This window comes from Camelus dromedarius, chromosome 20 (genome assembly GCF_036321535.1).
Source record: "Camelus dromedarius isolate mCamDro1 chromosome 20, mCamDro1.pat, whole genome shotgun sequence".
NCBI classification, from domain to species: Eukaryota; Metazoa; Chordata; class Mammalia; order Artiodactyla; family Camelidae; genus Camelus; species Camelus dromedarius.
In genome coordinates, this window is record NC_087455.1 from 29026128 (window position 1) to 29454313 (window position 428186).

Below are 428186 nucleotides of genomic sequence, written 5' to 3' on the forward strand. Positions count from 1 at the left end.
TCTTAACTTGTGCATTTGACTCTGTTTTACAATGGTGTTTTGATTTTTCCAAATGTCTAGTCATTTAGCACAGTTACTATCTACTGTGTATTCTGAAAGCTTTATTAAGTGTGGTGTACTTAAGTACTTTTTTGATAAAATATATTACAGTCAATCAAGCCAAGCTGCATATATAAAATTTGGGCTTTTTTTTTTTTTTTAAAGAAATGAGTTGTTTCGTTATTTTTTGGTTTAGTATGTTGAAATAAACTGTATCATAGCTACATCATTTTGTGTATGTCCTTTCTGAGTAAGAATGTTTCTTTATAAGTGCAGAGGCTACCCCAATCAAGGAATATATATATTTTCTATTCATGTATACAGATAAATACATACTGTTCACTTTGTTCAACCATTCCTCCTCCCACTCTGACCTAAGTGGGACCCCCTAGTTCTCTCTTATCTTTCTCCCAATCCCTGAACCTTTTTTCGTATCTCTTTGTATTCAGCTAAGATTCCACAATCTATCATATTACTAAGAGTAACATTCTTTATCAATACCCTGAACTCTGTTCTTCATCTGCATTTCTACCTTACATAGAAAATTCAGAGAAATTTCTTCACCCTGTTACATCCATGTTTGCACCCCTGCAGCCAAATACTGCTAGAGAAAAAGTCATGTAAGACAAACTGGATCTACTGTATGTTCGTGACTGTCTACTGTCTTAGTCCATTTGGGCTGCTATTAAAAAACTACTATAGACTGGCTGGCTCAAACAAGACATTTCTCACAGTTTTAGAGGCTGGGAAGTCCAAGATGAAGGTGCTGACAGATTCAGTGTCTGGTGAGCCTTGTTTCCTGGTTTATAGACAGCTGTCGACAGCTGTCCCTCCGTGTGTCCTCACGTGGAGGGAGCTCTCTGAGGGCTCTTCCACAAAGGCACTAATCCCACTCATGGGGGCCCTGCCAATCACCTCCCAAAGGCCCCACCCCCAAATGCCATCATACTGGGGTTTAGGTTTCCCCATGAATTTTGGTGGGACGCAGACACTCGATTTATAGCACCTACCCCAGCCCTGTCTGACAGTCATACTAGTTTCCTGATAAACTTGTTCTCCGTCCTCCACAATTGCTTTTTTCATGCTGTTTCCACTCTCTGCTCCTACCCTCACTCCCCAAAGAGATACCTTTATTGTCTTTTTTTTCTTTTTGGACTATGGGCACAAGAGATGCTCTCAGTCAGCAGACATTTTTGACAATATAGGAGCTCTAAATCTAGAACCGAAGAAGTGGGCAGTAGAATTGATGGTACAAGTTTCTATGCACGATTTCTGTTCTGTGCAGTCATTACAACCAGAAGGTGATGAAGGAGGATATCTGGGAATATCTGGGAATAAACACTCAGTCCTGGGAGCTGCTGCTCCCACTCCCACCAGGTGCTTCTCGCAGGGCTGCCAGTACTGTTCCATCTGTACAACACGTGCTTCATCTGGGCCCAGTGTTAGGCATGTGATCCAGGCATGGCCAGGTCCTTACCTAAGCTCTTTTTTATTGAAACTAAAGGAAAAGGATCATTTTTGTTCTAATGACAAAACTAGAGAAAGAGGCCTAGTTCTACCTCCCCCGAGGCCAAACCTTATCCCAATTCTTTGCAACCTTTCATTGTCAAGGTAATAAATGCCTACATTTTGCCTAAGATAGTTCAAGTTAAGTTTCTTGTTTTGCAACCAAAAGGACCCTATTTAAAACAGAAATTGGTTCCTGGAAACAACACAAACAAAAAAAGTGATTGGAAAGAACCAGAGTGTTCACGTGTGTATCAGTCCAGGAGCTGAGAGCCCAGAGTTGGCACCCTGAGTGGGCCCTGAGAGCTGGTGTTTGAGTCTGCAGTGAAACTGAAGTACCTCGGAGGACAAGGTGAAGAGGAGGAGAGGGAGGGATAGCTAAGTTGTGAGTCTCAGAAGAGCAGCGTTGTTACAAAAGAATGTGGTGTCCGTGGTCTGCCTGTTAATCCTGCGATGAAAAAGCAGCTGACCTTGTTTTACATGACCTTTTTGGGTGACTCGTGCATCTGGGCTTTCTGCGCCCGGGGCCCTCTCACAGCCACATCTGCTCTCTGTTCTGTTTCTTCGGGTTGGCATGCTTTCACGTCATAAGAAACAAAGAATTTCCGGTTTGTCTGAGTAACAGTCAAGGAGGATGCTCTTGATACTGCCTCACCAGTAATGATTGTGTCCGAGTTCTGAGAGGAGAAACATGTGCTTCACTGTACCTTTAACATTAATTTCCGATAAAATATTATCTGTACGTACTTTAGAGTTTCTAAGGTAATTTTGCAATCATGTTATTTTAGTCATTTCATTGGTTTGCTCATCTTATGAGGCACTGCTGTGCCCTAATAATATTGTTGATAAGAAGGCCGGAGGCTCAGACAAGTAAGTTACTTGCCCAAGGCCACACAGCTGGTAGAAGTTAGAGGCAGGACCCCAACCCAGGTGTCATGGCTTGAGATGCCATCATTTTTTTCATCATTTTTTTTGCACCCAAATGTCTATTCCCACTCCTGGTGGTATTCAAGAGGCTATTTTTTATGGGATATGATCCCTTTGACCTACTCTCCCTAATGCACTCCATTGGCAGGTGTCCATTTATTGAGAACTGCATTCGTCCATCTTCAGGTCCTGCCCCACAGCTTGCTGGGAATTGTGCTAGAGTGTAACTTCACGGGGGTGGCGGTGGAGAGGGCTCTTCTACGGGGGCCTGACAGGGGTGGTTTCTTTAAGTAATTTAAAGTAATAAATTGGTAAAGTAATAGTACAGGTGGAATTCAGAATGGCATATCCTGACAGTGGTTACATACGACAAATTTTGGAAACTCTAAACCACACCATCACTGTCTAAAATGTTACAAGCTGTCTGGGTTGGAGTTTCCCAAGAACTCCTGCCCAGAACAGAGGGTTATAAAGTGATATAAATAAAGGTAGGATGGCTTCAATTTGTTTAAATTTCAGGCCACAAGGCAGCACCTGCCTCTAATTCCTGCCATCTGTTGGTTTAGGTCTCTAGGATTAGAGCCTAAAATCTCAGGGGGCTTGCACCCTCCTTTGCACAGTTCTCCAAAAGAGAGTGTAACCCACCGAAGGTGAAATCCAGATACAGTCAGCCTTTACATCTCGGAGAAAACACATAAGTAAAAATCTCTTCCAAGATATTTCCTGGGTGTGATACATCAATTGATCATCTACTTATCTGCAGGGACTCAGCTTTGTCAATAGGCTACAGAGTTTGACACAAAATTTTTTCCTTTCCAGGTTTTCCACCTGCTCATGCCTTCTTTACCGGCTAGTCCCTACTTGTCCTCCAGGAAGCTCCCTGTCTTTGTGCGCTCATAGCTCTCTGTCCTCTGTCTCCGGTACTCGGTGTATTACAGTGGTAGCTGAGCCACTTTCAGAAAAGGACAGCGCTCATTACTCTTGTCCGAGTGACATATAGTAGGTGCTCAGTATTTCCTCAACAAATGAGTGAATGACAGTCATAATTAGTCAAATCATAAAGCCTGGTTTCATGTAATCAGAATAAGCTGGTAGCTAGAAACTGTCATTTACAGAGAACATGTGACCCACAGGCTTTATATATGTCATCTCAATTAATGCTCTTAAAAAATCCTATTAGGAAGTTATTTTTTCCCTCCTTCTTCCAAAAATATTTATTGAGTGTATCATAAGTGCCAGGTACTATGCTAGTTGCTGAAGACCAAACCCGAGGACAGACATGCCTGCCTCGTGGACAGCAGTGGGGTAGATGCATAATAGACAAAAGCAAAGAATATGTTATTTCCTCCATTTCTGAGATGACTTTCAGAGAGGCTCTACCCCTTGTCTGCTCCTTGCTTTATTAAAGGGGTACAGATAGAGGCCAAACTCTGTCCCAGTTCTGCTTGATACCAAAGCACCTGCTCTCCTGGGAAATTCCCAGTCAAGATGTGACTGCAGCTCTGAGAGGCACAGAGTCCCGGGCCCCAGAGGCAGTGGTCTCAACCTGCCCCCAAGGGCTGTGCCGGGGGCGAGGAAGGCGAGAGCCAGCCACCGCAGGTGTGCTCAGGCCCCATGGGGGGAGCTGGGGAGGTGAGGGCCAGACGTGGCTGCAATTGCCAGCAACTGGCAGGCAGCCCTGCTGTAACTGGGGGGATTTGGTGGGCAGGGCTGATGGGAGAATTTAGCAAAACTAATTCCATCTAGTTCTCCAAAAGGGAAGAATAGCTTCAGCATCTTGCCAGCCGCTGCCAACGGAGAGCTCAGCATCGCCAGCTGCCACATGCCTCGCGTGGAGCTGAGAAAGTCAAAGGAAGCTGCTGTGCCCCCTGCCCTGCCTGGACCCGGGTAAAGTAGGAGAGGCTGGGATGAGGGGATGTAGGGGTACACGGTGCCACGTTCTCTTCTGAGTCAGAAAGCTATGGCCTGGCTGCTCCACTGGCCCCTGGTTCCCCATCTCCTGCCGTAGGCTTCCTGCTGGTGGCACCTGCCCTGGAAGCCCCGAAACTTTGTCTGAGGTCTCATTTCCTGACTGCCTCACGGTGGAGCCCTCGAGCCACTGGCTTCTCAGCTTGGAGGCTGCTCTTTCACTTGGGGGCCGAGGAGGTAGATTTTAGAGAAAGGACGATTCTGTTTCCAGTTGAGCTTGAGCTTGGGCTTCTTGGCCAGAGTGAGGTCACCAGAAACGTAGAAGAAATCCATGCTCAGCACTAGCCCTTTAGAAGGGCAAACTCCCAGCAGGAGCCCTTGGGGAATGTCACCCCCGGCTGGCTTTCACAGAGATGAAAGTCTAGGGGACAGTGCCACAGGGGAAGCCCTGCATTTTGATACCAAATGAAACAGGAAAAACCTTATTCCATGAACGGATGCCAAGCAGTCATGAAACAACTGCCAAAGCCATGCCTCCTTGTGAGGCAGTGGCAGCCCCGGACTAGCTGCAGTCATCTGTGGCTTTGGTGTCTGCTTATCCGTCAGTTGGAAGGATGGTCAGAAATGGCACTTACTCTCTGACCCATTCTCGGAAGCTCTGGGGATGGAGGGGACATACTGGCCCTTGTTTGCTCCACCTGAAGGGGTCACATGAGTTCCTCTGGTCCTGGAAACCTGAAGCTCCCCTCCACCTCAGTCTGGGAAGGGTACTACCCATGGTCGGGGCAGGAAGTGGGTATTTTCACAATTCAGGTATTGGAAGCAAGTTTCCTGGGTCCATTAAATGATGCTTCATCCTATGAAGACTAAGTCTTTTCTTTTTCCTTAACAATTCCTTAATTTTTGAGGCTTTAGGTCTATTACTTGGGAATGAGTCAGCGTCCAGTACTATCTTATTCCCTGTGAGGAGCAGGGCCCCCCGGGCAACCCTCTACACCTGCTGCACGGTTACAGGCTTGTTAACACACAGAGTGCTGAGCCTCAGAGTGTCTGATTCACTTGCATGCATAAGCTCAATAATTTCAGTTTGGAAATTCCACTTCTGGGTTGTATCTGCTGGTCTTGGAGTGTCTCCTGGAGAGGCAGGAGGCAACTGCAGCTCACCCTGGGGGCACAGAAACCAGCAGCAGCCACCCTGGGAGCCCACCACCACCACCAAGTGGACACTGGCACGGGCGAGCACCATTGCAGGATCCTTCCTTGAGCCTAAATCTACCCCGACCCAGTTAACTCACTAGCAACCCACAGAAAGCACCTCCAGTTGTGGGGCACTGCTATTGTGAGGTGTGGAGGGGCACGGGCTTCAGAGCCAGACCGCCTGATTCAAAGTCCTGGCTCTACCATTTACTGGCTGGACTTTAGCAAGTCATTATCCGTAAGACTCTGAAGAAAAACAGTGTGGACTTTTTTGTGTTGTTGTAGAAATATGCAGAAACTTAAAATAGCACCCAGCACATAGTAGGTACTCAGTAATTGACAGTATTATCTCAAAGCTTCTGTCTAGCCCTGAAATTCTAACTCTACGCCTGGAACATTCCCGTTCGCTTAAAGAGACCTTAAAATCAACAGTTCCTCCAAGGCTGAGCTATGGGCCTCTTGCTATGTCACCTTTAATAGTTTCATCATTATGTAAGTTTCATTTCCATTTTGCAGACTGACTGTTCCATTTTTTAGGATATGTTTCTAAATGGTTTCAGCATCTGCATTTTAGTTGGCTGGGAAGTAGGTTCTTGCATTTCCCTGACACATCAGATAGCTTTGTTCTGACTACAACACGAGGAACAAGTGAAATTCAGTTCACTTTAGTTATCCATACACGTTTAACATCCCTTGTTGCTGTTTCTAATGAACATCCCCTTTTAAGGCTAATGAACAAATCACAAGCCCTCATAAGGAATAATCCCCATTTCGTTCTACAAGTAGCAAAGTCAAGTAGCTTTAGAGCCATGATGTATCACTGCTCTCAGGGGAAACTTCAGTCCCAGCAGATCTCATCCTGTTGTTCCCTCAATTGGACTGAGAGCTTGAGGGCCCAGATTTGCTTCCTCTGCCTTTAAAGCCCCTCCTTGCACCAGGTGGGATTCAGACTGATTTCTATTTGCAGTAGGGAGCTCCCTTTGAGCCTAGGCCCCACCACCGGGATTCGGATACAGCTGGGTGGGTAGAGGAACTGGTTTGGGGGCTCAACTGAAATTTCTTTGCATGGGGTCTCCTGGGAGAGAATCAGCCCTGGGGCAAGGAGGAGGCAGATCTGATAGGTTTGCCCAAGTGATGGGATGCGGCAGAGATTCTGAATGTTGGACAGAGGCCATTATGCAAACCTCCCAGGTAGGACAAGGGTGAAGGTAGAGCTTGAACAAGTGGTTTTATAGAACCTTGCCCATGTTGGGATACAAACCACACTGAGGATAAGGTCTATTTGCCTTTCTAGGACAACTTGTAATCAACTTTGTGCCTGGCAGAGCAGCATAAAGTAGGGGTGCTCGGTTGGTCCAACTTCGTGCTATTGTAAACAAACACATCAACAAATTTATACATATACATGTCCATATACAACCCTAGGATAAATTGGGTCAGAGGAATGCAGAATTCTGAAGATATCCCACTTAAAAAAAAATCCTGTCTGGAAGTAAAATATGCATACATGGACAGGTCTTTTTTTCTTTTCTTTAAAATAATAGAGATGTTTATATACAAAACTTTCTTTTTACTAAAACTATAGACATATTCTAAAATCTTTAATTTTTATTTTGGCCATACTTCTATTTACCCCTATGGCAAATACTCTTAGCTGTCTACTCCAAAGCCACTCCCAACCCATACCCATTTCTAATGATAGAAGTTGGGAAAGCCACATATTTGCTTTCCCAGACTCCCTTGTAGCTAGAAGACGCTAAGTGGCCCAGTTTGGCTAATAAAACATGAAGGAAAGCCTGTTGGGGTCTTACCAAGAAATAATTTTTCTTCTCTGCTGAAAGTGAGGCTTGTGAAAAGAAAACCTCTGCCAAAAATATCCTATGTGCCCTGCCTTTAAAGAATTGTGTGAGGATGAATCCTTGCAACAGTGGCAGCCACCTTGTGACCATGAGGCAACAAGTATGAGGAAAAACAAAAAAAGCAAGATATTGATGATGGAAGAGGTAAAAGATAAAAGATGCCTGGGTTTTGAAGATACTGTTACATGGCTGGACCAGCCTTGGAAACGCCTACCTCCCATTTTCTGTTCTGTAAGACAATAAGTAACAAGGTTACCTGGGCTATTCTTACTCATGGCTTCTATTACTTATAACAAACACATCTTAATTGAAACAAGCTCCCCCTTTTTAAATAATTCAAAATGAGATTATTATCCCTCTCCTCTCATTCTGCATCCCTCACCCACAGGGTGGTTTCAATACTCCCACTATGATTACATTCTTTACAAAACATTTAAAAATGTTAAGACACGCAGGTCCATTTCTCAGCAATTCTGGTATCCATCACTAATGTTCATTTCCACCCAGCCCTGGTTCAGCCTGGCTTTCCCACGTTTTGGCAGAGGACACAAGCTGAGCAGTCAGCTGCCTTTCTTGTGCCTTCACCCTGCCGTCCCCTCAACTCCCCACCTTCAGCAGCAGCAAGGTCAGAGAAGGTGTCCAACGCACTCCTGGGTTCCGCTATGGTGCTGCCCTGCCTGCTTCTCATTTCAGGACTGAGCCCCAGCACCCGTCCTTCCTGAGGAGGAGGTCACAGTGATAGGATCTCTGTGCTACTGCCTTTTAACTAAGACCATGTTAGAAAGGCTCAATGTTCAAACCAGAACCTTCATCCTGAAAATAGTACATGAGGTGTTTGTGCCTGGAATACAAAGAACTCAGAATTTCTTCCAGATTCAAAGACAGCTGGAATCGTTTTCCCTTCTGCAGGTATCTTTGGATGGAGAGAAATGTTTGATTGTATTACCTCTGAAATAGCTGGGTTTCTGTTGTGATTTAGCTAATATTCAAGCTTCCTGTGACAGGAATGAATTACAGGGTTTCTTCTATCCGGTCGCCTACACCTCTCACCAACAGCCTAGTGGGAGGTGTGTGCTCATGCTGAGTGGCTGGGGTGGGAAGGGGCAGGCAGGTTAGAAATGCCCCCTTCCTGGCTTAGGTTTCGATACCTGAGGAAAGAGTGGAAGGAGGGGCAGAGGCTCAGGTGGAGATGTTGCAAGTACCCTCGGCAGAGACCAACGTTCCCAGTATGTGGTGCAGTGAAACCAGTGCTGGGCTGGGAGTCACAGAGAGCAGTAAAGGGCAAAGATGAACTACTGTGGTCAGACAGTTGAGAAAAACACCTGTTCTACCCTTTACTAGCCATGTGCCCTTCGGTGAGTGGCTTAAACCCCTGTGAACCTGTCTTCCTATGTGTAAAATGGGGGTGCCTTTTGATTTGAGGTTTAAAGGAGTTGTGGTATGGGGTAAGCAGGGCACTGCAGTAAAATAAGGAGCCCAGATCTGAGCTGAGTGTAGAAAGGGAAAAGCGCTGGATGAGAAGGGAGGGAGGGAGTCAAGTCTCAGTTTGTGCCTGAGCTGGTCCTGGTGGGTTTTAATGGTTAAATAGTTTAAAGTTGTAGCTGACTCTCCTGTGGTCAGGCCAGGCCCTCCTTAAAGCTACGTTCCTCTCAGGATAACCTAGTGCTGCTTGCAGGTTTATTTTATAGAGATGGAGACTAAGGTTCAGAAAGGTCAAGACCCTCGCCCAAGGTCCCACAGCTATTGCAGGTTAGAACAGTATGACTGGAAGTAGCCCCACGCAGTCAGTTTTAACTTTAAATCTTGCTTGATAACTTGGCTTTGAAAACTTTCAGCCTCAGGTCAGCCAAGGGCCAAATATGGTTAAAATGAATAAATTACAGACCATCTCCACCCTCGGTGACCTTTCACCTCCCCTCACCCTCTGAACTTTCTCAGTTGTGAATTTACCCACAGCTAACCTCACACTTGATAGAAATCTTCCCCGCAAACTCAGGAACAAGGTCAGGCCCACTCTCACCACTGCCATTCACCGTAGTACTGGAAGTTCTCACCAGAGTAATCAGGCAAGAAAAAGAAAATGCATCCAAATTGGAAAGGAGGAAGTAAAATGATCTCTTTCACAGTTGACAACTTTACATGTAGATATGAAGTTTTGCTTGTTCAGGATAAAGTGAAAAAGATTGATAACCTGAGTATTTTCTCTCAGAAGTATTCACTATCAAATCAGTGCAGTAAATTCTGTACATGAAAATTATTGTGTCAATCAGCTGGTACAAATTTTTTTAGTTCTTAACTTTTCCATGGCCACTGAAATCACAGCAACCACGGAGCACAACGTGCCCTACTCACATTGTCACGTAGTGCCTCTTCTCAGGCCCCTTTCTCGTCTTTCTTTCTCCAGTTCCCTTCCATCCTCCTCTTGTCACCTGTTTGATGGAAGAATGGACTCTACAGTGGTTCTGTAGTGTGGTAGCTGGACGAGCAGCATCGGCCTCACCTGGGAACTTCTGAGAACATAAATTCTCTGGCTGTGCCCAGGCTGACTGAGTCTGAAAGCCTGAGTTGGGGCCCACAAGTCTGTGTTTTAACAAGCCCTCCGGGTGTTCTGATGCACACCCAAGTCTAAGAGCCACTGGAGTATGGAATGGAGTTAAACCAGACATTTATGCCTGTCAGAGAATGTTGGAATACTAGCTAAATAATGGCAGGAAATAAGTCAGCAGCAATATAGTCAGTCATGTTGCATGTAGAATGCCAACCCCGGCTTAGCCTGGCATCTTGGCAACAGCTGCTGCCGGGATGCCTGGCTCCAGTCAGGGCCCTGCCCCCCGGTGCTCCTGGGCCTCCGCCTGGCTCACTCTTCAGCCCCTTCCTCTTCCTGACCTTTCATTCCCTCTGCTTATTTCCTACCCTGAGACGGGAACCAGCCCCCTCAGTTTGGTAGCCCTGTTTTCTAGAGAGCCTCCTCCCGCCCACCGCCCTCTAACACCATCCCATATTCGGGTTCTGGGTCTCTGAAACCTTGGCGGCTCAGCATTTTGAACATTTAGTTCTCTCGTACAAGGTCATCGTGCAAGGAACTTGCACAGAAGTTCCCATCACTGGAGATGGTTCCTTTGTGTCTTCCCTGTCATGGGCGACTTAGATTTTCTTCATCCAACCCTCAGCGCAAAGTAGTGTCTCCTTGCTTGTCTGCCTACGTCATTCGTTCAAGGACCCTTTCACTACATATCTCATTCTAGTCAAAATGCAACTACATGGGTTGTTGCGCAGGCCCTTGGATGAGAAGATGCTGTCGAGAAAGGCCGGCCCTCCACCTGGAAGCCAGGTGGAACTGTGTCATCTTCGTGACTCACAGCAGCAGGCTTTCCTTCAGAGGTTATTCCTGCCACCAGAGGCCCCTTGTGTGAGGAGAGGGACCTGGATAGTGAGCCTTGGCAGTCATGGGGTGCAGATTTATTTTTAGTGGAGAAGTTAAAATGTCCCAACTTTTGGCTCTATGTGCAAGCCTGGAGGTGGATCACTGTGAGCCAGCATTTGTTAAAGCTTGGGCTTTAGTTCACTGGCTTGGGAAGTGCCTGAGGGACTTGATAGAAGTTTCTTGAGCCCCACATCAGACTGGCTCAATTAGACTTTCTGCGGGAGGACCCAGACTTCACATGCTTAGCGAGAATCTGGAAGTGATTCTTACACACCCCGAGGTTTGAATAGGTTGCAGATTTATTTCCAGCCAGAATTTGCCCCAGAATAAGCCGCACAATATGAGTCATGTTGTGACCAGGCTCAGCTGTTGCTGTGAATCCCCCCAGTCTGTAAATGGCTGCTTCTTGGCCGTCAGGAAGTCAAGGCTGAGTCAGTTTGTGGGCACAAATGAAGCCCCACTAAAGTCGGGTTTCCAGATTTCTTGTTCTTGCCCTCACCTGTTCCTGTGAAACCCCCCAGGCCAATGTATTTTGAGAGGCTAGCAAAGGTTGCCTCTCGTGGTGATCCAGGCACAGCCGCCACAGGGGTCTTCCTGACACTGCCCTCCGTTCACCGAGAGACTCCAGTGGGGCCCCGTGTGAGAACAGCAGTGTCTGTGTGCAGGTGTCACCTCCTGACTGTGGACTTAGTGCAGAGGTGGGGAGAATGGTTCCATCTCCAACTGTGCACCTTATTCATCACCAGGGTCCCAAAGCAGTTCTCCGTATGTGCAGTGTCTTACAAATGCCCTCATGTAAAGAGTTCCTCCAGCATCTACCTCAAATTTTTTAAAAAGGGGTTTAAAAATAGTCCAGGGGGTTGGGTAACCATACACATTCACACACACACACAAGTGCCCCTTAGGTCCACCAGCCCGTGCAAATAAACACCTCAGAGTCCTTAGCCTATGAGTTCTTCAAGGATCCAGACTCTAGATTCCAGCCTGGACTGAACTAGGACATCTTGGTATTTAACTACATGCTGGACACTAAGTTAATTGGGGGGGTGGGGGGAAGAGCCCCTCAGGGCAAGAATGCAAAGACATTGACTTTAGATTTTCCAGTCTTTTGTCCAGTGGTGTAGCCAGGACTCCAGTAGCCACAGAGATCCCCCTCCTTCCCATGCAGCCCCCTTGTAATTCAGAGTAGCTGGTAATAAACAGCATGGTCCTACTGCACAGCACAGGGGACTGTATTCAATACCTTGTAATGGCCTATAATGTAATGAAAAAGAATATGAAAAGGAATATATATGTATAACTGAATCACTATGCTATACATCAGAAATTAACACAACATTGTAAGCCAACTATACGTCAATTAAAAAAAATTTTTTTAAAAAAAGAACAGCTGGTAATTTTGCTCTGCAAACCCAGTTCCACCCAAGAAGGCTGATCTTGGGGCTCTGAGCACAGGTGGCATCTTTGGAGCCCTTTGATGCTGAAGTTTAGAGATACTTTTTGGAGATAGTTCCGTGGCTAGCAGGGAGAGTCTGAGAGGGACTTTTAAAAACGTTAAATAAAATATTTTAAAATGTAATTATAAGAATTCACTTTCATCTCATAGCCAAATGCCTTGGAGTATGTATCTCTCACTCATAGGGTCTGTTCCCCCCCACCCCAAACCTAATGTAGTAACACTTGGTTCCTTATCCCTGGAACAATTACCACCTTGATAGGAAGAATTGCACCATCATAGACTGAACCAAAAGGCAGCCTGCCTCTCGAGGAGCTGGTGTCTGAGAGAATCCCATGCTGACCTTCAGACTGGCTGCCCAGCAGGTCGGGTAGAGATCTGGACAAAGTTTATTACACAATGAATTCTGATGTTGGCTCTCCCATTGCATCTAGATGGAGAATCGTGGTTTTCTCTGAAAGTTTAGTCTCAATGCTTTTAACACTAGGAAGAGAAGAGTGGAGTGACTCTGAAATGAATGTAACTGGGGATTAATTTCAAAAGGTCACACAATACAATGGCCATCAGATGCCAAAATGAATGTTAAGACAAACTCCCCATGTGCAAAATTGACATGAGAAATTGTGCAGAACTGTTACATGATGCTTGAGCCGTTTAGTCTAAGGATATAAATAGGGGCTGGAGTGGAATGAGAAGGCAATGGGGATGGATGGATTTCTTTGGCGAAAAATGCTATTCTGCTGTAAGCCCCAATCCTTTGTAGGGAGAGGCGAAGGTACCCCCATTTCAAGTACAGTGAGGGAGCTTCCATGGGACCCCCTGGTGCACTTGACACGTTCTTCCTGCACTTGAGAAACACCGGGAGGGATCTGTGATCACAAGGGAGAAAACTCAAACGGTGCAGCCCGGAACTGAGGTGGTTGTGCTGCGGTGAACTTGCAGGAATTCCCATGGACCAAGGAGAAAGGGCCGGACCTGCTTGAGTCCTAACCAAGAGGCTTTTGCCAGAAGGAAGGGCACTCCAACAGTGAGGGTATGTGTGAGGAGGACTCTAGGAAAGCAGAAGTCGAGGCGGACTGAAAGCTGCCTGATGGAGAAAAGCAGCATCGCCTACCTTATGGATTTGCAACTGGAGTGGCCAGTGGAGGACCCTTCGCAAGTCTTCAGAAGACTCCCAGAGGAAAGAGCCTGCGTTAACCAGCTGCCGACCTAGCTGAGGGAGGAACCAGTTTCAGGAAGTGATTTCCTGTTTGTTATCACCTCTCCTTCTTCCTGTTCTGGGGCGGGGGGCCAGCGGAGAGGTAGAGGAGAAGCCAGAAGTGCCCTCACCCAATAACTTCTTTGTGAATATTACGGGAAAGTCTATGAATTTGTGTGGTGGCCTCTGGCCCCTATCCCGCGTTGTTCAGCGCCCAGTTTGCCAGCTGTAAGTGATGAGCCTGAGACAAAACCAATCACATCGCTTTTGCTACAGTAAGAAAACAGATTTGAACTGGGGCAGGGCTTGGAGGTTGGGGTGGTACTTGGTGTGTTTAATACTAAATCATACTAGAAGTTTTAATCAATATCTTGGACTGAACATTCAAATCATTCAATTGATTTGTATTTGTTAATTTTGGGGCCTTAGGAGAGTCTATAATCCAAGAAGGAATAGAAAAGGTGATAAGTTTTATCCATGGGCAATAAAATAGTATACTCGTGGAATTAATTTTAAAAGGTCATTGGGTGACAAAAATAAGTTGCATTTTGATTGCAACTCAATTTGTGACTATTTAACATATGAAGGAGAAAAGGAGAGACTGTAATGTTAAGTGGGTTGAATTGAATGAATTTAGCTTACAGGTTTGAACAATTGTCTGTATTGGAAAAAAACAGCAACAGGTTTAATTCATGTAGAGTTACAAGCAATCAAGGGGGATTCCAGGTAAGGCAATAAAGGAAGACAAATTTGAACCCCTGGAAAAAGCCCAGTTGATGTTGCTGGGAGAGTGAAGATGAGGTTCCCTAGGGAATGGAATGGTCACACTAAACATCACAAAGGTAGATGATGGCTCAGGGCTGCCATCTTCAGTGTGGGAACTGATGGGTTGATAGGATCCTGTTTGGTGAAGGTCTGAAAGGAGATTGTAACTGCCAGCACTTACTTCCTTTGGTGCTGGCAACTAGAAACTGAGGTCCCTTGTAAATACTGGGTATGTGGCTAACCTAGTTAAGGGGAGTCCTAACATAAGACATCAAGATTAAGACCAGGTGCTGGGCTGGATTTGCTCCCTGACTGCAGTGGGAGCTGTCTGCTGTCCCACGCAGTTCAGCCTAGCCTCTCAGCCCGCTCTGGCCTCACACCGCCTCTACCCCCGCTACTCTGAGTGTGGTCGTTGGACCACCACTGTAACGCCACCTGGGAGCTTGCTTGCCATGCAGAATCTCAGGTCATATACAGACCTGCTGACTGGGAATCTGTATTCTTGTTCCTACCCCTGTGGTCATAAACCTACAGTTTATTCTAACTGCCTCTCCCCATCTGTCTGTTGGCATGTTTATCTTCTCTGGAAATAGAGTAATACAAGTCTTGTCTTTGAGAAAGAAAAATAGAGAACAGGAATATGAGTCTTCCTTTAAGAAGGAAATCAGTTTTAACAGGAAAATTCTGAAGGAAACACTGGAACCATTTATTCCAGCGCCACTAGTGAATTGCTCTCTTTTGTGTTTGCTGATAAGAAGAGCCAGAGGATACAGTATATTTTTGACCTTCAGGATCTAAATATTTACTCATTAATCAGATGGAGACAAGGTCTTGAATAAACTTGGTTTTGCTATTCTAGGTGGTAAAGTTCTTCGCCATTCAGTGTAAAGCAGTGTGGTAAGGACTCTCTTGATGTTACATTTTTACTCACCTGATATGTAAACTTACCAAGCCCCGCAAGGACCATGAAGAATGTTTTAGAAAATTATGAGAAGCCACAAAACATGACTGGCAGAGGAGGTAATAATGGGTAACTGTATTTGTTAGTCAATTCAGATATAACTGAATTTAAAGTAAACCTTCCCGAGAGTTTTCAATTCCATTCCTGCCAAAAGCTAAGTTCCCTGTCCTAACACTCTAAAAACCAGGTTCTAATTTCTGGCATGTGAAACACTAGTTCCCTGTGTCCCCTCGTGTAGTGGTTAAAATAAAATCAAAACACAAAGCTCTGTTTATTCTTTAGTTCTACACTCTCAGCACACTGATCCTATCATTTTTGGCAGGAAAAAATATCTCTGAGACAGAGCATTGTTAAGAAGACTGTCCCTCCTGTCACCAAACAGACCCTTAATTTATTATATTTTACTGTTTCCCTTTATAAACTTTCTCCCCTGTCTGTTCAGACCCAGTGTTTTAGAGCCAAATTCTGCTCCCTGTGACTGATAGAAATTATATTTATGGCTAAAGAAGTACCTTAGATTTTTTTGTAAAACTGTAAATAATCCCATCCTCCTTGGTTACTGGTACTACTCTGTAAGGGGAATTCTATAGCTATGTACCAGGATGCTGCTGAATGAGGAAACATGACCTCAAGACCAGCATGGTCGTTTAGAAGGAAACCAGATGTGGAGCCGGGTCTGGGTTGGACACCCTCAGTGCACATGAGTGCCTGTATCTCATGGAAAAGTCAATGCTGCAAACCCTCCATCTGGAACCTTTGTCAGTCTCTAAAAGAAGTTGGCGCATGATTGCTCCTTTAGGTTTTAGACTTCCATTAAGATTGAGGGATGAGTGACTGTGGATACAGTGATTCTTTTTTCCTACCTTCTTTGGAAGTAATAAGGTATAGTAGGGGGAAGAAGGAGTTTGGGCTAAACATCTGGCTTGGGATCTTAGTTCTACCACTGACTATGTAACACGGAGATTATTATGTGAACTTCCTGCCTCGTTTGTTAAACGGGATGAAAGCAAGGCTGCTGTGAAGATTAAAGAAGATAAGGGGCGTAAAGTACTGAGTGGGAGCTGTAGTGCCAGAGAGTTTTCCTCAAAGTTCCCGCTCTAACTTTTATCTTTCTGCTTTCCTTGTGCACCTGTGCCACAAAGGGTCTCTCTCCACGCTCCTGTCCCTCTCCTAGTGGTAGATAACCATTGCTTCTTACTTGGTGCTTGCTAGTGGATGGTGGGGGTCAGGAGTTTTCCTCTGTTACCCTGGACTTGTCCTACTTTTAGATCTTCTGTGCCAGTAATTCAGGTTGGAGACTCAGTCATCCTGCTCTTCTCCCCACAGAAGCCAAACTCTGATATGTCTGGCAGATCTTGTGTGGGAGAGAGTCTCCCACCCTCCAGCAGTGAGAGGAGACTTTCAGTTGTACTGATTGAGTGTCCTGGGCCCAAGACTCTTTCCTGCCCTTCTCTTGGGGAATGAGTTCTTTTGTGTGTGTGCTTTCCCCAACTACTGTGGTTCTCCGTATGTTCCCCGGGGACAACAGAGTTTGTTGTCCCACACTTAGTCACTTAAAGCTTTTGTTTGGAGGGAAGAAAGTCTTTGTAGGGTTTTGTTTTTCTTGCTAGAGTCACAGTGTCAGAGCCAAGGTGGGTGTTGGGAGACTGTCACTCTGACCTCTCTTTCCTTCCCTGACCAATCTTTTGCTGGCGCTTCCTATTGGCCGAACCCAGCCAGAAGCCAGGTGACAAGGGAACCTGGCAGACACAATCCACAGAGGTCAGCCTCCCAGGACAAGAGCAGAGCAGAGAAGGTTGGGGTGTGGAAGGTTGGAAGTGCAGGTGGAGTAATGGAGAATAACCAGCACACATATGCATATTTTTATAATAACAATATGAAGGTAAAAATAGAATAAGACAAGAAAGTCAAAAGTTGAGAGAGTGACTGATGGGATGGGCCACTGAATTTGGTGGGATTGGGAAAGATACAGAGATAGAAAGAATCTAATGCAATAGGAGATAAAGTAGAGGTCCAGGCTCTGGAAGCCTTAGTGAGAAGGTTGATGAAATGACAGTGAAAAACTGAGGGAGCTGGAAGGATCAGACAGTATGCTTAGGGAGGAAGATGGAATCTAGGATTTATAAGATGCTGTCAGAATTGAGAGCATGGCCATAAGTAAGCATAGCTGAAGTGGGTTGTGAGAATCAAAGGGGTTGTGAAGCCAGGATGTCGCATGGGTGGTTTTCCTAGATCTTTATGGAATTGAGGATAAGAATAGCACAGAACTGGAGAGTGGAACTTTGGCATCTGACATTGTCTTCAAGAAATGAAGGGATGGAATGACGAGATCTGATGTCAGTGATGAGGAGAGAGGAGACAGGTATAGCTAGATGACTGGAGTATGCGAAGGGCTATTTTTATATTACTATAATTGCTTCTACTCTCACTACTACTGTTACTACTATGAAGAGTATGCTGCTGTTATACTCAGGCCAACTTTCAGATAATGGTATGTGTCTTGTGGTCTGAAAGCATTAGTGGGGAGCTCAGAGAATTCTGACCTGCTCCTTCTGGCTTAGTGGTTCCATCACCCTCATGCCTTTCATACAGTGTGCTCCAGCCACATTGAGCTTGCATTTCTTTTCTTTCTTTTTTTTTAAATTGAAGTATAATTGATATACATTGTTCGTTTCAGGTGTACAGCAAAGTGATTTGAGCTTGCGTTTCTTAAATGGTGGCCATTTAAGTTGTTTCATATTTTTCAGTGTCATAAACAATTCTGTACTGAACTTCTTCATATATATGGGACATGACTAACATTTATTATCAGGCTCTGTGTGGTGGATGAACTCTAAGACAGCACCCATAACCCCCCATCCTAGTATTTATGGTTTTGTATAATTTCCTCACCTTGAGTGTGAGCAGGACCTATGACTTACTTCTAACCAATAGAATATGACAAAGGTGATGGTATGTGATTATGTTACATAATATAAAACTGTCTTTTTTTTTTTTTAATGGCAGTACTGGGGATAGAACCCATGACCTTGCACTTGCTAAGCATGCACTCTACCATTGAGCTATACCCACCCCACCCTATATAAAACTCAGTCTTGCTAACAGACTCATTCTAGAGACTTTTCCCCTTGCTGGATTTGAAAGAGTAGGTGGCTACATTAGGAGGTCCATGCAGCACGGAGCTAAGGGAAGCCTTTAGGAGATGAGAGCGACTCCATTCAGGAGCCAACAAGAGACCCTTCTCCAGCCGAGCCTCTGGATGAGAATCCAGCTCTGACTGACACCTGGGTGAGTCTTGCAGAGGACCCAGCTAAACCATGCCTAGACTCTCAATGCACAGAAACTGAGATAAGAAATATATATTGTTTAAGGTTGTACAATCTGTGATGATTCGTTATGCAGCAAGAGAAAGTGAATATTCTCTGTAATAAATAACTTTGCAGATACTATCTCAATTGATTTTCTCAACAGCCTTAAGAAGTTAATTATACTGTTCCTATCTTTATAAATGAGGATTCTGATGTTCAGAGAAGCTGAGAAACTTGCCCAGAGTCACACAGCAGGTAATGAGTAGGAATTTGAAGGCAGGCTTCCAACTCTAGAGCCCATGGTCATAACCTGCCTTTGAGAAGAATTCCAGATTCTTTGTTCTGGAGATACAGTACTGATCTTTCATAAAGTTTATATTGGTTTACAGTTTTACCAACAGTGGGTAAGATACCTATTTCTCAATATTCTTGCCAGTACTGGTTATTTGTTTTAAAAACAATAAATTTACAAGTAAGTAAAATCACAATTTCTAAAATTTGCTTTTCTTTGAATATATCCTCAGATTTTTTTGTTTCCTAGCTATATTTTCTCTTTCAAGAGCAGTCTATTTGTAGATAATACTCTCTTGGGATATTATGATAAAGAGAGGAGAGCTAATGAAGAAAGCCTCTCCAATTTTTGTTTTTTCAAGTGAGAAACTAAGTTTTAAATTAAACTCTTAGTGAAATGGCCACAGGGAGAACTGGCATAGAATGGCATTTTGAAGTCTAAACAACCTGTTCGTTTATGGATTATATCCCGATTACACAGCCCCTGACTATCAAAGCACCTAAGAAAAACTCATTCCTCTCTCAAGAAGGGAAATACTCATACTCCGATGGATTCTAGTTAGTCACTTATTAATGTATATTTTCTCTGCACTTGGGTGAATGAACTCTGGAGCTCTGTAATTAATTTTTCTCCACTGTGGTTTTCTGAAAAACACCATTCCACAAATTGTGCTTTACCCAGTAACAATTTGAATATGCAAATAAAATAGCTTAGTAACAATTAAATTTAGAAGGCGATATTTTTGATGATTTTAAATTTGTCTTTTCCCTTGAGGGAACTCTACAAAGTTATGAAGTTTTGCAAGGAGGAAGTACAATGACTGATTTCTGTGGTAATTTCTCCCATGGCAGTATTATTAGAGAGCAGGGGCTTTCTCTTTCTGAATGAGGGCAAAGAAATCATTTCAGTTCATGAAATCACAAATTTCAGACGCTTCTTAATGAGAATGGACATAGTTTGGTTATGAAGATACTTATTTTTGTGGCGCAGTAGATGATGCTAAATTTAATGGGAAAAACAATTAGGATTATAACACTCAGATTTTTCTTCTTTCTTTTTAATGGAAGTACTGGGGATTGAACCCAGGACCTTGTGCATGCTAAGCACATGTTCTACCACTGAGCTATTACCCAGTCCCCCCATTTTTCTAAACTCTTTTAAATAGAGCTTTTAATCATTAATCAGTTAATTAATGAGATTTAGCACAATGTTCTTTTTTCATATATATATATATTTTTATTGAAGTACAGTCAGTTTATAATGTTGTATCAATTTCTGGTGTACAGCACAATGCTTCAGTCATACATGAACATACATATATTCGTTTTCACATTCTTTTTCACCATAAGTTGTTGTAAGATATTGAATAGAGTTCCCTGTGCTATACAGTATGAACTTGTTCATTTATTTTGTATATATTAGTATCTGCAAATCTTGAACTCCCAATTTATCCCATCTCACCCCCTCCCGGTAACCATAAGTTTGTTTTCTATATCTGTGAGTCTGTTTCTGTTTTGTAAATAAGTTTGTTTGTCTTTTTTTTTTTTTTTTTTTAGATTCCACGTATAAGTGATATATGATATTTTTCTTTCTCTTTCTGGCTTACTTCACTTAGAAAGATAATCTCCAGGTCCATCCATGTTGCTGCAAATGGCAGTATTCTATTCTTTTTATGGCTGAGTAGTAGTCCATTGTATAAATATACCACAACTTCTTCGTGCAGTCATCTGTTGATGGACATTTAGGTTGCTTCCGTGTCTTGGCTATTGTAAATAGTGCTGCTATGAATATTGGGGTACACGTATCTTTTTAAATTAAGTTTCCTTCTGGATATGTGCCCAGGAGTGGGATTGCTAGATCATATGGTAAGTCTATTTTTAGTCTTTTGAGGAATCTCCATACTGTTTTCCATAATGACTGCACCAAATTACATTCCCACCGGGTTTCCTTTTCTCCACATCCTCTCCATCATTTATCATTTGTGGACTTTTTAATGATGGCCATTCTGACTGGTGTGAGGTGGTATCTCATTGACCTCATTGTAGTTTTGATTTGCATTTCTCTGATAATTAGCAATATTGAGCATTTTTTAATGTGCCTCTTGGCCTTTTGTATGTCTTTGTATGTCTTGACTGTATTGAACAGAAGTGATGAGAGTGGGCATCATTGTGTTTTTTGGGATTTTAACAGGAAAGCTTTCAACTTTTCACCATTGAGTGTTATGCTGGCTGTAGGTTTGTCATAAATAGCTTTTATTATGTTGAGATATGTTCCCTCTATACCCACTTTGATTAGAATTTTTATCATAAATGGGTGTTGAATTTTATCAAATGCTTTTTCTGCATCTATTGAGATGATCATGTGATTTTTGTCCTTTCTCTTGTTGATGTGTTTATCACATTGATTGATTTACATATGTTGAACCATCCTTGTGTCCCTGGGATGAACCCAACTTGATAATGGTGTACAGTCTTTTCTGTGTGCTGTTGGATTCATTTGCTAATATTTTGTTGAGGATTTTTGCATCTATGTTCATCAACAATATTGGTCTATAGTTTTCTTTTTTGGTAATGTCTTTGTCTGGCTTTGGTATCAGGGTGATGGTGGCATCATAGAATGAGTTTGGGAGTATTCCCTCCTTGTCAGCCTTTTGAAAGCGTTTGAGAAGGATTAGTATGAGCTCTTCTTTGTATGTTTGATAGAATTGCCCAGTGAAGCTATCTGGTCCTGGACTTTTGTTTGCAGGCAGGTTTTTTTTTTTTTTTATTGCTGATTCTATATCACTTCTAGTGTTAGGTCTGTTCAAATGATCTATTTCTTCTTGATTCAGTTTTGGTGGACTGTATGTTTCTAGAAACTTGTCCATTTCTTCTAAGTTGTCCAATGTATTGTCATATAGTTGTTCATAGTATTCTCTTATGATGTTTTGAATTTCTGTGGTATTGGTTGTAATTTCTCCATTTTCATTTCTTATTTTGTTTATTTGTGTCCTCTCTCTTTTCTTGGGAAGCCTGGTCAGAGGTTTGTCAATTTTGTTTACTTTTCCTAAAAATCTTGCTAAAAGCTCTTGGTTTGATTGATTTTTCTACTATTTTTAATCTCTATTTTATTTATTTCCTCCCTGATGGCACAATGTTTTTGAAATCAGAAATCCAATGTGTGTAATTACAGTGTGGACATATTTGTGAAAACAAACATTACCTCCCCCACCTGTGAATGTTTCAGGATTGAGCTACCTTTGCACCTCTCTAATTCTTCTGTAGATTGGCTCATCATGATGATGATGAAGATGAAGAAACTGATGGTGATGATTGACAGTGATAGCTATACTTTATTAAGGGTTTACCATGTACCAGGAGTACTATCTCATTTAATCTTCACCATAACCCTATGAATAAGAGCTATTAATATCTCCATTTTACAGATGAGGAATCCAAGATTCAGAGAGGTTAGTTTGTTCAAAGTCACATGGCTTATGAGCGGCAAAGACAGGATTCAGACTCAGGTATGCTTGACTTCAAAGTCTTTGCTAGACCAAGCCATGCAACTACACAAAGCTTGTACTAGTTTTTGAGCTACTCACAAGGATTAAATCTCACATCTTGATTCCAAGGACACAGCCAAGACAGTATCACTGCCAAAGACCTTTTAATTTTCCTCTGCCTTCAGGATCACCTTTCAGGGATTTCTCTGACACTTGAAGATACAGAGGTATTTGTAACCTTGCCAACATCCTTATGACTTGGAGAGATACCCTGTTTCTATCCCAAGTACATTTGGATTGTTAGATACTGCAGGTGATTTTCCATGACTCAAATGGTCTTCTTACTTGGAAAGATGATAAGCCAAGCTGTAAACCTAGTAAACCGACTGGGAAAGATGATATGCTTAGTTTACCCCAGAACTCCACACCCCTCAATTACAAATATGGTCACTTTCTCAGCAGCTGAAGCCATCGTGGGAACTGTCCATGGTGGTTCCTTGTAGAACTCCTAAGCCATATTAGGAATTTCCAGTGTTAGACATAGTGCTGACTTTCTAGCTGGGCCTCTCTCTCTCTTTCTCTTTCTTTTTCCTCCTTTCCGCCCTCTGTCTCTTCTCCTTCCTCCCATTTTGTGTTTATGAATTAGAGAGATGTTACTGGAAAAATATATATCTCTATCTAACTTGTCCCCTTACATTTAAAATTTTGAGATTCTAATTTTCTGATGATTAGAAATAAAAATTTGTTTATCACATGCTAAGACAATAAAAGAATGCTATTTTAGGAGAAAGATTATAGGATATCTACCACACATCCAAAAAATTTGGTATACTTAGATTAAATGTCTGTACTGTTAATCTTTAAATCCCAGGAATATAGAACATTATAGTTACAGCCCTACTTAGGTTGGATATCTGTGTATATGGACCACTCTTTAAGGAACAAAAGACCTACCTCACTGTGGTAGACCATATTACTTTTTACTCATAATTTTGGTGCTCCTCCGTATGGTAGTTTTTTCTATGGGAAGATTATACATCCCTGCCCTGTTGAACTCTGAAGCGGCCATGTGACTTGCTTTGGCCAATCTAATATGGGACACTTCTGAGCAGAGGCTGTGAAAGCCAGCATGTGTGGTTCCCAGTGACACAGTGAAACTTCTCCATTGGACTGAGTCCCAAAGTAAAGTTAATTGGGTCAAAACAGTAGGTGACCCTCAATGGACAAGTAGAATAAGGGAGAAACCTACCTTTGTTGTTGTTTAAAGCCATTTACTGCCACAGTATAATCTAGCCTATTATGACTAATATTCATCCACTCCCATTTGCCACTGTGAAACTCTCTAAGGAAGAGGCAGCCACAAAATAAATTTCTAGTGGTGATAAACAGTAGGCTTTGAATTTGATGTAATAAACCCATATGGATTACAAACTCTCAACCTTCTTTTCTCTCCTGCTTGCTGGAATGAAGCCCTCTTTTCCTTGCTGGGATATTTCTGATAGCCCTTCAGGCCAGTTTGTGGGCTGCTTGTATTTCTTTGTGTGGGCCGCCGTAACAAAATGCCATCAATTTGGTGGCTTATAATATTAATGGATGCTTAACATGCCAAGGAAGAGCTAGTGGAGGTGGCTTTGAAAATTTTAGTCACCAGGCACAAAATTTCTCTTTAAAAAATAACAAAAGTTGCCTGAATTCAAAATGAAAGTCTAATTGCACCTCGTATTAACCTAAAATTAAAGTAATTCCTTGTTTTCTTTTCCATTGTGTTTACTTTGTTAGATTGAATGGAAGTTTCAGATCTTATATTGGGTTCCTTTGGAAACAAATTCTGAGAGAGAGTTGTATGCAGAATTGTGTGTGGAGGGGCGTGCTCCTGGGACATATGCTTGTAAGCACATGAAGAAGGCAGGATTGGTTAGAGTGAGAAGCTAACCAGCAACATGGTTGCGGCTGAAGCTTCAGCTCATCCTTTGAGGAAGCCTGGCGGTGGGAAAGCCCTTCACAATTGTCTCACATGGAGACAAAGGGTCTGGCCTTCATAACAACAACCAGTCATGGCTGTGGGCTGCCCTCTGGGAGGGGCATAGCCTTGAGCAAGGCATGGCCCTGTGGCTGAGGACAGTGTTCAGTGAGGGACACAACTGTGCATTGCCAGTGGCAGATATTAGCATATGGGGGAGTAAATACACAAAGTGCTTGGGGGAATGGCCCGTAAGAGGAGGTCTGGGTGGAGTCCATTGCTGCCAACCCTTGCACCATTCATACTGACTGACTTCTTATAGTAAGTTTTCCCCACATCAGAACAGGTTTCATGGGATTCTGGTTGGTCTTATATTCTGAGAGAGGATAAGTAGGTCTACTTCTGCTTCTATCCCTTGTTCTCCTGAACCCATGTCTTCTACCATTTGGGACATAGCTTCATGCATTGACTTGGAGTGACATCCCAGCTATGTCTTTAAGAGACAATTTTGTTACTCAGGCTGATGGTGTCTAGTGGTGTACAATGTGATAAGACCAGTGGATGCTGTGGTCATGCTCCCATTGCTTTACCTTCATTCCTGGAGGGTGAGTCCCGCATTCTGAGGCAGTGCTATGTGGTATTCCACATAGGTGGATCAAATGCTGTGCAAGTCCTTGGCTGGAGATTCTGGACCAGGGCTCTGCAGGAAGGAAAGACAAACTTTGAAATATGTGTTGGTCTTAGGCAACAGAAATTGCTACCTCTTTCAGGGTGAAAATAGGCCTGTGGCTATTCTCTGAGAGATGATGTCAGTTCAGGGGGCTTAGCTGTGCTGCTGGGGAGTTGGGCACTCATCAGAGGCAGTAGCTAGATCAGCTCTGGTGAGTGGAAGTCCATATCTTTGGGAATACTCTCACCCCTGGCACCATGGATGTCATTCATGAGCCCATTGTGTCAGCACTGGGATGGGTGATGCTGGAGGCTGGCTGATGGCTAGTAATTCTGTCGACTTTGTTGTTCAGCTCCTCTTCCATTGTAGATGATCTCTGTCAGGTGTTAGCATATGATACATTGCTGCTCTTATCCATTTTCATAAGCCCATGTGTCTCTTCTGAGATCTTTTGACCCTGCTATTCCAATCTTTCTCTTCCCAGTTCCCTGACCAAACAGCCAAGCTGTTGCTGCTTCCTATGAATTTGCATATATTCATGTCTCAGGTCCCTTCTTTCTCCATACACAGAGGGTGACTAAGTACCTAGTCTGGAATGCTGCACAATGGGAGGACTTTCCTCTCTTCCAGAGCCCATTACTAAGTGGTGTCCTAAATCAGCAGCAGACTCACATCAACACACCAAGCCGTGTTAGTCTGCTCAGGCTGCCATAGCAAAATGCCACAAACTGGGTAGCTTGAGCAACTGAAAACTGTTTTCCTAGTTTCAGGGGCTGGAAGTCTAAGACCAGGGTACCAGCATGGTCAAGTTCTGGTGAAGGCTCTTTTCCTCGCTTGCAGACAGTTGCCTTCTCGCCTCCTCACACGGTGGAGAGAGGGAGAGGAAGCAAGTTCTCTGGTGTCTCTTCTTATAAGGGCACGAATCCCATCATGGGGCCCCACACTCACAATCTCATCTAAATCTAATTACTTCTCAAAGGCTTCATCTCTAAATACCATCACATTGAGGGGTAGGGCTTCAACATATGAATTTAGGGTAGGGGCACGATTCAGTCCATAGCACAAACCAGCCCATCTGTGAACCCAAATCAGCCTTTTCCTCCTCTTTCAGCTGGTGATAAGCCTCCCCTCTTCCTCCATGTAGCCATAAACACGAGCTGAAGTGGAGGGATTCTGGGCCTTCTACTTCTGCTGCTTACTTCTACCCTCTGGCCCTGCTTTGCCTGATCCTTCCACCTTATGATGGATTGTTCAGCTGATTTCTTGACAGGCAGCTCTGGCTATGTGGTCACTTGATGGTCTGTGCTCCAAAAGTGAGATACTCTGTACTTACTAAGTCCTAGGAGCATGCAGGTAGCTACTTTGAATTGGGCATAGTGTGTGTATTACCCAGAATGATGAAAAATGACTTTTTAAAAATGAAATTTAATGATTCAGAACAACTTTACTTAGTCCCTACAGAGAACCCAAGGCCCTTAAAGACCCAGCTCCTGCCAACTTTCTGCCCTCATCACTCTCACCACGTGCAGACAGAGATGCTGTGTCCTAGCCTTGCAATTTCCACATAATCCATACTCTAATCAGTCGGGGTACTGGCCGGAAATAGATGATACACACAAAAGGGGTAACTGAAGAGTTTACTAGACTGTTTACAAAGGTGTGGACAGAGTTAAGGGAAACAAGAATGGAAGGTCATTACACTTCTGGGCCTGAACGGGCAATGTGAAGGAGCTGTTCCCAGGACCTAGAATGAGATGGGTCAGCCTAGTGGGCTGGAGCTGTGGCCCCCCTGCTGCTCTGCAGGGAGGCAGCTGAGGGGCTGTATATCAGAACTTTGGCTCCCTCTTCCCTCCATTCTGCACCTGGTGTACCCCATTTGGCTGAACTCAATTATAAGCCAGAAGGCAGGGGAACCTCTAAGATGCATTCATCAGAGGCCAGTCCCGGGGCACAGAGCAGAGTAGATAGAGATGAGAATGGCCCTGGAGAGGCCAACAATATGAGCATATACACTCCATTTCACCAGGCCTCTGCATCTGCTTTTCCTTCTGCTTGAAAGGCTCATCTCACCCCATCCCCTTTCCTGTCCCTTGTTCACATAATAAACTCATCATCAACTATCAAGCCTCATGTCCGGCCTTTCAGTTGAAATTGAAAACAGCCTGTGCAAATTTCAATTGTCTCGTGGAACACATTGCATTATAAATGTTTATTTACCCACCTGTCTCCATGAGCAACGTGGGCGTTGACCCAGCACAGCAGCCAGGCCTTTTGTATCTTTCTATTCTCAGAGCCCAGCACTGCGCCTGCACCTAGTGGGTGCGCAATAGTTATATGAGGACAAGTATCTTTCTACTCCTGAAAGTGGGAGTTCTCCTCTCGTGGTAGCTCTTTTAAATGTGAACTGGAAAAGGTTAGTTACTTCAGAAGAACAATATGCTCTTGATTTCCATGTTGTTGTAAAGGTTTAAAAGCCCTTTCCTAGTCAGGGGACAAAGCCACTTACCCAGTAGCTGATCACTAGTGATGGCTGAGAAGTGGGTAGAACCCAGGTCTTCCGCCTCCTAACTCATTGCTCTTTGCTCCCCTCACCAGATGTCCTCAGTGAAAGTGAGTGCGTAGGTGGCGCTGTGGAGACGGCCCACACAGCCTTAACAGGTGGTCATCCCAGAGGAAGATTTGAAATGAATGAGGTTAAATGCCTGGTTGAAGACAATGAATCCCTTAGACATTTTTTTACTTTCAGAACTTTACTGGGTCATTAAGAATTGAATTTCAAGAAAGGGGATATCCAGTTAGATGGGCCAGCTTTTCTTCTTTTTTTCTTTCTATAGTGAAAACATATGTGTTGACTAGATTGTAAGCCACTTGAGACCAGGGACCAAGTCTCTTTTATGTTTGTCTTCTGTCAGCCTTAGATGGATGTGTCAGAGGAATGGTGCATCATACAAAACAACCAGATGAGGTCATCCTAGCAACGCTTTGTGGGATTCCTGGGAGCCGGCTTTGGTTAACTGCACACTCAGAGTGGAGTAGAGTGGAGTGGAAGGGAGTGGCTGCCAGTGGTTTGATGCCCAACACCCATCTCTCCTGACAAAAGCATCCTGAATTTCCTTAGGGAAATTACCTCTCCAGGTTTGAGGTCTGGATGGAATTGATTTCAAAGCCCATGTCTAGGGGTGGGCCCTGATTGGCTAATCAGCATGTACATTCTCTTGGTCACAGACATTAGCTCAGAAGTGAGCTAATTACATACAGTGATACAGTCACTAAGAATCCTGGGAAAGAGACTCTTACTCTCTTCTTTCTGGCCACGAAAGAAAAAAGATGCAGCTGCTGGAACTGCTGCAGCCATCTGGGACCACCTGGGGTTAGAAGTTGGAATCAGGACGAAGGAAGTGGAGAAGAAATGGAGGGAATGGGAACCATGTCCTGACATCTTTCGAGTCCTAGATCAGGTTGCACCTGAGCCACAAACTAAAGTGAGCCTTCCTTAAGCCACTGAGAGCTGTGCTCACTGTGGTAAATGGCACATCAAGGGAAGCAGCATTTGTGGGTGAGGAGGAAAAGAGTTTCCTGTGACTTTATGTGTTAAGCCAGAGAAATGGCTGGGTCATGGGTAAGGTCATATAGCAGAATAACTCAGGGGGCTTTGCAAACCACATTTCCTTCTGTACCAGGACCCATTCTAGAATCACTTGGAGTATGTGTATGTGTGTGAAAACTTCAATAGCCCTGCCCCAGGGATTCTGATGCAAACTAGTCCAATCACTGGACTCCTTGGACTGATTCTGCTGCCTGTAGCCCTACCCTGAACATAATACCTTGTTAATTCTATGGGATCAGCGTGTAATTGAGGCCCCAACAGATGCTACTGGCCTATAGGCTAATTTATTCAGAGTATTAAACACTCAACCCTCTCCTAGGCCTTTGGTGGTACTAAGTTGTTTCAGCTTTCCTTTCCTTGGGGAGAAGCACCCCGCGGTCTCTCACCTCCCTTTTATCCCCATCTCTCCTCTTAGGACAGTATTCAGGTAGATCTTTTAGGGTCTACGAATTTGTCTAGCCATAGAACTAAGGAACTAAAGGTGTGAATTCACTATACAATTCCTACTGACAAAAAATCATTACAAGGTTGTGAAAACAAAGGAATAGATATTTAAAGCAAAGAGTGGGAAGTGAACAGTAGCAAATGGGGCTTTGAAGCCTAGAGGTGTGGCCCCTTCCCTCCCTCTCCCATGTGTTGCCACACCTATTCTCTTTTCTTTCTTTCTTTCCACCAAATAATACTTTGTTAATATTTTGTAATGTAGTTTCTTATGATGGAAAGCCAGTTGCCTTTTCCTGCACTTAGCTGACCCATCAGAACCAAAACACTGTTTAAAGGGACAGGGGAAGGGATTCAGTCTTGTACCACATTTTTATACCACAAAAGTGATAGTGAGATGAATCAGAAAACAAAATTGTGAGCATAGCCTCCTCTATTGAAAGTGCACAATTAAGCAATTAGTCAGGTTCTCTGCAGAGAATGGCTTCCAGACAGCCTCCCATGTGGGAGACTTGATGTAGCTGCTGGCAGACATAGTGCTGGCGGGCTGGGGAAAGTGAGCAGAGGGCCCTGGGAGAGAAGAGAATAAAGAGAGTCCAGATAATCACTTCTCAGCTTCTCTGGAGAGAAAGTCTCTGAAGCTCCAGAACATCCCATTTTGATATTAGAGAAAGACTTCACAACAGCCTCAAGTGACCTAGCAGGACATTTGACTTGACTCCAACCATGAAAGATGTCATTAGATTTCTTGGAGATACTCTTGGAGAAGCCTTTGCTGAAGTGCCTTCAAGTAGAAGAGCTGCTAGGTGGGCCATGATGGACTGTGAACACCTGGGAAGGTGGAGGAGGTCTTGTTGAGCTTCACACTTTGTTCTTTGAGCTTCCCCCAGAGCATGGGTATCAGCAGCAAACACAGGCAATGGGCATTGCTGAACACCATACATTAAGTAACAAAAATGGCAAAAGGCAAAAATGCCTTAGCAAAGTCCTTTGATTAGAGTTAGATTCATCGATGTTTCTTGGCTCAGTCTTCTCTGCCAGATCACCTACAATTTAACAACTGCTCCAGGAGCTGACTTAAGGCATGGGCCATTGCCAGAGGGTGGGTCTGCTTTTCTTCCCAAGGCAGAACCAACTGTTGGCATCTTCTCCATTAATTATAATGGATGGTTGTAAGCTGGGTGGGAGGGGAGCTAGCAGACAATTTATCCTATCTGTGCATATCTGAGGGAAGAACACCAGAAATACTTAATCCCTGTGGTATACAGGTCATAGCTGTAATAGCAATTTTTATATCACACTGTATGTAGCTTGGATTTTAAGATATTGAGTACCAAAATACAAGTTCCTTGAAAGTTGAAATTATATCTCATTCTTTGATTCCTTTGTTCTGACTTTCAAGTGATTTCATTTTCTTCTTTGTGTTATTTCTACTTTCTAATTTTCTAAAATGACCCAATATTAAATCCAGCTTTTTTGAAAAAAGTAAAGACATTGTAAATTATTTTTATCACATTTTTTATCACATGTTTTATTTTATCACATATCATAAATTCCATCCCATAAAATTCTCCCTTTTAAAGTGCAGTTTAGGGATTTTTGTATGTAGTTTTGCAACCATCTCCACTATATAATCCCAGAAACATTTTTGCCATTCCTTAAAAGAAACCCTATACCCATTAACAGTCACTCCCCACTCCCCCAGCCTCTGGCAACTACTAGTCTGGTATATAGGACCCCATGATGAAGTAATCAAAGCTGTAGGTCTCTGTGAGTCAGATTATACCCACTACTGCTTTGACTCCTTTGTCCATCATGGTAACCATGTCCACCTTGCCTTTGGAGAATAAGTGCCACCATTTTGCTGTCAATATCCATCATCCTGAAGCAGCTGGCTTGATAGAATAGTGAAATGGCCCTTTGAAGACTCAGTTGCAGCACCAGGTAGGTGGCAATACCTTGCAGTGCTAGGAAATGACCTCTAGGTTTCCGTGTATGCTTTAAATCAGTGTCCAATATATGAGGCTATGTCTCCCATAGCCAGGATTCTAGAGTCTATCAAAGGGTACAAATGTGAGTGACTAATAGTCTACTAGCAAAATTTTTTCTTCTCATCCCTGTGTCCTTAGGCTTTGCTGGCCTAGAGATGCAAATTCCAAAGGGAGGAATCGTTCTATCAAGAGACACAACAATGATTGCATTGAACTGGAAGTTAAGACTGTCACGTGGTCACTTTGGGGTCATGATGTATCCAAATCAGTAAGCAAAGGAGGATGATTGACCCTGATTACCCTGGAGAAACTGGGCATCCATTACACAATGGCAGTAAGGAAGAGTATGCCTGGAATACAGCAGATCCCTTAAGGCTGTCTCTTTGTAGTACCATGCTCTGTGATTAAAGTCAATGGAAAACTACAATAACCCAATTCAGGCTGGACTGCTAATGCCCCAGGCCCTTTAGGAAAGAAGGCCTGGGTCATCCTACGAGGTACAGAAGCTGGTTAGGTACTAGCTAAGGGCAAAGAGAATATAGAATGGGAAGTAGAAGAATGTAGTTATACATACTATGACCAGGTGACCAGTTGCAGAAATGAGGACTAATTGTTATAAGTATTTCTTCTTTAATTTTTATGAATATGTTTGTATATATGTTAAGCAAATATTTTGTTTTCTTCCCTCTCTTATGCCCATATCACCAAACATTAAGGTGTATCAAAAAAAAGTTAACTTTATATTACAGTATTTAAGTTATAGAATATCAAAGGAGAGTGGACAACACCCAAGGACTAGTGTGATTTTGGTTGCACACAAGGTGGTTGTATTATGTTAAGCAGAAGTATGACTTTTATTGTCTTTATTTGGAGATTAAGTATGGTTTAAGGAGATGTGCATGGGTGCCAACTTGACAAGGGGTGGACTGTGGTGGTCCTTTTGACATGTCAAACTGACTAGGCCAAATTTTTCAGTTATTCAATAAAACGCTAATCTAGGTGTTACTGTGAAGGTATTTTTAAGATTTGATTAAAATCCATGATCAGTTGGCTTTACGTTGGGGATTTTTTCCTAGATAATCTGGGCAGGCCTGATTCAGCTGAAAGGCCTTTAAGAGCAGAGCTGAGGTGTGCCTGAGGAGGAGGAAATTCTGCGTGTGTACAACTGCTTCAGCCTGTGCCCCAGTGTTTCATCCTGTCCTTCCTGATGGTCTGTTCTATTGATTTCAGACTTGTCTAGCCAACCCCCACAATTGTGTAAACCAGTTCCTGCAATAAATCTATGAAAATATATCTCCTACTTGTTCTGCTTTACTATTTGAACACTGACTAAATGAATCTGGCTAAAACAGTGCTTACAAAATGTTAACAATGATTATTTCTCAGGGATGGGATTGATTTTAGGTGCTATGTTTGTTTACTTTCTCTATTTTTTTTTTCTCATAGTGTTCAAATGTTTTAAAAGAACATTTTTAAACAAAAACAATAGTTAAAATCAGCTTTTAAAAAAATAAAAATAATAGCTAAAAATCTACAATTACACAAAATTACCCAAAAGCCTAATTCCATTTACAAAATGTTCACAGAACTCTGGCAAGTTTTTAAAATAAAACTTAGAGTCTCTAAAAACACAATTTTAAAAACCTTTTGGCCTTTTCCACAGAATTGAACCAAAAAAATTCATCTACATTATAATCTATTGGGTCTTTTGTTTGTTTATTGAATGTTTATTGAGCCCAGGTATCATATCTAATTCTTTTTTTTTGTTCTATTGCTGTGTCTAACTAAGGGCTGAGTATAATGTAGGTCCGTGTCAATGTTTCTTAATTAAACATATCCCCTAAACATAAATATATATATGTCCTAACTTCCCTTAACTGTTTTTCCAGTAGTTACCAACAGTATCCTCTTCACTCGTTCAAACTAAGATATCAAGCACTTCAAGTTTAAAACATACTAAACATTAAATTGTTACATGCATATTCCTTTATTTTATTAAAAATATATAGACAGTGCTTATTTCTATGGAGTTAAAATAGCTTTGCACTTCCCATTTTGTACTTTGCTCTTTATTAATAATATTTCAAGCCCACATAACATTGAGTCAACACAATCCATAAACTTGTCTTTTTAATGGTTATAGAACCATTCATCATGTAAATATGCCAAGTTTGCTCATCCATATCTCTATTTTTGGACATTTGGGCTGTTTCCAGTTTCTTTCTATTATAAATAATGTGACTGTGAAGGCTTGTTTAGACCAATGGCTTTTAAAATTATCTCTTTGGGGTCATTTCCTTAGGTCAATATTCCTAAAGATGAATTACTTGGAAAAAAAAGACATGAACATTTTGTTAACTGTCGCCAGACTGCTTTTTAGAAAGATTGAAGCAATTTTACAGCATTATCAACAGTATGTTTCCCTGAAGCCACATCCACATTGGATTGTTAACATTATTATTTATTTTTGCTAGTTTACTAGATATACAGTGGCATCAAAGTTGCTTTGAGGTGCTGTGGAATAACAGTCCTAACATTCTTAGAAGCTCTACCATTGAGGCTCTACCAGTCATGTCCTGAAGATTTTTAGAAGTATTTTTGTCTGGCTTTAAGGCCTCTCAGGCACAACTTAAATCTTTCTAAGGTCTTTGCAAAAGATCTTGGAGGTGCACCTTTGATCTGAATTTCACACTGGAGCTATGTTTTACTGACAGCACCCTAGATTTGGTCTTTGCCTTAAGGCCATTTCTCACTTTGAGAAACTTTTGCCACCTTGAAGATTTCCCTGGACCCTCTATATTTTCTCTAAATTCTTCTCAAATAGTTCTTTATTTAGCTCATTCCTTTCTTCTTGTATTTTATCATAGCATAGGAAGCTAAAAGAAGCCAGTTAGCACTTTCAACAATTTGCCTGGAAATCTTATTAGCCAGATCCACAAGTTCATGAGGCACCATTTCTATTTGTGATGTTACCACAGGCAACAGTTCCAATAAAATTTCTTCTGGTATGTAAATTGCATCCCCCTCACTCTAGCAATCAGTAACAGTCTCCTCACTGCTCCGCCAGCCTTCACTAGAGTCTTGTTGAAAGTCTTCAGGCCTCTATCCACCTTCTGCTCCCAAAGCCAATCCTGCATGTTTTAGGCTTTTCTTACACCAGCAATGCATTACTAGGTGCCAATTCCTGTCTCAGTTATCTATCGCTGTGTAAAAAATCACCCCCAAACTTAGTGGTTTAAGACAACCAACTTTGTATGATTTTTTGTGAATTTGGTGGTTGGCTGGTCTTAGCTGGAAGGTTGCTTTCTTCCATGGGCTGTTATTGGGGCTGCAGAGGCTAGACTGGCCTGGAATGTCCAAGATGGTTCATTCATATGACTGGTAGTTGGTGCTGGCTGTCCATCAGCAGACAGCTCAGCTGTAGCTGCCAAACAGAGGACCTGGTTCTCCTCCAGACAGCCTTTCCATGTGGCTTGTTTGTATAATATGGGAACTGAATTCTGAAAGGAAGGAAATAGAAGATTCTAGTCTTAAGGCCTGGGCTGAACAGTCCCAGAATGTATTTCTGCTGCATTCTGTTGATCAGAGAAGTCCTAGGTTGTGCTTAGATTTGAAAAAAGGAAAAAATAAACTCCATTTCTTAATGGAAGAAAGGCCAGGGAGGGAAGAAAGTAATGGTATCATCTTTGGAGTCAGTCTATCATGCCACGGTGACCAGGCCATTTATCAGCTTTTCTCAGGAGTGCTGTGGAAGTAGAGGACACCCACTACTTACTCATTTATTCATCTACTCACTCACTATCAGCTTTTTACTGAGCATCTACTCTGTGCTGGGCTGTGTTCCAGCCATTGTGGATATAATGGTGAATAAGACAAAGTCCCTGCTCTGGTGCAGCTTATACTCTAGTTGGGGGAAAATAAATAAATAGATATTATATACATATATATATTTAAGTGAATAAGAAAAACAGTAGACAGTTGGTTGTTGAGGGTTGACTTGTGCCCCTCCAAAAACCTGTTCACATGCTTCTTTCTCAGTAAACATGGAGTTCCTCTTGAGACCATTCATCTTCAATCTTATAGAGATCTTCAATTCATTGACCCCCCCCCCCCCACCACTGTCATGGCCTCTCTTCTTTTCTTATCCAGGTCAGACTCCAAAGTCCATCAATTCAAACACTCCTACCTTGTCTCTCTTCTTCCATCACACTCTCCTGGCATATCACAAACCTAATGAAATCCAACTATCTGCTGACTCTATTCCATGCCTGAATCCAGGCATGTGACTAACTTGTTTTGGTCAATGAAAGTGATTGGAATTGATGTGTATTATTTCTGAATGACAGCTTTAAAAACCAATGCACAGTTCATCACTTTTTCTTTTTTCTTTTTCTGCCCCAGTGCCTGACAACCCTCCAAATGGAGGCTGCTCTGTTAGTCTGGGTACTAGAGTAGGAGAGATCAAAGTAGAGCCCGCAGTTCTATTAATCACGGGCATGTAGTGTGATATCACTGAGAAGTCACTTTAGTCTATATCACCTAGAGTTCATTGCTTGTTCCTACAACACAACCTAACCTGTACCTACTGGTACATGTGAGTACAAGTCTGCCAGATGGAGAAGACAGGTAAGAGTATCTCATGCAGAGAGAGCATTATGTAAAAAGGCACAGAGAAGTCTGGTGACATCACGGTAGGGGTGCAACATAGCCTGAGTGGAGCAAAGCTGCAAGAATGAGCCTCGAAGAGCAGGTTAGGACTCATTCATGTACAGGGTTCACATAATGAGATGATACAGAGGTTAGCCTTTGTCACGGAAGTGATTTGGAATCAGTGGCGATTTTCAAATAGGGGATTTTCCCTGTCCAGTTGTCTTTTGGGAATATTACTTGAATTTTAGTATGGAGAAAAAATTGGGGAAGGGGAGGTAGTCAAGATTTCATACATAAAAAGTTTGGAAGAGATTTTTCTTACAGTAAAGAGAAGATGAGGACATGAAACTTGGTGATATCTTTATGACACTAACTTTTTTTTGGGGGGTAGGTAATTAGGTTTATTTATTTATCTTTTTAGTGCAGGTACTAGGGATTGAACCTAGGACCTTATATATGCTAGGCATGCACTCTACCACTGAGCTATATCCTCCCCCCGACACTAACTTTTTAGTAGAGGAAATATGAGATTGTGGTTAAAAGCTTGGCTCTCCAATTATATAGAATTAAGTTTAAAATCTAGTTTTTCCTCCACCTTATTTTGTTACCAGTGCAAGAGTTCCTCAACTTCTTGGCCTAAAATTCCTCTTTGAAAATTAAATTAATAATGATGTCCCATTTTTAGGTTTTTGTGGGGCTTACATTGGATAATGCATATAAAGCACTTAGCACGAGCTTAGCACAAAGAGCCCCACAGATACTAGATATGGTGATGATGATGGTAATAATATTATAGTAAATGGTGTGAGACTTAGAGTCAAGTTCATTCTTCTCAATATTATTAAATGGTGTAGTGGAAACAGCTTGGGATTTGGAAACAGAATGGTCTGAGTTTCAATAGTATCATCACTGGCAGTGTCATTTCAGAAAAGACAGCTAACTTTTTTTTCTTTTCACTCAGTTTTTTAAAAAAAACCTAATGTTTTTAAAGTAGGTTTAGGTTCACAGCAAATCTATGAGGAAGGTACAGAGACTCGCCATATGCCCCCGCCCCTACACATGCATAGCCTCCCACCCCCGCCCCCTTATCAACATCCCCCAGCAGAGTGGTACATTTATGACAAATGACGTACCTACATTGACACATCATAATCACCCAGTTTATAATTTACATTAGGATTCTTTTGGTGTTGTACATTCTATAGGTTTGGAGAAATGTATAATAACGTGTATATATCATTATAGTATCATAGAGAATTTTCACTGCCCTAAAAATCCTCTGTGATCTGCCTGTTCCTCTATTTCCCTGACCTCTAACTCTTGGCAACACTGATCTTTTTTTATTATTATTACTGTTTCCATAGTTTTGCGTTTTCCAGCATGTCATATAATTGGAATCATATAGTATGTAGCCTTTTCAGATTGGCTTCTTTCACATAGTAGTATATATTTAAGGTTTCTCTATGTCTTTTCATGGCTTGACAGCTGATTTCTTTTTAGTACTGAATAATATTCCATTGGATCATAGAGGGGATGGGGATGCTATTTCAGACAGGTGGTAGGAGAACGCCTCTCTGATAAGGTGACATACGAGCGAGGCCTGAAGGGAGTGAGAGAAAAGGCATGTGTATATTGAGGGGGATGTTTGGACTTAGAGTCATTCTGCAGAAGGAATAGCATGCGCAAAGGTCCTAAGGGAAGTGAATACTTGTTTGTTTGTTTTTTCTGTTTAAGCAATAGCAATGAGGCCAGCAACTGAAGATGAGCAAGTTGGGGTAGAGGCAGACTTAGGAATGAGAGCAGGGAGCTGGAGGCTGGGTGCTGATTTGGAGGCCATTGAAAGGATGTAAGATTTTACACACTGAATGAGATAGGAAGGCACTGAAAGTTTTGAACAGATGAGCTATAAGATCTGTCTTTGGTTTTTAAAGGATCACTCTGGTTGTCCTGCAGAAGAGCACAGACTATGAGAGGGGGGCCAGGATAGAGGCAGGAGAACAGTCCAGGCCTTCCATATTTCTGGTGGGAGATGATGGCTAGTGGTGGAGATGGTGTGAATATCTACATTTTTACTGCCTCTCCCACCCCTCCACTTCCAATTCAGAAGATTTAGGATGGGAACTAGGGAGGGTCGATATTTTTAAAAAAAAGTTCTCTAAGTGAACTGGAGGCATGGTCAGGTTTCCAAACCGGTGAATCTGGATGAGAAAGCAAACCCTCCTTTCCTCAGAGGTCCTCCCTTGGACCTCTCTGCCTGCTCTTCTCTGACTTCCACCTCTAGCTCAGGGCCTCTGCCTCAGGCCTCTTCTGCCTAGCTCAGCTGCCCCCATTGTTTTTCTTTTCTGTCCTCTCTGGTTATTTTCTGTTCTTCTCAACCTGCCAAACCCCAGGCAGCTGCCCACGCACACCCTGGAGGCTGAACCCACACTGCTGCTGGATTTATCTTCCCCCATGCCCTTTTCTTTCTTTTTGTCATTTCCATGCCAGAATCTTTCTCATGATTCTGCTCTGCCTCCTGGATAAAGTCCAACCTGCCAGCCCCTTACAGTCTGGTCCCAATCAATCATCCCACCTGTGGGATCATCCCATTGTGTCTGCCCAAAGTCATCCTCAGGGGGACTAAATGATTTATTTGCCTTGCTTCAGAAACAGCATGGAATTTCCCATTTCTGCTTCCTTTTTCATACAATTTATTCCATCCCCTGGGCTGATCTTTTTCCTTTCTGCCTTACCAAATCCTATGCACCCTGCAAAGGCACTGCACAAGTTCTTAATGAAAACATATTTTTAAAATGCTTCCATGGTTAAAGAGTGCACATGTTCAAAATCCAAAGGATTAGAAATTGATATATATTTTAAAATGACTTTCCTGATACCCCCAACCACCAACCAACTGATTTTCCACCCCAGAAGCTTGATTCCACCAGCTCCCTGTGCACCTTCCTATCATATACAGTCAACATATGTGTTTATATCTTGCATTTATAAGTATCTCATTCTTACAGACACACACAAGAATATTCTTTTCTTTTTCTTTTAAAACTAATAGTAGCATATTATCCACATTGTTCTTCCGCCATTTTTTTCATTTAAAATACTCATCATTGTTCCATATCATCCCTGGATGATCATTGAAGACCTTGCACCACAGCTGGTCACAGTACTCACAGAACTGACTTTTTTTTTTCTGTTTCTGAACTTAAGCTTTTATTTATTTTTGTTGTATCAAATGATTTCAGTTTGGGGTAGAATTTTTTTTTTAAACTGTGGCAAATATACATAATCTAAAATTTACATTTTAACTATTTTTAAGTGTCCAGTTCAGTGGTATTAAGCAGTCACATTGTTGTGCAACCATCACCACCATCCATCTCCAGATTTTTCATCTTCCCAAATTGAAACTCCACACTCATTAAACACTAACCCCCAATGTTCCCCTCCCCATGGCCCCTGGCAGTCACCATTCCGCTTTCTGTCTCTAAGAATTAGCTACTCTTCATACCGCATATAACTGGAATCACATAGTATTTGTCCTTTTGTGGCTGCCATTTCACTTAGCATAATGTCTTCAAGGTTCATTTATGTTATAGCATATATAAGAATCTCCACCCTTTTTAAGGCTGAATTATATTTCATTGTATGTATACACTGTCCACATTTTGTTTATCCATTCATCTGACTGTGGACACTTGGATTGCTTCTACTTTTTGGCTATCATGAATAATGCTGCTATAAACATAAGTGTGCAAGTATTGGTTTAAGTCCCTGCTTCAATTCTTCTGGGTACATCATGTGGCTAGATAGATTTATGTTTCACTTTTGAGGAACTGCCATAACATTCCACAATGCCTTGTTCTCTTAATGACTGCTTTATATTCTATGTGTGGATGTACTATAATTTATTTAACCAATCTTATACTGATGGATATTAAGAATGTTTCCAGGCTCTTGCCATAAAAATATTGCAATAAAATTCCTTGGAAATTTTTGTTTGTGCACATAGAGAGGTATATCTATGAGATAAATTCTGGATATAATTGTTGGTCAGAGAATAAATGAACTTTTAAAAAATAGATTTTATATTTTAAACTAGTTTTAGGTTCATAGCAAAACGGAACAGAGGATACAGACATTTCTCATGTATCCTCTGCCCCTATACACACACAGCCTCCTCCATTATCAATGTCCCCCACCAGAGTAGGACATTTGTTACAATTGATGAACCTACATTGACATATCATAATCACCCCAAATCCAGAGTTTACATTAGGGTTCACACTTGGCACTGCACATTCTACGGATTTGGACAAAAGTATAATGACCTGTATCAACCAGATAGTACTATACAGAGTATTTTCATTGCCCTAGAACTCCTCTGAGCTCTGCCTATTCATCCCTCCCATCCTTGCAACCCCTGGCAGCCACTGATCTTGTTACTGTTTCCATAGTTTTGCCTTTTCTAGAATGTCATATAGTTAGAATAATACATTATATAGCCTTTTCATATTGGCTTCTTTTGTTTAATAATATTAACATTATTAAGTTTCCTCCATGTCTTTTCATGGCTTTATAGCTCATTTTTTTTTTTACTGCTGATTAATATTCTATTGTTTGGATGTACCACAGTTTATTTATTCATTCACTTACTGAAGGACATCTTCGTTGCTTCCAAGTTTTGGCAGTTATGAATAAAGCCACTCTAAACATCTGTGTGTAGGCTTCTGTGGAGACCTAAGTTTTCAATCCTTTTGGTAAATACCAAAAAGTATGACTGCCAGACTGTATGATAAGAATATATTTGGTTTTGTAAGAAACCACCAAACTGTCTTCTAAAGTGGCCATACCATTTTACATTCCCACCAGCAATGTATGAGAGTTTCTATATATTAGAAAAGAAGAGAGATCTAGTTTCCTAAGGTGGAAATTGCACTGATATTAATTCTTTTGCTGTATGTCTAGGGTTACCCATTAAGCAAGGGAGTGTAGTTGAGATCATATTTTGTCATGTTTGGGAATTCCCTGGTTGATCACTGAAGACCTTCTACCATGGCTGGTCAGAGCTCTTGTCTTTCCACCAGATGTGAGCTTTGGGGAATTTAATTAACTCTTTATTTAATTACACAGTTTTTAAAGATTACACTCTACTTACAGTTATTACAAAATATTGGCTATATTTGGGGAATTTTATATTTACCACTCTCTGGTTATTTTTTGCCTCTCTGTGAAATTCCACTCCATGCACACCTAATCCAGCACTCATCAAAGACGCAAGCAGACCCATAAGCAAATTACCAAAATTTCTTGCCTTGCTCCCTTCAGTCCACTTCCCAGGCCCACAACTTCCAGCTGCCTCAGTCTCTCCAAACTCTCATCTCCATATCTTTTTCAGCGAGACCACAAGATTCTGTCTGATTCCCCTTGGCTATACCGGTGACTATGAAATCGCCTCTAGGCGAAAAGCTGGGATACCCAAAGGGCCCAGTGGTTAGTTTGTCTTCTCTCGTGGGCCACTGCCCTGCGCTACTTGTAGCCCAATGTCTGAAAACAGTTGTTTCCTGTATATTCTTGTTTCCTGACCAAGGAAGATTAAGGCTTTTCCTTGTTACACCATCATGACTGGAAGTAGAAGCTTCTTCCTTTGGCTTTTTAAATATAGCTTTTATTTATTTATTTATCAGTTTTTTGGGGGTATTTAGGTTTATTTATTTAATTATAATGGAGGTGTAGTGGACATTGAACCCAGGATGTCCACTGAGTGGACATGCTAAGCACGCGGCCTATCACTGAGCTATACAACCCCCCTAGTTTTTATGTATTTTTCATTGGTTGCTCTAGGAATTACACTGTGCATCTTTAATTTATCACGATCTTCTTAGATGTTAGACTGAATTACTTTAAGAAAGTTATAGAAATCTTGCAATAGTATGGTTGCATTACCCCCTTTTTTGATATTTTTATCATATATATTATATCTACATACCTTTTTTGAGATGTAATTCACATACCATGAAATTTACCTTTTTAATTTATACAATTCAGTGTTTTTAAAAAGTATATTCAAAAATCTGTTTAATTCCAGAACATTTCATCCAGAAAGAAACTCTATACCCATTAGGAGCTTCTCTTCTTTCCCTTCTCCCCACAGCCTCTGGCAATCCCTTACATACTTTTTGTCTCTATGGATTTCCTATTCTAGAGATTTTTTATACATGGAATAATATAATATCTGTATACATTTTAAACTTAACAATACTGTGTTATAATTTTTATTTTAAACAGTCAAATATGACTCATAAAAATTAAGAGAAGAGAAATAAAATTCTATAGTTTTAATATTCATCCATGTACTACCATTTTTGGTGCTTTTCACTCTTTCCTGTAGATCTGAGTTACCATATGGTGTCATTTCCTTTTATTCTGAAGAGCTTCCTTTAGCATTTCTTGTAATTTTCCCTTTGCTGTTTAAGATCTTGCAGCAAACAGGGGCCAAGAACGCTTCTGTCATGTACCCACTCCGTTACTTGATAAGGATGGATTTTTCAAGGGATTTTTCCATTTCATCTGTTATTGAATTGATTGATGTAGAGCTGACATTACTCCCTTACTGTGCTTTCAGTGTGGTGGTTTCTGTAGTGCTAGTCACTCTTCCAATCCTGATATTGGTAATTTGTGTTTTCTCTGTTTTTCTCTTGATTAGGTTTGCTAGGAGTTTATCAGTTGTGATCTCTTCAAAGAATCAATTTTTGGTTTTAGTAATTTTCTGTATTGTCTGTTTTCCTGTTTCACTGATTTCTGTTGTATCTTTATCAGTTTATCTTCCTACTTATTTTAGGTTTAATTTGCTTATCTTTTTCTATTTAGGTGTCAGGTTGTATCATTGATTTTAAATCTTTCTTGTTCTCTCATATATTTAGGTTAAGTGTTCCCTTTAATTATGGCTTCAGTTTCAGCCCACAGATTTTTATATGTTGTATTTTCATTGCCACTCTGCTTAAAATATTTTCTAATTTTCCTTGTGATTTTTTCCCATGGGCTATTTACAAGTGTGTTGTTTAATTTCCTAATATCTGGGGCTTTTTTAGCTCTCAGTGAAGTCTCTCCATTCTAGCTTTCCCAGTTGTCAGATCATTAATATTCAACCTCTGCAGGACCCTGTAGATCTCGTCTTGCACAGGTGCAGTTCAACTATGGTAGGCTGACTTCTAAAATGGTCTTCAGTGGTCCCCCACCTTCTACTATTCATGCCCTTCCATAATCCTCTCCCCCTGAGTGTGGGCTGGACCTAATGACTTGCTTCTAACCTACAGAATACAGCAAAAATGATGGCATATCACTTCTGTGACTAGGCTGTAACATGTCATGACTTCTGTCTTGTGAGCAGACTTGCTGGCTTTGATGAGCAAGCTGCCATATTGGAGAGGCCCATGTGGCAAGAAACTGAGGGTAACCTCTGGCCAACAGCCAACAAAGGAATGAAGCAGAAACTGCAAGATGATAAACGTATGCTGTCTTAAGCTGCTAAGTTTTAGGGTTAAGCAGCAGTAGATAACTAATATACCAACCCTTGGCCAAGGAGGTACAGTGAATGTTTGTATATACCTCCAAGGACCTCCTCTGTGCTTCTCTCTCTTCTTAGGTACCCTGCCCTGGAAATCCCAGTGGATTTAGTACCCCAGAACTCAGATCTATGTGTATGTTTGGATATTTTAAGAGCAAGAACAGAGATATAAACTTCTTTGTATCCTCCAGAGAGCCTAACTGAATACCAGATTTCCAATAAATGTTCCTTTGGTATTTACTGATTCCATGCTCTCCAAACTGAACTTCCCTTGATGTAGCCTTGATCAGGGGTGCATCTCAATGGTAAATAGGAATCTTTTTGCGGGACTCCCCAAATTGAAGCCCCAGAAGTTCATGGACCACACACCACAAACACTTAGAGCTCATCTACACCAAGCCACTCCTACTTCAAGACCTGAATGGAGTGCTTTCCTGCAGGTGTGGAATCTGGTTTTCCCATTGGCCACTAGGGGGCTGGATGACACAATCTGGCAATGCAGGGGGATTAGTACTTCATGGGGTAAACCTTAACTTACAGGAAATGGGAGATGGGAGTGAGCTGGGCAGATAAATCCCACTTCCTTTCTTCCCTCTATACAGTTCTCTGAGGTACAGTTCCTCTTTACAGCCCTTCTAGAAAAGTCCTACAGCGCCAACAAATGAACCTGCTGAGTGACTTGCTACATCTCTTTGTGACTCATTATGAAGGACTAACCAGCACAGCAATGATCACACAGCATTGCTCTACATCTTCCTTTGTCTCAGTTCCCCTCTCCTCCACTCTCACTTCCTCCTGGGCTTGCACCTCTCAAAGAAAGTATCTCTACCTCTGTCCTTGCCTCAGCAGGCTCATCTTCCTAGTGAGCCTGGGCTAAGAGAGATGGCACTCACAGTTTAACTTTGCTTTTAGTGTCCATCTCAATGAACAATTTCTGAGGACTATACTTTAGCATAACAAAGAGAACCATGACTCGCCTTTGATAATTCACATAGCCAGTTTCACATACTGTCTTGTGTCATATTCTGTCATGTATTGAACACCCTCCCCCAGCTCCTCAAACTCTATGCTAAAGGCAAACGATGTTAAAATTGACTGACTAAGGAAAGAACCAGTCTGAAGGAAACCTGACTGAACACAGAGCTGGCGGTGTGCTGTTTTTTGTCCATATTAACTGGCTGGAGGGAGCTAAGGTACTTTTAAAAAATGGACAATTTTCACACTTACTGAGTGAAATTCTGTTGTGGTCCAGGAAAAGCTTTGCCTGCATCCCATCTCACCATCCTGCCATGGTGATTTGCAATTTGAGCCATCTCTAGTCAGGCCAGTGAAAATGTCATGGGATTTGTTGAAAGGGCGACCCACAGACAAAGAAAGGCACAGATTCGTTCCTTCTCTCATCAGTTCTGATTTTCAGCAGCACACCAGGTAGAAGTAAGAACTCGGAAATGTGCCAGGGTTTTTTTTACCCTTAAATTAATGGGAGCCTAGAAGAAAAATAATTGCACGTACGTGCCTGTTTCTTCCCTTCCACAATACTGCATGCAGTCAGATGAAAGCGGTTCTCCTGAAGCCTCTAACTTCATGTAAATTAAAGCAATTTATTTTCCCTTTAGCCTCAAAGCTTGGTAAGTGTAGCCAGACCAAAAACACTGTTAATAAAAGCAGGCCCTAGACATCAAGAAAAAGGGAATCTCTTCTAATGCTTTTCATTATTTCAGAGCAGCAAATTACAGACTCTTTCATCAGCATATGTAGAGTTGAAGAGAGGGGGTCTGAGAGAGTAGCAGTTACCTAGCTTCCCCCCAACTCTCATTTCCCTGCATTTGTTGTGCTTCCCTATGGTTTAATGGAGCTCACCACAGTCAGGAGGTGCCCTCATGGTTCTGGCAATCAAGTGGCCACGTGGTGGTTAAAAGGGCTCCGATCCCCATTTGCAGGAAACATTATGGGACATCAAAGAGAGGGCCCTAATTTAGTTTAGGAGTGGGACAAGGTTGAGGAAAAATTAAGGGGACACCCTTCCAGAGTTTGACACCATTGAACTAATTCTTGAAGGCTAAGTAGGACCTAGCCATGTAAGTAAATGAGGGACGAGGGAGTTCTAGGAATTAAAAGGTGTTCTAAAGGGAGTTTTGCCTGTAGTGAGTAGAACGTGGCATATAATCATTCTTTGGATGTTGAGCTTTTTTCCTCGGAGGCCCTTTCTCTGGATGGTAATAGGAATACACAAATGACAAAAATAAAATGTCCGATAATATTGTATTACCCTGGCTACACAAATAAATAAAGGTGTATTTTTCTCTTTTCTTATGTTATTATCTCCTAAATAATTTTCTACTCAACTAGCCTCCTCTTAACCTACAAATGTGTTCAAGTCATTCCTATCCAGAGAGAGAAAACTTCTTATTTCAGTTAGGACTTTTTCAGGTAGAAGTTGAGGTTGACTAGGTCACTCATCCCTAACTGACGTAACTAAAGAGGGAATTTATGGAAATTGCTGAAGATCTAGGGTTGGTCCAGCCACAGGGACAGCCACATTCAGTGGCTCAGGTAATGTCACCAGGACTTGGTTTCTCTCTATCTCATAACTCTGACTTCTGCTATGTAGGCTTCATTCTCTACTTGGCTCTCTCTGAATAGGGGTAAGAGGACTGCATAACTCCTGCTTCTAAGTTCTAAACTCAAACATACCTGTAATCACATTAAAAGTAAATGGCCTAAACACTCTAATCAAAAGGCAGCAATTGTCAGATTGGATAAAAGGCAGAACCCAATTCTATCTTGCTTACAAGAAACTAACTTTAAGTGTAAAGATACAAGTAGGTTAAAAATTTAAAAAAAGAAAGAAATATACCATGCTATTATTAATAAAAGAAAACTGGAGCAGCTACATTAATATCAGACAAAGTAGGTTTCAGAGCAAAGACTATTACCAGAGATACCAAGAATCATTTCATCACTATAAAATGGTCAATTACCTGGACATAAACATCCTAAACGTTCGTGCACCTACTAACAGAGCTTCAAAATACATGCAGCAAAAAACCAAGATAACTCTTAGGACAAACAGACAAATCCACAATTATAGTAAGAGATGCCAACGCTCCTCTCAAAATATTTCTAACGTTCCTTGAAACTTCCTTTTTAACCAATATGCAATTTAGAAATGTGTTATTTCATTTTCACATGTTTGGTGGCTTAATTTCTAAATACCTGGGGATCTTCCAGATATCTTTCTACTGTTGATTTCTAGTTTAATTCTTCTATGATCAGAGAACACACTTTGTAAGATTTCAATTCTTTTAAAGTTGCTAAAGTTTGTCTTATGGTAAAAAAAATATGGCCTATCATGATTAATGGTTCATATATGCTTGAATAAAATGTGTTCTGCTGTTGTTGGGTAGAGTGTTTTACGTCAGTTAGGTCAAGTTGATAGTATTATTTTTAGGACATCTATATTCTTGATGAATTTCTGCCTACTATTTTGTTTTATTAACTACTGAGAAAGGAGTATTGTAGTCCCCAGCAGTAGAGTATAGAGAGTGGGTTGAACTGAGAGCCAATAGTTTAATAACTGACATAGCTCATCCCTTTGGCTATTCAACATTTATAACTACCTTTCTATACATGTTCAAACTTCAATGCAACAAGGAAAAACTTCTTTATACTTTCACCTAACTAAATACAAATAATTTTGTACAACCAGAAACATTCCTTACTCTTTTCCCAAAATGAAGAAATAAAAATTTCCAAAAGTCATTGAATCAATTTTTTTAAAATAATTTTTTGTAGAAGTATAGTTGATTTACAATATTATATAAGTTTCAAGTGTTCAACATAGTGATTCACAACTTTAAAGATTATATTCCATTTATAGTTATTATAAAATATTGCCTATATTCCTTGTTTTGTACAATATGTCCTTGTAGCTTATTTTATACCTAATAGTTTGTACCTCTCACTCCTCCACCCTTATATTGCCCCTCCCTTCTTCCCTTTTCCCTCTGGTAACCACTAGTTTGTTCTCTATATCTGTGAGCCTGATTCTTTTTTTTTTTTTTTGGTTATATTCACTAGTTTGTTGTATTTTTAATTCCACATATAAGTGATATCTACAGTATTTGTCTTCCTCTGTCTGACTTATTTCACTTAGCATAATACTCTCCAAGTCCAGCCACATGGTTGCAAATGGCAAAATGTTATTCTCTGCTGCCTGGATCTGTACATTTTGCTTATTGAGGAAATGTTGCTTCATCTTGGTTTTTAACTTAAAGCATAACTCCATCATGTCTTATCTATTCAGAGTTTTATCTTCCAACTGGTGCTATAATTGAGTCTTCAGCAGGCCATCCCACCATTCTACTAAGCCAGCTGCTTCTGGGGGGTGGTGTGTGGATTTCCTGGGCATGAATCCACTGCTGCACTTCTTAGTGTACTAGAACCAAAAACTAAGGATTCTGACATTGCATGACAGCACCAGCAGTGGAGGTTGTATAACCTGATGGGACAAGGGAATCCTGGAAATATCATGATCTTTAATCCTAAATTTTGTATCTCTATGTCACACCATCAGTTTTGCTCCCATTACTTTCCACCAAGGTATTAAAAATGTTGACCAAATCTCATTGTAATTGAACCCCAAATTATTTTGTTTATTAGAATTTCTTGAAATAAATGGGATCCTAGATGTATAAGACTTATCGCTATGCAATTTTAATTACCCTGGAATTTGCTGTAACAGGGATTCAACCTCTAACACCATGTGAAGATTAATTAATCAAAGTACTTCTGAATCTTTTTGGATGTAAAAATTCTCAATATCAGTCAAGATAAAATGACACGTTCCTTGATCAGGCCATGACAGATAAAGTTTTACGTAGGGGTGCTTTTTAAGTGGAAATAGAAGATGTGATTTGTGAAGAAAGTGGTATTCGTATCACAGGGTAAGAAGGAGGGGGGCACTGATTCTCTTTTGGATTTGAAATAAATCACTGACAGACCCAACCCTGTCAGAAGCAGAATGCAACATAAAAATGTCAGAGCTGATAAGCGTACTTTGAATTTTAATAATTATCTTTTTAATGCAGTTCAGAATATTTTACAGCTACTCCATTTATTTCAATTAACTCTTAAAATTCGGCGTACTGTCCCAGTACCCAGAAGGCAGTTTTTTCCTACCTAGATATTTAAATATATTTTATCTATTTCCTTATCTTTAAACATGTCCATGATACAGTCCTGTCTTTCAACACAGTCATAAACACACTTTGCAAATATATCTATGTATAGCTCATAGGATCTATAGAAAAGGAGAAAGAATCTATATTTCAAAAGTGTTAACTTACAAGAGTGAATCTTTACTCTGAAAAATCTATATATGGTAAGGGATCTAAATCTCTGAAAAAAAAATCTTATTTAAGAAGGAAAAAAAAGAAGTGTCTATTTTTCCATGAGAGTTGAAATCAAAATCAGAAGATACATGCTGAAATATTTTCATTGTATAGAAAAGATAAAGAAAGAAAGAAAGATGGTATGTTTTCCCAAGTCAAACCTTACTTAATACTTAAAAGCACAAACAGATACAATGTATTGAAGCAGGGTTGTTCTGGTTGTCTGAGGGTGAGGACGGGGACAATGGTGGTGGGGGAAGGTGGGGAAGATAAGACCAAATAATCACCCCTGCACTCCACTCCCAGTCAAGCTGTGTGAGAAGAGGATTCTGCAGAGCTCAATGTTGAAATGTCTTAAGAAAAGAAAAATTATAAAATGTTTCTCTTTCCAGAATCATAGGTTTTGAATATATGGCTGAACTGATGGCAATGGCGATGTGTCCAGTTTTTTTGGAGCAATCTTCTCTCTCTCTGTGCTGGTTTCTGCTCTGTGTTTACTCCTGCATGTTGTTTCTCACTTTGTACCGTCTGCCTCCCAAATCCTACCCATCCTTCCAGGTTCAGCTCAAAAAGAAGACTACCTCTTCTATAAAATCTTTCCAGTTGGATGTAACCACACCCTCCTCTGAGGTCCAACCATTGCCCTTCATTTATACTTGTATTAATTAAGTATTTATTGTTGAATGTCCAGGCATGGCAGTAGGTATCACAAATACCATGGTGAATGATACAGGTAAGGTTCCTGCCCTTTAGAGAACTTACCTAGTGGCAGGTGGTGGTGGTAGAACAGGCAAGGAAAAAGTAAACAAGTAAATGACCTAAGTACAGATTATGATATAACTGCCACAAAAGAAAGAAATTGAATGATACGATACAGAGCACCTGGTCCTCTGTGTGCACACGTGAATGGTGTGAACGGGGTCTGCGTTCGGGTGTTGTGAGGAAGGCCTGTCTGAGGGGCCGGCACATGAGCTGAGAGGCATGGAGGGCCTTGCACATGTGATATGAAGTACCAAAGTCTGAGAAACAGAAAACAGAAGCCAAGGAACAGGTCAGATTAGGGGGGCAAGGAGCAGTAAAACTGAAGACGGAGGAGAAGCAGGGATGGAGGAAAACAATCTTGGCCTAACTCCCAAATGAGAGTCTCGATGCTCAGGGGTCCTTCCTGGAGGTTCCTTAAAGCTGCAAGCTTTTGTAGGAGAGGACCTATATCCAGATTCATCTTTGTGACCCCAAAGGACCTAGAGCAGCGTTTTGCATGTGAGCCACGCTCTGTAATTATTGGTAAAGCAAGGAATAAATCCCTAACTAATTCCTTCGTCAAAACTTAGCTCTGATTTCAACCAAATATCCTCTCTTTCCCCTGAACCCCAGTGAGAGCTTCTGCCCTACCAGTGGAAAACACTGGGTTTTTATCTTAATTCCGTCACAGATACTTGGTACATGAACTCTCGCTGTCGTGCAGGTTTAACGAATTGTTGAAGAGCGGTGCTTGGGCTTAGAAGCTGTATTTTTCTTGGTGACTGACTGTCCTGTGTTTTCTGTCTTCATGGCCTACAAGCTGAACAACAGTCTCACCTCTGGTGCTGGTTTTCAAAAACAAGTAAATAGACCCCTTGTCACAAACTGCATACATACTCAGTGGTGTCCTGAAGCCTGCCAGTGCCAGGGCAGGAGTGAGGAGGGGAGACATCCTGACTGGTGGCCTTTGTCTATTTCTGTTGTGTAACTACTTCCACTGGCTTGAAAAATTCCTATTCAACCATCAGTTTTCTGGACCCCAGCCCATAGCCACGGCCTCAAGGTTGATGCCTGTCACCTTTGGCTGCCTGTCAGAAGGCTCTTCCTAGAGAAGGGCGCTTCATTCCGGTTGCCCCTTGACAAGAGACCCAGAGAACGTGTTGAAGGCTGTGAGATGAACTGTGAAGATGAGGAAATAACAAGCAGCTGGTGCCTGAGGCAGTGAGAGAGGAGTGAGGCAGGAGAGAGCCTCCGCCTTCACTTGCTTTCACGGTGTCCGCAGCTCTGCAGCCAACAGAGGGCCAGCAAACGTAGTCTCCTCCACCTTGAGGTGGATTCTCCTCTTCACTCATTCCTGAAGAGTTGCAGGCAAGGCAGCCACCTGGACATCAGGGAAGGAAGCTGTTTTCTTCTTTCTTTAGAATGCCTTGCCTTGAACCAAACCAAGAATGTTTCGAGGCATAAATGGATCCTCCTGTCGAGGTTACTAGGCACTTCTTAGGCTTTCCTCCACCCTATATAAAAGTTGCAGGATCAGGCATGATGGGTGCAGCAGTGACAGCCTGGCCGATAGGATTCATCATGGTGCTTGGTGGAAACATTGCTCCCCTCTGATCATGGCTCTGTGTGGATGGTTCTTCTTTGGCATTTTGGGCAATGTTCCAGGATGAGTCCTCATAGTTTGCAGATGAATTAAAGATGCTCTGAGAAATGCCAAGGGAATATGGAGAAAGTACAGGGAGGGTCTCTGGGAGATGAATAGAGGTTGAAAGTCTGGTGCTACCTTTCACAGTGGATAAGAATGAGGTAAGCAGTTTTAGGGCCAAATATTCCAAGGTACACATGCAAAAATAGTGGCTTACATTCTCCTAAGGTAAAACTCGAGAAAAGAATTCTGGAGTCAAAGCCTTGCACTCTTAAATGAGAAAGACCTGGATCTGTGTATTAGTTCCCTGTTGCTGCTGTAACAAATTACCATGAACTTGGTGGCTTAAAACATCACAAATTTATTATCTTATAGTTCTGGAGTTTAGGAGTCTGGAATGGGACTCAGTGGGCTGAAATCAAGGTGTTGGCATGGCTGTTTTCCTTTCTGAAGGCTCTAGGGAAAAAACTTTCCTTGCCCTTTCCTGCTTTTAGAGGCCACCCACATTCCTAGGCTCTCGGATCTCCTCCTCCATCTTCAAAGCCGGCAGAGCTGCATCTCTTCTGCTCTTCTTCTGCCTCTTCTTCTGCTTCCTTCTATTTTTAAGGACTCTTGTGGTTGTATTCACCCACCTGGATAATCTAGGATAATCTCCCTATTTAAAGCCAATGGATTAGTAATCTTCACTCCATCATATCTTTAATTCCCCTTTGCCCTGTAGGGTAACATATTTATAGGTCCTGAAGAGTAGGACATGGACATCTTTGAAGGGCTGTTATTATGCTTAATGACCTTATTCTGGATTCCAACCCACTATCTTCAGAGCTAGGTAGCCTGGGGCAAGTCACCAATCTTTTAAAAAACCCCATTTGATAGTGGTAATAGTAGTAATAGTAATAGCTTCCTCATGGCTTTTGATGAAGATTAGATGTGCTTACATGTCCCACGGACTTAAAAGGGTGCCTGGCACATGCCAAGCACTCAGTGAATGCTAGCAAGTTTTACTTTAAACCTTAAGTATGCTTGCTCACCTTGGCTCAGGATTAGAGACCTTTCTTTGAACTCCCACAGAACCCTGTCCTTCCCTAACCGCAGCACACCCTACATTGTAATGTCACTATCTGTTTATGTGTCTCTTTCCTCTCTTCAGCAGAGTTCCCTGACTACATGGGGACTCGCTGATGGATCTTTGTAACTCCCTCATGCCTGGCACAGAAGAGGCTTCCCAATAAAAGACTGGGTTGAAGTGTGTTACCATTAAGAGTGAAAAATGAGTCTAATCATTTAAAAAAAAATCATACAGAAAATAAAAGTTTGTAGATAAAGTTTTCTCAACTGCGTAATTTTTTCCCGTAACACTTTCTTTAAACTTTTGGGATGTCCTACCATGTGTCTCCTATGGAACACTTTCAGATTAAGCAAAAGTACTATTACTAAATGTATTAATTGATGAAAATTATGTATTTTAGAAAGTCATCAATGAGAACATTTAGAAAATATCTGATCCGAATAACTGAATAACTGAAAATGGTCTACATTTTCACATAGGTACTTTGGAGATGAAGAGTAGTATTGAAGTAATACTGTGTTGGCAGCAGGGAATAATCCATTTTAATAAAAACTTTTATACCCTCCCTCCTCTCCGTGACATTGTGATTTTGGTGGGGTATGTCAGCATATCCTTAGCTAGTGGGCATGAGCTATAATTAAATGAAGATGTATCATTAAATACACATGTAGGAGTTTAAAAACATGATCTAGATATAGGGTGTGAAGATCTTATCAGCTGTGATTGGAGATGAAGGAAGAGACACTTAAAAGAAAAAGGATCCTTTTATAGAGTTTGTTGAAGATGAAAACAGAGATCTGAGGGGAAATTAAGAAGTCTTAATTAAGATGACAGGCTCAAATTATCTCAAAGGGAGTCCACAAATTCTGAAGCTTCATAACCAAGAGGAAGACTCTGTGGGCAGAATCCAGAAAAGACTGGCCTTTAGGTGGCTACGAGGTGGCTTTGCTCTAATGTGTAGTGGCTTCAGTTAGATTTCAGCAGGCAGAAAGATCCTCATTCTTCAAGGATCTAAGAAATTAAGAGCAAGGCGAGCAGGCAACGCATCTCCATTAGAGCATTTACACTGCATTGTAACACAGGCTGATGGGTGAGTCGTCCCCACTAGACTTAAGGGCACATACTGAGTTTTAATTTCCGTATCTGGCATAGAGAAAACACTGAATGAATGTTTGTTGTTGAACAAAAGAGCTGGTTTCACAGAATTTAAAAGCCAGAAGGGAGGAAAGAGTCTAGTGGTCTCTAGACTGGTGGTCTCCAAATCTATCTGGACATCAGAATCACCTGTGGAGTGTATATGGGTTCTTTTTAAGAATACTGATTCTGGAATGCACAGAAGATACACCACTACTCTCTCCTTGGACACAACCCAAAGTGCCCTCCTAATCAGACTGAATACTTTCCCCCTACGATCAGTAGCCAGGCAAGGATGTCTGCTCTTGCCACTTCCATCTGACAAAGAACTGAAAGTTCTAGCAAGTACAGTAGGATAAGAAAAAAAAATAAAAGCCACAGAGATTGGAAAATCACCAGTGCCATGATTGTCTTCATAGGAAAGCGAAAGAAGTCTACAAAGAAGTTCATAGCACTAGTGAGTTTATCAAGGCCATAGGATACAAGGTCAATATACAAAAACTAATCATATTTCTATATATAAGCCATAAACAATTGAGATTGAAGCTTACATGTTCAACAGCACACAGGAAAAGAAATACAGTTATAAGACTAACAAAAATGTGCAGAATATTTATGTTCAAAACTAAAAAACAATAATGAAAGAAATCAAAGAAGAGTTAGAGATATTTATCATGTTCATGGATTATAAGTCTGAACATTTTTAAGATGTTGATTCTACCCAAATTGAGCTATAGATTTAATGCAATCACAGTAAAAATATGAGTAGGGACTTAGTAGACATTGACAAGATGATTCCGAAGATTATGTGAAAAGGCAAAAGAAATAAGACAGCCAAGACAGTTTTGCAAAAGAACAAAATTGCACCACATGATTTCAAGACTGACTAAAAACCCACAGTAATCAAGACATTGTGATTCTGGCAAAGGATAGACATATAGATCATTGGAACAGAATTGTGAGTCAGAAATAAACAAAGAGTTACTAGATATGATACCATTAAGTATGATACATAAAGGAAAAATTGATAAGTTAGACTCTACCAAACTGAATTTTTTTGTTCTGTGAAGGACCACGGTAAAAGAATGAAAAGACACTCTGCCCACTGGGAAAAAAATATTTGCAAATCACCTAAATGACAGAGGATTTGTATTCAGTGTATATAAAGGCTACTTAAAACTCATCAATAAGCAAGAAACAGAAAACTTTTTGAAAAGATACTTCAATGGAATGAAATAAGCACATGAAAAAATGCTCGACATCATGAGTTATTAGAGAGATACACATTAAAACTACAACACACCATTTAAAATGGGTTAAAACTCTTGGGAGTTCAAGATTTGCAAATATTAACTACTATATACACAAAGTAGATTAAAAAATTTCTTCTGTATAGCACAGGAAACTATATTCAATATCCTGTAATAACTTTTAATGAAAAATAATATGAAAGTGAATATATATATATGTATGACTGGGACATTATACTGTATACCAGAAATTGACACATTATAACTAACTATACTTCAATAAACAAACAAACAAATAAATAAAATGGGTTAAAACAAAACAAAGCAATAAAAACTTAGCCATATCAAGTCCTGGAGTGAATGCAGAACAGCCAGAACACTCCTATATTGCTGCTGGGAATGTGATTTCAAAAGCAGTTTGGCAGTTTCTTATATAGGTAAACATATGCTCACTGTGGGAGCCAGCAAACCCAATCCTGTGTATTTACTCAAGTGAAATGATAACTTCTATTCACACAGAAACTTAATTTACATTCACAGGCCAATATTTACGGTTGCTTTATTCATAATTGACCTAAATTAGAAATAACCTCAACTTCTTTCAACTGATGAGTGGATAAGTATCTTGTAGTACATTCATACAGTTAAAAGGAATAAACCACTGACGGACTCAACCACACAGATGAATCTCACATGCATTATAATCAGTGAAAGAAGCCATTCTTGAAAGGCTACACACTGCATGATTCCACTGATAAGACATTCTTGAACAGACAACACTGTAGAGGCAAAAAACCCATCAGTGGTTTCCAGGGTTAGGGAGAGGGCTTGACTACAAGGGGCAGCAACATTTCTGGAGTGATGGTACCATTCTGAATCTTGATGGTGATGATGGATTTATTGAAATTTGCAGCACTGTTCCTTTAAAAGGTGAATTTTCCTGTACACAAATTTAAAAGAGAAATTTAAAAGGAGCTTTCAGTGGCTTTGTGTTGTTCTTAGAATAAATTCCACACCAGAATAAATTTTATGTTCTTTATCCTGACTTGTGTGTGAAGCAATGCCTGGCCTGGCCCTGCTGCTCTGCCCCTTACCCACTGTACTGAACTCACTTTACGCACTAACTCAATTGATGATAAGGCACCAATTTGCTAGAGTAAATCTAGCAAAGGTTTGTGCTATTACTGTGGTCATAGAGCCAGGTTGCTGTCACTTCTGTCACAGGGAGGAGCACACTGTGGCTGCTGCTCTCAGTCTTTCAAGTTGCTCTTGAATACAGACCAGTGGCGCCTCACCTCCCACCATAGGCCTTTTGTCTTCCACCTAGGGACTTCCCTAGTCATGCTCAAACACCTGTTTGGTGACCACTCACATGCAACCAGGAGTCTCAACCAGTTAACACCGACCAATTAGAGAAAGGAGCCTGCAAATGAATTTTCTCTCTTTCTACCACACCAGTACTCCTTCCCCTGACCTCCATCAGATGTTTGAATCTTCAGAAGCATTCCATTGCTTCTCCACAGACCAGAAAACAGCACCCTCCTCTGGAATCCTTCAGCCCATCCACTGATGCCTCCATGTTGCCTCAGACAAAGCCATGGTGCTTCCTGCAGACTCAGCAGCAGCCACCAGCGGGGAACCACACTTCCCTGCAGTCGCTCTCCTCTCCCTGACTCATTCCTCTTTTCTCACAGTCCTTCCCTGAGGCTTCACTTCCCTATAGTCTTTTCACCTAACCTTGTGCTTGGGCTTGACTTTCTAGGGAGTTCGGCCAAAGGCACCCAATAAGTTCAGCCACACTAGATTTCTTTGGGTTCCCAGAATAAACTGGGTATTTTCCCCTTCAAATGAGAGCTTTTGCACGGTGTTTCCTCTGCCTGGCTCTTTCCTTAGTTGTTCCAGCATATCACTCTATGTGAATTCTTTTTTTAAATTGAAGTATAGTTGATTTACAATGTTGTATTAGTTTCTGGTGTACTCTGTGTGAATTCTTGACATAGCACTCATTTGATATGGATCTTAATGTGTTCCATCTATCTATCTATCATCTATCTATCTATCCATCCATCCATCCATCCATCCATCTATCCATCCATCACCTATCATCTGTCTTCTCTCTCATTAAACTAGAAGCCCCACCAGAACATGAATCTTGTCTGCCTTGTTTAGTGATATATCCTGAGAACTTAGAATAGTTCAAAGCACATAGGAAGCCCTTAGGAAGTATTTGTGGAGCAGATGAATGAATGCATGCCATTGTTGATCTAGCTGGCCCCAAAATTATACACTCGATTGCTTCCTTGACAAAAACTTGCAACTCAGTGACCAAAGTTGACCAAATACTATGGTAAGAGCTGTCCCAGCACATTAGACCTCTGGAAGTGGGAGACTCTGACTACGGGCTCAAGGCCAGTGGTTTCAGTGTTCCTGGTTTCCAATATCACACCATTAAAGAGCGTTTCAAAAAGTAGGGCCCAACATTAAGGTATAAGCCTTTGTGCCCTTGAATTAGGCAAAACCCTTTAGATACAACACCAAAAGTACAAGCAACAAAAGAAAACAGATAATTTATGCTTCATCAAAATGAAAAACTTTTATCTGAAGAAGAATGTATATGTATATATAACTGAATCACTTTGCTGTACATCTGAAAGTAACACAACATTGTAAATCAATTGTACTTCAATTAAAAAAATAAAAAATTTTTAAAAAAGAAAAAAAAAAGAAAAACTTTGTTGTTTCAAAGGACACCACCAAGACAGCAAAAAGAGAACCCACAGAATGGGAGGAAAGATTTTCAAATTGTATGTCCAATAAGGTACTTATGCCCAGAATATATAAAGAACACTTACACCTGAATAATAAATAATAAATTAAAAAGACAAATAACCGAGTTTAAAAAATGGGTAAAGGATCTGAATAGATAATTCTCCAAAGAAGATAAGCACACGAGAGGATGATTAACATCATTAGCTGTTAGGAAACTGCAAAACAGAACCATGAAATACCACTTCATGCCCAGTAGGATGGTATAAATTTAACACATGGCAAATAACAAGTGTTGGCAAGGATGTGGAGAAATTGGAACGTTCACACACTGCTGGCAAGAATGTAAAATGGTGCAGCTGCTTTGGAAACCAGTGTGGCATTTCCTCAAATGTTAAACATAGAGTTACCATGTGACCCAGCAATCCCACTCCTAGACATACACCCAAGAGAGATGAAAACATACATCCACACAAAAACCTATCCACAAATGTTTGTAGCAGCATTATTTACAATAGCCCCAAAGTGGAAACAACCCAAATGTCCATCAACTGAAAAACAAATAAATAAAATATGATATATCCCTACCGTGGGATATTGTTTGTTTATAAAAAGGAATGAAGTATTGACCACATGGATGAACCTTGAGAACACTATGCTAAGTGAAAGAAAGCAGCCACAAAAGACTTCATGTTGTATGAAGACTTTATTTAAAAGAAATGTCCACAAAAGTCAAATATAGAGAAAAAAGTAGATTAGAGATTGCCATGGGCTGCAGGTTGGGAGAAAAGAGGGAATGAGTGCTAATGAGCACAGCATTTCTTTTTGGGGTGATCGAAGTCAGTTCTAAAATTGACTGTGGTGATGGTTGTACAACTCTGTGAATATACTAAAAACATCAAATTGTATACTATAAATGGGTGAGTTGCATGCTATATGAGTTATATTTTAACAAAGCTTTTTTAAAAAGCAGAGATCATTAAACAAAATTTAAAAATAAACTGAGTTTTTAAATCATTCTGGCTCAGAGACACCCCTACCCCTAGCACTGCCGCCTTCCTACTACTGCCTTCTGCCCACCTGCAGGGCTCTTCCTGCAGAATCTGTAAGCAATGATCAGGCCTAAATTGTCCAGACCACAGGTTACAAAATGACTTTGGGACACCATGTGGCCTCTTCTTTTTTTAGCCTATAGAGCACTTAAAATACTAAAAAAAATTAGTTACCAACATTTTAAAATTAGAAGAGTTCACATTAAATGTGGATTTTTGGCTTCTGGGGTTGGAGGAGGTGGGAAAAACAAAACAAAAACAAAGTGAAGAAAACCCTCAACTTGATGGCCACACTGGACCTGCGTTTCCAACGTGGAAAAGTGAGACTGTCCTTTTTAGGGCATGATGCCCTTCTCAGTTTGCCCCTGTACACCAGCCTAAGTCACTTTGTTACTTCTTTTAAAGCCCTTAGGGACATTTGAATTTGCAATACCTGCTTAGACCTTTCCCTGCATCAAAATTTCCTTGTTCATCATCTCATTGTCTCAGGTTCTGTTTGATGATTGGCTAATCCTGGGGTTTCCAACCCTGGCTGCACATCAGAACCTCCTGGGGCTCTTGCAAAAAGTCCCTAAACAAGGCTGCATCCCAAGCAGGTAAATCAGAATTTATCAGGGTGAGGCCCAGGCCTACTATTGAAAAACAGAACAGAAACACAGCTCCTTAGGTGATTCCAAAGTGTATCGGGGAAGCCACTGGGCTAACTGCTAATCCAATTCAAGAACAAATTTAGCATTCAATAATGGTTTAATGGCTTCTTGGACAACTTCTGCTTTTTAAGCTTCACCTTGAGGAGTAAATTATGTGGAAATGGAAGGCAGAACAAAGAGGATGGTTTTGTGAACCTTTGACTTGATTTTCAAATCAGAGTTGGCAGATGTTTGGACCCAAATGTAACTGCCATTTCTGTAACACTTGTCATGTTGAAAGATTCTGTAATCATTACAACATGCATGGACAAGTCATGGTGCCTTCACAGCTTTACATGGTGCCTTTTTGTTATTTTTAACCAGCAACTTTTTAAATCAACAAATGTGACTTGCTATGGAGACCTTCTGTGGGTTCTGGAAATGTTGTTGAGTTTGACAAGTATGGGAAGTTTTGGTGGCTTTTTGAGAGGTCCCTAGTGGCTAACACAGCAGGGCAGGGACATACACTGGCAACCAACTGATAAATACTGGTTGAATGAATTGACAAGACATTTGCTTCTCATCATCTCCAGTGGAGATGGAAGATTTGGAGACATTACGTGGTGGACGACCGGAGGTGGGGGGAGGGTTGGCGGAGGGAGGAGGGGAAGAGATTCCTTAGATGACCCCCTTTTCCAGTTTTTCGTTAAGCTCTGGGTAGAGAAAACACTGATCAGGCAAAGCAGCCCATCTCACCCTTGTGGGCCTGTCCTTCCAAGGCCCTTGAACTTCACTGCTGCGTAGCAGGGACCCCGGGGGTCTCCCAGTGGAAACCTAGAAGGTGCTCTATGTTGGCTCTGACCTTCCCACGACCTTAACAGGCAAACGGATGGCACCCTTGCAAAGCACCAGTGTAGCCTCGCTAGAAGCCTGGCAGTGGGCTAGGACTCGGAGGCTCAACAGGGGTAATAAGCGTGGTGGCTGCACCCGGGCAAGATGGGGGTGTTCACTGCACCTGCAAACCCCGCGCCTCAGCTTGGCGCTCTGCACCCCGGGCGTCGGCCCAACCTGGAGAGGCTGCCTGCGGGGCCGCGGTGGGGAGGAGGGGTCGGCGGCCGCGGGGAGGGAGGCGGCGAGCGAGGCTGGGGAGGGGGGCGCGGCAGGCGGCAGTGCTGGCCAGGGGGAGGCGGGCGGAGGGAAGGCGCTGCCGCCGCCTCACCCGCGGCAGCACAGACGCCGGGAGCAGCCGAGGCGGTGAGTCGCAGCGCCTTCCCTCCGCTTCTGCCGAGCCAGCGCCGAGTGGGAATTGTAGCTCCGGAGGATGCAGCGGGGGCGGCGGCGCCGGGAGCGGCTGCTGGGGGGACCGGCACGCTAGGGGCGCGGCGGGCGTGGGGGTGGGCGCCAGGAGCGCGCGGTCCTGAGGACCTGGTTCCCGCAGCCCTTCCCAGGTGCAGCTCCTCCTGTCAATTCCCCTGCCCTTCCCTGAGTGCCTCTGAGGTAAAATAAAACAAAGCCAAAGACGCTGAGGATGGGTGGCAGGAAAGGAGAGAGCAACTTTGCAGAGTGACGCGCAGAGGCGCGCGGGGCAGGCAGGATGGGGGCGCGCCGGGTCGGAAGGGGGCGTTCGTGCGCCTGGTGGCCAGGGACACCAGAAGCACCCCTCCTGGGGTCGGGGGAGGAGGTTGGGGTCCAGGGCACTCGCCGGTTCCTGGGTCTTCTAAGTCGGCTCCGAGAGGCCGCAGCAGGCGAGTGCGTTGGGTGGGTGTCTGGGGAGGGGGCTTAGGGAACCACCGAAAGGCGCCAGTTGAACCCATAGGAGGAAGTGGTCTGCATTTTAGACTCAGGATCTTAAAGATTGGTGTCTCTTGCCCCCAGAGACTCGGAAGGGGTGTGCTGGGGAGATGTGTTTGAGTGTTTTTCAGTGCATACCGATTTATTTTTAGCTCCCAGAGAAGCAGGATGTGCAAAGTGGGTTGTATCAGCCCGGGAGGGGCAGGAGGTCTCCCTGTCCGCAGGAAATGCACAAGTTTCTTGCAGCAGATGCTTACTTTAACTTTCATGCCTGGAGAAAGAAAGCCATTTGGCTCTCTGAAGGTCTCCCCACCAGGGCTACTTTCTTCCTGCGGGGTCTGTCGGAGACCGCTGGCCAGGCGAGTGCTTCAGTTGTTCAGCGCTTAGCCCCAAATAATGGTACACGTTCTGCTCCGTAGGGCAACGAGTGTGAACGCAGAAGTAGGGCTGCCAAGGTCTCGCTGAGAAGGAAACCACACAAGCTTGCTCAAAGTTTTCCCAGTTCTGACTGATTTGAAAATAATAGAGCCAAGCCTCTGTATTACCAAGAGCAGGCTTCACTGTCTGGATTTCTCAGACTTAATTGGTAATGATTGTGAGGTTTTTCATTCCAGCTGGGAGATGCCTGTATTTTAGGGTCAAATGCAGCATCAGGGACCGCAGACGAGAAAGGGGTGCTGGTGTGCTGGGGAGACTGTGGGTGTATGGGGAGTGCTGGTTGAAGGCTAAATACAGACTTGGGGGTGGGGCTTCCTTCAGAAGAGACGGCTTCAGAAGCTGAAACCCAAATGTTCAGTTATCCAAGCCAGACCCCTGGAAATTGCCCTAGAGTCTCCCCCATTAAAACCACTCAGTGGCCATCCTGAATATCCACTCCCTGCAAGTTTGCTGGGCTATGGGCTTTGAGGAGCATGGGCTCTGCAGCCAGACTGCTGGGTTTGGGTTCTAGTTGGGACACAAATTGCTCCCAGACCAGGGGCTCCTTGCTTAACCTTTCTCTGTTTCCTGATCTGTGGCATGAGGTTGATAATCGGTACCAAACCTATCTCAGGCTTGTTGTGAAGATAAAGTGAATTAATAACCAGAAAGCACTTCGTGCAGTGTCTTGTCATTTGCAAGTGTTGCACACGGGTGAGCTCTTATTATTATTCTTGTTGTTGATGTCTGCCTCCTCTGGCCCTACTGTCACCAGTTTAGTTCATAACCTCATCACTTCTTGCTCCAGTTGCCTTCACACCAGGCTCCTTGCTCCAAATCAGGACACTCTTGCTCCAGTCTGTTCTCCAAACTGCAGCTAGAAGGCTTGTTTTGAAAACAAAAATCTAAGCCAGTCATTCAGCTTCATTTCCTTCAGGGGTTTACTATGGCTTTCAGGATAGTTTGGACCCCAGGACCTTCATGACCCTACCCTTGTCTCCTTGCCAGCCTCAGCTCCCAAGCCTCCCTATGTGCAGCCTTGGCCCAAGCCACTGAGTCTTAGCACCTGTCATCTTCCCACCCTTCCTTGTCTGATCAACTCCTGGGCATTCTTCCCTACTCAGTGGCAGCGACTCTGCCTTCCAGCAAATTTCTTGGTATCTCCCCCTCCCCCCACCACCTTGCTTCGTGCTGGAATGTTACCCTGCACATACTCCTCTCATCACGCTGCATCATCATCTCCATGTATCTTCCCTGCCTGCAAGTGCCTGGAGAGGTGGATTGTGATTATCAGTAATTAGAGTTGGATGAATAAATGAACATTAGTCAAGCAAAGTTCATTCCTTTTCACTAAAACTGGAAACAAACATGGACAATAATAGAGAAGAGGACCAAACCAATCTTTATATATACACTGCAATAAAAAAAGCTATGGGAAATATTAAGGAATCAAGGGTTGGTCGATAGAAATGTGACACACTATCTTGGAACAGTTTCTGAGGGTTTTTTTTAAAGTGGTGAGGTGTCAGACTAACAGTGGAGAAATGTAGTGCTCTGAACTCTTACCTTACTTTCCTCATAAAAATGTTGAACATCACAGACTGGCCGTGGGGAATGGAGGTTCGGCTCTTTGAGGGGTTGTGTAGTAAATCTGTTTCTGGAGGCAGAGGTGAAGGTCATCGCATGCGTGGGCTTTGTAGCTCTTCCTTGGATTGTAGCTTCCCCCAGAGTGTGGGTTTCAGCTTGCCCTCGGATTGGTATGATGAGAACAGGAACTCTCCCATCATCAAAGCTCCTCTGTACTTCTCAGGCAATTCAGTATGTTCTGTGGGTACACTCTTAACTGAGGTGGCATTTCCAAGCGCTCCACAGCTGAGCCTCCAGGAGCCCTGCAGAGGGAGATAAGACGGTGCCTGGATTTCTGGGACAGCCCCAGAGTCTGATTTCAAGGCTCCAGAGCAGGGGGTTTTATAAGCTAAAAGATCAAAAAATGCTTCTTACATTTTTAAAGGGTTGTAAACAAAACAAATCAACACAAAGAAGAATATGTAATGGAGAGCATGTCTAAAAATACTTAATACCTAGTTCTTTACAGAAAAACTGCCTACCACTGTTCTGGAGCTGAGGCAATTGGCTTCATTTTGTGTGTCATCTTTGATTGATTGGTAGTGGCTGCCTGGAGAGCTGGGTTGAAGAGGAATTCAAGGCTGGGACCAGGCTCAGTAGGAAAGAGTGCTGTGGTCAATTAGTGATGACTGTCAGTGTGTGGGATTAGGAAGTAATGACAGCCAGGCTTGGTTGTCACCATCCCTCTATCTCTGTCACTATGATAGAATATCACTGAAGAAGAGTGAAGGCAAAAATCAGGGACAGAGCCCATAGATTAGAAATGATTCCTAGAAGAAGCCAGGAATTTTCCACCACAACCATAAACTATGGCCACAGTTAACATGAGTAGTTTCCATTTATCAAGTGTGCACTATGTATGTACATGAGGATCATGTTTCATCTGTGTAATAACTTTTTGAGGAAATACTTATCTTAATTAGGACTCAATTCTGCTGCAAGGATCAGAAACCCCAAAGCTCAAACTATTTTGAGGGAAAAAAAAGGAATATTATTTTGGCTTCCTCCTCAGTCCAGAGGAAGAAACTTCAGGTATGGCTTGATTTGGGGCTCAAGCATCATTACTTGTACCTGATTTCTATCTTCCCAGTTCTTGGTTGCTTTCTTGGAGTTGGCACCATTTTTAGATGCTGGTTCATGGCAGGATGGCTGTAAGAGCTCTAGGCCTTATGTAAGCTGGGATTTAAGTCCAGCTAGAAAGTGGGAGCCTCTATCCCAGCACTACTCACAGTGGCTGGCTGTAGTCATTGGCTTTCATTGGGTCCCATGCCTGTTCCTCTGACCAGAATTCCACACTAGTCTAGGGCTTGGGCTTGGTTACAGGTTTCATCCCTGAGTCATAGGCTAAGAAGTAGGAGCAAGGGTATTTCTCCAGCAGAACACTGTTATACTCTTACTAGGAGATTGGCCAATGGATTTTGGATTACAAAGCAATGGACATCCAATATAGTAGAGTCAGCATTCCCACCTAACAGATGAGGGAAACAGGCTAAGGGGCACTCAGTAACTCCCAAGGACACATGGCTTGCAAATGAAAGAGTTCTGACTTGCAGAACTCTGCAATTTATGCACTTGGTAAAATTATTTGTGAACAGAACAATTTAAAGTGAATTTTGTATGCAGCTCTATTCTTTTCATTTCTGAAAATATACATAACTAACTTCAAGAAATGCTAAATACTGACCAGAAGATGTGAGAAAAAAGAGAACGTAGATTTCTTCGACTAGACCTTTACTTACGTATTCAACCAATATTTTTGAGAAGTTTCTACGTGCTCAACATTTTGTTAAATTCTAGGGATTTGGATGAATATGATCTAGTCCCTTGTCTTGAAGGAATTTGTATCCCAACATGAAAGTGCAAGACATAATTAGGGAACAGACTGCTGGAATGAGGGGTATGTTGGGGGGAAGTGCAGGAACTGAGCCCCCTTGACAGAGACAGTGACCTTCCAGTTTGTTTATCCCCAGTGTGGTGCTTTGTGCAATAGATGAGTAATAAATATTTCTTAAATACATTTTAAAATTGTGGTTAAATACACATAACATAAATTTTTACTATTTTAACCATTTTTTGAGTGCATAGCTTTATGGCATTAAGTACATTCACACTGTTGTGCATCTATCACCACCATCCATCCCCAGAACGTTTTCATCTTCCCAAACTAAAACTCCATACCCGTTATACAAAAACTTTTCATTTCCCCCTGCCCCCTAGCCCATGGCCACCACCGTTCATTCTACTTTATGTCTTTATGGATCTGACTATTCTAAGTACCTCTATAAGTGGAATCATAGAATATTTGTCTTTTTGTGACTAGCTTATTTCACTTAGCATAGTGCTTGTTTTCAAGGTTCATTCAGATTGTAGCATGTGTTGGAATTTCCTTTCTTTTTAAAGCTGAATAATATTCCAGTGTATGGATAGACTATACCACATGTGTTTACCCATTTACCTGTAGATGGATGCTTGGGTTGCTTCCATCTTCTGGCTGTTTTGAGCAATGCCGCTGTGAACAGGGTCTCACAGGGAGGCAGATGACACGCTCAAAAGATCACTGAAGGAAGCTTAATGAAGGGACTATTAGTAGTCCCTGCTTATCCTTGATTTTGCTTTCCGAGGTTTCAGTTACCCGAGGTGAACCGTGGTCTGAAAATGTAAAGTGGAAAATTCTAGAAATAAACAATCGTAAGTTCGAAACTGCCGCCATTCTGCAGCAGCGTGGTGAAGTCTCGCGTAATCTGCTCCGTCCGCCCCACGCGAGCCTGGGCGCTTGGTCCCGTGAATCCCGCCTCGTAGTCTCGCGGCAGAGCCGCTGTCCGGGTGTCTCAGCGCTTGTGTTCATCCTACTTTTACTTAATAATGGCCCCAAAGCGCAAGAGGAGTGCTGCTGACAATACGGATACACCAAAGAGAAGCTATAAAGTGCTTCCTTTAAGTGAAATGGTGAAAATTCTCGACTTAAGGAAAGAAGATAAAACCTTAACGCTGAGTTTGCTAAGATTTACGGTAAGAACGAATCGAATCTTCTATCCGTGAAATTGTGAAAAAGGAAAAAGAAATTCATGCTAGTTTTGCTGTCATACCTCAGACTGCTGATGTAACAGCCCCAGTGCACGAAAAATGCTTAATTGTGATGGAAAAGGCATTAAATTTGTACCATAAGATATTCTGAGGAAGACTGACCACATTCACGTAAGTTCGATTTCAGTATATTGTTATAATTCTATATTATTATAATTACTGTTGTCAATCTCTTATGTACCTAATTTATAAATTAAACTTTACTATAGGTACGTAAGTATAGGAAAAATTTTACTATATACAGGGTTCGGTACTATCCGTGGTTTCTGGCAACCACTGGGGCTCTTGGAACGTATACCCCATGGATGAACGGGGACCACTGTATTCAGAAAGATGTGGGCAAAGTTAAGGGAAGACACCACCGGCTAGCTAGCCAAGTGTGCAAGCCTTTACATCCCTTCCCTGAAAGGGTGATTGCTCTTCAGTAGAAAAACACAGCTGCCAAGCTGTGGCCTGGCCGGGAGGCACCCGGTGAATAAGTTCCTGACCAGTCTTTGTTCCCCCTCTCTAGTCTTCTATTGGTGCCTTCCAATTAGCCAAACCAACCAGAAGCTGGAGGGCAAGAAATGCAGAGACTACCTTGTGCTGAGAAATCAGCCTTCTAGTGCTGAGACCAGAGTAAGGGAGGGAGGAGGGTGGATCTGGAGGGGCAACAAGCAGAGAGAACCCAGCCCTAGAGAGCATTACAGTTATCTTTACAGGTAAGGGAACTAAAGCATCAAGAGGTTGAGCGACCTATCCTACATCAGTAACTTGGAAGTTGTGGAGCTGGGATTTAACCCACGGACATTTCCTCTGTACATCCAGTTGGATCTGGAACGTTAGTTTTTCCTGAAAACTGTGTGTTTTGATTCTTTCGTAATAATCTGATTTGTACAAACTCAGCTTGGCTGTCAAAATGTAGAGTAAGGTACTGCTCAGAATTCACCCCCTCTCCCCCTTTCTTTTCTAAATAACAGCATGTATTTTGTAGATATGTTTCATAGCTGATCGTTGTATTTCCATTAAAAAGTCTTTTCCGTATACTTGATGGGGGTGACAATATGTCCTTGAAACATAAGTGAAAAAGATATAAGTTTGTTTTGTTTTGCTTTCAGCTGAAAACCCCAAAGGAGTTGACAGTGTAACCTGGCTGCTTAAACATTAATGAGACCTTGGGCTGCGTTAGAAGAGTGTTGAGGACAAGGGAGATGGTGCTGTTCTGGCAGAGGGAATGCAGAGGGCAGTGTCTAGTGTGGTGGGGGGTGGAGCCCCCCTCCCCTGAGGCATGACTGAGGGGCTCTCTAGCCAGAAAAAGTTCTGTGGGAGCCCGATTATTATGGTCTCCAAATACGTGAAGTACTGTGTTGGGGAAAAGACCTATTCTGGGGCCAGAACTGGGTCACTGTGAAAACAGAACAGGCTGCTTTTGGAAGGCCTCATATTTTCCATTACCGGAGGTTGCGAAGAGGAGGCCACAGGTGAGAGATGTGGCTGAGGGCTTGTATTCGTTTCCTGTGGCCTCCAACAAATCACCACAAGCTGGGTGACTTAAAATAACAGAAAGTTATTTTCTCACCATTTTGAAGGCAGAAGTCGGAAATCAAGTTATCAGCAAGGCCAAGCTTTTTCCAGAGGCTCTGGAGGAGAAGACCCTCCTTGCTTCTAGGCTGGTGGCCATCAGCATTTCTGGGCTTGAGGCTGCATTACTCCTGTCTCTGCCTCTGGTCACATGGAGTCCTCTTCACCTCTGTGTGTCTCTTATAAGGACACTTGTCATTGGATTTAGGGCTCACCTGGATAATAATTCCAGGTGATTTCCACCCCCTCCCCCCCAGTTTTATTGTGAAAGGCTGACATACATCACTGTAAATGTAAGATGTACAGCATGATGGTTTAATTTACATATAGTGTGAAATGATTACCACAAAGGTTCAGCTACCAACCATCGTCTTATATAGATACAATAAAAAGAAAAGAAAAAAGAAAAGATAAAAAATTGTTTTCCCCTTGTCACGAGAATTCTTAGGGTTTATTCTCTTAACATCTTTCCCATACATCACACAGCAGCGCTATCTAGAATGTAGATAGTCATCACATTCTACATTCCATCTCTGCTACTTATCTTATAACTCAAAGTTTATACCTTTTGACCATCTTCCTCCAATTCTTTCTTCTCCCACCTGCCGCCTCTGGTAACCACAGGTCTGATCTTTTTTTCTGTGAGTTTGGTAGGTTTTTAAAATTTGTTTGTTTTTAGATTTCACATGTAAGTGATATCATATAATAATTTCTTTCTTGGTCTGACTTACTTCATTTAGCATAATGCCTTCGAGGTCCATCCATGTTGCTGCAAATGATAGTATTTTCTCATTTTAACGGCTGAATAATATTCCATTGTGTATATAAGCCACAACTTCTTTATCTATTCATTGTCAGTGAACACTTACATGTCTTGGCTATTGTAAATAATGCTGCTATGAACAGGGGGTTGCAGATAATATTTTTGAGTTAGTGTTTTCATTTCCTTTAGACATATTCCCAGAAATAGAATGGCTGGGTCATATGGTATAGTTCTATTTTTAATTTTTTGAGGATCTTCCATACTGTTTGTCATAGTGGCTGCACCAATTTACAATCCCACCAATAGTGCACAAGAGTTCCCTTTTCTTCACATCCACACCAATATTTGTGATCTCTTGTCTTTTTAGTAATGACCATTCTAATGAGGATGAGTTGCTTTCTCATTGTGGTTTTAATTTGCATTTTACAGGATGATCTTATTTCAAGATCCTTAACTTAATTACATCTGCAAAGACCCTTTTAAAAATAAGAGCACATTCACCTGTTCCTGGGGTTTGGATGTGGACATATCTTTTGGGGGGCAGCATTCACCCCACAACAGGGCTCATGAGTGTACCTTGCAACCCTTGATCCTCCAATTCTGTCACAATGCCTATAGATTTGATTTACTACCTGGACTATAGGTTCCTTAACATAGTACAGATCTTGAAGATGCTTTTAATTTGATCTATTGAAATTTTATTTTTCCTTTAAATGACAAAACAAAATTCTTAGAATCTGCCATCCTTATTTCTGAAATGAAGGGGTGACTGAAAGAAGCTCACAAAAACCAGTTTGATCCCTAACTTGGATGGAAGTTTTCTGTGCTTTGCTTTGCCCAGTGGCCTTGGAGGAAATGAATGGGAGAAGGGTAGCCACTGGTCCTGTTCTGGCTTCTCACCTGGGATTCCCAGATTTTAAAACTGCAGTTACTTAGAGGAAGCCTCAGAATGTTGAGTCTTCCAGGAAAATGAGGCAGAAGCAGTAAAAGCTCAAGTTTCTAGTCTTTCAGAAAGCAGTGGCTTAGAAATATGAGCTGTAAATCTTGCCAGCCCATTAACAAGCCTTTTATGCGTGTATTTTCAATACTGAGTCTCAAACTAGGGCCTGTGGACACCAGGCACAAAAGACAAGGTCAAGAGTAGCTTTGGCAATTACCTGGCTAATTTGATGACTAACTCATCAAGTGGAATACATCGAGAGAGTCCACCCCAGGGCGTAAATTATTCTGTTTGTCTGTATTGATCACATTAACTGAGCCAAAATCTACTCCCTCTGTGCTATGGAGAGGCAGTTGTAATTAAGGTTGGTTTCTCTCCAGGGGGCAGCTAATTTTGGTTTCTCAGCCACTTGGCAGTTTGACTTCAAAAGAGAAAGAGGAAAGGAAAAAAAGGTAAAATATCCCTTCACTTTATTGTGTTATATATTCTGCTATAACAGTTGTTCCTCTGGTTAGTATTAACTTTGGATCTATTTGCTTTGAATAGTATGCCTGGAATACTCTGATACTTAGAGAATTTAGTCTCACCTGCTGAAGAAAATGGCTTGCCTTGCACAAGACCAGCTATATGATTTATGAGGCCCAGTGCAAAGTGAAAATGTGGGGCCCTTGTTAGGAAGTTATTAAGAATTTCAAGATGGTGTGGCAGAGCATTAGACCAAGCATGGGGCCCTCCTGAGCATGGTGCCTTGTGTAACTGCACAGGTCACTTGCCCATGAAGTTGGCTCTGGCATCACGAAGATGGTAAGGATGGCATCTTCTGGCTTATTAGCACCATCTTGACCCCTAAAGAGTGACCAGGCCAGTTTACTCTCCTTCAGTTGAAGCACACTTTTCTGCAGGGACAAGGACAGCAGACAGGCTGGCCATCTCTTATTGCCCCCTCCATATCCTCTGTCCTCCCTTGTCTACCTGGCTCTGTGCCCTGAGAGCTGGATCTCTACCATCACCATCAATTTCCATCTTTGTCTTCTGATTTCTAGTATAGTTCAGCCAATGGTGGGTCCAGCCTACTGTTGGGTGGGTGGGAGGAGAGTGAGGTAGGGCATTTATTTCCTCCATTCCCTCCTACTGGGTTGCATGCTGCAGGTTGACTTGTCTGTCCCTAAAGGCCACAGCTCCTGCCAGGCATCCTCTCCCTACAGCCATCCTTTTTGGGTTCCTTCAGCCACTCTGCATGCAGGCCTAGGATGGTGACACTGCTTGCTGTCACAAACCTTCACTGCTTAACTGAGCCTCTCCTTGCTGTTTTCTCAACAGCCTCCTCAGCAGGACTCCTCAGTAGGATCACAGAGCCCTCAGGGGCCCACCTGGGCCCTGGTGGATGTGACAACCTTCTGTTGGGGCTTGACCGCAGCTTGCGCTGCTACAGAGCCAAAAGGGCAGCTGAGGACTCTGATAACACGTGACTGCTGCCTCGGCTCCTGGAAAAGCGGGGTAGGCAGGAAGCAGGGGGTCCACACCGCAGGGGAGAACACGTGCTTGGATTGGGGCATTTGAATTCTCTGGCATGAGTCTGGGTGAGTCATCTCATCTGCAAAACAAGCATAGTGATCGTTCTTTGCTTCTAGGGTTGTTTTGAGCATGAAGTGACGTCATGCGGGCACCGTGCTTACAGCAGGGCTGGGTATGCAGTAAGTGCTCATGGAGAACTTTTACCATTAGTTCTCTGGAGTGTCCCACTCAAAGGAGACTGTCCCCCTTGTCTCTGAACCAAGGCACTTCCAGCCTAGACTACACAATGATTATCAAGTTGTCACTGTTTCACTGTTGTCTCAGATGGTATTTCTGTCTATTCAGTGAGACTATAGTGTTCTGGAGGTCAGGGATTCTATTTCAGAATTGTTTTGGTACGGATCTAAGTTCCCAACCTAGTAGCCAGCACATCAGTAAGTGGTCAAGAAATACGTTGTGGCTAAATATAAAGTGACCATATAATTCATTGTTCACACCAGGACACTTTTGAGTGTGAAGGAGGAGAGCTTTTCAACGATTATAACAAAAAACAGGCCCAAGTAGGGATGTCCTAGGCAATCCAGGCGAACAGGGACATAAGGTCACCCCAGTTAAGTGGGACTTAAGAGTTTTCCAAATGTGTTTTAAAGTTTGTCAGGCTACCCTCCTTTGTATTAGTCTGCCTTTGGTTTATGAGATAAAAAATGAGATTTCAACAACATAGAAAAAATATGTTTAACACTCTTACTAGATTCTTGGCCCAAATCTGAGACAATAGGTCAAGGCTTCTTACACAAATAGAGACCTGCTTTTATACTTTATTACCCTACTTATATGGGGCACCTACTTACAAAACTTTCTACTGCACCTACCTCTTTCCCCTACTTAGTCTCCTAATTATTGTCCTTCTTGCAATAGTGATCATTTATGTTCAAAAGATGGCAAAAATAGATCCATATACATATATTTTTCCGAACATCTTTGTCTTTGTATTTCTGGTTGCCTAGGTGACATTTCCAAGAGAATGTGTGCTAATCTGCTATTATTAAAGCAGAGATAACATAGCAACTATTTTTAGGCCCTTCTATACCTTTCTTTTTCTCCACTAGACCATGTAATTGATTTAATTTTTTCTGTTTCCATTACTGGAAAGCCATGTATAGCTTCCTCCCTCTAGTTCTAATTTGAGGATTGGTTAACTTTTTGAAAACTGGCATAGTAATTTGGGACCTTCTCCGTTCAGCGTTGCTAAATCTATACTGATTGTTTGTTTGTTTGGTTAGTTGATGCCAGTTGTTTTTCCTGCAGGTTGTCCAAGCCAAGCTTGGGCAAGGATATTTTTGGTAGAAGCGAAAAGGGATGCAGACACAATCTGTAGATCTGTCGGGGAGAGAGTGCACCTCCTCTGCAGCTGGATTAACCCGGCTTCAGTCTTAGTGCTGCTACTTACCAGCCGAGCGACCTCCGGAAGCTTGTATCTTCAGGTGGCAACTGGGCAATGAGTCAGTCATACCTGCTTCATGGGGCTGCTGTGAAGGTTGAGAGGGTGAGTGGGCAGCACCTGTGAGCACGGGGAGCAGCATCTCACACAGGGGACTCCTGCCGCTGCTGTGGCTGCTCTTTACTGTCCATGGTGCAAGGGTACCACCTTTCAGAAGATAATTTCATACAAGATATTGCACATACTTGAATTTACTAAAGAGATAAATTAGGGGGATTATTATTTTCTTTACTAAAATGTCTTTTGTTTTAATAAGCATTTCAGAAAATTTCTTTTAATGGTGAACAAACCATTGGGTATACTTTTAGTAGTATTGAAATTAAAAATCTCTAATTTACCCCCATACTTTCAGGAACGTAACTGTAGTATTATTACCCTTAATTTAAAGGCAGCGGGTGTTAATATTTGGGGTGCTTTCCTTCATTATTTTTATGTAAAGGTGTATATGATATATATCTCTGTAGTGCTGTGCAAGGGATTTTGAACGTTTATCTGATTGTTGTATGTACTTGAAGGTGAAATATTTAGCCTAATTCAGTATTAGGGCTTGAAATACTGATGATAGGGATCTGAGACTATTAATTTGGATTTTATGGCAAGTTTGAGAGGAGGGATGGACTTCAAACTTTGTTATTTAAAATTGTTTAATATTGGAGTGTTATCCTGGCTGAGGTTCCTTTGGTTCTCACTTTTTGTGCATTGCTATTCTATTTTGATAAACAGATTTATCATTTATCATTCAGATTGATCAGATTTGACAGCTGAGGCAGATTGCTGCATCATGGCCCTGGAGTTTGTCTTGCTGCCCTTGGGGACAGAGGAGGGGGGAGGAAGCAGATGTACAGACAGACTAAAAGACACATACACACTTCTCTTTAGACATGTGACCTGGAATTTCTAATAAGATATTTAAAGTAAGAGCCCTTTGATGGGATTTTGCTCTGTGACTTGTCAGAAGGGGAGGAATGGGATGTGGGAAATCTGGGTTATTGAATTCCCACCACCTCACCCTTTGGAAGACATGACGGCTATTTCCACGTGAGACCGAAAGGCAGGCAGTGAGAATCATAAGTCAGTTCTGGCCTCTGATGTTTCTTGGGAAAGCAACAGGAAAACTGTGCCTTGTATTTTTTTAATCTAGACTCTTACAGATTATGTTCGCCAGAGCCTGGGTGCTGTTTCCTTCATACCCTCATCCCTACCATTGTAAAAGTAAGGCATTGTCGTGAAATAAAGTCTGCACAGTAGAGAACATTGGAAAGAAGAAAAAAGTAATAATCTAAATATTCAAAGGCAAACAGGGTTAATATTTGGAACATTTCATTATTTTCATAGATTTTTTTCTTTAGTTATACAGTCATATTTAGATATAACTTAAAAAATATTTTAAAATTTAACCATCTACCCTAAGCTCTGATACTGTGATATAATAAGAAATATATATTTGGTCTTTGTCTTCATTTGCCGGCACAGAGCTCCTAAAACCCTTGGAGTTTCTGAGGGATGGGGATAAGAGGAATGTCTTTTGTTACTCACAGTATGCCTCTTTCAACCATATCTGAATTTATGCTAATGAGGTGACTCTTGAAGATAGAGGGTTGGAATTTTAGCTCCTCCCCTCTGCCACTCCCCTACCCCCAACCTCCAGGGAGGGAAAAGGGGCTGGAGATTGAATTCAGTCACTAATGGCCAGTAATTTAATCAACCATGCCATTATGATGGAACCTCCATAAAAATCCTTTGTAATGGGGTTTGGAGACCTTCCAGGTTGCAAAACATAGCAAGTGCTGGGAGGGTGGCATGCTTGGAGAGAGCATGGAAGCTCTAAGCCCCTTCCCCCATACCTCACTGTATGCATCTCTTCCATCTGCCTGTTCCTGAGTTGTATCCCTTTATAGCAAATTGGTACTCTAGTAAGGAAACTGTTTTCTTGAGTTCTGTGAGCTGTTCTAGAAAATCACTGAACCTGAGGAGGGGGGTCTTAGGAACTCCTGATTTATAGCTGGTTGGTCAGAAGCACAGGTGACAACGTAGGACTTGCAACTGGTCTTTGAAGTGGGGAGCAGTCTTGTGGGACTGAGCCCTTAACCTGAGGGGTCTGCATTAACTTCAAGTAGTTAGTAGGAAGAATTGAATTATAGGACACCCAGTTGGTGCTCAGAGAGTTAGAGAATTGGTTGGTGTGGAAAAAACCTTCACACACTGGTGTCAGAAGTGAAGGACTGAGAATAAAAGAAATAGAAGTTTTCACTTTTTACAGGAACTCTACATTTTATTATATACTCTTCGTAGATAATACTTAATTGAGCATATAATATTCTGTTGAATGGATATACCCCAGGTTGCTTAGCCATTCTGTTCTTGGTCATTTGATAAAAAATCTAAATAATTTTTTTGCTATTATCATTTTAATATAGTAACTTTTACCTTATGTAAGATTATATAAAGACATATTTAATAAGGATATATTTCCAGTGGATTTAATCAATTGAAGTTTTGAACATTTAAAAATAAAAGATGTCCCAGCACTTTTTATTAAGTGCTTTTTTTTTTTATTGTTTTAACTTTCCGTAAACAAGTGTCTTCTCTTATTTGTGCATTTTTTTTCAACTTAAAATAGTGGTATTATAATCAGAAGGGTCTTTTCTAAGGGAAAACAGATTTTTGCATTTACCGGGAATTAGGTAGATACACTGAGAATAATAACTTGGTTCCCTCGGGTCCCAGATCTTTGCCTTGTAACTTGACTGTCATGATGCAGCTTGTGGGTGTAGTCTGAGCAGTGCTCCCGCTAACAATTTCTCATCTGTCTCTACTGCATTGCCATGAGGTGGTAGGGCCACGAATATCATCTCATCTCACAGGTGAAGAAGCCAAGCAAATCTCAAAGGCTCACTCAGGGTTATTCCTGCTTTCCAATCCAATAGTTCAGTCTTTTATAATCTGTCTGTTATGCTCTTTCTTCTGGTTCCCTTTTATAGTGCTAAGTTTATTTTTGAAATTTCAAGTCTGTTTGGCTGGTTTGATTTCACCATGTAGGGAATTTCAAGAAGGTCATAATGATAGTTTTGCTTAGAAATGAGGGCTCTTCCAGGATTATTATTATTATTATTACTATTATTAAACAAACATTTATTGCATGTCTGCTCTGTACAAGGCACTATGCCAAATGTTGTGAGAATACAAAGTGAATAAAACACTTTTCCTTTCCTCAGTGGATTTGCATACATTTCTTTAGCATAGTTTTAGTTCCTTTTGTTAAATTGTGTTCTCTACTGAGGGATACCAGTATTTTGGGTTGCGCTTACTCCACGGTCTTGAAACCCCAGGGGATGATGTTTTCTGTTGAGCAAGTCTTGTGCGTAGAGTGCATTGGCTGCTGTATCCTTTTCAAAGTGCTACTATGAGGCACTTTAAACACCTGAGGACTTGACCGATGCATATTTTATAAGCTAAGATGGACCTGGAGATCTGCGGTAGCTGTGTTACACTTTTGGTCCCAGCTTCTCTTCCTTTGGACATTTAGGTTACTCATTTGGTCAACCAGGATCTAAAAATAAACCTAGAAACTTTGAGAGTGTCTTTTTCCTTGGCTGATTGATGTGTGTTTTCGTGTCTCCCAAACTGCGCTGTGTTACTGTTTACTTTTGCATTATGTATAGCACTTAGCAACCAACAGTGGAAATGAAAGTTAAGAGCACAGGCAGTCCAGGCCGAGCTGGAGGAACCAGCTGGCCAAAGCCTCAGAGAATTCTCCTACCCTCCCCCATTCCTGCACTCTGTGGCCCTGGGGTCTGCGTTGCTGGCATCAAGTTCCTGCTTTTTCATTCTCTGCTGGTGGCCAAATGGGGGCCAGAAGGAGGAACAGGAAGGACCCCGCCGGCCCTACCCTTACCCCTCTCGGTTCCCTTGGTTGGTCAGTGTGGGTGGGGTGAGCTGCCTCACCCCTGGAGTGCAGGCCCTGGTCACCACTGACATCTTGGCTCTGGTGACAGTGCGGTAGGGTCAGAAGCACTATGTCTTATTTGGAGCTCTGAATGCATTTCCATAAAGAACGGTACAAGTTGTGACTGGACTGTGCAGGGCCCACAGGACAAAACTACGTGATTCTTCAGAAAATCTGAGGTTAGGATGACTCTTAGGGTAACATCAGTCTGTGCTGAGAATGTTGTTCTCAGGGGAGAATGCTTTCGAGATTCTAAGCATTCCAGGTTAGGAAGAACCTTAGAACATGATCAGCTTGTAAGTTGAGGGACTGCATGTAAACTCAAAAAGTGGTTTTTTCCTGCATGGAAGTGCCCTGTTGTTTGAGACACTGTAGTGTGTCAGTTCTTTTCTCACCCAGCCCTCTTCTGAAGCTGTCAGAAAATATGAATTCTCTGATTTTTAGAGTAGCGAATGTACTAAAAAGGCTCGCATCTTGACTCTACCAAAAGAAAGCAGGAAGAAAGACCCTGGGAATATAGGTTTAGTTCCTCGATTATTGCCTTTTAGCAAAGAATACAAAACCAAATACACCATGGCCTTTGCGGAAGGTCTTAGTTTTTCCCTTGAGAAATAAAAACTTCTGTTCCTTTCTCAGGACTCCTATATACGTCTCATTCTTAATGCATTTTGGGGAACAGATTTGAAGAATATATCTGTGAATGTTTTCTTTTTCCTGGGAAATAGAGGATTTCTTTTTTCTAAATAAAGAGGTTTTTCTAAAGGTGATTTATGTCACCTTTCTTTAGCAAAATCCGTTTTGTTTTTTTGAAGGCTGGAAAGTATAGATCAGCAGTTCAGAGCGATTAAACGATACTTACCTGGACAGGAACCAAGTCTATACAGTTGCTTGTGTAATTTTCACAGAAGGGACAAAAACAGTTAAAGAGTAAAATCCCCCAGCTTCTAAATGAATTTTTCTCCCAATCTCGGAAGGGGTGGGCCCACTCGGAACAGGAAGTAATCGCGGGTCAGCGGTTTGAGTAACGAGAGATGGCTTCTGGATTGGGCTTAGCTGTTTTCTTCATGCCGAAAGCCAGGGCAGGCTACAGACGCAACCCTTCTTCTGCAACATCTGCATCTTCCTGGGCACACGTACTGCACGCGGACACCTGCCCCATAAGAATGAGGAGCCGAGGAGACGGCTAGAGCTGGAGGATGCAATGGAAGAGGAGGCTGAGCTTCAAACAGTTGCAGGCAGAGGAGAAGTCTTGAAAGTTGGCTTATCAGCCCTGGTATATGGAATAATTAGTCCCGAGGAGTCAGAGCAGGACCCAAGAGGAACAGGGCACAATACAGAATGGGGACAGGGATGGGGAGTGTCCACTTTCACATGCCACCCATGGCTCAGGTCTTCCCCCGTTGAAGTGGATTTTACTTGTAGTTATACCCATATTGACGGTTCCATATGTATTGTGTAAAAATATATTTATGTTTAAGTTAATCAATAAATTAGTGTTTTGGGCCCTCTCAGTTGTCAAGGACTAGGATGTCACTCAAATGAGCTTAAGGCCAATGGGCTTATTGTAACAGTGACAACGACCATCATGACATTGTTCTGAGTACATGATCACACGAACTCTTCCCCCCTGCCCTGGGGAGTAGAGTCTTACCATCCTCATTCTACTGAGGAGGTGCAGGCTTCAGGAATGTGCCCTAAGGCATGTGGCTGGTGGGTGGGAATCTGGACTCACACCCAGGTGGTCACTTGAAAAAACCATAGTCTCTCACCACGGTACTGCTCTGCCCTTTGAAAGGATTCTGAGCCTGTGAAACAAAGAATAGCTGGGTGTCCTGGGGACCGAGACAAAGGGCTGGAAAACTGAGAATGGAGTCATAATCTTTCTCAGAGTTTGTGTGGTTTCTCCTCATTTGGCCCCTCCCGTTTTCTCTCCTATCTTCCTCTGTTGCTTCATTTTACATATGGCCCCTGAATGGTCAGCCATAAGGCTACAGCCTGGGACCTCAGTATCTTCTGGCTCAGTTCATAAGGGAGAGTTTCCTGTTGGCCCAGCTCACTGGTTCAGACCACACAGCTATTGCAGCCTGGCCAGTAAAGTAATTATCTGCCTTTGAGTTGGCTGTTCATCCCAGGTCCACTGGTGGCTGCCTCGTGCACTGACTTCTCCAGCACCATTTCTGCAAGCAGGGGATTGTGGGTAAGGCATGAGAAGTTGTTTGGAGTAGGAAATTAACATCTGGTATAAGCTCATTTTATAGTTTAATACTTTTAAAGTTAAATAACGCATTTGCTATCCTTATATAAAGTTTCAGGTTAAAAGAATCTGTATCTGTTAAGACTCTTCAGGTTGATAGAAACCTGATTCAAAGGGGCTTGGAAAAATATCACATTTAATTCATTCTTGTAACTGTGAAGGCTTAAAGCCTTGGCTGGATTCAGGTCTCAGACAATGACATCAGAAATCTGTCTCTTGCCATCACTTGACTTGACATTCACCTGAATTGGTTTCATCCTCAGGCAGGCCCTCCCTTCATGACATCAAGACATAATTGGAAGCTCCAGGCTTGTCTGTTAGCTAAGCCACTCCAGTGGGGAGTTTCTCTTTCTTTGGAGTTCTAGCAAGATTCCCAGGTTTGATTCTCATTGTCTGGATTGGTTCCATGCCAGTTTCTCAACCAAACATGGCAGCCAGGCGAATTGGTCAGGCCTGGGTCACTGCCCACCCTTGGAAAGGGGTTAAATCACCCCTTTATTAAAACACAGGGACTAGGAATGGGGGGGCATAGTCTCCAGTGACAACTGGGATATTAGTACCCAGAGGAATGAGGAAGGATGCTGTCCCCACAAAAATGACCCATGTCCGCTTTGGAACATTTTCAGGTATATCACAAGTAATTGGACATCCATTATCAAGGTTTGGGGGCTCAGGGTAAGCAGTTTGGGTCACTTTATCTTATTTGTATGTGACAAATCCAAAGACCAAAGAAATTATAAGCGTTTGGAAAGGCCTAGATCTGTGGTTTTTAGTCATTAATCCTGAAAGATGATGCTATTGTATCAAACAAACTTGTTTTTAAGACTTGCATCTTTTTGAGAGAGCCAGTCACCGGATGGTCTTGTCTCCATTTTTTGATTAAGTAGGAGGATAACTCTTGTTAGGTGCCCTCTATTTAAAGTCTAAGCTGTTCTGGCATTGAAATGACTTTGGTGAATTACATAAAGGCTTTGCGTAAACCTTTAGCAGTGCCTAGGATTTAAGATCTAGTTTATCTAGGTAATGATTAAATTGTCCTGTTTATATGTCCATAATCTTAATACCTACTGGGAAGTAATTGCTTGGTTTTTAACTGTCTCATAAATAAGGAACTTCAAGGCCAGGGGAGGTTAAATTAGCAAGTCCTCATGCTTGCAGATACAGGTTGAATCTGTGTAACCTCGAATCTTGAGGAGTAGTGTGTGTGTGTGTGTGTGTGTGTGTGTGTGTGTGTAGATACAGCTTTGTGCTGACAGAACTTCCATATCTCTTTGCTTACTGTACCTACTGCGGTCCCAGATGCCCTTTGGAACAAGTGATCAGCAGCCTGAGTAGACGGATATGGATTGATTTGCCTTAAATCCCAAAGAGGGAGGTAGGGATCGTAGTTGGATACACAGCAAAAGCTAGAGGAGCAGTGGGGCTTGGAGGAAGGGCGAGAGCATGGTTGGGGATCATTGAAGGCTTCACCAGAGGCAGCGCGTGGAGGGAGCGGGGGCACCTCGCAGGCAGGGCAGTTTAATGGTTAGGTATGTGGGCTTTGGGGTCTGACTTCCTGGTCTGAATCCTCGTGGTGTCTTGCTAGGTTTGTGACTGTGGGCAAGTTACTCAACCCTCTGAGCCTTTGTTGTTTTTAAAAGGAGGATAATGGCAGTACCTGTCTCACAATGTTGGGGAGATTAAATGAGAAAATGCATGTGAAGCTCTCAGAGCTGTGCTTAGTGTGTTGTAAGCATTCAGTAAATTATTAACATTAGTTATCAATATTTTAACGAGCAGAGGATGGGGTAGAGTGTGCCTGGGGAGAAGAGACGTGGTGGTTGCAGGCTGACGACGTGTGTGGACGACGGATGGAGGACATGGCTTGCATCTGTGAACGGCTGTCTGGTTTGTCCGGAGTTCGGGTCACCAAGGCTCCCTTTCTCTCTTCTGTGTTTTCCAAGTCACCTCCTGGAAGAAGTTTCCTGAAAGGGGCTTCAAAGCAGCATAGAAGCATATCCTGGCCTGCCTAACCATGTGTTTCTCATTGTACACGAGCAAACTGGCCTTCTGGTTTATCAATCAGTGTCTTGAGCATTTGGTTGGCGTGAGTCAGTCCCCCAGAGTCTCATCACCCCTGAGGGAACTGATAAAATCAAATTCCTGAATGCAGAGCTGAAGACCAGGCCTTGGACCTGCAGTGACCCCTTGGAGGCGCAGGCACTGAGAGGCCCCGCTCCAAACAGAGAACCCGCCCACCTCTTTTTCTCCTCCTTCTTGCTCCAGCCTTTACACTTTTAAACAGTGTGACAAGATGAACCTCAAATATCTGATGGGATTGGGCAGAGCAGCCGCATGCGGAAGGAAGTGCCCATTAAATGCTTGTTGAACTAATGAAGGGTCTTCGCTGCTGGTGATAGAATGGGCAGTGGCCTGGGGCAGGAGGAGTCATGCTCTGGCAGCAGGAGTCTGAATTCTGGTCCCTTCTCCCACTTAATGTGTGCCTTTAGAGAGATCCTTTAACTGATCTTCACATGCCTTATTTGTGCAACAAGATAAAATCTTTCCCTACTGAAGGCTGAATGCCCTCTTGGTTTCTCTCCCAGCTCTAACAGTTACACCCTAACAAGATGACTGCCAAGAAGGGTTGGGGATGTTATGGCACAAAATTTTCTACCATCTGGAATCCAAGGTGAGCTACAGGTGGCTTCTGCCCTCTCCTGCCCTCTGATTGTTTCACGTTGGCTTTTCTGGTTGCCCCACTTGAAATGAAGCAAGGTTATGTGGGTGGGGTGTTAGTGGTTGGGAACAAGGGTGAACACAATTCTTGTGTATTATCCACTATGCCCATCACAGCACTGAATGTATAAAAGGAGATCAATAAACACTTGTTAAGTTGAATTGAGTATGAATTCAAATTGCATTCTTACACTAAAGACGTTATTCACCTCATCTACAGCATAGTGATAACACGATAAACACAAGTAAAAAATAAAGCTGGTTATTTTGAAGAACTGAGGATGCTTTATGAGGGCTTTAGTTCTGCTCCAGAATGCACTCATTTAATAATGACTCATGTTAGTTTATTCTAAGATGTTTTATTATTTTGAAATTACTCCCTCCTACCCCCAACTTCATGAAATATAAAATTAAAACATTAGTTTTGTTTTAAAATTCAGGCTCCCACAGCCTTATGTGCAAGAGTTAGGGCTGTTAATACTGCCAAGTTGTCCTTCACGTGATTTGGATGAATGCTCCTCACATCTTTATTCTTCAGTAGAGGGTTCCTTTCTTGTCTGAGACTAATGTGGGACTCTATTAAAACTGGCCAATAAGTGGAAGCCTATTCTCATATATGCAAGAATTCTAAAGGCTCTCGTTGTAGATTCATAACAGCAAAACTAATCACACGTCAGATACCCATTTTCCACTTGTTTGTAGCTTCCTAGAATGAGGTTACAGTTGTGATAAACTTGTATGTCTCCCTCCCTGAAAGCACTGGCTGGCAGCACAGGCTGGAAGTGATTCCTCTGCTCAAGCTGATGCTGTTCAGGACTTGGCTTGCTCCCCTGAATCAAATGTGGCCTTCGTTCATGGAAAGAATGCTGTTAATTCACTCTCTAAATCGAAAGATACATGCTAGAGGCCTGGAGACATGCTTTATTTTTTCCCCCGTAGTGTTTTTAAAACTTAAACTTTGTTGCCAATTTAAAAAAGAAAATAGATGATGTCTCATACAAATGTGGATTTCAGGCGTCTCTTGAGAAACCATAATATCTGCCAGGAAGATGGCACATTGGCACGATCTGCGGGCAGAGCAGGGCCTGGGCCTGCTCGCTTTAGAGAGGACACATGCGCACTCATTGATCGAAATCTCCGCGCTCGCTACCATCACAAACCCTGACCTGCGCCACTCAGCCACAGGCCCGCCTGCCCTTATACACATTTGCATTTTTTTAATGGTAAAATATACACAATGTAAAATTTACTATTTTAACTATTGTTAAGTGTGTAGTTTAGTGATACCAAGTACATTCACGTTATTGTGCAACTGTCACCACCATCCATATCCAGAACTTTTTCAACTTTCCCAACTGGAACTCTGTTACTCATTAAACAACAACTTCTCATTTCCCTCTCCCTGCAGCTCCTGACAGCCACCATTCTATTTTCTGTCTCTGTGAATTTGACTACTGTAGGTACTTAATATAAATGGAATTATACAATCTTTGCCCTTTTGTGGTTGACTTCTTTCATTTAACATAATGTCTTCAAGGTTCATCCATGTTGTAGCAGGTGTCAGAATTTCCTTCCTTTTTTAAGGCTGAATAATATACTGGAGTGTATGTGCACTATAGTATGTTTATCCATTCATCTGTTAGTAGACATGTGGGTTGCTTCCACCTTTTGGCTATTGTGAGTAGTGCTACTGTGAACATGGTTGTTCACATATCTGTTTGAGCCCCTTGAACATTTGTGTTTATTGACAATTTTCTTGATCATTTCCTTGCTATGCTTTTGTAGCTCCAGCCTTCCTTTCTTCCACCGGTCTTCCAAAAGGATAGGGACTGGCTTCAGCTTAATGGATTAACTTCTTTGAGAAGCACTGAAAAATCTTCAAGACATCTCATGAAAACTGACTTAGATCCTTTAAAATTGTAAATGGTAGCTTCTGAGGAATTTTCAAAATTTAATGCCACATTAATAAAAATATCTGGAACTAACATTTTGTGATCTATACAATCTTGAGTTTAGTTATAAAAACTCTTGTTTGAAGAAGAAATTTGCAGTGTATTTGATTTTCTTGATCTGAATGAAGCGTATTCAGTGTGCTATGTATGGTAATGAGACCTTTCTCGGGGAGGTGCTGATAAATGAGAAGTATAAAAATGATTTAGATTTTATTTCTGAATTTTCAGGTTGCATTAAGCTAGGAAAAGTATAATTTTTTTTCTCACTGAGTGCCAAATGGAAAGGTCAAGATGAGTTTTTGCTTTTCTCTTTCAGAGAGTACTGTTTCTGATCTGTTCTTTGTTAATGACAACATCAGCCTAAATGTCATTATCTGACATAGGTACATGGCAATTCCACCTTATTATTATGTGAACAAAATCTTGATATTAACTTGGAAGTTTGGTTATTTAGGTAGGCACTGGGCCAGAATTTGCATTGCTGATATTTACTTAGCATTTTAGACTAATCCAGTTGTGGACATAACTTTTTGAAATTGAGAGTACAACTAATATTGCATAGAGAACATTAAACTCTTTAGGAAAATAAATTATTTTCAAGTACTTTCAGAAAATGAAAAGTATGAGTTTACAAACAATTTGACATCAGATCACAAATCCTTCTCTTCATTAAAGCTGGAAGCCTCATATTTCCTTTCCTACTACATAAGATTTGTTTTAAGAGCCTGGCTCATTTTAATGTTTTCTTAAAAGTTTCATGATTGCATTTCTTTAAAAGTGTTTTATAACCTAGACTTTTAAACTAATACAACAAACCTTCATCCGAATTACTGAATTTTTGCTATAATTATTTTTTATTATTTTTCAGTATGCTTGCAGTTTTAAGAAAACATGCCAGTCTTAATGTGTGTGGGCACATTTTTAATTTCAAATTGGCTTAACCATTAAGTCACATTTCAAGGACCAATTTGGTATCTAATATAGACCCATTATCTCTTGATAAGGACCTATCTCTTCTTATTTACTTATTTTAAAACAAATGCATTTAAATTTTAAGACATGTAGGAGAAATCCCTTAAAAGATAAGATGCAAGATTCTTGTCTCATCTAAGTGTTTATAGTTTGAAGTGCTCTTTCCACCTGGCCCAACCCCATTCACCAAAGATATTGTTTGTAATAGTTCTAAGGAATTGACTTTCCTATGATAAATTTTGGGTGCCCTGGATTATGGAGAGCATGAGTTAGCAATGGAGGCCATTTTTACTACTCAGGGCTGTTTTATTTGCAAGTAACAGATACCTAACTCAAATTGTTTGGGCAAAATAGCTCAAATAATTGAAAATTCCAGGGTTGGCATTGAGACCCACTTAAGATGTTCAAAGAATATGAGGAATTTGTCTTTCTCACACTTTCTCCCTCTAATGTCTGCTTTCATTTATGTTGATCTAATTCTCAACAAGCTCTCTCCATGTGGAAGCCAAGATGGTGTCCAGGCATACATCACCTTTACAGTTAGCAATCCTAGACAAAAGAGAAAACTTCTACAGAAGCTCTGACAAAATTACAAGAGAGGGATGAACTCAGTTTAGGGTCATGTGCTCATCTCTGCGCCAATTGATGTGGTGGAGGAGTAATGAATGATTGGCCAGACCTGGGTCATATGGCTGTCCCTGAACTAATCACTGTGGTGGGGAGGTGAATACCATGATTGGCCAAGTCTGAGTCATGTGGCCATCACTGTGTCAGGGGTTGGGGAAGGGTTCATTGAATTCCAAGTATTTGAGATGGGTTTCTCATTGGAAGGACAGGGTGTGATGTCAGAAGAAGAAGATACCCAGGACATCATTTAGTTGTCCTGAAATCTCTTTATAAGAAAGGACCAGTTTTATTCATCTTTGTTTCTTTTAGATGACACATGCTTTAACAGAGTTGCTCAATTGATGAGTGGTGAAAGTTTAATTAAGGAATTATTTTTAGGATGTCAACAAGGTTAAGGGAAACCATTGAGGAATGGCAAGGCACCTCAGGACCAGAAACTGCTGGAAGCTGTTAGAAAGCTGACCTAGAGAAGTAATGGGAGGCATAGCTCCCGGAATCAGAGAGAGCAGTATGTGTAGGAGAGGGAGGCCTGATAGGAGCCAAGGCCTTGGTTAGAGGAACTCACCACTGTCAAACTATGGCCTGGTAGGGAAGAAATGGGGAGGATAAATACCCCAACTCTCTCTCTCATCCTGACTTCTAGTCTGCTGTGCTTCCCCTGGCCTGAAACCATCTAGAAGCCCAGTTGATGTATTACCCGACGATCAGTCTCCAGGCACCTGGAAGGACAAATAGAGGTCATCTCAGTCTTCTTTCTCACTCTCATTCTGCTTCTAGCCTCATCTTAATGCAAATCTTCTTAGATGTATTTACCCTGCTGCTATAACTCATACTTCAAGCAGAGACTATACTTACTTTGTTGTCTTGCACCACGTGCCTTTGCCAGGGGTACAGCAGATGTCTGTGCGGGAAGCACCATTCACATCATGTGAATGGCATCCTCTGAAATCATGCAGTGCATGGCCTGTTCTCTGGCCCTGCCTTGGCAGTGCATTCTGGATTGTGTTGTCTTGGGGCGAGACTGGGTGTAAGGCCCAGGGAAAGAAGAGAGTTGATACAGAAATTGACAGAACATTGCAAACTGACTATTCTTCGGTAAAAATATATACAAGAAAAAGAAAAGAAAAAAAGAAAAAAAAAAAGAGTCACGGCAGCATGAATCTTTATTATGCCATAATTTCAAATTTGGAAACAATGACCTATGTATCTGTCAGACCGACAGATTCTGTTTTCTCAGGTTATCAGACAGATGCTGTATTGGGCAGAGAGCAAGAGGACTGAGGTTTCAGTAGTAAAAATAATGGGATAAATTGATGAGAATCTGAAATAAGGAGGTACTTTGAAAGAAGATTATTGGCTGTTGCCAGACAGAGGGTGCTAACAGATAAGCGGTATCCAGCCTCATGCAGGCATCCTGAGCTCCTGGCCTTTAAGTGGCATCTCTGTGTGTCAGTCTTATCAGGAGTAAGGGATCTGAGATAAACATCTTGTGATACTGTGCAAGAGAGGGCACAGATACAATGGCGATAGATAAAAAAGCCATCTTGCACTTAGTCACTCGTGAGGATGGAACTGGTTTGGGGCCCCCTCGTTGTGACTAAGAACTTTGGCTTACAGGCTTGTTGTGTGGGTGAGTGAACTAATAGGTGGAAAATGCAGACTGGCAAGTGTGGAATGAATGTTAGATGCAGTGAACGGATCCGTTTTCTTGCCTTTCCCCATTTTTTCCTCCTGCGCTAGTTCCTTTTTGGCCGCTAATACTTAGTCTTACCTTTTTGTAATGCCTTAGTCCGTGGGACTTAGGTAAGCTGTGACTCAGGTAACCTAAGACTGTGGAGCTTAGGTAGGTGGGAATCGCCAGTTTTCTCAAATCCCTGCACATCCATGACTTCTGGCTGTGCCAGTGTTTGCAGGTCTGTGATTGTGTTTCTCAGAAGTCACCAGAGAACCAGTCCATTGTGTCTGGTATGTCTTTTCCCTAAATCACACTGGAGAAAAGATGGTGGTGCCCCTGCCCTGGAGATGTAGCTAATTTGTTTCAATTGAAACAGCAAACACTTAGCAAGCATCTACTCTGTGCCATTCACTCTCCCAGGCACTAGGAGTAGAGGGGTGCCAAGGACAGACAAGAGTTTTACCCTCAAGAAAATAGATAGAATTAAAGTAGAATTAAAGAGAATTGGAGGTAGAATTCTAATTAAAGCAGAATTATACGACCACTCACATAGAGTAGAATGAAGGTGGTGTTGAATGATCAGGGAGAACCTCTTTGGGAAAATAGGATGTAAACGTACTTTTGTAAGGGATTAAAGAAAGGTGGCAAACTGTGCTGGTTTGCCCAGGGCTGAGGGGCTTCTGGGATGTGAGATCTTCAGTGCTAAAACTGGAACATTCCCAGGCAAACTGGGGTAGGTTAGGCACTCTTATAAGAGGGAAGCTTTGTCAAGATTTATTTATTTCATTGGTTTCATTGAAAGGTGGCTGGTCAAAGAGAATGTCATAACAATTGTTGGTATTATCATCTTAGAAATGCTCTTTTTTTCTCCCTAGAAACTACCTAGAAATGGGTGCTTCCACTGTGAAACTGGCCTAATTATGAAAAGCAAGTCAGTTTAAGACACACCTTTCAATTCCATCATCTCCTATTAGTTTCATTTTAACAAGGATATTTTCTTGGCTTGGGTTTGTATTATTAAAAATTTCATACATTTCAGGGTGTACATTTTAAGTAATTATCTCCCAAATGATTCTAAGCATTTGCTTCAGCTAATTGAACCCTTTAGTGAGCCCGCTAACAGTATCTTGGCATTGTGTAAAATGCAAAATCGGAGCCAGCTGTTGTTCAGTGGGTTTTAGCTGGTTCAAACCCGACAGATGATTAAAATCTAAACATGGGGCTAAAGTGGGCCACCTTTCATGGCCCTTATTCTGGGTGAGTGGAGAACACGAGATCCTTCAGGTCTTTAGATGCAGGGATGATGAAGCCCTTGCATTGCCATCCTGAACACTTGTTATTCGCTCACATCTCACTGGCCCAGCTCAGTTCTTAAGCCCAAGCCGCCTACCACACCCAGTTCTGCCTCCCTCGCTCCATCTGCCACCCGCCATCTCTCTCATCCTTCTCCATGCCTTCGTGGACTGGGCAGGAGTGAGTATTGGACACATTCTCAGCTCCATCTGACCAGTGTACCACCCCCACATCAAACATCATGGGCATAACTTCACACTCAACCCAACAGGTTACTGCTAAGGCAAAAACTGCCCTAAGTCAGGGTTAACTTTTGTGTTAGTTTTCTAAGGCTATCCTAATGAGTCACCATGAACAGGGTGGCTTAAAATAATAGAATTTTATTTCCTTACAGTTCTGGAGGTTGGAAGTCTGAGATCAAGGTGTCAGCAGTGTCCTACTCCCTCTGAAGGTCGCAGGGGAGAATTCTTCCTTGTCTCTTCCCAGCTTCTGGTGATTGCTGGCAGTTCTTTGCATTCTTGGCTTTTGGACACATCTCTCCAATCTGGGTCTCCATCTTCATATGATGGTCTCCTCTCTGTGTACCTTGTGTCCAGATTTCCATCTTCTGAGGATACCAGTCATTAAATTAGGACCTTCCCTTGTTCAGTATGACTTGACCTTAAATTGATTACATCTGCAAAGTCCCTCTTTCCAAATAGGATCACATTCACAGGTACTGGAGGTTTGGACTTTGTATTTTTTTTTTGGTGGGGGGGGACTCACTTCAGCCCACAAGAACTTCTTGCTGATAAATCCTATGAAAAACAACATTTGCTTGTTAACAGGACTTGGCGAAGTCAGCCACACTTAAGATAGTAAACCTGCTGGCTTTGAGGCTCCATTTCTGACACCAGCTCCAATGTGTGTGTGTTTTTTCCACACCACCAAGCAATTAACTCAGTTCTGATACTCCTTACCTGGAGATAGTGGCTGATGCCGCAGGTTAACAGCTTAGTCCTAAAAGAGTCCCCTCCCTCCAGAGCACAAGTTCACCTGTGCTTCTGACCGACCAGCTATAGAGCAGAGGTTTCCATGACCCCCTTCTTGGGTTCAGGTAATTTGCTAGAGAGGCTCACAGAACTCAGAGAAACTTTTTATGTACTAGCTTACCAGTTTATTTTAAAAGGGTATGACTCAGGAACAACTAGATGGAAGATTTGCCTAGAGGCTCAGAGATTCCATGCTTTCTGGGCACCACTCTCCCTGCATCTCCATGTGTTCATTAACCAAAAGCTCCCTGAATCCTATCCTTCTGAGCTTTATGGAGGCTTCAACACAGAGCAATGATTGAGTATATCATTGGTCTTTGGCGGCTGAAGTCGATCTCCAGTCCCTTTCCAGTCCCCAGAGGTTCACAGTGGGACTGAATGTTCTAACCCTCTAATCACATGGTTGGCTCCTCTGTGTGACCAGCCCCCATCCTTAGGTGACCTAGGCACTTTCCAAAAGTTACCTCATTAATGTAACAGAAGACACCTCTTTGTTCTCATCACTTAGGAAATTCCAAGAGTTTTAGGACCTCTGTGCCAGGAACTGGGATGAAGGCCAAATATTTATTTCTTATTACAAATCACAGTATCACAAGGTAGAATGGGGTAGTGAAAGCAGTACAGGATACAGAGACATGTTTTAAAATCCTAGCCCCAGTACTTGTTTCTGAGAAGCCTGGATAAGTCCCTTTTCTGATCCGCAGTTTCTTATTTATGTAATGAGTACAATAGCTGTCATGCCTCGCAGTTGTGAGGGTCATAAAAGACGGTTCCCACAAAGCACAGTGCCTGGCACAGACTGAGTGTTCAACTAATATCATCTGTCACTTCCTTTTGAAATCAAGCTGACTTCATGTAAATGAGTTTGCAGATTTCTTTGAGTTGTTCATAGAATTCAGAAGTACAGTTGACCCTTGAACAATGCTAGAGATTAAGGATGCCAGTCCTCCCAAAGCCACATGTAACCTACCATCAGCCCTCCATGTAGGCGGTTCTTCCATCTTAGAGCCTCTGCGTCTGCAGATTTGACCAACCACAGATCGTGTAGTACTGCAATATTTACTACTGAAAAAATCCATGTGTAAGTGGACCTGAGCATTCAAAACCCATATATTGTTCAAGGGTCAACGGTAAGAATTATATGGCTAGTGTTAAGATTATTAGCCAATCTGAGCATTGCTCAAATTATGTATTTTAAGTGACTCTTTTTGGGTGTAATTGATAATGTTGGAAATGCAGCAGGAAGTGCCTTTTCATCATGAAGAGGGTAGTAGAATGCCCATCACTGGTAACTTTATGGATCATCAAGTACCTGGCCCCCTTGGCAACAACTACCTGAGGGACTTGGTTGGAGCTGGTTAATCCTGATGATGTTTTGTGGCTCTGGGCCCATTTACCTGATCCTCAGGAATTCGTCAGCTACTTAGGGGCGGAATTTGTTTCTTTTCATTAACCATCACATCAGTTAGGAATTGTGCTAGGCTGCTGGGAATAGAACTGACTTATTATTTTATTATATAAAAAATACCTAGAGGTAGTCAGTTCAGGAAGAGTGTGGCTGCAACTCAGTCCTTGGACCCAGCATTCTTCCAGTTTTCTGTTCCATCTTTAGTGCAGCTAGCAATCTCTGACTCAACTCCCTCAGCTCAGTTGATCACCCGCTTCATGATTAAAACTCACTTCCTACTATCCAACCAAAATTGTCAGTCATAATGCAAAGAGTCACTCCTAAAGAACTAAAGAGAGGTTCTTTCTAGAGTACCTCGGACAGTTTGTTAACTCATGGGAATTAGTGAAGTCATTCATTTATACAACAAATAGTATGTTTGTTTGTTTCCTAAATGTCTGGCAAGGTATGAAGCCTGAGGATAGAGCAATGAGTAAGACAGGCACCATCCCTTCTCTCCTAGTTACAGTTCAGTGGAGGAGGAGACATGAATCAAAGAATCACATAAAGACACGAAGAATTCCTATCGAGATGACAAAGAATGATATGCCTTAGGTACAATAAGAAAAGCTCTCTTGGTCATAGAGTTAGGGAAGGCTCCTGACTGCATAGATGAGTTGAAATTTGATGGATGAGTAGGAAATACCTAGTTGAAGGGGATGTGTGGGTAAATAGCATTCCAGGAATTCCAGGCATTCTGGAAAGAAGGAATAGTACAGATGAAGGCCAGTGGTGAGAGGACCATGGGAAAAAGGCTAGTCAGTGTTGCTGGAGCACAAGAAATAAGAAGAAGCACATTAAGAAATGAGACTAGAGAGGTGGACAAGGACCAGCCATGTGGGGATGTGTTAGGCATGTTATAATGATTTCAGTCTTTCTCCCAAGAGCAATGGGAAGCTGCTGAGTTTTAAGGTAGCGGTGGGTGTTAGGAGCTTGTTAAATGATCATATTTGCTCTTTGAAAAGATTATTCTGATAGAGAATGGACTGGACTGGATTAAATAGTGGCAGACAGACCAGAAAGGAGTCTCGGTAAGGCATAATGGTAATGTGGTCCAGAATGATGGTAACTGTAGGCAAGGAAGGAAGTAGATGGATTCAGGAGGACAAATGTAGTTCTTAGAGCCCCTTGACTTGAGGGCTGATGGTGGTCCACGTGTGCCTTTCTGAGATACGTGCTCCAGGTAGAAAGCATTAATACGGAAGAGGAAATGGTTACATTAAATTTATTGGTTAAAACAGGATTCTGTTCTAGAAGTTTGTTCAAACTCAGAATAACGCAGGCTTCACCAAAGCTGGGTTGGGGTGAGGCTTGGTCCTGGTTTGGTCTTAGTGAACTATTCATGATTTCATCTAGTTTTCCAATCCTAAACTCTGATATTTTGATGAAATGTACACCACAGACCTGCAGGTTCTCGTACACTGAGATGAAAGATGCCTAGGTGATGTTTTCCTTACCTCTGTGAAATTTGTTAGCTTTTTCATTGAGCAGAATTTGAGAATTAAGGAATTGAGAGGTTTCAGGTTAAACATGCTGCCCAAATGCAGTGTTTATTGTTGACTCTCCCTCATCCTTAGCATCACTAAATGTTAGCAAAAGGGTTAAGTAGCAGTAACCCATGGGGACAAAGAGGATAGGGAAGGCGATGGCTGCACACAAAAGAGGCCAGCAAAATTTTGAGGTATGGAAAGTGGATGGATGAGTGATAACTGATTTGGGTTTTAGTTTTTTTCTGCTTGGTTAAATCCTATAGCCAACAATAAGCAAGCTGATTTGTGCCAGAAAACCCCAGGCAGACTCAGATATTGGTGGCACTGGATGCCCCTGAAGGTGGAGCTGATAGGAGGAGGAGTTTAAAAGAACACCCTCCCTCCAGGCGTGATGCTAGGCAGGTACCCTCCCTTTGCACTGCATAGTAGGGGTTTCCTGCCTAAAGAGGAGGAACAGGAGAGCTCCCAGCCTGTGGGACAAGTCCACAGATACCTGGCAATACTTGGAGACATTTTTTTGTTGTCACAACTTGTCAGGAGTTTGCTACTGGCATCTAGTGGGTAGATTCTGCTAAATGTTTCACAACACGCAGGACACAGGCAACCGCCACAACAAAGAACTTTCTGGCCCAAAATGTCAACAGTGCTGAGCTTGACAAATTCTGAGTTAAGTGCAGATCTAGGGTGAGACTCCCTGCCTCCCCACCCAGCGCAGACCCATGCAGGCACAGGCACTGCAGGAGACGTGAGACTACTTCTGTTAGAAAGTTGGCCAGTAAAGAGAAAGATACTGATATCTGTAAATCTCCCAACAGCAGGTCCCTGCTGGTCACCCACTGTGAGCGCTACACACTCTCCAAGAACTTTCATTGATTTTTTGAGACTTTCTTAAATATAAACAGAGAGCCATGACTCACCAAATAGCTGAGGAGAGCCTCATAATGAAAAATAGAGAGAAAAATGAAGAGAAAAATAAAAGGAATTTAGGAGGAAAATAAAGAATGCAAGAAACAGAGGAAAACAAAAATAACTTGATTATAATATCTTTAGAAAGAGAAGAGATGCTATTGCACTTCTTAAACTAGAACAGTATGCTAGTAAGAAGAAAGAGACATTGAGAAAACAGGAGAAACGATTGGAAATTTAAAATATGAGAATGGAAATAAAAATGAAGTGTTGAAAAGTACAGTTGAGGAAAGCTTAGAAAGTAGAACAGAAAGACCAAGAAATGGGAAAAAAGATAGCAATGGAGGAAAATCCAAGAGGTCAACATTCAGCTAATAGGGATTCTAAAAAGAACATGAAAGGAAGGAAATCAGAGGAGAAAAAAATACAAGAAAATTCCCCCAGGGGTATGAGTTTCCAGAATAAGGACCTGCTGGGTGCCCAGTACCAGAGATGCATATCATAATGAAATTTTATACCAGCAATAAAGAAAAATCTTATGAGCTACCAGAAAGAAAAAGACATCAGTTATCAGAGGGGCACTAGACTTTTTAACAGAAACACTGAAAGTGAGATGATGGAGCCTTGATTTCAACATTTTGAGGGAAAATTATTTCCACCTTGAATTCCATACTCTGCAAAATTCAAGCAAATTTAAAGGTAGAATAAAGACATTTTCTAAGTTACCTGACGATAGGAATTTACATCCTATATACCTTGTCTTAAGAATATGCTGCAGGATGTGCTCCATCAAAAAGTAATGTAAATCGAGAGGGAGAATGACCTGGGACATGGGATCATGTCAAGGACATACATAGTAAAAGGAGAAGGGAATGCCCCATCTAAGTGTGCATCAGGCACACGGAGTTTGGACAGATGGTAACAGGAGGATGGCGCACTCCAAGAAGGATGTCTTTAAGGAAAGCAGTCAGATACTACATAATGTAATATCTGCAAAGAGAGGAATTTTAGTTTTGTTAAGAGTTTTCAAGATAACGTTAGTGAAAGTTAGGTAGAAAATTAAGTAAAAAGAAGCAGTGAAATGGAAAATGAAAACGGAGGCTAAAACAAAGGAAAGAGGATGGACAAGAAAGGAAATCTATCCTGATTGTGCATTTAGAAAGCACTCGTTTTATATTAGACACTGTTTTAAGTGTTTGCGCACAGTTCCTCATTTAACCCTCACAGCAACCCCATGATGTGGGTGTGGATGTAATAGTGTTTTCATTTTACAAATATGGAAAGTAATACACAAGGTCGTTTAGCTGGTGCCTGCTGGATTTGAACCAAGGATTTGAACCAAGGCAGTCTGGGTTCATAGTCATAACAATGTAAATACCATATTGCTTTAATCAAAATAGTGATATTACTATATAAAGATGATGGTGGGGTAGAGTAATGGGAGGAAGTAATTTAACTGCTAAATTCTAATCTCTGATAGTAGTAAGTAGTAGGTAATGTTCAAATAGAAAAAGGAAACAAGAAATAGCAAGGAAGAATTTAAGATAAAATTATGGAGGTTATGATCGTAGAAAATAGTTAAAAATTGTTGAGAGTGGTTACCTGTGGGGAATGGGACTGGGGAGTGGATAGAGGTGGGGTAACAAGCTGTTCTCTTTTCCTCTTAGCCTTGTAGTGCGATCTGACTTTTTAAGATGATACACAAATGCTACTTTGATTTAAAATACAAATTAAAGAGAAAGAATAAAGGAATCATTTAGCCTTATGTTGGGTCACCCAGCTGGACTCTGAACTGCTGCACAGGAAAGGGTCACTGTCCCCATCCACAGAGGCACCACACCTTTCTTTTATACTCATGACTGCAGCCATCACACTGTGACTGGCTATGAGAAGGCTTACAAAGGATTCCGGAATGGTTTGTTTATTGCCAAAGATAAGCCCAAATCATGCTGAGCCAATTTGAACTACTGGTCTGCTATTCATGGATTATTTCAATTAAGTAAAGTGTCTTCTTGGCTTGGGTGTAGACTTAATTAGGCAATTTGAGTGTTACACTTGTGGGGCTGGTTGCCACTTGAGGGTTGAATCAGACTTGGTGAACTCATCGGTGGGGGAGACACTCAGGTGGTATTTCTCTTTTGTGAGCGTTGCCTCCTGAAGTTATTTTTTGTTCCTTATGCACCAAGAGAAAAAAAAAACATTGTTAATAAACACAAACGGTGAAATACATTGAATTTTCTTTTGGAAGTACAGCCAGGAGATGTTCACATCTCGGTAGTAATTCTTGGTTTTTTAGCAAGCTCTCTATTGCATTCTTCTCCCATGGGCTGCAGAATGACTTGAATCAGAGCCATAGTAGGAACGGCTTTGGCTAGGGATTGAGAAGCAGGCCAAATGTTCACTGAATTTGCAGCTCTGCTACAGATGCACCCTGCCGGGAGGGAGCGCTCACTTTCTTCTTGCCAGGAAGTCTTCTGAGCTGAATAGGCTTCTATTCAACCATATGTTATCTTGAAGACTCCTTTTTCTCATTTTTTTTTTTAAAGCTGGTGATGTCTTTACTGATGCCTCCAACATAAAGAAAAACAATGGTTCCAGCAGTGACTGAGGAAATAGTAATTTAAAAAATTAAACAAGACAGAGGGATAAGTATTCTTTGTGGTGCGTTTATGGAGGTTGCCTGTTTAGACCATTTGGAATGGGAGCTGGAGGGGTGGATGCTCCATACCTATTTTAGTTGGAGAGGGATTTGGAGAGAAGCTGCAATTTGAAGAGAACTTTTAATTTGCATCAATTTCTGGTAGGGACAGAGAGCTCATGTGTCAATCATATCTCCAAAGAGAGCTTTATTTCTCAAATAACTGCCCATCTAAAAGGCTATTATTTGGAAATAATAAGCACCAAGAGAAGGTGTCTTAGGGCAATATTGATGTCTTTTTTTTTCTTTTTGTACCCTTAGAGGTAGACAACCAACAGCTAGCTTGTCTGTGGCAGTATTAGTGGGTATCTTCAAAGAGGGGGTGGGAGTGTTGGGTTACGAAGGCACATTTAGGAAGGCAATTTAAATACGACACTTACTCAGTGACCAGCAGCCACTACTAGCTCACATTCCCACCCATAGACCAGACTGTTTCCTCCCGGACTGGTCCAGCAGCTGGACCCGGTGGGTTCCGCTAGGCTTGGTGTTGGAGAAGGCGCCAGCCATGCCTAGCGAAGGGTTTCCCTAGTGCCTTGTAAAGGGCTTGCAGCTGAGCTTTTATGTTTGTGTGATTGTTACGTTTACCAAACAATTTCTGTGTTAGTTAGCTGGGGCTACTATAATAAAACGCCATAGACTGGGTGACTTAAACAATGGACATTTATTTCTCACAGTGTTGGAGGCTAATTCCAAGATCAAAGTGCTGGCAGACTCACTGTCTGGTGAGGGCCACTTCTGGGCCTGCAGGTGGCTGCCGCCTTGCCGTGTGCTCACATGGCCTTTTCTCTGTGTGTGCGTGGTGTGTGCACATGGAGAGAGAATTCTCGCCCTCTTCTTAATAAGGGCATTAATCTCATCATAGGGGCTCCACCCTTATGACCTCATTGAAACCTAATTACCTCCCGAAGGCCCTACCTCCTAATACCATCATACTGGAGGTTAGGGTTTCAGCACATGAACTTTAGGGAGACATAACATTCAGTCCATAACAATGTTTATCTTCTAACGATGAAGAGGGAGTTATCTTCACACGTCAGCATGACATCTGGCCTAGAATATGGGCGCAGTGCTTCAGCTGACTAAACCGATGGGAGGATGAATAGAAGAGAAATGGGAATTCGGAAGAGGAGAGTGTGCTTGTGTGGAAAACAGGTGGACTTTTACCTTCTTGTTATCCGAAAGCTCCTCAACATTAAATCAATAATAGGCCCAAATGGGCTAAACTACTTTGAAGCCCAGGGACTGTTTGTGTCACAGTATAGGCCTCTTTTCATCAGTGTGATATCAACAATATTAAAGAGCAATTTTCTGTATGAAAGGGGCTTTGTTGAGACAGTGAAAGCCAGATGACTCATCAGAGATTCAGCCTCAGAAATAATGTGCTAATGCGTTTAGATTCTAAGCAGACCTGGTCTAGGCTCGTCATATTGTATTTGAGTGATTTCTTGAAATTGTGGTAAACAGTACATTTTCTAACATTATTAAAACACTATTTTGTTCTACCTTTTTTTGTTTGACAATAAGGGATGAACTACCAAGAGAAGGGATCATCAGAGAGCCCCTTGATTGTTTCTGCTCTGAAGGGAATGGTTCTCACCCTTGCAGGGTGTGCATGAAGTGCAGATACCTGGCCCCCACCCTGAGATTTAGGTTCAGAACATAAAGAGAGGGGCCCATGAGCCTAAATATTTAACAGATACCACAGGTGACTATGATGCAGATAGTCTGAACGTCAAACTTGGGGGAAAAAGAACCAAACCAAAAGTAAATAAATAAATAAATAAATAATAAAAAGAAAGGGGGAAAAAAAAAACCAAACCCTCTCTAACATCAAAACTTGTACGTATCTCAAACCCTTAAACATTTGCAGGCTCTTAGAAGCTCTGCCTTCACGCCTAGTGCTCGGGCTGGAGGCTGAGTCTGCGCTAGAGCCCCCCCAGCCCACCAGTGGGGTGTAATTTGAGAACCATTGGTTGGGTGACACACACCAGTCCTCAAGCCCTCTGTGCCCACAGCGCTGGGTGGGCACAGACTTTCAGTGCCCCCCGGAGGCTCCCTGAAGCCCATGCTTTTATCTGAGAGCCTTCCTTCCCAGTGGAATAAAACTCCCAAGGCGTTCCCTTTGATTAGTGGAAGTACCTGCTAAATCCCCCACCCTGTAGAGCCTCTGACAAGAAAGCTTTAATCCATTTGGGTTGAGGTCCCTTGAAGTTCCATGACCAGCTCTGACAGGAACAGATCAATGATATACTCCGGAGACAGCCCTTAAAATCCTCAGTGAAGCGTTGGGCCCGCCTCCCTCGCCCTGGTGCTCTCTGAAAAGCCATGGTAGGTTGTTCTTGGATAATTCTGCAGGCTAGTCCTGAAGTGAATGCTTATAGGAAGCTGTCAAGATGAACCTAGTATTAGGCTATAAATGTCGGTTGGGGGTAGTTTAAATAATGGTATTTGCTTGGGATTGTTCGGGATAATGGAACTTAAGTGAGAGGTCAAAATAGCCAACACTGCTGGCTGCTGAGGCACGCCGTGCCTTGAACCTTTCATGTGAAGCCGCTGGAAGAGAGATGAATTATGTTTCCTGGGTGGAGTTTTTTTTTTAAAAGGAGGTGGGTGGCAGCAGGGATCTATTTTTATTAAAAAAGTTTGAGAAGCACAATGAAGTGGCTATGTGTTTGCAGTCAGGTCTTTCCCATTATTTGACAAGTGCCTCACTGCTGTGGCACTTCGCTGGGTGTGCTTTCTAATATTTAGGCAAGTTTGCCATTATCCTTGTGTCTTAATTTCTCACGTCTTTATTATTTAACGCCTCGTAGCATGATGGGATTTCCATAATTGTTGGCAGATTGCTTTGTATGTTCGGATGTGTGAAGGGAAAGCAATCCAATTTATTAATTATGCATTGCTGTTAATATTCATTTAAAGCTATCAAGTGATTAGCTGTAGGAGTGCGTGAGAAAAGGACTGTTCAAACGGCAGCGGTGGTTGCTATGCATAGGGCTCGCTCCTGTTCCGCCCGGAACCTTTTAAAGAAATGCACAGTTTTCACTTTAAAGCCTTATTTAATGAAAATTGTGTTCTGGGTGGTAGAGTTCTTTATATTTCCCTCTTTTTTTGGAAAGTGAAGGCTATTGTGCCTTCAAAATAGTGGGTTACACGTCCTTGGTATAGAGATCATGTTTCATGAGAAGAATTAGTCCTTCCTATCTTCAAATTCCAGCTTTGCTGGCCGTCATGGGAAAGACATGTACACTTATGGTCTCAGTTTCTCTCTCTGTAGAATGGAGGGATGCTGTGGTTGTGCAGAGTATCTTCTTTGCCTTGCTCTCTGCCTCAGGAGGATTTAGCTTTGTGGGGGTTAGAAAAGGAACAAAAGGCAGGCAGCTGGTAGCTTTGCAGTCTCTGCTCTGAGCTAGTATTCAGTGCTGTTAGTGTGGATGAAACAGATGCCCACTGAAGCTGGCGCAGGTAAAGGAAAGGAGGATGCAACAGACAAATTCCCAAACCTAGGTGCTGGAGCAGCCAGGCCATGTAGGGGCTGCAGCTGGAAAAAGGCTAGAGTTTGAAGCTGTGGTCTCTCGCCCTAAGGGATGGTCTGGCTTCTTTGCACCTTTGCTTCTGTCTTCTCTCTCTCTCTCATCATAGCTTTATTTTAATTTACCTCACTTTTACAGACTTTTTACCAATTCTGTCTTACCCTTTACTTTCCAAAGGATCTTAGAGGCCTTTTGTACCACCAGTATCTGAATTTCTTCTCACCTTTTTGTCTTCTTTCCTTTCTAGGTCCAGCCTTAAAATTCCTTCCCACATCCACATCTGTAGACACAATCCAGTATCCATAACCCCAAGTATCTTGTACCCTTTTGGGGAACCATACAATGGGGCCACCTGCCACCGTAGCCAGCACTTCTCCAGGCAGCAGTGAGCTGATCCTCTCAATGTCATACAGGATCTGTCAGAATAAATCTTTCACCCAAGTGGTGCTGAGGCAGTTCCAAGTCCTCCTCAGAAGAGGGACAGGAAAGGAACAGAGAGCACGGCTTAAGTCTGGGAATGCTACGAGCTGATGTCGATTAGGAGACTTGACCTGATTTCAGATGCGTCCTCCAAGGGAAGTGGGTGTTTGGGGAAGCTGGCTTAGCATAGCTTTACTCCATTCCCTGAATTCTCCATCCTGGCCAGGAGATTGCTGTGCAGATGTGGGTCATAAATGGGCCACAGGTACAGCAGGCTAAAGAGTGGAGGTAATTGTACAAATCCACCATCACCATTAGAAAAGCAGCTCAAAGTGTGACTGGCATGTCATTTTGACCTTCTGTTTCTATGTATCAAGTGTGATAACAGAGTTGACCTTTCGCAGATGTTAAGTTTAATGCCCTTGGCACGTGGCAAACGCTACATGCCTGCTAAAATCTTATTCTGTTTCTCTGCTCCCTACCCTCGGTCTCATTTTCAGGGGGGCTTCTGTTAGAACCGGCAAAGCCATGATCATGAAGGCAGGTGGCTCAGCACCTTTGGTGGGTGACCCTGACTTCCCTCATCTGCAAGCCCCTGTGGTCACTCAGCTCAACTTGGTTACTCACCATAACTCACAGTGTTCTCTTAGCAGAGCACTTTACAAAGGTTATAAAGATATCTCAAAAGTTGAGCAGAGGAGAAAACTTCAAATCTTTCCTAATAAACAACTTTTTTCTTATTCCTTATTGGTCTTTCTATTATTTATATGTATTTTTAGTGTTTTAGTTATATCATACACAAAACTTGCATTTGCTCCTGTACTTTTAAAAAACAATCTATTGGCTTTATTTTTCTGAGTACTGTTCCATAGATTAGAATGACCACAGTTTATTTACTGTTCTATTCTTTGAGGGCATTGACTTTGCTTTCAGTTTTTCACTATTTTCTGTCACTGTAGGGCTCCCTTCCTTCCTTCTGTTATTCTTTCCCTCAGATAAAGTCTCACGGGCAGTAATATGGGTAGGGTTGCCGCATAAGACATGGGACACCCAGTTAAATTTGAATTTCAAATAGACTGTAAGTGGTTTTTTCAGTATAGGTATATCCCATGTAATATTCAGTACATACTTTAACTGAAAAGCGTTTGTATTTAAAATTCAAATTTAACTGGGGATCCAGTATTTTTATTTGCTCAATCTGGCAACCTAAATTATGAGGCACAATGTCGGAACATTTTTGTGAGTTCTGATACACGTTGTCAGACTTCTCAAGTTTATCGTCAAGATCTTATTGTTGATTTAAATAAGGAGGGGACATTTTCAAAAGGGAGAAACATAAAGGAGAAAGGGGGAAAGCTAAGATGTTTTATAAGTACTTATCTAGGTTATTAACTTTTAATTTTTAGCAGATTTACATAATCACATAAACATATAACATCATATGAATATTCATAGACACATAGGGAAGATTTTTTTTTGGACCATACAGACTGATAACATCTATGTGGTTTACACTTTCCTTGAGGTGGCACTTGCTGTTGGTTGGCCACTTGCTGTGTGGTCCCCTTTTTTCTCACTAACAGAACCCTGATTTTGTTCAGGGCAGCAGTGGACCTTGTTAAAAACTCAATTCTTTACCCATAAATGTGGCCATGGGACTCAGTTCTGAGCAAAAAGAGGTTAAGCAGAAGCCTGTGGTACCCCTTCCCTCTTTCCTGTTGCCTGGGATACACCTGTGATGCTTAGAGGTACAGCAGCCATCTTTTGACCTGTGGAAGGAAGCCCTACATAAGGAATGTGGAGCAGCAGTAATAGGAAATTCACAGCTGAATGTAACCATAGGGGAAATGCCCACAACTGATTAAAAAAATTCTGGTTTATGCATATATATTATAGCTATTTCAAGTCCTTTGTAGAAAGAGGTAGGTATAAATCTAAGTACACACAAACAATATTTTGTGTTAAGTCAATATGCCCGTAGCCAGAGCCTTAGGATTTCCTGTGGAACAGACATGACAGTTGCTGATCTGAGTTCAGTCACGGTTGAAGACCACGAAGTCTAATTCCTGAGACCCAGAGACCAATGAGGAAGGATACAGGTCACCAGTCTGGCTTAGGGGCACAAAGATTAAAATCTCAGAGGAAGTAAATGCGACAAACAGGAAATTAGGTCAGACTTGTCAAGGTTCAGAATCAGCTGGTACACCAAGGTCAGGAACTTCTGAGGTAGAAGTTAAAGATGGAGAACATCACAGATTAGAACAGGAATTTGTCCAGATAAGTGGATCAACACTAGAGAGGCAACCCATGGACACTAGGCTGGGCTTCTGGTGCCATTTGCTCCACCTGAATCTGTCTGCTAGCTTGTCCTCTGCCTTAGCACATCTGGAGTCCCACGGAGTCCTGGAAAATGACAGGAGATGTCAAGGAGAGCCGGAACTTCTGTGACTCCTCTAGTGATTGGAAGTTTTTTTTTTTCCCCCATAGGCTACCTTCTGACTATATATTTCAAAAGTTGTTTCTCCTCCAGCCCACATACTTCCAGTCCTGGGCATCCTGGGTACATAAGGCCCTAAGACATATTCATATCTTCTGATCTTGCACCTTTGTTAAATGACACTGGGTGAGTCAGCACAGGGGGTGGCGGGAATATTCCTGAAAGCCATATGTACCCTGGGACAGCCAGCGGTAACTTAGCTATACTTAGAAATGATCATAAACCTTATTAATATGTCCTCTGAAGTCCCAAACCAAATGGATCCCAACTCAGCTTCCTTTTATTCAGACTCAAAGATGCCCAGGGCAATTCCTATGGCACCTAAAGGGAGACAAAGTATGATGGAGGAGAAATTGTGGTGGAGACGATGGTTTTAACCAATTGCTGTCGAGATAGCTTACTCATGCAAAACTAAACAAATATATGACCATGTAGGCACAATGCTAGGACCCTCTTAGAGCAGAAAGACCTGTGCCCTCAGAAAAGGTCCTGAAGCTGAAGCTTCTTTAGCTTTATTGTAAATCCATCTCTGTACATCTCCTTAAAGAGAAATGTGCACACCCTTTGGACTGTTTTGTATGCTGCCTGTTGCTTTGAGAGTTATAGTTTTTTTTAAAATAAATAATACTTAGTTTGTTTTAAAATTGAGTGATCCATGATGTTGTTAAAAACAAAAAAAGAAAATGAAAAAAAATTACTGTAATCCTACTGTGTGGTGATTTTGGTGTATTTTCTTTTAGATGTTCTTTTTATTGAATATATATATGTTTCTATTTCCTCATCTGCAAAAAAGGGACAACTTCAAAATGTTATTTTGAAGATTAGATATATGGTGAGCTTCCTCTTTTGTTATTAAACATTCTTATAGAAGGGTGACTTTTAAAAATAACTGTATAATATTCTGAAAGTCCCTATTATCGGACACTTAGGTTATTATTTGAATATGTTTTAAATTATAAATAAGGTGTGATAAACATCTTTCTACATATATCTGTATGTACATTTTTATTGTGCGCATAATAAATTCCTAGTAGTGAAATTAGAGTCACAAGATGTCAAAAATTTAAAGAATTTTATGCATACACATAAGTTGCTCTCCAGAAAGTCTGTATGAATTTATGCTTTTTAAAGAAATGTGTGAGAATGTTTTCCTAAACTCTTGACAGAAACATGTACTGTGATTTAAAAAAATTGGAATAGTATCCCATGGTTTTAATGCTTATTCTTTTAATATTGTGATGCTAAATACTTCTTATATGCATTTTCGCTTTGTGTATCTTCTGTGAATTGTCAGTTCATGTCCTTAGGCAAGAGTTTTTAATTAAGTAATTTTTAATTAAGGCAATGCATTTCCCCAAATTCATAGAGATTATTATTATCATTATTATTTTGCATTTTCTCCTTCTGGTCTTTCTCTGTCTTTTCTTTCTCTTCCTAAAGAAAGGAGTGTTCCCAAGAGCTACCCTAGACCCATATTTTTCTTTATCCTTTAGACTGAGCCATATGAACATACAGTTTTTAGAAGGTTGAAAAATGGTCAAATACCAGTAGTTTTATATGGTTAAACCTGCTGTATTTCTCTTGACACTAATTCAATTTCCTTCTCTCTAACTGTCCATCGTCTTTCCATCCACCCAGCCAACAAATATTTATTATCAATTGTACGTCGTCCTCTAAGAATGACGCCCTCACCATCTTCAGCTCTGACCTTTCTCTTGAGCTCCAGTTTCTATGTTTTATGAGCTGGCAAGTCACGCACGCTGTGGCTCTGTGATATTCTTCCCATCTTCTCTTTTCCTGTTGTACCTACCTCAGTTCAGGTTCTCGTCATTTAACGTGTGTCTTAGTGTGTTTGGGCTGCTGTAACAAAAACACATAAACTGGATGGCTCATAAGCAACAGATATTTCACTTCTCACAGGTTTGGAGGCTGGTAGTCCAAGGTCATGGCACCAGCAGGTCAGTGTCTGCTGAGGGCCGACTCCTCACAGATGGTGCCTTCTCACTGTGTCCTCACATGATGAAAGGGGCAAGCTAGCCCTCTGGGGTCTCTCTTATGAGGGCTCCAATCCCATTCATTAGACTTCACCTTCATGACCTAAGATCTTCCAAAGGCCCGAGCTCCCAATACTCACCCAGGGGTTAGGATTTCAGTGTATGAATTTGAGGGGAACATAAACACTCAGACCACAGCAATGAGTAATGTTTTCTCTCCTACAATATTCTCTTCCTTCTTTCACCTACATTTCCTTAGATTTAAAATCTTCTCCCTCTTTCAAGGATCATTTTAAATGCAGTACTTGTACTGATCATAGCCCCCTGCTCCCCATCCTTCACTACCACCTCAGATAGAAATTTCACCATCCAGTCCCTCTTTATATGCACATCTTTTCTGGAACTTTTTCTCCTCCTAGCATCTGGTTATTTCTATATTTTGTTTTATGTTCAGATATTATTTATGTATAGTAAATGAAAAAATCTTAATTGTACAACATAATGAATTTTTAGAAATGCAAATTCCTATGTAATAGCCACTCAGAACATTTCCATCACCTCAGAAATTTCCCTTACGTTCCTTCCCAGTTAATAACTGCTGCCAGGGACCAAAGGTAATGACCGTTCTTATTTCTGTCATCATAGGTTGGTTTTCATGTACCTGAACTTCAAATAAATGGCATCATGCAACATGTACTCTTTTGTGTCTGGCTACTTTTGCTCAACATAATGCTTTTGAATTTTATCCATGCTATTTTGTCCATCAGTTGTTTTGTTCCTTTTTTATTGCTGTGTAGAATTCCACTGTGTAACAATTTGTTTATACATTCCCCTGTTGGTGAACTTGGGTTGTTTCCAGTTTTTCACAATTATAAATAAAGGTACTCTAAATATTCTTGAACTAAGTCTTCTTTCTCATGCACATATAGCTAGGAGTGGATTGCTAGATCATAGGGTAAGTATATGTTTAACACTACGAGAAACCAGTGAACAGTTTTCCAAAGAGGTTATTTTATTTTACATTTTTAACAGAAATATATGAGATCTACATCCTTCCCATCATTTGATGGTGTACATCTTTTTCATTCTGTTGTATGTGTAGTGGTGTCTTGTTGTGATTTTAATGATGCATGTGGTTTTAATTCCACAGTGTATAATGATGTTGAGCACATTTTTGTATGCTTATTGTCTGTGTGGATATCATCTCTTGCAAAGTGTCTGTTTAAGTTTTTGCCCAGTGTCTGAATTCCTGTAGTTTTATGGTAAATCTTAAAATCTGAAGGTTTAAGCCCTCCAACTTTTGGTTTTTCAAAATTGTCTTGGCTATTTTAGATCCTTTGAATTCTCATATAAATTTCAGAATAGGCTTGTCAATTTCTAAAATAAAAATGCCTGCTGGGATTTTGATTGGGACTTTATTGAACCTATAGGTCAATTTGGCAGGATTGATCATTTAACAGTCTGTTTACTCAAGTCTTCTTTCATTATCTCAGCATGTGTTTTCAGTGTAGGATTCTTGCACATCTTTTGTTAAATTTCTTCTTACGTATCTGATTTTTTATGCCATTGTAAGTGGTATTACTTTTTAAATTTTATTTTTTGATTGTTGATTTCTAGTATATAGAAATGCAGCTGGTTTTTATATACGAACTTTGTATCTTGTTTCCCTCCTTAACCCACATATTAGTTGTTATAGTTGTTATACTTTACCTTGGATTTTTAAGATACATACTTATGTCATCTGCTAAAAAAGAAGATTCACTTCTTCCTTTCTAATATTTATGCCTCTTATTTTTTAAAACTTTCTTGTTGTATTGCACAATTTCTGTATAATTTTTTCTTTCCCCACCAGACTGTAAGCTACTTGAGGCAAGATCCTTTGAGGCAAAGTCCTATCATGGTGCTTGAAACATGGAAGATATAAGAGAATTTTGGTTGACTATTTAAATGATGATGGGGAAAATAAGGAAATTAATGCTCTCATTTACTATTCTGTATGATAAGTGAACCACCACCAAGAAAAAGGATGCTGGTTAAAGCCCACTTTTGTGGGTTGGTACATCATGATTTGCAAGAGTTGCTGCAGGTGGAAGATTCTCCAGGTCATTCTGCCTGGTTTGTGGTTCCAGTTGCAGGTTGCTTCTCTGGTGTTATGTTCGTGTTATTTATGTTCTATACAACTCTTGCTGAGCATTCTGAGACTTCCAAAATAGCAGTGACTACTTTTCCCCAGGATATCACAAAGCAGATGGATCCCTGGACTTCATTGCCTTCAGTCCCAATTCCCTAGGCTTCTGTTGGTGTAGGAAAAAAAACTGCATTTTTAATACTACTGGAGTGAAGCCTGGGAAATTTTCAGTTTTGAGCCTCTGAATTCCAAGAGCAATGTTATTTTTAGATTTCTAGTATGCACTGGGAGTTTGTGAGTGAGATTGTGTTAAGGAGTGAGGACGAGGGTTCATGTGAATGGGCGGTGGTCTTTTCCCTGTACGTGGCTGCTCCTGCCCATTCTGAAGCTCCACGGGGCTGCACCGTGGCAGCCTGCGAGCTGCAGACGACTCCTAGGGCCGGAGGGAGAGCACTGATTGGGCTTTGATGTCCGTTTTTGCATTTTTGGTTGCGGTAGTCATTTCTCTTTCATAGACTCTGTTGTCCACGCGGATGGAAAAGGATGTTTTCTTCCATGCATGATGAGTTTGTTTCTAAGGAGGCAATTCCATTGTTTCTTTGTTAGCAGTTTAAGCAGGAGATTGGTAAAATATTTAAGGTAGTTTTGAGTTGAGGCTGCAGGGACTGCTCCCTGGTCGTCTTCTCCACATTGGTTGACATTTTACTATCAGATTAGGCTCATGCATCAGTAAAAAGCTAGCATATGAATGAGCTAATTAAGTTTTTGCTGTTGAATAAATATGTATCTCCTTGGAAAAAATGAGTGACAGAAGTAATAGAAAAGAGCAAAATAAAAGAATGCGTATGCTTGTTAAGTTTGGATTTAATGATATAAATACAGGGTGATTATTTTTTCAAATACTTGAATTTTTCAATGATTTTATATATTTGGTTCTCTTAAGCATTTACATACTGACATTAAAACAGTGTTCTGGAAGTATTTTGGTGATATTTATTTATTCATTTGAAATGTTGACAGACAATATTATGTTAGTTTTGCTGTACTACATAGTGATTTGATATTTGCATACATTAGGAAATGATCACCACGATAAGTCTAGTAACCATCTGTCACCATGCAAAGTTATTATGATAGTATTAACCATATTCCTTATGCTGTATATTATATCCCCATGGCTTACTTGTTTCATAACTGGGGGTTTGTACCTCTTAATCCCCTTCACCTATTTTGCCCCCTTTCACACCCTCCCCTCTGGCAAACATCTGTTTGTTCCCTGTTTTCATTTTACTTTGTTTGCTTGCTTGTTTTATTTTTTAGATTCACATATAATTGATAATACAGAGCTACATTATTTTAATAGCTTAGAATTTGTGTGTGTGTGTGTAAAATAATTTAACTAATCAGTTATTTATTGATGGATATTTTTGTTAAAAAATTTTTTTACTATTATAAACAACATTGCATTGGGGAATACTTGTAAATAAATCTAATTAGTTCCTTAGGAGACAATTTTGGCAGTAGAATTCTAGGGCTCAGTCTGTGTATATTCTATCTATAGATTCATTTTGCCAAACTTCCCTGCAGAGAATTTGAGTTAAATTTTGTCCATATCAACATCAAATTGGGAGTCTTTACCTGCACCATTGCAAATATTATTTATTATGAATCTTGACTCTTCATGGGAGTTGTAAGCTAAATCAGTCAGGATCCAGTCAGAAAACCCAAAAGTGCACTCAGTGTTTTAAATAGCAAAGATTTCATACTGGGGACTAGTTCCACACGTACTGGAAATGTGAAAATGCAAGAAGGAAACGTTGAAGTCAGAGGTAGTAGCTGCAAGAAGCTGGAGCAGGGAGAGGTATGACGAGGAGACCCAGGAGCTCTGGGGAGGGGCCTTCAGGGGCCGGGCTGGACCTGGGCTGGGGTGCGGCCTGGCCCATGAGGTTGTGCAGCCGCTGGCATTCTGACTGCTAGGAGGGTGTGGCCCAGCTGCCAGCACATCCAGGGAGGCACGGGCTGGCTGGTGTTGGAGCTGTAAGAGGAACTGGGGACTGAGCCCGCCATGTGCTTTTGTTGCTGGAAACCAGAAGGAAGTCTCTTTTTTCTCCTCTCACTTTTCAGTCTCTCTCTAGTGCCTCTCGTATTGGCAAAAGCTTCCAGGAAGCCAGCTGACAAGGGAGTCAGTGAAGTCAGTTTTGCAGAGCTCCATCCTCAGCATCACAGAGCAGAAAAGAGAACACTGGGCCGGGAGTTAAGAGGCAGTAAGTACACAGCCAGTTGCATTAGCTTGTTGGGGCTGCTGTATCAAATGACCATGAACTGAGTGGCTTTGAACAGCAGAAGTGTATTGTCTCACAGTTCTGGAGCCTAGACATCGGAGGTTAAGGTATTTCTTACCAGCTATATTGGATTAGGGGCCCACCATGTTTTCAGTATGACCTTATCTTAATTTAACTAATTATATCTGCAATGACTTACTTCCAGATAAGTTTGCATTCTGAGGCACTGGGCATTAGGACTTCAACATATGAAGTTTGGGGGCACACAATTCAACCCCAAATGCCAGTATATAAACTTTTTTAGACCAGGGCCCTTTCAACTCTAAAATGCTATATTAATTCCTTTGCATTCTTCTAGTTTTGGGTACAAAGAATGTGCTTAACAATTGTTAGTAAGTGAATAAATGCTAAATTAAATAATGCACATTCATCTTCAGGCTCTTAAATTTAAAGTCACTATACGTTTTAAATTGAAATTTAAAAAAAAATCTGTCAGACATTCTTAAATTTTGCAAATAGTTAAATACCAAATACATGCAAAGTGTACTGATGATTACAAAACTTATTCCTAAATTTAACATATAAATGTAAGATGGAGTTATTTCATCTCTATCTTTAATTCTAAACTTTCCTATGGTTGGGAAATCACTTATCCTATAAGCAAGAAAGAGATTTTTCAACTGAGGTGAACGAACTGAGGTTATCATCTTAAGTGGATGGAAACTATTTGGTCAACAACTTCAGACTTATTTCTTATTGGTTGTTTATCGGTTAGGATTTGACTCTGGGATGTAAGGGCCTGTCTTCTTTTTAGAGTTCCCTCAGTGGATCCAGGCAGATGTAATACAGCATGCTCTGACTGCCCACTGGCTTCCACAGTATTCAGAAGGCTTTGTTCGACACTCACAGAATGGCTGTGATGAATGAATTGCCAGATTTTTCACAGCAGTGAATCCCAAACAAAGCTTCCTTAGAATGTTGATTTCATGAACTGGACTGTTTCCCAGCCCGAATCAAAGACTGATATTTTCCAAATGTTAAAGAAAGAAGTTAGCTTAATTAATGGAATTAAGTTTGGTGGCTGCTGTTGCTTATTCTACCAGCAGGTACTAGCAGATGACAAAATGAGTGGACGAGAAGTTGCAACATCTTTGAACATTAATGTGCAGGAACAGCTGATCTTGCTTAGTCCAGCAGCTCATTTTTGTGGCCTCGTGGGCTTCCTGCTGTAATTTCATATCCCATGGACACATAATATGCTAGTGACTTGTTCCTAATGTATTTGTTCGAATTTTATTAAGTTCTGCAAAATACATGGAACATTTGTACTGTCTTAGCAGACAAACTGTGGTTCCAGCAATCAGATCAGAAGTGACTCCTGCCCCAAGGGATCTTACCAAGGAGTGGAGAGTGAGGACAAAGTGCTAGTTTAAAATGCCTATGGACAACGTCACACCTACCAAGGAGAAACTCGTGGTCTGTGTCCCGGACTCTGTGGTTTGATGTGAAACCATGTGACTTACCTTTGACTGTTACCCTTCCCCCTTCACCTCTCTCCTTTTGTGATGCTCCCTCTGAACTTGGAATGAGGGGACAGAGATGAGTAAGTCTCTACCCTTGAAATCCTTTCAGTTTAGTGAGGGAGATGAACGAATATTTACACTCAGTATGTGCTGGAGCAGAATTAGACAAGCACCAGGGGAAACCATAGGTTCTGGAAGGGCCAGGAATCTTACTGTCTTTGCTTCCTTGGGTTCTAGCACAGGGCCTGCTGCCCAGTCAGTGTTTATTTGTGAAGCGGGCAACATAGTCAGTCCCGGGAGTGTTCAGAAGAGAAGTTACATTTGAACTTGGTGTTGAAGGACAAGGAGAAGATGGTGTTGTAGGGAAGGAATTCTCTTTACCCACGTCTTCTATCCCTAACCCCCCTTCTTTAGATATTCTAAAATTTGAGTAATGGTGATAGATATGACCATGGCCTCCCTCTGTAGGGTGTTTCTAGGGTAAATTTCTTTCCCTTATGCCTCAGCATAGGGCTGACCAACCAGTTGTGGCAGCCCTGGGCAGGGAGTCTAGGAAACTGGACTCCAGTCCCAGCTTCACTGTCATCTGAGATCTAGAACAAGCCATTTAACCACTTTGCTAAGCGTCTTTATGGATAATAAGCTAAATGATGTGGGTAATGCATTAAAATGGATATAATACCGCATAGTTATCAGGCATTATTGTGAGTTAGGAGGTTCATCTTACCATAACACTGACCTCGTGTGCATGGCTTATGTGCAAATCACCTTCCAGGAGGTGGGCACCCAGATGAGGGAGCAGGCTCATGATCTGGGATTCTGTGGGGTTGGTGAATGATTCCGAGTTAATTTGGTAAGAATTGATGAGGGATCTGTTTCTGTTTGTTACTAATGGACTGCTGAGATTGGACTGCTGCCGTCACAGGGGTCAGGCTGAGCCAAGACCTGAAGGTAAGAGGGAGAAAATTCTACCAAGTGTGCATGACAGTGAGGTTGCATGTCCATTCATTCTCCAAGTAACTATCAGTTTCCTACTGTGTGTCAGACAGAGATCGAGACAGACACAGTCTCTTCCATTTTGAAAGGTATTATCTAGAGGGAAGTCTAACACTAAACAAATAATCACACAACTAATTAATTATATTTATTATAATAAATGCTAGGAAGGAAAAGTGCAGTGTGCAGTAGAGAATGGCACCAGGGCCTCACCTGATGTGTGTTGACAAGGCAGGGAGCTGAGAACTAAGAATGAGGAGGAGCTGGCCAGTTGGGAGGAAGGTCAAAGGAGAAGTCAGTGCAGCAGGAGCCTCATATGTGAAAGCTGAGATGAGAAGAAGATGGGTGCCTTCCAGGAACCAGAAGACGGCTAGGGGTGGAACATGATGAAGCCAGAGAAAGGTAGGGCAGTACAGGCTTAAGGAAATGATTTTGGACTTTAGTCCCCAGAGCACTGGGAACCTGAAGTGTAGTTGGGGTGGAGCAGTTTTGGCCTCTTGAGTAAGTGTTGGCTGTGGAGATGAAGAGAAGTGGGCAGATGTTAAAGGAATTTCAGAGGAAAAATTGTTTGAATTGGCGATTGATTTTATGCAAGTGGGAATGAAAGGAGGAAAGTGTCAAGGTTGACTCCAAGTTTCTGGGTGGACAGTGAGGCCACTGATAAGAAACAGCTGAGGGAGATCCAGGCTTGGTGGGTCTTTAATGTTTGATAGACTCTAATTGTAACCACCTGAGTGAATGAGACGAGGACTTAAAGAGAGAAAAGAGGAAAGGGGCCTGTCCGATGGGAGTAGAAATGAAGTGAGTGTGGGCAGGATGGCAAGAAATGTTTACTTCAAACCTCAGACCTGGAGCGAATCACTCCCTCCTTAACCAGACACATTCTTAATTTGGGGGTTGCTCTGTTCTTCCGATCTGACTTAAATTTTCCTTCTTCCCTTGGGAGTGGTCTCTTGTGGAGAAGACCCTGACCCATGACACTGGGCCTACTGGAAAGGATGGTTTATTTTCCTTTGAACCTTTTGAGTGGTTGTAGACACTTTGCTCTTAACATTCTTAACTGAAACTGAAGTCTCAGCCTCCCTCAAAACTGCATTTCTAAGCTGACTTTTTATAATATAGATCTTTCATTTGTTTGCTTTTTGCCCTCAGAATGTGATGCCCTTTATATATGTTATTTTTATTTTACCTGTACAGCAACAGCAACAATTTATATTCTCTATGTCAAGTTTTCTTAGTTTTTACTTCTTCTAAGGGTCCTGTTTGGCTTGTATTTGTACATTTAATCAAAAATGGTACATTTCACTTGGCAATTTGAGCTTTTACTTAACAATTAGAAGATAATATGGATGAATTTTATGTAGTATTAGAAAGTCACTGCTGATCTAACCAAGTCATCATCTTATCAGTTCTGTAGATCAACTCAGTTAATTCTAAAAATAACAAGCTCTCTCTCTATATATATTTACTACCTTATGAGTTTAAGCTCCATGAGGGAGGTATTCTTGTTAGCTTTGCACACTGATGTACCTCAAGCTTGTAGAAAAATGTCTGGCACATAGTAGGTGCTCAGTAAACATTTGTTCAATATAGTTGACCCTTGAATGATGTGGGGACTGGGGCACTGATCTTCTGGATGACTTTACAGTTGGCCTTTCCAATCCATGGTTGCACATCCATGGATTTAACCAACTGTGGGTCTTGTAGGACATATTTAGTGAAAAAAGATCTGCATGTAAGTGGACCCACGCAGTTGAAACTTATGCTGTTCAAGGGTCCACTAATTGAATAGTGTGTGTCAGGAATACAGATAAAGGTGTCTGAAAGACATCAACATACTGCTCCATCCATTCTTCTTCCAATTTGATGAGCATCTTTATGATTACTGCCTTTGAGCTTGCAGTTAGCACCTGATTGGAAACCAGACGCGCAGGCAGTGGCTTTAAAGTATGCAAACATATCTGGTGCTGTGGGACCACAAGCGTAAGCCCTGTTGGCCACCAGACCAGGGGATTTGGAAGTGTTCCATGGGTGACAGTCACGGAAATCAGTGCTCCAGACGAGCATATAATGTCCTTTCTGGAAGATACTGGTGAGCTGTAGTGAGGCAGAGGGAGAGTGAAAGGATGGTGTCCCCCGGACTGCGCTCCCTGAGAGCCCCTCTGTAGCCTCCAGGTGTGTGCCAGCCTGAAACCTGCCTGCCAGGCTGAAGCTTCAGGACAAGCAAATAGGTCTTTTTCACAAAGGCTGGGGGTGTGTTTCAGCCAGCTGTCTGTGCAGTGCCCTGGGGCAGTAGCCTTCAGGGAATGGTCTTCAAGTGTTCCAGTCCCTGGGGACCCAGAAAGGGAAGCCTTCCTGGCCCCTGGAGCCAGTTATTAAGGGATGTCCCTTGGGTGGCAGCTGCAAAAAACCAGGATACCAGATGCAAAAAGTGGGGCACTGGACATAAAAACCAGGGCACCAGACATGTGTAAGAGCTCCCTTTTGGGAGACATTGATGCTGTGGAGTGTGGCTGAGGGAGTGTGCAAAGTTGACACCCTCCAAGGAAAAAGGAAAAAAAAAATGGTGCTGGCTGCCTTTAGCAAGGGAGTAGGGGAGAGCTAAAATGATGTCCCAGCACCTCCATCCCTGGAGAGGATCCCAACAAGCTGTGGCCCCTCAGGCTGATGCTTCAAGGTTAGCAAACGAATCTCTGACATAAAGCCTGGGTGCTTCTCAAACAGCTGCTTCTGCGCTGGACCCTGGAGAGGGAGCCTGCCCCTACAGAGCTGTTTCTCAGCTCGTTGCAGCACTTTTGGCCTCGTGGACGTGAGCCCCATTGGTCTTCAAAGCCAGATGTTTGGGAAGCTCATCTCTCAGGGGCAGGTCTTACATGCTGGGGTGCTTGATGTGGGGTGTGAACCCCTCTCTCCTCACGGAGATGCTCTGGGTTTGTAAGTTCCCTCCTGACTATGGGTCGCTGCCCTTGGGGTGGGGTTCATGGCAATATCACGGCTCAGCCTGTCCTGCCCGCCTCGATGGGGCTCTTTTCCAGTTTGTAGATAAGGAGCAGCTGCACAGCTAGTTGTCGGGTCATTTTCAGAGGAAATTTTTCCATGTGTAGCTGTAGATTCAGTGTGACTGTGGGAGGAGGTGAGTTCAGGATCTTCCCTACTTCGCCACCTCAGACAGCCTCCCCCAACATACGGGTTTTGTTTGTTTTTGTTTTCTGATCTTTGTGACTGTGGGGTTGCTATTCTCTATTAATTTATCTGTTCAACTAATATAGCAGGTAGAAATTTCAATCTAAAAATTTAGACATGTAAGAAATATTATGTTTATTTTAAAAATTAGTTTAAATTTGACTTGGAGCTCTCATCTTCCAGACTGCTGAGAGTGAAATCTGGAGGCTCCTTTCCTTATCAGGGTTGCACCAGAATCAAAGAGGCTTATGGTTAAGGTCCTTGGAATACAGATAAAAGGCCTGATCATAAGCAGTGGGACCTGGGCCTGGGCACAAGGTCCAGACTTCTTAGGTCTACCACACATCCACCTGCCACATCCTCAGGGCATTGTCACAAGAGGGTGGTCTCTGTGTCTCCCAGCCCTGCCCACCTTGTGCTAGCCATGGTGGACAACTGTTGAAACAAGTAACCAGTGAACCTCAGTACTTAACATAATAGATGTACCTTATTTTTCTTTTGGTGCTGACTCAGGGACTCAAGTTGTTTTCATCTTATGAGTTAACCATCTTCCTGGCCCTCAGAATCCTTTGCCGTCCAGAATGTGGAGGGACACACATCACTTCCTCTCACTTTATATTGGTGAGAACTAGTCACATGGCCTCACCTAGGTGCCAGGGGGTAGCTGGCTTCCCAGCAGCAAGTCTACACTGCAGAAGGGGCCATAAATCCTTGGTGGTAGGTCAGCTCTCTCTGCCACATCCCATCTCGTTTTGCCAATGTCAGTAATTTTTTCCCCATGTCTCTTTGTTGTCTTTAAGGGCCCTTAGCTAATACCTTCAGTGAACTCAAGCTTTAGGGAAAAGTTTCAGGAAGGAAATACCTTGCTAACAATTTCACTTTGAACTCTGAAAAGCAAGAGAACTTGACTTGGCTACTTTCATGAAACGGGAGAGAGAAATACAAAGATAAGAAACACAACTTAAATTCTTAATTATCTTGTCATACAAATATTTATTGAGCTGCTACTATTAACTAGACGTGGACATATAACAGTGATCAAGACAGCTATGTGAAAAAAACTAGATTATTTCAGAAATAAACATGGAATGAAGGAAGTCAGCAAGGTGATGGAATTGAGAGTGAATGGGCCGGGGTGAGGGGGGAACTTTAGAGTGGGTAGCCAGGGGAGGCCTCTCTGGGGACTGGAAGATGACTTACAGGCTGAGATCTAAGACAAGAGCAGCCCTAGCCTTGTGAAGAGCAGTGGGAAGAACATTCTAGGCAGGGAAAACAGCGAGTGCAAAGGCCCTGGGTGGAATGCAGCTTCGTTTATGAGGGGAATAGAAGGGAGGCCAGAGTGGCTTGAACATGAGGGGAGGAATGGTGCCTGATGTGAAGTAAGCCTGGAGATGAAGATAAAGGCAGGTGGGCAGGGCCCTGTAGGCCGTGGGAGGAGTGGAACTTTTCTGGGTGCAGTGGGCAGCCTCAAGAGGGTTCAAGCTGGGGCATGAGATCCCTGATCACTCCCGGTCTGGCATCTGTCAGTGGGGGTCCAGCCTCCTGATGAACTTGACCCACCCCTACAGAGCGTGCCCGGCACCAGAATGCAGGGTGTCATCCCTCTGTCCGATAGACATTTGGGGCTTTGGATCACAGTAGACCACAAAATTAGTTCTCGTGTGGGTCTGTGGGTGAAACACTGGAAGATAAAGCCAATTGTGTAGAACTAGAGTGATAAAACTGAAGGACAGGAAATGTAAGTGTTAATTCAACAGAAAGGAGCAAATTTGGGCATGCGATGAAGAGGATTCTGGCACTGGGGAACCAGATGCAAAATAATGTTATTAGACTAGGAAAGATAGGAGGGCAGGAAAAACAGTCTCCAGTATCATATGAAATGCTTGCCAGCCGTGATTCAGTTTAGGTCTCTATTCTGTATTCCTGCTCAGGCTTTCATTGGGCCCCTGCGTCCTGCTGCAGGGCTGGGAGGTGTGTTAATGTAACAGTATCTGGAACGCGGTCTTGAGCTCCAGATTTCTCTGTGGGGAGGGTACAAATGATACTGTTTATGCTGCCTGAAAGGTGTATGTCTAACTTTTTGAACCTGGTTTGTATTGTTTCAGAATTCAAAAATACTAATGTTCTATGGCATCAGGAGGCAGTTATGGTGATTCAGAAAGATAACTCCTACTGGTACATCACTCGATTCTCTTCCTGGAAAGTCCTTGTTAAAAGGAAATGATGTCAAGGTCATATGAGAACAATTGGGGTGTGTGTGTGTGTGTGTGTGTGTGTGTGTTTGTTTGGGAACAAGATTGATTCTGTATCACTTAAAAGTACACAGTTGAAGGACGAGAAGAGAGCCACAGCAGAGTTAAATGTTTGAATTATGTTTTATTCCCAGTGATATCTGAAAAAATAGTGATATCTGATCTGAGTTTGCTGACCTGACACAGGCTGCAGATTTAGGTCCAGTTTTTGTTTTAAAATGGCTTCACATGTTTCCCTGTTATTTTAGGTGCTCCAGAAGCCAGTGTGCTGGAAATAAGCAGAAATGGAAATAAGGGAACCATCTAGGGTTTGCACAATGGGAGGGAGAACTTATGGGGTGGACCCATTTCTCAGCATGGGTTAGGGAAAGACTCTGCATCTAAAGTGGAGTTTGAGGGCTCAGGCAGAGAACATCATTTTATTTTAATTTCTAGAATCAGCAAGATTTCTTATAGTCTTCAGGAATCTCCCTTTAAAAATGCAAATAATTCAGAGCCAGGCCATAATCAACCAACACTCACATTGTCAGTTAATGTTTCTGCTGAAATAAGTAGAAACAAGCTTGAAGGTAGGTGTCCAGTGGCAGATGGAGAGGGGTAAAGGCTGGAGGAGGTCAGAGCAGGACAGAACAAGGTGCTGACAGGAGCTATGGAAGGACATTAGACCTAATGCCTCCTTCGTATTTTGACTCTGAAATGTTGTGCTTAGGTTAAAGGCTTTCCTCCAATATTTTAATTTTACAAAAGCTTCTGCATCTTGCACAGATGACTTGGGGTTCAAAGCTCGTGTTGCTTTCCCCAAATACAAGAAAGAATTAGGTGGAAGGTTCCTTTTCAGACACGCCCCACAGTCAGACATTGACCTGTGGGTGTACGCCTGCCTCACTGCTGAACCTTGCTCTTCCCTCTAACCTCACGTCTTGAAAGGAAATGGCTTTCACTAGTTGTGTTCTTATAAAACCATTTCACAATTATAATTAAATTGCAATTTATGTAATTGATGGCTGCCTCCCAGGCTATGCCCCAAGCCCCACAGGGCAGAACTCTGTCTTGTTTGTGGTGTGTCCTCCAGGCCCGGCACCACACGACTCAGAGTAGGGGTTCAGTAAAGATTCTGGAACTACTGAACAAAGCTCTCATTAACTGCAAGGTGACATTAGAGATAGGAACTTTCTCTTATGTTGGGCAAAAAAGCTTAAATTGACCTTCATAGCAAATGAATAAGGACCTAGGACACCACAATCCAATATAAAAACACATTTTAGGAAGAGTAAATGAGGAGGGAGCTGTCCTTCCTGGGGCAAGCATTATTTCTGGTTCAACGCCCTCATGGTAATTCCAGAACACATGACCTGCCATGTGTCTTTTCAGACTTCTCTGGGCTGCCTGTATTTTAATCTCAGTATTTATTAGCCACACTGTTAGGAAAAGGGAGTGTAAAGAAAAATGACTCATTTTACTATTTGTTAGCAACCGTATGTTGGCTCCACGAAGGTAAAACTAATGGCTCAAAGAATCCTGGTGGGTTTTCTAAAAATTGTCTTCCCTTGAACAATTGAGAGTCATGTATAGTTATAAAATTGTATATAGTTGTAAAATTATTTAAAAATTGCCAAGAAGAACCCCACAACCCTATCTACTTGGAAGTGTAGTGGAGTAGAAATATGCTAGATTTTTTTAAGGGGGAAAGGGTAGTGGTCATATTTATAACAGTGCTCCAGTAGTGAACTCCTATAGCTCAGGAGTTTAAAATTGGAGATGAGATCAGGAAGGGAGGAAGCTGGTGGCGGGATAAAGAACTGAATTCTCTAACACTCACTGCCCCGCCCTTGGTGTTTCGCATTTGATGATAGTAGACGCCTCATTTTATATTTATGCCTTTGAAAATGGAGGAATAATCTCCCAAAGGTTTGAAGTGAACATTCCTTGGAGATCTGCCAGTAGCTGGGACAGGAGCTTGAGTGGTTCCTGGAACTGTTCACATCCCCACCCACCCCACCCACTGTCACTCTGTCCCTACTCCTTCACGTCCCAGAGGAAACAGGCTGCCTGCAGATGGGCTCCTCCGGGAGGTGGTGTCTGTGTATGGGGCAGTGGAAGTACAGGGGCGGATATGAAAAAAAAAAGTCTCACTGATTCACATCGGGACAAAGTAATGTGACTTTTCAGATTAGCAGATTGAAATCTGTTCCTGCCTCTCAGCATGTCTATTTTGGGTGTGGAGACCATCACTCCAACTGTTTCGTTCTTTTTTCCACTCCCCCTTCAGGTCTCAAAGCCCCTACTACTTTTAGCTATTTTACTTTTCCAGTGCTGTGGAGTCCCTTGCCTGGAGTTTCTCAGTTGTTTGCTGGGGTGAGAATATTGTTGAATCTGACAGTTTACCATGGGCTGGACTCCACTGAAGAAGTCTCAGATTGAAGAAGGCCTGGGTCCTCTGTAAACACTAGTTGAATGAGTGAGTGCATGAACAGATGAGGACACACACACAGAAGACCAAAGCCCCAAAGAATATAGCATGAAATTCTATGAAGAGACTCATTCTATCAAGAGACTCATTCAGTCCTGGGCACTTTGCAAGAACACTTCCCACTAATACCCCTTAATTTTGCACACTGACTCAAACTTCCACGGCAGAAAGTTTCTGCTCCTGTGCAGTATGTCATTTTTGTGCATTTTGTATCATCAGTACAGCAGAAAATCAGTTTAGTTGCTATAGACAATGGTTGCCTGGCTAAGGCATATATATTTTTGTTTTTTTCCCATCTCTGGGCCTCTGTTGACTTGAGCAGTTGTACAAGTGTTTAGCCAGGGTGGGACAACTAACAGAAATAAAACTCAAAAATGGTTGAATTGTATTTCATGAGCAATGAAGTACTGGCTCTTTCTAATATTTCAAGCAAGGTAAAGAAATAAGATACTTAGAATTGTTTTTAATTTTGATATTTTATTTTTAAGGAACACTAAAATTTCAAAACTCCTTATCTTTTCATTTTTTTCTTTCCTTTTGCTTTTATGGGACAACTTTACTAACTTTGCTAAGATAAATAACCAAGGGTTATCCTCTTAAATGTATCTGTCTACTAACTTGTACTGAGTTCTTTTTAATTTTTTCCTTTAATTGGGTAGTTACAGTGTTAATGGCATTAAGTGACATTGAAGTTTCTGTTTCAGTTCCCATCTTCAAGCCACAATTAATGAAAAGCTCTTTTTTTCCTTCAAAATCATCATCTCATAGGAGGGTGTTTATAGATTCTTCCTTTCATCTATTTTTAGATGTAAAATTGAAAATAAGAAATATTCTCATGTCACCCAAAAATAAGAGAGGAAATTCAGCTTTGGTTAAATATGTTTTGCATTTCAGTAAGTGTCTCTCAGTGACAGATGCTTAGAACCGTGCCTGGCATGGAGGAGTTGCTATATGAGTGTTTGCCATGATGGTGGTGGTGATGATGGCGATGATGCTCCAGAAGCGCCTATGTGCATCCTGGGATTGGTGGAGTAACTGATTCAGTCATCTAGCACAAGGAAAAGGTTTTAGTCCCTGTCCCTGAGGGGCTCTCTGTCTGGGGAATGCTGTTTGTTTTTGATTTGCATCAGCTGAAGATGTGTCAGGAGGGGAGGGAACAATGTTCATACAAAGAATTAAAGAATATAAAATGATTCAGCGGATAGTATTTGGAAGACTTGAACCTAGTTGTGCCGTGGTGATACGGGGCGCCATCCATCGGTTCTTGCACCAGAAGCACATGTATGAGGCATCTCGGGGTGGGTTAGAGGAGCAAAAACCTATCTCACAGGAGCAGCCAATGATTCTTGTCCCAAACCCTGGCACTGTGGGGGAGTGACCCTTGTCAGTTTTCTCTCCTCTTGGTGGGAGATTCTTAGAGCTCTGGGGCCAGAGGATGGAAGAGGGAGGGTTAATCCCGGGGTTGCAGCAGCTGAATATACAGCATAAACAACATTTGGGGATGAGATCACTTCTGTTTTGGGAATCTAAAGGCAAACACAGTTGCATTTGTTCGTGTAATCATGGTCTTGTTTGAGGTTGTTTATGTTTAGAAATTCATGTTGGAATATTTATCAGTCGAGGTACAGAAACCAACTCTGGCTACTTAAGCCAAAAAGGATTCCACTGGAAGGATATTGGGCAGTTCCCAGAATTGAAAGAAAAGAATGAATGGTTCATGACCTGGCCTCAGAAAGGAGGTTGGACAGTTCTAGGGTTCTAAATACCGGGGAACTGAAGGATGGTCTTTTCCAGACTCACATCAGGATGAATCAGCAGCAGTCGTTTTCCAACCTGGCATTCTTTCCCTGGAGACTCAAATTCCTGAAAGAGCACGTTGGCGGGGTCACTCTGCACATCCCCTTACCAGAGGGCCAAGGTTGCAAGCTGCCAAGGAGGGTTGTCCAGGTGGATGCTGGAATGACAGACACTGACAGATGGCCACCCTGACCGTGAAATGAGGGTGTATATCTCAGACTTCTTTCTTCCTAAACTTTCTGGCCTGTTTAGTTGTAGGTAGTCTATCAAGAGTACTTTTGAGCTTTTGGAGCATGGCTTGAGGTTGCAGTGGCCATGTTAGTAACTCAGAGTGAGCAGCAAGGAGGTAACAGGTGGAGCTGTGGATCCCAGAACATGAGACTACGTATGCTCAGAGTGGCTTCATAATAAACTATGGTTAGGAAGCCCTGGATTGGAGATGGCGGGCTACCTCAGTGTTTCTCTAGCGGAGGTCTGCATTTCTCTGGGGGTTTCTCAATGAGAACTTCAAAATTTTAAAGTTTTATTTAAATAATAATCTTAAAATTAGGTCCCTTTATCTGCTTATTCTGCATCATCTGATGATACTTAACATCATAAGCACTGAGCCCTCTCTTCATTCATTGGTTTTTCTGCAGCATTGGTTCTGAATAGAAATTCATTAACTGTCACGGTCTAACGAGAGAAAAATAGAAGCAGGCTTAATGTAAAAATAATGTTTGCGTCAAGTGCAGACCAAATGATACCAGAGAGGGCTGTTTTTAGAACAGAGAGAAATGTTTGGAAAATGGGGTTTTCATATGGTAGCACTGGCATGATGAATGCAAGGGAAATCGAGCCGTAGCAGTCAGCACCATGGGCAGATTGAAAGCAGGCATTTAGTTTCAACAAAACAACATAATCCTTTACATGCACTAATGGTATTTTGAGCTTTATTGGCTTTATAGTTTTGTCTGAATTTAATTTGTAGATTTATAGTGGTATGAAACTACCAGCACAAGAGATATGTATGTATATATGATAAGTACATATGTGTGTGTATACATATGTATGTCTCATATATATATATGAATTATAATAAAAATAACTTTGGTCAACCCTGGAAGTCCTTGAGGAATTTTTTCTTTAAAAGGAAAGTTTCCAGGTTTTGGAAATGCTGGTCTGTAGGAGACACTTGCTTCCCCACACATCCCACCGCCACAGGAGTAGACTTCCCCACCCCAAGCATGCTAGGCATGGTCATGTGACTTGCTTCGGCCAGTGGGGTATTAGCAGACCCAAAAGCAGAGGCTTGAAAGGAGCTTGTGGTTTGGCTTGGCCTCTTATATTCCTCCCATTCTCTGGGAGAAGGTGATGGCTCAGGTGCTGTTGGTACAAAGAAGATGACAGATATGTAGAGCTGACCTAAATCCAGCTGAGCCTAACCTAAATTAGCTGACCTCTAGCCAACCAACAGGTGAGTGAGCAAGAAAGGAAGACTTATTGTTGTATGATATTGAGATTCCATTGGTGATTTGCCACCCAGCATTACTGTAGCAATAACTGACTGACATCGTCGAGCACATTGATTAGTTAGCCACACACTGGAGTGTGTAAGGTTGGATTTAATGAGCACTTACTATGCGCCAGTGATTGCTGTAAGTTCTGGGGCCACAGCAGCCAGCAAGGCAGACCAAGTCTCAGCCCTTGGAGCGTGCACATTCTAGTGGATGTTCAATAATTTTTGCTCGGCTATTTAAGAATCTGATGAATGCTTGTTTTTTCCCTTTCCCAAAAAGGCAAACTAACTTTGCACTGACGTGTTTGGAAAGTGCCAGTTATCTGGGTAGATGTGATCTTGTCTAGTATGTTACCTTATCTATAGATATATGTCATATATTGAACAAAGAAGTCAGGGAATAACTTAACTATTGATGTTATCACCATTATCAGCAAAACTGGTTAATGAAGGTTAAGGCATTCCTCTCATGTCCAGAAATGTCTAGAAAAAATATATAAAAATAGAAGGAAAAGAAAAAAACACCATAACTTTGTCTACCAATTTTGCTCTTGCTTGATTTTGCTTTGTACAAAGTTTTGACTAGGTTCCATAACTAAAAATAATCTCCCTGTGCACGTGAAACTTCACCAGGGTAAATGGCTGTGCGTGTGTGCTTATAATTATGCATGTCTGAGAATCCTGCTGGCTGTGGAGGTCTGTGGCGGCTGGTCTGGAATGAAAACATCATCCTGGGAAGGGAATTTGAATGTAATGTTGAATACATTTAAAAATATTATTCAAATGATGGAAAAGTTCAGTTTCATGACTTTGAGGACGATTGGGAATCAGCAGCAAAAATTCACATTTCTTGTTTCCTGGACAGCAGGGCTGCGATCCAGCTGTGTCTACCCAGTTCTCAGAGGCCTTCAGCTGCAAGGCCCATTTCAGGTTTAAATTGAAGGAAGTAAGGCTTGCTTGTCCAGGTTAGTCCTAGATGACAACAAATAACAAGTAGTTTGAAAAATAATTTATTACACTTTGGAATACAGTGAAATTTTTTTGTTTTTGTTTTTGTTTTTTTGTTTTTGCTTTGATGTCCAACTCTCTTTCGTCTAGGTCTCAAATGTCAGTGGTCCAGGGCGGGGAGGATAACCCTACTGATAGTCGTGAAGCACTGGGATGTCCATTAGGGCCATGAAAGGTCTTTCTCTGTCCACCCTGGAGATCCATTGGTCAGTGGAATCTCGTTCTCAGAGAGAATCTGGCTTCCCACTTTGCCCACTCTCAAGATACTGTCACTCTTGGCTAGACTTGACCCCCTTTAACCTTTGGGATGACGTTTCCAGTTTTTTCTTAGACCTTTGCTTTGTCTCGCTGTGTTTTCTTTTTGGGGAAGTGAAGAGGGAATGGTTTGCAAGCCCGTGGGGTGTGTTGTTGGCATATGCTGTTTCAGCCATTTAGAAACAAAGTTTTATTTCTAGTTTAAGAAGTTAATGGCTCCTTTCTGATTGAGTGAAGCCCAAAGTACTCAGGGCAAAGATGCCCAATTGTAAAAATATGATTTGGTAGGGTCTGCCCTCAAGACTGTTGAATTTCCCGGGCTCTGGCAGCTTCCCAGGGCCAGAACATTTTGGCTGGTCTGTTTTAATGATCAGGCTCTGAGTCTCAGTCAAGGTGTCACAATGTTAGAAGGAAGGAATTAAGCCTGAAGAAACTGAAGCTGAACTGGGGGTCTTGTTCTGTAAGAAAGACCTCCAAATGCCTGGGGAAGCGGTGCAGGGAGGAAGTCATTATTTACCTAGTCTCCTCTCTCCAACGGACCTGGGCCAAGTGATTTTGGACAATACCTGGACTTGGAAGTGAGGTCTCCTTAGACTGACTGTCCAGGGAAGAGATCAGAATCGGAAGCCTGGTGAGCCCTGTCATAGAGCAGTGGTTCTCAAAGTGTGTTCTCTGACCAGCGTCTTCTGTATTGCTTAGAACTTGTTAGAAATGCAGCTTCCCAGGTCCACTCCAGACCTGCTGCATCAGACACACTGAGTGTGGAGCTCTAGACAGGTTAAGCTCTAAACAGGTTGTTCTGAAAGCTCTCTGGGGATCTGAAGTTGGAGAAACATAGCCTTAGAAAGAGCTAAAGGGCACCAGGGGACCTGTCACCTAGGACTGAAGGAGTGGTGTCCAGGGCTCATCATGAAAAAGATTTTTCCCTCCTACTCAATAGTTAACACATTTAATAAGATGATACTTTTAAGAGATCACTACTCATTCATTTATTCCCCCTAAGTGTTATACCAGCAGGGTAGTGATTCACCACATATTGCAAACTTAGAAAAATGGTGCTTAGATCATATTTTGATATTTTACTAATAGTTATATATTTCTATAGCCTGATTTCTTTCATGTTTGCCCCGACTTCGTTTTTTAAATATCAGTAAATTTTTTTATTGAAGTATAGTTGATTTACAATGTGTTAGTTTCAGGTGTACAGATAAGTGATTCAGTTATACATACACATATACATACATATAAATTCTTTTTCATATTCTTTTCCATTATAGTTTATTACAAGATATTGAATATAGTTCCCTGTGCTCTACAGTAGGACCTTGTTGTTTATCTATTTTATATATAGTACTTTATATCTATTAATTCCGAACTTTGGTAACCGTAAGATTGTTTGCAATGTCTGTGAGTCTGTTTCTGTTTTGTAAATAAGTTCATTTGTATCATTTTTTTGGATTCCACATATAAGTGATATCATATGGTATTTCTCTTTCTTTGTATGACTTACTTCGCTTAGTATGATAATCTCTAGGTCCATCTCTAGGTTGCTGCAAGTGGTATTATTTTATGCCTTTTATGGCTGAGTAATATTCCATTGTGTATATATACCACATCTTCTTTATCCATCCATCATCTGTCCATGAACACTTAGGTTAATTCCATGTCTTGGCTATTGTAAATAGTGCTTCTATGAACACTGGGGTGCATGTATCTTTTTGAATTAGAGTTTTCTTCTTTTCCAGGTATATGCCTAGGGGTGGGATTGCTGGATCACATGGTAACTCTATTTTTAATTTTTTAAGGAACCTTCATACAGTTCTCCACAGTGGCTACACTGATTATATTCCCACCTGCAGTATAGGAGGGCTCCCTTTTCCCCACAGCCTCTCCAGCATTTATTATTTGTAGACTTTTTGATAATGGCCATTCTGTCCGGTATGAGGTGATACTTCATTGTAGTTCTGATTTGCATTTCTCGAATAATTAGCAATGCTGAGCATCTTTTCATGTGCGTGTTGGTCATTTGTATGTCTTTTTTTGAGAAATGTGTATTTAGGTCTTCCGCCCATTTTTTGATTAGGTTATTTGGTTCTTTTTTTTTGATATTGAGTTGTATGAGCTGTTTGCTTATTTTGGAAATTAAGCCCTTGTTGGTTGCATCATTTGCAAATATTTTCTCCCATTCTGTGGGTTGTCTTTTCGTTTTCTTTATGGATTCCTTTGCTGTGCAAAAGCTTATAAGTTTGATTAGGACCCATTTGTATATTTTTGCTTTTAGATCTTTTGCCTTGGGAGTCTGACCTAAGAAAACAGTGCTGCGATTTATGTCAGAGAATGTTTTGCCTATGTTCTCTTCTAGGATTTTTATGGTGCCCTGTCTTATATTTAAATCTTCAAGCCATTTTATTTATTTTTGGGTATGGTGTGAGAGGATGTTCTAACTTCATTGATTTATTTGCATGCCCTAACTTCTTTTAGAACTCAAGCCTGTGACTTGAGTTTTTTGAACATCTGTTCATTCATTCATTCATTCATTCAAATGCCATGGAGCACCTGTTATGTACTAGACCCTGTGCTTAGTTGAAAAGATATGAGCTCTGCTGTCAAGGGTAGGTGATGTAGGGGAGATGATGGAGTTCTGTTTATAATGATAATCACAACATGCCCAACTGAGGTGCATACAAAGATTTGGGAGCAAAGAGGATGGAGTGACCCAGAGGACCTGAAAGGAGAATGGCCTTTGGGAAGCTTTAATGGAAAAGGTGATATTTGAACAGAGACCTAGGAACAAAGCATTTACCAGGTAGTACAGGTAGGAAGAATGTCCTAGGTGGAGAGGATACATATGGGACTGTATTTGCTATAGGAAATTACCACAAACTTGGTAGCTTAATCACGAAATTATTTATTATTCTGTAGATCAGAACTCTGACAAGGGGTAAAATCAAGGTGTTGGCAGAGTCCATTTCTCACTGGAGGCTCTAGAGGACAACATATTTCTGTGCCTTTTCCAGCTAAAAGAGGCTGCCTGCATTCCTTGGTGTGCAGCGTCCTTCCTCCATCTTCCAAGCTGGAAGTGATGAACCGTATCCTTCTCATGCAGCCACCTATCTGGTTGTCTGGACTCTTATGGTTAGATTGGACATACCTGAAAAATATAGAATATAATCTACCCATCACAAGGTTGTTAACCTTATTAAATCTGTAAGATCCCTTTGTCATGTCAAGTATCACAGTTACGTGTTCTGAGGCTTAGAGCATCTTCAGGGGCTGTTATTCTGCCTACCATGGCGACAGCATGGATGCCTGAGTGTGGTGACTGCTTTAGAAAGAATAGGAAAGCCCAGTGTAGCTGTGCTATGGCCAGGAGAGAGGATAAAGTGCTGCTGAGAAATGGAAATGTGTATATGGCAAAGTGGAACAGAAATGCTTTCAGCAGAGGCCCAAGTTTAAAACTTTTTGTGGCTGAATTAATTCAGTTGACCACTATTTTAGAGAAGTAATTCCAGGGGAAAAAAATGGATATTGGCAACAGAGACAGATACAAGTAGGTAGAAAAATGCAATTTCTTTTTCTAGTTTTTCTTACTTATCTTTTTCACCCACCAGAAATTTATTTGGTAAGCCATTGTGAATCACAGGAGTTTTGGTACAATCGACTTGCGCTTCAGTAAAGACTAGCATTGTATTGCTGTCTATAGTGGGGAAAAAAAAAACTTTATATACACAGTACCTGAGGGGTACATCCAGGATGGAGAGTGTCTCTCTGCAGTGAAATTACAGTAAATCTTGCTCAACTTTCTTTCTAACCGCATTTGACCTGTGTCCTCATTCTTTCAGTTGTTTTCCCGGGTAAAGATTGGCATTATCATAAAAGGAGACCATGCTGACTGTATTGAAGTCCCTAACATTTATGTCCCTGAGCTGGGAAATCATCTTTAGTGTACTCTGGATTGTACTCTGGATTGTACTCTGTAATGCATTTTCAAATAGTCGTTGGCCATTGTTTATTAAATTCTTATGAGCAATAAGGACTTTAGGTTAGCCATAAACTACACACCCTTTTCCGATCCAATCTCCACCAAAAGTTTATTGTATTAAAGCTCAGATTTTAAAAGCTTGATCTTCAAACACTTCCTGCTGCAGAACTATCCTGAATGTAAGTAATTCATTATTATTAAAAAATGTCTTCCCTTAATACTTCACTACTGGGAAGAAATGAGAGAGAAGAAAATCAGACAGTGAAAGGTAAATGAATCTGGGGAATAAATGTAGAGGATGTGATGTCAAAAGAAGTAATTTTCACCCAAACTGGGAAGAACAGTAGGTCAGAAACTCATTAATACACGAGTGTGGGCTTGGGAGGCACTCTGACTTGAATTTAAATCCTAGCTCCTCAAGACAGGTGGAAATGTAAAATGAAACATTTTTAACAACTTTTTTAATAAATGGAGTTTGAAAATTTTAGCAATACTTGTCTCTAACAGGAAAACCATAGCATATAGTCAAACTTATGCAGAGATAATTCCTATTAAATATCTAGTTGTACTTTCTTGCAAACCTTCTTCAGAATGCTCACAGATGTTGAGGTCAGAAATCAAGGAATTCTAGAAATAACATTCTTTTTCCCTGCTTGAGTTTGGAGCTAATTAAGAAAGAGACACAGGAGGCAGACAGATGGAAAAAAAAAAAAAAAGCCTCACATTGAAACCCACTTGCCTCAGTCTAAAGCCAGATTCTTCAATCTAGTTTTGATCAGGCTTTAAACATGAGGCTAGGTGGGTTTGTGGATTCCTTCCCCTGAATCCACTGCAGGCAGTGCTAGAATGAGAATGTGTCCACCTCAAAGGCAGAGAGAAGAGGACTGGGGGACGTGCCCTTGGTGGATTGGCACATCTGCAGAGCGGAGAGAGTGGAGCCTGCTGGCCTCTGCCGCCAGCTGTCAGTCAGATAGTTCACTGCTTCTTCAGCAAAGAGTAAGCCCTCCTGCTGCTGTCCCAGGGCAGCCCTGTCTTGCCTCATGCTGCCCATGAAGCTGCACTTGGCATTTCTTTGCATTCCTTCCACAGAACCCACTTAGATTTCATAGATGGTTTCACAATGCAGTTGGTGGATGGGGTGGGAAATTACATCACATACCCTATAGGTTTTTTCCACTCAGAAAATCCCCATTAGACATTTCCCCCCAGTCTCTGATTTTAGCTCATCAGTGACTGAAACTTCCCATTCCTTCCATCGTTCTTCCCTCCACTTCCAGATCTCTCCATCTCTCAATCTTTCCCTTTTCTATGCAAAGTAGGTTTGCTTAATCCAACCTTCTTTAAACCTGTAAATTCATACCCTTCACCCTACTCAGCAGACAAGAAAGCCTTTAAGGGTCAAGACTCATTGATTATTTAAATCTGGTAGAGATTTATAGACAACAAATAATTTTTTCAGATGTGTTAAATTTTAAAGGGAAAAACATAAAATTAAAGCTTCTAAAGCTTACCTTCATTTTGCTGTGGTTTGGATAAAACTTGCGAAGCAGTCATAAAGCTCTATAAGGTGCAGAGTTGCCCAGCATCACCTGGTTTCATGTAAAAAAGTGTTGTCCCGGGTGCTCCTGACTTAATGGCAGGCATTCATGGGATCCTGGAGTGACTCATATACTGCCCAGGCTATGCCTCATGTCTCAGACAATCCTTATGTGTTTCTTATTTTAAGTGTAATCAGGAGGGATGACTTGCATACAATGAGTTTTGGAAGAAGACATTGACACACCAGGGCTGACATGGTCCAGGTGAGCTGGATAGGCTTTTCCTCCTGAGCATTTTGAACCACGTTGTTCCTTCCCTTCTGAGGCTGAGGAGAGCCCTGTGAGCCCCCAAGGTGTTGGAGTTCTCAGAGCTCTTATGTGCTGTTCTCTCTCTTGTCCTTGCAGTAGGTTACCGTGCATGCATTGAACAAGCACTTCATTTCAGTTACTGCAGTGGAGGGCTGACTCTGTGCAGGACCCTACACAAGGCATCAGGGCTCCAGCAGAAGAGCTCCCGTCACTTCTCAGCTGCCTGCTGCAGCTGCCTCTGATGATCTGCCCCTTTCCCTCCAGCCTTCTTCCAGGCTGTCCCCTGCAGTGCTGCGGGAGTGACTGTTTTAAGCCGCAATGATGATCTTGTCACCCCTGCAGTCGCACCTCTTTCCCCTGCTCCCTCTGCTTCTAGGGGCAAGTTAGGTTCCTGACTAAGGTCTGCAGGTGACAACCCACGTTTACCTGGTGTACTTCCTGCCTCTCTCCTGCCAGGCTTCTCACTCCAGGCTCCTGACGCTGGGCTTCTGTGCTCCTCCCACTGGCCTCCTCTCAGTTTTTCGATCACAGCTGTCTCCCTCCATCTTGAGAACTTGAGGTGTGTGGTTTCTCTGCTGGGGTGCTCCTGCTTCTCCTTTTCCCTGAAATTACAGCTGCAGTTGCCACTTTATCCTCATTCTGAGTGACCGCCTCTCAGGAAGTCTTTATGGCTCTTCCTGACTAGGTCGCAGGTCCCAGACTGCGGCACTATGTGGTTGTAGTTTTATATTGATTTGAGGGATGCCTGTATCCTCCACTAGAATGTAAGCTATCTGAGGGTGCACGTCATATTCCCAGTGCCCAGTACAGCGTAGGCTCTCAAGAAACATTTCTCAAGTGGTTGAATGAACAAAGACAAATGAGTGAACAAACAGGAATTTACAGTTTGGTGGGAGGAAGACTGTCTCTTAAACAAAAAAATTAAAATATGATGTGGTAAATGCTATCTATGACAGGAAATACGAAGTGCTATGGGAGCACATAGGCATGGCTACTATCCCAGACTTAGGGATGGTAAGGAGGGGATGGAAGCAGTGTATAAGGTTGTGGTTAAAAAGCACTGGCTCTGGACTCAGATGAAGCTATGTTTAAATCTTGGTTTTACCCCTTCTTAGTTGGTACCCTTTAGGAAGGTCAATTAACCTCATTGTACCTCAGTGTCATTATCTGTAAAGTGGGTCCAATAATAATATATACTGAAATCAGAAGACTTGTTCTTCTTGGGATGGTGTATTAGTTATTTGCTGCTGTGTAACAAAGTACCCCCAAAGTTAGATGCTTAATACAACAAAATTTATGAGTTCTCTCACACAGGAGTGGCTCAGCTAGGTGACTCTGGCTCAGGGTCTCCCATGAAGTTGCAGTTAATTTGTTGACTGAGGCTGAAGTCTTAACTAGGTCTGGAGGATCCAATTCCAAGCTCACTTACATTGCCACTGTCTGGAGGCTTCTGTTCCTCCTCTGATGAGCCTCTCCATGGGGCTGCTTATAATATGGCTTCCTCCAGAATGAGTGAGCCAAGAGGAGACAGCCCCAGTTGGGAGCTGCAATCCTTCATGATCTAATCTCAGGAGGGACACACCTTCACTTCTGTCATATCCTGTTGGTCCCAGAGACAAAATGAGACCAACCCTGGTCTAATGCGGGCGAGAATTACACGGAGGTGTGAATACAGGGAGATAGGGTTGCTGGGGGCCATCTTGGAGGCTGGTTAACTGTATGGCCAGATCTCAAGGATACTTGGGGTCAGTCTTTGATTTGATCTGCTGAGGTGGCCCTGAAATATGAGTGGTCAGGCTCAAGCTCACTGATGAATATTTTCAAGACAAGGTGCACTTATACCCTGATAGTGTTGATTTAGAGTTTGTGATAATTCTCACTATTCCCTGCTGATCTGTTCTCACCAGCACTGAGCAGTGCCACATAGAGCCTCTGGGATTGTTTGTTCAATTGTTTACTCTCTTGTCCTCCTCCTTTTTTTTTAAAATACATTCACTGCATTTATTGATGCTGAAATATAAGTGTGCAGGGCTCTGTAATAAGCTTTGTCTCTCTGGATTGATACAAAGTCCTCTTTGAGGGAGGTGTATATTATCCCCATTTCACAGACCTCAAAACTGATGCCCAAAGAAGCCAGGTGACTTCCTCAAGGTCATGTAGCTAATAGAAGGGGGCAGCTTCCAAGTTCTGACTCAGAATCGTTTCATCCCAAAGCTCATGCTCTTAAACAAAACAAGCATAAGCCCCATTGTTCTTACTAAGGAAGTGACACAAATTCTTCATAAAAAGTTTAGAAAATAATGCAGTTACATCTTTCCACATCTTTTATGATGTTACTTTTCCTTTTAGATAATTTTTGAGAAGTGTAATTGCTTAGTTAAATGGTACACAAAATGTTAAGGCTTTAAAAAAATGTATCTGGCTTGCTGATCTCCCAGAAGGGTACTGAGTTACTTTCCAAAAATGTATGTTCTTCATACAAACCTGTATCCAAAAGATAGCTAAGGATGTAATGAAACTCACCTCTGAGTGTATGCTCTGTGCCTCCCATGTGCTCACTGTGATGAGGGGCCCTGTTTTGATCTACAGCAATAGGAGGTGGGAAAAATGAGGTTCTAATAATAGATTAGGTTACCAAGATCCACTAGGAAATAAAAAGAGAGCAACAGGAAAGCTGAAAGAGAAATTTGATTTTAGTTTACTTTTGTTCTAGCAACTGTTTATTGTGAATTTTCAGACAATGGTGTGTTGTGTGTTTAAGACTAAGATGATGTAGTCCATACCAGCTGACTAACTGATGATTACTTTCCCTCTCTTCATTAATTTGGTGAAAAAAAGAATCAATCCAACCATATCTGGGTAAACTGACTATTCAACAGAAAAGGGTGATTCTATGAAAAGTGCTCATCTGGTATCACCATATTCGGAGCAGAAGTGCCAGGGAGAAGGCAGGCATTTTATTTAGCAAGTCACTTAAAAGGAAAACAATGAAATGCATATTTTTATATCCTTAATAACAGCTAATGTTTAGCAAGCACTTGTTATATGCAGACACTGCTCTAGGGCCTTTTCTTCCCTTTGTGTCATTAATGTCAGCTTTCACTGTGGGATGTGGGAACAACAGGCCATTTGTAGGTGGCTGGCAAGTTGAGCGGCTGCTGCCACTGTCTGGGGAGGCAGTGGGACCCAAAAGTGTTAGACACGGTTCCATTGGCTTCTTTCAGCTTATTGTGAATGAATGTGACTTAGGTCTCTCTTGAATGATTTGAGATAGTTTTGAAAATAATCACACTATGTACAGTTTTTCTTTATGAACTTGGAAATTTGTCAACTCAGCAGCGATTCCCAGGAGGGTTGGCTATGTAGTGCTGTGTGGTTGTTCTTCTGGGGCTGGGTCACAGGATGAGGGCACATTTATCTTTGCTAGATGTGAGCTGATTGCACCCTACAATGGATGTACACTTGATATTTCCACTAGCAGTATGGGAGGGTTCCTTTTGTCCACATCTCATCGACCCTTGGTGAATTTTAGGTTTTTTTCCCTTAATCTGATGGATCTGAGGGGATACGTATTAGTCAGAGTTCTCCAGAGAAACAGAACCAATAGTATGTATATATACATATTCATATGTATATGTGTTTACTATATCTACCTATCTATCTATCTATCTATCTATCTATCTATCTATCTATCTATCTATTGAGAGGATTGCTTTATTTTAAGGAACTGGCTCATGTATTTGTAGAGGTTGGCAAGTTGGAAATTTGCATGGCAGGCTGGCGGGCTGGAGACCCATAGAAGAGTTGATGTTGCATCTAAAGTCCAAAGGCAGTCTGGAGGCAGAATTCCCCCTTTCTAGGAGGATCTCAGTCTTTTTCTCTTAAGACCTTCAACTGATTGGATGAGGCCCACCCACATTTTGGAGGGTGATCTGCTTTACTTAGATTGAAATGTTGCTCTACCTGATTGGAATGTTAATCTCATCTAAAAAGTACTTTCACAGTGACATTTAGACTGGCGTTTTTCCACATATCTGGGCACCATGTCCTAACCAAGTTGACACATAAAATTGGCCATTGAAGGATGTTACTCACTTTTTAAACATTCCTGCCCCTGGGACACTGACTTCCACATAGTAAGCATGTTTAGTGCAAGTGTTTATGAATGAACGTGTGAATGAATGACTGGAAGAAAAACGTGACTCTGCTAATGTCTTAGTTTATTACCTATAAGAGATAAAATGAGAACTGGTGAGAAAATGGCAGTTAGCATGTTCCAATATCTTGGAAAGAAAGATGTTACTCTCAGTTTGTATAAGAATTGCATACTGATGGAATTGGAAAGGATACAATTTGTATGTGAATAAAAAGTTAAACTTCCATGGATGATTGGTTGGGTCCTTTCATCTATTTTATCTTAAGTGATGAATCCGTAACTTTAAGACTGAGGGTCCTTTAAAAAACAGTCATTCATGTGTCAAAAAAATTAAAACATGAATACCTAAAGGAATGAGAAGCCATTTAAACCCTATGAGATTACTGAGTCAAAGAGAAATGACATCTAACCAGTCTGACATGTGTTGGTATTGCCAGGTGGTTCTTGATGCCAGCTTTGTAGTAAGACTCCCCGGTTTGGATCTTGGCTCCACTGTTCATTAATTTTGAACTTCAGTTTCCCCCACTGTAAAACAGGGGTAACAGTGATCAGCCTCTAGAGTTGCTGTGAGGATTAAATGAATTACATGCAGAAAATGCTTAATCCAGTGCCTGGTGTATAGTAAGTGATCAAGCAGTGTTACTCAGCGCTGTCTTCATATTTAACTTTTAATATGCTGCTTTTGATAGCCAGTTAAGAGTAGGGATAATAACAAGCACATGCAGAATAGATAAACAAGATTATACTGTATAGCACAGGGAGATATATACAAGATCTTGTGGTAGCTCACAGCGAAAAAAAAGTGACAGTAAATATATGTATGTTCATGTATAATTGAAAAATTGTGCTCTACACTGGAATTTGACACAACATTGTAAGATGACTATAACTCAATAAAAATGATAAAAGAGTAGGGATAATATGCTTAAATATCACAATTTTAAGTATTCAGTATTTACAATGATATAAAAAATGTTATATTCATACTTAGTATTTGAATATTTTAAACTTTACCAATTTTTGAGAGGATGTGTTAAATTAGATTTTAAAGAAATTAAGATTTTGTCATTGTGGTTGAATTTCATAGCACATACGAAATGAGATTATAACACATATGGTGACTTTTTAAACATACATACCAAAGATTTCTGGGGAATATTGTTCTTTATATTTGTAGGTTGGAAGCTTGTCTCCTTATAGGATTCCATAGATCATTTTAATCAAAGCGTCTGGCTCCTGTTTCTATTGTGACTATCAAATGTTTTGAGATTTCTTCTAAGATAAACTATGACTTGCAGGCTAAATCTGGCCTGATGCTTGTTTTTCTATGGCCCTTGAGCTAAGAATGGTTTTTACATTTTTTAAATAGCTGAAAAAAATTCAAAAGAAGGATAATATTTCATGACATGAGAGTTTATGTAAAATTCGAATTTCAGTGTCCACGAATAGAACTTTACTGGAACACAGCCAGACCGGCTCCTTTGCGCCGTGTCTACGTCGTGTTACAGCTGCGGGCTGAGGAGTGGTGACAGAGGATGTGCGGCCTGCAAAGCCCCAGGTACTAACTACCCGGCCCATTATGCGAGGCGTGTGCCGGAGCTTGTCCAGTTCCAGAGTGGTAACAACTGAAAAAAAGAGGTCAGATTCATATTTGTCCTTTTTGGAACCTGTTCGCAAGTGAGGTCAGAGACGGAAGTTTTTAAGTAAAATAAACTTCCTGGATTACGTGTGGGTTTAACTACTTTAAGTTGCCCTTACCTTCCGAGGTAACGCAAGTGAGAACATTTAGAGACAGTGCGGCGCTGGGTGCGAGAAAGGTAAATGCCTTCAGAGTTCATATCAAAAGACTGTCGTGGCAGGGGGGCCTGCTACTGAGGCAGCCAAGGGGAGCCTGTGAATAGAGGTCTGTCATTTGTAATTTTTTTTAGGCTCAAATGCATTAGATAAAAAGGGCGCAACCCAGTGGGAGTGTTCTTCCTTTTCTTTTCCGATATTCTTAGGCTGTAATCTTCTCAACTGCTTCATCATGGTTTATTTGCTGTAATTACTGAGATCTGTGGTACATGTTATCACCACGTCAAAAGAACTAAGAAACCCTTTCCTTACAAATAAAAAAATTATCTTCAGCTGCCAACCATGAAATGCTTGAAAAATACTTCTTTGTATAACTTCATAAAAGTGATTCTGAGAGATTCTTCCTGTTTACCTTGTGCTGATAGAAATCCAAAGAACATTAATTCAGTTTCTTTCTAGATGGAAAAATTCTGGTGGATATAATTCTCTGCAGCAAGTTACAGTTTAGAAAGTTTATTCTTCTGCTCATTTGAAGACCTACTTTATTTGAATTTTTGTTGAAACCTCTTTTTTGACAGAGCTCCTCATTGTTGTTTGGAATGAACACTCTAGAGGAATGGTACCTTCAGGAAGGTCTCGTGTTTTAAAAATATTGAAATAATGGGGCATTGTGTTAACCTGATACACTGTAGTTTGGATTCTGCTTGACATACTAGTTTATGGTTTCTGTGTTCTGAGGCCTTGGTGGTGGGCTGAGACTGTTCAAGGCTTTGTTCAATGATTACCCTGTTTCTCCCAGTTGTCCTATTCCTTTAGCCCTTTGGAGTACAGTGTGACTGAATAAACATGTTAATCCAATGTCAGCATGGAGCTCAGCAGCACTGGAAAAGCAGCAGTTGAGTTATAGCACCTAGTTGACAAAAGGAGGAAGAAAATTATAGAGCAGAAGGAAGGCTCTGTGTTTTTATAACAATGAAAAAAGTGAGCATTAAGTTCTTAAAACTCAACAATAAAACAAACAAGAAAAAATGGATGAAAGAGCTAACAAACTTTACTGAAAAAGATATATAGATGGCAAATAAGCGTATGTTCTACATCATATGCCATTAGGGATTGCAAGTTAAAACAACGAGATTCACCACTACATACCTAAAATCCAAAACCCTAACAGTATCAAATGTTGGCAAGGATGTGGAGCAACAGGAACTCTCATTCTTTGCTCTTGGGAATGCAAAATGGTACAGCCACTTTGGAAGACAGTTTGGCAGGTTTTTATAAATCCAAGCATACTCTTGTCATAGGATCCAGCAATCACATTCCTTGGTATTCACCCAAATTAATTGAAAACATATGTCCACCCAAAAACCTTAAGATGAATATTTATAGCAGCTTTATTTATAACTGCCCAAACTTGAAAGCAACCAAGATGTTCTTCAAACGGTAAATGGATAAACTGTGGTACATTCATACAATGAAACACTATTCAATAATAAAAAGAAATGAGCTATCAAGCCACCAAAAGACATAGAGGAGCCTGAAATGCATATTGCTAAATGAAAGAAGCCAATCTGAAAAGGCTATATACTGTATGATTCCAACTATATGACACTCTGGAAAAGGCCAAACTATGGAGGCAGTAAAAAAATCAGTGGTTTCCAGAGATGAGGAGAGAGAGGTGAAAAAGTGAAGCACAAAGGATCTTCAGGGCAGTAAAACTGTTCTGTATGATACTATAACTATACTGGTGGATATATGTCATTACACATTTGTCAAAATCCATAGAATGTATAACACAAAAAGTCAACCCTATGTAAACTATGAGCTTTAGTTAAAAATAATTTATTGATAGTTACACATCAATTTTAACAAATGTACCATACTATGTTGGAAGTTAATAGGGGGAAATTGTGTATGAGGGTGGGTGCAGGAGAGGGGATGTATATGAGAACTCTATACTTTCTGCTCAGTTTTTCAGTAAATCTAACACTGCTCTAAAAATGAAATCTATTAACTAAAAACAAATAAACATTGTATAATAGCAGCATCTAGGTCTTAGTCTATTTCCCTTCTTGTTAACATTGATTAATTTTCAAAACTCTCAACCCCATTCATAGAAGAACAGCATTTCAGCCACTCTTCTATAACCAAGAGACATAATTTTTAGAATATGTATTTCCACTGTTGCTCACATTGTACAGAAATAATTGTTGAGTTGAATGGATAAGAATGGGATAGAAGAATGAAGGGAGTAGACTGATGGGTCCCTTTTTCCTTAGAACAAAGAAGATTGTTGAAGTTTTGTAAAGTGTTCTGAGGGAGGAAGTGATAAGTTAGCAATAATTGGAAAAATTTTTTTTGAATTTCTATTGCTTTCAACTTTCCAATTTAAAGCACAGTTGTGGCATTACCAAAAGGAAGCAGGGGTAAAGAACACTCAGCTAGTCAGTCAGCCAGTATTTGCTGATTCATAGTCTGTGTTTGTGCCAATACCACGCTGTTTTGATTACTGTAGCTTTGTAATATTGTATGCAGTTGGGAGGGTTATGCCTCCAGCTTTGTTCTTTTTCCTCAGGATTGCTTTGGCAATCCTGGGTCTTTTATGATCCCTTCTAAATTTCAGGATTATCTGTTGTAGTTCTGTGAAAAATGTCATGGGTAATTTGATAGGGATCTCATTAAATCTGTAGATTGCTTTGGGTAGTATGGCCATTTAAACAATATTAGTTCTTCCAATCCAAGAGTATGGGATATCTTTCCATTTCCTTAGATCATCTTCAGTTTCTTTTTATCAGTGTTTTATGGTTCTCAACATATAAGTCTTGCATCTCCTGGGTCAGTTTTATTTCTAAGTATTTGATTTTTTGATGCAATTTTAAAAGGGATTGTTATTTTGCTTTTCCTTTCTGATGTTTTATTGTTAGTGAAAAGAAATGCCACAGATTTCTGTATGTTAATTTTGTATCCTGCTACCTTGCTGAATTTGTTTATCGGTTCTAATAGATTTTATATGGAATCTTTAGGGTTTTCTATATATAGTATCATGTCATCTGCATATAATGACAGTTTTACCTCTTCCCTTCCAATGTGGATCCCTTTTATTCCTTTCTCTTGTCTGATTTCTCTGGCGAGGACTTCCAATTCTATGTTGAATAGAAGTGGTGAGAGTGGGCATCCTTGTCTTGTTCCACATTTTATCAGGAAGGCTTTCAGCTTTCCACTGTTGAGTAGTACGTTGGCTGTAGGTTTGTCATAAGTAGCTTTTATTACTTTGAGGTAAGTTCTTGGTATATGCACTTTGGTAAGAATTTTTATCATAAATGGTTGTTGAATTTTATCAAATGGTTTTTCTACATCTTTTGAGATGATCATGTGGTTTTTGTGCTTTCTTTTGTTGATGTGTTATATCACATTGGATGGTTTGCATATGTTAAACCATCTTTGTGACCCTGGGAACTTAATCATAGTGTATGATCTTTTTTATGTATTTTTGGATTCTATTTTCTAATTTTTTGTTAAGAATTTTTACGTCTATATTTAACAAAGACATTAGCCTATAATTTTCTCTTTGGTAGTATCTTTGTCTGGTCTTGGTATCAGGGTGATGATGGCTTCACAGAATGACTTTGTGAGTGTTCTCTCCTCTTCAGTCTTTTGGAAGAGCTTGAGAAGGATCGGTGTAAGTTCTTTGTCAGTTTGGTAGAATTCCCTAGGGAAGTCATCTGGTCCTGGACTTTTATTTGCAGGGAGTTTTAAAAATTATTATTATAGATTCTATTTCACTTCTAGTGATAGGTATGTTCAAATTACCTTTTTCCTTCTTGATTCAGTGTTGGTGGGCTGTATGTTTATAGAAACATGTCTGTTTCTCCTAGGTTGTCCAATATGTTGGCATATGATTGTTCATAGTACTCTCTTTGGGTGTTTTGTATTTCTGCAGTATTGGTTGTTATTTCTCCTCTTTCATTTCTTATTTCATTTGTTTGTGTCCTCTCTCTTTTCTTCTTGGTGAACTGGGCCAGAGGTTTGTCAATTTTGTTCATCTTTTCCAAAAATCAGCTCTTGGCTTTGAGCCAGTATTTATTGAATGCTGCTGTGTGCTAGGCCCAGGTACACAGGTATTCCATGTAGACATGGTCCCTCCTGTCAAGGACTGACAGTTCAGTGACTTTGATTATGATATTGGGGATGGACAATCTTGGTTCTGATTCCAGCTTTGACACCTGTAGGCTGTGAAATCTTAGGCGATTTATCTCAGTGATTTTCATCTCTAAAATGGTGGTAAGGATCATACCTACCATTGACAGATTTGTGAGGACTAAATTTAGGCATACAAAGCATACAGATTATAGACAAAATTTTCCTTCTATCTCCTTGTGGAATTGGAGGCACAGTAAGGCTGTCAAAGGCTCTGCATTCCTTTATCCTCTTAACCTAACTCCCTCTGCCACCAGCTCAAGGAACATAGTAAGGGAAAAGAGGGTTAGAGGCAGCCGTGAACTGAAGGGTAAAAGGCAACCAAGTCCTTTAACTGTCTGATCTTATAAAGACAAAACATCACTCCTTAGAAAATCCCCAGAGAAGTTACTGTTTCAGAGTAGAAAAAGTGTATGTGTGTGTGATTATTTCTTTTCTTCAACTGGGGAGAAGAAAGTACATAAGAAGACAAAACCCACAAACAAATTCAAAACACTTACTGAAACCTCTGACGCGTGCACACACACACACACACAGTACAAATTCAGATCAACTGCAAGTAAGTGACAACAGGCATTTCTTCGCTTATAAAGATTTCCTACATTGATATGAAGGAGCATACTTGTAGAGCCAAGTGACCACTTTTCTTAACTGGTCTTCTCCTTTCTGGTGGTGGAGGAGCCACTAACCCCGCAGTGCAGCCTCTGAGTGATCAGCAGTAATAATGGACAGAAGAATCCATTCAGAGAGGACCAGGCAGGGAACACATATCTGAATTAGTGCTGGATGGGCAGAAGAACACTTAGATGATCTCAAAAAATGAGGACCTGGGCTACGTGGCTTTTCTCCTCAGAGAATTGCCTTTTCTGAGTTATATTTTCCTGCAATATGGTCTGCTTTTGTGGAGGAGAAAAAATGAAAATTACAACGTGAGCAATCCATGTCTTTAGAGAAAACTGCACACCAATTTGATTAATTTCATTGTCTAAAAAAAAACAGAGAACAACAGATTCTGTGTATAATCTAATGCCTCCACGTTTTTGTTACTTAGTTAATAATAATAATTATTATTATTCTGACCTAGCTGGAAAGCTTTAGTTAATCCTCTGTCTCAGAAATTGGGTGCTTAAAAATTTTTACCTATTAATTTTTTTCCAGGTGATCTCTGCTCTTTATGATCCTTAAGCCCCCCACATCTTCAGAAGCAGGCAAGAAAAAAAATCTTAAGTAAATGTAAAAATAGTATCATATCCTTGAGTGGGTAGAGATTCTCCAAGCCATAAATACAAGTTGAATTCTAATTCACCTGTTGTTCTCAACCCTTTTATTTAAATTGTAGACATTTTGTTTTTCAAACTAGAAGAGTCCTCACTCATAGAATTTTCCTTCCTTTAGAGGCCAGTCTGGGGCACTAAGTGGAGGAGATTATTAAAAGGATTGAGAAAAAGTTCATTTATTCCCAAGCCTTTCGTACAGGTCTTTTTTTCTCTCCATTGAAATTAAAAACAGACACTCACTTTGTGTTTTTGTTTTTGTTTTTGTTTTTGTTTTTGTTTTTGTTTTTGTTTTTAGATTCTACATATGAGTGATCTCATATGGTATTTTTCTTTCTCTTTCTGGCTTACTTCACTTAGAATGACATTCTCCAGGAGCATCCATGTTGCTGCAAATGGCATTATGTTGTTGGTTTTTGTGACTGAGTAGTATTCCATTGTATAAATATACCACCTCTTCTTTATCCAGTCATCTGTTGATGGACATTTAGGCTGTTTCCATGTCTTGGCTATTGTAAATAGTGCTGCTATGAACATTGGGGTGCAGGTGTCATCCTGAAGTAGGGTTCCTTCTGGATATAAGCCCAGGAGTGGGATTCCTGGGTCATATGGTAACAAAAAAAAGCAAAGCATAAATACAAAACAGAAATAGACTCATAGACATAGAATACAAACTTGTGGTTGCCAAGGGGGTGGAGGGTGGGAAGGGACAGACGGGATTTTAAAATTGTAGAATAGATAAACAAGATTATACTGTATAGCACAGGGAAATATATGGTAGCTCACAGAGAAAAAAATGTGACAATGAATATATATATTTTCATGTATAACTGAAAAATTGTGCTCTACACTGGAATTTGACACAACATTGTAAAATGATTATAAATCAATAAAAAATGTTAAAAGAAAAAAACAAACAAACAAAAAACCAGACACACACATGGCCAGGGCACATTGTGGGAAGAACAGTTCAGCTCTGTGCTCTGGGGTGGGAACCTCAGCTCCTCAGCTCCATGCTGTACTTACTGGCTGTGTGATCTGTTTCTTTAACTGAAAACTGGGAAGAGTAATGATAGTACTCACCAGGTAAAACTGTTGTGAGGCGTAAGTTACATAATGTGTATGAAAAGGGCTTAGGCTAACACCTGGCCCCAGATAAATGCTCAATAAATGGCACCTTTTATTTATCATTTCCTTTATCACCAGGATCATTAGTGTGTACCATGATAAATATTCTAGGGCTGCACTAATATAGTAGCTACTAACCACATGTGACTATTTAGATTTAAATTAATTAAAATAAAATAAAAGTAAAAACTCAGTTCCTCAATTACATTAGCCCCATGTCAAGGACTCAATGCCACATGTGTCTAGTGGCTGCCACACTGGATAGTGCAGACTTAGAACCTTTTCATCATCAAAGTCAGTTCTATTGGACTTTGCTGCTGTGGCGTGTACCCAATGGCACTATAAACTCATAAGCCAAGACATGTTTTTCAAATACCAGCTAGTTGGTGATTTAACACTATGTCAGACATGACCTCTATAACATTATGAGATGAATTAGAATAAAGCTATAATAATAATAATAATAATAATAATAATAATAATAATAATAATAATAATAATAATAATAAAAAGTGGCCAGAGGATTCAACGTTTATTTATCTGGTAAAACTTTTTAGGCAGTGGAATGCATTATAGCCACTCTCCTAGTTTGTAAATATTGTCCAAGAACATGTAAGGGAAGTGCTTATGAGTATATGATTCTGACGGAGAAGCTTAAACAGATACGGGGCGGTCAGATACAGTAAAGGAAAGACTGATGTCTCGGTAAAGGGTTGAGTCTGTGTCTTTTAGAAGGATCCTCTAAGTTTCTGGGAGGATTTATCATACATTGTTCTCAAGTAGTGAAGTGGGGCTCCTAGATTCTTGGTGCAGCATCAGGGAACATCAACCCAACAGTGAGTTAAAGTATTTGGTGGACAGGATCCAAAGTAAACTATGATCTATAAAAGCAAAATTAACAGCAGCACTGCTTATTTATGAACTATCAGGAATAATTTTTATCACTTAGGCTAAATTATTTTGGGGAGTGGATTATATAATTTGAAAGTTTTCAAATTGAAGTATTGATTTACAATGTCATGTTACTTTCAGGTGTAGAGCAAAGTGATTCAGTTATTATTATACACACTTTTTCATAGTCTTTACATTATAGTTTATTACAAGATATTGAATATAGTCCCCTGTGCTATAGGGTAGGACCTTGTTGTTTATCTATTTTATATATAGTACTGTGTAACTGCTAATCCCCAACTCCTAATTTATCCTCCCCCACCTTTTCCCTTTGGTAACTGTATGTTTGTTTTTTTATGTCTGCTTCTGCTTTGTAAATAAGTTCACTTGTGTCATTTTTTTTAAGATTCCACATATAAGTGGTATCATAGAATATTAGTCTTTCTCCGACTTACTTCATTCTGACTTACCTCATTTAGTATGATAATCTCTAGGTCCATCCATGTTGCTGCAAATGGCATTATTTCATTCTGTTTTATGGATGAGTAGTATTCCACTGTGTGTGTGTGTGTGTGTGTGTGCGTGCGCGTGCGTGTATATCATGTATATATATATGCACCACATTTTCTTTATCCATTCATCTGTTGATGTACATGGACATATAGGTTGCTTCCATGTCTTGGCTATTGTAAACAGTGCTGCTATGAACATTGGGGTGCATGTATCTTTTCGAATTAGGGTTTTTTTCTGGTTATATGCCCAGGAATAGGATTGCTGGATCATATGGTAATTCTATTTTTTGATTTTTAAGGAACCTTCATACTGGTTTCCATAATTGCTGCACAAAATTACATTCCCACCAAGAGTGAGAGGGTTCCCTTTTCTCCACACCCTCTCCAGCATTTATTATTTATAGACTTTTTGATAATGGTCATTCTGACCAGTGTGAGATGATACCTCATGGTAATTTTGACTCACATTTCTCTAATAATTAGCAATGTTGAACATTGTTTCATGTGCCTGTTAGCCATCTGTATGTCTTCTTTGGAGAAATATATATTTAGGTCTTCTGTTCATTTTTTGATTGGGTTGTTTATTTTGTTTTTGTTGTTGTTGTTGTTATTGAGTTTTAACAGCTGTTTCTATATTTTTGGAAATTAAGCCCTTGTTAGTTGCATCATTTGCAAGTATTTTCTCCCAGTTTGTAGGTTCTTTTCATTTTGTTTATGTTGTCTTTTGCTATGCAAAATCTCTAAGTTATCTAAACTTAGCCTCAGTGAACAGTGGTAAACTAAATCTAGTATCTTTGTGGGTTCCTAGAAATGGCTGGCAGAAACGGTGCAATGAGCATTGTTTAAACTGTGCATAGTGACCAATTCGTGATCATAGACTCAGTTTAGTGAGTCACAGCCAGCATTTAAAAAATGAAATAGAATGAAACAGAACTAAAATACCAGAGATGTTGCATGTATTAAGGGTAAATGTGCTGTAAAATGTTTCTTTCAAATATGTGTGTATGGGCATACTGAATATCAATGAATTTTTTTTATCCTCCAAGGGTCGTGGTGAGAAACGTTTAAAAGCCAGTGGTATAGAGGAAATTCAGGTATCAGTTGGGTAACTGAACACTGGTGGTGTCGATGATGATGACAAGAACAGCTAAAATTTGAATGTTTACCATGTACTAGTGCTTTTACTCTTTTATACGAATCACATTTTATTTGGAAAACACTATATGTAGTTCAGCTGTGTAACAAAGAATAAAATGTAAGGATTTTGTCATCTCATCCTCACAAACACCCACCAAGATGGGCATGTTAGTACTCCTGGTCTATGTGTCAGTGACACTGAAGTGCCTTCCCTGGGTCACAAGCTGCTGCATAAGTTGAGCTGAAATTTGAACCAAGACTCTTGTCTCCAGGGTCAACGGACTAGAAGCACCATGTTTTCTTTCAAGACACCTTTGAACAAGGTAGTTCTCAACCTTTTGAAAGTTACTCAGTGACCTTGCCATCAAAGTACAGCCCATAGAAGCAAAAGGAGGTGAAACTAGACTTTAATCCTTTTTAATTATTGTTCCTTGGTTTCATGGCAACAGTGTATTGTGATAGGAAGCCTTGAGTTTAGAAATAGAGATTTGAGTTGAGTGTGATGTCAAAGAGTTGCTAACCTTTGTGGGCCTTGGATTTCTCCTCTGTTTTCTTCATCCTTTCTTGTAGTGTTGTCTACTGAACCCATGCACTTAAGTGCACCTACTCTGTGCCAGGCGCTAAGTACTTCTCATGTATTAATACACTGAATTCCCACAGAACCCCACCTAGTAGACCTGGTTAACATCTCTGTTTTACAGGTGTCGAAACTGAAGGCTTGAGAGGACCAGTAACTTGCTCAGACTCACACAGCTACTAAGTGACATTGCTGGAATTCTTCCCCCGCAGACCTGCTCCATAGCTATGCTCTTATCATGACACTAAAGTTTCTCCACATTAGAGTCCCTCTCAAATATTCCCCATTCAACTCTTTGGACACCTTTCTGAGTCCCTTCTGAGTGGCCGTGAATGTTCTTTCCAACTTACAGAAACATCCATTTGGTACTGTCAGCTCTTCTCCCAGCTCACCCCATTCGTGGGATGAAGCCCTTTCCTTCCCGTGCCTGGGGAAGTTACGCCTTTTCCTCCACTCAGAGGAGGAGTTTCCCAAATGTTCTTCTCTTTCTGAACCCACTTCTGTGAGTCCTCAAATTCCCTAGCAAGGAGTAACTATTTTTTTGTTAGTTTATTCATTATTTAAAGTTGTAAATAATAACTTTGCAGCCTCTCCAACTATCTTCTCAAATTCCTCTTCTCTGTCTCTTCTAGTATTTTATCAGACTTAAATTCTTAAAAAAGAACTATTTAAAAATAACTCTTGCAGCAATTTTCCATATGTTGTTATAACATGTCCTGCTTAAAATAAAGGCCATAACTGGCTGCAAGTAACTGAAAATATGTTGAAATTCTAACATATTTCCTTGTGTTGATGCTCAGATTCTGGTAATATTTTAACACCAGTCATTTGAGGCACACTGGACTTTTTGAACCAATGATGGAAATTTTTCCTCCCAGTGGAGGTGCAACCAGAGTCCTAGAGCTCAGGAGGGGCGGCCAGGTGTCTTCTTTCTGGCTTGGCCTTTCAGGTGGGGACAAGGAAGCAAAGAACACGAGCAGTTACAGAATATTCCCCTTCCAACCCCTCCTTCTAACTCCAGCCTGATTTAGTGCAACATCGGTAGCCTTATTTTTCATTTACAACTTTTTTCTGTCTATAATAGAAATAGAGAACAGCTGTTTTTTAACCTCCTAACATTTTGCCTTTTACACTAATTCTGATTTCAGGTCACTTCTTAAGAGTCTCAACTCCTTTGACTTGTCCTTGTCCAGTTCTCCGGTTCTCAACCTTTAACTATTTTTATAGCATTTTGTCAGCATCCAGATTTTCAACCTGTGACAGCCTATTAATGTTTAATCAAAAATTCAGATACTTGCTGCTGGATTAAGGACAAGAGAGCTGTCAGCTCTATGGGAATAATTACAGAAAGCAGCAGGAAGAACATCAAAAAAACAAAACAAAACCAGAAAAAAGGGAAAAAAGAAAATCCTCTAAACTCTTTCTCATTAAAGAAGTTTCCAAAGCTTTAACTTCAGCAAAATATTATCCTCAAACGGAAATGAGTACAGGACTCACATGGGCCATATACTATTTGAGAAATCCAGTTAAATGCCCATAATTATGTAATGGAAAATTAAAATAAGAATAAGCAGGTAGGACGAAAGTGACTTCCTTGTGTGAGAGGTGAGTGTATTACCTTTAATACCTTGATGACAACAAATCTAAGTCTCAGGAGATGTCTCTGTTGTGGCAGCATCTTGTTTGTGGTTGGCATGCTGCTAGTGCACACAGAGAAGGGGTGTGGTGGCTCTCACTTGTGTTCCCTTATTCCTCCCATTGCTGTGGCTGTCCAAGTCCTCCGTGTTGGGGTGGAAAGATAAGGGGAACCGGGAGGTTTTGACTTGATACCATTGCTATTAGATGGCAGGTGTTTAAGGCTAGCTTTTTTCTCCTGGGTGTTTTTATGGATTTTTCAGAGACTACCCACTCCCTCGCCTCCCTCCCCCCGCCCTCCGCCATTTGCTACCCTAATCATTGGGACCCTTTCACCTGCAGCTCTCTTGTTGCAGATGAGTTACTCTCTCTCTCCTCTGGTTCTTCATTTATTTCTTCTTCATCCTGAGGAATCTGGAGTCACTCCCAGCTTTCATCCAGCATGTGGGAGACCCTACAAGACAGGACCTCACATGACCTCCCACCAGCTCTCTTGTGAGTGAGCGGCCCCCTCTCTATCTCGTCATGGGAAAAATGCAGGCATCCTTTTCGCCGATGAGCTCTGGGGGTACAGGCCGGTCCGATTCCAACACAGTCCATGAGCTCATGTTGGTCGCTCAAGTCTCCCTTTTGCCCTGTAGGGTTTTCAGGCCACAGTCCATACTGCAGGCATCACATGTGAAGCTCTTTGAGGGGTCCCATTGAACTGCCCTCCAGCAGGCTCAGAGAGGGAACAAGACACCCCCCACCCCTTTCTCAGGGATTAAAGTACAGCTCTCTCCAAGTAAATCCTCCTCACAGAATCTTTTCTCAGTTGCTCTGCTGTCTGCCCTTGATATGCTTATTGTAGGTGAGGAGTCTGCTTCTTCTAACTAGTTCTTGGACACCTACTTTAAAATTCTGCCTTGGGTTTATTATTTCTAAACTGACAGAAAATGTTCCATTTTGGCACATCCTGTTACACGTGAAATAAACAGACCAAACTCACTGAGGACTGTATGTACTATTAGGCTTAGACCGAGCTCTGCTCTTAAGGGATTTTAGCAGGGAATTCCTCCCAGGAAAAAGACCTCTACTCAATGGGTCCCTGATTACTGGAGCTTGCTGCTAAATGGCTTGAAACCCACCTTACCATAGTAGGTGACTGGATTTTGTGATTAGAAAGAGGAAATATTTTCCTTTGATCAAGATCTCAGAGGTAATTGGGTGCCAGCAGCTGAGGCATTTCCTCTTGATGGTGGCCTTTTGTGTTTAGACTGTGTGTCATTGCAGCCTTCCTTTGGACTTCCAGGCCATGCCAAGTGGAGAGTTCTGAGCTCACAAATTAGCTAGTTTGGCAGTTTTCAGAGAGCAGTTCAGGTTGCTTCAACCTTCTCAGAGAGCCTCATGCCTTTGCCTGGGGGTCACATTCCTTGTATCAGATTGGTTTTTGAAAAAACCTTCTATGCTCTAAATCAAGGGTCTTTACAGATTGTGGCCCCGAGCCATACATGGCCCACTGGTGAGATTTTTGTTTGGCTGTTTTATTAGATTTGCAGTTTTAAAAGGCAAGTCTTCTGGGCTGGTTCCTTTCAACCTAGATCACACAGTTCCTGTTGCTAACTGCGCACGCCTGTAGCCATTCAAGCTTGACTACCTCTTTTTGGATCTTTTAGGGTATCTTCCAGTGTGAATTAAGGGAAACTCTCTGAAACAAGCCAATATACCTTTGAGTAGTTGGGAGATAAGGTAAAGCACTTTCCACTGTAATTTTCCACTTCCTTTATCAGCTATTGATTTGTTTTGAGGGAAGAGAAGTAATGGGAAAGACCCCAAAAGATAGAAAGGGGACATTGGGCCTGTCTCTCTATGTGGCATGAAGGCTGCACAGTAAGGGCTGGAGACAAAAGAGGGACATTTATTACACACAGACACATACAAATGCTTACATTTTACCTGCCACCACCAAGAGTTCTTTAAAACTTAAACTGAGAAATGAGTAAAACAGATGAGGGAGGACTAAGTAGGTCTTTGGTCAATGACACTTCACTGGGACCAAAATCAAACTGGGAAAATATACCTTGAGCTACTTAAACTTTAACAGAGCATAACCACAGCGGTGCCCACTAGCTGAAATTCCACCGTTGTCCATAGCAGCCCTGACAGGTGGGCCAGCTTGGTGGGGCACTCTCTGAACTGGAAAGTGTCCTTTTATGCACCTGTCTCTGTGTTATGAGGTGAGTGTACCAGCAGCTCACCTTGAAGAATCCCAATGACAAGACCACTATTGTCTTTGTCACATAGGGATCTGGCAGCCCAAAAGGAGGCAGTGCCAACCCTCCCCTGCCCACCCCGAATGGCTTTTAATGGATTCACTATTACTACGTCCACCTGGAAGGAACACCTGTTGGAGCTAGACAGCGTGGCAGCCCATCTGTGCTCCAGAATGCATGTGATGTGGGCTGCATGAGTCTAATTATAGCAGCAGAAGCCCACCTGTGTCTGTGTTCTCGTCTCAAAACCAGAATTCTGTTGAAACCTAGGTTTTATTTATAAGGCCACTTAAGGAAGCCATCACACTCCTGCTCTCCCCTGGATCTGTGGTCCTTTCTAGGGGGTGCAGAGAGCTCATTCTTTTTTGCCTGTGTTCTCCCCACTTTGTTTAGGATAACAGCTAGAGGGTGGGGGCTGTGGATTACCTTTCTCCAGGATAACGTACAAGTTCAGTGTTGTAGAACCTGTTAAAACCTTGGGCCTTAATTCTTGGAGCATTTTATAGTGGGAAGTAAACAAAGCTAGCTGGTGTGTTTAAGTACTACTATTGATCCAGCTGATCACAAAAACAATAAACACGTATCCAGTGCTTACTAGGTGCTAGGCTTTATTTAAAGTCATTTAATCCTCACAGCCCTCTAGGAGGTAGAGATGATCACATCCCTATTTTACAGGTGAGGAAAGTGAGGCACAGAAAGGTCGAGGAACTGACTTGAGCTCATTTAGTAAGTGGCAGAAGGAAGAAGCTGAATCCAGGCAGCTTGGCTCCTGAATCCTCCTTTCTAATCATCACTGCCCAGATTTGCTCAGATTAATGATGCAGAATTCAAATGAGATTGTATTTGAAAGTTGAATAAACTCCAGACTATTACACAGATATCAATTAGCACTCTCATTTGGGTTCCTTAGGGGTGAATGCTGTAGACCGGAGTTCCTTCTGAAGACAGTAAGCGTGAGAAACAGCGTCACGGCACATGTTCTGACGGTGTCACCAGCACGGTCAGTGTGTTAGTTTTCTATTACTGGGTAACAAATTACCACAACTGGGGAGCTTGGGCTTCAAACAACACAGATTTATTATCTCGCAGTTCCTGTGGGTCAGGAGTCCAGCGCAGGCTAACTGGGTCCTGCTCAGGGTCTCCCCAGGCTGAAATCAAGGTGGTAGCAGGGGCTGTGATCTCATCCGAGGCTCAGGGTTGTTTTCCCAGATCACTGGTTGTTGACAGGATTCATTTCCTTGAAGCTGTAAGACTGACGTTGCCAGCAGTTGGCTGGGACCCCTCTCAGCTCCTGGAGGTCACTGCAGGTCCTTACCAATTGGCTCTCATCGGCAGTTTGCACCGTAGTTATCTGCTTTCTTCCAGGCCGGTAGGAGTGTACCTCTCTGACTTCTGATCTCTCTTTAGTTGGCTAAGAAGCAGTGCCTATCCATCACCATTAGCCACATAATGTAACCTGACTGAGGTGTCATCATCCCACCATATTCACAGGTTCCACCCTCACGCGAGGGGAGGGGGTTATACAGGTGTGGACACCTGGGTGAGGGAGTCTGGTGGGACACCTTAGACTTCTGCCCACTACAGTCATTGCAGCTTTGGGGCCCAGAGGAGTCCCAGCAGCATTGCTAAAGTGAATGTGAAAAAACTGTGCAATGGTTTACTGATGAATGTGGATACGCCACCCAAATGTGCTATTTATTTATGTGCTTATTCTGGTAAATGCTGCAGAATCTGGAGCCTTCCACTTAGGGCCTCTAAGGGCTTTGCTGCCATGGGGATAATCAAGGCCACCAGATGCCAGGTGGTGAGAATTGCCAAGGAAGTGTGACCCTGACGAAAGCTGACGCGGCATCCTCTTCAGGCTCGCAGCTTACCGTACTTCTTATGTACTCTGTGAGCCCATGCAGAGAACTGTGTGATAAACATTTCTCATCCGAGCAAAGATTGTTCTTTGAGAGAATATAATTTTGCCTCTGTCCCATTGACCCATAAGCAATCGTTTTCTTTCTGCATGGTGTAGACAGAGCCTTGTGGGAAGGTGCTGGCTTAATTTCACTTGCCCTTTTCCTGAGGGCAGTTTAAATCCTCTAGTTGGTTCAGTTGAGAATTACCATGGAGGAGCTCCAGGGTCAGTTTAGTACAATAAAGTGATGGCCATCGGGACATCCCAGTGAGTCAGGGGCCCTGAAAGTGCCTATTAGAAGCAGCACAATCCTCACCAGACTGGGAATTTTGTTTCTGAAGTTAAATATTTGCACACTCAGAAACTCAGATGACTTAGGAGTGAAGGCTGAGAATAAAGAGACTTTATTCAAATACAGGTTTGAGTGCTTTGAAACTTCAGGTATTGAAAAACTAAAAAGATTTTATTTATATAAGAGGTTTTATATACAAAGTGCTATCAGTTCAGGTCCAGATCCTTTATTTTTTAGTTTTCAAGAAGATTTAAAAACTACAGCAACTAGTGCATCTTATGGTCAAGAAGGAGGTAAACTGATGTGAAGCACTTCAGTTTGCCCAAATAGTCATGCTAAGAATTGGGTCCCTTCCAGCTCTAGGCTGAAGGGGGCCTGTCAGGAATATTTAAGTGATGGTACTGACAGCATTCTTGTATTTTTAAAATTATCAATGTAATGCAGTCGTTCCTTGGCATCTGTGGGAGATTAATTCCAGAACCCCTGCAGATACCAAAATCCATGGATGCTCAAGTCCCTAATATAGTGGACTCTCTGTATTCTCTGTTCCACATCTGTGGATCTCCAGCTGGTTGAATCTGCAATTACACAACCCATGGATCCAGAAGGCCAACTGTATATGCTAATTGCAAAAAAAAAAAAAATTAGACAAATGGAACAAAGTTAAAAAATGCTTATAATTCCAATAATGGTTGTTGGTATTTTGGCATATGTATGGATAATATTTTATATTACACACACACTACACCAATTTGGTAGTTTCATTTAAAACATTTTTACATGTATATTTGAGATTTCCAACATGACATTAAATATTCTGCTGTATAATGGTGTGAGTGCACAGAGTCAGGGATCAGATCAAACCGCCTGAGTTTGAACACTGTCTCAGCGGTATCTAGTTTGGTGGCCTCGGGCAAGTTTCTTAACTTCTTTGCCTTAGTTTTCTCTGTAAAGGGGGGGCAGTATAGTACCTACATCACAGAATTATAGTAAAGATTAAATGAGTTAATGTGTTTACAAATTGCTTAGAATAGAGTCTGCTGTATGGTAAGTGCTATATATATTATAATATTTGCTTTTATTGATGGTTGCATAGGATTCCATCTTCTGGGTGAGCCATGATTTATTTATCATCCATTGCTTCCTATTTGGATGTTTCTGATTTTTGATTATTACAAATTATGAAACCCTTGTACATACTTCTTGTGTGCCCATTTTTTCCATCGTTTCTTTAGCCTATATTTCAGGAAATAAAATTTCTGGACCAAAATATGTTAATATTTTAAAGGTTTCTGTTATATATTGGCAAATTAATCCTCTGAAAAGTTTTACCAATTTACACTTCCATCTGCAGTACTGAGAATGTCTGTTTCCTCTTGTTCTGAGTTTGAGACAAAAGTAGTATCGCACGTTGTTTTGATTGGCATTTCTTTGATTACAAGTTACAGAGATATTTTTCCATACGTTTATTTTTTTACATTTATTCTGTATAATGATTGCTTCCTGGCCTTTGCTATTTTTATGTTTCTCTTTGAAATTGACATTGCCTCTTCTGTATCAGAGGCATTTGAGTGCGTTTAACCACGATGACGATGAAGATGACGAAGGTAGTTGCCGAAGGTATGTATCACACCCGACAGAGGCAGCGGCCTCCTATAGCTGTCGTGCAAGGCTGGCCCAGCCTCTGATCTTCCATGAGAGACATTCTGTCAGACTCTTTTGTCTTCAACTTCATTATTATTATTATTTTTTTGGTTTTATTTCTATAGCAACAGTACAAATTTATGGTATAAAGAACATATCATGCAGTTATTTGGGGGGAGGGGTTGCTACGAGTGCTGCTAGAAACACTGCAAGAACAAGGTCACATCCTGCCTCTGTGACTTCAGAAGTCATTTTGAAGCGATGGGCTTTTGTGAATGAGATTTCATTAGCGACAGTTTTCGTCTTTGCATAGTGGTAAATATTGTGACTACCTGGGAGAGAATCTCTTGGTTTATTAAAGAGCTAAGTAGTCACCTAATGAGAAACTGTTAGTAATCTTGTGAACATGTGGATGAATATTTATTTTTAAAGGCCTGGATGTGCAACAGGCCTCAGGAACAAGCACTGATTCACTGTTTTAATTAGTTTCTGAATTCTGCTGCCTTCCCTTTGGCTATGGAGACCTCTGGCCACATGGTACACTCTTGCTGGGTGTTGAATATGAACAGTAGTTGATAGCCTTAATTTGTGCTCCGGGTTTTCTCCATGCAAACCTTGCTGTCTCATGGCAGACTAAAACACACGTGATAAAAATGTGTTTTTAAAATAGCACAAAGCATGTAAACTTGGAAGATGAAAGGAAATGTGTTCTATTCTAGAAAATAGACTGAAATCAATGGGCAGAAGTTCGACAGTTTAGGTTAATGAAAGGAAGGACTTTTTTTTTCAATCATGAGAAGTGTCTGCTCATACATGGCTCACCTTTTTGAGGCAGTTGCTGGGATTTGTCCAGCAGAGGTCAGGTGATCAAAACGTAGAGGTCACTGGATTTAAGATGAAAAAGCCGGGATCCATGCACTGGGTAAGACCCTGGGCTAGATTACTTTTAAGGATTTTTCCAGCTCTGAGATTCTACAACTGTAATTACGTCCATTGGTTCAGTGACGTGAGGAGTCTAAAGTGACCAGGGGGCAGTCTCAAATTTACGTTCAGTGGAAACGTTTTTGTGCCTGTAGTGGAAATGTTTTTCCTTGGGAACTAATAACTCGAAGCCAGCAGAGCCCCAAATCTCAGGGACAGGAAGCAAGATTTTGCAATTAAGTTATTAGGTGTAATAATAAAAGCAGACCCTCTAGCTTTAACCCTTGGTTCCTAGGCCCATGTATTCTGGTTATGAAAGAAACAGCGCCCTTTATGGGTTGTCGATTCAAAGCACATACTGCATCCTGTAAGACCGGGCCATCAACTTTCAAAATTTATCTCCCAGCTCTTGACATAACTGAGCCTTCAGTAGGTGATTCCACCATTCTTTAGGGCCAGCTGCTTCTGGATGATGGAGTAGGTAGCAAGACCAGAGAATCTCATGGTCATAAGCTAGTTGTTGCACTAATTTTGCTGAGAAATTAGTGCCTTGGTCAGAAGAAATGTTGTGAGGGGTAGGGTCCTATGATGGTAAATGGCACATTGTCAAAGTATGTGGATGGTTGTACTTGAAAAAGGCAAATCTATATCCAGAATGTGTTTATTCCAGTGAGGACAAATCTGCCTGCTCCGTGCTGGAAGGGGACCAGTTGTAATCAACCCCCATTAGATGGCTAGCTGGTCCACCCGGGCTCATTGTTGGCTCCTGCTGCTGGGAGGCTGAGCACTCAGTAATGGCGGTGGCAAGATTTGCTTATGCATAGGCTGCTTGATTGCTGCCACAGACACTCTGAGTATAAGTCCTTGGAGAAAGCACTAGGGTAGCCAGGAGGGAAAAAGGCAGACTGACATCCTCAGAATGTGCTATCTTGTCCACCTGACCACTCAGAGCCTCCTCTGCAGTGGGTGTTCTTTAGTGAGTATTTACATGAGGTACAAATAGTTCATATTCTTTACCTTTCCCAAAAGGTCATCCATATATTCTCCAGTCCTCTTTTTTTTTTTTTTTTTAAACTAGTTTTTCAATTCTATTCTTTCCAAGTCTCTGACCATCTGGCTAAGTCATTAACTACTACTTATGAGTTAGTATGGATTTGTATTTCTGGTCATCTTTCAGTCTAGACAAAGTGGATACCCAGATGTACTGTGAAGTTCTACCAAAGGGGAGAATTTTATTTCTCCACTGTTGTGCACAGGCAAGACTATTTCCAGCTAGTGCTGGTTTGTAATGGAGAATTATCTATAAAACATACCTGAGTCTTTTTTCCACCATCACCTGGGCACAAGGAACTCCTCATGAGGTCATTGGTGCGGGTTATGAGAGAGGAAGCAATGTAGCAGAAGTAGGTGGCCACGGAGTCTGAGTCACTTAATTGTGCAACTTACTGCACCTTTAGGACCTGCTGCAGAGCTGTCTTAGATATCACTTCCACTCGACAACAGAGTGTGACTGCACTTAACTGATTTTATGGCTTGGTAGGTCAAATGACACATTTAGTTTATGGTGGTCAGCACAGGTCACGTGGTCATCAGGTGCCCAAGGCCAGGAGTCCTGTTTCCATAGGAGCCCAGAAACAGGCTTTCAAGGGGAGAAAGTGGCTGCTGTTTCTCAGAGGACGAAAATTAGCAGAAGAGGCTGGTTTTGTTCCGAAACACTAGTGTTCTAAGTTGTGATTTTAATGTAGGTCTTGCCCGAAGATTGCTAAACCACCCCCTTTTGTACGTGGGAGATGAGCTGCAGCGCTTTTGGGGATCACGGGGGGATTTGCTGGGAATGGTGGCCACAGAGCCCTGCATATTGATCAACATCTTTCCTTTTAACTTTCCTTAGTTGAATTATATTCCTTCCTAGCTGACTTTTTCCTGGTATTGATTATAGAAGTGTATTGAGAATATTTCTAACTCACTTTCCCCAAATATGAATCATTATTGCCTTACTTACATATCACACTTGCCTTCAGTTTGTAAAATAATAGATGCTTCTTTAGGTCCTTTTTCATGCTTCTGAGGAGTTCACTGGAAGTATCTTTTCTTTCTTTTCTTTAAATCAAGCTACTTTACTGTAAAACAAAACACAGGTAGAACCCCCTCTTCCAAATCAAATATATAACTTAGTAAATTATCATGAGGCAAAAGTATTTGTAACTACCACCCAGGTCAGGAAATAAAAATTTGCCACTGACTCCAGAAGCCCCTTCCATGTGGTGCATCTCAGTTGCAATCTCTGAGTTCCCTTTATAAATAACCATTGTCCAGCCTTTAATAGTAATCACCCACATGGGCATCCTTAGATAGTATAGGTTAACAGTTTTTAAAAAATGAGTTTCCTCATTTAAAAAAAAACTGATACACCATTCTCTTAACCTATAGATTCCTGCTCCATCCCTTTCTTTTCCTTATAGTTTATTTGTGGATGAATCTAGTCTTCTGACCTGTAGAGTTTCTCATAGTCATGGTACACTGCACTGTGTTCCTCTATCTTCTGTATTCCTGTAATGTAGTAGCTGGATTTAGAGGCTTGATCAGACTCAGATACCATTCCTTTGGCAACACTATGAGAGTGTTCTTCCATCAGGAAGCATGTAATATCGACAGATGTTGTCTCTTTTTTATAATGTTGACCATTGTTGATGCTCAGTGCTTAGATTCATCTATTTATTGGGGCTGGTAAAATGGTGATATTCTGATTTAGACTTGTTCATTTATCAGATGGAGTACTTTTATAAAGAATTACTTCCTCTCATCTACTTTTTGATCACCCAATGGTACAGTTCACATAAGAGAGACAAGGGCAATATTTGACTCTTTTCCTTCATTTACTAAGTTTCAAAGTCATAAATCTGGTCCCCTTTCATCCTGCAAAGGTGTGTATACACACACACACACACATTCATACATATGCATGAATTTGTGGACTTAGGCATATTTGATGAGTTCCATATAATTGCAGTTACCTTTTTGAAAGCTCAAAGCCTAGTGGAAGCCATTTAAAGTTGGCTCCTGTTTATTTTTCCTGGATGTCCTTTGTAGATACAAAACTCTATGGACTGAAAACTCAAGAACTACTTCTCTAGGTCAGCCTTTTTTTCCCATCCATGTATGGCCTTAACTGACCAGGGAATATGTTTGAAGAGCAGGACACACCCTCTATAGAAAGGGAATATGTGCTTTCTGTTTACAAATATTCCTGGCTTTGTGTTTAGAGACCAGAGCTCTGGCTTCCTGTTGGGCCATTCTCCTCTGGAAAGGAGATTGCTTTGCCAGTGTTGTCCACCTTTTCCGGAAAGAGTTGATATTAATAGTTTGCTCTAAAATGACTTATTCTTCTAGGAGGCATGTGCTCTTACTTGGTCAAATATCTGGAATAAAATTGAAAACAGCCAAAACACTGTATTTTACTCTGCCCCAGAAATTCTCTATGTAATCCACTAAATATCTATAAATTAACGTTTGGGAAAAATAAATTAATGTTATTAAATGTGAGATTGCCTCAAGCTTCTTTGTGTGGGGTAGAAGGACTTGCATTTAAAATGAGCTGTGCCTTGAAAATGTAATTTCCTATCGTCAAAGGAAATTTATCACATCCCTCCCCTCTGGGTAACTTGCTTTCCCTTCAGCTCAAATGCTGTTTTCTGTTTTCATCTTCTCATGCTTGGACAAGTCTGAACATTTTAACTCTCTCATTTCTGTTTCTGTGACAGCGACTTTCTGGCAATAGGGCTCCTGTGAAAATGTTTATGATGAAAACTTGACAGAAGAAGTAATACTTGACCCAGCACATGAAACAGAACCCCCCATAGGAGAGAACAAGGGTGGTTTTGAGGTGCTTCCGGCTTCGGTGTCTGTACCAGTTTTCTTTTGGTTTACATCACTCATGTTTTCAGGCGGGGTAATATGGATTTACCCTGGTGGGGGGTGCGGCTTATTGTAGAGGACTCTTCTGTAAAAGATCTGTCTGATTCTCTAGCTTTGAGTCTTTAGCCTGATATTCAAGGCCCTCCAGTCTTATAACTGTCCTCCTCAAAACCCCTCAGTGACTCCCTATTGCCTGCTGGACTGAGGGTGCACTTTTACTGAGGTTCCAACTCACCTCTCTAGACTCGTCTCCTTGCCTTTCCTGTGGACACCTCTTTAGGTCAGCTATGTTGGATTTTTTTTTTTAACAAAACTCACTGTTTTCTATTTCTCACTTCCATCCCCATTTTCAATCTCATTTTGGAATCTTTTTTTAAAATTTATTTTTTTAATTTTTAATTTTTTAAAATTTTGCTTTTTCACTGAAGGATAGTTGATTTACAATGTTAGTTTCAGGTGTACAGCAAAGCGACTCAGTTATGCATATACATATATATTCTTTTTCAGATTCTTTTCTATGAAATGTTATTTCAGGAAATTGAATATAATTCCCCATGCTATACAATAGGTCCTTGTTGTTTATCTGTTTTATATATAGTAATGTGTATCTATTAATCTTAAACTCCTAAATTTATCCCCCCCTTACCCTTTCCCCTTTGGTAACCATGGTTTGTTTTCTATGTCCATGAGTCTATCTTTGGTTTGTAAATAAGATTTGTATCTTTTTTTTTTAAAAGATTCCACATATAAGTGATATTACATGATATTTGTCTTTGTCTGACTTACTTCACTTAATATGATAAGTTCTAGGTCCATCCATGTTGCTGCAAATGGAATTATTTCATTCTCTTTATGGCTGAGTAATATTCCGTGTGTGTGTGTGTGTATCACATTAGATCAGCTATACTGGATTGCTTCCATTTCCTTAGTATACCTCTTGTTTTCCTACTTTGGCTTTTGCTCACATAATTCCTTCCATTTGGAATGACCTTGTCTCCCATTTCTACCTGTGGAAATCCTATTATTAAAACCAACTTGAAATTCCTCCTCCTCCAGGAGATTCTTCCTAACTCCTCCAAATAAATTACTTTATTCCTCCTTTGAACTCTCAAGCAATTTGTTTATGCAGTTGCTTTGTATTATTTTGTTATATGCTGTTGCCATCATTTATGTATTTGTCTAATACACCTGCTCATGGGGTATAAATAGGGTGAACATATGTCTGTACTTGAAACAGTTCCAATTTTCCTGGGACAGTCTCAGGGACAGTATATGCACTGTCCCGGCACTCTGTCTGGTTAGCGCCCCCTTGCATTCTCAAAAGTATCTTGATTAGAATGATAAATTAAGTGGTCATCCTTGCAATAAGAAACTGAGGGATTGAGGCTGCATCATACTCATGCTTGAATCCTGGTCATTTATCAGGAGGGGTGGCGTCACCCACATATGGTGGGCAAAGAAGGTCAGAAAAAGGAGACTGCCTTGTGCTGGGGCAGGGACTGCATTGCAGAGGCCATGAGGAAATGCTTAAGAGATTAGTTTTGATTCCTCGCAGAGCTAGTTCTCCTAATGGCACTGCCCAGAAGCGATTACTTTCCCATCAGAAAGTTAGATTCCCTGAGGGTCTAATAAACAATCTCTCCCAACATGAAGGGCTGGAGGCATTGTTTCCCCCTGGGGGCAGTGCAGTTAGAGCTTCAGAGAATAGCTGGGCGTTGTGTGGAATGTTTAGTACACATGTGAAAGGGACTTTGTTTACTTATTATTTATTTATTTTCCATTCCTTTTTATTTTTAAGAGGAGCCTACAGAAAAGTCAACAGAATAGTACATGGTCATAGACCCTTCATTTTGCTACACATACTTTTCCTCTCTTGCTCCAATGTATGCACATTGGATTAGGTTTGTGTTTAAGTAAGATGTATGTATTCACATTCTTTTTCTGAACCCCTTGAATATTGGTTTAAAGGCATCCTGACACTTTACCCCTAAATATTTCCACATACTTCTCCTAAGAATAGAGACAATCTTCTATATAAACACAGTATCATTGTTACATCCAAGACAATTGACAGTAATTCCACAAAATCATCTAGTATGCAGTCCATATTCACATGTCCTCAAACAGTTTTTGGATTCAGAATCCACTTGATTCATTATGTCTCTTTCATCTTTTTGTTTGTTTGTTTTATTGGGGAGGTAACTACGTTTATTACTTATTTTTAGAGGAGGTACTGGGGAGTGAACCCAGGACCTGGTGCATGCCAAGCATGTACTCTACCACTTAAGCTATACCCTCCCCCTTCCCCTGTCATCTCTTTTAAACTTGCAGTCTCTCTGCCTGTTTTTGGTGTGTGTGTGTGCGTGTGCACGCAGCACATATTGTTAATGTGCAGTGTTTGAGATTCTTTCCCTCTCACCCCTTAAAGAATTTTGCCTTTAACCGCTTAGATTCTTCCTCCTCCTCTCTCTTCTAAAGAAAGTTCCATCACTGCCAGGTCTGCTGTCTGCTTCTTGTAATTTGGTGATGAAAAATCTGGAGAGGAGTTCCTGGGCTGGAGTAAAAGAGAAGTGGGAGGAGAAGTGTGCTTTGGAAGTTGGTCCCGAGGCTTTGGAAAAGCCCAGGTTCCTCTCCTATGACCCACCCATCCCAGGAACTCTGTGATGTGGGGCTTGGAGAGGAGGGAAGGAACTTTGAAGAAGTATTGCTGTGAGTTACGTATTGGATTCTCTCTAGTCTTCTTCCAGAACCAGCAAAGATTATGCTGCTGATTAGTTACCGTTGGCCTGTGTTTCCCTGCACGTGCCATTCTGTCCAGATGAGCTTCATGGGAAACCCGCATTCATTCTGCTCACACACGTCTTTTCTCTTCAAAGGAGAAAGCATTCACGTTCATGGAGAGAGAAAGCTTTCTTATGGCTATGGCCTTTAGAGTGTCTTAAGAGGATTTTAGCAGATCGGAGAGTTTTAATCATCCAAACTGGGACATGTTTAACAGTGAAATATTTGTAGTGAATATGAAATAATTATTGACAGTGAAATAACTGTTTCCGGGCCATGGGCTTAATGGTGTCAGGCAAACCAAAATGTATGATTACTCTGGTTACACATGCCTGTTGTTTGCACCACAATTTACCTTGCACAAATGGATAAAAGTTATAAATAAACATGGTGAACAGTGTACGCAGGTACACTCCTGCACATGAGTATTAGATTAAACCACATGAAACTGCCTTACAAAAGCAGCAGTTTCATGAGCAATTTCATCTACAGTGGTTTCAAAATTTGGTGTGTCTGCTGTTTATTTCTTTAAGTAGTAAATTCTTTGAGGGTAAGAATTGTTCAGTTTTCACGCTATTACTTATTTCTTGTTCATTTATTCATTAAACATTTACTGAGCACCTGTAACATGCAGGCACTATGTTAGAAGCTGGGGATAGATCAGTGGCGCAGAGGGGGCACCCAGTCCCCAAAAGCAATATAATATATTACAGTGCATCTAGAATTGAACATAGATAAGTAAGCATAGTAGGTTTATGTTTGTTATGTGATGTTGAAAAAAACCTACTGTGCAAATTGAAGTCCAGAATTATCTTGCTGCCATTCTTGTGGCACCCTCGCAAATTGATATCTGAGGACATATGTCCCTCTCTGTACCCTTTTTATTGTGCCTTAAGGATTCACATGGCTCAGAGACATGACATGATTTTTGCAAGGAGCACTCCAAGGAGCATATAGTGTCGTGGAAGAATGACACGGAAGTGCATTAGGCGTCCGGTGTGCTCTGATTTAAGTCTGTTCAGGGCACAGCTGAGCCACAAGGGAGGAGGTAGTCCTTACCTGCTTGGTGGGACCGAGCAGAAGATTATTCATAGATGCAGTGAGGCTGGAGATACCATCCATGCATTGGCTTAAACATTTTTATTGAGTGCTAAGCAGTGTGCTAGCCTCTGGGGATTAACTATGGACCTGATCCATCCCTACTTCACAGAGGTTAGTATCCATTGAGGGCAGTGGGCTTTGAATTAACAACCACAATGATAACCCAAGAATTTGTTTATTATTTGAATTAATAACAGAATAACTATCAGTTGTGATAAGTGTAATAAAGGAAGAGGGCAGCAGGCTGCAGACTAGGTAGAGGAAGGACCACATTTCTTCTGTGGGGTCAGGGAAGGTCTCTTTGAGGGAATTACCCTGAACCTGTGATGTAATCAAGTTAGGCAGGTGAGGAGTAGTGGGGACAGGGCCTCCAGTATATGCAGGTGGCCACCCCCAGGAGGGCAGCAGACCCTGCAGAGGGCCGGTCCAGTTGGAGCAGAGCAGTGGAGGAGGAGGGTGGTGCCAGGTGAGGAGAGAGGCAGGTGACAGGCTATGCAAGCCCAGGATAAGGAGTTTTCATCTTGAAAGAAGTAGAATTGTTAGATGGATCGTTTTGGAGGTGGGGTGGGGAGAGATTGGTCATTAAGGACCCAGAGACCTGAATGTCACCAGGGAAATGGATCAGTGAAAAACAGTAGGCAACTTGACAAGGCTGGAGTGGGGCGTGTGAAAGAGAACTCCACGTTGAATTTTGAGTTATTCCTGTAAACAGGGAGCCATTGAAGAATGGGTAGGAGCAGGGGAATGACACGTCAAGTGTGTATTTGAGAAAGGGAAATCTCAAGGGTGGATGAATTAATTGAAGACATCGAAGCCTGGAAGACTTTGTAATTGTCCAGTAGAGAGGGGACGAAGGTTTGACCTAAGGCAGGGGCAGCAAAGAGAGAGAACAGGAGACAAAGATGCTCGGTAAGCACAATCTATAGAATTGGTTACTGGCGAGAGGAGGAAGTGGAGGGGTATGAATTGGTGTTCAGGCTCCAGGCTTGTGTGACAAGTGGAAAGGGATAGCAAGAGGCAGACCCGCTTGGGCAACAGACCATGTGTTAGATTTGTCCCTGGTAAGTGCTGAGTGCTTGTGGGAGATCCAGCCTGATGTTACCCAAATAACTGATTAGTTAATGTTTTCTGAAGTTGATAAAATTCTCTCTGAATATTTTTGATATGTTAACATGGTATTTATTGAGTTGGAAGCATTCAAACTACTTATAAAAGGGTGCTTGAATTTAACAACTGACAGATTGCTTTATTCTGAATTACTCGTGACAGACTAATTTTGGGGGGTTTGAGAGACTTGACTTTGACTTTGTCACAGTTCTGAAAATATGTTATTTCTGATATGTTTAGATGGTGGGTTTTCAGAAACAGCTAAATATTACAATTAGGCTAGCTGCATTTTGTTTTCCGCCCATTCAGTTTCCCATTAGACATACAAGCCTAACATCTGGCACTCTTCTTTTTAAGGGCTCTGGAAAAAGAACAGCAAGGATTAGACTTAGCACTTGACAAATCATCCAGCTGTAATATTTTTGTCTAGAGTTGAGGTCAAAGCTGCCTGAAATGTCCATGTCAGGAGCAAGGCTGTGTAATGTTACGGAGGACCCACTTAGGAGAATTCCTAATATGGTTGGGGCATTCTTGAGATGCATGGAATAGCCATTTGGACCGCATCATCTGAGATGGGAACGCAGCCCTAACGTATCAAGGCACCAGGACGACAGAGTCCTCCAAGCGCTTCTTCTCTGCTGTTTGTCAGGCTGCAGCCCTGCTGGCTGATGATGGCGGTTCCTCCTTCTCTGCTTCATTTTTCAATGGCAAATCCTTGGACTCTGAACTGGAAAGTCCCTTTCCTAGGTTGAAAGTCATATATTTTTAGAGTTGGGAAGGACCTGGATCCTGCTTTTAATCCAAACCCCGGGCATTTTTGCAGATGAGAGAAACGAGACACAGAGAGGTTAAGTGATTTAGCCACAGTCATCCAGCTAGTTATTGTAGCCTCGGGCCCAGCTAGACTCCTCTTTCAGAATGGGCAGGTTGGCAGCTCCCCTCCTCCTTTTAACGGGTCAATTGTCAGAACTTAGTCTCCCTTCACTTTTTAAAGCCTCTTGGAATTCATGTAACTCCTTTGAAAGAAGAAAAGACATGTTTACTCAGAAAACTCATTTTTACTTTTTTTCCGAATGGGGTTTTGTTCTAACGCAGTGTGACTCCCTTCTATTCTGAGAGAGCTGTGACGTCTCTCTAATGGCCGGTGCTGCCCGGGTGGACATCTGTGTCACAGTCACAGTCACAGCAAAACCCCAAGCGTTTTGGAGCCCAGGAGGACCTCTACACTCAGGAAAGGACAGATGTTGGACTCCGGTCAGCACCTGATCTTTAGGGCGAGTGATACTAGGAGCTTCCTTAGAAGCAACCACTTATCAAATTCTCAAAAAGATCCTTGATTCTTGAAATTAAAAAGCCCGCAGCTCCATCCTAGGACTGAGCACCCCTGTGAGCCCCGAGCCCCTGTGCTTGTGCGTAGGAGCACGGCACAGCCAAGGGGAAGAGGGCAGACTGAGGGTGACTCCTGAGTGAGAAGAGAAAAAAGAGGTCACGTGGTGCCGACCATTCGCTGTCTTCATGTGGTGGGGAAGGATCGGGGCCCTTTTCTCAGAAACTGCACTGTCTACTCAGTCCTCACTTTCTTTCTCTCCCTGCTTCCCAGCCTGGGTGTGGAGTGTGGGCAGGAGCAGATGGTAAGCATTGCTCTGTTGTCTGTGCTCTGCGACTTTAAGAGCCTGGGTTTAGAAAGCCAAAAGCCTTTATTCTGCTCCTGCTGGAACGTCTCGTCTGTGAGGCAGTGGACACTGCAGGATCCTCCTTCTGGAAAAAGGGAAGGGTGTCAGGGGATAAGACGAGGAGGGAGAAACATCAATTACTAGCTCAAAACAGAATCCCACCACACGTGTAAGAGCTCAGTTAAAGAAAAACAGGGACCGTTGAGTGTGGGGTTCTCAATCTGAGCTGTTTCCAAAAGCAGCAAACAAGTGCTGCTCTCTGAGTTAAGCACAGGATGATGAGAAAATGCATCCTAGTGGATTTTCCTCCGGTCTTTAGAGTAAATAGATTCTTTTTCTTGCTGTAGTGAACTTCATTCTGTTCCAGAATGGTCGTAGAAAGCTGCAGCTGTAGGGGGACTCAGAGATGATCTGAGAGGGACATACTCTGTCCTTCCAGATCCCTTCTCCCCACTTCTCCACACTGTTCTGGGTCCTGGGAGGCTAGTGTCCATGGACCACATCAATCACTTCTCTGCCCTTTGGCTCCTGTTTGGATTTGGTCAATGGGGGGCACTTGCTTATCATCCCTTGATGGTTTCTTAAATCCTGTTTACACCTTGTAAATAATCCCCTTCATAAAAACTCCCATTTGAGTGTGTAATCTCTTTCTTGCTGTGACCCTGAACTGATACATCATATAATCCTTTATGACCATTTCACAGATGAGGAATCTGAGGCACAGAGAGACCCACTGTCTTTTCCAGCAGCGTCCCTGTCCTCCGCCTTTCCCAGCCGCGGTTGAGTATTCACAAGCTGAGCCCTCAGGGCCCTGGCATGCTGACTGGGGATGAGAACCTCTGGCACTGGGTCTGGTCTAATGTGATGACACATTTCTAAGAAATGCCCATTTATTTAATAACTGGGTCCTTAAAAATGTTATTTTATGTGGTATGTACATACAATGGAATATTATTCAGCCTTTAAAAAGGTGATCCTGTCATATGCAACAACATGGATGACCCTTGAGGGTGTTATGCTAAGTGAAATCAGCCCTACTCCATGGTTCCACTTACATGAGGGATCTAAGTAGTCCAGCTCCTAGAGGCAGAAAGCAGAACAATGGTTGCCAGGGGCTGGTGGGAGGGGGAAAAGGAGAGTTGCTGTACACTGGTTGTGAAGTTTCAGTTATGCAAGATGAATACGTTCTAGAGACCTGCTACTAGAATCGTGCTGATAGCTAACAACACTCCATTATACAGTTAAAAATTTAGGAAGGTAGATCTCATTTATTTTTTTTTTGCCACAAAAAGAGAAGCAAAAAAAAAGTATTTTAATAGCTCAAAAAGTAGTTAAAGGAGTCTCTTCTGGGAGGACACTGTTCATGGGAGGTGGCTGGGCTGGTGGAAAGTCAGGAAATGCCTTCTTCCTCGAGGGTGGAAGCACCTGGTGTGGGGCGTGGCTAGAGCAATGCGGGCTGGATTTATCCCCCACCCTTCTCTCAGCTCCGTGCTGCGTGCACCCACCTCCCCACTCCTACATGTGAGGAACCACAAGGGAGTGACTGAGTGTGTGTAGGTGAGAGAGAGAGAGAGAGTTGGGGAGGGAGGGAGAGGGAGAGAATGAATTTGCATTCTTCCTTTTATTAACTTTCCCAAGTTCTCTTGAAGAGTCTTTTTTGACCTCTTGTATTTTATTTATTTTTAAAGTATTATTTATTTACTTACTTACTTACTTATTTAGTGGGGTAGGTAATTAGGTCTGTTTATTTTTAGAGGAGGTACCGGGGATTGAACCCAGGACCTCCTGTGTACTGACCATGCGCTCTACCACTTGAGCTATGCCCTGCCCCCAACCTCTCGTGTTTTATTGACTCTAGGACATGTTTTATTTTCTTCACATTTTAATACTCTGATACCAGGACGTATCATACAATGGAAAGCATCTTTTATTGCAGTTGGTCAGGTGCTGGTTGTGCTATAGCTGCCTTGCCTCTGTGTGTGTGTGTGTGTGTGTGTGTGTGTGTGTGTGTGTGTGTGTGTGTGAACTTGGTGGTTCTGACTGCAAGACAAGGGAAACCCCTTATTGTTTCAGCAATGATTCAGTCCATGACCAGCTGAGGAAGGAATGTGGTCCAAGGTGTTGACTGAAATCTTCTGCTGACAGCTGTTAGTAAGATTTTCTTACTAATAGCCAGTGTCAGATGTGGAAAGGCATCAGAAGCTTAGGAGGAAATCCCAGATATTTGGGATTGAGCACTCTTTTAAGAAATGCTGCATCACTGATGCTCTTGGTGGCATGGAGGACAATACTGTGTGGAAAAACACAGTCATTGGACCCTGTGGCAAAGTGGTTCAGAAGAGTGGGTTTTGAGTGTGAAACCTAAAGCAAATTAAATTGAAGTATCTAACCAATTTATTTCACTCATATTTTAAAATTTTCCTTTTTTAGGAATATAATAAAACCCATGCCTAAGGATGTCTAACAGAGCTCTTTCAATAAGTACAAGATAAAAATTGTAAATCTCAATATTATTTCACAATTTAACTTGCAACCATTTTCCTTTCCTATTGTTGTATAAAATAGCTTGTCTTTTACAATCAGTGAATCTTAATCAATGATGTATGGTAATAAAGTAGGAAGTCTGTTAAATTATCAGTGTGAATCAAAAGACGAGTTGGAAAGCTAAGAACTGAGGAATGAATTTAGTAATTCTTTTACTCAGTAAATATTAAGTATCTACCGTGAGACCAGTGCTGGGGTAGACGTGAGGATACAGCCATGAACAAAGCAGGTGTGTCCCTGGGCTCACAGGAAAGACAAGGCATATTGAATCAGCAGAGTAGTTGCGTGTATGATATTACAAAAGAAGACTTGCAGGCTTCTTCGGACGTGTAAATAGGGGAGCTTAAGATGGTCAGGGGGAGCAGATGGCCTGAGTGAGGAAGTGCCACTCAAGTGGAGAATGGAAAGACAAGTAGGAGTCAGTTAGGCAGAGGTGAGTGGGGAAGGGGAAGGGAGTCTGGGTGGTGTGTGTGAAAGCTGGGACGTGACAAGGGGTGAGGGGCTGAAGGAAGTCCAGTGTAGCTGGAGCCCAGACAGTGGTACAGGCTGAGAGACAAGGCTAGAGAAGTAGGCAGACTTCCGACAATGGGTCTCATAAGGAGCTTGGCCTTTAGCTCATGAATGAGAAGGGGTTGTGGAAGGCGTTTCAGGGAGGATGTGGTGTGTCCTGCTCCAATATGGGAATTATCACTCTGGGTGCTGTGTGAGAACAGAAGGCTGTAGATCAAGGGCAGGTGAAGGAGTCGTCCTCACTTGATTAGGGAAGTGGAAACCGGAGTGGGTGGAAGATAGCAATGATGCAAGGGAATCCTGCAGCAAGCAATAGTCCCCATCACTGACTGCATTTCTGGGATATTATGTCCTTTGTTCCTGACAACCTAAGACAATAACTTTCTTTATTTTTGACAGAGTGACTTCTTCTGACTTGAGCCTGCAGTGTGCTTTAAGAGGTCCTCCGTCAGGTAAATACAGAACAAATTTCCTCAGATTTATGAACCATGCTTTTCTCCCATGCCTCCCTAAGACTCAAATCCAATATCTTATTTAATCCTTGTAACAGCCCTGTAAGTTAGGTGTACTTTATTTCAATCTTATACATGAGGCATTTGAGACACAGAGAGGTTAGGCAACTTCATCAACATGCCCAAAGATGTTCATCACAGCATAAATTATAATTGCCGCATAAAACAAAGAGGAGAGAATCCAAATATCTGAGAGTAGGCAAAGTGTATTCAATCAGTTATGGAACATCATTTGATGGAGGTACTTTACTAATAGTCTACATCAGATTAAGAAGTTTCTCTTCTATTCCTAGTTTGCTGAAAGTAAGTTGGTTGCCCTGGGTGTTGAATTTTTTTGAATGCTTTTCTAAACTATTGAGATGATCAAATGATTTTTGTTCTTCATCTGTTCATGGTAATTTGTATTAATTGATTTTCTAATGTTAAATTACTTTGCATCGCTGAGATAAAACCAACCTGGTTATGATGCATTATCCTTTTGGTATTTAGCTAAGATTTAGTTTTAGTCCTCAGATTGAATACAATTTTCTTTTCTGGTACTTTCCTTCTCAGGAATGGTTTTCAAAATATTGGAATTACTTGCTACTTGAATGTAAGGTGGAATATGAGAGTAAAACAGTTGAGAACTGTTATTTTCTTTGAGGGAGGAATTTTTACCTGTGAATTTATTTCATTAATTAATTTAGGTTTTCTAATTTCTTCTTGAGTCAGTTTTGGTAAGTTTTGGTTTTGGTTATATATACACATTTCTGTTGGAGTATCTATTCAAATTAGTCACCCATTTGAAAAATTAAGTTATCTATATTTTCATCACTGTGCTGTAACAGAATATATTCCAGATACAAACCCTTTATCAAATGTGTGCTTTGCAAACACCTTTTCCCAGTCTATGGCTTGTTTTTTCATACTCTTAAAAGTGTCACTCAAAGAGTAGAATTTTTAATTTTCATGAAGTTCAGTTTATCAGTTTTTTTCTTCTATGGATAGCAGTTTTGTGTCCTAAGAAATCCTTGCTAAAACTAGGAATACAAAGATGTTAATTTTTTCTAGAAATTTTATAGCTTCAAGCTTTACATTTAGTTATATGATACATTTCAAGGTAATTTTTGAATCTGGTGTAAGATAAAGGTCAAGATTCAATTTTTTTTATATGGATGTCCACATTTTCCAGGGCCATATGTTAAAAAAAACTATTCCTTTCCCCTTTTAATTACCATGGCACCTCTCTCTCCCCCCTCCCTCTGGTACCCTAATTATGTGCATATTGGACTGCTTGATATTGTTCTACAGCTCTTGGATACTTTTAAAAAAATTATCATTTCTCTTTGGATAATTTCTATTGAAATTCTAAGTTTGCTGATTCTTTTCTTTAACTGTGTCCTGTCTCTCATCATCAGCCAATCAAAGAAATTCTTCACTTCTGATATTGTATTTTTATTTCTAGAATTTCTGTTTAATTCTTTCCTATAGTCTCCATGTCTCTGCTGAAATTCTCCATCTCTTCTTGGATTGTATCCTTTTTTCCCATGTGAGCCTTTTACATAATAATCATAACTATTTTAAAGTCTTCAGTTGTTCCAATACCTGGGGCATCTCTCTGTCTAGTTCTGTTGGTTGCTTTAACTTGACAATGGGTTTTTTCTCCTTGATTTTTTTGAATGTATTGTAATTTTGACTGAATGTTGGACATTGTTAGTAGAAAAGTAGGAGACAATAAAGTAAATAATATTCCTGCCCAGAAATGGGCAGACTTCTTTGCAAGGCTGCTGATGTGAGGATGGTTTAGTCCATCTGATTAGCAGTTAATAAGATTCGTAGTCAGTAGGGAGTTTGGGTGGGGTTGGACCCCTTTTTGATGTAGTTACTTTCAGCCCCCAAGACTCCAAAGTTTTCCAGTGGTGGGCTGCATTTACCTTATGCTTAGCATGGCCTGGTGTACCAGAAGGTTTTTCTCACATCCAGACTCCATCCTCAGCTTTCAGCAGACCCTCCGCACTCGTTCCACTGAGGGAATCTCTGTCCATGTTCTCCACCTGCTCCTCTCCTCTTGGTGGACTGCCCTCCTCATTGCTCAGTGCAGAGCTGCAGCTGTGGCGGTGGGGCCCTGTGTTCTTCTGGTCCAGACTCAGTCTTGGGCAGGCCTTGTGTGTCTAGGATTGGGGCATTGTCCGTGTTTCTGCTTCTCTTCATGGCATCTAATTTCTGCATTGAATTTTTTGGGTGGCTTGAGTGGGAGAGAGTTTCCTGCCCCTTCCTCCCTCAGACCTCTTCTTTGTGTCAGTGCAGGATCCTGGGCCTGAGAGTCCCTTGTTCTTCCGTAAGGGCAGGACCAGCAGCATTGGCTTCGCCTGAGAGCTTGTCAGAAACGCAGAATCACAGGTCCCGTGCTCAGACCTGATGAATCAGAATCTGCATTTTAACAAGGCCCCTGAGGAATTCTTGTGCACTTTGAAAAATCATGTTTTACACAATCACTGTTTCTTTTCGTTCTTTCTTCTTTTTTTTTGCCAACTGTGCTTTTAATAATGAAATTGAAATCCTTCAAAGTCCAAATATTGTGATGGTAATCCTACTTTAAGAATAAACTGGGTTATAGTGCACAAATTAAGACATTTAAATGCATTTGTTAGCTAAATTATTGAATTTAACTGAATAATTATCATTTATATGCATATTTAAAGCTTCTTAATTTCCAATTCTTCTCTGAATTGTTCCTAGCACTCAAAAACCCTGACTCTTTCTTGTAACAGGGATTTTTCTGTTGCTTCCTCTTATAAAGGGATTTCTTAGACCTTTGAAGCCTGCCTCCTAGGGGCAGTTGTCTTCCTCCTCACTTTGGTTCCAGCTCAAGCAACAAGTCCCTGCGTGAAGTTTCTACTGATGCTTCAAAACCTGGTCTAAAGGGTTCTAGTGAGGACCCATCCCTCTGTCAAGGTTTTTGCCAAGAGATCTTCAGCTTTTGAATCTTCCAAACTTTGTATCTTGTGATGCAGTGATAGAACTGTGCTGCTAGAATTCTAGTTTTCTCTTATTTTTTCAGCTTTCAATAAAGGTTAATTTTACATTTATCCCAATTCTTAAGTTGTCCTCTTTCCTTTAATTTCATAAAAAGTGCTGGCCATGATTGCTGGGTTATCGTGCCTGCTGTCCTTTTGTCTCTACCCTTGCTTTTGTCCCCAGGTATTTTGAACCCTGCCCCCAACATCCCCTGTGCCTTAGTAAGAGACATTCATTTAAAGAGTTCTGGCAATATCACTAAATTGTTTTAACATAGCTTATCAGCTTGGGGCCATCGTGGATATGTTCCAAGCAGGTAGGCAGAGAAGGGCGCAAAGTCATGCCTTGTAGCTGCATCAGTCCAGGTGAAGACTTATCCTGGTTTCTCAGGGCCAGTGAATTATATTTTAGTCTCAGTGATTACCCTTAGCTGCAAGGCAGTCTGGGAAATGTATCTCTGAGTCAGGCAAAAGAAATCAGGGTTGGGTTTGCTGTGGATGGACAACTAAATACAGGTGTCAGATAGACACAGAGGTAAGTATCAGCTTTATTCACAGTGATCTTGGATTGGAGAATGAGCTTAAATTATGGACAGGATCAGCTAGAATCAGGCATGCTATTACTTTTACTGCTGAAGTTTTCTTTCATGGAAAAGAAAAATACATGCTGCTGTGGACAGAAACAGAGAGAAGGGACAGTGTCCAGACCTCCATGCACTTTCCCTCACTCAGTCTGAGCAATTCAAGTTTGAATACTCCTCCCTTGAGGAGGAGTGAAGGGATTTAGTGAAGGGTAGAGATCACTTTCCATCAGTTTTAGGAAGAAAAACATTTTGTTGTATATGTTTAGGCAGACATGCTGGGAAGGAGAGAATGACGCTCCTTATAATTGTTATGTAGACATGTCTGTCTCTCTCTCACACACACACACACACACATACACACATTATGACTTATTGTGACAGTTGTGTTATGTCTATTTATGTATTTTTCCAACTCCTACTGTTAATGACCTTTGTAATTTAGATGGTAATTTCTTATGAGAGTTGAGAAAAGGGGGAATTCACATGTGTTGAAGTTGTGAAACCCTCACAAAAGAGATGGTGATGAACTGCTCGTAGATTTGAAAGATTTGTAGAATTGTTTCAGGTTGAGAAGAAGAAGGGTCATTCAGGGCAAGTGACAGCTTGGGCTGCAGCCAGTAGACTTCCAGCTGCTTCGGAAGCTGGCTGCAGGGTTCTTTCTAACATCCCCCTCCATGGCTGCACAGAAACAAACAAACAAACTGCTGCCTCTGCCCTCAACTCGGGGGTCGGAGGCCAGCACTCTGGGTGTGCAGCAGGCTCCAGCCCCTCTTCTTAGCCTTGTCTTCCTTGACGCCTGTTGTCACGCTGATTGGAAACCAGAACAGCCGGCCCTGCTTCCTGCATAGGGCTCAGCTTGGGTCTGAGTACAGCTGATTGTTGTGCTGACAGTGCTTTGTGGCCATTTTGGTTTTTCTTGAGCATTCTTTAATTAGAGGAAATGACGGTGTGCGCTTTCCAATCAGCCCCTTGTCAGATATGACTACATTTGTAGGATAATCAGGTGACATTTGGGCTTGTTCCTGCCAAGCTGGTATGAGGATGGCGGGGTGCGGTTGCCCTGGCAGAGCCGTAGCCCCCACCCAGCTCTGAGGCAGGTTAGCCCCTGGTGTGAGGGAAGAGCCATCCACATTCCCAGTGTGGCCTCAGTACCCAGAGCCCATCAGGGGCCCCTGCTCAGGCGGCAGCATCGCACTGAAAGTTTGCACCTCGCCGTGGCTGTTGCCCTGATAGGATGCTGGCTTTCTTCTCTTTGAAGTGTGGTATTTCAGGACTCCTCTGGTCTTTGTCTTTCTGGTTAACATGGAGAGACCCCTTCATTTTTCCCTGGGAGAAACACTGATACGACCTGAGGATGGCTTCTGTCTGGTGAAGCTTTGGAGGTGGTTGCCATGTAGTATGGTGAGATCTCACTGCATTGCTTTAATTACCAGGAAGAACCATCTTAAGTTATATTCTAAATTATAAAATAAGTTCAAAGAGATTTACAACTCTGAAATCCACAGACTAACTTATGCCAGCTGTTTTTTAAGTACTAGTCTGTTCTCAGGCTCTTTTATTGAATCCTTTATTTTGGAATAACTATTTGCATATAAACTATGTGTGAATGTTTAAAAAAATCAGTTTATTTGTCCCATGAGTATGGACCCTTCTTTTCTAATTTTTTATTTTTGGTGTTAACTCATTGCAACAAGGATTTATGGAGCCTGCTGGAGTGCCCTTGTGCTTAAGAAAGCAGCATGAGACACAGTCTCTGCCTTCCAGGAACTTACATCCTAATTAGGAAATCAACATTCTCCAGGGGTTCTTTCTTCATGGTTTGGTTGAAGGCATCTTCACAGTGACATGGTTTTACTTCAAGAGTATTCAGTGTTAGAGCAGAGAACACAGAATACAGGATTATCCAGGGTTGGGAAGAAAAGAAAATAAAGATATGGAGGCTTTGGTGGAGAGACCATAATCATCTCATATTGGGCACAGAAGGAAGGGAGGCCAGTGTGCGTGTGCATGTGCATGTGTGTGTGTGTAGGGGTACAGTTGTGTGGGGGTATTGCACAGGTGGAGGAAGTAGTTAATGGACATGGTGGATGGGTAGAGGCCAAGGACAGGAGGACTCTATTAGGTCAACAAAGAAATGGAGAGCAGGTAAGAGACAAGAAAAACAGAACAAAATGCTACCTGTTTCTGGTGGGTCTGTCTTGTCTCCTCCACCAAAGGGTTAAAAAAGGGCCAGATATGTTTCTTTTGTTTCTCCTTCAGCTCCTGGTTCAGCATGTTGCTCACAGCATGTGCTTCCTAAATATTTCCTGCAGAAAGTCAGCCCACTCATGGGCTTTGTCAAGACCGTTTGGGGTCATATCAAATTCCTTTCACAGATGTAGAAATGACTGAGGTGGTCTTTGGTTCCTGGAAATGGTGAGCTCCAAAGTGACTCCTGCTGGAACCCGACAGGGGTGCAAACATGCACGTGTGTGTGCTAACTAGAGCGAAGAGGAAGGCTGAGGAGACCTCCGAGAGTCCCACGTGCGGGATGTGATCCTGCCTTACCAGTGAAGCCCAACATGCCGCTCCGTGCCCTAGGCCAGTAGAGGTCTCCTTCCACTCTTCGTGATTTTGCAGGCTCAGTGCATTTGAAGACCCAGTGAACAACCTAAACTTCCTTCCGATCCTATTACCATTCCCGTGCTTGGCATTCAGCGTTTTCTCACGCCTTTATTTAGCTGAAGTAATCTTCATGAAAGACTTCCACAATTGAAGTAACAGCAGAAACTAGAGAATGAAATTTAGATTTTGGCATAAAAGCTAAAACGTTACAATAGCATTCCTATATATTCTTGTGGCTCCCTGGGAACCACACCCACTATGAGTTCTTTATGATGGTGTCTGACATTCACTTGGCTACCCTAGTGCTGGCCAGTGCAGGGACACAGCTGAGACTTACAAGTGTACGTGCACATGAAGAAACTGTCGTCCGTCCAGCTCAGTCATACCGGAAGTGCCTCTAATGCATGTTTTCTTAGGTAGCGTTTTAAGGTTCCTTAAGCTGTACCCCAGACACAACAGACTTGACCAGAATCATGCGGTTACCATGGCATCCGAAGAGAGCTCTTCAGAAGCTCATCCACTTCTCCAGACACAAAGATGGCAAACTGCTCTGATAGAACATTTTCTACCTTAGACGCTGAGAATAGATGCTATATTTATCTGCAACAGCAAAGCTGATTTTCAAAACTTCTCTCAAGCATAATCTTTTATAAGACATTTGCTGAAAACTGCTCACAGGTTTATCTGCTCCAGCACTGACTTGTAGAAACTTTTCTTTCATCTCTGATCTGGAAGCTTCTTTTTGAATAAAATAGAAATGTTGAATGGCTCTGGCTAAGAAATCGCTTTCAATTTCAGACAAGAGTTGAAATAGCTGAGTCTTCCTGGTTATTCAAGGAGAGTGAAGCAAAAATGGGTCTGCTGTGAATAAAATGGCAGGCCTGCTTTCTTCACGGGCAGCCTCTCCCCTCCAACACGGTTCTTTGATGTCAATCTAATTCTCGTTAATTGCTAACTCCAAAGCAACAGAGCTAAGATCTTTGAAAGGATTGCTATTTTTAAAATCTTATTGTCTGAAATTTCTGCTTCATGGGAAGACCACTGAAACACTGGTTTTTTACTTTAGAGTTAGTAGGCAAAGACTGTTTAAGTCATTAATTTCTATCGCTTGGCATTTGTGTAACACTTCGCAGTATTCAAAGCACTTTCATATCCATTGTTAGCTGAGCTATGTAACAACCCCTGTAAAGCAGAAAAAAAGATTTTTTTTTAAATTATGAGAGCATCGAGGGTCAGAAAGATTATGCCTCCTTTAAAATCAGTTCTTACCAGAGTTAGACCAGGGACTAGAATCTACCCTTCCTGTTCCTAATTCCTTTTTAAGTTGCCCTGTGATGGTGAACAAAGTGTGAGGATGGTAAGGGAGAGCCTATATCTTGTTTGTTAACTATCTGCTTAGTCCATCTATCTCCCTCACTCGACTTTAAGTTCCCTGGGGTGGGGATTGTTTTATTCACTGTTAGAGCCCCACTGCCTGGAATAGTTCCTGGCACGCAGCAGATGCTCAGTTAACACTTACGTTGCTAAAGCAGTGCTAATAATGCCAGCATTTTCACCTTTATCCAGCCCCTTCTTACACATCCCAGTGGCATAGAAAATGCTGAGTATAAGCATTATGTCTGAAATAAACAGGCAGAGATCTGGGCTTAATGAGGAAGTGCAGGTTGTCAGTCCATCAAAGTAATGGGTGAAGAACACTGAATGGAGCTGTAGAAAAACACTGAAACCGAAAATAGAGCTCCTGCCTTCGGGGAGCTTAAAGCAGACTCAGAGAAACAGGGTACCCAGCACGGAAAAGATGAGGGAAATCACTATCCATCCGTCTGTTTGGTTGGCCCTGCTCTCTTGGAAACTCAAAGGTGGGGGACGCAAAGAGGACATGCACTGCACAGAAACCTTGATCTCAGGGGGAGGAGGAAGTGGAAGAACTTTACTGTCACTTTCTTTGTTTGCTTCTATAATTACCTGTACCTTTTCAAGTGTTTCTGTGCAGGAAACTAAATACAGAGACTGGTCGAGGGATGAATCACTCTAATTAACTGGCATAGAAGGTGAACTTTGACAAAGCTTTGGTTGGTTCTTTTCTTTAAATAGTCAAGTAGTTATGCTGCAATTTGGCATCAGTAAACAGTTGTTTCCATCCTCACCTCAACTCTAGGTAATGGTTTCCAAGTCTGTTAGGGACAGTACTTTTTCAAGGTTTAGTCCTCAAACCACCTGCTAAAGTATCCACAGCTGAAATTCTGATTCAAGAGGTCTGGTGCACGGTCTTGGATTCTGCTTTTTTTTTTTTTAATAAACATTTTATTTTGGAATTATTTTATATTTAAAGGAAAGTTGCAGAGTGGTATAGAAAGTTCCTATATTTCCTTCACCTGGCTTTCCCTAATGTTAACTTCTTATATAACCAGAATATATTTGTCAAAATTAACAAATTAATATTGGTGCAGTAGTGCTAAGTTACAGACTTTATTCAAATTTCACTAGCTTTTGCACTCATGTCCTTCTTTTGTTCAATCCAGGACATCACATTACATGTAGTCGTCATGTTTCCTTAGTCTCCTCTGATCTGTGATAGTTTCTTAGGGTTTTCTTGAATCTTTGTTTTTAATAAGCTCTTCAGGTGGTTCTCAGACACTGGAACTCAAAACCCATGCAATTTCAAAGTCAGGGACACACCGTGGGCACACCTGACAAGTGCCTGGGGGACAGGTTTCTGAGCTGTCTCTTGTGCTTTTCATCCCAAGTCATTCTCCTGTCAGTCAGGGGCCAGCAGGAAACAGAAGGCACGCTCTGGAGGAGTCTGGAGAGAACTTAGCAAAAGTACTATTTTCAGAGATGTAGGCAGGGCAGAAGAAACCAATAAGGGATAGTAAGGTAACCAGGAACTTTGAGCAGTGAGAAGCTTTTACTCCCTTTGGGATGAGCCACCAGTGCAGCAGTTGTCAGGGATGTGTGGCTGGAGAACCAGCCACTGCCAGAACTCTCAGGCTCCAGTGTGTGGAGGACACGGGTCTTTGTCTCCTCTACCTTGGATCTCTTGTTGGTGCCTCCCACTGGTGAGACTTAACAAGAAGCCAGAGAGCAGGGAATGGATGATACAGTTGCTGGGCACAGAGGAAGAAAAGAAGGGTGGAGAGTGGATCTGGAGAATGGATTTAGAGAGGGCTTGAGGTGAGAATAACCAGCCCTGTGTGAAGGCAGGACGCAGGAGAGATAGCCTGATTAGTTAATCATGCCTGGGTTAAAACCTGTGCTCTGGTTATTAATTCATAGCTGCTATGTTATTAGGGGCTCATGGCTTGATTTTAAAAAAAGAGAATCCAATAAAAACATTACATTTAGACTTGGAAACTATACAGTTTATCAACTGGTTGCAAATTCAACAAATACCTTTTTGGTGAGTTAATGATATTAAAAGAACTGTAACCTCCAGCTACATAAATAAATATCCAGACTTCTTCTTTGAAGAAAAAGAAATGCCCTCGTCTGAGATACAGTTTTAGAATTGATAACAAGTTTTAAGAGTGTCACATACCACCTTATACAGTTTGGATACAACAGTGCTTTTATTTTTTTCCCCTATTTTGTTTCTTGGCTCTAGGTTTTGAAAGGCAATGTTGTCACCCATTCTGCATAGTGACTTAAATTCTGGGCACCAAGGAAAAAAAGATTCAGAAAATGTTCTTCTTTTTGTAATTGAAAAAGGATAAAACAGGGAAAAAAGCTCATCTTCCTCAAGCATCTGTGGGACTTATGGTGAATCACCAGTCTTTAGACTTTGTTTTTCCTGGGGTTTATTCAATGGAGGTTTTGTTTTTTGTTTTTGTTTTTTTGATGGTGGTAGAATAGGTGAGAATTTTTTCCCCTTCATTTCAAAGAAGGAGTAAAAGTTAGCAAGGAGGAATATTAGCTATATTTTGCTGTTTTTGATGTTATGTGACATTAAATACATCAAATTTGGCAAAACATGGTGGAGGTTTGTTTTGCCCATGAATGTTTTTCTTAGATATTGGTCTTTTGTGTTTGTTCACTGTCCTCAGCCAGGAAACAAACATTTCTATATTAATTTTGCAAAGCGGTTGCATTGGGATCTTGGCAGGAAACAATTTACCTCGGACGGTTTGAATGAAGAACGTTTAATGAAGGGACTGTTGCAGACCTGTGGGCAGGGTGACAGGAACAAACAAGGGGTGGTCCAGCACCCAGGAACTAGCAGCAATGGGAAGCCATTGCCACCCCCAGGCCGAGGGACAAGAGGAGCAAATAGTGGAGCCCGGTGAGGGTTGCAATCATGGAGGAAGGGCCACTGGACAGGAGCCATGGCCATGAAGGGACATAGCTGCTTTCAGATGCTGCAGGGAAGCGGGGAGAGAGCAGGGAGAACAGCTCCCCGGAGCCCTCCTCCCACCTCCCCATCTTTGTCTGGTGGCCCCTTTGGTCAAAACCAACAGGAAGCCAACAGTATAGATGACATGGGCACAGGCAGAACATGACCCAGGGTGTTGTGGGGGAGGTGGGAAATAACCAGCAAAATGTTTTGTTGCTATTCGAGCTCCCCAAATGATTACTTGTGTCATCATGTTTGGGGGAAATGCAAAGCAGAGCATTAAGTTAAGGCGCATGTCCATTTTCCATAGAGCAAGCTGTGTTGTTTTAAAGACCTCCTACTCACTAGCCCGTTCTGACAGTTTAGTGCAGAGAGACCTGTTTTCTCAAGTTTCCTTCTTTAAAATTTTCTTATTATTTTTACATTTTTTTAATTGCATTTTTTTTCATTGGAGGTACTGGGTATTGAACCCAGGAACTATGTACTCTACCACTGAGCTATACCCACCCCACCACCCCCTGCTTTCTTGAGTTTTCTTAGCCTCGCTGTGTGGTGAGAAAGGTATTATTGACCTTTAACATGATGTGAAGTCTGAATCTGACCTCCAAGGCCCCTGAAGGAGGAGGGGGAACCAGCATAGTTTGTGTTACTGGTTGCCCCAGATGACATTTACAGAGTTAAAAATGGCCATCATAACGTGTATGCTCTTATTGCCTTAATGGCTTGTTTCTGTTGGAGCTAAATGTAATTACCAAATAATCATTTCCAGTTGTTCATTGATTATTTGTGCATAAATTATTTAATGAGAATAGACCCAGATGACCAAGTGGTTGAAGGCCCGTTTCTGGGAGAAACATTCACTGGAGCCCATACCCCCCAGTAGCAGATGATTTGAAAATAAAAATAGAGCAACAAAACAATTTTAAATGCTTCTGGCAGCTCTAACCAAACCTGGCCCCAGGATCATTTAAGACCTTCTGCTGCGAGGCTCTGAGATGCAGAGTTGAAAATAGATCAGTTGCAGCAATTTCAGCAGAGGGGCCTGAGAATGTTTTCTTCAGCCTAAGGTTTTGAGTGAGCGACAAATTGGCGGCTCTCAGAAGATTGCATTCTTGGGAAAAGAAGTTCGTATTTGATCTTCCTTTTCCTGGTGGTCAATCCCTCCGAAATACCTTACACCAAAACTTTAACTGTGATTCAGTGGAAGCTTGTCAGTCTCCTATGTGCTGTGATGTTTTTGTCCTTTTGACCCCACTTTTCCTTCCCATATATGTGATGGATTATTAGGCAAAGCTACCTTCATCTAAAAGGCTCCAGAAAAATAAAACTTATGCTTTTAAAAAGTATTATTTCTTTGTTTATGTCAGTCAGTCAGTTATTTTTCACCGTCATTAGCCTTGACTGTATGTCCTTTTTCCCTAGCTTGGAAAAATGCCTGGCCTGGCTTTGTCTTCAGCTATCTTGGCTGTTCTCTTTATATGATGAAAACGTTAAGTCAAAAGATTAAAAAATATTAACCTAAGCTATTCATTCTAGTGGTCAATTGGCTTAAAATCCAAAGGTCTTTGACTCTCATAGCTTAAATGAGTTTAATCACAATTTTGAGCAAAGCTAAAGGAAAAAAAATCTGTCGATCGTGCATTATGAAGGATTGTCATGGCTTTGAGTAGCTAGAATCAATAAGCTGCTTATAGTTAGTGACTCTGAATGGATACAAAGACCTTTTCCCCCTTATTGATCTGACCTGTGCCCGGTGTTAGAGCAGGTGGGTGATTACTGCAAGGCCGGGCTAGCTTGCTTCAACCTGAGTTAAGAACCTGAACTCCAGGATAATCAGCATTGGAACTGATGAAAAGACCATCTCTGTCCTTTGCTTCTCTTCCTGTCTGTGTCAGGATCATTTTCCAAATCTCTGTGGTGGTAAACACTGATGCGTTTTTAACTCTGGTGCCCTCCTGGCTCCCTCCAGCTCAGTTAGTCACCGTGGCTGTCTTTTCTAGCTCTGCAAGAGAGATCTATTTCCTTCCCCACTGTTCCCGCCATAGGCAAGGACCTTCCTAATGGTCTGGTTATTGAGATAACCTCTCGCAAGCCTGCCTGCTCATAGAATTTCCTTGCTCTTGCTACATATGCTTCCTAGACCATCATACTTATCAGGATCTGCCTCTGCTCAAAACCTCTTAGCCAGTTATTACCGACAGAGTGAAATCCCTGTCAGTAATGAATGAATAAATTTCTGTGAGCAGCTGCTATGGGCAAGGCCCTCTGCTAGGTGCTGTGGGAACACAGACCATGTCCACTAGCTTGTTTATCTGTGTCCTCGATTTCTGGTAGATCAGGAATTATGCATGAAATGTACAAGTGCACAGCAACAAGGCTGGTTGTTGATCAACGTTCTCGATTACATATTTGCAGTTGAGAATAGCTCTTTAAGGAATACAGCTTGGAAAAATTACACATATAGTCCTTTGAAGGCTGCTTGATGGGCTCTTAATATTTTTGAAACTCTCTATGTGGAATTATCTTCAGAGCTCATAAGTTATGAAAACAAAAGAGTCAGCTTACTCCATTCTTTTGTTCAAGTTCAGTTTAAGCATGTAAAACAATGAAGCTAGAACACTCCCTTACACCATATACAAAAATCAACTCAAAATGGATTAAAGACTTAAACACAAGACAAGATACAATAAACCTCCTAGAGGAAAACATAGGCAAAACATTATCTGACATACATTTCAAAAATTTTCTCCTAGAAGAAATAAAAGCAAGAATAAACAAATGGGACCTAATGAAACTTACAAGCTTCTGCACAGCAAAGGAAACCAGAAGTAAAACAAGAAGAAAATCTACGGAATGGGAGAAAATTTTTGCAAGTGAAACCGACAAAGGCTTGATCTCCAGAATATATAAGCAGCTCATACGACTCAATAAGAAAAAAATAAACAACCCAATCCAAAAATGGGCAGAAGACCTAAACAAGCAATTCTCCAAGGAAGACATACAAATGATCAAAAAGCACATGAAGAAGTGCTCAATATCACTAATTATCAGAGAAATGCAAATCAAAACTACAATGAGGTATCACCTCACACCAGTCAGAATGGCCATCATTCAAAAATCCACAAATGACAAATGCTGGAGATGCTGTGGAGAAAGGGGAACCCTCCTACACTGCTGGTGGGAATGAGGTTTGGTGCAGCCACTATGGAAAACAGTGTGGAGATTCCTCAAAAGACTAGGAATAGACTTAACATATGACCCAGGAATCCCACTCCTGGGCTTGTATCCAGAAGGAAATCTACTTCAGGATGACACCTGCACCCCAATGTTCATAGCAGCACTATTTACAATAGCCAAAACATGGAGACAGCCTAAATGTCCATCAACAGGTGACTGGATAAAGAAGATGTGGTATATTTATACAATGGAATACTACTCAGCCATAAAAACTGACAACATAATGCCATTTGCAGCAACATGGATGCTCCTGGAGAATGTCATTCTAAGTGAAGTAAGCCAGAAAGAGAAAGAAAAATACCATATGAGATCGCTCATATGTGGAATCTAAAAAACAAAAACAAAAACAAACAAACAAAAACAAAGCGTAAATACAGGACAGAAATAGACTCACAGACAGAGAATACAGACTTGTGGTTACCAGGGGGGTGGAGGGTGGGAAGGGATAGACTGGGATTTCAAAATTGTAGAATAGATAAACAAGATTACACTGTATAGCACAGGGAAATATACACAAAATGTTATGATAACTCACAGAGAAAAAAATGTGACAATGAGTGTGTATATGTCCATGAATGACTGAAAAATTGTGCTGAACACTGGAATTTGACACAACATTGTAAAATGATTATAAATCAATAAAAAATGTTAAAAAAAAAAAAAAGATGCAGTTTATAGAAGGATTGCTTTGTACCAGGTGCTGTGCCGAATCCTTGGCATACCAATATGGGTTAATGTCCACCAAACAAAGACTACCAGGGCTACACCATCGTCAGACAAACGTGGGTTTATTAGCTTGCTGCAGCAAGACAGAGCACATGTCATGGGGGGCTGTGGGGCGTTCCAGCAGGTGGCAGTTAGGGAAGAATGTAGAGTTTGCAGGACTGGAGTTAGTCGTAGGGTGGCCTTAGCAGAGATGGTCAGAATTTGAAATATAGGAAGTTGCTGAAACAGACTGTGGTCTTATCTTTGGGACATGTAACTTTGTGTGGAGTCGTTGTTAGGTTAGTTTGTCTGCGGTCTTGTTTAGAATACCGTGGGTGTGAATGAGCTGCTCTTAAGAGTCTGGACTTTGTTTTGCATGTCATGGTTTGGTACAATTTTTAAAATTTTGTGAGTCATAACAGAGTTTTGCAAGTGGCGGTTTCTGTTTGAACGTTCAGTTTCCCCCAACATCCTAGTTGCCAGCTGAACAGGTTTTCCTTTATCAGAATAATAATAGCTGTTCCTGTCCTCAAGGAGTTTCCAGTCTAGGTTATTATCATTTGATATGTGCCATAAAAGAGATACAAATAAGATGTTATGGAATTCAGAAGAAACAACTAACTTTAAAAAAAAAAACTACTGTTTTGTTGAAATCTTACCATTTACATTCAATTACATTGAAATCTTACCATTTACAAAATCTTACTACTTACATTAAGTACTAGACAAATTACACACGTATATTAATTTAGTCCTCAACAATCATACAAAGTTAAATTGAGATGCAAAGAGGTTGAGTAACCCACCAAAAGTCACCTAGCTAGGAGATGACAAGTCTAAGACTTTATTAAACAAACATTTGCAGGGCACTTTTCTAGGTGCTGTATATAATCTCTAAAATAGACCTTTGAAGTAGCTACTACTTTGTCCTATTTCACTATTAGGGAAAACGAGACAAGGGGAAGTGAAATAATTCAACTAAGACCACAGAGCTTTCATGGCCATATTGTAGACACAGGATTCAGACCCAGGCAGCCTGGCTCTGTGGTCCATGTACATCACCATCTTGTCTGCTGCTCCTCTTGAGCCCTGTTGTTGGACTCTCGTGTCTGTGTTCGTAACTTCTATTCTATTGGACCCCACTGGCAGAAGAGAAACTTTACAGAAGGGCTAAATATGGGCCGGGGCATGGCAGATAAGTAGGATATTTTTGGATGGATCAGGGCAAAAGGTTGTGCCTTTCCATTCAGGAGGAATAGCTTGCACTGAGTCCTAAGGCAGGAACGGCTCTGTTCGGTCAGGGAATGGTGAGGTTGCAAACTCTAGTGTAGGATGGGGAGCAGTGGCAGCCGATAGAGCTAGACACCAGTAGTGGGACCAGAGTGGGACCACATTGCCCCTCACATTTGACTGGAAAGATGCTCCTCTTCTTGATACTGTGCTTAGTTCTGAACGGTCATTCTTGGTCATAATGCATCCCCAGAGGAAAGAGATTTGCCGTCACCTAAGATACACACGCTAGAGGCAACTCCAAAGGAGACGTTACAGAAATGTGTTAAGCAAAGGAAGCTTTAGGGGAAAAATGTTGCCTAGAGTTATTTTTAAGGTGATTGTTTTGAAGAACGTAACGCTCATTTGAATATCTATGTTCTTGTAAATGAAAGAAGAAATATGTCACCACTTTTAATCAATCCAGAGTCTTGAATAGCAGCTTTTATTTGTGGAGTTCTGGGAGCTGATATGGGTTTAATCTTTAATCAGTCCCACTAGGTAGGTACTATTCATGTTCCAAATGCATAGATGAGGAAACCGAGGCTCAGAGGACCCAGAATTCTGATGTCACACAGTGGGGTGGTGGAGCCAAGATTTCAGCCTGGTTTGTCTGATTCCAGAGCCTGTTCTGTCATACATCGCCAGGGGTCTGTCCAAATTTTAGTTGGAGAAAGTGCAGATTGTCCCAAACACAGCAGGCAGTCAAATGCCATGAGGAGCTGATAGTCAGGAGAGGGGAGGGCAGTGGCGGGGCCAAGAGGACTGGACTTGCCCAAGCTTCACATCTCCCTCCCCTGTTCTGTGTCAGACCCGTCCTTCTCACATATCATTGAAATTTACTAGTTTGAAATGGTATCCTTGCCCAGGATTACTTCTTGGATAGCAGGAGTCCGTTAAGCTAAGTCCTGAGACTCTGATCCCCCTTGGGCAGTGAACGTGCCTCAGCTTTGCTGGGACAGGGGTGCATCAGCTGATGAGCAGATGTATTTGTCTTGACCTTTCTGTTATCAACCTAGTGGTCTGCTTTTTTAACTAATGGCATGTGCCCTTGTTAGGAGCTGTGGGCCCAGAAAGATCTTTGTTGACACTGGACAAGTGGTTGTCTTTGTTAATTTGGGGCACAGTGCTCCATTTCTTCAGGCGTCAGGGCAAGGGTGGTGGCAGCAGCCAGTGAGCCCTAGACTGCACCTTCTGGAGAGGAAGGGAGTGATTTGTTATCATTTTTTTTCCCTATAGAGCATGCTTGTGGATTAACTGCATAAACTAGTTGGCTTGATCTAAGAATGACAGTGTCCCTTTCCCTGCACTGTGTTTGTTTGCAGTGGTAGGTAATGTGGCCACCAGTGTCTGAATCTTGATGCTTTGGCTTATACTGAGCAAGTTACTTAGACTTTCTGCACCTCAGTTTCTTCATTTCTAAAATGGGAATAATAAAAGTACCCACCTTGAAGGGTTATTCTGAAGATTCAGCAAGAAAATTCTTTAAAATTGCTTGGCACATTGCTCAGCACATAGTAAGGACACCTAAAGTGATAAGAATAGCAAATGCTGAGTGAGCACTTGTTCTGGACCAGGCCTGGGCCTGGGCTGTGCGCTACACGGCTCCCGGGGGCACCTTCCGCAAAGACAGCCCTGGGAATGTCACCCAGGAGTCGTGCAGTGCAGTGGCCCGGTGCCAGGAAGTGCTCTTAGTGCTTCATGTGTTTTCACTCCTTGATCCTCACAACAGTCCATTATTAGTTCTGCTTATAAAGAAGACACAGCTGTAAACTACCTTGCCCAAGTTCAGCCGGCTGGTCAGAGTCAGGGCTGGGATGTTGGCCCTTCCTGTCAATCACAAAACAGGAAAGATCTCCTTAATAGTTTGATGTTCTTTATCAGCCCCTAATACATTTGTTGTCTTTACATATTTTAATGTTTTTGAAGTGGTTTATAGTCTCAGCCTTTATAGATTATACGTACATTTTAGCTTAGTAGTGGAAATTCCTGAATTCTAACCTTCGGAAAAGGTGACACAGCTTTCCCTACCATAATTGAGCTCTATGTGGTTAGGGTCCAGGGAGGGAAGGAGGAAGTGGGGGAGAGAAAGAACAAGCCCACTGAACAAATGAATAATGCCAGTATTTCTAACTGCTCTTCCATCAGGACAGGTCACCCACCCACGCTCCTGGCTCGGATGGCTTCATTTCTCACGTGACTTCCATGGTGTGAGCATCTTGCCACATGGAGCTTTAATAAGGCACTTTTCATACAACATGGCCCATAAATGAAGCCAGCTAGTTCAGCTTGTGCTCAACCAGAGAAACAGGAATTCACACCAGTGCCAGAACCAAAAGGAACTGTGCCAGAATTTTCGGTAAATGGCATGGCCAGGCCCCGGTGAGACACCTTCCTGAGGGATTTTCAAGGGGGACTGCTTCTTCGATAGACAGGGATGGTGGGCAGTGGGCCATCAGGAGGAGCACAGTGGGGATTTCACTGTCCTGGCTGTGCCTTCTGAGTTGGTTCTGGGCCCTCCACAGTCCTGCCCTCTTTACCTAGCTCCTTAGCATTTGATGGTTGGCTGGACTCTTTTCTTTCCATCTTCTCAGCCCTGCCTTCTCTCTATCTCTGTTGGCATCAAAATCTCTTCCCCTCTTGGCTGTCCCTGAGCTCCTTTGGCTCCCAGCTGCCTTGGGGGGAGAACTCAGGCATACAACTTAGTACCGTTTACGTCAAGGAGATAACTTTTGAAAGCTTCTGCATATTTCAAAATTGTTTTTCTCCTGAGATTTTATTGGAGAGGCTAAAATAAGAGTTGAGGGTTAGGGTTTTTGTATTGGTGGGATTACATGGTGAAGGATCAGTGTTGACTCCTTTCTTCTCAAATTCCCATCCGATGTGAAGCTGCAAGGGTCGCAGCCCCATGGGAGCAAGCAGCACTGGGAGTTTTTCCAGGAGGGGTGAGGGGCGCCTGATGATTTATGGTGGCTGTGACAAGCCCTGTGTCAACGTGTGGTTTCTCCAACTCGTCGCACTGCGGCTTCTCAAGACACCATCACAAGTAGAGAAGATGAATCTTTTCTGTAAAAATAGCACATTGTCTATACAATGCCAGGCAAAAGATGATTCAGCGTGCCCTTTGCCACCCTTAAAAAATAACAAAGTATGTCTTCCTTTCTTCTTAAAACCAAAATAAACTTCTGACTACTGTCATTCACAGAGCTAAACTAAAACCCTAACCAAGAGGGAGAGAGAACGTTTCATCTAGGATGAAAAAGGCGAGACTGGCGGTTGGCACGAGGGCCTGGCTCGCAGCGGGCAGGCGAGGAAGGTTAGCTCGTCTGCTGGGTGCTGAGAGGACCTGGTCCTCAGATTACGTTTATGGGGTCTGTTAGTGAAATGGTGGTTGGAGGCGATATTTAGGAGAATTACTTGCCCTAAAGACAGGCCAGTCTGAGAGAATATGGCTTAGAAATGAGAATTCAGAGTCCAAATTGGGCCTATTTCTTCCATTTTTCCTATATGGTTAATTTGAATTCTTTAGGGTTGAATTAAGGGAGAATGTTATCTCCTCTTCTCTGACTTACCCAGAGCTGGGTTAGTTGTGTCTCCTCAGTCTCCCCAGACATTTTCTTGCAAGGCACTCATCACATTTTATGAGGATTACCTGTTCCATGCACCTTTTTAAATTTTTTTTAAAAATTGAAGTATAGTTGATTTACAATGTTGTGTTAGTTTCAGGTGTACAGCAAAGTGATTCAGTTATACATATATATATATATATATTTATATATTGACATCTTTTGCAAGTCAGGACTGTGACATAATACCTGTGCCCCAAATGGTGTCTGGCACATAGTTGGCGGTCATTTGTGGAATGAATCAGTGGATGGTGTTAAGATGTTATGTTTCTCTTCTTTTCTGCAAGTTCCTTAAGTGAAAAACCAGCTCCGATTCCATAGGTTATGTGGCAGAGATCACACAGGCTCTAGACAAGAGCACTGTTCCCAGGACTCTGCTTACTGTCCCAGGCATGCTGGGGCTGTTACTGAGAGAAATGTATTGTGAAAGGCTTTATTAACCCTCTGAATCCAATCGTCAGGGAACATGAAATTTAAAAAGCTTCAAAAGCAGAGGAATAAATGGGAAAGCTTTTACTAGAACTAGGGAGAATTAGAGGGGCCAGGCCCAGATCTCCTTAAACTGGGTGGGCAGCTGCAGATACTAGGTTCGTTGGGTGAGGGTTAATCTCATGAAGTCATTTAGTCTGAGGAAAGTAAAGGAGTTTTTGAAAGCCTGAAGGAGCCTGGATTAGCCACAAAGCATCAGCAAACAGGTCTATAGCCCATCATTCTAAGGGCAGTGATACTTTCTGTGTCCCTTAAGCTGGAAGTGGACCACTCCATGGTCAGCATCAGTATTCTGAGTTTAAAAAAATGTTCCCAGCTTTCAACATTATCATTTTAAACAATGTCATATCATTCTATTAAATCAACACTCCCTGTTTTGGTTGGTTGCTTCCCCCCATACTGCCCCTCCCCTTAACTATTATAGATAATGTTGCCATGAGCATCTTCTTGTGTACAACGTTTCTTTTTTCGCCTTTAGGATGAATTAGTACTGCACCAATGGGATCAATGTTTTTATGGCTCTGGATACCTGTTGCCAAAATATTTTTCAAAGGGCTGTAGTGAATACATCTAGGGAATATTTTAGCTTCTTTTGAAAGCTGTGTGCTCTGCTCAGTGACATTCACCACTTTATGATAATCTGTTCTTGTTATAAATCTGAAGCCACGTACTGCAAATTGCTGCCTCTCTAACTTATTACGCCCGCATGTAAATTTGAGGCTCCTGTGAGAGGTTTGGTCTCAGTACATCCAAGGGAACAATGTCCAGTAGTCCAAAGCAATGGCAAAAAATTAATTCCTATCCTTATTGTAACTCTCAAAGAACATGCAATGAAATTTCTTAAAACTACATTTTCTCTTTTTTTCAATTCTGTTTCACACTGCAGTTGCTTGAAGCGTCTCCTCTCTTTATGTGGCTATCTCAGTGCTAACTGGCTGCTCTTTTCCTCTTCTGCTCACACACCGTCCAGCTCCTAAATTTAGCCATCTTCCCCCAGGCCCACATACCCTGCTCCCTCTTTCCTATGTAGAATCTCCCCTGGGAAATGTAGTCTGAATGTTCCCTGGTGGATTTTCTCACACCCGGACTCTGACGTCGTGCAACAAGAGAAAACCCTGGAGCTGGCCTGACCAGCAGGAGGGCATAGGGGCAGGCCATGCCGAGTCACGTTTTCATCATTTTGTCTGTGTCTTGGATAATAATAATGGCTAACGTTTGTTAAGTGTTCTCTAGGCACTCTTCTGAGTACCTTACGTCTACTGTCACTGAGTCCTCGTAACCGCCTTCTGAGTTAACTAATAATACCAATTTCATGTTTTAGATGAAGACACTGAACAAGAAAACATTTTAAGTAACTTTCTCAATGTCACACAGTAAGTGATGGAGCTGGGATTTGAACTAGGTGGTCACTTTAGAGGATGGGTTCTTACCTACTATACTATGCTCCTTAAATTCCTGCTTTAACATGTAGATCAACAAATATGCGTGCCTTAGAGATATACATCTATAGATAAATAACTTTTCCTTATTTAATCAAAATACAGAGCAAGAACTTGAAAACAAAGTGGAGTACTCATTTCTTAAGAGTTACTTTTTTAAATTAAAAATCGCTCGAGGGCTCCGTGCTGCTGTCTTTGTCAGTCCACTGTCTGATCTCACTGATCTAGGGCATGGCGTTGCTTTTATTACTTCTTGTTATGAGAAAGGCCTATTTTGACAAGGGCAGTGGAAAGATTTAATCCATCTTAGAACTGAAGATAAATCTGGGGAAAAAAGATTTGCTGGTATATTACCAGGGAGTGATTGCCGAGTCTCTTGAAGAAGAGTTTGTAATTTAAGTTGCTTTTTATCAATTTCTCAAGTAAATACACACATCCGGCCTATGTTCTGGATTTGTTTTTAATGCATTGGCTTTCATCTTTTATATTTTTCTTTTGGATATGTCAATTACTTGGTCTGGTTTATTGTTTTCAGCCCAGAGACGGTGTATGATGCAGTACACAGATAAGAATCCCCTTCTCCTTTGGAAAAATTGCTTGCAAGTTAGATACATGAATGTATCTTTCTCAGCCATATGGGAGAAAATGGATTTTTTTGTTTGTTTGTTTGAGAAAACAGTGTCTAGCAATTTAGGTCACTCTTCACAGTCAGAATTGACTTTAAAAAGATCATTTAAATGTTCAGTTTGAAACACTGCCTACAGACTGCTCTTCAAAAAGGAGGGCTTATTGCGGAAAGGCAACAGTCCTCCAGTTTTTTGTAGTGGAAAGATGCTGAAATAGGAGTCAGGAGACCTGAGGTCAAGGCCATTTCTGCTGATAACCAGCTGCTTTGGGACTTAGTTATTTACCTCTCAGAGTCCTGTTGTCTTCGACTTAGTTATTTACCTCTCAGAGTCCTGCTGTCTTCATCTGTTAAATGATGGTTTACACTAAATAATTTCTACATGAAATAACCTTTCTTTATGTGTAATAAACACATGACAGATTTACCTGGGTATGTTTAATACAGGCAGCCACCTCCTCATTTGAGTGTCCCCCAACCTCCCAAATACTAACCCCAACTGGCTGGCTTGGCCTCAGAATTGCCCTGTTAAAGATTCATTCCTTAAGATTAGGCACTGGTTAAAATTAAAATATTACTAGATGGAACTTCATAAGCTATTTTCCATATTATTTAGTTCATATAACTAATCCAATAAGCGGTAATTAAGCACATAAGATATTCAAGATACTGAGTGGGGCTGAGGGCATATTTGGGGTTGTGGGAAGGAATGTAAAGATGAATAACATATGGTCCTGCACTTGAAGGACCTGTAATGAGTGGTGCAGAATGTGAAGGTCTGTATAAATATCAGATGAGCCTGGATTGTGAGTGCCGTAAGAATTCAAATGGAGAGATGGATTGCTGTCAGCTGCAATGGTCAGGGAGGTTTTTTTAAAAATTGAGATCAGGCTTGAATATGGAATATGGCTTTGAAAGACAGCTGGCAGATTAAAAAGAGACATAGATAAGGGGCTATGGCTTGACATGAGTCAAAGCTTAGAGGTAGAAATTACCCAAGCAAATTAGGAAGTACAGTTCAACCTGTAAGGTGAAGCCATGGTACCGTAAAGATGGACAAAGAAAGTCAGATTTTTTGCAGTAAGTAAAAGGAGTGACCATTTGTTCTCTTTTTTTAAATTAAAAAAAAAAAGTTGGTTTTTTAAGTTTATTTTTTTTGTGGGAGAGGTAGTTAGGTTTATTTATTTCTTTTTAATGGAGGTACTGGGGATTGAACCCAGGACCTCATGCATGCTAAGCATGCATTCTGCCACTGCTATACCCTCCCACCTTGATCATTTGTTCTTGAACGAGAGAGTGATATGCTGATGGGCAAATATCAGGAACTCCATGTGATGGAGTGTGCAGAATAGTTTTCAGGAAAAAATAGCCCCTAAGGCTTCAGAGCTTCAGCCCTCACCCCTTGAATGTTATTGAATGAGTGTTTTTGGAATTCGATCTGATGTCCTTCTAGGAAGAAGGGTTGACTATAAATAATCTTGCCAGCAAAAATAAGCAGCTTGGGAAGAAAAAGGAAGTATTTGAGGGATTTTAAAGTGAAGGGACAGAGACAGGCATGCCCACTCACGTCCAGCTCTAGCATCATCAGTATTCATCCTCTTTCCTCTTCCAATTTTTCTAGCCCTTCAAAGTGAGTAAAATGTCAAACTGTAAAAGGCCACAGGTGCTTTTTTGGGTTATATGTAGGTTCTCATAGTTTTAAAAAGTATAAAAGCTATAGAATCTGCCTCCTTCTTCGTTTCTCTGCCCTCTCCCTGGATGAGGATGTATTTAACAGTTTCCGTATTGGAATTAATGGTAAAGTTTCTGTGTCTAAGGATCTTTTCTGGTACTGCTGCATAACAAATGACCCCAAAACCTAGGGGCACAGCAATCGCTTGTGTGCCTTACGAAACTCTAATCAGAGCCCAGCTGGGTTGGAAGGCTCATCTCTGTTCCACGTGGCGTCAGTTGGGACAGGTCAACTAGAGGCTGGAGGATCTACTGTCAAGATGGCGCACTCTCATGGCCGGCAAGTTGGTTCTGGTTGTTGGCTGGGAGCTTGGTATCGGGGGGCTTGCTGGAAGGACAGGGTGGGGAACTGTAGTTCCTTTTTTTCACATAAGCCTCTCCAGGGCTGCCTGGCTTCCGTGTGGCTTGATGTGTCTGAGTTCCAAAAGTGAAAATCCTGAATGAGAGAGAGAAAGAGCACCAGCTAGAAGCTCTATTGCCCTTCTGACCTAATTTGTAGATTATCAGCCCAGTTTCCACCACTTTTTATTTGGTAGATGTGACTAAGCCATCCCAACTTCAAGAGGAGGGAAGTTTGAGTCTACCTCTTGATGGGAAAAATACCATAGCACTTGCCAACATGTTTTAAAACTGCCACAGCATCCGTAGCATTCTCCACCCCTGCCCCACTGCCTCCACCAGTTCATCTTCCCCTCTCTTGAATTGTGTCTTGAAATGTTCATAGGACTGAACCTGGGACACTGTCTAGGACAGGGCCAGACAGGTCACGGATGTGAGTGAAGCGGGTGTGGGGATGGTGATGTAAAGGAGAGAGCTCCCCTCACCTAAAGCAGATAGACCCAACCTCCCAAGCCACCAGCCTGGAGTTTCTGGCTAGGTGGAGAAGTAGAAGCAAACCTCACCGCTGTCTCTCTCAACTCTTGTTTGTTGTTGTTCAGTTAGTCTTCTTGATTATTTTTAAGGGCAGGATATAATCCATATGGGTCAGAAGTGGAAACGTGCTTTTAGAGGATGTCCTTCATCCTTGGAGCTGGTGTTTGAATGACAGTTCTCAGCAAGGGGCAGAATGCTGGGTTAAAGGGAGCCTGGGACTGACGTTGTTTAGGTATTTGATGCTCTAATAGTGTAGATAGTCTTTGGGATAGGCCCTGCAGCTACGTGGCTCCATATAAACCATGTCCCTGGCTCTGGTGTCTGCAGTCACAGGTCGCTGAGAAGGTCTATTTGAGGTGCTCCAGCCCCCAAAGTGTGTGGGATCCTGGAGCTCTCGGCAGAGATGAGAGGCTGAGCTGCAAAGATGTGATCTGAGACAATGGTGGAAACTCCCCGGGGAGAGTGTTCTCAGAGAGTCACAGAGGCAGTATTAAAATACCTTTCTCTGAGATCTGAAAGTCAAGTGGTGGTTTTTCAGCACTCCTTTACCCTTGCTTTTAAAGCAACTTCAGAGAGTGTGACTGTATTCTTTTTCCTTCAGGTGGGTTCTGCATGGCTGAAGTTACTTGATAGCTTCTGGCTTGCCTTTAATTTCAAATATGGGAGAGAGAGGATGTTATTTGGAGAGTCCTTTAAGCTCTTTCCACTGATGGAAAAAACATGCTTCAGTGCTTGTTGATCTCCTAGGTTTCCAAGAGTTGTTTTTGAGTCGTTTAGAAATAGCTGAACAATTTTGGTATTAAATTGCAAACTCCTTTCACTTAAGAGCTCCTGCAGTTAGTCAGCTGTCCTATAGAGCAGGTTTTTACTCTTACTCTGTAAGGCTTTGCCCATTTCTTCTATAAATACTGTCTGATGTCATACTGATATATTTTCTTATACTGATATTTATTAAAACTATTTTTGTCATGAAACCATATGTTGGAAGAAGGCCATGTCTATACCATTAATTTTGGAAGCAGAAGTTTGTTCTATTTGATGCAGTCTGGTTTTTTTTTTTTTTTTTTTTGCATTAAAACCTTTAGAAAGGGTAAAGACTTAGGAACAAAGAACTGTCCAAGGAATGAGTCATTTTTATAAATGACGTATAACCAGTTGGTTTCTATCCACTCACCTCTCACTCGGTTTCTTAGGTGGATGCTCATGGTTTATAGAAACCTCAGGTGGAGGCATTTCTGGATAATGCTGGATTAAAATAGTACTGTAGCATCCAGACAGGAAACAGAGGGCACACTCAAACAGGCAGTTTGGGAGAGTTTAAGGAAAAGACCTATTTACAAAAATGTAGGCATGGCTAAGGGAAACCAAAAAAGGCCAATGAAAACACCCTGGGGGCCCATCACCACCACTGGGCCTGAAAGGGCAGAGGGAGGGAACCAAACTTACAGGTCGGAGAGGCCACTGGATAGGGCTGTGCTTTGAGTGGAGGGACACATCCAGCCACCAGGAAGAAGCCGGGAAAAATAAACCCTCCAGCCTCTCTTCTTCCTTCTCATCACCTGCCGAGACCTTCCACTGACAGATCCCAACCAAACCCCGGTGGGATGGCAAGAAGCCCATTGGTACATTCCAGAGCATTTAGCCTTCTGGAGTTCCGAGCAGGGTGGAGAAGTGTAGAGAGTGGATTCGAAGGCCAATGGAATGGAAAGGAATCATCACAGCAAATAAACACAACCCTACAGTGTTGGTTTGTTGGGGTTTTTTTTTCCACCACAAAAACAAGCTCACTGGGTGGGCCTAGTTGCATAATGAATTTAATACAAGTTTCCCTCTAATAGGATAAAAATGAAAATCCCCCACCCCCATCCACCCACCCAGTGTTATTAGCTTGGGGACAGAGGGAATTTGAGGCTTCCTATTTTTGGTTTTCTTCTGGCCGCAGTGTAGCGTGGAGTCCTACGGGTGGATAGCAGAGGTGGGCTAAGGTATTTGGAACTAACTTTCCCTGAAAAGAAGGAGATCCTGGTTCTATACCAGGAAGTAAACCCTTGGCAGAGCTCCTGAGAGGGCCAGGGATGGAGGTGAGGAGAAAACATGCCCACCAGTTAGGTTTGCAAGCCCTTCACTGCCTGGTAGCGGAGGGACAGGACCTCAGAGGTGGGTGAACTGTGGTCAGTGTGTTCAGAAAGGAGAGCGAGTTCCAAGAAGTGCTCAGCCTCTGTCTCAGAAGTGTGTTTATCTGGTAGCATTTATGGCCATTTGGCGGCGGCGGGGGGGGGGGGTGTTAGAAGTGTTCACACCATGGTTTATTTCTCCTTTAAAAATAGAATTGTCTAACTCTGCAGACCCACTGGGGTCGTGTCTTTTAGTGTGGAAGCAGCCCAAAATAGAGGAAAAGAGCCCTGTAGTTTCCAACAGATGCTGATTTATGTGATGTCATGGAAAATCCATTACATGAAAACAGTACGTGCAGTTTTTTCTGTGTAAGAACTCATAGGGATTTCCAAGGCTGTAAGGGTTTTATAAGAAGCCTAACTGCATCACAGTGGCTTTCATCATATAAAGTGGGTCGGTAGAGATTCCCATTCAATCTGCCCCAATCTCAAAGTACCAAAAGGACTTAGTATATGGCAAGCTCACGGTGCTTGCTCAAAAGCAGCATTTTAGGGCAATTCTAGCTTCTTAGGTTTTGGAATCAAGGTGGCTCTTTCTCCAAAAAATACAGATTTGAATTGCCCTTTGATACTGGAATATGTATACATTGAAGGCTGCATTTAAAAAAAAAAAGAAATGGTCACATAAGTAGGTTATGGAAAGAGACATATTCAGCAAGTATAGCCATATAAAGACCCAAAGGGGCTGAAAAGTTCCTTACAGTCATTCAATTTGAAAGTCACCTGAATTTGTTATTGGTCTTGAATTCACATATTCACAAAGGCAACCTCTGTGTGGGAGAGTAAGTCAGTAGTGTTCATTGCACTTGTTTAGTTCAACCATGAGAAAAATTAATTGTTTCATAAGTGGCTGGTTTTCTGGATGACATTTTCTGCTGCAGAACCATCCATTTTATTTTGTGATGGAAAGAAAGGTTTAAAATGTTTTCAATTAAAAGTTTCAATCTTTTTTTCCCCTTCTCTAAAAATATGCTGTGGAAGAGTACTATTTTAATTGGGAGAAACATCCAGCTCAGTAAAACTGAAGTACAACTGAGTATAATCAGGAAATGGAATAATCAGGATCAGACATCGGAAGGCACCCACATGGCTTCTTGTACAGATGCACACGAAACATTTATCCTCAGACCTGCAGTTTTACAAGGGCAGGCACTGAGGAGTCTTGGTAATAAACGAACAAGTTGGGCATTTGCTGTGTGCAAGACACGGGGCTAGTTCTAGGAATATAAGATGAGGTTATTGCCTTCAAGATTCTATTGTGTAACTGTAGAGAGAAAACCCATGAAAAGTAATTGGGATACAAGAAATAAATAACTGTTCAATCAAAACAATGCCACAAAGCTGAATATGCTTATCCCCCAGGTAAATGGTACAGGTAATAAGTGTCTTATTCAAAAAAGGGAGAGATGATGATGGAAAGGCCTGGGGTGACTTGGAGGTGGAACTTGAGTTGGCTTTTTCAGGGCAGGTATGAACTGATAGACTTAGAAAAGCCTTGGGCATTAAAGGAGGAGATAATGAAATAATAGAGCTTAAATGGACAGGGATCTCCATGGTCACGTAATCTGGACCGTACTTGAACATCACCAGTGAGTCACATCCTTCACAGGTAACCTGCTCTATTTTTGCTTAGCGTTAGTCATCAGAAAGTTCTTCTGTTTGGTCTTCAGGTGAAATCTGTATCTCTTCCCCATTCCAACTTTACCTCTCCTTTGAGTTCTCTCGGAGAAATCCGAATCCCTCTTCCACATAAGAGCCCTTGAAGTAGTAAAGAGAACTATTTTATGTCCCCTAAGTCTTTTTCCCTCCAGTTCTCTCAGCTGTTTCTCATTTTTCATTGTTTCCAAATACTTTGCCATCCTGGTTACTTTTTTCTGTGTATCTCGAGACACTTCCTTCACCAATACATCTCTCTCCTGTAAAGCACAGATCTGATCTCTCCACTATTGAAAACTTTCAGTGGCTGTCCAGTCTCCACAGAATGAATGCAGTTTACCCGGCAGCTGTGACATAGTTCCCACTGGGAACCAAAAATGTTTGTACCATGTTCCCCTCTTCTGGAAAATACCACCTTAACTGGAAGACGCAGCATAACTATGATGCAACATCTAATGGGTCCCCCACCTCCGCTTCTGTGAATACATTTGGCTAAGCCTGGTCAAGGTTCTTGGTAGGGGAAGGAGAAGGAGGGGAGTGAGGTTTTGTCATTGTGGGATTTTTCCCTTTGGTGAAGGAGCAAGGCCGTGGCCTGAGAGCTGTAAGGACCGCACTTTTGTTGTCCTGGCCGTTGCATCATGGCTTCCAGGGATGCCCAGGCCGCTGTGGGACTGCGGGCCTTCCTTCTGCTCTGGCCTCAGCCCAGTGCCGGGTCTTGCTCCTCACAGCGGCCAAGCCTTTGACCAAGGCGGTGCCCACCACCACCCCTGTCCTGAGCGTGAGCTCATGAGGTCCCTTAAGCCCTGAGGTAACACAGGGACTCTGCTGGCTGAGTTTCTGATTTTCACCGCTCCTCGAAGCTTATGGGGTCTCTTGTGGCATTTAAACTGGCTGAGAAAATAGGTTAGTTCCCAGAAAGATGACTGAGGCCTGCAGAATGCATCCCTAACACTGTATATAGGTTGAGTTTCGTTTACTTCTTTCTATTTGCTGATTTCAGTCTGTCTTATAAGAATTTGAGCTGTTATAGTCCAGCTCAGTACCCTTATTGCAGCATTCTGAAAGGAGGAGCCTTCCTGTAATGTCAGAGAAGAGGAGAGTGTCCCTTTTGGCTTTATTGAGAAACCACAGAATGCCTTCTTGTTTTTATCCTGTGTCATTTGAAAGCTGATAGCATGGTTTCTCTGCAGCCCCCTTATCCCACTCATCCTGATAGTTCTCATATTCGGCTATTGATTTGCTCTGGGCTCCAGGACAGCCTCCAGCACTCCATTTTAATTCTCTGCAGAGCACTTATCACTTCCTGGTACTTCTCATGTTTATTTGCTGATTTGTTGTGAGCTGCACGAGAGTATGAACCCTGTCTTTGTTCATTTCTCTGTCCCGTGTCCTGCATACGCACATGCGGTGAATATTTGGGGAATGAATGTTACATCACTAGTGGCGTAAGATGCATTCATCTCCATACGGTGGAGTGGGGATGGACTTCTGAGCCTTACTAGGTTTTAGCAGAATGAGAAAAATTTCCAGAATGAGTGCTATCCGAAAGATGCCCTCTTTTGGTTACTTACTAGTCCCTTATGGCTGCTCCCAGTGTCCCAATACCAATGGTCATCTGCCCACCCCCACTGGATTCTTCAGGAATGAATAGCTACCCACATCATTATAACTTCCCTGCAGTTTTGCTCTCTGAATATTTTTTGCCCATTTATATGTAGCCTAAAGAGATTGATCTGAGTACCCTATTTACCATACGACAAATATTTTTCTGCCAGTCTTGTTCATTACTCCTTTATCTCCCTGAATAGCCAAAAACTGCCTCCTTATTTCTTAAGGGGCCACAACATTCAGATGCGGGAGCTGAGCTACAGACCATTGTACATTTTTAATCTACTTCTTTACCAAACATGCTGTTTTCTTCGAGAGTCAGTCTGCCTTCCTTCTTTCCTTCCTTCCTCCCTTCTGCCTTTCCTTCCTTCCTCCCTTCTGCCTTTCCTTCCTTCCTTCCTTTTTTCCTTTCTTGCTTTTTTTCTTTCCTCCCTCCCTCCCTTCTTTTCTTCAGCAAGCATTTGTTGAACACCTACCAAGAAGTCCTGTGTTAAGTTCCGGGGTGCCATGGGAAACAGACAAGCAGGATGCCTGCCCGCTCAGAGCTTACAGCCATGAAGGCTTATTAAAGATTGCTCTAAAAACAATGCTCCCCTCATCCCCTGCCCCCGCCCCACCACACACACACACACACACACACACACACACACACGCACGCACACAATACAGGCTTCGGTTGAAGGGTTAAGTTCTAGTTTAACAAACATCATTATGGTGTAGAGTTGTGGAATCATACAGGCCTGGGCTGACATCCCAGGTCTTCCGTTTATTCCCCAGATGATCCTGCCCAGGTAACCAACGTTTTCAGCTTTCTCATTGGTAAAATGGGGAGAATACTAGGTTTCACTTTATAGAATTCATTGGAAGGGGAAATGAAATACATTTGCTTTAAAGCACTTAGGATAGAACCTGACTCGTAATAAGTGATGGTAACGAGAACGAACATGGTGAGAATACCTGGGAGCTTAGGTGGAAATAGTTTGACCTTGGCTATGATACACATGCTTTAGTTTCTTGCCCAAGATAATAGAATCTGTTTAAATTGACAATAAGGAAAACAAGGTAAACATAGTTGGGTTATATATGAGTATAGTAATCTTATTTTCTGAACTCAGAAGCTCAGCACATGTAGTCTGACAAGCATGCATATGCACTTCTCTGGGGAAAGGGCAGAGGATGTGTATCTGGGTCACTGGTCACTGTGTACGTCGGCCACACATCTGTAACAAAAAAGCTGCTGAGAAGAGACAAGGGGTTTGCCGGGGAGGGACACAGAGTGGGGAGAGAAGGAAGAGAGGACAAAGCCTGTGGGCTTTCTCATTTCCTGCTCTATTTACCATGACTTGTCTGTAGCTTTTATAGCCTCGTCTTAAATAATTGAAGACAATCTTAAGTGCCAGAACCTTCCATAAATGACACGAAAGTGAGTAATGTACCCTGTGGCCCTGTGCTGAACTAGGATGGCAGTTCTGTGTATCACACTCTGAGAGGACGCCGCGGGTGATAAAGAGGGAGCTCACTGCTGAGAAGGGAGGGCAGGTACCTGTGCCCCTGCAGGGACCGGGGTTGCTGTGAGTGTTCACCTGTGAGGCCTTTAACCAGTTTTCTGCTTGAAATTGGTTACATGTCCAAGGGCCATGTTGAAATCCCCTCTTTAACACCAAGTTTGTTGCTTGAAAAATTCAGCTCCTATGGAAATTTGTTCATTTTTTTTTTAGTGCCTTTTAGCATTTTGAGTACTTAGAATGACTGTTTGGGAAACTTAACAACAATTCCAGCAAAAATGTCCTAACGGAAAGAAGAAAGCCTCTTGATTCTCTTAGAATGCTTGTTTTTCAGCAGAGGTGTCTAAACATAGTAGAGTGTGAATACTGAATAAAAATAGTTTAGGACAAAAATAGAGAATAGAGGCTTGTTCTCCTGGTGTGAAAACACGTGTAACAATCACAATATTTTTCTTTTTTTCCGTCTTAACCTTTTCTGAATAAGAAGCCATGCTGGGCAAGCAGTTGTTTCTCCTCTCCATCTTCTAACTCCCTCTCTCAGCTTTTCAGAGGGCTTCCATTTCTGTGTGCATTTGTTTCTCCTTTACATGTAAATTTCCATTAGGAGAAGATTCAGAAAAGACTGTAATGAGATGAAGTGTGTCTGTCCATGTGAACCTGCTGTTCCCCCCGCGTAGTCAGGCTACCCTGGCCCAGCTTCCCAACCCTCCTCTCCCCACGTTCCACTCCCCCATCCTGCCCCTTAGCCTTGGGGACTTACAGCATTGGTGTTTCTCCTGCATAGCACTCTTCATAGTGATAATCTAAAAATAAATTTTGTAATTCATTTTGAAATCTCTCGCCTTTTTGCCAGACTGGAATCTCCATGAGGGCAGGAGAGGGGACTGCGCTGTTCACCTTGGTGTACACTGGGCCTGGCCCAGTGCCTGGCACATTGTGGAAGCTGTTTATATTCTGAATAATAGCTAACACTTATTGAATAACAGGCATCCTGCTAATGAAGGAATCAGCCTTCAAAATCCTTGCAACTATTAAACTGCAAAGTCTGAAAAAATCCACTTAAGACTTATTTTGTATATTGCTTTGAATTTTTAAGCCATGATGTATCTCAAATGCTACAACTGAGTTGGATATGAACATTTGCATTTCTGACAGTGTGAATTGATTTCCAATAAATTATTTTATCTTCTCAGCCCTGTGTGAGATAGAGAAGGGGTAGGTAGTTTTACCAAATTAGAACCAGTGTAGGGAGAGTAAGACATGGGTAGGGGGTGCCTTTCGTGAGAGCAGTCAAAGACACATCCTTATATACCAGTCAGGGTCCCAGCAGGAAGTGAAGGCACCCTTGAACTGACATTTCGAGCAAAATTTTGAAAAATGAAAGTGAGGCTAGGGTTTATAGAAACCATTACAAGGTAGTGCCGTGCCCCAGAGCTGGCTCCAGCTGGGAGCCTTTACTCCCACTAGCCCTGGAAGGTCAGGGGATGGAGAGTTACCAGAAGTCATAGAGGGTGGCTGAAAGGAAAGGCCCCGACAGGAGCTGTGCCCTTTGGTGGGAGCACGGCCAGCCCATGGCATCTTGGCAGGGAGGAAGCTGGGACAATGCAAACAGCATCCTCAATCGTCTCCCACCTCCGCATCTCCTGCCAGTGCCTTCTATGGATACAACCCAACTGGAAGTCAGGGGATAAGGGGACCCACTGATTGAGTCCATAAGGGTCAGCCGTGTGGGGCCCAGAGCAGGGTGGGGCTGTTTGGAGAATGAATGTGAGGTGCGAAGAGAAGATGCGAGGCAGAGGAGATGAAAGACATGGCCACGTTCTCCTTGCTGAAACCCACTGGAGGACACAGAAAGCCTGGAAAGTGTGGAAGTCTTCTAATGGAATGAGGCTACTTATGTGAGTGTCAACCTGGGTACTGATCCCATGAGAAGGAGTGTCATATCCAATGTCACAGAGCTGCTCAGTGCAGCGGCTGACCTTACATCCTAAAGCTCCCATTAATCGGTCATTGTTCAGCGAGCATTTGCAAGCACCGTGCTGTGTTGGACAGAAGAGCGTTTAAGTGCCCTCATTTTCCAATAGTGCGAGACTTTATCTATAGGTCGTCCTTTAGGGCAGGTACTTAGAGTAGGGCTCCCAGACCAGCAGCAGCACCTTGGGGCTGGTTAGCAGTACAAATTCATGACTACACTCTGTCCTTCGGAGTCTGCATCTCTGGATTGCGGTTCAGAAAACTGTGTTTAGCAGCTCTCCGGGTGATTCCTATGCAGGCTTAAACTTGAGAAGCTTTAGCAGATATTACAAACTTTTGGAACATGAAGAAAAAGCTCAGGGCTGTAACACGCACACACACATACACAACTGTAGTTCATGCAATTGTATCTTAATCTTCATGTATTTTCAAATAGTCCTGTAAAATAAGGAAATTGGATTACAGAAGTGGTTTTCAAACTATTTATTTGATCCCCTTCAGAGCCAAGGGGGATCACTGGGCCAGTCCACTCAACTAAATAATGTTCCATTTAGACACAGGGTTCTAGGACTTAAGAAGCACTGAAAATCCCTGTTTGCGGTGATCTAAGATTCCCTCTTGATCAAATGTTCTAGGGTGCTGTCTACACGGGTCAATTGCATTGACTTAGTATGTATGGAATCTATATTTGTAGCTTACACAGATGTATACTTTGTTTTACTTCAAAATATTAGCACTGACTTATGACCAGGGGTGCTATTTTTCCATTTCCTGCCCTTTGTGGTGCAGCTAAAGGGGTGCGACCATAAACCTTTCTACCCTGAATGCATGTGTGATTTCCAGAATGGCAGTTACTTCTTGGCAGCATGTCCTTAGTTGTTTTATCTCTTATTGCTGTTTTGAACACAAAAAATTTGCAGAAAGTGTCACTGCCTTTCTGCTTGCATCAACTCGTGTGTCTGAGCTGTCCATGTAAGCGCTAGGCTATTAAACATTTAAAGATGGAAAGCAGTATGGTTCAGCAGGCAGACTCGGAGATGCTCTAATCCTGGTTCTTTATTTGGCTTACAAATCCAAAAGCTTGGGCGATCACCCATCATTTCTGTGCTTGCATTTTCTTATTTGTCACAAAGCCATCATAGTATACTGCCTGCCTGTATTACATGTGGTGGCTCCAGAATTTCTACATAGAAGAGTGTTGGGGGCAGTCACCTTGTTGTTGGGGGTGGGGAATGGAATAGGGACTCACTTGTCTTGAACGTAAATTTAAAAAGCAAGCACACATTATCTTTCTTAGTGTGTATATCAAAATTTATGTCCCATGCTCCTGGATTGGAAGAATCAGTATTGTTAAAATGGTCATATTGCCCAAGGCAATCTACAAATTTAATGCAATCCCTATCAAATTACCCAGGACATATTTCACAGAACTAGAACAAATCATAATAAAATTTATATGGAACCATCAAAGATCTAGAATTGCCAAAGCATTACTGAAGAGAAAGAAAGAAGCTGGAGGAATAATTCTCCCAGACTTCAGACAATACTGTAGAGCTACAGTCATCAAGACAGCATGGTATTGGTACAAAAACAGACATATAGACCAATGGAACAGAATAGAGAGCCCAGAAATGAACCCACAAACTTTTGGTCAACTAATCTTCGACAAAGGAGGCAAGAATATACAATGGAATAAAGACAGTCTCTTCAGCAAATGCTGTTGGGAAAACTGGACAGCAGCATGTAAATCAGTGAAGCTAGAACACTCCCTTACACCATATACAAAAATCAACTCAAAATGGATCAAAGACTTAAACATAAGACAAGATACAATAAACCTCCTAAAAGAAAATATAGGCAAAATATTATCTGACATACATCTCAAAAATGTTCTCCTAGGGCAGTCTACCCAAGCAATAGAGATAAAAGCAAGAATAAACAAATGGGACCTAATGAAACTTAACAGCTTCTGCACAGCAAAGGAAACCATAAGTAAAACAAAAAGACAACCTACAGAATGGGAGGAAATTTTTGCAAATGATGAAACCGACAAATATATGGTCTCCATAATATATAAACAGCTCATACGACATAATAAGAGAAAAACAAATAACCCAATCCAAAAATGGGCAAAAGACCTAAACAAGCAATTCTCCAAGGAAGAAATACAAATGATCAATAGGCACATGAAAAAATGCTCAGTATCACCAATTATCAGAGAAATGCAAATCGAAACTACAATGAGGTATCACCTCACACCAGCCAGAATGTCCATCATTCAAAAATCCACAAATGACAAATGCTGGAGAGGCTGTGGAGAAAAGGGAACCCTCCTACACTGCTGGTGGGAATGCAGTTTGGTGCAGCCACTGTGGAAAACAGTATGGAGATTCCTCCAAAGACTAGGAATAGACTTACCATATGACCCAGCAATCCCACTCCTGGGCTTATATCCAAAAGGAACCATACTTCAAAAAGACACCTACACCCCAATGTTCATAGCAGCACTATTTACAATAACCAAGACATGGAAACAGCCTAAATGTCCATCAACAGATGACCAGATAAAGAAGAGGTGGTGTATTTATACAATGGAATACTATTCAGCCATAAAACCGACAACATAATGCCATTTGCAGCAACATGGATGCTCCTGGAGAATGTCATTCTAAGTGAAGTAAGCCAGAAAGAGAAAGAAAAATACCATATGAGATCACTCATATGTGGAATCTAAAAAACAAACAAACAAAGCATAAATACAAAACAGAAATAGACTCATAGACGTAGAATATAAACTTGTGGTTGCCAAGGGGGTGGGGGGGTGGTAAGGGACAGACTGGGATTTCAAAATTTGTTGATACTGACAAGCATATGCTGAATAGATAAACAAGATTATACTGTATAGCACAGGCAAATATATACAAGATCTTGTGGTAGCTCACAGCAAAAACGAATGTAACAATGAATATATGTATGTTCATGTATAACTGAAAAATTGTGCTCTACACTGGAATTTGATACAACATTGTAAAATGACTATAACTCAATAAAAATGTTTAAAAAATTTATAAAATTAAAAATTTTCCAAAAATATACACTATATGGAAAATTAGTAAAATGGTGATTAATTATATCAAATAATATTCTTTAAAAAAATTAGATTGGCTTTTAGGGAGAAATTATTGGTGTAGGAAGGAGTAAAGTTCTTGCCCCCAGCCACTTCTTTTTATTGAATATAGTTGATGTACAATATTATGTTAGTTTCAGGTGTACAATATAATTATTTGACAATTAAATACACTACAAAATGATCACCGTAAGTCTAGTAACCATCTATCTCCATACAAAGTTATTACAATATTATTGACCATACTTCTTATGCTATATATCACATTCCGTGACTTACTTGTTTTATAACTGGAAGTTAGTACTTCTTAATCCCCTTCACCTATTTTACCCAACCTCCCTCCCTCCCCCCCCTCCCTCCCTCCCTTCCTTCCTTCCTTCCTTCCTTCCTTCCTTCCTTCCTTCCTTCCTTCCTTCCTTCTTTTCTTCCTTCCTTCCTTCCTTTCTTTCTTTTGGTATTTTTGTCTAATATTATTTCTTTAGAGAAGTTTCTTTAGAGAAGAAGCAATGTTCACTTCATCTTTGTGTCCTCCCCCAGCTTCTCTGCACCTAGTGCAGTGCCTGTCTTTTGGTAGCTATTAAATAAATACTTACAGTGCAGGTAAATGTGTAACTCAGATGTTACATAAGTCACCTTATTCTTTGAAATGTACATAAAATGGACTTGAACTCCATCCTAGGTGCTCTAAAATCTTGGTGGCTTATGGTCTCAGGACCTGATTTCTGATTGCTCCTGAGCTCTTGGTCACGTGTGTGACTCATCTGTGGCTGTTCTCCTCTCTCTGCCCTGTGTGAAGTTACCAGCTCCCTCTCTTTGGTTTCCCCTAAATAATTCTTAAGTGTGGCATTTGTGTGCAAGTAGACTTATTCTAACTATTTAGAGATACTAGTTAGGGGATAGCAGAGTGGATATAATTTAGGATTAAGTATTAGTTTTGTTCTAAAAAATTCTCCTGAGGACCATAACTTCAATTTTTTTCATTTCACACTGTGATTTCCTTCTAAAGAGGACAGCATGAAAAAGATGGGGAAAGAATAACTTCACAGTGGTGAAATCTAAGAGGTGTTCAAGGTCATCATCAGTTGCCTTAAAACGTTGATACTATGCACCCTTGATATGATGTGATACATTTTTATCTCTATGATCATCCTCCCAAACCTCAAAACCCCAGTCCAATTATGAGAAAAACATCATACAAGTCCCAGCAGAGGGCCATCCTATAATGTACCTGACCAGTACTCCTCAAAACTCTCAAGGTCACCAAACCATGGAAAGTCTGAAATATAGTCACAGACAAGAAGAGCCTAAGGAGGTGTAGCAGCTAAATGTAATGTGATACCTGAAACAGAAAAAGGATATTAGGTAAAAACTAAGGAAATCTGAATAAACTATGGACTTTAGTTAATAACAATGTATCGATACTGGCTTTTTAGTTATAACAAAGATACCATGTGAATGTAAAATATTAATAATGGGAAGCTATATAGGGAGGGGATGTGGTATATGGAACTCTTTTTACCATCTTCTTAATTTTCACATAAATCTACAATTTTTATGGAAAATAAAATTTATTAGTTTAAAAAGGTCCCCTGGTCATATACTTAAAACAGTAAATTTCTCTCTGCCAATTTTCCTCACATTCCCTGTCTAGGTGCCGTCCCAGCGTCCTGTCCAGCCACGTCCCTGCCCTTCTCCTCCTCATGCCTCTCCTGCTTTGGGGCATCTCTAAATACACCTCCCTCACTAATCCTCATTAATTTCTCTGCCAGAGCGCTTTAGGAGTTCTTTGTTTCACTGTAGCTCATCCAGATACTCTTGAAGTTATAATTACTGTTTCTTCCCACTACAGATGAACAAACATATTGACTCTGTTTGTTGAGAGCTGTTTGCTAGCCCAGATCCGGCTTATACTACCCAGTTCTTGGGGATTCTGGGGTCACGGTCTGTCAGTGTGACCTCACTCTGGACACCTGAATTGGACAAGGGGAGCAATGTTCATTGTGGAGAGAAGGGTTTGCTCTTTTTCAAGACTTTATCTCAATTAATTACATGATTCCCCCAACCCACAAAGTTCACACTGAAATATTTCTAAACTATGTAGGCAGATTGGGAAAAAGTAATTTTCAATGCAGTGTCAGACACTGGGGACGCTTGAAAAATGTGCTTGGTGATGAACTCTCCAGAGATAAGTTTTGTTCACTGAGTAGTAGATTTCATATTAGCTTCCAAACTTCATCATTCCTGTAGACATTCTCCTCAGGTTGCAAAGGGGGTTTTGTTAGTCTCTTCACAGCCATTCTAAGAAAAAGAAGGAGGCAAAGGGGGAAGGACATTCCCTCACACTTTACAGGAGCAGTGCACAGATGATCTCACTTAATCTCTACAGTATTTTAAAGTCAACATTTTTGTCCCACCTTTAGACCTGGACACTGAGGTGAATGAGCTTGTGTGCTGGGTCAACCTATGAGTGTCCCATCCAAGTCTAGAGCCCAGCTCCACCTGCCCCTCAAGCCGACATACTTCTCCCGGGGCTGCTTCCTCACCCAGCCCCTCCAGCAGGTGCTTTCTCTGCCATTGGAAGCACTGGATTTTGTCCAGGTCTTTGGCTTGTGCTTTGATTTGTTGCCAGTGCATTTCAGAGGTAGAAACTCTTATTTGCACAGCATTTTCCGTCCTCATCAGCATGATCGTTCACTTCCTCCTCATATGCCCCTGCTGGAAATTTGGTAAAAACACATGGAAAAGCTACTTGGACCTGATTCTCTAAGGGCCCTCTTCCCTGGTGCAGAAGATGACAGGGCTTTCTTCTGACCCATTACATATTTTCTCATACCTTTTCCAGCTTTCTCATAGATGGAAGCTACAAGATGAAGGGAAGAGGGAGCAGGATTGGGGTCAGGAGGGCAGCCAGGTGGAAAACAATAGAGTCAGGAGGTTGGGTCAGTCCTCCTGAGGTCTCTGTCTTTTATTAAGCCATTTCAGTAAACAACAGAGGCAAGACTGATTGGTGTCTACTGTGAGTCCAGTACCTCTTTGAGCCATCACTTAACCTTTGCACTCTGAGGGAAGGGATGATGTTGCCAAGACAGCAGAAGTTAATTTGAAGACCATGATAGACTCTGCAGTCTTATGCTTTGTATCCTTAGAACCCTTCGGGTGAATGATCTCTGCATGGGGAGAAATTTAAACAACATTGTAACAGGCACAGTTGGTCCAGTTCAGTGGGTTTGTGGGTTTCTTCTGAATTGTTTTTTAAAATGAAGTCTGAGACGATGCTGGTAGAAGTAGTGATCTGTAATGTGCTCCTGAAGAGCTGCCTAGTTTTTGTTAAACCACATGTCAGATTTGAGCCTCGAAACGTTAACAAGTACATAGAGAAACATGCTGCTAGAATGTGGTTATTTCACAGTTTATAAAATTATTTTTTGGGGGCAGATAGAGCTTTATTGGTTGGGGCCACAAAAATTCTCAAAATGTTCAGACTCTTTGAATGGTAGAAATCTGCCCTCCATGAGGGGGCAGGTGGGAGCAGCGATGGGAGGTTAGAATGGGATGATTTTGTTATTAACAACACTTGCATTGCAGTATATAATGCAATTAAAATGTCCACATGGCTACAAAGAGGTTGGAAGGAAAAGTAGAAATAGGAAAAAGCAGCTTAAGTAAATGAATAAACCTCCGTAATTTCCTTGTTAGTGAATAAGATATAAAAAGCATAAAGGAGGTTGCATCCTGAGTGTCTGGAGGTGGGCTTGGAAAAGGTTTGTGTTGGCTAAGTCCCTGCAGAGATAATCCATTGATTAGAAAAATGAAGTTAATAAGAGGCAAATTTGAGGCAAGATACTTAATGTTCATAGTTTATTATTTGTTTGTCTATTTATTTATATTCTGAGAGCATTTTGGGAGTGGTACCTAAATGGCTAAGCCAAATGATTAATGCTTTGTTACCTATATACACATACATGTAATTAGATTTATTCCTGCTGTTTACATTTCCCAGAATGAAACAAACCTAAAAGCTTGGACCTATTTATTCTACAGAAGGTTGAAAGTTGTAAAGTATCAGGTCAAATCATATAAAACTGGTTTTGTAAGTCAAAAACAGCCAAATATTGGCAATTTCATACTATTTAATCTAATATGTGAAAGGGCTTGGTAAATTCTAGATGTGTCACAAAATGTAATGAAATATCATCCATTATCTGGTGGTAGTTATCAAGGGTGAAGCTTCATATTGGAAGAAATTTAAAAGTCCTCCTGAGCTTTGTCCTGAAACATCTAGCTTCTTATGCCAGCAGAAGTTTACATATCAGTTTACTCTTTATGATCTCCTGTTTCGTATCGTTAAATAATGAATAGATTTGAATAATATTGTGAGAATAACGTAGCACAGCATTGCTGTTCCTTTTAAATAATTTAGGCAGCAGAAAATATTTTCTAAAAATAAGTGTTTTTACTTTTGACTTACTATTGCTTTTTTTATTATGCTTCGGAGGAAGTGAGTTTTCCTAATGCACTCTTTAGGAAACCTTTTGGAAGCATTCTTTTTTAGGTATTTCCCATTTTGTGCCAAAGTATTTTCTATTTTTATGAAATACACAGAGTGTGCTGTCACACCTATTTTCCTGTGGGACTCCACCTTTTGTCTTTCAAAGTTGGGCAAGTCCTTGTCTGTCCTCCTGGATAATTTGGATTTCTGTATACATTTAGATATTTAGATAGATGTTTTTAAATGGTGTTTGTGGCAGAAATTTACTGGCTGTTCATCAAGCTTGTGTCCTCTTCCTCCTGGTCACACAGCTAAATGTATTTCTCAGGCATATGTTTTCAGTCACATGTGGCATCTCACTGGGTTTTGGCCAATGGAATGTGAGTGGAAGTGATGTGCACCACATCCAGACTTGGCCCGTAACTACGCCTTTTACCAGATCCTTGTGCTCTTTCTGTTTCTCTGGTAGCTTTAGAAGCCAGGCATTGAAGTTGGTGGAGCCACAAGACAGAAAGCTCCTGAGACCCTAAGTCATAACCAGTCAGAACTTTGCTTTTGCATCTTTGTAAAGGAGAAATAAGAAAGAAAGAAATCTATTGGATTAAGCCACTGAAATCTGATTACAGCAACTGGTGTTACCTTGACTAATACTATCTTCTTGTGGTCAAATTAGAGAAAGTTCAGATTTTTAGCAGATTGAAACATTGTGTGCAAAGAAAGTAGACTGATGTGGGCTGATGTCAGTGTGTAGAGATCTGTCTAGAGGCATGCCATGTGGCCCTGTCCTTCTATCCAGAGATGAGAGCTGGTGAGAGGTCTGGGAAATGGGGAATAATGTACTTAGAAAGGACAATCCATGATCAATATTTTCCTATTTTCCTATCAAGGTCTTTTTATGTGTGATTCAAGGCAGGAGAATTATGACCAATGACTAGAAATTATGAAAAAACATATGTTAGCTTGTCACAAAGAATTTAAAACAATAAATAGAGTAAATAATAAAATAGAATGTACTGCCTTAGAAGAATATCAATTCCCATTCATTTTAAGAGGCTGGTAATTACCCATCATGGATGCTTTTGGTGGGAAGTAAAATTATAAGACCATTAAGATCTCTTCCCTATCTAAGAGTCTATGAGATTATGAACTACTGTAATGCACTGTTGTCAATATCAACTCCTCACTGGTATCTTCCCAGATAGTTCCTCTCTCCCTCGATTACAGGACTGGGGGAACCATTGCAGGCCATGTTGGTGACAGCCTCATTTGGGTTTGCAATGGCATGGCTTATTATTCTATCAGTGAACTTTTGCTATAGACCCACTGTTGGTTTTGCTTTCGGTTGCAGGTATAAAATCTAGATGTCTATTGCCTTCTATAATGGAAAGTCCATAAGAAGGGCGAGTTCAGGGAAGGTTGATTCAGCCACTCAGAAATGTTATCAGCACTCACATTCTTTCCATTTCTCCATCTGCCATTTGCTGTGTTTGTTCTGCCCTTTGCAGTCCTGTCCTTCAATGTTGGGAGTTAGATGCCAGCAGCAACTGGAGTAATGTGCTTCCTCAGTTATGACTCAAGAACTGATGAGCTGCAGGAAACAGAAGTGGGGCATATGGAGTATGTTAAGGAGAACTAGAAAATGAAGTGGGATAAGTGGAGCATGAGGAAGGAGAAGGAGTTTTGAAAAATAGGGAAAGGAGATTAGGTGTGTGCACTAAACGATTAATAGGGAAGCTTCTTAGGTTTGGGAGCAGAGGCATGAGTGACGTAACGAAAAGGATGTTTAGGAAGTCTGATGTCATCTCATTTTGAATAGATTTGAGCAAGGAGTGGCCATGACTTGAAAAGAGGTTTCCTTTTTGAGGGTCTTTCAGAATTGGAACAGTTAGTGAAAGTCAACTCTCAAATTTTCTGGAATTTTACATGGCAGCTTTAAATTGATCATGAATGAGCATTTACGCCATGGAAATTGGCAAATGGTACAAATCAGGACTTCTGCCTCCAGAAAACCAATTTACTAGTATACTAGTGGTAAATACATCTCATTTTCTTAACTTGCTCTAGGATTATGAGAATCTTATTGCATAAAAAGGGAGAATAAATTCCAAGACCAAAATAATACTACAAAAAGTCCCCATAGAGTTAATTATCAGTTATTGCTTTAAGACAAACAAGCCTAATAATCTATTTCCCTTCTTTCCAAATGAATAGGAGCTGAATGGGAATAAGTTTATTTCATTTGAAATGAATACCTCAAAGAGATTATTCTACCTTGATGCTTTTCAAACTTTAATGTACGTGTTAATTACCTGGGGATCCTGTAAATGCAAATTCAAATTCAGTAGGTCTGGAGAAGTGTCTGAGATTTCAAGTTTCTAGCAAGCTCGAAGGTGTTGCCATTGCTGCCAGTCTAAGGACTTTGGGTAACAAGGCTTCAACCCTTGATTTTTGTAATATGTTGCAGGAGGAAGGGGTGAGGGTGAGACTGCTGTTATACAACAGAAATGCTAAATCAGATGATTCCTTTCTCCTGGTGACATTATGCAGTGGTGACAGGGAACCACCCTTCCCTTGTCTGGCCTTGCTGGGGAAACTGATTAAGTCAGTTAAATGTAAGGAGATTTTCCAGGTACTAGTCAGGGAAAAGACTGTTGGAAGCACTAAAAGTGGTTGACTGAAGCTAGTTACCAAACCAGCAGCAGAATTGGCTTGATTGGCATAAGCTATCTAGGAATGAGGGCAAGCTGAATGAAAAGAGATGTTTATCCTTTTTCTTTTGTGTTCATTTTTTGTTCTGTTGGACAATCAAGATAAACGATGAATGCACGCTTCCAACTTAGTTTGGCAGCATCAGCCACGACACAGCTTTGTCTATGAGACACATTGCTTTGTTTTTAACCTAGAATCATTTTTCAAGGCTGGATGATTACTAAATCACTGACTTCAGTGTCACTGAGAGGATCATCCTGGACTTTTGAGTGGACAGTGTAGGCTACTGCATTGTTTCTTGGAAATAACAAAATGAACGAGCCACCATTTGGTTCTCTGTTTTAATAGTGTTTCTAGAAACTCTCTCTTTGGAGATAATCTGATGTCCCCAGGATTGTAGATTTCTATCCAGGGTCCAAAAATTTCACTAAGATATCTGAGTGAAACACCAACCTTTAACTGCTTTCTGAAATTTTCCTGAGTTTTGTTTTGATAAATATTTCAATATAGTCCAGGCCAGATGATGTTAAGATCAAGCCAGCCTCTGTTTTGTGCCTGGAAATTATGGTAGGGGAAAGAGTTGAGGTGCAGTGGAAAACAGAGGAACTCTTCAGAGTTGCTTGGAAACCCCTTGTAAACTTGAGCTGAAAGTGTAGTTAGCAAATGGAAACTGTAATAGTCAAGCAATACCACAATTAGCCTTTTTGAGTTGCTTCTGTTCTTTTCATTTTTTTATTGAAGTATAGTCAGTTTACAATGTTGTCTCAATTCCTGGTGTACAGTATAATGTTTCAGTCATACATATACATACATCTATTTCTTTTCATATTCTTTTTCACTATAGGTCACTACAAGATACTGAATACAGTTCCCTGTGCTGCACAGTAGAAACTTGTTGTTTATCTAGAGTTGCCCCTAAGGCAGCAGTAGTTCAGTTACCATTAGGCAACTTGGAAACTGACTGTGAGATATGAAAAACCATGGAACTTTAATCCTGGAAGAGACCTCAGAGATGATCTGGCAGGATTTAAGATGAGAAAGTTAAGGCTCAGAGAATTTATGGCTTGCCAGAAATCATCCTACCAGCTGAAGAAAGACCCAAGGCTAGAACTTGGGTACCTTGATATTTTTTATTATACCACAGATTGTTGATTTACTATGTACCAGGTTCTGTGATAAATATTTTACTTTTATTATCTCATTTAATACTCATAAAGACACATAAAAAGTACCATTCATTCATTTATTTATGCCATTCACACTTACTATGACATACCTGCTATGTGTCAGCCACTGTCCTAGATGCAACCAGAATAATTGCTTTCATGTTCTCATGTTCTAGTGGGAGCAGTAGATAGTGATGACATAAACCAACAAATATGATCATTTCAGACAGTGATGAGTGCCGTGGTGAAAATGAAACAGGCTAGTGTAATGGAGGGTGCTTGGGGTGGAAGAGAATGGCTTTAAATTGAAGAGGTGATGTTCGGGCTGAGGCCTAAGTGACAAAGGGAGTGTTTCAGTTAGAGGAAACAGCAAGTGCAAAGCCCCAAGGAGAGAAGGAGAATAGGAATCAAAAATGCAAGGATGGTCAGGCCATATTAATGAAGGTAAAAGTAAAATAAGAACCATGAAGGGTCCTCAAGGCCAAGATAGAGAGTTTGGAAAAGTGAAACGTTTTGGGGAGGGTGTCTAAAAAGCAGGGATGTGGAATGATCCAATTTATGATTATTACTGTTCCTTTTCTAACACTTCCTCATTTTACACATGAGAAGTCAAAGTACACAGAAGTCCTTTGACTTGCCCAAGGTCATTCAGCTAGTAAGTGGCAGAGGTTGGCATCAGTTCTGAATTGAATAGCTCCAGATCCCATGCTGTGCTGTTTCCTTTTTTTCCCCCTGTACTCATATTATCCTCACATTTAAAACAGTTATACTAGTACATTAAATGATTATTTTTACTTTATACTCTTGAATTAATGTTTTCCCCCTGAAAAATGGGTCAGGGCCAGTTTGCTTCACTGTATTCTGCTCTTAAAAGAGAGAAAGAACTCTGATTTTGAAGTTTAAAGGTCTTCTAGCAGTTACTTCAGTAAATCCTGTTCTATCTGGTGTCGCCATTGTTTTGGGGCACTGGCCATGCTAATGCAAACAGAACAGCATGGTAGGTACCAGTGCATCTTGATCTCAATGAAAATGTACAGAAAAATGGAAATGAATCATGTGGGGGCTCTTTAGTGTTCCTTCCTGTGAACCTGGAAGAATTAGCAAACATAGTGATCTGAAGTCTGGCTGATTCCTCTTTCTCTGTCCTCTTGAACAATCCAGTCCAAAAGCCAGTAGATAGGGCTGAGCAAGGGAGGTGTTCATTCAGTCTTCAGGGGTTGGGGCTTGGGAGTGGGCATCATGAGAATAAAGGAAGGATGTGGAGGTGGCTCAGGAAGGATGTTGGAGCCCAAGTTGGGTCACAAGGTTTTGAAGCTGCAGAGGAGTGTAGAGGATGTCTACACCAGGGGCAGAGAGGTCAGTGGCAGCCATGAACAATAGCTGTGAGCACATTAGTGTCCAGATATTGTTTTCTAAATACCATTTTCCTCTAAAAGAAACCAGGGCTTCTTGGAGAACTGGCTGATTCCAGAGCTATGGCAGGGAAAGTACAAGATGAACCTGGAACACCACATTGTGCCAAAAAGTAAGAAGGTACTCAAAGAATGATGGGCATGTCTGAAGAACATAGAAGCTGGTTTAAAAGGTCTCCCCCTGGCCAAATCTGAGATACTTTGAGCATAAAAAAAATGGCAACAGATTGTAATCTAATAAATAAAACAGGAATCAATGACTCCATATTAGCATAAACATACAAACAAATAACTTGAAAGTTTCTTAAGGAACAGGATATTTACATGGTCTCATGGTGCCTTCTTATGAAATACTTAGTGATTGAGACTGGTGGGTCTGCCAGGTTTCTCAGTGAACGTTATCAGTAATGGAACCAAAGCAAAATGATGTGCCACCTGGTGAGCCAGGCAGAGGAGCACAGCGTCACTTCTGGGATGTTCCTGCCAAAGCTGTGCAACCCAGCTCTCACTGTGAGGTTACAGGAGAAAACCTCCAATCAAAGGACCATTCTGTAAAATAACTCTACTGTAACTTAAAAAAAAAAATGCTCAGGTCATGAGAGTGAAGGAATAGATCAGAAGCTGTTGCACATTGAAGGAGACTGAAGAGCTGTGACAATTAAATGCAACCTGTGATTCTGAACTGTCTCCTTTGCTAGAAAACACGTGATTGGGTGAACCTAGATGGGGTCTGAGGCTGGTCTGACAGCAGTGTTTCAGTATTAATTTCCAGATTTTGATGGTTGCATTGCGGTTACAGAATAAATGCACTAGAGCATTTCTGGAGGTGATGGGGCAGAATGCCAGCAGCTTACTCTTAAACGGTTCAAATGTACTGTTTTTTTACAACTTTTCGATATGATCAGAATTGTTTCCAAATAAAAAATTAAAAAAAAATAAATAAAAGCCAACTAGAAGGTCAAAAGACTAATGTCTCTCCTATGCTGTACAGCTGTATTTAAAAGGAAACCTTTTTTTAAAGCATGATGACTCTGAAACCAGACTGCCTGGGTTCAAATTCTAGTTCTGAGTGTCCTTGGGTGAATTATTTATCTTTTCTGGGCCCATTTTCATCTTCTATTTGAGCACATGAGGGATAACAATTTTAAAAGGTTGAAAAGAGATTTTAGTGAGATAATCATGCAAAATCCTACAGTAGGTCCTGGCACATGGTAAACAGTCAACAAATACTAGCTACTATTCTTATCATTCCTTAAGCTGGTAAAACACCTGTGTAATTTATCTTTATCAGTCCTTTAATAGCACAATCCCTCGAAAGAGTTCCAAGAAGGTCCCTCCTTGTACTGAGCTGCTCCCTATGTTCAGGGGTGTCATAACTAAGCCCCAGTTTATAAGACCAACTCTGCTCTAAAAGGAAACACCCGCAAGCCTTCTGAGGTTATGGTGACAGGGTTATAGACTTCCTAAGAGCTGTTGGGGAGGCTCTTGGTCCATCTTTGGCCAACTAGACATACTTGTAAGATTTGGCCAGATAAAAATATGTTGATGGCTAGCACCCATGGCCAAGACTGTGGAGGGTCAAGAATTAATTTCTCTGGGTTTGGAATCCAGAATTGCTCATTGTAATTCCATTTTCAGAACCGCAAAGGCCTTTGGAGATCCTTTGGTCCAACCCTCTCATTTTGTAGGTAAGGGGATGGAGGCCCAGAGAGGTGAAATTTGCCACACATAGGATATACCAGTGGGGTTTGGAGGTATCCTGACACAGAGGTAGAATAGTCTGGGTGATGCTGAGGTCCCAGGACAGAAGGAGGAGAGGGTTTTTGGTAGAGAATTGCACGTCTTTCAGGTGATAGCAGAGGAATTGATTCCAAGTGGGGACCTCTGCTGGGGGCCGAGGGTACCCTGACCTGCTAGGTTCCAGCCTGGAGGAATCTATTCTGACAGCCTAGTGAGGTATCAGCTCTGGAATGTGTTTCTCAGTGAGTCTGTGTAATGTGCCTTGCAGACTGCAGACCAAGTGCTGCCTAATCTTTTGGTTGCCGTCACCGTGTTCCAGCAGGTTCCTGTACATGCAAAGTGTCAGGCCCTTAGCCCGAGCCCCTGAGTGATCTTCCTGATTCAACGGTTGAGTCAGATTCCTCAAGTGCTCTGATCACTTTATGTCCATTCCACAGTTTAGGAGACTCCAACTATTTTTGGTAGGAAAACAAATATCCTCCAGGCTGCCAGTGAGTTTGCCAAGACACATCCTGATTCATCATACAGCCACCAAGATACAAAGCCCTGGAAATAGGGAACTTGCTTTAATATTTCATTTGGCATCAGGATACTAAGCTCATATTAACTGTATTTAGTATTTTAGACTGATTTCACTTGATTTCCTGGGTATTATGCTCTTTGGCTGTGGAGGGCAACTTCTTGTTTATCTTCATCTCTGCTTGGCTTCAGATTAAGGCTTTATGCATTAAAAAAAACCCCAACTTTTCTTTTCACGACCCGTCTCTTTAATAATTTCTTTCCTTTTTCTTTTTTTAACTCACTTGTTATGCTAACATTACTGCTTCTGAATAGAATGTCTACATTTGACTGCATTGTTCATTGTAAAACTTTTTTCCTCGTTTGTTTAATTAGAATTTAGAGCATACGAGAACTAGATCTCTTTCAGTAATGCAAGAATCAAAATTACTTTCATAGATCCCAGTAGGTTAACAATAATGTTTGTGTTTATTTCTGAGGTTCATTAAGGAAGAAACCTTTTCTGTTTTCATTTCTTTTCTTTAGGGGAAAAAGCATTACATTTTTATTTAAATATGGTTTATTCAGAATTTAACTTTTCTCTGATTGCTATTTCTGTATTTTATTAAGCTGCACAATGAACTCTGGGTGAAATGTGTTTTGAAGATGAAATGAAAATGAAGTGTAATTGTTGATGTTACATGATTATATCCTTCCAGCTGGGCATGATGGTGTGGGTTAGGCAGACGTGTTTTCGCTTAAAGCGAATGTTCTTTCAATCATTTTTCTTGTTTAGTCCTGTGAAGTTAAGTAGGGGGCTAGAGAGTTGAACTGTTTGTCCGTATTATTTCTTGGCTGTCATCTAAGTAAACACTGTCTTACAGTCCATAGTAGCAGATATTCTTCCTTCTCTCTGTTTTCTTTCTCTTTTCCCTCCTCCTCACAACATACGTATACATGTATGCATACACATACTTGTATTTCTACAAAATTTCAGGGACACTGCCTTTGTGTACGTTTGCTGCAGCAGCTGTAGCTTAAGGACAGTTGAGGGTTAGTGATTTTTGTGACTTGAACAGTCTCACTCTGATTAAGGTGTCTCTTTCTAACAGCTATGTTTGGATAAATTCTTCAAGAAACTGGTTTGAGTTGGTTAATTTAAACATCGCCATTTGACTCACAGTCTAAAACATGTCACCTTTCCATGCTTGGCATGCAACCAGCCTGAGATTTTCCTATGTTTTGGTTGCAGAAGATGGGAAAAACCATGACCAGGCAGAGCCCTAGCCAGAAAGAGCCTCTCTGGGGTTAGACGATGTTCCATTAGCATCTGTGGTTTATCCATTGTATCAGTTGTGGGTGTCTGGGGGGCACTTTTAAATTGTAATGTAATTTTAAACTTATTGAAAAATTTCTAGTACAAATAGTTCTAATTCCATTACCTAGATTCTACATATGTTTTCATTTGGGCTTCTCTGTTCTCTCATTCTCTTTCTCCCCACCTTCCCGCACCCCGTGTGTGTGTGTGTGTGTGTGTGTATGTGTGTGTGTGTGTGTGTGTGTTTCTCTAAACTACTTGACAATAACTTGGAGACATCACACCCATTACCCTTAAATACCCGAGTGCATATTTTCTGAGATCAAGCACATTCTCTTTCATAACCACATTACAAAACTAGGAAATTTAACATTAATACTGGATTACTATCTAATCCACAGTCCAAATACACATTTTGTCAGTTGTCCCAGTATCTTCTCCAACTATTTTTAAAACCAATTGTGTTTTAAAACACAGGCTTTTGACTTTGCTTCCCCTGTGTTTGGCCATTTCCCCACTCATGATCACATTTCATTGAACTGAAACTATACTGAGAATTGTTTGGTTGCTAAAGCACTGCTTCATGTTTTACTGGAAGTTTTTTAAGTTTGTGAGCCCAGGTTTCATAAGGGCAGAGCCTGTTGTGTTGCTAAACTTTGTATCTTCCAGAGCCCTTACCTCACTGTGTGTATCAGCTAAATGAACAAATGGATCAAAGCCCGGTTTTAGACCTCAGCTTTCTAAGTATTAATCACTGTCACCACTTTTTCTCCCGTCAGGGTCCCTCCTTGTGCTTCAGCTTACCTCTTGTTCTGTGTGGCCTCTTACGTAGCCCCAGGATGTCTAAACTTTTTGTGTGGTTCTTTGTTCTTACGTTCACCTTCTCCACAAAAGGGAGTAGGTTGGGGTCCACGGAAATCACCTCCTTTCTGTTTCCCCGCAACCATATCTTCCTTCCCATTAAAAACATAAAACTAGGTCTAGGGACTTTATTGTCCCATCTCTAAATTCCCATTTAATCACCCATTGAGGCATTTGGTGATACCTTTTCTTTGAAGTTTTTCTTCTCTCTCATGGCATTTACTGCTTCTGCCAGTTAGTCACTTGGCAAAAGACAGCAGTAATTTGGAAGAGGACAGAGGGAGCTGCAGGGTGGATGAAAGGTCTCTGGGCTCAGAGTCACATGATTGGAGCCAAGTCCTGGCTCCTTTACTGGCTGTTGCATGACCTTGGAATATGGATCCAAGCTTCATTTTGCAGATTTAAAGACCTGAGGCTCAGAGAGGATCAAGGACTTGAGCGAAGTTGTAGATAGACTATTTCAGGGACAAGACTCCTTGTTCTAGATCTGCCACTCACTGGAGCTATGGTTAACTAACCTTCCTGGGATGATAATTTATGAAAACATGAATTGTTACTCTAGAACCATGCCTGGCACATCGTCAGGGATCAGTGTTTAGATGTGTAGTGATGATGACGGGTCTGATTTCTTTATCACCTTCAGCAAAGTTCTGGTCCTCTAGTCTACTCGCACTGCCGGGAGCGGCAGGCAGGTTTCGTTTCAGGTGCTGATGGGATCACATTGTGGACCCTGCCTGGAGCTCTACGGGAGGAGAAATCTGGCCCCAGTTCTCTCTTCTCTCCCTCTGTCCTCTCTTCTTCTCCTTTCATATCGAGATCACTGTTGATGGTTAGTGCAGAACAGCTTAGCCATCCTTTACACCGAAGGAGGAAGATGATTGTTCCTTCCCTAAGTGAGACTGTTTTCCTCTGATACGAGGGAGAGGGAGAGAGAATGACTGAGGGAAAGGGGGAGGTGAGAGGGATGGGTCGAGAAGGAAAAGAAAAGCAGATGGCAGACAAGCCAGGAGAGGTCAAAGGAAATGAGGAGGGCCTCAGGGATGGGGATATTTCTGGTTTCCACGTGGCATGACCCATCTGGGCAATTGAGAAGGGGTTCACTCATCTAGGAATTTTTAAGCTGGAAAATGTTCTGGTCTGAACAAAGTGTTGTGTTATTCCATCAACTTCAATTAGTAATAATTCACTGAGTACCTGTGATGGCCAAGCCATCATTCTAATTGTTGCAAATATAAATGAATACAAGCCAGGCCCCCTGCCCATGTCTCTGGGTGCCCGGAGCTGCTTCTGCCATAGGCCCCACTGTGCCCTATAATTCACTTCAAACAGAGTTGTCCCCACATGGATTGCTTAGTCCGTGTCTGCCATGGCTGTGAGCCCCATGAAGGCCAGAGTCTGTGTCAGTCTTTCTCACCATGTGTCTACAGAGTTGTGATGCGATTCTGACACAACCTGGAGTTAAGACTCCCCTCACTTCGTATACTAGCCACCAGCTCTGGGGTTCCCAGGCTACCTGCACTTTTGACCAACTGGCTGCAAATTCAGGGCTTTCCACTGTGCCCTGAGCTTCAGTAATTTGCTAGAATGAGTCATGGGACTCAGGAAGGCACCATATTTATGATCACAGTTTTATTGTTAAGGACACAAAGCAGGAAAAGCCCAGTGAAGCAATGCACAGGGAAAGGTCTGGGAGGTTTCCGAAAACAAGGCTTCCTTGTCCCCAGGATGCATCACCCTCTCAGCACATCAGTGTGTGTCACAACCAGGAGACTCCGCTGAGCTTTGGTGGCCAGAGTTTTTATTGGTGTTTTGTTATGCAAGCGTGATTGATTGAATTATTAGTCATGTGAACAAACTCTGTCTCCAACCTCCGTCCCCGCCCTGGAGGTCAGGTTAATTTTGCATGGCTCAACATCCCAACCCTCTGATCACATGGTTGGTCTTTCCAGCCCGGCCAACCCCATCCTGAAACCACCTAAGGGCTCACCATGAGCCACCTGGTCAGCATAAACTCATGCATGGTTTGAGAAGCCATCAAAGTGACAAAGATACTCCTATCACTTGGGAACTTCCAAGCTTTGAGAGGCTCCCTCCTAGCAATGAGGGACAAAGGCCAAATTCTTTATTATAGAGTGGGAGTGCTCAAGAAAGCTTTGTTTATTCTAAAGGAAAAAATAAAATGAGTTAATAAACAAAATGCTATGCCTGAAGGTGACCACTTTGTGTTCACACTGGCATCTGAGTGAGCTGAGATAAACAGAGGGTTTTGACAGGCAAAATGTGGACAGGGGACAGGGAAAGAGAGGGTGGGAGGGAGGACAGTAAGTTCCCAGGGTGGGAAAGCTCAGTGCATGTTTTCAGGGAACAGGGGTTGGAAGCACAATGAGTAGCTCCAAACATGTGGCTGCTCTGGCCCATTAAAAAAAAAATTGTATATATTTAAGGGGTACAACATGATTATTTGATATGCATATACATAGTGAAGCAATTACTGCAGTCAGCCTAATTAACATATCTCCTCACATAGTGACCATTTTTTGTGTATGATGCGTGGATCTGAAATCTACTTTATTAGCGAATTTCCAGTATTCAGCAGTGTTAACTATTATCATCACACTGTACATTAGGTCTCCAGATATATTTGTCTTATATTACCACAACCTTGCCCTCTTTGACCAGCATCTCCCCACTTTCCCCAGCTCCTGCCCCGGAAACTACCTTCTACTCTCTGCTTTAATGTATTTGACTTTAGAAGATTCCACGTATAAATGAAGTCATGCAGTGTTTTTCTTTCTGTAGACACAGAAAGTGCTTATTTCACTTAGTATAATGTCCTCCAGGTCCATTCATTTTGTTATTCCATTATCTATATACCACAATATCTTGATCTATTCATCCACTGATGGACACTGCGGTTATTTCCGCATCTTGGCTATGGTGAATCATGCTTGAACATTTTGTGAACATACTGTGAGTAATGCAGTGAACATGGGAGTACAGAACTCTCTTCAAGGTACTGATCTGAGTTCTTTTGAGTATACACCCAGGAGAGGGATTGCTAAATCATAGGGTAGTTCTACTTTTTGGTTTCCTTTCAAAAATATTATGTAGATATTTTTTCTTTTTCCTGTTTTAGCTCTATAGATGGATGGTCTCTTCACTCATGGTTATCAGACACAAGAATTTTAAATGGAACTGTAGCACTGTATCAGATGGGAGAGCACTCATGGAAGAAATACAAAAGGCTTCCACTAGGGCTTTTTTTTAAATTGTGTCTTCCTCTAAGCAAAGTTACTTCATATTGTTGATTATGTGATACTCAGTTTTGAAACTCAGAAGTTTCGGTTACACATAAACGTTGATGATGTGAAACTAAGTCTCAAACAAAAGCTAAGTGTGAAGCAATGCAATGAAATCCTGCTTTTATCTAGATCGATAAATGCAAGTATCTTACCCACAGGTGGGCACGGGGGCCTGGGGTTGTGCTGCACAGCACTGAACTAAAAGCCACGGTTCATTTTCTCAGTCTCGTCAGTTGAGGCAGCTCATTCTTCCTTCATTCTATTTAAAAAAAAAAAACAAACACTTTATGGAGGTATGATAGACATACAAAAGCTGTGCATATTTAACATATTCAACTTGATGAACTTAGTGTGGATATTTTTCCAACACAGCTTTAGTGAGGGCATGATTTGATTTCCTATTTTTTTAAATCTATCAATAATTACTTTATTTTTTTAATTGAAGTATAGTCAGTTTACAATGTTGTGTTGATTTCTGGTGTACAGCATAATAGTTCAGCCGTGTGTGTGTATATATATATATATATATATATTCTTTTTCATTATGGGTTACTACAAGATATTGAATATAGTTCCCCTTGCTATATGGTATAAACATGTTTTTTATCTACTTTATATATAGTAGTTAGTATCTGCAAATCTTGAACTCCTAATTTTTCCTTCCCACCCCCTTCCTCCACTGGTAACCATAAGTTTGTTTTCTGTTTGTGAGTCTGTTTCTGTTTTGTAAATAAGTTCATTTCACTTTTTTTTTAATTCCACATATAAGTGATATCATATGGTATATATATTTTTTCTTTTTCTGGCTTACTTCATTTAGAATGACAGTCTTCAGGTCCATCCATGTTGCTGCAAATGGCATTATTTTATCCTTTTTTATGACTGAGTAGTATTCCATTATATCAATATATCACAACTTCTTTGTCTAGTAATTTGTTGATCGACATTTAGGTTGCTTCCATGTCTTGGCTGTTGTGAATAGTGCTACTATGAACATTGGGGTGCATGTATCTTTTTGAATTAAAGTTCCCTCTGGATATATGCCCAGGAATGGGATTTCTGGATCATATGATAAGTCTATTTTTAGTTTTTTGAGGAATTTCCATACTGTTTTCCATAGTGGCTGCACCAAACTACATTTCCACCAGCAGTGTAGGAGGGTTCCGTTTTCTCTACACCCTCTCCAGAATTTATCATTGATTTCCTTTTAATAACAGCTCTTTACCCTTCCCTTATGTTTTAGTCCATATGTCAGCTGACCCTTCTCTCTTTCTCTGGTCTTCTCCAAAATCCCACCTCCACAATCTGTAGCAACATGAGAGCAATGCAGGGTGGACAGAAAAGGCAGAACAGGTTGGTGTTGGGCAGGGAGCCTTGGAGAGTCTAGAGCTGGAACATTATTTGCTAGTTGTGTGACCTTGTACAAGCTGCTCACCCGCCTTTCTTCATTGGTGAAGTGGGTATAATAATAGTACCTACCTGATAGCTTTGTTTTGTGAATTGAACAAGCTTATATAGGTAAAATCACAACAGTGCCTGGCTATGTGATGCATCGTTATCTGGTATCATCATTACTTACCATTTCAAAGAGGAGAAGGAGGGAAAAGTTTAAATGCTTTCATTTGAAATCATCTGGCTGTGCTCTCAAGCCTTGCTTCTCCACCTTGCAGCTGCCGGGTTACCGCTCCATTTTTTTCCCTTCCCGCACTCAGCCTTCCTATTCCCTGCCTTCCCTTCTCAGATTGTCCCTCCCTGAGCCTCTCAATCCTTTACTCCAAGCCTGTAGACCCCCATTCTCTGCTGAACCCTGTCCTGTTGAATGCCAAAGCTTTATGCTGAGAATGGAGATGTTGCTTGCATTTGTTTACGTTCTTTTTGCTATATACCTTTTATGGATTGGATGTCTGGCTAACCTGCCCCTTAATGTGACTCTAAGCGTGAGGGAGAGAAGGGAATGGAAGGAGACAGGCAGCCAAAAGCCAATGGAATCAGATGATGGACAGACTGGAGTAGACAGTACTTAAATCCAGTGGCAGGAGGGAGCCATTGAAGGTGTCTGACCAGAAGCACAGGCACAAGGCAAGTGTCTAACAGATGGTCTTCCAGGTGTGATTATTCCAAGACTCTCTACATCAAAACAGAAGGTAAACCAGCCACAATGCTAAAAGACAAAGCTGGCTGTGCCCTCTAAAACCCACATAGTCACTTCATAAAAAGCACCACAAACTGAGTTACCTTCTTCCTATCTCATCGAATACAGTGTGAGTTTTTCTAGTGCCTGTCATGAACAGAGGTCTGGACCAAGCTCTGTTTCTCTGCATGAGGGGTGTTTTTATATGGTTTTTATTGCAGGAACTCCTTGAGGTCTCTGTTCCTTCATTTCCAAACAGCAAGATTTCTTCAGCTCTTGAAGAGGGCGGAGTGATAGCTGCCCTGACATCTTTGTTTCATAAATCATTTTGTGCAATGCAGATCTTTGGCTTTCAGTCTCTCTCCAAATTGGAGAAAAGAGAGAGGCTGTCAGAGATGGCTGGATTAAGGCAGGGCTCCTGATAGCCATCAGCTGACCCTTAGTTTACATCATGAAAACTTCAGAGGGTCTGTGGCCACCGTGTGCTTTTTATGGTGTTCTTTAACTTGGGGAGAGAGCCAGCAGTCGGATACTCCCAGATTGAGGACCTTGTCACCATCGGTGGCTATTCTTCACCTGGTGGCAGATGAAGTGGGTGACAGATGGGTGGCTGCTGCCCTACATCTACCTCAGGTTAGAAGAGATGCTGTCATTCTTCCAAATGCGAATGTGTGATTGTCCTGACAGCTCCCGTCCACTTAGTGAGAAATCAGTGTCCTGGGCCAGCAGGGGAAGGGTTCCTGAAAGAAACCCAGGCTCATTAGAGAGATACCAGCATGTGCAGCCACCCAAACTCCTCAAAAATTGTGGGGATGGAGGAGAGAGAGAAGACAGAAGGGAAACTGGGAAAGAGAAGGTGTGATTTCTAAAAAGAAGAGCCTTGCTGTTGCCTCCTGACGGCAGACACGTCTGCCCGGCTAGCAGGTGGCAACCCCACATGGAGAGCTGGTCTCTTATCTTGACAAGGTGGAGAGCTCTTTGCTCCCTTAGTACCCTGGAAGAACCTAGCCCCAGGAGACCTCTTGGTGCCATCCACGTTTACATATCTGTCGGCAACACAACACGTGAGCCCAGCATCTCCCCGGCTTCCTTCTGGCCTTTCCTGAGCCTGGGTATGTGAGTGTTAAGCTCTGCCTTCAGCCTCTTTGTGCTTTTGGACCTGATGAAGAGCCTCCATTGCAAGCCCACTGATAGCAAGTGTGCTCTGCTGCTGTGATCAGAGACACTCCGGGGGTGCCCAGGGTGTCACTAGGAACATTTCTCCCGGAACGAGGGCTGAAGTGTGTCTAATTGGCATTGCTTGCGTGGCCTTGCCTGGTACCTGCAGCCAGGGAACCAGCAGGTGAGAGGAAGTGAGGCTCTGCCAGCCCAGACCCTGTGGAAGATGAGGTCACGGGGCGAGGGAGATGCTGGACTTAGAAGGAGATGCCAGAGCTCGGCAAAAGAGAGGCAGTGGGTGAGCCTGATCAATTTTGAGCTGGTCTGGTGTGAGGAGAGCACAGGGAGCATAAGAGATGAGCCCGTGAAGATGTGAGCTGCTTAGTGGTTTCATTGTACAGAGACCCAGAGTCCCGAGGATCTTACATTTGCATTCTTTGCATGGACAAGATTTGACACTCCCAGCTGCCTCGGAAGTAGAGGACGGTGCGGGCAGCTGTCTGGGGCTTTCTCCCAGGTCCCTGCAGCCGCCAGTTCCCACTTCCTCCTGCCTGGCATCTTCCAGAGACACTAAGAAGTGCTTGGATCTCACACTGCCCTCTGAGGAACTTGAGGAACTTGCTCCTTTTTGCTGAAATGACAAAAAAAAAATTCTGGGTAGCTGGAATAGAACCAAGGGCTTCAAACCATACACAAACCAAATTACCCTTCTCTTCTCTCCAGTTTTCTCACGCTTGGCTTCGGCACCCTGACTTGGGAGAACCAGGGGCTCAGCGTGGAGGGGACTGACCACTTGGTTCCTCCCAGCAGGTGAAGCTGACCGACAGCTCTGCGATGTCCCTGGGCCCCCCGATAGCGGGATGGTTGGAACAAATATCCCCCGGGGAACTTAACATTGGAAGAGACCAAGGAAACTAGTCAGGGGAGCTAAGCGAGAAGAAACCAAGGAGAATAAAGTCAGGGAAGTGACTTAAGATCATTCATTTATTTGTTCAAGAAGTATTTGCTGAGCACTAGGCACTGGCAGGCATGTTAAAATCTGAGACGAGTAAAGTGTTCTGGAGTCACCAGCTCCAGCATGCTCTGGCCATGCCTAGCTTCGGGCACAGGAGCCTTTTCAAACCCAGATGCCTCCATATCCAGCTGGAAACATCATCGGAGCCCCACGGAAGTGGGGGTTTGGGGTCTGTGCCCAGTCTTTTGCCCTGAGTCCAGCCTCCCTCCATCCACAGACGCCCTCCCACCTGTCCATGGAGCGTGGTCTCCCATCTGAGTCCTTGCACATTTACCCACTCCTTACGTGCTCTGGCCTAAGATTGCTGAGGATACTCCAGTCACCTGTGTCAACATTCTGCCTAGAAACCTCCTTGCTCCAGGCTTTGAGTTCATTAGATATTTTTTCTATCTTCCAAGTCACTTTAGGTAACAATTGTACCAAGTATTTTGTCATTACAAAACATGGGGCACCATTTTTCCAACTCCTATAATATTACCCTTATCATTTTTAGCTCTCAAAATATATACATTGCAATTTATAAAAACATGTGTTGCAATATGTAAAATATATATACATATATATTGCAGTATATAAAATATACATTGCAAGATATGAAATATATGTATATTACAGCATATAAAATGTGTATATCTCACCCCCTGTGACCTGTTCCCAAAGCCAGTACCACATACTTCAGTTTTATTACAGCAGCATCTATTTGTACGGACCTATTACCAGCTCAGCCAGCTACGCTGAGGAACAGATAACCACGGCAACAAGCTCTGTTTCTAGATCGTGTGGCTGCCAGTCAGCTGGGCTGGGCTGGGCTGGGCTGGGATCCAGCCTGTGCACCTAGATCAGCTCTGTTCCATTCCACGTTTCTCATTCTTCTTGGACCAGCAGGTTCCTGGGGGCACAGGCTTCTCACAGCCACGTCAGAACTGTGGCAGAGACAAGTGGAAACACACAGTGTCTTTTAAGGCCTCAGCTCAGAACTTGTTCACTGTCACTTCTGCCCACAGTCCATTGGCCAAACACAACATCAGTGAGGCAGAGATGCGTGCCCTCTTTCTAGTGGTAGCAACTGCAAAACCACGTGGCAGAGGGAGGGACGAAGAATCAAGGAAATAGTGAGATCTGCTCTAGCTCTCCTGCTGCACAGGAGGGACGTCTACACATCTGACAGTCTTTTAAGGGGACTTTCAGTGAATCCTCTTGCTATTAGCCCCAGCATGAACCCCTTCCTGCAGAAACCCCTGGTCCTGCCAATTCCTGAGCCATTGGGGGTCATGTGATGTGCTTCTGGTTGCTTCTTGTTTTTCCCCCTACTGCCTTAGGATTCACATTTTCAGGTTTGTTAAGTCAGCTACCGCTTGCCCATCTGCTTCCTGGCTTCCAGAATTTCTTTGTTTTTGTCTCTTTTCACATCTCTTTGTCCTTGTAGGTTTATGTCTGTAATAAAATCCTTTTACTGCCGTTTCGACAGGGTTCGGGGAGAGAGTAAGGCTAAATGCATGTTTTCAATCCATCATCATTGCCACCTGGCTTCTTCTTGACACCTTAATGATCAGCCTTCATTCCCTCTCCAGCTACTCTGGCTTTAATGACGTGCCGCTCAGAGCCCTTTGTTGCCCGGAGACAGCCAAGTAGCAGAACTTTGATGAAATGCCTGATGGGGTGGTGACTCACTTCTCAGTCTGGCTCGTTGTTGGAACACAGTGTCGGTTGCAGAATAACCCTTTCTGACTGAATGTTGTGTCCATAAACACAAATACTTTTTAAAAAATTGTCTACCTCTTTAGTGTCCTTAACTATATAACATCATTATTTTTTATCTGAATCTGAGGCATGAGAATCATTGAGTTGACCACACACACACATGCATAACACATAATAAGAAGCTGGACTTTCTTATACCAAGATGAAATGCAAAAGAATACAAATACCAGACCTGTCTGGAACTCAGTTTCCCCACCTGTAAAATGGGGCCAGCCACCCTGCTCTGCTGGCCGCACAGGACTCTTGAGAGGCTCTGAGGGGAACAGTGAATCCCTGTAGAGGGGACAGGTTCTGGCAGGTGGTGTCACAGCTTACCGCCTTCATTCTTCTTCTGACTGCCTTCATCCTTTTCATTGGAAATAATGGGGGTGGAAAAGATCCTCTATAACTCATAGTTTGATCAGCTCTTTCATATTTTCCAAATGCTGGTTGACCACTAGAGCTTCCCATCTGACGGATGGGAAGACTGACAGGAGTGCTGCAGTGACAGTAACACTTACATCCTAAATTGTTTGACCCACAGCCTCTCTAACAGCACTGGGTGTGTGCAGCAGAAAAAGTTATTACAGGTCAGAATCATCTGGAAACCAAATGGAGATATTTTGGAGTGCTGTTGGGACAGGGGCCTTCGAATGCATTTCCAAGCAAGGGGAGAAAGGAGACTGATCCGTGACAATTAGTGATCCCTGAGTCAGACAACTGGGTGCCAGCCCTGATTCTGCTTCTTTCATTATGACCTTGGGCAATTTTCTTGATTTTTTAGATGAGAAAAATAGTCTCCTTGCTTATAGAGTTGTTGGAACAATGAAAGGAGACAATGAAAGCTCGTTGTTGAATAGAAGTTCTATTCAAATGCAAGTTTTATTGGGGGATAGTTATGAACATAAGTAGTTTATACAAGGTGGGTAGGTAAAAGAAATCCATTTTTATGTACCTTCCATTACTTGGAACACGTTAGTCCTAGCCAGCTGAGTGAACTCTGCAGATTGTTCACTGTAAGGCACAGTTAATGAGAACACCTGGTGGGCACTGGTAAACGCCATGCCCTGCTCTAAGCACTTAATACATAGCAAATCATCTAACCCTCAGATCAACCCTATAAAGTGGATTCTGTAGGTAGTATTATCACCATTTTAAAATAGGAGAAATGGAAGCCCAGAGAAGTTAAGTTGCTGAAGATCATGTCATTTACTAGTGGAGCCAGGACCTGCCCCCAGGCAGCCTGGCTCCAGAGTCGGCAGGGTGGGCTGCATGGCGCTCGGTGGGGAGTGGCCTCCAGGCACACTTCCTACTCGCTCTAGCCATTCCTTTCTGGGCTCTTCTTCCTCTGGTGGCCACTAAACGTTCTCAGGGTTCTCTCTTAGGCTCTATTTTTATCTCACTTACTACCCTCTCCCTGAACAGTCACTATGTATCCATGGCTTTAATTTCCATCTGTCTGCTAAAGACTTCCATTCTGTGTCCAACCAGACCTCTCTAAACATCTTCCCTTAATAGTCTCCTTGTCTTCAGTTTTGCAGTCCTCCAGCACTTAACTCACATTACAGTTGATATGATCTTTCTAAAACATAATCATATATTTTCCAGCTTAGAACTCTTCAAAGGACTCCTGATGATCACAAGATAAAGGCCAGCATTCTTAACTTGGTTTCCAAGATTGATTGTTACCTGGTCAGGTCCTACAGTTTCAGCCTCAGTTCCATCTCTTTTTTTCTTATGTCATTTTCTATAGCCATAGTGAAGGTCTTTCAGCATCTCTGCCCACCTCGTGTGCACCTCAGTGCCTTTGCACCTCAGTGCTTTTGCACAGCCTCCGTTCTTCTACACTTTTCTGTCCAGCTCCTTTTCATTCTTCAGGTATTAAACTGAGAATGTTGTCTGGGAAGCCTTCTTTGACTTTACTAGTCTTTTTAAAATGCCTTATACATATATCCTACCTAATGCTTGCAGCAATGTATTGCTATTGTTTGTTTAATTGTCTGTCTCTCTGCCTATACTAGATATCTCTTAAGGGCAAGGACCATGTAGGTCTAGCTCATAAACTGCATCCCCTGAGACCAGCATGATCACTGGCACATAATGGGAACTCAGTAACTATTTATTAAATATTAAGTGAATATTGTATAAAGCATCATAGGTTACAAATTGCCCCATTCCCAAAATAAGACCCCTCCAGAATTCAATGCTCTTTTGTCCTTAATGGATCACCGTGTAAGAAGGTAAACTGGAGATATATCTTTGCTACTAGTATTCAAGACATTGGGGAATAAATGAAAATGAAAAGAAGACTTTGATCCTCTCTTTTCCAGAAATTCTGATGCCCTATTACCTCGGTCACTCGTACCTCTAGGCGGGTGTGGATCAGAGGTGCTGAGGAGACAACAGTGGATGAGGTAGGAGGGGTTATAGAGGGTGTTTCTAAGTGCTTTGTGCCCTTAGAAAAAGGAGAATGAACCTTTTTTCCAAACTGAACGAAGGAAGTGGCTGCCATACCCTTTGGCCTCTGTTCACACCTCTTCAAACAGTAAAATTGTTGCCTCCTCGGAGACAGGTTCTCTGGAGATGGGCAGCTTTGCAAGCAGGGATTGAAGGCAGTGGACTAACCTTGGCCATCATAGAACTTGTCCTCCACATCAAAACCCACCAGCATCTGTTTTCAGCGGCAGCAGTAGATGCACTGATGGAGGTGCCGGCTTCATGGTGTCAGCTCGGGCATTTTTACGTAAACGTGCTTAGCTCACGTTCTTCTCCACAGTCCCTGCGCTTTAGTTTCCTTTTTATCAACCTCTTCATCCACACGGGGATAGTTTGGTCGACCACCCACAGTGGCCAGGGGCCAGCAGTGGCTGCTGCCGTCATTACAGAGTTGACGTTCTCAGTGAGATCTCTGTTACTCTGTTAACTTCTTCTCATGTTCCTTTGAATCACTTGTCATGGCTTGTAATTATACACTTATTTATGTGACTCTTTGTTTGCAATCTGCTCTGTTCCCTGCTTTAACCCCTGCCTCGCCCACCCTCCACCATTGTAAGGTTCATGAGGACAAAGACTGTCTGTTCTGTTTGCCACTTGATTCCCAGAGCCTAGCGTGATGCCTGGCACATAGTAAAGGCTCAGATGCTCGTGTAGAACATCTCTGGCTGAGTGAACGTCACAATAGGAAGGCTCGTGGGCAACTCCCTGGATCACTGAGGCTCTCCAGAGAGTCCCGCTCAGCTGACCTCGGGTGGAAAGGTTTCCCGTCAGAGGAGTGAGGAAGGGTAGGAAGGCCTCTCAGCAGACCTCACGCTGAGCATGGACCTCGCCCTGATGGTCCCACAGGCATTTCACTTGTTGTGTCTCAGTTGTTCCCACACCTCAGCCCCCACTGAAAGAAAAGGCTCCAAGCCTGGGATTTGAAAGAAAATTTAACGAAGGGATTGTTTATAGAGGTGTGGGCAGGACGGGGGAACCAGCAGGCTGCTGGAGCACCCCAGGCCCAGCTCACTCTGGGGCCTGAAGGTGACTGCTGGAGCTGGCGAGCCCTGGCGGCGTGGAAATGGGCAGGGGAGTGCTTGCGGAGGGATGCAGGCACTGTCAGAAGCACAGTGTGAGGCAGGGAGGGCAAGAGGAAGAAATACCCACGTTCTCTCCTCCTTCCTTTTGACCTCCTGCTGAGCCTCCAGTCAGCACAGCCCAACGGGAAGCCAGGAAGCAAGGGATCTCAGTGATGTGATCTGCAGAGTCAGCCTCCCGGGGTGCAGAAGGCAGGGGTTGGACCTGGGGGTGGGGGACAGGAGAGAAGCTAGTGTGTGCCATTATTTTTGGTAAGTGATTCTCTCTTTAAATAGAGAGAGGTTGCTTGTGATCATCTTTATTCTGCCCACTCCCACTCCAATCTATTATGGCACCCAATGTTTCTTGACTTCACTTTACTGCATCTGTTTGTCTTTCTGCTTCTCTGATACTCTGCTGTCTACTATTCTTTATATGTCTTGCATTTAAACTCTTCCAGAGAAAACTGATGGTGTTGTCCTCTGGTATTGGGTGAGGTGCTCACAGGGCAGCCTGTGAAGACTGTCCCTGGGTCACACACCTGTCGCTGCTTCAATTAGCTGCAAAGCAGGATGGCCTGTGATAGAAAAATCTCTCAAAAATCGTTATGGGTTGCAGATTCCTCAGAGGAAGCAGTCTGACTGGAAGCCACCTTTCATGTCTAGTACATCGTCACTGCCAAGGTGACCATCCTCCCGAATGAAGGCTAATAATATCAACGTTGGGCTGCTGGGAGGGACCACTAATGCTCACTGTCAGAATCTGCAAGCACAGGATGAGCTGCGTCTGTCAGCTGGATTCACCAAGTGTGCCTAGTGTTAGTGTCTCCTCCCGTGTGAGGCCGCTTCAGCCCCCTCCCCTGCTCCGGGATCAGCCAGGGCAGCTGTTGTGCCCCAGATGCTGTGCTCAGAGTCTGGTTCATGAGCTGATGTTGTTCTGCTTCTTAATCAGAATAACTATTCATTTGTCTTCATACAGAGTGAGTGATTCTGTCAGTGAGGTTCCTGATAAGAGGGACAGGGCGTAATGCTTTTTAGCCATAATCAGCGCTGCAAAACCTCCCGCAAATAGGAAATGAGTGTTTTCTAGCATTTTGGATTATGTTGAAAGTTGAATTTATGAAAAATGGCAGCAGTTGTTTGTCAATGAAGTTCCAGGATGGCAGCCTTGATTGGTGGCCGGGGCGCTCCTCCCTTTGAGTGCTTATTCCTCCCTCGTGTGGAGTCTCTTCCGAGCCACCCTGTTCAAGAACAGAACCAGCGGGGCAACCCAGCTACCTGTCCATTCCAGACCGTTTCTCAGTGTCAGAACTCTCCACGGTGCTGGTTCTCTGCACGCACCCTTTCCTACCCCTGAGAAATTCTTTCAAGTTTCTGCTCAAATGCCCCTTCCCATGAGACAGTGCTCTGCAGTCAGGCTACTTGCACTTATATCTAGTCCAGCCTCTTATCAGGGATCCTGCTTTCTTCCTTTGTAAACTGGGCTGGTAAATGGGTGAGGTTGCATATTACAGGGGTTCAGTGTCTATTCACCAGTGCCAGATTGCCTGGTTGCAAATGCTGGCTCAGCCACCTACCAGCTGTCAGACCTTGAGAAAGTTAATGAGCCTCTCAGGGCCTCAGTTTCTTCATCTGTAAGATGGAAGTGATAAGATCTGTACAGATTTGTTGTGAGGATTAAATGAATGCATTAAAGAAAAAGCTCTTAGAACAATGCCCCATCCATGTTAACCTTGACTGACTGTTGGACTTTATTATTTTCTATCTCATTGAGTTGTAAGGATAAGTTAGGTAAGACTTGTAAAGCACTGAAATTATGGCTGACCCAAAGTCAGTCCTCAGTAAATGATGATGGTAGTCGTTACGGTACATTTTCTTGTTATTCTCCAACATGCCAGGGAGAGCTTGTCCATCCCCCGTGTTCCCATAGTATGATGATTGTACCTCTAGTAGTGTTTTTTACACTGTATTGTCATTGTTTGGATTCTGTCTTATGTGTTGGGCTTTGAGGTTTTTATAGATATGAGTAGGTGATGAATAAATGTTTGAGATTGGTTAAAATAAAAAACTATCTTAGCTCAGCAAGGTTTTTGGCCCCAAGATTGATGCTGATAGCTTGTTAGTGACGGTCTTTGTTCAATAAGAGGTCTAAAGCAGATCGGTTTAAACTTCTGGTTTTGGCAAAAACAGACTCACAGACGTAGAAAACAAACTTATGGTTACCAGAGGGGAAGGCTGAGGGGAGGGATAAGTGGCAGTTCAGGATTTGAGGATACTAACTACTATGCATAAAATAGATAAACAACAAGGTCCTGCTGTGTAGCACAGGGATACCTTGTAATGGTCTATAATGAAAAAGAATATGAAAAAGAATATATATATATGTATAACTGAATCACTATACTGTAAACCAGAAATTAACACAACATTGTAAACCGACTATACTTCAATAAAAAAAAATTTAAAAGTAAAATGGTACCTGGAACTGCTCAAAAAAAACCCCAAAAAACCAAGACTTCTGGTTTTGGGTGCACCTGCCTCCCCTCATCAGCTCACGTGATTTAGCAAGTGCAGAATCAGACCGTGAATTCTAGTGCCGAGATGGGTCTTCCCCTGTTCCATATGTAAGCTCTATACAATGTTTGAAATGAATGATATTAAGTGAGACTTGGGGCCTCCCCTTTTCTCTCCCCTTTATGCAAAACATTTGCCTGGTTTCAAATGGAGCTTTCATACCTTTGACTCAAAGTGGAATTCTACCACCATGAAGCATTGTTTGCTGTGAAAAGCAGCCTCGTCCAACAGATGACTCATTCAGGTGATGGCTGAGTACATTCCCTCCCCAAGCTTGTGACTTGAGATGTTTATGGGATAAAAGAAAAAGAAAATACATAACGATTTATCACTTCCTGTTTTTGGTTTCCCTTAAGTACAAAGAAATATATCCTTTTCTAACTTGAAGCCATTTGACTTGTATTTGTGATGTACTGATGACTGTAAAAGGGTGACATCAAACAGTGATTTACTGCAGAAACTGCTGTAGTTACGGCTGACAGTGTGCTTTCAGTCAACACCCTGCGTCAACCTGTCATCCTGCTCCCTTGTAAATATCTGTGCAGGTGCACGCACATGACAAGTGCACCATGAAATGCCCCGTGTGAGCATCTGCTTGTCATATTAGCTGGAAGGATGCACAGATGTCATTTTTGCAGTCTGAGTCAGAAGTTTTTGTTATGCATCAGAATAATCATAAACATTAGCTTGTATGGATAACGGAATGAATGAATGTTATGTTAGATTTCTAGTAAAAGAGAAGCATAAACTGCTTTTGAGGTTTAAAGTGTATTATAACCCAGACTGCAGAGGGAAATTTATCTAATCAAATTGCTCTATTATATTTGTTATTTGAGAGTAGGTTAAAATCTTAAAGGTGTTGTTTTTGTTGGTGAAAATTTGGTATTTCCCCTCTTCTTAAAAAAACACTTTTAAGCATCTGTAAATAAGATTTGTGATATTTTATCTTAAAATATATTACAGTGTTGGAAGTGGGCTCTGTTCAGAAGCCTCGGGATCCATCCAAATGTGTTCTCTGTAGCAGTAGGGATTGGGCTGTTCTGTGTGATGTGCCTTTAACTTAAAGACCTTTCTGCTTTCTTCCCTGTTTTCCATCCAGCAGCCGACCAACTGGGTTCGTGAATTTTATCCAGTGTATTGTAATGCTTTACAGTAGCTCTTGTCCAAACCTAGAGCTTGTCTCCTTCTGGGTGTGGATGGCCTGTTGGCTTCGCAGCTGTGTTCATCGTCCTGTTTGCCCCAGACCAGCTGTGCCTACTGCTGGTTGCTCAGGCTCGGTGGGAGACAAAGGCTGTCACGCTGAAGGTGGAACAGACGCTGGGGCTCACCATCGAGTGCTGTTTAGTATGTTTGTGTTTGGTTTATATTTTTGATTTCTGTACATTATGACGTTTTGACACCTTAAAACCCTTCTGGCAGGGGAGAGGTTGCCCCGCCCGGTTAGCCAGTTCTCAGATAGCAAAGCGCTCAGCGGGATCATACTTCTGATGTGAAAACTAATCAGCCCAGAGCCTTTCCTCCTCCTCCATCTGGCACATTCACACCACGCCAGTATTTTCTCTGCCCTCAATCACCCCAGGGCCTGCTGCCATGCAACGAGACCACCCCTATGGCCCAAAGCCCTGCCTGCGGGAATTATTCGAACTAGCCAGTCTTAAAACTGGTTACTCTGCATTGCCCTGCCCTTCCCATGGAAACCTCGGTAAAGGCTCTGGCCTGGACTTCCCCCTCACTCCTGCTTCCTGCCTCCGACCGCCCTGGCTTCCCCAGGTGGCGCTACAGGGCCTGTGCCCCTCCTGTTTCTAGGACCAGAGACTATAATAAATGTTTGTTTTCCGGAGCCTCTCTAATGTCTCCTTTTGTGGCCACACCTGACTGACCATCACACAGAAGGACACAGTTTGTGTTTAACGGTTAGTGTCGACATTTGATGAGGGCGTGTCAGGTCATTTAAAACGGATCATCCTTCTGCTTCCAAACGCATTTCCTCTGACAGATGACGGATCACTGATTGTGATACGTTTCCATCCAGACGTGTCACTAAATTTCCTGGGTTCATTTCAACGCTTATCCTGTCTTATCGGCAGGAAGTTCTTCTTGATATCTAACCCAGTCCCCTCCTATTGCTACCCACCCAAGGCAACTGACTTTCCCCGGATCTCCGCCTTAATAATTAATTTTCTAAAAGTATTTGAGATTCATCTCAACGTGCCGAGTCCAGAACATTCTTCCAGGTACTCCTCTCAAAATTACAAATGAAACAAAATCTGCTGTGCCCAAGATGTGTGTTAAGTGTTCAAAGAGCACAACTTCAGCCTTGAAAAGAATGTTAAGAGATGAAAAAATAGCAATAATTGCATGCTGACCACCACTCTCCTGAAAGCTTCTTCGATGCACTGGGTCGGCTCCCAGAGAATTGGATCTTATTTTTACAGTACGATGAGGAAAGTACCCACAGGTTTTAAAGTAAAACTGACCTGGGATTGTACCGGCCGCTGTCACTATCAGTCTGATCATGAGGTCGTTATTTCACTTTTCTGAATCTCAGTTTCAGCATCAGTAAAATCCAGTGGCATTATCAAATGGAAACTGCCTGGAGAATGGCAGGGACTCTGCAAGGTTGGTTTCTCTCTGCCAGGTTCGTCAGTGCAATGAGACGGTCATGTTATAGGTTGGTAAATATACTAAATGTAATTATTACAAAATGTCATTAATTAAATCAGACTTTGGAGTTGCTCAGACAGGGCTGAGCAGAAGTTGTTTTTTTTTTTTTTTAACTACGAAGAAGAAGGGATTCGCTTAAGCAAATTTTTCTGTCAACCAGAATGGTGATGAGGAGAAAAGTTAAGCTACTTAAAGCTTTTAGAAACTCCTATTTGCAAATAAAGAGAAAGAATTAGTTAAAAACAGTCATTATCTAAGTCACTGAAAGGGTTGGGGAGACAATCTGCTTAGTAACGCCTGCCACTGGTTCGTGTGCGATTATCTTCTGTGTGACTTACAAAGGCGGGTCTGGTTAAAACTGATCTGCAGTTCAGACATCTCCTCAGTTAAGATGTGCTTTCCTTTGAATCCACTGGATCTCTCTAATACTGAAATATGGAACACTGAGTCCAGGTAAATAGCTGTCCATCATCACCAAGCCTGTGGGAAAGACCTTCATTGGCTTATACTCATTTATAATTTACACCTCGGCTGCACTCCTCTCCCCTAGCCCTTCATTCATTCATTGAACAATTATTAACAGCCGGTCAGTGATCAGGCATGCAATTGCAGAAGAATTTTCTGTCTGGCCTCAGGGTACAGAGATAAAGCTTGCCTTCTCTAATGATGAAAACGTGCTTTCTCGTGCTACATGGGCATCCCAGTCAGACCCCCTGGTAGATACCAGGTTTAACTAGGTGTACAATAATGTCATTGCTTGCACGTTAATACTCCATCTTTTGAATGAATAAGGACAAGGCAAGAGTTTATCACTTGACTTCTAGTAGTGAAGACAGAGATGACCCAGCCCTTTGGCAAGGCCAGACAGACGCTGGTGATCACAGGTAATCACCGGGGGTCTGTGGGGGCGTGTGCATGTGCTCAGCACAAGTCGATCTGACTTCAGCTTCAGGCTTGAGGATGTACCGTAGGTCATTATTGTTATTTAGACATTTTCAGGATGCAATTACTTGTTGCATGTTTTTATTGCCACTTGCACATTTTACCATTATTTCTTTACTTGTTCAGCAAAGAAATTACTATGAAGAAATAGTTAGAAATGACAAGGCTGAGCTGGATTATTTGCCTGCCCATCCTGTTGCTACAATTTTGATCTTCACAATATTATCCAAATACGTGTAACATTAAAGCTACCAAGGCCTGTCGTCAAGGTCACCAGTGACCTTCGTGCTGCTAACTTGGACAATCAGTTCTCAGTGCTCATCCTGCTGGGCTTCTCAACAGCATTTGATGCCATCAATCATTCCTTTCCTCTTGTTCTTTATTTTTCTTTACCATTTTAATCACTTGTTTTCTGTTGTGGATTTTAAACTCTACTTTTATGCTGGATCCATCAAGATGTTATCGAACCACATGGTTTCATGAAAAGAACATTTTAACATCATAGTTAAACTTAATTTTCTGTCTTTTGTTTATTAAGTGATGCTATTATGTAAATATAACTCTGTCCCCCTATGTCGATCCTCAAGAAATGTTTGCTAAATTTGAAAGTGACTGTGGAAACTGGGTTTTTGGAATATTCTTCTATCCTCTACTTTATCATTATGTCTTAATTCTTCAGAACTAAGTGCCTATTTATTAACGCTCACCACTGGTTTGGTGATTTACAAAGGCCTGCCTTGTTAAAACTCATCTGTATTCCAGGCATCTCATCAATTAAGATGTGCTTTCCTTCTTTATCTATTTTAATATTTTTACCTTGTAGTTTTCATAACCTTTTGTTTCATTATTAGTTTTTTCTCTTTGATGTAGAATCCACTCCTTTGTCTTAACCGTCTTTAACTATTCCCGCTTATTTCTCTAGTTCATCTGCTTCCATATCTCCTTGTTTCTTCTTGGGATCTTTAAGTTGAGACTTCTTGGACATGTTTTTTTTTTTAAATACGTAGTCTCTTACTTTTAAAATGTTTTCCTTCTCCCCAGCCAGCTTGCCCCACTGTTCTTGCGGTGAGAGCCCCACTTATTTTAGCTTTGCCTAAGTCTCAGGAGGATGGGCCAAGTTGATTCTTATCTTCTCCTTGTGTATTTAAATCTTATCTCTTCTTTTTAGCGGCAGCTTATAAAGCCTATTTTGGTCTCTGAAGTTTAAAAACCTGACAAGCAGGCATGATTCTCATTCCTGTCTCAACCAAGACATTGGAGACCGCCTCTTCTTTACTCCCCTTTGCCTCTCAGCCCTGTGTCATGATGCTCTCTCTCATCACCTAGGGAACCCACTCTGAGAAAGCTCCCTCCAGGCATCCGCTTGTCCTTGTAGCACTTGGCTTCCTCACCCCTGCCTCCCCCAGCTCTCTGCCCTCACCAGTTCCACGGCTCCCTTTTCTCTCCTGCTCCTCTTTCCCCTTTTGGACTGATCTGTGGGCTTCTCCTCCTCTGCATCCGCTCTGGTCCTTCTGCCTCCCCAGGGTCCTGCCCTTGCCCCTCTGGCTCTTCATTATGCATAGTCTTCCTGGGGGACCTCGCCTACTCATATTCCTTTAACTACAGCCACGATTTTGTGCTGTTTCCTCTGCCTTAAATGTTCCCCTTTCTTGCCCTCTCCTTTTCATCCCTCAAAACCCATCTTAGTTATTCCGCCCTCCAGTAGGGCTTTTTTCAGTCCTAGTGCTGGACCACCCTCCCCTCCTCCCACTCCCCCCGCCGCCGTAGCCCTTGTTGGCACCACGATCATACCTCTAGCACAGTGTAATGAAGTTATCTGTGATCTCCTGAAGGGGAGGAATGGTGACTATTTTTGTATCCTTGTGCCTAATCCAGAACTCAGGAGCTTTCTTTGAGGCCTGTCTCTGAATGAGACATAATCCTCTTTATCAACTAACTGAGATTGCATTTCAGCTCAAGAAAAATTTGTAAAAATGATACTTCAGATCACATTTTCTCTCATGAACTTTCTGTGGATCTCTGACAGGCCTACCATTTGCAAACTAATCCCCGTGTCCCACTGCCTGGTTCTGTCAAGGCCACTGCATACATTTATGTGGCCAAACTGTGGTTTGACTTCAGCCATCACCTACATGCCCATGACGCCTGACTCGCTTCCTGTAGCCCCTGCTGCCGTCCTGCACTGATTGTCTCTGCGCATCCTACCCCTTGTGTGCAAGTGTTTCTTGTCCTCCTGGTACAGGATTTCTAGCGCCTTGAGGTCTCCAACCCCCAGGACATGTCGTTCAGGGCTGATGCGGCGAGAGCTACTTTCTAACTCCTCATTTGGATGTGGTGTGTAGGTTGGGGGAGGGGAGCAAAGGGGTACTGGTAAGGTGAGCGTAGAAAAGAAGTGGCAGAATGAAAAGGTGGTTGTATCAGTTTCCTATAGGTGCTGTAACGAAACACCACAAGCCTGGAGACTTCAAGCCACACAAATTTATTCTCTTGCAGTTTTGAAGGTCTGAAGTCTGAAATCAGGTTCAGTGGGCTAAAGTCAAAGTGTCAGCAAGGCCAGGTCCTTGCAGAGGCTCAGAGGGGAGGATCTGTTTCCTTGCCATTTTCAGCTTCTAGAGGCTGCCTGCGTTCCTTGGCTACAGGCTGCTCCCCTTCCATCTGCTTCCAGCTGCAGCTGGAAGCAGGATGTGGTGCAGGGTGCCAGAGGCAGGAACTCTGGAAACCTCCTGATCAAATGGTAGGTAGGGTGCAGCAAGGATCCTCTCATGGCAAATGTTTATCAAGAAAAAGATGCTATGTGCTCTCAGTAGAAGAGGCTTGGGCTGTGGCGAGTGACAGATAGGAGTTCACACCCATGGCTGCAGCTGTCTGCTCCCCAGCCTCGGTTCCCTCCTATGTAAAATAAGAACCACAGTGCCTCCTTTTTAGGGCTGGCATGTAAGTAAAGGGATAATGTATGTGAAGTGCTCTGCATGGGGACTGGGACCTGCTGGCCCCACAAATGACAGGAGCCTGCGACAAGGAAAATGAAAGAGATGGCAACAGACAAACAAAAAAGGAAAGAAAGAAAGAGGAGGAAAAAGAAATAGGGGGAAAAGGAAGGCTATTGATCGTCACTGGAGGCATCTGTTACCAGATGTGGTCACGCACGTTCCTGTTTCTTGCCATATAGTGTTTGTGACTATTCTACAGCTCAGGACATAGAGTCACACACGGTTCACTTGAGCCCCCGCCTCGAGCTCTTTCTGCTCCTCTGCTCCAGCCCCTTGGCATTTCTCTGGTAGAGTTTCTGACTTCAGATGCATACACCCATTCGGGGTGCTTTAGGGCCACCAGCATGACCCAGCCAGCCTGGTGGACAAGGGCCTGAGGGCCTGGCCCACATCTAAGGGAGGAGCTTGGCTTCTTACTCAGACCTCTAGTGACAGAGTTGCTCCAGGTCATCCACCGGATTCTCATGTAAAGTCCAAATAACCATTGGGCAGCAAACGGCCTTTGCACCTTGGGGTGGACCTTCGCTTGCTCACTGATCCCTGGCCTACAGATAGTACTGAATCTGCTGTGGGCCAGCTACCCCGAGGCCCGTAAAGGAAGTCAGTGGGGTGATCCAGGCTGACTTCAGGCTCAGCGGTGCTGGGGATACAGCCTTCTGATTATCTGACACTGATAAGGAGCTTCTAGTTCTGAAGGCAAGGTCACTGGCAAAACCCCCAAAAAAGGAGTTGTACAAGCTTTGCAATAGAAACAAAAGCTGCCAGACCAGCCATGTCACCACTTTCCTAAAGAGGAGAAGTTGAGGTCGTGACTGCAGAGGGACACCATCTCCCACACCCTGACGCACACTTGCTGGTGCTGATGAAGGATGATTTATTTGGACGCGGCTGTTTTGATGACTATTTCAGGGAGATGTTGTGGAGCCAAGACTCTATAAAACTCCAGTGGGTGCCCGTTGCTAACTCGTCCTAGCTCCCTGTGTTCCCTGTGGGAGGGAGCACGTTTTGATGAGTCGGGATCAAGAGACCCAAGCTCTCCTGACATATTAAATCAGGAGCATGGGCTCTTTTCTGCCTCCTGTTTGGGGTGACGTGGGAGGAAGAGGAGCCTCTGATCAGGAGAACAGGGCAGACTTGGAGGAGGGGAAAGCGCAGGATCCACCGAACTTGGATGCTTAAGGCCTTACTGTGGGGCTCACATGAGCGTGTTTTTGTAAGATTTTCAAAAGAAAGAGATTTTGACTACAGTTGGTTAAGAGCACCATCTCCCTCCACTGCGATTGCCTTTACCCTCACATGGAGGGGTGTTGGCACAGCCAGAGGCATTTGAGGGGATCAGTCTAAGGGAAAGATGAGTCGGGGTTGATATTGTTTGGGTTTAATAAGATATATTTATGTGATTTCCAGTCACTCCCATGTATACATGTCATCTGGAAGTTAATTACTAAAAATATTATTATGCTAAGCTATTTTTCAGTTATTAAAATTTGTAATTTCTATAGTTCTCTTTTCATTCTAAAAATATTCCCATTTATATTTACTTCTGTATTCATAATTTGTATTTTTTTTAAAAGAGGCCTCTAATTTCATAAGCCCAGACACCGCAAATCTGGATCTGCTCTCCGACCCCCAGGAAAATACTTCTTCCGCCCCCCTCCCTTCTTCCTTCCTTCCCTTCCTTCTTTTTTTCTTCTTCCTCTCCTCCTCCTCCTTCTTTTAGAGGCTATGGTTTTTACGATATTTACCTGACTTTCTGATTTCTTGTTCCTATTTCACAGTCTCATAGAATCAAAGGGGAAGCATTTCATGTAATGACAGATTAAAGAAGATTTTATAGAGTGGCTTGACAACCCAAACACCATGTGAAATGCTATTCCCATGAAAGAGTGTGTCCTGAGTCCTAAACTGCCAACTCAGACGCACCTTCTGGATAATCTGTCTCCTGAACGGTCTGACTTCTGCTCTCTGTTCTAGCTCATTCTCTACCCTCCTCTGAGGACACCCTGCATGCCTGCCTTTTGAACTCAGGCCTTCAGGACACATTTTTTCCCACAGCACTGGGTGTTTGAATTTAATACTCCTTGCTTGGTTCCTCTTTATTCTTCTTTTACTAAGAATGCTAACAAACTAAGTTGTCAGGTCTCTCAAGCCCAAGTAAATAAAAGTTGCATGTTAATATTTGGGGATAAGTTGCAAGAGACAGCCACAGTGAAAATTGCAAGAAATAAAGTCTGGAAAGTAAACAAAGAGACAGGTAGAAATAACAAAAAACTCCTCCTGAAAGTGAATAGACAGGAAAAGAATGAAGCACAGAAAACTAAAATAATAATAGAGAAATTGTTAATATGTAACAGTAATAATCCTGAGTCTGCAATACAGGCCCATTTCCTTTAGGGGCAAACAGGTGCTTACATCTCACAGTGCCTGAGGGCAGCATTGTGGAATCACCGATGTTCATGTACTTAGCGTGGGCACTTGATACAAAGTGCTGAAAATTTGAAAAATTCTCATCCCACGAGTTATATAAAGTTTTCCTTTTTACAGGGTCTCTGTGCTACAGGAGGCTCACCTCATTCTCCAGGAATGTTGATCAAACAAGATGGTATTTTATTAAATTGATGGAATTTGGGGGAAGTGTAGCAAGGTGGGTAAGTTTTGGAGTCTGACAAGCCTGGTGATAAATCCTGGTTCTTCCACTTGATTAACTAACTATGAGACCTTCGGAGCTTCATTTTCCTCATATAAAATGAGGGTCCTCATCTCCACCTCGTAAGATCTTGGAGCCGTTGTCCATTTCTTAGTTTATTTCTGTCAGGGATTCATAGAGCAGTTGTTGTGTGAGGCTTTTTGCAGAATCATTTTCCAGTTGGTTCGTGGCTTGTCCTTCTGTTTTCAGCCCAGGCAGGTCTCCAGTGTTGGAAGAGTACAGCTCTTTGTCAGCTGTTTTGGCATTAAATAGACATGAAAATAATTGTTAAAATGTTTTCCTTCTTGTTTTGTTTTTAGATTTGCTTTCTTTGAGAGTAATAAGAGAAAAAAATTGTACTTATGGAAGTAATGGGAAAATAAAATTACACCCAGAATAAAGCCCAAACTCCCATCCAGCCCTGCCCACCTCCGTCGGCTCACTGGTGCCCCGCTGTCCCCATACTCACTACCCAGACCCTTTTCCAGCTCTCGGCCTTTGCATGAGCTGTGCCCTCTGCTTAGACTGCCCTCCTCTGAAACCCTTCACTTTTCTTCGCTTAGAAGACAGCTCCCCTGAGTCTGTCACCTGACGTGGGCCCTTCTCTGTTAGGCTCTGACTTGGATGCAGCTTCTCTGACCATCACCCGTGCGCAGTGCACACTTGTACTGATGCTTATGTTAACCTGTGTTCCGTCCGTTTCCCCCTTTACACTGGCTGCTCCGTGAGGGCAGGAGCTTTGCCTTACTTGCTCCACACTCTTTGTGTCCTGCACGGAGCCTGGCACATTCAGGTCCTCGCATATTTTCTGAGTGACTGATAATGAATAAATTGTGGAAAGGTAAAATGAGGTGGTAGAAAGAAGTGGTGGGTGACAGGATGGCAGGGTGAGGACCAATAGTTGAGGATAAATAAACTGGCTGGGATCTGGCACTTGGTGGGCAGTTTCTGCAAACTAGCAATAGTCAGGAGGAAAGAGGAAGCCAGAGGGGAGGACAGGGAAATGTCTGTTCCGAGGGGAGAGACTTTGGAACCACATAGTTCTAGGAGCCCATCTCAGCAATTCTCAGTGGGAACCCAACTGTCCTAATTTCCTTGCATGACACAGGGGTTATTGTTTTTTATTTTGTCATAACATGCTTTCTGAATTTAAGACCAGCTCTGAGAAAGAAGTGAGAAAAATATCTATTCCTCACAACTAGAGTCTCAGAATCATGGCATCAGAGCGATTATAGCATGTGAAGGAAGCTCAGGAGGAGCACCGAGCCCAGGTGAGGCTGTGCTGTGCTATGCTGTGAGTAGCCGGGGCAATGCAATGGTCCTTTTAGGGAAACCAGAATCCTTTTAAATCTGCTTCCTCTGTTCTTAACATCCATGTTTCCCAAAGTGGAAAGAACTAGATTAATTCTTACTTAAGTACTCAGTCTAAAAGTAGGAAATAAGACAATGGAGTGCTTTAAAATATTTGTATTAAACAATTGTGTAAAATAGAGTCGTGTTGACTGCAATGATATTCAGACCTGGCCTTCACCCCGGCAGGATTCATGGCTTTTTTACTTTGGACCGATGAATGGACGGCCATGGACACAGCTCTCTGGTTGAGATGGTAGCTGTGTTTATAAATGGTCAGCTGTGCTGTGAATATATTTAGCTTATGCTAAATGCCCCTGAGAACATAAATGTCATCTGTTTCCAGTCTGATTGTGTTTTGGAGCGAGGCACAGTTTTTTCCAGATGAATAAATTTTAAGCCTTTTCCACTTCTAGAGTAAAGATAGGCTTGGATTCTGAAATTCAAATGACCAGACTAAATGAATCAGATTAAAATGAAATATAAAAAGCTCTTTGATTCTATTTACAAGTACTTTCAGAATATACTGCTCAGTGAAAATGCCATGTTTGGGATAAAAAATTAGACACCAACACTGAGATCAGAAACCAATTCATTCATTGTTAACATGAAGGGATAGTATTGCTGACCTGTAGGGCAGTTAGAAATGAAGGTTAAATGATGTTGGTAACTGTACAGTGTCTTCATACGTTTAAACTTTTCAAAGCAGTTTTTATCCAAATGTTCTCAGACTTTCATATCATAAACCTTGAAATTTGTGTATGCAAATCAAAATATACACAGTGACTATTTTAAACACTATCACCATTAAAAAAGCATTCACTTCAGCATTCTGAAAGAGCTAATTTGGCTAGCTGTATTTATTTGTTCATAAACCTAAACTTCCTGATGGAGATCTTAAAGCAAAAGTGAGAACCAACTTGAAATGGATGTCAAAGGGGCTTTAGAGGGCTCACACAGTGTCTCTGTGGGTAGAGACCTAGCGTTGGTAGCTGACTGCCCCAGAGTTAGCCCACTGCTAACTAACGGTCACACTGGGGTCAGACCCAGAATCCTGACTTCCACTCCTGTGTTCTTTCTGCCTTATCCCCTCTTCTCCTGGAATGATCGTTTGAATTAGCAAGATATACCTGTAATCTACAAACTTTCTCTTATGTGTTTGTTTCAATGAAAGCAGAGACAACAGCGTATACACTTTATGGATTATTTACGCCTGCCCTCCCAAATGTCCTTGCCCCTCCCACCCCACCTCCATCATTTTCTTATCAATCTCTGAGAAAAAATAGATAAGATAGGCTGTTTCAATGTTCTTCTGTGAGCAGATCAATGAAATGGCACAGAGAACAGACAGAACTCTGACGCCTCTCGTGTGATGTCCTCTTCTCCTGGTCTCACGCTGCTTAGATGCCAGCGGCAGGCTCGCTTTTTAATGACTTGTCTGCTCTGACACTAGAGAAAGCCTCTGGAGCCCTGCGTTGGGTCAGCTCTGGTAAACTGCTTATTTATTCACCTTGCCATTTTAACCAAGCATCTGTGTTTTGTTTTCAGTAAAATCTGAAAGTTTGAAACAGAGTTAACTATATGTATTTTAAAATGTAAAGCACTGAATCCACTTTGACTTAATTCTACATCTTAACAATGAAAAAGCCTAAAATATCACTTTTCAAATTTTCTTTTCTTTTTTTTTTATTGACGTATAGTTGGTTTACAGTGTTACTTCATCTCTGGTGTACAGCATAGTGATTCAGTTATACACACATATATATACATACTCTTTTTCACATTCTTTTTTATCATAGGTTACTCAAAGATATTGAATATAGTTCCCTGTGCTATACAGTAGGACCTGGTTGTTTATCTATTATATATATAGTAGTTAGTATCTGCAAATCCCAAACTCCTAATTTATCCTCCCCGCCCCCTTTCCCCACTGGTAACCATAAGTTTGTTTTCTGTGTCTGTGAGCCTGTTTCTGTTTTGCAAATAGTTCATTTGTGTCTTTTTTTTTTTTTTTTTTGGTTTCCACATATAAGTGATATCATATAATATTTGTCTTTCTCCTTCTGGCTTGCTTCACTTAGAATGACAATCTCCAGGTCCATCCATGTTGCTGCAAATGACATTATCAATTTTCAAATTGCAATGTGCTTGTATGTCAACAAAGTGTGATATAAAGGAAAATGTACAAAAACCATTTCACAGATTTTCTTCTAGTTAAAAAAATCATACTTGAAAGATTACATTTTATAAGCCAAAATATCTTTTAAATATCTGTATTATTAAAATGTGCAAGTTATTATGAGTAAGAAAAAAACTGAGACTCTGTCTTAGATCAGAATTCTCATATTGCCAGAATTAAAAATAGTATAACAGTTATTTGTGGAACATCCAAAATTTCAGTATTGCCGAGGTCCTTACCACTGAAATATACTGCTTCTATCTATGTTCAAAAGGACAAATTTATTAACTGGTAAAGTTCCGAGTTCATCTTTAACTGTATTCAGTTCTCTGTTAAATGCTTGGAGGAATATGAGTCTTTAGTGTATTAACTGAGATACATTTTACAATGATTGTACATCATCAAATACATAGAAATTGGCGGAATATTACATTTTTTTCCTAACATGTCAGTTGGAACACATTTTCTTCTTGAATTATAACAATTGAATTTTTTTAGAAAAAAAGGAAGATTTTTAGAAACTCAATTGAAAACTTCTTGGTTTTTATTCCTAATAACAGTAACACTCTGATATTTAAGAATTAAATGATGTGAGTTGGAATTTTGTTTTAAACAGATCTCCCAAGAGGGCTTTGACCCTGTTGATAGTTTTGAAACTGTATTAGATAGGCTAATTAGATCGTCTAGACTAGTGCTCCCAGAGGTTCTAAAATACACATGTTCTCAAAGAGAGGTTATAAAAGCCAGAAGCAAAATCTGAGAGACCACGCCCCTCTCTGTGTCCATTGGCCGTGGGATTCAGTAGATCACACCCCCGTCCTCCAAGCCTTCTCAATCAGACCCTCGGAGCCAGGCTCCTCTCAGGCTACCTCTGATACAGCCCGCTCCCAGGCTGACCCCTTTGATCATTCCTTTCTTCTGAACTGTGACTATAACCAATACATCATTCCCACTTATTCACCTATTTTTTTATGGTTTCTTATTGTTGCATTATGGCACTGTGTCTGCTCATTCTTTTTGGAAAATACCTAAAGTTTGGTGTATCTAAAAAGAGGTTAATTTGGTGCTTGCTCTGAACTAAAAAATGAAGACCCATGTTTTTGACTATCCCTTCCCTTGGATCTGTATCCTCTTCCAAGGAGTTTATAAATATCAGTCAGAGTCAACGTCAGACTGCCTGTCGTGTCAGCCCTGCCTTCTTCTCTAGGCCTGTCCTTTTTGGAGAGTCCCGCCTCTACCCCACCTGTACTCCCTTTCCCAAAATGTGTTATTGACAAGTAAAGCCAAGTCATGGGGAGCCTCACAGAGCTCTGCCACTGAAATACGTGGGGATACGTGACCTTGAAAGCATCCTGTAAGACATTTGCTTTCAGCATGGTTATTTTGCCTGTTTTCTTTTAGATCATCTCAGCTTTGGTCCTTTGGAACCACCCACTGGAGATACTCATAAAGTAAGCATACATTTTAAATTCTCTTTTCAGTCATCTGTAAATGGAAATCTCAGTTTTGCACAATGGTTTTCACCAGAGACAGTTTCATTCAAATATTTTATCAGTGAATAGTAGTGTAATAAATGGGAGTTTCATATATAGGAAAGATAATAGCTCCCTCTCTAAAATTTGTGAAAGATAATAGCTCCCTCTCTAAAATTTGTGAAAAGGAAAATAGAAATGAAATAAATAAGGCACTGCCTGGCACTCTTGACTATCACCTGTAGCACAGAGAAGTATATTTGCAGCCACCGAGTGGAGTGGTTTTTATGTACTGTCTTCATCCCAGGCAGCTGCCAGAGTCCCTCTCAAGGGGCACGTTACAACAGCTTCTTCTTCCCCTTTTAAATTGGGCCATAGCCCAAGATGTATCTCAAATGGCATTAAGCACCAATTAACATCTAGCAGAGTTTAGCACCTAATGGGCACTTAATAGAAATTTGTTGGAGAATGAATGGGTGGGTTAATTAATTCATCAATTTTATGCTCTGCGAGGCCCTCACCAGTGTGAGGCAATATGGTACACTGGTTAGTGCCCGAAATCTGGAGCCAGATGCTTGTGTTCAGTGCCTGGCTCTGCCACTTACTAGCTACATGACTTTGGGCACAGGTCCAAACCTTTCAGTGTCTCAGTTTTTCTGTCCATAAAATGGGTTTAGTAACACTACGTATGTTGTTGTTGTTATGAGGTGATTACAGGCATTAAGTGAGTGAATATTTACAAAATACTTGAAATAATGACTGGTACATAGTAATCTCTGTAAAATGTTTGTTGAATAAATTAAAATATATTAAGCATGTAGGGATATTCCAAGGTCCCATATTAGAGACTGAAAAACTGGTTTGGTCTAGAAGCAGTGACTCTCCAGTAGCAATACATGCACCTAGCATCCAAATCTTGTTTTCAATACTGTTTCTCAATAAAAACTACCAGAGAAATGGCTGATTGAGGATGGGGACAAGAAATATGCAAAATGAACCTGGAATATCTCACAGTGCCGGAAAATAAGGAACTACTAGAAGAAAAAAGATAAAACTTAAAACAAATAATCTCATAATGGTGAGTGTGACATCATGTGTGTAGAGAGGATGCAGGAGCCAACTGAAAATGCTTCCCACTGACAAAGCTGGAACCATTCGAGCAACAAAATACAGTATTGAGATTAACACAAATCTGAGAAAATAAGTATCTATTCTAATATAAGTATATGATTGGATAAATACATGAGGAAAATTGACAAATCTCTTATGCAGAAGAATTCCAAATAATGTATGTAGATACTCCACTTTTCAGGCAGTAAAGCATGATTCCAGATGGGGGCTGCACAGATTTTTTTCTTCCAAAGGGTACAGTATGGAATGGGTGTAAATTAAAAAAAAAAAAAAAAGGAATTTACAGCAGAGAAACCTGACAACATTACCTCAAGCTGAGTAATCGAGGTTAACCTCCACAGTGGTATGTCGTATTGATGGTAGGCATCCTTCACATAATGTGATGAGGATGGCACTTGACCTCTGTGGTCTTCCTCCCAAACATATTACCCTAGTCTAATCATGAGAAAAGCATAAGATAAATTTCAGTAGAGGTGCATCCTGACCAGTCCTCTTCACAACTGTCAAGATTATCAAAAACAAGGGAAGTCTGAGAAAGTGTCACAACCAAGAGAAGCCTACAGACACTTGATGACTAACTGTGAGGTGATAACTTGGATGGGATCCTGGAACAGAAAAAGGACATTATGTAAAGACTTAAGGAAATCTGAATAAAGTATGGAGTCTGGTTAATAACAATGTATCAGTATTTGTTAACTAATTGTGAAAAAGGTACCATCCTAATATAAGATATAATAATGGTGGAAAATCGGAGTGGGGTATACAAGAACTCTGTACTAGTTTCCCAATAGTTCTGCAAATCTGAAACTGTTCAAAAATAAAAAATTTATTTAAAAGAGTAATGAAGTATGTGCACAATAAAAGATGGTTTGAAGGTATGCTAATTTTCAAGTACCAAAATGATAGTATTTTGAAAATGTTGAACTGAATTAATTTATGTTTTGAGACTCTCATGTAGATAATTACGTTCTGCATTAAGGTTTTGAATTGGATAAAGGTGTACACGTCTGTAAAGCATTCTGCTATGTTTCTGCTGTCCTCAAATGGAGGAAGAAAATGGAACTGGCAGCACAAACGGTTTTTGCAAGAATAATTGTTATTGGAGTTCAAAGTGGATTATCACATGTGCATTAGTTACATATTGCAGCATAACAAATTACTACAAATCTAGTGGCTTAAAACAACATTTAATGATTATCCCACAGTTTCTGTGGCTCAGGAGTCTGGGTGTAACTTAGCTGGGTCTTCTGCTTCAGGTCTCATAATGGCATAATCAAGATGTTTGCTGGGCTGTGTTCCTTTCTGGAGGTCGGGTTTTTTCCTTCTAAGTTCATGAGGTTGTCAGAATTCACTTGAGGTTGTAGGACTGAGGTCCCCTTGTTTTCTTGCTGACTGTCACCTGGGCTGCTCTTATCTCCCAAGTACCACTCATGGTTCCTTGTCATGTGGCTGTTTGTCTCTCATAGTCTCTGTCACAACATGGTAGCTGACTTCAAAGCCAGTAGGAGAATCTCTGGGTCCAGTCTGCTAGGACAGAGTCTTACATACTGTAACCTAATCAAGGAAGTGACTCTCCCCTATGGCTTTGCTCTGCTCCATTGGCTAGGAGCAAGTCACAGTCTGTGCCTGCACTCAGGGGAGGGTACGACTCACTGGGCAGTCACCTCAGGGTATGTCCACTGCAACAGGAGAGTTTTGAAACAGACACAAGCAGCTGGGCGTATAGGAGCAAACTAAGGAAGAGAAGAACAAATCAGAAATGCTTGCTTCTTGCCTTCAAGCAAACTACAGCTCGAGGTAACTAAGAAAGTTTCATCCCCTCACCCACACACAAATACACAATATTATGTTTGACTTTGAGGAATATCTTTAAACTTTGAGGAATGAAATATTTGGAGATAGCTCCTAAATATATCACCATTTTTCTGATTAGGGTCTTTTTTATTTTTTTAAGCAGTGAAGAAATTTGCACGAAAATATATTCTCAACTCAGTGGCAGCAGCATTTATGTACTTTAAGAACTCTCATTTAATAATGTTCACATAATAAGATCTCACTTTCAACATTCATGATAATTTTTTTCATTTTTGAGACTTAAGTTCTTTAATATTTATGTTTTAAAATTTTGTCTGCTAATAATAATAGGATGATACAGTTCAAGTTATAATTTTTACATTTTACATGGTCCTTAGAAATTTGTATATTTTAAATGTATTAAATATCTATTTCCACTGATTTCTTTTTATGGATTTTGAATCATTTTCTTATAAAATATAAAATGTGGAAATTCTGCTATTGTTATTTTACTCCAGGATTGTAATCACCACCTGGATTTTCAGAAACTCAATTTTCTTTTTTCTGATTGCTCCTTGTAACACCAAAATGTCCCAGAAATTCTACCATTTAGTCATTGGAACAACATTTGCCAAGTTGCTGCTTGCACCTGGAAACAAGGCACAGCATCCTTTGTTAGACCCTGCATCTAAGTTGTGGGTTTGGATAATGTGATCACTGTCTCTGTGTCTCCATGGAGGTTAATGCGAACCTATTAGCAGATTGAACCAGAGACCTTTTGCTGTTTACGCCTCAGATATGCCGCCACCTTGAAGAAAACAGGTAACTTATGGCAACAAAGCTCATTAGCAGCCAAGTTGACATGAAAAGAAAAAATATATTGCGGTAATTCAATTCATTCTTTCTCAAAGGAGAAATGATTTCTTGTGGATCCTCCTCCCCCACCCTTCACTCTTTTTTCAAGTCTCTCTCTCTACCTGTATTTTTCTTTTTCTGCTCACTCACAACTAAGCCTTAAGCTGTAGCTGTTCCTCTTATGCCATGGGGTACAGCGGGTTGTGACTCAGAATGGTGAGAACATAATCACATATAGCCATTGGTGAAATAACTCATTTAGCAAACAAAGGTCAGAGCTTGCTTGCTTTCTTCCTTCCTTTCTTCCTTGGGGTTGTTTTCTTTGTAGGAATTAATAAAGGGATCTTTTTTAAAATTTAAAATGAGTTAGAGTAAACAGAAGTAACCTTTCCTGCTTGTGAAGGAAGTATTAAGTGAAAGCCATTTGTGGCTGGAAGGTCACAGGATAAAGCGATTCTTTATGAGAGCTGACTCCAGGGGAAGGTCTGAGAATCTGCCAGTGTTGTTGGCCTGTGGTGATCATCATCAGATCTCTTCTCTGGTGTTAGAGGGGGTTAGACTTGCCTAATGGTTCCATCAGATTTATTCTCCATGTGTCTTAATATATAAATCTGATCATTTCTCCTATTACTGAAATTCTAGATTTATTTATAATAAGTTTAGAGCAACCATTAGATCCTTTTATCAAAAGATCTGGGTTTAATTTGAAGAAGTATATTTTCTAAAGAGCATCTCTGTACATTTTATCTGTCTTCAGATTTCATTTCTAGGCCATCCTAACATCATTTTGCATCATGGTGATCAAATCCAAGCTGATTTTCCTTGTTTGGGAGTACTGAGGTGGCAGCTGGTTGAGGTCCTCTGGGTCTTCTTTTGGCATAAGACAGACATTCATCATCTTGCTTCCTTTGCTACTGTTCTTGGTACCTCAAGCCCCAGTGATGCCGGCATCACCTCCTCCCACACTGAGCTCTCCTCCTGAGTTTCCTATTACACATGTATTCCGAGCTTGGTCATTCCTGTCTTGCCTTATTCACCCATTGTTTGCTATTGATACTTTTTCTCTCCAAAGAGGCTGTTAGCTCTTTGAGAGCAAGAATTCTGCTCTCTTGTCTCTTGTGCCTTCACAACGCTCAGGGTCATTAGCACTCAGTGCCCACCTGCCTCCGTGCCCTGTGCCTCCCAAGTCTTATGCTTGATCAAAACAGTGTTTCCTCATATCAAGAGAATTATGTACCTTCCATTTGCCTCACCCTGTGCTGAGGGCCACAGAGGGAGTCAGCCAAACAAAACCATCACCCCTGTCTTCAGGACCTCCCATTCTCCTCTCAGGACCACTGTGCCATTCTCAGGTCCCAGGCTCCTTTCTAGGCATCTCTCCTGTGACTCATTCTCCAAGACCCTGATCTCAGTTGAGTATTATAACCAAGCAGGACCCTATGGGGCCTTCCAGGGACAGACCCCTCCCCCATATCCTCCACTTTAGTTCCTCCCCAACGTACCCAGGTAACAGTATCTGATGCACATTTCCTGAGTTGTTTTACGCATGCTAAAACCCCGACCCAATGGAAGACATTAACTACTTGACGATCATGAGCACATGGCCCCCAGGGCTACTGGAACCTAAGGACTGATAATGTTAATTTATGTGACACCGCCCTGTTAGCTCACCATCAACCAGTCAGAGAACTGTGCACGAGCTGATCACGTACCCCAGGAAGCCCCTCCCTCACCTGGCCTTTCCAAATGCTTTGCTGAAACCCATCAGGGAGTTTGGGCTTTTTTGAGCACTAGCTGTCCTGGACTCCTTGTATGGTACCTTACAGTACACGCTGCACTTTCCTTCACCGCAGCCTGGTGTCAGCAGATTGGCTTTACTGCGCACGGGCGAGCAGACCCAAGTTTGGTAGCAGTATGATCCCTTCTAGGGAAACCATGTTCTAATAGAGAAATCCTAAAAATCAGAATGACTTCGAGGTCTGAAGTAATGCACCTCCAGTGGTGAAATTCTCGGCGCTGTGAGAAACAACAGTGGACATATTTTTAACCCATTCTTGCCTGTCCTCTGCTAAGTGACACCGCACAGGAGAATGCCTACTCTGCTTGCTCATAGGTGTGCCCTCCCTAGGGACTATGAAAAGAGTGGAAACGTTGATGTCTGTCCTTGTAGTGTAAATAGCCTGGCCAGGGAGCTGGAGCACGTGTGCCATTTAAGAGCATCTCTAATCACATGGTCCTGGCTTCCAGTCTCAGTTTTTCTACTTATCAGCTGTGTGGCTTTGCATACATTTCTGAAATTTTCTGGGCCTCATTTCCTTCGTCTATGACCCCGGGATAACAAAGCCTAAGGATGTCATGAAAATTCAGTGAGCTAATGTGTGGGTCATTCTTGGCCCATAGTAGATACGCATGACATGTGTGACCTCAGTAACAATAACTGGAGCAAGGGAGGCTTGTAAGTCCAAGCACGGCAGTTTGAGGTCCGAGGCCGAGAGAAGGTACGCAGAGCAAGGCAATTGCGGTGGCGGTGGAGGAGGGTGGGAGACCTTCCTAGAAAGGACCTCCTCGCCTCATAGGAGAACATGCACGGCAACCATTATCTGTGCTTGCTTAGCCAAGGGTACCGAGTCCCCTGATCAGCTGGCCTGCAGGGGCATTTCTGGCGTGGAAGCAGTCTGCCAGGGAGTGGGAAAAGTGTGACATACATACACATTGTTACCTTAGAGCAGAGGAGTGAGTGTAGCTTGACCCTCTCTCAGAATTGTTTCCGAGCCTCTCTCCTCTACTGGACTGTGTGGTCCTCAAAGCTAGGGCTGACAGTTTATCCCTGTTTTCTCCAGACCACTGTCAGGAGTACACGCTCAGTGCTCAATTATTGGTAGAATGATTAAAAGGGTAGAAGATTCTGGAGTTTTGCTGGAACTACCACTTCTAACAACACAAGTGATCATATAAAGGATTCATGAAGACTCAGTACAAGTATGTGAACATTCTCCCTGCATGCAAGAGCATGATTCAGTCAAATGAGAGACAGAAATAATTGTGTTTTGCGGTCCTTTCTCTGAAGCAACATTGTTTGTAGGGTCAGAGAAGAAGAAAGATGTGACTTAGGAAAGTTGCAACAACCTTGAAAATGATGGCTGTGGTGCATGAAAGAAAAAGCAAAAAAAACAAACCAAGAAAAACCCAAGCATGTAAAACTGAAAGAGGAGTCTGTAAAGTCAAGCGTGATGCCAGCAGGGACGAGTGGCAGATTGGAATGGATCATTGCAAATTCCTGCAGCCACCGGCCTTGTGATTTAACACTTCTCTGAGCTTTTGCTCCGTGATGTTTGGGGCTGAATATATTTCCTTCTTATTGTCCTTGTAAAAAGCAATGACTTTTTTTAAAAGGCTGTATGATTTCTTTCCATTTTTGTTTATACCTTGCCATCCTGCAGTTTACAAGATTGGTCTCTCACACTCTGCCTGGGGTGTTTTCTATTCTTGTGTAGTTAAAATTGCCAGAGGATTCTTTGAGCAGCTCTGTTTTGAAGAATGAGGAAGCCACTCTGCCCTGTGGAATCCCAGCATGGCACGGAGGCTCCCCAATGGAAGAGGCACGTAGCTGTTATGAACTTGTGACCAGCTGTGAAATTTTGCACATCCAAGTATTTTAAACACTTGAAAGTGCCTATTGTGCATCTCATTGTGGAGATATAATGCCAGATGCTGCTTGGAAGTCGCCTGGAATTACATGAAATGTGATTCCTTCTAAAACGGAGCACCTTCCATTTTCTCCCCCGTGCTGGGTTGGAAATGATGTCCTAATGCCTTCTGTCCATCTCCTCCCCTCCTGCATCCTGTCCTCACTTTGGTCTGATCCTTCTCCCCCATCTGAATGGTCTCCCCTGTGCCCTGTGATGATGTTCCTTCTGATCACAAAATCATGGTGGCACCTGGAACAAATAGGAACTGGAAGCTGGAAATTGTTCCTTTGCTTCTTGGAGCATGGGGTGCAGAAAGGTGGGTGGTTTGAGCAGAAGTTGCTTTGATTACAGTTGCTTTAATTACAATCACAGTGGCTCCCAACACCAAGAGGGATAACCCTTAGCAAAGTGGTGAGGGAGGCCAAGGCTGGCCTTGTCATTCGGAGCCTCTTCTTGCCTCTATCCTTCCAGGGGCTCCCGACACCCCGCTCCAGCCCCCACCCCCTTGTTTACCTCAGGTCTTCCTCAGCAGGGTAGATAGCGCTCAATACTTCAGGCTCCTCCCCTTATGCATCAGTTTCCTTCTAGCAAAATTCCTAGTCCCAGATATTATTTCTTTGGGGTATTTGCTACCATGTAAACATAGGTGGTACTGGGTTGAAGATAACTGTGCAGGTGTGCGCCTCTAGGGTGGGAAGGACGTAGTGAAAAGCACAGCTCATTAAGCCCCAGGTGACCTGGGTTTATAATGCTAGTTTTTTTCCACTTATTAGCTGGTGACCTTGGGTTATGTTGCTTAACCTTTCTGAGTATGTCCTTACCCAAATAATGGAATTGATGAGTCTGTGCTAGCGCGTCTTAAATATGAGACTTTTACCTCCCAGGATAATCATGAAGCTCAAATGAGAAGAAGCATTTGAAAGCTCTTTGTACACAAGAGGATGCATCTGTGCAAATGTAAGGTAGGAAGGCAAGACAGTGCCTTAACCGTGTGCACAGTGTTAGCTTCTTGACAGATATGTGATGTAGCAGAAAGCTTCCACCTGGCTTTAATGTTTTCTATAATCTCGTTTTGTTGAGCTTTCATGTCCTCATTCATACAAAAGAATGTACTCAAAGCTCATTGGCTTGTCATGAGCATTAAATGAAATGATGGTTAGAAAGTCTCTTGCCCTAGTGTCGCTTGGGACTTAGTGCATGTTTTATAAATTGTTAAATCCCTTCTCATCTTAACATGTCTCTCAAAAGTGACTCTAGAAAGTCTGGTACAAGAGTTTCCTTAGGCTTCAAATCTGTAGGCAGATCCAGTAACCAAAATGGGATCAAAGCAGCCCAGGGGAACGATCTGGTCCAAAGGGAATGTTAAGGATGTGTGCATCATTCTCTGAAAGGAGGATAGACGCTGATAATGCAGGGGGCAGTGTGGAGCTGGTTCTAAGGAATGGGGAGGGAGGGGAGTGGGGCACTCACTTTGGCACAAAATTAAAGAAGGCACCATAAAACTCCATAATCAAGAGAAATTATGCTTAATGCAGAATTTTTTAAAAATCAAAATTAATGCAAAACAATCCATGATGAACAAAATATTAACATTTCAGATAAAGATCAGATCAGTAACAGTGCTGTGCAGAGCCCTGTGGGAGCCCAAAGCGAAAGAAAAAAAAAACCGGTACTAGTGACCCTGTCTCTACTTAGAATGCTGAGAAGTGACATAAATGCTTCATGGCTTTTGATTTGTGAAAGTATTGCAGTAAAATATTTATTCTGATTACTGAGTTTTTTGGTGTCCCCTTAAAATCTGTGCCCAAAGAGAGTGCATGCCTTACCCCGTTGGCCTTGCCCTGCCCATGTCCTGGGGTGATGTCCACTGGGCAGGAGGGAAGACCCAGAGAGGGCTTCCAGGCCCTGGCCCATGTTTCCCCTCACCCACTCTGGGGTCTTGAGTTTGGTTTAATTATAATCTTGTGAAAACAGAAATGCCCATCTCAAATCATGGTCTGGTGTTCTTTCTATTCAAGTGACCGCAGTGAAAGACGGAGTTTGGAAAGAAAACATGAATTCATTTGCTCATTAGGAGCTTGATGTAGGTTTGGGGCTTGGCAGACGATGACTGCACACCTGCTGCCTGCTTTTGTAGGTGAGGTTTAATTGGCACACAGGCCTGCTCACTTTCTTTGGTGTCATCTAGGCTCCTTTGTGACATAATGGTGGAATTGGGTAGTTGCAGCAGGGACCATGTGGTCTGTGAAGCTGAAAATATTGACTGTCTGGCCTGTAGCAGACCTCTAATTGAGATGATCAAAACACTCAGATATTTTTGGATCGGCATGTGGGTTGGCAGCATTTTTAGGATATATAGTTATTTGGAGATCTACATAACAGAGAATTCAGGGACATTTACAGAGAATATTGTAATTTTCCAAGTGCAAGAAGGGGGGGGGGGTAAGAAATCAGAGTTTAAAAGGTAAGTCAAGAATGAATGACCTGAAAAAAAAAAAAGAATGAATGATCTAGAGTTTATCATACTAAGTGAAGTTAGTCAAAGACAAATACCATTTGATATCACTTATATGTAGAATCTAAAAAAAATGCTACAAATGTGAACTTATTTACAAAACAGAAATAGACTCACAGACATAGAAAACAAACTTAGGGTTACTAAAAGGGGAAGGTGGAAGGGATAAACTTGAAATTTTCACACTACTATATATAAAATAGATAAACAACAGGGATATGCTGTATGTATAGCACAGGGAACTATATTCACTATCTTGTAATATGCTATAATGAAAAGACTCTGAAAAAGAATAGATACCTATATGTATAACTGAATCATTTTGCTGTACACCTGAAACATTATAAGTCAACTATACTTCAATAAAAAAATTTAAAAAAAAAGATAAATCAAGAGAGGCAGCTGAGAGTGAGAGTGGGTGGAGTCTGTGCCTGTCTCTGACCCTGGGATTCCTATCACAGTCCATCTGTGACTTGACATCACAGGATATGAGATGCTTATGAGAACTTGACATCGTCTATATTTAGCAGCAGGCAAACAATGGATTTGTTTTTGGAAAAAGTGCATCCACTTGCATTATCACATAAGTGATTTTAGATTTAATTACTTCATCCTGTTAATGTGGATAATTTAGAACTGACTTCACAAATTCAGCAAGCCTTTAGTGAGCATATATTTATTTATTCAGAAACTCCAAGAGTCACCCTCAAAGTAGTCTACTAAGTCTAAGTGTGAGCAAACAGAGTTAGGAAGGCCCCAACAATGTGTTCTTATGTGCCTTGTGTTTGGGGTGCATAGAGGAAGCCACAGGGAGATAAGAGGAGAAAGGTCAACTCATGGATGGCCATCAATGCTGGCTAGGGAGCTTGAACTTCAACCAGGAACTAGTAGGAAGCTTTCTTGATTAAGAAAGTGACATATTCATACTTGTGCTTTAATTAGGTTGTTAACTGAATGATAGCTTGTGAGGGGTGGAGGATGGTTGAGAAGAAAAGTAAGGGGACTAATCCGAAGGCGATTTCAATAGCCTGGATAGCCGGGTGTGGTTTGTAGTCATACAGAAATGACAAGGGCTTCAAGTTAGCAGTACGCATGGAAATGGGAAGAAAGATCTGAGAATGCCGGTGAGGGTAAAATCAACCAAGATTCAGCCACTCAAATAGGGAGGCTCCTGGATTTGGTGTTAAGGTGATTGGGAGGCTGGGAGGATAATACTAGAGATAGAGAAGCCAGGAAGAGAAGTAAGTTTGAGGGTCTAAAAGAGTAACTTCAGTTTTATATATAATGAATTGAAGATGCTATAAAATATCTGAGGTAGAACAGAGAGATGCATCAGAAGGAGAGAGCGAGGGGGAGGGGGAGAGGGAGAGGGGGTGGGAATTGTTGCTAGAGATGAAGATTTAGGAATTATCTGAGAAAAGATAAACACTGAAGCCAAGGGCATAGAAAACATCAATAAAGGAAGAAATCAGAGGAGATGAGCATTAAAGAAACAATTATGGTAGAGTTGTCAGTAAAATACAGGATGCTTGATTAAAATTGAATTTCAGATCAACAGAGAATAATATTTTAGTATAAGAATGTCCCATGCAATATTTAGGACATATTTATGTTAAAAAAGTTTATTCATTATTGATCTGAAATTCATATTTAACTGGGCATTCTGTATTTTTTGTTGCCAAATCTGGCAACTCTAGATTATAGTGATTTCCCATATTTATGGGATGGTCAGGAGAGGAAGAGGTAGTGGAAGGGCCTGGAAATGGACAGATAGGTCCCAGGAAAGCTAGGATGTTGTACCATCATGGCATCATAGGGCAGACTGGGATTCAGGAGAGCTAAGCAGAAGGGTCAAGGGCATTGCATTTGGCAACCTGGAAATTGTTAGGGACCTTGGAGAGAGCAGAGTAGGGTCTGGTTGTGTGGGATAAGGAGTAAATGCAGGACGGGAGATGGAAATAATCAGTGTAGACCCTTATTTTAGGAAATGTGATTTAAAAAAAGGAGAGAGATGGGATGGTAAAGGGTAACAAAATAGGCAAATTTGCAGGATTCGAGTGGCTGAAGCTTTTTCTAGCTTCAGAGCAGGAGATGAGGGAAGTTGTATCCTAAAGATGTAAGAGGAGTGATGGGGATAAGGGTTGGAGCAAACTGGGGATGACGCTGGAGGGGAGAATCTGGCACAAGTAGAGGGATTAACCTTTGCATGGAGGATGCTCCTTCTGCATCCAAGTCTTGAAAGAAGGAGGGGGAGATGGATAAAGATATGGAGATTCTGAGAGTAGGGAAGAGGAAGGAACACTTTTTATTTCTTTTTACTGTCCAACCGTGCTATTGAAAGTGCGTGTTATGGAAGAGGGATTAGGGGAGCAGGAGGGGAAGACTTGGGCTTGAGGTGCTCCCTTTTTCCTGGTTGCCCAGGACAGTTATGATGAAGAGCTCAAAAGTGCATATGATTCATCCAAGTGGGAGCCATTTATTTCCTTCATGGTGTATCTTCCCTCAGCTCTAGTGATTCATATCGATTCAGAACATAATTGAATTGCTCACTAGGGAAAGGAAAACGACAGAAACAGAACTGAACAGGCCTGTTCTCCTCCATTTTGTTAAATCAGGACATCCTGGCCATGAAACGGTCAGGGTTACCTATCCACGTCGCAATCCTGGAAGTGGGCAACAGGGCTGCCAGTCCTAGAAATCTTTTTGGGGAACATGTGAAATTCTAGTCTGTGATGTCCTGTTTCCCCATGCAGATTGTGTCACGCGGGGTTAATTTGCCATGTCACACCCAGCATACCAGGGATTCACGACATGCAGGCAACACACACCGATCCCAACCAACATCTGATCTCCAAGAACAGAGGTCAGAAAACAGCCAGGATATTCTGCAAATAGGAGAGGATGGGGTTGCAGAGCAAAGCAGCCTGCAGTCTCTTAGTTGCTTTTCCTCTCTGCTGGCAAAAGCAGGGATGCTGTTTGCAGCACAGGGAGGGAGTCATTTGCAGAGCTGCAGAAGCCTGAGAAAGCTGAGAAAGAGAAAGAGCTTTTTCAGGGAGGGGATTGGGTGGTGCTGTCTGCCTGGGGAAGCTCTTAGTGCCTCCACCTCCAGAGAACATTAACATTTTCAGCCCTTTCTCCGCAGCCCTCTCTCCCTCTCTCCTCCTCACCCCCAACACAAAGGCACAAATGAAATTCCTAAAAGTAGACTACTTCTGCCTAGTTATTTTTAGTATTTGTTGTTAGTATTTATCAAGCTTTTCAGTGTTAATTTGTCCTCCCACCCATTTATCTTCCTGCCTCTAGTTGTGGGGCTTAGGATGAAAGGAGCACATATCAGAAGCAGCTGGTGACCTCAGAGAAACATCTCGTAGAGAGAGGAGACTATGGACTTTAAAATCAGTCTCCCCCAACCCCACCTTGAAGAGAAGAAAGAAATATCTGTATTCCATTAGCTTTGGAGAGCAACACAAGTGTTGATAAAAGCAAACCCATTAAAATGTGTAGGTGGTGTTTAGCTAGGTCAAGGGCCCCAGTCAGGGAGCTGGGTCAGGGAGCCCGCACATGCGTGAAATGTCACAGTGCAGGCAAAAAGGGGCAAGAGACTAATAAACAAGCAGAATGCCAGAGGAAAATTGTACCAGAGGGGAAAAAACTATAAAAATTCATGCAAAGAGTCTGGGATCTGAGGGAGCTGAAGGGCTGAAGTAACATGAGGTGGGGTGGGGCTGAAAAGGCCAGAAGCACCATAGTAAGTAATGGCTTAATGCTGAAATACTGCCTGTTCCCATCTCATCTACCTGTCCTGTCTCCTGGAGGCAGTCAGTCATGCCCGAAGTAACCATTGCTCTGGAGAAAAACTCTCAGAACACGTTCTACAGAGGACTGTTGAATGGAAGCAAGAGCATTCTAAATGTGAGCCACATCAGTCCACAGAGCCCTGCTTGTCAAGGTATACATTTCTCAGGAAGCAGGAAAGAGCTATTTCCTTTTGCAATTAAAAAAAAATGTTTTAGCTTGCTTTTTATGTTCTTTTTAAAAAAAACTTCACAACATTGTAAATCAACTATACTTCAGTAAAAAATAAAATAAAATAAATAAAAATTTTATCATCTTTCAGTTTCCTAGAAACTGAAAAATAACAGAAACAAAGTGAAAAATTTAATGAATAGTCTCAACAGTAGAATGGAGGGGACAGAGAAAAGAATCAGTGAACTTACAGATAAAGATAACAGAAATTATTAATTAAAAAAACAGAAAATATACTGCAAAAAAAAATGTAGGGCCTCAGGGACCTATGGGGATATAGAAATTGTTTGGCAAATATACCTTCAGCATCCTGGAAGAAAAGAAGGAGGACAAGGCCAGAAAGTATTCAAAGAAACAATGGCTGAAAGTTTTCCAAATTTGGCCAAAGACATAGACCTACAGTGTCAAGAAGCTGAGTGAAATCCCAGCAAGATTAACCCAAAGAAGTCAACACTAAGACACATCACATTCAGACTTCTGAAAAATAAAGTCAAGGGAAAAAAATTTGAAAACAGCAAGAGAGAAATGAAACCTTATCTATAAGGAGAAAACAATTAGAATGACAGTGGATTGCTGGTGGGAATGCAGTTTGGTGCAGCCACTGTGGAAAACAGTATGGTGATTCCTCAAAAGACTAGGAATAGACTTACCATATGACCCAGGAATCCCACTCCTGGGCTTATATCCAGAAGGAACCCTGCTTCAGGATGACACCTGCACCCCAATGTTCATAGCAGCATTATTTTCAATAGCCAAGACATGGAAACAGCTTAAATGTCCATCAACAGATGACTGGATAAAGAAGAGGTGGTATATTTATACAATGGAATACTACTCAGTCACAAAAACCAGCAACATAATGCCATTTGCAGCAACATGGATGCTCCTGGAGAATGTCATTCTAAGTGAAGTAAGCCAGAAAGAGAAAGAAAAATACCATATGAGATCACTCATATGTGGAATCTTAAAAAAAAAAAAAAGCATAAATACAAAACAGAAATAGACTCTTAAACATAGAATACAGACTTGTGGTTGCCAAGGGGGTGGGGGGTGGGAAGAGATAGACTGGGATTTCAAAATTGTAGAATAGATAAACAAGATTATACTGTATAGCACAGGGAAATATACACAAGATCTTATGGTAGCTCACAGAGAAAGGAATGTGACAATGAATATATATATATGTTCATGTATAATTGAAAAATTGTGTTCTACACTGGAATTTGACATAACATTGTAAAATGATTATAAATCAATAAAAAATGTTAAAAAAAAAAAAAAGAATGACAGTGGATTTATCATCAGAAAGAATAGAGGCCAAACGGAAGTGGCAGAATATTTTTCAAATGCTGGAAGAAAAGACCCATCAACTCAGAATTCTATACCCAGTGAAAATATCCTTCAGGAATGAAGAGGAAATTGCTCTTATTTACAAATGACATGATGATCTACTAGAAAAATCCAGTGGAACCTACCAAAAGCAAACAAACAAAAGCCTCCTAGAACCAATAAGTGAGTTCAGCTAGGTTATAGTGATACAAGATAAGCAGTATAGCTTTTTGCTGTTTTGAATAAAGCTATTATAAACACTTTGTGCATGTCTCCCAGTGCAAATTTACACAGGAGTTACTCTAGCGAATATAGGTAGGAGTGAATTTGCTCAACTGAAGGGTATGTGAACATTTCGTTCCATAAGATAAGGTAAAATTGTACCCAAGTGCTTATCAACTTATACTCCCACCATCAGTTTAATTTGCATTTTCCTGATTACAAATCAGGTTGCTCATCTTTTCATATGTTCATTCACCATTCATATTTTTCTCCTCTGGGATAATGTGTCAGATCTATTGCTCATTTTTCTATTGTGTTGTCTTTTTCTTACTGATTTGTAACATTTCTTTGTATAATCTGAATACTGGTCTTTTGTTGTTTCACCTGTGGCAAACGTGTCTCAGATACTGGCATATCTTTCACTTTCTTTACTGTAACTTTTGATAAACAGAAGAACTTAATAGTAGAGTAGGCAAATGTATCGACCTTTCCTTTTGTGATTCGCAGTTTTGTGCCTTTAGAACTCTTTTCCCATTTGGAGGTCAGAAAGATGTTCTCCTGTATTTTCTTCTACAAGTTTTAACACTTCACTTTTCACAGCTAAGTCCTTAATCCCTCTGGAATTGACCTTTGGGTATGGCTCCTTCTTAACTTTGGCTCAGTAAATTATTCCAGCCTTTGTGAGCGCTCTGTTATCTTTTAATTCCAACTTCCCTGCCATGCTGGTTCTAATGCTCTGTCTCTAAAAATTGTGTGGGTTTTTTCTTTCTCTCGGTGTGCCTTGTAATTTTTTTCTTCATAGCCAGACATGATGTACCAGGTAAAAGGAACTGCTATAAATAGATCTTCAGAGTTGTGGTGGGAGTTTTCAGGGACAGGAAGCATTGTCTGCATCCCATGATTAGGCCTTAGTCTTTAGTGAGCCTGTGTCTCAGGACTGTGGACTTCACAAGTATTTGTTAGTTTTTTTCTCCCCACTTAAGTGGGACAGGATGGCTAGGTGGGCTGCGGTCGAGTATTCCCCTCCTCCCACAGTGGAAGGCAGAGGAGCCTGGAGTTGAATGTCTCCTTTCCTCAGGTCAGTTAGGCTCTGGTTAACTAGTATCACCTGAGGGCAGGCTTTGTTACAGAGTGCTCAGACTTACTTCAAAATGGCTTTTTCCTCTTCCCCTTCCTGAAGCCTGAGGGGATTTTTCTGTAATATTTACTGTGAGAATCTGGTAGGGCTTGTGGAAGTAAAGCTCACAGTGTTGTGAGGGCCCCCATGACTGCATCCCCCTGGAGTATTAACTCTCAGAGTTGTCCCCGCAGAGACTCCAGCAATCTTCAGTTACAGTTCAGGTTTCCCTATCCTAGCCCTGCTTCCTGTGACGGTTACACTGGCAAGGCTCTGCTCAGGGAAGCCGAGACATCCTGTATTCCCCTGTTGGTCTCTCCAATTTTGGGGGCAGTGGTTTCCGAATCCAAGAAGAGTTGTTGATGTGTACTTGTTCTTAGGACAGAGTGATGACTTCCAGGCTCCTTACATGCGGAGCCAGACACCAGAAGTCCTCTGTTGTCTTTTAAAAACTAAATGAATGAGAAAATCTAGGTAGTAAACTCATCCATGGCACGATTTGGGAAGATGGCCAATTCTCCCCTAGGCATCTTTGAAGGAAATTTTGGTCACTTGACCTAAGTGTCTTTCGCTGTAGCCAAGGCATCTTTGCTTTAGCAATTTTTCAAGTGCTTGAGTATTATGTGTTAAAAAGCTAAAGAAACCAAAAACAGAGGAATGGTGAGAGAATCCCCTCTCAGCATTTTAACTATGGCTCAGATCCTTTAAATGAGCTATTTGTTGAGAAAGAAAGCATACATTTTAATGCCTGTTTGTATAGTATTCTGAGTGTGGGTTCCGGTTTTGTGAGGCAACACAGTTTACTGGAAGCATTGCTGGACGGGGAGTCAGGAGACCTGGCTTTAAGCCTTGGTTTGCCATTACCTGCTTGTGAAACCTCTTTGTATCAGGAGTGTGCTCGGCCGCATGTAACAAGAACCTCCTAAAGTGGCTTAGCCAGATTTTTCTTCTCATCTAACAGCCCAGGAGGAGGCAAACTAGGCCCAGTGTAGGGGCTCCTCCTTCCTATTTAGTCTTCACAGTATGTGGCCTTTGTCCTCATGCTGTCACTCAGTGACTACAAAATATGGCTCTGCATCTGGCATTTTATTAGCTTCAGGCCTAGGAGGAAGAAGGGCAAAGAGCAAAAACCAAATCCCAGAGCCCTTTACAGGAGCTCTTCTACCAGCTCCGCCTGGGGCCTCCAGCTCACACCCCCAGGGCCCAAACTGCTCTACTGCCCATCCTTAGCTGCAGTTTAAACTGGGCAAATTGCTGCCCTGAACAGAATCAAAGTGCAGTTAGGACAAAGGGCAGAGTGGGTGTCGGACAGGTTCCCAGCAGTGTCTGCTCCACTCTCTAAGCTTCTGGTGGGAATGCCTACCCCCATGGCAGGGTTGTCTGGATGACAAAATGGAAGGTCACATGCAAGATCACTTCATACACGATAAAAGGCATTTCATAAACAAAGTGGAAATATTATGAACTGTTTTCTCAGAGAGCAAATCGAATGTTAATAGCAAGTCTTACTAAATGCGAAGACTTGGGTAATCAATATCACTTGAACCTTAGCTCATTCTCTTTCAGACATCTTCAGATAAGCCAAGATCCAGGGTTTTCATCAGTACACAGCCTTAAATACCAATCTTCAGATCCATGTTATTATCGAACATTGTTGTGGTGGACATCTGTTAATTTCCTCCAGTATTCCTTTTCCCTCCCTCTTAGTAGGTGGAATGTCTTTCCATATGATTTTTCTTTGGAATGATCCCCTCACTTCTAAGGATAAGCCTTGATTAGTTTAAAGCCATTCAGCAAAGTCTAGTGACTGATTCAGTGATGGGTAATCAGAGTGACTTCAGAACTTGGGACGGCCAGCATGCTAACACTATCCTCTTGTGGTCTTGACCTGCTGAAGATTTTTTTTGCACCATAAGGAGAGGCAGCCAGAAGGTGAAGTCAATCTACAGAGAATATGCATGCTCAGAGAACTGCAAAGAATCAAATGATATACATAGTGAACCTCTGTTTCCCCCAAACCAACCCTACGTCCAGCGTTTTTCCCCCAGCTCAATGAACCAAAATATTTCCTTGTTTTGTTATTTATTTGTATAAGTGAGTTTGAGTTGGGTTTTCCATTATTTGTAGCCAAAAGATTCCTGAATGATAGTTTCTATGTATATTCCAGGAAAAAATTGTATGTATTATTTTAATACATTATTTATTATTTAAATAATGTATATATTTTAAACAATATCTTAATATATTATATATTTATATATATTCTGAAGTTTATAGTCCTTTATAGAAAAATAAGCATTCTTAATAATAGAATATTATTATTATTAAGAATATTGATATTCTTAGTGAATATTCTTAAGAATGCTTGTTTTTCCCTGTAAAAATTGCCTGCATAACTTCTGTCTAAAGGATTTTAGAATGTGTAATGCTAGGACCTGAGTCTTGCTCTTTAGGGACTGAACTTATTACAACCCTGTGGTACAAGACTCAGCCCTGAGTACTTTGAGCTAAAGACCAATTAGGCTGAGATATGTCAGTGTTCTTGTAGGTGTGTTTCCTGTTTCCTGTTTGCAAAGGCAGCTACAGAAGAAATAAAAGTAACAGCCTTGCATAAACCACTTACTGAGCTGTCAAATGTTCAAGTAAATTATTCATTAATTATGAGTGCTCTCAGTCGCAGGGCCACACAGCTGCTGGTGAGATCTGCCGGGATAGCTGCGGAGGCTCTCGGGTCCCAGGCGCTGCACCACTGCATAGCGTGAGTTACTTTTTTAACCTCTCATGTGCCTTGGTTTTAAATTGTGTAAATTATGGTTCAGAATGCAGAGATGTTGCATCCTAGGTTGTTGTGTGTTTAGTGTTTCATATAGAAAATGCTGGTTTGTACCTGCATGAAAGCTTTGCTATGAGTATACATTTCCATTTTCAACTCTAGATGAATTTGTGTTTGACCGAAAACTATGCACCCAGTCTAATTTTTTAAAAAATTCTGTTCTCTTCTGATTAAATAGAAACCTAAAGAAATTTACTCAAAAAAAAAAAAAAACCATATAGAAGTGATAATGAAGTAAAAACCTGACTTGCTTCCTAGAAAAAAGGGCAGTAATTATGTGCCCCTCCTTACTTCCCAAATCTACTCATTTGGTATGGAAAATTGAAGAGGATATTGTGCAGCAAGCAGATGGAATGTTTTGTAATTCAGAAAAGGTTCTTTTGAAATTCTACTATAGTATAGTCAGGACAGCAGCACCTGCAATAGTGAATTTGCTCTTAAGGTAGGGACATTAGTACTTTCCTAATTTGTTGATGTGGGTTTCAAAAGCCGTCTTATTGAATGTTTAGGAAATTGGCTTTTCAGGAAGGGAAATCTACTGATTTATGAATGTCTTGGAAATTTTTCAAAATATGTTAATGGCCTCAGATGAGAGCCAGCCAAGATTTGTAGGCAAGGTAATACGGCTTTAGCCCTGGTAATACTTTTTGTGGCTGTTTGTAAACAAGGCATGAATATTAGTCTAATATTTACTTGGTCAGATAGTTTTGTATAAGGACAACTGGATAAAATATTAAAATAAATTTGGGCAAAAACAAAACCTTAGTTTGTATTTTGCTGATATTGGAGGGAAGAGAAATTATATAAAATAAAACTTAAATGTACTTAGCTTTTCTTCATCCCACTACCTTCATCCCCATTAAGTCTCTGTGGCTTGATTATTAGATGAGAAACATGGCTCAACAGGATGTAACAAGAAAGTGAAAGTGAAGAGCCTTTATTCCAAACTGGGTAGGCTAGTCCTTTTGATAAGATCTATATAGGACAGTAGAGAACGTATTTGAAGTCAAGCTAACCAAAATATATTGTTGTTGTTGGTTTTTTCCTCATGACATTGAGAACTAAGCCTCAGTCCCAATGCATTTCTCCTGGAGGCCAAGAAAGAATTGTGCATTTAAGTTGGTTAGTGATCAGGCAAACTTAAGAGGATCTTTCTTCTTCTGATACTCTGACTGAAGTACTTAATGGATATCACAACCCTAAACATGATAGTAGCCATTGGCTTCGTTCCTTGGATCTTTCTGATATCAAACTAAAGAATAATAGAAAAATGTGCATTTTTGCCCTAAAGACAGTAAAGCATGAGTATGATCCAGCATAAGAACCCTTTCCCTTGACAGGAAGATATAGGGAATCAATGTGTTTGCCATTGGTTTCCGGCCGTTTCTGCCCCTCCTCAGGCATCCAGGTCTCTCTTCTGTGTCTGTGATCTCAGGGACAGGTGATTCCTCACTGCAGGTTCCCTTCTTGAGTGAGCCCCAGACACACTCTACTTCATCTCTGGTTCATGCGGAGCAAGGAGGGGCTACAGGAATTCATGCTGCAGATTTGAGCATCTGCCACACCCAAAGGAGGATAATTTGGATAAAAAATTGACTGAAAAGCTCTTGAGGCGTGAAGAAGCCACTTCCTGCTCAACTACTGTTGGCTTGAGAGAGGAGTGGGCAAGGGCAGGGGTGAGATGACCCTGTCACAGAGACTAAGCTGTCTAACCAGGGCTTTCCAAAAGAATGGCCGAAGTTAGCAAACACTGCCCCAGTTTCCTGGGCTTTCTGGAATTTTGTTCAAGAATTCCAGACTCTCTTGTAAAAATTGCCTAGTGACAGAGTTCCTGACAACAATAGATAGGAAAGGTACATGTAAGGAAACCATTTTAAAGTGAAGTGTGTGAATGGACTCTAGGTTTACGATTATTTCTGACTTCCTGTTGTCTGGGTATCTCTCTTTAGCCCCTTAGGCTAGAATTATTTTGTCTGGATCCCCAAGAAATCCATACTCTTCCCCAAGGCTTCCTGTGTGACTAGCTTCTCAGTTACATGCTGTTACATGGAATTATATTTTTCTACAGTTTTCTGCACTAAAGATCTCTTTCCTCCTCCTCTTAAAAAAAATGCTATTTTAATCTTCTTAGCCTTGGAGCTCTCTATATTTTCAATGTCTCAGAAATCCTCTTCTGTTAAAAAACCTCCTTTGTCAACAGCATAGCTTTTGTTCAGGAGCAGTAATGGGGAGAGATTATTTCAGAGGCTGAGAGCACAAGACACCAAATATCTAGGGGATAATTAGGGTGCCCTTCCAGATTTGTTTTTCAGATGTTTTCAAATAGAGACAAATACTGATCATCCAAATAATTGATTCACTGACAACTATTTTCCATTCAGTCACGTTCTTAATGCCATAACAGCTAATAAGTTCAAAGAAAAAAAAAAAACCCAAACTGCTTTTTATTAGTATGTAGAAAAAAGAATAGAAAGAGAGTAATTGACTTCCCAGCAATTTTGCAACAAGTTCCTTTAGTGTCATGTAGACTTAAGAGAATGTAGTTTGTAGTAGATAAATGATAATTCCAGTTAACCAAAAAGTATTGATAAAGCAGCTACTAACCGGAGCCCTAGTAGAGAATGATGTAGTATAACATGGACTTACATATTTGATAACAGATCATGTTACTAGAAGCCTAATTCATTTATTCATTCAATAAATATTTACTGAGTGTGTTAAATGGTGGGGATATTTGTGGGGAACAAGGCAGGCATGATTTCTGCCTACAGTTGAGTGATGCGAGGTTGGGGGGAAATATTAATCAAGTAGTTACACAAATATATTTTACAAATGTGATCATTACTATGATGGGGGTAGGTGGGGAAAGAAACATAGGAAACCAAGACTATAAAATACAGGTACTACGTCTAGTGTAAGTGGTGATCAGGGAAGACTTCCCTGAAGAAATCTGAAGAGGTTGGGAATGGGGAGGAGAGTGTCCTGGGCAGAAACCCTGAGGTAGAAGAGAGCATGGAGCTTACTGGGAACTGAACCAAGGCCAGTGTTGCTGGAGAGCAAGTGGGGCACGATGTGGGGGAAAGCTAGAAAGGTGGCGGGGCAGATCATGAAAGACTTAGTAGACAATAAGTGAATGAATGAATGAACGAATGAATACGTGAACGAACATGGGTAGTTTATAACATGGAGTGAGTCCTATTGTCTCCTAAAAGGAGTTTGCAATTGTATAATTACTCTGCTGTTTTGGAGAAGGTATTTATTATTCATTCATTCACTCATTCAGCCAGTAAATAAAAGACAAAATCCCCGTTCACATGGATCTTAAATTCTAGTGGACCAAGCAGATAATATGCCAGTAAACAAATATGCAGATTTTATAGTAACTTTTTGTTTGTGAATAAATGATGTGAGTGGTCTTAAATGGAATTTTTTAAATCATTTCAAATATTTATTGTATTGCATTTAAGTGTGGTTATTCCTCTGTTTAGTTAAATAAAGTTACATCTTCTACCAGAGCTAGGACCATGCTCAGCACGTGTTCTTCACAGTACTCAGTTCACAAAGACTTTGGATAAATTCCAAGAGAAGAAATAAGGGAGGGAAGTTGTGAGATTTTTATTTGTTCTTGTTTCCGAGGAGAAAATTGATTCCACTGCCCCCGCACCTACCCTCCAGGTCCTTACCATCTCTTCTTGGAATGGTGGGGGCAGGAGGAGGGGAGCAACAAAAAGACTCAAGTGAAAACAACAGAGGCTAACGCTGATGGAAAAGGATCCAAGAGGGAGAATATTCCAGAGTCTATTTCTTTTGATAAAAAGAGCTTAGTATGTCTTATGATACACTTAAAATACTGTATAGATTTTGCACATTTGCTATCTCTATAAAAGGTTCGCATCTTACAATCAATGTGTACATTTAAGGAGAGATATTTCTTTGCCACATTCCCCAAAGCTGTCATTTAATTGATGGTGCATCTTAAAAGCATCAGTGACTTACAATTCAGAAAGTAATACTTATCTGGACCCTTGTTTGAATTTTCAGTCATGCCTGTCTTTTCTGCTTGAAGATTTCCTGATGGCAGTGTCTGCATATCTACCTATAAAGTATTACCGTTGACGGAATTAAACCAGAGCACTTGTGAGGGTCACCTTCAGGTCCTGCTTGCAAAAATCAGAAAGTAGTTCATTGTATCAAAGGGAGGCATAATAATTATCTGTTTTAATCTTCAGGAACATCCTTGTTTCTAATTTCCAAGTTGTATGAATCAAAGCGATTATTTCCATATAATCCAAGAGGAATAATAGAAATGTTGTTAGTGTGATCCTTTAGTACAAGAGTTCTTAACTGCAGCTCTGTTAATGTTTTGGACCAGATAATTCTGTTGTGAAGGGCTGTCCTATGAAGTGTAGCATATTTGGTAGTGTCCTGATGCCAGCCATATCTCCCCCGTCATGACAGTCCTCTCTAGACATTGTCACATGTGCTCTGGGGCAGGTAAAAGCGCTCTCAGTTGAGAACGACTTCTTTAGTATATCATAATCAGGGCTCAGTGCTGTGTTAGCTTTGTATTATAGTTGTATTGCAAACATGTCCAATTCTAAATGCATAGCTTTTAGTTTAACAGGATGGTATCTTTATAATTCTATAGTTCTTACATCACAATTAAAAATGCTATTATGAAACCCGAAGTCTAAATAATTAGATTTTTATTCAGCCAAATGTGTGAAATTCTGACATGGTAATATGTTTTGGGGCCCGGGGGGCAGGGATGGTTTGCACTTTGAGGGCCTTATTTTATTGGTTAAAACCTTACAAGATTTTATCCTCAAAGTTTAAAACTTACTTAGCCGCTCAACTGTTTGTTTAAAGATACATTTATGGGAATCTTCATGCCACAAAGGACTCCAACTCAGTCAGCTGCAATAACTAATAGCCTTTTGGTGACATATAGAAACTTAAAGGAGGCACATTCAGCGAGTTCATTTCTGGTTGTAGAGGAAGCTGAGAACAGCAGAGAGAGAAAAGTGCCACTCGGTATCCTTTGGTGATGGTACTTGACATTTAGCATAAGTTATTAGAAAGTGTAGTGGTTTAATGTTTCCGTGGTTTACTCTAAGTTTCTGAAAAAGGGAAGAATGTGTGTTCTTTCTGTCACTGTTAAGCTAAGAAATGGCATTTCAAAGTCATTTTAATCGTACACGATTAAATCTTCTAAAGCGGTATTTTACTCTGCTGTGGTGCCTCGGGAGGCTTAAGATGGCATAAATTTGCTTAGACATATGACTAGTATATGATACCATTAAGAGAACTATATTTAAAATTCCTTTTTACTGTTACTTACTTTGCTTAAAGGCCTCCTGCCTCAAAGTGTTGCATGTAGTTCAAATGGACCAATATTACATTATAAAATAGAGCTCTCTTTCATGTCACTATTATGTTCGGGAATATTTAAGAACTTCCAGTCGTCTCAAGAATAATGTTCTAATTCTTTTTCATGGCACTCAAAGCCTTGGACTAACTGGGCTGCAACCCATCTTTTCAGATTTATCACCTTTACCTCCATTTGCCCCTGTCCCCATAGCACACTCCAGCTGCAATGAACTAGGTGGCCTGGGGCATCCTTGCACTTTTCTGCCTTCATAGCTCTTCTCTCTGCCCCATAGCTCTGTGATCTCTGCCCCTCAGATTCCAATCCATGCTTAAGAATCATTTTTTTTCCCTGAAATTTCCCCAAATTTTCTCAGTTGGAATTAATCTCTCTCTTTCTCGCTCTCTCTCTCCTTCTCTCCTATAATGTTTGGAAAGCGCTACACTAGTACTTTTCAAACTATCTATGGGAAGGACTAGATTTTTTTTTTATTACTATTTCCAATTCATTAGGGCCAATATGTGTCCTGTCCATAACGAGTACTTAGATCTCACACTGTGAAATTCACACATCCAAAGTGGTCTAGACCCCATTCAGTGAACCGAGTCCACTTGATCACACATTTGGATATTGCAGCTATGTCCAATGCTCTAAAAGTGTCTAGCAGTTACTTGCAATCTCTGTACCTGTCCTGTTGTTGTCTGGTAAGAAATAGTTCATGAGGGGACACTGGTCCACAGACCACACTTTAACAAGCACTGCCCTAGACTCCATGAGGACAGGAGCTAGGTCTGCTTTTTTCATCATACTTCTAGCACTTGGCATTGCTTGTCACATAGTAAGCACATGTATTCAACGCAGAAGTATCCTACTACAGATAACAGCACCTAACAGCACCAAGATATCTTGGATCAAATCTTGATCACTTTTTAGCACCTATAGGATTATCGTGCCTAACCTGTATGAGAAATATCAGACTGAAAATAGGAATGAATGAGAATATCAGACTGATTTATTTTAAAAATATTCTCTCTTTAGTATAAATAATGCTCTTTAGTATAAAATCTGCTGAAATAAAACATACACTCAGCCTGCTAGTCCTGGTATAGCCTTTATAAATGAAGATGCAGAGTGAACCCTACTTCAGGATGACACCTGCACCCCAATGTTCATAGCAGCACTATTTACAATAGCCAAGACATGGAAACAGCCTAAATGTCCATCGACAGATGACTGGGTAAAGAAGATGTGGTATATTTATACAATGGAATACTATTCAGCCTTGAAAAACAACAACATAATGCCATTTGCAGCAACATGGATGTCCCTGGAAAATGTCATTCTAAGTGAAGTAAGCCAGAAAGAGAAAGAAAAATACCATATGAGACTGCTCATATGTGGAATCTTAAAAAAAAAAAAAAAGAACATAAATACAAAACAGAAACAGACTCATAGACATAGAACACAAATTTATTGTTGCCAAGGAGGCAGGGGGTGGAAAGGGACAGACTGGGAGTTCAAAATTTGTAGACACTGACAGGTGTATGTAGAATAGGTAAACGAGATTATACTGTATAGCACAGGGAAATACATACAAGATCTTGTGGTAGCTCACAGCAAAAAAGAATGTGACAAGGAATATATGTATGTTCATGTATAACTGAAAAATTGTGCCCTACAATGGAAATTGACACAACATTGTAAACTGACCATAACTCAACAAAAAAAAAGTTAATTAAATAAATGATCATTTGATCTATAATTTGATTTTCTTTCCCTAGATAGTTGCAAAAACTCACTGTAATTAACTTTATTTAAGTAAAATAAAGGGAGCTTAGAAGAAATCTAAAAATTTAGCATGTTAAATAGCAATATTGAGAAGTTGTCTGGGAGAAATGTACTCCTAATAGGAAACCCCACAGAAACAAAACTGTATTTTAAACCAAAATGGCTTTCTTTTATGCAGCTCAAGGGGATACGCTGAAACTCTTAAGCAGTCTAACATCGTATTTTTTGAAAATGAGACTTACATGGAGTTAGATGTTTAACTTTCTACTAACTAGCTAAATTTCTACTGGGAAAAACACCTGGGATATGAGTAACATTGTTCAAAATTTTAAATGTAAGAAATTTAGAATAAATTACTTGATAATGCTATTGGAACATAGATTTCTAACTTTCAGAAGTTCAAGAGTGTCTTTCTGAAGTGGTAAGAAGTAGTTGCAGTTGAATGTTCATATTTTTCATTGAATATTTCATTATATTAAACAGCCAAGAAAAACAAGAACATTTATTATATGTTTTTCCCACCCTTGTTAGCCACTTACTTTTCTATGGAACATTTGTTCTTTCTGGGAAACATATGGCATATGACCAGAACCATAATTAGTAACAGTTTGATGTTATAGGAATTTGAATTTCGGCAATTTCTAGCTTCTTCCTCTGAAATATAAAAGCAGTGAATACAGATCCTATGGGTTCACTGGAGTCAGCTTTTCCTCCTTTACAACTTGTGTTTTAATTGAGGAGGTGTTTCAAGACTCTTGTGAATACTTTCATAACTCTGCCCCAGACCCAGAAGGTGCCAGAAGGAGGCACTGTTGTAAGAACTTTACATATATCAGTGTAATCATTGCAATGACGGGTGAGATAACAGAGGCATGAAGACATTAATTTGCCAAAGTCACTTCAATGGGAGGGAAACTGTGTAGTTGAGATTCACCTTAGGAAGTTCGGCTCCAGATTCTGTGCTCTAGCTCTCATCCCTTAGTGTTTTATGCTGCTTTGCTCCCCTAAGTAGAGATTCCATTGGTATAATCCTGCAGAAGAGGTTATTTTCTTGCAGACTGTTTCTGCCTAATACTAGGTAGGAAATGCTGAGCAACTGGGGAATATTAGATAACAACAAGTGGTGGGTAACTGGTAATTCTGGGTAACTAGAGAATGCTGGGTAACCAAGGAATCCTGGGTAACTAGAGAATGCTGGGTAACCAAGGAATCCTGGGTAACCAAGGAATCCTGGGTAATCAGGGAATGCTGGGTACCTGGGGGAAAAGGGTGAGAAGCCATTAGTTGGCAGCTTACTCTGAACAACTTTCTAGCATCTGTAAACCAAAGGGTTGTTGTTATTAATACAAGATCTGGGACTGTCCTACAGAGTCAGTCACTCTCAAGCAGGATCCCTAAAAGCAGTGTCATCTTTGAATCAGAAGGAATAATATTTGTAGTAAGCACTTTTGCTTTGTGTTGGAAGCCATGGTTGCTGAGGCCGATTATTCACAGAAGTCAGGCATCCTGTGTTACTAATAGATTCATTAAGGACTGAAAATGTGACACTGCTTAGCAACATGCATCTTCTGAGCAGGAGGAGCAGCAGCAACAAGTATGTCCTGGCAGGTATTTTCATTTTCCTTTCAACTAACATTGTTTGTTTCCATTGTCATAGTATTAGCCAAGTGCCTTGGTGGGGGTTGGTTTAGATATATTCCCTTACATACAGAGATTGGCCCTGAAAGCTGGCATTAGTCCAGTGTAGAACCAGAAGAAAAAGTAAGCTGCAAGTAAGAAAAAGTAGTAAAAGATACCTGCAACTCTAATGTTCTGTATAAGGCTCCTAATTTTCACTGCTGGCAAGTGTGCAGTGGTGGTGATGTTACCCCTGTAAGATGTGGGAACTTGCTGTAATACTTTTCAGACTTCTTGTTTTGTTGGCTCTGGTCTTTCAGGTAGTAACAGAGTCCATAATCACTGAAAGCAGACATAATCCCTACTTCCTCCCAGTGAAAATTTAGTACTTTCCCTAATAACATTGCTAGCACTCCCCTGTCATTTGCACTTCACCATGTGTGTTGGAGAATGAGTTTGTGTCTGGGGAGAATTTGATCTGGATTGACTTTTACCCAAACCCTTCTTTCTTCTCCAAATTAAAATAGAAACTGTGCATCTGAGAATCCTGGCATTCTTTCGCATTCTTCCCTTTCTCTGTATCCAAAGTCATTCCAGCTTGGTGTCTTAAATTATGATGTTGTAACTTGACTTCTGCTCTGATGAAGAGCTAGAAATCCCAGAGGTTGGGGCCATCTTAAAGGGAAGACCATCTTAAAAGGCTTAAACAATTGTGGGAGGAAAGAAGGATTAACCTTCTTGCATGAAAACAACGGGCAAAGAATCAATTCACCCTAGAACAGAGGCAGCTGTTCATCCTGGAGGGGGAGATGTTCCACTTGGGATTGTCATCCAGTGATTAATGTCTTTTCAGTTCCAGGATATATGGTGAAGCTTTTGGGATTTGAGTGAGCAGATTGTTCGATTCTTTGTCCCTCTTAGGGAAGGGTCCTGGAATGTGTAAATCTTCCTCTTGCAGTTTCAGTTTTCAGTGCTTTTCACACCCTTGGCTTTGCTTTTACTTTGTTGTGTCCTAGAATCACTAATTAATTATGAACCCAGTTCCTTCTGTGCATTGCTAATTGGATGTTTTGAAAAAAACTGCTCCATGCTGCCTTAAATAATGAGGAGAAAATTAAAAGCCTGAGAAGTCCTGGGAAAGATAGACCATGACCATTGGAAATCCAGCAGATATTACCCAAGATATCTGTTGCCCCAGTAACCAGGGGAGACAGAGCAATGGGGCAGTGGGGTTAGAAAAAATGTTCACAGTAAAGTGATAAAAAAAAAAAAGACAGGGTCAGTAAGAGGGTCCATTGTTGGGAAGACCATTTATGTGGAAGGAAATCCTGCTTGAAGACTGTATATGCTGGAAAGCTCTAGCTAGCCAAAGCCTCAGGGGGGGAGGTGGAGGGGGGAAGTTCCCTGAGAACAGGGGAAGAGCCAGGACTTAGGAGTCCAACATCCTGACATCTGTGTCTGGACTCTGCCATTTACTAACTGTGGAATTTGGAGCAAATGACTTTACCTCTCTGAGCATCCAGCTCTTCATCTGTGAGATGAAAAATAGCAGTACTTGTCTCAGAATTGTGGTGAGGAGTAAATGGGATCAAATTGGTGAGTGTCTAGACCACTTCCTGGCATATGAAAAATTCTCAGTACTGGCTTAGATGATATTATTATTATTATTATTATTATTATTATTATTATTATTATTATTATTATTATTATTATTATTATTATTATGCAGTTACATTGTCAACTTAGTGATTTAATAGCAATAAAGATATTAACAACAGGTAAGGTACCTAGCCTGACACAGCTCAGAAGGATTGGCTTTAAAATACATTGTAGAAGAATCATTATTCCCATTTTGTCTTCTCTATTCTCTTTCTGGTCAGTTTGTTTTCTTCCCTTATTCCATCCTCCCTCTTCACTCTTTCTCTTAAGAGAGGAGAGGAATTTAAAACTGGATAAGAAAAGTGCAGCTGTTCATCTGGGGCCTTTGGTTATCAGGAAGGAGGCTGCCAGACCACAGCTGGCCAAATAACCCATGGAAACCATTCCCAAAGTGCATTCTATCATCCTGTGCTGCTACTTAATGTCTTTTAGACATAAGTGGCTTGCAGCTTCAGATTCTAGAGTTTTCTCCCCCATTAGAATGTAAGTCTCCAAGATGGCAAGGATTTTTGTCTCTTTTGTTCACTGCTATTTCTCTAGTGTTTAGAACTATGCCTTGCACATGTATGTGTCCAATTGATATTTGTTGGAGGGAGGAGGGAAGGAAGGAAGGAAGAAAGGAAGGAAGGAAGGACAGATGAAATTCACCTAGCAGAGCTTGAGGCCAAAAAAAATAAAATCTTAGAAAAGAGAGTCTAATAGAAGACCTATAGGTATTCAAAACAACAAACATTTAGTGAGCACCTACTCTGTACCCAACACTGTACCAGGTAGTAAGGATGTAACAAAAAATAAGGTACTATCTTTGCCACCAAGGACAGAGGTCTAGGAGGGATCCAGACAGTCTTAAATGAGATATAACTGCGGTAGGTATCTTTTGGAGTAAAGTAGATAATTTGTGTGTTATCAGATTACACAGAACAAAAACATGGTATCAAATAGTTAGGTGCTGTGTTAGTTTCCTAGAGCTGCCATAACAAAGTATCACAATCTGGGTGGCTTAAAACAACAGAAAGTTATTCTCTCACAGTTCTGAAGGCTAAATCTTTGCACTCAAGGTATTGGCAGGACCACATTCCCGCCAGAGGCTCTAAGGAAGAATCCTTCCTTGTCTCTGCCAGCTCCTGGTAGCCCCAAGTACCAGCTACTTGGTTTGTGGCAGCATCACTCCAATCTCTGCTTCTGTCTTCACATGGCAGTCTTCCTTTGGTGTTTCTGTCTTCTTCTCTTTTTATAAGGACTTCAGTCATATTGGATTAAAGTTTCATTCTACGCCAGTATGACATACTGTTAACTAAATCTGCAACCGCTCTATCTTCCATTCGGATCATTCTGAGGTACTGAGGGTTAGGACTTCAGCGTCTCTTTTTGAGGAGACACAATTCAACCCACAGTAGTTGCTGACTAGGATTTTAGATGCAAGGCTGAGCCTTTAAAATGGTGCTGGGTATCAGTATTAGGCCAGCTGATTCAAAGTAACACTGAGGCTATCAGTATAATCTTATGTTTATACTGATAGACAGACAGACATATGTGTATGAATATTTACACAAATACATGCATACACGTATATGTGTGTATGTATAACACACACTATATATGCACATATTTTGTATACATGTTCAAATAAATAGATACAGAAATTGATACTGAGGTGTGTATTGACGGGTTCATGTACATACATGTATTTTCTAGTTCTGTCTATTGAGAGAGCCTGGAAACAGTGACACCCAGTAACAATGCACACCCAGCTCCCACGTCTTGGTTTCTAAATACCATTCTCCAATCAAAAGAAACCAACGCTCTTTGGAGGAATGACTGCTTGTAGAGCTGAGGCAGGGAAACTACAAGACGAATTTGGAACACCTTGGAGTGCTAGAAAGTTTGAAAATGCTATTTTTTTTTAAATATAGAGCATGTCAAAGGATACAGGAGTCAACCTGAAAGCTCCCTATAGCCAAAGCTGGAGCAATTCAAGCAAGAAGACCAAAAGAATGAAATAAATATCCATGTGTTTATTCTAACATAAATAAATGATAGAATAAGTAAATAAATACATAAATAAATAAATAGGATTGAAGGAGCAACTCTTACAGAAGAATTCCAAACTGTAAATGTAGTAGAAATGAGGGCAATAAAAAGTCATCCTTAGAACATTGCAGCAATCATTGCTGCAGGCGGGATCCACTGGTGAAGCCGAAGACTAGTAGGCAAACCTTTGAGGAGAAAAAGGATATTTTCATAGCCTTTCATTTCCCCAAATATTCACTAAATGATTGTGGTAGTTTTAACCTATGTCACAGATTCTTTGATAGTTCTCCATCCAGGAAGTGGAGCTTAATTTTCATTGGGTGTAGGCTGGGCTTAGTGGCATGCTTCTAACAAATACAGTATGGAAAGGAAAAGGAACTTTTCAGTGATAAACTTCACAGACACTACCTTAAGCAAGGGATCAAAGTTAATATCACTGTTGACAGTCATCTGTCCCCCGAAACGATGCAATGAGAAGGGCGCTTTATCTTGGTGATATTCTTCTGCCCATTCCCCAAACCTAATCATGAGAAAATAACAGACAAACTCAAACTGACAGAGTTTCCACAACACCTGACCTATTTGAAAGTGTCAAAGTCATGAAAAACAAGGAAAAGTCTAGAAACTGTCGCAGGCTGGAGGAGATGAAGGAGATGTGGTGACAGATGCAGTGTGATACCCTAGGCTGCGTCCTGAAACAACAGCAAAATAACAGAAAAACTGGGGAAATCCAAATAAAGCCTGCAGTTTGCTCAGTAGAATTGTACCAATGCGGATTTCTTAGTTTTGATAAATACACCACGGCTTATAAGATGTTAGCAATAGGGGAAGTTGGGAAACTCTCTGTACTACCTTTGCAACTTTTCTGTATATCTAAAATTATTCTAAAATAAAAGGTTAAAAAAGAAGGCTCTGAGAAGAGGACTGTATAACAACATTATCAGATTGTCCCAGTGACTGTTCTCACGTCACCGTACTCTGGCTCTCTTGCCGAGGTGACACGCAACTCTCAGCTCCACCTTCGGGCTGGACCCCCCCACAGTCCTCATACTGGCCTGAAGTCCTGACATCATCTCCCTCCCACACTTCATGTTACCTCTCTGATTTTCTCTCCTGCTGCTCTCTTAAATACAGCTCGATAGAATCAGCAATAGATGACTCGCTGGCCATCAGAAAGACTCACCTGGCAGCAGTAACACAGTAGGAAGATTTAGAATGAGCAAACTTTGGGGTTTGAATTCTAGTTCTGCTGCAATTCATTAGGGAGATACTGGCCAACTCATGTATCTTTCTGGGTTTTTAGCCTATAAGCTGAAAGATTTGGACCAGAATGTTTCTAATTGTAAATTCAATGGCAGTGTTATCCTTGGTTACAGCAGGATATGAATTTGATTTATCCATTCAGAAAAATTTCTACATGTTTTGGTCCCTAGTGTGAAATTGTGAGTCCCCTCCTGGATAACAGCTGCGTTCCCACTCTCTGCTCCAAACTCAGGGCTTTGCAAGGGAGGAGGAAGTATGGCCAGAAGCTGACCTCATGCCCAGTCTTCCTAATTTCAGGTTGTTTCCATCAAGTGGTGCTTCCCAAGTGTTAATCATTCATGTTCTATCTTCATGATTTTTACCACATTAATACTATTTTTCACTTAATATCCTCTCTTTAAACCACTCTCTCTTTATATTTGAACTTAAATTTGTCATAAACTGCAATAGCCGTGAAATCACAATTTGATATGCCAGCTATACTTCCTGATGCACATTACAACAAATACACAACCAAAATCCACCATAACTATGCACTGCCTAAAACCATCTCACATGATGCTAGTGGTATGCACTCCACGCTCTGGGAAACCCCTCCACGAAGGTGAGGGACAGCGCCCTAGAGGTCTCAGTGCCATCCGTGCCTCTCCCCCAGTGATCTCAGAGTTTTTGAGGATATAAAAAGCCATTTCTATCAGTGAAAATATTGGGGATCCCATTCTAGGACAGTGGGAACTCTTTGCTTTATTTTGGTTTAGAATGACGTGCGGAAGTGACTAAGACTTCCCTTAGAGGGAAAGGCCCAAAAGAAGCTGGAAGGAGGGAAAAAAGGCATTTTTCTGACTTAAAAAACAGGAGTTCATGGCAGAGAAGGGCTGGAGCGAAAAAACAATTAACTGGAGTAGGACAAAGTGGCAGGAAAACAAGGAGGTGTCGGGGGGTGGAAAACACTGGAGGGAAAGGCAGCTGCTCAGAGAGGCAGAGTGTGAAATGAAGGATGGGAGCCTACAGAGGTGCTCGTAGCCTCCTCCTCCTCCTTTTTGACTGATGGACTCTCATTTATGGTGTGAGAACTGATTACACACACCCGAGGGCCAGCTTGAAGGGCCAAAGGGACAGTGTTCTCCAAGAAACTTCCTGCTAATGGAGTCACGCTCTGAACAGGTTAGCCCCTGCTTGACACATGACCATGGCATAAAAGATAGACTTAATACTATCAGACAGAAGGAGTTAGAAGAGTCTAGATTTTTCTCTGGCATCCTTTCATACTTAATAAAGAAAGGAAAGGACCTTAGCCTTTATCACAATACAGATCTGATTGATTCAAACCCACACATCTGCAAGGGTCAGTCAGATTTAAAGAGTAAATTTTTTTTTTTGAAAATCTGAATTCCAGAGGATTAAAATATCTCTGTTTGGAAACATCTTCCCGGGCACACAGCTGAAGTAAATGCCTGCAGATGGTCACGGCCCTGTAGGGCTGAGGCATGGTATTGGGGTACAGCCTGCACTGGACTGGACTCTGGTGGATGCTGATGAGTCCCACCATAGATACCATAGAATTTTAATTAGGGGTGGAGGTGGGGGAGAGGGGCATGTTAGGAGCCAAGTCAGCTGCACAAGGGCCAATTAGGAAGAATTACCCTGTTGTTTTGTATTTTTTCCAGATTTTTCTATTTAAAAATAGTGCTAAGAGGGAGTGCTGATATGGTTTCCATCCTTTTCGAAAAAGGACAGGAACTGGGAGGTTCTGTGGAGACTTGGTGTGGTCTATACATCCAGGAGGACAGATTCAACCAAAAGACAGGAAGCTCTTTGTCAAGCTCCACCAAGATGCTATTGATTAACCCCCTTCCTGAGATGGATTTAAGAGAAGCCCAAGAATTAAATTGCACTCAAAGCACATGACATGTAGTCTCATATATTGTTCTTCCAAAACCTCAACTGGGATATTTATAATAAGGTTTTGGTTTCTTTCCAGACTTGAGAGAATACTCATCCGAAATTACATTTTCAGGTCAGTTTCTGCCAGATGTACTTTAGATAAATTATGACAACTTTTTTCCTTCTTCGCTTTTCTTTCACCCATGGATAAAATCTTATTTCCCCAGGACTGTTCCCTCCAAAAAAAAAAAAAAAAAAACAACCTTTTTTGTATATGCCTTGACTTTTCAGAATTTTCAAGTCATGTTAAAGCTGTGACCCAGTCTAACCTTTGTATAGAGGCCATGAATCCCAGCAGCAGCCATGGTGAGTTGGCGTCTTCCAGAAGAACATCCATCACATAGTGTGGGCCACTGAGTTCATGTGCATCTGACAGCTTAGCTCACTGCCCTTGGCTGGCTCTTGGAATGATTCAAGCAAAATAACAGCTTAGATTATTGGACAGAAAAAAAAAAAAGGCAGAGTCTTTCTTGTGATTTTGATTCTTGTTTGTTTGTTTCATATGAACTTTATGTGAACTAAGTGATTTGTGGTGAGTATGTATATACAACCAAATCAAAATTTAAGAGAATCCCCTAAGGTAAAATAGAAACTGGGGGGGGGGGGGGATTTTTTTTTTTTTTGGTTAGACATTTGTTTTGCCCATCCTCCAAATACTCATTTTTAGTACTTCTTTCTAGCTGGGTAAAGAGTCATTGTTCTGTAGCTCTGAAACACCGAAGCAATCACATTTCTGATGGGGAAAATTTGTTTTAAATGAGGAGAGTTGTGGGAGTCTGAGATGAAATGATCACAACATGAATTCAGTCCTCCCTTCTCTTCGTGAATTAGCATTGTGCCCATGCCGTTGGCCTGGTGTATTTTCTGTTTTTAATTTCCTCAATTTTTGAACTGTAGAATAACATATTATGGTGTCTGTTTCCTGGGAACAGAAAACACAAGTAAATATTTGTGAAATTTGATACAAGGAAATTTGGTTTGAAGCTTGTCAAAAAGATGCATGAAATCAAGCCCCAGTAAAATACCATTCTTCCTCGCATCTGGTTCATCATGATTTGATGAAAATCTTCTCTGTAGCCCACTCCTGAATAATTTTATGGCTAACACATAAGTGGACAGATTACTTAAACACTGTTGTGGTAACAGTACCTGGCATTTTGGCCACTGCACAGAAGTGACCCATAAAGCTTAGGCTGTAGGTATAGACTTTGGTTTATCTTCCATTGAAACAATATCTCTTGAACCTATATTATTGTAGATTAATATTTGAGGCTGTCTGAGACAAGAGTACAGATGGAAGCCTCAGCCTGCAGCCCTTCTCCTGGCCTCTCGAGAGGCCTTCCATGCAAGCAGGCTGTATTAGTTTTCTGTAGCTGCTGTAACAACTTACCTCAAGCTTAGTGGCTTTAAACAAGGCCAGTTTATTATCTTGCCATTCTGAAGGTCAGAAGTCTGAAGTAAGGGTCTCAGCAGGGCTGCATTCCTTCTGGAGGCCTGGATGGAAGAATCTACTCCCTCATCTATTTTAGTTTTTCAAAGCTGCCTATGTTCTTTGGCTCATGGCCCCTTTCTCTCATTATCCCGACCTCTTGCTTCTGTCGTTATTTCCTACTACTAACTCTGATCCTCTGGCCCCCCTCATATAAGAGCTCTTATGATTACATTGGGCCCACCCAGTTAATCCAGGATAATCTTTCTTTTCTAAATCCTTAACTTCATCATGTCTGTAAAGCCCTTTTACCATGTAAGGTAACATTTACAGAATCTGGGGACTTGGAGGTAAATATCTTTGGGAGGCCTACCATGTATGTGAAGTCTTCAGTCCTGCATTTTCAACTCCATCCTCTACCCATCCTGGCCCCCTTTTCCCTCCCCCTGCCCCAATATACAAGGGAATAGCAACAGTACTGCCTGTCTGCCCCTGGGAGGGCCGACCCAGGCAAGGGTTCACATGGGTCCTAGAGTTGGCTTGGTCCAATTGGGCAGGACATTCTGGGATCCTGGGCACTTGGAATGTAGTCTAGGTTTAGGAGAAGGTCATTGTAAACTCAGTGTGGGCACATGCTCTTGTCTATCAGGCCCCTCCATCCATAAGGAAGAGTGCAGCCAAAAGAAGGCTGAATAGGGCCCTCTAGAGCCAGAGGCTCAGAACAGGGCCCGATGCTCATGCCCAGAAGCAGCGTTGCCTCCAGCAGCCATGCAGGTGACAGAAATGAATGCCTGGAAATAGACTGTGGGAAAACAGACTGTCTGCCCTTGTAAAGGAGGCAGCAGATATGCTGTCCCAGAGGAAGGAGCCCCAGTATTGCTACATATTGTCAGTTTTTTGAACAAAACTAGAAATCTGTTTTTGTTTTATTTTAAACACCATGTGAGCAAAAACAAAAACACAAAACAAAGCAAAAAAAAAAGGACTATTCAACTCTCCAATTTGCGACTGACATCTGGTTTAAAAGAAAAAGCACAGAATCCCTAGGAATAGACAACACTATATTGAATAAGTGAACAATGAATGTCGATGCTAAGTTCAGAGATGGTACATTCATTAAATTACCCAAAGCTGAAAAATTCATCCCTAATGATGCCACATTGGGAGATAGATTAAATGACAATATTAAGATAAATGTTAATGAAATGCCAACAATATGGAGATGCCTTCAGTTTGGTATAAACTTTTTTCACATTATGAGTTTCACAGAGGAAAAGTAAAGTCTACAAATTAAACTTCAAAATTAAAACCCAAAGGAATTAAGGTCCAAAATCCAAAGCTTTTGCTCTTATGAGTTAAAAACCCAAAGGAATCAAAGCTCCAATCATTAAGGCAAAGTTTAACATTATTTTAGAAATTTCTAAGAAATCATGTCACAGTCATTTAGTCATTCAATAAATAATGATTGAGCTTCTACTACACGCCAGGCCCTGTATTAGGTACCTGGGATAGAGCAGTGAGCAAAACACAGCACGTCATGCTCTTACGAGTTTACATTTAAGATAACATAATTAAGTAAAATATATAGCATTTTAGTGATGGTAGCTAAGGAGGAAAAAAAGTAGGGAAACTGGGAGTGGAGACAGTTTGGGATTTTAGATAGAATGGCCAAGGATGGTCTCATGGAGAAGGAGGGAGGTACCCAGGCAGAGGTTTGGAGGAAGGCCATGCCAGGCTGGAGGAGCAAAAGGCAAAGGGCCAGCAGCAGGTCTGGGCCTGGAGCACCTGAGGACCAGTGGAAGTCCAGAGTGGCTGGAGCGGAGAGAGAGGTGGGAGAGGGGAGGAGGTGGTGGTCAGAGAGGAAATGGCACTTGGGGCCCTGAGGAGAAGGATTTGGGTATTTACTCTGAGCACAGTGGAGGCACTGGAAGATGTTGAGGAGAGAAGTGACATCATCTGACTTAAAATGTAAGTCAGACCCCTCTGGCCACTGTGTTATGAAGAGGCTGAAGGAGATTCAGGACAGACGCAGTGACACCAGTTAGGAGGCCATTGCAGTACTCCTGGCCATAGTTTGTGGTGTTTAAACTCAGTGGTGGAAAAGTGGGTGATGAGAAGTGTTCAGATTCTGGAGGTATTTTGATGGTCCAGATGATAGAATTTCCTCATTTGTCTCAGGTATGAGATACAAAAAAAGCTGAGGATGACAACATGGTTTTTGGTTTGACCCACTAGAGTGGAGTTACCATTAGCAGACTGGGAAAGACTGGGAAGAAGATAGGTTTTGAAGAAAAGACCAAGTGGCCAGCTTTGTATACATTAAGTCCTAGATGCTGACTAAACATGCAAAAGTAGATGAGCAGGCATTTGAATAGAGGGGTCAGGACTTCAGGGGAGGGGGTCCTCAATGGAGGTACAACTTTGGTGATTATCAGCACATAGATTTTATTCAAAGCCGTGAAGCTGCATGAGGTCACCTGGGAAATGCGTGTGGACAGAAAAGAGAAGAATTTCAGGACCTACGCCTTGGGGGACTCCAACCCAGTGATCAGGAAGATGAGGGGGAACCAGCAAAGGAGAATGAGTACAGGCATCTGGGAAGGTGGGAAGGAAACCAACCAAGTGAAGAAATTGTTTAAGGGAGAAGGGACTAAACAACCATGTCAAAAGCTGCTGAGAGGTTGGAGGGGGAAGGCTGGGAATTGACCTTTGGATTTAGTGACATGGTAGTTAAGAGAGACTTTAATAAGCGTAGACCCAGCCAGACTGATGGACATTCTTGTGCCTGGGGAGGGCTGAACCCCTTTTGGCAGTTGTAGGCTGGCTGCCTTCCATGGATGCTGTTTCTTCAAGGATTAATGTACTAAGAAGTAGACTCAGACACAGAATCATCCAAGTGGATTGCTTTTTAGTAAATCTGAAGAGTTGATAGGACACTAAAGAATATAATAGCACTGGCCCCAGACACATGAAATTAAAAAACAAGATAGTCCATGACTTCTAAGGAGTTACTTCAGGCACAAGGGTATTCCCCAAGCCAAGTATTTGGTATTGCCAGATAGAACAGCAGAAATCCAATGGCACTGGTGAAGGAGGGTAGCTGGAAAAAAATCTTGATTTCTGCTTCATCAGAATCCAGTAAGTCAACAAAACTGGAGACCAAGACTTGTGAACTCAAACTGAGTGGGAGAAATACACAGCCACACCCATCACCATCATCAGAAAGGGGAGGGAGAGAGAGACCCGCACAGCAAATAGCGCTGCAGCCCTAAGCATATACGGAGGGCTTACAGGAGTTCATGCTTCCTGCAGGTAGTCAGCACCACAAAAAGGGGAAAAACAGCCCAGTTCCTATCCCCAAAGCTCTGATTCGAGAAAACACTGCTTCTCGCTGGGACAGTGAGGCAGGGAGGAGGAGGCTAGGAATGTCCGTCCAAGAGTTCTCACATAAACACAACATCAAGAGGAAAAGGGATTTGACTTCCATGCCCCCCAACTGCCAATAAACACAAAGGGGAAGGAAATTCAAACCATTGTATTTGGTTGATTCTTTGGTATAAGTTTGATTGGCAATAATGATAAAATTTCATTGGTTAAAATGAAATTAGCAACAGATGAGTTTTCATTATTCAAAATCTCTCTTATTCTGGGAAATCAAGAGCCCGGTTTAGAGTATTTAAAGACACAATCTTAGGTGTATATGTATACAGGTCTATGATCGGGGAGAAACTAGAAGCCCCTGACTTCTCCTTTCTGAGTCCTTGAGTCCCACCTGCAGATGGGAGCAATTAAGTGATGTAAATCATTCTGACCAGTCTTTGTGATTAACCAATCAACAATTCTATTTTGAGTCCTTTGTTCAAAATAGATAAAGAGTACAAGTACGCTTTGTCCTTCTAGGAAATTAGAACATCCTATCAGGTCATATCCAGGCTTTTTTGGTCAAATCTTTATAAGAAGCTGTTTCTTGTTACCTTAGTGTGTCTAGCTCAGCCCTGTCTCCTGGTTGCTCCCTTTTCTGCCATCAGCATCTGCTTCCAGTCTCCCATGCAGGTGTTCATCACTAATCCCCCGGCCTTAGTCAGCACTGGCATTCCAGCGCCCTAACATGCAGGGTGGCTCTGGGTGGTCATAGGCCTCTTTTCTTGTATGTTGTTGATACCCACGCATAGCAAGTAGATGCATTTTCACTCACTGTTAGCCTCTTGGAAAGATACCGGAGCTCAGAGTTCCCTTCAGGAGTGATTTGATGCAAAAAGCTTCCTGAAAATGTTTCCTGAACCACCATATAGCAGTAAGTAGTCTTGCTTCATGTGTCTTATAAGGTTGATGGAGGTTAATTGAGATTCTATGAAGTATGTGAAAATGCTTCCAAAAGTCTGCAGTACTCTCTGATGGTCAGGCGGTGTTCCGATTGCTGATTAACACTGTTCTCTGTCCTGTTGTGCGTTAAAGTCACGGGTCTCCCCAAAGTGCTTTTGTGTTTTTCCAAGCACTTAATGACTACCTGACATGATGTTAATATATGTGGGATGATAAGGAATTGAATTCCATTTCCTTGGAGGAGCAGGCATCACCCTTAAATTTCCAATCCCCTGTTGTAAAAGAATATCGACCGCAGATGGGATGCTAGCCTACACCCCCCTGGCTGCTGGGGAAAAGCAGCTGATAGAGGAAGCCCAGGATTGAAAAAAAAAAAAAGGGGGGGGGGAGAAACGTGGTTTTAAGACACTCCAAAAAGAAAAGGGAGGAGATCCAATCTTTCTAAAAATTGAAAGCAAGTCTTTGGCAGAAGCCAAGCTGACAAGTGGCAAGAAACCTCATCCCCGCAGTTAGAGAACCAGTATCCAGGTTGAGGGAGAAAATCTGGCTGGTCAAAGAAACACCTCAGAGCTGAGAAAAATGGTCACAAGCGACAGAGATGCCGCATCCGTCCCTGCCACACCTCACACCTGATGAAAGACAAGAGGAGGCTGTGGAGTGAGGGGGTGGGAGCTTGAGGGGTGTTCTGAGGAGGCAAGCACCGGCGGGGAGGAGCAGGCTCCAGGGTCAGCCTGCGTGGACTTGAACCCAGGCCCACCGCTGAGCAGCTGTGAGACGCACAGACTTGACTTCCCTTCGTGGGCCTTCACGTCCTCACCTGTAAGGAGAGAATGACAGGAGCTCCTGTCTCACTGGGTTGTTGGAAAGTTAAAGGAAATAGTATAGAAAAGTTTGCAGCAGAGCCCTGGGGAAATAGCAAATACTTAGAAATGTCTATTATTAATAATGTTTTTTAAAAAGTATAAACTATCAGAGAAAGCTGGAAAAAGTTGTTGTTTAGTCACATGGCATTAATCCCCGGGAGCCAGGAGCAAGTCAATGAGACCAGACTTTGACTCTTCCCAAAATACTGGAAGGGCTTTCTGTGGTCCCTGTTAGGGAAAACTAGTGTTAGATTTAAATGCTAAGTGACAGCAGTCAAAGTTACGAGAAATGGGCAAAGCTGTACTTGGGTATTTGTGATTAAAAAATGTTTATCCAAATTATGGTCCTCTTTATTATGGTATTAGAAATTAATCACTAGTTAATATTTGCTTGAAATTTGATTAGTTTACTTTTAGAAAAAGCACATGCTAAGCACTTTGCAACTTTTGTCCAAGACTCAGAAAGATCAAGCTGAAAAAGGGCTTTGTGGGTTGTAATTAAGAAAACGTTATTTATTTGAAACCAGCTCCTACATTATAGGCTTTGTATCTATGGCCTCAAAAGGACAATTTAGTTAGGGGAAATCCACTATGTTCCAGAAGGTCACAATTGTGTAGCAGCTCATTAATTACTATTCAGATGTACGTTAGTTTATGTAATAAATATATTCCTGCACAACTGTGCCTGAAACAAATTTTTATAATTGATTCATTTCCCCACTAACTTACATTACATCTATGAAAGGCTGTCTTTGTTTCCAATTGATTTTATTTTTATTTTTTTGAATCAATACTAATAATGAAAATTTATTAAAAATATATATGACAAAAAGTCTACAGCATGAAAAAATCTGAAATATATATATATATATAGGAGTCCCCCAGGAATAATCCATAATAAAAATAAACCTATTATGAATTATTCCAGAAAGAAAAACAGAAATAACAATGGAGGGCTGGGTACCCACCAGTCAACAGTATCAAATTCACACACCTCAGAGACCTCATTCTAGGAATTTTTATTCAAGTATATGAGAAATTCCACACATCATCTATTTGCACAATCTTGATTCTTTCCCACCCCCAGGGGAACCGCTACACTAACTTCTCCAATTGATTTTAATTCATAGTAACTTCTAATTCTTTGTTAGGTGTAGCAGTTAAAAGCCTATAAATGAATACCTAGTGGTATCAGGGAAAGTCACAGTCTTCTTTAATATTTAAGTGCAGCCTCATAATGAACTCTTGCAAATTTGAAGAATTTTTTGTAAAGACAGTTATATAAATTATGACCTAATAGGTGATTATAAGTTCTTTGAGGGCAAGGATTATATCTTCTATCACAACATCCTACAGTGAAAAATAGAAACAAAAACACGTGTTCATGAAGCCATGATCTGGGTACACATGCAGCCTTGAGAAGTAACTTGCTGTGGGTAAGTCTCCCACTTTAGATGAACACTAATTTTCTCATCTCCCTTTCTTGAAACCAGAGAGCCTCACGTGGTGTCATACATGTGAGAAATGCAATCAAACATGTGGGAACACAGTAGGAATCTAACGTTATCTTTGTAGCAGTTACTCAATACTCAGTTGTCCCATGATTCATCAGCATTTAAGGTATTTGCATTGCAAATTTCATGTTTACTCTTCTTGAAGTACAGCATTTATGTATTTTGGCAAGTTTTTTTTTTCTTTTTTTTTTAATATCACATGTGTGGTCTTAAAATCCTTATTTTGCATTGTTCAGGCTATGTCTTCAGGTTTCTTTATGAGTTCTTGGTTCCTTCTGCTCCTCCTGTCCATACATTCAACCTCTGCTTTTAGTTATGTTGTGTTATGTTGTGCTCTGACAGCAAGGACCACAGTGGGACTACCCCAGTGGGTGCTGAAAACCCCAGTGGCCCACAGGGGAGGGCCAAGGTTTAATGGACTCCTAAGAAATTTCCTCCTTGGACAGGGCTATCCCAGTCTCCAGGCTCCTCAGCCCTGATAACCAGCTAAAGCCAAGAGAAACAAAGCCTCCTGTATTAGTTTCCTTTTGCTGCTGTAACAAATTACTACAAACTTAATGACTTAAAACAACACAATTTTATTATCTTACAGATCTGGAGGTCAGAAGTCCAAAGTGCATTTCACTGGGCTAACATCCAGGTGTTGGCAGGGCTGGTTCCCTGTGGAGGCTCTAGGGAAAGTCTGCTTCCTCGTTTTTCCACTTCTGGAGGCTACCAAATTCCTTGTCTCATGGCTCCCTCCCACCATCTCCAAAGCCAGCAGCAGCGGGTTGAGTCCTTCTCATATCACATTGTTCTGGCCTTGCTTCTGTCATTACAGCTGCTTCTGTGATTTTTACTCTGCTTCCCTCTTGCACTTGTGATTGCATTACCCAGACAATCCAAAATACTTTCCTATTTTAATCAGCTGATTAGCAACCTTAATTCCATGTGTAACCTTAATTCCCCTTTGTCATGTGACCTAACATAGCACAGGTTCTGGGATTAGGAAGTCGGCACTTTGTGCAGTGGGGAGGGGTGTTGCTCTGCCCACCGCAGCCCCCCCAGAGAAGTCATCCTCAAGGTGTGACCTTCAGAACAGCTGCGCTGGAATCACTGAGTGGAGGTGGAGGGAATGTCAGTGCTGGTTAAAATGAAGAATGCTGGGCCCTGTGAAAGCCAAAAGAATCAGACTGTCTGGGAGCAGAGCCCAGGACTAAATTTTTACAAGTCTCTCTGGTGATTATTATACTCTCTAGAGCTGACAATCATTGTATTCAAGCAGTTAGCTTACCTTAAAAAAAAACCCAAAAACTTGTTTTATTGAATAATTTAATTATACATGATGTTTTATTGTAGAAAAATTTAAATATATACAAAGGGGGTCTTCTGGGATGTGGAATAGCCAGTGCTAAAACTAACAAAACCAAAATGAATTCGTTACCCTACTAATTGATTTTTAGTTGGCTTATCATGATTTCCCCATCCTTTCTGAAGCAGAGATAGTTACTGAACCCAGGACTATACCTTGTCCTCCCTCTTTTACCTCCATGTCCGCCACGTCTCCATCTTCTCAGCAAAAACCAGAATTTGACTCCCTATCCTCTTCTTCTCTTCCCCTTTTTCCTTTGGAAACAGAGGAGCAAATTAGAGGTGTGTGGGAAGTGTAATAGATCAATGGCATTAGTGGAAAAGCCTGAAGCTAGTGTTAAGTTATTTCCCCCGGCCTTGTCCTTGAGGACCAGAGCTCAGAGTTCGGTGGGAAAGAGGAGTCAGAGTATCTTGCGTGAGTAGACACGTCGTGCATATGCATGGTCGCGGCTGTGTCTGCATTAGACGGTGTTTGGGGTGTGAGCCGTGTTGGAAATTCACCATGCCGAAGAGAAAATGAGTCGTCGTGCCTCCACATAGATCTTACTGCATCTGTATTCATCAAAAGAACTAGGAATCAAAAAGGACATAAAGTTAGAGGAGGAAGATGGACATTGTGTAATAAGGGTAAGTTAAAAATTAAAACAAACCCTGGCATCCTGCTGTTTATTCAGTATTTTGCTGTGTCACAGCTGTATGGTAGCAATACTTGGCTCATGAGCAGTTTTGATATTGTCTTCATTTATTAAACCAGTAGACATTCAGACCCAGAGGTGAGAGGGCTCACAAGAGAGTCAAAAGCATGTAAAACAGAGTATAACAGAGATGTTAGTGAAGTGCTGTAGTTATAAGCAGACTGGAAGGAATAACTTACATGAGGAGTGGGAGGGAGTTAAGGAAGGCCTCACTAAAGCAGACATCTGAACTGGCTTCTTAAAGGGAATGCAGGAATTTGCCAGCAGATGAAGGAATCAGAACATCATTTATTAAAAAAAAAAAATCCGTGTGTGTCGTGGCACAGTACTTTGAGAGACTATGCTCTGCCTGGGGAGTGTGCCGGGCTTGGTGGAAAGTGGCAAGGCGCAGGGCTAGGAAAGTAGGAAGACCCGGATTCCAGGGGCTCCTTACACCTTGGTAACAAGGAGGATTTTCTACCCCAGAGGATAATTTTTTTGACTCATTAATTATCTCATAAGATTTCATATTTATATAAATAAATTGTGATATTTTAATTCATCTAGACCAGTAGTTTTCTTTGTCTTATTTTCTTAATAGCAGAACCTTTTTTCAAATAAAAACTGACACATAAGCCCAATAAAGAAACAAGTGAAATCAGAGCTGCTGTAGTGTACGTTGCAGGGACAGGGCTTACAGCCCATTCTTTACCGTTTCCTGTCCTCAGGGTGCCTTTAAGCAGCCTCTAGTGTCCTGCAAAGACTACTTGAAGTGCAGCGACTCAGCCTGAAATGAAGCCCTAAGAATGTCACAGTCAGATGTGTGAGTGTTCCTGAAGATATTAACATTTGATCATGTATGGGCTTCAAAGGAAAGAAGTGAAAATTACTGCTAAGATCTTATAATTAGAAACAAGCAATGTGGCGTCAACAAAGCAATGGACGTTTAAGAGCATTGAGCTTCTACGACACCACTGTCTTTTTTTATTTCCATCTTTCTGGCCCCCCAGATTTTCCATTGTGGGGATCTTCTCTTTTCCCCTCTAATCTATTTCTTATATTTCATGTTTTTTCTACTCTCATGGTTCATTTTCCACCTTTCCACTGGTGACTCTCAAATTAGCCCACACATCTCCCCTGAGCCCCTGACACATCTCTGTCTAGACATGCCATAGTCATCCCAAACTAACTTGTCAAACACTTTCTCTTTATCTTCCTTTCTAAACTTGAGCAGCTACAGTGCAGAAGAAGCAGGCAAAAATGCCTAGCTTCCAGTTTCTCCCTGGAAGGGGTCTGACTGTATGCGTTCCCACCTCTCCCTGTTTCTAGGTGCTGACTACAGTCCTTTCCTTTGGGACACTGACGGGTCTTAACATACCCTCAACTACTGGGAGCTACTAAACAAAGAGAGCAGCTTAGACAGTTACAGAGGTTTGGGAGGCAGCTGGGGGCTTGGGCTGGGCTGACTGATGAGGTTCATCTCCTACGTGAGATGAAAACCAGAAGAGGTGGTTGCTTTATCTAATGTGCAGAAAGAAACACAGAGTCAAGGGAAATAAAGAAACAACGGACTATGTTCCAAACAAAAGAACAAGATAAATCTCCAGAAACTGAACTTAGTGAAAGGGAGATGAGTGATTTACTGGAGAGAGAGTTCAAAATAATGGTCATAAAGATACTCACTGAGGTTGGGAGGGCAATGCATGAACAAAATGATACTTTCAACAAAGAGATCGAAAATATTAAGAAATACCAAACAGAAATCATAGAACTGAAGAATACAATAACTGAGCTAAGAATTCAGTAATGGGTTCAAAAGTAGATGAGATTAAGCAGAAGTACGGATCAGCAAACTCAAATACAGGGCAGTGGGATTCATCTAATCAGAGCAGCAAATTTTTAAAAAGAATGGAAAAGAGTCAAGATAATTTAAGGGACCAATAGGACATTATCAAGTGGACCAATATATGCTTTATAGACCTCTCAGAAGGAGAGACAGAGAAAGGGGTAGAAAGCTAACTTAGAGAAAGGATGGCTGAAAACTTCCCTAACTTGGGAAAAGAAATAGACATCCAGATCCAGGGAGCCTAAAAAGCGCCAAAAAAGATAAATTTAAAAAGACCCACACCAAGACACATTATAATTAAGCTGCCAAAAGGTAAAGACAAGAGAGATTCTTAAAAGCAGCAAAAGAAAAGCAATTTGTTATGTACAAGGAGTTCCTGGATCATATGGTAACTCTACTTTTAGTTTTTTAAGGAACCTCCATACTATTAAAATGCACAAATTTTCAGTTATAAAATGAATATGGTCTGAGGATCTAATGTATAACATAGTGATTATACTGTATTCTATTACTGAAATTTGCCGAGAGAGTAGAACTTGTGTTCTCACCAGAAAAAAAAATGGTAAATACACGAGGTGATGGATGTGTTAATCGAGAGTGGAATCCTTTCACAGTGTATATGTATATCAAATTGTCATGTACACTTTAAATACAGTATAATTTTTTTCAGTTATACCTTAATAAAATTGAAAAAAATAAAGATAAAATTTACAATGTATTGAGATCATGCTTTGTGGAAGCAGGTCTTATAATTGTATACATTCTCATTCTGGTGAAATAGATGACTCGGTGATAAGGGTAGATATTGGTGCTTTGAAAGTTGTGTGGTCTTTCCCTTTCCCCCACACTGACACGAAATCCTCCCTGGGAGAGAGCTTTGAGATAAGAGAATATAACTTAATAGATAAAGCTATAAGGACGTTGAAGTGGAAATTCAATCTCTGAGTGGCCAGAAAGTGCCCAGAGTGAGTTTTCGTTCGGCGAGTGCAGGAATGAGCTACACTTAATCTGTGCATTTATAAAAGGCAGCTGTTTTGTGAGCGATTCGTACAAGTTAAAACTTGAAACAAATGTGAAGTAAGAATAGAAGTAACACCAAGAAATAAACTTTAAATTAAAAGAAAAAGGTAAAAAAATAAATAAATTTGAGCCTTCATTTATTGAATGTATCCACTTCTCTAAGTATAACTGGTCGTTTCTGTCAGGACAGACTATTATTATGCAACTATAAAAACAAAAAAAAAGCCTCAAATTTCTGAATTAACACAGTTGACATTTATTTCTCACCCACATATAATCCATGATGGGTGCAAATGGCTCTCAGCATTCCAGACTGCTTCTCATTTTATGGAAACTTCTTACAGCATATGCTTCCGGGGAAAGATAAAGCTGGAGGATCTCACGTTAGCAATCAAATGATGTGGCCCAGAAATGACCCACAGCACTTCTGCTCACAGTCCGTTGACTAGAGTTAGTCATGTGGTTCTACCCAAAGGCATGAGAATGGAGTATTAGCCTCCTGTGCGCCAAGAGAAGAGAAGCAGACACAGGAGAACGCAGTCGTCCCTACTATACTACAGGCAGATACCTGGGGCTGTCCTGAATTCCTCTTTCACTTGCCGCATATAATCAGTCATTTAGCCCATTGTCACTGTTGCTCATTCCCTCTAAATACCTCCTCCAGCCATCCCTCTATTCCATGTCCATTACCGCTGTCTTCATTTTGACCCTTACTAGGTTTCACCTATGCCACAACAGTGATTACCTTCCATCTGGCTCTTTTCTCATTCACCCTCGGCCTGCCTCCAGAGAGACGTGGACTGTTTGAGTGGCTCCTGTCTCCTTTATTAGACCCTCTGTTCCCTGACTGTGACCTTTCATGAGCTGACTCAGGAAGGCTTACCTGCCGGGCTTCATTTCTCGTCACTTTCTCCCATGCTCTGGCCAGACGCAGTCACTAGAAGGTCTTGCGAGAAGCTGTGAGGGCTCCCCCTCCTTCACTTTGCATCTGCTGTTCTCTCTCTTAGGGATGCCAGTCCCCCGTGATTTTACCTGATGCTCACCCTTCCTGCGTCACCTCCAGGTTTCTTTACTCCTGCTTGTCCCCAGCAACCTCCTGGGGAATCCGTGACCCCTGCTGCCAAGGCACTCTGTGCTTCCCTGTGCCCCAGCCATCCCACCGCTCTACTCGTGTGGGGCACGCCAGGCTCCTGGTCGTACCAGCTCAGTGGCTGCCTCACTGATCTTGCTGGCCCTTGTACTGATGGTGCTTGGTACGTGTGAGTCCTCAGCAAAGTTTGCTGTACGAGGGGAATGAATGAGTGTTGTAAATTCCTGAAAGAGTGATTCAGGTGCTCAGCCTCAGTCTGTTGTCTTTTGAAATTAAAAAAAAAAATGCCATATGATGCTGTATCAAAACACGCTCTCATACTCCAGGAGAATGGCTGCGCTAGCCCTGCGTTTAAGCATGAGGCCCATATCTTCTTTCATGGCAGACTGGAAAAACCATATGTTTGTTCAGCAATAAAATATAGCTTTGAATTTAAATAAACTATTGATCAATTGCTGGTCTTGTGCTATAAGGAATGAAGCATCACGAGTAAGAAAAGTCTCACCAGAGAGACCAGGGAAATGGGAATAATAAAGTGCAGGACAGGAGGGGAAGTTGGGAGGCAGTGAGTGGGCAGAAGTCAGCGGGCAATAGAAAAACAAGTGCAGGGGCTTCCTGTCCCACACACTTCAGGACTGCAGTCCTGCCATCCCGCCCCTCCCCCTGACACGCCAGTGCTCTCCTATGTCTTGGGGTGCAAGTAACCAAACTGTCGAAACCAAATTGAAAGTAGAGTGTCTCCAGCCTTGTCATCAGGAGAATCATTTGATCTATCTAAAGGAGGCCGCTAGTCTCCAGGCACTAACCCTGGTCTGGGGGCCAGCAGCTGGTGTCCACTCTGGGTCCGGACCCTCAGAGGGGTGCCAAGCAGCACCTGCTACCCTGTTTCAAGCCACTCAGAGAGACCTCTTTGGCGCAAGGGGATGCTTTCATCTTTCTGAGTAAACAGCAAGTAGAACTAGAGGTTTCTTTTTTTTTTTTTTTTGAGATTTCATTTTTTTTTTAATGTACTTTATATCCCTCGTCTTATGCGGCTCAAGCTGGCTCTTGGCCCAAAGCAGATGTTGTCTCTGACTTATAATCCTCGAAACAGCAGTTGTTCCTCAAAGTCCCTTTTTGCCTTTTTGTGTCTCATGTGGTGACCTGGAGGTCAGCCAGTCCTCTCCCATGGCTTTTGATGTGTAAGGGCTTGCATTACTAATGGGTTTGGTTTTCTTAACTTCACACTGGGTTGGTGGAAGGAGGTTAAGTGGGGAGGTTTCAGCAGATGGAAGTTAATTGTGTCCTGAGAAGAGAGGGAGCTGTTGCGCTTCCATCACAGTCAGCTGCCCCTGTTCTGCCGGTTAGCAGAGAACAGGCGTCAGCTCCCCAGCCATTGTGTCCCCAACCCAAAACCTACAGGTCAACTTAGTTCAGTCCAAATTGAAAAATTAAACACGTCTTCATTTCTTCCTGTGTATGGGGGAACCATTTGCTTTCTCTCTTTCTAAATTGCACAGGTCTTGTGGATGGTTGTCAAGTCCAGAAAGAAATACATCCGGATCAGCTCAAATCTCGTGTCCATGTAGAACCATCAGATCGTAGTGCTGGGATGTTTAAGTCCCTCTGTCTTTTAGGCTATGCCACCAAAAATATCATTCTGCAGTTTCTTCCCTTTTCCCCATCTATTTTTAGTGAGTGAGAGATTTTAATACTTAAAATTTAATATGTCTGTCATCCAGGAAGTTCCAAAGCTGGCCTGTCCTTGGGATTTATTTTTTAAACCTTTAAAAATAAACACTTATTTAGCACTTAACTAAGTACCTGATTCCATTGAAACACTTTATAGATGTTAATTTATTCAATGCTCGTTGAACTTTATTAGTAGGTACTCATTGTATAGATGAGGAAACTGAGGCAGAGAGAGGTTACAGTTCAGCTCATGTGTGATGGAGCAGGATTCGGACGTGGGCAGTGGCACTGAAGTTCCTGCTATCTACCATACTCTGCAGCCTCTCAAGCAACTTTCCTTCCCAGTCAATATTCTAGATCAGAGGGTGTAGACTGGCCCACAAACATGTTTTGCATGGCCCATTCATAATACAGAATTTCAGAAAATTTACATAGAAATCTGGATTTGCTGACTTCTTTTGAAAAGGGGGATACTAGGCATCATTAGGTTTACAGTCCCAACTCATACAGAAGCTGAGAACAACCAGCTCTTTGGACAAGTCTCGCACACTCCAGCTCGCCACAGCCCCCATCACAGCAGACCACAGCATCCAGTTAAATTTCCTGTCTGACCCTTCCAAGCTGTGAGCCTGTGACCTCTAGTCTAGCTGCTTTGTGTGCAGACAGCAAGGGCCGAGTCCAAGATGCATTCCTTGACCTTCGAGACACCTCATTTCCTCACTTTTCCCAATAACTGGGTTTGTGGTAAGTTATGTCTAATGAGTGATCTTGCCCCAGAGATAAAAGACTGAATGGGGTGCATCACTCCGTCTGGCCTGGAGCCACAGCCCCACTGTTCTGGAGAAGGTTCTAGTTCAGTGTCGGATGGCATGAGTTGGTTCCCCACGGTGAGCTGGATCACAGGATAACTTGAACTTTTCATCCAGTCATGAAAAGTAATGTTCCAGGATCTGGAAGACCAAGGGCATCATAGAGGCTAGAAGGTCAGAGGTGGGCACAGAAGGTGTTAGGAGAGTGAGGAAGTGGAAAAAGCACAATGCATGTAGCAGCAGAGGGGAACTCAAGTTAGTCAGTTATGACTCCCTTGGAAGAGTTACTTGTGTTCACTGACTCTACACTTCCTGCTCCATATAATGAAAGCAGTGTCCCAGCCTCACAGAGGTGTAGGGATTACAGGAGACAGTGTTCTCTGAGTGCTTAGCATAGTGCCTGCTGTGACCCATGCTAACCCAGAGTCCCCGGGAACCCTGAGTGACCGCTGAGAGTACTGAGTGGTGTGTGCGGTTTGCCTCTGTGCAGCGGGCGTGCTTGGGGAGTGGCTCTAACCGGTTTTCAGGGGCTAATCCAAGACAGAGATCGATTATTCATAACCTTAACATTGTGTTGCCATTATTTATTGTATTTTTATTTTAGGGTATTTATTTGTATTCAGTTTATTTTTATTTTCAGAAGTAAATGAAACAGAAGGGAGAGCTAGGCTAGACCTGTGGGTTATGATGTTAAGTGTTTTTATCACATCTTCTATTTGTATCTTTAAGGAAAGGTTAGTTCCAACGACATACACTTCCCTCTCTCTTCACATCTTGAAATATTGCACGGAAAATTATTCCATAAGATGCATGCGACTTCAGATCACCTCACCTTGCATTTTGACATTTCTTTCCACCCCTTTTCTCCACTCCCTTCTTTCTTTATAGCAGTTCACAAATTTTTGTCTAATTCAGCATTTCCCCCAAATGTAAGCCAAGGAACAGTAATCCAAACAGATTCTTCAGAAAAGAGGTTTGTGGTCAAGTAAGTTTAGGAAATGCGTCATGTTTTATCTCCTGCTCTGAGATGTGCTATGCCTGTGAAAACACACACAAGGCTTTGAGTTGCCTTCAAATTGAAAAAAAGAAAAAAGAAAAACCTCTTTAAATCCAATATTTCTCAAATGCAATGTACCATGGAACTTTTCCTCTCTCAGGTAAATCCTGTTAACACCCTGCTGGATACTCTCAGAGAACTGTTGATCCAGCTCCACTCATTAAATGACTTTCTAACTCTAGAACTGGGCTGATGATTGTTGCTGCTGCTTTCATTGCAGGTGTTATGGTCTATATTTATAGATTTCTCTAAGTCCCAGAGACTTAAGAAAGAAAATTGGAAGAACACATTTTCTACCCTCTGCTTCACACATATTTGAAGGTATAAGGCGCCATAACGAGAAGGCTCATGTACAATGTACAGAAAAGTCATTCTAAGCCTTCCAACATTTTATCTTGTATCTTATTATGGGTCAAGATTCTGTTTTGTTTTGTTTTGTCAGAACATCTAAGAGTGCTCCAATAACCCACAGATCTGCATATTCCTCTTCTTCCAGGAGGACTCGCATCCAAGGGAAACATTAACCCCGCACACGTTCTTTAACACGGGTGTGTAGCGTTGTTTTCCCTTACAGGCTCTGTATACATTTGCACTTCTCTCTCATCACTTACTTACGACAGAAAATACAATCTATCAGAAAGCAGTGTATTCTATGTTAGATTCATTTACCCCGCAGGTCAGTGGGTGTGTCCTGGCCATGTGTGCGGGCAGCCGTCCCCCTGTGTTTTGGAAGTGCCTTGATTCAGGGTGCATCTGGGTTATGCTCCACAGAAGAATTGCTTTACGCTGTTAGACCAGAGGAGCTAGGACTCCAGCTACAGAAAGAGGCTTCCTCTGCAGGGCAGGGGGCTGGTGCCAGGGCCTGTGACACTCCTCTGAGTCTTTCAAAGACTAGGGCGTCTTTAGTGACAGGCACTCCCAGGGGCAGTACCAGGTCTCTCTGAGTAACACCTGAGCTGGATTGTGTACGTCTTTGGTCCAGGGACCTCATCGGCTGTGACAGGGGTACTTCCACACCAGAGGTGGAAAGTACTTTCAATTCATATTGTCTGAAAAAAAAAAAACCAACTTAAAAAATGTACCAGCTTTATTGAATTTGGAAGAACTTCCTGAATCGTGTGAGCAGCTGGGGAGCCACAAGAAAGGGTGTCTGTCTTTAATGTGAACGTACCACGTTGCCTGGCTCGGAGCCCTTTCAAATTCTATGTCTGTCACAGCGGCAAAGATGAAAGTTGGCACTAGCTTGTCTCTGCTTGCTTATAATTCTGTCCAAGACAGGTTTATAAAATGAATGATTATTTCCATCATAGTGTCTGCGTTGTCTGATTTTAGACAGATTAGGATGCAGGAGGCTTCCATTCCTATGCTAGTGCAGCCAGGCAGGTTGCAACCATCCTCAAGCTGTATTGAGTGAATTTTACCTTGCTGGGTTTTCTGGTTTCCTATATGGAAAGTGGGCAGGGAAATAAAGACCTTTCACAGTGTGACATTATGAATAACTGACGAAACATTTATTATAGGGCACTTTACGAATGAACAGCTCCATATTCGTGCTAAGTATCAACATTCAATTTTTATCTTATTAAAAAAACAAGGTAGTCACAAATTCTCAGCATACTTGGAATCAGATGCAAATTTGATTGATTTATCTTAAAATTTTATGAAGCAATATTGTAGAACAGCATTTTCCAGGCTAGATTTTATCTTTCTCTTTTATTTGTTACTATCTGATTTGTGTAAAAATTCAAAGTTAATATCACAGACTTTACTCCTTTAAAACAGAAAGTAGAGAAGGGATTCAGTTTTTTAAAAAAAACTTTCTAGAGCGAAGAACAACTGAACATTAAAAATCTTGGACCATTTCAATGTGACTCTTTGTGTGAAAGACTGAAAAACATGTCCTCTTCTTCTCTAAACAAAATTTCCCCAAACTTAGGATATTTTTAGGTTTTGGAAAGCACCTTGAACATCAAACTTCTCAGAGGTCCAACATCATTCTTAGCATCAGTCTGAGAGTTAATAGCTCCACAGACCTGGAACATGTTCAAGAGGTCTTGAATCCCCAGACAATAGTTTTTTCAAGTCTTCTCTTGCTCCTTCCCCTCTGAATCATTTCGTGGTATCCAAGCCACTCCACGTCTCACCTCTACCTTCAACTTCTTCTTCATAATTCAGTCCCCGTGGCCCTGGCTGCTCTGTGGAGATCCTGAGATGCAATAGGAAAGGAAAAGTTACTGACTAAGATTCTCTTATGACTTTTTTAACCAGAATAGCTCGTTCTTGGCTGTTTTTCTTACAAAGCTTTCCTGAACTAAGGGCTCCATGCCTTTAAAATGTCTGCAAACTCCTTCTCTCCCGCATCAAAACCACAGGCTTGTTGTGCCTGGTATTAGCCTCACAACTTCCAAAGCCTCTGTGTGCCAACTTTGGATCATTTGTCTTCTTTCTTCAGACATTGCCTTTCTCAGACTTCATTTGTAATGTTTGTTCCTCCTCATGTCCCTTTTGCACTATAGATAGTTCTTTACCGTTTCCCATCCCTATGACAGACCTGAGCATTTCCCAGCATCCTCTTTTCACTTAACGTCACCATTTCTCATGAGCTTTAATGCCTGGAGTTAAACACTCTCATCTCAAGATCCCCAAAGTCAACCTTGCACCTCACCTCGCATTGGTCTTTAATGTGGCAAGTGTATTAGTTAAGAATTTCATTGGCTCCAAATTAGGGGTTTTCCTATTTTCACATAATCAGAGGTCTGGAGGGGGCAGTCCAGAGCTGGCATGACTGCCTGTTATGTTATCAGGGACCCAGGCACCTTTGTCCATTCAAGCATCCTTAGCATCTGCTTGTCACTTGTGGTCCCCTGATGGCCAAACCTCCTCAAGCATCATGCCCACATTCAGAAAAGAAAGGGAAAGAAAATGGGAAATTTGTGATACTCAAACTTGTTGATGGAAGACACCAACAAAGCAACAATCAGCCAACCCCCTTTAAAGAGTTTTCCCAGAAGTGACTTCCAGGGAGTCCACTTACCTTTCATTGGTAAAACTGTGTCATATGGACACCTGTAGCTGAAAGGAGCCTGAAAATGCAGTGTTCTCAAAACTGTGTATGTTGTTGCTCTTGATAAAATTGAGGTTCCGTTGGGAAAGAAGAGAGATTTGGTAGCAGTCTAAGTTCTCTACTAGGGTAAGTTTGCAAAAATACTGCTCATGGATGGAATGGGAGGCTCCCACTGCCAAATGGATGTGCTGGGTACCCAGAAGAGTGGCTGTCCAAGTGCAGTCCCCAGACCAGCTGCAACAGCATTACCTGGGACCTTGTTAGAAATGCAAATTCTCAGGCCTTACCCAAGACCTACTGAATCATAAGAAGGTGGAGTCAGTAGTTTGTGGTTTAAATCCCTTACAGAGGGTTCTGATGCATGCTAGAGTCTGAGGACCGCTGGACTAAGACGACATGCACGGAGTCCCCGCCTCCCAGGCTCGTCCTGTCCTGACATCACCAGTACGGCTGGGATGGATTAGTGACCAAGTTAGGCACTAGAAGGACTTTGTGAAACAATTCAAGCTCACCCAAACAGGGCTAGAGTGATCCAGAGCCTTGATGGTGTTGAGTTCAGGAGGAACTTGAAGGAAAACCTGTGTGAAAGAACCAGGCCACGGATGAACTTCAGCCTGCCAGCAAATTCCAAAGGCCTTTTCCTTTCAAATGTCCATCTTCCTTCCCATTCAGTTGAAGGGCTTCTATCTTGTGCAGAAGCAAAACAGAAAGCATTACTCTAGGGTTTTGTCAATAAAGATTATTTGAAATTTATAATTCTTATTACTGAGCCATAAAAAAGAATAAAACAGTGCCATTTTCAGCAACATGGATGGACCTGGAGATTGTCATACTAAGTGAAGTAAATCAGATAGAAAGAAAAATATAGGATATCACATATATGGAATCTGAAAAATGACATGAGTGAACTTATTTACAAAACAGAAACAGACTCACAGACATAGAAAACAAACTTATAGCTAGCAGGGGGTGGAGGAGGGGAGGTGGAGAGAGAAATTGGGAGTTCAGGATTTGCAGATACTAACTACTATATATAAAGTGGATAAACAACTATGCCCTACTGTACAGCACAGGGAACTATAGTCAACGTCTTGTAATAGCCTATAATGAAAGAGAATATGAAAAGGAATATATATATATACACACACATATATATACACATATAACCGAATCACTACACCATACACCAGAAATTACACATTGTAAATTGACTATATTTCAATAAAAATTTAAAAAAAAATTTATAATTCTTAAGCTTCAGTGGGGCCACTAAAATGTAGTTTGTACAGAGGAGGTTTTGGCTATCCCATGATATCCATGTACACCTCCTCCAAATAACCCAAAACTAACTAATGCAATTAAGTGAAATGTACTCACAGAGCACACACAGCCTTCAGTTAGGTCTTATGGCCCAAGCTTCCCCAAAGCTTGGTTCATAGGCTGATCCAATTAGAGAAGTCTTTGTTACTGGTCTGCAAGGAGATAAGAACTTGAACTCAAATGTAAATCGAGTACAATCATCCTTCTGTATCGCGGGTGATTGGTTCTGGATCCCCACAGATACCAAAATCCACAGATGCTCAAGTCTCCTGCATAAAATGGCTCAGTACAGTCAGTCCTCCTCATCTGTGGGTTCCGCATCTGCTGATTCAACCAACCATGGATGAAAAGGGCCAACCGTATGTTACTAAGATCACTGTTTAGTTCAAAAGACATGTTTTTAATACTAAAATTTTCTTGAAGAGGAAATCAGTGCAGTAGAGAAACAAATGGTTTGAGGACCTGCTCCTTTGAGAAGCACTGCTCTAATAGCTCCCTTCCAGCAAGACAGCCGCCCTGGCCCTGCCTTCCTGGAAATTCTGGATCTGCCACTTTAGGCATCCCTCTGTCCTTCATTTCTTTAACAAACATTTAGTTGGGGCCCACAGTGTGCCAAGTACTGTGCTGGTGACACAGTGGGCCACAGGACAGTCTTGAGGGTATCAGTTGCCATCCACTGGTATTATCAAATGGGCAAGTATGTGTGGAGGTGCTGTATAAACCTAATTATGTTTCAGGATCAGGTATTCTCTCTCCTCCATTAGCTGAATCAAAGATACAAAGAGAACAAGAAGGTAATACTGGCAGAATTAAAAGCCCCCACTCCCCAGCATCCCTGCTGAACTTGCTTCATTCTTTTCTCTCTGTGGTGGGTCTCATCGCAAAGAACATTGTTCCTGAATTTTAAGAAGAGGAAAAAGAATTTAGAGTTGCATTTTAGATGGGAAACATATGATATTAACAATTCCGTTCACTGCCAACCTCCCTCCCAGATGTCTGAACATAAAGCCAATCTCAGCAGATGAGATCAGACCCAAGTGAAGGGGTAATGAAGCTCTGTTGATGAAAATTGCTATTAACTCACCCTGTGGGGGCGCTAGTGAGACTATGCACCTTCATCACATGCTTGGGGTCTCAGCCTAGGGATTTAGGAAGCAGCAGGAAAAGGTCAGAATGCTTAGGAATAGAGACGAGCTGTCAGAGGACTGGAAGGATGGGAGAAATCAGTGCTGGACCTAGCAACTCTAAAAAGACATGCAGGCAACTCTGGCAAATGTTAACATTTGTAAAATTCTAGGAGTGTGTACGTGGCTGGTTTATATTTTTCTCTCTACTTTTCTTTACATTTTAATATTTTGTAACTTAACATTTACAAAAGTTAAGCAATATCCTTAGAACAGAATAGTGTCTTCAAATGATCAATGTAACACAGAAGAGAAATTGCAGTAAATAAAATACTCGTGGCCCTAAAATTATGAAGGACACAGAGAGCTTAGTGGTGTGTGTGTGTGTGTGTGTGTGTGTGTGTGTGGTGTGTACAGGAGCTTCAGCATGCATTAGCATCCCCCGTAGGGGGTTTTAAACACAGATTACTAACCTCCTACTTCTTACTCCTTTTTTGTTCTCTTCTCTTTTTTCTTCTTTCCTTATTGTGGGATTAATTGTGGGCTCCTCGCCCACCAAATTCATATGTTGAAATTCTAACCTCCAGTACCTCAGAATGTGACTGTATTTAGAGATAAGGGCTTTAAAGATGTAATTACGTTAAAGTGAAGCTGTTAGAGTGGGTCCTAATCCAATATGACTGATGTCCTTAAAAGAAGAGGAAATTTGTACAAAGGATGCACAGAGAAAAGACCGTGTAAAGACACAGGGAGAAGGTGGCCATTTATTAGCCAAGGAGAGAGACCTCAGAAGAAGCTCACCCTTATGGCACCCTGATCTTACACTTCTGGTCTCCAGATTGTGAGCCAACACATTTCTGCTGTTTAAGCCACTTAGTGTGTGCTGCTTTGTTACAGCAGCCCTAGCGGACTAATACATGTCTTCCTCCCTTTTCTCACTATTCTTTCTTTTCCTTTGTTGTCTATAGTGTGAGTGAGTGAGTGTGTGTGTGTGTGTGTGTGTGTGTGTGTGTGTGTGTGTGTGTTATACCCAAAAGACACCCAAGAGTGAGGAATCCTTTCATTGGGCCCCTCAGCAGACTTCTTATGTCTTCTTGGCCAGAACTGTGGCACATGCGCTGTGTAAGCCAACAGCATAGAAGAGTGGGTCCACCGTAATTGATCTAGACCAGTCAAAATTCACCCCTTTTGGCTGGGAGTAGAAACTGCCTTTCTTACAGCTCATAAATGCTCACAGAATTCTATGGGGACAAGATTTAAAACAGGGTTCTGTGAGTAGAGTGGTTATCATCCAGGGACGATTTTGCCCCCTGCCTCCAACTCCAGGGGCCTTTGGTCGTGTCTGGAGACGTTTTTGGTTGTCACAACAAAGGGGAGACTGTTGTCCTTGGCATTTATTTCATAGAGACCAGGGATGGTGCTAAACATTCTGCAGCGCGCAGGACAGTCCCTGAAACAAAGAAGTGTCCAACCCAGATGTCAACAGTGCCAGATGAAGGATCCCTGTGATGGAAGGAAGGAGGAGGTGGCAAGCAGTTGCCCCCAGACCTGCCACGGGGGGAACTGCATGTGTGGCGCCTGCCTGTTAGCCCAGTGGCTGCGGGCTGCACTGCCCCAGCCTGAGTGACGGAGCTGATCTGATCACACTGGCCAGCCGGCCCTTCATCCGCAACTCTGTGTCAGGGCCCCGAGTGAGTCAGAAAGAACTGTGCAGGCTAAAATTAGAAAGGAGAACATAAATGACGATTTGGAAATAAATTTGAATAGGCCTATTTAGTTCCTCTGAGACTGCAGTCTGACACATAAATAGGACTAAAAATATAAACATATGGTGCCCTGTCACTCTAATCACTAGCTTTCACTAGCTCCAAGTTTAATAATGCCTTAATCACCATGTAAAATTAATGCTTTTTAATATTTAAAATATATTAATAACTTAATTTTGGTGTATTATTGGTATATATTTAAATTACTTTCATAATTTCTAAGAGTAGCTCTTTTAAGCATTAGAATCAATGACGAGGTTTTTTATTTCCATCTGTCTTGACATTTTGCCATAAGTAAGAAGTGATGTAATGGTTTAAACTGTTCTTAAACTTCTTTGCAAACTTTTCTTACATATGGTTTATAACTGTGAATGATAGGCACACTTCTTTCTACAAAGGTAGCTGGATTTTTTTGAAAAAATCAATGCCATGCCCTGCAGTTTCCTTTGCAAATAGAATTTGTTCTGTTTGCTTTATGGCTTCTGTTTGTAAGATCACATTTTCCTCTCAGATGAAAATGAAAGAAGTGACAGAAGACTTTGGCCAGATTCGCTAACAGTTTCACGGTGTCCAGTTTTGTTACCAGCCGATCACGAACTTACTTTTTGTATGTATCATAATGTATCAGCTTTGGATATAGCAAAAAGCACAGTTAGCTTAAACTGTGAAGTGTGTTCTGTTTTATAGGCTGAACTATGCAGGGCCTCCCTGGCGGCACTTTTCCTTAAACATTCTTTCATCAGTTCACAAGGAGTTTGCCTTGGACTTCGTTTTTTAAAGAATGGCCACTGACATACTCACTTCTATGTGTTCCTGTGCGTTCACATACAGTTTCTGCATTCACTTCTTTTCTTTAGCCAGTGTCTAGAAGCCAGAATCATCATCTTTCAGTTAGTCCTATTATAGACCTAGAGTCTCCCCAGGTATATTCCTTCTGTCTGAAGATGCTCTTCAGCCTGTGCTTTTCTGTTTGGCTGCCTGTGGATGACAGACAATGATGTTTTACGTATTTAAGAGCCCTCCAGCTCCTTATTACATGGACGTATTTCTAATTGGCTCCAGGCTCCTTGCTATTAATAGCTGTGGAAGAGACACTGTACATCTAATTTAGCGCCGCCTGGGGTGACACAGTTGGTTTTCAGTTGTTTTACTGCCAATACGTGCAGCTTACGCCACAGGGAGCCTGCAGCTAATTGATGAGATCCCTGCCCTCGGAAGCCGAATCCAAGACAAGCTTCTCAGATAGTTTCCCCTCAGTGACCTCAGCATCCTTCATTACCCCAGCTACGTCTGGTGTGGTGCCACCACTGAATAAGGAAGGCAGACCACCTCGTAGGTTCAACTTTATTCTAGACTGTTTTGACTTTATCCAAACCCCCCTGATGGACTGTGGAAGCCCTCAGGGGCAGCTCCTGAATTTTTACATATTTATGGGTAGCAATATAGCAGAAGGCTAGGGGACTTACCTTGACTGAGTGTGTGCAGGACAAACATGTTTTGTTTCGTTTTAATTGTGTTTTTTCTTTTTGAGGCAGCTGTGCAGAAACTGATAGATATTTGGTGGGGAGGGGAGTGTAAAGTCCCCTGAGTCACCTTTGGCAGAGCCACTGGTCATTCCCCTCACAGAAAGTCCCTCTTAGTGGCACCACTGAGGGCTGACACTCTTTGTGTGGCTTTCTGGAGTATAATTTCACACTGTCTCTCTTATATTCCACCAGCTTGCCCCCCTGAGCCTCCTACTCAGCCAAGTGGCAGCTACACAGGGCTTGTGACTGTTCCAGGAACTGGACACCCAGCTTTCTCTTTTTCTCTCCTTAGTTTTTAGTGTCCCCAAGGCCTAGACTCTCTCCCCTCCCCTACTACCTATGCTCTCTACCGAAACCCAATTTAAACCCTACCTCTTCTCTTTTTTCCGGTTTTATTGAGATATAATTGACATACATCTCTGTATAAGTTTAAGGTGTACAGCATAATGATCTGACTTACATGTATTGTGAAATTATTACTGCAGTAAGTTTAGTTAGCATCCATCAGCTCATATAGATACAATAAAAAGAAAAAGTGAAAAAAGAAAGATTGTTTTTCCTGATGAGAACTCAGGATTTACTCTCAACCGCTTTCACATGCGTCACACAGCAGTGTTACTGTAGTCCTTGTGTTGTACATTACACGCCTAGTACTTACTTTCTTATAACTGAAGTTTGTATCTTTTGACCGTCTTCCTCCTATTCCTCCTCTCCTCACCCCTGCCTCTGTTAAGCACAGATCCGATCCCTTTTTCTATGAGTTTGGGTTTTTGTTTGTTTTGTTTTGTTTTTAGATTCCACATATAAGTAAGATCATACAGTATTTGTCTTTCTCTGTCTGACTTATTTCACTTAGCGTAATGCCCTCTAGTTTCATCCATGTTGTTGCAAATGGTAGGATTTTCTCTTTTTTTTTATGGTTGAATAAAATTTCATTGTTTATACATCACAACTTCTTTACCCATTCATCCATCAGTGGGCACTTAGGTTGTTTCTATGTCTTGACTATTGTAAATAATGCTGCTGTAAACATAGGGGTTCAGATATTTTTTTGAGTTAGTGTTTTAGTTTTCTTTGGCTATATTCCCAGAAGTAGAATTCCTGGATCATATGGTAGTTCTATTTTTAATTTCTGAGGATCCTCCATACTGTTTCCATAGTGGCTGCACCGATTTACATTCCCGCCAGCAGTGCACAGGGGTTCCCTTTCCTCATGCCTTTGCTAGCATTTGTTATCTCTTGTCTTTTTGTTGAGGGTCATTCTAACAGGTATGAGGTGTTATCTCTGTGTAAACCCTACTTCTGAGAAACTATCTTGAACCTTCGCCGGACAGAATTAGTCACAGTCTCTCTCTCACCTATGCTGACAGTGCTTCCTCCTCACTACTGGTCCCGCCAGGGCTGGCGGGGAATTCTAGTTGTCCAGTGCACAGCTTTCCTCCGCATTGGATTGGAAGCAACTTGAAGGCAGGGACCATATCTTACTCACTTTGGTATGACCAGTGCCCAGACAGTTTCTGACATTTGGCTGGGGCTCAGGAAAGGTATGTTGCGTTAACCCCTTGTTGCTACTATGATATCTGTTTTTATTGGCAGCAATGAGAAGGAGGTGTTCCCCAAAGGAATGGGGAACAGGTGGCTAAAACATAACCCTATAAACGCTGAATTATTTTCTTAGTATGAAGAATCTTTTATGATTTCCCTGCTTTGGGAAAAAGGCCTAACATATGCTTTGCTTCATGACTTGGGGATCTTGCTGTGAGTGTCGGTTCTCTCATTGAACTCTGATATTAGCAGTGTTCCACAACCTGTGCAGGTGCCTTGAAATAATGGTGTCAATCAATGTTCTTTAAATAAAACATACATATTAACAAAACAAAGCAGTGGTCTAGCCAGTGACCCTCCAGTGAAGCACCAAATGTTAGACTGTCAGATTTTGATTTGAATGAATGAATACAGATTGAGGTAGCTTACAAAACATCTGGAATACAGTCATCTGTCCCTAGATCATTTAGTATGAACTTCTCCAAAAATCTTCCTGTTCCTGAAAAGTATTAATTTTCAGGAAGGAAACTTTTGAATACTCAGTGACTACAGAAGACTATAAGAACTTGAATTATATTGCATTTTTTCACTTCCTTAAGAGAATCAGGTTGTGGTCATACACCAAAAAATGGCTATACACTGTATTAATAATGGCTCATCAAATGGCTCTGTCTGCTTTTGTCCATCCAGTCATTCAACAGGTGCCATGTGCTAGGCGTTGTGCTAGGGCTTGGGACCTAAGAGTGAAAGGGTAGATGAACTCTTGTCTCAAGGTCTTAAAGTTTAGAGAGGAGACAGAGCAACAAACAGAATTGCAATAGAGAATGTATTTCAATTCTAAGAACCTCACCAGCCCATAAAACATTGTCCACCTCTGCCGGGTCACTTGTCCATCACTGGTTTAAGAGACCATTGTAACCCATACAAGGGCCAGTTTTATTGCTCTGCTGGTGGGGATCAGGGTTTAATTGAGGGTCCACAATGTCTCTCTGAACTTGGTTATTCTTGGGGCTTTTGTGGTAGGGCTGGGGGGCTAGTTAAGGGGAACAAGATTTGTATTTACAATCTCAGTGGTTTGCCTGTGGAGAATAGCGATGCCTGTCAGTCATGGGAGGGGGTGGTCACCAAGGGCAGCCCCAGTGGCAGTGATTGTTTTCAAGTAAAGGAAGTGGGAAGTAATTGCTGCTTCTGAAAGTTGGAGCAAAAGTTCCAACTTGGGGAGTTTCTAGAAGCACATTTTGTTTATTCAGCAAAATCTGATTGAATCGCATAGACATCCAAATGTTAGTAGGTAAGAGAATTAAGCTGTTTGATTTACATCTTCTGGTCTTTGTCACGTGTACTTTACACCAGTGTTTAGTTATTTGCTGGGTCTCTGTTGTGTGTGCAAAGTGCCACGCTAGGCACTGGGGGGCTCCGTTTTGTTCTCGGTGGGTTTACAGCTCAGGAATGACATCAAGCAAGACACGGGGCCTGCTGGCTCCAGGTCACAGAGAGAATGCCACCTGCGAGCGGAAGTAGGTCTTGGTTCCTAGTGGGAAAATGAGAGTACTGTTGTTTTGGGTGTCTTAAAAGCTCATCGCTGTGGAGTGATCAGGAATGGAGAGCTTCCCCGGGTCTCGGTGCAGGAAGAAGGAAGGTCCCTTAACCCTGTCAAAGCAGTGTGGCTGATAATAGCAGGTGCTGAGTTTGAGGACAGCTGTGAAAGGTCACACTAAAATCGAATTTATTATAGATTTTTGTTCAGAGTTACCCATGTTTGATATGTAAAAATTCCATTTGACTGATATTTAGAATCTACAAGATTCTCTTCAGGCCATGATGGGTTTCATTTTGTATTCTTCTACATGAGACTAACTTTAACGTATACAGAGAACTAAAGGGTTGGGCCAAATTAATTTTGCCTTTTCAATGGTAATTTAAAATTCAGAGATCAAAGAAATTGTCTTATTGTGGAATAAATAGAGATTTTTACTGAGATTGTCCTTGTCATGTGCACTAATCACAGACTGTTAGAATTGGACATGAGCGATGGTCTCTGTCGGGGGTTTTCAGATGTTGTAAACAAAACTTTACACGGACGTGTGGTGTGTCAGACAAAGTGGAGTTGGATGTGGGGACCGATGCCCATTCACTTGCTCCATTTACATCTCCAAGGGCTTCCCCAGGACACAGTCTGCAAACTGCTGCTCCAGGCCAGTCTCCACATTTTGCCAAGGAGAGTGCCAAGGCCCAGGCAAGGGAAGTGTACCCTCCTGTAGCACTGCTTGTCCGGAGCAGAAAGGGGTCCGGGTGCAGACATTTTGACTTATTTCATTGACCTTTCTTCTGAAAACCTAACACTATTTTCATGTCTTTTCATTTGTGTTTCCTACTGTCCATGTCCTTTGAAACTGGGCCACTGTCTGATTAGTGATAGTAACTGAGGAAATGAATGACTGCCCTGTCCTGGACTGAGAAGCAAAGAGGGTAAATCCACTGTGTCGTTTTTAATCCCCTTATTACATTTGACTGTATTCATCTTCACTCTTCAAATAGACAAGAGACCCTTCCATGAAGTGCAGCCCAGCCCCCTCCCTGCAGTGGGAAGTGCAGTTTGTCTGAAAATGGTACATTTCCATGCGCATCTCGTGTGTGATCCTGGCATCCAGGGGCCTGGCTCTCACCATGCCTTTTATGAGCACTAGGGGTCTTTGGTAGACTCCCAGATGTTGCCACACTTTGGGGAACAAGGCCCTGCGTGATTCTGCCTTATCCCTGTTAGGTAGCCGTCATTTGTAATCTTTGTTATTAGGTGTGTTCAGCTGAGGAGACGGGGTGGCAGACAGCTGGCTGTCCACCAGCTCTTCATGGGCCTCCTTGTGTAGCACAGATTTGCTTCTAGGAAGTAGCCACTCGGTCAGAAATCACATCTCTCCCACGCCACCTCCACCCCTACCACACAGACACACACACACACACACACACACACACACACGGATTTAGGGATGGTTACATAAGCAAGTGGAGCTCATGAAACGTGAGTGGGAGCGATACGCGTCACTTCTAGCCCTGGTCTACCCGACTCCCGTGTGGCAGTCCTCTGTGCTCTTCCCTTTCTACTGGCTGGATATGCAGAATTTCAGGACCTAGCTCAGCATTTCTTAAGCTCAGCACTGTTAGCATTTGGGGCTGAACAGTTCTTGGTAGTGAGAGCCTGTCCTGTGCACCGGGGGATGTTTAGCAGCATCCCTAGCCTCTTGCCACGTGATGCCAGCAGTCCCTCCCCCCAGTTGTAGCGACCAAAATTGTCTTCAGACATGACCAAGTGTCCTCTGGTTTGAGGGCGAGAGGGCAGACAAAATGAGCACTGACTGAGAGCCACTGCCTGGAGTGTTGCAGAGTCACGGATGGAAGGAACATGGGTCTCTGTATTATCATGGAATAGAAAGCCAATCAGGAAGTACTGCTTCGGATTATCAGCTGTGAAAATTTGAGGTTTGTTACAGGACATGGTGCTACCTAACCAAACACACTGCTTTGATCTGCTTTGCAAATTGGACTTCTGCGTGAGATTCCTTTTAAATAAAGGATTTCACTCAAAAAGAATAAAATGAACAAAACCTTTGGAAACTTTGGAGCCAGCTCAGTCTCTTCCCTTTACAGATGAGGATTTGGGTACAAAGCATTGACTTGTCCACAGTCACACAGCTAGTGAGCTGCAGAGGCAGGCCCAGGACTCAGGCCTCCAGAGGCTTTGTCCAGTGCCTTAACCGGAAGTCACCCGTCTCTAACCCTTTATAGTCAACAGATGGAAGTGATAAAAATCAGCTACATTTGAAAAGTAACACTCTCTCAAGAACTTGGTATAGTTTAACTTGGCCAAAACTTGGGCTGATGTTGGCCTAGTCCAGGATGGGTGGATAAAGCACTTTTGTTTCATTCTTACATCAACCCCTCAATTGTGTTTCTTCTACCTGTTCATTGTGTTATATCATCTGAGTCATTATTTGGGGATAAGACATTGCCTCACTCTTTAAAGATGCTGTTCCTTGGGGGAATGATGCTTCCATGTGCTACCCATCTGTGTAGATGCCTTTATGAGATTCGTCAGCTAGCCCAGAAGAACAAGGAGGTCCCTAAAGTGGGGTCCCGAGCAGTCCAGTGCCCCCAAACAGGGCCAGCATGGAGTTCCAATTGGGATGAGAGGAGGACTGAGGGGCCAGGAAACCAGGGAAACTAAAGGCCCGCCGGGTGGCCCAGCCACCCCCGGTGCGTGCTCTGCGTGAGAAACAAGCCCAGTTGCTAGTGGGAAGGATGTTTCTAGCAGAACTTGAAGCCTGGTTCTCCTTGGCTCAGGGCCTGCTGGTGCTAAGCCCGCAGGTCATTCCTGGGGCATCTGGGGGAGGCTAGTCCTGGCAGGAGGCATTGGCACCTCGTCACATGTGAGAGAGGTGTCCTTTGGAGGAAGCTGTAAGATAAGTGCACCACTTAATGCGCCCTGCACACATGGTTATTTCCTCCTTCCTCTAGTCAAAACTTCCTTTATCCCGCGAGCCAGTTCTGACGCCGGGGGTCCTGGGACTGCTTACGGATTTACAAATTCCCTCCTAGAAGGCGCCCGTAATTTGGTCCCTTTCTAACTCTGACCAATTATGGAGAGAAGAAGGGACTTACTTTCCCAGAGGTGATTACAAAACAATGATCATGTGTCTTGGTGGATAATCTTCTGCACATTCTCACAAGCAGCAGGAGCCAGGCTCTCACTCACCGAGGGCGGCTGCGGGTCTGCCTCGCCGCTGCCAGCCTCACCCGGATCTGCTGTTTCTCTCCTCCGCTAACTATTCCTTCCAGACGAAACTTACATTGGGAGAAGGGGAACAATTATCCTCACTCTGAGAATTGCAAATTTTAAATTGGTATTCTGACACAGTTTTAAACACTTCTCTCTCTCTCTTTTTCCCCCAAGTTTGGATAACAATTCTTGGAATTAAACTTCAGGCCTCAGGATATCTGAACTGGGAGTTAATTGTTGATTTGTCCTTGGTCAATAACATTGTAAAAAAAAAAAACTAATTTCATCTTAATTTCTCATGGGGGAAAAAAGTGAAGAAATGTGTAGACATTTGGGGTCCTATGTGCTGTGTCGAACTGAACTATTAATAGTCCTGGCCAAAGTGCTTGGGCAGTTTGCTGAACTGGGTTATTGTTAAGAGACTTCAATCTTTAGATGTTCAGCTTTATTATTATTATTATTATGCTGCAACATTTGTTGCTTAGCCTTTTGCATCATTTTGAATGGGAAAAAACTGCAGCAAGAAAAATCTCTTTAGAAGTCCTTTAACTCCTTGCTACTCAAAGCGTGTCCATAGACTAACAGCATTTTCACCCCCTGAGAGCTTCCTAGAAATGCAGAATTTTAGGCCCCACCCCAAACCTACTGAATTAGAATCTGCAGTTCAGCAAGACCCCCAGGTGATTTGTATGCGCGTTCAATTAGAGACACACCTGTCTTGTCTGACTCCTTTGTCTGACATGTGAGGAAACGGAGGCCCGGGCAGTTTCAGAGTCTCAGAGCACAGGGGAGGCTATGGCACAGGAACAGGGCTGCATCGTAAAAGCAAGTCCACAGACCTCGGCGTCTCTCGGGGTGCAGGCTCGCAGGGTGGCTGAAGGCTCTGTGATACCCACTTTCCACCATACTTCCACGTGACCACGAAGTAAGGGAATGTTCCAGAGCTGTTTCTATGGTGGGTACGTTTCTAAAAATAAGTGTGAAAGACACCCCAGTGGGACCGATATGAGCTGACCCAGCCATTTCAGACCCGCCAGGTAAACAGTGAGTCAGCATCCATTCAGGCCTGCTGCGAGCAGTTTCCCGGTGGTGGCGGGAGCACAGCCCACTCTGCCAGGTCAGAGCCCACAGTGTTTATGTCAGAATTTTCACTGTTTATGTGAGGAAACATCCTCATTAATCCCAAGCATGTCTCTTACTGGGTAGGTCCCTAAAGTCAGGTGTTCGTTTAAAATAATAAACAACCATTTCTCGTATTTCAGGTTTGATGCAATGACTACCTAAGGCAGCCTAGTGCTTTGTAGCTACAGTTTTCACTGTAAACAGGGCTATAAATTCACCAGGTTGGTCACTCATGTATTGAGTCTAACATTGTGCTGTCATTATGAAAAAGAAGTCGTTTCTGATTGTGAAACCTGGCTGTGTGCGGGGAAGCCGTGAAAACAATTATTTTAGAAACCAAGATGGAGAGAATAGAATACCATGTGTTTCTGATGGGGGAAGGAGCTGACATGTCCTGTCACATGTACAGGTCTGAGCTCCGTGCTTTGAGCAGAAGGGTCAGGCTGTTAGAGGCCTGACAACAGGTCCCGTGGGTTTGTGGGCCTGGAGACAGGGAGAGAGGAAGGGAGAGAAGGAGTGTTTCTTTCCCCTGGAGGAGGCAGAGAAAGGAGGATTTGCATTCCTTTGCTTTTGGAGGGTTGGATGCATGTAAATGAGCGATAACGTACCTGAAAACGCAGCCCGGGTCACGAAGTCTGGCCCGTGGAGACCGGGCAACGTGTGTTCTTTCTTCACCCGCGTCTCTTTCCTGGGGAGAGTCAGGCTGATGACACGGCCCTGGCAAGACCCAGAGGTAGATCTGGTTTGCTCAGGAGGACTCTCTTTATCTGTAGTAGCAAAACATAAAGGAGAATGTTTCCATCCATAAAAGAACAGCTGTGTGAATCCCGGCTGCTGCGTGAGAACAGTAGCAGCAGAAGCAGAATCTCTGTGCCTCTGGGGCCGGGAGAAGTTTGGATTTCCTGACAAGGACTAGGGTTCCTGTGGATTTAGCTTGAAAGGATGGGAGTGGAGCCAACCACGATCTGTGGTTGGCTGTCTAGATTTAGAATATTCCAGATGAAGTCACAGGGAGCACATGGCACTTCTGACCCAGGCCCCTGTGCTGAGACTCCGGGGCAGAGGAGGAGGTGCCGGACCCCAGGCAGGGCGCACCCAGGAGGGGGCTCTCCGGCTTCATGGGAAAAGGTCAATGAGCCCACAACGTTTTAGGGGAACACCAGTCTGTCTTATGCATCCCAGTTTTTTCTTTCAAGGAAAATATAAAGCTGTAGAAGTGGGGAGAGGGGAGAGGGGCCGTGATCTATCTAGTTTCAGATACACTTGGGTCCGTTTCTCCTCTCAGATTATCACCATTCTGTTTCATTAGAGAACTGGAGATGAATTTGACAGTGGGTCCACACGAGGTTATGGACTCAGGTTATAATAATCCAAATGACACAGGTAGGCCCTCCTGAGCAATAATAATCATTTCTCAGACTAGCGTGGATTTCAGTCTGTGGACTGTTCTCATGGTGATTTTCTGAGGAATTTCCGTCTAAGTCTAGTGCCACTCCTACTAGACCAGTGGACAGTCTGCTACACCCTGGAGGGTGCCCAAGATAGTCCACTGCTTGCAAAAGGAAACTATTTAGAGTTTTTTCCTCTAAAAATCAGAAAGAAATTAAGCTTTACCAATACCGAAAGTATGGATTGAGCATTTTGTCAGTTTTTTGTCAGACAGCCCCGTGACAATGACCACGTTGAGGTCTCCTGAGGATCGAGGGGCTTCCCATGTCTCAGAGGGGCAGAGTGACCCCCGACTTGCTTGTTTACTTTCCACACGTTGCCTCATGTTGCCTCTTGTTCATCTGTAGTGAAGTGAATTTCTGGAGTTCATGGTCTTCTGTCCTCTGATAGAGAGGACAAGTAACTTAGAATGATTCTTGCAAAGAAATATGAATAGGGTAATACTAATTATGTCAGCATACACCAAGCCCAGAAAACAGCAGAGCCAATGTTTCTGTTACTCCTGGTATGCGCTCACTGGCAGCCACAATATGATACTGAAAACACAGTCTCTTGCGAGCCAACAAGTTGCCAAAAATTTTTCAAGAAGATGATTAGGAATGTGACTCACTTTCATTATCCTTGATGGTGAATGCCACCCTGGTGTCCGCTGCACCTTAATATAAGTTCAAGGACATTAGGAAGCCATCATGATCAGCAGTTCTTTTGAAAGTTGTACATCCAGGACTTGAAGACAAACCTCCACAGTCCCTCCATCCCCCACCATTGGGGGTTAAAGATGTGATTCTCAACAGCAGTTTTAATATTTGCCAAACTTACTGATAGATGTTAAAATCTTCTTTTGACATTTCTTACTTATTAATGAAATAGTCACATGTAGTCCTAGGTAAGAATAGAAATAGAAAATTTGTTGAAATAGAAAATATCGTCAAATGTCTGAAGAAGCGAGGATTAGAACAGGTGATGCAGTGTAGGGTGTTTGCATTGTGGTTGTATAAAAGCATGTATTCTGTCAATATGCTTCAGCTTAGAATGTTTGCTAGATTCTGTTTCAATATATGATTGCTGAGACAGAGATAGGGCCAAGATGAAAATCACTCCCAGAATTGTACACAGGAAAGCTTTTATAACAAAGCAGTTAATGTCAGAAGTGCACAGAATGTTACAGGATGTCATCCATATGGGTTAACTTTATAAAAACAAGACCTTTATAATATAGTGGAGTCTTTATAACGCTGTATAATGAATTGGATAGTGACCGTGAAAATCTTCTGTAATACATAGAGGTTCCTTGTTAAGTCCTTTTAAATTATCTTCTGTCAAGATATTAAAAGAATTGTTGAACTTAGATGAGTTTATTTATTTTTCTTTTATAAAGAGATGAGCCCAAAGAGACTGACCTTTTCTGTGATGACAATTATGCTACCTAGAAAATAGTCCTTGAAAAAAAATAAAAATAAACAGTGTAGAACTGTCATGAAGAGTGAGGTGGGGAAGAAGGCATATTCATTGTATAATTGACCCATGAAGGGGGTGTGACCAGGTGGACTGAAGGCTTTGCCTTCCCACAGCCCATCAGCTCAGGCTACGTTAGGTATTCTCTTCTTTGCATTCCCATAATACCCTGTGTACAGATCAACCTACCCATCCATTCACCTTTCCATCTACTCATCCTTCCTCAGTCCATCCATCTATTCATCCACCATCCATTCATCACTCATCCATCTAACAAATATGTACTGATCAATTACTGGATGTCAATATTCTAGACGGTGGGTATACAAAACAGTGAACAAAACTATCAATAATCCCAACTGTCATGAACGTACATCTTAAGGAGGAGAAACAGATCATTTGAAAAATGAATAAGATATAGAAAAACAAAAGAGAAACAAAGGAGAGAAGGAGACTGGATTGTGCCAGGGAACACGCTGCAATTTTAATTCAGTAATCAGATAGAGCATCACTGGGAATACCACATTTGAGTAAAGACACCAGGGAGGGGAGAAGCTGAGTCCTGCAGATACCTGGGGAGTTTGCTGAGCAGAGGGAACAGTAAAGACAAAAACCCCGAGGAAGGACTGTGCTTCCCGTTTTAGTTGGAGCTGAGTAAGTGAGGGAGAAAGGAAGCAGCTGAGGTCAGAGAGGTGACGTGTCGGGGGAGAGGGGCAGAGACAGACTGTGCAGAGTCTTGGGGGCCTTTCAAATATTTTGGCTTCTATTTCAAGCGCATTGGGAAGTCCCTGAAGGGCTCTGTGCAAAGGACATGACTTGGTCTGACTGCTGTTCTAACAGGGTTGTTTTGGCTGTGTTATGGAGAGTAGACTGAGTGGGGGCATCTTAGTCTGTTCAGGCTGCTCTAACAAAGTGTCATAGACTTGGTGGCTTATAAACAATAAACATTTATTTCTCACCGTTCTGGAGGCTGAAAGTTTGAGATCAGGGTGCCAGCACGGTCAGGTTCTGGTGAGAACTCCTTTCCAGTTAGCAGACCACCAGCTTCGTGTTGTATCCTGGCATGCGGAGAGCAGAGAGAGGGAGCAAGTGCTCTCATGAGTCTTCTAAGGACACTAATCCCGTCATGAGGGCTTCACCCTCATGACCTCATCTCATCCTAATTACTACCCAAAGCTCCCTCCTCTTAATACCATCACATTATGGGGTAGGGTTTCTACATAGCAATTGAGGGGTTGGGGGGGGGGCACAACTGTTCAGTCTATAACATGGGGCAAGGGCAAAAGTAGAGGCCTTCAGGAGATACTGCAGTGATCAACATGAGAAGTGGTCCAAGGTGGCTTGGACCAGAGGTAGTGAGAGGTGGTTGGATTTTCAATCCACATGTTGTGTTGAAGTGATCTTTTTTTTGGTTTCCTCCATCTGTATACTGCATTTCCAGCACCTGTCACAGTGCCTCACTCATAAAAATCATGAAGTATCTCCTTTTTGGAAATGAAGTTTGCTTATTTTGAAGGTAGTATAGAGCTAATTGTCTTAGCTTGTGGATAAGAGGGAAGTAAGGTAGAAAGATAATTTATTTAAGGATTAAAAGAAAAATAAGTGATTGATACTGGGTTATTATGAGAAAGAGGATACTTGCGGGAGTACATTCTTGGTCACAGAGGCTGATTTTAAGGAAATCCTTTCTTTCCCAGCACAACTCTGGGAGTTTGGGTCAGACACAAAACTGTTTCAGTCTGATGTAATACTTGGAACCACTGCATTGCACAATTCCAGGATGTGCTTTTCCCACATAATGGAACATGGATCCTTGAAGTGGTGCAGTGTGGTGGTGATTTATGGATATGTAGCTATCTGTATTTTTGAGAAGTCTCCAGCCATTGCCCAGGCGGGAGGGTGGGGGTGGAGAGTGGTGTCACAAATTTAGAGAGTCACAGAAACGAAGCAGCAGTTGTGATCTTGAATACTGTGTGTTCAGTTTTATAACCTATAAGATGGCAATAATACTTTTGACTCACAGTATTCATGTCAACATGAAGTAAAAGAGTTAATATAAAGATTTCCACCCTGCTGGGCAGATAGTAGTCATTCAAATCTTTGCCCTTTTCAGCTGGTCTTATTGTTGAGCTAAAGAAACTTCACAAGGAGAGTGTCAGGCATACCTCAGTTTATTGTGCTTTGCTTTACTGCACTTCAAAGGCATTGCATTCTTTGCACATTGAAGGTTTGTGGCAACCCTTCTTTGAGCAAGTCTATTGGCCCCATTTTTCCAACAGCGTTTTTTCACTTCATGTCTCTGTGTCACATTTTGGTAATTCTCACAATATTTCAAACTTTTTCATTATTATTGTATTTGCTGTGGTGACCTGTGATCAGTGATCTTGGATGTTACTATTTTAATTGTTTTGGTGTGCCATGAACTTTGCCCATGTAAGTTGGCAAACTTAATTGATAAATGTGTGTGTTCTGACTGCTCCAGTGACCTGCTCTTCCCTGTCTCTTTCCCTCTCCTTGGGCCCCCCTATTCTCTGAGGCACAACAATACTGAAATTAAAGCAATTAATAACCCTGCAGTGAAATGACTATAACTCAATAAAAAAAGTAAAAAAAAAAATAATAACAACCCTACAGTGGCTTCCAAGGGTTCAAGTGAAAGGAAGAGTCACACATCTCTCACTTTTAAGTCAAAAGCTAGAAATGATTAAGCTTAGTGAGGAAGGCAGGTAGAAAGCCAAGACAGGTCAAAAGCTAGGTCTCCTGCTCAAACAGTTAGCCAAGTTGTGAATGCGAAGGAAAAGTTCTTGAAGGAAATTAAAAGTGCTCCTCCAGTGAACACACAAATGATAAGAAAGCAGAGCAGCCTTATTGTTGACATGGAGAAAGTTTTACTGGTCTGGATAGAAAATCCGACCAGCAACAACATTCCTTTAAACCAAAGCCTAAGCCAGAGCAGGGCCCTAACTCTCTTCAATTCTAGAGAGGCTGAGAGAGGTGAGGAAGCTGCAGAAGGAAAGTTTGAAGCTAGTGGCGGTTGGTTTATGTGGTTTAAGGAAAGAATCCGTCTCCATGACATCAAAGTGCAGGGCGAAGCAGCAAGTGCTGATGCAAGAAGCCGCAGCAGATCATCCAGAAGATCTGGCTCAGATCATTCATGAAGGAGGCTGCACTAAACATCAGATTTTCAGTGTAGACAAAACAGCCTTATATTGGAAGAAGATGCCGTCTAGGACTTTTGTAGTTAAATAGGAGAAATCAACGCCTGGGTTCAAAGCTTTAGGGGACAGGCTGACTCTCTTATTAGGGGCTAAGGCAGCTAATGACTTTAAGTTGAAGGCAATGCTCATTCTGAAAATGCTAGGGCCCTTAGGAGTTATGCTAAATGTACTCTGCCTGTGCTCTCTAAATAGAACAGCAAAGCCTGGATGACAGTACACATGTTTACAACGTGGTTTACTGAGTATTTTAAGCTGACTCTAGACAACTACTGTTCAGAGAAAAAAGATCTCTTTCAAAGTGTTACTGCCCGTTGACAATGTACCTGATCACACAAGAGCTCTGTCAGGGATGTATGATGAGATTAATGTTGTTTTCATGCCTAAAAGCACAACATCCATTCTGCAGCCCATGGATCAAGGAGTAATTTTTACTTTCAAGTCTTACTATTTGAGAAATACATTTCATAAGGCTGTAGCTGCCATAGACAATGAGTCCTCTAATGAATCTGGGCAAAGTAAATTGAAAACCTCCTGGAAAGGATTCTCCACTCTAGATGCCATTAAGAACATTTGTGATTCATGGGAAGAGGTCAGAATATCAACATTCACAGGAGTTTGGAAGAAGTTGATTCATGGATGACTTTGAGGGGTTCAAGATTCAGTGGAGGAAGTAACTGCAGATGTGGTAAAAACAGCAAGAGAACTAGAATTAGACGTAGAGCCTGAGGGTGGGACTGAATTGCTGTGATCTCATGATAAAACTTAAATGGATGAGAAGTTGCTTCTTATGGGTGAGCAAAGAAAGTGGTTTCTTGAGATTTCTTGAGGTTTGTTAAGGTTTCTTGAAGATTGTTGAAAAGACAACAGAAGATTTAGAATATGACATAAACTTTGTTGATAAAGCAGTAGCAGAATTGACTCCAATTTTGAAAGAAGTTGTACTGTGGGTCAAATGCCATCAAACAGCATTGCATGCTAATGAGAAGTTGTTTGTGAAAAGAAGAGTCAATTGATGTGGCAAACTTTATTATTGTCTTGTTTTAAGAAATTGCCACAGCCACCCCAGCCTTCAGCAACCACCATTCTGATCAGTCAGCAGCCATCAGCTTCAGGGCAAGACCAACCATTGGCAAAAAGGTAACAGCTTGCTAAAGGCTCAGATGATGGCTAGCATTTTTTCACAATAAAGTATTTTTAATTAAGGTATGTACATTGCTTTTGAGACATGGTATTGTTGCATACTGAATAGACTGTAGTATAGTGTAAACATAACTTTTACATGCACTGGGAAACAAAAAAACTCGTGTGACTTGATTTACTACAATATTCACTTTGTTGTGGTGGTCTGGGGCTCAACCTCCAATATCTCTAAGGTATGCCTACAGCAAGTTTAATGAGTTAGCTCATCATCTGAAGTGGTGGTAGGAGTAGTGGTCCAGCCAAAAAAAATTACAAGAAATTTATATAAGAAGATAAATCTGTAGTGAGTTATTAAGGGAAAGTAGGGTCTGTGCTTATTTGTACCCCAGTATGGTGGTTTTATTTGTAATTTGGAAGCTGCTGTCAGCCTGTGAGAACCGCAATAGTTAATGGACACAGCTTTGGGTCCCAGCAGGACCATGGTACAAAAGGCCAGTAGAAACTGGGAGGGCTCAATAAATAGGGAGGTTGATGCTGATCAGTAACAAATACTGCCAGTAATACTAACATGTTCCAGCTTCTATGTAGAGTCAGGGAATGGGCCAAGATGACAGAATAGAGCATAGGTCCTGTGTGCCACTTATAGAGATATTTTTTTCTTTCCTTATTTTTTGAGATCAGAGCAAAGAAACTATTGATTGGATATAGAAGTTTCATGACAGTTAAATGACATTTTGTTCACAATAATTGTAGGATTTACATTGTTTCCTTTTGACAGTTGATCACTGCCCCCATGTAGATCAATAAGTAAGCTGCTACTTTTAATTTTCTTCCCGGGACTTTGGAAGGCAAACTGAGGGATCTTTCCAGAATTTGCCTTCTCCATTGCCTCAGTTGGCACTGCCATATATATAATTGCTCCACTGATGCTGCCAGCGGGTTGTTGTCAACTCCCACCATACTCAGAGGATTTTATGGCTGCTCTCTAGGGCCTTCCTGGGTTCTGATCTTAACCCCCAGTTAAAGAACAGTATAATTTGAGTACAGCCTTGAATTTTCTAGTATTTTGAGAAGCCATTCAGCTTGTAAACATTCATTGGCTGCTTCCCTTTTTCTAGAAATGATTTTTTCCCCATGCTACTGACCTTAAGAAGCCTGGAGACTGATGGTATTTACGTTTTTGTTTCCTGAAAGCCTTGCCAAGATGGGCCAAAAATATTGTTCTAATACCTTTGTCCTAAAGAGCACTGTGAAATTCCAAGGCAAGCCAAACTCAGAATGTTGGTGGGATTTATTTTCATCAAGGAGGATCCCTTATATGTATAGAAACTTAAATTTGAAAAAAGAACATTGAAGAATCTTTCTTGTCTTTCATGTGGGTGCCTCTTACAATTGCAGCTTTTTATATAGTTTCCAGGACCTGGTTTTTCAGCCAGTTCTGAGATCTCTCTTTTTCTTCTCTTTTTATTAAGCAGAACATTTCACAGCCTTGCTAACAGCAGGAAAAAAAGTTTTTTCACATTCTCCATGCTCACTATATTTTTAATTTTCTAATACTGGTAACTACTTGCCAGAACTATTCTGGCATTCTCTGAAGCAACGCCATTTGTCATCAGAAAACTTTTGAACTCTACATAAATGCAGAATATCAAAGGACATTTTTATATTCTGACAAGGCTCATAAAAACAATTAGACTGCATTTTATGAGCTTTGTTTGGGTTGGTTGAAAGGATTTGTCATTTTTTTTTTTGGACTAATTATATCAGTAAAGGTTTAGTCAGGAAAGTAGAAACCATGTTAGGTATGTCAAACAAAGGAGATTTAAAACAGGGGACTGATTCTAAAAGTAAGGCCTGAAGGAACGAAAAAGGGAAGGTGGGATCATGCAGAGATTAGACTGTCAAACTGCTGCTGCCGGCAGAACGGAAGAGCCAGGATGTGCACTCCCGGGAACCGTCTGGGTCGGCACCTGCCTCTGAACCTCCTGATGCTACTTGGGGAATTGCAAAGGACACTGGAGCCACAGCCACTCATGGCTGCTGCTGCCTCTCCTGGAATAGGCAGCCCCTTTGGGGCCCAGAGTAGCCAGCTGCCACCAAGGCTGGGCACATGGCCGGGAGGAGAGGGAGGACCATCAGTGGCTTCTCTCCTCCTCCCATCTTCCAGACACACGCCAGTGGCTCCCACTGCTTGGAGCTCATTGATAGTCGGTTGGCAGGATTCTGGAGGATGTAGCTTGCAGAGTCCAGCTCCCTGCAAAACAGAGCTGAGCGTAGAAGGGAAGGAAGTGGAACTGAGAGCAAACAGGCAAATGACAGCTCATGTCTGTCCTTCCTACCGAGGGAAGCTGTGCCACACAGTGTGTCACATCCTTCTTTCCAGCTTCGTGAATGAATAGCGAATGAATAATGAATGAATGATGTTCCCTTGGTTTTCTTTGCACTTTCCCAGATACTTTAAATTTTAGATAGCTTCCATTTTTAAAAAAAAAATTTAAAGATGGGAGTGTGAATGAAAAAAATCAAGCAATACATTTTATTGTTTATCTTTTGTGATTTGTTTCTTTAGAAAGTTTTGGAGGAAGGCACTTTTGGCTTATGCTTCCACAAAATGCTAGGTGACGTGTAAATATTTCTCATTTAATACATATGGCAACCTAAGATGTAGTAATTACTTTTATCCTCAACCCCCCACCCCCAAGGAAGCAGAGTCTCAGAAAAAGCTTCAAAGCTCTTCATTTCCAGAACTGGGACAAGAACTCTGCCTAACACTTTCCAGCCAGCATGTGGTGGCCTTGTAGCTTGGGAAAAAATGGCAATTTTTTACTTGCAACCCAAAAGAGACCTTGATGTGGGAAAAATAGGATTTGTAAATAGTTTGCCAAAGCTTTTTTGTTTTTTCCTATTGTAACGCTACTGTGAGCTCAAAGACACAGTGTGCATTCCAGGGCATACCCGTGCCCAGCTTGAACTTCAGAGCTCTTTGCTTGAATCTCTTTATAATACAGGTCTCAGTATGTCTTTTATAGAATTCATTTGCTTCTCTGTCATTTCCTCCCAGTAAACTGTAAGCACCTCAAGGACCACCGTGGTGGTCATGTTCATCTCTGAACCCCACACGGGGCCTGGCAGAGAGCTAGCACCTAGATGGGGCTGAAGAAGTGTGTGGCTGTTGAGCTGTGGGTGTTGGAAGGCCTGGCCTCCTTCGTGGGCTGTGCAGACCAGACCCCGGGAACCACAGTCTTCAGAGACAACTCAGTTCATGGCTCGTCTTCACTACTTACCAGCCATGTGACCTGAAACGGTTATTAATTTTTCTGTGCTCTCTTCTGTAAAATGGAAATAATACCTACCTTTCAAGGGTCATTGTAAGAACACGTTGCTTAATGTGTATGAAGTTCCTGGCACAGTAACTAGCCTGTGCTAAGTCCTTAATAAATACCTGCTTACCGTTGTATAATTTTTTATTGGTTAATAGCTATAGCAATCAATTTCATCAGAACTCAATAAAAAATGCACCAAGTGATTAAAAAAGAGATTTATGAATGAGAAATCACCTAAATATAAACAAGACTTAGCTCATTTAGATGTTGACTATCTGGAAGCTTTCTAGGGGAAAAAGGAACTGGTTGATTAGAAGTGACCTGAGTTTTCTCAGGTCTGTAGTAACAGTACTTACCTCACAGGACTATTGTGAAGATCAAATGAGATAACTCACATGAGGCACTCAGCACAGTGCCAAGTGCAAAACCAGCCAAAAAAAGAAGCATACCTAAATATTATTATTGTAACTATGTTTATTTTTTTCCTCTGTCAAAATTAAAGGTTAGAAGAGAGCATGAGAAAAAAAAATGGGAGAAAAGTTTTGTGCAGGATAATGGAATGGGTGAATATTTTAGTTCTGAGCATTTCCCTTTACAATGTTTTGCATGTTGGTATTCTAAAAAATACATTTCTAAGTCCAGACTCCTCCCAGAGCAAAGCCCTCATGTCGGGGCCCCTCCTCTTTCCAGCAGTCGGGAAGCCCCATTTCACAACCCTCCCAGCTCTCAGAAAGCAAATACTGAGCTGGGGAGTCCCCCGCACAGATTTTAAATGGACCAATTGTATCCTTATCCTTCCCGCAGCTGTTTTTGGAGAAGCTGCTGTTCTTAGATGCCTGATTATCCCACACCTGTGAGGACATAGCATCGCTCTCTGAGAACCAAATCATGTTTGAAATTTCTGGTGTCAGAGGGTCTTTTGAAAAATGGATGGCTTAGCATTTCCTCAGAATGCTGCATTCACGGGAGGGGTCTTCCACCTGACCTGTCGGGAACAATGTGTCTTTCAGGCTGTGGCCACCATGAATGGGACGCTCTGAACCTCCTCTCTTTAGGGTTATTATTCTGAAATGCTCATTGTCAGCAATGCCCTCTTGGCTGCTGGACAGTAAAATGCATCTTTCTGTCAATTCAGTTTATTTACTTTTTTTTTTTTTCGGTAGCTGCTTGGCTAAAGAAGCAAGAGCCAGCCTAGCTACATTCTATCTGTGCACCTGTGTTGTTTACACTGTCAGAAACTCCAGGCAAGAGGCTGAAACCGTGATTATTATTGGGCTTGGGAACTGCAAAGACAGGCAAAAGAGACTTTCTTTTAATGTGGGTGGCAGGGAAATAAAATGACGATCCAGAAAGAACCAATTCTAAGGCATGAACTCTAAAAGCGATCTGCCAATTAACTGTGAAGAGGATGGCGTCTTAATCTAGCACTTTATCTGCTGCCCAGGCTTCCCAGGGCTCGTCAGCTTCCCCTCCAACCAGGAGGGGAGAGTGGATTCCATTAGGCTTGCAGAGCGCCTTCCCAGGAGGGAGAACAAGGGGCTTCTATTCTGGCACATGAATCCTTATTACAAGTGCTCAGCTCAGGTTTGACCGAGGAATCTGAGCTGCCAGCAGCGCGGAGAGAGGCAGGACATCCTAAATGACTTCTGCGATTGAGCAAGGAAAACACCGTCTTCCGATTTTGAAAGGGAAAGAGACCTTCTGACCATAAAGAGTCCAGGAGATGTGCAAATATAATTTATCAGATATTTTTCTGAGTATAATCACTCAATTATCTTCAAGTTTGCATTTTCATGCAGTAAAAATAGGCAAGCAGCTGACATTCAGGGAAGGGCCTTTGTGTAATGGACAGATTTTCATCATGAACCCTAATCCTGAGACTTCCATGGCCTAATCTGGACAAATCCTATAATTAAAGGCATTCTAGTGTCTGGGGATAATGGATTTGCTGAAGGTGATCAGGTGATGCTGTACATCACGCAAAGTGTGTACTGTGTACCTTGGGGCTATTTGCATAGTGGTCTTTATGCCAATAGAAGATACGTTTTCTCTGTAATCAGCATGTGTTACCTTTAGAACCAGGAAATAATTTTAAAAGAACATTACTTTAAAGAATTTTAATTGGTCTTTGTATTAGAGCTCAGACGACCTAGGGTCCAATCCGCCACCTGCTAGCTGTGTGTCCTGAAGTGGCTCAGTTACCCGGTTACGTCAGTTTACAGAGTCCTCCAGGAGCTGCCCCACAACCAGCCTGCTCATACTGTACTTACTCTTCTTAGCCTTCTGCCATCCTGGCCTTTTTCTGTTCCTCTAACAGGCCATGCCTCTCAACTTTGAGGTTCTCAACCCACTGTTTTCTCTGTTCAACACATCTGCCAACTCCTCAACTGGCTCACTCCTCCTCTTTCTTCTTCATGCAAGGGCCATGTCTTCTGAGAGCGAGTCTCTGAAATCCCAGACTGAATTAGGTCCTCCTGGGCTAGCACTGGGTAGCTCTCCTTCTGTATCACTCACTGGTTACTAAATGTTGTAATTGTTCAATAACTATAAACTCCATGAAGCCAAAGTCTGTGTCTTTCTTAGGCATTGCTATGTCCCCAATACACAGAGAAAGCATTCTCTGAAGATTATTAGGTGAACAAGTGAATGAATGAGCAAAATGATCTAGATAATCAAGGTCTTTTCAGTTTCACGGAATCAGTAACACTGATTCAGTTGAGGACAACAATGTGCTGACTGTGTTTGTATTAGAGTTCACTTGCTTCAGTTGATGGAATGCCCACTTAAGCTGGCTAGACAGAAAGAGGTTATTGATATGATGTTGATGTGGCTCGTAGACATTAAGGAGTAACTGTAGAAACTGGAGAGGCCCTGTGGAGCTCAGAGTTGTAACTGGGGACTCGGACTCCAAGCCCATCATCATTTTATAGAAGATTCCATTGTTACTCATTTCCACGTGCACAACCTTAACGGACCAGAAAGAAATCTTCCTTTCATAGAAGGTTCTATGTTAACTCATTCCCAAGGGGACAGGCTTAATAGACCAGAAATCTTCCTTTTATCTTTTTTTTTAATTGAAATATAGTCAGTTTATAATGTGTTAATTTCTGGTGTATAGTATAGTGATTCAGTTATATATACATATATGTTATGTATGTGTGTATATATATATTCCTTTCCCAGCTGGGAAGGACATCTCCCTCCCCGAAGCACTGTAGTACTTTGCTGTGCTTCTCTTGGGATATGTGATATCTCCCCTCTCTGTTTTGCTAGCTCCTTAAGGCTGGACTCACCTTAATTTCCTTTGCAAAGTTATGCTTAAGAGGCATGCACGGTACACGTTTGTTGTCTGTATTAGTTTCCTATTGCTGCCATAAAAAATTATCCCAATCTTTAAACTTAAGACTTAAATTTTGACTTAAAACGACACATTTATTATCTAACAGTTCTGGAGGTCAGAAATCTGAAATGGGTCTCGCTGGGCTGTACTCAAAATGTAGGTAGGGCTGGGTTCCCTTTCATAGGCTCTGGGGGTTGGTCCACTTCCATCTTAGTTCATTCAGGCTGTTATAACAAAAATACCACAGACTGGGTGGCTGATAAACAACAGAAATTGATTGCTCACAGTTCTGGAGATTGGAAGTCTAAGACCAGGTTGCCATATGGTCAGGCGAGGGTCTTCTTCCGGGTCACAGACTCCTCATTGTGTCCTCACATGGTGGAAGGGGCAAGCAAGCTCTCTGGCATCTCATGATTTCATAAGGGCCTAATCCCATTCACGAAGGCTCCACCTTCATGACCTAAGCACCCCACAAGGCCCTACCTCCCAATACTATTGCATTGGAGGTTAGGTTCCCAACATATAGATTTTAGGGGGACATAAACATTCAGACTGAGGCAATTTCTTTTTCTTTTCCAGCTTCTAGAGTTTGCCTGCATCCTTGATTCATGGCCCTTTCTCCATCTTCAAAGCCTGCAACATTAGGCCAAAACCTCTTCATGCTGCTGTCTTTCTGCTTTCCTCTTCCACTTTTAAGAACCTTCGTGATTACATTGGGGTCATCAGATAATCCAAAATAATCTCCGTATTTTACGGTGAGCTGATTGGCAACCTTGATTCACCTTTAACACATAAGATAGCAAATTCACAGGTTCCTGGAATTAGAACAGGGGCATCTCAGGAGGTGGGAGTGGGCAGGGAAATGAAGGGTGAGCACAGTGTTCATCTGCCTCTCACATTGTCCAAACACAGTAACTGAAATCAGTAGTCTATTAGAACAAGTCAGGAAGATAACTACGTCCTTTAGTCAAATGTCTTTCTGAAAAGTTGTGATAGTTTTTCCTATCATTGAACTGCATTTTATATTCATCAGGGAAGTAATTATGCTTTAAATGTCCTAATTAATTATTTTACTACATTAAGATTTATATATATTTGACTTTATTAAAGCAAGATTCACATCTTTTATCATGTGAACACATTTGTTTTATATAAACCTATGCGAAGGTTATTATGGAAAAGTTTTTGCATAAATAAAATAACTAGGCATTCACTGTTCTTGAAGTATTGATGTGGGGGATGACTTTTTTAGAAGAGAAGCTAGTATCAGCAAATGAATAATGCCCTATTTTCCCTCTTTTATATAGAATAAATAATTTAATAAGCTAAATGTGATTCTATGCTGTGGTTTTAACTGTCATTAAATGCTGTTAAGTGAAAATATCGACTATGAAAATATAAATTCATAGTTCTGATATTAAGAACTATTATCTATTTACTGAGGAATTCAATGAAAACAAGAAATCACGTTTCATGTAAGTTCATTCTTTAGGAAGCATAAATTTAGGATAAACTGGACCCTAATCATCATATTTCTTAATTATTCTTACTAATTGTGAAGTTTAGCTCTGTCTTTTCAGCTGTACCAGATGTACCACTAAATTTGAGCATCACTCTTATCGTTACCCTGCAAGGTAATTAGTATTTCCATTTCACAGATAATAAAATCAAGACTCAAGTTAAGTAAATAGTCTAAAGTCATAGAGATGAAAAGTCATACTTGCGGAGCCCACATTTAAATCTGGGTGTACCCAATTCCAAAGTTCGTCATACTCTTTCCAGTATAATACAGCAAGAATCCTTGATGTCAACATTTTGTACAGAAACTCAACAAAATGTATGACTTTGGGCTGCAAATACGTCTCAGGACTGATTTTCCATTCTTATTTGTAGGAGTTCCATTTCAACGCAGACACCACAGGAAAGCATCTAGATTCTTCATGTTTTTCAGCCTATTTCTTTATCTCTTGGAAGTAGGAAGGAATAGAATCCTTGATGATTTGTAAAAATCAAGTTCATAAATGTGCAACAGTGTCTGAATGCAAAGAGAGAGTTACGGTTCTAAACCAATCTTTAAAAAGAAAAAAACAAAAAACAAAAAGATCAATATTTGCTCTGATTGTACTGGATGTTGCTGATGGAAAAGTGACATTTGCAGCTTTCCCTTTGTATGAAAAATTAAATATAAAGAGATGGTCTGTGGACTGTTTTCCTACAAAATCCTCAGTTTCATGTGAGAAATTATCTCTTTGAGAAAAGAATTTATTTCTCTCATTCAATCTATGAAAAGGCAGGCAGGGTGAAAGGAGAGGCCGTTTTTACTTCTTGAATAATTTTGTTTCTTTTCTCCTTTTTCTATATCTTCAATCTATGTAACTCCTCAGTGTCCAGAAAGACTTTAAAGAGCCTTTGCATAATTATTTCCAAATATTAATTAAATGTTACTAGTTTAATTACTTGGAGAAATGAAGTTTTCTAGTATCTCTTCTGCAATGCTTTTGAATGCAGTACACTCTATTTTCTTCTAGACGGATTCCAGGGAATTTCATGAAATTCCATAAGCTTATTTACTATGTGACATTTCACTTCCACAAAATTACCAATTTTTTTTTTAATGGTGGAAACTCTAACACTTGGGAATAAGTTTGATGTATAATAAGTGTGCCTTAAATAAGGTAGGGAAGAAATGCAGGACTGGAAAGACAGCTTTTCTCCATTAAGTCTTCAGGAACCCAGGCTTCTTCCCACAGCACCACCATCCATCTCTCGGGTACATAGCCCACTTCCTCATGGTCCATGGCGGTGGCCATCACCTCCATGCTCCCAAGCAGTAGGATGGTAAACAGACTGAAACAAAGAAAAGGTCAAAGGGCTTAGACGAGTTTGTTTTTAAGGAAGGTTCTGGAATGTACACATGACATCAGTTTACATCCAGTTGGCCTTGTCTTAATCACAAAGCCACAGAGCTACAGGGGAGGCTGGAAAATGTCTTTATTCTAGGCAGCTATTTCCCAGCTAAAGATTCTATTTCTATGCAAGAAGGAGAAAATGAGTATTGAGGGGACAACTAGCTGCTGCCACGGACATAATAGCTGCTCCTTTAGAGTTCTGAAGGGCACCATGTGAACCAAAGGACTCAATTAGCTCTTTGTAGCATCAAGGAGCAAAATATGAGTGTGATACTGAAGTGGTAGGGAGGGGACATTTGGCTCATCATAAGGAAGAACATTCCCACATGGATGACTTGACATGTTATAGTGGAGAGTCCCCCTTATTGGAAAGTATTCAAGCAAAAGGTGTTTCCTATCTCTCAGGTACAGAGAGGATTCCTCCTCTAGGGGGAAGATGCCACTGGGTGACCACTAAGGTATTTCCTTCTAAGAGCCTGTGAAAACGATTATTTCTTAACATCTGAAGAATCTGTAATAATGTCCCCTTTTTTATTTCAGATATTGGTGATTTGAGACCTCTCTCTCTCTCTCTCTCTCTCTCTCTCTCTTTCTCTCTTTCTCTCTCTTTTTCCTTGCTCATTATTTTAGGTGTTTATTAATTCTAGTAATTTGTTTCAAGAGCCAACCCTGGCTTTCTCATTTTCTGTATGGTACATTGTTTTCAGTTTAATAATTTCTGCTCTCTTTATAATTTCCTTCCTTTTACCTTCTTGGGTTTTATTTTGCTCTTCTTTGCCCAACTACTTGAGGTAGAAACTTAGATCATAGATTTCAAACCTCTTAAAAAATGACATTTTTTTTTTATTGATTTAGGGTCAAATGAAATAGAATCATGAAAATGCTGTGTAAATCACAAAGCACAATGTAAGTGGTCAGGGCAGTTTCTTACCACTGTTTGAACGACTGTGCCCAGTCACCCTGTGATGACTAAATTTAACATGGCTCTCTTTGTCTGTCTTGTTCCCTGATCTCTGCTATGCTATCTGCCACACTATCTGCCACATTTGGTATCACACCCAGCTGTTAGGCTTCACTAATTTTTGGCTTATGACTCTAGTATTTCTTACAGTGCTCTCGGGCATAAATATCTCCACAGTCTGATCCAATTAAATTCATTAGGGGTAGTTTTTGAGGCCAATCTTTGAGGCTTGTTCTGACCCTAGAAGGGCTCTTTTCTAGCTGTCTCTTCCCCTGGTTCTCTCTGGTAAACTAGCTGGTCTACAGGTTAGCTTTTGTCCTTCTTTCAGCCTCCTCTCAATTGTTTACCACGAAAGTCTCCATTATTTTCAAGAGCAACCTTCAACTTGAGCTTACCCGCATTCTATTTCAAATAAAGTCAGTTTCTTTGGGAAGATCTTCAGAGCCATCTGCTCTTACAGACTGCCTCTCCCTCTAGAAAAAAATCTCTGAGTGAGTGCTCTGGACACCAGACAGTGGTGGTAACCTCTAGTCTCAGACAGCCTCTGGCACAGAACCTCTGCCCTGCAAGTGAGCTGGATTGAGGGCAATAAGGGCACTAGGATTTTTGTCCTGCCATTCCTGGAGTAGAGCCTCTGCCCTGTGGGTGGGGGCTGGGTGGAGGAAAGGAGCTCCCCACCTCCTGGCTGTGCTTACCAGGAATTTAACACCAGAGCTGGAGAAACACTGATGGTCTGCCTTTCCCAGTGAGATACTGTGTCCCTTTATCAAGAGCCAAGGGGAGAAGACGCCCAGTCTTATTGGTGCCACCTTCCCAGAGTGGAGCTTCCATCAAACTGCGCGGAGGGGTTGGGGAGGAGGTAGGTCATGACTCAGAAGTGCCACAGATTCTCGATGTTCTTATCAAGTTTTAGTATATTTTCTTGAATAAATATTTATTCATTGGCAGTATGCCCTAAGGACGATTCTCAGAGACTTTATAGAACACTTAACAGTATTTTCATAAGTTATGCTTGTTTCACTGGAGTACAGATCCCCGGAGCTCTTCAAAGTGCCATGCTAAAAGTGGAACTCTGTTTTTGCTTTTTTTTTTTTAACAGATATATGTGTTTCCATTAAATAGGGCTTTAGGTGCATGTAAATTTTGATATCAGTTCAAAATATTTCTACATTGCAATGAAGTGTCCTTCTATGTCTCTAGTGGGATTTCTTGCTTATAGTACTATTAAATACTATTTCTTGATAATAATACCACTACACCAGCTTTTACACGTTAATTGATATATCACTTTTCATCTCTTACATGAAGTAAAGAGTTAGAATTTTCTTATTAATACAGTCTGATATTTGTTGTCTTTTAATTGGAATATTTGGCCAGTTTATGTTACAGTAACCATGGACACGTTTGGGATTAAATCTTCAATGTTACTATTTCTTCCTATGTATTCTATCATTTTCTTTTCTTTTATTCCCCCTCCTTTTTTTTTTGCCTCTTTTGGGAATCAAGCAATTTTTAAATTATTTTCCTGCTGTGTTAGTTTATAAGCTATTCATTCTTCTGTTACTCTTTTATGGATACCACAAGGATTAGTAGTTGTGCATCCTTCCCTGTTAGAGAGTATTTTTAATTAGTACTTTGACCAGAAAACAGGAATCTTAGAACACTTTAATTCTATCCACCCTCTTTTACCTTTTGTACTAATGTTGCCCTATATTTTGCATCTACACACATTTTAAACCCTACAAGACATTATCATTTTATAAAATTGGTATTCATTTAGATTCATCTGTATGTTTGTCCTTTCTGTATCTCTCTGTTTCCATCTGGGATCATTTTTCTTCTGCTTAAATAACTTCAGAAATTTATGTAATTCTGTTGGAACAACTTCCCTCGGTTTTTGACTGAAGTGTCTTGTGTCATCATCATTTAAATTTTTTAAATTAAACTTTTAATTTGAGATAAGTAGAGATTCACATGCAGTTGTGAGAAACAATATAGCGAGAACCCAAATACCCTTTACCCACTTTCCCCTAAAAGTAACATTTTGCAAAGCTGTCATACAATGTTACAACCAGGATATTGACATTAGCACAGTCAAAATACAGAATGTTTCCATCACACCACAAGAGTCCCTCACATAGCGCATTTACAACCGTAGGCACTTCCTCCCATTCCCTCCTTAATCTTTGGCAACCACTGATCTGTTTTTCATGTCTATAATTTTGTCATATCAATAATGTTTATATAAATGGAATTGTACAGTATGTGACCTTTGAGGTTAGTGTTTTCACGCAGCAAAATTCTCTGGATGTTCATGCACGGTTTTGTGTGCATCAGTAGTTTGTTCCATTTTACTACCGAGTGCTATTCCATAGTGTGGATGTACTAAAATGTGTTCACCCATTCACTCATTGAAAGCACCTGAGCTGTTTCCAGCTGTTGGCCAGCACAAAGAGAGCTGCAATAAGCATTTGTGTACAAGCTTTTCTGTTAGCATACATCTTCATTTCTCTGAAATACCAAGAGCATAATTGCCAAGTCATACAGTATTTGCATGTTTAATTTTGTTTTTAAATTGTCAAACTGTTTTCTATAATGGCTGTACCATTTTACATTTCTACTAGCAATGTATGAGTGATTCAGTTTCTCTGCCAGTATTTGATATTGTTGCTATTTTTTATTTTAGTCATTTTGAGAGGTGTGTAGTAATATCTCATTATTGTTTTAACTTGCTTTTCCCTAATAGCTAATGATATCGGAAAATTGTTTTGTGTGCGTATTTGTTATCTGTATATATTCCTGGGGAAAATGTCTTGGGGGAAATTGGATTGTTTTACTGTTGATTTTTACTGTTAAGAAGTCTTTTGTTGCTCCTTGCAAGTGAATATAATTTTTTGTCTTGCTGCTTTTAATAATTTATCTTTGTCTTTAGTTCTCAGCAAGTTGGTCATGATGTGTGTATGTGTGATTTTCTTTGTGGTTATCCTGTTTGGGGTATATAGGGCTTCTTAAATCTGTTATTTTGTATCTTTTGTAAGTTTTAGGACTCTCTCGGCCTATTGTCTTGAAATATTGCTTCTGTCCTCTCTCTCTCTCCTCTCCCCAACATGTTAGCCTTTTCATATGTCCCAAAAGTCTCTTACATTCTTTTCTGTATTTTCCATTCATTTTTTCTTCTCATACTTCAGTCTAGATATTATCTACTAATCATTCATTTCACCATTTTTCTCTTTTGCTGTATCTCCTATGCTCTTGAACCCATCTGTTGTGCTCTTAATTGCAGTTGTATGTTTCAGTTAATTTTAATATGCTCTTCTTAAGCAGATTTTATTATTCTGCTTGTGGAACTCTCCACCCTGCTGTCTATTTCCTTGAACATATTCATTATACTGTGGACCTTTGAATAACGTAGGTTTGAACTGCATGAGTCCACTTATATGTGGATTTTTTTCACTAAACATGTACTACAGTGCTACACACAGCTCTACGGTTGGTTGAATCTGTGGATGTGGATGTGCGGATACGGAGGGCCAACTGTAAAGCTATACGCAGATTTTCAACTATGTGGATAGTCGGCTTCCCTAAATTTCACATTATTCAGGGATCAACTATGGTTACTTTAAAGTCCTGTCTGATAACTGCAGAAGATGGATCTGTGATAACTACCCATGGATCTGTCTGTGGTCTATTTCTTCCTCTTGGATTTTGCTTAGTTATACCAGTTTTCTTGCACAATTAATGATTCTTGAGTGAACTGGAAGTGGCGTATGCAGAGCAGCCAAGGGTCTGTCTGACGTCATCGTCCTTTAGAGAGGGTTAATTTTCTCTGGAAAGTAGTAATAGGGGCAAATTACCTGGATCCAACTAAGTATTGTAGTGATTCTAGGATGGGTCCTGGTTTTTGTGAGGATGCATCTATTTCCCATTTTCCATTACTTCTAGGTCATAGCCTTTCAGTTATGAGACCTAAAAACTAAGGGTGTTTACAAGCTCCAGCTCCTCAGAAGATCCTGAACTCCCAAGCCTGCAAGACTGCTACACGCACCCTTCTTGTTTTTATCCTGTTTGCTACATTTTAATGCTTCACTTCTTTTTCTCTTGTCTAACACCATCTAGGAGTTGGCAAATGCTTCAAGGGCAAAATAGTTCAGAATATTGGGATCTCTTCTCTGTGCTTCCTTTTTCGTTGTTTTTTTTTAAACTAGGATCTCAATCCCCAAAGTCCTGGATGTTTTTGAGTATTTGTACCCCCATTTTTTTTTTCTCTCCAGTCTCTGAGAATGCCAAAAGCCTCACACCACTTAAGAATTAAAAAATAATAATTTGAGGAGAGAAGTAACAGATAATATGGAGAATGCTGGGGCTTGCATCATTATAGTTCCCTTTTATCTGAGATCTTGGCGCTTGAAGGTCTTGATGCCTTTGCTACTCTTTGATGCCTTCCAACCACTTTTTAAAAATCCAGCTATTATTATCTCAGTGAGAGTATTAATTTGAAGACAAAAAAAAAAAATTCCATCATACTGGGAAATAGAAGTTACTCAAGCCTGTGTGATCCAAATATTTGCTTCAGTTAAGACTATAATAACCTTAGCATGCACAAGGTTCTGGGTTCAACCTCCATTAAATAAATCAGTAAAAAATAAATAAATAAACCTAATTGCCTCCCTCCCCCTAAAAAAAAAAAAAAGACTATAATAATTTGGGCAGTTTTATTTTATTTTATTTTTACTGTTTTATTTTGCCTGTTTTCTTTGATTCAAATCTTCCTGATTAGATTTTTCTTGCCATATTACTCCTTAAGCCAAAGCTAGATTAAGATCATCAGAGTTCCCAAATGCAGAAAGGGTAAGTTGGCCTTCTCACTCTCATAAGGAATTAAAAATAAAAATAACCCTCAAGTATAAAATAACCGTTAAAAATAATTCAATTCTTTCTAAAAATACATCAAATGTAAATTATTTCCAAAAATTAGTGGAGCCAGGCTTCCTGGGTATAGATCCTGGCTCTGCATGTACTCAGTAGGCAAGTTATTCAATCTTTCTTTGCTTAAGTTTCTCTTTTTTTTTCTCGTTTTTTTTTTTTTTTAATTGAAGTGTAGTCAGTTACAATGTGTCAATTTCTGGTGTACAGCACAATGTCCCAGTCATGCATATACATACATATATTCATCTTCATATTCTTTTTCATTAAATATTATTACAAGATATTGAATATAGTTCCCTGTGCTCTACAGAAGAAATTTGTTTTTAATCTATTTTTATATATAGTGGCCCACATTTGCAAATCTCAGACTCCCAAATTTATCCCTTCCTACCCTGTTTCTGTTGGTAACCATAAGATTGTTTACTATGTCTGTGATTCTGTTTGTAGATAAGTTCATTAGTGTCCTCTTTTTTTAGATTTCACATATGAGTGATATCATACGGTGTTTTTTTCTTTCTCTTTCTGGTTTACTTCACTTAGAATGATGATTTCTAGGTCCATCCATGTTGCTGCAAATGGTATTATTTTATTCTTTTTATGGCTGAGTAGTATTCCATTGTATAAATACACCACAACTTCTTTATCCAGTCATCTGTTGATGGACTTTAGGTTGCTTTCATGTCTTGGCTATTGTATATAATGCTGCTATGAACATTGGAGTGCATGTATCTTTTCAAATTAGAGTTCCCTACAGATATGTGCCCAGGAGTGGGACTGCTGGATCATATGATTGTGGAAAAGAATAATACCTGTCTCATAGGGTTATTATAGTAAAGAATTTAATATATCTATAGCACTTAGAACAATGCTCCGGATGTAAGTGCTCAGTTAATGTCAGTTAATGTAAAAGATTATCCAACATCAACAGCAGTAGCTGTAAAATACACCAGCATATAACTTATGTACACACATAATAAATACTTATGATTTAGTAGAGATAAGTTTGATTTACTTGGCCAATTTACTTGAACCCATCCATTGCTAGAACATTTTGTGATAACTCAACATTTTTGTTCTTCTTTTTCCTTCTTTTGCCTTTTTGGGAGCTTGAGGGGAGGCTCTCTCTTCTCTGTTAGCAGGAAGAAAAAGGAAGCATTTCTTTCTGTTGCTCAGCATTTATTTCCCGGTAGTGGAGTCTATTTATCAAGCACTTGTGTTCTGGGCCCTGTGCTAACCACAGAGCTGTAGAGATGACTAAGATCCCGTCCTTTCCCTGAAAGTCTCTATAGACTCACCAGAGTCAGACATAAACATGAAATGACACACACAATGAGCCAGCTATTCTGTGGCAGGGTGTCAGAGTTTTAGAAAACCTTAGCTTTATAGTCCTCATAACAACCTTAAGATGTAAGCACTGAGGCTCAGAGGACTTAAGTAACTTTCCTAAATGAGATTTGAACCCAGTGCTTACAAAACATAGGTCCATGGCCTTCCCACTAATGTTAAGGTGGGGACACAGCACCACTAGCTAGCAACAGCAAAGAAAAGGTTGATTATCACTGTCTACTTATGGCCTAAGCCACCTGTTAATTTAATTGTGTGAACCCGAGTCAGGCTGCTTGTTTTGTGGCATTTACCATAAATTGCCATAAATAAATTTAGTGGCGTTTATTTCCGGCAAAGTGGTCAAACTAAGAATAGGCAGCTTTGACATTCATACGGCAAGTGAAAGCTATGGTGCAGAACTATTTTCGAATGGGTATTTTTAAATTCAATGAATCATTCTCACCTAAAAAAGTGAGTTATGATTTAAAAAAGAAAATGACACATATTCTTTTTAATGTTGTGGGCTCTGATTAGAGAAGACCTTCATGTTTTTCCTATGATATTTTCAACTACATTTGGATTAATTAGCCAAACTGGTAGAAACCTGAGCTCCAAAGAGATCGTCCTCACAATTTCAACTCTGCAGGAGGCCAGTGGCTTTCTTAGCTGTAAGAGGGACCTCTAATTCTAGGTAGTTTGCAAAGGGAAGTGACTTGATGGCATGTTGGAAGCAGGCTATAGAAAAAAGAATTACATGTATCCACTTTTCACTTTGAAGGCCAGTCCACTGATTTTAACTTATAATGAGTTTAAGCACATAAGTATACAGTAAAGTATACTTAAATCTTTAAAAAAAAAAAAAGAAAATTCAAAATAAAAAGATATTATTATTTGTTAAATTTTAAACTAATGAAAGGCCAGAATGTTTAGAACAGCTAACTCCTTGTTTCAGAGGACATCACCTACTGGCAAACCATGGTACTGCAGCTTTCTCTTTTAGATGTTGACACTGCACAGAGAGGAAGAGTTGATCAGGCAGCCATGGATCTGGAGTCAGAGAACGTGGGACCCTGGAAGTCTAGAAGGATATGCTTTCTCTCCTCTCTTCCCACCCCTCTCATTACTATGATGTGCATTTCTGAGCAGGAAACCAGAACTATCACTGGAACCAATTACAAATTTGTGAATTGTAGCTGTTACTGAAATCTGCCACTGGCGAGACATCCTGGCCCATTTAGATAGACATTGGACTCAATGAGCTAATTGTCCTTGTGCAAACAGATAAATTCCTAGCCATCATTAATCTGAAATTAAAGGGGGAGCCTTCACTGCAGCATTACACTTCAATTTTACTTTTGCAGTGCTATAGCCAATCGCGTAAGGAAAATAACTTTTCAAATGAAAGTGTATCTTTTCTCCCAGTTGCGACTGAGACAGAAGTAAAGGAAGAGAAAGATGGACTAGGAGTCGTCTATGGTGAAACAGTTTGAACATTAGTCTTACTGTTCTAGAGCAAATCCTGACTCTAACTGAAGAAATTGCATTCTTTTACAGGGACATAAATGTAATCTGTTCAGCTGGCTTAGCTTCCACTTATATTTGGTAAAACCCCGGAGCTACCTTTTTTAAAAGAAGCCAAAATAGAAATCCTGATAACTCTAGCATGGAAAGATCCTTAGGGTTTTGAGAGCAGTCACTCCTCTGCCGCCGTTTAACCCCTTTGCCCTTTGAATGGGTAAACATTCTCTGAATGTGTTTTTTCAGAGTACCTTCCTCTGGGTTTCATTTCATTTTGTTTAATGGACTTCCTGTTAATTAAGAGGGAGAATGAACTAGGAAATAAGCACGTGTGAGGAGTTAGAAGTAAGCTAGGCTGGTCCTAAAGGAAATGAAGCTCAAGTTAGAAAACGTGCAGGACTGTCCTTTTATTCTGCTGCCCTAGACTTTCACTGAAGTGTGTGTTTGGGGACACTTACCATTTACTCCATGCTGAGCCCCAGAGGGATGTGGACAAGAGCACGTAGGGGAGGATTTGGCACCTGTATGGTGACCCCCAAAATAAAAGTCAAAAAAGGTCAAAATATAAAGTATTTTAAAGGAGTACTGTTTTGAAACTCTTTTGGTCATCATTCTTGCATAGACACTTTCCAGTGCAGGGATCCTGAATTCATGTCAGCTGATTCCCCATCCTGTTTGATGTGAGGGTCATTAGACTCTCATCTGATGCGGGGCCACCCGCCCCAAGTTTCTTCTCTTTCTTTCCATCTCAGTACATAGATGTGGATTCCTCTATCATTTTAAAAATAGCTTTTCTTCCATCTCTCCTTGAGCTTCTGTTTTTATCCATTTGCTTACAAATAGATTTAATTAGCTTAGAATACTGCCCCCAAATTTCTCAGCTTCTTTCCCTCTGTGCTACAGAGAGACACAAGCTTCATGCTGGTGACAGCGAGACCAGTGGGAACATCAGAGGGGCACGCATTTTCCTGCCAGTAACTGTAAAAGACACCAAAGCCTCAAAGAGGAAAGTTGTAGGCGCTCTTGAGTCACAACTTCAAGGGCTAAGGTTGTCGGGGAGCTGTCCGTGATGGTTGTGGGGTGAGTGTACACACACACACTCACTCACACACATTTACACACCACAGTGACAGATGACCTATTGAAATAATTTCAGAGCTGTTCTGTGGTTGCTACGACAACCAGTGCTCTCTTGGCTTTCATCTGGCCATGTGACAGGGACTTTGACGTCAGCTGGAGGCAGAGTCTGTGGCTGAGTCCACACAGTCAAAGGCCTGTGAGAATCTGGTGGATGCTGGCTGCCGCTGCCGCTGCTCTTAACGCTGCTGCCGCTGCTTCCCAGGGGCTGCAGAGCATGGACTGTTAAACCTTGCCCTTCTTCTGTGCGAGGTAATTAGTTTGCTTTAGGTACAATAGTTGATGTGTTTATAGATCATTGTGGTTCTCCCCTCTCTCTTACCTCTTACAAGTTTGTCTTCATGAACAGTTATTGTTGTACCAGGAGAAAAATGTGAAGCAGCTTCTAGTTGTTAATTTGGGGCGGAATCTCTGGAATTTGGTTAAATTTGGATTAATGTTCTGTGAAGTAGGTTAAAATGTAATCGCCTTTCTTATTCAACACTTGCTAACATGACATTATTTAGAGATAGGATTTTGCAGCTTGAGCTAAATATTCCCCGTTGAATTCCAGGAATCCTCCCTTCTGTATTGTTTTGGGTTTAAAGACTCCAGCATAGTCTTGCAGTATGTTGCTAACTTTGCTTTTTTGTACACTTGCTACCCTGTTCTGAATCAGCCTAGAATAGTTTGGAATTCGGTTTCTGTCTTGTTTGCAGCATTCATAATTAGCAACAATAGGCACAGTGGGAAAGAACATTACACTTTGAAACAAAAGTTGGGGTTTTTCTGGTAAACGAAGTATTCTGCAAATACTGGGGAAAACTGTCAACAGCTTCCTGTTTAGAGAAAATAATCTGGAATATGCCAAAGAATCTGGGGTGGAACCTCTTACATGTGTGCATGCAGTTGCTTTTTGGTTGTTAGAGCGAAGTGCATATTTTCAGCATCTTCCTCTGAAAATTCAGTTGTGAAGAGAATAGCATTGGATGGTCTTCACTGAGGAGTCATGTAAGCTGGTTTTTATATTTAAAGATTGAAATAATGACCTAGAGAAGAAAACAATAGCCTTAAAACCAAATTATCATTGGTAGATCTACTTTAATTCAAACACGGATATGAATAGTCACTAAAAATTGCTCCAGATCTCAAATGAGTAATTTGATAACTGATTAGTAGAGCCTTTCATCTCGATTTCTATAGCACTATGCACTGCAAATTGGGTGTGGTGTTTTGCATTGTTGTAGTTTCTTTCCTTGTCAAGTTTAGTGATTTTGAATTTTCTATCATTGCACACAAGTTGGATCATTTTTATAGCTTGTAATTCAAAGAAAACCTCTGGTATTGAAGTTAATTGGAGCCTAGATTTATAACCAGGTGTCTGAATCTTACAAATTTAATTGGAAAAAAAGGTACATTTTAGAGCAGCACATGTAATATACCTGTTATTTTGATGAATAGAAAATAATGGTTTAACTATGTATATGAAGAATACACATTTTATGGTATATGAGTTAAGTATCAGCTTAATGCCAGAATACATTGTTCTGATAGCCTTTATTTTACTTTTGGAGATGGGGATTTTGAACAGTGTTTAGCTTCAGTAACAAGTGAATAATTGTGAGTACATCAATAATTTCTCAATAGTTTTCACTGAGTGAATATTCATTTGACTTGCTGCCATTTGATATGTCTATTTTTGGCCAGAGTCTCCATGGAGGATTTTCCAAAAAGTCTAATGTACTTATATTCAAGGAACATCCACTGAGGCATTATCTCATCATTCAATTTATCTCATAATTATAATAACTCAGAGGCCATATTCTTAAGCCTCCTAGAACTATGTTAATTGATTTACAGCATTTCAACTGAGCATAAGTAGGACCAACAGCCAGAAGCACTGTCATTTAAAAGCAGTGTCTTTGATGGAGTACTTTGTTGTTTCTTTTTCTCAAAATAAGGAATTATCATTATAGTTTTTCCAGGTAGCAGAGATTTTCTTGATGCTCTCTCTATGGTGTTTTAAATTAAAGTTATAAAATGATTGTATTCAATGCTCTAATGAAACAGACTGGACTTCAGCAAACAACTCAGTGTTGATTGGCAAAATGTTAATGATAAAGTTTATCATTAGAAGAAAACAACCTATGCTGTGACAGCAGAGATACTCTGGAATCTACAGGTCTTTTCTTATGGCAAAATAAGGGGAGGAAAGACTCTTATTAGAGTCATCCATTTACAGCAATGAGACTGTGTTGATTTCAAGGTCAAGTTTGTTTCAACTTCAAAAGATATTAGCAAAGAATGAGTTACTCTAGAAACCTGGATGTTGCATTATTAAATGCTTTATGCACAGTTTCAGGGATTTTTAATGTTTTGGGTGTCACGGAGCTCTTTGGCAGGCTGTTGATGCCTATAGGTTCTTCTTAGAATGATGTTTTTAAATGTGTGATAAAGTATGCAGGATTACAAAGGAAACCACTTTTATTGAAATACATTAACCAAATTTTAAAAAATTATGGTATGTATGTTAATAATTCATTATTACATAAAACAAAATTAACAGCAGTTGTAATAACTACCATAATTTTGAAGTAGTGACGAGCATGGAAGATATTTCGAGATGGCTGCGATGACTGTGATGTGATGTAGAATATCTGTGATTTCTCTGGGCAACAAAGTCACAGGTACTGTGGTTTGTGGCCTCATTTTAATTGAAAGATACTAAATTTTAGTTTGAGGTTAGTGAAACTAAAGATGTAAAATTTTTCCCGTCCAAGTTCCCCGATCCTGTGAATTCTGTCCACTCCTGAGTTAAATGATATGTAAGCTGGTGATGCTAAAAGGCTTGGGACTGCACTGGACAAAATCCACACCACTGCTTCCACATTCAGTTCTTCTACCTCTGATTTGTTTTCTCTGTATGTGTGAATTTCACAGTATTCTCTCTTTAATTTCTGTGTGAAAAGGGATGATTTATCCACATAGCTACCAAACTGTAACTTTGTTTTATTTTCCTTCTTGAAATTCATAAGTAGTCTTGTGTCCTTGGACTGAGAAACTCATACTTGGTTAGATAGGGGTTAAGAGGAAAAACTCTAGTGTTAATGCAAGTTATGCAAGTTAAAACCATGGACCGTAGAAGTAAGACTATAGCTATTTACAAAGGGACCTTTATCCCTTTGTAAAGAAAATAAGCTTGTACTTAGATGAAGAATGCAGGATGTTATATGAGATCATAGCTGAAGGAATATTCTAGACGGTACTTTGTGTGCTCACAGCAATTGAAATGAGCATTAAAAAACTTACATAACTTTTCATTTTAAGGTAAAGCACATACATGTGTAAATTGATCAGTTATAATGTAGATTCCAGTTACTCTGAATAGAGCCTGCTGGTTCACCTGTCAGAGGTCCCTAGAACAGGACACATTCAGAACGAAATGGGGGAGCGGAGACACTTCCCAAGTAATCTGAATGCAGAATCCTATTTGACTTCCTGGATATTCAAGACCAATACAGGGGATATTAATATTATTGTTTTCTGATTTACACGAGAGTTGTCTCATTCCCAATGTCATTCTCAATTTGCAGAAGATATTGCCTAATTTTCCTCTCCATCTAAGTAGGTACTCTGCAGTCAGTTAGCAGATATCAGGTATCACTGCCATACCAGCCCTGCATTTAGTCCTAGCCACCCTTTCTATTACATCAGCACCCACCATCACAGCATAGGAAAATTGGAGCTATGACATTATGCACAAGCTGGTGTTTAAACACAATCCAAATCCCTAACATTTGAAATGGAAGCTTAGCTATTTTTCTTCATGTGTTCTTGGGGGAATTACGAAAGAGGATTTTCTCAAACATTTCTTATTCTTTGGACTAGAAAAGAACACCTGCTTTGGGGGCTTTGAGTCTCTGTGGCAACTTGATAAAGAAACTTGGAAAAAGTCAAAAATCTCTGATTCCAGGCAGTACTGTTTGCTTCTTTGATGGCAGGTGTTGAAATCTGAAGTTCAGAAAGGAATGTGCCATTATTTTTTTACGAAATCAACTGTTATTTAAATGGTGCCCTGTGATAGAAATCCAACTAGAAATAGCATTCCAAAATACAGTATTTTTAATTGTTTCCAGAAGTGAGGCCATTAAAAGTTAGTGCTCATTAAGACTTTGATTAAAAATTATATGATAAATATTTAAATTCACTGGAGCCATGTACTCCAAACTAAAAACTGTCTGTTCTTTTTATCTCTGCAGTGAAATTCAGGGTTTGGGGTACATATTTCTATAAATGCCTTTAATTAGAGACATAGCATCCCTTTAAATTTTAGTTTACACCAATGTAAAACAGTATACTTACATCACATTAAAGTTCTACATTTGATTTTCAAGGAAGAAATCTGTAGTCTAAAAGATACCACAGCTGCTACCTGTCCTAATGGGAGAATTTTCCCTATTTTCTGAATTCTGTCCCAGTGTGTACAGGAGGACCAAAGGCTGCATATTGCTTTTATGCAAGGATGAATTTTTTAAGAATGATTCTAGAATTTCTTTACTTCTATGAGTTCTAAGCCTTCCCATTAGAGGTAAATGTCAAGAAAAGCGTTGTCTTCTTTAGCTGACTCCCACAGATTTCATATGATTCATACAACTAAATCCACAATCAATTTTGTGACGACCATATTTACAACATCCTTGGAGATAAATTAAAAAATAGCATCCCACAAAAGCTAGCTGAGCCTAAGCATTCCTGCTTCTGCTGTGGATCAGGCGCAGCGTGAGGCAGCGTCACTCCGTCAGCAAGCATTATTAAGTGGCTGCTGCATCCACAGTACTGTAGTAGGCATTTTGGATTCCCTCATGATGTCCTTGAGTGATAAAATGCCACTGGCATAAAGAGCCCGAGTTACTTTATAGACTTCCAGCTTTTGTTTGCTTTTGTTCAAACATCTGGTCTTTCATGCATTCAGTAAAATTTGAGCACCTACTGTGTGCCAGGCGGTACACTAGATACTAGGGATGCTGTGGTGGTGAACAAGACAGACAAGATCCCTGCCATCGTGGGACTTTCAGTCTAACTATCCAGGGGACCTGCCCAGAGACCTAAGTGTAACAGCAACCAAGGATTTTTTTCTCTTACAGCCGTGCTGGCCAGTGTAGTCAAAAAGAGAATCTTTTCTATAAGGGAAAAAAAAAATCAAAATGAAAGAGGCAAGTAAATAACCTGAGAACCCATTAGATTTTACACCAGAGTGAAAACTTGAAAGAGGCATTCTTCAGCTGGTGAACAGCTAGCCTAATCCATTCATAATCAGTGTCAAGGGTTCCAGATCAGTACGCCCAGCCCTATTTCCAAAGGCTCTCTGTCCTCTAGTTCAGAAGACATATGGGACTGGTAGGGACTGACCTAGAGGATAATTTTCTTTTATGCATATACCCTGCCTTGTGCAAATGATGAGAGCTATTTCATCTTATGAAAGGAATCCTTAAGTTAGTTGTGCCCAAGAATACCGACCCCATCTTCCCTATTCGAACCCAGTCAAGATAGGTTCACTGCCCTGTTAAATAGCCCCAGGCCCCAGTGGCATAATACAGTGCTGTTCATTTTTCACTCACGCCCAAATCAGATTTGGGAAAAGGGCTCTTCTCCACACAGTAATCCAAGGTTCAGGCCCTTCCATCTACTTAGACTGATCTGGGGACAAATTCTGTCTCTATCACTTGCAGGTGTCACTTTGGGCAAGTTACCAAAGTCATGGCTTTCTTACCTGGATAGTATTAGTACCTACCTCATACATTTTTAAGTCAGCTTACTTGGCAGGTATTAAACTGTTATCATTAATTTTCTGCTTCTGGTAGTGCTGCCACCACCACCATCTCCCCAGGAACCAGGAAGTACCACAGCCATAGTCAGAGGGGATGTGTCCCTAGTGTCATGATGACAGCTAACACTTAGGGAGCTAGATAGTCTTCTAGGCTCCTTTCAAAATAACTATTTTTTTCTTCACAGCATCCCAATTTTATAAATGAGGAAACTAAGCAACAGAGAGCTTGAGCAAATTGCCCCACACCACCCAAGTGTATAATGGAGCTCTGTGTACTGAGATCTGGACTCTATGCTGTATAAGCTTTTAAGCTGGTACATTTGCACTTTCCCTAGAAGTAATATGTTGTGGCAGATTGTATCGCTAAAAGCCTTCTAGGATATTGCTACTCTCCCTCAAGAGAAGTATTGTCTTCCCCTGGAACCCCCGTGGACTTGTGATTGGTCCCACTGAGAGAGCACAGTGGAAACAATGCAATGCGACTTCCAAGGTTGGATTACAAGACGAATACAGTTTCTTTTTCTCTCAGCTGTCCTTTCTTTCTCTTACATGTGACATTTGACCCTGGAAACCAGCTGCCATGTTATGAGGAAGCTTAGACCATAGAGAGAGGCTGCATGTAGGTTTCAGTCAACACCTCCGCTAAGATCTCAGCCAACAGCCAGCATTAACTGCCAGATATGTGAGTGGGCAAGCCTTCAGAGCATCCCGGGCCCCAGCCCTTGGGTCCCCCTCACCCCTCCTGACGCCAGGGGAACCGGAGATGAGCTATCCCTGGTGAGCACTCTTCTAAACTGCAGGTTCATTTATAAGATAAAAACTATTGTTGTTCTAGCTTCATAAGTTTGGGAATTATTTCTTAGGCAACCAGAGTAAGTGGAATGTATGGGGTAGTTAGAAATGACTGAAATACCTGTGTAGAGGACTGAACTTTAGAGACATATAGATTAAGTAGGTTTTGGGGATTTGGCATGGGTAGCTAACCTAGTTAAAATAATTTCTGGGGGAAATTATATTTCAGTTACCAATTAAATTTAAAGTGGACTTTAGGTACCCATCCTGTTCATAAACTTAGAAGAGTGTCCCTACATTTTCTATTGCTGGTTCTAGAGGAGGATTCGGGCTACACTGAGACTGGATTGTGTGCATTAGTAAAGTCTCCCTCATTGCTCCCTCCTGGCTGGGACCCTCTCTGTAGGAGAGTCCCACGTGGACAGCAGTTCTGCCATTTTCCCTTCGTCACCGCTTAGTCCTCCTTATCTGTTTTTATCTCTCTTTCTCACAGCTACTCTTGTCTAATTTGCTGCCGAGTTTTCTATTGTTAGACCCTGCTGTCTCGACACTCTCTTTTGGCCCATTTCCAATGCTTCTAAGCCTGTTTTTCTCCTCCAGTGGTTTATAGTAAAGCTGGGGATTTCCTCTTGGCCAGGTAAGATTTAGCTCATTCAGCAAAGTCTTTTTTTTCTCTTGATAAAGCTGCCAAAATGGCATGCATCCACTGGCTTGCGGCTGCATGTGTTGGTCAAACCTAGTACTGGAAATGCTCAGAAATGTATTTCTTACGTCCTGACTCAAAGAGGCATCTCTGTGTCTTCTACTAGAGAGAAATGAACACCCCTGACCCTCTTCTCACTCACTTAAACATCATCCCATTCTGAGGCTCTGTCCATCTTCCCTTTAGAAGGCTAATTGGTTTGTTCACTCTTGATGTATGCATTCAACATTTATTAGCCCCATATAGTGGGCCCTCTTGTTGAGCACCTATGAAAAAATTTTGTGTCTAAGGACTGGTAAGGTTCCTCTAATTGCCTCTAATTTGCTTACCACTGACAGCAGACAGATGTGGTCCAGTCAACCCAACCGTTTCAATGACCAGCACATGTCCCACCTCACTCAAGATGCCTCAGCGAAGCAGGATACTACAAGGGTAACATAGGACCCGCCACTCTTTGAAAGGGTTACAGTCCAGTTGAAGAGGCCAGACAGCATATGCAACTAAGGTCCAGAGCTATGTCTTCCATGTTGGTCACAACTTCTCCTAGTGCCTAGTGTAGTGCTGGACACACAGTAACCACTCGTTAAATCTCTGGTAGGTGATTAATGAGTAGATTAACTCTAGAAGGATCTATGGCTTTGAGATGACTTCAGAGAGGAAGTGAACTTTGAATTAGGCCTCAAAGGATGGAGAATATTTGGCATGACCTGGAAGCGAAAGGATTGCCCATGAGTAAGAAACATCATAAGTACATCCCAGTAGCAGAAATAGACTCACCCGTCTGGAATCAGGAAAATGGCTGGGGAAAGAAAAGACATACAGTCCACAGGTGGGTATGTAGAGGACGTAGAATTATCAGTGTAAAACAAGCTGGATTTGACCTGATAGACGGCAGGAAGCTAGGGACAGGCAGGGCGCGGGTAAGTGATATCTGTGTCAAGGGGTGTGATAATATTTTAATATCCATGCTTCCTTTTGCTTTAGACAACTTATTTTAATTATGAATATGTATTAAGTATTTCCTTTTTTTCTGTTTTTCTCATAGAAAAGTTCTAACTTTGTGAATTTTAAAAAAATGTGAATTCTTCTTTGCCTTCAATACTGTGTAAGTGGCTCTTTTAACTTTAGCTGGGTGATATATGTAGGGAGAACTATGTCAACTTCATAGTTTAAAAAATATAATCTGCTATTTAGCAAAGTCACATTCACATAAAACTCAAACCAACTGAAAATTCAAACCTCCATAACATTTTCTATAGAACTATACTATGGTGATAATTGTTATTCATTTGTATATTCAATTGTATATACATAATGAAACCCCTGGGACATCACACCATTATTCTGATAAATCTGTTGATTAAGTCATCAATTAAAGATTTAATTATGTTCAGTGAAGTTTTAGTTTTAAGTTGTTAGTACATTTCATATCTGAAGTCTTTGAAAACTGGCTGTCAATTATACGTGTTTGGCAACTGTCAGGATGTTCTTAAAGCATACCATTCTCAAGAAAAATACTGTCAATTATACACGCAAAAGTGTGTATATTTATGTACAGTATAAAGAATATTAGAAAATGTATGTCATAAAAATAAAACAAATAATATTTGTTAATTGTTCTTGTGAAGTGGAAGTCCGCACACTGACATTGATGGTGCCTTCACCACAGCGCCATGCAGGCTAGCACTGTATCTAAAGTCCACTGCCTCGTGGAAATTGAATCTGTGATGTACTTTTAAAATTTCTAATCACATAAAGATTTTAAGCCAGTTGAGGACAGAGAGTACATTATCTCAGTCTGTAATGGAGAGTAAAAAGTATGCGTTACACTTGCAGACTATCACTCGCCTTTGCTGCTGGCAGATGTGGATGTTTGGAGATCATTTCTGTTTCCTGAGCCATCGCCCACTCATGCTTGTAACCTCCTGGCCATTCAGCAGTGACCCTCCGTGAGCCAGAGCTCTTTTACAGGGCCAGCTGCTGGGGGCTGTTAAGGCAAACCATCCACTCTCAGGGGAGCTTTCTTAATAAGGAACTTGAACAGAAATTTAAGTGGAAATTATAGGTTTCATGACATTTTTTTCTGGCGTATCATAAAAATGCTTTCACAAAATGCAAGCCACTTAAGATGGAACCTCTGGTCCAAATTCTACTTTGTAAAAGTAATTGTCATTATATATGCTCTGGTCACTTCTAAACATTTTGACCAACTTCCAGTTTTAAAAGCCCAATCCATTGATCTTTGGAAAAAATTATCTTCCTCCTCTGGCCCTCTAAACAGCCTAGGGATTAATACCAAGCCTGACCAAGAGGCCTGACTGCTTCATCGGTGTCCTCGTCAGGAGGATTGCTTTCTTACAGGCACAAACTTCGTTATGCTATAGGACGACAAAAAGATACTGAGTCAGGGATACTATAAAAAAAGAAAAGGTCTCACTGAAATCATGTTAAATCATGTCTAGATTTAATTGTGGTAAAATATACATAACATAAAATTAACCATTTTAACCATTTTTAAGTGTACAATTCAGTGGCGTTAAGTGCATTCACGTTCTTGTGCAACCATCACTACCATCCACCTCCAGAACTTTTTCATCTTCCCAAAGTGAGACTCTGTATCCATCACACGCTAACTCCACATTCTCTCCTCCCCTCCCAGGCCCTGTAACTGTCATTCTACTTTCTTTTGACAGGGACATTTTAAGGAAATTTAAAACCTACTGTTCCTCTTTGTCTTGCTTAAAGTCTTCAATTAATAAAGTCCCTGTTAAAAGTCCCAAAATAATTGGAAATTTCTTAGGTTTACACAGTGGGCAATGTTTACACAGCATTCCATGATGTAGAGATTTCAGATATACAACAGAGGTGATGGCTTGAAACATGTGTTCCAAACCACCTACTTAAATCGTATTCAATACAATTTTTATATAATTACTCAGCTTGCCACCTTGCTTGTCAAAAAAAAGCCATGGAACCTGAGAATTTCTGGTCCTAGTAACACACTCAAATAGTCTTGTATAGTTACTTGTATTCCAAGTAACTTAAGTATAGAATCAATGTATGTTTATGATAGAACATATGGAAAATACAGAAGAATGTAAGGAAGAAAATAAACCTAACTTTTAATATTCTACTGCCTAAAGTAACCACAATTAATAGCTTAAAATTAAAAAGCGGTATATTTTAAGTTTATAGTTCATCTTACTTTACTTCAGCAGAAGAAAAAGAACTCTGAAATGAACCTGAGCATTTGAACTTCAGGTAACTGTGTCTTTAAAGCAGAAATTAATGGTTTTTAACTAAACTGAATTGCCAATTAAAAATTGAAATTCAATCAAACATTAAGAGATTGGGGAATTAATGTTTCTTAAAAACGAATTGCTTCTTAATGGGTATAGCTTTGTATTTTCAATTAGTAGAGCTTAGTTAGCTATCTTATGGAGATCAGCAAAGACCAAGAATAATCAAACAAAACTACCTTGGGGAAATAAAAGGTTTTTAACCAGAGATTGCCTTAGAAATATTCTCCTGGGGAAAAAAAAGTAGATAAAAAGGATAATCTGTAAGGAACATAGTCCATAAAGTCACAAACCACTTTCAAAAGGAAAAATAAACCATACAATAGGGAAGCAGTTGTTTTACCCAGGGCCCTGGAACTCACGGAGAATTTAGAAGCATTCACCATGTTAACTGACCCTCTCCTTTGCCATAGAGGGTTAACTTCATTTGCTTCAGACACCAGTGGTTTCTATATCCCTTTAATTGTTCAGATACAACCTGTATTTTAGTTTGCTTCATATTTAGACCATGATTTCCTTTCATGATTTATCTTTCTAGAGTTCCTAATTATCTTTTCCTTCTCTAGTTGACCTGGAGAACCATGAATCTTCAGTACATACATGGCATGTTTTAGTTTATTTCTTGGTTCTTAAGCATCCAGTTGGGTCATGATAATCTTTTGTTCTGTTGAAGGTGTTCTTCACCAAGCACTCTGTCCTGCGATTCTCATTTGGACTAAATACACGCTGTTCCACTAGGCTTTCTTTTCATCTGAACTACATTATTTCCATTGTTTCCAGGTCTGCCTATTTCTTGGATTCATTTTCAATTTTGCTAGTGTATGTTTTTAAATTATTTTTTTCAAAATGGAAGAAGAAGGGCTAAGTCCTGATAGATCTTCATTTTGCCTTCAAAATTGAAAAATAGAGGTAGGGTAGGTAATTCATAAGCTTAGTCTGCCATCTTTTTTTTTTTTTTTTAACATTTTTTGATTTATAATCATTTTACAATGTTGTGTCAAATTCCAGTGTTCAGCACAATTTTTCAGTTATTCATGGACATATACACACTCATTGTCACATTTTTTTCTCTGTGAGTTATCATAACATTTTGTGTATATTTCCCTGTGCTATACAGTGTAGTCTATTCTACAATTTTGAAATCCCAGTCTATCCCTTCCCACCCTCCACCCCCCTGGTAACCACAAGTCTGTATTCTCTGTCTGTGAGTCTATTTCTGTCCTTTATTTACGCTTTGTTTTTGTTTGTTTGTTTGTTTTTGTTTTTGTTTTTTAGATTCCACATATGAGCAATCTCATATGGTATTTTTCTTTCTCTTTCTGGCTTACTTCACTTAGAATGACATTCTCCAGGAGCATCCATGTTGCTGCAAATGGCATTATGTTGTCAGTTTTTATGGCTGAGTAGTATTCCATTGTATAAATATACCACCTCTTCTTTATCCAGTCATCTGTTGATGGACATTTAGGCTGTTTCCATGTTTTGGCTATTGTAAATAGTGCTGCTATGAACATTGGGGTGCAGGTGTCATCCTGAAGTAGATTTCCTTCTGGATACAAGCCCAGGAGTCCAGGAGTGGGATTCCTGGGTCATATGGTAAGTCTATTCCTAGTCTTTTGAGGAATCTCCACACTGTTTTCCATAGTGGCTGCACCAAACTGCATTCCCACCAGCAGTGTAGGAGGGTTCCCCTTTCTCCACAGCCTCTCCAGCATTTGTCATTTGTGGATTTTTGAATGATGGCCATTCTGACTGGTGTGAGGTGATACCTCATTGTAGTTTTGATTTGCATTTCTCTGATAATTAGTGATATTGAGCATTTTTTCATGTGCTTTTTGATCATTTGTATGTCTTCCTTGGAGAATTGCTTGTTTAGGTCGTCTGCCCATTTTTGGATTGGGTTGTTTATTTTTTTCTTATTGAGTCGTATGAGCTGCTTATATATTCTGGAGATCAAGCCTTTGTCGGTTTCACTTGCAAAAATTTTCTCCCATTCCGTAGGTTTTCTTCTTGTTTTACTTCTGGTTTCCTTTGCTGTGCAGAAGCTTGTAAGTTTCATTAGGTCCCATTTGTTTATTCTTGCTTTTATTTCTTCTAGGAGATAATTTTTGAAATGTATGTCAGATAATGTTTTGCCTATGTTTTCCTCTAGGAGGTTTATTGTATCTTGTCTTATGTTTAAGTCTTTAATCCATTTTGAGTTGATTTTTGTATATGGTGTAAGGGAGTGTTCTAGCTTCATTGTTTTACATGCTGCTGTCCAGTTTTCCCAACACCATTTGCTGAAGAGACTGTCTTTATTCCAATGTATATTCTTGCCTCCTTTGTCAAAGATGAGTTGACCAAAAGTTTGTGGGTTCATTTCTGGGCTCTCTATTCTGTTCCATTGGTCTATATGTCTGTTTTGGTACCAATACCATGCTGTCTTGATGACTGTAGCTCTACAGTATTGTCTGAAGTCTGGGAGAATTATTCCTCCAGCTTCTTTCTTTCTCTTCAGTAATGCTTTGGCAATTCTAGATCTTTGATGGTTCCATATAAATTTTATTATGATTTGTTCTAGTTCTGTGAAATATGTCCTGGGTAATTGGATAGGGATTGCATTAAATCTGTAGATTGCCTTGGGCAGTGTGACCATTTTAACAATATTGATTCTTCCAATCCAAGAGCATGGAAAATCTTTCCATTTTTTAAAGTCTTCTTTAATTTCCTTCATCAATGGTTTATAGTTTTCTGTGTATAATTCTTTCACCTCCTTGGTTAGATTTATTCCCAGATATTTTATTACTTTGGGTGCTATTTTAAAGGGGATTGTTTCTTTACTTTCTTCTTCTGTTGATTTATCGTTAGTGTAAAGAAATGCAACTGATTTTTGAACGTTAATTTTGTAACCTGCTACCTTGCTGAATTCTTCAATCAGCTCTAGTAGCTTTTGTTGTGGACCTTTTAGGGTTTTCTACATATAGTAACATGTCATCAGCATATAATGACACTTTTACCTCTTCTTTTCCAATTTGGATCCCTTTTATTTCTTTCTCTTGCCTGACTGCTGTGGCTAGGACTTCCAGGACTATGTTGAATAGGAGTGGTGATAGTGGGCATCCTTGTCTTGTCCCAGATTTTAGTGGGAAGCTTTTGAGTTTTTCACTGTTGAGTACTATGCTGGCTGTAGGTTTGTCATATATAGCTTTTATTATGTTGAGATATGTTCCCTCTATACCCACTTTGGCGAGACTTTTTATCATAAATGGGTGTTGAATTTTATCAAATGCTTTTTCTGCATCGATTGAGATGATCATGTGGTTTTTGTCCTTTCTCTTGTTGATGTGATGTATTACACTGATTGATTTGCGTATGTTGAACCAGCCTTGTGTCCCTGGGATGAACCCCACTTGGTCATGATGTATAATCTTTTTTATGTGTTGTTGGATTCTATTTGCTAAAATTTTGGTGAGGATTTTGGCGTCTATGTTCATCAGTGATATTGGCCTATAATTCTCTTTTTTTGTAGTGTCTTTGCTTGGTTTTGGTATCAGGGTGATGGTGGCTTCATAGAATGAGTTTGGGAGTAATCCCTCCTTTCCAATCATCTGGAAGAGTTTGAGAAGGACTGGTATGAGTTCTTCTTTGTATGTTTGGTAGAATTCCCCGGTGAAGCCGTCCAGTCCTGGACTTTTATTTGTAGGGAGGTTTTTAATTGCTATTTCTATTTCCTTTCTAGTGATCGGATTGTTCAAGTGTTCAGATTCTTCTTGATTCAGTTTCGGTGGACAGTATGTTTCCAGAAACTTGTCCATCTCCTCTAGGTTATCCAGTTTGGTTCCATATAGTTTTTCATAATATTCTCGTATGATATTCTGTATTTCTATTTTGTTTGTTGTAATTTCTCCATTTTCCTTTCTTATTTTGCTAATTTGTGCTCTCTCTTTTTTCTTCTTTGTGAGTTTGGCCAGAGGTTTGTCGATTTTATTTACTTTTTCAAAAAACCAGCTTTTGGTTTGGTTGATTTTTTCTATGGTCTTGTTAATCTCTATTGTATTTAATTCCTCTCTGATCTTTATTATTTCCTTCCTTCTGCTGCTTTTTGGGGCTTTTTGTTCTTCTTTTTCTAATTCATTCAGGTGGTTGGTTAAATTGTTTATTTGAGATTATTCTTCTTTTTTGAGGAAGGCCTGTATCGCTATAAACTTCCCTCTTAGCACTGCCTTTGCTGTGTCCCATAGGTTTTGAGTGGTTGTGCTTTCATTATCATTTGTCTCAAGGTTTTTTTTAATTTCAGCTTTGATTTCCTCATTGATCCATTGTTTTTTCAATAACATATTGTTTAATCTCCGCTCACATGATTTCCTGGCAGAACTTCCTTTTTTTCTCCTTTGTTTCTCTGTTGTTGATTTCCAGTTTCATGGCATTGTGGTCAGTAAAGATGCTTGAGATAACTTCTATCTTCTTAAAATTGTTGAGGTTTCTTTTGTGCCCAAGTACATGATCGATCCTGGAAAATGTTCCATGTGCACTTGAAAAGAATGTATATCCTATTTTTTGGGGGTGTAATGCTCTGAAAATATCCACCAAATCTAGTTTTTCTATTGTAGTATTTAATTTCTCTGTTGCCTTGTTTATTTTCTGTCTGGAAGATCTGTCTAGTGATGTTAATGCAGTGTTAAAATCTCCAACTATGATTGTATTCCCATCAATATCCCCCTTTATCTCTGTTAGTAATTCTTGTATGTACTTAGGTGCTCCTATATTGGGTGCATATATATTAATGAGTGTAATATCCTCATCATGTATCATTCCTTTAATCATTATAAAATGTCCTTCTTTATCTTTCTTTATGGCCTTTGTTTTAAAGTCTATTTTGTCTGAAATCAGTAGTGCAACACCTGCTTTTTTGGCTTTTCCATTTGCATGGAATATCCTTTTCCATCCTTTCACTCTCAATCTATATGTGTCCTTCTCCCTAAAGTGGGTCTCTTGTATGCAGCATATTGAAGGTTCTTGCTTTATTATCCAGTCTGCCACTCTGTGTCTTTTGACTGGAGCATTTAGTCCATTAACATTTACAGTAATTAATGATAGATGTGTGTTTATTGCCATTTTGAACTTATCTTTGCAGTTGAATTGGTATATCCTCTTTGTTCCTTTCTTCTTCTTTTTGTGGTTTGGTAATTTTCCTTTGTATTATCATGGATTTTATTTAATTTTTGTGACTCCTTTGTAAATTTTTGGCTTGTGGTTACCCTTTTCTGTAAATCTATCAACCCATTACTATAACTGTTTTTATTAAACTGATAGTAACATGATTTAGTCTGCCATCTTAAAGTGAGATTGTATTAACATTCCGAGTAGTTGTCCCAGTGTGTTGGTCCATGATTGACATGAGGCCATGGCACATGTCTTACTCACCACAAGGTCATTTCTCCTTCTTTCATGACCCTAGACAGCACTCCCCACCCTGGCCGGCCATGTGATCAACATGGATCATTTACACAAAGAGAGCAGAGTGTGAGAGGATGGATCACATGAGTAGATTCCATCAGACTCATAATATCTGCCTCCAACAGGTATTCCCTCATCCTTCAGAACTCAATTCAGGCCTTGTCTCTTCTAGGAAACCTTCCTAACTTCCCCAGTACTCCTGCATAATACAAACTCTGATTATAACAGTAACCACACAGTTGTACAATTTCGTATTTATCTCTTCCCCTAAGGTCTAAGCCCTCTGAAGGTAAATGAGGTGCCTTATTTCATGTCTGCATCCTCAGTGCACCCCATGGGGGCTGGCATGCATTAAGAATACAGACTGAATAACCAAGTAACTGAATGAATGAACAAGGGAATGAATGAACTTGATGCTGACCTAGGAAACACGTGTGTTGTCTTTCCTTGCTGAAAATGAGGTCACTGACCTGCTCTTAGTCAAGAGAAGCTCTGGAAGGTTGTTTCAGCAGGAACGGCTCAAAGACAAACTGGGGCATGGCTTTGGGGAGGAATGATGGAGTTTGTTCCCAGAGAGCTGTAGATTATCAGTTCATCCAAATTCAACCTCTAATCTCTGCTGCGTCCTTTTGTGCTGATGGCAATCAGATTACAGGGTTCTTCCATTTTTGCCAGTTCAGTAAGTGCAGGTCTAATTAGAACCATTATGTTTTAGCAGAAACACTGGTGCCTCAATTCCATAGGTGTAAATAAAGCCTCCATTGTGGTACTTTATAATCACATCTTAAAACCTGCGCCAATATTCTTTGCATGTTTCTATTAAAGGATCTGTTTACATCTGTATTAAATATCATGAATTGTGTCGAGCCTTCACTTCATTGCAACAGTATGAAACCCCAGATGGCTTAGAATGAAGCTTTCCAATCGTCCTTGGGCCCCTGCAGCCGGCTGGGAACTGGTGAAGTACGAAGCTGAAGCTACCAGCTATGCCGCTCACATGATTTCCTGGCAGAACTTCCTTGCTCGCCACCTGGAAGTCCTCCTCAGAGCTCTGAGGGCCTTACCTCTGGTTATTTAATTAAAAACTACTAATTGTCAGAGGCAAGTAGGCTCTCAATTCCTGGTTAGTTAAAATGAGTCTTTCAATTTTGAGATGTGTTATTCTACCCATGTAGCAGGTGCTCCATAAATATTTGTCAAAAGCGTGGAAGAATGAATAAAACATTGAAAGGAGATTGGGCTTGCCTTTTCTGAAATTAGAGTCAAGGAAAACATTTGCAGGAAATTATCCCTGATAAGCACAAGGATCTGCTTTTGATTACAGGCCGCTTAGTCTTTCCATTTCAGCCATTTTCAGTTCCATCACAGGCTGCGCACATGATCCATCTCTTGTCTTTGAGGATAATTCCTTCCAGGACTTAGAATGTCACCAAAGACATCTCAGCAGGGTCCTTTTATTTGTCCAGAACACAGGATGGTCTGGGGGGTGTGCTGTTCCCTGTGGCAGAGACCCTGACTCAAAGGGCACGTCAATCACACACCAACTTCTCAGTATCGATTTGGCTTTGTTTCTAAGACTACAGCCGTGTGGCCCCTCAGCGGTCCAGTGTTACATGCGAGGTGTATAGAGCAGGACATTCCTAGTTGTATGACTCAGGAGCTGCCCTGGCAGCCATCAGTGAATCGCCAGGTCGTGTTAATTGGAAAATGAGGTCTGGGAATGCTAACACTGTAAAGTGACTGGCAAAAAGGGGCACATTTTTGGCAGCCCTTGCCGTAGTCAGGGCTGGAGACATCAGGAGAGAAATGACACATGAAGATGACACAAGAAGAGAACTCACTCTTGTGAGTGAGTTTTCTCACTCTTCTAAGTCCCAGCTGGATCTGAGCTGCCTGGTCAGTGGAGAAGAGCATCAGCCCAGTGTGACCCCTGAGGGCGCTTGGCTCAACTCTTCCCCGGAGCCTGAGAGGAGAGATTCAAGGTCTGAACACAGGCCCCTCGGCCCCTGGAGTCAGAATCACAGCCCTGTGTTTAAGAGATGCGGATTCCTGAGGCTGAAATCAGGACTTTCAGGTCTGCCTCTTTACAGAACTTACTAGGTGATTCTTAACTCACACCAACTGAACCCTGAGAGCTGCTTAGATCTCAGTCTTCTCACTCTACAAGGATCTCTTGCTGTGGACAGACTGTCCAGCACCAGGAACTGCAGATAAGCATGTGGCTGGTCAGCACATGACATGAGGAGGCAAGCTCTGTGCCCTTGCATTTGACAAGTGATTCTAGAACACAGGCACTACTTTCGGCCTCAAAGGCAATTCTTACCATCAGGGGTTAGTAAGGTATGAAGTCAAAACCCATACCCTCAACCCAGCATGACCACCTGGCATCACTAAAACCTCCTTTTGTGGCTAGAGGCCATTGGTCACAAAGGGATCTGATGCAAACAGGAAGTCATCAGCCCAGGAATCGCTCCCACAACTAAAAAACAACTCCAAATTCCCTGTGTGTAAAGAGTAGTCTAAGGAGGGAGCTAATTCACGAAGCTCATAACAGGCCCTACAGATTCCTTAAGTAGGATTGTCAAATTTAGCAAATAAAAATACAAGATACCAAGTTAAATTAGAATTTTCTAAAACTCAATATTTTTTCTTTAGTATAAGTATATCCCATGAAGTATTTGGGATGTACTTACACTAAAACATTGTTGGTTGTTTATCCAAAATTCAGATTTAACTAAGCATCCTGTATTTTATCTGGCAGCCCTATCCCTAAGCTTATTTAGGGACACTCCCTAAAAGATGGATGCTGTCAAATTTGGGTATCTGGTCACCATAAGTTGATAAGAGTAGAGGGCAGGCAGCATGCCCTATTACCTTCATCTTCCTTAGCAAGCCTAGTGTAGCACTCAGCTTATAATAGATACACAGGGGTCAGGTTAAATGGTTCTTATTCAAAGGAGGCTAACCTCAGTGCCACTTGGGAGTTGTAGAAGGGGAGAGCCTGCCTGGCAGAACTGACGCAGCATGGTAGACCTCCTCACACCCCCAGCAGTGATGAGCCTCCACCCTGACTCACTGACCGTGCTCTCCATCACCTGTGAGATGAGCTCGTGGTTGACAAGTACTGAACACTGTAAGTCTAAATATGTCTTTTTCTCTTTGTAGCTCTTTATAGCTTCATAGAAGTAAACCACACTTCAAATATCATGAGTTCCTACAAAGGTTTCACAAATTAAAGCACATTTCCCCACTGGTTATCCTGATCATTTCAGAGTTACCTCTCTATTTTGAATTTTTTTTTCTCCCAAGGATAATAAGTTAATGAAAGGAAAGTTCCTATTTCAAGAAAGCTTCATAAAGTGAAAGAACACTTCGGTTATCTTGTTCATTGTAGGTCCATGTTCTCTAAGTTGGGACACACCTGCTTTCAGGAAACAGTCTGTCAGCAAGACAGTATTAGCTTTGTGGGAGTGCCAAGGAAGCTTCAAGATATTATATTCTTTTCTTTTGATTTATTTTCAAACTGCTATCCAGAGGAAAGATATTAATGGAAGGAGAGAGTAGCAGCCATCTGCAGGAAATTAGTGAGTCTATGCTGTCTGCTTCATTGCATTCCACTCTGGCTCCTTATTTAGAATTATCGGGACTTTCCTGACAATATTTAAGAGGCAAATAACTCAAATTGTCACAGAAGCATTTTAACTTTGTCTAAGTAGTACTCCATGGCCATCTGAATTAGTCATTTCTCATTACCCACCCTTGAGGTAAGTTACTATTAACCCCTCATTACTGGGTTAGGAAAACCAAACCTCAAAGAAGCTGATTCTTGCCCAAGAGCACATGGTAATCAGAGTCTGGTTTATGATTCTTAAACCTCTTCCATCCTCTGAGTAAGCACATTTGTCATCTTTTACCAGCCTCAATGGGATGCACAAAAACCCAAATTTAGACAACGTGTCTTCATTTACACGCTAGCTCTGTGTTTATTTAGGAAAGGAGTATTCAACTCTAGTCTCATGTAAAATCACCTAGAGAGCTTTAATAGCATGCCAGTGCTAGGGTCCCACTCCTGGGGATTCTGAGTCGTTTGGTTTGGGGTGTGGCCTAGACATAGGTTTTTGGTTTGATAGATAGATAGATAGATAGATAGATAGATAGATAGATAGATAGATAGATAGATTTATTGATTGATAGACAGAGCAAGCTACCATGATGCTCCTGTGCAGGGAGAGTTGAGAATGCTGGTCCAGGCAAAGTAAGCAGAGGTTCATGGGATGTTGAGGTTCCAATCCTGACCCAGCAGTCTCCCCCTGTAGGTTTCCACTGTCTCACCATTAAAGCCCCTGCATATGGAGCCTCTAGAGACACCTACGTTTGGCCTTGGGTTAAAGCATTTTGTTACCAGAAAGGAAACATTGGCACAGAGTTAATTCTAGTAGAAATACACCCCTCTGACAGAGGGACGGGGAGAGGAGAACAAACCTAGGGTCTGGTGTGCTGACCAGACTGGTGAGGGAGGGGTGGTGCTGGGAACCCGGGGCTGCCCGGGGTCCCAACTGCAGAGGAGTGCCGTGCTCCCGGGCAGTGATTCTGGAAGGTGATAGGCAGACTTTGATAAGAGGTAGGATCAAGGGAAGTTTATTGGCTCAGAGCAGCATGTACTCTGAGGTCAGACTGCCTGGGTTCAAATCCTGGCTCTATCACTTAAGCTTTGTGACCTTGGGCAAGTTACTACCTTTCAAATGATCAGTTTCCTAATTTGAAAAACAGAGGTAAAAATTGCAACCACTTACCATTTGTTGGGACAATGAAATGAGATAATATGTGATATAGTACATCAGGGGCCCCTGGCCTATCCAGGGTCACTGGATCACTGTTGAGTTCTCTTGATTAAAATAAGGATGGACTGTTACCCTCTCCTTCAAGGTAACTAATTCTCACAAGGAAACACAAGGTTAGGTTTAAGGTGGTGACTTAATATGTTGACTCGAAAAACAAGTGTGGACAAAACCTGACAAGGGAGCCCCTTGGCCTCAGAGTTGTAAAGTTGTGGGGCCCAGGGTCAGGCTATGTCCTTGAATCAAAGAATGAAACAGGTACCAGGAAGCCAAATGGGGTTGTGTCAAGACTTGCCTCAAAGAGCATAGAGAGCTACCCAAGTCAGAGGCTATGGGGCCAGGTCCCAGGAAAATCCATGACCCAGAAACCAGGAAAGGTGCCCAGGGTTGAAGGACTTGGTCTCAGGAATAGCCTTCTAGAGCTCACTGTTGGGAACCAGGAGGACCTTGTTCTCTTTCTCCTTTAAGAGCTGCTTAAGCCTGGGAGGTCCCAGCAGTGAGTACCTCTGCAGGCCGTCTGGACAAGCGTGTGCGCTGCTGGGAGCATGGCTTCTGTGTCAGAGCCCCTTGCCTCTGCTCTGAGACTGTGGGCGAATCAGCACTTCTCGCAGCAGGACCCACGGAAGGCCGGCAAACGCATTTGCTGGGCCAGTGAAAGTGAGCATGTGTTTTACCTGGAGAACTTCTCAGTACTTTCAATTTGCTTGTAAATGTCTAAGAGGAAAATATGGTAAGATGGGTTTCCCAAGCTAATTTGACCATGGGCCCCTTTCTTCTTGGGCAGAATCCCCGACTCCTGTGGCTCTTTTGCCTTCTTAACTCCTGCACCTTCTGCCTTTAGGCCGCTTTCTCACCTCTCAGGGGTGTGTAGAACCCTCTGTGGGATGTGACCTCATTCCCAGGTCCCTACTCCTCAGGTCAGGGCATAAGATGAGGCTGTAAACTGTGTGAGGGCAGGGCCCTGCCTGTCTTGTTCTTTATCTCTCTGCCACACAGTCGGGACCCAAATACTGCCAATTTGTGGAATGATTATTCATTGAGGGAATGAATGATATATAATTATGTCAAACTCCCAATTGCTACCACATCTGGCACTTTGGTTGTTCAGGATTAAATACTCAACTGGCCCATCTTGTTGGGGGGAAGTGCTTTCTGAGGCTGCTTTGCAGCACTAGGAGTCAGAAGATGGGAGTGATAGTCCTAACTTGGTGCCTGTCTGTTTCACCTATCCAAAATGGCCTCAGAATAATCCGCCCATCTCACCTCAGAGCAGTCAGGGAGAAAAACAGTTTGCAAAAATTAAACTCTCTGCAAATACATGATCTTAATGATTCCATTAGGAATTAGTCCCAGCTATTAACAGTCTGCTGGACGCTTCAGTATCTAGTGTGATCCTCTCTGAAAATCTAGTCCTACGACACTAAAGGCTGCCCCCAAGTACGTTTTGTAACCACAGACATTGCAAGTTTAAAGGGAGAAGGGACATGAGAATGGGTTATTTCTTCGATTCTTATAGTGGGTAGTGTTTATTTTAAGCAGGTTCCCAAGTACGTAAAGTATTTCTTCTACACTACTGCACCCCGGGAATGATGCATTTTTGTATCACCCACCCCCCACCCCACCACCGATCCTTACCCTGGACTTGCTCATCTGGAGGTGCATATGTTGCTTGAGTGGTTCCTGCTAAAACTCTGCAGAGGCCCCATCAGATTACAGCTTAACCAAAGTACCTCCAGGAAAAGAGCTGGGGCTTGTTACTGCTTATGGGCCGCACCCATCTACAACTACCCTACGGCACTTCGCTTTTTATTTTTACTTTTTGGAGCAGGTGGGTAGAAGGAAAGCAAGCCACTTTGATGGGGAAATATTGGGACTCACATCAGATCCACAGCTGCAATGACTAAGAAAGAGAGCTCATTTGTCTGAACTCTGTGCATTGTAAGTTACGTTTGATTTGGGGGAAGTTAAATCTCATTACTACATATGATGTATAAAAACATAGTGACCTTATTTTCTTAACCCTGAGTCATAAAGTGCTCTAAAGATGTTTATCCTCTTTTAAGCATTTATATGGGCAGTCTTCAACCAGCATAAGGATTAAACCACATTTAGATTGAAACAAATCACTGTGTTGAAAATGAAATTATTTGAAATCAGGGCTTTGGGGAAATCTGGACTGCAGCCGACTCTGCCCTGTGCCCTGGGAGAGAAAAAGAGACTTGGAAGATCATGCCATTTGCCAAGTGGGTCAAGAGTCCCCGTTGTCCCAGATGACAGCTGGCACACACAGACACGCCACTCGCTGTAACTTTCCTGGTGAAGAAATAGCAACTATATTTGCCAGCCTGCTTCTTTGCAGGAAGGCAACAAGGCATTTGCATAGTGATTCTGGCATTTTTAATCATTTCTTCAGTGTAAATTGTTACTATGAGAGAGTAAGAAGGAGCCTGTTTACAAGGAGACTGTAGGTAATGGGGAAAATTCAGGAAAAAAAATTGTGATAATTTTGACTAATGAGTATAACACCAGCTCTAGATGAGATTTCTTTGAGGGAAGTAGTCTAGGATGCTAGGCACATTCCGCTGTTTGGGGCACTCAATTGGAGAAATAAATAATACAAGAGAACCAACTAATGCCCCTTTGGCTATTCCAGAGCAGTCCAGGGTCTGCACAGAAACATCGGCGATTGTGGCGTCCAGCTGAGGAGCATAGGGGTACACAGCAGGTTTCCAAAGCCCAAAGCTTTCTCTCTGAATGTATGGCTACAAAGGATGCATTTCTGGGATTTGCTGTTTCCTGCCTTATTCAAATACCAAGGATGATGTTAAGAACCTTCCAGGGCTAAAGGATTCTTCTTCATGCTCAGTGACAAGGATGACAAAAGCCTTATCATCGGCTAATGACCTTCCCTCCTATTGTTTGAATTCTGTTCCTGGGCCTCTGGCTCTCCATCGATGCTTATCTGCTCTCCCTTCTGTCCGGCTGGCCAGCGGTACCCAGAGTCCTGTGAGTGTAAATGGCTCAGCCTTGGTTAATTAGGTTACCTGATTTTTTTTTCTCCCTGGTGGCTAATTTTGTTTGAGATTTCACAGTGCTTCTAAATTTATAGATGTAAACAAATAGGGACACGCTTTTCTTCAAGTCATTTATTAGAATCAAAATTAGGAAGAGGTTTTAACCTTTGTCCAGTTGAGCCGATGAAAGATGCTCACAAGCCTCTCGGCAGGAGAGGGAGTTCACGTTCGTGTCTCATCACGTCTGCCTGTCTTAGATTTGTAACACCGTGGTCAGCGTGTGAACGCGCGGCAGTCAGAGGACAGCATGCCTAGGTTGTTTTCCAGGGGAAAGGAGGACGGCCGTCCTCTCTTAGGTTTTGGAAATATCTGGAGTATTCAGTGCACTTAAGAACTCACAGGTAGTATATTATAATTCACTTTCTCTATGAAGAGGGGAACGAGGTCAATCAGAACATCACTAGTGGGCTGTTTGAAATACCGGGAAACATTAATCTTAGGAATTTAAAGAAGTTGGGTATAGGGCTTGAAGATTAATGCAGACAGTGTTGTTTTGCGATACTTGGGATATAGATACCGTATTAGTTTCCTGTTCCTGCTGTGACAAGCCATTGCAAATTTTGCACCTGAAACAACAAATTTATTATCTTACAGTTCTGGAGGTCAGAAGCCTAAAATAGGTCAGCAAGGCAAAGTTCCCTCTGGAGACTTTGAGGGGGAATCTGTTTCTTTACCTTTTCTAGCTCCTGGCAGTCGCCGCATCTCTCCGCCCTCTGCTTCTGTTGTCACGTCTCCTCCTCTGACTCTAGCACACCTGCCTCCCTCTTGTGATAACACTGGGCCCACCTGGGTGATCCAGGTTAACCTTCCCGTCTCAAGATTCTTAATCCAATATTTGCAAAGTCTTGTTTGCCATGTAAGCTAACATATTCACAAGTTTCAAGGATGAGGATGTGGACGTTTTGGGGGGCCATTATCCTGCCTACCACCGATAATTTAATTTATCCTCTTCGATCAGTTTTCTCGTTGGTCTTCCTGCAAAGCTGAAGGAGTTAATTACAGCCAAGATTTGCAGATGTGGACGGTGAATTTGAACTTGCCATCCTGCGGCAAGACCTCCTACTGAGAAGGCCTGCTGGTGCTTTGGAACCTGCTCCGTCCAAGGGGAACTTTCAGTGGGCACCAAATTGATATTTTTTCCTTTTCCACCAAAGTCTTCCAAGTGTAACATATAGCTTACTACACAGGATCGAAAGCTGTTTGGGGAGCATTCATAAGTGTCAGGGCTCAGTTCAAATACCAAATCTGCTCCTTACTAAGTATGTGATGTTGCACAAATTTCTCATTTTAATTAAACCTGAATTTCTGTTCTGAAAAACAGAGATGATAACTTCTGGAATTGCTGTGAGATTATGAAAATTAAAATGTACAAAGGACTTAGCACATGCCTGGCATATAGTTGTTGCCCAGGGAGTGGTGGCCAGGGGAGGGCCTTACCCCAGACCTGCCCTTGCTCTGGCTGCCCGGGACCCCAGAGAGAAAGAGTGGACACAGGCAGGGCAGAGAGCACTGGAGTGGAGAGAGCTGCAGGTCGAGCCAGGGACCACAGCCATTCCTGTGTTCATAAATGGGGCAGGCCACCACATCATCAAAGGAAGTGGAATTCTGCACTTACATTGATGGAACTTGCACTATTTGCAGATGCAAAGTCTGAGAACTTAGTGATAAGACCCAGAATGGGAAGGCAAACCCCACCAAGGAATGGTATAAATCGTGACCTTCTCAGTATCATGAGAGGAGGATTGGGATCCGGAGGATATGAGTTCTGCTTGGCTCAGTCCATAAGTGATTTCCTCAGCCATGCTGGTTAGGACTGACACCCGATCCTCTGTAGCATTTACAGCTGTACAAATCATCATTTGCTTGCTGACTTACTTTTAAGTAATGGATAATGCCATCTTATCCCAGACTGTGGCTTCAGCTTTATTCTCAATAATCCACTTTATTGTCATCCTAAATCCTGATTTTAAAAATCTTCTCCAGATGTTGTCATATATATGAATTTGGACCAAGCACATTCTACCTAGAAAAAGCACTAGTGTTTATTGAATATTTACTCTTGTGCCGTCACTGCAAGTGCCAACTGCCTAGCATATGTTTTATTGTTTGCCGCTTGCAATAACTCTATTATAACTCCAGTCAGTTTTACAGATGACAGAGCAGACTTCTGAAGTCTGAGTAACTTGCCAAACTTGCGGAACTGGTGAGAGGTGGAGCCAGGAGTCCCATCCAGATCTTTCTGTCTCCAAGCCCAGGTTCTGGCACTTAAAGAGGAGAAAAACCAAGTGATAATAAAGTAATATCAGGAACAACAACTACTTCTAAAATGGGGAAATGTCCATAAATGGAAAAAAATGGGTAGCAGTTTATGTAGATTATGACAGATTTTTGTAAACTAAAGGAATGTATGTATACATAGGAATGTGTATATACATATAGTTATATATGTTACACTTTGTATGTTATATATAGTTATATACATACATAAATATATATTTTTTAACTCTTTTGGAAACTGATGAAATTTATGGCCCTTTTCCTTTAAAATGCATACGCATGCGTGCACACAAAATTTCACACACAGCTTCAGCAAGTCTAGGTTAGGGATCTCTAGTGTATATGTATTTGTATTATAAGTTAAGAAAAATCTGGAAGGATATACACCAAATTGTTAACCATACTCTTTGACAGATGGAATTGTAAGATATTTTTCATGTTATCCTTTATGTTTTTTTGTATTGGTTGAATTTGTTTTCAGTAAGCGTGCATTATCTCTATAATCAAGAAAAAATGTAAGATGATAAATGAAGTCAAAATGTTTCCAATTTAAAATGGGATTTACTGCTTATTTCTCTCCTGATGACCAGGCTTCTAATGTTTTCCTGTGTCATAACCCAGGGATGATTGATAGACCTCTGAAAAATTCAAAGAATGCCTTCATGAAAGCACTCAATATGGGCGACTTTGTCCAAAAAGTAACCTTCCCTACAAGTTAAGAATAACTGAAAATAAGGAGGTACGTGGGGAGGAAGCATTTCTGAGCATTTCTGAAAGCATCATCTGTGTTCTGTGAATGAGACGTGTGTGTGAGACGTTAGGTGGAGTTCTTGATGTGAGAATTAACGGGGTCTGTAGGGCTAGTAACGTGTGCTCTGTAAGGACTGAACAGTAAACGAGGTTAATGCTACGGTGCAGAGGAAAGAGCGAAGGATATTGTAGTACAGATCTGTATGCTAAGCAAATTCTCCTTCATCTATCGTTTGAAATGACCTCTTAATCCTCATTTCAAGTCAGTCTGGCACTAATTGAAATGGCTGTTTCCAGGGCGCCCTGTGCTTAACCGTGGGAGTTTTTCTTAAGCTCTTCACCTGCTCACGCTTGCTGTTCCTTTGAGTTGGGGTGTCAGGATCATCATTTTCCATAGAAACGCCGGGTTTAGAAGACACTGTCTGTCCTCATTCTTACCCCTCCCCCCACATGCACTGCATCTCTTCAGAGCAGGGAATTTCCATACAGCTTAATAACCAAAACTCAGTGCAAACAAAGATTCCAGGAGCCTTTTTTCTCTAAGGAGATGTTTCTTTCATCATGCATTTTTGAAAAGGAGTCTGTAATAAGCAACCTGATGTAGTCTTGGTATGACAGATTGCTGTACGTGTCAGAGTTTGACCATGCTCGGAGACCCCAGTAGTTCTCACTGCCAAGGATAGCAATGCACCTCTGCTCATCCCACCTTCAGAAAAGGGTGCCCCTCAGCTTAACGTAGCACTGTAGGAATAGCTAATATTTACGAAGCTCCTTAGATCCATACCAGGGTGCTAGGTAAGAAAGGGCAGGACCTTACCGCCCTGCCCAGTCCAAAAACAGAATTCGCACACTACTGTTTGTTCCTATCCTTTTATGTAAGTACCACTTGCATAGAGCAGTCTGTGTGAGGGTATCATATTATAACCTCCTTCCTAAAAGTTGGGACCAGAGAAGGATACGTACGAATCTCTCTGCCCCCAGCCCTGACAGGAATCCTGACAGTTGACACTGGCCTGGTGCCTTTGCAGGCCTGCTCTCCCTGCAGGAAGTGGGCTCTGAGTGGCAGGCTCCATTGTGGGAGACAGTAATTCTACTAGAGGAGTAAAGAGTCCCTTGAGTTTAAATCTTGACACAGCCACTTATTAACTGGTTTTGTAAAGTTTCTCACTTTCTCTTAACATGTTTCCTTGCATGAAAGATAGAAGTAGTGATACCTACCCTGCAGAACCATTGGGAGGGTTGTGTATAAAGCACCTAACGTCACACAGTGCACTGCTCCACAAATGACAGCTAATGAAATTGTTAACGTGCTGTTAGCTCACTCATTAAAAAAATCCTTCTTTTACCTCACTTCTCCTGCCAACAGCTGTCTGTTTCCATGAGCAAAGCTCTTCCAAAGAGGGCCCATACTTAACAGCTCCAACTTCTCTCCTTACATTTGCTCCTAAACCCACTGCAACAGGCTTTGGCCCATCTCTCCTGTGCTACTTTTCTTGTCAAGGTCACCCATGACCACAGCATTTACCAACGGTAGTGATAATCAGCAGCATTTGATGGATGTCTCTCCTTCCTCCTTGACGTGATTTTCCCCTTGGCTTCAGGACAACACATTTCCTTGGTTTCCTTCTGTCTCAGTGTGTCAGTCTCTGTGGCTGAGGTCCCTGATCTTTAGACATCGCAGGGACCCAGGACTCAGTAACCTCTTTTGAATCAATATTAGTTCCCTCAATGGTTCCATCCAGTATTCTGGCCTTGAATACTATCTTTGCCAGTGATTTCCAAATATATATTTCCAACCCTAAATTCAATCCTAAATTCCAGGCTCATATCTAACTATCTACCGGACTTTCCACTTGAATATCTAGTAGGCACCTCAAGCATTGTGTAGTAGTTAGGGTTTTCCAGAGAATCAGAACCAACAAGGTGTATATATATATTATATGTACTATATGGATTATGGATACAGGCAAGTCCCAAAATATCTGCAGAGTGAATCAGCAAACTGGAGACCCAGGAAGCTGATGGCCTGGCTCCAGGCCAAGGCTAAAGGCCTGAGGACCAGGAGAACCAATGATTTAGTTCTTGTCTGAAGGCCAGTAGGCTCAACACCTCAGAAGAGATGATGTTTAAGTCTGAGTTTAAAAGCAGAAAAAAAAAAGCCCACGTCCTAGTTTGAAGGTATTGAAACAGGAAGAATTCTCTCTTACTCGAGGAAGAGTCAGCTTTTTGTTCTGGCTTCTACTCAGGCCTTCAGCTGAGTGCAGAAGACCCACCCACATAGGGGAGAGCAGTCTGCTTTATTCCGTCTACCAATTCAAATGTTAATTTCATCCCAAAGCACCCTCAGAATGGTGTTTGACCAAATACCTGGGCACTCTGTGGCCAGCCAAACTGACATAAAATTAACCATCCCACACAGCATGTCCAAAAATTGGACTCCTGATCATTGGGACAAAAGTTACTCTACCTACATCTTCCCCTACCATTGGTTGTCAACAGCATCCTTCCAGTTTGTCTCAAGCCCGAAACCTTGGAGTTATTCTTTTTCTTTTTTAACATTTTTTATTGATTTATAATCATTTTTCAATGTTGTGTCAAATTCCAGTGTAGAGCACAATTTTTCAGTTATACATGAGCATACATATATTCATTGTCACATTTTTTTCTCTGTGAGCTACCATAAGATCTTGTGTATATTTCCCTAAGCTATACAGTATAATCTTGTTTATCTATTCTACAATTTTGAAATCCTGTCTATCCCTTCCCACCCTCAGCCCCCTTGGCAATCACAAGTTTATATTCTATGTCTATGAGTCTATTTCTGTTTTGTATTTATGCTTTGTTTGTTTGTTTTTTTTTTTTAGATTCCACATATGAGCGATCTCATATGGTATTTTTCTTTCTCTTTCTGGCTTACTTCACTTAGAATGACATTCTCCAGGAGCATCCATGTTGCTGCAAATGGCGTTATGTTGTCGGTTTTTATGGCTGAGTAGTATTCTGCTGTATAAATATACCACCTCTTCTTTATCCAGTCATCTGTTGATGGACATTTAGGCTGTTTCCATGTCTTGGCTATTGTAAATAGTGCTGCTATGAACACTGGGGTGCAGGTGTCATCCTGAAGTAGATTTCCTTCTGGATACAAGCCCAGGAGTGGGATTCCTGGGTCATATGGTAAGTCTATTCCTAGTCTTTTGAGGAATCTCCACACTGTTTTCCATAGTGGCTACACCAAACTGCATTCCCACCAGCAGTGTAGGAGTGTTCCCTTTTTTCCACAGCCTCTCCAGCATTTGTCATTTGTGGATTTTTGAATGATGGCCATTCTGACTGGTGTGAGGTGATACCTCATTGTAGTTTTGATTTGCGTTTCTCTAATAATTAGTGATATTGAGCATTTCTTCATGTGCCTATTGATCATTTGTATGTCTTCCTTGGAGAATTGCTTGTTTAGGTCATCTGCCCATTTTTGGATTGCGTTGTTTATTTTCTTCTTATTGAGTCATATGAGCTGCTTATATTTTATGGAGATCAGGACTTCGTTGGTTTCATTTGCAAAAATTTTCTCCCATTCTGTGGGTTGTCTTTTTGTTTTACTTATGGTTTCCTTTGCTGTGTAGAAGCTTATAAGTTTCATTAGGTCCCATTTGTTTATTCTTGCTTTTATTTCTATTGCTTGAGTAGACTGTTCTAGGAGAACATTTTTGAGATGTATGTCAGATAATGTTTTGCCTATATTTTCTTCAGGGAGGTTTATTGTATCTTGTCTTATGTTTAAGTCTTTGATCCATTTTGAGTTGATTTTTGTGTATGGTGTAAGGGAGTATTCTAGCTTCATTGTTTTACATGCTGCTGTCTAGTTTTCCCAACAGCATTTGCTGAAGAGACTGTCTTTATTCCATTGTATATTCTTGCCTCCTTTGTCGAAGATTAGTTGAGCAAAAGTTTGTGGGTTCATTCTGGGCTCTCTATTCTGTTCCATTGGTCTATACGTCTGTTTTTGTACCAATATCATGCTGTCTTGATGACTGTAGCTCTATAGTATTGTCTGAAGTCTGGGAGAGTTATTCCTCCAGCCTCTTTCTTTCTCTTCAGTAATGCTTTGGCAATTCTAGGTCTTTGATGGTTCCATATAAATTTTATTATGATTTGTTCTAGTTCTGTGAAATATGTCCTGGGTAATTTGATAGGGATTGCATTAAATTTATAGATTGCCTTGGGCAATATGACCATTTTAACAATACTGATTCTTCCAATCCAGGAGCATGGGATATCTTTCCATTTTTTAAAGTCTTCTTTAATTTCCTTCATCAATGGTTTATAGTTTTTGTGTGGACCCTTTAGGGTTTTCTATATATAGTAACATGTCATCGGCATATAGTGCCTTGGAGTTATTCTTGACTCCTCTCTTCCTCCTACATCTCACATTACAACCTGTCAGAAAATTCCCTTTATTCTACCTTCAAAACATATCCAGAACTCAACCATAGCTGACCCCTTCCATTGCTAATGCCCTAATCTGAGCCACAGTCATTGCTCATGGAGACCTGTGGTGAACACCATGTTTGAAATTCCTACCACCAGCTCTCTTGCTCTCCTTTCCTCTAATTTTATCCATATGTACTTCTCACCTTTTATATACCACGTAACTTCCTCATTTACTGATTGTCATTTTTCTGTCTGCCTCAGGTAGAATGCCTAGAACAGTGCCTGAGATGTAGAGTACATGCAAAAAATGTTTTTAGTTGAATTACCACTATAGAGATGAGGAAACTGAGCCTTAAGGGGACTGAGTAATTTATGAGGGTGACACAGTCAGAAGTAGTAAAGCTATTCTAAAACAGTACTTATCCGAGTCACAGGCAAGAAGCACTGAGGTTAGGTACGTTTCTGCAAATGGTTGTGGTTGTTGGGCATCTATTTTCCATTTTTTATTAAAAATAGACCTTATCCAGTAAGCAGTGTCTGTAAAGCAGTGCTAATTTTCATGATTATACTTGACCACAAGAAAAGGTTTATTCTTATCTCATTGCCTTTCAGTCCTGTTAAATCTCCTTGTTGTGAAATATTTCCGCTTTTCAGACACTAATAGATTAACATTATGTCCCTCCTGCCTTTTTTTAGAACTCTTAAGAAGCCAAGCCAGACATCACTTTGAGCTTTCCTTATAAGTTAATCCTTTTATCTTCTTATAATAATTATAATGGTATTAAATTATTTCACAAGAGCAAAATGGAGTTTTTATTAACTGTATCTTTGTCTCATCATCCACAAATATGAGGTGAGCACTTATTCTTTATGACTTCATGATGGGGTTAGGGAACTAAAGAGGCTTCCAGAAAATTCTGGTCTATTAGGGGAAATATGTATATGTTAGTTGGGATATTGATTCAGGCTGCTTTAACAGAGACTAAATAACAGTGGCTTAAACAAGACAGAAAGATTCCATTTCGCCACTCTCCCCTTGCCCATCTCTCTCTCTACCCCACCAGCTGGTAAGCAATCAAGGGAGAGGAGATTGCCTCCCAAGGTCATCTGGAGCCCACTTCCTTCCACGCTGTTGCCCCACCATCCCCTACTGTGTTGTTCTCATAATGGCAGACTGGCTTACACCCCTACATGTACGTTTTAGGCCCTGGGAAGAGGGGAGTGGGAAATATGAGCAAATGGATTATTTTTAAGGATATAACCCAGAAGTTGCACATCTCACTTCTAGTCATATCCCTTTGGACAGAACCTAGTCAAATGACCACACTTAAGACAACCCAAGAAACCTAGTCTGTAGGGTAACCATGTGCCCAGCTTGGGGGATTCTGTTACTAAAAGGAAGAAGGAGTGACTACTGGGAGACAAATAGAAGTCCCTGCTTGGACATATCTGTAAATATTTCTGTCACCAACTAAATAATAAGGTATTAAAGGGCAGGGCTGAATCTTACATTCTCAGAACTTTGCATATTGTGAGGATTCAATAAATGTTTGCTGATTGGGTGATGTAGTTAATGCACTTTTATCCAAGAGATTTTGTGGAGTGTTTTTATTATAATGCCCAAAACAAACACTGTTCAATCCCAGGGTAAATACTGCAGGAAAATATATGTCAAAAGACAACGTGGTCACAGATCGGTTCCCTGTACTGTCCACACCCCTTCACGCTAAGCTAGAGAGACTGCCTGTTGTAAAACAGATGCAAAAGATAGACTCGGACTAAAAAGGATTCATGTTCCAGCTGAGAGGCTGCTTCATTAATGCACCCAGAGATCAAGCTACTGCCCTGGCAAATTTGCTGACCTAATTTTGGGAACAAAGAGCCAGAGGTAAGTGTGGTGCCACAGCTTGCTGCATTCCTTTCTTACTGCATCATGCTTCGTGGGAACCAGGGTCTCAGGCTTCCCCTCCCGCAGGTAGCAGTTAAGCTGGTAGAATTGTTCTCTCTAGTCCATAAGGAAATGAAAACGGATCCTGCAGGAGGAAATAAGTAGAGCAGCAGTAAAGCAGCCCTCTCCCTGAATCTGAACATCTGTTCAGACTTTCCACAGCTCCCACGAGGACGGGGACAGAACACAAGGCTTCAGGCTCTAAAGGGAAAACCTCATCCACTTGCACTCTGCTAACAATTTATGCTTGTTTGACCTGAACTGGGCTGGGTTTATCTCTATGATGCCTTGGAAGGAAGGCCAACCTGGGTAAATAAATATGGTAAACAAGAGAATAAGAGGTGATGTTGATCATATTCATGAGAGCAGACTTTTGCAGGACTTAACTGCATGAACAATTGGATTTAAATGACTGCTGCTTATGCCAGACGAGGTTAGATTCAGTAGCAGAGGGAACAACCACACCTCACTTTGAAACTTACAGTTAGGATAAAGTTGAGTTGCTCTATGGACTTGAAAACAAGAAACAGCCCATGCTCAATGGTTTTGGAATTTCACTAATGTGCACTGGTCTGTCTTCATTTATCTGAATTAGCAAGGAGTTGACTGCCTCTGGTTAAGTTAACCAGACACTCTCCTGGAACCTCAGTTACCTTTAATCCAGACGTCAGTTTGCATTTGTTTTTGGGTGAATGGAGGTCCCTTCCCCCTTGTGTCACCATCTTTCCTTCCCAGGATATTTAGCAGTATGGCCTTTGGCCAGTTCTTTTCTTCTGCTGGTGTAGAAGGCTCCAAGTGGCTTGCTGCTCAGCTGGGCCCCCAGCTGGCTCTTGTTTCCAGCTGCTTCAGAGCCCACTGGCCGGGAGGTAAAGCCACAGTGATAAGCATTGTAAAAATAAAGTCCGTTGCTAGCCAGGCCCGCCAAGCAGCGTGGGAGGAGTGGAAAATCCAGGCTACGTGTTCTTGGCATGACAAATCGTCAGCCTCTGAGACGTTCCACTGGGAGAACTGGGATGCAATGTTCTCTACTTAGGCCTAGTCTGTGTCTTATCAGTCGGTAGCTCTTGGAGGATCATGTCAAGACCAGACGAACGGAACTGGAGCCATAACCTTGGGTCAGCTTGTTTGCTGGCCCCCATCTTGACTTGACTAACCTTCTGGGGACTGGTGTGGTCTTGGAAACTCAGCCTCAGAATGCAGGAGTGGTTGCCCTTTATTGAATTACTAAGAGAGAGGAAGTATTGGGAACTGCTTGATCAGGGCCTCTCCTTTGATGTGCCCTCCTGATGATCCATTTTTATCCAACACTCTGAGCATTGGGTATTGCTACCCAAGTCAAGCTTTGGGTGTAGCTGTACATTTTCATATTTTTTTATACAAGGGGAAAAAAAAAGTAGTGACTGGAAATTCAGTTGAGTAACCTGAAGCTTTGGTGACTTTTTCTGGTCTTTTTGAGGATGTGTGTCTAGCTTTGTGGCTCCCTGCTCCTTACTCTCCAGAATTCTTTGTTTTATGGTTGAAATGAAATAAGAGTAGGAAAGGAAATACTACTCTTCTCTCACTGAGATTAGGCAGGTCCCTGGTATCTTCTCAAGACCTACCTGGAATTCAGATGAGAGCTCCTTGTAGTGGAAAAAAAAATGGCACGCTTTCTTCATTTTACTGCTTACAGTTTCCCCTGTGCACCCAGGGGTGGAAGGCAAGTCCCTGTCTCTGCCCCACTCCCTCGTTTCCTCCTCCTTCCCTTCTCCTCTTCTCTCTCCCTCACTTTCCTTGTCTTTAAAGACACTGACAACCTTTCTGGCATGTTGCCTAGGCTTAGGAGAGTGAATCTTTGTAAAAATTTCTTCTAGCCATTGGCATGGAAGCACTGTATAAATCAGCAAGACACTTTGTTGTAAAACTTTCTTGTTATCAACATTCACTGCTGTTTCATTTTATGAATGCTTCTTTGTCTTCCAAAAAAGCGTTTCAGATTAAGCTGTGCTGTTATTGAAAATGTGGGCGGTTTCTGCTTGGCTGCTTCAACTGCAGATGGTTGCCATGAGTATTACAATGCCAGCTTCCTATAGGTGAGTTAAAAATATTTATGAAGTCAGTTGGAGATAAAAGTAGAGTTTCAGCTTCCTTATTACCCAATTGAGTCCCTGGATTTATTCTTTCCCTCTACATGTGGCTCAACTGATTCATTTGGGACAGAGCTTTTTCCTAGTATTGGATGCAAAGATTCAAATCCAATTACCCCCCAAAAAAATGTGTTTTGCACACCCCATCTGCCAGCATTGTGCTGAGCACTAGAGATACACAGATACGTAAGGACCAGCCTTGTTACTGAGGTGTTCATAATCCCTCCAGGGGCCTTTCATCTGTCAACAGCGACTCTCTTGTGAGGTGGTGAGCACTATGGCAAAGGTGTGTGCTAGAGACACGCGGTGGGGGTGGGTGGGATGTCACATACCTGGTGGGTGAGAACACCTGGTCTCTGGTAGCAGACAAATGGGGTTACATCCTGGATCTGCCATTATTAACTAGGTAAGCAAGTTAGTAAACAAATTAATAGCTAACTTTCATTGTTACTACCAGGATTAAAAGAAATCCTGGAATGGTGTATAATGTGCCCAGGACAGCATCTGACACCGAGAACGTGCTCCATGAATGATCGTTTGTAACTGGAGAGTGGGCAGCTGATTCAGGCTTTACTGGGTGGAATTCTGGGCGGTCTGAGGAAGGGTGAGGGCTGAGACCTCAGCAGGAGACCCCTGGGGAGACAGGAGAGCTCCCCGGCATATAGGAGCCGGCCCGTCTCTGCGGTGGGGGCAGGAGTGAGTGGAGAGAGGGAGCCAAGAGCTTTAGAAAAGCGAAGTCAGGGCCAGACTGTGAAGCAATCTGTAATGCCAGCCTGAGTATTAGACTTGACATTAAAGACAGTGTGGGGTGACTGGTGTTTGCCAGCAAGAAAGCGACAGAGAGCGACGTGAGTTTTAAAAAGTAGCCTTTCTGATAGCTGCGTGGGGATAGTCTGGAGGGGAGACTAGTTAGGAGATGAGCAAATGAGGGCAAGCAAGGGGTTATGTTCACTTTCGCTCTGTCAGGACCTGGCGATGGCCTGTGCGTCTGGGCATTTTGCTGGGAACTGATGAAGGCAGAGTGTAGGCGAGGGATGGAGAAAGAGGGAACAATGCAGGACATTTTACTGAGATAGAATTGATAAAGCCTGGTGACTGTCTAGAAGCGGAGGTGATGGAGAATGACAAGTGAAAAATAATTTCATGGGAAAATGAGATCTTTTGGGCCATTGGAATTCAAAATACTTCCTCAGCGATAGGAAAGGGCGAAAGACAGCCACTTCTCTTCTTGCCTTTCTCCTCCCCTCCCTCTTAATCTTTGGGAAAAGAAATCACGGGGGCCAGTAACGGCAAGCCCTCTCCGAGCAGCTGGTCCAGCAGCCTTCTGGGGTGAAATCAAGTTCTGTATTATCTTCCCGAGAGAGAATGAAACTTGAGTGAACAGTAAGAACGTAATGAACAGCTTTGGACAGTATCTTCATGGCACCTTGAACGTTCAGCTCATTTTCTTTTTAAGAGAGAGAGACCAACACTTGACTTTGGAAAGTTGTTTTTCCCATCAAAGTAGAAATGTTATGAGAGGCAATATTAGATAATGGAAAACAGGAGGTTATCTAATGAGAGGTTGCGGACAGGATCTGAAGGCATCTTAGATAAACAGTAGGAATGACTGGTGATGTGTAAATATTTACTTGGAACCCAGGAGGAAACAAGGAGAGGAAAAAGAATTACAGCATGCTTAGTGATGTTCATGAAGAAATAACAAAATCTTAAAAGGAAGACAGAGACGTATGAGGCCATTGTCTTTGACTGTGTTCATCCTTCCAGAAGTTACTAGCAACACTCTTATTGGAAAGATGGCCATGGGTAGTGTGGCATAACTTACTGCCAAGAGTGAATAAAGTCAATAACTTACATATTAAATAGTAGAGATTCTAATAGGATACACTTAATAATCATGAAGGAAAACACAGTATGTGTGTTTGAGCCAGATTCTTACCAGGATAATCTCATCCGGCCAGATTCTCTTGTCAGATGCATTTGTAACTAGTGAGAATTATTCTACAAACCGGGTTACAAGTGAAGTTGCATTCCTCCTAATAATTACTTAAATCTTTGGAACTCTCATGTACCCTATTAGCAGGCCAGTCAATGTCTCTCTCTTGTTCTCATCCCTTCCCTTACTTGTTTAGCATTCTCCAAGACTTACTCAGTTCAAAAACAGCCCCTGACCGCCACATGCCTCGCCTCTATTGCTGGTGTCTCACTGGCCTGCCATGTACTTGCTTCTCGCTGTCACACAAGGGTGGTGCTGAGCACTGGCCCCAGGCGGTCTGACAGTCATTGCTTGCCCACTGCTGCCGGGGCTCCTAGCTGGTCCTGTTGACCACACAGGCCAAGGGTATATTCCAAGCAAGAAGGTTCACCTGTACAGCCACTTCTTGTAACAACAGTCAGCCCCAGCTGAGCAGAGTCAAGGCCTCTTAAGCATCTGCCACTTCATGGCATCTTTTCCCCCAAGATTCTTCATCCAAACAGTGGGCCAGATTTCTATTAAATTCTCAGAATGAAGGATCTTGAAACACTTCTCTCCATAGACAGTAGGGCCTCCAGTTCTGCATTTATACTTCTAAATGGGGCCATTTGTGATCTGATTTTTGTCATTTGTCTTAATAAAAAAGAGGAGCCAAAATTTAATCTCTGGTAAGTCCCCACTGATAAGATGTCTCAGTCTACACAGTGTGTTTAAGAATTATTGTGCTTTTTATTCTCCCCACATCAGCCATAATTCCAGAACTCAAACTAGTTCAAGCTGAGCTCATAATGGCATTAACCTGCTGGGAATCTCTTCTTGCCACCACTGTATGTTTTTGCTGGTTAAAAAATAATCCGGTTTACCATGTAGCCTCACATTCCCAAAACACACACATATTTGCATAAGACATAGAGCCAAAATGTAGGTGTTAGCTACGAAAGGCTTGTTTTTTCCTATTTTGCTATTTACAAGGGGGTGTTGCTCTTTAGTTGAAAGTGATTTCAGCCAAGAATAGCAGCTAAACAGTAATGTATTTCCCTAACTTTTCAAAACCTATTACCTCATTTGTGCCAGCAAAGGATGTGAGATGCAGACTGGAAAGGGGCCTCTGGAAGGGAAACCAGTAAAACAAAGAAAAGGAGGTTTTGAGAGAAAGAGTCTGGGATGAGTAGTAGACGAAAGAGGTGGTGAGGTGCGGTAGGTGCCGTGCCGGGAAGCTCTCTGTGTTCCAGCATTAAATATGAACTTTGACGGCTGTTGGATCCATCTTTATCCAAAGGCTGCTGTGCTGGGCGTGGTTGATGGAGCATAGCTGAACAAGCCAAACTGAGCTCTTGTTTACCATGATTAAGGTGACCATACAATTTATTGTCCAAACAGGAATACTTTGGAGAGTATTAATATTACTCTATTAATAATAAAGCCAGGGCAACTATTGCAGGCACATCAGGAGTTGTGGTCATCCTAACCATGATGGATCTGTCTTTTGAAGATACTATATTTTAAAACTGAACTATTAACTATGAAAAATACATTGTTCCAATTACTGTGGGAGCTACAAAAAAAAGCTGTGCCACCTGAAGGAATTGACAGTCTGGTTGAAGAGAAAAAACTTAGACACAAAGAACTTGCCAGGAATTATTCAAGGTCGTGCCCAGCCAAGTGCCAAATAAAAGATAGTCTGATAGTCCTGGATTGTCAAGTACACCTCAGTAAAGCTGGAAAAAGTGATAGTCATGGGATGTGGTAGGAAAGGCAATGGCCTTGGGGGTAGAAGGCTTGTGTCAAGCCATGGATCTGTCTTTAACTGGATGACCTTATGCAAAGTACTTAATCTCTTTGAGCATCCATTTATTTTGTTGAATTGAGTCATTCATTCATTAAGTAAACATAGGGACTTGCTCTGTGTCATTGTATCATGGTGATAAACATAACCTTTACAGAGAGACATACGAGGGGTCAAATTGCAGCTCTGTCACTAACTTTCAGGCCTTGAACTTATCATTTAACCCCTCTGAGCTTCAGTTTCCTCATCTATTACATGGTGATAATCATACCAACCCACGGAACTGCTGTAAGTGAGGAAATAAAGTCAGATTTTGTATACAAAACATTGGACACTTTCTGACACATAACAAGAGCTCAAGAAATAATAGCAGTTACTATTATTCCAGGTACTTGGTGCTGGGAATACAAAGGAGAATGGGGGAGAGGAATGCTGGGCAGGAGACACCAGACAAGAGCATCTGCCCAAGCAGCTTCCTGGGCTGTAGGAGGTTCCATGGGGACGTCAGGTGAACGAGCTTCACATACCATGAAACGGGCAGAACAAAGGAAAGGTTGTTACCAAGGGGTAGGTCATGGTCTAGGTTCTTCCCTTTTCCTCTCCACTAGGATGCTGTCACCTACAAATGAGAGACAACCCCACGTGTCTTAAATAATCCATACAAACATTCTCTCACAAAACACGAAGTCCAGAGGTGCAGTGTTTCCAGGACTGGTTAATTCTGTGGTTTGATGATGTCATCAAGAGTCCGTATTTCCACTCTGCCGTTCTCAGGTGTTGGTGGGCTCACTGCAGGATGACACTGGCTGCTGTCGTCCAGGCATTACAACCTCACATCACCACACCCTAGAGGCAGAACGAGACTCTCTCTTTCTTGTATTTTTTCTTAGTATCTATGAAACTCTTCTCAGACTCCCACCTTGCAGACTAACCAGTAAGTCTCATTGGCCAAAACTGGATTCCTTGTCCCCACCTAAGCCAGTCAAGATAAAGTTATTATAATTGGCTTATGCTAATGAAGACCCACCCTGCTGGGGCTGAGAATCCTATCATCTTCCCCCATAAAAATAGGGCATTGCAGAGATGCAGAACACCTGAACAGAGTCATTTTTTTCACAGAGAAGGAAAGAGAAATGGTTGCTGGGTCACCACCTACAGCGTCTTCTACTCTGTTTCCAGCCAGCCACTGCATCGCCTAACTCCACCTCCAGAACGTCTCTTAACTCCACCCTGGCCTTTGCCCAGGGTCCAGCTCTCTTGCCTGGACACCTGATTCCTTCTGTCCTTTTCCCAACCACCCAATCAGCTGCCAGTCAGCTCTTCATCTGATACAAGTCTGAGTACAGTATTTCTTAACTTAAAGAATCTCAAGACTCATTTCAAGTGCAGCCACCTTTGTGAAGATGCCCCAGATGTTTTATTTATGGCTCTTTTATAGCCCTGCTGAGGGACAGTCTTGCTTTTGAGCTATGTGTGTATTTTCTATGCCTCCCACCCTCCCCTCCATGTGTGGCCCATGTAGCCTGGGCCACACGAGACTACTGAACACCTGAAACGTGGCTGGCCCAATGAGATGTGTTGTTAGTACAAAATACACTTTGAATTTCAAAGATTTAGGACAAATAAAAGGAGGAATGGAAAATATTTCACTAATAATTTTAAAGTTGATTACATGTTGAAATGACCGTTTCAATGTTTTGAGTACATTTTGGTTAAGTGAAATATTACAGTGTGTATTCCACCTGTGTCCTCTTCATTTTTAACGTGATGACTGGAATTTTTTAAAATGCCCTGCGTGGCTCCCATGTGGAGCTCACACTGCATGTCTGTGCACTAGACTGGCAGCTGTTCCGGAGCAGGGGTTGCATCCTCTTTATCTATTATTCATCACTTCACTCCTTTTCCCCACCCCAAGGTCGGTCAGAGTTGGAATCCAGTCAAAACACTTGACTTGGTTGAAAGAAAGTGTAAGATGGATGGTTTATGTGACCACCGCCTCTGATTTGCTGACGCCTGGGTTTCTTTTCTGGGTTCTATCTAGTCTGAAGCTGCTTTTTAATTTTGTCAGGTTTGGAAATCTCTGTTTCTTGTGGCCACTTCTGGGCACTGAGTTTCTATGAAATCATCCAAATTAAAAGAGGAGAGACTGGAACTAAAAGATTCTGATCAGGTTTGCTCACCTTTGTTAGTTTTCATCCCGCCTTTTCAGACATTCCTCAGCGAATTCTCTCTTACACTTTATGGGTAGTGGTGTCTCCATGACTACAACCTCCAGAATATTTTAGTTATTTTTACAATCATTAGGAAAAAAGATGCAGGTGTAAATTATGCTCTTTCTGTTCAACTCCACTGAATTACAGCTGGCAGTTCCTTTTTTTCATGAATAAAAGAATTATATATATATTTATTTATTTATCATGTATTATATGCTTAAGCCAGGATTATTTAGAAGGCCAAGAAAATGAACATATTCCAAAAAACATTTAGGAGGAAATTTGTTTATAATGGCACAAAGAGGTCAGAAACGTTTTTAAATTTCATGAGCAGAAATGAGGGAGTTGAACTGAATAGTTACAGTAGCCCCAAAATGCCGTTATTTGAGGAAAATTATCTTTTTAAGAAACATCTGGAAATTTGTAGTTCTAATTTGGAAGTGAGTAATATCTACGGCCATAAATTACGTGCTGGAGGCTGCAGCAGGCTTACTTGGTTACTGTCTGGTCAAAGGGCTGAGCAGCCTTTGAAAGCGGAGTCCCGCCTGCCCCTCCCTGCCTCTGGGCGCGCTGATCCCCCTGAATGAACAAAAACAATCGTGGGGTCCATTATTTTGTCAGCAGGACGGCTTTAACAAGTGCTCTTTGCCGGGTCTTGTGAAGAGCTGTTTCCTCTGGCTTTCATCTCTTCTCGGTCCCTCGGAAAAGCTCTGCCCCAGTGACATGCAGATGCCAGGAAGCCGGGCAGAATTCTGGGGCCCTCCCCTTCCACAGAATCGGTACCTCAGGACTGCCTGGGGGTCCTTTCTTTCTTTTTTTTTATTGTGGTAAAATATATGTAACATCAGATTCACCACTTTAACCCTTTTTAGGCGCACAACTCAGCGATATTAAGCACGCTGACAGCATTGTGTATCCATGGCCACTGTCCACCTCCAGAACTTCTTCATTGCCCCAAGCAGGAAACACTCATTCCTCATTCACCTCCTTTCTCCTAGCCTGGCAACCTCTATTCTACTTTCTGTCTCTGGAAATTCGGTTGTTCTGGGTACCTCACGTCAGTGGAATCATGCAGTATTTGCCCTTTTGCGTCTGGCTTTCATTTAGCATAATGTCTTCAAGGTTCATCCCTGGGATAGCATGTTTCAGAATTTCCTTCCTTTTTAAGGCTGAATAATATTCCAGTGCATTTTCTTTATCCGTTGATCTGATGACAGACATTTACATTGTTTCCAAGTTTGGGCTATGTCTAGTTTTTAATAGAGCATGAAAAACATGTGATGACACTCCAGCCATTTCTGCATTTGGATTCGTTTCTGATGAAAAAAAGAAACCCAGATGTTATCACCCTAAAAATGTCTAAGTGCCCTGTTGAAAAAGAGAGCCTGCTAGTGCGGAAGGCTGTCGTGGAGTGGGGACCTCTTTACAGTTCATGTTTCTCTGAGCCAAGTGCAAACATCTCTGCCTCCTCACCGGGCAGAGACGGGATGTGGGGGCTGCTCACATCCCACCCTCCACTCCTAGGCAGGAGGGGCTTCTGAGGGTCTGTCAGGAAGCTCCAGACAAGCGCTGTCTCGCTGCTGTTGTAGAAAAGAGGACTTTTCAAGGGAGCGGGGAAGTGTCCCTGCCTCTGGAGTTAAAGCAGCTCGGAGGAGGATTGCGTGTGGCTTTGTCCAGGAGAGTGGGGCGTCTTTTCAGTGTGTTGGCTGCCATTCTATTCCATGAGGCAGTGTTAGCTGGTGTTGTAACCAGAGACCCGGAAATATCCAAATCCAATTCTGCCAATCCTGTCTTCTCTCCTTTGGGGTTTCCCTGGGGGCTGTAAATACACAGGAAATTGGGAAATCAAAGTGCCTCTTATCATTAGTTGGGTAAGATCATCTCTAGTGATCAGGTTGGAGTGGATGACTTAGGCTCAAGGCCCAGGTGAGGCCTCCTCCACCTTCTCAACTCAAAGCTCAGTGTTACCACCATTCAGCTGCTAAGCCAGGAGGAGTAGTCAGTATACTACGAGTCAGCAGAGGGGATGCGGGAGAAAGTGCCAGAGATTTCTGCCTGGGGAGAGCAAGAAGCCGAGGAAATGCATTGGACTTCAGCAAACTGCAGTCCTTGCTTTTGGCAAAGTCGTAGCCTGGTAACTTACCCAGTGTCATTAGTGCTTCGTGAGGAGGGGCTGAATAGAGGCAGAGGGGAGGCAAACTTTCCTCCTCCCTTGTGTCTGTGAAGGCCCTTCACTCCTTCTATAACAGCCGTGTGGACCGCACACTCAGGACTGTCACTCTTTGGCCGGAGACAAAACTGAGGCTCTGAGAATGTACATAAAGAGCTTGCCATGGCCCTAAGCGGCAGAGCAGGACTGGGACCCAGATCTGTTGGACACCACAATCTGCAAGCTAACAGTTATTCCATAATATTCCTTTTGGCAAACTTGACCCCAGAGAGGATTCCTCAAGGCCCCACAATACTCGCCTCCGCCAGCCCCCTTCTCGGTCCTGTTCCGTGGGCAGCAGGGGACTTCTGTGACGGGGCAGTGCCAGTCGTAAGCTTTGGTTCTTTGGGGAAGCATTTCTGACCACGGAGACCATCCATTCTGCACAGCCACTTACGAGTCTTAATTTAGAAACAATTGAAGTGATTATAACATGAACATTGTTTTAAAAGAAAAAGACAAATGACCTTATTTCAAGATAATGGAATTATTTTAAGGGCTTCTTTCTACTCAGCCGTCAAAGCCTGATTAAAAATAATTGTTAGAGAGCCGAGCAGTGGCCTTGAAAAGCTTCAGCGAAGAGGCTGGAGGAGTCAACCCCGCACAGCTGATGCGCTGCTGCGACACACGGCATTGACGCCTGGTGTGCAAAACCCACACAGGCACACACGTGTGCACACTCCAGGGCGAGAGGAGCAGAAGAGACCACACCACGTTGCACGGTGATTACACTGTGGCACCAACTTGTCTCACCTTGGCCTTGAGAGCGCCTTACCCGGTTCTGTCCTCCAGGTTCACTTCTCTTAACCCCCATGGTTTCATGGTCCGACTGCATGATGGACTGGTTAGGAGTATGAGTCCTAGAGCTGTAGCCCCACATTTTACTCCTGGCTCCACCACTTACTAGCTGTGTGGTCTTGAATAACTCACTTAACCTCTCTGTGCTTCAGTTTCTTCACCTATAAAATGGGGGTGATGGTAGGACCTTCCTCAGAGGTGGTATGAGGGTCAGATAAGTTAGTGTGTAAGACACTGGTTCGTCAGGAGTGCTTTATAGAAACACGGTAAGTGACAAAAAATCACAGCAGCCAGCCAGCGCCCGCCACGGGTGAGACAAGAGGCAGGTGGGGAAAGGTGTTTGTTTATTTTCTTATTTGTTTGTTTTTATACCGTGGGCCTCATATTCACAAAGGCCACACATTCAGACTTTGGTCATTATTATCTCCACTCAAGTTTGCACATTAACTCACCGAGTTACGCTGACAAGGTTGATGGATGGGACGTTCATCGTGCCACTTTGGTTGGGTCCCTGGACCACAGCATGTATGGTGTACTATGACTTAATATTCCTTCTGAGTCCTGTAATTCACTTCTAAATGTTATAGTGCTTTGATTTGTATGTGTTATAAAAGCATACATTTGCTAAAACAAATACTTAGAGTATGTCACAATTTTTTGGAAGTCTGTTTCAGCATTTCTTCACTTTTTTATAAGCCATTGGGACACAAAAAAAGGAAATTGGACAGATCTCCTTCTCACTCTGGGATCAAACCCATGCCTTTGGGATATTTCATGAAATGAACGTTTCATTTCATTGGAGGAGAAAGGTCTGAGTTCCCAGTGGCAAGTCATTCAAATCAGAGCTTTTTTCATATGACTGTTAGTGTCTATCCATTTTCCCCCGAGCTCAGCCTGCAAAGGGACCCCCTGGAACACAGACTAAAGGAGGCAACGATCCGCGAGGATCTAGAACTGTGGTCGTTTCCATGTGTCCCAGTGAGGACACCTCCAGGTGGGTCTCAAAAACTCCAGCCCTGGCCTGCCACAGGGAAAATCTACTATCTCACACACTGAAAGTTACTGGTGGCAGCCCAGTTAGCGGCTCAATAGGGTCATCAAGAACTTTTCTCATTTCTCCCGTCCTCACATCATCTTAATGTTTTTGGTCACGAGATGACCACAGCAGGTCCACCATCACACTGACCTGTGGGAGGAGGCTGTGTCTTTTCCTGTGCTCCCGTTTTATCAGTGAGGAAAGCTCTCTCCAAGGCCTCTGGCAACCTTCCACTCACATTTCATTGACCAGAACTGAGGAACACAACTGCCGTCGTTGGCTTAGACTAATCAGAATTTGCCCACGTGACAGTGGGGAGGAGGAGAAGGCATCAGAACCACTTGAAGGCTCCTGGTGTGGGACAGGGAAGGAGCTGCTGGGTATGCACCCAGCAGTATGTGCCTCAGTGACTTGCAAAAGTAGGGGTGTCTAAACTGGGCCTTGTTCTGGATCCTGTTGGAACCTCTTCAGTTGGATTATTGTAGAGTTGACGGCTTTGAGTGCTATGTTAGTCTTGACTTGACTGAGATTGGGTCTTATCTGTTCGTCAGCACATATTCATTATCTTCGAATGGCTCTTGTCTCCTATTAACACTCACAGGAATGACGGGAGCTAGTCTACAACCAGGTTGGAATTCCATCGGGGCGTCACAGCATCTCAGATGTGGCATGTTTGGAGTGGGATTTTATGAAAGATCAAGTGAGAAATGAATTGTAGCTAACAACCAGGTGGTCATTATTACTGTGCAGATTTATCTAATTAAATTAAATCAATAGCTAATTTATCTAAATAAATAAATTAAAGATATTAATGTGGGGAGGGTGGGTGTAGCTCAGTGGTAGAGCACATGCTTAGCATGCACAGGGTCCTGGATTCAATCCCCAGTAACTTCATTAAACATTTTTTTAAAGATATAAATTTAATGTAATGTGAAAATTCCATTAAGGAGGTGCATGCTGATGACAATTTGGGTATTGGCTTTGGTGGATGAAAAGAAGACAAACACATTCACCTAGCAGAGGTTCAGAAAAATACTGTGCCTTGCATTTGAAGACCTGACTTTCAACTCTCATCACAAGCATCTGAATCAGCATGAACTCTTGAAGGTCTGCCTTGATTCTGTCCCTATGTTTGCATCCTACAGAGGCTGAAATGAACAATATCACTAACATGCAGGCATTGAGACTTTTATTATCGTTGCTGTTGATGTTACTAACGTTCACACTGCGCTGGATAATGTACACAGTGCTTTCAAACACAGTACCTCCCTGGATCCAGCCATATAAGGTATTATCGTTATGCCCATTTCACACAAGCAAAATGGAAGCTCAGCAGGTTACATGCCTTGCCCAGGGTCACTTCACTGGAAAGGGACAGAACAGGAAATCAGATTCTAATCTTTGACTTCAAAGTCCATGTTGCATGTTAGTCTTTCTAAATTTTATCTTGTCACAGGAGACCTGAAGTTTCTCTGGATTTCTGGCTCAATGACTTTCTCTTAGCGTCAATGTCCTTACCTATAAAGTGGGGATAATAATAGCTTGCAGAGTTATTGCAGAGGATTAAGTAAGAAAACGGATGTGAAAGCACTTTGGAAAACTGTCATGTGTTACACAAGTGAGTGCTGCTCTTCATCACTAGCTGCTGTTCTTTAAATGTGATGCGGCCCCGCGTAATGATAAAGGCAGGTTCTGGGAGCCTGGGGATTCAAATCAGGCTCCACCACTTACTACCTGCCTGATCTGGGAGAAACGATCGAATCTCCTTTAACCTCAGTGCCCTCGTCTCTGAGATGGCCATTATACTTTCTTTATGGGGTTGTTACAGGGATTAAATGAAGTTACACGTGCAAAATGTTTAGCGCATTCTGGGCATGGGATGAATAATGAAGTGGGAGTGACCGCTGGGCCTGGGGACACTACGAGGCCCTTGATGGGTTAGCGACCGATCACGTAGCAGGTGATTGTGGTGAGGCCAAACAGCAAGCAAAGAACAGACTTGAGGAAACAGGGCCAACTCACTCACTACACCGTGATAGCACTTTGTAATTAAGTCACTCCCCAAAGAAAAATTCTTTTAACCGAGTCCCATCTAGAAAAGGTTTAATTAACTCTCGCCCCTGCAGAGTACTCGGAAGCACTGCTGTGCTGTGTTCCCCGCTTTCCGTGTGTCTGATTTTGTGTGTTGAAAGAAAACTTGACTCTTATGAGTCAGGCTGTGAGATGAAAAGAAAATATTCTGCTGACTGACTGTCTTACCCTAAATTTCAGTGGCCAGGTTTCAAAGCCCATTTCTTTCTTTTTAAAAAAATTTTTTTCATTTAATTTTTTTTAACAGAGGTAGTGGGGATTGAACCCAGGACCTCATGCATGCTAAGCATGTGCTCTACCGCTGAGCTGTCCCCTCCCCTTCAAAGCCCATTCCTACATAATTGGAACCCCTGTCTGCTAGATGATGAGGGAGTGTCAGGAGTTTGGATTTACATGCATTTTATACAATGAGAGCCGACAGGCTGAAGTGGTGAAGTGGATCCAAGCAGATGGAAAGTGACAGTTACTCTATCGTGGGGCGTTCATAATAGAGGCATGAGATGTCCTCTTTGCTACAATTACTAGATTTTATTTTGATTGTTTAAGTCAGGACTTCTCAGCCCCAGTGTGGGACCCCCCGGGTGAGCTGTGGATGGGGTGGTATTGACCCCTCAGCCCTCCAGGTGGCACGAGCACCCAGGCCTCCCAGAGCCTCCGGCACCCTCATCCACCCACCCCGGGGCGCTGCATGCCCAGTGGCGTCCTCTGTGTGTGCTGAGAGACTTAAAGGCCAGGACACACTGCCATGGCCTGCCACCATGCCGGGAACACATGATTAGTAGAACTTCCCACAGGTAATTTCTTTACTAAGCTTGCCCTTAACAATGAAGACATGTATTAAATAAACTAGTAGTGAAACAGGATCCCTGCTCAGCCTGAAACTTTGGTCCTAAGATTTTTAAACCTTGATAGGGAGAAGCTTTAAAAAAAAAAAGTCACTTAAAAATCTGCAAGCACAATCTGTCTTGCTACAGATAGCGACTTCCCTATTAATTTGGGGTTATTTCTTTGATTATGAAAAACACCCAAGGAAGTTTGAATTAGGCAAGTATAAAGCCATGATGCTCTTTGGAAATGGAGTTGTTTAAAATGCTCTGGTTTCAAAAAGCTAACTTTCTCTTCTTTTTGCTTTGGGAAGAGGGAAGGTAGAGGATATTCTGCTGGCAGAGCAGAGCTAGGATTCCAATCTAGGTCTATCCAAAAAGACCAAGCTCACAACTGCCATGCCACACCGCCTCCAATAGGTGAGCACTGGTGGAATGAGGTGAGGATGGCAGAAGGAAGGTTGGATGGAGGAGCAGGGGTTGGGACAGAGGAGGATCTTGAGGGTCCTGAACGCCAAGGATGGTGGGAACAGAGGAAAGGAGAAAGGGGAGATGGAAATGGAGCGGTGGCCTGGGGACTGAGCCTTGATGGGTCTACGGTTCCTCCGCCAACAAACTGTATTCTCCCTGGAAGTCAGACAGATACTTCTCCACATCAGCGCCACGTGCTCTTTGCGTTTCGGTGTTTTGCCACCTCCCCTCAGGTGTTAAGTGAGCAGACGCACTCCAGGCCAGCCCTGTGACTTCCCATCCAGCAGCCTGGCCCAAGGGCTCCTCCGCACTTACTGTTGTGACTCCAAGCGTTGGGGGGAGCCTTTGTTCGCCGCATTTACATTCCCACCCAAGGGCAGAGGGGCAGATTTCACACAGAACTGGGTCTTGAGATGCCATATGCAGAGCTTTACTGCGAGCTTTAGTGTGTTCAGTGTGACTTTACAATTCAGATCTGATACAATGTCCTCATAAATCCATGAAGAGATTAGTTTGTTGTCATCCTATTTCTTGTGATGTCTATGACTCATGAAAACAGCCTCAGAATTTGTAGCATCACTCACAGCACAGTGCTTTTTGTGGGAGTCTAAGGACTGAGGGGCAGGGAAGGTTCAAGAGAAAAGCATCGCATCTCTTTTTCCCACCTGTGTGCACTGCCCTCTTCATGTGACCAGAGGGCCACCTTTACCTCTTTTAATAGGTAGAGTTATAGGGAAAATCCAGTCATTCTAACGACTTCTTAACCCAGTCACTCAGTGAAAAGAACACCTACCCATCACGTGTGGTGTGTTATCGCTTTGCCCAGATTATGCTCCTTGAGTAGAGAGACCAGGTCTTTTATGTGAAATAATAGTCCATCTGGTTTACCAGCTGACCGGCCTCCCTGCCATTTCATTCTGTATAATTCTTTGAATCTACCGTAATATCTTGCACAGCCCTCAGGCTCACAATTTCTCAGGAAATTCTTGTGAAGTAATTCAAAAGGAAATGGGATCTTCTTGAATGAAGACATTACTCTGAGCTTCTCCTATGTACATAGCTCACAACTTTATTCTAGGAAGGAACAGTGTTCATTCTAACTTTCCAGTTGAATTATTTGATCTACTGGAAATAAATTTAAACTTTGAAAAATACACCTTTTAATGCATATTTAAAATTCTTGTAATCTAAATGAAAAAAATGATTTAAACTACATGCATACCACTGTTAACATTTAGATTTTTAAATCTTTGTTTTTGGCTTTTATTTAAAAATGGATCCAACTCAGTTTTGATCGCTGAAGTGTATGAATTCCAGTGCTTTTACCTCAATTCTACATTCTTGTGTTACCACTTTCTGTATGACTTCAATCAAATCCTAATTTTGCATAATTTTCTTATAATGGAAAATGCTGCTCTTAAAGAAACAAGCAGTCAACTCAGAGGACTGGAATAATGTTCTGAATCATTTTATACATTTTTGCGCATCATAGTTCATTAATGAAGGGGAAGAGGAGTGCTGGCAAATTTATCTTCATCATTATTCAGATAGAATAGTTACATACAATACAACACTCTTCCATTATTGCTTTCTCCTTCAATAAAATTCTTTAGGTAAAGGTGCAGATTTTCTTTCTTTCTTTCTTTCTTTCTTTCTTTCTTTCTTTCTTTCTTTCTTTCTTTCTTCCTTCCTTCCTTCCTTCCTTCCTTCCTTCCTTCCTTTTTCTTTCTTTCTTTCTTTCTTTCTTTCTTTCTTTCTTTCTTTCTTTCTTTCTTTCTTTCTTTCTCTCTTTCTTTCTCTCTTTCTTTCTCTCTTTCTTTCTCTCTTTCTCTCTTTCTCTCTTTCTCTCTTTCTTTCTTTCTCTCTTTCTCTCTTTCTCTCTTTCTTTCTTTCTTTCATCATTTTTTGTTCCAAACTGATCCACAAAGCCCAAGTTTTACTGCAGGAGTAAGCATTTGAATCTTTGGATCAATGAGAACGATTTAGGTTGTCAGTTCCAACCATTGGTAATACAATTATATGGGTGCTTCTGAGTCAGCGCTGCTTGCCTGCTTCATAAATGTAAGGTGTCTGGCTAGTGGCACATGATAAATACACAGCCCAGGAGTCTCCGCTCTTCAGTTCATCTCTGCAGCTTCCCATGGAAGCTGTATTTGCCGTCGTCATAACGACTAAGCTGTGTGTACTAATAAGCCCTTTGGTGCTGCAAGATTAAGTAGAAAAGGCCAGAAGTCACGTTACTTAGGAAAAGGCAGAATGTCGTTTTCTTTACAATTTCTTCTGATGAAGTCGGGCCATTCTGTGGTTTGGCAGCACGGGAACCGTGAAGTGGGCTTCGGTGTGTGTGAGGGATACGGGGCAGGACGCCGCCTCTGCTGTCCTTGCCGCATCAGGCGGCACGGGGGCTACTTGATTCTGCTTCCACTGACCCTCCCCAGGGAGTGACACGCCTGGAAAATGCCACCAGCTTTTTTGAACAACGTTAAAATATTTTGAGAACATTTTTTTCACACTGATTGTACAGTGTTTTTTGCAGTGTTTGCTGTAATGTAAGAGAATGTAGAGAAAATAAGGTAGCTCAGTAGAAGTGAGCCACTCCTAGCGGAATTTAGAAATAGGGAAAATATTAGCTGGTCCTTGCTGGGAAGGGGGCAGGTGGGTGTGCAGGGTAAGTTAGGAAACCCACCCAGGTGCACACAGTCTAAACGAGGAAGGGCTTGCCTAGATGGACACAGAACCTCTTTCAGAGATGCAGGGGATTCTTGGTTTGGGTTTGTTGCCTTTTAATCACTTTGTGGATCTGTTTTCCCCTTCCCTCTTTTCAGATGAGGCTTCCATTTTCATTTTCCCTTAACAAGAAATGGAAATAGTAACCAGAGTGTAAATAGCCAGACAGGAAGGCTTTTCCTGAGCACAAAAACGTGCTTAGGAAAACGTGCACACATCCTCAAACACTTGGCAACGTCCTCCCTGAGGCTTTGTTCTGTTTTCTACCACGAGGTGCTGTGCTGAATGGACGGGGGAAGATCCATGTTCTGCTTCACCTTTGAAACTTATCAGCCATGTAACCGTGGGAAAACCCTGAAACCATCACCCTCGATTTCTTTAATATAAGTAATTGATCTGGCCCCTTCCTTTCTCCCAGATTTCAAGAACCTGCTGAAATAGATTATGTGAAAGCCCTGTAAACAGGCAAGAAGGAACCGTGCTTTATTTTAGTTTGTGGCATCCGGCCACTGGTGTAGTGCCCTGCGTACACTTGGAGTTCCGTAAATATTAGTAGGAAGGGTGAGTGGGTTTAAAAGACACACTGCACATGATTTCAAAAGCAGTGTCCTCTGTTTTATTCTAAGCTTTTATAATCTGTGTGGTGAGATTAGAAGCAAAGGGAAAATAGGTTGTTAGAACTGAGACCAAATTGAATTTAATTATCCACTCATTCCATCAACAGATCTTACTGAGCAATTACCATGTGCTGGGCCTTGTCAGTGTACAGTGTTGTGTCAATTTCTGGTGTCCAGCATCATGTTTCAGTCATACATATACATACGTGTATTCCTTTTCATATTCTTTTTCATTATAGTTTATTACAAAATACTGAATATAGCTCCCTGTGCTATACAGTATTACCTTGTTTATCTATTTTATATATAGTAATTAGTATCTAAAAATCTTGAACTCCCAATTTATCCCTTCCCACTCCCTTTCCCCTCCTGGTAACTAAAAGTTTATTTCCTATATCTGTGAGTTTCTGTTTTGTAAATAAGTTCATTTGTCTTTTTTTTGATTCCACATAAGTGACATTGTATGGTATGTCTTTCTCTGTCTGACTGACTTCACTTAGTATGATGATCTCTAGGTCAATCCACATTGCTGCAAATGGCATTATTTTATTATTTTTATGGCCGAGTATTATTACATTGTATATACATACCACAACTTCTTTATCCAGACCTCTATCAATGGACATTTAGGTTGTTTCCATGTCTTGGCTATTTGTTCTTTCTAATTCTCCATGGAGCTAAAGCAAAGGGGACAGTGTCCCCAACTCTGCAGGATTTCTCTTGGTAACAACCCACCAAACTGAATCCTTACCTCACTCATATTTAGAGTCAATATTTCAGTTATACTATATATATTCTTTTTTATTATAGGTTATTACAAGATATTGAATGTAGTTCCTTGTGCTATCCTACTGGACCTTCTTTACTTATTTTATATATAGTAATTTGTATCTGCCAATCCCAAGCTCCTAATTTATCCCTCCCTTTCCCCTTTGGTAACCATAAGTTTGTTTTTTGTCTTTGAGTCTCTATCTGTTTTGTAAATAAGTTCATTCGTATCATTTTTTTTTACATTCTACTATGCTGTACACCAGAAACTAACACACCATTGTAAATCAACTATACTTCAATAAAAAAAGGAAGTGGAAGAAAAGGTTCTTACCAAGTATTATTCAATGAAGAAACCATTTAAATAAAAAATTACTTGAATATCCAAAAAAAAAAAAAAAGTCAGTGTTTGTTGAGGACTTGCTAGGTGCCAGGCACAATATTTAGATTCCCGCACTCATTGGAATCCCTTGTTCTCATTTCCTGTTTTCTCACCAAACAGCTCCATGAGAGAGGCACTACTATGCCTATTTTACTGTAGAAGAATGAGACCCTTAGAGAGGTCGAATGGCTTTTCCAAGATCACATAACACAGCACTCTTATAAGAACTTCAGTTTAGTTCCTCTGCTACCAAGTCCAATTCTCTTCCTGCACACCTTGCTGGAAGACACAAAGGGTGTAAGAGGCTAAAAGAAGTCACTTCATAGTCCCTCCTTGTTAGCCAATTATTGGGCTTCTTGTACAGAAATTTGATGGATAAACATTAGTATTTCAGCCACGTTGGCCAGGATAGAGATTGATCAATCAGTACCTTCCAACAGAAGCATTCAAATACCAAAAGTGATCCAGCCAGAGATGTGGAAGGGGTGGGAGTGTGGAGGGTCGTTCCCACCTTACTCCCCTGGGACCACGAGCTACATGAATTTGCCATGATGGTGAGCTTCTCTAAGCCCCTCTAAGCCCCTTGGAGTAAGGCCAAGATATAATATCCCTCTCACCAACTCTATGGCAAAGTTGTAGGAATGAAATATTAATGAAAATGCTCTGAGCTGCAAGAAGAATCCCAGGCCCCCTTCCTTTCCCTGTCTTATGTGGGATACTATTTTTGTAGGAATATTCATTTTAAGCCAGGAAACAGTAGATGTTAAACACATGTTTGCTGAATAAATAATACAAGAGAGTTATGAACTATTCTTAGACTCCATGGAGGGGCTTGCATCAATTAACTAAATGCATTTGCAGCCCCTAGAGAATGTCTAAAAATGGAGACTTGAGCTCCTCTTGTACCTCTGGCTGCTCGTTACAAGATGAGGCCCAGCTGTCTGTTTTGCCCTCCTCAGTCCATGCCAGCTGACCGTTCTGCTTCATGGTTTTGTCAAAACCCAAAGTAGTAATTCTTATCTTTAAAATAAGAAAATATTTAGTAGGTTTAGCCAAGCAGACATTGATCACAATAGGAGTTCCGTGGAAGTCAGCCAAGGTTGGGTCTTAGTCTGTTGCAGCCCTGGAGAATGGTTGAGGGCCCTCAGAGCATCTCTCTCTTTCCCTCCCTGCAGCTGACATTGACCTGGCGTCTGCCCCTGGCGGCCCAGACAAGCAGCTCTGATGCAGTGGTCTGATGGCCAGGTGTGCAGATGGAAGGGGACATGTTCACTCCATCTGAAGCCCTTGACTTCAGTGCTCCAACGATTTCTTTCTTTGGGACAGGTTTGTGGTTTCTGCAGGCCTGGAAGATGACCGTTTATTATGGCCCCCGTCCCCTTACTTATGGCTACTTACTTAAGGGCACCTTAAGCTTGCAATGTACGTTCATCTCCAATGGCTGGCAGTCTAGGAGGGAGTGGAACGGGAGTCAACCATTAGCTAGACTTGAAGTAGAAGGGAAAGGAGTGGGCATGAAAAGTCAGGAGTTGAGTATTAAGCGATAGAGGATTTAGGTGCTGTTTGGGTGAAATATGTCTTTAGGCTGAAATGAAAGAGGGGGCATTTGCATGGTGACACCAGTGTACTTTAGTAAACAGGGTGGACATGGCCTCGTAAGTGCTAGAAATAGCTAACGCCAAACTTGCACATATGTGCCTGTAACACGGGCAGTGGGGATGGTGTGGAATTCCAAACCCAATTCCACTCCGAATTCAGTTCTAATCCTAGCTAGTGTATAAACTCTTACCAAATGCACGGTTAGCATGTAAAGGCTCTGGGGGAAGTGGCTGGTTGGAGAATTTTAAGGGAGGGTCTAGAGAGCACAGCACTTGTCAAAGGCATCGAGAACCTCTTTGTCATAAATACTGCCCAAGGAGCCCAGGAACCATGACTAAGGTAAATGCCGAGGGAATAAAAGTGGAATCAACCTAAACGACCATCGGGGTGGGGGGTAGCTAAATAAATTTCACGCAGTGGCCTGTAAGCCTCATGCTGCTGACTATTCTGTCAGCTGCCAAGTCGATGCTTGGCCCCAGATCAGTGCTCAGTACTGTCTGTTGAATCAGTGCATCAAAATTCAGCAATTTAAAAAGAAGAGATACGTCTGTATGTATAACATGGAAGAATGTCCACAATATACTCTTAAGTGAAAATGATCCCTTTTATGGTTAGAATGTACAGATTTCATATATACGCATGTAAACGTCTAGCATGATATATGTAAAACTGTCCATAGTGGCTGTTTCTTACAGAGTACTCTTGGGTCAGAGCAAGGGTATTCACCTTCTAGTTTTGATATCCTTTTATCACTTACATCTTTTTTACAATAATAGTGTACCACTTTGGTAGTCGGTAAAACCAAAAATATTTCCACTTTGGGGGACGAGGGCAAAGGTCATTGTTAGATAGCATTCTATTCAGAGTCTATCAGAAATATGTGTTTTTTGGTAGTAACGTGGTTTACTTTATTTTTATAGAAAATAAAACTTGGAAAAGAGCCCAAGGCCAGGCTCTCCCCAGTCTGGGACTCAGGCTCGGTGGAACAAGGGCCCAGATGTGGCAGAGACCGTAAGCCCTGCTCACCCTGGGGAGGAGACCAAGTGCATTTCCAGGCTTTATCTCAGAGCATGAGGAAGGTGGAGGGAAGAGTGGATTTGCTTCTAGTGAGCCTCCTGCTCACTATGTATTTTGTACCAGTTAAGTTCTCATCTCAAACCCATCACCTCTCTGCCCGGGGAGCAAGTGCCAGATGTGTGACCAGGCGTCACAGGTATGACCCCTCAGTCAGGAGATGGTCCAGATGCCCCATCCTCATTGGGAGGAAGGCTGCCCTGCCTTTGTGACGAATTTCAGGCAATTCCTGCGAAGCCATTTTGCGATCCACGTGAGGGTTCGGCAGTAGGTCTCGCTTCCTTGTATAAGCTAATCCTACCAGAGACCAGAGGAGAGAAAAGTTAGCGAGACTGTTGCGGAACTTCAGTTCTCCCTCTGAAATAGTTTAATTGTTTTCCTTTATGCACCACTGCATTTGATTTCCTAATTTGCCCACTTGATAGAAATATGCCAATTTATATCTACGGTCACCTTTCAAACTCTCACTGAGAGGCAAGTTCCACTGAAGAGAAATTTCTGAAGCAATGTGTTCCTCAGATTTTTATTTAGTCATTTTTTTTCCCAGTGAGAATTAAGGACAACTGACCTTGAAATGAATTTGCTGGATTTTAGCCGCCTGTAAAATTCAGATGGCCAAAACATTGGATGTCTCAGTCATGGTAAATGAATGCTTCCTCCCATTAACCTATAACTTTTATCATTTCCTTCCGTACATTTTAGGGACCTTTTTTTAGTTGTGTTTTTATAATTTAGACATTCCATTGGTTGAAAATTCAAAGCGGCTCTTAGAGGACAAGGTAACATGTTCCAAACCGGCAAACATTTTAATTAACCTGGCCTCTTTCGGAAACCACTGTGGGTTCTGTGTTCCTTGCTGCAGCTAAACGTGACCTTAGCTGCTAGCTTCTTGTAAATTCCATTTCGGAAGACCTGAGTGCAGTTTGCATTGAGACTTCCTCTGAGGTTACCCAGGCTGTCCAGGGTAAGTTACGGACTTTCCCCTGGAAAATCTAACTCTGGGCTCTGAGGAATTAGCTCGCGGAGTTTTAGAGCTTTTTGAGGAATCACAGAAATGAAACGCCGCACTTCTTTTCACTCCACGGATACAAAATATTAAGAAGGGTGCACATGCACTGCGAAGGGCTGGCCCTGCTTGCCCGTTTCTTTCCCCGCAGTGTCATTTTTTAGGAGCTTTTCCTTTTTTAGCTTTTTTTTTTAGATGGAAAGTCAACTTCATATTTGAGATTCCTGTTCGTGGTTCTTTGTTGGTGGTTTGGGGCCTTCTCTGGTATATTTTTCTTTTCTCATCTGTGGTCAGTATTCACCCTAGGTTTATTTTTTTGGGCCCTGGTGACTGGATGTGAGCCAAAATAAGTTGGGAAATTTCACATTACCCATCTCAGAGTAAACTACTGAAAAACAGAATGCTGATGTTTAATAGAATACGTGTGTATTTCATTTAATAAAATGCAGTAGAAATGCAGCAATAATTAATATATATTATATATCTTATAGTAGATAGATAGATTGATAGATAGATAGGGCGATCGATCAATCGATCGATAGATCTTACACGGTATGTAAACTAAAGGGTTGAAGAGTCATTTGCTATTGAAAAATATTCTTCAAGGCCCTGAAGCAAAAGCCCTTAAGAGGTAAAAGGCAGAGCACGTGGGAGCCCGGGCACCTGGGCGTGGGGGCGCTGAGAGGGAGTCCGGGATGGCCCAGGGCCAGCTTGCACAGCCCTCCCTGTGGGCCAGAGGAGGGTATTTGGATTTTCTTCTACGTGTGTTACGAAGCTGGTGTAGAGCTTTTAGCAGAGGAGTGAACTGGTCTATTTTGTGTTTTTCACAGGTCACTCTGGGGAGTGGAGCCGAGTGGAGAGCAGATGGGGGGCAGGGTAGGGAGACAGAGGGCCAGAGTGAAGAGCGAGGTTCCAGCGAGGAGGGTGTTGTGGACGTTCGGGAAGGAGGTGATGGTAGTTCAGGCTGAGGTGGTGACAATGGAGATGATGAGAGTTGAGTGGGTCTGAGACAAATCTTAGAGACAGAATCAACAGCACCTGCTGATGGAATCACAGATGAGCCCTAGGGGTTTGGAGCGAACAATTGGGCGGAAGATGATGTCCTTTGCTGGAACGGGACGGGCTGGGGTCAGGGGAGAGCACAAGATTCAGACAGGAAACCAAGAGCTCCAGTTCCCTCTCCCATACTGGGCACTTCCCATGGGCCACCTTGAGTGGGCACAAAGGGCAGGGCACAGGATGATGGAGAGGGCATAACTCCAGCCTCTGGGTTTTCCTACCTCCTCGCTGCCATTCCTCCTCATTCTCCTGTGCTGATTCCTTCTCCTGTCTTAGATTCTAAACATCAGTGCCAGCCGGGGCTTAGTCCTTATCCCCTTTTCTTTTCTATCCACATTCCCTTCCTTGGTGCCTCATCCAGGCTTTGGCTATAAACACTATCTATAAACTGATGACTCCCAAATTTGTATCACCTCCCTGGACCTCTTATATCCAACTGTCTGCTCGACATCTCCAGTCAGATGTATAAGCATGTCAGAATTAAAACATGCGCAGCTAAGCATCAATAGTCATGCCCTCTGCCTCACCCCAAAGCCCTGCTTCTCCTGCATTTGTCTTATTTCAGTAAATGTCAACTTCATCCTTCCAGTTCTCTTTTTTTACACCCTGCAGCTCAACCATCAACTAATCCTGTTGACTCTGCCTTTTAGCTGTGTCCAGAATCCCACCAATTTTCACCTCCTCTGCTGCTCTCCAGGCTCCACCCACCATCATCTCTTGCCTGGGTCACTGCAGTGGCCTCCTGTCTGGCCTCCCGCCTTGGCCCTTACGCTTCTTTAGCTTACTCTCAACACAGCAGCCAGGGTGATCCTGTTAGAATAGAAATCACTCTGATCACTTCTTTGCTAAAAATCCTGCAGTGGCTGCATCTCACTCAGAGTGCAAGCCAGAGTCCTCATGGTTACCTCTTGGTCCCACATCATCTGGTCCTCATAACTATCCGGATCTCATCTCCTGGTTTCCTCCCGCCCTGCTCCAGCCCTGTCCTTGAGTGTGCTCAGCGTGCTCTCTATGCAGACCCTTGTCAGCTGCTGTTTTCTCTGCCTGGAATAGTCCTCTCCCAGTCATCTCCATGGCTACCTCCTTCCCTCTCTGGTCTTTTTCAAACATCATTTTCTTAATGGGGCCTTCCCTGGCTTTTTATGTAAAATTTTAACAACCACTCCTGGCATTCCCCAACCCCCTTACTTTTCTCCACAGCTCCTCTCCTGCTAACATATCACTTATTTATCTTATTTATTGTCTGTCTCATGCCACTAGGCTGTAAGCTCCCTGAGAACAGGAGTTTTGCCTGTTTGTTCCCTGCTGAATCCCTAGTGCCCGGAGCCACACCTCCCTCCTGGTAGACACTTGGCACATATTTGTGACATGAATGAGTTCTAATAGGAGGTGGTCTCTTCCCTCTTAACTGCTTCTTTCTGGCTTTTTATGGAACTGTTGCCTTAATTTCTGTATGTGCTTGTCTGCAAAGCTAGTAGGGTGTAGTGGTAAAATCATTCGATAGCCACTTTCAAATCAAGTTTACCTTTTGACCCCTTCACAAGCTGTGTGACTTGGAACAAGTCACTTTGCCTCTCTGAGTTTTCTTTCTCTTTTTTTTCTTTCTTTCTCTTTTTTTTTTCTTTTTTCTTTCTTCTTTCTTTCTTTCTTTTTTTCCTTATAAAATGGAGAAAGCTGCCCTGCCTATCACTCAGGGTTGCTTTGAAGGTGCAATAGAATGATGTATGAAGCGCTGTCAAGAGTAAGATGTCATTTTCACTGACCGCAGCATTTGGCCCCAGCTCAGTGCCAGAGCTCTGCATACATGACTGTCTCACTTAATTCTCACATCAAATCAGTGAGATAGGACCACATACAACTGAACTCACTTTGCAGATAAGAAAACTGAGGTGCCCCAGGAAGTTAAGTGAATTACCTGAGCTGATCAACGATAGAGCCAGACTTTAAACCCAAGCATTTTTATTCCACGGCCTGAGTTTTTCCCCATTATGTTCAACTGGCACAAAATAAATGTCCTAATGACTGAATGGAGTAAGTAAAAGGATTTAACCGGAGGTGCAACTTTTGTCTCTAGACGATGTGTTTTCCTGACTGCTAATTAATGTAGCATTTCCCTGCTGTTGTCTTTCCCCCTCTTCAACTCCAACAGCAGAAGTTCCTGTCTTCCAAAAGGAAAAGGTATTCTCAGGCATTTTCCTGTCTTTTCCGTCCTCCCTCCAAGACTGCAACTCCGTCATAGATCCCCTGAGATTTCTGTCATCCCGCCTAACCAAGGCCAGATGCTCTTCTCAAGCTCAGACATCATACTTCGTGAAGTATTTGTAGTCTTCTCCTGAAACAAATTCTGGACTAAATTGCAAACACCCGCTTCCCAGATAACTTATTCAATGCTCTTCTGCCTGGTTTGTGTTATGGCCTTACTGTGCTAATGAATTTGTAAATGTGGTTTAATTACTGTTTACCGGAAAAATAGCTGCACACAGATCCGTCTCAGCGGGAGACTTAGCCAAAATGTTGAGGCAATTTGTTTCTACTGCAAAAACAGCTAATAATGAGAAGCACTTTTTAAACATTGGGGAAGGAACATAAGTTCGGTTTTGCGGAAACAGTGCTTTATATATCCTGGGAAATAAATCACTCTTTAAGAGAGCAGATTTAAATATCAAAGTGGCATTTTTTTTTCCCAAGGCCTTGCACATGGTGATTTGTATAGAACCAAATGTAATAACAGTGGTTTGGTTGAACACCACACCAAAGGGCTATACTCTAAAGAACTCCCCAAAAGGAAAACTCAAACTTACTTGTAAATTCCATAAAGTGTTTCAAAGCTCTGTAAATCCATGTATTATGTATGACCTCATGTTTCTGAATTCTGGCCTCAGGCAAATTGCCAAGTTAGCAATTAAATGACAGTTTGAAAATTCTAATACAAACCAGCCTTTCCAACTTTTTTTCTGGAGGAAAAAGAAAGAGGTGGGGACACAGAAAGGAAGTGAAAGTTATGGAAAGTTTCAATTCATAAACTCTGTTGGTGCTCAGTTTGGAGTCGTAGTTTAATTTTTCTCTTGCATAAAACAGTACCTGCCTGATTCCGAGTGCAGGGGGACCTTTGAAAATAAGTTCCTTCTAGCAGCTGTTGATCCTGCTACTGGGAAGAAAGCTCACTCTGTTGCTCTACCCTTTGGGAATGCCTATCTAAGAGCCAAAATCAATCAACTTGGCAATTAATAAGGATTGCGTGTTGTTTCCTGAACTGTGGATGTAGCCAAAGACGTCTGAGCATGTGAGATGCAAACACTGCCCTCAAGGAGTTTATTTTTAGTGGGAGCCTCAGGCAGATATACAGGCAATTCAGTCTGAGATCCCAACAGTGAGGGGAGGGAGGGAGAACAGAGTGACGGCGGCCAGAAGGCACAAACTTCAGGTTATGAGATAAGTGAGTTCTGGAGGTGTAACGTGCAGCGTGGTGACTACAGTTCACGATGCTGTGTTGTATATTTGAAAGTTGCTATGAGAGTAGACTTAAAAGTTCTTAACAGAAGAAAAAAAAAACCTGTAACTGTGTGAGATGACGGATGTTAACTAAACTTACTGTGGTGATCATTTCCCAATATATGCATATATCAGGTCATTATGTTGTATACCTCAAATGTGCGCAATGTTCTATGTTAATTATATCTCAATAAAATTAGGGGTAAAAAAGAGATCTTTAGACCAAGTCTTAACTACCAACTAGTTGTGTCTCAATGTTCTGAAAGCTAGTGCGGAAAGACTCCTTTTTCAAGAAGATCATTCCACATTTCCATGTTGTAATTGTTTATCTATCAGTCATTCCTTCGTTCACTAACTCACCCAGTGTTATCTATGGTGGGCCCTACAGAGACAAAGTAACTTCAACGGAGGTTCCTTCTCAAGGAGCTCACCCCGAAGTGGGAGGAAGGCAGACATAAACACCACAAAGTGAAAATCTCAAAGGGAAGTGGGAATCATTGTTAAAATGGGGATGTGTTATCTTTTATAATTCTATAATTTTCCAATACAAGAAAAATGTAAAATATAAGTGCAGAGCTCCTTTATGAAAAGGGATTTATCTTGACCATGCTTAAATCATAAAGACTGTAGACAGGGGAACTAAGCTCAGATGTCACCTCCTCCAAGAAGGCTTCCCTGATAGCACCCATGTCCCCTTTTGGCTTGGGTGTCCTTTGTATGTACTCTCACAGCACCATGTCCAGTCTCCTGATACCACGTTTTGAATGTTTACTGTGTTGCCCTCTCAATGCCACCATCACCCCCACACATACACAACTGGGTGCCCCTTAAGGAGGAGAGGGCTCATCTGACTCTTCTTTGCATCCACAGCGCCAGAAATGTGCCTGGTATATAGCGCTCAATTAATGTTGAATCGCCCTGTGACTGGGAAGATGGTAATTACAGGATTTTTCCCATCTAATAAAAGGCGCCTTTATTCCTCATATTGTTTTAAAATAGATAACAAAAGGGTTCATATTCTTATTTTTTGAAATGTAAATGTATTAAAAACATACATTAATAGCATATTTAGGTAAGGGTGCATATAAAAAAATCTAGAAGGACACACCCCAAAATGCTAGCAGTGGTTCTCTCTTAGGTGTTAAGATTTGAAATGATGCTGACTTCCTCTTCATGCATCACTGTGTTTTACCAGTTTGCTATGGATGTGCTGCTATTATGGTAAGAAAATATGAAGTCATTTGTATTTTGAAAAGGAAAGTTTGGTCATTCTAAGCGAAGTAAGCCAGAAAGAGAAAGAAAAATACCATATGAGATTGCTCATATGTGGAATCTAAAAAACAAACAAACAAAAACAAAGCGTAAATACAGGACAGAAATAGACTCATAGACAGAGAATACAGACTTGTGGTTGCCAGGGGGGTGGAGGGTGGGAAGGGATAGACTGGGATTTCAAAATTGTAGAATGGATAAACAAGATTATACTGTATAGCACAGGGAAATTTACACAAAACGTTATGGTAGCTAACAGAAAAAAATGTGACAATGAGTGTGTATATGTCCATGTATGACTGAAAAATTGTGCTGAACACTGGAATTTGACACAACATTGTAAAATGATTATAAATCAATAAAAAATGTTAAAAAAAAAAAAGAAAGAAAAGGAAAGTTTGGCCAATTTCATAAGCCACAATCATAGGACATAAACAACTTCATGAAGCATCATCTTTACTATCTAAACCCAGTGTTGACAGTGATTTGCTGTTGTGGATCTAAATAAATGACCTAGCTTGGTAGCATTTAATGGAATTAGATAGGTTTCTATTTTCTTTACTTATGCCCACATTTATAATATTCAGAAGTAGCCCAAGCACTTTATTTGCAAAGCAATTCCCCTTTAATTCTCCCTGCTGGTACTTGGATTGGGGGTTAGAGCCCCAGTCTTCTTCAAGTCCCGCTCAACCTCTTGCAAATAGATAAGGCAGAACTAAGTAACCAATTAATTCTCTCTCTCTCTCTCTCTCTTTCATTACGAATCTCCTGTTTTTAGGTTGGCTCTGTATAAAAGAAGTGTCAGTTTTCTGGTCAATGACATTTCTGCTCTGCATCTCTGCCTTCCATCTTTCTGCATGTTGTTTGGCTGACCACAGTGTTGGAAAACCCTAGACAGTGTTGTTGGACTGAAATGCAATTTCTTTCTTTTTCCCAGAGGAACAATCACAGATTATAACATGTGCCTCTAAAGAAACAGTTTAAAAATTATATATACTCTATTCTTTTCTATCTGCAGCTGAATTCTTGCTGCCAAGATGGGGAAACAGAACAGCAAGCTGCGCCCAGAGGTCATGCAGGACTTGCTGGAAAGCACAGACTTCACGGAGCACGAGATCCAGGAATGGTACAAAGGCTTCTTGAGAGACTGCCCCAGTGGACATTTGTCAATGGAGGAGTTTAAGAAAATTTACGGGAACTTTTTCCCTTACGGGGATGCTTCCAAATTTGCAGAGCACGTTTTCCGCACCTTTGATGCTAACGGAGATGGGACAATAGACTTTAGAGAATTTATCATAGCCCTGAGTGTGACATCGAGGGGGAAGCTGGAGCAGAAGCTGAAATGGGCCTTCAGCATGTATGACCTGGACGGGAATGGCTACATCAGCAAGGCAGAGATGCTGGAGATCGTGCAGGTACGTAGCCCTCAGCCTTCCAAAGAGAAGAGCGTGGGTCACAAAGAAGAGCTGGAAGGCCCACGGGAGAGCTTAGTGGAGAGATTGCAAACTGGTGGCCCACCTGGGCACTGATTTGGCCTAGCCAGTGTTTCTGAAAATGTCGAACCTGTATACAAAAGAGGGTGATCGCATATCAAAATGCAGATTGCGTGGCCTCTCTTGGAAACTCAGGAGCTCTGGCAACACCGGGCCCACATTCTTACCTGGAATAGGTCACCTGGTGCTTTGTGGTGACACCCCCCGACACACACAGATGGACATGCACTCTTCAGCTGGTCATGCTCACCAAGGCCACTCCATCCATTCACTGCAAGGGCCCAGCCTGCAGTGATATTTATTGACCAAACTGACCTGGGCTTAAATCCTGCCCCTTTCAGCCACTACCTCTGTGACTTTAACGAAGCCAGTTAACCTAAGTGAGCCTCAGTGTCCTCATCTGTAAAATGGAACTACCAACAGTGCCCCCTGCTGTGGAGTTTTTTTTTTTAAAGACTAGATTGACTCTCCTTGTTCAATGCTTAGCACAGTGCCAGCTACATAGGAAAGTTCATCATCATCCTCATCATTAATTTCCAACTTTATTAGACTCTTGAATAAAAGTAGGGATCTCTAGCCTAGCTTCTGTCTAATCAGAGATACAAACAGTGCAGAATCGAGACCTTCATCATTTTAATAGGAAGCTCTCCATTTTATTTCCCCAAATCACTTACCCAGAGTAAATTTCCTACAGGGAACAGGAGAAGGGGCTCTAGTGTTGGCCACATTTTCCTGTGAGATCCCAGCAGACTTTGGGGAGGTGGGGAGGGGGCATAAGGAGCTATAGTTATGGCAGTGACAGCTTCGTCTGCAGGGGTGGGACAGGACCAAGCTAAGGAGACTGGGACACAGCTTGGGGGGGGGGGATAAGGAAAGCCTCAGCTTCAGTAAAGAAGGACCGGGGAGGGGGGGGTAGCCCATGTAGGGCTGGAAGTCACTCACCATCTTAGTAGGTGAGTGGGACACAAGGGGGACACACCTGGCAGCAAATGGCTGGTCCAAAAAAGTGAGCATTCGGCTTCCTGGAGGGCTCATCTCAGAGGCCAATGCTTATCCCAGGACATTTGGGTGCAGAGGTAGGGCTGCAGCCCCTGGGAGACCTCGTCGGGTGCTGGAAGCAGGGGAGAGGGTGTAACACAAGGAGACAAAAAGGATTCAGCTAATGAGGACACAGGTGGAGGTGTTGACACTTGCTTTCAAAGATCTGTAGATAATGTGGTAACAGAAATTAAGGACAGAGCCTGAAAGAGAGCAACACTGTTCACCTGCTATTGAGCCTTGTGACTGAGGCCCGGGGTCTGCTCCTGGGCCCGGGGGACTGAAGCCCATGGGCAGTTAGAGTGACAGCTGCCCACACTGCAGGAACGGGAATCCAAATGAGCACTCCTGCGAGGAGACCCCCGGGTCCATCAGCCCCTCTTCCTTTCTCCCTGGGCCACCAGTGGCTTTTCCTTCACCTGGAATAGTAACTATCTGAATAAGCTGTGTTGAATGAATCCCTCAGAGAGAAGGATCTTTAACAAAAATAAAAAGCTTATCCCCTCCCCCAAAGATAAATATATGAAAAATATAATATCTACAAAAAAATGTGGGGACTATAGAAAAAAATAAAAGAAAAATAGACAAATTCTTCAGTTCACCCACAAAGGGAATCACTGCTAATAATTTTGTAATATATCCTCCTGGTCCTATTTCCATGCACTTAAAAATATCTAATTGATTTCATAATGTATACGAAATTTTGTGTCTTGCCATTTTCACTTAACAAACAAGCATTTCTCATGCTACTGAAACATTCAACACAGATATTTTAATGACTGCATAATAGTCATACAACATATCATAATTTACCTAATTGCCCCTTATTATTGGGTATTTAGGTTGTTTCCAGTCTTTGTTATTATACATAATACTGTAACATTTAAAATGAAATAACAAACACGTAATTCTTGTGCATGAAGCTTTTTCTATATTTAGGATTATTTCCTTAGAATGGATTCCCAGAAGTGCAGTTACTGGGCCAAAAGGAATGAGCATTTATTTCTAAGGCTCTTGATGGAGTCTGCCAAATTGTTTTTCCAAATGTACCCCTGAAGTGAGCCAAGGGTGCCCTCTATCTTTGCACTTCTTGAGTTGTTCTGAATCTTTACACATGAAGATTTAAAAGGTGGTTTTTCATTTTAATTAGTTTTCTTTTATCTCTCCTTTTTATCTGGGGGTGCTGTGCACTGCCCCTTTGTTCCTCGGCCTCACTGCAGAGAAAGGGATGGGTATATTCCTTTTGCATAGTGCTCCTGGCTACCCCTAGTCCAGGTGTGATGGCCAGTTTTGAAAGATGTAGATCCTCAGGCGTGGAGGACTGTCCCGATTACGTGGGTTTATGGAAATCAAGAATCATTCACATACTGCTTCCGCACCGGTGGTTAAGCACCCACTAAGTAGCTGGGAATAAACAGCACAGGGAGGAAAACAGACACGTTCCTGTGCTGTGGCATCCAGTTTGCAAGGGAGAGTGAAACGTTGCCGAGAATGTGCCGAAGGTGCTGAGCCCTTGCTGACTCGCTCCAGGTTCAGCACCAGATGTAAAAATTGATCCCCAGAATGAAGATGCGTTCACCTTAACAAGGCACTTTCTTGACTACGACACAGCTCTGTCCACTCGCAGGTCCACAGTCAGTTTTCAGGTTATAACTGGAAGGGCACAGATTCCTTAATAAAGCTTATAGACTCGGGGTTCTTTAAGATGCCTGCAGATGGAAGGCTCAAGGTTCCTACCTTGTTTTCTACAGCACTGCACCCCGATGGTTAATATTCATGACCGGAGAGAGGAAATCTTGCAGCACCCTGAGGCACCTTCCAAATTGTCAGTGAGACTAAATTAAATTTAGAACCATTTTCCTATTAGGGGCTATTTTATTCTATTCTGCTACTTTGCAAACGGACAATTCATGTATTCTGTCTCATTCTTATGCTAATCCCCGCTTTTCGGTGATTCTGGATGATCAGGAATTTGCTGTAGGATGTTACTAAACTTACGACTCGATTTCTTTTCCTTTCATCAACCCCCTCTTCTTTGGAAGTCCACACTCCAGGCCTCGTCACTGTGCCAAGAAGCTGTGTGCCTCTGTGGGGTTTCTCTTTTTTCGATTCTAACTGGTTAGCACCACTTAGGAAAACGCTTATCTGCTACATGCTACAATTACTTCAGAGGAGTCACTGTCTGTTAGGTGTCTGCTTTGTGCCTGGGAAGATAACAGTTAGAAAGTGATGAGATGGAGGCGAGCTCTGGGCTGGCAGAAGCACACATAAATTAAGGCTGTATTTGTTAAAGTGAGTCAAACTGCAGCTTGATTACAAGGGTCAGCACATAAACTCTTGGCTGAATGCCTGTCCCTCCAAGACTCAGAAATTGAAGACATTTAATGCAAAATGCAAGTTCATGATGTTCACCTACAAATGGTAATAACTGGTCAGGGTGAAGACTGGAGTCCAAGCACGTTTACAGTGAGACTTGACAACAAATGCAGGGTAGGACTCCATAAATTTTCTAGTTTTTCTTACCTAGCGTTGCTTCCTATGGTTTAATTTTTGTATCCACAGAATATCATTGGTGGTAACAAGCTGGAATCCTTTTGTTTTTCCTGACATTGGTAGGAAGGACTCTACCGTGGACTGTGTAATGCTGAAATACACTGTATTAGTTTCCTCTTGCTGCTGTAACAAAATGCTATAAACTGAGCACTTAAAACAACACAAATTTATTATCTTACAGTTCTGGTGGTCAGAGGTCTGAAATCAGTTTCACTGGGCTAAAACCAAAGTGTCCACAGCTTGTTTTCCTTCTGGAGATTTTTTAGGGGAAAAATCTGTTTCCTACTTTCTGGAACATTCCTTGGCTTGTAGCTCTTTTTATCCATCTTCAAAGCCAGCAACAGTGGATTGAGTTCTTCTCACGCTGTCATTCCTCTGGGTGTCTCACTCTGCTTCTCTCTTCTGCTTATGTGAGTACACTGTGAGTATACTGGGACCACCCAGATAACTCAGAATTACCCCCCATCTCAAGATCCTTGACTTAATCATATCTGCAAAGTCCCTTTTACTATGTAAGGTAACATATTCACAGGTTTCAGGGATTATGACATGCACATCTTTGGAGGGCCATTATTCAGTCTACTACATATATCAAACTGCAGTTATGTTTCTTTTTTAAAAAAAAAATCATTTTATGCTATATCAGCATCTGGGTGAATAAGCAAAACCATATGCAGATTATTTTTAGAGTCTCAGACGAATGTCTTCACATTCATGTGTTTGTTTTTTTAAGTGACAAACTTAGGAACATGATTTAAGCCCAGTATTTTATTATTGCTTCAAACCCACCTCTCACAAGTCTTAAGCCAGATCACAACTCTGACCTTTCTCTTGTTATAGCAGATCCTCACCAGAGGGGCCAGTGTCAGCCCCCCACTGCAAGAGGAAGGACAATCCTTCCTGCCCTGCACAGTTCCCTGTCCCTCAGCCCAGCCAGAGGCAGGTCTGAGCACCCACACCCAGCCCAGCACAGGCCGTGTCTGAGGAAGGGGCCAGTGAGCACGTGAGTGGCATTGCCCACCGAACCATGAATGCTTGGGTGCCCTCTGGGGTCTCGGGGACGAGGGAACATAAACTTAGGGGTCCAGCAGCAGGACCACAGCACTCCCAGGGAAGAATGCAGGAAGAACGTGGAGGGAAACTGGCCCCCTTTCTGTTCTCTTGAAAGTAACTAGGACCCTTGAAAGAACACGTTTTTAACTACAGGACTGTCCTCGGGTAGGAGTACATAAGCTGCGTTCTTTACTCATATGATTGAGTGAAAATCACAAGCTTTGACAAAAATTGACCACCTGTATCCAAAACAAAGATGAAGAGGAGGCCAAGGGAAGGTTTGGCGTGTGAGAGGTGGCGTCTTGGGCGAAGCGGTTCGTATCCCCTTACCTCTCGTTTTCCCATCTTCTTTACCTTCTCTTCATCAAGGAAGTAATTTAACCTTTCTGTGCATTGTTCTCATAATTTGTGAACTGGAACTAATCGCAGCACCTGCCTCATGAGTAATTGTAAGACTTAAACGGTTATTACAAGTCGAGCACCTAGAACAGTGCCTCTCAAGGGGCATCACTCAGTAAATGCAGGCTGCTGTTATCCTACAGCGTTCCCAGAGCTGGGACGGGATGTTTCCCTGCAAAATAAAGGGAGGTCATTTTCCATTCAAAGGACAAGGTAATCGAATCTTCCATTAGGTTTTACATTACATACACCTAGTTATAAACTATATGTTCACAAAACAAAGGGAGGTAACCCAACAAGACCGCTGACTGGTGGAATTCACAGAAGAGATATTTGTGTACTGATAATTTTGGGAGTTCCCAGTCTTATTCAGCTGTTGTCTTTTCTACCTAACACCAGCCCAGCTGGGAATAAGCTAAAACTTCTGGGCTGCTCTGAAGCACACAGGATTCAGGTAACAGAAAGATCACCTTTCCAAGAGAGAATGTGGTTGGCACCAGGAATTCCCCAAGTCCGAACTGTTGACCTGAGCCCAGAGGTGCCCTTTGTGCACTGGGACTGTTGGGAGGATGGCCTGTCTGAATTTGTTCTCAAATTCCAGTGAGATTTTCCTGAAAGGAATATCTGAGCTAACTCAGTGTCAGCCTTAGCAGTTCTCAGGGAACTCACTTTAATGACCAGGTTGGAATAATTTCTAATTAGCATACTCATCACTTGGATGTTAATGATTGCTTTGAAAATACTTGGTGTTCAAATAAGTGTTGTCTTAGAATCAGATCCCCCTCCTAGTTGTGCTTCAAGGTTAATTGGAACTTTTGATGAGCAGTTCGAACTTCCTATCACCCTTAGTCTACATTGTCGTACCTTTTGAATGAATGAAACCTAAAGAAAGGAGGTTGGGCTTATACTGACAGCCCATCATAAAAGGTTGTATTTTTTTGGTTTCTTTTAGCTGTATGGGAATTTTTTTTCTGATTCACTCATCAGAATAAGGCATAAGTATGTATACAGCAACCAGATGAAGCAAGAGGAAGGGAGCTTATGGTGCTGGCCATGCCAAGGTTGGCTGTCCACAAACACCAAACAGATGCACAAATTAACCTGACCTTGTCTCCAGAGCACCACTGTGACCAATTCAGCCAACCAGCTTGTGAGCATTTGTGCCACAAATGATCAAAATCAGGACCAGAAAGACTTTGTTACATTCTTTCTAGAACCACGTCTGGAGTAGCATTTTTTTTCTTCCAAATCTTTCTAAATTGGTGCCAGAGATACTGTCACTTTTAATTTGAGATCTGAAACACTGTGCTCTTCTGATTGTGGGGGGAAAAAAGGCGTGGGGGTGAGAGCTTCTAGTCCATCTTGACATGGCCTCTGGGAATTCAGCTCCAAACTCTTGCCTAATTCTCCAGGATGAGTGTGGCCCACAGATGTCACTCTGGAATCCAACTTCAGTTTCTTTCCTGGAGAAAATTCCTTACAGCAGTTGCTTAGGCTAGTGACTTTCTCTAAGAACTAACCTGAGTGTTTGCTATCAGCTGTGTCTGGCTTATCCCTTTCTTATGAGGAGATTAATCTTAAAATGACAAGGCACATTATAGAGTTTGAGTTACGCATCTGGCGCCATGAGTGAGCGCCGCCACCCAAAGGCCCCTCTCCGCCGTGCCCTCCAGGAGCCCTTTGTGGACTCCTTCCTCCTTCCATTCCCTAAACGTGGATATTCCCCAGCAGCATTGCAGCCTCACTCTCTTTTCCTTTCGCTCCCTCCGGGAAGTCCCCTCTTCTCAGTGCTTGTCATGGGCCAGGCGTTGTGTTAAGTGTTTTCTGCGCTGTATTAGTTTCCTAGGTTGCTGTAACAAATTACCATAAACTCGGCAGTTTCAAACAACAGAAATTTTTCCCATCACAGTTCCGGAAGCCAGAAATCCAAAACCAAGGCGTGGGCATGGCTGGTTCCATTCCAGAGACTCCTGGCGGGGAGTCTGCTCCATGCCTCTGTCCTGGCTTCTGGTGATGGCTGGCGAGCTTTGGTGGTTTTCAGACTGCAGCTGCATCTGTCCAGTCGCCACATGACATTTTCCCTTGTGTCTGTGTCCAAATTTCCTTCTTCTTATAAAGACACATCATTGGATTAGGGCCCACCCCAATCCAGTATGATCTCATTTTAACTTGATTACATCTGTGAAGACCCTATTTCCAAATAAGGTCCCGTTCATAGGTACTGGGTGGACATGAATTTTTGCCTGACACTAGTCAACCTTGTACACGTGCATTATCTCATTTCAACCTTGAAACAGCTTTATTAACAATGTTTTATGGATGAAGAAACACATCACTTCCAGATCTTCACCTCTACTCTGTCCAGCTGTTACTGGACTTCTCCACTAAGACACTGCACTGGTACCTCAGTCAGACATTCCAGAACTAAACTCTGTATTACTCACCTCCCCCCCTCAAATGTGAAGTCCTAAAACACAGCAGCTCCAGAATGTCTGTTTAGGAAAGTAAATGGGATCTTTGCAAGAGGTTTTTTGAAGCAGCATTTGCAGAGCACTTTACATAAGACTGAAAAAAAAATTCGTCACCCGTATCTAAAAATGATGGGCACCACCACTGACTTGAAACAAGACGGTGGCAGGAGGGATGTGCAAGAATGATAAATTTAGGAAACTATTAAGGATACAGATTTGATAGGTCTAGTCAACTGCCTGGATGTGGAGATAGACGGGAGAGAGGTACCGAAGATGTCTTTGACTTAATTACAGGATGGATGGTAGGACTACTTAGAAACACACACACATATAAAAGTTGGGGGAATGGGACTGGGCAAAAATGAGCTAGTTTTTTCAAGTAAAATCTTACATGAAACCTAATAGAAGAATGGAGCTGCTTTGGTTGAAAAAAGGCGTAGGCCCCATATTCTCCCCTCGGCCTCCCCCCGTCTGTGAAGGCAGCTCCAGAACTTTGGTAGAAGGTTGTGGAAGTTACTCAGTGTATCCCTCTATCTCTGAATAGGAAAATGCTTGTGCCATTCTAGATACATAGACACTGATCCCATTTTAAAAGTGTTTCCAAGAGGGGTCCTCAGGGCCTGTCTCTCCCGCCCTTCCTGGCGTGATGTAGCCTCCCAGGCAGGGGGCTGCTCTCTATGCATAGTCTAAAACAACCTTGAACTGCCTCACTTCCTTTGCCCTTGGCGGGTTGTCCTGGGGCCTGGTGTGTCCTGTTAGAAACCCTGCATCATCTGATGAAAAGTCAGTCTGGTTTCCTTCAGAGAGAAGACTGAACTTTAGCTCTTGGAATTGTGCCTGCCCTCAGTTAATCCCCCAACTTCTAATCGTTTCAGATACAAGTCCTTCCTTTCCAGCATCCCTAGAGGTGGTTCATTCAGAGGGAAAAAGAAACACACACATACACACACACACACAGAGGCCATGAGGAGGCTAGTAAGACCCCTGGCCATGGATGGCACTGTTCTAAGTCTGCACAGGGCAGAGCACAGCTGGGCTCCTGGGTGTCCCATAGACATATTTACCCAGAGACAAGAATAGGGCTCTTCAAGTTTAATTAAAAACAGGATGTCCCTGCTGGGTCTCTCATTGACATTGCTAAAAATAAAGTAGGGAAGTAGCCTGGCCTCTTAATGGCTTAATCCCATTAAATTGAGGGGGTGAGGGGAAGCTGGAGCTAAGAAAAGGCATGACTTGTTTCAGATTCTGTCTGGGGCTGTGTCTGTTCCCTCCCCGCGCTGTGGCCGCCTAGACTTTGAAGTCCTAACAACAGCCAGTGCTGGGCTGTTGGTGCCGTGGAAGAGGGGCAGAGGGACACATTCCCCAGCGAGGTTTTGCAAGGCTGTCACCCACTTACTCACTCTTGGGACCTCTAGGACTTGTCACCTCTCTTCTTTGCTCACCCATGTCCTAGACCTGGTTTTGTGAATAATCCACTAATCCCTTTCTGTGAGCTGATGCACATTTAAAAAAAAATCTCGTCTGAGTGCTATGACAGCCATCCGGAAACGTTAGCCTCTTAAACGTGCCTTCACTCCCTCCTCAACCCCACAGCACACTCAGCCATGCACCTCCTGCACAATCCCAGCAGCCTCGTTTGCAAATACACTCACATAAGGGCACCCTGCCTCCTTCATTTTTGTTTTGTTTTTGTTTTTGTGTGAACTGTCCTCATTTCTCTGCTCCCACCCAATTCCTTTAGCCTAACAGCTAAAGACTAAATTCTTGAAGACTTTCTTTTGGGTGTGAGAGCCTTGTTTTCTATCACACATTCATCTGGCTTTTTACTCTTTCACTCATTGGTTCAACCAGAGTAGTAAGAGAAAAATCTCTAGATTATTATACAGTTGACTTCCCTTCAGAATGCAAAGAAGGAGAATTTCATGAGCTTCAACTCTTAGAGACTGAGAGCTCCAAGAAGTGTTCCAGTCTGGTGGGTTTACTTGCTACACTGGGACCTTACTGAGGCCAGAACAGACTTGGAAGGAAGCTTGATTACACAGCATCCTTAAGACCCAGCAAAAAGCCAACTTATTATGTGCCCATAGATGCCCCGCCCATATCCGCTCTACAGCTCCTGAAATGTGTCATCTCTTGCACCTCTAAAGAGATGTGCTGGTGGTCTAGTCGGGGGCTGATTTCCGGACACTGTTTTCTCGTTGTTCTAAGATTCCTGAGCTTACAAATTCACAAAATATTTAGACTGTGTAAGTCTGACATCTGGGGTGGGTGGGTGTGTGTGTGTGTGTGTATGTGTGTTCATCGGTTAGTGTCACCGATTCCTCTTTGGATTAAGAATTACAGAAAAACTTCCATGCAAGAGCAAAGAAACCTGAGCAGAGGGCACCAGGACCTCAAGACCCAGCTGGTGTGGAGAGACCCCTGCTTTCTACTCCTGATTCTAAATAGTCGCCTGGCCCTGGAAGCCCAGCACCTCTGTTTCCCCATTTGTAAAACAGTCTCTACCTCTACAGCCTCTTGTAGCCCCACCAAGGAGTCAGGTCCCCACTGGCTTGGCACGTGGCACTCTAACCCCAGCACAGATGGCAGGTGGACCTGGGCTAGGGGACAGCAATGGGGGACGAGGAGGAAGCCAGAGCATGGCCTGCCCCTCACCTCTGGAACACACTTCAGTGAATGTCTCTTGGGAAAGCTGACTGTGGTCAAGCTTCCTTACCCAGGGACACCCATCCCCCCAGGCGGGGCCAGGACTCCCAGCTGGCCCTCCTCCCAGAAAGATTCACTACAATTCAGTGAGGGCTTTGGGTGGGTTAAAGTCAGACTCAGGGGGCCTGGCCTGAGGGGTCCCAATGGGGCGGGATCAGCCCAAGGGTCAGCATACTGGGTGAGTCCACTCTTCATGCCTGTCTTATCTCCTGAGATCATAATATTTACCTGCATTTCTCCAGAACACTTTAGGGATTGAGACAAGATTGATCCTGAGCAAGTCTGTACAGCAGAGAAGTTCAGCCACTATCTCTTTTTGCAGCCCGTTGGCTCCTGCATTTCCCCTTTGGAGGCTCCTTCCCCTCCACTGCCTGCCCTTCTTTTCCAAACTCCAGAACTTCCCAGAGCTCTCTGCCCACCTTCTGGCAAAATCTACTTTTTCTAAAACTCTGTCTAGGGGTTAAAACTGAGTAGCAAAACCATGGACTGGGGATGAAAACAATGACTTTACATTATTCTTCCAAAATAAAAACAGCATTTGACAACCGAGTCCTTCCAGGCCTTTACTATGAATACCATGGGGGGTCCACAGGCGGTAGGGGAGATAGTTTTAGTACCACTTACAAAACCTTTTCAGTGGAATCCTCTTTTGCCCATCAGATTTCAGATGTACTCAGTTGCTCTCAAGCCTAAGACTGTAGACTTACCTAATCCCGAACTTAGATGGCAGATTGTTCCCATCTTGGGGACACCTGACAGCTTGTTGAGAAGGAATGCAAAATGACTGCCACATACAAGGGGAAAGAGCACTGGGATGGATTGGTAATGTCTGTCTGGGAGAAGAGGAGGGCAGGCCCTTACTGAGGTCAGTGTTTATCATCCTTGAGGGATGCAGGGAGAGACCACGTAGACCGACCTACCTCTCTGTCCTGAGGAATGTCGTCTATAGCCCGAGAGCAGGGACGTCAGAACAGCGGCAGCAACACACAAGGACCTCGTTTGAAATGCAGTGTCTCAAGCTCCCCATCTCCCCAGCCCACCCTTCTCAGTCAGATTCCGTATTTTCACAAGATTCCCAGGGGATTCACATGCACATTAAAGTTAGACACTGGGGGTCGAGTGGATCTCCCTGTCAGCTGTTTTTCCTGAAGGGTCTTAGCGCTGGACAAGCTCCGCTGGCCTGGCTGCTCTCACCAGCAACTGCGTGTCTCTTTTTAAAGCAGATTGGCAGGAACCGAGCTGGCTCTCTGTGTGAAGGGGCGGCGTGCTTTTCACCCCTGAATTTGGGGGGCTTAATTGTGTGCCAAACCAAAGCATGTGTCCATCTTACCACGGTACTGCTTCTGTCCCCAGGCGATCTATAAGATGGTTTCCTCCGTAATGAAAATGCCTGAAGATGAGTCAACCCCAGAGAAGAGGACAGAAAAGATCTTCCGCCAGATGGACACCAACAGAGATGGTAGGAGGCCATGGCTGCTTTGCTTTGCTCAGAGTGGGGGCTGCTGGAGGGGCTGGGGTGTGCCACTGGGAGATGCCACTCGAGGACAAGATACAGACCGTGAGGACCTGGCTCAAGGCCCTTTGTGAAAGTGGCTCATCCTGCATGTTACCTGCCAGAGGAGGATGGAGGAGGACCAGCGTGGTCCACAGCAGGCTGGATCCTGCAGGCCAGCTAGTCAGAAAGTGGGGAGGGGCTTGGTGTCCATCCTGACCCTGGTAGCCTTCCTCTCAGCCTGTCCAAGGGGTTTTGTTGGGGTCTCCTGCACATGCTCCAAAGTGTCGGGTTTCCTGGAGCCAAGCAGGGCTCCTCAGCTGCTGGGGGCTTAGGTGGCCAGCAGGTTCCACTCTGAGGGAGCCACCCACAATTCAAACCCAACAAGGGGATGCAGAGCAAGCCAAAATGAAAGGAGGGATGGATTTCAAGCTCAAGAACAGTGGGTTTTAGATGTTGGATTGCCAGATAGAACACAGGAGGCCCAATTAACTTTGACTTTTTGATAAATAACAAATGAATTTTTAATGTAAGTATGCCCTATGCAATATTTAGGACATACTGAAGAAATTGTTTATTTGAAATTGAAAGTTAACTGGGCATTCTGTATTTTATTTGCCAATCCTGGCAGCCCTATGGAGACGTAATACCTGAGTTTAAAGTGTTCACACAGAGCCCAGCCCATAATAAGCCCCAGTCATCTGTTGCTCTTGCTGTTATTTCTGGCTCCCCTGTTCTGCTGGGCTTCCCCAGCAATTCTTGTCAGTGATGAGTGGATGCACCGGTATACCCCCGACGGAAGGCTTTGTTGCAGAGTGAGCCTCCGTTTCTATCCCTGTGCCCTCTGGGGCACCAGCTGCTAGAGTATCCGGGTTTGCAGGGTACAGGCCAGTCTGTTTGTTTTGTTCCTTGACAAAGGTGCCATTACATCCCATTTCTTTTTGTGCCTTGAGTCACAGCGAATAGTTTGTTTTGCAAAGACTAAATAAACTGTATTCTTTTAATGGACTAATAAACTTGCTAACATTAAACTGCATAATTTGCTGATGCTCCAGAAGAGCGCAGGTAGACTTGTATCCTGCCCAGGCCTGCATCCTCTTTAGAACAGGTGTGAAGGAAGGGAGAAGACCCAGACACCGCACGATGAAACCCCCACTGGGAGAGATCAGAGCCTGCCCGCTGGGACTTGGCCGCACTGGGGTCACTGGGCCCTGCCTGTGAAAGCCCTGTACTTTCCTAAGGGAAAACCTTGGGTTAAAAAAAAAAAAAAGAGTGGGAACCATACAGGGAGGGGCTTTAAGTCTGCAAGGGGTCAGACTCTGCCCAACCAGGACACTTGGTGCTTCCACTCAGGGCTTCTGGACCCCAAGGTGGGGCGCCGGAATAGAGGCCTCATCTGGAATCTCCTGCCATCAGACTCTTCTTGGTAGGAGTTCTTTGCATCTAACCCCTGGCCGCTGGCTTGGAGAGAAGAATCTGGCCCCCAGTCTGGGAGCCAGCCCCGACGCACGCAGGTGGTTAGTGGGAGCCAGTGAGCAGATGTAGATGCCAAATGCAGGGTTTGCCCACCATGCCAGGGAAGGGGGAGGAGCTTTGCCTCCCGACCAGCATGAGGAAATTTCTAGAAGGGAATTTAAAACCAACTCTGGCTTAGGCAGGAAGCACAAGGACACGAGGTAGGAGTGGAATCCCAGGCATTCTCCCTCCTCCAGCCCTTCAGGGTAGGAAGAAAGTGCCCAGATTTACAGGAGGGACCCAGCAGGTGCCCTCTGCTTGGAGCACATCCCTCTCTATCCCCCTTACCTCAGATGGAAGGACAGCTGTTCTCACACCTCGTCCAAAAGAAGGAACCCTTCCCCTGGATGTCTGTTCTGGCCCCTCTGCCCACATGCTGGGTGAGGGACTCTTCCAGCAAACCTACCCGAGTGACCCAAAGGAGCCCCCCAGGGCGCCTGCAGCTGGAAGGGCCACGAGGGCAGGTACCATATTAGTTAGGGCCACCCAGCACCCCGACCCGCAACGCCAGGGCCGGGCACACTGTGAGCTCCCGGGACGCCGTGTGCTGTGCCCGGGGGGCGGCGGTGCGCTGCTGTACCAGACCCTGCCCCGGGGTCTCCGCCCGGAAAGACACACGGTGGGTCTCACACGGCGGGAGAAGGCGGGAGGAGGCGAGCCGCTGCTGCCGCAAGGTGCTGCGGGAAGACTGTACGATCGTGCAGCTGCCGGCAGCCACCGCTCACCGGTCCTCTTACTTTCTAGGAAAACTCTCCCTGGAAGAATTCATCCGAGGGGCCAAGAGCGACCCGTCCATAGTGCGCCTCCTGCAGTGCGACCCCAGCAGCGCCGGCCAGTTCTAAGCCCGGCGTCCCACGAACGGTAGAGCTGCTTGTGTTCCTTTTGGATTTTTCTTTACAACTTTTTTTTTTTTTTTTTTTTTTTTTGCCAAACAATATTGACGGTGATGCTGTTCCCCGTGTGGTCGGATGCACCTTTCTCCATGCCGCCTTCAGCTTCTTTTGTCATGGACGCTTCGTGGGAGTGTCTGCAGCCCCCGCTCGCTTGTGGAGAGCATGGACAGTGCTGTCACGCACAGACTTTGTGGTGTTCGTTGTTCTGAAGATGTTTCATTGTTATTATTTTTCCTTTGATTCGAGAGTCTGTGTTCTAAAAGTGAAGACTCGGGGAGGCAAGCCAAGGGAAAACCAATCCAGTCCAGTGATTCTAGTGCAAGCTTGAGGGGCTTGTTTGAAAAACAAAACTCCCCACCTGGGTCTGGAGTCACACATGCCCTAGGGAAGATGCTGGATTCCCCAAGGATGAAGAATCCTCTGGGGCCAGGCTCTTAAAGGGACCTGGGGGATCCCCCTAGAGGCCCACCCCACTCTCTCCCCAGCAGGCTGTAGTTTCTAAGCTGTGAACATTTTAAGGTCAATTAATAGAGGAAAAAGATGGCTCAGCCATTTCTTCCCAGGTTTACACTAGTTGAACTAAGATGAGTGTCTTTGGAAATTAAAAGCAAATGGTAACTTCTATTCCCAAACCAGATCCATCTTGTTGCCTACTATTGTGGTTTAAAAAAAAAAAAGATTATTGTATATAAAATATTGGGTATTGCTGACCAAATTAAGTGTTTTGCCTTGTTTAAATGAAATGCATGTTTAGTGAGCACTAATACAATCTTATTACAGAAGACTGCAGTAGCTTATTGTGAAGTAAGCCAATTATAAAGAATGTCTATGTCTTGTTTTCAGGTCATATCCGTCTTTGCACAAATGCACCAATCAACAGGTATATATATTTTATATATTCCAGAAGAGTACAAAGTAACCACGACTAGGGCCCAGCCTGAATTTTGAATGCTTTTCCAGTGGTAGTGCCTAGAGAACTTAAGTGGGGCAGGTTTAAGTCGGACATGTCAGTTGGAGCACCAGAAGCTTCATATTTATTAGAGATGTGAGGTGATGGTTCGCCCTCCCAGCCCAACAGCTGATTGATAGTATTGGATTGGAGGTGTGGTGCTTTTCTGAGCAGATCAATATTCTGTAGACACTCCCCCTCCTCCAAAGAGCATAAACGCTCAGGACTTCCCAGTGCTCGAGTCCACCTGTATGGTTAGGAAGCCATAGCTGGAATGTTGACTTTTCCATGCTCCTAGAGGCCCTTAAAAGAGTCAGAGGTTGAGCAGTCATCTGGTTCATCTTGAAGTGTGTCTGTGATTTCCAAGGCCATCTATGAGGAATCCAAAAGTATTTCCATCATCGTGTTCTTTGAATGCAGATTTCTATTTCCAGAAGTGATAACACAAATTTGAGTTGTTGTGTGGTCTGATGACCTCATACACCCTAATTTGAATTGGAAGGTAAGAATAAAAGTTGCTGGCCACAGGTAAGTCATATTTTCACAAGCACTAGGCATGGGGAAGCCCAAACACTATAGGATGTACATGGGGAGAACCTGTCTCAAGGGAAGGCAGAGGGGTCCCCACTGGGTCTGTCTGCTGCCAAGCTACTTCCCATGGACCATGAACCGCAGAAGGAGAAGCTCATAACCATGAAGAAAATGACACCGTGTCCATTCCAACCTCCAGATTCCTATGTATCACTGCAGTCCATTTTAACTGATAGAAAATTCCAAATTTGTACGGTTGACCAAAGTGAACCAAATTTGCAGGGTGAAATTTTGAGACCTGGACTCAGTAAAATAATCTTCATCATCCTCTGAGTGTCAGTTTCTCATAGTGGTTCCAGACTGTGAGACTTGCCGAGTTTCCCCATGGGCCAAGTGGCAAAATCTCATTTTGAAAAACAGAGCGTCCGCCCAAGGCATGGCGTGCAGAGTGGCCAGGAAGCCGGCACCTCTGCGGGAAGCGTTCAGGAGACGCGCCCCACTTTCTCGTGCTCTTGAGTAAAGACCTCGTTCTCCCTTTAGTGCTTAGATGGTGGAGTCAGTTAATGTTGGGGAAAGCCAGCCGGGGCTCTGCCCTCGGTCATGACATCTTATTGATCCAGACTCACTTTGTTCCCTAGAGCCTAGATCTAGGGAGTGAGCAGCAGGGAAGCGTGTCTCCAGCTGTTAAAAAACCAGAGCAGACGCATGGCTAACGAACACCGACACACCAGGGATAGATGGAAAATCGTCCTTGCCTGGCCTGCCATTGACCCTGTCTGTATTTTCTTGAGGGTTGTTTTTCTCATTCTTTTCCTTCCCAAGAAGGCCTTTGTATGTCTAACCCAGTGCGCTCGAGTGTGGCCACAGGACTCTGCAGCACCCAGAAGGCTGAATGCCTGAAGGCTTACGTCACTCCTGTGCTGGGCTGTTCATTGTCATTGCTGTGTTGAGGGACCTCTGGAAATGGAGTCCGTTCTGTCTGAAATCAAGCCAGCCTGTGCTGTTCAAGGGACTGGAATAAAGTGGCTTATGACTTGAAGGATGCAACAGTGTGGTCAACTGTTCTTACCCTTGTTTAGGGTGGGGAAGGGGTGCTAAGGGTGCCATCCCATCCCATCGATGTGCCCCGAGGGCACCTTCCACAGTATATTTAATTTTATATATAAACCCCTTCCTGTGGAGTGGGTCCTAGTTGAGTTGATTGTGTCATCTAGCTTGGCATTCAAGAATGTTAATTTTTTAATATGATTGTCTGGGACATGAGGGTTCCTTGCCCAAACTGCGGCTGCAGCTGCATCTGTGCCTGGGTGAGGGCCCAGATGCTATGCTGGCCTCCTCCTGGGTATGGTTTCTGCCATAGAGATGCAAGGAAACAGGCTTTGTGAAGGAGGGGATGGGAGGGGCTGCTGGGCTCAAGGTCCTGCCCCAAAGCTTCCTTGCTCTACACGTGGGCTTCCTCACTTCCCCCACTCATGGCCTTCACTTTCTTTTCACCTTCTCTCCTTCCTCACGACCGATGCTGCAAACTCAGTCTCAGCCTGAGGTGCAGTGGAAGAAGAAACTGAGGCAGCTTCCTCCTCACTGGGAATTAGCATCCTCCTCCCCCTCTCTGGGCCTCTCAGTCTGGAGAAGAGTCGATAGAAAAGCCTCAAAGGCCACAGCCTCAAAGCCAGTTCAGACCTAGGTGTTTGCTTGTTGCTGCTGTCATTGGTCCTGCCTACAGCACAGAGGCCATCGATGCGGGAGAAAGGGGCTGAAGGTCAGCTCTAGTAGGTGTCTCATGGGCCAACTAGACCTCATGTAGGAGCTCAGTTGGCCTGGAGAAGAGGCTTTTTGTACTTCACACACTTGCTTTCTATGGACTGGCAATGGCCCTGATGCCCATGAGAATTGAGCATGAGTGACCCCATGTCAGTCATGGCCATGATGGTGAGAAGGTGGCTGGGACCCTCCAACCTGACCAGGAGCCTGCACTCACACACCTGTTGGAGACCAACCTGTTATTTTCCAACAAATTTTCGAGCCTGAGGCTCTTATTTTTAGGGTACTGGCCCTAAGACACACCAACCTAACTGGACCCCCTGATCAGCCTAGTCAGGCTCTGGAGGCACAGGCCAGGTGAGGAGGAGGCTCCAGTCACGGCAGGGAGGAGATCACAAGAGCTTTCTTTGGAAGAAATGGAGATGCCTCTCTTATCTGTGTCAGGAGTATGCTCACACTCTCCTGAAAATTTTCTGTTTTTTAAGGAGGCTGAAGAAACAAGAGAAAGAACATTGAGCCCTGTATTTGCCAGGGCAGTAGAGTGTCAGTCAAATCCACCAAAAATAGAAAGATGGTGACAGAGTGAAAAAAGTCCAGGCCAAGGGTATGACCAATGGTATGTTCATGTCAAACAGGCTTCTCTACACTAGAATGATGGCCACGTGTCCAGAACTAAGACCGCTCCTGGGCACTTGCTGCACTGGGTATCAATGTGCCACGCATGATCCCAGACATCCCTGGGGATGCAAACAACCATCATGCTGAGAACATTGCACAGTGTGGCGCTAAGGCACACTGCCCACTAGGGCAGCAAGAGGGGTCAGGGCCTCAGGGAGGCTAATTTGGTGACTTCTTGCCTCTGCATTATTCCAGGAAGTGCATAGCATTTTTTTTTTTTTTTACTGAGTTATAGTCATTTAACAATGTTGTGTCAAATTCCAGTGTAGAGCACAATTTTGCAGTTATACATGAACATACATATATTCATTGTCACATTTTTTTCTCTGTGAGCTACCACAAGATCTTGTATATATTTCCCTGTGCTATACAGTATAATCTTGTTTATCTGTTCTGCATATGCCTGTCAGCATCTACAAATTTTGCACTCCATTTTAATAGTTCTCTTAAAAGAGATGGTGAAAAGATTTCAAACTTGAGGGCAGCTCAGCCTGCCGACCCTTATCAGATACTAACAGTTCTGCCACCAGTACGCCATACACATGTAGACAGACAGATGGACAAACTCTCTCTCTCTCTCTCAAAACGTATCTTTCCAATACCAGTATTTAAGCGCTTCACTGGGCTCGTATTGAACATTCAGTGGTGCTCCAACACGGTACCAAGCACTGTAGTCTTGGAAGTGTGTTTATGTTCAGGAGAAGCTGGGAGAGGGTGGTGGTTAGGATTTATTAGTGAAAAAGTAGCAGGCCAAGCTCACAGATCAGCTGGTGAGTTCTGTCCAGAACCTTGAAGACAATTACAAAATAGCTTACACCAATGCCTGATGGCAGAGCAGAAATCAAGGTCTTATACTGAGGGCTGTGAGACAGGTGTGCAACCCAGGGAACAAGTAGGTGACCTTTGCCTTTAGTGCCCTTTCAACATCCTTTTCTTCTCTTTTGCTGCTTCTGGCCAATCAGAGGCCCCCACTGTGTTCCCTAGAATTTCTTTGTCTCCAAAATTAACCTGTGTACCTGATTAGCAGAGAAGCGTAGGGATGAAGGATCCTGAGGACAAACAGTGTGTCATACCATGGAGGTAGACCAGAAGACTCATTCGGGGAATGTTTACATATAAAAGTAGAGCCTCAGTGAATCTATTGGAGATCTTTTCAGAAGGGGGTTGGCTGTGATGACCACAGAGGTGCCCAGTTTGGATCTTCCCTGACAAGAATCTGCTGCTGGAAGCACAGCTGCTTTACAGGCCCCTGCTGCAACCTCTGGATCCATACCAGCATTCACCCTGAGGCCTCACTCTGCAGGGCTGCTCACAGTCCATGACTGCACATGGAGGGATTTACCAGAACTGCAGCGGGTGACCTTTGCTCAGAGATGCCCGTGGGCCTGGCTGAGACTTTCTCAGAACTGTGCTGCAGTCTGGGGTTCCGCCTGCCCAAGCTTCCCCCTCTTCCCTCTCCTTTGGCAGGGGTCAGTCTGCACACTCACTTCCTGCTCATTTCCCATTCATCCTTCACATGACATTTCCTAATGAGTCTCTTGAACATTGAATCCCACCTTGGTGTCTGCTTCTTGGAGGACCTGGATGACACACTGACCAACTCCTTCCCCACTCCTGTTGATCCTCAGGTACGTGGGCTCAGACACTCGAGCTGGCAGCCTTCTCAAAGTGAGGTTAGTGTTCGGTGACCTCTCATCACATTGTGAAAGTCTAAGGGTAAGAGGGGAGCCTTAGGACTGGGGTTGCCAAGCCCTGTTTTGGTGCTGGTGATGCCAGCCATTCTCACTTGGCACATCACTGCCTCTGACGGTGGACTGCTTCTCATCTGCCCCTTGGTCCCCAGCACGGGGCCCAGTGCTGGGTCCAGTAACTGAGCAGGAGCTAGCACTGGACCCTGTAGCCCTGACAGCTGGTCATCTTCACCCATCCAGAGTCCCAGTACAGGGAGGTGGGGGCTGGGGTGGCACACACATAGGGAGCAAAGGTCACTGAAAGCAGGACCATGGCTGCAGTGGGTCAAGGGCCAACTGCCTCAGGGGAGAGGTGGAGGCCAGCTTCATGGGCAGGGAACCCATTCAGACCTCCTGCTGAGACTGTGGGACACAGATCGTGGCAAAGAGGTCTTTGGCTCATTTCTAATCCAATCATCTCTCCAGAAACCTCCTCAATGAGCACATCCCCCGACCTCCCCTTCCCTGCCCACTAGTCCAGGCATAAAGGCTGATAAGGATGCTGCCAGGGTCGAAGTTGGTCAGAGAAGCCTTTCCCAAGGCAAATTTCTAGCTAAGATTTGAAG

At 42.0% G+C, this 428186-nt stretch overlaps 1 protein-coding gene across 7 annotated transcripts; it reads left to right on the top strand.

Annotated features, from left to right (window-relative positions):
- The first annotated feature begins 60117 nt into the window (after positions 1–60117).
- NCALD (neurocalcin delta) lies at positions 60118–424493 on the top strand. Of its 7 annotated transcripts, none has more exons than XM_064476919.1 (7): positions 60118–60134; positions 167092–167144; positions 247636–247685; positions 267059–267142; positions 407377–407773; positions 419425–419530; positions 421823–424493. In XM_064476919.1, exons 5-7 carry the CDS (start codon positions 407396–407398, stop codon positions 421918–421920), a joined length of 582 nt encoding a protein of 193 aa, XP_064332989.1. In that variant the 5' UTR covers positions 60118–60134; positions 167092–167144; positions 247636–247685; positions 267059–267142; positions 407377–407395; the 3' UTR covers positions 421921–424493. The 7 variants fall into 7 exon arrangements, with proteins under 7 accessions (XP_064332989.1, XP_031295269.1, XP_031295272.1 ...); XM_031439409.2 differs by lacking the exon at positions 60118–60134 and adding an exon at positions 149212–149301; XM_031439412.2 differs by lacking the exons at positions 60118–60134; positions 267059–267142 and adding an exon at positions 149212–149301.
- Positions 424494–428186: the final 3693 nt, after the last annotated feature.

Coding starts and splice junctions, on each gene's coding strand:
- NCALD (XM_064476919.1), top strand. CDS start 407,396: ATGGGGAAACAGAACAGCAAGCTGCGCCCAGAGGTCATGCAGGACTTG. Junction 407,774..419,424: donor AGATGCTGGAGATCGTGCAG/GTACGTAGCCCT, acceptor TTCTGTCCCCAG/GCGATCTATAAGATGGTTTC. Junction 419,531..421,822: donor GATGGACACCAACAGAGATG/GTAGGAGGCCAT, acceptor CTTACTTTCTAG/GAAAACTCTCCCTGGAAGAA.